The sequence below is a fragment of the Lissotriton vulgaris genome, chromosome 6 (genome assembly GCF_964263255.1).
Source record: "Lissotriton vulgaris chromosome 6, aLisVul1.2, whole genome shotgun sequence".
NCBI classification, from domain to species: Eukaryota; Metazoa; Chordata; class Amphibia; order Caudata; family Salamandridae; genus Lissotriton; species Lissotriton vulgaris.
In genome coordinates, this window is record NC_141694.1 from 1,725,564,954 (window position 1) to 1,725,993,235 (window position 428,282).

At 45.8% G+C, this 428,282-nt stretch overlaps 1 protein-coding gene and 1 pseudogene across 2 annotated transcripts; one reads left to right on the forward strand and one right to left on the reverse strand.

Annotated features, from left to right (window-relative positions):
• Positions 1–2,384: 2,384 nt before the first annotated feature.
• MIA3 (MIA SH3 domain ER export factor 3) lies at positions 2,385–342,964 on the forward strand. 2 transcript variants are annotated; one of them, XM_086927939.1, is made up of 30 exons: positions 2,385–2,804; positions 28,185–28,318; positions 66,151–66,237; positions 96,332–99,281; positions 124,406–124,678; positions 128,658–128,954; positions 138,598–138,713; positions 190,455–190,586; positions 226,771–226,792; positions 240,889–240,977; positions 241,055–241,132; positions 241,215–241,325; positions 253,541–253,612; positions 260,021–260,125; positions 262,639–262,761; positions 262,851–262,974; positions 266,010–266,065; positions 266,298–266,388; positions 266,490–266,628; positions 270,865–270,966; positions 271,864–271,924; positions 281,037–281,072; positions 284,866–284,933; positions 294,010–294,107; positions 297,897–298,028; positions 299,579–299,644; positions 317,421–317,491; positions 317,625–317,687; positions 336,712–336,865; positions 341,367–342,964. In XM_086927939.1, the coding sequence occupies exons 1-30, from the start codon at positions 2,612–2,614 to the stop codon at positions 341,966–341,968; spliced, it is 6,645 nt and encodes a 2,214-aa protein (XP_086784065.1). In that variant the 5' UTR covers positions 2,385–2,611; the 3' UTR covers positions 341,969–342,964. The 2 variants fall into 2 exon arrangements, with proteins under 2 accessions (XP_086784065.1, XP_086784066.1); XM_086927940.1 differs by lacking the exon at positions 317,625–317,687.
• LOC147709368 (anti-apoptotic protein NR13 pseudogene) lies at positions 156,225–158,885 on the reverse strand (annotated as a pseudogene).
• Positions 342,965–428,282: the final 85,318 nt, after the last annotated feature.

The window sequence follows — 428,282 nt, forward strand, 5'->3', positions numbered from 1 at the left end:
GGATGTGTGCCTCTACTACTGGGCGGCCCAGCTGCTGGTGGTCACTGACTGGCTGAATGGGGGATCTGGCGTTCCAGCTGCAGGTGGCCGGGATGGGCCTAGAAAAGATTGAGGGGCTGCTCTATGGTAATCTTATTCCTTCCCACCTCCCAGGGGCCACAAGGGTGGTTCTTGAAACCTGGCGTATGGCCCCGCGGTGGACTGCTCTGGACTGGCCGGTTACACTCCGGACCCACTTCTTGGGGGGGGGGGGGGGGGGGGGGGAAGTGGTTGCATCAGGCTTCCTCTATAACTGGATTTTGTGGCTGAAATATGATAGAAATGTCTACAGTGAGTGATGTTTGGCAGAGGGAGCTGCAGGAAGAATTTGGACTGCGCAGGTCACAGTTTTTTAGATACCTGCAGTTGCGCCATGCTCTAGAGCCCTGGGGCATGTTCCTGAGTGCAGGCCCCTGGAATCACAGATCATTATGTTACCCATTGCAGAGAAAGGGTTATTTCATGGATTTAAAAATCCCTCATAGTTCAGTCCCCAGACTTATTTACACCCCATAAGGACTGTTGGGAACAATGGGTGGAGCCAATGGATGATTCTGACAGGAGGGAGGCTTGTATGACACTGAGGGTACAACTCGTTTCTTTGCAGCTCCGGCTATAAGAAGCTGTCACCAGCAAGAGGAAGAAAAAGAAAAAGACTCTTGATGTGAAGGCGGAAGAAATGCAAAGAGATCTCTATGATACCTTATAGGACCTGGAAGAATCTAAGGAAAAGAACCCAAAGTCAATGAAAGATGTGTTGTTATAAAGAAATGAAGTTATCATCCGGGGTATTGAAGAGTTGTTCTTCTTTTCTCATTTAAAGGTGCTATAACCTGAGCTTATGTTACCAAAACTGCATTTACACCATCCTCCATCATGGACCAATGTTACCATACAGGGGAGAAGATGTGGTCTCACGGATAGATTGCCGACTTTGGAGCTGGAAAACCAAGGTTCGAGTCTCGGGGTTGCGTCCACATCCTGTGATTCAGGGCAAATCACCTAATCTCCCCGTGACTACCAAAAAAAAAATGAACGTGTCCTTGTGTAATGTAACTGGTGCTCATGTAAAGCGCTCTGATACCTTTGGGTCGAGTTCGCGCTATATAAATCTGCAACAACAAAAAATCACGTGACTACTATTACTGTTGTTTTTCGTTCTAAATAAAGTATTGTGTGCTTTACTCCGATAGACGGAATCTTTTCCCAGAGACCTTTCCTGCACTTTACCTAACCAAGGACATCCCACCTGTCTCAGGCTATCATTGTACATTGTAGCAACTAGTATTCCCGAATAAACTGTTAGAGTCACTCAAGTCCAATGTAATGCCCCTATGAGAGAATCCCTGAATGTATTCTGTGGTGACAAGTTTCCTCTTGCTTGTCTGTCATTGGTGCATATCCTGAGAACTATATACTTGCACAGAATTTATGAAAGTCTTTGTCTAAAGTCCTATGAAAGGATGTGAACTTCGCAGAATCCCAAACCCCCTTTCCCCATCTCTAGAAGGCAAATCTATGCCGGATTGCATACAGCACTTTACTAAATTGCCTGCACTTATGAAATGAAGGCTTTGCTGCTAACCTTTGATGGTATATTTCCTGTACCCCACCCCTTAATTCCTTATATAAAATTTCAAATTATAGCTGGTGTCTATTATTCTTGACGAGTCACAGTATTGATTCTCGAACTTGACCAAAAATGTATTAGTGCCGGGTCCAAACGGGGAGCACCAAAGTCCGTCTGGGGGCTACGTCACTCCCGGTACTCGCCGCAGGTGCGCCTTGGGTGAGGTCATTTAAGACGAGTTCGCGCGCCAGGAGTGGGAGCTGTGTTCGGTCAGTCAAGCTATTTTAGCTGAATAGGATATGCGTTCCAAAGTGCGTCTCTCGCTCCCTGTATTTGCGCTGTTTGGTGGAATATATATTGTTTAGCTATTTGAAGGGGCATTTGTTGCAATTTCAGGTGTTGGTACAAAGATTCGGGTTAATCATGTCGGTGTCACGAAGACACGGGTTATTATATCTGTAGAAGTGAGGGAGTGCGAAGTTTAAATTCCATGTAGTCGTCGGCAAAACCTTCCTCACCATTTAGGTCCAGGCTACAAACTCAAATACTCCTATTGGAGTAAACGGCAAAATCATGTGTTGACAGTTAGTTAAGTAATAAGCGCTGTGTGAATACTACAACAAAAATGTAAATTGTCGTGAATACAATAAATAGTACATGGCGAAAACTGAATTTCAGGGAATGGGGCCGAACCCACGAGCATGCATGAAGCATGTTAGGGACTTTTAATAACAGAGAGGGGGAGGGAGGAAGTGGGTAGCCCCAGCACAAGAGTGGCCCAAAGGGAGGTGTTGACAGACACGATACGCTGGCGTCATTGGCTGCGGGGGGGATGTGCCCCTACCCATCTCCTTTCATGGCTCTGGAATGCGGTGATGATGTAGCGGCAGCCCCGACCCCTTCCCCCCTCCTCCTCCCGCTGTTCCCTTCCTTCTTCCACATCCTCCTTGCACAGATCCGTGCTCTGCTGTCTCCTGCTGACGTGTCTGCCGCTCTGCGCGCATGCGCGTCTCCCGGCTCCATCCACACATACACACTCCAGCCGGCACTGCTGGCAACATGGCTGCAGCCGGGCGCCTCCTCTGCCTCCTGGCCGCCCTGCTCTGCTGCAGCTGGCCCAGCCTGGGCAGGAAGAAGGACTCGGTGGACCGGAGGTTCTCGGAGCTGAAGCGCTGCGTGGACGCGGAGTGCAGCAGTAAGTGCCTGTCCCCTGAGTGCTGCTGAGTGAGTGAGAGAGGGCTGGGGCAGCAGGAACCACTGAGCATCACTCGCCTCGGTTGGGCTTGGTCGGTGGGTTCGTGCCAAAGCTCAAACTTCCTCCCTAGAACGGATTTGTATGGAAATTAAAAACGATTGAGCTGTTTGCAGTTCCTGCTACTGCTAAACGCGTCGCAAACACACTGGTGCCACAACTGCCAACTTTGTATATAAGTGAAAGTGCTGAAAACGTGCTGCTGAGCTGGGCGATGTGCGAAAGGAAGGCTCGTGGCAGAGGACACCCGTCCGTGCACTTTCCCGAGCGGTGCCCCTCTTGCCCCAGCCTGGTCGGGTGGCATTCCTCCTCTTAATCAGATCCGGAGTTTGCACGCGAGTGGTGCACGACGGGACGGTGCTGCCCTGCACTGCCTTTGTTTACTATAGACCCATCATCGGCGCAGCACGAGAAGGGCATAGACCTGCTGTGAGCGTGGCATTTATGGATTGTTTGGGGGCAGTGCCGCCTCCCCCAAAACAGTCCCTGAGGTTTATATTTTATTCGACCTCCTGCCCGGGAATATTTTGCTGAAAGTTAATAATCCACCTGATATTTTTTTTTAAAAAATGATTAAAATGATGGAATTGCGCTTTGCTGGTGAAGTGCGGCCTTGAGAGGAACGTGGAAGACAAAATAATACGGTGATACAGAACCCGAGGCGGGGATACGCACTCCACCGGAACACACTCTATTTATCAAGTGCTTACTGCTTAGTACTTTCTTACAGGGAATCTCTGACTGTTAATTTAATATTGGTCATTCAGGCGTGGACAGTGACCGCTACACCAGGAGGCCTGTTGTGTGTCTGGTGTGATGCCTTTTTAGGGGAGGCGCGACCCAAAACACTCTTAATTTGGCTTTTCAGTAGTCCCGAGTAGGAGGAACCGTGAATGGAGGTGCATGCGTTTGTTGACATGTGGGAAGCATCCGCTCCATAGACCATCACCCTTGGGCTGGGTGTAATACCGTGTCATCGTGTAAAGAAAAACATAGCACCCTTTCTGATTACCATATGTTAACATTCTCCGGTGTGGTTTCTTCTTGAAGCAAGCGCTGGTTGCATGCTCATGGCTAAGTGTCGATTAGTGTGCAGGGGGTAAGTGGTCGAATCCTACATATAGGTTAGGGCATGTGCATGTGTATACCGATTACTATCGTTTGTAAAGCATTCACTACCGTTTGTATAGCACTTACTACCGTTTGTATAGCACTTCTGTTTACCAGTGGTTTTATAGGTTAGTTCCCTCTTGCATGAGTGGCAGGTTAAAGGTGCATTCATACAGAGGCGTGAGCTTGGAGATTTATGTATTACACTTTTACTGGTGCATCGAGCACATTGGTGAGCGAGTGCAGTAGTGTCTGGGGTATCCAGATTCCAGAAGAGTGGGTGGGGGTTCGGGGGGGGGGGCTGTATTCAGTGGTGAGTGGTTGGTTCAATCAAGAGTGAAAGTGGTGCCTCATATACAGACAGGTTCTTTGCTGAATCCACATACAGGGGTCAGTGGTAAAGCCCTACACAGAAGTGAGTGGGTCAAAGTATGGCGGTGGAAGGTACATTTATGTAAGGAGTGTAGTGCTGAATTCATCACTAGGGTTGAGTGGTGGGTTCGAGGGCTTGTGTTAGTATTTATTTGCAGAGGGAGGTGAATGCGGGTTTATAGTGTGTTTATGAAGTCACCCACCTCCAGACACTGAACCTGAGCACTGGAGGATGGTTCAGGTTTCATGTTCAGGAGTCTGTGGTGAGTTTTTATAATGGGCCTAGTGGTGGATTCATGTGCAGAGGTGAGTGACGGGTACACAGTGTGGCTGAACGTCCTGGTATGGCTACGCTGCTATCCTGCCCCTGTTTGATTTTTTTTCTGTAGTTCTCTATGTTGTCATCTAGCTTGCTTGGCAAACAGTGAGTCACTGGACATGTTCCTTTTTATGTGTTGTGTTGTTTAAGGGCTGTTTTAATGTCTACGACCCTAATTATAGTCAATGGGGCTACTTCCCCTTCTACCAGGCTACGTGGTGACTGAATGTTGGTGACACTTGTTCATGGACCCAGCAGCATTGACCTTTTTTCTGTAGCCCTAGTAGAGAAAGGGTGTATAAGTCACTTCCATGTAAAATCCATCCAGTCCCCTTATTAGCTGGGCCTTCACCTCTGTGCTGTTGTTTGTAGCCTGTTACTTGTTAGCTGTGTGCCACAGGGTAAATGATGTCCTTTTGAGGACAGTGAGTTCCTCCCAAGGTGGAGGTGTGTGTCCAGGTTCTCACTGTCATCTTTGCCATGCTCCTGTGTATGGGACACTGTTGATGCACTCTGTTCATGAGACCCTGCCCCAGAGCTTTGCAGGCACAGGTTGGGCTGGGTGAATGTACACCTGCTCTTTACCAGCTGGTCTCTGCCTGCTATTGTCCTTCAGCTTCCACAGCCTCTTACTGTGTTGTGTTGGATGTCACCAACCACCCTGCGGTCTTGGCTGAAAGGACCTGGTATAGAGGAAAACTCATATACGGCGAATAGCTTAAACTTTGGGTTCCAGTCCCTCTCCTTACCTCCTGAAAAGCCTGGGAAGATGCCCTCTATCAACAGTGGTACAGGGTTCAAATGTTAAGGAACATTTGTGCTTTCTTTGGTCCTCCCTTCCTGCCACTGCCTCCTAAAGTAAAAGTAATATCTGGCTTAACTAATGAGTAGTGTAGTACTTCCTGGCCTCCCAAGGAGAGACAATGCAACAGCAAAGAGATGAGAAGAGGTAATTGTTTGAACGAGCTTTATAATTTCAATGCTACTACCTCTAGTCCTTCATGCCGGCTGTCACAAGCGCGGAGATACTCCTACGGGAGTCTATTCCTAGCGCTAAAACCTGCAAATAAATAAATAAATGTGTGGCAAGAACAAGACTCTGTTGGTTGAGGTATGTTTAGGACTGTCATTTTTTTTACCCTCATACCTTGCAGCCAGCAATAGACTCATGGTGCTGTCCGAGAGCGCCTCACACAATTCCAAGGAACTGCAGTGACAGCGAGTGGCACCAGCAATAATGTGTGCCTTCATACACAGAAAGAAGTGATGGGTGCATGCAGAGAGGTCAGGTCTGGATTCCGGTAAACGGGTGGAACATTGATTCCTTCATAGAGGTGAACTCTTGCACTGGGAATGTGTTTCTGTTGATTCGTGTATGTGAGGGATTCATGTCATAATGGGTTGTTATGCTCCAGAGTGAGTTGTTGATTCATGCGTAGGATTGAGCAGCAGGTTAAGACAAGAGGGGTGATATATGTGAATTGATATACAAGAGGTGATGTGTGGATTCCCACAAAGGTAAGGGATGGATTTATGTACTGGGGTGAATTGTTGTATCATGTACAGAGGTGCGTGGTAGGTTTATGCAGCAGGTATTATGTGTAGATTCATATACAAGAGGTGATGTATGGGTTTAAGTGTTACTCTTTTAATGGTGGCAGCAGCCCAATCTGCCTCCTCTCACACTCAGGCCACCTGTTGATAATGCTTAGCTGGCAGGGGTTTGTTAAACTTTGAGGAATGTGGTCTCCAACCTTTTCTGTAGTAAGAGCTACTTGTGTGCAATGAAACTCATTGAGAGCTACTAATATTGTTAGTGTTGTAATAGTGACCACATCAGACAAGATTACACTAGTGGTAATCATAGTCCAGATTACCACCAGCGATTAACTCAGTACATCAGGCAAAGTTGCCATCAGTAATATAAAAAGGGATTTGTCCATATGGAATGGCTCTACGTGGGTAATATATAACAGCCATAGCTGCAGTGCCTCTAGTACCAAGGTTTTAACATTTGTAAAAAGTCTCACCAGTGCTATATGACTTTAAGTTCAAAATAAGCTTTATTGAAAGTTTTGAAAAAGTCATATAAACAATTTAAATACACGAATGCATAAAATTGATACAAAAAGAATAAATGAAACACATGAGAACAAGAATCAAAAATCAAAAATGGATAAGAAAAAACAGTTCATATGAGATTAATACAAAAAAGATAAAAAGAAAAATACCAGCTAGGAGATAAAGAGTAATACATTACTATGAAATATAATACTAAACGACATAGCAGTTTTTGAACATTATGAAAAAGAAAAGACAATATAATAAAAGGAACTCAAGTGCTATATGACTTATTACTTCAATATCCAATTTAAATATATTTTGGTAAATTCAGCCATATTTCTCCAAATAGCTGCTTATGAGTTCTGAAAATAAGTATATTTTTTATCTCAAAGATAATCTGTCAATTTTGGTATACATTTTATCACCCAAGCAAAAGCTTCTAATTTAGTAGGCGGAGCTGCACACAGGGGCTACTTACAGGTAGCTGGAAGGTAACCTATAGCTGATGAACTACTCGTTGGAGAAGCCTGTTCTAGGAATGTCTCTTTTTGGAGGAATTAAGAGGCAGAAACACAACACTGGTTTAGTCTTTCGTTCTAATATTGCATGGCCTCTGCAAAGGTATAGCATTTTGTGGATTGTTCATACTAAGGTTGAGGTATTGTGTGAGGAACCTGTTGCACCATGCCGAGCGTGCTGTTGGGCAGATACTTCCATTTCTGAACCATGCAGTGTGTGTTGGCGCCAGTGTGAGGTGCTTGCAGATGCGCCGAATAGATGTAGAATAAAGGCCACGTGCGCACAAGCCCCCCTGCGCAGAACAATACAAACCAACGACATCCAAGCAGGTCTGAGCCAAGAGGCTAGGGCCATGAATCGATAATGCTACCTCACTATCCGTGAGGTTGGAGTCCTCAACAAACATCGAGCCGCCTGCTGTGTCTGGCTGCAGGAAGCCTCACGATGGCCTCTATTTGAAAACAGTGCATGATAAAGATATTGGACCTCCTCCGCGGTGCAGGGCCTTCCAGCTCCCACCCTGTTTTGATTTCGGTGTTTACTGCTCATGCAAATGAGGCAAAGTATGCCCAGACCGGGCACCGGTGTCCAGTAATGTTCATTGGGCACACACCGCCTCTACAGCACAGATGCATCTTGCAGCCGTTACCAGCAATGAATGCAGTGACTAAGGCAATAAGATGCTCCCTGCCTCCGGGGACCGAATGCGCCACTCCCGGCACAAATCATTGTTTGCAGGTGTGAACTTTCAATTAGTTATGTGCTCGCGAACTAAGACATCAACTTCCAGAATGCATTTGGTATTTGAAGTCCCTGTGACGTAAAGTGCAGACTTGGAACATCTACTGATGCAACACTACGTCACGTGCAGAACTGAAGGCATTGTGACGTCACACATGAGGCCTGCGTCCTCTGTGTGCTGTCACTCGCGGGTCTTTCCAGACCATGGAGGTAGCGGAAGAGGCTGCAGCCCGCGCCGCCTCCCCAGGTATTTTCTTAGGCTATTGTAGCCGACACATCAGGACAGCTCGCCGAGCTCTTCCTTTGCTTGCCCAGGGTTGTGAGGCTGAGAGTGAGTGAAGCGAGCCATTTACAACAACAAAAAAGTCCCGCAGTAAGTCTCCACCCCGCCTCCGCACCCCCAGCAGTCTTGTGAAGTGAAATCTAGATTCGATTTCGTTGTTCTTGACGCCCCTGGGGACCACTTACCAGAAAATAACTCATTTGTTTATTATCCAGATAACGTCGTGTGTTCTCCTCCTTCCTGTCAGGTGCTGAGTAGGGATATCTTAAGTATTGTTGGAGCCCTGTGCCAAACGTATTTTGGGGCCCCTGTTCGGAACAGTTCAGTGTATGATCCATTTTCAATTCTCGTTCCCTCTTTGACCAGGTCACTGACGGGGCACGTGCACACTCATCCAAATTCTAAATGTGTTTACATCAAATATTTAGGGATAGTGACGTGCGTTTTCAATATTGTAACACAGTAGCAGTTCACTAATATTGTTGCAAATAATCTCCGAGACACCCTCCCATTTCTCATGCCAGGTGCTGTTTTGATGTAAAAGAAACTTTTGTTACAATAGATTTTGCGTGTAACAAGCAAAACATTTCTCTGCAAAATGTTCATAATAGACTCTCGCACATCACCCATATTAAATATTAAAAATAAATTAAAGGGAATGTAAGAATTATCAAGGTCACCAGAGCAAGAGTCTCTACAGAACAGAGCTGGCTCTATTGGGGGAGGGTGGGTGGGGTGGGGTGTTGGGAATGGGCTGATATGCAGGGGCCCTGGCCAGAGACCCTTTACCAGGCCTTAAAACGTCTCTGGGGGAGGGGCCACGCCCCCCCACCTTTTGGCCAACAAAGAGTCTGTCAGGCTGAGCAAAGGTTAGCCTGACAGACACTCTTTATTTTTAGGTCTGGCAACCAGGAGCTAGACCTCTTTCTTTCGTAAGATCGGGGTGTGTCCAACTATACAGTGGTTAGTGGGCCAAGAGCATGTTGTTTATCAGCTTATCAATGTAACATCAATAATAAACTGTCATACCATTTTCTTCCTCTGTCCATTTTTTCTTTCTACGTCTCATTCGTTTCCACAAGTTGTCCAGGTAACATGTTTGTAGTATCCTGGGTTGCTATTGTTTATGCTGTGCCAGTGGAACCCTGCCCGAGTGATGCAAGATGGAATGTTGGGAGTGGGATCTCACAGTTGGAGAAGGGCTGAGCGCCTAGCTGGGTGCTCCTGGTGGGGCTAATATATACTGTACTACTATGCTGTAATCAACCTGAATAAATCCTCCTGAAATACTACTTCCAGCGTGGACTTGGTTACTACAATGTTTAAAGCCTCTTTTATACCTTTCAGAGGTCCCAGTGCACCTGTACGCTTGTAAGACACGTCAGCTTTTTACTGCACTGCCCTTCCCTCGGCCTCGAGCTCTGAAACATATGTTGGCTGACATACAATACTCACTTCTCTAAATAGATGTTGTCAAGCGTTTCCTGCCATTTGTTTTGGTTGGGATGTAAGTCGAAGAGTCAAATGTTTTACAGCTGTATTTTCGTGTATCCACCCGGTGACACCTTTAAATGCATAGTTTCATATTTAATTAAATGGTGTTAACACTATGTCTGCACTAGGTGAGTGAGGCTTTCTAAAGGTGTAGCCTTGTGGTATAGTGGATCGGTTACTGACCGAGCCGGACTGGGAACGGAAACTGGCCCTGGCAAACTGCTCGGCTGGCACCCCCTGGGGTGAGGGGGGGTACAGCCAAGCAGTTTGCCAGGGCCGGTGTCGGTCGATTTTGTTGCAGGCGGATATTTCCGACCCCCGTTAACAAAAACATTCCCAGGGGCCCAAAACCGGCCCCCACCCTAGTGCCCCCTTGGAAACTCCCGGTGCCCGCTATGGCCAGTCCGGCCCTGGTTACTGATTAGGGAACCAGGCTACTGTGTAGTGTGGGGCTTGTATTAGAATAGGTGCAATGTTGAACTAATAATGTGCCCGCACATGGAGTGTACGCTGGTAAGAAGGTTAAATGGCAATGACAGTTGCCGATCGACCTTCGGACCAGGGGGACACTCCATACCATGGGTGACGCAATTGTCCACCATTCTCCTGGTCTGGGAGTCCATGGTGGGCCACCAATTGTGTTGTTTCACTTTCATACTAGTTTTAGTCCCTGATGCGCTACTTTTATGATGGACTCGCTCAAACCAGCCGGAGGAACAGACTTGTCACCTCTCATTACTATGTTGTCTTTCACAGATAACTCATCTGCAATTTTCGCAAAATTTCTCAAGTCCCCAACCAAACCTCTTGCTTCCGGCCACTTTTGCGTTGCATACTCTATTACCTTCGCTAGCGTAGCATCTTTCTTGCTTTCATCTCTACATTCACTTTCCGATATAACAGAACCACACTTCTCAATCGCATCCACCACCGCCACAATTCTCAATCGCATCCACCACCGCCACGCACTCCACATCATGCTCAACAAGGTCCTCATCATCATCCTTCTCCATCAACATTCTGGATAAAGAGTCCGCCTGGAAGTTTTTGCCTCCGAAATGTGCCTCATTTCGAAATTGTACTCTTGGAACTTTGAGACTAGTTTTGTACGTCTAGACAATATACTACAAATGGTTCTGTCTGGTGGACAATTTCTTAGCATTCCAACATTAATTTGTAGAAATATAGAAGGAAACACACAAAAAGAAATTAATCAAAATTAGTATATTATACTTTTTTCTTTTTTTTATACGCAGGCTATCACAGAATATATTGCATTCACTTAACTACCTTGTCACTTTAAGATCACTTATTCACTTACAAGTCAAGCTTTCGTCTTTTCACTTATGAATTTGTTTCTGTGTCAGCCTTGCATATACAAAAATGAAAAAAAGTATAATATACTAACTTTGACTTCTTTTTGTGTGGTGTGATGGAATACTAAGCAATTGTCCACCCGACAGAACCATTTGTATTACATTGCCTAGACGCCCAGGTTCTGAGGGACACCGGGTCACCCCATTACAATTCATGTAGTCTTGGAAGGCTTATGATCTGTGTAGATTTCAAATTTACACCCCCAAATATACATCTTATATTTTTGGTCTGCCCAGGCACAAGCCAGTGCCTCCGCTCGATAGTACGAGCAACATGGAACTCCTCATGTTGAAACACAGATAACGTCATCCTGAGCGGAACCCTGGTTCACCGACATTCAGGGCTATGCGTTAACTATGCCAGTGACCCCATGGACGTTATTGCGTCTCTCATCATAGATTCCAATGCCTTCATCGTCATTCGGGATCTGACCTTCACCTGTAAGACTGTGCCAACTTAAATTCAGCAGGTCTTCTAGAAAACCTTGGAAACTTCAGCCTCACCAATACATAACTGAATACACACACTCCGCCATACCCCTCCTGGACCCAATCTTCACAAACCTTTGACATCATAGTTGACAAGCCATCATCAATCACCTGGACAGACCACACTGCTGTCAGATTCAGCAAGCTGAAGGATCAACAGACACCCTAGCCCCCCCCCCCCCCCCCAATTGCTGAAAAGTGACAAGATCCAGACTGTGGGCCCCCTGGTACACGGAGGAATTTGAGATGATGATGCACCACTGCAAACAACTGGAGTGTAGTTGGAGAATGGGCCAAGATATTGTGGAGAAAGACACCTTCAAAGAAGCCTTAGCCGCTACCACCAACAGATCCAGAACACCTAACGCACTACACTTCATCAGCGAAGCACTCACGCCTATCCTCAATGTCTCCATCTCTTCAGCTACCATCCCGGACACATGGATATATGCCAAAGTCCATCCACTACTCAAGAAACTCTCTGCAGACCCATCTTCTCCCACAAACTACAGACCGCTCTCCTTGCTTCCTTTCCTGACTGTAGTCTAGAGAAACTCACCAACAGACACCTCACTGACCCCATCTGTAACCGCAAACTTTGCGATGCCCCCAAGTCTGGCTTCAGAACCAATCACAGCACAGAAACTGCCCTCATCGTCTTCACAGATGGCATCCGCATGATCCTGGACAAAGGAGACATGGCAGCCCTAATTCTCCTGGACCTTTCAGCGGCATTCGTCGCTGTATCCCAGCCCATCCTCCTCTAACTTCTACATGAGATTTGAATCCAAGGTCCCTCTTTCTTGCATTTTCTCCTTGCCGACTGGCAGGACTCAAGCATTCAGCCTGCCCAATTACTCTTCAGACGCTCGTTCATCGGTGGAGAACTGCAAGGTTTGTCTATTAGCTCGATCATGTGCATACCTGAGCCCTCCGGCCAGGGTCAGCTTAGACCATGACATCCTGTCCTGTGCTGATGACACACAACTCCTACTCTCCCTCTTGGAAAAGACTCTGAAACACGGAATAAGTTCACCACCTGCATGATCAAGGTCTCCAACTGGGAGAAGTCCAATTGCCAGAAACTCAGCAATGACAAGACAGAAGTTGTGATTTTCAGAAAAAACTCCTCGCCTTGTTCTTCTCCTTGTGACCGGCTGAACTAGGACCATATCCACTCTAAGTACCAATGCCAGGGACCTCGAGATCGCACAGACAGCAAGCAGGATATGACTGCACAAGTGAATGCCATCACAGCATCCTGTTTCCACACACTTAAAATGCTGAGGAAAAACTTCAAATGGCTCCCAAGCAACACTTATAAGATTTCCTCACACGCCCTCGTCACCAGCAACCCAAACTACGGACACACCCTGTACGCCAGAATCACCAAGCAACTCACTTGAAGACTACAAACTATATAGAATTCAGCAGCCAGTCTTATCTGCAGTCCCCCACGCAGCACACACATCGCTCCGCACCTCAATACACAAGCACACACAGTTCAGAATCCTCACCCACACCTTCAAAGCACTACACAGCATAAGCCTTGCCTACCTTAAGTTTAATTTCCTTTCAGACACATCTGATCAGCCAGACTCCTTGCACACATACCTTGCTTACAAAAACCAGATCTGGAGGTCGAGCCTTCTCCTACGTTGCTTTTAAAGGGTGGAACGACCCATCACTAAACATCTGAGCCTCCTTCTCCCTGCCTAGGTGAGGCTAAACTTACATGCTTAGTGCCAGGATACTCTCCTGGGTAATAGCGCTCTAATATGGATACTAATAATATAACATAATATAATAAATTATGCATAAATAAAGGAAGTGAGAACACCGACAGCGCTTTGCGGCTGCTGGCCCAACATTAAATATATATGCAATAAATAAGTAAATACAGAAAAAAAAATGTAAAGCATGATCAGAAGACGTAAATGGGAATAAAAATAGAGCACACAGGGGATAGAGAAACAAGGGATTAAACGCATGTACTTTTTTGGGGTTGTAAATGCAAACTAAACCAGTGTTGACAAAGATTGTCTTGTATTTCCAGTGTTGAGAAAACGATGCAATTAGCTTTGCCAATGCCTGATCGCTTTTGGTAAAATTAAAGAAAGAAATGCAAACATTGCTTTATATTTATTGAAAAAGACTGCTGCGTTGGGATGTGCATCACGAGTGTTGCTGTGATGTGATGGCAGCGCATATTGTGTCAAGCGACGTGGCATCTTGATAGTATAGTAACAGTTTTTTAATTGTTTTCAATACTTGTAACCTGGTCCACTGCCACTATTGGCTTTCCAATGCCGGCAAAGTTTAAAAGCCTCTGATGTTGCCAAAGTTAATAGAGACTACCACCATGTAAAAGGGCAGCATTGGATAGTTCAGTGGGGCAACATCACCAAGGACTCCATCTGGTGACTGGCGTGCCACGGAGAATCTTCAGGAGGGTAGTGATAGGATGAGTCGTGGGGCAAGAGTGTCTCTGAAGACAAAGGCACACCATCCTCGCACCCAACAATCGAACCAACGCACCCCACTGCCACCCTCCGCACCTGGACCGCAGTGACCACCGAAGACACAGCCCGCACGATGAACACCATCCACTCCGGATCTCCGACTGACCCCTGCCCCCACCACGTCTTGAACAAGGCCGACTCCACCATCACACCCCAACTCCGAGACGTCATCAACACCTCCTTCGACACCGCCACCTTCCCGGAGAGCTGGAAGCATGCCAAGCTTAGTGCCCTACTGAAGAAACCAACAGCGGACCCCACCGACCTCAAGAACTTCCGCCCTATCTCGCTCCTCCCTTTTCCTGCCAAAGTCATCGAGAAGATCGCCAACAAACAGCTTGCTGCCTTCCTCGAGACGAATGGATCCCTCGACCCCTCGCAGTCCGGCTTCAGAGCCAACCACAGCACCGAGACCGCCCCCATCGCAGCCACCGATGACATCTGAGCCCTCCTCGACAACGGGGAAACAGCGGCACTCATCCTCCTGGACCTCTCCGCCGCGTTCGACACTGTCTGCCTCCGCACCCTAGTCCAACGCCTCAGCAACACCGGCATCCAAGAGAAGGCATTGAAGTGGATCATCTCGTTCCTCACTGGAAGAACACAGAGGGTCTGCCTCCCCCCGTTTCGTTCCGAGGCCACCAAAGTCATCTGCGGCGTCCCGCAAGGATCATCACTCAGCCCCACCCTCTTCAACGTCTACATGAGACCTCTTGCAGCCATCGCACACCAACACAACCTCAACATCATCTCCTACGCCGATGACACCCAGCTGATCCTCTCCCTCACCAGAGACCCCGAAACTGCCAGAACCAGCCTCCACGAAGGGATGAAAGACGTCGCCGAGTGGATGAAGGACAGCCGCTTGAAACTGAACTCAGACAAGACGGAAGTCCTCATCCTTGGGCCATCACCCACCGCCTGGTATGACTCCTGGTGGCCCCCAGCCCTGGGCACCGCCCCCAAGCCGACAGACCATGCACGCAACCTGGGCTTCATCCTGGACTCCTCCCTCTCGATGACCAGACAAGTCAACGCCGTCTCCTCTTCATGCTTTCACACCCTCCGCATGCTCCGCAAGATCTTCCGATGGATCCCGATCGAAACCAGGAAGACGGTCACCCAGGCCCTCTTCACCAGCCGGCTGGACTACGGAAACACTCTCTACGCCGGAACCACAGCCAAGCTGCAGAAAAGACTACAACGCATCCAGAACGCCTCCGCCCGACTCATCCTAGACATCCCTCGACACAGCCACATCTCCGGCCACCTGAGGAACCTGCACTGGCTCCCCGTCAACAAGAGGATCACGCTCAGGCTCCTCACCCACGCACACAAGTCTCTCCACAACCTGGGCCCCAAGTACCTCAACGACCGCCTGACCTTCCACACGCCCACCCGCCAGCTACGTTCCGCTAGCCTCGCCCTCGCCGCCGTACCACGAATCCGAAGAGCCACCGCCGGAGGCAGATCCTTCTCCTACCTGGCAGCCAAGACATGGAACTCCCTCCCCATCCACCTTCGGCTGACCCAGGGCCACCTCGTCTTCAGGAGACAACTCAAGACCTGGCTGTTCGAGCAGTAGCGGCCCCCCTCCCCCAAGCACCTTGAGACCCTTCCGGGTGAGTAGCGCGCTATACAAGTGTTATGATTGATTGATTGATTGAAAGGCATGTACTCCCATGTAATGCAAAAAAGTACATTGGCCGTATGAGTGTAAGGTTACATCCTAGCCAATTGGAAGACATGGCTGTACTCCAGGTGCGAGAAACACAGGGGGAAAAAAAGAAAATCCCTAATAAAAAGCAGAGCTGACTTTGCCAAATAAGCCGCCATCTAATGAGCAGGGGCTGAGTCTATGTGGATTTGTACAAAGTGCTGCCTCGACAGACAGTTGGAGCTGTCTGCAGTGAGCCCACAAAAAAGAGTTTAGTTAAACCAGCAGTGGAAGGATACAATCAGAATCGGAAGTGTGAGAGACAGAAATGCTTCTCAGCAGGACAAACTGAAGAATAGGAAGGAAAGCTATCAAATCAAAAGTATACACCTGAGATCATGACTACGGGGCTGACCCAAAGTCCGCTCTGTATTGGGAACAATAAGTCTTATCACAACAGAGAACACCTGGGGGTCAAACATAAGGGGTGGATCATAAAGCCAAATGAAACACAAAAGACACAAGTGAGTGAGCTTTGATAGTGAAATGCAGGCCAGGTTAAGGCTCAAGAGCAAATAGAGGAATAGTTCCCATCAGAAGCCACTCTGTACCGCCCTTATTCTCATCATCTGGGTTCTCCTTGCCCAGGAGACTGAACGGCCGGTCAGATGTTACCGTGGCCGATATGTGCGAGATAAGGGAAGTGAATGAAGTACAAAAAGTTAAGGTGGCTACTGTAGAGGCAGTGTTGTGGTAGGAAAAGTGTTAAGTGAAGGGAGAGAAACTAAAATTAGGTGATCGGGTGGACAAACAACATTTATTAGTGTCTCCCAATCCCTAAAGTTTAAAAAGCAAGTGTAAGTGCGGGTTCCAAATAATCACCGTACTATATGATGGTCAACATGTTTCTGCATTATTATGAACAAAGTTTCAAATGCATTCGTCAGGACCGAAACTATAAAACACTGCTGCTTAGATTTAGTGAAATTAAAACCAATATCACCTGATCTTCAGGTACAAACTCAACCGAATACTGTTGCGTCGCACGACATTAGATCCACACAAAGACAAACAAAATACAAAAGAGAACATGGATGAGTCACATTCCCATGATTGATATACTGTTACAAAAGAACATGTATAAAGGCAAACATTGTCGATTAGCGGACTCACCCAAATCTTGTGGTTGAGAGGCTTCACCCCACCTGGCCACAGCGCAGGTATGAGGAGCACCGCTCTACAAAGAATTCATAAGTAATATCTTTAGAGCATTCAGTCAAAGATTAAAAATTAAAAATGAGTTTACATGGTGGTTTTTAGAAATTTAATACGTCCTTCTTACTCCTCATTATATATATATTATAACGAGTAACTTCTCTATGACCAGGCTGTCCTCCTTTTGGCCAGCCATTTTTGGATTGATGGAGTTGAGTAGTAGTAGTGGGATGCTCCGCATTTATAATGAGGAGTAAGAAGGACGTATTAAATTTCTAAAAACCACCATGTAAACTCATTTTTAATTTTTAATCTTTGACTGAATGCTCTAAAGATATTACTTATGAATTCTTTGTAGAGCGGTGCTCCTCATACCTGCGCTGTGGCCAGGTGGGGTGAAGCCTCTCAACCACAAGATTTGGGTGAGTCCGCTAATCGACAATGTTTGCCTTTATACATGTTCTTTTGTAACAGTATATCAATCATGGGAATGTGACTCATCCATGTTCTCTTTTGTATTTTGTTTGTCTTTGTGTGGATCTAATGTCGTGCGACGCAACAGTATTCGGTTGAGTTTGTACCTGAAGATCAGGTGATATTGGTTTTAATTTCACTAAATCTAAGCAGCAGTGTTTTATAGTTTCGGTCCTGACGAATGCATTTGAAACTTTGTTCATAATAATGCAGAAACATGTTGACCATCATATAGTACGGTGATTATTTGGAACCCGCACTTACACTTGCTTTTTAAACTTTAGGGATTGGGAGACACTAATAAATGTTGTTTGTCCACCCGATCACCTAATTTTAGTTTCTCTCCCTTCACTTAACACTTTTCCTACCACAACACTGCCTCTACAGTAGCCACCTTAACTTTTTGTACTTCATTCACTTCCCTTATCTCGCACATATCGGCCACGGTAACATCTGACCGGCCGTTCAGTCTCCTGGGCAAGGAGAACCCAGATGATGAGAATAAGGGCGGTACAGAGTGGCTTCTGATGGGAACTATTCCTCTATTTGCTCTTGAGCCTTAACCTGGCCTGCATTTCACTATCAAAGCTCACTCACTGGTGTCTTTTGTGTTTCATTTGGCTTTATGATCCACCCCTTATGTTTGACCCCCAGGTGTTCTCTGTTGTGATAATATTGTATTTTTTGGGGCATACACCTGGTTGGTCGGTAAACTCGCCCTTCGACCCTACTCCCACTGTTTGTTGTGAACAATAAGTCTTGCCAACAGACAGCTAAAACTTTTGTAGCTAAGACCTAAAAAATAATTCATATACCTTCTTCTATTCCATGTAGCTCCTTGATCATGTTACTGAGTGCCTCCCCAGCCCTCTGCAAGTATCCTGTCACACAGTCACGCCACTCTTGTCACACTAATGGACCCTCCTACAACTTTGCCAGTTTCAGGTCATATTGTATCTGCTCTGTTCTTTCTCACCCACATAGAGACCTGCCCCTTGGTCACCTTCTATTAAAGTGCTGAGCAACTTTTCCCACCCCTCCAAAAATCCTTCTCGTTACTCATCACCAGTGGCGTCACTAGGGAGGTGCGGGGGGTGCGGACCGCACCGGGTATCACCCCATCTAGGGTGACACCAATCTAGTTAATTACGGGCAGTACTGGTTACGGGCTGCTTTAGTGCAAGCGCACGGTGCGCTGTGCACAGTTGCGCACCTCCTTTAAAAAAATTTAAATACTGCTACTACTGCAGTCAGTGCAGCACTCACTGCAGCAGCACGTCACCACGCACGCACCAGATGCATGTGATCAGTGATGCTGGTCACTGGTGCGATGCGGATGCGTGGCGTACGCAGTTTGTGGGTCCCAGGGCCGTCAATCTCTTTAGCGCTACCAATGACTGCCCTGGGACAGCCCCCGCGCGAGGGTCACGCTGTGCGCTCCTGCTTTGATGCGTTAGCGCGGTCACACGCCCGCCAGGGAGGAGACGAGACCAAAGGCAGCGCAGGGGAGTGCGTGAGTCGTGCAACTAGAATAAAGAAAGAATTCATACCGAGGACATCACACCACGGCACGGGCACCATCTTCTATCTGTCCGTTGATATAGCGAGCGCCGTCGTGGTCTGAGGTCTCTCCGCGGCACATCTGTTTACTTTGAAGAGACTTTCTAATAGTTTGCCCGTGCGTGTGCTTCTTGGAGTTTGCGTCAGTGCCTTCTTGTTCTTCGCAGCTCGCGGCGCTTTATGTGTTTACAGTGCATGCCGAGGGAGCGCTTTGTTCGCTGCTACGAATGCGTGCACGCGCCCTGGAACATTATGGTGCCAACTTTCTGAGGAGAGTAAGAACTTAGAAGGGTTAGGGAGCGTACAGTGGCGAGGAAACACTCTGCCCCAAGGAGAAGGCCCCACCCCCTGTCGGCAGAGGAACACATGGAAATGACAGCGCTGCCTGCGTACTCGTGAGAGGTAGGAAGCGCTTTTGTCAATTATATAGCACAATTAAAAGGCGTGTTAAGCTGGAGCACCGAATGCTGACAAATGAGTGCATTTCTGCAAACAAAATGTAATTGCCATAAGTCAAAATGGCATTTTTTTGGTAGTCCCCACACAAATGTCTCACACCTAATGATGTGTGCGTAAAATGCATTATATTTTTATGGTAATCATTTATAACTGTGTTGAGTTCCAATTTATCATAATTCTCCAACTGTGTAAAACTGAAGGAAGTAAAATAAAATACGTGTTCTAATTACCCTTAACTACGTTTTTCCATATTTGTTTCTCTTAAATGCCAACCCTTCCTTCCTTTATACATTGAATGGTGTACTTTTTGTGCTTTATGAACACATTACAAAAAGTCTACACAGTTATGTAAGTGTGCCAAGGGCAATCCGTGCCTTTGCATCGGATCCCATTCAGGAGGCCACAGGGCAAGCAGAGGCTAACTGGGCCTGAGCTATGGGGGGTGGGGTCTTTTGACTCTGATATCCCAGGGTGAGTCTGTTGGATTTAAGAATGGGCCAAAAACAACCCCTTCACCCTTAACTTTCAGTGGTGGCCATGGTGAGCAGTGACAGACTTTTTTGGGAGGTAGTGTCCTGGTGCTCAAGATCAGAGTTTGCTTGTTTCCGGTCCAGGGAAGGCATGGCTTGGCAGTTAGGGCTGGACTGTTCCCATGAGGCACAGGGTCAGACTGATTTGCATATGGCCATGTCTGAACTGGGGTGGCAGAGTGGGCTAAAGAACGGCGATGGATTAAACCCAGATCAGTTGACTGGGGGTGAGTGTTTGATTTGCTCAAACGCTCCGTCCATCATCCCCTTTGGTATCGCCAAGATCAGAGTTAAGCAATCAAACAGCAGCACAATAACAGATTGTCCAACCCAGTGCTTTACTTTGAAAAGAAAAGCACTTATTTACACATACTTAAAACGGAAGACTACTCACAAAATTCTATCAGACAAAGCTATGGGTCTTGTGCTAGGGCCACTGCACCTTTGGATGCTGCCTACCCCTTCCACCATCCCTTTTGGTATTGCTTTGTTCGCCCTAAGTTGGCAGGGTATGCCCAGATGTGGGTCCCTTGCTCACTTTGCCACTGGATTCAAGCAAGCCTCCATCATCCCCCTTGGTATCGCTTTGTACCTCTTCATTTTACACAGGTGTCCCTCCTCTGGTAAGACTAGGACGGTTCCCTTTTGGGTTTGAGTGTCTACGCAGTACACACCAAGGCTCAGGTACAGATTGCTCCTGTTCATCATATCCAGCACTCAGTTTGGTATTACGCCCCTTTAAAGTCTCACAAATTGCAGTACTCCCTTTTCAAAGCACAGGCAGCAAGGAACCAGCAGACCAGTACAAAGCATCTTCACTCTCTCCTTTTCTGGGATGACATGCACTGTTCACTGGAGCATCCTTTGTCAGACCAGGCCAGTCCCTGGTAGAGATGGCACAGATGGCTACTGCCTGAGGTCCTGTGGCATGAACACAGGTGTTTAGAGTCACAGGGGCTCCAGATGATGTGTCAGATCCCACTCAGCTTCTGCCTTGCTTCCAGGTCATGTGGCAATAGGCTGCAGGTGGGCCACACCACCTAAAAGGTAGGATCGCAGCGGGACAATCGACAGTTGCTGGCACACTTCTTGATCATGGCATCAAGGGCCGCAATGGGCAAATTCTTCATCTTGAGGCACAGTAAGCTGCTGCTGCCCTTTTTGGCACAACGGTGAGAATAGCCAACATTTGCTTTTCCTGGCACAGCGTCAAGCTCAGCTGCAAATCCACAATTCCGGCCCATAACCCTAGTACCAGAGAGACTGGCACCCACCACTCCTGAAGCTAACAGATTACTCTTTTCCGTCTTTCTTCTCCTGGCTGCTCTGGGGGTCTTCACGCTTTCTGACTGTTAATAGACAGTCACGCCTACTGCTATGTTGAAAGACTCTTTTCCCATCGCAGCAGCCAGGGTAAATTTAGGCACTTAAGGTCAGATGAACAGCTGCTTTCAGCAAGACAAAACGTTAGTTAATGTCCCCTCACCTCTGGGAAACCATCTGTCAGGCACACACCAGCTCTGATTACACAGCACACCTTACAGTACTACGCGGAGTACTCCCTTCGTTGGTCACAGAGAACTTACACTGGAACAACAGGTGCGCAGGTGCCTCTCAATTATATTCAACCAAAGCAGACCGGGGACATGGATCCACTGTCTACATTTTCAGAACTGGATTGTGGGGGGGTTCTTTTTCAAGTATTCTTTCCAGTTTGCACTCGAGATATATTCTTTCTGTATATTGATGCACCTCACTGCAGGTTAGTCTCTAGACTAGAGTACACACAACAAAGGCAACAAGAGGAGCTTTCTGCACAGTTCAAAGCAAGGGGGGCGGGGGTGAGCCCCGTGCAGCATTAGTTTTGGGGGCGGCAGTGCCCCCCCCCCCTCTTACCTGCCGCCTCGGTGTGGCAATCGCCCCCCCTGCTTTTCAATTGCCCAAGAGGGGCAGCAAACACAAAAAAATCCTGCCAGCACCCTCCCCACCAGCTCTTTGGTGCGGCCGCAGTGGGGCAGCAAACAAGGGGACCGCCACAGGTGGCCAAAGTGCTTGCAATGCCACTGTTTCTGCACCTAGCATTCATCAGTCACACTGAATTGTCAACAGGGACAATCAAAAGCCTGGCCTCACCCCTTCAAATTTGGGACTCACTGACTTCTTCTTGCTGGGTCTGGACTCGGAGGCAGTCGGTGAGAGAGAAATAATATCCAGTTATCATTCATTTATAAATTAATATGAATCATGAACTAAGTTAAAAATGTGGCAGTGCAGTGGCACACAAATGAATCAGATTCAGTAAAAACATGGCCCTCTTTGGGCGGGTCTAGTGCACCTGGCTAAAGCTTTCTTCCTTCCTTGGGCAGTCACGAAAGGCCCTGGGGACTGCGGTAATGGCATTTTGTTTGTTTTTTGATACTTGCACAAGTGCCACCATTGCCTATGTAACGTTTGTTCTTGTGCTTGAGTGTCTACCATATATTGCAGTATTATACCTCTTCTAATTGTACTTTGTTTTCTCTCAAGAAGACTTCACTTTAAAATAGTTTATTGGGATTAGACACCTGGTGCAGAGATCTTTGTGTACCCAACAAATTCCAAAGCATTGTAGCTGTAAGATAACTTTGGTGGTGAATACACTTGCTGGCGAGATCTGTGTGCAGTCTAGTTACAGGCCTGACTCATACAAAGTATAAAGAGTTAATGTCCCAGCTGCAAAGTGAAGCATGCACCATGCAGGTCACAGATTTGTATTTTACGTAGGAAGAAGCTCAGCGAGTTACTGCTTTCATTGCAGACATTCTTGAGTGAGATAGGTCTCAGGTTACCATCCTTGTAATATACCTTAATGACTTATGAACCATCTTTAAGGAATTGCATGCTAACTGCAAGGTATAAGTTTAGAAACAGTGCTTTTTGCTCAGTATTTCATTATTCGAATTTTTCACAAAAGTATTTCTTTAGTAATAAAGACGCATTAGTAATTGCTTTTATGGGAGGTCCATGCAGTAAGTCGTGAGGGGGGGTGACACCATGAGTTACCCGCACCGGGTGACACCAACCCTAGTGACGCCACTGCTCATCACTGTGCCCAGCCCACAGTGCTAGACACTGAGCAGAGAAAGGGTGCACTTGTGTTTGTAAAACCTTCAGCGTTGATGTTTGCCCTGCCAGTTTTAAATGCTGTGTGTGACGGAAGCTTGTTGCTGTCAGTATTGTACCTGTGCTGTGGAAGGGAAGCTTGCACTTGTGCTTCAGCGCTTTGTTTGTGAGAAAGCTGAACTATTGCTGCCTGTACCGAATCTGTTTGTGTGAAGAAAGTTTGCTTTGTTGCTGCTTTTTTTTGGACCCATTCTGTATGTGTGCCTTTGTCTCTGTGCTCGCCCCATCCATGCCCCTCCCCGCCTTTCTTCTGCCTGGTCTCACTGCCAGTGGTGGGGCAGACACTTCTGACACGTTTTAAATTAAGCAAGCAAATCCAGTGCTCCTAAAATGGAGAAGGGGTGACAAATTATTTATTTTTATTGAGATCTAAAACCATAATTTTTACACTGGCGTTAACTCTAAGTTAAACTGTAGGGTTTTAATGCCACTGTAAAAATAAGTAAGCAAATAAATAAACACATTTTACGGTTCTACTGAAACTTCAAAAGTTTTCTCTGGCACAGCACTGTGGTTGTGGGTGCAGCGATGCAATTGGACTTTGCAGCAGCTGGATGATATAATAGAAAACCACAACCACGAGTCTTGCTTTCCTCCCCTAATGGTGCGCATGATATTGGTGAAAGGCACTCCGATTCACTCCAGAATGGTGATACAGTACCTTTAGTAAGCATTGCACTATAGAAGATTTTGGAGAAAAAGTGACGTGGCGGGGTATATCACACTTGGCTTCAGCCAGCAAATCCAGATCAGACTTAGTTGCAGCTGCCCCACACGCCGCTACAGCACCGTCTATCTTTGTGGGAATACAGGGCTGGAAACAGGTATGCCCTGTTTAATGAAATCATAAAACTGTGGCTGTGCAAAGGGCAGAATTAGCCCGCAGTGCCTGGCTGCCTGACTCTCAATGGGAACTTGAACCAGACAAGCCGGCCAGCCAACCATGTACTGTTGCATCGATTGCACTAGCCTGTTTTAAATACAAAGCGGGAAGAAAGTGCTAAAGAGACCTGCAGATCTGAGGGGTAGAGCCCTAAAGCACCAGCCGCCGCTGCTCATTGCCCTGATATCTGTCCATGTCCCATCCACCCTGTTACAGTGCTTGCCCCCAGCCACAATTCCTGCCTGTGTCCCATTTATCTCCAGCCCTGTCCTGGTACTCAGTTCCCATGCTTTGATCTGAGTTCTATCTCTCCCCTGACACCACCACTGGGCGAAGCTTGAATCTCCACTGATCCTTGCCAATGCCTCATCCTTCCTACGGTTAGTTGTAGGGCACGTGCATATTGTGGCATGCTCTTTTAATGCTTATATCGTGTGTGTGAAGGAAGCTTGCAGTGTTGCTGCCTGGGCTTCACTTTTGTTGTTTGAGTGAAGCAAGCATTGCTGCCCTCCGTGCTTTCCCTGTGCTGTGTATTTGAGTGAAGCATGCATTGCTGCCCTCAGTGCTGTCCCTGTGCTGTGTATTTGAGTGAAGCATGCATTGCTGCCCTCAGTGCTGTCCCTGTGCTGTGTATTTGAGTGATTTTTAGAAAAACAAGTGCCACCCCCACCAATTCTCAGTGCTCTTTACTGCGAGCAAACAAATCAAAAATGAATTACAGATTTGTTTGGTATATTTATTTTTACCTTTTGCTTTAGAAATTTCAACGTATAAACTCAGACGAGTTGTCTGAGAAAGACACTCAACATGTAAAAACTACTAGACAATAATGCAACAAAAAAGAATATACATCACAAAGCTTTCGAAAAAAATTCCAAAAGAAACACACAATTAGTATGATACACATTTCATAGTGAATAATCGTTTGGAAACATTCATCAAATTGATTGGAACATTTACTCAACCAAAAACAATATATCAACTCCATGAAAGAGACACGTTCTGGAAAAACATTGGAAGAATATAGACAAATTAATCATATAGTCAGTGAGACCCAGAAATAAATTCTGTATCCTTTACAAATTCCTCCAATGGTGCCGACGCGTTTCGAGACCGTAAGACAAGTTGACGGACTCTCATCAGGGCTCATTCAATGTAGTGCTAAAGGTGTGTGTTAAATGGACCAATAAAGGGTTCTCCAAACTGTAGGACCAAAAATGTTGTGTACGCCATCATCTGTGATTGCCCCAAACTCTATATAGGGAAGACTAACCAGCAAATGAACACTAGGATAACACAGCATCGATCACGAATCAAAAATAAAGTGCTTAGCGCCCCAATGGTCCAACACTTTATTGATAAATTACACACAGAAACTGATTTCTCTTGGACAGTGTTGTACACAATGCCCACCAAAAAAGGTCTTGTTGACATTGAGGAAACCCTCCTGCGTAAGGAGGCGTATCTGATTATGCGATTTAACAGCGCCCAAACTGGATTGAACAGTATGTCGGAAGTATCGAGGCTTTAATCCTGTTACTCCGCATTTTGTGCAACTTTCTTTAAACTACATGTCCCAGAATTCCTTGCGCTAAATAAAGGTTTAAATCCCCGCCCCAAACATGGCAGTACTGATTCGGAATCGAACCTGGGAGATTGACGACGGAGCGCCTACCGAATTGGTGAGTGCTCCGCATAACAATCAGTGGCTTTCTCCATATGCGCAAACGGAGACGATATCTCATGAGTCTTTCGCCTTTGTTTGACAGGCTGCAGGCACAGACACGGGTAAAAGTACGGCTTTGCCCTAACCCGCTTGAACTTGATGTACGAAGGATCATTAATTTTATTGAGATCCCAAGACGCGCCAGTTAAGGTAAATTTGGACATGAACCCAACCTGCGTATTGCCTGTTTTGCAAATAGTATGTCTTGGAGCAGGCTCTTAAACAATGCTACGCTCTCTCGCCCCCTTACTAGAACGAACAGCACGCCTGTTTACCTGAGACCATTGAGAAAACGCTGAGTCTCCAGGTAGGCGGGTTAAAATCTAAAACCTTGGTTCTTAAACATCTTTGCGCATTTTAAGTGTGTGAGTCGGTAAAACAGTCTAATGCGGCGACTCTGGTTCGCACTTTACAGGTATAAAGATGGAACGACAGGACACTTGAAATGAGAAAGGGACAGGGAGAAACCTTGGTACTGTCCTAGGTATGAATTTGATTTCTTCTTTGATGGTCCGCGGGCTCGCCCGCGTTTGTACTAACTGAATATGCACTGCCTGACGGCATTTTAAGCTTGATGTTATCTTACAGATAACACGGTCCCGCTACAAGTATTGGTGCTAACAGATCCCTGAGATCAGGCCTCCGGAGCCACTTTCAGGTACTAAAAGGGCCTAGAGGGGTATGGGGGGCAGTCACCTGGGTATTGAAAACAATTGGTGACATGTTGCTCTCTCTTTGTTTTTAACACACACCTTTAGCACTACATTGAATGAGCCCTGATGAGAGTCCGTCAACTTGTCTTACGGTCTCGAAACGCGTCGGCACCATTGGAGGAATTTGTAAAGGATACAGAATTTATTTCTGGGTCTCACTGACTATATGATTAATTTGTCTATATTCTTCCAATGTTTTTCCAGAACGTGTCTCTTTCATTGAGTTGATATATTGTTTTTGGTTGAGTAAATGTTCCAATCAATTTGATGAATGTTTCCAAACGATTATTCACTATGAAATGTGTATCATACTAATTGTGTGTTTCTTTTGGAATTTTTTTCGAAAGCTTTGTGATGTATATTCTTTTTTGTTGCATTATTGTCTAGTAGTTTTTACATGTTGAGTGTCTTTCTCAGACAACTCGTCTGAGTTTATACGTTGAAATTTCTAAAGCAAAAGGTAAAAATAAATATACCAAACAAATCTGTAATTCATTTTTGATTTGTTTGCTCGCAGTAAAGAGCACTGAGAATTGGTGGGGGTGGCACTTGTTTTTCTAAAAATTATATACGGTCCAGCCTACCCTACGTCCCGGGGCCTACCTCCTTAACTTTAAACAGTGTATTTGAGTGAAGCATGCATTGCTGCCCTCAGTGCTGTCCCTGTGCTGTGTATTTGAGGGAATCATGCACTTCTGCTGTCCATGGTGTTTACTAACCCATGGCGGTGGAGTTACTAACCCATCCGCTCGTGTAGTTTGTGGAGTGTTCCGCACTCCACGTTACGTGGAGCTCGGGGAGTTCCGAAAAATGCGGAGCAGAGTTTATTTCCTCGCTCGCGTTCGTCAATGTCAAGTTGCCCACCGCGAGCGATGAAAATCAGCTCCCAGCGAGATTTTTCCTTGTTTGCGATCGTCAACATCAAGTTCACGAGCGTGGAAAATCAACATCCCGGTGAGATTTCTCAACGCAAGGGGGGGTGTCAGGTTTCTCATTGCGAGTGGTCGCATAAACTTGCGACAGCTCACGTTGAGAAACTGCCTGTTCGCGTTGAGTAAGCTGCCGTTCGAGTAAAAATCTACTCAAGCAACAGAAAAGGAAAGCAGGGACCGCTTGTGCTGTGCATGGTGCAGTTCGCAATGATTGCACTGTGCAATCAGCGCGAACAGCATTTTTCTATTCTACCCCGCCGCTTGTGGAGCTCCGCGTATTGCGGCTGAGATTTTTTTGCACTTTGCGGAGTTCCGCATAGTGCAACTCTGCGAACTCCGACCAGGGTTAGTGTTTACCAGTTTGGTTGGGTAAGCTTGGGTTGCTGCTGCTATGGGTGAACCAGTTCTGTGTGTGAGGGAAGCTTGCATTGTTACTCTCTGCAGAGGGTGTGCGCGTTTACAGGACGCTTACGTACCACCTGTACACAATGTACCTACTATGCGCTGCAGAAGGAATCTTGCACTGCTGTCGATATTGTGGGGGGTAGGGGGTTTGAGGAAGTGTGTCCATCAAGTGCTGTCCAAACGTCCTAATATTAGCCTTTTCACTGCTCGTCTTCACTGCTCGTCTTCAACGACTGTTGTACTTATGTTAGTGCTTGCAACGATTGGCAGTTGTCGTTCCATCACACTAAAGCCTTTTTCTTTTTCTCTTTTTTCCAGTGTTGTTGTGTCGTGGTAAAGCAGTAGAAGATTTTACTGGTCCTGACTGCCGTTTTATCAATTTTAAAAAGGGAGAAACGATATATGTATATTATAAATTAACAGGAAGATCAGCAGAACTATGGGCTGGGAGCGTAAGTACTTTATACATCCTCTTCATACACACTGGGGTGTGGATTGTGGTTATTTCACAGCATTCCATGATCCTCACAGTAGATGCTTTTTTGGGGGTGTGAGGCACATGTTTCCTCGCATGACAGAGGGTCTTGGAAGGAGCCCTCCCTTCAAGAGAAAATGGCAGTTCTATTTCCTTGCCCTTTCTTCCTTTAGTCTTGCTGGGGCTGCTTACTGTGGTTGTGCTGGGACGCCAGTGAGACCATCTCATGTTGATCATAATGCTGTAGTTTCATGGTACTTTTTACAACATTGGTATTGTAGGATTGTTTCTCCACAGGGCTGGTGCTGATGTGTGAGCGCAGCCGGGCTGATATCTTGTCATGTATTGTGCTGTTGTATTATTTAATCTAACACTTAGTTCTTATTTATGGATTTGCTAGTGTTTTATTTGATAGATTAGGCCATTCTGGCCCGTTTCTTCATTGACAGTCAAGGATTTTCATGAACATGTCTTTATATCAAAAATATTTAGGTAGCTCTCGAAAATCATCTAGAATGTAAGAAACAGTATTCCTAGGGCACGTTGGAGGCTATGTAGACTGTCTGTAAAAGTTAATGCTGGTATTGGTGGCTTTGTGAGGGTATGTTGGGAGGTGTTTTGGGGGCTTTTTGATTTTGGTGGGCCCTTTGTTATGGTCTTTTGGTGGTTTTTGTGATCTTTTAGAGGCACTGCAAGAGTTTTTGGGGGGTTTTATGACTTTTTGGGGGGACATTTTCAGCATTTTGGGTTTGATGTGTTAGGAGGCTTAGCGAGGTTCTGTTGTGGAGATACGTGAAGGTCTGTTGGGAGACTTTGTGAGGGTCTGTTGGACTTGTGAATGTCTCTTGGGTGCTCGAGTTTTGTGAAAGTCTCTTGAGGGCTTTGTGAATAACCTTTGGGGTGCTGTGATGTGTTGTAGTTGACTTTGTGAATGTCATCTGATGATTTTGAGGGGCTTTGTGAGGGTCTGTTATTTTGGTAAGAACGTTATGAGGGGCTGTGGGGAGTGTAGGGTTTTGTAATTGTATTGTGTAAGGTAAATGAGGGTTTTTGTCCTGCTATTTCCTTCCTTTCATTGCATGTGCGCACACTCTGTGCTGGATCTCCCCAAACGTACCTCAGCCACAGCGGCCAGAAAGCTGCTACACTGGCTCCCTGTTGAGGATCGTATCCGTTTCAAGACCCTATGTATGACCTATAGGGCCCTTGCTAAAAATAGTACCACTGGTGTAGGATCTATCCTGTCCCGCTATACTCCCTCCAGGGACCTGCGTTCCTCTAGTAGACTTCTCCTGTCAGTCCCTCGCTCTAGAAGAGCTAAATGGGGTGGCAGGGCTTTTTCCACCTTGGCGCCCAAGTGGTGGAATGCCCTCCCATTGGAACTAAGATCCTTACCCACTCTTCAGGCATTCAGAAGTGCTCTGAAGACACATCTCTTTGTGCAGGCCTATTTGTAATGGTGTCAGGCTTATAAATTTTGATATGCTTTGTTAGGCGCCTTGATGCTTTCGGGTTATTGTTTGAGCGTTATAAATTTTATTCAATTCAATTCAATTCAATTCATTCTTAACACACTTGAAACACTAAGCCTAGGAGCCACCCAACTCCATACTTTGTAAACAAAAATCTCGGCCGTGGCTACACATTTCTACTGTCAAATTGGAAGAGGTGTCAATCTATGAGCCAAGATGAAAAAGAACACCTTTTCGAAGGCACACGCAAGAAGATTTTACTTAGTAGCTGGTCAGTTCAGCCTTTGAAGAAGAACAAAAAATGAAACATTAAGATAGACACTCATCACATGGATATTGCAATCCTGATATGTACTTGTAACCTTTGAAGAAGTCAACAATAAAAAGAATAGTTAAAAAAAAATAGACCGTCTTACCCATTCTACTCCCCAATCTCAAACACGCCCTCATTCATAAAATACTAGTAAAAGTGACTGCTTCGCCTCTTGCTCACTCCTCATGCAAAATAACTACTTTTCCACAGGACTAAGGCACTGCTCTCACATACAGAGAAAGGGCCTCCCCTATGCTGCAAACCTGGTGTATATGAACGCACTGTCCATGCTACTGACCAGAGTTCCACCAGTGGCGTAACTAAACATGATGGGACCCCCTGCAGAATGTGACGAGGTACTCATGGGTCCACCATATCCGTCAGATAGTCATTGGGCTAAATGGTCCCCCCTGAATGGTTGGGGGCCCCCTCCACCGTAGGGGCTCTGGGGGCCTGCGTTATGCCCCCGAATTCCACCTCTGAATGTGTCTGGAGAGTGGACTGTGCCTCTGGCTCTGGTCTTTTCTGCAGGTCCTAGTCTGAGATGCCCTGCATTAGCTCGTTTCCATGTGTGATAACTCGAGGCTCTGCACTGTCTGTGCTGATTTTCAGTGTTTATGACGCTCCAGTGCACTGTACACCAGTGCACGCAGTAGACCAAATTCTTGCTGGTCGCCACAGTGCCAGAGCCACAAACACCAACGTCTTATTTGAATATTGTATTGTTGCCACAAGCTCTCCAGAAATTGCCTACCAAGTCTCTGAACGGGGATTCACATATCGCTGTAAAAAAAAAAATCTTGCGTCATTTAGGCCACTAAAGAGATAAACTCACTTCTAGCTTCCAAGCGCTACATGACCGGCTCTATCCTTTGTGGTCTCGATTACAGAATCTAGCTCATCATGTGCATCCCTGCAGCTGACCCCTCACTAGGAGCTGTGCAGTGGCACTGGAGTGCATTTTTTCATAGTATGCCACCGTTCTCTGGCTCTCAAGCTCCGTCCACAGAACACAAACTTCATGGGGGAAAGCCAAGCTGGCAATCTTGGACACAAAAACGTGCTCTGGCTGCAGATGCTTCAGAATAACTTCCTCCTGCTTTAGGAGCTCACTCATTTGAGAGCAGCACCCCTGCTGGTGTTTGCACAAATACTGGAAACACATCCCTTCCATCATGTTTGCCTCTTGGGCCTCCCAGGCCAATGCATGAGGCTCTCATCTGGGTCTAACCTCAGCAACTTGGGCTGCACCTTTAGAAGCTCGAACAATGAAGGTGCTAGCCCTTTTGAGAAACCAATCTTCTTCTAGGAAGGGGTATGTATTGTATTTGTGCCCTTCAGGCTGTGCATCACAGGGGCACCAATATTTTCTAAAAGTGCCACAGGTTTGATGGCATTTGGACCCTGCATGCCAAGATTTGAGCCCACACTCGAACACTGAATGTCTTTCCACACCCAAAGTGCTTGATTCAGGCAGATGGTGGGCCAGGCACTCCTTCTACCGGATACAGTCTACCCAGCTCTCCCTTGCAGTCCAAGTTGTCCATCACATCCGACACTTAAAATGTTATGGCAGTTCAGTGCCATCAGAGCATCTTCATTGGTGTACATGTGAGCAATCATGATTGCATACTTAGATTTGCAACCCACCAGAAAATCACCCAAAGGGCTTTGTCGTACCTAATGATGGCAGGCAGACGCCCATGCATGTTTCAGTGGTCTTAACCAAATAATGTATTACACACCATTGATATTTGATTCAATAGTGAAGGTTGTATTCACTGAAAAAACTAAGCTTAAATGAAACTTATACATAGGTCTTGTAATAATAAAGCTACAGTTTTAAAACCGAAGTATATCTGAAATTCGCCAGTTATGCGCAATTGACATAAGTATAATGTGCACTGCCATAGATTGATGGATTGCCCAAAACGTTCTGGGAAGGAGCGGAGGTGGATGAACATTTTTGGTGAAAGCTTTGTGAAGATTCATTATTTGGGCTAAAATTATTAGCAAAACAAAAACACTCTTTTTATGCAAACTCTGGAATTCAATTTCTGCAAATAACAATCAATCAATATTTCTGAACATCTTATAGGTATTTTAATTTTTATATTTAATTGTTTTCCGACACAATAATGTTTTATGCAGAGCACAGCCAGCCACCCAATATTGTAATTATTTTCAGTTGGAAAGTTTTAGCTAATTTCCTATTGCATGTGGTCAATGTACTTCATCTGTTGTTAGAGACCTCCTATATATTTATTATATGTAGCCTGGACACAATCCATTTTTGTGAAATTTCATTGCCAATTGTTTAAAGTTTTAATTGCTTTCCAGTGATTATCTCTATACCACTGTTAATGTGGTGCTGCCTGATATTTCTGTCCATACCCTAGCAATACTTTATTGGGCCAATAAAAAAAATACTCTAATTTGGACCCAATACAAGTTTGCCCGGTGGAAATAATATTGCTGGTTTAGAACAAATGTATGAAAGCGAGACATCAGGACTTTTATTTGTATAGTTTTGCATAGCATGGACTCTGTTCTGCTGGACATTACATAGGGAGTTACAGTGCTTGTGTAGATGTAAGGGAAGTTGTGTCCGAGGGGGCTCGCAAAAACAAAAAGCAACATGTATAATAGACAGATAAACATACAGTAAAAGATACATATTCTGATATTTGCTTTTTACGCGCATTATGTTATGGTGAGTATAAATAGGTATTAGGACTGTGTATGAATATGTAGTTAGAGTTGGGGGCAGTGAGAGAGGTTGCACCCTCACAGTACATACACGGATAGACCATAGGGAGAAGAGGTTTGGGCAGAGGGCATGGAAGATCTGGACACAATTCATTGGATGTTTGGGTTGAATGTGTTTCTTCAGCTTACACTGTAATGTAGGGAGGGATTTGGCTAATTTATATTGTTGGGGTTGTAGTTTTATATTTTCAGAGTGCTTAAGGGGGGATGGGAAAGAATGGCACTTTTCCTAAGAGAAGATTTTTTTTAATCGCAGAAGAGATTTAGATATAGGTTTTGTCACCTCCAGATATTGTCTGTTTGTTTGATGGGTAGTTAAAAGGCCATTCTTAGATGGATTTGGATAATGGAGGCTATATGCATATTGGTGGTTGTTGATGTTGAGGTTAATCATGAGTTTATCATCAGTTGGTTTATTATGAAGATTAAAAAGGAAGTGAGCCAGAATGGAGCGTGTGGTACTGTACACAGAGATGACGGATTAGATATGGTATCTTAAGTTGTCATAATTTGTGAACGTTTGTTGAAATACAATTTTACTAGCTGAGAATTGTACCCTGAAATCCAACTCTTCTAAAAATTGTACAGAATATTGTGGGCTGCTGTATTAGAGGCAGCGGAAAAGTTTACCGGGGTTAGGGGGGACTCCTCTACATCATTGGTTTATAGGGAATCGCTCATGACTTTCAGCATTGCTGTTTCTATGCTTTTCTCCCTCTCTAAATCCTGATTGATGATATTTTATCAGGGTGTGCTTGCTTACGTGCAGATGATTTTCTTATGCAACAGTTTCCAAAAGTTTGACAATGAACATGAATCCAGAGATAGGTTAGTAGTTCTTGTTTCTATTGAGTTGGCTTTTGGGTTTTCAGGAGTTAGGGTGAGGATAAGGCCTTTTCAGTGAAAGGGATGCATTTATGATGTTGAGCCAGTGAGGGTTGAGGCTTCATGCAGAGGCTTTAGCAGTGTGGGGTGGGAGTTGAGTCTTCCATGTGGCATGATGGTTGGTACAAGAAGCAATGCATTCTAAAGTTACAATGCAATCCACTGGCGGTCCAGTTGTTATTTGTGAAGCGTAGGGATTGTACCAGTCTTGAGGTGAGTACCAGAGATGGTTTTAGCTCAAATTATTCTCTAATCTTAAGTATTTTGAAAGAAGATGGCCTGTGTTGATGGCTGAGATTACCAGATAGTCGAGCATTGAAGATTTCAAATAGTTTTTAGTTCTCGCCTGTGTGGGCTGCGCACATGCACAGTCTTGCTGGCGAGATTTTATGTTTTTTAGGAGATTTCAGGGCTTTAAGCCTCGCCCCTCTTTCCCATTGGCCGGCGTCAACGCTTATGCTAAACGGTGACCAGCCATTGGGAAAGAGCATTCTGGGACGTAGACTTTTCTCTCTTTGAGACGGCCCACTTGGACGGGCTCGTCTGACTTCCTTTTGGCGTTAAAGGTTTCTTATCTTTATGGGGCCATGTTGGCCCCATAAAGATAAGAAACCTTTTACGCCAAAAGGAAGTAAGACGAGCCCGTCCAAGTGGGCCGTCTCAAAAAGAGATCACACTCAGCGTCTCGTCAAGACCGACACATGCAGAACATAAACAGCAGGACAGAAGTTATGAAACTTAGCTGCTTTGGTTGCTAGGCCATCCACTTTCTTAAGTGGGCGGTTCTTGTTCTTGATATTAAAGTTAGGGACATAAATATAGCGCCCTATAGTGATATGTTCACAGTTAGTTTTAGTACAACCTGGTCTGACAGCGGAGGACCCGCCCAGAAGAAAGCCCTGATTTTACTTTTGTGACAGCCTGTACATAAAAATGTTTGCAGACTTGTATTGTGCTCCAGTGTTCAAAAAGACAAACCCCACCACAGATTGCATTCTTGGGACTCACATCACCACAACATCTCCCTCGACTCGAGTGCATTTTGAATGTGCTACGGTTACCGGTTTTAGAATCATACCACAACAGTGCCATTCTCAGCTATAAGGACTTCATGTCAATCACCACATAGGAGTGCTGCTTTGGAGTTCACCACAGAAGGCCCACCTCATCCTTACTTTTGCACTACCCCGCTCCATGTCTGGGGCTTGTGGCGACTCCATGTCCACCTTTACCGAGAAAGACGGATGAAACAAAACACGCAGTGTGCTTCCGTAGTTTAATTCTGTTTTAAAATTGAAACGAGCATGGGCACTGAAAAGTACTTGCAGCCAATCGAGAAGGAGATATATTCTAGGCTATTTGGGAAACCGTAATGATCTAGGATTGGTTTGTGTGACTCTCGTTTTGGGATTGGTTAATAGAGCTCTCGTGTTCATTGACTCCCTCGTCTAAGAGACTGTTCCGTAGCTAGGATTGGCTGGAAATGTTTGCTAATTTTGTCTATTATGGGCTTGTCGCAGATCTTTTCCCCTATACTTCCCCTTTTCTGCCACCTTCGTAACTGTTGGTTTAGTGTGTTTGCTTTCGGTAAGTTGGTAGTTTCCGATCTGCCCCAGTCCCAAAAGCATCTAGGTAATACCAGCGACCAATGGGATGGGTGAACACCTGTGTGTCAACATCCTGCCATACTCCGCTCTACAGGCAGCGTCTGTTGAACCAATAGCTTGTTGACTTGCAACTGATTCACAAATGCGCAATTTCGTCTTGAGTACGGCTGGTCTGTCGGTGAAATGTGTGCTGCAATACAGGTCTGCCTCACCAGGCCGTCATCTGATCGCTGGTGCAGATACCTACGATAGGTTGCTTGTGTCCCGCCCAAGCTCTGCATACCTCTGCTCCCACTCATAGTTTGAACCGACTACTCAGCCAGGAAGGTGCTGGACTGCCACTCAGCGCTCACCTGAGCTTGGCTTGTGTAATCGTGAGTTAAGACGAACGACTCCAAGGAGAGGACTCCGGAGCTAATTTTCAGGATTGCTAAATGTTCGACTGGTCTTCGTGTTACTTTTTCCATGTTTGCAGTAGTCATTAGAAACTGAAAACGAGCATTACAAATGCAATTGGTCTCGCCTTTCATTAAGCCATTTGCTTTGCTTTGCTATACAATACCATTAGCAAAGAAATGGCTTTAACGTATTCAAAGGCGAGACCTATTGCATTTTCAGTGCTTGTTTTGGTCTCTTATTGAGTTTTATTTCTATTCTATTTTCAATGACGGCCTTTGCCTTTGTATGTTCTCCTAGATGTTTTAAAGGTTGGTTTGGTGGCAGTGATGCTGCTTCAGACCACTGTCTCCTGAGAGAGCATGAAAGACTGTCCATTCTGTCAGTAATTGAAAACCACGCCTAGTTCTTTTTTTTTCTTTTAGTTCTACTCATCTTCTTTGAAATGATCAGTAGTTTTTTTTAAGGTTTTCTGGAGAGTGGGCATTGTAAGGGTTCAAAAGAATGAATGCATCAGATTTAATTATGGTATTGATGAGAAGGAGGCTGAAACTGAAGTTAGGTATGTCAGGAGTATTGGTTTTTGGTGTGAAAGGGTTCAGCTTGTTTTTGGTACTGGCTGATAGGAAGGTTTTGGAGAAATGGGATCTGATCATGGCCAAGCTGGTTGATAATTATTGAGTCATTCACTGAATAAATGAATGTTTGGGTGGTTTTAATGTGATCTAAGAAATATCCCTTGCTTTGTGTAGGGTTTTGGCACTTGTGTAAAAGACCATTTATTTGAAGACTGCTTCTAGCATGTCGATTGCTTGTTCATAGCCTTTGTTCTAGTTTGTTCTTTGTTCATTAACTAACTAATGTTAAGATTAATAGAATTTGAGAGGCCGCATGATTTAGTAGAAGACACACAATTTATGAGGTGAAAAGGCAAAAAAATAGGAAGCAGATGACTAGTTCAAAGTGTATGAAAATGAAAGTCTATCACTGAAAAAAATAATGGTGAAATGTGATCAATGCATAAGCAATGTAAAACTGAAAATAATAAAAAAAAATGTCAGCAATAAAAATACATGGTAAAATACATTACTTTAAAATCAACAGAATTCTAAAAATAGTGAACATGATGAAATAGTTCCAGGAACTCTTTCACCCACTAAGTCGTCCCCGTCTGGCGATGTATGAGGAGTGCATGCAATCAGACACAAGGTGATGGTTTGTTCTATTGACGGACTTAATCTCCACAATTAGAACCTAGAATGTTAGTAAAAATGTCCTGCAGGACCTACCTGGAAACTGTGAATAGCATGAGTTCCACAGAGCAGGTACGTCTGTGAGGCTTCCTTCAGTGCCTGTTTGAAGTCAGAAAGTCCAGAGTGACACAAAATCAAAATGCTGGCCACCCCTTGACCGAAGTTGATGAGTCATTTCTTCTAGTTTGGGACTTACAATATTATGAAGCTCCAAAATCCATCTTTTTAAATTAAAATATATTTGTATGCACACATTTTATCATTTTGAATGCTCTGAGTTAACAATTTTAACAATATTTTTTTTAATTACTCAAATGTTAATTGCTGGAAATTATTGGAAAGTGATCAACACTGTGTAACATTAAATTCGCATTGTGCATTGTGCACTGACAATATCTTTTTAGGTCTCGCAGACGTAAAAAGCAGGCGTAAGCCTGCTGTCTGCGAGACATCTTTTGTTGGCGTGTTAGAAGGAATCTGAGACGGAGCTCAAGCATGAGCGTCGCTGTCTCAGATTCCTCCTCGGGGCCGCGCACAGCACCACACACGCATGCGCATACACAGAGACACACAAGCGCCCATGCACGCACCCATACATACAGAGAACCCACCCCCGCCGTCGCACACACACACGCGCGCGCACACACACACACACTGCATACACACACGCTCCCCTCCCCCCCCTCCCTTCACGGCGTTGTGCCCATCTCCTGCCTCGCAAGCACCACACACGCATGCGCATTCACAGAGACACACAAGCACCCATGCACGCACCCATACATACAGAGAACACATCCCCGCCGTCGCACACAAACACACTGCATACACACACGCATACACAGAGACACACACACAAGCACGCACCCATACATACAGAGAACACACCCCCGCCGTCGCATACACACAAGCGCACCAAGACCCCCGCCGCCCCACTCACCAGGTTCTTTGTTCGTGTCCCTCGGCAGCCATCCGGTCATTCTGGGCAACAGGCGGGTGCCGCGCTGAGACGCAGTCACGCAAATCTTCCGGCGGGCACTGGAGCGCGGGGTAGACTCCCGTCTGCTTCCTGTATTTCTCTGGCCCCGCCCCGTCCCAACACAGATTGCCTGGCTTCCTGTTGAAGCCGAGCTGCGGCGTTTCATTATTTATCTTCTCAACGGCAAAAATATTAATCTTCACTGGCTGACTCCATTGCAGGAGTTGTAATCTTGGCTCGCTTTAAATTAATTGGAATATAATCGTTTTTAAACGAACAAATTGAATAAAGCCTTCACTGGACATACGCTCTCATCGTATTACGTGAAGAAATTGCCATAATTGGATATTCCTTGTCATTGGATCATTATTGGGTATTTATTGGAACATTGGATAGCCTCATCGGAGCAGCTTTTGAGCGTTTGAAATTCGGCCATTAGTGTTGAACGATGACTGGGGTTTGTTAAACTTTTTTCTCTCTTTTGACTACGTCATGCATTGCTTCGGTCTTATTGGCCATTGACGGTGTTGTGTGTCTTCATTGGTCGACTGTTCTAAGGCAGCGTTCGTTGCTACACACGCTGCCGGCTGCTTCAGCCTCACAGGGAGACTTTAGACAAATATTTTTTTTATGTTTCATCTTTTTCTATTCTCTCAAATCCTTCATTACTTTAGCAACACGTTAATAATAAATGTAAAACGCAGTATATTGTTTTGCTGAGCTGCTTTTAAAACAAAGAGGAACCAGATTATTGCTGCATAATTTTCATTCTGTTGCCCCACAATTTAGTCACCCTGCAGCATAATTTTAGACTCCAGTTCTGTAGAATTCCAGTGGCCCTCCTCTTACTGCGCTAGGCTGTTCCCTGCTTGCAACAACTAGTAACATCTCTGTTGACTGCTTCTTTCTGCTGCTGCATCACTTACACTTCTAAAACGCATGTCTCAGTCAAATTCAGCATTCAAGCCCCACCTGCGTGTATCTCACTACATTAAGGGTTCTTATTTAATGGCCCTAGAAGATAATAAGTGTGTTCTCTCTATCCCCACTTCAGTGTCTTCCCAATTCTCTTTCTCTACCCAGGCATTCACCACACACTATATACTCATCTACAACTTCTTTTTCCCCAACTTTTTTTCTTTTGTTAGTTTACTCTCACCTAATAAAATGCGTTTCTTCCTGTACTGCACCTTTTCCTCCCTCTCACATCCTCTAGGAGCCCTTTCTCCTTCAGGGCTCTCATTTGTTGCCCTTGATGTCCTTTGATAAGTTGCTTCTGTTCACACTCTCACCACACTTTGTCGCCCTCCTCAAATGGCTTTTTCACTGTCATCTGCCCACTGCACTCTCCTCGGCACCCATTCCTCACTGCGTTGTTTCCGCTCGGTTCCTTGCAACCCTTTCCTCGTTCTCAGTTCATAACTACATTCTCTCTTCCTGATCCCTTCCTGAGTTATTTTTTGTTTTTCCCTTCCGCGATACACTCCCGTTTTCTCTTATACTCACTGCGCCATCTATTAAATATACTGGCTCACAGCACTTTTCCCCTCTTGCACTCTCACACTCTCTTAACACTCTATCTCTTTCTTCTAACCTCCTTAAAACACTCTTTCTCTTTTACCTTCCCCTTTCTTCTCCACTTTCTCTTTCTTTATCACAGCTATAATATAGCGCTAAATGCTAACTTTCCATCTCACAACATTTTGCATATTTTTTTTAATTACCATGTTAAAATCTAAAGCGCGGGTGCCAAAATGGTCTTGCATTTGCTTGTTTTCTCCTATGCTGATCTGCTATTCCCTTCCACCACCTCCTTCTCTAACTCCCTGTTCTCTTCTCCCATGCTAATCTGCTGTTCTCTTCCTCCCGCCTCATTCTCTAACTCCCTGTTCTCTTCTCCTGTGATGATCTTTCTGCTATCTTCCATCCGCCTCCTTCTCTAACTCCCTGTTCTCTTCTCCTTTGCTGATCTGCTGTTTACTTTCACCCCGCCTCCTTCTCTAACTTCCTTTTCTCTTCTCCTGTGCTGATCTGCTGCTCTATTCCACCCACCTCCTTCTCTAATTACCTGTTCTCTTCTCCCATACTGATCTGCTGTTCTCTTCCACCGCCTCTTTCTCTAACTCCCTGTTCTCTTCTCCTGTGCTGATCTGCTGCTCTCTTCCACCCCGTCTCCTTCTTTAACTCCCTGCTATTTTCTCCCGTGCTGATCTGCTGCTCTCTTCCACCCGCCTCCTTCTTTAACTCCCTGTTCTTTTCTTCCGTGCTGATCTGCTGCTCTCTTCCACCCACCTCCTTCTTTAACTCCCTGTTCTCTTCTGCTGTGCTGATCTGCTGCTCTCTTCCACATACATCCTTCTCTAACCGCACACACACATACAACCACACACATACAACCACACAACCACACACAACCACACCACACACACAATCACATAAACAACCACACACACAACCATACACATACAACCACACACAACCACACACACACAATCACACCCAACCACACACACAACCACACACACACACAATCACACACAACCACACACAACTACACTCAACCACACACAACCGAACACAACCACACACACAACCACACGCACAACTTCTCACACACACACACAACCACACACAACCACACACAACCACACACACACCCACACACACACACACACAACCACACACACAACCACACACATCTATCTATCGCCCTCACTCTATCTATCTATCTATCGCCCTCACTCTATCTATCTGTTGCCCTCAATCTATCTATCTATCTGCCGCCCTCACTCTATCTATCTGTCTGTCGCCCTCACTCTATCTATCTATCTATCGCCCTCACTCTATCTATCTATCTATCTACCTATCTATCGCCCTCACTCTATATATATCTATTGCCCTCTATCTATCTGTCTGTCCTATCTATCTATCTATCTATCTATCTATCTATCTATCTATCTATCTATCTATCTATCTATCTATCGCCCTCACTCTATATATATCTATTGCCCTCTATCTATCTATCTATCTATCTATCTATCTATCTATCTATCTATCTATCTATCGCCCTCTATCTATCGCCCTCACTCTATCTATCTATCGCCCTCACTCTATCTATCTATCTATAGCCCTCTATCTATCGCCCTCACTCTATCTATCTATAGCCCTCTATCTATCGCCCTCACTCTATCTATCTATAGCCCTCTATCTATCGCCCTCACTCTATCTATCGCCCTCACTCTATCTGTCTGTCTATCTATTGCCCTCACTTGATCTATCTATCGCCCTCACTCTATCTATCTGTCTATCTATCGCCCTCACTCTATCTATCGCCGTCATTCTATCTGTCTATCGATCGCCCTCACTCTATCTATCTATCTATCTATCTATCACCCTCACTCTATCTATCTTTCACCCTCACTCTATCTATCTTTCACCCTCACTCTATCTATCTTTCACCCTCACTCTATCTATCTTTCACCCTCACTCTATCTATCTTTCACCCTCCCTCTAGCTATCTATTGCCCTCAGTCTATCTATCTATCGCACCACCACAGCATCACTCAGGGGCACCACAGCATCACTCAGGGGCACTACAACATCACTATGCGCTACTACAGCATCACTGAACACCCACAGCATCACTTGTTGCCACCACAACATCACTCAGTGCCACCACAGCATCAATCTGTGCAACTATTCAACAACAACTGGTTCAAATATGTTCTCTCAATGTTTCAAGCTTTATTACAAATGTCACAAAAAGATGTTAATATTTCACTTCTGTTCTTGGATTTTTGTCACAATAAAATACACTGAACATAATCTTCACAAAAGTTATTTACTAAAGTTTAAGCTATTGCCATTATAAATTACAATAACTTTTATTTAAGTATTAATTATTTAAAAAAATTAAAAGCCATTGTTATTTGTGATATCAATACATGTAAGTCACGTAAATACAAAACACGTTGCAATTAAATTTGCAAAAGTTAAAAGTATTGTCATTGTAAATGACAAAGCTATTAATTTTGCTATTTTCAAAACCAACACATAAATAAAAAAATTGTCATTTACAAGACCAATAGCTCAAACTTTCCTAATGCGAGACCTATTGCATTGCAAATGCTTGTTATTAGCTAGCCATGAGCAATGCAATGCATTGCCGTATAATTTGTGTGTACATAGTCTGATGCTAATCAAATAAGTTCTAGACCCAGCAGTCGAACTGCGACACAAGTCCTACTGACAGCACTCTGAAAGGGCCTCATGTAAGACTTGACATGAGTGTGGGAAAGAATCCTCTGGGTTCCAGTGCACTCAGTTTGTAATAGTCAGTGGGTATCTTTCATCATTGCCGGTTAAGATTTTTGATGGACAGCAGTTCATGCGAGGGATGAGTTTTCCGATCCATAGTTCTTATCTGACACACATTTTGTACATTCCATAATCATAATTAGTTTTAGCTCTGCTATACTGTGCGACGGCATGTACTACACTAATTAATGCATTCCTTAAAAACCCAGCATTTTATAGACTGATAAAGCAGTGGTCTTAGCCCCCAAAGGATGGGTCGGTGCCAGAATTTGAAGTTATCCACATTGGATAAATATTCAAACAACGAAGCTAAATGGGAGCCACTTAGTGGTTAAAAAAACCATCTAGGATAGATCCAGTCATTGTGGACAACGCTCTTGAAATTAGTCCCAGTCAAGACAAAAAAGGTTGTAAAAACTAAGTGACACTGTGGTCCTATGGCGTACAATCTATTAGTGTATTTTAGTAGAGATTTATCATCTGTTTATATTTTATAATTGTATTTGTTTAATTCTAACCTTTTTCTATTGACAGTATGGGTAATTTAGTGTGCACTCCCTTGATCCTTTTTATGGCTTTCATATTATGCTTGGCTTCTACCATAATCTGACCTATGTTGAATATAATGAATTATTTCATTATATTGTTTTTTAAACATCTTATTGTGATGCTCATCACACATTTTTGTTTCTCCTTCACTCATTTAACCGTATTCTGTTTGGTCTTAATTACACCTCTGATGTCACTCCCTGCCTGACCAAGCTTCATTGACATTCGATCACCTCTCAATTTCAGTTTCATTATTTATGTATTGTTGTCAAGTGTTACCACTTTGTTGCTCCTGCCTATCCCGTTGAGCGCCTCAAGCCATGCTGACCAAGTGGCAACCTTAGGTCGGCTTCCCTGGGGTTTGTTCCCTGTTCCTGTTATGCTTCTGTTCCTTCCTCGTTTTATTCTTGTTCGTTATTCACTTCTAATTTATGAAGCTGCAGTCCAGTCTCTTTCATCTCTCCTGCTCCATGTCGGTTTAGAAGGGCTGGATTGCTCACCTGTTGAGTTCTGATTTTGCTCTTTATGTTCAAGCGCATTGGTAAATGTTTTGCAGAAATTAATTAATATATGCTTAGAAAATAAATTATATCTGTCTTTCCCTCTAAAACCTCATGAATATGGGACTAATTACTATGGTCTCGATTTATATGTTGGAGCTCAGGCCGTCCTTCACCAGGGCGACAGACTAAATTAATCCATCCCCCTGGCAGAGGTCCCAATGACCAAATTTATAAATGGCTGGTGGATATTTAAGGCATTGACCTGAACAGCTGTGAAGGCAGTTCCTATCAAAGCTTTGCAACTTTTCCGTACCCTAAAACAAAGTTTCATTTAAAAAAAGAATTCAAACACAATACCCCAAAGCAGGATTTTGTTTTTGAAAAGAAAAAAAAATTCCCCACACCATTGGAGTTTTTTTCCTTTTTATCATTCCCCATTATCTCCAGGGTTTTCCTGGCTGTGACGGGCATTTCAAACTGATCTGTATGTCCGCCCATCTAAATTAAGTGGCCGTACATAGAGGTCAACTGTCGATGGCCCTTACTCATTGCGACGTCGCAGGGGTCTAGCCATAGCGGAAATGAAGTGGTCACACCAAAGTTCCGCCCGCATTTAAATTAGGACTATTATGTTGGTGGTAAGGATACACCGCAATGGACTATACTTCTCTCCAACATATAAATCAGCCCATGTGTTCCTTGCCATTCTTTTCCATCCACACCACCATGTTTGCATCTAAATCTACCAAACCATTCATGATTGTGGCTTCACATTTACCAGACTGTGTGTTTTTAGTTAAATTCACAGCAGATATGAAGAGTCACTTTCTCTGAAAGGTTTTGTTTTCTCCCATCAATCCTTTGCTGGTATCAGCCTTGCTGGACCTCACTATAGGCTGGATGTGCTGTCCTCCCTGCAGGATTCTTGGCGTTGAGGCATCTCTTGTGGTCTCTGAACCTTTGGTGTTATTTTTTAAGTGGATTTTCCATGGTCCTGAACACGAAAAAATCACTATGTGCCAGCACACACATCCTAATCCCCACACAGGCGGAAATCGCTCAAAGTTCATGATCCTGTGGAAGAAATATATGGCATTTATTTGGGAAATATTTGGCTGCAAAGAGGGCCGAAGATAATCAGATAAATTATCTAATACCCAATCTACTCAATCTTACTTAGTGGGCGGATACCTACTCTATGGCCAGGCTTGGCTGGACCTTTTTGTACCCTATGCCTTTTGGGCAAGACTCAAATCCGCATCCCGTTTCTAATGTGATGTGTCGCAAATCCTCTCCGTCCTGGGTCATTGGTGCTAACCTGGGCCATAGGTGCGGTTCTGGTTCATAGTTGCTTACATCCTTGTATTTCCTGGTCTCTAGTGACCTTCCTCCTCTTGTCTGTCTTCCTACCCCTTTGAAACTTTAGACATCAACCCCCAGTAACACATTCTGCAAAAGTGTTTCAAAGTTCATAAAGTTGATAAATAATTTGTACCCTCAAGGTAAGATAGTCTGGGGCCAAAGGCATAGATTCTTTTTGATGGGGAACCTTTAAGATAGGGAGGAGTCTGGAAGAATAGTTTGGGGCCTGCTCATCTTACACCCATCTTCGCCCATGTTGATTTATTTGACCCAGATGATCATGTTAAATATATTCATTGTGTTTGAAGTCCTTTGCATAGTGTGATGTGTCTTAAAATTAATGCAAGCCATTCACTTTCTGGTATGCGCTGTCAATGCTGAAACTTTTTCAAGGCTTAACTGGTCTTCAGATATTGGCTGTCCCCAGTTTCAGTGAACACTGTGCTCACCTTTGGTCAAGGGTATCCATCATAAGTTAAGGGGGTTAGCTTCATGCCAGATGTTTTAGGCTACACACCAAAGATATATTTTGCACACAAAGAGTTTAAAGGGAGCACCTTTATATAGTCTATAGTTATCCTGCAGACCTACCGTTTCTGGGCCTATGTTGAACACCCTTACTTTCAGAACATTGAAGTAATGAGTCGACATCCTGAGTCCATGGTCTGGGGTAAGCTTTAAAAATTAATATTACTAGAAGAGAAGCTTTAAAAAGTTAAAACTTCAGTAACATTTGTAAGCTCCTCATTTAAATCGTGTTGAGATTTCAATTACATTTACACAGTGCTTTCTTGAAGTGTTGTGCCCAACAGTACAGTGTTTACACATTTCATATAATAATATTTTTGACCCCAGGATCCTTCAGAATACACCCAACAAGAAAGTAAAAGACTGTGCGGCACCTATATATTCTTCCCGATCTGGTGGTTTAGGAAGATGGGTATGCAAGGATAGACTTGTATGAGCATGGTTGCATTTTTCCTTTTACTGATTTGTGCTTTTCAGGTTTGGCGTTAGCCTTGATCTTTTGACTTAACAAAAATGATAGTTTAGTAAAAAAATATATATATAATTTTCAGCAAAATCAAATATCCTCTTCCCTCCCATGATCTGCTTAATATAGGCAGGTTCATTGCTGGTGTGCCGATGACGTGCTAAAGGCAAGCCCATCTGCACTTGGACTGCACCCAGCCCCAGGAACACTGGTCCTCCCTTGACCAATTGCTACCCTGCCATGTTGCTCTACTTGTTCAACCCTAGCTGCCGTTCGCATCTCTGCTGCACCATACAATACCCAATCTACTCAGTCTTACTTAGTGGGCGGATACCTACCCTCATGTACCTCCTGCAAGATCTCATGAACCCGCAGTCCCACACCAACAGCATCCAGTACTCACACCACACGCCCACAGATCAAGCACATTCAACATAGCACGCCACACTCATATGTGTGCTCCTCAACACCCAACACCCAATCACTCGCCAAACCCAAAACGAAAATATGGGACCTGCTGCATGACCATACTCTGTTCCTACTCTTCTTCACTTAAGCATGGCTAAGCCCGTCTTCTGCACCAAAAAGCTCCACAGCCTACCCCGCAAGCTACAGGACAGTCAGATAAGTCTAGCGGTATTGTCACCATTATTTTCAAGGACACGATCAGCTGCGCCACCTACATGAACCGAAACATGGAGCACCTCACGTTCAAGCTACGCATCTCTGCACACTTCTTCCGAGGTGCAACCCTCATACACAGACCACCAGGACCCCTACAATAATTTTGCCTGCGACTTCATAGACTTTATTGCACCCCTCACTATCGACTTCAGCACTTTCATCATCCTTTCACCTAGACCTCTTCACCAACCGTACAGCACCTCTGGAAAAGTTGGGAAACCTCTGCCTCACCCAACACGTTATCAGACCTACCCACCCCATTGACACCAGCTGATCTCCATGTTCTCCTTCATCAGCAACATCAGTCGACAAGCCTGCCCCATTACCTGTACAGACAACGCCCTGATCTGCTTCAATATGCCTATCCCGCAAAGCATCGGGCCTACCACCACTAAACACGCCGGCCTCAGCTGGAAAACACTCTGGCCCGACCACACCAAGAGCTTTCCAGAACCCATCAAAAACTTCAGCAGCTGGTTTTCTGAATGCACAAACACCCAAGCTCCTTTCAAACGTAGCCCAAAGTCAAACTGATAACAGTCCAGCTGGAACTCAGGATGACAAAATGCCACTGCAACTAGCACGCCAATGGAGAACAAGATGAGACACCAAGGACAAAGATGTCTTAATCCTTTGAGTGCTCATGACGAGGTCAGCTCGTCATGAGCTACGGCGCTCCGGTGCTCATGACGAGCTGAGCTCGTCATGACCTCGCCCGTTCCGTGGAACGCTTGCACGCTGGGCTGATTCCTCTGCTGAACGTTCCATTGGAACGGGTGTGGCGATGACGAGCTCAGCTCGTCGTGAGCGCCGTAGCTCATGACGAGCTGACCTAGTCATGAGCATGGGGGCGCTGTACGCGCCCCCCCACCCCCAGCACAGCGGGGGAAACAGCCCCACATGGAAAGGGTTAAAATCTGCCCTAAGATGCTACCACCAGTAGATCCAAAACACCAAGCGCACAGCTGTTGCAGACCATTTCAACGACAAAACAAACAGCAGCAAGGAAATCTTCACCATTATCAAAGTGTTCACCACACCTCTAGCTGCCTCCAGCAGCATCACCCCATCTCAAGGCCTTTGCATCATGCTCTCTTAATTCTACTGTAATCAAATCCCCTCCAAATGCAGCAACTTCCCCCCTCAAGCAGACCTCATCACCCTAGTAACTCTCCTGCCCGCCAAGTGCGAAGAACAAACCCTGACCTCATGGCCCTCCTTTCCCACTTAGGAAACTACTTTTACTATGCACACCAACCTCTCAGTGGCCCCATTGGACCAATTGCCCCCACCACGTTTTCACCAAAGGACTCCGACTGATAAGTGAAGTACTAGCACCAATCCTCAATGCCTCCATTGACTCTGACACTTTCCCGGACACCTGGAAACACACCACCATCACGCCCCAGCTGCAGACGTCATCCGCAGACCCTGCCACGCTCACCAACTACCAACTTGAGCGTTGAGACTGCCTTAGGGGAGCCTATCCTGCTTCCTGTTCGAACAGGAGCTAGGAAGAGAGGTGGTGGGTAAGTGATCTTTTTTTTTTTTTTCTTCTCCCCCCTTCACCTTCACCCACACACCCCTCCCATCCTCCCTCCCCACTACTGCTTCGTGGAGCAGCCACAACTGAAAAAGATGTATGGGAACTATGATACTAAGTGCAATGGGGGTGGAGTCATTGAGCACGGAGGTGGGTTCAAAGGAGTGGCTCAAAAGAACAGGATATCCTGTAACTTTTTTGTAGGTTTCAACTTTAGATATCTGTATGTAAAGGAACACACACACCTTACTTAATAATACAGGTGAAACTAATCCGTGAGAAAAGCACTTGTTAAATGTTATGAAACCTCTGTTGGTTAATGTGATCATTGCAGATGTCAGTGTATGTAACCAGAGAAAACAGAATTGAATCCTTGTTCCTGTAGTGGGAAATAGTGACTTCTGTATTTTTAGTGTTAGAAGGTCACAGCTTGTGTCCGAAAGCACTGTAAATATATAAGTCAATATTTAAACTTGCATTGCACACAGTATAAGATAGGTTGCCACAAAAAGTGCAAAAATATTTTGGATTGAAATTTTAAAAAAGTGCTTTCAAGAAGGCGTTTTTTCTTCTTTATCTGTCTGCCCCTTCACAGCACAGGCGAATCCCTCCCTTTCCTTTCAGCTCAGGCATCTCAACTGTCAGAATGAACTGTCCTGGGAAAGTTGTTTTTTTTAATTTTTTTTCACAAAAAGTAGGGAACTGGATTTGTTAAATTAAATTATGGGCACGTCTTTCCCCACAGATGCCATCCATGTGACCTCTGCATATGATATGCCTATTTGCATGGGCTTTCACCAGCCCTCTTCGTTCATTTTTGCCTTTTGCATCCACATTTTTTCTGCCCACTACAGCATACAGCAGTGAGCAATGGGCCAGCCCACTGCAACCATTGGGAGCTTCACTGTGAGTGACGGCATTCTGCTCTTTCACAAGGATAACACTTGCACACAAAGTAGTTCCATCAGGTTTCATCGTCTACTATGGCAATGCATGCTTTTTGACAGTAAAAAAATATTTTTGCTTTTAGCCAATTTTTATTTTTAATACTCATTGGGACCCACTAGCAGCCCCAGAAATTTATTTTTTCTAAAACCTTGTCAAAATGAAACCAGCATTGACAAAGCTAAAAGCATGGCAGCCAAAGTCAGGCCTAGTGGCTTTGCCAGTGTTTGTTAGTTCTGGCTTTATTTTATTCAAGACCTTTGGCTTTACTAGAAGTATATGTATAATATACATACATATGGGTTCTTTCAGCAGGCCCTCGTCATCAAATGATCTGTTACTGTGTCATTGACATACTTCTTTCGTCCAGTACAGCATAGCACATGGGTCAGCCTGCTATCGCCATTGGTTACCGTCACTGTGAGGGATGGCATTCCGATCTTTCATGCAGATCATATCTGCACGCAAAGTAGTTCCTTCAGGTTTCATAATCTACTATGACAATGCATTCTTCTTGACAGTAAACAAATATTTTTACTTTTAGACACATTTTTTTAATTAGTGAAGGCCCACCAGCAGCTCCAGAATAAGAATTTTCGAAAACCATGTCAAAATAAAAAGAACATTTGACAATGGCAAAAGCATGGCAGCCAAAGCCAGAAATATTACCTTTGCCAGTGTTTGTTAGTTCTGGCGTTATCCAAGACCTTTGGTTTTATTAAAATGATATGTATAGTAGACTTGCCTATTGGGGCTTTGAGACAGCCCTCTTCATACATTGATCTGTTACTGCAGCATTCACATTTCTTTCGTCCCCCACAGTATTAAGAATGGGGCAGTGAGTGAGCCCGCTTTCACCATTGGTAAACGTCACTGCGAGTGACGGCATTCTGTCGTCTTACAAGGAGCACGCGCACTCATAAAGTAATCCTAAAGTAGTTCCCTTAAGTGCCAGGGACTACTTTGATAAAGTGTGCGCTTTTGACACCACTAAATAGCATTTTGTGGGGTTGATTTAAGGCCTGGTAGTTTCCCCAGCTGTAAAGTTGTTCATATCCTGTGACAAAAGGAGCACTGATAAAGCCAGAAGGCCCACATCCAACGCCAAACCTGTTGGCTTTGCTAGTGCTTGTTGTTTGTGTTTCCATTTTTCTTGCTGGCTAGTGGAGTGTAGGTGAGCCCTCAGGGCTGATATCTGCTAATAAACCGATGTAAGCCTTCTAATATAGCGGCAGTCGTGACCACGAGCCGATGCCTCCCCTTCCCCATGGGGTTTGTCAGGGACTCTCGTAGCCAGTGCTGCGAAGCAAAGCCCTTTTCCAGCTCACTTTCAATCTCTTCAGGGTTTAGAAAATAAGAGCCCCAGAGAAGTGAATTTGTTCAGATAGATTCAAAAGAAGCAAAAGACAGAAGTTGATTTTGAGAATGTCTTTCCTTGTTCTTCTGTGTACCCTTAAGGGAGGTGCATTGATGACACACCTTGGTTGCTGCGTGCGGTGAAGGGGTTCTATTTATAAGCATTGCGCTCTCCCATGTGACCCAGGTTAACTCATTCCAGTTGCTCTCGGGGTTAGAACACGTTCTTAAATCCGACCCGAGCAGAGAAGGAAGTGGGTAGGCCCCTAAAACACCATTCAGTGTCGAAGAATGTCAGAATACTACAGACGATAACTGCATCACGTCCATAACCCTGCTTCCTCCAGAGCATCAGTTCTAGTGCTCCACGCGCCTTCTAGAGATTAATGTTGATGCAGAGAGCATGGCCCGGTGATGCTGATGCAGAGAGGATGGCCCTGTGATGCTGATGCTGAGAGTATGGCCCGGTGATGCTGATGCAGAGAGGATGGCCCGGTGATGCTGATGCAGAGAGGATGGCCCGGTGATGCTGATGCGGAGAGGATGGCCCGATGATGCTGATGCAGAGAGGATGGCCCGGTGATGCTGATGCAGAGTGGATGGCCCGGTGATGCTGATGCGGAGTGGATGGCCCGGTGATGCTGATGCGGAGAGGATGGCCCGGTGATGCTGATGCGGAGAGGATGGCCCGGTGATGCTGATGCGGAGAGGATGGCCCGGTGATGCTGATGCGGAGAGGATGGCCCGGAGATGCTGATGCGGAGAGGATGGCCTGGAGATGCTGATGCTGAGAGGATGGCCTGGAGATGCTGATGCGGAGAGGATTCAAGCAAGCCGGGCCGAAGACGGCTGAAATGCCAGAAACCGGTCCCCGGTAGCTTGTTTCCTTTCTGGTGAAGAATTGGCTTGGTAGTTTAGTCTGCCCTGTTCCCATGATGCACTGGGCCAGGGACAGACTGATTTGCATATAGCCAGGTTCTGAGCTGGGATGGGGCAGTGAGATAAATAACGGTGATGGATCAAGCCCTGATCTTTGGACTGGGTAAGAGTGCTCTGCTCAATTCAGACACTCTGTTCATCACCACCCCCTTTTCTGAATCGATTTTGGCCACTATAGGTGTGGCAGGGTATACTCAGACATGAGTCCCTTTCTCACTGCTCCATCAGGATTCAAGCAAGCCGGGCCGAAGACGGCTGAAATGCCAGAAACCGGTCCCCGGTAGCTTGTTTCCTTTCTGGTGAAGAATTGGCTTGGTAGTTTAGTCTGCCCTGTTCCCATGATGCACTGGGCCAGGGACAGACTGATTTGCATATAGCCAGGTTCTGAGCTGGGATGGGGCAGTGAGATCAATAACGGTGATGGATCAAGCCCTGATCTTTGGACTGGGTAAGAGTGCTCTGCTCAATTCAGACACTCTGTTCATCACCACCCCCTTTTCTGAATCGATTTTGGCCACTATAGGTGTGGCAGGGTATACTCAGACATGAGTCCCTTTCTCACTGCTCCATCAGGATTCAAGCAAGCCGGGCCGAAGACGGCTGAAATGCCAGAAACCGGTCCCCGGTAGCTTGTTTCCTTTCTGGTGAAGAATTGGCTTGGTAGTTTAGTCTGCCCTGTTCCCATGATGCACTGGGCCAGGGACAGACTGATTTGCATATAGCCAGGTTCTGAGCTGGGATGGGGCAGTGAGATAAATAATGGTGATGGATCAAGCCCTGATCTTTGGACTGGGTAAGAGTGCTCTGCTCAATTCAGACACTCTGTTCATCACCACCACCCCCTTTTCTGAATCGATTTTGGCCACTATAGGTGTGGCAGGGTATACTCAGACATGAGTCCCTTTCTCACTGCTCCATCAGGATTCAAGCAAGCCGGGCTGAAGACGGCTGAAATGCCAGAAACCGGTCCCCGGTAGCTTGTTTCCTTTCTGGTGAAGAATTGGCTTGGTAGTTTAGTCTGCCCTGTTCCCATGATGCACTGGGCCAGGGACAGACTGATTTGCATATAGCCAGGTTCTGAGCTGGGATGGGGCAGTGAGATAAATAACGGTGATGGATCAAGCCCTGATCTTTGGACTGGGTAAGAGTGCTCTGCTCAATTCAGACACTCTGTTCATCACCACCCCCTTTTCTGAATCGATTTTGGCCACTATAGGTGTGGCAGGGTATACTCAGACATGAGTCCCTTTCTCACTGCTCCATCAGGATTCAAGCAAGCCGGGCCGAAGACGGCTGAAATGCCAGAAACCGGTCCCCGGTAGCTTGTTTCCTTTCTGGTGAAGAATTGGCTTGGTAGTTTAGTCTGCCCTGTTCCCATGATGCACTGGGCCAGGGACAGACTGATTTGCATATAGCCAGGTTCTGAGCTGGGATGGGGCAGTGAGATAAATAACGGTGATGGATCAAGCCCTGATCTTTGGACTGGGTAAGAGTGCTCTGCTCAATTCAGACACTCTGTTCATCACCACCCCCTTTTCTGAATCGATGCGGAGAGGATGGCCCGGGATGCTGATGCGGAGAGGATGGCCCGGGGATGCTGATACTGATGCGGAGAGGATGGCCCGGGGATGCTGATGCAGAGTGGATGGTCCGGTGATGCTGATGGAGAGTGGATGGCCCGGTGATGCTGATGCAGAGAGGATGGCCCGGTGATGCTGATGCAGAGAGGATGGCCCGGTGATGCTGATGCAGAGAGGATGGCCTGGTGATGCTGATGCTGATGCAGAGAGGATGGCCTGGTGATGCTGATGCAGAGTGGATGGTCCGGTGATGCTGATGGAGAGTGGATGGTCCGGTGATGCTGATGCAGAGAGGATGGCCCGGTGATGCTGATGCAGAGAGGATGGCCCGGTGATGCTGATGCAGAGAGGATGGCCCGGTGATGCTGATGCAGAGAGGATGGCCCGGTGATGCTGATGTAGAGTGGATGGCCCGGAGGTGCTGATACAGAGAGGATGGCCCGGTGAGGGGGCACTAGGTTACTGTTATATACCCTTGGAGTGATTCTGAACGGTCCACTGGAACATCCCTGCTGTTTGGGAAACAGTACAACATACGCTTGATTTTTATTTTTTTGTTTGGGGGGAGGGGGGGATTTGGTTTTAGAAGGATTCATCTGTTTTTTCTTTCCTCTGGTGGGAATCCTTAGGGGCTGATTATATACAGTCAAGCCATAGCTTACCACTGGGCCTTTTTTACAGTCCGTGCTGAAGGCAGCCAGAAATAGAATATATCTAACAACTCTCGACTCTCTGGTGGTGGACATTCAGTGCACAGCATCTGGCTTTGGTCCAGCCCAAGAGGCAGACTGCATGAACCTAGCTCCATGGCTGATCAATCACCCAGGCGCCTCCACGTCAAAGGGTCAAGTTCTCTCAGGGTTCATTTACCCATCTCTGCTTCCAGTGACGTTAAAAGGAGCTCCATTGAGTTGGGTTCATTTGAACTGCATGCAATAATCTAGTTTGCTGTAAGTGTGCATTAAAGAAAGTAATATTATTGATAATGATAGGAAATGATATTCTGTGGTGCTTTTTAATGTGCAATGTGCTACTTTTGATGCATCTTTTGTGTGCAGTGCATGGATGGCCACGTGAGAGCTTCAAAGCATCAATCCACTGACTGCCAACCTCCAACATCCAGTAAATGCCCGGGGAGCCTGCTTAGAATGTGCCAAGGCTGCAGTTGGCGAAGGCTGAGCCTCCTTAGCCCCTATTGATTGAGCCACATCATCCATCCGCAGGGTCTGTTTCCATGCTAAGGGCGCCTTAGTGCCTGTCTGTAGACTGCACACACGTCCTGGTGCCATCTATGCCACACACGCAGCTCCTGGTGCAGTCGATGAGCCATGTCCTGCCCCTCACCCCCTTCACACATGAGGTCTGGATCTGGGCCTATAAAGGGATTGAGTTACCAATTCCTGAGATATTGCTGAACGTGGGCAACTAGTAACCGAGCACATTATTGACCATCGGGTTACCTGCAAGGCACATCCTCAGATTCAAAACTCAAACCCTTGGATACCGTAGTTTGATTAGCACTTAGGACAGTTTTCTATCTCACGAGTGCAATGCACAGTAAAGCGGAAGCACTTCACACTAAAACAAATAGGTGATGTGGTGAAAATTCCAGTTGAAAAGTTATTTATTGGATGAACTTGAGGTCTATGGGTTTTTGGACTTTGGGATAAATGTCAACTTAAAATACAATGAAAAATCTACTGTTCAAATAAAAATCCCAAATAAAAGCTCCTGACAGTTTGCGGTAAACGCCACAAACCGCAGGCCCGTCTTTACTGGTTGATGATAGCCTGCCTTCCTTCTGAAGCGGTGTTGTATGCGTGTCCCCTTACCCTGAGTTGGCTCTACTTACACAATGTACGTCCAGTTGGATCTCACCAGGAAACCGAAGCATAGCACTGCTGGCCGGTTAAATAGACGCAGGAAGTCCTTAAGCAGCACGTGGCCCTCGCACAGCAGCCGATAAGTGACACTAATCAGGTGATTGCCTGGTATTACAGCTGAGATTAGATAGACCCAGCCATAAACCAGCCTCACCTCAGAAAAGGCCCGCTCTGGAGGGAACTCGAAGGCTGCAAGGACAATTTCCTGGACGGCCATATTAAGGACAAGGAGGTGAATATTTAAAACGAGCATTGGCAACGGCAATAGGCCTGGGTTTAATCGGGTGAAACATGTTAACACATTAGAGTGAGAAGATGGGAGGGAACCAGCATGAGCCGGCTAAGAGGGATATAGTTATTAAGAAGTCCCTTGTGCCGTTCAATGCAAGCGCTGAAGTGGAGGTAGACGGATACACCCAAGTAGCCAGTGGCATTAGGTGAGAGATGAATACTCCTCTGGGTTAAACCAAGACCTGATTGGCAAGTCTCAAGCCAATGGCATGAGAGAGGCTAGTTGAAGAAAGCCAGTGAGGAAAAAGACACTTTCTTTGTATATTGTAAGCAAAAGGTTTAATGATGTCAACACCCAGACTTAAAAATACCAAATACCTGTATCTCATTTGTCAATTGGACAGGTGTGCCATTTGCCTGCATATTTCAACAATTATCGTGAATGTTTTCAAGAGGTGTTTACTAATGCACTGTTCAAGCTTCCTTAAGCAGGCTCTACCTAAAAATGTCTTTGAGTGCTCTTAAAATGATAAATGTACAGATATCACCAGTAGTAATCGCTCGCAAACCAGAAAGGGGGTCAGACCACACTGCCTCACATCCCAGCACTAGGTTTGCCCCAGTGTATCATGGTAAATGCAGTGCATGATAGCACGCGCTTCAGTAATAGTCTTTAATGTTTCATTCTTCATGTTGCAGCCTTTATTGTGTAACTCTAGATAAATGTTTTTAGATTCTTTCCTTCATCAGTAGAGAGCAACAAGTCATTTTGGGGGTGCTGATCACCAACTCATGAGTTTCAGAAGGGTGCATTTAGGGGATACATGGCCATTCCACCCCCCACCCCCCACCCCCCCAACCCCACCCACAGACGTAAAAGTTGCTCAGAGGAGTAGGACCCATTCCATGGAACTGCAACTGCCTGGTGTAAGTGCCAGTGCTGCATGAGCAGTGTGATAGGTGTGAATCAGTGGTCGCATGCTATGGGGGCTCATTAGACAACCGGCAAAAGTGGTGTTGGAGCACAGGTCACATGTGTAGGAGTATGTGACACTCGGTGAGGAGCATCATGGGAAAGGAGGAAGTGGCGTATAAGATACAGAAGGAAGAAGAGTAATGAAAACTCAAGGAGGATGGGTGTGGAAAGGGGTTGAAATTGGAAAGAACCGGAGAGACAGATATAGATCGCTGAAGGAGGTGTATAGGACACACAAAGGTGAGCATCATGGGGCAGGAGGAGCCAGTGCATCAGCCACATACGGAGAAGAAATATGGTTCACACAAGCAGGAGTATGCAATGCATAAGGAGGAGGGGTATGTAGTGCACAAGAAGGAGGGGTATGGAAGACACAAGAAGGAAGAGTATGGAATGCATAAGGAGGACAGAGGTATAGAGTGCACCAGAAGGAGAAGTATGGAAGACACAAGGAGGAGGAGTATGGAGCGCACAAGGAGGAGGAGTATGGAGCGCACAAGGAGGAGGAGTATGGAGCGCACAAGGAGGAGGAGTATGGAGCACACAAGGAGGAGGAGTATGGAAGACACAAGAAGGAAGAGTATGGAATGCATAAGGAGGACAGAGGTATAGAGTGCACCAGAAGGAGAAGTATGTAAGACACAAGGAGGAGGAGTATGGAGCGCACAAGGAGGAGGAGTATGTAAGACACAATGAGGTAGGTTATGGAAGGCACAAGGAGGTAGGTTATGGAAGGCACAAGGAGGTAGGTTATGGAAGGCACAAGGAGGTAGGTTATGGATGACACAAGGAGCAGTAGTATGGATGACACAAGGAGGAGGAGTATGGAATGCATAAGAAGGGGAATGGAGTGCACCAGAACGCGGTGTAGGGAGCACACGAGGAGGAAGGTTACGCAGGGCACAATGAGAGGTATGGAACACTGTAGGAGGAGGAGGGGGGTATGGAACGTGCTAGGAGGAAGAGTACTATGGGGCCCAGAGGGAGTAGAAATGTTTTGCCATCCAAGGAGGCGGAGTCTGGAACACACGAGGTGAAAGGGAGATACAACAAAGAGGGACGAAGGAGGACATTTCTTACGATGTAGAGTAGACCTTGAACACGCCATTTCTGCAGGAACAAATACAACCATCAAATGATCTTCATTTCTTGACGTCACGCAAGTTGCAGGGTGAGATTTACTTCTGATGGAATGGAATTAGTTTTTGTAGAGCGCGATAGCTACTCTGAGGCGTCCTAGCGCTATGGACTGAACGTGTGTGATTGAGGGACGTGAGCTGACTTATTTGCTGAATAGTAGGGTTTGTAATTTTTTACGAAAGGATAGATGATTAGGCCTCGAACGAAGAGGAAGGGGCAAGGAGTCATCCTGCAGAAAGATGGGGGAGGGAGGAGTCAAAAGCACCAGCATGGTATTGTTGCAAAGGTCTTATTTCTTTTGTTTTTTAAAGCATGAGCTACTACATCTAAAGCCTCATGTAAAACCTAAGCCACGATGTGAGTTTGGATGAAGAGCTCAAGAAAACCCAAGTTAAATTGAAAGCTTTCTTAGAACAGTTTGAATGGAAACACCGCCTACGACTGAGCACTTCAGGGTCACAAGTAAAACCACAGGACCGTCATTTAGGACAAAGACAATTTAACCGACACACGGTTGAGGTTTCTGTCAAGCAGCTACAACTTAAGAAAGGGGAAGCCTTGATTAGAATATTCAACCTCCTGATAAGATTAAGACCAGTAATAAGTTCCATTATAGCTGTCGCTACTGCAGATTCAGAAATTTTGAGGCACTGTTAACATTCGTTTCTGTTGCGTAGTTCACTTCAGTTGATGCCAGGGGCTCCTGAGAGCTGAGAGAAACGTGGGCATAGTGTAGATGTTTTTTAAACTTTTGTTTTATTATATTTTATTGATAGATGGCACACATGATAGTGTAGATGGTTACATCTTGTTTTTATAGCATCGTATCATGTACTGTGGGCTACTTTAACCCCATTTTGATATGACGAGCAGATAGATAGACATAGAACTTTCTCTGTGTGGCATATCACATCATTTCATAGGTGACTTGTCACATATCACTGAGAAGCTGCATATTTTATTTTTTATTTTATTTTATAGAGGTTTATATAGCGCGAACATGACCAGACTCGGGTATCCGAGCGCTTTACATAGCACCAGTTGCATTACATGAGGACACATTCATTTTGTTGTTAGGCAAGGGGAGATTAAGTGATTTGCCCAGAATCACAGGAGGTTCAGTGTCATTGCGAAGGCTCAAACCTAGTTCCCCAGGTCCGAAGTCGACCGCCCTAGCCGTTAGGCCAACTCCTCCATATTGGATTCACATCTTAGCGGAAGTTAGTATAGATCCAGGAAGTGCTTAATTTGTAAAAGGATGAGTGCCTGTGCCCAAAGCTCTGCTCAGATCCCTGCTGCCAGTGCACCAAATACTAAGGCTGCGTAGTCTTGAATCCAGTTCATCCCTCTTTAATCCACTACTAGACGCTCCTTGAACCTTAATCTCACTCTTGCAGGATTCTGCTTTCTCCCTTTGTGACGGTTTTCCTCCTTTCTCGTCCAACTTCTTTACACTTTGTGTGTTTCTCCTTCTCTTGCTCTGAGTATGTGTCGGGTCAGTGGCGTAGCTAGCCTTTTGGCGGCCAGTGGCGCTCCCCGTGTTTGCTGCCTCGCTGCAAGATTTTTCCCATTTGCCAACACCCCCTTCTCCCTGGCGGACGTTTAAAGAGCAGGGTGTGCAATTCTTGATGTACAACAACAAAAAATATCTGGGGGTCTGAGAGCAAGTCAGTAAGTCAAGCAAGAAGGACCACTAAACCAAAAGCATGCAAAACAGTATCAGTGAGAGATAGAAGTTAATTAACGGCCAAGTCAAGGCTCAAGAGTATGTGGAGAAAAATATTGTTCCCATCAGAAGCCACACTGTACCGCCCTTGTTGTCATCATTTGGGTTCTCCTTACCCAGGAGACATAACGGCCAGTAAGTTGTTACCGTGACCGAAATGTGGTGTGAGGGCAGAACAGAAAGGTATGTTAGTGGCTAATGAAAAAAGCAGTGTCTGGTGATTAAAGTGAAACGTGAGGGGTAATGATAAAATTAGGTGAATTGGGTGGAAAAAGAATTTTATTAATATCCCCCAAGCTTATATCTGGTCGGTCGGTAAACTTGCCCTTAGACCCTCCCTAATTGTTTGTTGAATGTGTGCAATTCTTGAGTCTGTTCATTAAACCTAGAGTTTTGCTGGAGTCACTTCTTTCCTTGATGGAGGTTGGGGAGGGCACAATTGTCTGTGAGCATCATGTTGACCGTGGTTAGAGTCAAACATCCGTGATTAGGGAGTCTAGGTTAACCAGGGAAAAGCTTGGTTAGCTTATGTCCGCTATTGGCTAGTTTTAAAGACGGGGCATTTGATTTTTGGTTGGTTTGTTGAAGTTTGTGGAAAGTGTTAAGGACTTGGGCTATAGCCGATATGTGTAAGGTAGAGGCCTTATAAGCTATGTTGAACGGTACTGTCCAGACAGTGACTTTTCCTGTGTGATTACAGTTGCTACTCATTCCAGTGGTACACTTTGCTGCCCAAATTAGTACTTCACCCTTTCAGAAGAGGCAACCTACTCTAATCAATGAGATATTGTAATTGTATTTATTTTTATTAAACACTCATGTAGAATACCCTACAGACTCGTACCAAACTTGGCAGCTTGAATGATCCAGGAAGGAGTAGTAGGCTATGCCGTTTGTATAACCTTGATAATCAACATCTGTATAACCTTGACAATGGACTCCCCTTGCATGTTTTGTGTGTCTGTCCCAGACTAGTTGCCCCAAGGAGATGGTTTTTGAGGATTTAGTTGTTAAAGTATGGAATCAGCACTATATCTAAAGCAATAAAGTTGTATGATTCGGGAATAGCTAACAAGCATTATGCTTGTTTGGTATAATGTCTTAATATTGTCCAGCATTTTACCAGTGCAAACTCTTTTAGAGGTTGAGTACCTAGCATGTTCAAGTGATAGAATTACTGAATTAATTATGATGTTGTGTGGGGTCATGGTCACTTGGGCTGCTACTTGATTTTAACATGATCAGATACTGGCGATATTAACATGTGAAATCTGTCCAAGGGCACTAGAAGTTGACTAGATGTTTCTGTCCAAGGCACTATGTTTACACATTTTATGTGTACAATTCCTAATGGTGGTGAACTGTGCTTTTAGTTTCTGGATTGAGTAACCATAATGTGTAGTATTTGTTTATTAAATAGCTTTTTAATGTACTTGGTATTGTTCATGATTTATGCCTTTGTTTATTAGTTCTAACTGTGGACAGGACAAATAATATAGCTCTGTGCAGCCTTGCAAGATGGCAAAAAGAGGATGAGAATGCGTTAAGGCTGGAGTTAAGTGCCCCACTGCACTTTGTAAGCCTTGAAGCCTTCTCATCGAGTAAACTAGAATCCATTGAAAGATGAATTGGTGTACTTGAGGGTAAACAACGCTTGCCACAAATCTTTCTCCCCGCAGGGAATCACAACGCGGTCGTTACAGCGACCGCATTGTGATTCCGCATACCATTACTCCGCAAGTCGGAACAACGACTTGCGGAGGGGGGAAGGTGTTGGATTTAAAATCCAACACCTTCCCTATTGTCCGCACAGACTGGAGTTGGAATAGTAAATTATACTATTCCAACATCCAGCGCCCCCCCTCCGCAAGTCGTTGTTCCGACTTGCTGAGTATTGGTATGCGGAATCACAATGCGGTCGTTGTAACGACCGCGTTGTGATTCCCCGCGGGGAGAAATACAGCGGTATAATAACATACATTTGTACTTGCTTCTTGAGTTACCTTTTGACCTGACTACTGCTGCCCCTTTAGGTAATGTGCGCTGTGAGGATACTCTGAGTTCTCACCACATCCCAAAATGTTTAATTTGTTCACACCTGAGGTCTTAGCTTCGTGGGAGCCTCTAAGATACTGTTTCGGTTCAAACGTCTAGTACTATCAATGTTGATGTTCAAGGGCGCAAGTTGAAATCCTGGTGTGCCCGCTCATCTGCTTTTCGTCCCTATGTTTGTAAACAAACTCTTTGATTTGTAATAGTGGCTCCTTTAACCCCTTCCATGCGGCCGCGATTCCCCTGGTGTGCTGTAAACAGCACGAACAGGGGCGGGCCGTGACGAACCCCAGCCGTCATCACCACACGAGCACCGTAGTGCATGACGGCTGGGGTTCGTCATGAGCATGAAAGGGGTTAATATGTATCAAGCAATGAAGCTCCATTTGTTTCCCATCATTTATTATTTATAGAGCACACTTACACTCCAGAGACAGTATCATGGTTCTTATTGACACCACTTTCAACATAAGACCTGAGGGAAAACAGAAAGGAACAAAAAGATTAGCAGAAAAAGAACATTTTGATTGCTTTCTTGACAGATAGATGTTACAACAGCTGGCGTAAGTGGGTTGCCAAGAAATCTGCAACTTATGTCTCAAGTAACAGAGATCTGCCCAACGGGTGATAATTTGGCACCTGGGAAACGGATCAGAAGGCACAAGTTGGTACGGAGAAGCTTTGCTGAAGTAGAAGATGAGTGGGCATTACCAGAGTGGACCCTATACATCAGGCGTAGGGGGTTTGAGTTAACTTTCGTCTTTATTGGCAACCACTGTAACCTATTCCTGCTGTCTGCTACATGATTCCATTTCTTCAGTCTTACTGTTTTCCTAACTGCAGATTTTGTGTTCTCTACAGTCTTGACAATTCTGTATCAGGCAGGCCGATATAGAGATCATTAAAACAGTCAATCCTCAACAATATACAGGCAGTGATTAATCTACAGTAGAATTAATTCTGTATGATAAGATGTAAATATGAAAGCATACTATCTGTTCCTTGAAACAAGGCTTATCACCCAAAATTGCACCTACGGATTTCATCTTAGCTGCTGACGCGTGAAGGTTGCCTAGCAATGTGGGCCAGGTACTTCCATGGTACTTGTGATTTCCAGTGAGCCACACGTTGGGTTTATTCCGGTTAAGCTAGATGGAAATGTTGCTCATTCACCCTTTAATGCCAGCTAGACAGTCTCCCAGCTTAGAGTGGCATGAGCACTCTAGTCAAGGTGTAGAGTCAGAAAGGTGCTGTCAGGCAGAGCACCCAAAATGTTTGATTAGCTGGGCCTTCTTCTTGGCCTAAATGTTGCTCATCATATTGATTGAAACAATGGAAAGGTTAGGGCTTGAGAGTGATGCTCCAAGAAAGACCAGACCCAGATAGCCACAGTTGTTGTAATTTTCAATTCCCTAAGGTTAATCTTGAGTATGATATGATCCACCGAATCAGCCATGGCAGTAAGCTCCAGCACCCGCAATGTCCCCTGCCCTCACTTGCTTCAATGTTCCTCAACTTATCCAAAGCTACTGCCAGTGCAGTTTCCAACCCTCTTCCCTGATGTAATCCCAGCTGCTTAAGAACTGGTTCTCCTCCAGGATGCCTTAAAGTTGTTTGCAACCATTTTCTCCATAAAAATGAGTGAAGTGATGGTTAGGAAGCTGTAAGCAGCATCACTATCAAGGGTGTCCTTTTTCGTTGGGAAGTAATTACACCTGCTTCCCAGTGTTTAGGGTCGTGCCTCATCTAAAGGGTGAGAATCAGAAATGTTAAAAGATTTTTAAGGTGCAGAATAATAGGCTGTCTCTAGAGACAGAAAGATGGTCACTAGCCAAAAAACATCCAGTGAGACTGATTTAGTTGGATGTGTATGACATGATGCTATACATAAAGAGCAAGTTATGGATGCATCATTACTAGTTCTTTGTTTCTATTGTGGGTATCTTGGAAGCCATAGGCCATGGGTGAACATTGGGTCTCTGAATATAGAAGACACTTCGGTTCTGAATTATACAAAGCTCTCACCTGAAAAAACAGACAAGATACCTGTATTGAAAAACTCATGTAAAAGGCTCCAAAAGAGCGTTTGTTTCCCTCTATCCTTCAGCCTTTTGTCATGAAATACATCAGTTCTTACATGGTTCAATCAAAGCGTGAGATTGTTGTAGAAAGTGTAATGTATCTAGTCATTAAGAGATGTATTGGACAACCCGCTAGTTGCTCCCTACTCAAGGGTGCTGCTGTATTTCACTTCCTCACCACATGTACTTCACCCAGATGTCCACATTCCCCAGTGTACACACACTCCATTCCCCTGGTCTTAGTAATATTCTACATGTCTGTCTGAGGTACATAATGGCGGGAAACCTGCAATTTCTGTATAAAAAACCTTGTTTGTAATTCCTACATTTCAATTTTGTTGTGACCTGTAGTACCATTGAAATCTAAGAAACCGTATAGCACCAAAATTCACATATAGCAGAACAAATAATATGTAGGGTGTATGATTAGAGTTTTATGTTTAATGTTTGGGCTTTGAGTAATTTAGTAGGGATTATTTTTGGTCTTTTACAATTAGGTGCTTTTTATACTTTGTTAGATGGGTTGCTGTAGAAACCTTTTATTTTGCTACAGGATGAGAATGAGCTTTTATCTTTACTTTCACATAATTTTATGATTTTTTTGGTATGACCGGTCAATTAAAATGTAGTAAGCTGAACGGTAATAGTATGACACAGAATAGTTGTTTACGTGTATGTCTGATGAGGGTTTTTTTGATGGTGGGCTACATTGGTGTTTTTCCTCACCATGTGAGCTTTTGGGTTGTTCGTTCATGTTCCTGAGCTTCACGGAGTTGCTAGACTTGACGCAGTCCTTGTTTTGTAAATGACTTCTATTCAGTTGGCCTCCCTTAACCCCTTCCATTCGGCCGCGATTCCCCTGGTGTGCTGTAAACAACACGAACAGGGGCGGGCCGTGACGAACCCCAGCTGTCATCAGCACACGAGCACCGTAGTGCATGACGGCTGGGGTTCGTCATCCGCATGGAAGGGGTTAAGGCATCAGCCATCTTCGGTGGTGCCGCAGTGGACACAGTTATTTTGGTGGTAGTTTGTTCAGCGGCATTCCAAAGGAAGTAAACAAAGTCGTTTTGTAGGATCAAGAGTCTGTCATCTTGTAAGAATATATAATGAGTCTTTCTTTAATTACTATAACACTCCCCCTGCACCCTTTGCTGAGAGGGTGTGGAAGGGGTGCAGGTTCTAATTGATTTGTGCCCTTGTTTTCACATCGGTTATAGTTCCCTCCTTTTTACCTCTCTCACTCATTATTTGGTTCATCGCCGTGGGGTTTTTTCACAGCTGTGTGGTAAATGGTGTGTTTTTGTTCTGCTCCTTATTAGGCTTGAGCGAAATTCGCTTAATATCCTTTGCTGAAATTACGGAGAATGCCCCCCCCCCCCCCCCCCACCCAAAAAAAAATACACAAAAGGATATGCATTATTTTGCAAAAATGCCATTTTGGTGTTGTATGAAATTCATCCTTGGGGGTATTTTGGACAGGACGCATTTCACACTTTAGAAAAAATGCATGTGAAGTGAGCAGCTGCTTGCGTTTTGTTTCATTTGTGTTGTTTGAGCCGTCCTGTCATAGGATGTTTACCCCAACGAAATCTCAATTCTGCAACATGGCGTAATTTCGGCCATATTCTATAACAAACGTAACATGAAATGCCGGAAATTTTGTGAGATTGTACTGGTGTAGACAAAATTTCTCCCAGGGCCTAGTCCTTATAAATGAGATGAGTAGGGCTCACACCCCTGGATTATTTTTGCTGCCGAAATTTACACAGTTGACTTTAACCTTCAACACATTTTCCATCCATTTTTTCGAACTCCATTATTGTTGTTTACAAGATAACCAATAAAACAAATTGCCCAAAGGCAGTTTACAGTTTTAAATAGTGCTTATATGTGGACATAAATCTCAAACTAGTTATTGCACACAGAGATGAGACTGGGCATTCTGTATAACATTAGAGTCACAAACCACATACATCGAACTAAAATTATCAGCCTTTAATCCCAGCTGTCAAGTGTCCATTAAACAATGTAATCTAGAATTTAATTTATAGTTTACCATCCTATCCATAAATATGTCAAAGGACAATTAGTTTTTTTTCCAAATTCTTTTATTGACCTTTTTTTCTTTGCATACAAATTGCTTTTCATTTCAGTTTTTGCCATATATTTTCAATTAAATAAAGAAGTATGCTTTTTTAAACATTTTGGCCTCGTTTGTCTGTTACCTTCTGGAGATTAGGTGAGTGGCTAGCGTAGTGGACTCTGGGACAGGGGTTAAAAAATATGCTGTTCCAGGGTGATGATGAGAAGCCTCTTTCCTGGATATCATCTTCCTGGGCCCTTGGTGTCATAGACAGGATGGAGTGGAGGAGGCATAGGAGCTAACGCAGCAAACAGGAATAAAGCCTAGCACAGGTTCTCATATCATGCCATTTCAGTACAGCACAGTGGCTTTGGATCCATGTCAGATTGCTCCATATTAATTTTTTTCTAGACAACTAATCACGACATGATCAGTCTCTGAAGATAAAACCCCGAGAATAAATAATCTGAGATTTATCACTATCGACGTTTGTTTTTTCGCAAAAAGTTTACTTTTATGTTCTGGAAAAATGATGTATATTTCAGAATTCCATTTTTTTAACGGGAGGCGGGTTGTATATTTAAGGTATAACCTTTCTTACTCTCTCTAAATCTTAACTTCACCGTTTCCTTTCAGTTTAACCTTAGTTTTACTCTCAAACTAACACTCTATTTTATCTAACCATTACTGTAACATTTCCTCTGGCATTTCCCTTTGTTCGCTGAGACTATCCCTATAACTTTCCTAAGTCCTAACACTAACATGTGTTCCCTTTAATGTTAATGTTAGGTTGCATTTGTAAAGCGCTAATCACCAAAGGTCTTTAAGCGCTACAACATGGATCAGACAATCCTTGCCATTGACCTAACCCTTAAGTTTGTTTAATTACCCCATTGTCATTCCTTGTGCCCTCCTCCACAGTTTTTTTGTGTGCATTGTTTTTGCTGTTCCATTTTTTTCACTAGAGAATTTTGTTGCCTGAAAATTTCCAACCCTTTAAGTGATATCGCCCTGTTAAAGAAGGAGATTTCCCACGTAGACAATAAATGTGTTTAAGCGTCTCCTGACACATATTGTTTCGATAAACAGTGTATAGCTATAAATGCTGAAATTACAGTTTTTAAAGGAATGTATGTTTGCCAAACATTCTGTCTTGTTTAATACTAAACACCGTTTCTTTGTATTTCACAGATTGGCAGCAATTTTGGATATTTCCCACGCCACCTACTTGAAATAAACCATGTGTACACGAATGAGGAGCAAGAGTTTGAAACCGATGTAAGTATTTCAGGAATGCCTTCGAAGGTCAGATGTTTTAGTAGGTAATCACTATGTATCTGTTTGTATGTGTGTATCTCTGTGTGTGTGTGTGTGTATATATATATATATATATATATATATATATATATATATATATATATATATATATATATTTATTTATAAAGTTTTAGATGTATGGATATATAAAATTTATATTTAATTTGGCATAGTGATTTTGAAAAAGCTGTTGTCTTCAAAGTGCGGCAAACAAGGGGCACTGATTGCAATCAGAATATTTAGATTTACATTTTATGAATTAATATTTGATGGAGCAACGGACAATGTTGAGATCCAGAGGATGTATGTGATTCTGAGGCTGTAATGTTTAACAGATAATCTTGGATTTACTGCATTTAACACAACATTTACAGATTTAAAAAAAATACATTCTAGGCTAAAATGAATGAAATAGATACTGTCATAGAATGTGCCGTTTTTCTTTGCAGTTTTTACGATAGCAGAAAGCCATGTTGCATAATGTAGTCCTCCAATGCCACATAAGCCTGACTACCCAGTGTTGACACTCTGCAGAGTGGTTTGGGTATGATGATAACTGTATTTCACCAGGAGCCCTGAAATATGGGTTTTTATACCATTGCGTTTTGTGCAATGGGAGCACCAACACATATAATGCATATTATTTTCAGTGTTTATTCTTTTTTTATTTTTTATTTCAAAGTATTTTATGATTCATTTTAAAAGCAAAGACATTAGCATTTCTGTTACAAGGTTAGCCATTCGTAGTTGGTACAACAGTGTTTCAGGCACTTCAAAACATATGCCTAGCTAACCCCACCTGACGTGACTTGCTGAGAACAAGAAAAAGGGTGATAGAAATAAGCAGGAGAGAAAGGGGTGAAAGGAGTACACAAGTTAGGCTCTGTAGTTATGAGACTTATAAACGACTGACCAAGCCCTCACACCACTGGCTTGCTTGTAGCGAGATTGGGAGACAAGGCAGTCCACCTACCGCCCAGTAGGGCCATAGTAGTTGCGCTCAGTTACGTTCATTTCACTGCACATAAAGGAGGTCAGGGGTTGTGTTTATTCTAAAGGAACATTAGTCCCTAAAAATAAGCTAAATATATACCCATAATTAACTTGGTTAAAATTGAAGGATCGATCTTTGTTGAATGTCATTTATGCTTTATCTAGGAGTTTTTCACAAACATTGCTGACAAGGAAAGATACAATTATGTGTAAATGCACTTTTCTAATCTGCATTGTGTCCAATATATTGTCCATAAAGTGCAGGAGCTTTCTCATCTTATGTTAAAATGGCATCTCCATGAGAAGCAATATTGGATGCAAGCTGCATCTTACAACTGTTTTGGCATCCCTAAACAAGTTGCTGGTGAGGTCATGTAAGAATGCTTGTTCTAGGGTGGTGGTTGTTGAGTAAGGCTATGGAGGCTAGTGGGATTGCTGCTTTTCTGTAGAAAGGCATTTGATGTTTACTGAAACAACCTGAAGGTTGAGACTTTGCTGCCAGGTGATGCATCAGTAGGTGGGAGTTGAAGGGCTTATTGATACAAATATCACCTATCTTGGAATAAGAGAGAGAAACACATTTACATTCTGTGTCTAAAATAATATTTTTGGGGGCGTGGCCAAGATGGCGACCTGCTAGGACGTGTCCCGCTCGGCTCCTCGGCCCTGAACCCCGATCTGCCCTGTTAATAGCCCGCAAACCCCCCAAAATCATCGGCATGTTTGCCCTGCCGTACCGTGCTGACCAACGGTACCCACCGAGGGGTGTTTGGCTGCTGTAGCGACTGTGAGGGCCGAGCTTAGCCCGCCACAGCCGCACCCCCCCGGGGACAGGAGAGCGGCAGCCGCAGGCCTGCATTGCCAGACGGGGCTCCCGTTGGGGCTCCGGAAGATCTACCACTACCCACTCGCAAGCGGGGCGCTGCCCTCGACGAACCACATCGCCGGAGAGCTGCCGCGGCTGCGCAGCCCCGGCGGAGCACCAACCCGGCGAGCACAGAGGACGGCCGGCCCGAGACGCCCTGGTGGGCGGCCACGAAACGCGAGGCCCCGGCTTCGGGCCTACAGAGTGCGGAGGAGCGGAGGAGCGGAGATCGGCGTTGGCCCTGCCCCTGCCTGGGCGCTCGTGGTGAGCCCTGCACCGTCGCACCTGTCTGATACCTGGCAAGCGGACCCTGGCGATGTACTGACCAGCGGAGGGAGCCTGGACCTGAACACACGCCGATCACTGCTGCGAAACTCGAGGCCCCGGTTCCGGGCCTTGCTGGGCCTGACTAGCGCATCACCAGGGAACTGCCGCGGTTACACAGCACCAGCGAAGCACCTACCCGGAGAGCACGGAAGGCGGCAGGCCCCGAGACACCCTGGCCGGGGTCCCCTGCGGTGAGCCCCGTAGCGCCGCACCTGCCTGACATCTTGCAAGCGGACCCTGGCACTGAGCTGACCAGCGGGGGGAGACTGGGCCTGAACACACGCCGCCCGCCACCTCGAAACTCGAGACTCCGGTTCCGGGCTTCGCTGGGCCTGACTGGCGGTAGGTGCGGGAGGCCTGTGCCCAGCGAGCGGGGGGCGGCCGGCCACCCGTGATACTGCCCTTCATCAATTGGGGACGTGGAGCGCGCTAGAAGTGGACGCGCCCAACCAAATAGCGCCAGACAGCTCGGCTGATCGTGACCGGACCCCTCCATGAGGACGTACTCGGCGCATACCCCGAAGCGAGAGATCCCCCCCCAGGGGCCGACCACCCTACAGACTCAGCCTTCTTGCCGCCGGGCCATCTAGCCAACTGGGGGCGCCCTCCTGCTGCACGACGCCCGGCTGCAGTGCCCGGACAGCCCTGTCCCACGCAGACAGCGCGAGCGTGGCGCATTGGCCAACGCGAATCGCAGAGGGGGTCGCACAATCCCTGACATGCTGGCGAAAACCGCGACGAAGGGGGAGAAGACCCAGACATCCCCACCGCCACCCGTGTCGACTGCCACCCTAGAACGAGGTGATGGGGAGGCCCCTATCACCAAAGCCTTCCTGGAATCACTTTTCAACACCTTGCGAGATGACTTTCAGGCTCTGAAACCGGACCTAGCCGGTGAACAGCGAGAACTCAGCCGTGATGTGGATGGACTGGGGGAACGGGTGGCAGCGATGGAAGAAACGGGCCACGCCCGTAGCGAAGAGCTGGTATTCCTGCAGCAAGAGGTCCTCCGCCTTCGGGACCAGGAAGTGGACCTCCAGGCGCACACGGAAGATCTCGAAAACTGTTCCCGATGGAACAGCATACAGGTTCGGGGAGTGCCACTGAAAGCTGAGCGGAATAGTGTTACCAGCTACCTGCAGGACTTGTTCAGGGAGATCCTTGGTGAACCTGCCGACTTCACCATTCGCATAGACCGAGCACACAGAGTTGGCCTGGCACGACGCGCTCCTGCCCCCAGACATACTGGCCTATCTCCTGGACTTCCCCCTGAAAGAAAGGATTCTGAGTGAAACCCGTCGGAAACAACCTCTCAGTTTCAAGGACAATCCAGTGGCGTTATTCCAATATCTCTCCGCGATTATGCTTCAGAAACGGCGGGCCTTCCGGGTGGTCACAACATTGTTGCGAGACAAAGGGGTGCCCTACTCCTGGGGTCACCCGTTTCTTCTGATTTTCAAATGGGAGGGGGCCCTCCACCAGCTTCGCTCGCTCCAGGACACGTGTGTCCTGCTGGGACTTGACCTGCCGGATGATGAGCAGGGGGAGGTCACCTCCCCGCGACCCACACAAGAGGGATCATCACAGATTTCCCGAGACGGTTGGCAACGAGTGAGAAGGCGACGCTCCCCTAAAATACATCTGAAACCGGACCCGGCGACTGTAGCAATGGAACACTCGGCGGCCATCCAAGAGGTGGTCAAGGACACAACAGCTCCACCCGGAATTAACGTTGTTTGGGAATTTGCCTTCACCGCTATGCGTTTTCGGGTGTGGGGGGGGGGGAGGCACAGGGGTCGCCACTGCCACACACTCCTCCATTTTGAGACTCTACGGGCCTGACCTCACTTCGGAAAGGCCCGGGACTAAGGTTCATGGTTGGGGATCTCAAGTTGAGGTTGGGGAGGGTGAAGGGGGGCGGGTAGGCTGGGGGTTGCTGGGGGGGTGTTGGGACTTTTTGGGGGTCGGGGTGGGAGGGATGGTTGTTGCTGGGGGGTACCCCTTGTCCACCTATTTCAGTTGCTTTCCGTTTTCCTTTTTTTATTCCTTGTACATCATTCACAGCCTCAGAAGCCACCCTGATGACCGATGCCACACCCCAGGCTTAAAGTCCTCTCTCTGAATGTGAGAGGCCTCAATAACCCCATTAAGCGCCAGGCGGTGTTGTCCCTTTTAGAGCACTCGGCAGCCGACATTTGCCTCCTACAGGAGACACACCTCCTGCCCAAGGACCAACATCGACTCAAATCCCGGGCCTTTCCTATACAGTTTTTTTCTTCCTCTTTCAAGAAAGTGGCAGGGGTATCAATATTGGTGTCCAGGTCGTTCACAGGCAAGGTTCTGTAGCGGGAGGCAGAAATCAAGGAGAGATTGTTGGTGCACCGCTTCCTGATAGCAGGTCAGACATTAATAGTGGTGTCAGTCTATGCACCTAACGAGGGGCAGGAAACATTTCTCAGGACAGCATTAGCAGCAGCCACAGCCAACACGGAGCGCCGGCTCCTCCTAGGGGGCGACCTTAACTTGGTCTTTCATAACACAGCGGATCGCTCATGCCAACGGTGGGGGTCAGGTCGGGGCCCTCTTCAAGGCCGGACAAGCTTACCTCCAAGATCTCGGCCTTACTGACCTATGGAGACATAGCCACCCACGTAGCACCGCATATACGTACCACTCAGGGGCCCCCAAGTCATACGCCAGGCTGGATTACTTTCTATGCACCTCCCCATTGGTAGCGCAAACGCTGGAGATGGACATCATGCCGGCCTCGATATCTGACCATTCCCCGATGGTGGCCACGTTCCTCTTACCGGCAGCACAGACCCCGCGCCGACATTGGCGCCTTAGAGAGGCACTTCATCATACCGCGTCAACGGTGGAGCGGATTAAAACTGCTATCACACAATTCTTGACCCACAACAACAATACCGACACCTCGCGGGCCACCCAGTGGGCGACCCTGAAGGCGGTCCTGCGGGCAAATTTATATCTATCGCCATGGCCAATAATAAAGAAAGAGCGCAGAAGAGGGCCGAAATTACGCAACGAGTGTCGGAACTGGAGCAAATGCACCAGCGCACAGGGGCGTCACGGGCCTGGCGGTAATTATGCACCGAGAGGAAAATGCTAGCCGTTCTAGATCAGGACACCGCGGAATATGCAGCTCTACGCCTCAAGCAGGCGTACTACTCGGGAGGGGACCGCTGTGGTCGGCTTTTAGCGAGCAAGCTACGTGAACAGCGCCAACGACAGGGGGTGCAGGCCATACAGACGGAGAGGGGTGGCCTTGTCGCAGACGAAGTGGCGATAGCGGAGGCCTTTGGGGAATTCTACGAATTCGCCCTCACTCTATCTATTGCCCTCACTCTATCTATCTATTGCCCTCCCTCTATCTATCGCCCTCCCTCTATCTATCGCCCTCCCTCTAATCTATCGCCCTCCCTCTTATCTATCGCCCTCCCTCTTATCTATCGCCCTCCCTCTTATCTATCGCCCTCCCTGTTATCTATCGCCCTCCCTGTTATCTATCGCCCTCCCTGTTATCTATCGCCCTCCCTCTTATCTATCGCCCTCCCTCTTATCTATCGCCCTCCCTCTATCTATCGCCCTCCCTCTATCTATCGCCCTCCCTCTATCTATCGCCCTCCCTCTATCTATCGCCCTCCCTCTATCTATCGCCCTCCCTCTATCTATCGCCCTCCCTCTTATCTATCGCCCTCCCTCTTATCTATCGCCCTCCCTCTTATCTATCGCCCTCCCTCTTATCTATCGCCCTCCCTCTTATCTATCGCCCTCCCTCTTATCTATCGCCCTCCCTCTTATCTATCGCCCTCCCTCTTATCTATCGCCCTCCCTCTTATCTATCGCCCTCCCTCTATCTATCGCCCTCCCTCTATCTATCGCCCTCCCTCTATCTATCGCCCTCCCTCTATCTATCGCCCTCCCTCTATCTATCGCCCTCCCTCTATCTATCGCCCTCCCTCTTATCTATCGCCCTCCCTCTTATCTATCGCCCTCCCTCTTATCTATCGCCCTCACTCTATCTATTACCCTCACTCTATCACACTCACTATATCTATCACACTCACTCTATCTATCGCCCTCACTCTATCTATTGCCATCACTCTATCTATTGCCATCACTCTATCTATCGCCCTCACTCTATCTATCGCCCTCACTCTATCTATCTATCTATCTATCTATCGCCCTCTATCTATCTATATATTTATCGCATCACCACGGCATCACTCAGGGGCACCACGGCATCACTCAGGGGCACCACGGCATCACTCAGGGGCACCACAGCATCACTCAGGGGCACCACAGCATCACTATGCGCTACCACAGCATTACTGAACGCCACACCATCACTTGTTGCCACCACAACATCACTCGGCGCCACCACAGCATCAATCTGTGCAACCATTCAACAACAACTGGTTCAAATATGTTCTCTCAATGTTTCACGCTTTATTACAAATGTCACAAAAAAATGTTAATATTTCACTTCTGTTCTTGGATTTTCGTCACAATAAAATACACTGAACATAATCTTCACAAAAGTTATTTACAAAAGTTTAAGCTATTGCTATTATAAATTACATTAGCCACTTTTTAAGTATTAATTATTTTTAAAAATGTAGCCATTGTTATTTGTAATATCAATACATCTAAGTCACGTAAATACAACACATATTGCATTACAAATTCTAAAGATGTCACATTTGCGAAAGTTAAAACTATTGGCATTATAAATGACAAAGCTATTAATTTCGCTATTTTCAAAACCAACACATAAATAAAAAATGTGTCTTTTACAATACCAATAGCTCAAACTTTCCCAATGCGAGACCTATTGCATTGCAAATGCTTGTTATATATGGTGGTCATGCCCTGTGATTAAGTCTTTCTAGGTGGAGATACAGAGCGCAGTGCGGACCATCCCCAAATTTCCACTTCCCACTCAAGGCCCAAACCAATCTGTTGGGCGGTCCGGGGTCTGGCTGAGTTTTCCCTCGACCCCTCGGTCCGCCTTCTATGCCAACTACTCCTGGCAGCACAACTCTGTGTGACGCAATTATGGAAACAGCCACTGTCTCCTTCTATAGATATGTGGTAGGGGAAAGTTCGGTCTACCTATGCCATGGAAACATTGACTTCTCTCATCCGTGATTGGATCACCAACTTTGATGCTACTTGGCACCCCTTCACCACCTATCTTAAGAGGCTACAAAGGAGTGGAGGTTTTCATATGTTTTGTCTAAAACACTGCTCGCATCTGACATCCATGTGTTCCTCTGAACCAGACATTTGTTCCGTCGAATTGTGAACACTGTGTGAGGGATTGGGGTGGCACTTAGGGTATAGGATTTGTTCTTCTTGTTATGTGTGTCTAATTTATTATCTCTGGCGACTCTGTATGATGTCATGTTTACCTGTTTTCGTCTGAAAAAGCAAAATAAAATTGTAAAAAAAAAAATCCAGAAGACTGCAGCAGGATCAGAAAGCAAACATGACCTTTCCCAGCCCTGTCTGCAGTTTCTTGTGCCTTTCTTTTCCTGCCCTCTCAGCAGCACATTGGAGTCACTTCAGGGTCAAATGGTGGTAGTAGTAGGTCGGTGCTGTGTCATGGAGGCTGTTCAGTGGATGTGTGTTGTGATCTCTAGTCCATGCACTTCATTGAAGGGGTGTCCTTGCTTGGAGCACTGTGCTGGCAGCCCTACAAGAGCTGAGCCGGAGATGAGGCGGCCTCCAGTGTGTTGCATTACCGCCAAGCTGCTACCTCTGAAAGTTATTCCATTTTGGCCCACATTCTGCCTGTTTGTTTAGTGCGTTAACCTGGTTTTATTTCGACCGCAATCCGTTGCAGCACCAAAGTTAACATAACCTGTTGTTACAAAGCTGGCTTCCCTCGGGGAAAATGAGAAATAAGACAACACTGCATTTAATGAATTTGTTAATTACTTTAATTGCAGTGTCTCTGATAGATTATTTTCAGTGATTACCCCGAATCCACTGTATTTACACACGTAGTTTGAAGATGTTTGCTGCTCTCCGTCGTAGAGAGACCTTTGTTTGTTGTAGCAGCGCATTCTTGGTTGAACCCTCGAGTCTAGTAATAAAATGTGTGACACATCCTACCTGGAGAGGGCGCCAGTCACTTCTCTGAAGATGCAACGCTCAGTTAAAAGAGCCGGCTCTAATGTAGAGCCAACCCTGCATCATGCCACCACGAAGGGGTAATTAGCTTTTAAAATATCTGAGGGCAGCAAGGTCGGTCCAGGCGAAGGACAACCAAGCTTTGTATGTATGAATATATGTTGCTATTCGATTAGCACTAACCTAGCCAATAGGCAGGGAGCGTACTATAGGATTGTAAGAGGGCGGGTTTGATAAACAGGCGTGGAGGCGGTAGTGGTGGTTTAAAGGAAGAAGGTTTATTAACAACAAGTGACGATGTGACGGGAGGTTGCAAAGAGTCTTCAAACTTTTCCTCTTCTTCCGATGTCTCCGGGGAAGTGTCAGGCGATGAAAGGGCCCGTGTGGTCTTCGCCTTGTCTTCAGGACGTGGTGGTTCTCCCCGGTGGCTCATAAGAGAAGGGAGGAATAAAGGAAGGTACCTTGAGAACGACAAAAATATCCTAGAGAGAAGTTTTCACTTCACCACACCTTTTAGTGTACAGGGCCAGTAGTGAGTAACGGAGTTGTAAGGGGTTGAAGTTTGATAGTACAGGATATTTGCAGAGGTTTATAGTGCCTAAGAAAGAAACTTTGGAAGTGCTCACAGATACGAGTTTTCACAGTGTCTAAGGCAAAATCAATAAGAGTGCTCCCACTGATTATAGTTTGCACATTTATGAAGGAACCAAAGACAACAGAGCGCTGTGCGTTTAACCACCCTTTGTTTCAGGTCGGGGTCCGGTGATTTTACCTGATGCACAATGCGCGCCAATACCCCTTAGAAAGAAAAACCCCTCCCCGTGTCTTTTCCCCACCCGCTACCCGTTACAATCCCCTAGAGCCGATGTCACTCACCGACCCCGCCGTAACTCTTCCCAGAGTCACGGCCGCTCTCCAGCATCCACCGGACACCACCAGTCCTCACACCAGCTGTCTTCGTCGACGTCTTGTTCGGTGTTGGGCTGGGTCTCCTTGGGTCCCGCTTCCTCCTGTACCGGGTCCGCACCGTCGTCAAGGGCTCCTGCCCCTTCTACGGGTCCTGCGTCTTCTTTCTCTGTCTGTCTCTGCACTCCTTTCTCCGTCTTCGGCGAGAACGCTCTCAGTCTCCGCCCTCGTCTTTGTAGCGGTCTGTCATTCGTTCTGCCGTATTGCATCCGGGTTGGTTCTCCTCCTCTTCCGGGCTACTGCCTTCACCGCTTCCGACCTCCTGAGAAGACACAGCAAAGGAGCGTGGGTGTTGCGGTTCGATTTTAGGATAGCGCAAGGTACGGTTCTCATCTAGTCCGGCCTCCTCCTCACAAGGATCGAAGGCAGAAATACAATCATAATGCATTTACACAGAGCTGCTGTCAGAGACTGTAATGGGCTATTTATTGTGTCGCCGTGCAATGTAGTTGAAAGAGGCGCGTCTTCAGCTTTTTCTATATTGAAGGTTACTCAGTCCTGAGGGACACAGGGATGTTTTTCCAGATTCTGAATGCAGGGATGGAGAAGGCCTGTTGTTTTGTTTGTTTTTTTGCACTTCTAAACCTCTGATTTGTTGGTCTCTTAGCTACCGGTGTGCATAGGCCTACTGGAGATGATGAACTTGTCAGTCAGATAGATGGGTTGCAGATCCTAAAGCTTTGTAGATTATTCAGCTGTCTTTGAAGGTAGTGTGTGTTGGCGAGAAGAGACAGTGGAGATCCATTAGGTGGGAGTGTTCTGAACAGATTGACTTCTGGCCCTTGAGGATGTGTGCTGCATTGTTCCGGATGCCCTTGTAGTCTGGGAGGCTGTGAAGCACGGTGATGCCCACACCTGCTCACCTTCTGTTGCTCCCCAGCGCTTTTTTTTATTTTAGCTTGTTCCCATGCTCACAGCATCTTCTGATGCTTTACAGCATAGCTAAAAAACCTCGGCAAAGTAAATAGGTTACAAAGGTATGATCTATCGACTAACAATATTTGTTGGGTCTGGCATTCCCTGAGACCTTTCAATTTCAGTAAAATTCGATATAATATGCTTACTTCTAGTGGCTGTCAAGCTGCACTTCTGATCTATTGGTCTGTTGTTGGGCAATTCACATTTTTGTTCTGTCAGTTACAGCATTCAGCCTGGGGCAAAGGAATAACCCACATCAGCTAGCTTTACTTTAGGTTTAAAGTATTTTATTAAGGCATAAGAAAAACACGGGGAGGGGAGCAGGAAGTCAGGTAAACATACAATACAAGAAGCAAAACGTTGCCGCGAGTAAGAAGGAAAAGAGGGAGACAGGATGCCCCAGAGGGTAACAAAGCAAAGACATAGGCAATAAGGCATTCTGTACGACCCCCCTGTAGGCCCCCACTCCCTAGGCAAGGTCAAGCCAAAATAACACTCCGCGACACAGTAAGAGAGAAGCATACCGTTCCACCAGCCCCTCGACCCCCGAAAGGAAGGAGAAAGAAAAGCAAAGAAAGAAGGAAGAAAAAACAATACCCCAACATCCCCGTCCGAAAGTCAGCATTAAAAGCATATAACTCCACTTCCCACCCCCAACCCTCGACCCCCAATCCGCACATTCACTCCGCCGTTGGCGCCGGCGGCGTCAGCCTAAGGAGGCGCAGGTACCGTGGACACGTAAGCTCGCGAAATTCCGTGGACAGCAGTGCCAAAAAGGGATGCCAGAGCTCCTCAAACTGGTCAACATTCCCAGCCACCGTTAGCGATATCTTCTCCATGCCCAGTACCTGCCAGAGCCTATGCAACCAACCAGTGATAGAGGGGGCAGTGGGGGTGCGCCAAAGTACCAGTATGTTCTGGACGGCGGAGCCCAGCGCAATCGCAATCTGCCTGCCCCTACGGGATTTCAGCGGGTACATCAAATCATTGGGGAGGCCAAGCAAGACATACGCGGGGAAGCGCGGAAGCTCGATCTCAAAATGCCTATCCACCTCATCTAAGACTTCCTTCCAGTAGGCCGACAGCACCGGGCACTCCCAGAGAATGTGCGTGAGGGTACCCTCCTGTCCGCAGCCGCGCCAGCAACCCTTATCGCCTATTTTGCGCATCTCATAGAGCCGCTCCGGGGTGTAATACCAATAGGTGGACACTTTAGTGAAGGTTTCCGTCAGCCCAGTGTGGTACGCAGAGTGCCTCGCCCGATATGCAATCTTGTCCCACTCCTTGTGGCTCAGGGTCCTGCCCAGTTCCCTGTGCCAGCGTTCCCTCCCTGGGTTATGGTAATGAAACGGCGGGGGTTGGAGAAACTTATACAAATCAGTGATGAGTTTGGCGTCCGAGGCCCGGGTTACCAACCATCGCTCAAAGGGCGTAATCGAACGGGCGGCGACGTCACGCACTGGGGGTTGAAGAGCCCAGTGGCGGACTTGCATGTAACGCAGTCTGTCCCCCTCTGTCAGGCCAAACTCCTGTCGGAGCTGCTGGAAGGGGAGCACGCCCTCCGGCCCGTAGATCTGGAAAAGCGCCCTACATCCCGCGCTCACCCAGTGGGAAAAGGCCCCCGGCTCCAGACCCGGGGTGAAGTCCGGGTTGCCAGCAATGGGAGTGAACGGCGATGGAAAGGTGGTGAGCTCCCGAAGCTCACACACCGCGTCCCACACTCGTAGCGGGACCCGGGTGATAAAAGAAGCGTAGAGATTAGGTGGGCGATGGATGCGCCGCAGGAACGGGACCTCCTGGAGGGTACGGCCTGCAACTGCCTGGTCTTGAAAGAGCCAGTGTTTGTCCGATTCCCACCGGCTCCACTCCACCAGGTACCGGAGCTGTGCCGCCTGGAAGTACTTCCGGAGGTCCGGGATTCCGAGACCTCCCGCCTCCGGGGCAAGCATGGAGAGGACCCGCTTCATCCGAGGCTTACGGCCCTGCCACACAAAGCGGGAGATGTCTGCCTGCGCCTGCCGTATCCAACCCACGGGGGGCTGAAGAGGCAGAGCGCGAAAAAGATACAGGATCTGGGGTAGTATTGTCATCTTCACCGCCGCAATACGGCCCAGCCACGAAAGCAGGCCCTTGTTCCATCGGCCGAGTTCCTCTTTGATCTTTTTGCCCAGAGAGGAATAGTTAGCCTCGACCATAGCAGGCAGGGAGGGAGCAAGTAAAATGCCCAGGTAGGTCACCGTGGAGGAGGACCACTGCATAGGGAAGAGACTTTGAAGGTCCCGCCTGGTGTCGGCAGAAAGCGACACATCCAGCGCAGCCGACTTGGCCATGTTCATTTTAAAGCCCGCGACGCGGCCAAAGGCGTTCAGCTCCTGGACGCAGGCAGGAAGTGACCGCCTGGGGTCATCCAGGGTCAGCAAGACATCGTCCGCGTATAAGCTGACAGTGTGCGTGTATTGCCCCATCTTCACCCCAATAGCGTCCGGGTTGTCGCGGATCCTCTGCGCAAACGGTTCCATATAAAGGGCAAAGAGGAGCGGCGAGAGGGGGCAGCCCTGTCTCGTGCCACGCTCAATGGCGAAGCTGCCGGAGCTGTGTCCATTGACACGCACTGACGCCGACGGTCGCCTATAGCAGTTAAAGACCATCGTGCGGAACTTCTCGCCGATCCCCAGTTTCCCAAGAACCAGCTCGAGATATGGCCAATGAACCCTATCAAAGGCCTTCTCCGCGTCGACCGATAGAAGCATCCGCTCCCCCGGGACGCGTGAGGCCTTTTCCAGTACGTGCGTCACCCTCTTCGTGTTGTCGACCGTCTGCCTACCGGGTACAAAACCGGCCTGATCCGCCTCCGCCAAACCTGGTAGGTGGAGACCCAGTCTGGCCGCCAAGATTCCGGTATAAAGCTTGAGGTCCACATTTAGGAGCGAAATGGGCCGGTACGAGCCGCACAAGGTCCGGTCCTTCCCCGGCTTGGGGATAACCGACACAGTCGCCGAGAGGAGGTCCGGTGGGATGGCACCCGGTTCGGAGAAGGAATTGAACAAGCGGGCCAGGAGAGGAGCAACAGTGGGACAGAAGGTCTTGTAAAACAAGGCCGTGTAGCCATCCGGGCCCGGGGCTTTACCATGCTTCAGCCGTGCGATCGCGGAGACAACCTCCTCCACGTGAATGTCCCTCTCTAGGTGGGCCGCCTGGGAGGGGTCCAGGGCCGGAAGGGTCACGGAATCCAAATAGGCCTCAGCCTCTCCCGGTGGGGAAGGCTCTGAAGCGTACAGTGCCTCGTAAAAGGAACGAAAGGTATCTGCCACCTCCGCGTCACCGGAAACCGGGATCCCACCCACTCCCACCAGCTCCTTCACCACATTGCGCTGCTGCGCGGCCCTGAGCCTATGGGCCAGGAGCTTACCGCACCTGTCCCCGCCGGTGTAAAAGGCATGTTTCAGGCGCAGCGCTGCGTACTCCGCCCGATCCAGATCCAACGCAGAGAGGAGTTTCCGTGCCGCCTTCAGTTGCTTCCAAACACGAGGAGCCCCCGTACGGCGGTGGACCTGCTCAAGCTCCCTAACCTGCGCTGTCAGTTCCTCCCTCTTGCGCTGGCGTTCCTTGTTTTCCGCCGAGGAAATGGAGATAAACTCTCCCCTGACGACTGTTTTCAAAGCCGCCCACTGCGTAGCCAGGGACGTGTCAGAGTTGTTATTGTGGGTCAAGTAGTCCTGGATGACCTCCTCCACCCGCTTCACCACCGATTTCTTATGGAGAAGCGTGTCCCGGAGCCGCCACATCCCTCTGGAGGGGGGGGGCCGCCGGCCACGCAAAGACTCCGGAAACCGGCGCATGATCGGACAGGGACAAGACCCCGATGTCCGCCGCCATGGCGGCCGAGCGAAGTGGGCCGCTCACCAAAAGATAATCCAACCGCGAATAAGTGCGGTGTGCGTGGGAGAAGTAGGAGTAGTCCCTATCGGTGGGGTGCATGGTGCGCCAGAGGTCATGCAGGTCCAACTCCGCAATCTGGTCCTGTACCGCCCCAGAAAGCTCCCCCGTCTGCGGGAAGCGCTGGGCAGACCTATCTAGAGTGGAGTCGAAGACCATATTCAGGTCTCCCCCCAAGATGATATGGCGATCGGGCGAGGCAGTAACGTCCACCAACACCGATTCCAGGAAACGATCCTGGTGGTCGTTTGGGCTGTAAACCGAACCAACCGTAAAGGCAACACCACCCAGGCGCATGCGATACACTAAAAGTCTCCCCTTCTGCTCAGCATGTTTATACAACACCTCCCCCCTAAAGGAGCTGGCTAGGAGAATGGCCACCCCAGCGGTCTTAGTCGCAGCAGAGGAAAAGAGTTGCGTGGGGAACTTAGCAGAGCGCAACCTATGGCAGTCCCTGGAAAGTAAATGGGTCTCCTGCAGGAGGCAGATATCCGCCTGCGACCCCTCCAGCAGGGAAAGGATCGCCCTACGCTTCACGGGGTTATTCAGACCCTTAACATTAAGGGTCACAACTTTCAGGGGTGGCATCGCCCCCGGGGAAACAACGCGCTGTGCCGCAGGCGGGGGATCAGCGGAGGGGGCGCGCGGGGTAGGGGTGCAGGGAAGGCCAAAAGCGGCATCGTACACATTCGGACAAGTTCGGACGGGACCCCCCCCACAACAAACCAACAGTGAAACCCCCCCAAAACCCCCTTATGGCAACCAGCCAAAACAAAAAGCAGAAAACAACACCCCATAGTCTCAGTCTAGCCCAAATGGGCGAGTCTGCAGAAACCAGTCAAGTGGACGTCCAGCCACACACCACCCCCCTCGCCCCCCCAGCCCAGCATCGTCAAAGCAAAGAGCCTCTCCCCCCGGAGAAAAATTAGGCCGTTAAGGCCACACCAGTAGATTCAGGCAAGTTCCTGGCCGCAGTCCTCAGGGCCTCCGCCATTTCAGATCTGATGGTGGGCGAGTCTGGACGACTCGCCGGTGCTGACGATGGGCGCCTTCTCGACCTCCGTCGGCCCCGCCGCTCGGGGCGCCGCCATGCGGGTGTAGCCCCTTCCTCCTCCGTAGCAGTAAGACCCAGCACTCTGCAGACATCCTGTAAGGAGCGCAGCTGATGCAGCACCCCATTCCATCGAAAGATAAGACGGAAGGGGTGACCCCAGGAATAGGCTGTCTCGTGCTCTCGCAGAAAGTCCGTAGCGATGCGGAAGGACCTGTGCTTCTGTAGTGTAATGGCGGACAGGTCCTGATAGAGCGCCACAGGTCTATCTCGGAAGGTCAGTGGCTGCTTCCTGCGGGCCTCCGTCATGATGCGCTCCTTTAGGGGGAAATCCGGCAAGAATGCCAGGATATCAGGCGGGGGTGCCGATGACTGGCGTTGGCGGCCCACCCTATGTGCTCTGTCAATGCGGATTGGGAAATCCGCTCCTTCCCCCAAGATGTCGCGGAACAGGTCCTGTAGGTAAGCCATTAGGTCCGCACCTTCATCCGCGGATGAAACACCCCGCACCCGGATGTTGTTCCGCCTGGACCTGTTCTCGAGGTCCTCCGAGTGGGCCTGGAGCTCAACACATTGCTCCCGGAGGCGGAGGACATCCTGCTGGAGATGGGTTATCTCCTCATCGCGGCGTTGAGCCGCCGTCTCCACAGTATCGACCCGCTCGCCCAGGCCTTCGACCTCCCTGCGCACCTCCCGGACCTCTCCAGCCACTTCGGTTTTAAGAGTTTGAAATTCCTCCTTAAGGGAGCTGAATAGGTCCTCCATGAAGGACCGTGTGACCGGCGGCTCGCCCACAGTTGCGTCCGTTGATGCCCGGGAGGCCCCCGGGGACGGCTGCGTCCTGTCGCGTAGTTGCTGGGACCTGCCGAGCATTTCCGGCAAAGTGCGGTCTCCTCGCGCTGCGCCTCGTCTTCCAGTCATCTTGGGGCCCGGCAAAGCCCAGGGTCAGTTGCTGTAGGCGAGCTCCGCCGCTTGCGGGCACCAGATGTGAGGCCTTCGCCGAAGACAAGGGTAGTGCGTCACAGGCGACAAAATGGCGGCCTGGGTCTGGGCAAGACGGCCCCTGGGCCAGTAGGACAGGCAGCAACGTCCGAAGTGTAGGCCTCCTGCTTCGTGCTCCCAGGGAGGGCAGCAGATGAGTTGGTGCCAGGACCAGCCGGGGCTCCCGTGTGAGAAGGGCGCGGGCAGGGATCACTGGGCTCAGCCACACAAAGACAAGATGGCGGTAGGGTGGGACCCAAGAAGGCAGCCCGGGCCAGCAAGTCCATGGGCGAGTCTCAAACGGTAACGGGTCCGGAGAGCATGAAACCAATGCCTCCCTCCACCACCAATTGATTTGTCCGGCTCGGGCACTGCTCGAGCTCCGCCATCCAGCGTCTCCAGGCGCGGAGTTCGCAAGTCGTCACCCTTCGAGGCCCCGGGTAGGGGGGGGACCGCCGGTGCAGGGCTAAAGTCCGTCGTCCAGCAATGGTGCCCGCCGCCAGGGCACCGGCCAGGGAGCCACCTCACTCCGCGGAGTCCGTCTAGTCCGCTCCCTCGGGATCACAGGTTTTCCGCTGTTCAGCACTCGGGCCAGCCGAGGCGCGCGGACAGCGCCGCACTACGCTCCGCCTCCAAGCTCTTCTCCTCGGGGCGACCCGGACTCCACTCCTCGGAGCGATCTCAGAATGAACTTCTCGGGAACTTCCCCCGGGGCCACAGAAGCCGAAGTGGCACCAAAATGTGCCCCAGGAACTCCGGCACAGTCCTCTCACCCGCGGTGCAGCCGCGGGGGGAGAGAAGCGCAGAAATCGGGGCTCAAGCGGAGCTGGGCCGGAGGAGCTACGGGAGGAAGCGTCCGCTCACCCCGCCATCTTGGCCACGCCCGCTAGCTTTACTTTAAATGATGGCAGTCTGCTCTTGCACAATGAATCCTAATACCCTCAGGATTCCAAGAAAAGCACCATGGGTATGCTCAGTGGATGAATTTAACTCCTTGTTCAAAGGACTGCCAACAATAAATATACATCAGGATCCTATTGTTATAGAATGCACTTGACCATGGGTCTAGTCAAATATTACTATGCCGCCGAATCAGCGCAGCTAGCAGCCCAATTTGTGAGGTTTATGAAATCTGCAGTTGCACTACTCATCTCCCCCCGGCCCCCGAGACAATTTCTTGCTGCTCAGTCCCGCTTTCAACTTGCCCCGCATAATGTGTTAGTGGTGCCCCATATGGGGCACGGACCTGCAAGGAATATCTCTTGCTACTGTGAGCCCTCGATCTGAACGAAACTTGAGTACCCACGGCTGACGATAACTGCTTCCTCTCTTCACACCCTTGGCAGCTTCATTCAAGACTACATTTGCTCCTCAGGGCACTATAGTGATATGCCCTTTACGCAACCTGGAAGAAAGGGACGCCATGAGCATTGCAAGGGAATGAGCCCCGAATTGTTCACCTACAACAGGACTCACCCGTCCGAGCCTAGTAAAGCCCCTTCTCCAATCATGCCCGAACTCGTTCTGAGACCAAGCAGCTGAAGGAGTGCGAAGGGGAGCCTATCTGACGTGGGTGGGATGGGGCCCTCATTCTTTAAAACGTTTTAGAATGCCAAATTTTAACTTGTTTCTCTTCATGCTTTTTACAACAGTTTTTACCCTCTATCAGCCCGATTCATCAAGCGAAATTGCGCTCGCAAAGGGCCAGATTCTGAGAATCTGGTCCTTTGCGAGTGCAATTTTTGCATTTAGGATTCATCATCCCAAATGCAAAATTCGCTATTTAAAAACTCGCAAATTTGCGAGGAATAGCCTTTAAGGAATCTCTATTAGAGATTCCTTAAATGCTATTCTTGAAACATTTAAAAATTGCGAATTCGCAATTTAGAACCGCTATTTACCACGAAGTCAAACCTCGTGGTAAATAGCGAAAACTTAGAAAAATGCATTTAAATGCATTTTTCTAAGTTGCATGTTACACACACACATGTCCTTTGGACATGTGTGTGTGTAACATCTGTGTAAATTTACATTTCAGGGGTGTTACAGGGTGTCCTTTGGACACCCCTGCACCCTTGAAATCGCAATCTCATTTGCGATTAGCTAATTGCTAATCGCAAATAAGGAATAACTCCCCATTCATTCCTATGGGCCTTAGGTGCTGAGCCTGAATAGATCCTCAAGTGGTATTAGACCTTCCATCATTTTCTTCTGCATCGATAGTATTACCCTATAGAATCCCATCACTAATGTGCTTGTAGCTTAAGCCTTATAATTTGTGTGTTCCCTCATTTACCTATCAGATTGTCTCTTTTGTCTGTTATTTTCACCTGTCCCAATTACTCAAATTCTGTTGTGGTTTGGGAGAGACTGGGTGTCTTCAGCTGTGAAGCATAAGAAGTGTCATGAATGTGCTTAAAATAGATGCAGAGGAACAGGCTCAAAATGACCTCTGGATAAGAAAACAGTTTAGCACCATTGTGAAGGACTCCTGGTATTCCTATATATTTACACCCCTTGCTTCTCCTTTGCCCTAAAAATGTGAAATTTATCCTTAAAGATATCACTAATTTTTATCCCACTAGTCTCTTTTATGATTAGCAGTTCGGGCCCATGAGAACTTAATAACCAATTACAACAGCATGTCCTCTGATGAATCCTTGTGCAGATCTAATAGGGACTTGCCTATGAAAAGACAGATACAATTCCCCTCATGAAGACCCTAATGAAGGAAATAACTAACTTAATAACAACTGTCATACTATGTACAATCTGTCAGTAAATTCATAATAATGACAAACTCTGATATACTTAACAAGTCACTTTTTATCTAAGTTTTCAGAATATGAATGATCGGTACATGAACACATTAGCAAGAATCATAAGTTTCTTCATAAACAAATGTTACAGGTAAATCACTAATATAAGAAACTATTTTCATCAAATTCAGCACAATATCAATAACAGGCAATTGATTAGAGAGAAACAGAAGGGAAATATTTTATTTGAAATATCAATATGCAATTTGATTTTATACAAACCTAGAGTAATATTTGCACAGTGTGCAATGAGAAAGGAAGCTAACCTCTTGCCCGAAAAGGTATAGCTATGAGAACATCACCAGCCGATGAAGTGCAAAGAATTCAGGACATTCTCAGTCAGGATTAGCAAGGACAGCAGCCAGTCAGAGTAGCATAGAGAAAACAGCAGCAAAGCTCTCCTCTCATAGAAACATGTCCAATCTCCTAAAATATAATTCATAGCTTCTTCTCGTTTTCGTTGGTTTTTTCAGAATAAGGTTATCATCTGACCATACTAGATCAACAAAGTTCATTGAAGAAAGTCATACACTGGTTTGTAACTTTCACCCAACAAGTTCATTCACAGTAAACAGTCAAGAGGAAATTCCTTGAGATTAAATTGTGCACAGCTAAACAAACTAACACAGAAAATTTGAACTAGTGAAGGACAACATACATTTTCTCTCGAAGCCTACATTTAAAAAAAAGAAAATATAATTCAAGCAAGGTTTTGAGGCCTTCATTGGATTTTGTAATGCATCTCTCTCTAGGAAAATAAAAGACATTTTAGTTACTACGATAAATTTCATTAAAGCTAATTATGGCAAATGAATCATCATTCTGTATTATATCCACAAATATTATTCTAATTAGACCATTTATTAATTAATATGTCTTTTACATTCTATTTAAAGAAAAATAAGTGTTTTTGCATAACTTTTTCATAAGCATTTTCTATTTAATATTTCCATTTATTTCTCTCACATAAATCTTAGTTCACATAAAGTTTATTTATTCATGCTCTCCACGCGTTTTAATGTTACTTTCATTTTTCTACACGTATGGTGTTTCATTTTGCACTTTTTCACTAATGCTTCTAACGTGTACTTTGTTTTACACTTATTTACTAAAAATATATCACCAACGTTAATAATTTTCACACTATTCATCATTGTTTTATTAGTAAGACAAATATGAGTAGACTTAATGAAGCAGGATTCCTTAGGTCAGTTTCTCCACTTTAAGGGACACTTACCTTTGAGTCTGTCCCACTTTGTTAATCCTTCTTGCATTCCATTCTTCCATAGCACACTACCCTTTTTCCCCTCTAGCTCTTTGCCATTTCTTTTGCATTTCTCAGTTGCCACACCCCTATTGGAAGACTGACGCTCATTTTGATCCACTGTATGACACTCCTAGGAAGCGCCCCATACAGAAAGGTAAAGGAGCCTATAAAGTTGAGACACCCTTTGCTCTTTTTGGGAACATGGACTATACTGGAGGACTAGGAATATAATATGGTTTGCCCTTAATAAAGTTGAATGAGTCATACAGTACTGTAGTGTGGACACTGTAATTGTACCATATTTTGTTCTGATGTCATAATAAAATGGGAATTGAAAAAAGAAAAAAGGACAAATAACATCAGTGTGTTCTTTAATTGTCTCTGCGTAAATCCTGAAGTGGGAAAGTAGGGTTGATGGCCTGTTGTTCTAAACGCCTATAAATACATGCAGGTTATAGTAACACCAGTATGGCATGTCCACGCTGGAATAAACCTCTGGCAAAGTCAGAATGCTATGCTATACTTGCACTCTTTGTTTTCCTCGTGGGGCTGCCTAGCAACCCATTGTTTGCAGGAGGTGCCTGGCTCCTACTCTTCCACCATCCTTGAACAGCCTTTTGATTTTTTGCTAATTTTGTTTGTTCTTTCCTCACTGTCATTTTAATTAATATGTGTCAAATAAGCAGCTACTGGGGCTCCCTTTTTTTATTTTTTCACTTTGTCCCACCCTCGTTTTGCACATTACATGCTCTTCGTGCCATTTGTGATGACCACGCCCCCTATCATCTTGTGTGCTATATTAACACCTTTATAGCATGCCAAAGGCACTTCAAGGGAACAGCTGTCTGTACCATTCTATGCCTGGACTGTGCCGAGGCCCAACAACCCTGGCCCTTTGCACAAAATTCTCTACTCCATCCCTGAGTTGGACCTACATCAACTTTACCCGGTTCGGTCCTCACAGTTTAAATCCTCATATAAATATTTATTTATTTATTTATTTATTTATGCGACTTTTAAAGCGCGCAAATACCCATGGGTGTCTCGGCGCTATAGATCAAAAGTAGTCAGACAGAAATAGTTACATGGAAAGGGCAGTTTACTGAGTGAAAAGCCAAGTTTTTAGCTGTCTCCTGAAGGTCATAAGGGTGGGGCTGGTTTTGATGTTAGTGGGGAGAGAATTCCAAAGTTTGGCGGTGGCTATTACAAAGCATCTGTCTCCCCAGTTGACTCTTCGGGTGCGGGGAATATTAACACAATGATAGGAAGAGGAGCGCAAGGTTCTGATGTTGTTTTTAGGTTTAAAGGCCTCTCTGAGAAAAGCAGGACCGATATTGTTGATTGCTTTATATGCTATACAGAGGGACTTAAATCTGATGCGGTTTTTGATGGAGAGCCAGTGAAGGTTTTGCAAATGGAAGGAGATGGATTGAAATTTGGGAATTTTGAGAAGGACTCTGGCTGCCGCATTCTGAACTAGCTGAAGTTTATTAGTAATTTTGGCCTGTGCATTCAAAAAAAGAGCATTACAGTAGTCTGTACGTGAGAAAATTAGGGAGGTAATGAGAGTTTTTGCGTGAGTACTGGGGATATACGGTAGTAGCTTTTTTATTTTCCGTAACATGAAAAATGAAGAGGACACCACATTGTTAGCATGATGGGTAAATAGTAGTTTATCATCAAATATTACCCCTAAGTTCCTCACCTTGGTGACCGGGGTGGGGGGAGGGCCTAACTTGTCAGGCCACCAAACGGGAGACCAGTTGGGTTCAAGTTTACCGAAGACCATTATCTCTGTTTTGGAGGAGTTCAGCTTTAAGCAATTGGCAGTCATCCAGTCACTTATTGCCAACATGCCTGATTGAAAGTTAGCGGCTACATCCGCACCGTCTTGATGGATAGATAAGACGAGCTGTGTATCGTCGGCGTAGGTTGTAAGGCTGATATTGTGAGCTTTGATTACCCTCGCCAAGTCCGACACGTATATATTAAACAATGTCGGACTTAGCGAGGATCCTTGAGGAACGCCGCATGGAAGTGAAAAAGTGGGCGAGCAAAATTGTCCCATTTTGACTGTTAGGGATCGATTCTCAAGGAATGAAGATATGAGATTTTTTGCTTTGTGTGTAATCCCCAGGGCAGAGACACGGTCGACCAAGGTGGTATGGTCGACCGTGTCGAAGGCTGCGGACAAGTCCAACAATATCAGAACCGCTGCTCCCCCTTTGTCCATAGTAGACCTAATCTCATCCGCCGCTTTAATGAGTGCTGTTTCTGTGCCATGTGCCTGTCTAAAACCAAATTGTGTGTCGTCTAAAAGATCGTTGGTTTCAATGAAGTTAGAGAGTTGCGTGTTCATAAGACTCTCAAATATCTTAGATGGAAAGGGTAGGCAGGCAATGGGCCTGTAGCTAGCTGGATCTCCTGGGTCTAGGTTAGGCTTTTTAAGAAGTGGGCGTATGACTGCTTGTTTCCACACTGAGGGGTATATTCCTGTGCTAAACATGGTGTTACAAATGTTAGCAATTGCTGGTGTAATAATATGTGAGATCGAATTGAGGATAGAAGGTGGACAAGGGTCAGTAGGGGAGCCGGATTTGATTTTAGTTATGAGGTGTTGGATGCGCTCTTGGGAGGTTTCTTGAAAATGAGAAAATGTGACTGGGGTATTTGAAAGGTCAAGTGAGGATATCGATGACTCGGAGTGAGTGGAAGGAGCAAAAGTGCTAAAGATTGACATGACCTTGTCAGTAAAGAACTTGGCAAGAGAGTCACAGAGTTGTTGGGATGTGTCCTCCGGAGGTGCCGGGGGATTGGAAAGCTGGTTCACTACCTGGAACAATTGCTTAGTGGAATTTTGTGCGGAGTTAATTTGTGACACAAAATAGTTAGTCTTCTGAGTGAAGATTATTTGTTTATAATTCATCAAGGCTGATTTATAGATTAATTTGTCAGATGGGTGATAATGCTTGCGCCATCTCCTTTCAAGGTTTCGGCAGTGTTGTTTTTGCCTACGGAGGTCCTCCGAGAACCAAGGTGCTGATGGAGTATGCCGATTTCTATTGGAAGTTTTGAGGGGGGCGAAGGTATTGCATGCCTGGGTGAGGTGTGTAAGATAATTGTTGGATGCTATGTTAGGATCAGAGTAGGTGTTTTGCAGTGATTCCGTTAACATTGTGGAAAATTCAGGGATGTTAAGGTTTTTCCAATTCCTTGATGAAATGTGGGTTAGTGACTTAGGTGGTGCTGTAGTCATAGGATTAAGTTTAATGTTAAAATATACCACCGAGTGGTCAGTCCATGTAAGAGGTTCTACTCTGGAGACCGTGATGTCATTATTGTTCGTGAAAATCGCATCCAAAGTATGTCCTGCGATGTGGGTAGGGGCTTCAACTAATTGATGGAGGCCGGCCGCTAGGCAATCATTTAGAATAGTGATAGAGTCTGTATCATCTGTTATCTCTAGGTGAAAATTTAAGTCACCCAAGATGGTATAATGCGTCGATCCTAATGAATTTTCCAAGATGGAATGGAAATTGGCAAGAAATTTAGTACGTGAACCAGGGGGACGATACACTAGTGTCCCAGCAAATGATTGTTTTTTGGACAAGGTGCAACTGAAGGCCATGGCTTCACATTCTTTGAGGGATAGGGGTGTGGTATGGAGACGGATGTCTTCTCTATGTACTATGGCTATTCCACCACCCTTCTGTCCTTCTCTGTCCAATCTACTTACACAATATCCTAAGGGTAGAGCGGCCGAAAAGTCTGGTCCCGATGATAAGTCTGCCCAGGTTTCTGTTAAGAATAATAAATCCAAAGATTTAGACGATATGAGCTCTAAGATGTCCCATTTGTGTCTAGGAAGGGAACGAGTATTGAGGAGAGCGGCGACAATAGTATTATGAACAGGGGTAGGTAAGTGGGGAGTACAGGTGTTGCATTTGATCGGCCCACATGAGGTATTGGGATTGAGGAAGATAGGACAGGAGTGGGTAGAATGTAAAGATTGCCTAATGGAAAGTAAATGATCCCTAGAGTACTGATATGTATGTAAAGGATTGGTGTGAAGTACATCAGGGTAACGGGTCCGAGGTCCAGCGGTCCCGGCGCGGACGGGCGCAGACGGGCATGACTCTGGCGCGACTCCGGCGCGCAGACGTCGCGCCCGCTGCGCACGTCCGCTGCGCTTGACTGAGAGCATTGTCTTTTATGGCCGGGGTAGGCGAGGCACTAGAGTGCTGACCTGCCGCTAGTGGTGTCAAAACGGAAGTGGGTGTAGAGTACTTCCTTTTAGTGGCGCTAGTCCCCTCCACACAGCCAAACTTTTGGTGGTGGAGTAGTGAGACTCGCCGTGTGCCTTCCAGTTGTCAGGTAATGTGCAGCAAGTGAATAGTGACAGCGTTTAAATTTTTAAAAGCACTTCATACAATTTTTAAAAAAGCATATTTCTTCTCATGCTAACGAATTCACAATGCTAGCTGGTTACATTATTGCTCAACACTCGCTGGGCGCTTCTTCCGTCGCCGTGCACGAGGGAGCAAATAGTAAGATGAGGATTAAAATGAATGCTCTGCACTCGCTGGGCGCTTCTTCCGTCGCCGTGCACGAGGGAGCAAATAGTAAGATGAGGATTAAAATGAATGCTCTGCACTCGCTGGGCGCTTCTTCCGCCGCCGTGCGCGAGGGAGCCAGGGAACAAGGAGAGCGAGGAGCGCTGAGCGCTTACTAGTAGTTGCAACCTGACGGAGTCCCAAGGTTGTTTGACGCTGGTAAAGTTTCTGTCTGCTATTTCGATCTGAGGAGGGGTGCCTACATCAGGTCTTTTATGGCCGGGGTAGGCGAGGCACTAGAGTGCTGACCTGCCGCTAGTGGTGTCAAAACGGAAGTGGGTGTAGAGTACTTCCTTTTAGTGGCGCTAGTCCCCTCCACACAGCCAAACTTTTGGTGGTGGAGTAGTGAGACTCGCCGTGTGCCTTCCAGTTGTCAGGTAATGTGCAGCAAGTGAATAGTGACAGCGTTTAAATTTTTAAAAGCACTTCATACAATTTTTAAAAAAGCATATTTCTTCTCATGCTAACTAATTCACAATGCTAGCTGGTTACATTATTGCTCAACACTCGCTGGGCGCTTCTTCCGTCGCCGTGCACGAGGGAGCAAATAGTAAGATGAGGATTAAAATGAATGCTCTGCACTCGCTGGGCGCTTCTTCCGTCGCCGTGCACGAGGGAGCAAATAGTAAGATGAGGATTAAAATGAATGCTCTGCACTCGCTGGGCGCTTCTTCCGCCGCCGTGCGCGAGGGAGCCAGGGAACAAGGAGAGCGAGGAGCGCTGAGCGCTTACTAGTAGTTGCAACCTGACGGAGTCCCAAGGTTGTTTGACGCTGGTAAAGTTTCTGTCTGCTATTTCGATCTGAGGAGGGGCGCCTACATCAGGTCTTTTATGGCCGGGGTAGGCGAGGCACTAGAGTGCTGACCTGCCGCTAGTGGTGTCAAAACGGAAGTGGGTGTAGAGTACTTCCTTTTAGTGGCGCTAGTCCCCTCCACACAGCCAAACTTTTGGTGGTGGAGTAGTGAGACTCGCCGTGTGCCTTCCAGTTGTCAGGTAATGTGCAGCAAGTGAATAGTGACAGCGTTTAAATTTTTAAAAGCACTTCATACAATTTTTAAAAAAGCATATTTCTTCTCATGCTAACGAATTCACAATGCTAGCTGGTTACATTATTGCTCAACACTCGCTGGGCGCTTCTTCCGTCGCCGTGCACGAGGGAGCAAATAGTAAGATGAGGATTAAAATGAATGCTCTGCACTCGCTGGGCGCTTCTTCCGTCGCCGTGCACGAGGGAGCAAATAGTAAGATGAGGATTAAAATGAATGCTCTGCACTCGCTGGGCGCTTCTTCCGCCGCCGTGCGCGAGGGAGCCAGGGAACAAGGAGAGCGAGGAGCGCTGAGCGCTTACTAGTAGTTGCAACCTGACGGAGTCCCAAGGTTGTTTGACGCTGGTAAAGTTTCTGTCTGCTATTTCTGTCTGCTATATCCGTCCTGGGTGTGATTTTGCCTGCCTCCTGGACCCTTCAAGCTCTCACGAAACCAATACTCATTCATTGGCCACATACTGACACTTGAGCAAGCTAAATGATCCTATATGTTTTCTTATCCATGTGTGGTCACTACCTAAACACAAATGCAAAATCTGCAACTTCTTGGAAACCCCTGCCCTAAGCTTTTTATCTCACCGAAACCTGGCTTACTGCCTCATCAGGCCCCAACGTTGAACTAGATATATTGACTGATTATCAGATGTTCAGGAAAGGCTGTGTAGACAAAAGAGAATATCAGATCTTAAGGAAAGGCTGTGAAGACAAAAGAGAATATCAGATCTTTAGGAAGGACTGAAGACAAAAGGGAAGATGGGATTTACTTTGTTATAAAAAGATCTTAGCTCCTTATGTTATCTGATATTGTTTCTTCCCAGCACAGAACGCTTCTTGTACTCAATAAAAATCAATCTGACTACATCTTTAACCGGTGCTCTGTTGTTTTGTCCACCTGGTCTATTTACATTACATTGGTACCATTCTTGTACCTTTCATTTTTCCCTTTCATTCCTTCTCTACTAGACAGTGTTAACTTTCACATAGAGGACCTCATCAACACAGATACCTCAGCCCTCCAGGAAGCCCTGTCGAGACCAAGCCTCACACAAACTGTCCAGGTCCACACCCAGGAAGCTGGACACACTCTTGATGTCTCCAGCAACTCCTCTCAGATCAGCTAAAGCGCCCTATATTGCTTCTTTGGACTGCCCACACTGCTATTCCTTTGTCTTACTATGCCCTCCTGCCTACCTTGGGGAAGTTAAAGACAGCGCTTACATCTCTCTGTAATCTTTCCCTGAAATCTGCACTGTGTTCCTATGGCATGAAAACCGTTTTTCAATAATTTCCTTCTGATAACACCTTCATCAGATTCCTCCATTCTGTCAAACTCCCTGTGACCGAGAGAATCAAATCACTTTGCATTGCCCACAGGGCACTTCTCCTTAAAGGTCCTCGGATCTCCCGTTCCCTGCTATTTCCCTACACTCTCAAGAGATTGCTGCGCTCCTCAAATGCTGCTTCGGCCAAGATTCCGATCATCAAAATGGAGGGCGATCCTTCGCCTAGAAGGCGGCCAAGTTGTAGAACAACCTTCCTCTCTAAGAATAATCAAAAAAGAGCTGGACTTTCGGGAATCACGTAAGACTTGGCTTTTCCAAGACGAGTCCCTCTAAATTTCCTAAACAAGTCTGTGCCACACTATCAGTGCTCTGATGTCTATTGGTAGCTAGGCATCTACAAGTGTTGTATGAAATAGAAATACTCATACCTACACTTAGCAGGATTGGTTTTGGGCATACTGTCCTGAAATGGATGATCTCCTTCCTTTCTAAAAGAGTCCAGACTCTTTCTTTTGGCCAATTTAATTTTAATCCTTTCCCACTGGAGTGCTTGGACCCCCCCCCACACACAGCTTGTCCTAAGGCCCGCTCTCTTTAATATTTACATATCCCACCCTTGCAGTCATAGTGAGATTCTTTGGTCTCAGTCTAATTTCCTATGCAGAAGACACTTGAATTGTCCTTACTATTTTAAACAATTCTTCAGAGACCAAAATCAACTTGCAAAATTGTTGAAGCATGGATGCATACCAACTACCTTAGGTTTAATGCAGATAACATGGAGTTTATTATCTTCAGGATACTATGGGAAATCTGGACTTCCTACTTGCGGCCAATATTATTATACTACCCTCCGCCACCAGTCAACTCGCCAGAAGTCTCGGCTTCTTGTTTGAGACAACTCTCACTTTCTTGCACCCTGTTTCCAAAATGTGTGGTTGTTGCTTTCTCATCCATCGCACTCTGAGCAAAGGTTTCCCCTTACTTTGCCTAACTCCAGGAAAACCATTGTTCAAGCCCTCATTTTATCTAGAATGTATTACTGTAATTCCTTGTTGTTAGGTGCCCCCTCTTCTACCCTCACCGATTGCAGTTCATCCAAAATGCAGCTGTGGAGCTGTTTCTTTATATAGCCAAACTTTCCAGTGAAACCCTCTCTTCACATCCTTTCCTGCAAGGACCTTAAAACCTTGCTTTTCTCACAATGACCCTCTCTTCGGACTTCTTCTCCAGCAATTCTTTTTCCTCAGTGCTACGACTCATTCAGGTAGCTGTGTACTTAGCAGGCTCTTATGCATTCAGTCATAAATATGTTACATGTGCTCCCACTGGTAAGCACAATCTATTGCAGCAATGAGTACCCCTATCATACAGGCCTGTTATTAAACCTATGCAGAAGAATTTCAGAAATTGCTGGAAGTGTTTTGCAAGTTGAGGAGCTGCTCAGAAGAACAGCTTAGAGATGAGAATAAAGCCTCCGCACCAGAAATAAATAAATGAAAAATACTAAAATCCTGAAACCTCTTTCACAAAATATGAACATGAAAGATTCTAAAAATGTGTAAAGGCTTAATGAAAACATGGATTGGCAAAGTCAATTGACCATGCCCATAAGATCTGTTGGCTTTGCATATGTTTTATGCCATGCTGTACACTTATCACAGTTGCTGTACAGTATGGAAAAACGAAAAACACATGCATGCTTTCCAAAAGGACACTGGCTCTGCTTTTTATTTACCGCTCTGAGATGGTTTGGTAAATAAACAGAAAGTAGCGCAGAATCACTTTCTAAAAATGTAGTGTGAAAGCACGTCGAAAAAATTAAGCGGGGTATTGGGTTGGTGGGGTTTGTGGGTTGAAGAAGTGTGGGAGCAGGAGGAGAAGTAACTCAAGTGAGAGAAACAACAGGTGAAAGAGAGCACCCTGGAGGGGGGAGAACCACGAGGGAAAGAGCAATTAATCTGTAGATGGAGATAGAGCAGCACATGGGTGAGAGAGAAAGGTGGGGGGAGAAAAGCACAAGTGACAACACATGTCCTCTCATGGAGTACTTCAACAAAAAGAAAAAAGTAGTTCTCTAAAAGCGAGTAGAAGAAAATTAGAAGCCAACCAGTGGCTGTGCTCCAGCTGAGGGACACAGACAAGATGGACAGGTTGAAACAAGGAAAGTCATAACATTGAAAGCAAGCAAATAAGAGTGACAGCAAAGCCAACCAGTGGTAAGCAATGGGTCGGCTGCAAGCTCCTGTTTGTTTCTGGTAAGCCCACAGTATATCTTTGGAAACCAGACACCATGCTCTGTCTGGTGGGCTTGCCCTGAAACAAGAAGAAACTGTGATTTGGGTGTGCAGTTGTGCACAGAGTTGATCCTAGTGCTGGTGAGAGCCTTGCCATATGTTTTTACTTCCTTTTGTGTTGAATTTGTTTAGAAAAGGATTCACTGGTTTAACTGTGGATTGAGTGATATTTTACATTGTAAATCTACAGAGAGACAAACATCTATGGGAATGGCCATTAATTAAAATGAGTATTTACTTTCCTCTAATTAACCATTGGGAGTATCCACAGTTGAGACATCATGGATTGTTGAGACTGGTAAAATGGCCATAACTTATTAAGGGACAACTGTTAAGTTTGTCTCATAGTTTAATGATGGCATGGTGCAAAATGATTCAAAATACCATGCTAAACTTGCTATTTCCCTTGAATAAACTAACTTAGGAATAATCAAATATTTTTTATAGAAAGGTCACCACTTTCAATGTTGCTTTTTTGTCACTCGTATAATTTTGTAGTAAGCTAATTTTGTTTTTCTCTTTTGCCTTTTTCAGGAGACCGATTTTGTATGTTTTGATGGAGGAAAAGATAATTTTGATAATTATAATGTCGATGATCTTTTAAGCAAAATTGAAGAAAATGAAAAAAAAGAAGAATCAGAAACTAAAACAGAAGACTCTGTCCAAACAGGAAGTGACCCTGAACCCAAATCAGACCCTGAAGAGGAAATAACCGAGAAAAAGGATAATGTTCTAGTAAATGATGAGCTTGGAAGTCGCAGAGATGAAACCCCAAGCAGTTTGGTTAGAGAAACACTTAAGCAACAGAAAGATGGTTTAGTCTCTGAAACCACGGACAATACAGAGAAGTCTCCAGATGCAAAGAAGGACGATTACTCTATAGAGAGCCCAAAAGAACGTTCTCATGAAGATGAAGTACCATATTCCAAAGACAGCCCACAAGTGCCTGCTGGTGAGATATCCAGTAGGAATCCTGTTCCACATGATGATGATCTTCTGGCAAAGGGGAAATCAGAGGATGTCAAGTCTTACACTCTTTTAGACGAAGAAACGTATGCTGACCTTAAAACCCAGATTGGTACAACTGCTGATGCTGTTGTTACCGATGATGAGATGACCAAACATGTTACTTCATTGGACGACTCTGATGCTGATGAAGATGAAGATGAAAACTACTATGAAGAAATGCAACCGGAAGAAGAGGATGAGCATTTAACAGAAATTCCATTGTTGCCGTATGAGCAGGAGTCAATTCTAGTGAGCAAGGAATCGTTGGAGTCAGACCCTTCTGAAGAAGAGCCTGTTGATGTCCCTGAAACAGAGCCTTCGCAAACCCAGCTCGGCACAGTGCCCAGCACAAAAATAGCAGGTGAAGCTGCAGAGACTAAAACCAATGAAGATAATGAAGCCAAGAGAGATGAACAATTACAAACCTCTTGGGGTGACACGATCTTTGCCATTGTTAGTGGTGGGGAACATACAAAGGAAGTTACAGATCTCGATGGAATAGATTCTGATGAGGATGAGGAAGAAGGCTATGTCGTTGAGGACAGTGATGTACATGACAGTGACATGAATTATTTATTTGATGGGCAAGAAAAAGACGTTGAAGAAAAGGATAGTACAACAGATGAAGACCTAGAACATTTTATTGACAAATTTGATTTAAAAGAAAGCATGCACATTGAAGACGAGGATAAGCTAGATAATGTTGAGCCTGAGAAAAAACAGGTAGAATCTCAAGATTCTTTAAATGAAGAAAAGTTAGATGGGCGTGAACGAGTAGTTAAAATGGAGGAAGATGTTGGTGACTCTCCAGAAGGTGACACAGATCCACCACAGCCAACAGAAGAACACATCAAGGTTTTTAAAAAGAACATTGATCAGCCAGGGATACTACCTGTTAATAGAGAAATTAACAATACAGAACTGGAGAATGAAAATGGGCGAATTAAAGTTGAAGATGACAAACTAAAAGAAACATCAGTTCTGGAAGAAACATCAGAGCAGAAGTTGGTGGGTGTTGAGCAGCAAAAACTTGAGGAACTGCAAAATGCAGCTAAGCTAGAATCTAATAGTGTCCTTCTTATAGAAGAGTTATTAAAACCTGACGGTGCTGTAGCAAAGGAAAATGAGAAGACCGATGTGTTTGATGAAGGAAAAGATGATTTTGCTCATTTGGAAACTATCAAGCAAGAACCTGCAGCTGAGGAGGAAGACAATGTTACAGAGACTCTCTCACAGAAGAAAGGCGCCCCTGATAGTGACATCAAAGCAGAGGCAGGTCAAGATACACAGGAGGGAGTTGAGGCTGTGGGAAATGGGAAACTAATTAAAGTGCCCACAAAAGAAGGAGAAACCATGAAAATATTGGACACCATTGAGAAAAGGACAAAACAAGAAGTAGATGCTGAAAATGAAGAAATACCGCTCAGTAAACATAAAGATACAGTGAAAGATGACTCGGATAATGACACATTAGATGGGCGTCCTACACTTAAAGATGATGATAATTTTGAGGAAACCAATGAACTCTTGGAAGATGAAAATGCAGCACATGCACTTCAGTCTGAACAGGTTCTTAAAAAGACTGAAATGGATCATTTGGCAGGAAAAGAGGCGGCTTCGGGATTCAACACAAGAGATAAGCAGAAAACTGTTCCTGAAACAACATCAAAGGATGACCTTGGTGCAACATCTGAGATGACTGAAACCGTACAGAATCTCCTAGACTCAAAGGTGACAGAATATGAAGAGTTGTCAAAGAACATAGATGATGTGCAAAAAGAAGAGAGCAAGAGCATTGCCTCACAAGTGAAACCACCTGTAGCTGGTTTTGAAGGTGGAGATGCCAAAATCTCAAAAGATGAAGTCATCCATAGTAGCATTGGGAGAGAAAGAGTGGATGAGGCAGATGCCGAGCCAGTGCCAAAGAGTAAGGATGTAGAGGAGACAGCAAGGGAAATATTGAAGGATCAAGACAGTCTCTTGTTGGAAGAACATAGAGGACATGAGCTGCATAAATCTAGTGGTATCAACAATACAGAGATGGAACCAGAGTACAGCGACTCTGTGAAAGAATTACAAGTAATGAGGAAATACCTAGAGGAGAAACAATTAGAACGCTTTAGGAAATATCTTGGACAGCCAAATATCCTGCGAGTGGAAGCTATGCTCCATGATTTGGAGTCTGAGTTACAACAAGCTCGGCGGGGCAACCAGGTACAGGATGAGATTGAAAAAGCCCTTGATCAGATTCTAGAGAGTTCGGAAACCACAGTTTTTGGGTTTGTTGAAAAACTGCTAGATGAGCGGGAAGTAGGACATGAAGAGTTATTGGAAAAAGAGCATAGCATTTTTGATGATGAAGCCATTTTGTTGGATGATATTCAGGAAGTGGCCTATCGATTACGACAGAAATACTCTACAATTGCAGAGAGAAGACCCCTGCCAACCGAAATTCGAGCATCTGAAATGGACTCAGGTACACAAATAATAGTAACATTTAAAACAGAACAGCAATTTAAGACTACAGTTGTTGCCTTTTGCCCATGGGTCTTGACATACATACGTGGAATATTGCAAAATAATGAATGTAGTAGTGAAAAATGTATGTGCTTGGTAGATGACAATATGATCTAACCTGAAAAACAATAATAGGTGTACCTCTCCAGTGCGGATCCTCAAATGTGCATGAATGTGCATTTCTATGCACCTTTCAAAGCCTGCATTTCATAATTTTCATCTTAATTCTATAAAGGCTCTTATTTGAACTCTATTGTCAACTACTTCGAGCTTTAATAACTAGGTTGTTTAGCTTATATTCTAACTTGATTCTGCAGCGTGTGCTATTAATAATAGAAAACCCTGTAGTATGCAAAACTAGTGGGGATATCTATAGTTTGTTGCAGGTGGGCACCCTCCAAAAATTGGCAGTTGTCCCATCCTCCTTATTTTAGAATTTATACATCTGCTCAAATCCAAATGACCCCCAAAGTCTCACAAATAGTATGACCTAAACTAGCTCATATACTTGCAGTGTGAAAAATGGAATTCCGATGCAAGAACCATTGTGTAGTGTTGGTGTTGGGTTGGTGAAGTCAATGGGGAAAATGGACAGTGCACCAAGCCAGCTGCTCCAAAAGCTGGAGAATGAGCCATATAACCCACAGGTGTACTGTTATTGAGTACACTGAAGAGCCATGCACTAATTATCCTGTAAGCATATTTACTTGTTGCTATTCTCAAAGCTACTTTTTGAAAGCTGAAATTGGTGCAACTAACGAAGAAATAAAGCCTAGCTCCAAATTATGAGGTATAATTTGGATGCTCTCCATCTGCACATAAGATGTTTGTATCTATACATTAACATTTTTACAGATGTATTCCTTTTCATAGAATAAGCTGCCCCACAACAAGCAGGGGGTTCAGTTGGTATGTCTGTTCATTGCTAAAGACAGTACCAGTAATGCCATCTGCTAAAATATACTCTGATTAGCTAATACCAAAATGTTTTTCCTTTGGCTGCATAGTGTACGCTGATGTACTGGCACCAGCTACTACTGGGGATAAGCAAGAGTACCAGTATAAATGTAGGTTTTCAGAGTTGAGATCAGGGTTTTATAGGATAAAAGGCCATTGATGCCATCTCAACCTCCATTCTAGGGATGTGGAATTCCTATAGCCTGACGCCCAGGACATATTGTTTGGGGTCAATGGCAACAAGTTTTCATGTGTACTTTGTCCTTGGGATAAGTAGGCCCAACCCCCTGCAGCACAAACCCCTTGGCTGCCAGTTTGCAGTACCACATTATGGATCAGGGAAGGCCTCTGTCTGCAGTTAAGGTAATATGTTTGTCCATATGTTAATGCTGTTCAAACTTGTATTCATGGTTCATTAATTGAAAGCTTTTATTATTAGGGTGAGCGCTCTAAGTAAATGTTGTAAGCTCTGACTGCACTACTGACAGCGATTCCAGTATAAAAATGATTGCACAAGTTTTCAAGTTTTAGCAATATGAGGCTATGTATAATGCTGTCATTGTGCTCTATGGGCCCGATGGACTATTATCCCATTTACAAAAAGTAGTCTAAATTAGTGCAGTAACCTTTTTCAAATCCATGGTATTTTTCTAATTGACCTATTTACTAATAGACTGGTTCACAAAATACTAAATCACAGAATGACCTACCTAATTAATAATCATCAAGCTGGTCGCAGTTTGCTGACACATGTGATTGGTTGCAGTCATGGGGATGGTGGCCTGTAAAAGACAGCAGACCGCCATCTCTACAATTGCATTCTAAAATTGAACATTAAAAAACAAAGGGGATCCTGTGAATTTTAACGGAACCAGAGCTGCCTTTTTATAAAAGGAAAAAAACAGTTTTGGGAAACTCATGGTGCAGGCAGGGGTCCCTTGGACCACTGCCTACTCCCACCAAACTGCCAATTTGATTCAGGAAGGGGTCAGTTTAGGGTCCCTTCTCCTTTTTTTTGAATCTGCCATCCCATCTCAGTTGTGATAAAACCATTGGTGAGTTACCGACCATCAAATAGGAAAGACCTGAATTCTGAAAGAATTTTCAGACTGATAAAAGGGCTTTTGCACATAAAAAAAGTCCTTTGGTGGTCAGAAACTCTGTTTTACCAGTTGCATGGTTTGCAATGGCAAAAGTGCTTTGTGGCACATATGCGGAGGAAAACATGTGGTCGTTGTATAACAGAATCTGTTTCTGAGGCTGGCAGAGACAGCGGAGGATACCAAGAGCCCCACTGTGTAAAAAAAAATTGCACGAAGATTGATGAACCTCAGAGGCAATAAACTCTCACCCATCAGTTCCTCTCATACCTCACAAGACAAATAAAGATTACTTTGAGATATCTACCTTTTCTCCTCTAATCCATGCATTTTGTGCTACTTTTCGTACTGTCAGCAATATTTTCTACACAAGACATGCTTAAGAGAGAGGGGGAAAATCAACCTAAAGGAACAGCATGCTCAATTAAGCCTTCCTAAAGGATTGAACGTAGGGGAAAGGTATACCAATAACTAAGGAATTGGAGGAGGGGTGAGCAAGGAGAAAGGATGGAGCCATCTCTGAACGAGTTGTTGCCAGCAGTGAGAGAGACCAGGTCTGTGATTGAGCTTAAAATTGATATGATGGCAATTGATGTTAACCTCCTTCACACACAACTCTGTAAAGTTTCTGAAAGAGTGGGCAATGTGGAGGAAGTGGTCAGAGAGCATGCATGTTAAATTAAAGCAAAGATGGAAGACAATAAAAGTCTGAAAATTAAAAATCAACTTCTAGCTGCGAGAGCAGAAGATGCAGAAGGACCCTTGAGACCTAACAATAGTCAAAACATTGGAGTGCCTGAGTAAACTGAAATACCATTGACCAAGTTATTTTTTGAGTCTCTGTTTATGGTTAATCCCTAGCCTTGACTTTACACAGGGAGTCCAGACTCAGAAAGAGCTCTGAATGATCAAATGTATATTAACTGCTGAGTTGCAAATGCTGTCACAAGATGGGTAATGGCACTTCAATGGACACTGTTCATTTTGTATCAGAAGGGAGAGAGGCGCAAAGATTCATTCAGTTTCCATGAGGTTATAGTTTTAATCAAAAGAATCACGTCTTAGAGTTCCAGGGTCTTTAGGTTTCCTCCGAAGACCTAATTCACTCTAACTTGGGGGGGTGTATATTGATTCTCCGCCATTCTAGCTAGGTGAATTGCATCATCATTGGGTCTTTTTCCACCTGAGTTTCAAGTTCTCCAGGCGATCTTCAGTTCCTTCACCTGGAGGGAGACCATCTGGTTTATGACAGTCGTGAGTGATATATGAGTCATGCAGATAAAAAGTAGATTTAAAAATATGAATGAAGAATGGTGCTCAGGTGGATGTGTTAGTGGTTCACGGCACCTGGTGTAAGATCGTGAGTGGTCAACATGTTTCGGCCCTTGGTTGCCCTTGCGGGTTAGGGGGGCCTCTTTCAGGACCAGGGTAGGAGCGACTATCAATATGCCCCACACCTCAGCAACAGGCTGTCACATTGGAACAGATTGGCCCCTCACTAATGCAACTTCCTTAAGTGGTTTCAATAATGGCAGAGTAACATTAATTTTGTAATGGATGAACGAGTTGACAGATCAAGGGTTTGTATTAGAGTGTCAAAGGTAACATCACAGCTGGGGTACTTAACGTTTAATTTAGTCGTGTTCCAGGTTAAGATCCTTCTGGAAAATGGGTGCACGACTTCATAGGTAAGATGGTGCAGTTTCAGAAAGAGAAAATGGTGAAACTCCGCTTTTGGCAATTTGGAATGATCAGGTACCATCAAATACCTAAATCTCTTCTGTGGCACAATTTAATGGTGGGTAGGTGGGATGTGGGCAACCATATTATAGTGTAGATAAGATCATTGCATTGTGAGTTTCTGGAAAATAAATATGAACGAGTGCATGGCTGCAAAACAATTTGTTTACAAGTAGAGAAGGCCCTCCCAAAAGTTTGACAATGTATGGGGTCCATAGATGCGATTCAGAGGTCTGAGGCTGTCTTTTAATTAGGGATGGAGAGACCTGTACCTGCATGTAGGAACGTGGATTAATATTTAGGGTGGGCCATTGTCTACCTCAAGGAATAATAACACTAAGTTTTCAGGGTGAATCCCAAAGTCACTGAAATATACTGATCTCAACCCCCCTGATAGCTGTCACATAGCATACTGGCCTAACATAGGGAAATGTGTAAAGTATTTATGCAGTACAAAAACAGTAATAAAGTCAAAACTCCAAACAATAAACAACCCAAATAAAAAAACAGAGTAAAATGTAATAAATTAAATACTGCCAGTGTGACAAAAATCCAATAAGGAGAACCGGAGATAAGAATTTAAACAGCTTTAAGTAAAAATAGTGACACTATGTACTAACAGTAGTCGATGGTCGCAGTAGCCCTGGACCTAGGTGCTATTTCAGGCCAACTGTGATGGAATGTGAGTCGGATACCCCAATCGGTTTATCCCAGTTGAAGGCTTCTGAGCCTCAAGCCGTTTACGTTGCAGTTGCATTTAAAGTGGGCAGTTCTGCCACAAGGTTTCCTGACAGCTCTGGAGGTCTTGGAAGTCTTCACATGTCCCAACTTTTCAGGGTTTCTGGAGAAGTTCTTCTAGCCCATTCCCAAGGCTCTCAGGACCTCAGAGGCAGGACTTGGAGGCAAGGACTCACTCCATCAGAGGCTATCAGCACGGTCAAGTTCAGGTCCGGTTGATACTGGGCACTTCAGGAAAAAGGCCTCCTACGGCTTGTTGTGTCCCTGTAGGCACATAGACGGTCAGCCAACTTATTTTTGCATTTTACCTGTTTTGTCCTGGGCACAAGAGGGAGCAGGTCCATTCCTTCAAGGCTAGGTTCAGGTCACAGACAGCAGGTCCAGTCCACTTCTGATCTTATGCCAGTAGGTGGAGGTGACAGCTGGACACTCCCTAAATACCGGAGAAATAATTCCCTGGGGCAACCGTACCCACTTTTTCAGCATTTCCTATTTGCTATACTGCAAACAATCCCACAGTGCCCCTCCTAAAATGCAAGATGGGGAAACCCTTTCTGCCTTGTGAAGAACTCTTTTGCCCACCCAGTGGTGTGGTCAGGGAAATTAACAGTCATTGTCCATGTGTTGATGCAAAACCAGTTCTGGGGGTAGGTTCCCTCTCGCTGGGTTCAGAGCCAGTCTAACAATTGGAGGCCTTGAGGATACATGTTTTCCCTTCTTCAGGTTTCTCCTTACACTAAACTATAAATGGCAAGCCTCACCTCTATCCCTTTCAAGTTAATGATGTTCAGGTGCCCTTCCAGACTGTCCTTTCTGTGCCGATAGAGATCAAATGCTCTTAGGTTTCACACCTATTTAAAGTCAGCCACTTTATATGCAGATGCTGATTAGCAAATGTGTCTCCAGGAGTTTCATGCCTGGAAAAGGGCACTTTATAAAAGTTACTGTTAGACCTGACATCCTTGGCGGGGTTTTGCGCTGTCTTTTTGCCTCTGACTCCAGTATTTTCAATTGTATGCTGGACTTCGTTTTGCTGGTTGAGGTACTCTGGGCACTTTACCACTCCTGATCAGTGCTAAAGTGCAAGTGCTCCCTGTGTAAATTATTATTCTGATTGGTTATGTATGATTGGCTTGTTTGGTTCCCTGGGAAGTCCCTAGTAAAGCACATTGTATATGCCTAGAGCCTGTAAATCAAATGCTACTAGTGGGCCTGCAGCACTGGTTGTGCCACCCACATGAGTAGCCCTGTAAACTTGTCACAGACCTGCCATTCCAGTGTCTGTGAGGGCAGTTCTAAACTGCCATGTCGACCTGACACGTGCACCCACTTGACAGGCCCAAGTTGGCCCTTTTTCTACATGCAAGATACCCCCTAAAGTAGGTCCAAGGAGCCCCCCTAGGCAGGGTGCAGTGTATGTGAAAGGTAGAACATGTGCTGATGTGTTTTACATATCATGCTAGTGAACTACTGCCAATTTCGATTTTCACTATTGCAAGACCGGTCTCTCTCATAGGTTATCTTTGGAGCTACCTTGTGACCTTTTACCAGTGTAACTTTCAATTGGAAGAGATGGAGAATTGGAGTTCGGGCTCCCTGAGTTCAGAATTTAAAAATATATATTTTAGGGAAGTTGTTTTTTAAATCGTGTGTTTGAAAATGGCACTTTTAGAACATGGGCGTTTTCTTGCTTTACCGTTCTGTGGCTCTGTGGAATCGTCTGGTCTATGCTGACAGGGGCTGCTTGTGCATTCCCTCGAGACATTCATACGAAGGTAGCTGAGGTGTGTCTTGCATATCCTGATGAGCCATCAGTAGGCTGATGGGTCTTCCTGAACTAGAGTGATGGGAGGAGTTGTCACAGACACCTGTGCCTGTCCTCTCACAATACGGTCTCCCCCTGGACTGTGTCTGGAGCCGAGCCCAGGCAAAACAAGAACATGTAAACAAAGACTTTCTTTTGAAGTATTCTTACTTCAAAGGCCAAATGGGGTATAAGTATTGGACCAAAACCACAAGCTTTAGGAACACTTCTGGATCAAGAGGAACCTCTGCCAAGGAAAATAACTGAATAGCTGTGAGGAGGAGTACTTCCCCTTTTCTGTATGTTGCTTTGCTGGGTTGGCCTACAGTTGCTGCTTCTGCTTGGGTGAGGAAACATAATGGAGTTTGCTGTATATCCTGCTTATGAAGTTTTTCCAAGGGCTTGTGTTTGCTTGCCTCCTGTTAAGAAGTCTCAGGGCCATCAGAGGCTTCATCTACAGAATCCCTGAACTCCACTGCTGGGAGTTCTGACCTGCCTTCTGGTGCCAACCAAATTTCTGAGCCCTTGAAGGTTGATTTGCTGCTTCTACAGATGAAAATCTATTCAGCTCCTGCCAGTGGCCGAAGAAACTGCAGCTGCCCGAGTTCAGCACAGTGTGTCTCTAAAGTCCGAGACCACCCCACTGACTCCTGGGCAGGCCCTGCTGTGCAGCTCAAGGAATCGACGCATCACCTGTCTGCGGCTGTGAGAATTGATGCAGCACCTGTTTTGCTGCTGCATCGAACAGCAGCGTTTTTATTTTCCATGCATCGCACCTGTGCGCCAAGTCTTCATTGACATTGCCCAGCAGTAAGGATCCAAGGCCACGTGCCCGAAATTCAACGCATTACCTCCCTTCACCGAAGGAAAACAACCCATCACCTCCCCTGACAGCAAGGAATCGATGCATCACCTCCTCTGCACCGCACCAAGGAAATGACGCATTGCCTCATCCGGCAGTAAGGAATCGGCGCATTACCTCCCCTGAGTAAGAAATAGACGCATTGCTGTGTTTTCAGTGCCTCATATCCACAGCAACAGTTTTCGCTTTCTGATTTTGATGCAACCCAGCTACTTTGCACAAAAAGTGGCGCATCCATAGTTTGTTTTCTATGAACTGAACTATTTTAAACCTTTTAAAAGTAATATCTTTGCTTGTGTATGTAGGATTTATATTGTTTTGGTCTTGCTGTGTTTAGATAAAGATACTTTATTTTTCTAAACTGGTGTAGTGTTTTCACTGTGTTACTGTGTGTGTTATGTACAAATAGTTTACACATTGCCTCTGAGATAATCCTGACTGCTCGTGCCACGCTACCAAGGTGGTGAGCCGGGGTAACCCTGGGTGTGTAATCCCCTTACCAGAAGGAAGGGTCCCTACTTGGATAGGATGCTAGCCACTGCCAACTAGAGACCCGCATTTCCAACAGTTACATTTCCTAAGTATTTATTTAATTTAAGTACGCCAATTAATTGTACTTTTAAATTTTTAGAAAAATAGCCTTTGAATGCTATTTTAGGCATTTCCTGTCAAATGTTGTACATGAAAGTTTATAATCTGTAGTTAGTAATTTTCTAGGATCCAGCTACCGCCCTACCAGTAAAAGTAGTTTTCAGGTTCTAATCATTGGAGGAACATGCCAACTTTAATTTTGCACACATTCCACTTTGACATATCAGGCCCCCTACCTTGTGTGTGACATTAAAAGCCGCATTTCCCACCTGTCAAAAAGGGGTTGTTTTGATTGGTTTGACGGCAGTTTGCCAGTTAATGTCAGATATGTTTACTTGGAGGACTCGTGCGATGTGTGAAACGTAAAGTTTGCTATATTTGAGTATTCAGTTACTCATGAGGTGTGTGTATCCTATTGACATTTGTCATTTGCATATACATTTTTGTATTTGTACTATTTTAATAAAGATGCAGTGCATGTTGGCAACATTAGTAACATTTCTAAAATATAATTTAAAAAGTTGCCCTCTGACTTGTTGATCTGCAGAGAAAGGAAAGTAGCTCTCGTCAGGCAGTCATATACTCCCCGGTCTGTTTATAGTGTTCTGCAAAACGATCAATGCTGATGAAGCATAACCTTTTTTTCTTTTGGGCATTCTGAATTTCTCTTATCTATGAACTTAGCTAAGGTGCAACAAATCGTCTGTTTTATGTGGGCTTCTCCGGGGTGTATCTGGTATGTCCTTGCCAGTTGGACTGTTGACATTTAAAGGGTGGATTACTTTTTGATACTTGGTAGCGATTGTGTGATGCATTTAGGTTATGAACATTGAGCAGTGTACATTAGTGTTAATGGCTGCACCCAGCACAATTTTTCTTTTGTGATCAGGACAGAAGGATGGAATTTCTATAAGAAGTTTGGCATGAAATACGCAGGAGGGTGCCAACTTGTCAAGTGTATTTATTAAATATGTAAAAGTTTAAGCTAAAGTAGATGTATAATTATAAGGGCCTAATGAAAGACTGATAGAAACTGAGGGATGTTTTGAAGTAGTAAGGTTTTTTTTCGTCCTTAAGTACAACTTCTACCTTTTCTCGACCATTGTTTGACTTTTTGAAAAACTTGTATGAGATATAGAACGAGTCCAAACGATCGGTGAACTTGAAACATGCTCTGTATCATCCATGTGAAAGGCAAGAGGAGGCACGAGTAGAGCTGATTGGTAAATTAAGTAATCCAGTGTAGAAATAAGGCAGTAGTTAAAATAGGTGAAGCTTTGGAGAGGAGCCTGACGTTCAGTGCCCAAGCTCAGATAGAGGTTGATCCCTTTTCTTCATCAACTTTTTGGACAGGAAGAAAGACACCCAATGATCCTGTGATACATTAGACATGGGCTATGGAATTGAATAGTGCGTAGAAGTGCAATTTGATTTTGCTGTTGGATAATATACATATTTTTTAATATCTCTTTTTATTAAGCAGCTGTTCGGTTCGCAGCAATACAGAATGAATGCAATAAGCATACAGTAGGCCTCTCGCAGGAATCAAACACGTTTCTTGGCTGTATAATATTCGGCTTCAGTCAGGTTGCACACACAACAAGCATCATACCCTCTCCATTGAACCCATTGAGATGTGGCCCCTGATGACCACCCCCCAAAGCCGCCCACCACCCACTTTAACAATACCCACTGAGTGTCCCTGTATCGTATCCCGCTACCCCAAATCTCGTTGAGTTTACGGGGGCATCCCCTACCTTTGTATATTTCATGTTCTGCTAGTTGGCACCAATCACGGTATTTTCCCCAATACTGAACAGTAAGGGGTCTGCTTGCCCCCCACTGCCTGGTTAGGTTTCTCTTTGCAAACACCGCCGCCAATGTGAGCCACTGAGCTGCGTACTTAGGCCATATCACTTCCTCAGTGATACCCAGAATCAACCGCCTGGGCTGCACTGGACCTCCAACCCCGTGACTGAGGCCATCAACTCCTTAACCCCCCTCCAGTAGTGCTGGACCACTGGGCATTCCCAGAGCATATGATGGAAGGTACCAGTCTCGCCACATCCTAGGGTGTAGTGGGCCGAAGCACAGCGGTTCATTCTGTGTAGCCTGGAGCGGGAGTATTAAGATCTATGTAGTATACAGATTTGCACCGCTGTTGGATAATATTGACCTTACAATGTATGTCTAAGGGTTTTATTAATGAGTGAGTGATTGATAGAAGAATAGCGTTCTACCTTGTAAGGGGTAACGTTTTTTTCTGGTATGGTGGGAAAGCATACACTGCAAAATCATATTTTGCAAAATTATAGACACCGCAAGAGAGACAATCAAAATCTCACAATAAATAAATATTTCCCTATAAAAATGCATACTTGGTATATGTCCCCAAATATGCTACTAGTAGAGTTACTATGGTAAATTAACCCAGCTCTAAAATATGGAGGGTTGGATTTAGGAATTAAATTGAGGTTGGTGTTTATTCTTTTTTTCATCTAGGGAGGTTTTTTGTGCCATACAGATTTTGTCAGGTTATAGTTTTGGAGTATTTTTTTCTGACTGTGTGTTGTCATTCTATTTCACGTGCAGGTTTTAGTTTTCATTTCTATGTAGAGGTATCTCCTGGATATTCTAAAAATGTGGCATATGTCAGGATGATTTCAGCTTCAATTATGTAAATATTTTTTATTTAGATTCATCATGTGCAAATTATCTTGTTAATTTATTTTGCAGTCTTGTATAGAGAGCAAACGTGGCCAAAAAACATTACATTGTAACACTTAAAAGGCAAATTTACAGAAGGCCAGTAAGGTATAAATTCATGTATATGTGCAAACCTAGTAAATCCAAGATCATATTAGAAAAGTAGAGTAAAAGTTGGCAGGGTAACAGTACAAAGTGAAAATATATAAGTGAGAGGAGGAATGAGGGTGCAGTAAACTGAGAAAACTTAAAGTTGGGAAGAATTCTATGTGAGCACAGAAAGAAGGGCAAAAGACAGATAAGGTACCACAAGAGCAACAGACTGGTGGTTGTATTGTATAAGAAGTTAAGAAGAATGGGGAGAAATGACTGTAGGAGAAGGTGAGGTCAAAAAACGGTGAGCGCAATAGTCAAGTAGTAAAGAGCAGAAGAAGGACAAATCTAAATAGTCACCGGACGATGATATTGATCGCAAAAGAAATTAGATGGATACATTTTGGAGGTGCCAGTCAAAAGGAAGCCATCTAAGATCCTCTTCGCATGTTACAGGTACAGCAGAAGGAAGCAAGATGAAGGTAGTGCCAGACTTGTCGTACAGCTTAAAATATTTGAGTCATAAAACATTCTTTTTCGGATGCTGGTAGTTCCAAAAGAAGAGTTTCTGAGCTGTGTGGAGGTCATTTGTGTCCTGTAATGTTCAACATTTTGGTCAGGGAATTAGAGGTAGAAAAGTGTGAAGACTTTAAGTGATGCCTACTTAAGGATGAAAACAAGAGGTTAATGGTATAGATTAAAGAGGGTTGGTGCGATAATGGAACAGTGTGCTACTCCCTGCTGCACATTTGTATGTGCTAGCTTCGAATAGTTCAGTACTACGCCAACCATTTAGCCAGGCACCCTCAATACCAATATGCTCGTTGAGCTTATTGATATTTTGGAGTTGTTGACTGTGTCAAATGCAGCAGATAAGTCAAGGGCAGCAAGTAGACACGAATTTCAAGTGTCCATCATCATCATCAAAATCCTGTGGCAAGGTGGTTTTCGAACTACAAGCTTGTCTGAGCCCGATTAGAATTAATTTAAAATGTCATTGTTAAAGGTGCTATATTGAAGTTGTGATTCAACCCGAGTGAATAAATTATGCCATGCGACAAGCTGGAAGATCTGCAGCATCACAGGTGGGTTGCTTCAGCAGGTGAGAGTCATCTGAATTTGAAGGCAATCTGGGTACCTTTTGGGTGGAATTAGGCCTCTGGTGTGAATTGAGGATTTGATCTTGGTTTTAATTTTCAAAAGACTACAACGGAAAATGTCTTTGAATTGCAGCCTGGTATCCTTGATGTCTGCTCTAATTCCTCTTGTTTAAATACTTCTGACTCCTATCTCCTCCCATAATTTATAATCCACCGTCTGCTTCCAGCACATCTCCTTATTGTCCAGTGTCTGTGGCCTTCCCTCACCTTACCCTACCCTATCCCATCCCATCCCAAAACACTTAAGATTTTCTTCTGGCAGGCCTCTATTTTGCAAGTACTGCTCACTAGGTTACTAGTTCTCCATTCTCTCCCACCCCTTTATTTACTTGCTCGGTCAATCGCCAGCTTTGATCTCATCTCGATTTCTCTGAGAATTAACCATATAGATGTACCTCTCCATGCTCACAGTAGCACTGTTCTCTAATCCCGCATCACATACATAGCATTCAGTAGTGCACCTTACTCAAAATGTTTCACATTCCCATCCAGCACAGCTATACCATATAGTTGGGTATCACCGTGCTTATAGGTACAACAGGGCACACCATGTGCTATTATGCAACAGAACACAATAGGACTAAACTCATAATAATTCACAATAGCACATTTGTCATTAATTAATTATGACACCCAATAGCACTTACTACCACCAGTTGCTTTACATACAGCCACTTCAGCTGAGCAATAGGCATGCCTACTATTCTTGAAGCTGCGTCATCAAACACCAAGAACTATCATCCAAACTCATTAAAGTGAGTCCATTTACCTAACTTGGCAATATATCTATTCACACTACTTCAATAATAACCCAGACTCTACAATAGAGTGAATGAATGATGAGGATTTATAAAGCACATGGTTACTCCAATGAGTATCCCCAATGCTGGAGTCTTATAGCGAGGATATTGAAAAAATGTACTACTGTGCTGAGAAACTCGAAGACTGTTCATGAGAAATAAACCGGAGAGAAAGGGAAAGCTGGTTTCATTCACCACCAGCCAAAACCATAAAAGAGCGGCTACCAAGTTTTGCCTGGCAGAATCTTGGGATGGTGATCAGAAGAGCTGAGGCAAAGAGCAAGGATGTGGAAGTTTGCCAGTGCCTGGTTCTTCTAATCAATGCTGTGGATCCAACCAATAGGTTGCCCACTGTGAAATGGTCAGATCTTTGAAGAGAATCCTTTTTTAGGTCTCGGCGTCAACGCGCGGAAGTGCGTCTCCGCCGAGATCTTTTGTCAGCGACTATCATTCCCAGGAGACAGTCCTGGCCACGCGCATCCTTCCAGGCGATTTGTAACGAACGCGCGCTGTGGCCAGGCGCTGTCTCCTGGGAAGCGCAAGCACCCCACACGCATGCGCATACACACACACAAGCGCCCATGCACGCACGCACATACATACATACAGAGACACCCCCCCTGACACATACACACACGCGCGCACACACACACACACACGTGCACCGAGGCCCCCCCCTCCCTCCCTCCCCCGCCGTCACCGTCGCACGCATACATACACACACGAGCATACACGCACACACACACACACACAAGTGCACCAAGCCCCCCCCAGCCTTTTTTTGAACTTACCTGGCCAATGTCGGGGACTCTGCTCAGCACGCGGCGCCCAATCTCCTGCTGGCGCGGCCCCGGGGCTCCACACCGCTCACAGGAGCCCCGGGCCGCGAGACGCAACGACTCCGCCTGCCTCCTCTTCCGGTCTGAACGTGGCCCCGCCCCCGTCACAGGCGACCGTGCCTGACTTCCGGGGCGGCCGCGGCGGCATTCCGGGGGCATACTCAATTCTATATTTAAAGTGCCTCCTACTGTGTAATGGGACAGGCGGCCTGAAATTATGTTTTGCGAGACGTTTTTATGATGTAAACTTTTAAAAGATCTCTTTGAAAGAAGAATTTGCAGACTAAACAAAACGACGGCATTGGAGACAAACAGGAAATGTACCCGAATTTTACAAACAAAAGACGAAGTATGGAACGAAATACTGACAAGGAAATAGAACAGTCTCTCACAAAAGTATGCAGAAAACGGTGAGACCTATTAAATGAGTGCAGAGTGAGTGCAGAGTTGTAATGCAGAGTAGTGAGTAGTGAGTGCAGAGTGGTAATGCAGAGTAGTGAGTGCAGAGTAGTGAGTGCTGAGTGCAGAGTAGTGAGTGCTGAGTGCAGAGTAGTGAGTGCTGAGTGCAGAGTAGTGAGTGCAGAGTAGTGAGTGCAGAGTAGTGAGTGCAGAGTAGTGAGTGCAGAGTAGTGAGTGCAGAGTAGTGAGTGCAGAGTAGTGAGTGCAGAGTAGTGAGTGCAGAGTAGTGAGTGCAGAGTAGTGAGTGCAGAGTGGTGAGTGCAGAGTGGTGAGTGCAGAGTGGTGAGTGCAGAGTGGTGAGTGCAGAGTGGTGAGTGCAGAGTGGTGAGTGCAGAGTGGTGAGTGCAGAGTGGTGAGTGCAGAGTGGTGAGTGCAGAGTGGTGAGTGCAGAGTGGTGAGTGCAGAGTGGTGAGTGCAGAGTGGTGAGTGCAGAGTGGTGAGTGCAGAGTGGTGAGTGCAGAGTGGTGAGTGCAGAGTGGTGAGTGCAGAGTGGTGAGTGCAGAGTGGTGAGTGCAGAGTGGTGAGTGCAGAGTGGTGAGTGCAGAGTGGTGAGTGCAGAGTGGTGAGTGCAGAGTGGTGAGTGCAGAGTGGTGAGTGCAGAGTGGTGAGTGCAGAGTGGTGAGGGCAGAGTGGTGAGGGCAGAGTGGTGAGGGCAGAGTGGTGAGGGCAGAGTGGTGAGGGCAGAGTGGTGAGGGCAGAGTGGTGAGGGCAGAGTGGTGAGGGCAGAGTGGTGAGGGCAGAGTGGTGGGTGCAGAGTGGTAGTGCAGAGTGGTGAGTGGTGAGTGCAGAGTGGTGAGTGCAGAGTGGTGAGTGCAGAGTGGTGAGTGCAGAGTGGTGAGTGCAGAGTGGTGAGTGCAGAGTGGTGAGTGCAGAGTGGTGAGTGCAGAGTGGTGAGTGCAGAGTGGTGAGTGCAGAGTGGTGAGTGCAGAGTGGTGAGTGCAGAGTGGTGAGTGCAGAGTGGTGAGTGCAGAGCATTGTGTGCTGTTGAGTGCAGAGTGCTGTGCATTGGCAATGTTAATGACAATGCCATTTATTTTTGATTTAAAGAAAAAAAAATGTCATGAGCAATGCCAATAGCTCTACCTTTAATGATGCCGAGACCATTGCATTGCAAATGCTTGTTTAACAAGTAATCAGTGTAGCTCTCGAGGATGCTGAGTAATATGCTTTCTCTGAGGAATATCCAAGCTCAAACGAGCAGCCCCATTTTGAACCAATTAAAGTTTCTTGGTCACGGAGGCCGTGATACAGGATATTTGGGCAGTCCAATTTCGAGATTACATGGGCATGAATCACTGTCTTATGTGTCTCCAAGGGCAGGACATCTGGGAACTTTCGGAGGGAGCAGAGTGAAGAAAAACGAGTGCCAACAACGAAGGTGATTTGAGATGAAAAAGACAGCTTGTCATCTATTTTTACACAGATTTCTGGCGAGTGATAAAGGGCCCAGGAGCGAGGCAAGTCCCAAGGTCTGAAGCTAAATAGCTATTCCTCTTTCATATGACCAGATAGGGGGACCTCATTTGAGACCACATTACATAGCATGTGGCTCTCTCCCAACCAGTGCAGAGTAGTAGAGAGACAGGCTTTAAATGCCTCTTCAGTGATGGAAGAAGACCGCTCGACTGTCTGGAGCACCTAGTGTCATCAGCATTCGATCCAGTCCTAAGGTAGTAAGCATCTTTTAATTTGACCTGGTAAATCAGATAGATGTTAAATAACGTGGGCTTGAAAGATTAGCATTAAGGGACCTCATAGACAAGCTTACTTGCTGGTGTCCGACAGGGAGCAAGCCGCACTTCTTGCTTTCTTCCCTCAAGAAAAGTTCTTTACCATCCCCAAGCAATTCCGCCTATGCCAACTTCTGACAGGCATTGCAGTAGAATGGGGTGAGAAACCATATCAAACAACGCTAATAAATCAACTAAAAGGACAGCACTTTCTCCTTTGTTCAAATTGATTTTAATTTTCTCTATGATCTCCACCAGAGCTGTTTTTATACTATGATATTGAATGAATCTTGACTGAGTGTAATTCTTTTTTTTTTTTTATTCAAGTCGTTTTTATTGAAATAGGAAAACAAAAGGAAAAGACAGTACAATAATTCTTCCAGTATACAAAATGTTCGGTTCATCTATCGATAATCACATACAGAGAATAAACTTAATATAATAATAAATCAACTCTTGCTTGCATTATTATAAAACACATACAGACATAACTCTCAGTGCGTAGGAGTGGCATTATAGGCTCTAGTGGATGACAACAAACGTACTCACAGGTGACATAGGCCGTTGTAATAGAGTCGCATGTATTGCATCAAGGCGGATCGTAGTGAAATGAGGATGCATCTAGCGATTTCCACAGCTTTCTATTGGATGGTTTCCATGAAGCTGCTTGTAACGCTGGATTATTAGCACCTCTAAGAAATGTTAACCACTCCTGCCAAATTTTAAAGTTTACCTCTTTCGCGTTCTTCCATTTGCATAGAACTACTTTGCACGCCAGTGTCATCATTAAGTCCAAAAGCAGGCGGTCTTGGTCATTTGATAACTGTGGGTCAAGCGCCCCTAGGATTACATATACAAATTCCTGTACAGGCCGTATCTTGAATACATGTTGAATGCAATCAAATATTTTCCCCCAATATATACGTAGAGAAGGACAACTGAAAAGCATGTGCGCAAGGTCGCCTGAGCCTGACTGGCAGTTCCAGCAGGTAGGCGAATCTCTTAATTTACATTTGAAGAGCTTATCTGGAGTCCAAAATGCCCTGTTTATTAGCATGTACTTTGTTTGGAATAGAATAGGTGAGACTTTATGGGTAAGGGCCGTCTCATGGATCACCTCCCAGTCAAATTCTATGCCTGTCGAATTCGGCTCAGCTTCCCATTTCAATTCGACCTTTCTGTGAGTTTTCTTGGGCAAGGGCAGTAAAAGTTTATACACCTTAGAGACGAAGTGACCTGCAAGTACAAGACGTGGAAGATGAGTTACTAACCATGGTGTGTATGGGGAGAAGTTACGTGCCGTTAACATCGCTTTGATTTTCAGGAAGTCATAAAAATCCATCGGAGTGAGATCATGCCTCCGTTGCAGAGTCGAGAATGAGAGAGGATCTTTCTCATCGTATAAGTCCCTTGCCATGTTAATGCCCTTCTCGGACCATGAATTCCAGAAGAGTCTATCACCATTATACTTTAAATATGGGTTTCTCCAAAGTGACAGAAAAGAGGATTTAGCGAATGTCAGCTTAGTGTTGTGTGTCTGATCAAGTCTAAGCAGCGCCCGTCTAGTGTTTAGCAATATGTATTTGGAGTGTGGTAAATGTGATAGGTCCATAGTAAGAAGGGTCTCGAGTGGGGCATGGTTCACTAGTGATTCCTCAATATTGATCCATATGGGCGTGTAGTTTGGTGATTTAATTAACCATTGGGCTCCCTGTTTGCAGAGGAAGGCTGTTTGATAGTTCCTGAACGAAGGCAGACCCAGGCCTCCTTTGTCTTTGGCCAATTGCAATTTCTTTAGTGATACCCTTGCTTTCTTCCCACGCCACAGGAAGCTACCAAACAGCTGGTCCACCTTGGTGATAAAGTTGTTCGAGAATGTCATAGGAAGCATGCTAGCCAGGTAGTTAACCAACGGAGTAGACATCATTTTAAGCGTCTCCGCTCTACCCCACCAAGAGAGAAATTTTGGAGACCAGCCTTCGAGCAGTGTGGCTATCTTCTTTAGAGTCAGTTCTTCGTTTATTTTCAGGGTGGAGATCAAATCTTTGTCAAAGTCTAACCCCAAGTATTTGAAACACTTAGGCTGCCAAGTAAGGCCGGAGTCCCCAATGATTCCCTTATCGCCAATATTGTTCAGAAGTTTAACCTCCGTCTTGTCTTTATTGAGTTTGTACCCAGAGACCCTGGAAAAGTTTTCAATATCAGACAAGAGCGCAGGTATTGCCTCATCGGCTTTCTCGGACAGAACAAGTACATCGTCCGCATATGCCGTTAATTTAACCGTGCAGTCTCCAAAAGAGATGCCTACAATGTTGGGGTTGTTTCTTACATGGTATAAGAACGGCTCGATCGCTAATAAGAACAATGATGGAGACAGGGGGCATCCCTGTCTTGTGCCCTGCTTTAGACAAAAGGCAGAAGAAAAGGATCCGCCGGCTCTCACTCTCGCTGACGGACAGCAATATAGGGACATCACTAGTCTAGTAAAGGTGTCCCCTAGGTTAAACTTATGAAGGACTGCTGCAAGGAAGGACCAATCAACCTTGTCAAAGGCTTTTTCAGCATCCAGTGTTATCGCTGCTGTGGGTGTACCTAACAATTTCGCCTTTTCTAAAACATGAGCCAGAATCCTTGTATTATCACTGGACAACCTATTTTTAAGGAAGCCTGCTTGAGATGGGTGGACTAACTGGGGAAGAACCTTCTGGAGGCGGGCGGACAGTATCATAGCCAGGATCTTGCAGTCTATATTGATCAGTGATATAGGTCTATAGTTTTTCGGGAGCGAAGGGTCTTTCCCATCTTTAGGGAGCACTGCAATTATTGCTTCTGCCATTGTGCCTCTGACCTCGCCTGTATCATTTATTTCTTGAAATAGATGCTGTAGGGGTTCTATTAGGAGGGAGGGGAAAGTTTTGTAAAATTTAGCCGTGAAGCCATCCGGGCCTGGTGCTTTCCCTGATTTCAAACTTTTAATTGCATTCCCTATTTCTAGAGCACTAATCGGGCCATTAAGACTAGTCTGGTCCTCAGCAGAAAGTCGTGGAAGGTCACATTCGTCTAGGTAACACTTAATCTTGTCTTCCTCCACCGTTTTATTCTTGGCATAAAGGTCTTCATAGAATACCCTAAACACCTCTGTTATCTTGTCTGGGTCCGAGTGCGAGGAACCTTCTGCGTCTTTAATGACACTGATCGAGTTCTTTTGAATTTTAAACTTCAAATATGACGCTAGACTTTTACCAGCTTTATTAGAATCGCAGATCTTGAACCTCCTTCTGTTGTCAAGCCAAACACCCGCTCTCTCGCTGACTATTTTATTGTATTCGTATTTTTTATTTGCCAGGGCATGAAGAGACATGTCATCTCGGTCTTTCAAATGTTTACTCTCTAGGTTCGCAATTTCACTTTCTAAGGATTCCAGCTTTAAGTTATAATTTTTGTTGATTGCTGATCTGATTTTGATACAGACCCCCCTTATGGTGCTTTTCAGGGCCTCCCATCTAATGAGATCAGAAGTATCCCCTTCTTTGTTGACCTGTAGATAAGAGGAAATCTCCTCTTGTATTGTGGCCCGATGTTGTTCATTACTTAGGATTTCGTCATTTAGACGCCAAGACGTCTGACGAGAAGAGGGTTTGACATTTGCTATGGACAAGGAGATGCAAGAGTGATCAGACATTACTCGGGGTTCTATGGTAGTGGACTCAATTCTAGGTACACCGTTCTGTGATATGAGGATATAATCGATTCGGGAGTACGAATCATGTGGCGCGGAGTAAAAAGTGTAATCCCTCCCTGTGGGGTTTTGAAGCCTCCACGCATCCACTAAGTGAAATCGTTGACATAAATTGATAAAGGCTTTATGTGATTTATTTGATTTGAAGGGACAATGGGAGTCTCTATCTAACGTTGCATCCATAGGGAGATTGAAGTCTCCGGCCAGTATGTGAAGAGCATTGTCTGGGATGTTTTCAATATGCTTGTTAAGAGCCTCCCAAAAACTAAGATCGCTAGTGTTAGGAGCATAAATGTTTGTGACGTAAAACTCTGTGTTGTCCTTACTCAACTTGGCCGTGACCCATCTCCCATCATCACTCGCTTCAGAGGACAGTAGCTCAATCTTAGATTTCCTCGCCACAAGAATCAAGACACCATTCTTTTTTTGCACAGCTTCTGCACCCACAACCTCATTATAAAATTTGTTCCTCATATGGTAGAACTGTTTAGATTCAAGTTTCGTCTCTTGTAGCAAGACAATATCACCTCTCAATCTCCGTATGTAGTCTAAGATCTTTTGTCTCTTAACAGGTTGGTTCATACCCTTAACATTAAGAGATAATACCTTCAGTTTATCGACATTACCTACCCCTAACGGAGTACTAACAATTCTATGTGTCATCAATAAAATGGACCATCATAGCAGAGTCATATATCACACAAGGCATCAGCAGTAGCATGACAAAGAGACAAAATTCCTCGAGATCAATAAGGCCCATATATGTGTTAGTGCGATAACAGAGCCCACAACCTCCCTCACCGCCAAGTATTAAGACAGTAATTAATATGCAAGCACAAAGAAAGAAAAACAAGAGACATAGAACATACATCCCAACCCAGAATCCCCACATCCCCCCACCCTCCCCACCCCACCTGTACGTAGTAGGCACAGTGACTGGAGAGAGATTGCAGTGCCTCCTCCCCGTGCGTGTACATGTTTGATCAAGTTTGGAACAAATCAATTCCCACAACATACCAGTGGATTGCCGATAACTAGGGTAACCTGGGTAAACAACATTCTAGAGACTCACAACTAGGGACTTCGAGAAGAGGCGTGCATATCATAGTTCCTGTTGATCTTAAGGCAACTGAGGAAAGTAACAACAATATTAGCTGACATAGCCCCTCAGAGCACAGATGGTAATCGCAGCCGCTTACGGACAGATATCCAGTACCTGATGAACATTGTACTAACAGGCAATGATATAGCATTCTCCTTAATCAATGGAACAATATCAATTGCAAACCTTACAGACGACATTATGCCAGCCGGCATTATAGAACTTTCTCCTTATCCATTAAATCAATAACAATTGCAACCATCGCAAAAAGCTGCTAAATTGTAACTGAACATAGTAAACGTTAGAGGTTCAGGGCTCCTCCATGTTGAGAAAAAAGAACACACATGCAAAATTGCATGGAAAACGTGGATAAGATCCTTCACTTGTAACCTGAGGCTGAAGGCTGGCCAGCTGAGTCCTCAATGTTGTTTGTTTCCATGTCTAGGTCTTCAGGTCCTTCCAACATGCGTTTCAGTTTCAATGGATCTGAAAAGATGTGCGGAGAACCTTGGATAATCACACGATACTTTGCTGGGCCCATGAAGCCATACTGGAAACCTCTCTTCTTCAACATCGGTCGGAGTGCCAAGAACGCTTTCCTAACATCAACTGTCTCTTTGCTAAAATCCTGTGATATGTAGATTTTAGATGACTTCCACAGGATATGGTTATTTTTCCGCATAAAGCTGAGAATTTGCTCGACATGTTGGTAGCGTAATGGTTTACACACAATGGCTCTAGGGCCTTTTTGAGTCTTACTTATCCTGCCCGGCACTCTATGCGCTCTGTCAAATTCTAACGGATGGACGAAGGTCATGTTAGTGGCTTGGGTAAACCATGATTCTAGGAAAGCCACACAGCTCCCCTGTTGATCTTCCGGAATACCAAAAATCCGTAGGTTCCCCCTTCTGTTCCTGTCCTCCAACTCCGCGAGTTTCCGTGTCGTTTGGTCTGCCGCTATGCACAGACGTTTAATGGCTGCGCATGATTTGACTTCCATATCTTCGAGTTTGCTAATCCTCGATTCTGCTTCCAGCAATTTTGCATTGGTGTCACGGTTGTCCTGCCTGATCGCCGCCACTTCCTCTTTGGTTGCCTTTGCCAGATCCCTTACTTCATCCAATCTGCTGAGTATCAGATCAATTGGGTCAGGGCTGTTTTTTCCCCCTTTGCTGGGCGAGTTCGGATTCGACTGGTCGGATTTAAGCCTCTTCAAGCTTTTCGCAAGCTCCTTATTATCTGCCATGGCTGATTAGGCGTAGTTTCTTTAGTAGTTTCTTTAGTCGATGCGGATAGTCTCTTTAAACACCCAGCCGCCTTTTAGGGACCGTTTAAAGTTGCTGATCACTCTGACCCATCAGTTGGCTCAGTGCAAGGAGATGAAAGTTACTATATAAATCGCCCTTGAGCTGGAATAATGGTCACACATGTTGTTGCCGAACGATGTAGGGGGGTGTGCACACGGAAACAGAACACTAAGCTTGTGTCGCCATTTTGAGAGCCAGCATTGCGTTAAACTTTACACTCTTGGAGACACTCTATCAGCCCCATTATTATATTCAATAAAATTGCAACATGCAGGGCTTGTTTTGTAAATCTAGAGCTTCATGATGTAGCCCAGAGCACATTCATAGGTTTGCAGGACTCCAGTCGACATTACAATAACCATTTCATCAATGAAGCAAACCCTGCCTCCATGGGACATCATACACACCACCACATGTTAATGAGCCATATCACTTAGTAATACATTGCCATGTTGCAGCGTCTGTGTAAGTGTCCACCGCTACTGATCGGTTAAGCCGACCCTTTTCTTCTCCTCGCATCAGGCGCCGGTAGGAAAGCAGCGCCAGGAACAAACATTGACTTCCGTTAAGACGCCCTATTTTATAACGTAGTGGCTCACAGCTACCAATGCACTCGCTGGTTGTAGCACGGTGCCCAATAATAAAGTTCCTCTTCCGTGAGCTGCACAGGGAGTCCTCGCTCAAGGATCAATGCGAGGATTAGTATGAGCCGCCATTTTGCATATGTTAGCAGCGCAAACGTTCTTCACGGGTCTAATGGCGCCCGGTGGTGGTTGCGTCTACTCACGATTCTGGAGAGTCTGGAGATCTGCTCCGCTCATCGGCGCTGCTTCCAGTGTTCGTGTCTGTCTCCCGACGGGGTCCTATGACTCAGCCGCCGATACTCTGGGCAGCCATTCGGTCTCCACGTCCGCCTCACACGCTGCAGCCTCCGGGGCGGGTCATCCGAGTTAGACGAAATATCCCTTATCAGCCACGAAAATCCACGGGCATACTTCCGAAATGCTCCCCTCACATTCCGGTATCTGATTCTGCAACTTTTAACGATGCAGGGGTGGTGAGGTGCGTTCCACCTTTAATTTTCGGCCACCGCACGGGTAGAGAGATTCACCGAGCCGCCATCTCCCTCGGCGTCCAAACCACGCCCCGACTGAGTGTAATTCTTAAGGGAATTATCTTTCAGATAAGAAGTCATCTGAGTATTAACTATTTTTTCAAAAATCTTGTATGCTGTAAGGCAGAATAGATATAAAACAAGCGTTGGATGTGACCTCAGGACAACTTTTTTAACCCCTTCCACACTCATGACGAGCTGGGCTCGTCATGGTGTAGCCTCCTCGTACACTGATGACGAGCCCAGCTCGTCATAAAACAATGAAAATAGCAATTTCCCAGCACAGGAGGGGAATTGCCTTAGCAGCCATGGAGTTAAGAGAAGGACAACTTTAGTCTTTTTCCAGCAGCAAGGAACTCTTGCAGAGTCCAGGGAACGGTTCATAAGTTGCTGGAATACCGGAGCAGTGACCTCGCTAGCCATACTAAGAATAGACCCAGATCTCCAGGTGACCCTGACTTACAATGCGAGAGAGCCTGAAGAATTTATTCCAAGAAAAAAGCCCAAATGTGGTCCACTTGCAAGCAATAGCATTGGATGGTGAACCAGACTGCCACAGCGGAACATCTCAGAGGAAGAGTTGTGCGATGAGAAGGTGACAAAAAAATTCCAAGACTTTTCCCACCCCCACAAATTTTCAGTCTGAAACGTGGCTTATTTAAAATGGTTATGAATAATAATAGCAGTGCCACCCCCTGCCTAAGCTTTTTTATCTCATAAAAATATAACATAGCCTGGACGGACTTCTTGCTCTAAATCCAGGTTTGAATCAGACCTCAGCCAGGTTTCTGTCAAAAACATGTCGTCGAGATTACCAGTCAACAACACATGGAAAATATGCAGAGCGGGTTAGGGCAAGGATATATAGAATCCTTAGAACCATATAAAAAGTGTTGCAATGCCATACCATGAACACCAGTAACATAACAACATAAATGACTTTGTGGCCCATGTGTACTTTCAAGATAATTCTTTAAGGGACTGGGTTTCCAGACACACATCTGAGGACTGGTGTGTTGTGGGCACTTCTCTTTGGATGGTGATGATTCTGGCTACCCTTATTTAATTATTTTTTTTCTAATTGGGCTGATGATTTGCTTTCCTTGTTCTGTAGGTGGTAGATGACCTTAGTCTAGTAATCAGGTGCGCACGTATTGAGGCCATGTGAGTAGTTTGGTATTTCCTTCTTTGGATACTGCAGTCTAATTTTAATACTAGGATTTTCGCTTTGTTCGTAATTGGGTTTGGTGTTCCTGGATAGTAATGTCCTGGTAGATGAGGGGCATTGCTTAAGTTGGTTTTTTATTTATGTTTATTTATGTAGTATAGCATGGTCATAATGACCAACAAAACATGTACTAAATCGCTTTATATTGTGGACAGAATAGGTTTGCAGATATCGTAAAATACCTGTATTACAAATGTATTATGATATGTAGGAGAGATATGCATTAAGAGACATAAGTGTATGATATAGTTGGTGTGTGTGTGTGTGTTTGTCTACATATGCATTGCCACATTTTCTTCATTGTACTAAAAAGAACCTTAGGGGCATATAAGGTTTTCACACAAAAAACTACAATCTTAAATTGTAATCCCACTTTACATACTAATTGTTAGGATTTGCAGATTTTTTTAATAGAAAAAAGTACACAGTGTTTATTTTGAAGTAGAACATTTTATTAATTGTAGTTTGTATAATTTATACACATGAAATGACTCGCATAACTGAAGTCTAGCTTGATGCTGAATTTTGTTTCCTCTAATAATTGATCAACCATGCATGAAGCTCTTTGACAATGTGCAGAGTCGCCACCAGCTTATACCAATATTAGAATGTAAAGCAGAAACGTTTTCAGTTCTTGGAATGCGCTTTCCTCTCCTTGGGTTGGTTCAGCTTTGAGAACTGTTTTAATTGTATTATTCAGTCATTGATTAGTACCAGGAGGCAGTAGTAGGAAAGGCTCTACAACTAGGCACTGTTGTGGGTAGTGCTGTCCCTGCACCCTTAAACCGAGTGCTGTAATTGGTTAGAAGGTAAATCTTTTAAGCAGTGTTTGGAATGTGCTTTGTTTATGAGTAGTTATGGTCAAGAGGTAGACTGCACCCTCCCACCCCCCCTTGTTCAAATGATGTCACATTGTGATCACCGACTTCTCAGGATTGTGGATCAAAGCAACCAAAATATATCAGAATCATATTAAACTTTACTTCCCTCTCCTTGATCTTCCATTTACTTTAGAAACCGGAAAGGACGTTGAGGGTCAAGAACCAAGCTTACCAGAAGGGGCTGAACCGGACTCGCATGGCAAGGATATGGAAAGGCCTCCTTGGTTTCCAAAGGATGGAAAGGGAATGCCACAGCCAGAAATAAGCCTCTCAGAAGAGCTTGATGACCTTTTAAAGGAAGAGACTAGCAAAAGTGATCGGTCTAAGGAACAAGAGCAGGCTGGAGATGCGTCCTCTTTCGGGTCAACTGATCCGGTAAAAATCGGTGCGGACGGCAAACATCAAGGTAAGACAAGTTAAGCTTGGAAAACTGATTGAGATCAGTGGTTTCATTTAATATAAATACTTAACTAAATAGTACTGGCCAAATAAATATGATTCAGATATGCCCTGTTGAGTTTAATGTCAGAAATTGGTCATATTGTATGTTGGATAGCAATATATATATCACTATGTATCTCAAAAGGCTTTTGCATTTAAAACAAATACAAAACTCATTTTTGTTGTCTCCTTTGCAAATGTTCTGTCTTGTACATCTTTGGATGGTCAAATAAAAGCTAGCACAGTCTAAAACAAGACTGGGCTAGGAGATGAAAGCAGGCCTGGAACATGTTTTGATACTAGCCCCTGTTGCGCTGAAGGCATGTGATAATCTCAAAGATAATGTGAATAAATAAATATGTTTTACAGTGTGCTTTTCCAAATATAATGGGCTGAAATGTATGTAATTTGTGGTCTGAGCATCATTTTTCCTTAGCAGCAAATCATGTATGTTTGTTCCAAGCAAAAAGGCCCTAATTTAGTCCGCTTGCAAGCATTAGCACTGAATGGTGAACCACACTGCCACTGGGGAACATCCTCCCATGAATTCCAAAAAAACCACAGGTTTTTCTGGAGGGCGATGTACCAATATCCCAGAGGACGAGGTGTGCGGTGAGAAGGTGATAAAAAAAGCCAAGGCTCTTTGCCCCCTCCCCCCTGCCTCCACCTCCAAATTTTTAGTCTGAAACGTAGCTTATTCAAAAAGGTTATGAAAAATAATAGCAATGCTCACTCAGTGCTGCCTGTGGAGTGTAGAAGTTGAAGTCCCCTGCCCTTGCAGCCATGAAAACAGCCCCTGTCCTCCAGCCCACTGGCAGTTTTCCCATTAGCCTTCTTTTTCAAAGTATATCGTTAGTACCTTTAAGGAAACATGCTTTACATGCCCTATTTTCAAGCATTTCCTGTGCTCTATCTGTAGCAGGCTCAGATATCTGGATCCTTAGAAGGTACCACATCTACCTTGTTTGTAATAGTTATACTTACCTCTTTAAAGGTGAGTAAATGGACAATGTTAGCTTCTTCACAAGTGCATACATTCTCTCTCTTGATATGTAGAATATTGCCATTGTGCTAATAGCATTTGTATTGTAAGCTTGTAGGCAAGTTATTCAGTGGGACTCTAATGTGGTGGTGTACAATGTTGGTCAACTTTGACATAGGTTGTAATAGGATTAGTGTGCTTGCAGTGAATCTATATGGGATTAATTTACTGACTGCCCAGCACTCCCTGGGCCAATGTTGGATACCCGTGCTCTGAAATCAATATCACTAAACAACCAGAAAGCCAGTACTGAGACCTCTAGTTCAATGAAGTTTCCTGCGCGCAAAGAATTGAACTAAGTGCGGGACAGTGACACAGTTCACAGATTAAATCTCTTTTATTTAAGAAATACATTTTTTGAAAGGAATTAGTTGGTTCAAAGTTTACCAAAAATTCAACACAATTTCGAACACAAACAATACAGGGAACACTATTCATAAAAATGACATTTTCTTAAAACAGACATTGATAGCACAACAATAAGTGAAAAAACATCCTAACATACCAAGTTGATCAACATTTGCACTTGTTACTTACTCTCTCATACACAACACACACTCACGACTATATATACAATTGTAATGTCACAAACTAATTATTTGAATAAAAAATAAATGGGGGAAAAAAGAAGCACCATAGACAACAGCTCTGGAAAAGCAAATCAGCTTCTTTTTATAATTTCAAAAAGGAATAATTTGAATTTGACGGTCTTATGGTGTGGTAGAATGGTCTACGCGTTTCGAACCCTTAATAATTTATGGGGTTCTCATCAGGACCTCATGGCTGGGAAAGAGAAAAAATAAGGGCTGAATCGGAATTGGGGAGGATTATATGTGGTGATTTGGTTTCTAGCCGCTTGGCCGCGCCTTCGCTTCCTACCTTGTATGAGAACTCATACTCTGAATTGACACCCGGACGTTGGCCGACTGCAAAACAAATTAATTGTGACAATAGATCAGCCTACCATCAAGTATTATAAAACTACTATGCCAGTATTGAATATGAAGCCAAGGTTGTACTTACATACACAACGGTGGGGGACAAACCAATTATCTGTGGGTACAAAAAATGACTTAATGAGCACTGGGGGGGGTTTACGGGAGGACGCAGTTTTTTAGTATCCGGCGAGTGCCGTCTTGCTTACTTGTAAGATGTGCTCGTTTGTTTATCAATGGGGGAGTGTTCGAATGCAGCGATGCTCAAATCGAATGAATCACAGGCCTGTAGATGAAAGACAAGAGCACGCGTTACTCGCGTGTGGGTCTCAATGTAAGCGGCAAGAATGTTATCTTTGAGCTTGCATGACCTGCTCGGGGCAGGCTTGCACATACCTTAAATTAAAGCCGTGGCTGGTCCTCTGTATTGGAGTCAGCGAGACACAATCCGTGTGTTCTTGCGCTGAGCGAGTCGGATATTTCAGTTCTACTTCCGCGGTCTTCGGGCTTCTGGGAGCTGTAGTTCCACTAATGATGGAAACGCTGAAACGTTTGTATATAGATCCTTGTGAGCGATCCTTGTAAGTGATTTCCGGCACTTGTTTGCCTCCCTCTTTCGCATGTCTATGTTTTTCTACCAATTCTAAGATGATGAACGACTGTGGGCACATATAAAACATAGTGCTGACAATTTTATGGGAGAGTATTTTGTTTGTAAGAGTTCATCATTTCACAGCGCAATGTCTGAGAGCGTTTGTATTAAGTTTTGCTGGTCTTATTGGATCGCGTGCGTTTGATCTGATATGTCGCGCGTCCGATATAGAAAGAACTGATAATCATATCGGGCCTTACGCTGAAATCCCTTTTGATGTCACTCATTGTTTTTGTTTTCGGAAATTTCGTTATCCACTTAAAAGTTTAGTATATACAAGCATTCCTTGTCCTGGTATTTGTAATGTAGGCAGGGTTGGGGAATGTTCTTAATGGTTTGCATCAATATAGTTGCAATTGTCGTGCATCCTGGGGTCTAATATTTGGCGATGTCTCGTCGAAAGTCGGCATTATGTGTCCAGTGTGGACTTAATGTGTCACGTCTTTGCCCATGAGAATCAGTTAAGTTTATGTAATTCAGACATTTCATTTAGCCCTTTGGTGACTGTATTAAATTTCAGGATCAGCATCGCTTCTTTTTGCAGCAGTTTTTTGTCCAAGTCACCCCCTCTTTGGTCTTTGTCAACCTTTAGGATAACGGTCCATTTCAAATCGGCTTCTTTGTGGTCCATTGTTAACCAATGGTTGACCAATGGTGCTGTCAATGCCTTCATTCTTATTCGTGACTTGTCCCAGTACTGCCATTAAAAAAAATAGGGAATATATATAGGGCTATGACAAATTAAGTGTTTAACTTCTGGTATCAGATAAGAAAGAGGTTAAAAAAAGAAAGTATTGGGGAATGGATTAGACTAAGCAAAGATTGCATTTAGGGTGTCATAAACAAAAACAGGAATTAGGCAGGGAATTAAGGAAATCATCTGACATTTTTGAAAATGCAAATAAAATAGAATCCCATTATTAACCACCTCAAAATTAATCACCCAAGAGTCATTGCAGAATGATTCATTGCCCCGAAATCAGCTTTTGGAACCATCACAATGCATTAAAATCAAACTCATTGCCTGATTGAAGATGGAAGTTGAAATAGAAAGCAAACTTAGGCATTATATGTGACCTGTAGTGGAGGTTGAATAGATTGTGGTATCCGTTCTGAAAGTACAGTCTATAAGTGATAAAACAGTAATTGAAATAATTGAAAAGTGATGTTTACAAAAAGGTTAAGTTATGAATTGGGTTTGTTTCATTTTAATAACACCTATTCCAAACCACATCTAAATAAGCTGAAATAATTTGGATCTGGAACTAATAATCAAAAAAATATTTAAAATGTGCCATTAATATTTTTTTTTCAGTCATAGAATCTCGAAAACATACTGAATTGGACCTGCAGGAGGTGGATCATGCTGCGGACATCCCTGAGAAGGAACCCACAAAGAAGGGAAAAAAAAGACCAATTTGGATTGCAGACAGTCTAAAACAACCACCTGTGGAAAACCTGAGGCCAGAAATGGAAAGCTTGGGAGAGCCCAGTGTCGTAGAAAGTACAGATGTCACAGAGACCATTACCACTGGGGAAAGCGATACCTTTACAGGCGAGTCTTCTGGGACCTTGGAATTGGAACAAAGAAGTACTGAGGATTCTGATTCAGGTAAGCTTCCATCCAAGCATATTTAGAACCATAATCCCAAAGCCTTTAATGTGTTACTGAGACTAGTATTTTTGGCTCAATTACGAACAAGAAAAGAGGACTCCCGTAGCATGTGCTTCATGGGTCTGGAAAAATGTTATAGGAGTCTTGAAATCTGTAGATAATGAATCTCCCATATGGACAATATCTCAGTCTGAGGAGAAACTGTACCCATCTTGATGACTTTCGAGAACAATCAAATGATCCGACATAAAAACTTCAAGATAGGGGTTATCCAGACAAAGTCCTCACTAAGGGCTATAAAAGAGCTAGAAACCAACCTAGGGAAGCCCTTCTTGAATAAATCCCGAAGGTCCAGGGTGAGATTCCTTTGACGTGCGTCACAACTTATAGTTCGGCATCCAATGCCGTGAAAAAAACCATCCAGAAACATTGGCGCATTATCAATACCAACAACAGAAACTGGGAAAAACTCCTTCTCTTTTAAAAGAGGGCGCAGCCTGCGTGATAACCTGGTTCACACACGCCCCAAGGTAACCACGTTGCAGAGCCCCCCATCAGTCTTAGACGCCTGGGGTCTACCCAAGATTACCGGTCACTACCCGTGCTCCAATTGTAGTATATGCCATCTCACAATACACACAAAATCTCGGAATCTTGAACCAGACAAAGTATGGACCCAAAGAACACATGCTCTGGGATTGCCCTACACTGGGGGAATACTGGCAGGAGGTCGGGAGGGCTTTAAACAGCGCCACGGATAGGGAGATACAATACACTAAAGCAGTGAGGGTGCTGCACTGGTTTCCACACACGTCTAAGAATAAGACGACCAGCAGATTCATAGACATGGGGCTGATATTGGCGAAGAGGGAAATAACCAGGAATTGGAAATCGAAAGTGGGGCCCACATACAAACGCTGGTATGGTGAATGTCTGAGGTGGGCAGCCTGTGAAAGCACTTTACGATACCAGATGGCTAGGAGGACTGCAGATGAGAAAGCCATGGAGAGGGCAACAGCATGGGAAATGATGGTGCAGGCGCTCTGGGATGATAATGATGAGGAGGAGGGAGAGGATGCAAACTCTGAGGCGGACGGCCCCATTAGCGCACCAGGAGCACACCTTTAGGGAATGTTTAACTCCTCCTTGCACACACCAGACCTTACTTTTCTCAAGAATTCTACTGCAGCGCTGCCACGGGGGAGGGTGTTGGGGAGTATGGGGAGTTTGGGGGGGTGGTTAATAGGGGGTGGGGGAGGGGTGAAAACTTAAAAGCAGTCTGCGTCTTCCTGCGTTTATGGAAATGGACATTGGACAATGAAGCAAAGAATGGACTCACTGTGCTCGTTGCTTGGTCTTCTACCTGGAGGCTCGAGTAGCATGTTAAGGGAGGCGGTATGATTATGTGCCATACTGCTGTACTGCTATGCTAATCACAAATGTGTTGTCTGTGCAATTATTTTGGTACTGCAATAAAAACGATGTTAAAAAAAATTAAAAAAAATGGACCCAAAGAACACATACCAACTGTAACTCTGTGAATGTGGTGTATTTAAGAACTTGCCAATGTGGGCTACGTTAGGTTGGTATGACAACACGAAAGATGAAATTGCGAATCTGCGAGCATCGGAGCAATATCAGATGTGGTCGCATTACGACTAAAATGAGCGAGCACTTCATAAAAAATAATCATACCACCAACGACATGCGGTGGACAGTTATTGAACAGATTAACGCAAATAAGAAAACCAAGAAAATCCTCTTTGAAAAGGAGCAAAGGTGGGTGTATCGTCTTGGCACCAGTATAATGGGACTGAATGACACCATCCCCTGGGCCTCTATGCTTCAGAACTAACCTACCGGCTGCTCTTCGTTCTGTAGCACATATGCCCTCATACAAAGGTAGGTGCTATCACCACCTTACTATCAGTAGTTTCTGATGCTAGGAATGCTCAATGTCTTTGGGTCTGTGCCCTCCGTAATGTCAGGAGAGATAACCTGCACAATAGCCGTCTGAAAAACTTTATTGGTCTTGGCATTTTCTCTACTACTGGAGACTATGCATTGTCCTTCTAGAGGACATTTGGATATTATGGTGCCGTCCCATGTAGACCCAAAACATTTTGGACATCGACAAATATCTCCCTTTTCTCCTCCTAGTGTCATTACAATCAAATATGACATAATCCTTACATCCACTGTTGTACACAAGAATTAATCGGTGTACACTCTCTTCAACCGATTTCTCTACAGAGATAAATATGACCTTAGGAATGTCTGTGTACACAATACATTAACATGTGTTTTACTCAGCGTACTTTATTCTTCGCTTTTGCGCTCTGATTTTAAAGCAACCGGCTCTCTCTGCAGTTGCCATAACGACACGTGATGCTGAAGCCGGATATAAATACAGAGTCTTCATACAGAAATCTGGTTGGCTGAGTGTCCGACCACGTGACCACAACTGTAGCCTATCGGTGGGCGCCAGGCAATCTCATTTCTTTTCATGCCCACTTTCTACGTGTGGGGACGAGTGAGCGAATCCAGCTCTTCGTCCTATGTTAACTCAAAATACTGCGCAGATACCGTTCCTCGGGGTCCAGGGACGAAGGGTCCCTCCAGGTGCCGAACGGGTGCTGAGCATTGAGAGCGTGAGTACAAACAGATTGAGACCAGCACCGCTTAAAGAGATAAGTACTGCTTTCCGTTGTTTCTTCACAGTAGCCAACTCTGGCTAGTGTTTCTTTTATTATAGGGTGTGCCATATTGCTTACACCCCCCCTCCTGAGACCCATGTTGCTGGAACAAGCAGCTCGTTTTGTAAGGCTTATCTGTATTTTACTTGCATTTACTCTTTGCCCAGAAAACACAGAAGCAATATAGCTGCTTTACCTTTACCTTTAGTCTAGACACTGGTTACTATGTAGCGATATACTGGACATTACAATCCACTTCTTAAAATACCTCCTTTCAACGTTCACTTAAATTGGCTGTCATGAACCGTTGTCCCGACATTTTCACAGGACAAATTTTATCCTGTAGGTGCACACGGTCACTCAGTTCACCTTCGGTCTTGTTATGGCTACTAGCACTTCCTTGGAGCACAGCAGCATTTTCTTGTTCTTCATCTTACCAACAACAGATATTGTTACAGCTAACTTTGTTTTTTATGTTTTTTTTCCGTCTGTCTTTGTCTATGTTTGACAGAATAAACTTGGTTCCACTCTAATCATTGGGAATCTAGAGACAGTGTTTTGATAAACTGTTTAACACTGCTAGGGTGGACCTTAGAGCGCCCATACCACCGGGGTTTCCTATCACTTTTCTATCACTTCACTGGTCCTGACGAATGCCCAATAAACCACTATCATTGAGGCTGAAACATGTTGACCAACAACACAGGATAAATCTGGACTTTTAATTCTGGTCCTTTATCCTACACCACTGCTTGTACCCATGTCCAATTGGCAAAACTTGTAAAATTATTTTTTTGACACAATTGGCACTTTTTTTTTTGTTCAAATCTGTTTTTATTGTGAACACAGCGATAAGCCTACACCTCATGCTGAGGCCGGCCGCGCATATGAGAACTTGTGGGCTTATACCAACTGGGACGGAGAAGAAGCTTTAACACAGCGCCATGCCTACAACCCCTCGAGGGGGGCCGGCCTCGTGGCTTAAGGGTGAAATACGCAGAGGTTGGTCTCGCGAGGACGCTGTGTTGCTTCGCGAGGGAGGCGCATGGTGAATAGCTGACTGTAATGTCACAGAAATTTAAGGCCCAACAGGGCACAACTGCCCCATAGTGAGGCGAGAGCCAGGGCGGCAAGTAGGAAAAGAGAAAGAATCAGAGGTAGCTAGTCTGAGAGTAAGGAGGGGCAGGGAGAAGGTGCGGCAGTTTCGTGTGGCTGGTCAGGGGGCAGAGTGTGAGAGGACTTGCGTGGTTGCAGCAGCGCCTGCGGGGAGAGCAGAAATCAGGGGTAAAGTCTGGCGGGGTCCGCAGGGATAAGGGCGTCATCAAAGAGGTGCAGAGCACGGAGTCTAGGAGGCATGTGTCGCTCGTAACTAACAGAGCATAGGTGGCGCACAAGGGGCTCCCACACTGCTTTGAAGCGTGTGTCCCTCGCTTGTATCCGCGCCGTAAGCATTTCCATTGCCAGTACCTGCCAGAGACGCACAAACCAGGAAGCTATTGGCGGTGCTTCGGCACATTTCCTCTACAAAGCGATGAGTTGCTTAGCGGCGCCTAGCATTTGGAGCGTGAGGATCCAGTCGCTGCACGTGCACAATTGGCACATTTTTAAATCACTCCAACTATCACACTTCACGAAAAAACCAGCTCCGCAGTAACCTGGCGTCGCAGCACACCAGGGTGGCATTCGGTCACTCCTGGTGGGGCCCGATGATGTGGCATGTCACCAACCAGGGTAGTGAGTGAGGGCCTTCACAACAACCTTAAGAGGTCTCCCTCTCAGTCAATTGTGACTGTGAGCGGTATCACATGCTTGATCTCTTTGTTCCAAAAAATCTTCTGACGCTCCTCTGTTGTTGTCTTTGTATTACATAGCGGGGGATAGGAGCGCCACTCTGTTCCTTTCCTCTCCTGTTGTTCCGAGGATAATGAATGTAAGCCACAATGCCTCTGGTGGTTGTTATGGTTGGTGCAATCTCACTGAGCCATGTTGTTGCTGTTTCTAAAGCTACAGTCAGAATTGCACTTTTTTGTTAGGCTTGCCAGAGCTGAAAAATACAAAAAGTCTACCAAGTCCTTATGGCACCTGGTAGATTTGGTTCACGCAGAGAGGGCTTGAGACAGAGTAGTACAGCTGTCCAGGGAGTCTTTCAGCAGTCGTACCTGTAGTCGACCTTCAGCACGTGGAGTGTCTTTCTGTAGAGCTGCAATATGGAGTGTTCTTGTATAGTTAGCCATGGTTTGAGCACCATGAAAGGTATCAATCCTGTTATCAATAATCTATGGTCTGAATAGTTGCAAAATATTTAACATTCCCTTGAAATGTAATTCAAGCGAATCGCATTTATTTTCAAATTTGTCTAAACACATTGAATGTTTTTTCTATATCGCTATACTGACCAAAGCCATATTTGGCATATCACTTAATTGGCTTTAGCAGGACGCTTTAGCAACTTCATCTCTCTCCAGCTCTCTGATACCATTGATCGTTCCGCTTTCCAAATATAAACAAATAGAATTGAATGAAGTGAACAATGTCAAACTAGTTAATCAGAATGTTGAAGAGATAAGTGTGGTCCACACTGTATCTTATTCACAAATATAACCATTCCCATACTGATGGGCTAGAGGGAAGTTATGTAAGTTAGAAGAAAACATGGTACATGGTGCAGAGTGAGATGACCAGCAATGCGGTTTGAGATCTGCGCTTGTCATTTTATCAAAATAGAAGCTTGTGCTGTGTTTACTTGGAAGGTTAGTTAGTATTACAGAAGCAGAGACCTTCTTTACCCACAACCTAATGGGAAGCACAAGGGAAAAGTTGAAATCATGTAAGAAGAAGCGTTTATAGGTAACTTTAAAAGAGAGGAGTAAGAGTGACACGTTATTGCACGAAATGTCCACTGTATGTACAACTGGCAGGCAGATGTGCAAATGAAACTTCCTCTATGGATAAAGGAGCATCACTGGAAGATAACGAAATAATGCTGAATATAGCGACAGGACCAGTTGGGATACTTACTGGGATACACATATATAGAATCAGATGCCTTGTGGATATTCCAGGTTTTGGGAAGAGATCAGTAACCAATCCCCAAATTAGGAATTCTGGGTACACTCTCCAAAATCCATTGTGTGCTTCACTAACAAAATTATTTAATTTTGTTTATATAAACCAAATGAAGAATTATGATGCTTAATTCATAATCAACTTGTCTTACACGTAGTCTTTCGGTGACACGTGGTTTACAGTCATCCAGTTCAAGTTAAAAACCCTCTTGAGCCAAGGGATCATCCTAATCTTTTATTCTCATGATATTGATGTGATGGGGACATTTGGAGTTCGAGGCAAATTCAAGGCTCTTGTTAAAGTATTTCATAAAATGCCCTGAAATCATTCATTTACGTGAGAATATGCCTATCTACAAAATCACTAACTGGCCAAGATAATAAAAAATCAATTAAAGTCAAGTTAGAGGGATGTCATGGATACAGTCATAACCCTATAAACACAGAAATGCATTGGTTAGGGTGAGTTGCACAACCAGAATTCCCTCCCCATGAACTACGATGTCATAGATTGCACCCTAAGTGGCATAATTAATCACATCACTGGTAACCACACATATCACTTTAACATAGCTATCGATTACCAGTGACATCAAAAGGCAAACACAATTGCTGTTTTCTGTTTCCTGACACTGGACATAATGCCTTATGACATAGAACACCTTTGGGTTGGGTATGCTCACTTTTGCCTCATCAGAGTTTCTTCCAAACTGAGTTTAGGGGCCGAAGCGAATCACTAAATGACCAAACAAAAAGCACCACAAGTATTCAGATTCGATTTCCATTCAAATGTATGTTTTTGAACCTATGCGCAACCTAAATTTTTCAAGATACTGAATGGATTTACCCTAAAGCAAATAAAGGTGAAACATTGAACTAAACTCAATTCCCACACTACATTTTGTGCTATTATACCTATCCATTCTGCTGTAGTGGAACGCTCAATCTTTACAAAACATCCATGGTATAAGGTGTATGCATATATAATATGTTGGCAAGTTTTGTACTGATGTGTCAAGCCAGACCAAATTAATTATTCCTCAAATTCTTTTCCATTAAACGACTCTATATTCTCCATTGGAGTATTCATCTATAGATATATACATCTGTGAGAAAACATAAGCTATGGAACATTGTGTCTAAGACTAAAAATCACTGAGGTTGGCCAGTTGTTGGTTATCAGCACCACGTTTGCTCTGGCAGAACTCCAAATTCTTCTTTCTTTATATTCTGGTTTGATCATGGGTACATATGTAAAAGCCAGTCTCTGCTTCACCTCCCAGAGTGTCTCCTTTGTCATTTATGTACGTTCTGCTTCAGCCTTGCGCTCTTGGTCACCACGCCACACTCCTCTGTTCTGTCCTGGTACACCAGTCTCCCTCCTTTGCCATAGGTTTTTTTTCATGGGCTTCCAACGCTAAGTCCATCTCTCAGTTTTTTGGTGCACGTGGAGTCATTTGAAGGGCTTTGTTTTTAGCTTTGTGTAATTCCCCTAGTAGTCCCTGTTGGTGGCTCTGTGTGCATCTATGCAAGCTGCTTGCAACTTTACTCCCATGGGTGCCAGTGGTCTGTATCCAAGCTGTATTTGTGTCCTCTGTGCTCGTTCTCTTGTAGCCCGATGCCTACTGCTAGCAGAAAACAAATGCATCCCTTTTTCACAAAGGTTATGTTTAGTATTTCAGCTTTTTTCACAATCATTTTATTAACTTACTAAATATTGTTAGGGAGTCCCATACCTATAATCAAAGTTTGGACAGACTGGCCCTCCTATTTTTCCGCTTTGCCTTTGTCTATAATAATGCACAATGTTGTTTCAGAGTGCTCTATATTGTCATCTGCAAGAATGAAAATTTGGATCACTCAAAACTTACAACATAAAAGATTTTTTAATTATGCTTATATGTTTAAATGCTAGTATGACAATGCAATATTTTTAGGAAGCCTGGAACTTGTTTTTAACAGTTTAAGGCCAACAGGTGGTGACCATTGAAAAGTTGTCCACAGGACCCAAGTTACCACCTCTGTAAGGGCCACTTTAACAACCATCAGGTATTCAGCCCAAACTCAAACCCCATGAGTTGCATCAACCTTTGGTAAAGATAGAAAACCAGAGAAATCCAAACAAATGTATTGTTTGACCAGAGATAAGGACCATCGATTCGAATGCTATACAAGAAGGAGTTCGAATAGTAAATCTCCTCAGTCAAAATAATGGTACCTCGAATTACTGACCGTGGCTGATAATCTAGTCCGGTTTCGTTTTGGGGGGAGACGGGTTGAGGTTTTGAAACGCATCCATTTAGTGATGCTCTTGTTTCTTACTGGACTTTGCACCACACTGAAAAAGGACCATCATGAAACCAAAAACCAAATGGTTTACAAGAGATATTATATATGAAACTTAGTCCAGCCATTGTCGGACTACTCGACGATCCATAGAAAAAGCTTTTTGCTTAAAAGTTTGGCCTTAGTTTTTTCGAAATTCTACCCCAGAGGTCTTCTCAAGAAGCAACTGAGCTTTTCAGCTAATGCATCCAAACCTCTTTAAGTAGAGGCTGAGTAAACACAGTTGGTGGTAGTCTTGCACAAGAAAGAACCTCTTCGCCAATATTTTCTGCAGACTCTACAGTGCACAAATATCTAATTGATCTCCGATTATGCTAAATGATTAACTTCCAACAGTGCAAATTATAATCACGGTCTTAACATTCCCAGAAGTCAGATTTGGTCTTGGAACCTGACCCAATATTTTCCCCCTATATTTACCAAGTTGAATAATGCTAATGTCCCTAGCAGCAGATTGGAGTGATCAAAGGGGTCCTCAACCTGAGAGCTCAGGACATATTTCAACCAGCGCTGACGGCAGACAATTCTGGTACGGTCTGTTATGGAGCACAATTGAACGTTCTTGTTTTTCATTCATCAGACCATTCCGCCATTGCGTGGTTAGCCAACATTTCACATTTTCTGAAACTTTGTTGTTGCTGAATTTATAAATAATGATGGCCAGAGAGAAATGGGTGGAGGTTTGGTGCAGTTCCTTGTCGCAAAGTACGAGCAGCAGAAATATGAAATACTGCAAGCATCTTAAGACACTTATGTTTAGTAAGTACAGTTTACACATTAACACTTATGAAACTTACTGTAAAAAACTTAAGATACAACATGCATACTAAAAACTCATATGAAACGCTAATCCTAAAGCTGGTTTTCAAGTAAAATCTGTGGTGCCGTCCTAGATCATCCCCCTCCCCCACACCAGCCATACAAAGCCATAGACTGTAACCTGTAACAGAATTTGATTAGTACATACATCATCAACCAAATTTTTTTTTCAGGTACAAACGGCACTATACTCTTCAGCATCAAAATGTTGTAGAACACTAAAATGAGTATATCTTTATATTAAACACATATAGTTTCGACTAAAAAAAACATATTTCTCTAATCAACATTAAATATGTCCTACCATCTATACCCCAATTGAAATATACCTGTATGATGGAGTAATATTTACGTCACATAGCTCTTTTATCTCAGACCATTAACGGCACAATGCTATTATAAATTGAAAACAACCTTACTTCATGCCACAACTGTTTTCAATATTGTAGACATAATTGTGTAATATACTAAAGAGTCATGTAAGAGGTATTGTTCTGAGTGAGGCTAATATGATATTGGTGTTTTAAGTTTGCCTCAGTTTGTGAATGGCTAAGCCTTTGTTGAAAAAACAAAGTTTGACAGTATTTAATGCTCTGTTACTTGAATACATATTAAAATCCTGGTTGTTTCAAAGTTGACTATTGATACAATGCTTTTTGTGTTTAAAAAGGAATAACATAATAAAGTTAGATTTCCTTGTAACTTAATTTATAGCAGTAAACGGGATAGAGGGGGTGGTTAATGAAGAAAGTCTGCCCGAAGCATCCATTGTGGAGTCCACGGACAGCATCTTTACTCCAGTGGACACCTTGAGTCCACTCACCAGAAAGGCAAGTGTCTTACAAATTTATTAGTGGAATATTTGGTGCATCAATTTACATGTGTGAAACAGTGCCTATTGCATCTCTTTCTCAAAATTAATTTCATTTTCAAAATGTTTTTAAGGACAACCCTACCTCAGTTGTGCTTGGGATAAGAAAATTCACTATGGTTTCAAACTATATTTAGATTGTTTTTCTGCCTAATAGGCAATCGTGCTGAATCGGAATAAAATGTGTATGCTGGAACTGTGATGAGATGCAGAGCTTTAAAGGTGCAATAGAAGTAGAGTCATAATGCACTATTTATGCCTGTCGAGCTAGATGTACTAAAAGGAAACATTTGATATTTTGAAGAAAGGGTCTGCATTCCCATGTCCAATCGCTTGGCATTTGCATTCATGTTCTTATGTATGCTGGGTGTGGTGTTGGTAATCCTATGAATTTTGTTGTGTGCAAATATTAATCTCTGAACATAGTTCTGGTTATAAAATTAGTGTTTCATGTGTACTTTTAATGTTAGCACTAAATTATTTCGCGCTTTGTGCCTCCAGTGGGTTTCTTCAGAGCGTGGGTTGGATATAGAATGAACAGTAGTGAAAAAAAAGAGCAGATGAGGACGATAAGCTCTTTAAATATATTTTTATCTGATACAATTTCCAAAAGCACAAATGGTCATCAGTTTCCCTGATTTTCTCTCAAACTATAGTCCAGAAGTCAGGCCATAAATTTGACCACTATATTTTTCGAGGAGTATTTAATGACCAGCGACTGCCTTTTGCTTGATTGTAAGGTTTAGTTGGACTGATGAGGTTTGGGATAGCTGTGGCTACTTTGGAACATTACAATTTCACCCTTGAGAACTCCTATCCCACAAATCAAGCAATGTAGTAATCAGTAATGTTAAGTATTTGGTAGCTTATTTTATTCTGTTATTCACATCATTCTAGCCAACAGATGTTTTCTCGCCTGGTAACCTAATCAGGGTTACAACATCAGAACACTTTAGTGAATATCAATTTTTTGCCCATGGCACAACTAGTGGAGCAAAGAGATCTACACCAATGTTTTAAATGTCAAGGTATGGAACCGATCGATACAGAGCCTATGGGTGGGTATAGGGAGTTGATCATGAAAGTAAGACTGATTGAGAAAGGTCTAAATATTGACCATGATTTTCAGTATTTTGGGGGGGATTTACAAGTGCTCTTTGTAAGTGACACAACAATCAGTTTCATATTTTGGATAACACTCTACTCAATTTCTGATTTTCTTCTCATATGACATTGAGTACAATTATGTATTTTTCGCCAAGTTGATCTGAAGCTCTCATAGGAGCAATAATTTGGAACTACCTGCCGGACTTCACTTCCAAGCATATTTTGACAGCACTTTTTTTATCCTCACTAGTGATATTACATATGATTAAGGTACTGCATATACAACAACATATATACTGTACCCATATTGACCACCCATGTGTCCTCTAGACTGACCCTCTGCTGTATTATTTTGCTTATAATATTAATATGAAGAATGCCGCCGTCAAGTTTGTGATTTTTATAGTACATATAATCAGAGAGATACCCTATTGGATTACCCCTCAACTTGCAACGTGAAGACAATATCATACATTTTAGGATTACTTTAATACTAGATTTGGAATATATTATTTTATTAAGACATTGCCATTTGATACATTAGGCAAGTTGGTGGATTGGATCAGACAAAATAACATACATCCATATTTTCCTAATAGACTGCTAATAATATGGCAGATCCTTTTGAGCAAAGCTAGTTACGAATTCGAGCTATAGTCCTTTTTATATTACTGTAAAAGGACAAGATTTTATATTCAGATCAGTCAATTACTAGCTTCGGAATACATTCCTTTATAATATAATTGTCACTTGAAAAATGTGGAATCTCACCAAATGAGGCAACATACACCTAGTACTTGACTAATAAAGAACCAATATGGATGCTCCTTTGAGTAAAGCTAGTTATGAATTCTAGTATTAGTCCTCGGTCTATTATTATACATTATTATCAACACACATCAAGATGATGCTCATAGAGAATGCCTTAAACACACAGCACTATGAAAAGACAAGACTGAACCAGCCACTCTACTGGTGGTAAGTGTTACTTTTATGGACTTGTGGCTGAAATTTTGCCTGCACTTCCGAAATAATATTTTTTTTCTTTGCAGAGAAGTAGCAAAATATTGTATACAACACATTGTTCATAATAACTTGCAGTGAGCTTTACACTGACATAGCCTTGGTAGGAATGTCCAGCACTCTCATAACTAATTTGGAGTTTTATTTTACTTGCGGACTAAGGCAGCTAACTTTGATAGACTGTGTGTCACGCTTAACGCACCCCACTTGTGACACACATGTAACCTAGACTTTTTAGGTAAGCCAAAAGATTTCAGTGACTCCTTATCTTTCACTTTGATAATAGAGTTTTCTTCAATGGATAATATGTTTAATTTACGAAAGTGAATCTTCTCCCCACCGGTAATCGAAATAAGGGAGATACTTTGCTACTACATTTGAACAGCCAGTTATTGGCTCTTACTCTTTTGGACACCATGGTACATATAGCTTTCTTTCTTAAATAAACTGGAAAGTAATAACGTAATCTTATATTTCCAGATATTGTAATATGGTCACATATTTCCATGTAAAATCCTAGTTACTGTATACTATAGAGGGGGGCACTATCTGATCATACGCTTTCATGTGAAACCTTAGTGACCAGACTCTTCACATTCCATGAAATTGGTAACTCCACATTTAGTCTAAACTCGATTTTCAGATATTTAATATTTTTTAAACAACACTTATAAGAAAATTACGACCTTCTGTCTATCCTAAAGAAAATTCAGTTTATAATTTGGCATGGCATTAAGACAGGTAGCACTCCCACAAATTAAGTGTGACCAATACATTTGTATTGGTACTTGGCTCTCTGCTTTCATACTACTTATCCTCTTATTTTTTATTTTTGAAAGTTTTATAGAGCGCGAACAAGATCCTGGCGGATATCAGAGCGCTATACAATCAATAAATGCTACTTATACATCAAAAACAGAAGAGCAAATCAAAACATATGTACAGGGGCGTATTATAAAAAAACAAACAAAGTAAGAAGCGATATACAGTCTGTCTTGTAGTGTGAGACCGAGGGTTGGTATAATGCAAAGATTGCTTACAAGGATCTTTATCCCGTACAGGTTGAGGATTTTTATGCATCATATTCATGTGAATTTGGCCATGAGGATGGCTTTTACTTCCTTTTTAAATGAGGCAGTGGAAGGGTTGAGTCTGGTTTCTGGGGGTAAGGCATTCCAAATTCTGGGTGCCATCCCAGAGAAGTATTGGTTATATGTTTTTTTTCTTATTGAATTTTTGTGGTTTCAGAATAAGTTTTTCAGCATTTCTTGAGGGTCTAATCCAACCCGAGATCGTCAGCTTCTGTGCCAAGTAGCTGGGGGCATTGTGATGCATGGCTTTGTGCGTCATGCATGCTATTTTCAGATGAATTCTGGCTTCCAAGTGCAGCCAGTTCAGGGATTGTAGATCCGGGGAAATGTGGGAGCTTCGTTTAGAACCAGTTATGAGTCTTGCTGCTGCATTGATTGAGGCTCGTAATGGAGCTGTCGAAGCTGTGGGTAGGCCGCACAGAGAGACGCATCCTTATTCTACTCTAGGAATAATTAGAGCTTGTACTGCTTGCTTGAAGTCATTGTGTGGTAGGAAGGGTTTCAGTTTTCGCAGTGTGTGTATCTGGAAGTTTGCTCCCCTTGTAGCACTGCTGATATGTTTTTGCATGTTAAGGTTGCTGTCCAATGTTATTCCCAGTGACTTCACTGAGTCCACAATGGTGAGTTGAACGTTGAGTGCCGTAATGTGTTTGAGCCAATCTTGCATTTTGGGGATTTGTGCATGTGGATCTATTAGAAGGAATTCAGCCTTTAGGGCATTCAGTTTGAGATGATTTTCTGCTAGCCCGGCTTGGGTATTTCTGAGCGTTGTATTAAGCAATTTGATGTCCTCTAGGGTGTGGATCTTAAGGTATAGTTGTGTGTTGTCTGCGTACATGTGATATTGCACGTTGGAAACTTGTAGAATTTCGGTGAGTGGTTCCATGCAGAGATTGAACAGTGTAGGGGATAGTGAGGAACCTTGTGGGACTCCCAAAGTCACTGGGACTGGCTTGGACAGGGATTTATTGACTTTGAATTGTTGTTTCCGATTTTTGAGAAATGAGGTTAACCAACTTAATACTGCCCCTGATAGACCCATTCTGTGTTCCAGGAGGTTTAACAGGTTCTCATGTTTGACCGTATCGAAGGCTGAGGAGAGGTATAGAAGGATGAGTAAACAGGAACCATTCTGATCGAGGATTTGCAGTGCGTCGTCAATTATGTGTGTCATGGCTGATTCGGTGCTATGAATTGCCCGGAAGCCTGATTGGCGTTTGTTAAGGAGGTCGAAGGGATCGATATGCTTTGTTAGTTGTAGATGCACACATTTTTCCAGCAGCTTGGCCAAGGTGGGAATATTGGAAATAGGGCGATAGTTGTTTAGGTCCATAGGATCGGCCATGGGCTTCTTTAGTATGGGTGATACCTGACCTACTTTGAGGCAATCTGGGATGCAACCTTGTTGAAGTGAACTGTTTATGATCTTGGACCAGAGAGGTAGAAGCAGAGGAGTTAGGTCTTTGACTGCATTTGCAGGAAGCGGGTCAACTAAGTGATTGGCCGGGTTCAGGGCACTGAGTATTTTGCCAATGTTTTCTTCGGAGTAGGTGATTATTGAGCACCAGGCTGCATTGTTTTTTCGGTTAGGCTTTGAAGTGAGTTGGCAAGATGCAGTAGGGAGTGCTGGGGGTGTTTGTGGGTGCGGTCTCGCATGTACGGCTAGATCAATTAGGAGGTCGTTCTTGATGGTATCGGTCTTCCGAGTGAAGAAGGTGGAGAACTCTTCGCAGTTTGGCTGTGGGCACGTTATGTCTTATGGACGATGAGGTGCCTTCCTAGATTGGGTTTTGATGAGTTCGAAAAGTTTTCTGGGATGATTTCTTGCCTGGTCAAGTTGTAGGCTGAAAAAGTCGGCTTTGTTGCGCTTTATTTTACGGAAATAGGCATTTCTCTTTGTTCTGAGAATCTTGAGGTGATTGGCGGATGGCTCTGATCTCCAAGCACGTTCAGAAGTTATGAGTGAACGCCTGTCCTCATTGAGTATTCCGTTGTACCAAGGTTTGGAATCTTTTATAGAGGGTCTTTTTAATTGAAGAGGTGCGACCTCATCTATTATCGAGGTCATGGCAGAGAGGTAATGATTGGTGAGAACATGTACATCGCAAGATCCGGCAGGGGGTAACAGTCGGTTGTAACAGGAGGATGGCAGGGTGTTGGGGTTGGTTTTTTTCATGTCTCTTTTCCACACTTTTTGCCTTGTGGATTGAGCTGAGTTTTAGTTTCACAGTTTCCTTAATGGCGAAGGTGATAATGTGATGGTCTGACCAATCACACGGGTGGATCGACTCCAGTTGAATGGAGTCTCTTTTAGAGATTATTAGGTCCAGGATCGAACCTTTGTCGTGAGTGGGAGAGTTGCAGAATTTGGTTAGCTGTAGGTCAGCTAGGAAGTTCTTGAGACTGTTAACCACTGTATCATTGTGATCATCCCAGTGGAGATTGAAGTCTCCAAGGAATATTTGAGTATTTGTTCTCCCTGTGTTCGAGGATACCATGTCCATAAAGTGTTCGGTGAAAGTGAGGTTCCCGCCTGGTGGGTGATAGATGATGTGCAGAGAGCAGATAGGTTTGCCATTACTGGTGATGTCAAGGCATACGTATTCACAAGATAGGAATGCAGGGGAAATGGCTCTGTTTACTGAAATATTACTGCGATGTATGCAGGCGATACCACCCACCCACTGATAAGTTCTGTCTAGTCTGATGATGTTGTAATTAGGTGGTACTAAAATGTCAATGATTGGTGTGGAGAATTCCTTTAGCCAGGGTTCAGTTAGCATTATCAGGTCTGGTTCTTGGGTGAGGATGAGATCGGCTATATCTGCTGCATGTCTAGAGGCCGATCTGCAGTTTAGGAGTATACATTTAAGTTTGGGCGAGATGAGGGTTGAGGAAGGTTCCTGGGTGATTGGGACTCTTCTGAGGTTATTGTCTATGACTCCTCTAATGTTTGGTTTAGTGGTTATATGCGGGTTGTGGGGGATAGTAGGGATCAGCGCTGGGGCGGGAATGAGTGGTTTCATAGGGGTGGGATCATATGAACGCACCAGAGAGAGTAAATCATTCTTCGAGAGCGGATTGGAGCTTCTGATTGACCGGGAAGAGTTATTATAGGAGGGGATTGAGGGCCAGGTGGGGCGATGGAGGTTCGCGTTGGTTGTTAATTGGTTCCCTAACCAGCTAGGTTTGAGGTGTCTTGTAGCTCTAGCTTCCCAAGAATGTCTTGAGAAACTATCATTGAGAGCTTGGAGTTCTTCTTTTATTTGATTTAGAGCGATCATGATCTCATCAAGTCTGGGGTTTTGTGCGGGTACGAGTGGTGTATGGGGCTGTGTTATGAGCGTGGATGTAGATGCATGCAATGAAGTCTTGCTTGGTGTGAGGTTTGTGGCGGGTGTGAGTGGGGTTGGGAGGGGAGTGGATGTGTGAGATGAGAGGGCTGTCGGGGTGGATACGAGTGGGGTATGGTGCTGTGATATGGGTGTCGGTGCATGCAATGAAGTCTAGTCTGGTATATGGTTTGGGGCAACTGTGCATGGGGAAGGTGTGGGAAGAATTGTGGATGTGGGAAGGTGGGCTGTGGGGGTGGGGGTGTATGGGTGGTATGTAGGTTTAGGAGGAGAACTTGGGGCCAAGGTGTATCAAATAAAAACTTGCATATCCCACAGCATGGGACTGGATGTTTAATGGAAACTGCTTGAGTCACATGGGGTTAAAAGTGTTTATTTATGGGTTGCTTACCATATACCTTACTAGAGCACTAGTTTGCTATCTGTTATTGGTGACTGTTACACTCATCACCTACAGCCATAAGTCTCTACTAGTACCATTCTTTACACCGTTGTGCTATCATTTACCAAGTAGACTTTTCATGTACCATATGATTTCTAGCCCTGATGAAGTCACTGTATCCCCAAACATGTGTTGCCTAGAAAGGTGTGAATAACAGCAGAATAAAAGAATATACCAAATGCTCCACACTACTGAAGATTACATTGCTTTATTTTTGGGAAAGGACTGCTGTAGTTTGAAAGTGTAATAACATGGTGGTGGTGGCACTCCTCCTGACCGCCTGCATGGGGATGTCTGGGGGGTCCTTAGCCTTAGAACCCCCTACACCCCTGCAGAGGTCTGTCATCAAGAGGCGCACTGACAGTGCTCCTCCTAACAATTTCTTTGCCTCTGCGCACGCTTCTATAATAAGGCATGGGCGCAGAGGCAAAGGGATTCCCACATTTACATGGGGCACGCCTCCATGCAAATGAGAGACCCTCTGGTGATAGCGCTGTATGCGCACCAGCACTATCTGTATTACAGAAAGGTCCACACTAGTGTCTAGGGCCCATTCTACAATATCAAAGTGCCCCAGGGGCACGCAAAGCAGGCAACCATCCCGTTGCGCTCCTGGGGCACTTTCTGTAATACGGCCTAGGTATTTGTTTTCTGCTGGAAGAATGATATAGACTAGTTTACCAGCCTCCTGCGGTCATATTACACACTTGTGTGTGTGCACATGCCGGGACTTGGGCACATGCTTCAAAAATGAGTGCTGTGCTAGCCTCAAGTAAGAAAGACTATATAAGGCGTGAGACTGTGAGTATCGACCGAAAAGCAGCGGTGCAGCTGCACAGCATGGAGCATTGCACCGGCGTCCGAGGCCAATCCCACTACTGGCAGGCCCCATAGCCTCCAGTAATTTCAGCACCACCCAAGGCCTCGATGTCTGTCCTAGATCAGCCTACAGCACCGCCCGCAGCCTCCATGTCTGTCCTAGCTCAACCTACAGCACCGCCCTCAGCCTCCATGTCTGTTCTAGCTCAACCTACAGCACCGCCCTCAGCCTCCATGTCTGTTCTAGCTCAGCCTACAGCACCGCCCGCAGCCTCCATGTCTGTCCTAGCTCAGCCAACAGCACCCCTGAGGCCCCATGCCTGTCCTAACTCAGCCTACAGCACCATCCGAGGCCCCCATGCCTGTCCTAGCTCAGCCTACAGCACCCCTGAGGCCCTCAGGCCTGTCCTAGCTCAGCCTACAGCACCCCTGAGGCCCTCAGGCCTGTCCTAGCTCAGCCTACAGCACCCCTGAGGCCCTCAGGCCTGTCCTAGCTCAGCCTACAGCTCCTCCTTAAGCCTCCATGCCTGTCATAGCTCTGCCTACAGCTCCGCCCGAGGGACCCCAGGTAGGGTGACCAACCGTCCATAAATTTCACGGACAGTCCGTAAATTGGACCTCACGTCCGTTGTCCGTGAGGATCCTTTTTGCGGACGCCTTTTGTCCGTAATTTTGGCCATCACAGGGAACAGCACTGTTCCCTGTGAGAGGCCTCAGCTCCCTGATGGGGCCATCTTGCACCTTTGCTCCAGCACAAGAGCAGCCCCGCCCCCCAATTGTCGTCCTGTATGGGGCTGATGATTGCCACATACAGAATGTCAATGGGGCAGTTTGGAGGGCTAATATCGCCTCCATTCCTGCTGAGCTCAAAGCTGTCCATATGATCTCAAAGTCCACCAAAGCCGCCTTATTTATCATGAACATTAGGCAGAGGGTGGGGCTGCTGGCCCATTTGAAACATTTAGAAATAAACAGAGAGGCATTTGCACTTCTAAAAGGACCGTGAGTGGGCTTGAGGGCTTTCATGCCCCTCCCACACTCTCGGAACTCGGCCTGCTTATGAAAATGAGAAATCAGAGGCTTTCAAAGCGCATTTAAACCGTTAAGTAAATGAAACCCACACGTTCTCAATTTGTAAAAAAAAAAAAAATGCCAGTGCTCTCTTCAGGAGAACAACGCATCTACTACCCATCACACTCATACAATTGTGAGAATTTGGATATTTTAGGCCCCCAACGTTATAAGAACGGCTTCAGCTGCAGGTAATAGCCGTTTTTAATGTATCTTGAATTAATAACTAACTGTTAACAACAATTAGTGGACAGCGTGTCCTAGCAGCCAAGAACAAGTAGGAAAAAGTTTACAAGACAAAAGTGGGCACTGTAGAAACGTGATCATGTCCATGTCTGATAACAGCATGGAATGTTCCTCAAAAAGTTTAAAAGCACGCCAAGTTAAACAAGCATTTACAATGCAATGGTTTTGCCTTTGTTAAAGTTAGAGCTATTGGCATTGCTCTTGACATTATTTTTATTTGGTTTTTTTTTAACATAAATAAATGGCATTGTCATTTACAATAGCAACTTCAACCAATCATCTAACCCATCTGAACACCCAGCCACTGATCCATCCGCTCATCTATCTACGCATGCACTTGCCAATCTCTTCATTCACCCACCCAGCTGCCCACTTGTCCATTCTGGTACCCACTCATCTATCAAAGCAGGCGCCCGCCGACCTCATCATACATCCGCTCCCTCGTCCCTCCCTCCAGCTGCCCACTTACTCATCCATCCACTCATCCTTCCACCTATTCGTCCATCCGCTCACACATCCATCCGCCCACTCATCAATCTGCTCATCCTTCCACCCGCTCATCCATCCTCTCACTCATCCATATGCTCATCCTTCCACCCACCCATCCGCCCGCTCATCCTTCCACCTACTCATCCATCCACTCATCCTTCCACCTACTCATCCATCCATCTACCCACTCATCCATCCGCTCATCCTTCCGCCCACTCATCCATCCGCCCACTCATCCATCCGCCCACTCATCCATCCGCCCACTCATCCAAGTTTACCAACAATCAGCTCTCAAGCCCCAAAAGTAAAGCACCAGGTAGTGTTGCGCTACAGGCGCACGTGCCTTGAAAGAACACACTGAACTTATGTCGCCGTACAATTCTCACTACCACATATTCTTAGTAGATATAGCAAACGACAAAGGAGGAAAACGTGCATCTCTGGAACATTGGAAGCAAAATATGGGTGTTCTCTATTAAAACATGTGCAGATCCTTAGATTCCTGTGTTAAAACTGCAGGAGTCTACAAGAGGTGGAGTCAGCGCTTACTTTGTAAAAAAAAAAGTCCTACCTGTTCCTGAGTAGCCAGCGGGCTGCTGTCTGGCGACAACTGGAACGTGCGCCATCCACGCAACGAAGCACTTTTGGGGTTAGAGATACAATTTGTGCTTTTTCTGTCGCTTATGGTACTAGTTTCAGCTGCTTTTGGGTCCAGTTCTACTTTTACAGCGAGAAGTTTGCCTTGTGGTCTGTCTGTGGTGGGAAATCCACCATCGTGAAATAAAACGCAGTTTCTTAGCAGAAAAATTAATACGTGAGGCGCTTTGATTCATGTCCCTCAATCCCAAAATTAGGCCTTGGGTAAGTTTTGGCTAGAAAAAAATGTGGCTGCTATCACCTACGTGCCATGTGCTACTGGGCGGAGATGGGGGGTGTCTGGGGGCTGACAACTGTTCGAAACGTTCTACACAGTATATTCATTAGAAACAGAACAGCCGGTTTGCAGCAACAAGCCCTCCACAGATCTCTGGGCATGTTCATACTCCGGACTCAGATTGTAAATGCATCCCTGGAGATGAGGCACGTGTAGATTTTCAAGGGGTTATTCTAAAGCAAATATTTCTCGCCGTGGTGAAACACGATTTAGAAAGTAGTTCCTAAAAAATGCGTCTTATTACCCATTTCAGCAGCTTGAATTCTTTAGCCAGAAGCCGCCCAAGTTTGGCAATAACACAAGAGGGACCGTTGTTTCTCTCTCTCGTTAGAAAGTTTATTTAGTCCATGTTAATTGTATTATTTTCAATGTGTTTTTCAGGGTCTCTCAATGCGTGGTAAATTAATTTCAAGCAGATCTGGGATCATTATAATATTTTATCGTGGACATTTGGATACAATGAAACTAACGCCATTGAGATTTGTGGTTAAGAATAAAACCAGTGATTGTGGGGTCACATAAAGGGGTTCCCTCAGGTTTAGGGAGACGTGAGCGGCTTGCACGTGCATTCTTCTTAGCAGAAATGAAATATTTAGAAGACAAGCCTCACTCACATGGGGTGAGGGGGGGCGTTCACGCAAGAATCAACGCGCAAGAACATGGACGTTTCCTTAGCATTTAAACTCTGTTTTTTACCTGGTTTGCTGCACACAATTAGACGAGGGTGATAATTAATAATTGCACACTCCAGTGGACTACGTTTCTTTCACTTTCTCTTTGCAAAAATGGCACTGTTAGAGTTTTCCCTGGTTCACACTGAGATGACGGTGGGGGGTGAGCGAGTGCCTGGGGCTCTTTTTTATCTGCTACACCAGTTGTGGTCCTAAAATAAACTCCATTCCTCGACCATATATGTCCAGGCGTCCAGCGCTCCTGGCAGGCGCAGAGCTCTCCCCGCCGCACAGGCCACAGACAGGCTGCTCCGGTGCAGCCCGTCCTTCGAGCTGGCACCGTCTGCACTGCAGGCCTCTCTCTTCCGTACAGACGCCTCTCCTAGCTTGGAGCCCTCGCTGCTGTGCACATACCCCGTCCTACAGGCCGGTCTCTGGTTTCTACAGGACTCTCTGCGCGGTATACTCCTCTCTCAGGCTCACTGCTCTGCACCTCCCTATGTAGATCCCAGACCAGCTCTGCCTCCAAGCTGTGCCCCTTTCAGTGTCGCGTTTGTCTACAAACTTTCTGTGCCTCAAGGTCTCGCCTTTTCTTGTTTAACGCAATCTAAGGTAACACTTTCCACATAGCGCCCAGTGCTGTGTATAGACCTGGTCGGTCAGGGACGCGCCTGCCCCGTTGAATGCTATAGATTGTTCAACACAGTAGTGTTCGGGTCACGGGGTCAGGCCTATCCCATCTCATTATAGGTCTTCCCCATCGTGGGGGTTCTCCACAGGCCGGGTCTCCTCATAATTCCCGCCTCACACCCAGGCCTGGTCCGTCTCGAGAGAGAGACTCGGCCCCATCCTCGTCCCGGCATCTTCTCTCGGCCCGGCCCGGCCCCGCTCCGGGCCCTTCTCCCGGGCCATGCTTGTCACTCAGCTGAACCGGGAGTGCCTCCTGCACGTGTTCTCCTTCCTGGACAAGGACAGCCGGCGGAGCCTGGCGCGCACCTGCCGGGACCTCCTGGACGTCTTCTCGAACCCTGCCCTGTGGCCGCTGCTGAATTTCAACTCCCCGGCGGAGCTGCAGAGGAACAATTTCGTGCTGGGGCCGGCTCTGAGGCACCTGAACATCCGCTGGCACTCGAGCCGGGTCAAGGTGTGCAACGTGGAGGACTGCATGAAGAGCGCCTCCCAGCGCAACATCTGCAGCCGGCACGAGCAGCTCGTCAACCGCTTCCTGGAGCGCGTGAGCCGCAGGTGAGCAGGCGTCACTGAGGGAATTCATGATATCTGCTAAATAATGGATAACTTCCTACATTTACCTTAAGCCCCATCTTGATGTATGTACCTCCCCCCTATTTCACGAGAACAGGAAATCCGCAATGCACGCTGGCATGCACGGCATTCATATAGGAACTATTTAATACAGGAGCCCGTTACTTAATCCATAACTTCCTACTTCCGTGCACTGTCTGTCAGCTTCCTCTGCTGAGGGTCCCGGCCAGGCGAGCTCGTATGTACCTCCCCCCTATTTCACGAGAACAGGAAATCCGCAATGCACGCTGGCATGCACGGCATTCATATAGGAACTATTTAATACAGGAGCCCGTTACTTAATCCATAACTTCCTACTTCCGTGCACTGTCTGTCAGCTTCCTCTGCTGAGGGTCCCGGCCAGGCGAGCTCCGTATACTCTTGCCGTCTTCCTTCTTGCTGCGGGGGGCGGGCACTTCCGGCCGGCCGCGCTAGGATTGGCCGGCCGGCCAGTCACGGGGCGGGAAACGGGGGAGAAGAGACGCAGTAGTGCCGGCAATGCCGGACCAGACTCGGGGGCGTTCCCGGCGTCGCGTGACGTCGGCAAAAGCCAAAGAATGTCGGGAACGCCCCCGTGTCTGGTCCGGCATTGACGGACAGGCCCCTCGTCCAATGGCAAGGCTCCGTTTACGGAGCCAGCCAATCAATGACGAGGGCCGAACCAAGCCACACTACAGTTCTCATCAGGTTTTCGCCTGCGCCGAAAAGATGCGCAGAGCGCATCTTTGGCGAGGCAAAACCTAAAAAAGGGTGACACAAGTAGGCCTCTGTAACCAGACTTGAAAATGTCTTTTCAGCGTAGCCTTCTGTAATGTGTCCGAGCAGGGAACAAACAGTTGTCCCGTAGGTCAAATTAATGCAGCGATCTATTAACGGAGATCTAGCCAATCGTCTATGGGTATAAGTAGATCATTGAATGATTCAAGGCCCATCTCCCTTTATATATGCACATATGCAGTGTGCTATTCCCACTTAGAGCGCTGGAAACAACCCCAAGTTAGTGTCCTCACGTCCTGGCACTGTGCCTCATGTATGACTCATGACAGTTTTCAGATTGCCTATGTGCAGGGGAATAGTGAACCCACCCTATTCCCATTTGCTTTAGGAACTACAGCAGGGGTGAAGTTCCTGATGGGCTTCTTCTGTCTGCAGCTCTGCAGACAGAGGCTCGGCTCATAATTAATGTGAAAAGGTGGGTGAGTAAGTGAAGGAATTGGTAAATGGCTGGATGGATTAGTGAAAGGATGAATGAATGAGTGAAAGGGAGAATGGATGGATAATGAGAGGATGGATGAATGAGTGAGTGGAAAGATGGATGGGGGTATATAGATGGATGTATGTGTGGAAGGATAGATGGATGGTTAAAAGGGCGGTTGGATCAGTGAAAGGATGGATGGATGAGTGAAAGGATGGATGATGGGCGAGTGGATGGTTTAGAGAAATGATGGATGGATTGATGAATTGATAAGTGGATGGATGGATGAGTGAAGGGTGGTTATAAGGATGGATAAATGAGTGAAAGGGAGGGTAGATGAACAAAGGGATGGATAGATGATTGAAAGGGTGGATGGATGAGAGAAAGGATGGATGGATGAGTGAAAGGGTGGATGAGGGATGGGGTCAATGGATGGATTCATGAGTGGATGAATAAATGGATGAGTGTGTGGATGGGTGAAGGGTGGATGGAAGGATGAGTGGCTACATGAAAGGGGAATGGAGAGAGAATGGATGGATGAGTAAATGCATTGGTGAATGATTGGCAGAATGGATGGGCGAATGGGTACATGGATGTGTGAAAAGAAGAATGTAAAGATGGATGAGTGAAAGAATGCACACATGGGTGAAAGGGAGGGTGAAGAGCTTGAAGAAAGGGTGGATGAGTGAAAGGTTTAATGAGTGGACGGATGAGTGACTGGGTGGATGGATGAGAAAGTCAAAGGATGGCTGGATATAAATGGTTGGATGGATGAGTGGATGGATGAGTGGATGAATGGGTAGAAGAATGGATGGAGGAGTGAAAGGATGTCTTGGGTGAAAGGATAAATGGCTGGATGGATGGGTGGAAGGATGGATGGATGGAAGAGTGGAAGGATGGATGGATGGATGGGTGGATGGGTGGAAGAGTGGAAGAGTGGAAGGATGGATGGATGGATGGGTGGAAGAGTGGGAGGATGAGTGAAAGGATGGATTTGGTGAAAGGGTGGATGGATGAGTGAAAGGGTGGCTGGAGGGACGGATGAGTGAAATGATGGATGTAAGGATAGATAATGGATAGGTTTGCAAATGTTTGAATAGGTTTGATATGAATGGGCACACAGATGGAAGGACAGAATAAAGACTGAATGATGGATGAAAGAATGAATAGATGACAGAATGTACATTTGAATGGTGGATATCAGGGGTTTGATGGAAGGATGAATGGCTAGATCCTTGGACAAGAGATCTCTTCTGGGGAGGGTTGTGATGACTTACTTTGCTTTCTTGGTGCCATAAGAGCTTTGTTTCAAAGTGGGAGGTATTTACATTTTCTGGCTACTCCCTTTCCTATGTGTTCCTATTCTGTATTTGCTGTGTGCTTACGTTAGGGATCTATACATCATGCATATGACATTTTGAGTCACACCCATCTGCTACCTGAATGTTACACTAGTAATTGTAAATGTTTGCATGTTTTGTTTTAGGTGAAGGTTTTAGGGAGAGCCTCATAGTGCCATGAGCTGTGCTTGAGATGTACATTGTGTTTGTAGCAATGGGCATGGCGTCAAAAATTAACTGTGATAGTGTATCGACTGTGCCTTCTTTAAGAAAGCTGCAGGGAAAAGAACCTTTGTGACTTCCATTAGCTAGTGCAACTCTCGGCAAAGCCCCCATAAGCAAAGTCACTTTGCATATTTTAAGTTCCTCTCGCTGTAACACCCATAATGCGCTCCCTATAGTGGGTTCATCACAGCAATCCTCCCTTTAGTTCACCTATTCATGCCGCTTTACATCTCACAATGGCAGGCAGATATGGGATGCTAGTAACAAAGTCTATCTGAGCAGATCTTCCTGACCGTTTCTCTCACCAAACATGCCTGCGTAGGACCAGGAGTTGTAAGCAAAATATCAGACTGGACAACCAAGTGCAGTAACCATATAAATAGATTATTATCATATGAAATACCCCAAAACCTGCACAGTTGCTCAAAGCTGCGCACATACCACTGGCTCTTCTGGCCCTGGTCATCTCCCGCATTGATTATGCCAACTCACTTTACGTTGGCATCCCTGCCTACCAGCTCCGCCGTCTGCAACTGGTACAGAACCAGGCTGCCAGACTCTTTTTCCACCAACCTAGACACCATCATGTTCGCCCCATGCTTAAAAGTCTTCACTGGCTCCCGGTGGCCAAACGCTGCGAATTCAAACTAGGCTGCATCACCTTCAAAGCATTGGCCGGCCTCGGCCCAGCCTTCACTTACTCTTTGATCCACTGCTATCTCCCCTCTCGTAATCTTCGCTCCTCCCACGTGGCTCTCTTCACAACTCCCACTTTCAAACGTAAGAAACACAGTGGTCTTAGATTTTCTCTTCTTGCCCCTTTCTGTTGGAATTCACTCCCTCTGGAACTTAGATTAACTACATCCTATACCCACTTTAGATCCCGTCTGAAAACGTTGCTGTTCTGTCAGGCCTACGAGTAACGCAATGCCCTTCTCTCACTCCTTGCTGCTGGTTCTGCTGCCCCCCGTTCACAGCGCCATGAAACCGTCTGGTGTAAGTACGCTTTAAAAATAATTTTAACATAACATACCAAAAAACCTGGAAGTGCACTATTGTCTCAACTTAATATAATCTTTTTTTTTTTTTACTTGTACTTAAGTGGTTGTCTATTTACACACTTTTATACTATCTCGCAACAACTTCTGTCTGTAAAGCTTGCCTTTTGTCCCAAAGTTTTGTCCTGAATTTTGACCTTCTGCCCTGAATTTTTGTCCGGAATTTTGACCCTTTGTCCGGAATTTTTACCCTTACCGTCCTGAATTTGCACTCATGCTAATTGGTCACCCTACCCCCAAGCCTGTCCTAGCTCAGTCTACAGCACCACCCGAGAACCCCATGCCTGTCCTATCTCAGCCTACAGCACTGCCCGAGGCCCCCATGCCTGTCCTAGCTCAGCCTAGCTTGGTATCAAGTGGACCTGACCTTTTCCCCTCAGTTCTTTCATGGGAGCCAGTGGTACAGTGGGGGCAACCAGTCTAGCGCGATGTGATTTAAATATGTAATGTATACCTGTTAAACACAGGAATAAAATAAAAACAATCTATCCACTCATGTGCAGTACAATACACTTTTATAATTTTATGTGATACCTCTCCTATATTTAGAGCCACAAACTCTGAATGTTGCATTTTGGTTGCACAAAAAAAAAAACTAGTATGTTATCTAAAAAAGAATATTAGAACGTGAGTCGTATGTATGTGGCGACGCAACGCAGCTCTGCAAAGGTGACACAAGGTTGTTTTCGAAATGTGTTAACTGCTACTGCGTCCTCTAGTTGTCCGCCACCTCTGCTGCCTCGGTTTAAAATTCTATATTTTTACTATTTTATTGACCTACATAGCTCAACGTAACGAACACTGTCTGCTTGGTGGGGAGCTCAGGAAAAATCTGCTAAATTACTTTGTTTCTTGTGAGCCGGACTTTTGACCAAGCACTCTATCATATGGTTAGCTGTTCTAACACAGTTCCTGTAATGTTTTACGATTTATGCAAAATGGGCGTAATTTTGGCGTTATTGCATTGTAATTTTTTTTGTACTTGTGATTAAGTGTCACTGAAGTGCCACACATAAGGCATTCAAAGGTCACACATATGTACACGGAAAACATGGGAATGTCACGCATGAGGAGACAAAAAACTTTCAGCTATGCTGTGTTCTGTTACTTAACATGTTTAACTTCTGTCTATAGTTGTAAAAAATGAAGGATTTACATTCCATAGTGAACATCTAGGAAACGTTTAATTTGTGGGAATGTATGCAAACTGCATTTCCTAAGTTGCGTGCAGGTTGTTGACAGTCGTGTGCACAGCCCTCGTATACGGTGGCTCCGCAGTCTCTTTACCGCCCTCCAACGAGGGTCTCTTTGATGGTTTGCGTGGGGCATTTGGACTATTTTGAGAACTATGACATTGGAAACTGGGCTGGGAAAGGGTGTATCCGACTGCCTGGGGTTTGCAACGATCTAGTTGTCTTTTTAGGTCGAGCCTTGACGAAAGCAAAGCGAAGCTTTGCTGTCTAGGTCGACAACTTATGTAATCACTTTCAGGGGAATGTGGACAGCAGACTGTCACGAGCGTCTCCTGCCTGAGATTCTACCTCGTGAGCGCGCACGCCCATCCCGGCGCCGTGCACGTCCCCTGCCACAGACACACACATGCACACGCAGGCAGGAAGGGCCACACACACAGACACACGCGCGTGCACCCCCCTCTGCCGCATACACAGAAGCGCCCCCGGCCGCCGCATACATACAGATTTACAACAAGGGGTGGTGAGGGACAGAGTATCTGAATTAAGCAGAAAGCTCTCACCCAGTCAAGAGATCAGGGCTAGATCCAACACCGTTTTTTTGCTCACTGCACCATCCCAGTTGCAGAACCTGGCTGTATGCAAATTAGTCTGTTCCTGTCCCAGTGCATGATGGGAACAGGGCAAACCAAACTACAAAAGCCAATTCTTACACTGGGAAGGAAACAAGCTCCCGGGGACCGGTTTCTGGCATTACAGCCGTCTTCGGCCCGGTTTGCTTGAATCCTGATGGTGCAATGAGCAAGGGTCTCACATCTGAGAATACCCTTCCACGCTTAGGGTGGACAAAAACATTTACAACAAGGGGTGGTGAGGGACAGAGTATCTGAATTAAGCAGAAAGCTCTCACCCAGTCAAGAGATCAGGGCTAGATCCAACACCGTTTTTTTGCTCACTGCACCATCCCAGTTTCAGAACCTGGCTGTATGCAAATTAGTCTGTTCCTGTCCCAGTGCATGATGGGAACAGGGCAAACCAAACTACAAAAGCCAATTCTTACACTGGGAAGGAAACAAGCTCCCGGGGACCGGTTTCTGGCATTACAGCCGTATTCGGCCCGGTTTGCTTGAATCCTGATGGTGCAATGAGCAAGGGTCTCACATCTGAGAATACCCTTCCACGCTTAGGGTGGACAAAAACATTTACAACAAGGGGTGGTGAGGGACAGAGTATCTGAATTAAGCAGAAAGCTCTCACCCAGTCAAGAGATCAGGGCTAGATCCAACACCGTTTTTTTGCTCACTGCACCATCCCAGTTTCAGAACCTGGCTGTATGCAAATTAGTCTATTCCTGTCCCAGTGCATGATGGGAACAGGGCAAACCAAACTACAAAAGCCAATTCTTACACTGGGAAGGAAACAAGCTCCCGGGGACCGGTTTCTGGCATTACAGCCGTCTTCGGCCCGGTTTGCTTGAATCCTGATGGTGCAATGAGCAAGGGTCTCACATCTGAGAATACCCTTCCACGCTTAGGGTGGACAAAAACATTTACAACAAGGGGTGGTGAGGGACAGAGTATCTGAATTAAGCAGAAAGCTCTCACCCAGTCACGTCCCCTGCCACAGACACACACATGCACACGCAGGCAGGAAGGGCCACACACACAGACACACGCGCGTGCACCCCCCTCTGCCGCATACACAGAAGCGCCCCCGGCCGCCTCATACATACAGAGACACCGCCCCCCGCCCCCGCCGCAGCTCTCCCCCCCACCTGACAACACTCACCGGGCTCTGCTGGCGGGGGCTCCTCGGGGCTCTTTCCGCAGCACTTCTCTTTGCTCCCGGTGTGACTCCTCGGCTCTGCAGCTCTTCTCCGGGGCCGCGGGACAAAAGCTACTCCTCTGCGCAGGCGGCTCCGGGGCTCTCCGCAGCTCACGGGAGCCCCGGAAAGACTTTTCCTCTCCTTTCTCGGGTGCTCGAGGAGGCGGGACTTCCGGCCGGGCCGCGATGCATTTGGCTGGCCGGCTGGGCATTGTAGGCGGGGGTTGAACTCACCGCCAGTCTGACTCCAGCAGCTGCAAGTTTTTCGCTGTATGTGGTACAGTTCTGATTTTCCTGATGTGTGTTACTTTTGTTGAAAAAATTGCTGAATCCATCCCATCCACCGTTCTTCTCCAGCCATTCGCGCTTCTCCTGCTCCAGGTAGTGGCTCAGCACCCTCGCCAGTCTGCGGGGGTCTCTGCACAGCCGCTGCTCTTCTTGGCCAGAGATCCAGCGAATGCAATGAGCGCCACCACACGGCCCCAGCTAAGGCTGCCCTCGTCGCTCAGCTGCTGGGCCGCCCGCTGCCCACTCCAGGGCGCAGCAGGAGTCTTGGAAGAAGTCCCGGTGCGGCTCCAGCACCTCGGCAGTTACCCTCAGTAGGGTGCGGTCCTGGGGGCTGACCGGTGGCCGGGAGCTGGAGGGGCCAAGGCTGCAGTGCCGGAGGTAATCCTCCAGCAGCTGGGAAGTCTCCTCGCTCAGAGAATCAGGCATGGCGGCTTCCTGTGACAGCGGTCGCGCGTGTGTCCGGTTCCTAGGAAATCATTGGAGCACCACTAACTTAGCTCACAACTCCAATACACAGGTGCCAAATGAATACTATTCGTAAAAATGAATGTGAAAGAGAATTACCGTTTATGAAAACGACTATTGTATTTTACAAAGATACGTGAGCGCCGGGACATCATGTAATACTAACTCGATACACGCACAAATAACCTTTCATTTTCCTAGAATAACAGAATGAGCCCTTAATGTTGGCCGGCCTGGTACATATACGGGGAAGTGTGCTTGTTGTACTTTTTGGTAAAAGTTTTTTCTCTATGGAAGTTATTCTCCCCATGGCGGTCGATTGAATGTTTGAAAGAGGCAACGGTAAACTTGTATCCAGCCTCATCACATGCCCCACTCCCCTGGTATAATTTACTACATGGGGCTCAGGGTTTTTTTTTATACGCTAAGACTGATGGCGATATAGTTTATAATATGGGAAGACATTAAGACATTTGGTTCTTTTTGTTCTACTTATGGAATTTCGTTTTTCCATGAAAGTCCGCAACGAGATAGGGGCAATTGGTTACTCTATGCTACCTTACTAGTTTCTTTTACTACTGTGTGATATTCGTTGTGTGCGCCATGGTTCAGGCACACAGCCGTCTCTTGGACAATACTTTAGCCGCACTTTATTTTGAACTTTTGATCTGCACGGCTCAAACACCTTCATTTTAAAGAAATCTAACAAACTGAAATGCGAGTAACAGCCTTGGGGCACCTTTTCACAGCGTGATTTCAATACCTGGTGGGATTATTTCATGGGAGCATGTCAAGAGTCTAAAGCCCAAAGCGTGCACTGGGTAGCCATGTGTCATGCGTTGTCAGCACCTCAAGCGCTGCCCTTTGCTTTGCTAACAGGTCGTGAAAACTTGTTAACGCTGTGAACTGCAGATGACTTGTGCCTCCTTATTCTTTCTGCCATTTTTTGTTGTTCTCAATTTACTTCCGAAGTGTCTCCTAACACGTTATACAATAATAGACAACAACATAATGCTCCCTCCCACAAGTCTGCTCCTTTGCTGACCTCAGTGCCTTGACCCACGGGCCCTACGCAAGAGTGCACTTTTTAGCTGGCCTAGGTTTTATCTTGCCCAATTACAGCTGTGAAACCTCCCTAATTGACCATCATAAATATAAATTGCTTTCGGTCTTCGACAGTGACAGAAACCGACAGGGGGCAAATCACACTTCATGGTGAAAAGTGCAAAGTTGTGCAGTGTTGTGTTACGAAATAGGATTTTTCTAATCATAACAGTTTTTTTCCCTCTGTGCAGGTGTGCCCTCTTAGCATGTGTCCCAATTATTAGATTAAAACAGAGTTCTTAACCGTTCTGTCCGCGCTTCATGTTTAAAAAACAACCCTATCCCAAAATGGTGAACAAAGGGAAATAACAAGAAACAAGCTAACCTCTACTTTCTTTGCGAAAGAAGGAGCTCAGCTCACACGTCTACCGAGAATGATACCTCCTCCCAGAACACAGTTTTTAAACAGTTCTGCAATATACTCAGGTAGCGTTTCCTTCTTTACTTTGTTATTCCTCTATGTATGGGGTTAAAACTCATTTGAAGTGTGTGTGCTTTGAAAACGGAGCTTATACTTGTACCTGATGAGACAATGATGGCTCTGCTTTAGTAAACCGGAAGTTGTGCCCCACCACCAGGAACGAGGGGCCAGCGTACGACATGCACATCATGGGCCAACTTTGACTTAACTGCTTCAGGTGCAGTATTATCAACTGGTCTGTGCAGATTTTATGTCACTTTTAGTCGGCAATTTTTGCATCCTTTTGGGTTTAACATCTTTTTTTGCCTACATATTGAGGGGTAGCTATTCCAGCAAGTGTTCTTCTAATATTGTTTCCCACCTAATCGCAGTGTTTGTCAAGTCCACTTTAAAAATGCTGCCTGATTCCCGTTTACTCCTTCTATCTCAGTGTCAATGTTGCTGTTGCTTCTTTCTTTTTTCCTGCCTGTGCTGCTTCTTTCGTTTATCCTTCTCTCTGCTCACCCTCTCATTGTCTGTGTTAATTCTTCACCCCACCTCTCACTCAGCCATTGTTTGTGTTACCCCAGCCATAAATTAAACAAGCATTTGCAATCCCTTGGGTCTTTTTGTGCCTTTCTGCCCTCTGCATCACCACATCATCACTCAGCGCCACCACATTATCACTCCGCACCACCACATTATCACTCCGCACCACCACATTATCACTCCGCACCACCACATTATCACTCCGCACCACCACATTATCACTCCGCACCACCACATTATCACTCCGCACCACCACTTTATCACTCAGCACCATCACAGCACCACTCAGCACCCCAACATTATTACTCAGCACCATCACATTGTCATTCAGCACCATCACATTGTCATTCAGCACCATCACAACACCACTCAGCAGCACCACCACAGCACCACTCAGCACCACCACAACATCACTCAGCAGCACCACTCAGCAACACCACAGCACCACTCAGCACCACCACAGCATCACTCAGCAGCACCACAGCACCACTGAGCACCACCACAGCATCACTCAGCACCACCACAGCACCTCTCAGCAGCACCACAGCACCACCACAGCACCTCTCAGCAGCACCACAGCACCACCACAGCACCACTTAGTACCACCACAGCCCCACTCAGCGCAACCACAGCCCCACTCAGCGCAACCACAGCATCACTCAGTGCAACCACAGCATCACTCAGCACAACCACAGCATCACTCAGCACAACCACAGCATCACTCAGCACAACCACAGCATCACTCAGCACAACCACAGCATCACTCAGCACAACCACAGCATCACTCAGCACAACCACAGCATCACTCAGCACAACCACAGCATCCCTCAGCACCACCACAGCATCACTCAGCACAACCACAGCACCACCACAGCATCCCTCAGCACCACCACAGCATCCCTCAGCACCACCACAGCATCACTCAGCACAACCACAGCACCACCACATTATCACTCAGCACCACCACATTATCACTCAGCACCACCACAGCACCTCCCAGCACCACCACAGCACCACTCAGCACCACCACAGCATCCCTCAGCACCACCACAGCATCACTCAGCACAACCACAGCACCACCACATTATCACTCAGCACCACCACATTATCACTCAGCACCACCACAGCACCACCACAGCACCTCCCAGCACCACCACAGCACCACTCAGCACCACCACAGCATCACTCAGCACCACCACAGCATCACTCTTCACCACTACAGCACCACTCAGCGCAACCACAGCATCACTCAGCGCAACCACAGCATCACTCAGCGCAACCACAGCATCACTCAGCGCAACCCCAGCATCACTCAGCACAACCACAGCATCACTGGTTCAAATATGTTCTCTCAATGTTCCAAGCTTTATTACAAATGTCACAAAAAGATGTTAATATTTCACTTCTGTTCTTGGATTTTCGTCACAATAAAATACAATGAACATAATCTTCACAAAAGTTATTTACAAAAGTTTAAGCTATTGCCATTATAAATTACAATCACTTTTATTTAAGTATTCATTATTTAAAAAAATTAAAAGCCATTGTTATTTGTAATATCAATACATCTAAGTCACGTAAATAGAAAACATGTTGTATTACAAATGCTATAGGTGTCACATTTGCGAAAGTTTTAACTATTGCCATTGTAAATGACAAAGCCATTAATTTAGCTATTTTCAAAAACAACACATAAATAAAAAAATTGGCATTTACAAGACCAATAGCTCAAAATGTCCTAATGCGAGACCTATTGCATTGCAAATGCTTGTTTTATTCCAGTCTGTTACGAGTGCATATCCTGCCACCTAGAGTCTACGTAGGGAAAGTGCAGCATTTTCTTACAACTTTTTTTCTGAGAATAGTCCGAGTGCATTTTTATAACATCGATTAAGGCGTCACAACATCGCCGTTCGTTGCATTTCATACCGGTTTACAAAGCCATAAAGAATTATCTATAAAACATTTTGAACTAACATATTACTATCATAGAGTGACTATTCCACACATTACAGACTTTAATATAAAAAGGATATTCATTTTCTTTCGCATGTTTATGGTGAGCCTTTTTCTGATTCTTGCAAGCAGGTCACATCTGTATAAATATACTTGCACGTCCAGATAAGAGGGCTGTTATGGATCAGAGCATATAAATTATAAAATGTATAGATTATTGGCCATTGCATGCGAATATCGACTCGTGTCAATGGCACTCGGCCGAAGTTAACCATTTGAAATCATATGTCCTTGTAGTCTGTTGTCAGCTTGTGACAATGGTGACAGTAACATTGTGGCCAATACTGTGGCAGGGATGCGATTAAAAATCAAGGTCACATTTAACTGCTTTAAGAAGCAGAATGGCTGTATATACACATGCTCTGTTTACTTCTGCCATTTAGTGTTGGGCCCAAATGTTTGCAGCTTCTTTTTCGTCGAGGAAGTCTGAATCACAGGACCTGTTTTGACTTCACCTAGGGTCCACCATGCACCTGCATGTTGACTCAGCCTTTCGCTTGCACGTTTGAGAACGCTGCTTGGAATCTGTTTTCTTTCTTTTTGGTTCGAACAGTTCACAACTTTGACAGTGGGAGAATCTGCAACACTGGGAGCTAGGATGTGATGGTCACCATCAGTTAAGCTTTGACATACCACTGCCTCGATTCACCATTCTCAATTAGTCTGTAGTCCTGGTTGACACTTCTTGAAGAATGCACCTTGCGCTAATGTATGGAACTTACACTCTTGCAATTCTGCTCTAGGTGTAACACAACATACTCTGGAGCTCTCATCACGATGTTGTCCTGTAACATCTGCCTCTCCCTGTGCAGGCTTCTTCAAAAGCCTGCCTCACCTTCTGCTGAAAAACAACTTTAAGGTACTGCAGCGAAAGGAGGTCGGCCTATCACAAAATGCGAAGACGAGATTTGTCGTAGATGCCTAAAGATATGCCGGGTGCAGAGTAGGAGGAAGCCAGGCCCCCTGATATTCCTGTAGTCAACCAGAGGAGAGCCCAGAAGCTGTTTTCTCTGAGGTCTCAGACATCGAGGAGGAGAATGTGTATCTCAAACCATGTGTAACACACGCCAGCCTCAGGGCTGAACACCAAGTCCATATAAAGCACATCTACAGTGCCTCGAGGTCAGTCTTGAGCCCCAAAATGTACGGAATCAATGGAAGCAGTGAACCACTCCTGCTGGTGCCGGGCATCGAGACCGGAGTTGGGCTGGTATTGGCATAAACTTTCGGGTTACACTCCTTCAGTCGGCACACCCTGGAATCGAGCGACTGTGAAGACCCCATCTAAAGGCACTGAACCACGCTTCTGTGCCTTCTCGGCACTGAAAAGCCACACTTGGAGCTGATACCAATGCCATAGCACCTCAGCATCTGGTATCAAGACTGGCATCGAAGCTTAACTGGACATGAAGTGTGACACCACAGAGGAATCCAGTTTTGAGAAACTCTTGGGTGTCCTGGATGCAAAGCAAAGAAAGCTCTTCCTCAACCGGACATGGGCAAAATACTTGCCAAATGTTCTCCAGGAGTCCTCCTAATCCTAAAAATCACTGTTTGACCTTTGAGGAGGAACCAGGACTCGACACTTCCTCACCACCAAGTCCCAGGAAACCCAGGAATTTGGCCACCAGCCCTACACCATTCCAGCCACTGCCACCCACACCACCTCTTCTGCCACTTGTACCTCTCACTGTCCTCCATCTGAGCCACAGAACACCGACACTGAGCCAGGGAGTCCTTACTTACCACAAGACCCCTATAACAAGCGCTTTTGGCCCAGGGCGTGACAATCACTGAGAGTACTATGTGGTAGACCCCCAAGATGACCCAAACCTTGAGCCCTACCCTTCCAAACCAATTCCTCCAGAGGATACTACTGTATACCATGCAGCAATACAAATAATAACTGTATAACATCCGGTCAAACTAAACGCAGGACAAGAACCACTTCTTGGTTGAAACCCTGTGTCGACAGAGTATGTTGTGCATTACCACCCCATGCTCAAGGGAATACTCGGGTCGGCCACTGACAACTTGAAGAAGCCAGCAAAGCCAGCATAGCCAATCCCTGAGAGAAGAAAAGATATAACTGTTGAAAAGATGACACTCTGAAGCAAGAGAAGGTAAGAGTAGACTTTATTCTGTCACCCACTCTCGGAGACTGCCTGAGGTATGCCAACATTCCAAAGCAAGCTCTGGCAGAGCATACCAACAGGGAGGGGAAAGGAGGGGTGGCGGAACGTACCAAAAGAAAAAGGAAGGAAAGAAGGGCAAATTACAACACAAACCCTGCCCCCGATGATCCAACTTATGTTTGTGGACAGATTGTCCCTGGCTGTTCATACTACCAGTAAAAGAGCTGCTGCACACGCCACAGGAGAAGCACTTCCACCTCCCAAGGAGTCTAAGTCAATCAATGATGCTGGAAAGTGAGTTGTGTTTGGAGCTGCCACACATTGGCAACTCTGTGGGTCTCCTCTCCAGGTAGGACTGGGAGGAGATGGAGGAGCAGCTAAAGTACCTGCCAGAGGCACTTTATGAAAGAGGACAGGAGTTGGTTACGGAGGTGAAACCTTTAGCAACGGCAACGTTTGATGCAACGTTTACACAGCGAATACGATTAGGAGGGGCATTTATACCTGCATCCTCCGCCACAGGCACACCTTGCTTAGGGTGCCAGGGTTGAGACCTAAGGTGCAGCAGCCCATTTTCAATAGCCCTTTTGCTGCAGAGCATCAGTTCGGCCCACAGGTCTACAGATGCTTGAGAAAATCATAAAAGACACTGACATTGCCAAATCCATGGGCGCCCTACAGTACCCCAGTCCCAAATCTGTCTTCTCCAGGTAGTAAAGATGGAGAGTTGCAGAACCGGCGGGCTCAGTTTCAACACCTGCATTTCTTAACAAAAGACACATTAGACTCCGTCCCTTCACCTCAATGCTGTGTATCGATGTACTCCCTGTATTTTTTGATACTCAAAAAATGTCGGCACTCTCTGGCAGATCCTCGACCTCGCTGTTGACCAGGTTCATTCCCCCAAAGCACTTACACATGGTCACTGCTGCTATGCCAAGGTGACTTCATGTCCGCACTACATCTGAAAAACGCATAATTTCGCATCCTGATCCACTCAGCCCATCATCAATACCTTTGTTAATGATAAGTGGACAACATTGCCAGTTCACAGTGTTACCTTTCGGAATCATTACAGCTCCAAGGGTGTTTACAAAGTGCCAAGTGGTAGTGGAAGCACAGCTGTGCAGAAACGCCTTACACACCTTTCCATATTTAGACGACTGGCTGATCAATGCCTAGGACACGCTCAAACAGCAGTGTCTCTACATCACAGGCTAATAATCTCATCTTCAGCAGAAGGAGGTTTAGCCCTTCCTCCGCCTACTCTTAAATGTACTAACAGGCAACGCATATCCCTATAAACAGAGGGTGCAGGCATTCCAACAGCTGCTGCCATTTTTTCAAACAAACATTCCCATTACGGTCATGAAAATGTTGAAGGTTGTTGCTGCCCTTTTAGAATATCTAAAAGAAAATAAGTTCCAAAGATGCATTTTGTTTCTTTTTGTGCAGCAGTTCTATCCTTTCGGTTTACCTTATACCACTCACTGGCCCCTCTGTACAGCTAATGCTCACAGTGTGCAGAGCTGGTACAGAGACAACCAGCTCCAGCCACTTGGGGCGTCAGTCTGCCCAGGCCTCACAGCATATCCTCAATATGGTGTGCCATATTCTTGATGTTTGTTCTTCTTTACGAATGTTTACTTGACGATTTTCTGCAGCTCTGGTGGTGCTTTGAGGAAAGAATTCTGCCCTTGTCATTCAAATGACTTTTTGTTTTGCTCTCTAGTTTTAGCACTGTTATTTAATAGCACCAAACAATGTTTCTTGTTCCATTAACAACTTGCAGTGTATTTTGATTTGTGTTTTAATATATTTCTTGCCTGGTTAGTAAGTAATTACAAATTTGAAGTACATTACAAGCAATTAGCATGCACTGGATTGCCAGATAAATGCTGCTTTATATAGTTGCTTCAGCTAATTTTAACTTCTGAAAGGGGGGAGGTGACAGCACCTTTGATGCCCCATCAGTGTGCAGTGTTGTGCATGGAGTGAGTGACTGCACCTTGCTATTTGCACATTGTACAGTGTTATGTGTGGGCTGAATGGTTGAAGCCTCCTGTCCCTCCACATTCGGCAGTATTGTGGATGATGTGGATAACTGCACTGTGCTGACCCAGCACAGTATACAGTGTAGCCCACAGGGTGATTTGCTTTCTCTGCACCGTATGCAGTGTTGTGTGTGAGGTGATTGACTGCACCTTGCTGCCCCAGCACAATATATAGTGTTACCTGTAGGGTGAGTGACTGCTCCTGCATAGTGTGCTGTGTTGTACATGGGCACGTGGCAGCCCCTAGACAGTGTTGTGCATGAGTTGAATGGCTGTGCCTTGCGGCCCCAGAAGAGTATGCAGTGTTGCCCATAGGGTGAGTGGCCGCCCCTGCACACTGTGCTGTGTTGTGCATGGGGTGCATGGCTGCCCCAGCACAGTGTGCTGTGTTGCCCATAGGGTGAGTGGCTGCCCCTGCACAGTGTGCTGTGTTGTGCATGGGGTACGTGCCTGCCCCTGCACAGTGTTATGCATGAGGTGAGTTGTTGCGCCTTGTGGCCTCATCAAAGTATACAGTGTGGCCCATAGGGTGAGTGGCAGCCCCTGCACAGCGTGCTGTGTTGTACATGGGGTTAGTGGTTGCACCTTTAGTGCCCCTGCACAGTATACTGTGTTGCCCATACGGTGAGTGGCTGCCCCTGCACAGTGTGCTGTGTTGCCCATAGGGTGAGTGGCTGCCCCTGCACGGTATGCTGTCTTGTGCATGGTATGCACTGTACATATACCTCATTCAGGTCACGTGAATTACACAGTCGTTTCTAGTGCATTACCTGCAGACACTGCAGTCTATGAAGGACAGAGCACAAACCACCACGCCACGTTTCTAGTCTGTGCTAACTAGAGCTTATGCACTTTCATTCACAGGATGGCCATATAAGGTAACAAAAATGCCTTGTCTGAGCTGCGGCTGCTGATCGCTTTAGCCTCAGGCACAGCGAGCGGGCCTTCTGAAACTAGAATGCGTGGGAGTGGAGAGGGGGCGTTAGGAAGGGGCCTGAAGAAAGGATGGTTTGGTTTGGTCCATTACTTGTAAGCTGCTAGGTCCGCTACTGTACCTTCCAGGAGACTGCAGCGTGAGGCTGTGGGGGCGGGGTGGTGGAGCTGAGGTGTTTCTCGCGGTGCTTGCTTCCCTGCCCCCTCGCTGTGCTTGCTTCCCTTCCCCCTCGCTGTGCTTGCTCTTCTGAGTGTGTGTGTGGTTTTGGGTGGGTGTGTGTGGCTTTGGGTGGGTCTGTGTGGCTTTGGGTGGGTGTATGTGGCTCAGGGTGGGTGTGTGTGGCTCTGGGTGGGTGTGTGTGGCTCTGGGTGGGTGGGTGTGGCTCTGTGTGTGGCTCTCTGTGTGTGGCTCTCTGTGTGTGGCTCTCTGTGTGTGTGTGTGTGTGTGTGTGTGTGTGGGTCTGTGTGGGTCTGTGTGTGTGTGGGTCTGTGTGTGTGTGGGTCTGTGTGTGTGTGGGTCTGTGTGTGTGTGGCTCTGTGTGTGTGTGGCTCTGTGTGTGTGGGTGGCTCTCTGTGTGTGTGTGTGTGTGTGTGTGTGGCTCTGTGTGTGTGGGGGGGCTCTGTTGATGTGTGTGGGTCTGTGTGTGTGTGTGGGTCTGCGCGTTTTTGTGTGGCATTTCTCAGAGATTAAACTATTGGCATTGTAAATGACAATGCCATTTATTTATCTGTTTTCAAAACCAACACATAAATACAAATGTTGTCATTTACAATGCCAATAGCTCAAACTTTTCAAAAGGCGAAACCATTGCATTGTAAATGCTTGGTATTATTTAGTATGTCTGTTCTCTTTCGTATGCACTGCTTAGGTCTACTGCATACCTCTTTCTCAAACCTGCATCATTTACTGTTTACTACTTATGACAGTCGTCCCAGCTGAGTCATTTGGTGCTGCAGTTCATTATATTCAGGGAGGGGGGAGAGGAAACTTAGGGCAGCAGCTTCACAGCGCTTCAACAAAGGGTTAGAGGAAGCATGTGCAAGCCTGAAATGACTGACTTCGTTTGTAACTATGTTTTCTCCTTATACATGTTTCATCTTTATAAACCCTTGCCTTCCCCCTAAAATATCCATATCCGTCATCCCTCCCCCCTGGAAGGGACACATACTAAGAAATTCAGAGCTTGTGCTAAAATGTTTATTATACTTATCGGATCCCTTCAGGGCACGAATACATGCCTGACCACGCCTCATTTTATAGAAACATTGCCAATTCTTGTTTTTTTTTTATTTTATTTAAAACCGGAATTAAATCTATCCAGCTATCGCAGCTTTCCTGTGGTGTATTGTATTCCACCCTAACCTAAAACTGCCCCTTTGTGATGTGACTTAAACTAAACCCCACCAATCAACAGAGAGGAAGGCTGTGTTTTATTAGGCACAATCCACAATGCATTAGGAGCTCATTCTTGTTGAAATTCAAAGATTGATGCTGCCAAAGGTTCATAAAGACCGTGCCCTTTTGAACAACCTCAAGCATTCTAGACAGCATACCTTTAACACATTTGCAAAGCCAATAGCTTTAGCAAAATACTTAAAAGGTCCCTAAGGCGAGACCTATTGGCTATGCCAATGCCTGTTCTTGGCTGCCGTGCTCTAGTATTTTCACAATGGATAGTCTGTTCTGGGAAAATAATGCTACGAATATGTAAGGAAATTCGAACTTTTTCAGTGTGGCTTTTAATACAGATTCAAAGTTAGTTCAACTTTTTCAAGCAAATGCATTTCAATGTGCGAGTTTACGGAGACTATTGAAATAGGGCAGACTGGGGGAGGAGCTTCGCGGGCAACCAAGATGGCCGCGTAAGCCCGGAGCTCCGCGGACCTTCCGATCCTCCGCAACTATCCTGCCCGTAATCCTGATCCACGAGGGTGGATACTCATTGCTGATGGCCCCCTGAGGCGAGCACCGTTTTCAGAATTCAAATCGGTGTCTCCTACGCGGAGCCACGTCGAGTTGGACTCCGTGCCAGCTCGGTGCCATTGTCTCTGCGGACTCCGCTGCTACGCCTTTCTGATCTGCGGAGTGCCGGCCTGCTTTCGTCAACGGAGAAGTGTGCTGGACAGCGGTGCTATTTGGACGGCGGGGCGCACCTGGAACGGTCTCCCACTGACGTACCGGAGATCACTTCGGGTCTCTGGGCTTGGACTTGCCTGGCATAGCCCTTTGTTCTTTGAGACCTAACATGGCGGGCAAGGGGGACCTCGACAAGCCATCTAATAGAGGAGTGCGCAGTAAATCGCAACAACAGCAGCAGAATCGGATTGAGCGCTACACCCAGCCGAAAACACCGCCTGTAACTGGTCCCTCTGCCAAGGGCATCCCACATTCGGGCTCGCCGGACGGCTCTGAGCCCACTTTGACCGACATTTTGGGAGCCATTACAAGTTTCCGGGCGGACATGCAGCAACAACACGAAGTCCTCACGCACAAGGTGGATGGCATGGCCGTTGATCTGTCCCTCATCAGAGCCGACTTGGGCAAAACCAATGACAGGGTTAAGAATCTGGACATCAAGACGGCCAGTCTTACGGAAGACGTTTCGGATTTGCAAACGGAGGTCCGGAACCTGCAGAGGACAGCGGAGCACTTCGCGAGGCGGCTGGATGATTTCGAAAGCCGGGCCAGGCGGCAGAACGTCCGCATTGTCGGCGTACCGGAGGGTTCGGAGGAGGCGGCGACGGACCTCCTCGTTGAAGAATTGATCAGGACTCATCTGGCCCCGCCTGGCCTCAGCAACTTTTTCTCGGTGGAGCGTGCCCACCGGGTACCGGGTGGCCCGCCGAAGACTGGCGTGGCACCTAGACCCATTGTGGCCCGGCTGCTTAACTTCCGCGACAGGGATGCTGTCCTGCAGGCTTCCAGGCGACATGGCCCACTTAAATTTCAAAACGCTGATGTCCATTTCTACCCAGATTTCACCAGGACGGTTCAGCGACAGCGCCAAAGTTATTCTGGGGTGAAGCGACGACTACGGGACCTTGGCCTCAAGTACTCTATGATGTTCCCTGCTAAGCTCCGGATCGAATACGAGGGCCGTGCCCTGTTCTTCGACTTCGCTGAGAACGTCAGTGACTGGCTGGACACTCTACCACCGCGCCGAGAAGCACAGGAGGACCAGGAGGGTGGCGCGGCTGGCGGCTCGGACCTATGAGACTTGGTTCTGTAATGGGTGACTAATTGATTCTCTTGCTTGCCTCAGAGGCCATCTACTGTTGCTTTTAGATGCCGTACTATCTTTCCTGTCAGTACATGGAGGGTGGCGGGAGGTGTTCGCGGAGATTCCTTACTCCCCTGGGTGTCTTTCTGTAGAGTAGTTATGGGGCGACAGGCACACTGCTGGTTGGGGGGGCTTTTTAGTCACATGCAGGGGTGCAGGGTGGGGGGTGCAAGTTTGCGAGTTTTGTTGATTGTTTGTTCTATCTCTTTTTCTTCCTTGAGGCAATGGACTGTGTGTTTTACTGTACAATGGACGTTTGGGTTGGATGGAGTCGGGTGGGGCGGGTTGTTCGGGGATGGGGGGTAGGAAATTAAAAGTGCTTAGCTGGAATGTCAATGGATTAGGTGATAGGGTTAAGAGAGGGGTGGTGCTCCAGCTGATAAAAAGGAATATGCCTGATATTGTGTTACTGCAGGAAACGCACTTAGTGGGTAACTCTTGTAGGGCCCTGAATCGTAAGGGTTACAAAATGGTCGCCCACTCGGGGTTCTCCTCGGGCTCCCGGGGGGCGGGCATCCTGGTACGTGCGTCCCTCCCTTTTGAGATAGACGTCACCCTGCTAGACGATAGGGGACGCTACGCAGCTGTGGCGGGAAGGTGGGAGGGGCGTTCCTTGGCCCTGCTGTCGGTTTATGTTCCCCCTGGCCTCCAATCTAGCACCTTCCGGGACCTTGGTGGCGCCATTTTGTCCCTGCCTTCGGGCCTGCTGATCCTAGGGGGTGATTTCAATTCAGTCTGCTCTGGCGCTCTAGACCGCCAGCCACCGAGAGACCTCCCGGGTTCCCAAACGTGGCTGCCGACCTTCCTTGACTCTATGGGTCTGGTGGATTGTTGGCGGCTATTACATCCGGCGCTTCGCCAGTTTTCGTTCCTCTCCGGTGCCCATGGAAGTCTGTCCCGCCTGGACTATGTCCTCACCCTGACGGCGCAATCGCCTGCCGTCTCCGAGGCGCGTTTTTTGGCGAGGGGCGTTTCCGATCACTCGCCGCTGTGGATCTCATTTGACTTCGGTGTCCTTTTGTCCAGCCGCCCGGCAGCGGTAAATCCCTGGTATTTCCGCAACCACAACACGCGAGCACTTTTGGCCAAGGCCATCGACCTATATTTTACAGAAAATACTGGCTCAGTGGGCTCTGCGGTCACCCTTTGGGAGGCCTTCAAAACGGTGTTGCGGGGTGAAGCCCTGGCTCTCATCGCGGCGGCTAAACGAACTCGTGATGCGGATCTCCTGCAAGTTGAGGAGGAGGTCTTGGATCTCGAGTCCCGTCTGGGGCCCGAGCCCGAACCCTCTCTCCTGCATGAACTCTCTCTGAAGCAATCGGAGTACCACGATCTCGCCACGAACGCAGCTCTGATCTTAGCGAAGGAGCAGCAGGGCCGCGTCTATGATGTCGGGGACAAGGCTGGTAAATTGCTGGCCTGGCTGGACAGGCGGGAAATGGCAAGCCGGGTGGTTCCGGAGATCCTGTGTGAGGACGGAGTGGTGGTTACTGATCCGAGTGCCATCGCCGAGTCTTTTGCTGATTATTTCCGGGGGGTCTATACCTCCGGTTCGGATCGCTCCGAGGCTGACTCAGCTGAATTCCTCTCGGCGATAGACCTTCCTTGCCTCTCTGAGGAGGACAGGGCAGACATTGACCGGGACATCACTGCGGACGAGATCGCCCTGGCGATCCGCGCACTGCGTGCGGGTAAAGCAACCGGACCCAATGGCATACCGGTTGAACTATACAAGATCCGGCCGGACGTGATCTCCCCTCATCTGAAGGACATGTTCCTCCGTGCCCGTGAAGATGGCGTCTTCCCCCTGGACCAGCGACTGGCCACTATAGTGGTTATTCACAAGGATGGCAAGCCGCGGGATGTTTGTAGGTCCTACCGCCCGATTTCTCTCCTCAATGCTGAACCCAAGATCCTGGCCAAACTATTGGCTAATCGATTGATCGGGGTTATTAGCGACCTGGTGCACCCGGACCAGTCCGGTTTTATACCCCGCCGCAATACTGCCCTTAACCTGAGACGCTTGCACGGGGTTATGGCCAGGGTTCACGCCATTACGGAACCGGCGGTGCTGGCCTCCCTTGATGCCACAATGGCTTTTGATTCCTTGGAATGGAATTATTTGTGGGCAGTATTGACGAAACTTGGATTTGGACCGGGTTTCCTGGGCTGGGTGCAACTCCTTTATGCCAGCCCCCTGGCTGCTGTTACGGTGAACGGTCGCTTGTCTGCTCCCTTCGCGCTTCAACGCGGCACCAGACAGGGCTGTCCCTTGTCTCCGCTCCTGTTTGCGCTGGCTCTAGAGCCCCTCGCGGCGATGCTGCGCTCGCACCCTGACTTGCATGGGATCTCTTGGTCCCCGGGCTTTGAGGACAGGGTCTCCCTGTACGCGGACGACATTCTGCTCTACCTCACCTCCCCTTGCAAGTCGCTTATCGTGGCGTGTGATGTGCTCAGGCTGTTTGGGCGCTACTCCGGCCTGATTATTAACTGGGCCAAATCCTCCCTTTACATCCTCAAGGGTGACACGCCGCGCCTCCCTAGAGGTTGCAACATCCAACTGGCGGGACAAGGCTTTAAGTACTTGGGGATTTACATTTCACACAACCCTAAGGCAAGGTACGACCACAACTTGCTCCCCCCGCTCCACCGACTGCGGCGGGATGTGGAGAGTTGGCGTAAGCTCCCTCTCTCGTTGCTGGGCCGGGCGGCGTTATTTAAAATGATGTCCCTGCCCAGGTTCCTGTATGCCTTGCAGAATACTCAGGACCTTGTCCCGGCCCGCTACTTCAGGGAGGTTGAGAGCCTGCAGCGTGCCCTTCTTTGGGATGGACGACCTCGTGTCGCTGTCCGGAAGCTTACCATGCCATGGTATGACGGGGGCATTGCGTTACCAGACGTGCGGAGATACTACTGGGCCTCTCAACTAACCGCTATCAATCATGGCTTTTACGGTCCCGCGGACAACCCCGGCTATGCCATGGACCGCTGGCTTTTACACGGAGGCAATTACTATCGCGCCTTATATTCTAGATCCTTCGACCGGAACCTCACAGGCCCGACCAAGGCGGCGGTCCATACGTGGCGAACGGTCACTAAGATACAGGGCTGGCAGGGCAGACTGACGAGATTTACCCCTCTCTTTGATTCCGACATTTTGGGCAAGCTTTGGCACACCAAGGGCTTTGAGAAGTGGGATCTCATAGGCATCTCGAGGGTTGAGGACATGCTCTCCAGGGGGGTGATCAAGACTTTCCCACAGCTGCAGGCGGAGTATAAATTGAGTGATACGGAGTTCTTCCGCTACGCCCAGCTGCAACACGCAATAACCGCCGCCAGACCGGAGGAGGGTGACATCCCCGAGAGCTCGCCTTTGGAGGACAGGGTGTTGGACGGGCATATGCCGGATAGCGCCATCTCTCTGTCCTACAAGAAGCTGATCAACGTTCAGGTGGACCTCCTCCAGCGCTTGCGGGAGCAGTGGGTGGCCGATGGGTTGGAACTGGATGATGAGGACTGGCAGAGTGCTGTGTCCTCCCCTAAGGAGGTCGCCATTTCCTCACGTCTGAGACTGGTCCAGTTTAAAATTCTTCACCGAGTGTATGTCACCGGCCCCAGGCTTGTGCATATGGGCTTTTCGCCGGATGGCCTCTGTCGTCGTGGCTGCGGAGCCCTTGCCACCTTTCTGCACATATTGTGGGAGTGTCCCGTTATTGCCCCTTACTGGGAGAGGGTCCATAGAGTGATGCGGGAGGTGACTGGAGTGGAGTTAGCCGCGGAGGCGCATAGGTGCCTCCTAAATGTTTGGGAGCCTAATGACTATGATACGGCGCAGACCCGATGGGCTACACTGGGCAATATGGTCGCTAAACGGGACATAGCACAGAGGTGGGGTTCTAATGTGGCCCCCCTGGTGGTACAATGGAAGGCCAACATGGACTGGTGTATGTTGCGCGAAAAGACTGTGTATACTGCCAGGGGGCGGCCTCAGACATGGAACAAGGTATGGGGTGCCTGGAATGCCTACAGAGGGGATTTGTGCCTACCACCTGCACCGTTGCCACGAGATGAACGCTTGTCGCCATAGACGTTGACAACAGCTATGTTACTCTTGTGCTGATTCTCCTGTTCTTCCTTCCCCCCCCGCTTTTTGCTACATTCTGCCTCAGTTCTTTCTACAACTTCTCTAGCCTCTGCTGCCTCCTACCGACTCGTGGTCTTCTTTTTCTTCCATTGCCTTTTCCGCGCCCTCGGGCGCTTTCGTTTCTGTTTCTGTGTGAAAAAAATAAAAACAACCTGCATTGTTCTGACATGAATCGCTAGGCACTATGACCGTTCTGATACTTTGCTGCCTTGCCTCCGGGATGTTAGGCTGAATAGCTGTGTGCTTTCTTACAATAAAGGTTTTAAAAAAAATTTTAAAAAAAAGAAATAGGGCAGACTGGGCATATTTGATTACAACTGTGGTACTGTTAAAAGCGTGAAGAATAATCATCAGTGAGGGAAGACTGCCTAAAGGGTGGGAATGATACATGGGTGTAACCGCTCCCCGCTCTGTCTCTTCTCTCATGGCAAGAGTTTTGGTAGGGATGGTTCCATGTTTGTCAGATGGTTTGTTTACCACTTGAAACAAGCATTGGCAAAATCAATAGTTCTCGCTATGCAAGAGCTATTCGCCATGCTGATCAATGTATTTCAGCCATGTTGTACACCAATGAGGCTGCTGTTCAGCATGGCTAAAAGTTAGTGACATAGAGGAGAGTGGCATGGAGTGTCGTAGAGTGGAGTTGCGTACAGTGGTGTGACAGTGCCCTAGAGTAGACTGGTGTTGAATGCATTGGTGTACAGTGTTGCAGAGTATAGTGCAGTGGCATAGAGTGCAACTCATAGAATTTAGCGGTGGACAATGCAGCATCATAGAGTGCAGTGGCATAGATTAGAGTGCAGTGGCGTAGAATGCAGAGTGTAGTGATGTAGGGTGGAGTAGAGTACAGTGATAGAGTGCAGTGGTGCAGAGTAGAGTGGTGTAGAGTGTAATGCCATAGAATGCAGTGGCGTATAGTGGAGTGCTGCAGAATGCAGTGACCCAAAGTGGAGTGAAACAGGTTAGAGAGTTGTAGAGTACATTGGTGTAGAGTACAGACGAAGTTAACAAGACTGAATCTGTGTACATTTCTTATATAATAGATGGTGAGTTTTAGAATAAATCAAGTATCATATATATTGTTGGAACAGATCAGTAATACTTAATAATTACTGGTTTTGTCTTTCTCTCTGTGTTGTCCGTAGTTTTGTTTTAATTTTATTGTATGAACTTGGTTTGCTCCATATTGTGTGAAATGTTTTGTGCTGGAAGACTTTTTTAACAGAAACTGTTTTTAACTTTGTGAAATGGTATAATCATTTGTTACTATGACCTTGTCAATAGATACTGTATGAACCTTGAGTCCACAATTCAAGGTTTTTGAGTATCCACAATGTTAGCCTAGTGTCTCTTTATACTGCAGTGGTACTTAAGTCTTAGTCAATAGAGCATATCCCATATCAGCGTCTGTGTGCTGGTTTGAGTGTATGTAGTATATATATGTGGTGAAATGCTTCTCAAGTGGAAATAAGATTTTTTTATTGTAGAGTGCAGTATTGCAGGTTAAAATGTTGTATAGTGCAGTGGTGTAGAATGTTACCCTAGTGTCTCTTTATACTGCTGTTTGTACTTAAGTCTGAGTCAATAGAGCGTATGCCATACCAGCCTCTGTGTGCTGGTTTGAGTGAATGTAGCATGTTCAAAAGGGAGATTTGATTTTTTGCTGTAAAGTGCAGTGTTACAGATTAAAATGTCGTACAGTGCAGTGGTGGAGAGTGCATTGTATTAGAGTGGTGTAGAGTGCAGTGCATGGAGTAGAGTGCAGTGGCGTAGAGTTCAGTGGGATAGAGTGCAGTGGCATAGAGTGTTGCAGAGTATAGTGGCGTAGGATGCAACAGTATAAAATTCTGCGGTGTAGAATACAGTGGCATAGATTAAAGTGGTGCATAGTAGACTGTAGTGGCGTAGAGAGTCGTGGTGCAGAGTGGAGTGGCATAGAGTGCAGTGGTGTAGAATACAGTGGCATAGAGTTAAGAGTGGAGCAAAGTGGCATAGAGTTGCGTACAGTGGAGTGGTGCAGAGTGGAGTAAAGTGGCTTACAGTTCAGTGGCATAGAGTAGAATGAAGTGACTGAGTGGAATGATGCAGGGTAGAGTGGAATGGGGCAGGGTAGAGTACAGTGGCGTAGAGTGGCATAGAATGATGGCGTAAAGTGGTGTAGAGTGCAGTGGTGCAGAGTAGACTAGAGTGACGTACAGTGGATTGGCATAGAGTGCAGGGGTGTGTGTGGAGTTGTACAGAACAGAGTTCCTTGGCCTAGAGTGGACTGGCATAGAGTGTAGCGGAGTGGCGTAGAGTGGAGTTGTGCAGCGTGGAGTGGCCTTGACTTGAGTGGTGTAGAGTAGACTGAAGTAGGGTGCATTGGCATAGAGTAGAGTGGTGGAAAGTAGAGTGGCACAGAGTGCAGCGACGTGGCGTGATGCAGAGTGGATCAGAGTGCAGTGGTGTGGTGTAAAGTGGAGTGGTGCAGAGTAGAGTGCAGTGGCCTGGTATGATACATAGTGGTGTGGCATAGAGTGGAGTATGCATGGTGTGTTCTTATAATGTATTTGATTGTAACATTCTATAAAGTGCAAGTGCATCCTGTGGGTATTGTCAAGCTGTTCAAAACATCATAAAACCTGATTATAAAAAACGAACAAGCTTGGCATGTGAAGTATCATATTGTCCAGGGGCAAATAGTTTATTGGGCAATATCCGGTATGGGTACTGTTGTTTACCGCTAGTGTCCATTTAAAAAATGAAAACTGTATTGGTGCTTTTCAAATTGTATGGACTTGGTACGTCACTATAACAAACACTGATTGATATAATGTTTATTGGAAAAAAATGTAGGTTCTACAGTATGTGCACTCGGGTCAAAGAGACCTATGTACAGCAACATTATTTTTAAATTCGTGGTTCAAACGCTATTGTGTGCGTGTTTGCGATGTTGCTACTTTTTGGGGACATTTATCATTCTAGCTAGCGGTGGTTTACTATGTTTGAACGATAAGGATAATTAGCTTTTGCGATCGTTCGTTATGAGAAACACCGTCCCTTCACATGTGACCATCATGGGAGGGCTATATGGTGACAGTTCCTGGAATGGATAAGGGCTAACAAATAACGCGACGGCCATCTTGCGTTGGGATGTGGCGCGAGTAATTGCAAGGGGATCTCAAATTACCTGGACGTTAGACAGGCACGGTGCTCTTACACGGTGACTGCTTTCCAAGACGATTGAACTATCCCGACTCTGCTCTTATTCGTTTGGTTTATTTACGTGACAGTCCTATTTCTGTGACCACTACGTGGCTCCCTAGTGCTTCGTATTCTTACCGGTGTGTGTGACTCGCCGCTCTCACTTTGGCGCAGTCGCGTTCCTGTGACGCGCCGGGGTCATGGAAGGGTCGTGTATTGTTGACGTGTAATTGAAGTGAAAGCTGAGCAGGAGGCGAAGTTCAGGCTCCGGAGAGCGTTGACAGCTGGCAGCCCCGGGGCATGGAGGAGCCCGCGGAGCTCACCTCGGCCGCCCTGCTCAGCCCCGCGGGCGGCAGCACCCTGGATAGCCCTGTGGAGCCGCCTGAGCCACCCGGGGAACTGAACCTTACCCACCTCATGGATAGTATGTCTAAGGTGAGAGTTCCTTTCCAATTTACTACCATTGCCGTGTCCCACACAGTCACCTCTTTCACACCCGCGCCTCACAGAGGTGTCACCCCGTCCCGTCCGCTCATCAACTTCAATAGTATGCCAATCAGAGCATGAGCGCATCTGTCGGGATTTTTATGCAATCCCGCACTTGGATTGCTTGCCGCATGCACCCCGACCTAGTCAGGATGTCATCATTGCCTACACGCGCACTGACCATTTATTTATTTATGTATTTATTTATTTATTGCAGTTTTATAAAGCGCGGACTTTACCCGAAGGTGTCAGTACTGTACAATAGAACCAGTTACGTTACATGAGAGAACTGTTTCAGGAATAGAGCAAACAAAAATAGCGTCGAAGAAACGCAGGCAAAAGGCACACAATCTCAAGCACAGCACGAACAGACTGTACAAGCAAAAGTAAGAATATATATGGCAAATTTTACAATGACTAAAGAACTTCCTGGCGAACAATAGCAGGCCATAGAATCAAAACAACGCAGGCAAAAAGAACGCAATATCAAACGCAGCAAGCACAGGATGTACAAGCAAAAATATAAACATATATGACAAATTTACAATGACTAAAGAACTTCCTGGCGGGGTCTGAGAAGGAGGGAATTAGTTCTGAAAGTGTCTTTAAAATAAAAGAGATTTGAGGTCCGCTATGAAGATCTGGATGGAGGTGATGGCATGGAGCGAAGGAGGAAGCGTGTTCCAGATTCTCACCGCATTACCTGAGAACGATTGTGCCAACAATTTTTCTCTTTTGAAGGAGGGGGGTTCAAGACGGAACTTTTCCGCATTCCGAGAAGGTCTTGAGCCTCCAGACAGTTTGAGTTTATTCGCAAGATAGCGAAGGGAGGAAGAGTGCAAAGTTTTGTGGGTGATGCACGCTGTTTTGTTGATAGCTCTAGCTTCGATGGGAAGCCATCGGAGAGAAGACCGGATAGGAGTGATGTGGTCACTTCATCTAAGACAAATCTCCACGCTCTTTCATGGACTCGTCAGGAGTTAAATTTAATAATCTGATGCAGTATGATTTTTATGCATTGAACTTCGAGGCCGAGTCATGGGCAGTGCCCCATTTCCTTTTAACTTATGTGCTTTGCATAGCGCCTAAATAGTTACTTTCGCCCACGTGTCGGCTTTTCATGCTAAACGCCGGGTATAGCAAACATTTGGAGCGACTGGTTATTTTGCCCCAGAGTAGAAAGTGCTGAATTGTATTTTTTTCCCCAAACCTATTTTTATAGTCATTTAAAAAAATATTGACATTTTCATTGACAATTACAAATATGTGCTTATATCATATCATAGCATACCATATATCGAAGCAGTGACATGCGAATGTGTCCGTTCACATATTCATTATATTTCTGCCTCCCCCATCGGGGGCGACTGTAACATGCCTCGCTCACAACCCTGATTAGACATCATATCTCTCCACTGCTCCGCCAGAGGATGACGTTTTTACAATTCTGGCTTCTTCTCTAATTAAGGCTCTGCCCAGTGTGTGACATCTCGTCTCCAAAGCCCTTCATGTCGCCTTAGGGCTGATTTCCAGGACATGGCTGTCTGCCTTTTGGCCAATATTAAGGCCAGATGAATAAATCTGTTTCCAACCTTTCTCTTGGGGGGCGTGGGAAACAGTCCCAACTGTCAAACTTCTATCGTGGCCTCCAGTACGTGCCCCACAGCCATGTTTATCTGTGCTAAGACCTCGTCACAGAAGGATCGCAGCTCCGCAATGCTCCAGGTCATGTGTAAAAAAATCTGCGTCGGTCTGTGTGCACCATGGGCATTTACGTGGTCGTCCCCCCCCCCCCCCTGAAAGTCACCTGAATCCTGTGTGGGGTCATGTGCACATAATTAAACTGTATGTATTTCAGTCTAGTATTACGTGAGACCCCTTTATGGGAGAACAGGTAATTCCGAGTCACTTGGGTCCCTACACAGGGCCGTCTCCCATCGCATCCGTTATTTCTGTGAAGGGATCAAAGTGGCCTCTGTCAGCCATTTCACTTGGTTGCCTGCCGATCCTTGCTGAATTGTATTTTAGTTAGTGTAATACACGTTTTAACTGAATTTAGTGATGGGCTTTTGGACTTGATAAAGGGAATTTTACCCAGGTCTGCCCTTCATCCATATATTATGACTTTTCTGAGGTGGTTTTTAAAGTTGACTTGAACTGTGCCAGAGAAGTAATGGCTTGCAGCGCGATGGGCAGGGTGTTCAAATTATAGTGTCAGAGCAAGGTGCAAGCATGCTATCTTGAAGAGTCCTACAGTGCTACAGGGCAAGGGATTGGTGGCAGTGTGATTGGAAGGTAGAAGAGGCTGCAATTGGTGAAGTTTATGACCTTGACCATTGGGCAAGGTGAGTATTTGGGCAAATCGATGAAAATAATTTTATAGTAAGTGGTTCTGCTAATGACAAGGCTGTTGGTCAGGCTTTAACTGGATTGAAAGAAATGTAACAGCCGGTTTTTGCAAAATTCTGTGCTTGCATCTTTTCATTAATTATTCTAGCCTCATTCTAGATTTTAAAAGCACTCAATGTTTCTTAGAAGTGGAGACTAGAATTAATCTACTCTTCATCCTGCTATTTTTTTGTGTGCGTTTTTATTTTGTTTACAACTGAAATTGTATGTGTCTTTACTCAAATTCAACAGTCTTTAATGCTTTGATATCTTTGGTGTTCTTTAGTGGTTTGTCATCCCATGACCCGCCATTTTTCTGGCACTTATTATCACAGGAGTTGTGCTGTTATTTTCTACCTGCCCGCTAAGTGGCAAACGTTTGGGTAGTAGCTAGATACAAGCTCCAGGCTTTCATTGGCAGTAATAAATATACAGGAAGTATTTGATACAACTTTGATAACCAGGTCCCCAGTGAAGTGTTCCCCCCTCCCCCTCCCAAAACACGTTCACTGGTCTGTTGATCCGCATTTGACCAGGCCTGTAGCCCCTCTGTAAGTCCCTAGTAGGTGGTACCCCTGGTACCTACGGCATAGGAAGTCACAAGGCTCCCAAGGAGCTGCTGCGTATATAATGTGCTACTCTAAGTGACCCATCACCAGACTCATACAGACTGTCTTTGTAGGCTGCTTGACAAGTGCTCTAAAAAGTGAAAACACAACACGACACACACCCTGTGCGTCATGTCCCCTAATACTGCATGTAATATTTGTAAGTCACGCCTACAACAGGCCTTACAGCCCTAAGGCAGGATGCATTATATTACATTTGAGGACATAAATCTGTACGAGCAGATATATATATATTTTTTTAAAACAAATTTTATTGTCATTTAGTATATCAACACATTACATACTGATCAGTCTATACATTGCTTACAGTATTCTCTGTGTATTGCTGCTGCATTACATTCAAATTCCCCAACTGGTGCCCCCTTTCCTCCCTATTGCATGAGCAGATATGCTCCTGCACTGGCCAGTTTCATTACTGGCAGTACAAGTACACAGGGAAGCCATCTTAGGGTATGTATTTGGCACTGGTCAAAACGAGTTCCCTAGTTACATCATTGCTTCACTGAAACCTATGGTGTTTGGTATCACACTACTCCTATTAATAAACCACACTGATTCCAGTGATGGATTTATTAATACAGGCACACAGAGGGGACCGTAGATGTACTCCCTGAAAACCTACCAACCTCTAATGTGTTGGCTGACAGGTTCTGTCCAGCCTGCCACCACAGCCGTGTTTCTGACCCCTTAGAGGTGAGAGCCCATGGTCTCCGAGGTCAGGAACAAAGCCTGCTCTGGCAGGAGGTGTTGTCACCTCCTCCAAGCAGTATGACTGGTAATTCTCATATAAGACAGAGGGCAGCAAAGGCCTTCACTGCCTGTGATATTGTTGTACTTTCAGAATATCGTGTCATGAAGTGCACCATATTATGCCTGTCTGTTCTACTTCTGCCTTGTTAAGTTCTACTATGTCATAGGAGCTGTGTGTATTGTTAGAATATTTATGTTCAAGTAGATTGAGTTGTGATGATCAGTTATTGCTGGACTTAGTGATGTATTGACCTGCCAGCTGTGTAGTCACTGGAAAGAACCTTTCAACCTACAGTGACTTGGAGTCAATTACTACAACAATTTTGGCGACGATTTGACTACACAGCAGAACCCTCATCATGATTTTTACTTCTAGCCTTAAGGTCATTCCCCACCACACCGTGAACTTTTAAGCGTTACAGCCATCATTGCTACCATTGCGTTGTCACTGCTGTTTGCCTCCTACATCTGTTCACCTCTTACCTCTGTTCACCTCTGTCCTGGAGCTGCTTCACCTGTGGTACCGCCCATATGTTTGGGGAAGACGTTTCAAGCTGCTTACGGATCATAAACCATAAGTTTCTATTCTGGCACCAGTAAGTGTTGTACACCCAGAATAACGATGATGGGCAGCACAGTGTTGCAATACCAGTTTGATGTGTCTCCTATTCCAGGGGGAAAGAATGGGAGGGCAGACTTTGTTTCTCGCTTTCCACAAAACAAAGATGAGTGTGAAGAGATGGATTTCAAAGAGTTACGTGAAGAGGATGCTGAAGATTGTTTTGTGACTGCCATGGATATTTCTGATCTTAATGTTGGTTGTGAAGAGGACTGGAGGGCGGCCTTGAGAGAAGATTCCCTTTCCCAGAGAAAGTGTTGTCCCCTCTTTTACAACCATACTGCCAAGGGGAACCTAAAAATTCTCTAGAGGATGGTGTACTATTGCGATGTGATAAGCTCATTCCACCTCATTCCATCAGACATGTTATCAGCAGGAAAGCTCATGAGGGGCATTTGGGTGCAACACTCGCCAAATGTTGTATCAGTGAAGATTTTTGGTGGCCAAGTATGGATGTGGAAATACATGATTTGGTACAAAACTGTCTTGTGTGTGGTGCCACTGAGAAAACTTTTAAAGTGACGACGCCACCTTTGTTGCCTGTTGAGTGTCCCTCTGGTCCATGGGTCAAATTGGGAATTGACGTGATGGGCCCATTTGAAACTTTGCCGTTTGGGTGCAGTTATATTTGAGTTCTTATGGACTATGCATCTAAGTGGCCGGAGATCAAGATGGTCGGAGAAGCCAATACTATGAGTGTGGTTGAGTTTCTGAGAGAGGTGTGCATGAGAGAAGGATTCCCTGAGTTCCTCGTTTCTGACAATGAAACTCAGTTTGTGAGTAAGGAGTTTGAGTTATTTTTAGTTTCGTGTGGAGTGAAGCAATTAAAGAGTTCTCTATATCACCCACAAATAAATGGTCTTGTGGAAAGAATGAATCGTGTGGTGGGTGAGTGCATGAGATGGGCAGTAGCTGTAAATCATGATGTTGTCAAGTCTTTGGAAAGTATGTTGTGGTTTTACAGGACCACACCACATTTTTCTACCAAAGTTTCACCTTTTTGAACTTTTAAGGGGTAGAAGGGCACATACTAGTTTTAGGCCCGGGTGGTTGAGTAAATGGCTTAAATCAAAGTCTAATGTGGTGAAACTTGTGGACATAGTTAAAGAGAATTCCAAATCGACCTAAAATAAACAGAAGATCTGGTTTGATAAAAGAAAAAGTGTTAAAATGATTCCTACGGTCATGGGGGATGTTGTTCGCGTCAAGTCTCCTGCTCACGTCAAAAAAGGGAAGGGTAAATATTGTGCACCCGCCAAAGATTTTTTTTTTTTAATTTTTGTTTATTTGCATTTTCACCCAAAAAACGACATACAGACGAAAAAACAAAAAATGGTACAAATCATGACATATACAATCCGTGGTAACATGTAAGACACAGAGCAATAATAGTTATTTCCAATGGCTAACCCATGTCTAACAGATGACCTGTAATATGCAGCCACTTCAACACTGTCGATGTGACCTTATAATCAGTGCTATAAACATGCAGTGACTACCAACGCACACAGTGGAGCTGTGCAACATAGTTAATATCAGAATGCAGTACCAATTATGTCCCTTGAACCTATGATACCTGCAGTGTCTGTGATGGTGTGTCGTTAGGCTCCTGTGAACGCTGTAGGTATGTGAGCAAGAGTTGCCAAATGTCCAACGGTCTAGAAGCAGGCGGCTGCAATTGAGCATATGTATCACTGGTGGTGTTGAGATATGTCATGCTGTGCAACCATTTATGAAGCGTGGGGCTAGCTTTACCCGCCCACTTAAGGGCCACCTCACGTTTGGCTAGCAGGAGCGCTATCGCTACAAAATGACGCTGGGACTTGGAGAGGTCGTGGACGTACCCCATAGGACAAGGAGAGGTGACGGTACTATGTCTAAATCAACCATCTTAGACAGCTCACTGAAAATGGAAGTCCAATAATCCGCCAACTTGGGACATGTCCATGTCATGTGGGCAAAGTCCGCCTGCGGGGCTTTACACTCGGGCAGGTGTCAGACCACGGTGGGTCAATACGGTGTAGTTTACGGGGGTGAAATACAGACGCAGCAGAAACTTGAAATGCAACAATTTATGACAGTGTTTCAGGGATACTCTCCGTGTTTTCTCACAGCAACAACGCCATTGAAGATCAGTTAAGGGATGTCCCAGATTGCCTCCCAGGCAGCCCTCACCGCCGTGTCTCTACTTGGTAGCAATCCTATAGCCCCTTTGTACAGTCTAGCAACAAAGTGGTTCCCATCACCTCCACTAATGACTCCAGTCAGGAGAGGAAACTCAGTGGGCGCCAATGGGTAGCTCTCAATGCAAGCAAGGAGCACCTTTTGCCCACGCATGAGCACAAAATGGTCTAAATTTGTAGCCTCCCGGGAACCGAGGATCCTCCGTGCGTGAGAATTTGTACTCCCCAGGGAACAAGTCCCCAAAGGTGCGCAGCCGGAGTTTAGATAGTGTGCGTTTGACTAGCTCTTCTTTCAGGATAGGTATCCAGCTGTTACCGGCCAGTGGAAGTGCATGAGAGTACAGGATATTCATGCCAGTCACCTTCGCCAGCTTGCGTCAAGCCCAGCTCTTGGTGGACAGCGTTTGAATATCACGCGGATCCCGAGGGAAACCGCGGGGCAGCAGTGCATGAAGCTGTTCCGGGTGTGCCAAATCTGTCTCAGGCCGATAGTACGGAATCCCTATATCTGTGTTATACCAGTGCCGAGCGAAACTGGCCTGGGCAACCAAATAGTAGATGTGCAAGTTTGTGACGCCAAATCCACCTCTCATATATGGTAGCACCAAAGTGTCCCATCCAACTCGAGGCTGTTTCCCACCCCACACCAACCTCCCAAGCAAAGTGCGCAGTCTAGAAAAAAAACGTTATAGAGAGGGATTCGGATGTTCGTAAAAACATACAAAAACTGTGGCAACACCTTCATTTTTATTAAGGCTATGCGGCCTGCCATGGACCGGGGAGCCGCAACCACTTCTCCACATTGCTCTCGAGCCTCTCGACCGTCCGGCCATAGTTCAACTGTAAGACACGGTCCCGGTCACTATGGATATGGACACCTAGATACTAGACCGAGTCATCGCACCAAGTCAATGGGTAGTCCCCGGTTCTGGTGCAAACCGCATCAGTCAGCGGGAACACCTCTTATTTACCCCAATTAATGTGTAAAACGGACAAAGTGCCATATCTAGTAACGTCACCAATCAGCGGTTGTAAATTGTCATCAGGGCGCCGCACATATAATATTATGTCGTCGGCATAAAGTGTGAGCAACAATGGTCCCGTCTTGACTTGTAAGCCACGGTGGCTGTGTTTACTCTGTAAATGGCGCACCAGCGGGTCTAGCGCCAGTATAAAAAGAAGGGGGGACAGGGGGCATCCCTGCCGCGTCCTGCGGGTAAGTGGGAATGCCCTAGTCGTCATGCCATTGAGGCAAATTCAGGCCGTCGGCTGAGTGTACAACAGTCTAACCACCGTCAAGAACCGCTCAGGGATCCCCAGGGCGCTCATGGTTGTATATAGGAACGGCCATTCCAGTGAATTGAACGCCTTTTCGGCATCCAACAACACCCCTGCAGCCGTGCACCCGCCAAAGTTGTGGGGATTGGTAGTAATGCTATTCAAGTGGAGGGTGGACAGGGTGGTCATTGGCAGAATCTTTCCAAAATTGTCAATGTGAGGACCAATTGTCACGAAAGTGCATGTTTATCTGATGACTGTGCGGGTAGTCAGATGTCTGATTTACCCAGGTTTGGCATACTTATTTTTTATAAATTGGTGTTTGATTTCTGTATTGAGTGTGTGTCTCACCTACTGCCTCTGTATGTGCAATAAATGCTTAGCAATACCCTCTTATTAGGCTTTACTGCTTCCCACACTATTACAAACGGCAGCATTTTGGTTCTCATTTGTGCCTCTGTAAACCAGTTGGACTCTTTACACTGTGTAACTCGTTTTGGTCCACTACATGAAGAGCCAGCATCATACAGTATTGCATATCCATGAAACGTTTTGCAACAGTAGATTTCGCAATCTTAATTCCAAGCTTGTGTCCCACATATTTTTCGACACAGGCATTTTGATGACTAAATCACATTAATAGTTTCACATGTTGAGTACAATTTACAGCAATTCTTTTGTCAGAAATTGGATGTAGAATACAGTCTCCCTTAATGATATTGTTACATTGAGTGCATTCAGACATGAGAAAGATCCTTTGAAATGAGCCTATAGGTAACTCTGCATATCAGGGTCATCTTTTATCAAACAATTGAGTTTGAATGGCAGGTGAATCAGGCTACCTTATCAGTCATTTACTATGATAGTGAGATGGCGCAAAATTTCAGTTTGTGAACATTTGCAAGTTCTTGTGGAAATAAAAAGCGAGTGTATAGCTCGCATATCAAATTCATGCATGATACCTGCACGGTTGTGGTTTAAAAAAGAAAATGTCTCCCGCTAAATATTTTTTGCTTCCTGTAGAGCAAAACACACATTTCGTGGCAACAGAATTGATCAAAATTCACATAACTTGAAATGAATGGATTGCACAAGCATGATAAAACCTTTGCAGAGGTTAATTTGAAATGGCTGCAAAGACTGCAGCCATTTTTGGAGGAGCATCAGTGGGAAGCAAGAGAAAGTATTTGCACAAAGTTAGACTGCTAGCAATTGTTAGTTTTTGGGCACCTCAAAGGGTACACAGTAGAAGTTACCAAGCCTGTAAAATTCCACAGATTAAATTTCAAAGGAGTACCAAAAGGATTTTATGCAAGATGCACTGGTTGCTCAACCTGGTCATAGTAAAATCCAAAGAGCGCAGTCATTCACTGGTAACCTGTGAGCCTCTGTCTGCTCACATAAAGTAGGCATTGAATATTCATAATCCTACTTGGAACTTCTGTGCGGAAGGAAAATGGCTAATTGAACTGCAGCGTTTGTGTAAAATGAGGGCTACAGGCTCTTTGTGGAAGTCTTTATTGATTAAATTACATACTAAAAGGCCCACACGCAGGTGGAAGAAAAGCGTGCTGATCTTGACAGAAAACATGCAAATGTTAGGCAACATTCCACGACCTCATATAAATACCAAACCGGTGTTCCAAGATGCTATATCATAATGTTACTTAAAGCCTACTGGATATCGCAGCAGTAATAGAAAAGTGAACACTGAAGAAAGGTTAATGTTATAAAGAGAAGAGGTTTCCGCGACCTAATAAAGACGTAATACGTACAATACCCTTTTTACCAGTAGGCTATTACACAAGCGCTCTTGGAATCGCTTTCTGACAACAATTAGAAGTCTTTATTACTTCATTCCTATTTAGAGTTGAATGTCTCCTGTGATGTAATCTGAACGTTAATTGTTGTGTATGAGAAATATTTCATGATGGATAAACTTACCAAGCCAAAATTCAATGTACTATTGTTTATAGATATTTTAATCAAATGTAATAAAACTCGGGTGACTCTGCCAAGTCCTCTTCTGTGCCTACCTACTAGGATCAGCTCAAATTCTTTTTATGTGCAGGACATTAATATAACCTATCTTCCTATGTGCTGAAGCTGCTTTCAAGCTCTGCTTACAAAGTGTTGGTGACCATGTATAATTTAAGTGATGCATTTTGATATGTCAAGAAAAGCAGTCTCCTGGAAAGTACGTACTAGCGGACTCTACTGTGTGCTTTGACAGGTTATATCAAAACTGTCTGCATGCTATCCTGCATTCCTTGTTTTCATAAGACCCATGACTCAGGCCATTGTTGGTCTCTGAATACGGAGGAAGAATTGATGAGGTATGATATCTGGAGACATTATCACAATCCAAAATGGGTTTCTCCTTTTATGCCAACTTCACAATCCTTCCTTTTGCTGTCTCAGTACGACATACTTTTTTTGATTTTCTACATAGATCACCTCTTTATGGTGATACTCTAAAATATCTTCTGTTACAAGATTTTTGTACTTGATTTGGAAGCCTTCTAGCTGGAAATTTTAACATAGCAGGCAAAGAGAATATAATCATGTGGTTGTTAGAGTTGAGATTGTTATGCAAGGTTAGGTGCAACTTAATGAAATAAGCTCAGAAGGATGAAAAGCAGAGTTGATCCTGCAGGTATTCAGACATGTGACCTACTGACCACACAGTAATTTCTGGAGCGGGCGTTTAACTGTTTGAGCTCTCTTGCTGGCAAGAACATGTTGTGATTGTTAGAGAGAGAACAAGAACTGTGTGAAGAGGACTTTTTCTTTGGAGTTGGTGAACAGGCACAATGAATGAAGTGAGTGAAATATATCAATAAGGTTAAGTACCTAATGATTCGTTTAAACACAAGAAACGTCATGATTTTGAAGAAGGCAGTTAAGAATTGATCAGAGATGACTGGTCAGCCCTTTTCCCAATATTTCTTTCCTTCAACAGGAGTATGAGCACTGCTGGCTGAAAGGCTTTTGGATAATTTCTGAGAGGAGAGAGATGTAAGGCAGGAGGAGTAGGGGGACGAGTAGTTTGACAATTGGCTGGATGAGTCAGATGGAGTTGATATGCAAGTAATTTTATTGGATGTTTGGGCTAGGAGTTCAGTTGAGCAGACTGGGGTGATCCTGAGGAGAACGATTTGGGGTCTCTGCGGTGAATCTTTTTCATGCCTTCATTGTCATTCATGTATCTCTGTATTTTGAAGATGATATTGTTGCCGCTTATGAACTCATTAGAAGCCGCAGCTTGTGATTGCAATCTTTGAATTCTTACTTTTTGTATATTCTACATGCCAACAATTGTTTTATCGCTTTGGGATTAGCACACTTTCATTATGTCTTCTCCTTAATTGAAGTAAATGCCTACAGTACGCCTGAAGTAATTTGCTGATTGAATCTGTGTTGTCTTTTCAGCTGGTTGCTGCACTGCCTGAGGGAATGCAGCCAGGCCCAGATTTCCATGGAATTCCCTGGACACCCATCCTCATTACACTTTTAGCTGGCGTGTTTACAGTTGTCATCTTCTTCTGGAGAACCTGTCTTTCGGTGAGTAGATATTTTGGTGAAGTCTTAGTTGTTGGGGTAGGCCTATGTGCCTTCTGACTAATACTGTCTGGGATTCCCCAAATTTGAGAACCTTACTTTTAGTTTGCCTGAAAAGCACATGTTTTTGCTCGATCAGTCTGTCTTCTCTTTCCTTTCAATCATGGCAGATGATGTTTAGCCCAAAATTGTGTAGTCAATATCGGGGTAATTCCAAAGAAAAAAGTGTTCAGTTTGGAAGAGTGAAATATGGCCACCTTCCTCATATTCCTATTTGTATGATCAATAAAACCCATTACAAAGCAATTATCTTATTCTGCTTACTAAAAACTTTGGAATGATGAGCTGCATGCAAATAGCTTGAATGTTAAACATATATTTAAAATATTAGTACCAAGACTTTCAAAAGAGAACGTGCAAGTCCTGCAAGGGTAGCTTTCATGAAAAGAGTGTACTTTTTGAGAATACAGTGAACTTTTCACAGTGCAAATTACACGCACTTTTTATGGGTCACAGTCATTAGAAGCTGCATTGTAAAGCTAACCCGAGCTGGACCAAATTGGACATGTTCAACAAGGAGGGCAGCTGGGAAATGCCGGATTGTTGTGTTAGTAAAGATGGTCAAGATGGTCAAACACCTTCATGTATTTCATTAATCTTCCCGTGAGGATTGGATGTTCTGCGGAGAGGCAGGCAATTAAGGCAGATCTGCAGGAGTGAATGCCCAAGGCTGGGAATTGTGGTTTTAAAAAAAGCATGTCTTTCTTTTAGCAGGGCAGGGCAAATGCAGATAATGTGCACAGGCGTTTCCCTGCGGGAGAAGCAAAGCCTACATAGGTTATTTGAAATTTATTTTATGTGCCGGCTGGCTTGCAGATTGAACTACATGGCACGCACAACTTCTGAATAATGAAGTCTGCATTTCAGTACAGCGAAAAGCATGTACACAACATCACTTTTTATAGGCTCCTAGGAGGCTGGTGTATTTGTTACCTGTTGTGGTAACATTTAAAGTCTGGTTGCTAGAACACCTTGTGTAAACACGAAGGCCTGATGTGAGGTTCTGAAAGTATTCAGCACAAACATGTGTCTGCTGACTCATCACCAGCAAAACCCAACACAAAAATTGCTAACCCTAATGGTGACCCGTCGCATCCTCCTAGCCCAGAGCCACAATTGGCTAACACAGTGAATATAGGTTGCAGCTGTACCATTGGAATAATATTTGAGTAGATTTGGTTGTGGGAATTGCCACCACTCACTCGCAAATACTGTAATCACCACTGAATGTATCTATACAATCTTATATTGGCCTCATGTTCCTTTCTTTGTAACAAAGTATTTTACCTCTAGTAGAAATGGTTGCGCTGGTTGATAATAAATGTGCTGGTAACAGATTTGGTTTTGACCAACAAAGAATTTTGACTTTTTTGTTGATTATTTTGTTTGTACACTGCCATCAGTTGCAAATTAAAGCAGTCCTTATGAAAATAAAGTCTGCTTGCATCTTTATGATCTATGATACATAAAAGGAGTGACAGAAATTATATTTTCAGCAAAGACATTTTGAGGGTGTAGAATAGGAGCAACTAAAGGCTATGAAGTATTTTTTGTACAAAGTAAAGCCAAACAGGTAATGTGGCTGGGAGACCAAATGCACAAAGTGTGTCTAAAGCCATGAATGAGAGAAATCATTGTATGCCTCGTCCTGATAGTTGTAAAGATGAGGATAATTATAGACACCCTGAATTTTGGTTGAGTGTTCAGAACAGAACTCGATGGCAAGGGAGCACAGATCAGTTGCATGTGATTTTGTAAGGGAGGATGATGTCATCCAGGTCAGAAAAACGCGTTGTGCTAAGATTTGTACAACTTCAGTGAAATAACAGTTGACCTTAAAGTTATGGCAAGACAACTAACCCTCTGCTTATCTTGCTGGAATTGGCAGGGATGATTCTGTAGAATGGCAGATGTAGTCTTGCACTATAAAATGGCCCTGAAAAATAAGCATGAACCTAGTGGTGGGGGAATATAGATAAAGTAAAAAATACAGCATTGTCTTAAAACACAAAGGGCTACAGAATGCATGGGTAAATGGTACTGATAATGCCAGTTATTCACAGAAGACTTGTGAACAAGGTAAACTTTGTTTATTGAAGTGGGATTGATGAAGTGGCTGAGTAACCAGCATTAAAATGTGTGTGTGTGTGTGTGTATACACACACACATAATATAATATAATATTTATTTATTTCAAGAAGATGATTAATAACAAGAAAATAAAATCCAGTCAGGGTAAAAAAATATGTTCAAACTGATACTATTGGTCATAACTTTTTTTTAAAATGTTATTTGAACTTGTAGCGCACAGATCCTCCAAGGAGTGTCCCGGCGCAAGCCTGAAGAGAAGGGGAATGGGCACAGATAGAGGGGAGTTAAGTTAGACAAAAAAAAATTCTTCACGTTTTGGGAAATAGACAGAAGGCTTGAATACTGCAGAGAGAGAGCCAGAGGAAGTGAGTTCCAGGCCTTGGCTGCTCTAACAGCAAGTGAGCTGCACCCCATACTCTTGTGAGCCGGAAGCTAGGAATGTGGGCCAAGAACTCAGATGGTGAACGAAGATATCTGGCGGGGGCGTAGAACAGGAACCTCTTCCTTATATAGGTGGGGCCACAGGCATGCAAAGCCACTCGCAAATAGACTGTGAGACTGTGTTCCTGAGAAGCCTCTCCACACTCGTTCCCGCTACAGGAGTAGCCCATCCACGCCTGTCAGCGCTGCTGACCCGCCGAGAAGCCCCAGAAGACCTCGTGGCCGCAGAGGAGGGTGAGGCGCTGGCCCCGGGACTGCGAGGACCAGCATACAACAGCTCCAGCTGGTCCTCTTCCCGCGTGAGCCGCGCCCCCTCCCAGTGCCACGCCCCTACAATCTACCACAACGTAAAAGCGACCCCAGCAACGCGCATCGCGGGACGCGCGCGGGGCATAGTCCGGGGCATAGTCCGGGGCGAAGACCGGGCAAAGAGCGGGCCGTTTGAGGCCGTTCGAGGCCCGGCGAGCCCGGGAGATCGGTCAGGGCCCTATCCACCGCAAGGTATTTTTTCCTATCCTTCTTCACAATCGCTATTTAAGCTATACTCATTCAAACCACGGAAACTACCATCCATTACATCATCACCCCATAGTATTTCAAGATGGTAGCTACAAGAGGGACAAAACAAAAAACACTCGCTCCAGGGAGTGTCGGGAAGTTACTGGGACCCATGGACGATTTCCTGGCAAAGGCAAATTCGTTCATTGACCAAAGTATCACCCTCATGGAAAAAAGAGTCTCACTGGATCTAGAATTTGCCAAGCGATCCTCCCTGGGTAATCTCGCAGAAGCCAGAACTCCCGCCCCGACTGCAAATAAAAAAGCGCCAGGCACCGTGAGCGAAGGCAGACGCAGCCTTCCAAATAACATAGACCTATCCGTATCTGATCTTGCAGACTCCCCGTTAGCCTCAGAATTAGAAAAAACCCCAGAGTTACCACCTCAATCCCCCACCCAGATATCCCCCTTGGAAGACACGCAAGCAAGAGGAAGGAGAGAAGGAGCGATTAGTAAAAACAAGTTTTCCCAAAATAATCTTACACTAGCCAAAATCGCTCCTCCCCCGATTACTCCTCACGTTCCACTAACTTCGCCACTAATTCCCCTACAACCACAGCAAGCACTTGCGACTGTAATAGTTCATCAAGACCAACAGGAAGGATCCACGCCTATTCTGCTGGATTCACCATCGCAACCACACACAAAGGGCCCGGAAGACCAGGATAACTCTATACTCCTAGATAAGATAACAGAAATCTTTAAACAACTACTACGACCTGTAGAACTAAAGCTAACTAAGATAGAAACACAGATTTCGAAGTTTATCTCGTCCTCACAACACTCCCAGGGGCCCCCCCCAAAGAAGAAAGGGAACGCAAACCTTTCTCACAGCGCTCCCTCAAATTCTTTGGGTAGTATCACAAAACCTTCTATCCCTCACACAATTACACCACAGATAGTAGCACCCACTGTTACTTACTAGAAGATCTGGAGGCCCTCCAACTCCCCCAGCTAGTGGCGGCTCCGACCCATGAAAAAGGCAATCTGCTAGACCCCATTTTTAGTAATTGCCTGGACCTAACTGTTGATCAACCTTCTCCCCTTCCGTGGTCAGACCACTTTCTGATCCCCTTCTCGTGGGCCATTCATAAAAATCCCCAAACACCCCCCCAAGTGACCATCAGGAGGAACTGGTCAAAACTCCCGCTGGAATCCTGGCTGTCCCAACTAGACTCCACCCGCCCCTCACCCTGCCCGGATCCTAATGTGGGAAATGACATCTACAGAGACTGGATCACCTGCTCACTAGACTCCACTCTACCGATGCGTAAATCCTCCTCCAAGAGACTTCACGGATCTGCCCCCTGGTTTTCTGACTCTCTAAAACAGCTTAAACGCACTTGCAGACAAAGAGAGAGAGCCTGGCGCCTAGATTTCCTCCCAGAAAAGAAGACCTCTTACAAAGAGGCCATTAAGATATATAAAGAAGGGATTAGAGCAGCCCAGGCTACCTATTTCTCTGAGAAAATAATGGAAGCGAAGTCAAAACCCAAGGAAATCTTCCAAATCATAAAACAATGCTCCAGCGCCACCACGGCCCCCCCCCTATCAAATCCCAGGAGCAATGCAATGAGCTTGCAGATTTTCTCTATAACAAAGTTTTAAAAATCTATTCCACCTTCCCATCTGTAGCCACTTCCCCGGAAGCGTGCAAACCGTCTCTCCTCAGACCACCTCCCCGTCCAGGCCAACCGTCGCTCGAGCACTTTCTCCCTCTCGACCTCGACACCTTAAGCAAAGTGGCCCGTACGGTCAAATCAGGATCTCCCCGTGACCCCGCCCCTCCAGACATCCTGATTCAGGCAAGCAAAGCCACCTTGCCTGTAATCTTGGACCTCTTGAACTCGTCCATCTCTGCATGCTCTGTCCCCACAGCTTGGAAGCAGGCCATGGTACGGGCACTGCTAAAGAAACCTAGCCTAGACCCAAACGACCTGTCAAGTTACCGTCCCATCTCACTCCTTCCCTGGACGAGCAAGGTGCTAGAGAAGCACATAAATGCACAGCTGGTACAGTTCCTGGAGGATCACTCGCTGTTGCACACATCCCAGACTGGTTTTAGACCACAACATGGGACTGAAACCGCCTTATTAGCAGTCACCGAAGACACGAGAAAGATTCTGGACCAAGGAGGATCAGTGGCAGTGATCCTCCTTGATCTAAGTGCCGCATTCGATACGGTCAGCTACTCCACCTTGCTAGACCGTCTCCATAACATCGGAGTTTCAGGTGACGCTTTAAGGTGGTTTGGATCCTTCCTGTCTGGGAGGTCGTTCCAGATCTTCGACGGTGCAACAGTATCCTCCAGCAAACCCCTGAGCTGCGGAGTTCCACAGGGCTCCTCCCTGAGCCCTGTGCTGTTTAACGTCTACATGAGGCCGCTGGCAAGTGTCGTCGAACCGTATGGCATTAAAATCGTGTCATACGCCGACGACACTCAGCTGGTGGTCTCGCTGGCCACCGAGAACAGCAAGTGCTCCCCAGCCGATCTGCTACACTGCCTAGAGGACATAAAGGGATGGATGACCAACTCCTCCCTTAAATTAAATGGAGACAAAACGGAGCTCATGCTCCTAGGCCCACCCTCTCCAGTACCATTCACCTCTCTGTGGCCCAATGCACTGGGTCCCCCCCCCCCTACCCCAAAGGAAAGCGTGAAGAGCCTGGGAGTGTGGTTGGATAACAAACTCTCCTTTTCCATCCAGGCTACAAAACTATCTGCCACATGCTTCGGCCTTCTAAGAACCTTGAGGAAGGTTCTTCCGCTGCTGCCGCTAGAAGCCAAAAAAGTTGCGGTCCAAGGGCTAATCCAGTCTCGCCTTGATTCGAACAACGCCCTGTACATGGGGGCACCTGAGTTTACACTTCGAAAACTACAGGTTGTCCAAAACTGTGCAGCGCGTGCCTTGCTAGAAATTCCGCGCACTCAGTCTGCTAAACCTGCCCTAAAAACTCTCCACTGGTTGCCAGTGAGGCAGAGGATAGCCTTCAAGGCACTGTGCCTAGCGCACCGCACCTTCTGGAACACAAGCCCAGCGATCAACAGAAACCTTGTCACCCCCTACCATCCCAACAGGAACCTACGATCAAAGGAGGCCTTCCTTGCCGTCATTCCGAGAGTAAAGCGAGCCAGAGCAGGGGGAAGAATGTTCTCGCTGAATACCGCCAGACTCTGGAACGACCTTCCCCTTTCTCTTCGGTCCAACTCAAATCTCCTTTCATTCCGTAAAAACTTAAAAACATGGTTGTTTGACAAACCCACTGTACCATAGCACCTCTTCCGTCACTTTCTGGTCAGCTCAGCGCTTGGACGCCCACGGGCAGCAATCGCGCTCTACAAATACCGTTACAATACAATACAATACAATACTGTTCCTCCCCCCATTCCAATACCTCCAGCTACCCTGACCCAAAGTACACCAAACCCTACCACAGTAGGTCCGACTACATCAAAACAAACCAAAACGCAACCACCCGCAATCACTCGGCCACAACCAGCCCCCAGAAAAACTGTTCTCCCCAAAACCCCGGCACACAACTCCTCTTCTCAACCAGCCCAAAAAAATACCCTAAAAGAGACTGGAGAAGCCAGAGTCCATACGGAGCTTCCTCCAGAGGCCGCTCCTTATGTAGCAGTCATGATTGGAGTAATCGAACTATCCCCTAATATGACGGAACCGCCATGGTCCCTAAAAAACAAAGTTCACCATTGGCTGCAGACGAATCGCCCCATGCCACCAAATTGCCATGGAAGGATCTCCTCACTTTTCAGGACTCCGTGGGTGGGGAAAGGTAGCAAACAATACCCAGGGGACTGCATCATCATTACCTTCGAGGACCCATGGGTGGTAGACTATATCACCTCTTGGGAACACCCAAATCCAAAGGGAAGCATAAGAATTAAACCCCTCTCATTTTTCTACCCCTCCATTCAAACCTCAAATAGCAATTTCTTTGAGGACCCCGCCTTCCCCTGGGTCGAGCCACCTCAGCGCCAATTAAGCTTCCCCGACAACAGACAATATGGCACCTCTCGCTTTAGAGAACAGGAAAACCCTTGGCAATTAGCCAATTCACGCCAGCAGGGAGAAAATTGCGGAGAATGGGGATACCAACAACAGAGGAGGACCCGTAGAGCTCCACCTAGATGGGACCCCTGGTATAACATCCCAACAACAAACAGATATAGTCCCCTAGAAATGGTGGATTGACCATTAAGGGATCCAGAACAAACCACCCCAAATTCGATACACTCCTCTTCCCAAAGTAACAACTCCGTTATAACTTCACCAACCTCAGCCCCGAAAGACAACCCCCACACAATACCTTTCCTATTTTGGAATGTGGCGGGTCTCCGAACTAAGATCAACGACTCTGTGGCACTCAATTTCCTAGAGCAAGGCAAAATAATCTGCCTGCAAGAAACCTGGGCAACTTCAGAGTTACATTTACAAAACCTACTTCTCACCCACTATTCAAAGCCCAATAGGCAGACCCAAAGGAGGCTTAACAATTTACATTGTTAACACTCTTTCCCATCTAAAAGTGTCTAACCTTTTCACCGATTCCAACTGTCAGATACTTTCCCTCTCCTTTGCAAACGAAGACACCATCATCCTTGTTAACTCCTACAATAACCTAATGGAAAATGACTTCATCACTTTCGTCGATAATATGCAGGAGAGACTAAGATTCCCCCAATACGGGGAGACCAATTCCAAAACGATCCATCTTATCTGGGGAGGCGATTTCAATACACATCCGTGTCAAATGGCAGACACCAAAATCTGCGGTTTTGTGGACGACAATGATGCCCCACTAGCTCATTTCGTCCACAATAAATCCGGCAACGCCCTGAATAACACCCTCTCAGAGTTTGACTGATTCATCTCCAACTCTCCGAAGGCTGAGAAAAACCAGTTTAAACCAACCTATGTAGCTAGAGGCCACCAGACAACAGTGGACTACATCCTGCTGTCCCATAGTCTCGCCGCAAAAGTCACAGATCATCAAGTAATATACAACCTACTAAGTGACCACTATGCATTAAAGACTGAACTTCACCTATCGGAATATAGATCCAAGGTTACGGACATCGCAGCTGCCCTTACCCAAGATAGCCTGCAACTGCGCAAACAAAATGGCTATTCTATAAAATGGGAAAAGATTGACCCACAAAAACTCATAAAACAATTAGTCAATCAGGCATATCCACATATTATTAACTGCCTGGACCCAGCTCTAAATCACTCCGAGGTCCTGTCGAACTTCGCAGAAATCTTGAAATTAGCCAAGAGACTACTTACGGGGAAAATAACCAATAAACACACAGAAAGGAAAGGTTGGTTCAATCACAACTGCACGAGAGCTCTAACTGACCTAAAATCCGCCCTCCATAAAAAACCAAGGGATGTGGGCCACATTCAACTTCTGAGAAGAAAATACAATCTGGAACGTAAACTAAAATTACAACAAATGAAAGAGAAACTCTGGAATGACCTAGATAAGAGCTCTCTATCAAAAAACAGTAAGGACTTCTGGAGAACGATCAGATCCCCTTTCTTCTCGGATAACAACTCTCCTAAGATAGAGGTGGCTATAGACGAGGGAACTTGGATAGCACACTTTGAACAAATATTCAAAAACCAAGGAATCACAGACCATTCACCTCACCACCACAACGAAGTACAATACCCAATTTCAGTATCTTTCGACATCTCAGAAATCCTGGTGGCTTTGGATAAAAGCAAAACCGGAAAGGCCCCGGGTCCGGATGGCGTGCCTGTGGACCTTTTTAAATGCAACCAGGAGCTTTGGGCACCTATCTTAACGAGAGTATGTACAGCAGCAGCTAGTGAGGGCATCTTGGACTCCTGGACTAGATCAATCATGGTCCCCATCTTTAAGAAAGGGGACCGACAGGACCCAAAATGCTATCGTCCCATATCCCTCCTGGACTCCCTTGGCAAAGTGGTGGGAAGGGTCATTCTGGAGAGACTGCAACTGTGGAGTGAGGAAAAGTCCATAATCTCGGATTTACAATTCGGCTTTAGAGAAGGCCTTGGGACAGTTGAGCAGGCACTTAATCTCAGCCTCATAATGGCCAAATACATGCACGCAAAGAAATCGACGGTATACATGGTCTATGTAGACCTGTCTGCCACTTTCGACTGCGTCGCACATTCCAAACTATGGACAGTCCTAAGAGAGATGAATGTGGACCCCTCATTGCTGGACCTTCTTAGAGAGCTGTATTCTGGGGCCTCGGCCAGAGTCCGGTTCGGAAAGAACGGCGAGTTGACAGCAGCATTTGGCGTGGAGCGAGGAGTTAGGCAGGGCTGCGTCTTAGCCCCCTTTCTCTTCTCGCTCTACACAAACGGCTTGGAGGAGGCAATGCTGAGGGGGGCCCAGGACCTCCCAAAAATGAAACCGAGATCGATTCCAGCGCTCCTCTACGCGGATGACGCCGTCATCCTGGCCCGAACCCCGCGTGAACTGCAGCATTCTCTAAATAGATACACCACCTTTATGAATTCCCTGGACCTAAAGGTTAACGTAAAAAAAACTTTTGTCATGATCACGGGGAGGGCGAAGAAAGGCAAAAAAAACATCTTTCTTGATAGCCAACCTTTGGAGATCGCCACACAATATCCATACCTCGGGATTTTGATTGACGATAATCTAACATGGAAACCAGCAGTAGAAGCGAGATGTCACATTTTTAAGCGCTCAATAGCAGCCCTGCAGACCTTTTCTCGGAAACTGGGTAGGAGGCGCCCAGTAGAACTGCTAAGAATCTACAATGCCAAGTGCCAGGCGATAGCTCTCTATGGAGCAGGGTTCTGGGGCCACACAGACGTTGGAGCCCTCCAAATAATTGAAAACCGATTTGTAAGATTCCTTCTTGCTACCCCAAAAGGCTCATCAAACTACGCCTCCCACATGGAATTAGGAATTCCTTACTTGCAGGATCTCCTTAAAATTCAGCCATTGCTTTTGTGGAGGCGTATTTGGACCTCGGAAGTTAACACACTATCACAGTCGATAGTGGCCGACATAATGTCACTTGACCACGCCCACAGAATAAAATGGCTTCGCTACGTTAGAAACTTTTTCACTGACCTTGGCCTCGAAAAATACTACCTCCATCCAGAATCATTGGTTGCTCTCCCAAAAAAGGAACTTAAGGAACTTGCACTACGGCACTTGGAAACACTAAGACTGTCAACTGAGTCAGCAAAACCTTCAGTGGTTCACGCGAACACAGTCCAGCAAACGTTTGGCATCCAACCGTACCTTACTCTCGACACTAAAACATACGAGAGGATGTTGCTTACCAGGCTCAGACTGAACCTCTTTTTTAGACTGGTCGCCTTTCCCTTAAACAAGGCCTGGGACCCAAACCTGCCTCCGTGTCCTTGTGACGCGAAATCAACCCAATCCAATATCCACGTCATCTTATTCTGCAAATTTTATCATCCCCACAGAAAATATTGGATACTTCCGTTATGCAGGCGATGGGGCCTCAGACAATGTCGACCGGCCTTCCTAAGACTGCAAACTTTAGAGTCGGAAGAAGTCTGTTACCTGGTCCTAAACTTTTTAAAATGCATTCTGAATCACAGAAAAAACCTTTAGCAAACTGCACTAGGGAAAAAGAAAAAGAAAAAACATACAGATTTAATGATTGAAGACTCCCTGAAACAAAACTTCTCTTTTTTAACAAAGAATACTCGTTCCCTTTTGCCTAATTGCACAAATGTTTCTATGAAATGGTCCTTTTTTAAATTTATGCATGTATGAACTTTTTATGCTGATTGTTTCTTTTATGGTTTTCTTTGTGATTAACCGAATAAAGAATTATTATTATTATCATGCAAAGCACGATGGACCAGAGTAAAGGCTTTAAACTTGACACAATAGGCTAAAGGCAGCCAATGGAGTAATCGCAGACGCTGTCTGACACTGCTTCTCAACTGGATGTTAAAAACAAGCCTCGCAGCAGCATTTTGGACAACCTGTAATTTATTAAGAAGGTAGCCCGGCAAGCCGGCATACAGAGCATTTGCGTAGTCAAGCCGAGAATGTATCCGGGTCCGAGCCACTGTTTGCTTTGCTGCTCTGGGGAGAAGCGGTAGAAATTACCTAAGGGTTTTAAGTATCCCAAAGCAGTTACCTGCTAGCATCTTAATCTGGTTGAAAAGGAAAGATTCTCCTTGAACCAGACTCCAAGATTTATTGCGGGTTGTCCCGTTGAGGCTGGCAAGGGAAATTCCGCTGACCATAGAGTTTCTCTAAACTGGGGGGGAATGGTCCCATTGAGAAGAATTTCAGACTTATCCTCATTGCATTTAAGCTGTGCTGAGGAAGCCATTGAAAGACTGCTGCCAGACAATTTTTGGCCAAGGACGTGGATCATTATGCTTTTCTCCAGGTAAATAGAAGCTGTGTGTCAGCATATGCTATAATTTTGGCTCCCACCTCTTCAGCCAAGTAAATCAGAGGGGTGACGTATAGATTAAAGAGGAGGGGGCTCAAGGAGGACTCCTGCGGCACCCCAGTAGTCGCCTCCTGAGGTAAGGAGGAGAACTGGGAAAGCCAAACTTTGTGAGTGCCCACCTCCAAAAAGGATTTTAGATAACTCAAGGCAGCACCTGAAATCCCCATGTCCGCAAGGCGGGTAAGCAGCAGAGAGTAGGGGATAGTGTCAAATACTGCCGAGAGATCCAACAGAATAAGAGCTGCCCTCCCGCCCACATCCAGACATCCCTGAATAGCTTCCAAGACTTCCACCAAGGCCGACTCAGTACTATAGGAGGCTCTGAATCCAGATTGAACTGGATGAAGTAGGCCAGCACCCTCGACAAAGTCTGTGAGTTGTTTGGTGACCACTTTTTCACAGGCTTTCGCCATGATAGGGAGGAGGGAGATTGGGCAGTAGTTGGCAGGATTTAATGGATCCAGCATTGGTTTCTTTAAAAGAGGAAGAATCTTGGCCTGCTTCCATTTTGTAGGAACCTGGGCCTCCTGAAGGGACAGATTGATAAGTCTGTTAGCTTCTGGGTTCACTGTCTCTGCGACCAAGGCCAGAAGTCTCGCCGCACAGGGATCAGTCGGGGAGCCTGGCTTTAAGGCCTTACGGCTCTTCAGTGACTCAGGAAGATGAATGAGTGAAAAAGCAGTCAGGGAGGGAGATTCGGCATGCGGCTCAGCCATAGAGTGATCTCCTAAAATAAAGGAAGCCTGTATGGAGCAAACTTTATCAATAAAGAACTTTGAGAGTTCCTCGCACCAAGTATTAGACTCAGAAAGTGTGACAGGTTCCGCCCTGGGCGCCATAAAGCTCCGGACAATGGAAAAATGTCCTTAGACTTGTTCCTGGCTAGATCGATGCGATTCGCATAGTAGAGACTTTAAGTCCTAGCTATGGAGGCATAGTACAGCTTCTGGACTTTCCTAAGGTTTAGTTTAGCCAAGGAGCAGTAGTCCAGCCGCCATAGCCATTCTAACTTTTTGCAGTGTTTCCGCAATCTAAGCTCATGCGAAAACCACGGCTGGGGTGGGGAGTCCCTAGATAGTTTGCGGAGGGCCCTAGGAGAAAAGCAGCCCATGCCCTCTTAATCCAACTGGGGAAGCTTTCAAGAGCATCCTCCAAATTAACAAAGGAGGCTGGTCTGGACTCAGCTAGAGCACAACTGAAAGTGATTGGGTCGATTTTGGCAAAGGCCTGGCCTTGGCCGGCACTGCTTGGGGGAATATTGCCATCCGGAACCCAGGTGAAGTATGTTAGAAAGTGATCGGACCATGGCACCGGTAAAGGATCCTCCAACTTAATAGGGAAATTGGAGCACATAGGATCAAGGATATGTCCGTCTGAATGTGTTGGTGCTCTGACCCATTGAGTAAGCTGGTCCAGGTTAAGCAAGTCAATAATTTACCTGGTATCCCCCACATTCTCTTTATCAAAATGAATATTAAGATCTCCAGGAAGAGATAGTGCGTGAACTGCAAAGGGCGGGGTATGATAACATCCGACATATTTTTAAGAAAAGGCCCTGCAGGCCCCAGGGGCCTATAAACCAGTGGAACTCCAAGAACTAGAAGAGACTAACAGATGTACTTACCAAAGAACAAAACAATATATTTTGAGCTACATGTTTTTTCTGTCTATCTTCCTCAGTACTAGATCTTCAAAAAGTATAGGTAGTGCGGATTCCATTGGGAAAGTATAATTCGTTCAGTTCTGAGATCTGCTGAGATAATCAGGCAGTGTAGTCACTGATGTTCAATACAGAGCGAACTAGTGGAATCCAGAGAAAAATGTCTGCCGGTACCGTTTGAAATTGCATCCTCGAGGTACAACAATTCCTTCAGATGCTCTTTAAATCTAATATAAGAGGATATTCTGTGAAGCTCCTGATGCACCATCCTCTAGAAATACAACTTACGGATAGAAAAAGGATGGGCACCACATCTGGATCTTTGGAATCTTGTGTGATGTATATGGTTTTGGGTGCTGGAATCAAGGTTTTGAAGGGACATGGGAGATGATATGCTTCAAGGAGAAAAATAGGGCAGTGCTAGAGGCAGCTCAATGGATAATGCAAGTAGTTTAAAAAATGATCCTATTACATGGAGGTGAGCAAGGAGAGGGCATACTTTGAGAATGTGAGTGCAAAAGTGATTAGATGGACCACATAGTTAGGTCTCGCCTAGGCAGTGCATGCAATGTCACTTTGATACATGCTGTATCTAGAATATGGGCTTCAAGGATCTTTTTCATTGGTTCCTCTTAATGTCCTTTCTAAATGCTGGCTTTTGATTGGTGAATACACTTAGTAGTGCCTCCTGTCATATTCAGTAGGCTTGTCCTGCCATGTATGCCCCTTTTTTAGGTCTCGGCCGGCGAAAGCAGCGCTCATGTGCTGCTCTCTTCATACGCGAGCTTCTTGGAATCAATACAGATTCCAAAGCTCTCAGAGGCGGAGCCCATCTTCCACATTCACTGGCGTCATCCTGCATGCAAAACACAGGCTCACGATTGAAAAGGAGTTTTCTTAGTCCCTCCATGTTGCCGACTTGTCTCCTTTTAGCCCCCCCCCCCCACCGGGAATGTATCTTTTACCAGCAGCAGTACACACACTTCTTGATTAGTCCGTGTGCACTTTTTTCTTCACATTCAGATCCCGTAAGAATGCTGGCGCAGCATGCTCTCCTGGCAGTCAATCTCCTCTCTGGCTGCCGCAGCGGGGGACTCGATGGGTATTTGCTTATTGACCCGCTTCCCGTGCTGGGTCACCCCACTGCCCAGACGGGGCCACAAAGCTGGCTTCAGTAACTGCATAGATCTATATGGATTGCCACAGGTATAGGGTGCCCTCTCCACTGGAAGGAGGGACTTGACTGTGCTGTGTCCCAGACGTAATAGGGAGTCTTCAAGTAGTGCCCCCCTTTACTGGGGAGGGTGGAGGGCGTGGTGCACAAAGCCTCATCTGTTAGAGTGCTTCCGGTGTTTTGTAACCTCTACATTGCTAGCGGTAGCATCCGATGTTCCCTGTTGACTGCTGTTGTTACTATGGTAGTCGAGGTTAGGTGGGGTGAACAATGTCACCATGTCTCCTCCTTCCTAGTCCATGCTCTGCCGCCTCACCGGCTGCATTTCACTCCTCGAAGCTGCCCGGAGCTTGACTGCCTTTTTCCCTATTTACAGAATCAGATGCGCACCCAGTCCTCTGATCCCCACTGGGGACTGTCCTCTCAGTAAATGTTTGCAGATTAAAGTCTCCTCAAGTAATCCGGCCCAAGCCTCCAGCTGTGCACGCGTAACCGCTCTCTGAGGAAGCCGCGTGCAGCGCGGGGAATGTTGATTGGCACCTTTCAGCCGGGCACCACACGTCGAGGCGAGCCTTCCGCAGGTAGACATTGTGGACCGAGCCGGATTCTCTATTAATGTTTTTCCAGCAGATAACGCAAACATTAAGCAGCTGCCGAAGCTTGCTGGTCCCGTCTTGTGGCCTCTGCCCACCATTACATGGCGTTGGAGGCTGGGATTTTACAACCTGTCTCCCCATGCTTAGTTATCCCATACTGTAGGGAAAAACTGCAGCGAATCGCAACCCGGTTACAAATGCAGCAGTTAACGTTTTCCAGAGATTTGTCACTGGAAGGACCTGGAGAATATAAACATCCATGACTGTAGATTTCCAACCGCTCCTAACTTTTTACTGACCACCTCCTCATGAACGCTGCTGCTTTCAGTTACTTGGCTGCCTCTAGCCTCACCCCAAGCCACCGCGCCAGTTCCCCCCCTCCTTTCTTTGCCGTCACTGTGTCCCCAGCTCCTTGCAGACACACCCTTGCCCCCCATAGCCTCGCCAGCTTGTTAGCTGCTTCCTGAATGAGTAACTCCACTCCGGTATCTTGTTAGCGTCGTGGGATTAATCTTGGCTCTGGGAGAGGAACCCTTTTGTTCCAAAGGCAATTACTTTGCAGCTCGTATCAGTCCCTGGCAGGGCTACGGGACGGGATGCCAGTTCAAAAAACTCTTGCGTGCCAGCAGTGTGTGTGTGATGAAGTCTGGGGTACTGCTGGCTCCTAAGGGAAGGGGCCGCGGAGCGAAGCACTCACTCGTTACACTCCGTTCAGGCTGCCATGCCTACTTCCTATCCTTGTCTTGGACCAAAAGAACCTCTCAATCCACTCAGTGCAAAGGGGAGGTCAATGTGTTTTGTCTTCTTTTTAGCTTCCAATCCAACTGACTGCAGAACCGTAGGGCAAGCCGCATGTGACCAGTGGCACTGAGCTGCAAAAGAATGACGTCAGCTTGCCCCACGCTGCTGCTGTATGGGCTGAGCTCCACTACACGCAGCAGGCACTAGCAGCGGCGTGCTGGCAGATGGCCTACCCTGATGTGGTGCAGACACCGCATGCTCAACGGCACGCAGCTTGGGCTCGGTGGCAGCTAGCCTGTGTGCTGCTGCTGCAGTGTGCGCTCACATCGACCACCCTCACCCAGCACCGGCTGCAGAGAGCTTTTTCTGGTATAGGTTTCAGTTTGCAGTGGAACGCACCACAGACCCCGCCACAGTTGTGCAGCGTGGGCTGTAGTCCCTGACAGTCCAAATCTGGCAATACATAACCCACGCTGGTGCAGTGTGGGCTGGGGCCGATCACCTGCATGCAGCACTAGAGTCATAGCTCCAGACACACTTTTACCCAGGATGGTCTTTGCCTCTCTGGCCTACTGGGGCCTCAACCGGCACCGCACACCTTTTATTAGTGCCTGATTGGCTGCAGCCAGGACCCGCACCATAGGCTCCGCATTAGTGTAATATATATAGGCTATGCCACGGACAGTAAACTTGTGTACTATGGCTTATGCAGCTGCAGGAGGCATTCCCTCCATGGCCCCAGATGGATGTAGTATGGACGGAGTCCGAAAGGCCACAGGGCTTTGACATTGCGGCTAGTCGGGCAGAGCTCGTGCTAAACCAGTCAGCACTGCCATCGAACACTACACAGAGGTGCAGAGTGGGATATGTTTGAATGGCCACACAAAGTACCACTGACCACACACAGGTGCATTATGGGCTCTGTCCTACCGGACACATCTGGCATCACCACCTCCATGGCAGCAACTAGTGTAACATAACTCACTACTTGTCTCTGCATGTTAAGCTTGGCTGGCGTGGCTCCGTGTCTGTATGCATTTTTGTGTGTATGCGTAGGCTGGTAACGTTATATGTGCTTGCATAAATGTGATTTGGTTTTCACGGGGCATATCCGTTTGCATCCATTGTAGTTTCTATGTTTCTGCACTGTGACTTTTGATGGCCTGAGAGTGTGTTCTTGCCGCTGTCCTCCAGTCTTAGTCCAAGTTTGTGTATTTGCCTCTGTATGTGTCTCTGTGGCAGTGTCTCTAGGTGCCTGTCCTTATATTTGTATGACTGTCTGAATTTGTCTCTGTGCCAGTTTGTAGATTGTGCCTGCTTGATTTCATATTTCTATGTCCGTTTGTTGGCGTTTCTCCGTGCCTGTCTTGGTTTGACTTTGTACCTTTGCCAAGTCGTGTGTGTGCCTGTTAGTGTTTTTGTGTGCTTGTCCGATTGAGTGTCTGTGTCTGTCGGTGCCTGTCTCTCATTAAGTATTTCCCTGCTTGGCGATGTGCGAATTTACCTGTTGACCTTTTGTTTTCTGTGTACCAGGATACTTATTTGCCTTTCTTCTAATGTGCGCAATAATTTCAGTATTGTGCGGTAATTTTGTTTCTCTCTACCATGTGAACAAGTTGTGGTGTTCGCGGGTCTATTCATCTCGTTGGACAGTTTATCACTTCTGTATGACTACATGTGCCATTTAATTTCTTTGTATATTTTTGCGAGCATGTTGGGCTACATTGTTACTTGTTATGGTGCACAAACGGTGCTTCCAGTTGTTCGTGTGATTGTCTTTCTGTCTTTTTGTAACTGACTGTTGTGGACTGTGGTATGCATGCGATTCTCTCTCTGTATCAGCTGAAGCTTGCTGTCTGTCCGTGTATCTGTGTAACTATTTGCTGGTGTGTCAGCTTGCCTGCTCGTCTGCGTGTGTTAACAAGTGTGCCTGGCTGTATGTGCTTGCCTTTCTGTCAATTGTCCTGGCTTTCCTGTTTGTTTTCCCGTGATTTCCACCTATGTCCACCCATGCGCCTGTTTATGTACGTGCTATGGGTGTTTGGTATGTCTCTCCTCTTGCTTTCTTCCCAGTTGCTTTAGAACCCCCACACTGTTCTCCCATGCCTTCTTTGTGTCCCACCTCAGTTATTAGCATTCCTTATTAATACCCGCAGGGAAGGTAACTCGTTCGTGTGGTTATGGCTGTGGGATACACCCACTCTCTCGGAGAGAGCTGTTTCTGTGTAGGACAGTGTATCAAACAGCCATAACCAGCCTGGTGGGCGATACCTGGAACTAGGCAACACTTTTAGGTTTTGTGAAGCGCCTTGAGGCAGAATGCTAAGCCTGGACGCCTTCTAACAGGTTATGCCCTAAGGGAGAGCAGACTCACTCTGTGACTCCACCACTCAGACCGCTGATCTTGCTCCCTACAGTGACCTGTAAAATGAGGATTAGTGTGACCTATAAGAGGAGTGTGAATATTTAAATATTGCTTAACATATCAATCCCCACAGTATAGGTTAGTGCGCTATGCTATTCTTAAAATATAATAAATACTGTCACCCAGAACTGGCCTTTCCCTGAGCACCCCCAGACAGCTCGGATGACTGTCAGGAGACACCGACGGAAAGAGCGGTGCTCCTCATACCTGAGCCGCAGCCAGGTGGGGTGAAGCTCCCCAACCATCGGTTATGGTACATGGTTGAGCATACAACCTGGGATTCTCAGGTGATATCTTTTTAATTAATTTTCACAAAAAGCAGTAGTTTTGAAAGAACAGGTCCTGATGAATGCATTGAAACTCTTTTCTTTACATGCAGAAACATGTTGACCACTACTGGGTGCGGTTATTATTTCAAACCTGCACTTGCACTTATTTTTTAGCCTTAGGGACTGGGAGATACTAATAAATTGTCGATTTCTACACAGTTCACCTAATTTTATATACCTTCACTATTTCACTCCCATCACTTCACACTGCTTTTTTCAGCTGCCACCTTAACATCTGAGAAATACTTCCCTTCTACATCCTTTTCGGTCACGGTTACATCTGACCGGCCGTTGTATTTTGTCTCCTGGGCAAGGAGAAACCCAAATGATGCAAAATAGGGCGGTACAGAGTGGCTTCTGATGGGTACTTTTTCCATACGTCCTTGAGCCCTTACATGGCCAGCACCACATAGTAATTTGTTGCATGGTATGCTCCCTCGGGTGTTATGTGTACGGTATTTTGTCTTGTGATCCATGGTGAATAACTTCCTTTGACTACCAGGTACAATATAGTGTTTTGATATTGAGTCTGGGGCATGTACCTGGGTAGTCTTTAAGCCTGCCCTCGGACCCTCCTTCTAATCTTTGTTGTGTGTGTGTCTTTCCTAGAGCACATCTGTGAGCCATCGATGTGGCACCTGTCCTCAGGTGCTAGGAAATCTGCTAGGATCTTGTAAATGCATTCTTGCTAATTGTTGTAGTTAAATGTGCAGTGTATGTTAAACTGGGAGCGCACGCTTTGTTTTGCTCCGGAGAAAATGATACTCTTGGACCGGTCACGCAGTCACTTGTGCTCTCGTGCTAGTCCTGGCTATGGCCCCTGAAGTGGACACCTGAATACCTTGGATTTCCTTAGTACATAGTGTTACAGAAGTGCTCTCAGACACCTGCCTCTCATACCATTTCAAACAAGTATTAAAAACGCAATGGGTCTTGTCTTTTATTAAGTTAAAGTCATTTGCTTTGCTATACAATACCATTAGCGAAGCAAATGGCTTTAACTTAATCAAAGGCGAGACCTATTGCATTTTCAATGCTTGTTACATATGTTGTCCCATCCACACAACTATTAACGGTTCTAAGGGGTGACCTTTTACCTAGTAGTTCGCCCTGTCTCTTCGGACACCGGTTCTTAGTATATTATCAAAATAATGCTGTACCTGACGTACATAAACCTGTCTCCGCGGCATAATTATTCTGTATAAGGGTCACCATTTTTTTTCATCATTGGCCAGCAGGCCGCTGTTCATGATCTCATTTGTTTGAAAAAACATTTGATTGTTTTCAAAACATATCGATTCTAGAAAAAACCCTGGCGTGTCCACTCTTGTATATAAGACTCTCATCCCCCCCCTGCAAATTAGAGGAGAATTCCTTCCAAGCTAACACTGGGTCCCTGCATGCTGAATCTTCGACACGCAGCGTTCTGACATCCCTTGTGGGGTGTCATCCTTGAAGCAGAGAGAGGGTTGGAGCTTCCCTAGGGGATTCTTGGCAAGCCAGGTACTTAACATGCTACACCTACACCTCTAGGCTAGGTACATTTAGTCAAGTTACGTAGGGTGCGCATTATAGGCGTATGCAGATGCTACTGTTTTATCTGAACTGTATATGTTCATCTTTTTAACTTTATGGTAGAAATGCATCTACAGTTCACTATATTAGCACTTGCATTTTTTTTCGTATGCTACTGGCTCCTGATTGTTGCAGCACATATGTTGGTCACAAGACTCGCTAGACCAATAAATACTTATTGAAAATATCCAATCGCCATCTTGTGTATTTCCTGAGAAAAAGGAATCATGAGTGACTGAGCGAAAACTACTGTACTGTTTTTCCACAATACCTGAGGAATCAGGGTTGTCGTATTCAGTGGTTGCCAGAAACTACCTACACCACTATAAGATACATGGCGGTGATAGTGGCAGTGTAGAGCTAGCTGATCTAACGGCTAACCTATCCTGTGGGGTGTCAGAAGTTGGTTTGGGCACCAAGCTCTCAGTTTAGGTCATCCAAAACACGCAGGTCCTGGGAGATTCCTAGGAACTACACAACACTTGTTTTGTATCTTCCCATAAGGACTGCCCCTATTACATGTGCTCTTAATCTTCAGGTTATTCATACTTTGAGAGCACTCTATGTTGTTGGCCTGCTTCTGCTCTGTAAAGTGTTCTGTTTACTTCATGCACAGGCTTGATGAAACATTCCTGGCCTATCTTGGGTGTTTCGGCTTTGATCCCACTTAATCTCCCTGTTTCACCCCTCTCCTCCCCCCTTCCACAACACGACTTCATTTTCTTTTACACTTTTATATAGTGCAAACTGAAGCCAAAGTTATTGAAACGCTTCAAATGATCACTAGTTGCATTACAGATGGGCACATTCATTTTTCAGACACAGGGAGATTAAGTGATATGCCCAGAATCACAGGATGCTGAGCCAACGCCAGAACTTGAACCTGGTGCCCCAGTTTTAAAGTCGGCTGCTCAGGCAGTAATGCTGCATCTTACTGCTGCTTCCTCCTTGCCTGTTCCTCCCTCTTTCCTCCTCCCTAGATGGCCACTCTTTCTAGGCTTGCCTCGCTCACTATTTCTCCTCTACCGGGTTCCGCCTTCCTCTCCACTTTCTGCCTTTCCCTTCCTCTCGTCCACAGCGCCTTATGAGAAAGTGGGCCCTTTCCTTCAGAGCGTCATGCTCAAATCCCCTCCCTTCCTCCCTTTGTTGCTCCTGGACTAGTTTTCTTTTTCTTGTCTGAACTGTCACCACAGGGAGGCCAGGTAGGCCCAGCTACCTGTAACCCCGCTACCTGTAACCCCTAGGGTACAATTTGTAAAAGGGGGCCGCACCACCACCACGGGTCCCTGGGTGAGAAATATAAGATCTAACCATGTAGAGCTTAGAGGGTCCCTGCAATGGGAATCGCTCAAGCCTCTGGTGTCTGCATTCCCAACCAGTTAAGTGCCTGTATCCACTCCCATTAGGAACATGGCAAACGCCTGATACCATATCTCCAACCTGCCGGAGAAAATGACATACAGCTACACTGGTTTCAGGTGAGTGCTGCGCTTTTTCTTTTGTTTACATGCCACTTGTATGGGCTATGAAACACTATGACGAGAAACTCCCTCACTCTACCCACCGGCTCCTAAAACTCTAGGGCGAGCACTCCTCATTAACTCTACCTCTTTGTGTCTACAAGTGCCATGGAGTATTCAAGGGCTTTTGTTGGCACTCTAAAAACCATTGCCTCGGCCTCACCTGCCTGACGAAAATGCGCTTTGTTATAAAACATCAAGATAATGGTCCCTTGACAACGATCCAGCCCCCTGCTATACAAATAGTGAACTTAAAAGCACAACCTATTGTGGCTATCCCAAACTATGACAGATCCCACAGGCCACATTTCAGCAGGTCATGAAACCTGCAACATTCAGGCATTGAACCTTAATTTTTCTCTTAAACCAGCCCCTTCTCCTCCCTTTCATTTGGTTTGAAATATAATGGGATGGATCCAACCAGATGTTGCTGGTGCTCCTCTTCCCCATCCCTAAGACTACTGTATGACATTACAGAAAAAACGCATCTTCAAATCTTCTGTTCATCCCATAAACACTTTGTACACACTGAAGCATCAGAGGTATATTATCCTCCTCCATTTGCACCTGTAAGCATGAGTAGCTGTTTGCTTCAGAGTAACCAAATTCATCCGGTCCCATAAATTCAACTACTTTACCAGAAATGATGTACACTTAAATCCTGGTTATGTAGTTTGTCGCACCCCCTCCGTCTATCGACTTAATGTCTCCTGCCAAAAATATAACGTCAGTTCCACAGGCAGGTCTCTGGTGTGGGTGTGGCCTGCTTAGCTTCGAATCACGCCTTCCGGGAAATTGTGATTGAGACAGTGCTCTGTTTGCTCCCGCTTTAACTATTTGTTTAGTCAACAAGTGCAGCTCATGCATGCTTCTACATTTTTAAGGAACCCACATCTTTCCATAGTGAGTGCATTCATTTAATTGAGTGTCACATTAGCATTTCCTGTTAAAGGTGATCATCACTTCGGTTCGATCAGGTTAAGATAGAGCAGCCTTGCCTTTTCATGCAAATAGTAAGCCGAAACTCCCTGTTCACTTTTTAAAATGTATTTATTATTTTTGGCAGCCTTGACATTTGGAACAGAAATGCTTTACACATGCGCATTAGCGGTAAGCAGTAAATGTGATTTAATACAAATCATGTTGTGAATTTGTGGCCATAATGCATGGAGATATGTGCAGTGTTGTCATGGGGTATGCTGAGGTGCCTTTGTGAGCAAGTTGGTTGGTACTCCGAATGGCCTCTTACCCACGCACACCAGATTAGCTACGCACGCCTAGACACTCAAGATTTGGTTATGCTTCTTTAGTCTTCCCTTCTTTATCTCTTTCTCACACACTATTTCTGGTACTCTATCTAGACTTCATTCACCAAATCCACTGCGGGGGCCGAGTGAGGACAGACGGACGCCTGTAGAAGCCGGGGCGCTCGATTTTGGCGACCCCGTGAAATATCACCCGGAGGCGGCCGGGGCCCGGCCGGAAGGCGGCAGACCGGTGGCTGCGGAGGGTCGTGCCTGGCCCTATATATCCTAAAGACGCCACGGCCCTGGACTGGGAAGTGCTGTTCTCGTGCAGCGGCCACCAGGAGGCGGCGGAGCAAGGGGGTCCAGCCGGAGGGCAGAAGACACACTGCTGGAGTAGGGCAGCCCTGCAGGCGACTTTTCCTTTTTGTCTTCCCCGGGAAGAGACGAGCTGCGCGCCGGAGGTATAGTGACCCTGGGAACGTCATCAGGAGCGGCAAAGGCCTGTACCAGAGGTGGCAGCCGGGGACCTCGATTTTTGCGCAGCCCAGCAGTGCGTTAGCGTAGCGACCCAGGGCCCAGCTGTGGAGGACGTCGGCCGGATAGCATCGTGGGGCTCGACTGGCCCTGCCGTCAACATTGGGGGCCCCTGTGGAGCGAGTGGAGGGTGGGAGACCCGACGGCACCTGCATTGAGGTAAAAACGACCGTGGGCCCCCTTGGCTGAAGTGGGTGGACTTGCGTCATATTGGACAAGGGTCAGTGGTGGCTGCAATCTGGCTGAGGATTACGGGGGGGCCCCAGCTGTATATATGACTACTGGAGCTGGACATTGAGGGGCGCAGTCGGGAACGGTGGATACCGTGATGTGGTGCCTGGCCGGACTCCTCGGCGGTCGGCTCGGACCCCGGTGGGAGATATCGAGGGCTGTGACCAGAAGGGGTCCGCTCAGCGGATTTGGACATTGGTGCGGCGAACCAACCATGACTCGAGGGGTAGGTGGAGGTGGGGGAGGCCCCAAGCAAGGTCTCATCGACAAATTCACGCGGCCGGGAGGCAGTGCGGGGACCTCCAGTGGACCTCAGGCACCCGGACCGGACAATGAGGCACTAATGGCCGCCATCACCCAGTTCCGGGAGGCATTGGAAGCCAAAATTGGAGCGGTGTGGTCGGATGTCACGCTGCTTCGCCAGGACTTGCGGAATGCAGTCTCCCGCAGCACTGAAGCTGAAACGCGGATATCGGGGGTAGAAAATGACATGGTGACCCTCAAACATAAGGTAGCTACCCTGGCGTCCGCACAAAAGAGCCTGGCGCATCTCGTGGAGGATGCAGAAGGGTGCGCCAGGCGCAACAACCTCCGCTTTGTAAGACTGCCCGAAGGCTGTGAGAAAGGGGATATGGAGGGCTTTCTGACACAGTGGTTGGAAAGTTGGATGCCGCCCGACGCCCTGTCCAGTTGCTTTGTTATTGAGGGGGCACACCGAGCCCTGACACAGAATCCGCCGGAGGGAGCGAGGCTGCGGCCGGTGATTGCGAAGCTTCTCAACTACAATGACAGGGATGTGATCCTGAAGCAGGCCAGAGCGAAAGAACCCTTGCGCTATGAAAATCACAATGTCCTGCTCTTTCCAGACTATACCCGCTTGGTACAACAGCAGCGCCAGTCCTTTACGGCGGCCAAGGCCCGCCTACGATACCTGAAAATACAATATGCTCTGCTCTATCCAGCCAGCCTGAGAGTTATATATATATCAATCATGTACACACTTCTTCGATTCCCCTGAGGACGTGTTTCTATAGACAGACGAAATTAGGCCGGCGAAAGTACAAACTTCCCAGGGGCTAGACTCTGACTCCTCGCATGAAGATGCGCAGACGAAATCCTCCAGGCGTAGAGACAATTGGAGGTCCTGATCACGACAGCGGTCCGTGTCGAGTACCGCTTCGGAGAAGGTGACTGGGGCGGCTGAGAAACAGGAAAAGGGCACGTGAACTCGCCCAGGGACATATTGCTGTTATATTGCCTTAACTCTCTGCTTATCTGGGGCGAGTGCCTGCGGGGAGCGGAAGACATTTGCGCTCTGAGGGTCCACGCGAATGAATGAGGGATGGCTGTAGATGGGGCGGATAGGGTGGGTGGGAGTAGGTGTTGGGTGAGTTGACTGAAGTTATGGGATCCATTGGCGGGGTGGGTTGTCGGCCTCGTGTGGGAGGCGGAAGCCATGCTACACCGCGACAGGTACTTTCATTGTTTCTTGAGGTATGGGGTGGGGGGGATTCTGGGGAGTTGGTGGGTGTTGACTTGGGGGGGGGGGGGGGGGTGGGAATGCACGGCTCAGATGCGATTACAGGGGTGGCTGAAAGTGCGTACAGGCGGCGAGCGACATGGCTATTGGAGGCAAATGGTCCTTGATGTCGAACCTGGATAGAGGGGCCGTGGGGCCCGGGGCCACACTTCGTGTCCTCAGTTGGAACGGGCGAGGTGTGCTGGACAAGATTAAGAGGGGGGCGATCCTGAAACAGGTCAAAAGAGTGGGGGCAGATGTTGTGAAGCCACAGGAAACGCATCTTCTGGGGACTAAAACATTATGCCTCCAGCGCTTTGGCTACAGTCAGGTCCTCCATGCGGGCTTTGTCAGGGGGTCCAGAGGTGTGGCCGTACTTGTGCACCGCAGGATCCCATATGTGCATTCCACCCACTGGATCAACCCACAAGGTCGATATGTTTTCATTCAAGGTACACTGGGGGATGAAGCGGTAATGTTTGGCTGTGTGCATGCCCCGCCCCCTTTGCAGTGGTCTCTGGTGGAAAAGATCTTGACAGTATGGGCGGAAATCCCAAGTGTGTTGGCCGTCATTGGGGGAGACTGGAATGATGTGATAGATCAGGCACGCGACAGGTACAGGCCTGGGCGGGAGGTGGGGGCGGTGGCATCCGGACATACCAAATTGCACGACATGATTAGGAACCTAGGATGGGCAGATACATGGAGACACATACATGGCACACAGCGTGAGTACACCTTCCTCTCAGCGGGCCATCAATCCTTCTCTAGACTGGATTATATCTTTGTACCCCAGGCGGCTCAGGGTAGGGTGAAGGCTGCAGATATTTTGCCACGGGGGCTTTCGGACCACTCCCCGGTAGCGGTTACCATCGGACTAGACTGGAGGAGGCAGCCATTTCGCTGGCGCCTCTCGGTTTGGCACTTGCAGCTAGGAGAGTATCAGGCTCACATGCGGAAAGCCATAGCGCAATATCTGGCTGAGAATACTGGAACAGTTGCGAATAGGGCGACGTTCTGGGAAGCCATGAACCACATTGCGGGGTATAGATATAGCGTGGTGTGTGGCAGACAGAAGGCGGCGTAGGGAGACTATTGATCGAGCGGAGGCGGACATACGGGACTTGGAGCGACGTAGTGGTCTAGGGGTAGTGGACCGGGCGCTGGAGCAGCTACTGCTGGCGCAGCAGTCCTATGCCTTATTGTTATTAGACGAGGCGCGGCAGATGTGGCTGGCGACCCGTAGCAGGGTGTATCAGTGGGGGGATAAATCTGGGACCATGCTACATAGACTGTGCCAGGGCCAGTTCCAAACCCAGACCCCTCCGAGAATTCTTGATGACTCCGGCGCCCTGATAACCGACCCCATGTTTCTTGCGGAGGGCTTTGCGACCTATTATGCCGATCTGTACTCTCCACATGAATGCATTGATGCGAGTTTGGTTGACAAATTCATAGCAGACCTGCCGCCGCGAGTGATTACAGATGAAGCCCGCAAAAGTCTGGACAAGCCATTAACTGAGGACGAGCTGAGAGTCGCTCTGGGGGAATTGAATACGGGGAAGCCCCTGGCCCCAACGGCTTTCCCAGTGAATTCTTTAAGAAATTTCACCTCCAGCTGGGAACCCAGTACAGGGCAGTAGTAGAGGAGGCACGGGAACTTGGTTGCATGCCCCAGAACTGGAGACACGCAGAGGTAGTGGTCTTCCACAAACCCGGCCGGACCCCTGAGCAATTTGCGTTGTATCGCCCGATCTCCCTATTGAATGTAGAGGCCAAAATCTTAGCCAGGGCTCTGGCCAACAGACTACTGCTGTATATTACCGAACTTATACATCCAGACCAGGCCGTCTTTATGCCCAAGCCGGCGACGCTGCACAACATCAGGCGAGCTCACGTCGCGATTAGGGCGATTCGTTCTTCTGGGGTGCAGGCGGCGCTCTTCTTGGCGGACATGGACAGGGCGTTCGACTCACTCAGTTGGACATACCTTTTCTCGCTACTGTAGCGGCTGAACTTAGGGCTGGTATTTCTATCATATGTGAACCTGCTATATACTGTCCCCACGGCCTCCGTTAGGGTGGCGGGCGCTGTGTCCTCGAGATTTCCCATCCAGAGAGGCACCAGGCAGGGTTGTCCCCTCTCGCCCTACTTATTCGCCTTAGCTATGGAGCCTCTGGCCGCCTGGGTCCGAATAGACGCGCAGATGAAGGGCTTAGAGTGGACCGGTGATCTGTCGGACCGTATCGCACTATATGCGGACGACGTTCTGTTTTTCCTCACAGATCTCAATAAATCAGGGCCTCGCCTTATGCGCATCTTGCAGATCTTTGGTGAGACATCGGGCCTATACAGGAACCCACGCAAATCCACTCTATGGGTGCTAGGACAGGGTCCGACGATTGGGGACTGGGCATCGGAGCTCCAGAAGGCCAGTGGAGGAATTAAATACCTGGGAGTGTTCCTCACCGAGATCCCAGCTGTCGCATGGGAGCTCAATGTAGTGCCGGCGTGGGAACAGACTCAGGCAGATATTAAAATATGGTCCTGCATGCCGCTGACCATCTATGGCAGATCGGCCATATTTAAAATGGTCGCCCTGCCCAGACTGTTTTATCAATTGCAGAACCATCAATACCTGGTCCAACCTTCATGGTTTAAGCGTGTAAACACAATCTTGGGACAGTTTCTCTGGGTGGGTGGCTCCATTAGAGTGGCGCTGCGCACATGCTTCCGCTGTACGTACGGAGGGGGGTTGGCGACCTCAGACGTTCTTTCCTATTACCAAGCGTCCCATCTCCTAGTCCTAAACGAATGGTGGTATTGGGACAGAGGAGACCCTGCTTATGCGCTGGAAAGACTACTGATGGAGCCGCATACGCTCCACACGCTGCTTAATGCACCGAAGGAACGCAGGGCCTTGCCGATGGCGACGCAAGTTGTTTTCGACGTCTGGCGGCGAGCGCTGAAGCGGATGGGATGGTGGCATACTCTGACCAAAGTGACCCCCCTCTGGCGCAATGGCCGCCTTCCAGGTCTGGCAACCCTGGCGGGGTTCGCGGGATGGGACGCCATTGGCATCTCTAGATTGGGTGATGATATGACAGGGACGACACTTAAGTCATTTCAAGACCTGAGTGCTGAGTATAGCATGCCCCGTACGCAGTTTTTCCGTTACCTACAAGCATGGCTCCGGACCTGGAGGGTCTGATGTCGCTTCCCGAGTTTAGCCCATTGGAGGCCCGGGTCTTTATGGGGCAGTTGGATACTAAGAAAATTTCACGCATCTACCAATCCCTGATTATACACTGCTCCTCTGATTTAGGCTCACTTAAGGAGAAATGGGAGGAGGATGTCGGACCACTGGAGGAGGACTGGAACGAGGCACTGGCGAGTCCTAGAGGCGCAGCCATTTCAATCTGCCTCCGGCTGATCCAATTTAAGTACTTTCATAGAGTATACTATACAAGGCAGCGGCTGTGGAGGGCGGGACTTATTGCATCTTTAGAGTATACTAGGTGTGGGAGTGAGGAGGGTACTTTCCTCCATACGGTGTGGAGCTGTGGGCGCCTGGAGTGGTTCTGGCGAGGTGTCTGGAATGGTCTGGATGAGGCGTTGGGCTGGGTGCTCCCGCGCACGCCGCGCTTGGGCCTGTTGCATGTGCTAGAGGGAGTGGGAGGCAACCTATACAAGAGGCATTTGTTATTATTGGGACTTACGATCGCCAAGTGAGACATAGCCAGGGCCTGGAAGGACCCGCAAGCCCCGTCACTTGTCGCTTGGAATAGAGGCCTGGATTTCTGTATGGGGATGGAGAGACCTCTCTTCCTTGCCCGGGGTTGCCCCCGCAAACATTACAAGATTTGGAAAAGGTGGGCTGACTACAGAGGACTCTGTCTAGAGCCCCCGTTGGAGCCAGACCCGGAATTAGAAGCATGAGTGAGCCGTGCTGTATGATGTGTGTGCCTGAGGTGGCTGGATCGATCGAATGCCTTGCAAGGGGGGAGGGATCCGGGTGGGATGGGATTGGGGCTAGTTGGGGGCACTAGTTAACTGCAAAGAACCTGTTGTTCTGACTATGAAAGTAATGATGGATTGCGTTGTTCTCTTCATGTCTATTGATACTTGGCAGATACCTCTGGGGTACAGAGATGTGCGGCTGTATATGTGATCTGTCAATAAAAATCTGTTTAAAAAAAAAAAAGAAAGAATAGCAATAAAATATGACTGATCTTTAAAAAACAAGTCTCACTTTCACATCAGTCTTTTTTACTTTACGAAGATAATCAACTTCCTGCTCATTTGATTTGGGCATTCTATTCTTTTCCTGGAGAAATCGTGGCCTAATATATATGTGGCAGGAATAGGTAAGTTCTTGACTAGTCTATGGATATAACCTCAGGCTGTTAGTTACAGCTGCTCTAATGGCAACTTCCTGAATCATAACAAGTACCAGGAATGTTCACCACTTCACCCAGCTCATGGTCTGGTTCAGTATTTAACATTTAGTCGGAGAATCATGTTGATCTGCACACCATTTACTGCCTACATTGCATGCCAACTAACACCCGTCATTGGTAGTGGGGTACTCTCAAGAGACGATCCATACATATGACATGAGGGGCTGATCTTTGACTCATCAAACTGTGCTGAATTGTATTGGGGCAATGAACGTTAGCAAGTCTTTAGCCTTCATAAAATCATTGAAAGGTACTTGTTTAAGCAAGCTTGGAATTTTGTTTGTAGCTATTGATTTGACCTGGCAGTTTCACAACTCAGACAGAACAAAGCTTGTTATGTGCTGAATCACTTGGCGATTACTATTGTCTATATAAAGCACCATAAAAGTGTCAATAAGTATAATTAGGGGAAGAAAACAGATTGAAGATACTACACATGTACGTTTCTGTTAGACCTAGTATCCTTGCCTTCGAGCCTCACGTTTTTGCTGACTTTACTTTTGCTGGCCTTAGGACTATTAACCAGTGCTAAAGTGCTTATGCTCTTTCCCCTAAGCATAGCAAAATTGGCTGATACCCAATTTGCATATATAAAATTTACGTACAAGCCCCTAGTTGTATGAAAGTGCACCTTTTTGACATTGTCAAACCCACTTTTTACCTGGTATTTGATGTAATTTCGACTGGATGTGCACTGGGTTCCTGCTAACCAGATCCCTAATGCCAGATCTCTTTCCCAAAAATTTAAAACTGACCCCCCCCCCCCCCCCCCCCAATTGGCAAAACCTTTAACAATCTCTGCAAGTCCCTAGTAAATGGTACCCCTGTTACCTAGGGCATGAGGCACTAAAGAAGGGTCTCTCACAGCTACAGCACAAATTGTGCCACCCTAAGAGACCCCTCACCTAACTCATACATGACTGCCATTGCAGGCTGCGTGTTTTGGTGCAAACCAAAGGGAAAACACAACATTACTGTGTGCCATGTCCCTTAACACTGCATGTAGTATTTGTAAGTCATCCCTACAGCAGGCATTATAGCCCTAAGGCAGTGTTCTTTATATTACATGTGAGGGCATAGCTGCATGAGCAGATATGCCCCAGTGCTGGTCAGTTCCATTACTGCCAGTGCAAGTGACCATGGAAGCCATTTTTAAAACATGTGCTGGTGAAAACGAGTTCCCCAGCTACATGATGGCTTCACTGAAAATAGGGATGTTTGATATCCAACATCTCGTATTAATAAAGTCACACTGATTCCAGTGGTGGATTTATTAATACATGCACACATAGGGCACCTTAGAGGTGACCCCATAAAACCTACCAGCCCCTGGTGTGTTGGCTGACTGGATTCTGCCAGCCCGCCACCGTAGACAAGTGCCTGATCCCAAGGTGAGAGTCTTTGCTCTCAAGAGGTCCGAAACAAAGCCTGCTCGGGACGAGGGTGATAACACCTCCTCCCACAGGATGACCTGCTGAATAACATTCCAAGGCAGTGGAGCTTCAAAGAATCTACCGCCTTTGAAATGTGAGTCTGGATTCCCTCACAAGAGAGGAACCGCCCCCTTTGTTCAGAGCCCTTTTGGGAAAATTAGCTAGTCAGGTAGGCGTGTCCACCCGCCGGCTAGTACCACCCTAAAATGGCCGAATCTGAGGTGGCCTAGACTTTTCAGAGTTAGGCATCTTTGTGTTGGTAAAGCTAAGAATTCTGAGTCAGAGTTATGCCCACTTACCACATGAAGTGGTCAAATAGGGGGCATAGCAACCTTAAGGCCATTGGCTACTACCCTACACTTCCCTAATTTCCCTAAATTCATTATTTAGGGGACCGCCTGGCAGTATAAAAACAGATTCTGCCTACCTGGAAGAAGAAGACTGAAGTTAAGAGTCACAAAGCGCAACAACTGAAAATCCAGCAAGTGACTTGGTGCCAACCCTGCAGGCCTGCATGCTGACTAGGACAATTGCACCACAAGATGACTTGTCATGCAGCTGTTGCGTCTCCAAAGCCAGGGCAACCTAGCAGTACTTCACCCAGGAACCAAGAACTCTCATGAAGTAGCGAACCTGCATCCCTGCACTCTGCAAGAAACCCAGGAGACCTGAGAGGACTTCAATACTGCCAAAACCCAACGCCTGAAGACACCACTGCTCGCATCACTCCAAGCCTGCGTTGAAGTGGGCCACCGGTGTCTGCATGTTCCCACAGCCCTCCAGAGACCGAGTCCACTGTGGTTTTGCCTTTCATGAACCCCTCCCCCCCCACGCCCATGTCTCCTACAGACCCTGCACGCAGGCCCCCTCTGTCACAACTGCCCCAAGGGAAGGAAAAGCAGATGCCTAAAGATACCTCTGCACCTGTTGCCCCTGGGCTGTGTAGAAGAATTATAGACAAATGAGAGGGACCACTTAGACCAGAGGAATATAAGGTTCAAATGTCCCTAAATGAGAGAAGATATCCTTTGGGTTTAAGTCTCAGGACTGTTGGTCATGGTACTAATATTCACACCAGCGTATTGCCCCGATCAGAACCACACTAATTCGCATCACTCCTCATTTGCCATACACGCTAAGAAGATGTTACAGTAAGCTCAAGTTCAGAATACGCAAAAGACAAAAGTTAATCTAATTATTGATGGTATAAAACATCATATGCATAAAAAGTGCAGATACACTGCGTTAAAAACAATCCAATACATAAAAAAGGGATCACAAATATACTAATAGAGCCTAGTAAATCCTAGACATAGTTATTCAAACAGTTCATAAAAAGTAATTCGGTATAATCACATGAAGCTATCTATATCACAAGAGAACACACAAGACAACACACTTTGTCATTAAAAGCTACACATCAGTGTTACAAACAATAATGGCTGGAACCCGACACTGAAAGACTTATTGGTGATCTGTAGTTTAGTGACTGGGATGGGGTAGTGGGGCGTCTGGGATAGCCTGACTGTGGGACTTAAATGAAAGTGGGCTAGAGGGTTCCAGCCACCACATCAGGGCGTCCTGAGGTTGTGTGAGTTATGGGGTTTGGGGGTTGGTTACTGAGAAGGTAGGACAGGCATTGTCTTCTCAGGGGATTTTGAAGAGGGCAAGTCTACGTGTCACTTCTCAGAAGATACCACGTTTAAAAAAATGTTTTATCCTGACCTATGCTTTTTTTATTTTACAACTTAACTTTGCATAAAAAGTTCAAGTTTAACTTTTTCCGTTTTACGAATGGGCCTCAGAGCCCCAGCATGAATATGCCAGTTGGCTCTAAAACACGGCTGACTCTGTCTACCCTGGGGATCTGTTGAGTGGGCCGTGGAGACATCAAGCCAAAATGGAAATATGGAAGTCTTGGCACTCGTAATATCTGAGTACCGGGCTGTTTGCTACGGAAAAGGTCCGGTACGCTCCCATTGTACAGCCAACCCCCTTTTAAAAAAAATAAAGTAATACCAATACTCCCTACCTGACAGCAAGTATCTATTTAAACAACATTAAAAACATCTTTGACATGCACATCTGTATATAATGTTAGTATAATAGATATGACCGTGTATGCATTTCCCCATTTCACGTAAAGATGTACCTCGGAAAAACTCTGTAAACTGAAAGGGTCTTTTTGCATCATTGCTCACTGTAAAGCGCTTCTATGCCCTCCGGGTTAGGTCTGTAGCAGTGAAAAACAGGAATAAAATAACTGTTGGCAAAGCCAGTTGGTCTTGCCTTTGCAATGCATTTTGCTGGTGCTGTTTAGCATCATCCAAAAACATGCATGTGCAATGCAACAGATCTCGCATTTGCGAGAGTAGAGCTATTTGCATTGTAAATGACAACGCTTTTTTTTTGTGTTTTAAAAACCTGCAAGCGGTGCGTAAACTTTGTACTTATAGTCCTTACTTACTAGAAGCAAGGCTAGTAGTAAAAGACACGCAGTTACTGCCAGCCTTGCTTCTCGTAACCATGACTAGAAGTACAAAGTGCATGTTTACGCAACGCTGGCAGGTTTACAAAACACATACATAAAAAGGCATCGTTATTTGCATTGGCAATAGCTCAAACTCTTGCAAATGTGAGACCTATGGCATTGCAAATGCTTGTTACATTTTATAAGTGTAAGTTCTAAATGGGAAGTGATAATTGACTCATGTTTGGCGTCTGGAATTCTAATTTATAATCCTAACTTATGGTGAAGTCGGATTTTAAATTGCTGTTCTGAAATTGGCACTTTTAGTTAGTTGACATTTTCTTGTCTTAGCTATTTGGTGCCTGCAGTCGCTTTCTGGTCACAAGACTGGGTGTAATTGGAGTTGGGCTTTGTGTATTTCTCGTAGACAGCCACACACAATGGCAGCTTAGATGTGACTGAACGGATCATGCTTGGCAGGATGAGCAGGAGGAGCTGGGTCCAGCCCTATTTACACCTGATTAGGCTGTGTCCTGTCTCCACACAAAGGACTACCTACCCCCTGTAGTTAGTCTAGAGCCAGGGCAAGGAAGGCAGATCATATGTGCACTTCAAAGACATGTCTCAAGAAGCTTTAATACACAATTGTGAACTAAAGGACTTCCACCACTTCAGTGTACTTCTGGACCTGTGTATGCTCTGCCAGGAAGAAGGACTGCCACTCTGCTGCCCTGAAGGAACTGCTGTGCTGCCCTGCTGCCTTCTTGTCTGGGTGAGAAGGATGGGACCTGTGTCTCTTGACCCCAGAATTCAGAGTGACTCCAAGGGCTAGTTGACTGGTTGCCTGATCTAAACAGGCTTCCAACAACCTTGAGCCTGGGCTCTGCCGTCTGTGAGTCTACCCTGCCGAGTGATGTCACCCCAGTCCTGGACCCTTGGAAGTTAGTCCAAGGTGCTTGCCAGCGAAACCAACACATCTCCCAAGCTGGGTGATGCATCTCCGAATAGAACTGCCACATCGCTGCTGCTGCATAGAGTGGACCAGTGGCAAAGACCTGCCTTGCCTGTCCAGTCCTTGGAACAGATGCATCACTCCAGCGGCGTGGGGCATCCCTGACCCCAGTCCTCACATGCACAGTGCAAGTGAAAAATCAATTTCACTCAGTTTGTGAAAAGTTTACACGTGTCCCAGTCCCCAAATCGCTTGTTGATGACAGCCTCGATAATGATGCCAGACTCCTCATCGCAGCCTTGTAGTTCCTCCGAACTGACGCGTCACCAGCTGCGCACCACCTCTCCGGCGGACTTCACATCACAAGACCTGGTGACTGGATCCTCGATGACGACGCAACTGGACCTGGCACCACAGCCTCAACACATCTTGAAACCCATGGACGCTTCGGCTGCACAGCATCTGGATCCACGCAATGCTTCGCAATCTGGACTAATGGTACTTTGCTCAGCTGGCCTAACTGGGTCCCTGTAGCTGGCCGGTGCTCTTTCGTGGTCGGCCTGATCTTGAGGTCCAGGGCGACCGGATATCCACAGTTGGCGCTATGTGCTTTTTGCAGCTCTTTTACCCTAAAGCTTTATAATTGAATATCTCTGGTTCTGCTGATTGGATTGTTGTTATTTTGGTCTTGTTTTATTTATTAAATTAATCTCTATTCTTCTAACCGGGTTGTGGGATCCTTTTTGTGTGGTGTTTTCACTGTCACTGTTTGAAGTGTTTCACAAATACTATACAAATTACCTCGAAGTTAAGCCTGACGGCTCTGTGCCAAGCTACCAGGGGGTTCAGCACAGGTTAATTTGGGGTTTGCTTGTGCCTTACCCTGACTAGAATTGTGGTTGCTGCTTCACCTTTGCTTACACCCCAGTAAACCAATACCCCAATTTCTAATAGTTTCCTTGATAGTTCTAGATTTAAACCAAAGACCCACTTAAAACAGACTCCAGTGGTGAATGAAGCCTGTGAACACTGGCAAAATAACAAGATATTCAGATATAATCTATTCTTAAAGGATAAAATGTACGAGCACCAATGATTTTTCAGTTGAAACTACTGGCCAAAGTTTGAAGTTGCTGAAGAAAGGGAGAGAAGGTGGCACAAATAGTTTTTTTCACCCAAATATTATAAATATACATCATCATAGCAAAAGTGTTGCGACCGCTACCTAGGAATTGAAATAATGAAAAAAATTCTGGGATGTACAAAGAAGATGATGATTTGTTTTTGAAATAGCATGGATAATGGTGTAGCAGTAAAAGTAGATTAAGAAAAAGTTTAGAGGTGCCTTGCATTTCCTATCAGCCGTTGACTATTGTCACGGTTGTCTTGTAGTGTGCATGAGCTCTCTTAAGTGGTCCATCTGCTGATTTTTGTCGAACTCTAGCCCTGATCTAGGGCATTAATCCAGGAGTTCTTATTGACTGTGTTATTCTTTGCACAGTTAACAAACATTGGCAAATGTTCCATTTGTCAATGGTCAAGCCTTTTTTATGTGGTCTTTGCTTCTCAGTGCTTATTATTGAAAGTATAAAGCTATGTGAGTTGTTAAGGTGCTGCCATGATTTAATTAACCTAGTGTTTGTATCTTTTTCTGTTTTTTACTTTCAGGTCAAAAGTCGTGTTTATCAAGGTAGGAGAACATTGCATCTTTTGTTTCTTGCTCTGTCGTCTGCTCCCTCCTGTCCTCTAACCGCTTGTTTATTTAGCTTTCACCACTGTTTGCAACTGCATCTAGGCCATATCCTTACTGTGGTTTTTTGTAAACAATTTTCATTTTACTGAGTTTGTGTTTAATGTGTGACTGTTAGGGGACTTTGTACGTGAGCGTTTGTTTACTCTGAACTCAGACAATCGTTATCACATTTGTGGAACTGTTTGCAGGTTATACACACTCTGTTGCATTCCATTTCCTTTGAGATAAAAGAAATATTATGTTATGTTAATATAACCTATTAAGCGCACGAATACCCGAAGGTGTCTTGGCGCTAAACGTGAGCCCTGAGATATGAGGGAAAACTAGTTTCGAAATAGCCAAGCTTTAAAGCCTTTTCTAAAGGAGGCAAGTGAATTGGCAGCACTGGTGTCCATAGGAAGCATATTCCTATAGTGCTTTCAATGCCAACTCTGGACTTTTACTGGTTTCGCAGCTTCAGATGCCACTGATCTGCATTAGTATGTATTTCCTTATGTCTAGAGCTATAGCCTTTGAAGCTGTGGAGCCTCATTCACATCTTCTTGTGATTGCGGTTCAAAGTAGTTCACGTTGACGTGTAAAAAAGGTTAATCTAGTCCCCTTTCCTCAGCATTGCAAGTGAACGCAGTATGTGAAGCTCATTTTCTTATCTCAAACAAAACAGGCATTGCATGTGAGGGCTTGTTACTTTTACCTTAATTCCACCTGGAACAATGCTGCCTTCAAATTCTTAATGTTAGATGGCTTTAAACAATATTTTCAACTGCACCTCAACCACAGTTGTATTGCCCTCGAACAATGCTTTTGTTAGACTGCTTTTAACAATAGTTGTGACTGCAAAAATGGGAAAATGTTACCCATCACTTATTTTAGCTAATAGGTATCCAAAAAGTGACCAAGAGGGCAACATTTACATTCAGCTTTAAATTTACCTTTATTCCACCTCGAACAATGCTGCCTTTCATTTTTAGGTCTCGCCTGTCGATGCGCATGCGCATCGAGCAAGCAAGACTATAGGGGCTCATCCACTCTTTATCCAACTGCAAGGAATCGTGGCGATTCCTTGCAGTGCCCGTGACTTTTAAGGTCAATGCGCATGCGCATTAAGCTTATGCGCATGCGCATTGACCTTAAAAGTCACGGGCGCGTGCACGTCCGTCTCCTAACAACACACACACACCCTCTCCCCCGCTCCGCCCCCTCCCGCCGTGTCGCATTTCTCTTTCTCCTCCCCCTCCCCTCTCTCCCCTCCGTCTCGTTTCACACACACCCTCTCCCCCGCTCCGCCCCCTCCCCGCCAACACCGCCTCGCGAGCTCGTCATTCCAAACCCGCCCTCCCCCGCCATTGCATCGCTGTATTTCTTAACAGTTCACCCATTTACTCACAGTTTTCCCAGTGCACCTAGATTCAGGCTGAGTTGGTGATCGCCACGGTTGCACGAGTTTCCTTACACCGCCATTCCTCTTACACAGACTTGGAAAGACCGAAAAATAAAATAATTAAAACAACATTTGCTGTTTTATTTGCGGATGACAAGGTTACTCGCCATTCCAATACTTTAGGCCCCCTCCCGCCGTGTCGCATTTCTCTTTCTCCTCCCCCTCCCCTCTCTTCCTTCCGTCGTGTCGCACCTCTCCCCTCTCCGCCCCCTCCCCGCTCCGCCCCCTCCCCCTCCCCCTCCCTCCGTGTCGCATTTCTCCTCTCCCTCTCCGCCCCCTCCCCTGCCCGCCGTGTTACGGTGAAAGGCTTGTTTTATAGTTGACAAAAGTTAATTTGTTGACACCAGCTGTCTTTTTCACCTCGCGATGAAATGTCACAAACGGGAATAGTCCTCAGTAAAGATACAAGCTCTACCTCCGCCTTGCCTCGCAGTTCCCCTTAACATTGCATCGCTGTATTTCTTAACAGTTCACCCATTTACTCACAGTTTTCCCAGTGCACCTAGATTCAGGCTGAGTTGGTGATCGCCACGGTTGCACGAGTTTCCTTACACCGCCATTCCTCTTACACAGACTTGGAAAGACCGGAAAATAAAATAATTAAAACAACATTTGCTGTTTTATTTGCGGATGACAAGGTTACTCGCCATTCCAATACTTTAGAAAAATAGCAACAGTTATTGTACTTACTGTTTTTTTTTTTTATTGATTTTTTTTATTTTCATTACAATTATTGGGAGAGGTTTTGTGTACAGCTCCCATGTTTTCGCCTCGGGTACGCTCTGTGGTTCTGTGTCACGTGTCTTGAGAAGTCACTGCTTTAATGTTATATATATTTGAACGAGCTGGTAATGCGTCACCCGAAGATTTTTCTGATGTAACTGTGTTAAACCCTGCTCCTAGCCTTACTCGGCAATAGTGTGAGCAGAAGCCTCTGGCATGTTGGTTAAAGAGGGAAAATGCACGCTTCTTTGTTCAGTGCAATCAGAGTGAAGCTCGCTGAGCTGCCTAAGATCCATTTCTTCCTTTCAGTGCAGGGTCGCCGTGTATCCCAGAGGTGGTGCAGGGCGAGGCGCCCTTGCAGCGAGTTGCTCCTGCGCCGATAGCAGGCTCTGGTGTTTGCGGTCTCCACGCTGGGCTCGCGCGGTTGCTAGGCCGTGTCAGATGACGCCTGCTCACATGACACCCGTTACAGAGAAGTGCGTGGCCAGCATTGGAGCACCCTTGCAGCCGGGGGCAGGGCAGGGCAGGGCAGCACAGCACGTCCAGGATAAACCTACCACAGCACAGCCCTCCTGGCAGGTCTTGTGACCGAGGGACTGACTGTATAATCCCACCCTCAACCCCTCACCCTCACTCACCCTCAACCCCTCACCCTCAATCACTCACCCACACTCACCCACACTCACCCCCACTCACCCTCACTCACACTCACTCACCCTCACTCACCCTCACCCTCACTCACCCTCACCCTCACTCACCCTCACTCACCCTCACCCTCACTCACCCTCACTCACCCTCACCCACCCTCAACCCCTCACCCACCCTCAACCCCTCACCCTCACTCACCCTCAACCCCTCACCCTCAACCCCTCACTCACCCTCACCCTCAACCCCTCAGCCTCACCCTCACTCACCCTCACCCACCCTCACTCACCCTCACTCACCTTCACCCTCACTCACCCTCAACCCCTCACCCTCACTCACCCCCACTCACCCTCAACCCCTCAACCTCAACCCCTCACCCTCCCTCACCCTCACTCACCCTCAACCCCTCACCCTCACTCACCCTCAACCCCTCACCCTCACTCACCCTCAACCCCTCACCCTCAATCCCTCACCCTCACCCACTCACCCACACTCACCCCCACTCACCCTCACTCACACTCACCCTCACTCACACTCACCCACCCTCACTCACCCTCACCCTCACCCACCCTCACTCACCCTCACCCTCACTCACCCTCACCCTCACTCACCCTCACCCTCAACCCCTCACCCTCAACCCCTCACCCACCCTCAACCCCTCACCCTCACTCACCCTCAACCCCTCACCCTCAACCCCTCACTCACCCTCAACCCCTCAGCCTCACCCTCACTCACCCTCAACCCCTCACCCTCACTCACCCTCAACCTCATGCTAAAGATTTACAAAAAAACCCATAAACAATTCTAAAAGCACTAACTCTAATGCTGCGAGACCTATTGCATTTCTAATGCTTGTTTAAGTTAGGCATCCTTCAACATTATTTGCGACTGCACTTCTCCCACAACCCAAGTTTTATTTAAACCTTTATTATGCCAAAAAATGAGCTTCACTGACACATTTTTTGCTGTACTTAAAAACAAATAGCATTAATTCTTAGTTCAAGCACGCTTGTTATCAACGTCGGGGACTTGCTTGCCGGTTATATACACACACTTACCCGAAGGTGTCTTGGCGCTAAACCTGAAACGTGAGCCCTGAGATATGAGGGAAAACTTGTTTCGAAATAGCCAAGCTTTAAAGCCTTTTCTAAATGAGGCAAGTGAATTGGCAGCACTGGTGTCCATAGGAAGCATATTCCTATAGTGCTTTCAATGCCAACTCTGGCAACTTCTCCCACAACTCAAGTTTTATTTAAACCTTTATTATGCCAAAAAATGAGCTTCACTGACACATTTATTGCTGTACTTAAAAACAAATAGCATTAATTCTTAGTTCAAGCACACTTGTTATCAACGTCTGGGACTTGCTTGCCGGTTATATACACACACTTTCTTCTCTCAAAGGAAACTGAATGTACAGTGCACTTCCTATGTTACGGATGAAATTTCATAAATCATTTTTACATGCTCACGTTAAATAAATTGCACCACAATCCCAATTTTCATCAATTTAGATTAAATGATTTCATAAATTTAAATTAAGCAGTCCTTTCCACTATAAATTATGTATTTACTATCACACTACCCATTAACCACCTTATTATCTACCACTACCTATCCAATTCTCTATATAAACCAGCCATAAACTCCCATAAAAATGCAGTGTTTACTATATCTTAATACTTTTTACAAGCTACCTCCCTTCCTTTCATATTGCAATTCAAAGCTCAAACTATCCCTCACACATAAATAGATAACAAAAGAAAAATGGCTGTTTCATAGCAAATCAGAATAAAGCTTTAAACATACTGAACAACCATAGAGCTATTCAACACAGCTGAAATAAAATAAATCAATATCTCTCGAGACCTATTGGCTTTGCCAATTCTTGTCCATGTCTCTCGCATTGTAAGACACTGACTGGAAAGCTGGCTTGTTGTGGCCTCTGGGCGAATGTGTAACTTGATGGCATATTAGACACTATACACATCTACCTTTAGGCTTCCCATTCCCATTTAGCAATCTGGAGCCTTATTGGCAGTATACTGAGCGGGTGTACTTGTGTTCTAGAGAGGTAGAACAGAGCTGTTACTAAAATCAACCAAATTTAGTGTATTAATACCATAGTCTTTAAACAACAAACCAACAATTTACAAAATTACATATTTAATTAAGTAAATAAAATAAATGCAAAAGTGAGCAATAAAATTGCATACAATCACTTTCAATATCATCTAAGAACTTGATTGCTGTGATTAAATACCTCTCTAAAGCAAAAATGACTCTAAAACCAGCACTTCATTCTTCTACCTGGATTCACCTCCTTATTTTCCATAAAATAAGACAGTCTAATAATATAAGTACTTTATTTACATTTAGTGGTCATGCCACAGATATAATTTCCCCTGTTTTTCTGGATAGTAATAATCATTTCTGAAATAATACATTCTTTCTTTAACCCTTTTCTAATAAACCCACTCTCATCTCTGGACTCTGTGTACTTTCAAAAAATGGATATACAGAAACTCTTAACCAAGACTCTCCTAAAAACAAGATTGGACTTGTACACATTAAATGAGATTAATCATTTTGCCTAGAACCTTGTTGTATCAGAGTTTTATGTCTATATTGTAACATTGCTTTTATGGTTTTTAACATGAAAAACCGAATAAAGTATTTTGAATTTGAATTTGATTAGCGTTGGAGTATGGCAATGTAGATTTTTGTGGCTCACACTACATAACCAAGATAGAACTGTTCTCATCATTTTTGCCCATTTTCAACTTTTTACTTTTTATTTTCTTATTTGCTGTCCATATAGAGCTGCAGTTTAGCATTGATGTGTAGTGCCTTACCCAAGTGCATAAAGTATAAAAACCCAAGCTAAAGAAGACCATGCTGTTGCATTTACATTTACTCCTACGGCCAGGACCATTGACTTTTTCAGGCGACTCAGCAAACATTTTAAACATCTGCTTTCTGTTAGGTCCTGTTTAATCTCCGGCCACGGGTATAGCTTTTATAATTACCCCTTCTAACTTTCCAGAAAATTCCCATGTTAATATCCCTTGGAAAAACTATGGAAAACAACTAGACCCACCAATTCCGCATTCGGTCCATCATTTGTGTGCCAATTGTATGGTCTGGAGGTTATCTGGACCCGAGTCTCCAGTAAGGTTCAGAGAGGGAATGTTTTTGTTTAGAAGCAAATAAATATATCTCATCCTCAATTTCAAAGAAGTCTTTTGGAGTCTCTCTAAAGAGTCATATGTATATATCTCCTTCCAGGGCCGGACCGGGACCCCAAAGCAGCCCTGGCAAATGGTGTCAGACCAGCCCCCATACAGTGCATAGAGAGCGCAGCGAGCGAGCCTGGCCACTAAAAGTGGGTTTGGTGCTGGGGGAAGGGGTTCTCCCCTCAAGAAAATTTGGGAAAAATGGCGAATTCTACAACCCATTTTTCATTATATATTCAATTGCATTCTTTTTTAAAGTATAATAAATTATGACATTACAGTGCACCAGGATTCGGCAGCCTTTATTGAGGCTTTTCAGGGATGTCCTCACTATCATCCTCCAACAGTGCCCTTCATCTGTCCGTAGCCCTGCATTATTTTGAGATGTTATTTTTCTTGAACTTTTTTTCAATAATGCTGTTTGAACAAACATTGGCAAGGAATTATAAAGGTGAGATTTGTGGATTTTGCCAGTGCTTGTTTGCTTTTAGCGTGTCCATGCTACACTCTCTCAGGGATGTTGCTATCTTACTACTGCTCTTTCTGCGTTCTTCTTCTTTAGATGATAATCCTATGGGGACCGGTTTATTTAACAGTGTAACAGGTTTAGCATATCTATATCTATACTAATATAATAAAGAGAGAGCCCAAACCTTTGAGGCGGGTAATCTCAGGAACCACAGCACCAATCACAACACCCAATACAGCATTCGAAAGGACAGTTGCAGCAGAAGGGCATAAGCTATGCAGACGCCCACCATATGCATTTAAAAGGTAAAAGAACCGTGCCAGCAAAGTAGTCCCTTGTGGGCGTGTCTGTGTTGTGCTGTGGGCGTGTGCTGGGGGCGTGACAAACGCTTGGGGCGCGTGGTACGTTCCGCCCTTCATGCCATGTCTCATATTGTGTGCTAATCCAACCCTGCTCCCTTTAAATACCCCAGTACCTGATAATCGTAACCCACCCTTACTCCTTAAAATACCCCAACACCCTTAAACCCTAACCCATCTTAACCCTATAAATATACCCTGTACCCCAAAACTCAAACCTATCCATAAACCCTAAAAATACCCCTGTACCCCAAAACCCAAACCTAGCCCTGAACCCTATAAATACCCCTGTACCTCAAAACCCAAACCTACCCCTGAACCCTAAAAATACCCCTGTACCCCAAAACCCAAACCTAGCCCTGAACCCTTAAAATACCCCTGTACCCCAAAACCAAAACCTACCCCTGAACCCTAAAAATACCCCTGTACCCCAAAACCCAAACCTAGCCCTGAACCCTAAAAATAACCCTGTACCCCAAAACCCCAACGTACCCCTGAACCCTAAAATACCCCTGTACCCCAAAACCCAAACCTTGCCCCGAACCCTAAAAATATCCCTATACCCCAAAACCCAAACCTAGCCCTGAACCCTAAAAATACCCCTATACCCCAAAGTTCAAACCTAGCCCTGAACCCTAAAATACCCCTGTACCCCAAAAACCATACCTATTCCTAAACCCTAAAACTACCCCTGTACCCCACAACCCAAAACTATATCTGAACCCTTAAAATACCAAACACCCCAAAACATATACCTCAGTACCCCAAAACATATACCCCTATACCCATATTTACCTTATCCAAACTTAAAAGACATGCTTTTACAACGAATTTCGTTGTAAATGTATGCGTGGTAAAAGAATATAAAATGTAATGCCATGCGTTATAATAGCATTGCGGAGTCATGGTACTTTCGTAATGAAAGTATGCCGAGTGATGGTATGCAGAAAGAAAGTTGCGGAATAATGGGTGTTTACCCTTTCCCGGTAAGTATATTGGTGGCACGGTGGCCCACATCACCAGCAACATACTCATATTTTTTCACCACCCATTGGAAAAATGCACAGGTCTATCTCATTGATGGCCAGCACCGACATACACTGTTAGACACACCTCCCGCCACAAGTTCTAGAATTGCGAACTTTAGAGCTGGGGAGCTACGTTTGAATCTCAGCATCAGCTCAACATCCTGTGATTCCAGGCAAATCGCTTTGTCTCCCCATGCCTACCACAAATGAATGTGTTCTTCTGTAATGTAAATTGTGCTCATCCATGTTGTCGAGTTTGCGCTATATAATATTGCAAGGAAAAGTAAAGTAGGGAAACTCGAGTTCACACATTACTGAACGCGCACTCTTTAGTGCATCAGCAGTGCACTGTGAATCAGAACGTTTCACAGGCCTGTCACAGATAAGAGATACTATTAAAATGAAATCCTACAAAACAATATACTACTGGCCGGCAGCAATTCATACCCGGACAACGTCAGGACGGGCTTCTAGTCAGTTATATTCTCTGTGAGTGGTATTGGGTTCTGATTACAGGATACGGAATTCCATGGTCTGGAGGCGGTTAATAGAAGACATTTTTTGACCCAACTGTTATAAGTCTCTCCCTGGTGGAGTAAATCTTGAAAATTACATAAGCAGGGAGGCATGGTGCACTACCAGGCCCCACAACCCTAAGGTGAGCTGTCTGACATGCCCCCTTAAGGGTGATTGATGGCAGAATTAAGAACTGTGGGACTGGGTTGTACCCACTTCCTACAGGAAGGGGTCATATAGGGGTTGTAGTGACCCCAAGGGTGAGTAGCGCATAGGCTGCCACCCTTCTCTCCTCGTAATACCCCTATAACTAGTATTTTGGGGAGCCCCGGACACGATGAAAGCAGATTCTGTCGACCTAAGAAAGACACTGAAGAGCAAGAGCTGAGGAACCGTAACTTACTTGGTGCCAACCCTACCAGCCTGCTTGCTGTTCCTGTCAATTGCACCAAAGACGACTCGTCGTGCAGCTACTCTCCCTCCAAAAGCTTGGGAGGACAGCTAGCACTTCAAGGAGCAACCTGCATCTCCGGTGGTGTAGTAGAGCTACTTCCCTGCAGGCAACCAATAGGAACAGTGAGGACACTGGACTGTTGAAAACCGTAATAGCACCACTGCACCTGTGCAATAGCACCACTGCACCTGTTCCCCCCATTTCAAGTCAAAGTGGACCAAAGGCTGCCAACGAGGTCCTGAGACCCTCCAGAGTCGAACCCCACCTTGGGTTTGCCCAAACTGGACTTACAGTTGCCGCCTGCGTCCTCTTTTGCAGGCCCCGTCAACTGTGAGTGTCTTCTGCAGCACGGACCTGACACCACTGCACCCGAGCCCTCCAGCCCAAGGAGAAGTGGACCGATGATGTCCCTATGTGCCCGAGTTGAGGAAGCTGGCTCTTTTTATATAGTGGACCAAAAAGATGTACACTTTGTAAAGAGTCCTGACAAACCCTGATTGGTTTTCACAGACACAAATGATATCCCAAATGCTCTCTTTGTGGTAGTGTGGGCGAGCACTTAGGCATATCAAAGGGTAGTGCTATGCATTTGTTGTCACACACATAAGCAGACCAATTTAGAAAAAGAAGTCATGTTGGTAGTTGTGTGCGCTACGACGGTAAAGAGAATGGAGGAGCCACCTAGAAACAGGCTGCAGAGGTGGACTTTCGGACAAGTCCGGGAGCTCCCAACGGCAGGCTCTGGTCACAAGGAACTGCAGGGGACAATGAAGCACAGTCTGTGTGGTGGCTTGAGCGCTCTGGTGCAGAGCAAAAAGGTTGGCTGGGCTCGGTGTGTCTTGGAGCCTTGCGATCGCCGGTCTCGCCAGTTGAGGGTGCAAAAATCAGGACAGCTGGGCCCCTCTGGAAGTGGGTCTCTGCAGTGCTGACGTTCCTCGATGGCTGCTTTGTCTTGGAGTCCCGACTGGACTCTCAAGGTCTCTGCTTGTTGCAAGAGGTCTGGTACTCTGGTATTGGTCCTGTGTGGCTTCTGTCGATCCTGGTGTCCTCTCACTTGGTGTGGAGGGACGGATTTGACCTTCAGCAGCACATGGCCCTCTGCCCGGGGAGCTGCTGCGTCAGGCTGGCCCGATGGCGGCATCCCAGTAGACTGGATTTTGCGTTTTGGTGCCTGCGGCCTGCAGGAGAGTAGCTCTTTTACTCCAAGGGAGATTGGTGGCGATTTGCAAAGTGCTGGCAGTCCACTGGGGCCGCTGGGTCGCAATTGTCGAGATTAAGTATGGCAGGCAGGACTTGGCGCCAAAAATGCATAGCAGTCTTCAGTTCTTGCTGTTTCTTGTGGCTCTCTGTGATCTTTTCTCAAAGGGGTCACCTAAATACTTGTGGTGTTACGGGGAGTGACTGGTAGTAGCCAATGGGATACTTACCTTTATGTTGTCTACACCCTCTATATGACTACTTCCTGTGGGAAGTGGGCATAACCCTGACCCAGAAAGCCTAATTCTGCCAAAACTAAGAAGGTGGAATTTTAAAAGTCGTGTCTACTTCAGATAGCCCACCTTAGGTCACGCCTTTTGACTAGCTAGTTTTCCCACATGTTCTAGTACCAAATGGGCCCGTGGTACGAGGTGCCATTTCCCCTGTCTGGGGATGCCTTGGGTCGTATATCAAAGGCGGCAGATGCCTTTGAAGCTTCCTGCCTTGATATGCTACTCACTTAGCCAACCTGCTTAGAGGAAGTGACCTCTCCAGCCAGACCAGGCAATGTTTCTGCCCTCAGAGAGCGCAGGCTCTGACCTGGTCTACACTAGTCAGCCAGCACACTGGTAGTCTGTAGGTTTTCAGGGGGCACCTTTAGGGTGCCCTCTGGGTCATCTATACTACTATTATAAAGGAAGAACTTTGAGGCTTTGAGGCGGGTAAACTCTGGAACCACAGCGCCAATCCACACACCCGATACATCATTGTAATCCTCAGGGTGTGCAGATGGACATAGGCTATATAAAGTTAAAAAATACGTTATATTTAAAAAATTTACATTATAAAAAAAGTAGTCCCCTCGAATTAGCGCCGGCCTCGACCTGCGTGCTGACGTCAGGAGCGCGGGGAGGTGCGGCGTCCAGGAGCGCGAGGAGGAGCGGCGGACATGGCGCGGGGGAGGAGGAGCAGCGGACCGGCGGGAGGAGCGGTGACCAGCGGCGAGGAGCGGTGAACTGAGAAGCGGCGGCTGAGGTAAGGCTCCGGGAGACAATGTCGGGCAGGCGGCGGTCGGGGCAGGCGGGGGACGGGGACTTACACCAAAACAGAAGGAGGAGCCGTGAACTGAGGAGCAGCGGCTGAGGTAAGGCTCCGGGGGACAATGTCTGGCAGGCGGGGGTCCGGGCAGGCGGGGGACGGGGACTTGCACCAAAACATAAGGATAGAATTTAGATCGGCTGAGGTAAGGCTCCGGGGGACAATGTCGGGCAGGCGGGGGACAGGGAGTTACAACCAAACAGAAGGGTACAATTTACATCGGCTGAGGAAAGGCTCCGGGGGACAATGTCGGGGCAGGCGGGGGTCGGGGACTTAAAGCATCTGCCATGGAGATTTATGCAGAGCGCCTCAACACTGGGGCTTTGTGACATCCGGGGGACAATGTCGGGGCAGGCGGGGGACGGAGCGACTGGGGGCCCGGGCTGCTGGGCAAAGTCGGGGCAGGCGGGGGTCGGGGAAGCCTGATTGCTCTCGGACAAGGTCGGGACGGGCTGCTAGTGTATAAATAAATTCAGTACTGGAATCAGTGAAGGTTTATTAATAGGAGATGTTGGATACCAAACAGCTCTAGTTTCAGTGAGGAACTCGTATTTACTAATGTACAGTACAAGTACTCAGTATGGCTTCCCTGTTCATTTGGACATCAAATGTGCATATCTGCTCATGCAATGCACCCTGCCTGAGGGCTGTATGGTCTGCTGTAAAGGTGACGTACCTATACTGCATGTAGTGTCCAGACCTAACACCGGGGAAGTACCATGTTGTATCTTTTCTCTGCTCCCTGGCATGCGGCCTGCAAGGGCATGTCAGTGCTGGTAAGGTCTATTGGCGTGGCACAATACATACTGCAGCCTTTAGAGACCCTATTAAGTACTCCATGCCCTAGGTATGAGGGGTACCATGTACTAGGGACTTGCAGGGTGCTAAAGGTATTGCCGGTTGGGGAACAATTGTACAGTGTTTAGGGAAAGAGATCTGGCACTGGGGACCTGGTGCACTTTCTGTTACAATTGCATCAGATACCAGGCAAAAAGTAGGGGTGGCTTTGTCAAAAAGCGTCACTTACCTACACTGAGCAACTCAAAGATCGAGCCCCCCGTGGGCTCGACTGGACTGGCCCCCCAGTCCCAGACTCTTTTTCTCAGGACCTTTTCCTTAGAAACCAGCAGGGCACCCGATGCTGAAAAGCACCTCTGCTCCCGGCCACTCCAGAGACTACAGAGGTGACCTTTTGGTACTACCTAGGACCTTGCCCCATACTTACCTTACCATCAGAAGACTGGTCCTGTAAGTCGCTGCGAAGTACCCGTATGCAGTATATTTGTTTTTCCTCATACTATTAATAACATTACAGCATTGGGGACAATACTGATTTTCTACCAACCTACAATTTAAAAAGTACACACCCAACAACATTCTTGGCGCCTTAAAATATAGAAAAATACATGTTATTCTTTTTAGATGTGTGTGAATTCCCTTATTGAGTTTGTGTATCTTTTTTTGACTGTGTGTAAGCAATAAATGTCTAACACTTCTTGATAAGCCTAAGGCTGCCCGACCACATTACCACAAAATGGCACCTTGGAATTGTTAAACCAAGCCCCTGTTCATTCATAAGAGATACCTAGACTCTCTACACAGTATACCTCATTTTGGTATATTCTATAGAGTGACAGCTTCCTGCACTGTTGATAACAATTCACAACCAAATCAACTAAAGGCACAACTGTCCTCCATCCCTCTAATAGTTGCAGTCTCCTGCTGCCTCTTCCCACAATGTAGTCCTAGAAGAGATTTTCTCAGAAAAACAAGTGAATAATATTTAGCAACCCAGCATGTCTTAACTAAGCATGAGAAGAGGAGGGGTACGGTCAACGCTGTTACTATTTTGGCATTCCATGCTTTTACTATATGTAAAAAATCTCAAAATGAGATCTTGGACTAAATTAAAATAATGTCTGAAATGAGGCTGAAGCCTAGAATATTGAGCTTGCTGGATCGCTATACTAAAACACTAGCTGCCCAGGAGTGTAAAAGAATTGAATGTATCGGACTATGAAAGAGGTCTGTGGCCAGCTCTGCGTATCAGACACATGAACTGTGGTTCTTCGTGGGTTATAAAACGGCTGGCAGAGGTTTACGTCAATCATGTAGGATGACACAAACCGGTTTTATGTTCTTTATGCTCTTGTTATGCTTTTTCAGCTTAGCGTTTAAATTGCCATGATAGTATTGATATGAGTATCCATGTAGACATGTTTGCCCTTACAAAATAGCAATATTCTGTGTGCAATAGTTGTCCTTTTCCTGTCTTAAATAGAAAACGCGCAGTCAAAGCTTAAAGTATTAGTACTGCGAAATATGAGTTCTGGTAAGTGGCAAGTTTCTCAATTGATATGCTTGTTAATGAATAGATAAGAAGCAGACCAGGTATCACAAGTTCTTTAATTTTTACACAAAATGCAGCGATACCACTTTTGAAGCAGAAAGATGAGAGGAGAAATAAGATCATTAATGATCCTTCATCTTTTAATGAATGTTAAAATTCCTATGTTTGTCTTCTTTCAGTAGTATGTAGTTTTTGCATTTGCTCCGCAAATACAGTTATGGGCTTAGATTACTTAACTTGTTTGCACTCCACCTAATCTGTTCTAACTGCATTCCTTTCCCCACACCCATCCCGTGCAGTGAAGCATCTCTGGTGACCCAAGCACTGGCTAAAAAAAGACGCCAATAAATATTAATATGCATTCTTGCATTTTGTTTTCAGTGGTATTTATTCGATTTCATAAATTGCTTTTTTACCAGGCAGTTATTGCAAATGTTATGTTTGAGCTTTTTTCTTTAAGGATCATATTGGATATGCGTGTCTTCACACTGTTGTATTTAATTTTGCTTTGTTTTAGTAAACGAAAAACAACTTGCTGAAAAAATAAAAATACTCATACAGGAAAAAGCTGATATTTTGCAGAAGATTTCGGATTATGAGCAGAAGGTTGGTAATGTTGCATTCTTCTTCTAAGTGCAGATCGTTTATCCTCCTTCCTAAGCATTTGTTTGTTCCGCATTTAGATTAAAGAAGCAAAGCAATCGGTTAAGGAAGCTCGGAAAGAAAATACCGACCTCTCGACTGAAGCTTTGGAGCTGAAGGTAGGAAGCTGTGTAGCTTGAGTAGCAACAGGCTGGATGTAAAGCATTCTTTGATGTGACAGTAGCTTCATTCACCTTCTAGGAAGTTGTGAAAGGCCTGGAGGATGTCAATCAGCAGCTGGGGACCAAAGTCAGGAACTTGCAGGCCAATCTGGAGACCGAGAGAAAGCAAAGAATGAAGAAACAAGATAATGTAAGGATACAATGGGCTGCTTTTCAACATGTCGTTGCCAAGTGCCCAACTCTTCTTGACACTAGTTTTATTTGTCCTGAAGTAATGTATGAATGTTTATAGCTATTCAGCTGAACTTAATGATCTGCACCCTAGTTTGTGGATAGGCAGTGTCAATTAGAAGGATTCTTTCAATTCGGAGCCGGGAACACATGTGAAATTTTATATGCTAAAAAACGACTTCCATGATTCCTTGTTGTGTGTTTAGGTCTCGCGCCTGCGTTACAGTGCGCATCACTGTGAGAGACATCTTGTGGGGGGTTTCAAAATGGACCTAGGAATCGCACACACTAGTGCATGTGCTTTTCCTTTTGGCCCCGCTATTGGCCTTTGAATGCGTCTTTTTCTCAAAGACAGCACGCACATTTCTCCACCCATGGCCTATTGGTGGCGGTTACCCGCATGGCCGCCATGTGGTTTCAATTATCGTGTCCAGACACAGGCACGATAATTAAAACTACATGGCTCGCTGTGGCACGCGCGCACCACTCGCGGGCTTGTTTCCATGGGGGTAGGACCGTCCCCCAGGCCTCATCCAAAGCCCTCCTTCTCTTTTCCCTGGGGAGTAGGAACGTCCACACAACCACATCACCCGCCATGCTTGTACACTGCACCCTTCCCTGGGGGTAAGAACAGCCCCCAGCCCTCAGCTCACGCAGATTTTGCGGGGACTGTCATTACTATATCATTAACGCTTCCCCGAAGACCGCAATGACCCCAAAAGCTGTCCTCATTATAGAACTTTACGTTCCATCATTTGATAATCAAATACCCCAACAGCTCTAAAAATGGCAAGATTCCTCCTGAGAAGTCCAGGGTCCCAGACGACCCCCACATATCCCAGCATAAGGCTCACTAATGACATTTGATCTCTTGGTGTAAATAACAACGCCCACTAATGCCATGTGCTCTCTTCAATGTAAAGAAAGGTACTGCGTGCCCTTACCTGGACGGATTTCCATACAGCCACAGCCAGGGGTAGCAGGGCCCTCTTGTCTTCTCTGCTGCCCCCTCCTCAGTGTCAGCACCTCATGCCTGTGGGATACCCCGCCGGCATGGGCCTCCCTGCCTCTGCAGGGATGCCCTGCCGTCTCCTGCTGTTCATGCACCTCTCTTTGGATTCATTCATAAACAGAGCGGGCGATGCCTGAGCTAAGAGAGTTCTTCCAGTGAAGGCGCTACTGCCTGACCTGGGGGTCCTTCTGGGTCTTTGCCTCTGCTCCTGAAGTGGGGTGACCGGACCCCCATGTTGTCTGGAATCATTTTGCGCCTCTTCATACGCAGCGATAGTGAAAGCTCCTTCATGCCAGAGATTGGGGTCCCAGGAGTCCCCGAGGCAAGCCCCTGGATGCCAAGGCTTTACAAGGGAGCTGAGCTGGAGGAACCCTGGGTGGCTCCCTGCAGCTGACTGGGTGCGTCTGAGCGCACTGGCTCAGGTTCCTCCCCTACGTAATTGTGAGCTCTGCTCCGATGCTCACCAGCTCCACCCTGTCAGACAGCCAAGAGCAGTGATCAGTGGCGATTCGCTCAAAGTTACCTCTCCACTACAGATCGTATCACCTCCTGCCACTCAACACCTGTCTTCTACATCCTATCACCCTGGGCCGTCTTTACCTTTCTCGTTTAGGCAACCTTGCACCTTCAAAAACCCAATCTTACTTCCACTTCTCCTTATGCATATATACCCTTGTTACACAATCCTCATTACCGTCTATAACCCAACCCCTCCTTACAATTCAGTCCTTGACATCCTATCACCCAGATCTCTTTACAACTGTCAGGCGAGCTTCCGTCCACGCATTCCATCATACTCGCCTCCCTCCAAACACACCATCACCTCTATGCATGTGTCCCCATCTCCTTAACCCCCTTTAACTCAATCCTACTGCCTCCCGAATCTCACACACATCCATCCCGCCCCATTACTCAAATGTCCTTCCACATAGCACAACACATACCAATACTCCAACATGGTATTTACGTTGACAACACTACATTGATGTTTCTAGGGTTAAGGCACGTTTTAAGGGCACTGTAAGGGGTAATCTCAGATTTAGGTTTGAGAATCGAATTTGGGTAAAGTTTAAGAATATGTTTAGGCAGGTTCAGCGTTTGGCGTCACTGAGCCAGGCCTATGCCCAGGACGGCAGCCTTCAGAGGGGAGAACCGAGCTGCCTCCACTATGAGCATGCATTCAGGGCTCTCATCTAGCTTCAGGGATTCAAATTAATTTTCTTTTATTCTATTGAAATGTGTTCTAAATTCCCCAGGCACCTAAGTTTAACCCCACTTAACCTTTTGCCTTGTCCTTCCCCTCCCATCTTCCTTCATTCCCATGCCCCTCATCAAAAAATGTGTACCAGTGAAGCAGCTGAGCTGTGTGTGATTCAGTAGAGCTGGGGGTGGGGGTTGAGATGTTTGTGTTCAGAGGCCACTCATTGCTCTAATGTAATCATCCAGTGATTAGCCTGTTGACACAAAGGAGACCTGTTGCCTTATTTAACACTCACTCAGAAATGAGGGTGCCAAATTTGGTTCGGCCCAGGGCGCTGTCCGAGCAAAGGCTGACCCTTTGTTTAGGATTGCAAAATGTTGTGTATTCTTGTTTTGTATAGGGGGTTGGGGGGGTTGTACCAAGGTAGCCTTTAGGGCTATGGTATGCTTAAGTTGCAGGGTTAGGGTGGTATTTAGGGATACGGTATGCATAAAATATAGGCATAGGCCGAGTGTTATAGTAAGCTTTAGGTAGAAACTTCTGGTTGGGGTTAAAATGATATGTGAGGGAAAGTGAATGGGTAATGTTAATGTCGATACCTATAGTGTTCAGTGCACAACTGATCAATAAAGTGAATTTAACATTACAACATTAAGCTTGCCCTATAACCTAACCAAACTGATTCCCTTGTTGTTGTTAACTAAGTGTGCCTCTATCTCTTTTGAGAACTCTGTCCTTCTTGACCCCTATCACTCATTCTTCTACATATCGAGAGAACTTCCCCCACACCTCTCAGCATGCAAACTTGTCATCCATCTTTCCTCATCGCTCATAACACACCCTTTCACTATAATTCTACCGAATCACCCACACATTTACACCCTCCCTTTCCTATGACTCAAACCAACTTACCATCCTACCACTCACACGCCACATTATCTCTCAAAATCCCCCTCCTCCTTTCCCTATCAGGCAGACTCTCCTAAGCCCTCCCTATCATGCACGTTTCCATAGCCTTCTTTGTTACCCAAACTTCCACCTGCACTGCCATATTGCTCAAAGTACCTTCCATTCTTCCCTATCTTACAGAAATCTCTATTTTCCCCATCACATAATTTCCTCACGTCTCTGTAACACAGTATGTGCGCTACCACAACCCAAACCTCACTCTACTCCTACCTATGTCCATATTTCACTTTGAACGTACCTACAATACAATACTCCCTTCACCTATCAGTCCACCTGCCACCCCGACCTTCTTTACTCAAGGTCTGTTTATGTGCTGGTTTGGGAGCTCAGTGAGACCCAGCACAGACAGTAGGTACACAGATGTCATCCTAGAGTGCTAGACTGGGTATGTTTTCTCACTCCTCATGTGACAGCACGCATGTGCCTGTGTGTTATTTAGTTTGTCCTTTCCTAAATGGACATAACATTTCCTCCAAAAGCCAAGGAATCAGTCAGCCATTCGAATTGTTGACGTTACCTCCATCTCGTGAGCACATTTCGTGCTGTATAGTCTTTCACTCACACTGATGGAAGAGGATGACATAATTGATGGGATTTTGATCCCGTATCTCTATTTCCAATGTCCTGGAATAGTCTGTTTTCTTCTCCTAGCTCACACGGTTGCCATCGGGCAGCTTGTTTGATGTGTGGGCTTAGATTGGATCCAAGGAGACCTTCTTAATCACTGACAGGTTGTCCTTTTCTTCATTTATTGGGTAGTTCCTCGCTTAACTTTCTGAAGCTGGGCCTATTTTGCATTTGGTGTGGTGTGACACCATATGCAACAATCACTATGGTGTCCTTTCTTGTCACTGTCCTTAAGTAAAGTTCAATAGGTATTGCAAACCCCCTGGTGGTGTAGTGGTCGTTAACCTGTATCTGGTCATTGGTCCATTGTTCAGGCCCTTCTCTTCTTTCTGGTTTTGTTGTTGTTTTTTCTCTTCTGCACTGTGTATGGCTAATGGATCGAAGAAAAGGAAGTTTGATATGAAATCAGCTGTAGAGGACAGCAACATGATGAGGTCAAGCTCTTATATTCGCTCAGGAGCAAAACAAGCATTGAAAATGCAATAGGTCTCGCATTACTAAAAGATTGAGCTATTGGCGTTGCATTATTGTTTGCAACAGCAATAGCTGAAACTTTCAGTAATGCGAGACCTATTGCATTGCAAATGCTTGGTTTTCTTTATTACCGGCTCATAAATGCATGATGGCAGTTTTAATTTGTTGTTACAATACTGGGATCACACGTGCATCTAAAACCACCCCAGGGTAAAAGTTCCACATCCAGGTATTTAACTTTAAAAACTTTCACCTATCCCACTTAAAATTTGCACGGTGATCCAGTGTTAATAAAGGTTTGAATATTTTATTATTTTGTAGCTCTATAAAGTGATAAACATCATCTTCCAGTTCTCTTACGGTGTTGAGTGCCTTTTAACTACTCCGTAAGATACAACTAATTTTCGAATAAATTACATATTTCTACAGTGATGCATATTATTGCTTGTGCAGCATTAAGTTTTCCTCTAGATTCGAACTAGGTCATCCACAATAGAGAAAGCAGTGAGTAAAGGCCTAAAGTGACCTCTGGTGCAAAGAGGAGCCCTTGATTATGGACTAACAATGCAGACTTTGGTACTTCTTATTCTAGCACCTGTATGGCTTTCTATTACTTAAAGTGGTTTCTATTCCACCTTCGGCTTTATTCAGAGGTAACCGGCGGGTTAGAAAGGTCCTTGTTACTGGCTGAATGCACCTTCAGCCATTCAGAAGCGACAATCCACCTATCTCTACGCGGACATATTTACTATCCTGCTCTATTGTTACTGGTTCGTTTGTCCCTAATGTAAAATAGTGTTCGAGGCATGTGGGCTGCTAAATTCATATCTTAGCATATCTTAGCATTAGATCGCCGCCTAGTGTTGGGTCCGGATGATCGCACATTGTTGTCCTGGAAAAGTCTTCGAAGTATCCTGAGATAGGTGGCTCCTCCCCTGGACTACAGTGCGCATGGGCATCGGCTCCATCCCCAGATTGTTTTTTTCCGCCATTGGGTTCGGATGCGGTCTCGACGTCTCTCCGTCGGAACCGAGTAAACTTCAATTTAAACGGCCAAAAGGCTTTGGTTTCTTTACGTCGGTATTGTTTGCGTGCGGTCTCGAGTTCTTCCGTCTCTCGGAGCCGGAATCAGCGGAGTTTTTACCACTCTTCGGACATCGAGGCCTTCTCATCGCGACTCGACACCAAGTTTCCCAACATGGAGCGGAGTCCGTTTAAGCTCTGTCCGCTCTGTGGGTCCAAATACCCACATATAGACGTGCACCCGGTCTGTAACAAATGCCTTTCGCCAGACCATGACGAAGGAAGCTGCAGGGCCTGTGCGAGTTTCAGGTCAAAAAAGACTCTCACGATTCGGCGCGCGGTGCGCCTTGTGGCCAAACAAGCGGCCCCGGATCCAGAAAACATCTTCGACGACCAAGAAGAGGAGGACCAGAGCCATCATCTTCAAATCTCCCCGCCCGAGACGGAGGTCGAGGCTGATCCGGAATATGACGACGACGGAGTCGTGGGTCAAGGCCTTGAATACGTCGACGAGGTAGGGGACGACGATATGGTTTATGGGGCCGCGGAAGATAGCTCAGGGGACGAGCTATGCCCCGAACTTGACGGACATCGGGAGCGGGTCACGGGATCGCCTGTCGGCCTTACCCAAGACCCTGTAGCGCAAGCCACGGCCCCGCCTGCTGGCCCGGCCACGGACATACTTGCTGCGCCGAGGGTATCGAAACCGAAACTGAAAGCAACGGTCTCGACTGCACCTAAAATGGCCGACCCGAAACCGAAACCGAAACTTAAGGATCCAGTCGTCCCTAAGATGGCGGTCGTAACAGCAAAAACGAATAAATCGGCAGCCTCATCGACTCCGTCGACCTCCGGTCCGCAGAAGTCAAAGTCAAAATCGGCGCCGGAAGAGAGATCCTCTAAAAAGGGTGGCACGCACAAGACAAGCGCGCCGGCGCCGGCAAAGCCAGCCAAAGCAAGCGACACAGCCCCGGCTCCGACTGGGACATCTGCGCATCGGTCCAAGGACTCGGGGTCGTCCATCCCTCCAAAAGACCAACGGAACGTCGCATCCGAAGGCAAGGCCACCTCGTCGGTGCCAAAGACCACTGTCACCGACGCATCTCTTGTTGCTTCTTCACTACAAAGAATTAGGGAGAAGGCCTTTTCTTCGTCGACGCCAACGCCATCGACGCAGAAGGCGGCGGACGTCCCGGTCAAGCCCGCAAGTAAACTCCTCTTCCTTCTACCGCCAAAAGTGGCGCCGAAGGCATTTTCATCAAAATCGACGCCAAAGAAGTCGGAGTCTTCTACGGCAGGGGCATCTTCAGGTCAAGTGCTCGACCCAGAAGAGGATTCGGAGTGCTTCATAGACGCAGACACGGGAAAGTTAACCCTTTACAAAAGGAAGATCACTTCACAGCCGGTGGAATCCTATGTCATCCCCCTAAAGAAGACAAAGTTTCCACAGGACGCCTCAGGCCTCATGGAACCTATCCAGCCCCCTCCAAGAAGGAGCCCAACACCGTCTCCAGACCACTCTGAAAGTGAGGGCTATGGTGAAGATGAACAATACACGTTCCCGGTCAATGAACCAGATGCACAGCCGGATTCATATGATGTCATTGGGGACCAAGGCACCCAAGATATGGGACAAGACCCACAGGCTTTCAGTACACGTGCATCCCCAACAGAGGATTCTGCAGGTTTTCATGCACTCATTGAAAGGGCAGCTGCTAATCATGATGTGGACATGCATGCTGACCCAGTTGAAGAAGACTTTCTATTCGACACCTTTTCAGTTTCAGAAAGAACTGTAAAGACACTGCCTATGCTCAAAGGGGTCCTCAAGCATGCTGCGGACATCTTTAAAGAGCCTACCAGGGCGAGGGTGGTCAACCCACGTATTGAAAAAAAGTACAGACCAGCGCCTGCAGACCCCGCATACATTCGAGGACAGTTGCCGCTTGACTCCCTGGTGGTCGCAAACGCACGAAAAAGGGCCAACTCCCAAACAACGGGTGAAGCTCCTCCCCCGGATAAGGAGTCCAAAGTGCTAGAGGCAGGAGGCAAAAGAGTGGCTGCGCAGGCTGCCAATTTCTGGCGTATTGCAAATACACAAGCACTACTGGCACGTTATGATAGATCACATTACGACACACTAGAGCAGATTGTGGAACACCTGCCTCCGCAGTTTCAAGAGGGCACCAAAATGATTATACAAGAAGGACAACTGATCTCCAACGCGGCCATAAAGTGTGCACTTGATGCCGCGGACACAGCCGCTAGGGCCATTAACACCAGTGTCATGCTAAGAAGACAGGCGTGGCTCCGCATATCGGGGTTCAAACCTGACATTCAAACAACCATACTTAATCAACCAGTCAATCCGGATAGACTGTTTGGTCCAGATGTTGACACCACCCTAGAAAAAATTAAAAAAGACACCGAAACTGCTAAATCTATGGGGGCCCTACAATCACAACAGTTTCGTGGCAATAATTTTCGTCGCTCAGGTGCCCGTGGAGTCACCAGAGGACAGATGGGTCAGCACTCACAGTTCACTAGAGGTGGAGCACAATCCTCGTACCCCAAACAAAACAAAAGGGGCTACAGGGGAAACAGCAACAAAGGACGCGGCAGAGGAGGCAACAACTCACGCTCCTCTGCCCCGAGCAGCCAGTGACTCTCTGTCACTGCCCCCCGACCACTTAACACCTGTCGGGGGGAGAATACAGCAGTTCCTGCCCGTCTGGATCAACATCACCACAGACAGGTGGGTGCGACAACTTATCCAGTACGGTTATTGTCTAGAGTTAAAATCCACTCCACCCAACATTCCACCAAGGCAAAGACCTATGTCCGCAGAGCACTTGCACTTATTGCAGCAGGAGGTGTTGGTGATGCTGCAAAAAGGAGCAATCGAGCTCGTGCCAGTGGGAGAGGAAGGCACAGGGGTATATTCCCTGTACTTCCTCATTCCAAAGAAGGACGGATCTCTCAGACCAATTCTAGATCTCCGTCCCCTCAATCTGTACATACTGTCAGAGCATTTCCATATGCTTACACTTCAACAGATTCTTCCTATGTTAAACAAGGGAGACTTCTTAGCAACCTTAGATCTCAAGGATGCTTATTTCCACATTCCATTACATCCGTCCCACAGAAAGTACCTCAGGTTCACTATCCAGGGCACGCATTATCAGTTCAAAGTCCTACCCTTCGGAGTCACAACAGCCCCAAGGGTGTTTACCAAGTGTCTGGCGACAGTAGCAGCGCACCTCAGGAGGCAGAACATCCACGTCTACCCCTACCTCGACGACTGGCTCGTTCAAGCCAGGTCGGAAAAACAGTGCGCCGCGGACATGTCGACTACCATTCACCTCCTTCACGACCTGGGTTTCTCGTTGAATTACCCAAAGTCACACCTTCAGCCGGCACATGTCCGGCAGTTTCTGGGTGCGACAATCAATACCCTGACGGCCAAGGCGCAACCAAACCAGGTCAGGATAGACAGCATGCAGTCTCTAATCCAGAAGTTCAGACCGGGACACTCACTTCCAGCAAGAGTGTTCATGCAGTTGATAGGCATGATGGCCTCCTGCATCTTCATAGTCCCTCACGCACGGTTGCATATGCGCCTGCTACAGGAGTGCTTAGCAAACCAGTGGACACAGGCTCAGGGACAATTAACAGACCTAGTGTTGGTTACCAGTCGGGCATACAACTCTCTGCATTGGTGGACTCCACACAACCTTTGCAAGGGCCGACTGTTCCAGGAGCCAGTGCCACAGGTTATCCTGACAACGGACGCATCTCTCCAGGGATGGGGAGCTCATCTGCTCACTTACACGGTGCAGGGACTATGGACGACGCAGCAACAAAAGATGCACATCAACTATCTAGAACTGATGGCGATCTTCATGGCGCTCAAGTCCTTCATTGTACATCTGTGCAACAAAGTGGTGTTAGTCCGGACGGACAACATGACCGCGATGTACTACATCCAAAAGCAGGGGGGCACCCACTCACCACAGCTGTCTCACCTGGCTCAGAGCATGTGGAAGTGGGCCATTCAGAGGAACATCTTCCTCATGGCAGAACACCTCCCAGGAAAGGACAATCAGATGGCGGATCTGCTCAGCAGATACAGCCATCAAATGCACGAGTGGGAGATACATCCATCAGTACTCCAGCCGTACTTCCAAAGGTGGGGTCATCCAGACATAGACCTGTTCGCCACAAGGGAGAACGCAAAATGCCAAAGCTTCGCCGCCAGGTTCCCACACCCGCAATCGCAGGGCAATGCGATATCGATGAACTGGTCAGGCAAATTTGCGTACGCTTTTCCCCCGACACCTCTGATACCACTGGTGGCGAGAAAACTAAGACAACACTCGATGACACTCATCCTAGTTGCTCCAACGTGGGCGCGCCAGGCATGGTACACCACGTTCCTCGAACTCTCAGTGGTACCGCATCAAAGACTGCGCCTCACGCCCAGACTTCTGACGCAGAACCATGGAGAAATTCAGCATCCAGATCCGCAACAGCTCAACCTGGCGATCTGGCTCCTGAAGTCTTAGAGTTTGGATACCTCAACCTACCTCCTGAATGCATGAACATCATCAAGGAGGCGAGGAAGCCGTCAACCAGAGCATGCTATGCCGCAAAATGGAAGCGTTTTGTCATTTACTGTGCACACAATGACATAAACCCGCTAGATGCATCGATCCCTGACATCATTTGCTATCTGTTACACCTTTATAAGTGCAAACTAGCGTTCACTTCTATTCGGATACATCTATCCGCCATCGCAGCTTACCTTCAAAACAGGCAGCATCTCTCGGTCTTCAGGGTGCCTGCCATTAAAGCGTTTCTTGAAGGTCTGAAACGAGTCATTCCCCCAAGAACACCGCCAGCTCCGGTGTGGAACCTCAATGTGGTCCTCACCAGACTGATGGGACCACCATTTGAGCCACTGCACTCGTGTGAACTGCAATTCCTAACGTGGAAAGTTGCTTTCCTAATTGCTATTACGTCACTAAGGCGTGTTAGTGAGCTGCAAGCGCTCACAATCCAAGAGCCATTCATTCAGATTCATCCAAATAGGGTAGTGCTACGTACTAACCCCAAATTCCTTCCAAAGGTGGTGTCACATTTTCATCTCAACCAAACTATCGATTTGCCGGCATTCTTCCAGAACCCACAAACAGTGGCGGAAAGAATGCTCCATACGTTAGACGTACGGAGGGCATTGATGTACTACATAGACAGGACACAACACTTTAGGAAAACAAAACAACTCTTTGTTGCCTTCTCACCACAGCACAAAGGCAACCCGATTTCCAAAGCAGGAATAGCCAGATGGATTGTTAAGTGCATTCAAATCTGTTATCAAAAAGCCAAGCGCACTTTAACAATACCCCCAAAGGCGCACTCCACACGCAAATTGGGGGCATCCATGGCTTTCCTAGGAAACATTCCTCTAGAGGACATTTGCAGAGCAGCCACGTGGATTACACCACATACTTTTACAAAACACTACTGTGTTGATGTACATTCCAAACAGCATGCGGCTGTAGGACAGGCTGTTCTCAAAACACTTTTTCAGGTTTCTGCAGCTGGCACGGGCAACCGCCGCTAATGGAGGGACTGCTATGTATTCTATGCTAAGATATGAATTTAGCAGCCCACATGCCTCGAACTGAATATGCTACTTACCAGTATGCATCTGTTCTTGGCATGTAGGGCTGCTAACATTCATATCGCCCACCCTCCTCCCCGGTGCCTGTCGCAGCTGCAGATATACTATTGTATTCAATCATTAGCATGGACATCCTTTACACTTTTCACTCCATCCTCTGCCACAATGGCGAAAAACAATCTGGGGATGGAGCCGATGCCCATGCGCACTGTAGTCCAGGGGAGGAGCCACCTATCTCAGGATACTTCGAAGACTTTTCCAGGACAACAATGTGCGATCATCCGGACCCAACACTAGGCGGCGATCTAATGCTAAGATATGCTAAGATATGAATGTTAGCAGCCCTACATGCCAAGAACAGATGCATACTGGTAAGTAGCATATTCATTCATAGCTGCTTACTTGTGGCCTCAAAGGGACTCCGGCATAAAAGAGTTTACAGTTTATAAACACATTGTGTTAATACTGTGTATTCTATTTTATTGAGTGACAGTGAAAAAAATCTGCAGACGATTTTAAGGCAGCTTTTGATTATAGCCTTCGTAATGGATGATAATTTGCCTTTTGTTTGTGTTTTTCTTTTTGCACTACTGTGACACAACTACTTTTGAGATTCCGAAAGGACGTAATTCTGACTTACTTTGCCTTTCTAGGGGATACATTTTCAAAAAGGAAAGAGTACATAAAGGGACTAAATTGCTTTTTATACCACTCTGCCTGTTAAATAGCTGCTGAAGCAGCTATTTGCTGCCTCTTTTGCCACATGTACATGATGGAATGAATCCTAGAGTTTGGAGATGAGCAAAATCACATTAATCTATTTTGTATGTTTCTTAAGTCACACCTTTGCCAGGCACAGAAATAGTAGGAAGTACATCTCTGTGTAGTTCTATGTATCCAGTTTTCCATTGCTAACCATCACCTATGATGGGTATTTTAGAATTTTGTTTTGTTTATCTGCTTGGGTTTTGAGATACGCTGTGACATCTTTTACCCGATGGCCTTTTAAAATGTAAGTGGTGTTCCTGCTCACCATTAGCAATGGTTGCTTTATTGTGCGTTGCTTACTTAAAACATCTGAGTTTATCAACTAAAGTGCTGGTGCTGTGAAAGAACATGTAAAATGTATGGTAAGACATAAAAATGTATATTTTAATCTAAAGTTTTACTTCATTTGAGTAGATTCTTGAAACTCAGAAGTCTGTGGAAAAACTGCAGGAAATTCTTGCGCAGAACTCAGTTGAACTTTCAGAGGTGAGTCATTGTTGTGCTGTCCTTCATGATTCTGTTGTGTGATTAACAGAAAATTACCAGATACTTTTACAGTGTCTCCTTAAATTGTAAACTCATGGTGGATGCCATCAGATGACAGTGGCAGACATTAAGTCTTTCTTTTTGTTTACACACCCAGTTATATGACACTGAGGGAGGAGCTAGAAGCTCTACACATAAGCCATCATGAGTATTTTGTTGTGCATAGTGCATAAGACGCAGGAAGGGTGTCAAAACTAATGCACATTTACATTTAATTTCAACATTTTTACACCCCCAGATGCCATCTTGTTATCAGTCTCTTACTTCTAGAACCCAACCCATGTGAGAAATGCACTCTGCCTATGTAAAGTGCAAGTTTGAAGGTAGCTTGTGGCTGTATGATAAAATTACTTCTTTGAATCATTTCTTTGATAGTGAGATAATTTATCATTAAATGTATTTTAAGGTATGCTGTAGATATGTGAAGAATGATAAATATTTCTTAGAAATTGTGTTGTCATAGATCGGGACATTGTGCTCATATTGTAGCAATAGAGTTTAAAACCGGAGAAATGATTTTCACATACTGGTTACTGGGAACCTATTGTGTCAAATTGGGCCTTTTACCAGGTAGTGACCTACTGTTGCACCAAAAACTGAAAAAGAACGACACCCTTTAGCATTTGACCATCCAGGTAACGAAGAAGAGCAGTCCAAGGCTTACTGAGGGAGGTGTTGTTGAGCTAGAGGCTCAGAATTCATTAACCAGCACTAAATAAATATCTATCCATCACTTTGTCTTAAAAAAGAGAGTCATTTATTCTACAAACAACAACTGTTAGTTGTTTCAAGAAGCTGTTCAAATATCACTTATGGTTGTCAAGTTCTCATAATTCAATACATCTGTTGCTGACTACTGATTTACTCCCCTTTTTGTACTGATTTACATAATGTACTTCGTGTTGAGGGTAAAATTGGTAAAATACTGCATGTAGGAAACAGGTTTGTTTTGTTTTTGTTGCAGTATTCCATCCACTTTATGCCTGGAATTTGATGCAACTTTGGCTGAACTGAATTAGGTTCCTGCTGACCAGGTCCCCTGTGCCAGTGTTCTTTCCCCAAAATAAGCTAACTGGTCAATTGATCCCCAAGTCCTTTAGCACGTCTGTAAGTCGCTAGTAAGTAGTTACCCTGGTGCCTACTGCATAGTTACTAAACAGGGTCCCTATGAGCTGCTGCATACATTATCCACTCTTAGGGGCCTAGAATCAAACTAATGTAGACTGCCACGGAAGGACAGCCTGACAAGGTGTTCTAAAAAGTGAAAACACAACATGGCACACACCCTAAACACTGCATGAAGTGTAAGTCACCCCTACAGAAGGTCTTTCAACCCTAAGGCAGGGTGCATTATATTACATCTGTGGACATATCTGCATGAGCAGATATGCCCCTGTTCTGGCCAGTTAATTACTGACAGTACAAGTGAACAGGGAAGCCATCCTAAGTTATGCCCTGGGCGTTGGTCAAAACGAGTTTCCCAGCTACATAATGGCTTCACTGAAACCTATGGTGTTTGGTATCAAACACCTCGTATTAATAAACCCACAGTGATTCCAGTGGTGAATTTAATAATGCATGCTCCCCGAGGGTTCCTTAGAGGTATCCCTTAAACACGACTAGTCCTCTAGTGGGCTGGCTGACTGGTCCAGTCCAGCTTGCCACCACCTATGAGTTTCTGACCCCCTAGGATGGAGGTGAGACCTGTCTCAGAGGACAGAAACAGTGCTCTGGAGTGAGGTGTTTACACCTCTTCTAAGCAGGATGACTGGTATTCTGCATATCAAGGCAGGTGGCTTCACTAGCCTCCGCTGCCTTCCTCAGTCAGGGGAGATGCCATCCCCTGCCTATGGGCCGATCTGGCACCAGAGCAGGTGGGAAAATTAGCAATGCAGGAGGCATGTTGCCCTGCCATGCTGGACACACCTCTAGGGTGAACAGCCTGAAGTGAAGACAAAGTTAGGAATTCCACCATCTTGTGTGTGGTGAAATTAGGAATTCTGGGACAGGGTGATGCTCACTCCTAAACGGAAGTGGTCATCTAGGGGGTGTAGTGACCACTGGGGTAAGTAGCCCATTCGCTACTACTCCTCCCTCCCCTTAACATCCCTAAATTGAGTATTTAGGAGACCCTCTGATACTAGGACTTCAGATTCGACGGACCATAAAATGAAATGGACTGAAGTTTGCTGAGCTAAGGACAGAGGAGCAACAACTGACTTGGCGCCAACCCTGCCTGCTGCACCCGGCTCTCTTGGAGAAACAAACTCGTCCTGCCGCTATGCGACTCCAAGAAACCCGTCTGCCAGTGCTTTGCAAATCACCAGAGTAGAGGAGCTACTTCCCTGCAGCAGCAGGGACCCTAAGAAGCAAGGTCCGGTTCACTGTCTTGCCACACACAGGGACTACCAACACTGCAGCCGCCCAGGAAGAGGTCACTGTGCTCCTATAGGTCACATCCATCCTCCCTCCTAGTGTGGGGATAACAGGACCGACCGAAGCCACACAGCACCAATACCTGGAGTACCGGACCACTTGTAGCAACCAGGCCATGTTCTGTCCAGAACTGGACACCAACATAGAGGAAGAACGACCTGCACCTCAAGAGACTCTGGACTGTGAGACCTACATTGTGAATGTTCCAGATATCCTGTTTACACCTCTACAGTAGAATGCAAGAAAAAGCGAGCCTCTGACCGCCGCCACTGACACCCCAAATTGCCTCTGCATCTGCGCCAAACAGCCAAAGTCTGAGGGAGGTGACTGGGCCAACGGGTTCCCGAGACCCTCAAAGGTAAAGCCCACCCTTGGATTTTCCAAGACAGGACTTCCAGTCACCGCCTGAAGCCTCTTTCTGCTGGACTCAAGCACTGAAGCCAACGCCAAAAGACGCCACGGCACCCGAGCCCTACAGTCTGAGAAGAAGTGGATTAATGGGGTTCCTACGTGCCCGAGCATCTCACGGGTCGAGGCCCCCTGTGGATTCCCCTCGACTGTTCCCCTAGTCCCAGCGTGCAGCCTCTTTCTGACTGAATGGGGCACCTGATGCCGTAACACACCTCTGCACCCAGACACCCCAGAGCCCCCCGAAATAACCTGTTGGTGTGGCCTTGGACCATGCCCCATACCCACCTTACGTCCTGGAGAACCCTCATAGGATACCATTGCTGCTCATCTTTTGAAAACTGTAAAAATTCATAACATAAAAAGTACATGCCTGATTCTGATGAAATTACTTGTTATTTGTATACATTGGTGTCTGGTTTCTTTGAGTGTGTGTCTCACTTTTACAGCCTTTGTGTGTGCAATAGATGCTTAGCACTACCCTCTGATATGCCTAACTGCTTGCCCACACTACCACAAAAGAGAGCCTTTGGGGTGTCATTTGTGCTATTGCAAACCAGTTGGGTTTGCCTAGACTCTTTGCACAGTGTACCTCCTTTTGTCCACTATATAAAGAACCAGCTACCTACAGTGCACAACTATCAAGGGTCTTATGAAAAACTCCCAATGTCTGTACCATTTACCCCTGGTCGCTGTTATCTGCTATCTCAGAGTCGAAGATTAAATTGCCTGCACAGCTGAAGCAATAGTTGTTCCTTAAACAAATGAACACATGGTTTGGCCATTTGATTTGGATTACATTTTGCAGTGTAGCCCAAAGCCCTTCCGTTAGTTTTGACTTCAGAAATGAGTATTAAATTCTCCAATACAGTCAAAAAGCCCAGTATGGATAATTCGTCATAATAGTACCATTGAATACTATCTATGAACTCCTCTACCAGTGCCCATTCACCCCAGTGGTTTTTGAACTTGTCAGTGGTCACATGTAGGAAAGTGGGTTTCTGTTGCAATAACCCGCCCACACACACACCTTTTGCCAGATTTCTGATGCACTTTGACTTGATGTGCCCTGGATCCCTGCCAATCAGGTTTCCAGGGCCTGTGTTCTTTCTCAAAACTGTACCTTTGTACTCACAATTGGTGCAGAGAAAAGTGAAGAGTTGACATGGCACATATACCTGCGTGCCATGCCTGCAACCCACTTCCTATTTTATAGGTAAGACACCCCTCTAGCTGGGTGCACTTAACCCCTGGTGAGAGTACCGTTGCATGAGCACTGTACCCTTACAGCGTCTAAGTCCATTCTTAGACATTGTAAATGCAGTAAAGCCATTAAGAGTATATGGGCTGTGTTAGAAATGGGATTTCTGGCTGGCCAATGCTTGCGCCAAAGTCAGTCAGAGACCACCACTCTAAGTCAGAGCAAGGGAGTTACACGCCAAGATAACCCCTGCTCATCCCCTTGGTAACGTGACACGAGCAGCAAGGCTAAACTTGGAGGCTATGTGAGTTAAGTGTTTGCGCGTGCACCCAGCAACCACACCCAAGGCCCACCACAAAGGAAACTCCATACGAGGTTATATGTAAAAATAGCCTTTGTATTCTACCAAAACACATTAGATAAAACACACACACTTTACAATGTGCCAACAGGCACGGGCAGAATTTACAGGGGATTATATGTACAAGGGACAGGGCCACATGGACCACTGTCAGGAATCAGCACTTTTAGAACTAGCACTTAAAATATCACTTAGAACATAGAACATAGAATGTAAAATCACTGTAGCACAAATTAGAAAATGTAGCACACAACCAGTAACCACTGGTAACAGATAAGTACCACCTACGCAACCCTAACCACCTTAGGAGAATGTCACGCAGGGAACCAGAACCTCACTAGCACCACCTGTACTAGCAAGAACAACCACCTAATATCACAATACCTGTAGGGGTATAAGCATGAACATATTACACATGATGCAACACAACATTCAGAGGTGTAGGGAAGGAAAACACATGATGCATAAACATACATTCAGCGGTGTAAGAACAAGGCACATGACGCATAAAAACACATTCAGAGGTGCAGGAAAACACAATTGCGCAAAACTCACATAAGCCACCTCCTGTGGCAGTCCCTAAGCCAACTGGCCTTGTTGGGGCTAGGATGCCCTGTGTCCCAAAGTCAGGGGCCTAAACGGAGCAGCTGCCCACTAAGTGCTGGGCAGCTGGAGATACAATGACGGGGCAACGTGGGAGCCTCGCAGGCTCAGAACAACTGACTGCCCTCAGGAGCCTCTTGGGCTCTAAACAAAGCAATTGCCCTGAGCCCTCTTTGGGCTTTAAAACTAAGCAATGCCCCCTCGAGCCTCTCGGGCTCGTCAACACATGGGGCCGCTTGAGCCTCTCAGGGCTCATTCACAAACATGCCCCCGGACGCTGGAGTCCCACTCGGGGGACTCTGAGGCAGGAAATGCCCTGGGAGCCTCGGGGCTCCTAAATTATAAATGCCCCACTCGTCGGAGAGAGCTCACTGGGTGGGGGGGGTGGCACCGGCAATGTGCCCCGACACCCCCCTCTGCTACCAACACCATAAATGCCCCACTCACCGGCTCTGGTATGCCACCGGTCTTCTTTGGGTGTCGCCTCTGGCCTCCTGTGCCGCGTGGTGGAGCCCCATCCTTCACAGGGGCTCCTTGTCAGCGCTGCAGTCTCGCGGCGTCTCCCTTCGGTGCGGGGCTCTCCCAACCTCACGGGAGCCCCGCGCTATCTCCGGCCGCACTTCTCCTTCTCTCCCTGGGGCTGCGGGGGCGGGACTTCCGGCCGCCTGGCTCCAGAACTTCCAGAACTTCTGGGTCGTTGCGGGCAGCGCGTCGGCCCGTCCAGGCACTGTAGGCGGGGGCTAAGTTCACTGAGGGGTATTGTCTCAAAATACATTGGATGACTGTATTATTGGAACATTTTCAAGAGAACTTATTGGATATCTCTACAATTATGACAGAATAAAAACCTACGACTGACAATTTGAAGAAGGACACTCTATTGAATTGAGTTATCAGCACAATATTGTTTGTTACACAGATTGTTGTATGGCTGTACCTATCTTGAATAATTTGACCGTTTAACTTACTATGAAATATATTGGAATTAAATTTACAGTTAGTGCTCAGGGAGAAAAGATTTGTGTAATTGTGCAGTCCCTACTACGTGGGCTCAGTGGGGTCGTCTGGTAACCGGCCTCTTTTTCACCCTTTTGAAGCACTTCTTCCTACTAGAGAGACTGGTACATAGCCCTTACAAACGGTTGAGCGCCCTATCTAAACCTGGTTACCAGGGGATGAGTATGAAGCTTAATGTGTACTGTTGCTAATATTTCTTTTCATAGAAGAAAAAGATGTTTGGTGTAAGTGTAAAAGCTTAGTTTTGTGACTTGTTGGCATTATTCATATTGATGGGAGCTTGAGGACATCAGTGGTAATTCAGCGCATTAACATGTTGCAGGTGCAGATTGCCCTAAATGAGGCTAAGTTGAGTGAGCAGAAGATCAAGTCAGATTTCCATCACGTGCAGGAGGAAAATTCCAGGCTCAAAAAGAGTAAGGAGCAAGTAAGTATTTGTACATTTTACTTTTATGGTAAACCCTCATGTCATTTAGGGGCCAAAAGTGGGAAATGAATCTGGCTACAGGTAAAAAGCACATTGACAAAAGAAGAGCAGTAACAAAGCAAGATCAAGAATAATTATGGCCCAAGGAGTTGGGGAGGAAAGTGGTCATGAAACCGCCATTAAAGAAACATGAAGGGAGGGGAGGTTTGGGAATCGGTGAACCATGTACAAGTCACTGGAATCTTCTTTTATTAAAAGGTACTCTCATTTCAGCCTTTCGCATAGTATACATTTCTCTAGGCAAATATAGGGTTAGCCCCTCTTTTGAGAAGAAGTGTTGGTCCCCACTCCTACATACGATGGATGATTAATTTGACTTGCCCGTTAACCTATGTTTGCTACATGTGTTCGTCACTATTTATACCAGTTGATTGTCAATGCTTTTTAAGAGCCACAAATCATCCTATTTTAAGTTTGGTTAAGGTTTTTGTATGATCACCACCTACCTACCAGAGATTAGTAGGTTATCTGTATGATAACTAAATCATATGAATAGGTTATAAGGTTTAAAATAGTTAACAGTTGGATCCCTGCCTGTTAACAGCAAACTCTAACACACATATAAACATAAATAGGATAACTGTTGCAGTGAGGGTTTATCGACACATTTATTATTTTTAAACTAATCTCTGATGCCAGACAACATTCTTACTGGAAACTATTCTCTGTTGATTAACTTATGAATCTACATTAAAGAACCGTTGATGGGTTATTTGTGGTTATAAGTAAGGGACTTTTCAATGTATGCTATCTCTGTTGAATTTGATTTCCCATGAGATTATTTGATGTATAGAATTGGTGGTTCATCAGTAAGCTTTTACCCAGAAAGTTCAAACCATGGTGCTTAAACACTCCTACAACTAAGATAAGACAATATGAAAAAGTTGTTGGCTGTAATATCAATATTATCTTAATTAAAAACAGGAATACTGAATGTCCTGCCTACATGTTGCATCGCAGAACTTTTTTCAAAGTGGAGGGAAAAAGCTCCCTTTTAAGTGCTTTTCATTTGTATTCATAAACACACCATGGAGAAGGAAGATGACCTCTTCCTACATACAGATGATGAAGGCATTATGGAATGGGAGCGAATGGGATACAGCAATAAGACACGCCGATGTACATGCATTTAGAAGGTTTAAGCACTGCTGAGCCAGATGTTGTGGTCCTGAACAAAGATTTAAAAGAGGGGTCTTGAACCATTTCTGTAATTAGGGCTACTTATATTCAATGCCAATCATCCAGAATTCCTAACATTAGTGTTGTAATAGTGAGCAGATCAGACAAGATTACAGAAGTGGCTAACTGAGGCAAGATTACTAGCAGTGATCACCACAGTAAATAGTAATAGTTGCCAGCACTAATGTAAAAGCCTTTGTCAATGTGGAAAGCCTCTACATGGCTAATACATAACAGCCATAGCTATAATGCTCCTGGCATCAAGGTAATATTAATAACAAGGCTCTCCGATACTGCATGATTTATCAATACAAACATCAGCTTTAAATACATTTTGAAAATTCAACAATTTTCCTTCAAAAGCTTATGAGTTGTGAAAATACACACTTTTACATCGCAAATGCAGGCTTTTTAATTCTGGAATACATATGTTCATTTAACAAAGCAAATGTTTCTAGTTTAGTAGAGTGGGCTACACACTGGAGAGGTACTTATAAGTAGCTGGGGGGCTACCAGTAGCTCACAAGCCACTCATTGGAGAAGCCTGTGTTAAAGGATCCGGTTGGTTCTAGAATCCCTCACAACTATTTCCACTCATATATCTGGAATAGATCACCTTGCCATTCTGTGCTGTGTTTATGAATATAATGAAGATTACTTGAAAAGGATACCATGCAACCATATTTCGCCTAGACAAGTATATGTACATTTACCCGTGTGTTCATATATAGATACCATGTGTACGTGCATACATATGTGTATATTGCCTTACACAGCAATCTAAATCTGTAACTTTTGAAAATCTTATGCTTTGCATAAATCGGAGACTGTGTTGTTGACCATGCTGTACAAGCTGCCAATGAAATTCAAGTCGTGTTCAAGTGTGAAACTAGACCCAGTAAGTTAATAAAAACTAGCCTTGAGAAAAAGTGAATAAGTATGGCCATGGAAAGAGTACTGGTTCTTGCTAACTTATGTTTTACAAACACATGAAATGTGTTTAAAAAAAAAAGAAATTAACCCTGGGCCACCATAATGTATTGCCATTACAACCCATGCAAACACTCTCACACCTTTGTGTATATAGTCACGTTAATAAGTAACAACCTGTGTATTGTTAAGTGTTATAGTGCATGAATGGTAATGTACGGAACCGGTGCCCCCATCGTTTACGTTTTTTTTAGCCATCATCCTCCTAGTAAATATCAAGAGTAGTTCTTGAATTTCTGCTATCAAAAGCCTTTGAATGGTAAACGTGTTGCTTTAATTTCCAGCTACTGAAAGAAGCAGAAGGCTGGAGTGAGAGACACAGCGAGCTCAGTGAGCAAATAAAATTATATCACAAGTCTCAGAAAGATATGGAAGAAGCCCTTGCCTACAAAGAAAATGAAATTGAAGTAAGTTGTTAGTGGTTATACAGCATGCTAGCTTGCAAAGCATAGGTATTGGACCGCTGCTGTTTCATGCAATTTTATGTTTCTAATAGGTCTTGAGCAATTGCATAATGCAGCTGAAGCAGATTGATGCTTTCTGTGACTCTGAGCCACAGGCAGGCGAAGACAATAGCTGGGACACAGGAGGTGGTGATCTGGCCAATGGAGACTGTCCAGGTATAATATTATAGCATCTACAGTTACAGGGATATATAAGTAATTATCTGGCTTCAGTAGCACAAGGTTGCAAGTTTCGATTTGTGTTTTACTGCTCTAATAGTTACTGCTGTTACACGATTATTTTGTTTTAGCAAAGCTGGTGTATTAGGGAATCTATTTTTTTTTTTAAAGCACAATTGTTATTCATTTACCCCTACGTTTTTGCTTTGTTTAACCACTTTTTTGTGTGGAGTCTGGTAAAACAGGAGATAAATTCTGGCTTTAAAGTTTCTAATTTTGACCCATCCATATCAACTGAAAGCTGTGGATCATCAAAACTGCTCCTGTAGTCCTCCTGCATCAACATGAATAATCCCCACCAACTGGGGTAGTTTGCTAATGGAATGCAACTGTGTGAAATCTTTTTTTTCCATATAAAATGGGTGCTCTGACAGCATAAAAGTCCTCACAACACCACATGAACATGTTCCCCATTTTCTGCTAGCCATTTTCTTCTAATAAGAAACAGATGACCGTGGAGGAAGGAGGGTGTAATTGTACCCATGCCCTTTAGGAGCTCCAACGGACACCGTTGTACCATATCCAAAACCTATTGACATTCTATGAACTTTTGCACAAGTTGAATTGAAATATGGACTTGAGGTGATGGTATACCTGCTGATGTAGATTTTGTCCTTCTAGCATCTCAGTAGCATTTGCGCTTGCCTCCCATTTTCACATAAATGGGTGAGGCTTATGTTGGCTGTGCAGCTTGTAGAAAACCTCCCTTCAACCTCTTTGTTGAACGAAAGCATAAAGCAGGATTTAAGTTACTACTTAGATTGACCCTTTGGAAAAATCATCAGCAACAAAACCAGACCTGCACTTTCTGCCAAGAAGTATAGATCCCAGAACCTGCATAGCATGTTATGTACCTTATCAAAATCTTCAAACAGATTTGAGCCCTCTTCTCTGCGAAAGGTTGGCATGTTAGTGTTCACTTCACCGGTGAATCTTTCCAACAGTTTGCGGGTCTGTTTGATGAATCTAATCAGGGTTTTTATTTCTCAATCACAGACTGGAATATCAGTGGTCATTTTCCTTGTAAATAAACCTTATTTATTCTGTTTCCCGAGGGTTTATTATTTATTTATAGCAGATATACCTTTCTGGAAAACCTCTTTCTGCTTGTCTGAGCTTTAGGCATCTATAGAAAAAGCAACAGTTCCCTAGAATCAAACAGCTATGTTATGGTATGAAATGTGCTATAAAACATCACATTCCATGTGCAAACATACATTAGTCCGACTGGGCTGCTCTGAAGAGTAGTCATATTGAAAGTATTGTATCTGAACCAGGAATAAGTGTACCTAGCAAGTACTTGGAAAAGGCAATGCCAAATCCCATTTAAATCTATGCTGAGGGTAAATGTTTTTGTTGTTTATCGATGCTAGGTTTTGAGAAGTGAAGAAAGAGAATCTTTTAGTTACCATAAAATGTGTTTCCTGAGAGGTAAAGCAAGTAGAAATAAGATTAAAGTATTGAAGTCCATCCTCAGATCATCTACCTTTTCAGATTCAGATTCAGATTCAGTTTTTTGAGCTATGTTAAAAGGTACCCACTGGAAACTCAGTATTGTTTTCTAAATGTCGTTTTTTCCCCACAATTTAACAAAACATAAAAGAAGAGTACATTAGCATACCAATATGCTTTAGACTATGCAAAGTTTTGTTCTGTTAAACCTCACAGCTAAAATCACCAGAAATGATTAGATTAAATAGGCGTAAAGGAAAAGATCCACCATTTATGAAATCCCTTTGGAGGTTTTTACCCAGGTAGCTATAAAAGTACTCACACATACACAAATATAAAAAAGGGAGATGATGTAGAGATCTATTAATTACATTCATATGAATTGCATGAAACTCAAAGGCTCTACAGTTGAATTGTATAGATTTTCAAATACATTCCAAACTGAATCATATTTGTCCATGGATTTCTAAAGTGTTGTTGGTTACATACTTCTTGTATCTAGTTTTCTATTGTGTAGAGCTATTATAGTTTCACAACTTGAAAAGCCCTATTTTAGCTTCAAGTGAAGCTCAAAGGAGGAATTCTGTTTGATTTGAAGCACAATGTTTGAAATTAGTACCAAAGTAAATCAAAATGCACATGGAAAATGGGCTCTCTTGAGTCTAGAACTATATATCTGGTCTGTATGATATCAGTCTAGATAACGTTCAGATGAGGTTTATAGAATGAATGGTATATTTATTTACCCTTACTATATGCCAAACAAAGATAACTATTTTGAAGTCCTCAACTACCTACATCTAGGGCATATTCTGAAGACTGTTGCCCACAGTGATTCCTGGAGCTGCACATTAAGCTTTGATAACCAATGCTAATTTATTGTTTTCGTCCATCCATTCTGAATGGTTCTTACAAAATGTATAGAAAGGAGAAACTGTTACTATGCCTAACAAAATGTAGAAACAAGGGATGATAAAGGCAATAAATCCACGCTATTGACAAATTCATTAAGGAAAATACATAGCTATTACAATGGTTTTGCTTCCTTTTTGGAAGGACAAATAGCCAACTGCCAAAAATTTAATTAAATGATCTGATCTCTGACCCAAAAGTTTTAAATTCCTTTAAAAATCCACGACCTACCAATATAATATTTTGTTCATATATCAAATATCAGATGACCCCCACGTAGATTTATTGCAAGAAGTAACCCTTTTCTCAAGCCTGAATTTAAGGAGTCTCAACAGTGTGAAGAATGATGCTTGGTTCCAGTATGTCCCTTTATTTTATGACTGCTGATTGGGATGAAAAATTTATTGTGACAACATTCACTATATGGCCTCTTTTAAATGATCCATTTAATTGGTAAACAGCTTGTGTTTTTTTCTAATGGTTTTCCCCACAGTGTGGATTGCTACCTATCACCAATGTAAAGGAGTCCCATAATCTAAAAAATAAGAAATTTACTAGGTACATAACCACCGTAACTCAATTTATTATGTTTGGAATTTTGTTTGCAGATAAACGGAATGAAAAAATGAAGACTCAAATCAGACATATGATGGATGTTTCAAGGGTATGTATTTTGACAGTTTTTTCTATAAAACTATGTGATTAAACTGCTGTGTATGTACTAAAAGGTGGGTTAGTAAGGTAAGTACTTACCACTGACATCTGATAAACCCTACATACCATGAGATTTCAACCACCTTTGGAGTACTTTCTAGCATCCTTCTGTTGCCAATATAATGTTCTGTATGACGTTTAGTTTCAAATCATCTTTACAGCTATCTGTTTGCCTTCAATAGGTGAAGACAACATTAGCCATAGTTGAAGAGGATCGAGACCTTTTGAAGACCAAGCTAAATGATGAGATTTCTAACAGGCATGAACTAGAAGGTAGATTTTAAAGGGAATATTTTGGCTTAAAGTTCAGAAGCCATGCTCTCTGCTTAGTCCAAATAAGTGATGTATTTTTTTTTCACTGGTTCTCCTTTCAGAGCAAATCGAGAAACTTGAACATGGCACAGGCTCTTTGTCGACTGCAAAGGCTCGTCTAGAAAATGAGTGCAAGACTTTGCAACAGAAAGTGGAGATTTTGACTGAGCTCTACCAACAGAAGGAAATGGCACTGCAGAAGTAAATACTGTTTTTATTTCATAATTCTTTCGAATCACGTATGACATCCATACTTGATGCTCGATGTGGCTGACTTTCATACTTATGTTGGGACTCCCTCCTGCTTAATATGCTACAATAAGAACCCATACAAATTTATACTTCCATTCAGCTTGCTATGTTAATTGCAGTTTATTGACCACTCTTTATCGCAAATGTTAATTCCAGACAGAAGGCTGTCCTGACTTTGACAGAAGAAAAAAATAACCTCATAGCTTTGCCATTGATGCCAGCATCCTCTTTATCTGTATTTTCTAAATGTAATTTTATCAAATTTGCTTGTTCTGCAGGGCCTGAAGTGCCAATCGGAGCATCTTAAAATCTATTTGATGCCTGAAAGTTAGTTAGTTAATGTTTATCAAGCACAGAATGAGTGCCTAGATGTTTATCAGGCATGAAAATAAGCCTGGCCAATCAATCTGCAATATTTCATTCTCTCTAAATATGGATCTACTGTTATTTTAGAATAGATTGAGTATGAATATTCAAGTGTAGATATTATTCCTATCAAAAGCATCCACCTGTTGGTAATGTATATAAATGCCAAGATATTGTTCACCTAGCTGAGAATGGTAAGTTCTGACCTTACCTGATGTCTGTTTTTGCATAAAATGAATCCTGCCGTTTCACTGTTATGATGAGTGGATTTTGCCCCATCAGCTCTGGCCACTTGAATGGGATGACTGAGGGAATTTCCTTCTGTTAGAAGATCTCTGTTTTGAGCCACCAAATACCAGTATACTCCCCCATCCATCTGACATGGTCTTCAGTGTGTTTGCAAGTCTGTGATAAGCAGTCTCTTCCATGCTTCAGATGTGTGTCAACAGCATACATCTGTAATCCATTGTATATGCCTTGATCTCCTCAGCCAGAGATTTAACGCTTTCTGAACTGGGTAGAAGGAGGCTGTACCATAGGCATGTTAATCGTTATGGCACTACACAAAGTATAATAGGCGCTGCTTGGTAAAAAGGAGCAAGGTTCCCAACTCTTGAGACACTATGAGAATAAGCGACTCTTGACAGGGAATCTGACAGTCCAAGAAACAAATTATTCAATACCTGTGATCATTTATGTGTGTCAAATTAAAAATCTTAGTTTAAAAAAACTAGCCGTACATTGTCATTGATCCTCTTTACTGTTGTGAATTAGACATGTTAAGCACTTTTGTAAACAGAACTGTGAAACCCAAAATAAGAGACATGTCACTTGGCTTTTGGGTACCCAAATATATTGCACTTTAAAGAGGCAAAAAGAGTTACAACAACTTAAACTTCATCAGAATATGGATTGATAAAGTATCTTATCCTCTTGTTTGCTGTAGGATCCCTATATGTTGGCAACGAAGTCTTAAGATCCTTTTAATTTTCAGTCTTTTATGGTTTCCCTCACAAATACATTTCATTTGAGCAGTTTTTAGTTTCAAGTCAAGCTTACTCCTAGTCAGTTGAATTGAGTGAATACACTTAGTAGTTTTGACAGCTTTTCTTGACCACCATCAGCCACTAGATGGGGGAAATCTCCCCTCATTATGACTGCAACATTTGTGCCGGCCGGTTTTGACTTGGCTCACAGTATTGGCTGGTCGGTCTTCGTTTAGAGACACGCCACTTTACAAGTGAACAAGAAGCAACATCTTGGGGGACCTCAAATCCGTCTGAGACTTCCCATTCCTGAGAGATTTAGCTTTATTACTTCAGGATACTTAGGCCATTTGCTTGTTTCACATTTGAACCTTGTAGGATACTTCCTATCTTTCTGAGCTTGTGCAGGCACTTCGTCTCACTTTGTCATTCAATCTCTCCTACTTATCAGCTACGTATCAACACTTTTTTGTTTTGATACCAAAATAAAACCTGACATTCCATCTTCACTTAACTAATTAAATCTGTACCTCAACTAGTCCTTTCACCGGACTACATAAAGTGTCTTGATCATGGAATCCTTATGGGTAGCATATATCTGACCCTATTTCGAGCCTTAAGCAATCTTTATCTTGCCCCTTTCACAGGAAAGATCATTGTGCACATTACCACTGTCAACAAGTCTACTTTCATTAACTTCACGTCAAACATTTCCAAATATGACATCATAGGCAACTACTTGGTAGCCTAATATCACCTGCAGAGCACAGTTTCAAGCAATCACATTAATCCAGTCAGGCACATCAAGGTGAAATGCCGCCCCAATGCAAAGATTTAGGACATCACCTGTTAATTCCTACACCAGTATTCCTTGAAATCGGTTGAAGTACCACGGATCTGGAAATATTCATACTCTGGGCTCGAAAATTCCACTCGACCGCTCGCATAGTTGAGCTAAATTTAACAAGGTCGAGCTGTTTTTAGGTCCTACTCGCCCTTTCTTGCAAGTAGGAAAAACAAATCAACTTTTGTCCTCTGTCTGTGAAAACGGAGCAAATGTGACAAGATAACAAGATTTAAAGGCATTTTTTATTTCTCACAAAGTTAATGAGTAATAAAGATGCCTTTAAATCTTGTTGTCTTGTCACATTTGGTCCTCTTTCACAGACGGAGGTCAAGTAGGTTGCATTTAGGTCGAGGACATTTTTTAAGGTAGTAGTCCTGCAGGACTAGTACCATTTCTTTGATTTTTCGAGCCCTGATACTATTAGAGTGTTAACATATAGCTGTTGGATATAATGAGAAAACGGAAAGCCCTAGACTAGAGGAATCCAACTGAGATCTTTCAGCTTCCTTATGCGGGCTGAGGTCTAACCTGTTACGTATGACGGTCGTGAATCACTCACCGGGTCTTAATCATCCTTCTCAAACTAGAACTTGTATTGTGTTTCGCCAGAATGCTAGTATGTTCTACCATGTCAAGTGTAACAATCCATACAATAACTGTACAGCTAGCTTTCCTTAGTCCCCACATACAAAAGCTTTTTTATTTTAAATATCATCCAGTGCTTCCTCCCTCCAGTGCCCTGGAGCTGTCCAAAGGCTTTACTCTGGCAGCTGTTTGGAGCCATAGCTTCAATAAGTTTGGCGACTGTTGGGAATTGAGAGAGAGGTTTAATGTTGAAAAGGACATTAAGAGACAGATTGGATTTTTTTTTTTTTTAAATCCGGTTGCGATAACGAGTGTTTAAGGGTCACTGACTTCTCCTGATGGAGGTTTACTTTCCTGCAAGAGCAAAGATAGTAAAAATTTACAAATTTCTTTCAGGTGCGAGGGTCCATAGGAAATCTCAGATGTCTACCCTTACACAATCTCTTCTCCATATGGCTTTCTGTAACACTGTTAATAATCGCAATTCACAGGTTGCGTGAGGTATTTGCTGTTGGGCCCTAGGTCAGAGAGAGTCTGTTCTGATGCTATAATGTGCATCTACACTACACATTGAGGTTTTATATGTTTAGAGATCATAAATAGTTTAGCTTTTCATCAATGCATTAACCATCATTATAGCCATTGCATAGATACATGAATAAATAAATAAAATTGCGAAAAAACCTCAGAATATTACACAATTGATTTCAAATAAAACTATAGAAGTTTATTATTGTGTGATCATAGCTACACTACAAAGAGTGGCATTTTTTTACCTGTGTCAGAGACTAAAATCAAGGAAAAAGCATAAACGTCCCCTGAAAAGTTTGAAGCGATTGCATGTAATTTCAAAGAGCCACTCTTTATTTAGTGCATGCTGGTTAGCATCTTAAAGTACATAGTCCGCTCTCCTTCCATGCACTCCATGTGCACTGTGAGGTTGCAAATTGCAAGAAGATTTTCATCGACTATATGCAGAAAGCTTGGTAAAGGGTGTAACAATGTAATTAAAAAGGATTTAAGTCACTTGCTCCACAATAGCTAATATAACTCCTTGCTATCAGTCAGAACACTTACTTATGAGAAATGTACCTTTTCTGCTTTTCTAACCTTTTTTTGACAAGCAGATGTTCCTTTGTACATGCCATTTTATCTAAAGGCTAGTCAGATTTCTGTCACATCTGCTCTTTCTGCGTACTATTGCACTTTTCCTCGTTACCTCCCTCAGATCTGGAATAACCCTTGGTTGGTTCTGTACATCAATACCATCCACATAGCTGCTGGTGAGGACTCATCTTGAGAAGTTAAATACAAGTCCTGTGTTTTGTTCCTCATACCATGTCTGACCTATTTTACGTACACTTTTTAAGTCTCACATCTCTGGGATTTTGGTTCTTGCAGGAAGCTGACACAGGAGGAATATGAGCGCCAGGAGAAGGAGCAGAGACTCTGTGTGGCAGACGAAAAAGCTGGGCTGGCTACTGAAGAAGTCAAAGTTTACAAGTAAATCCAAGTTTGCTTATTTGGAGTAGTTGGTAATTTTGTTTAGTCTTCCATATTTACTTAGTTAGATATTGACACAAACGTGGTTGAAAAATCTTCCCAGCAAACATTTATCAATAATTGTGACATGCTTTTGCTTAATTTCTGACTAGGGTGACTAAAGATGGTGCTGTAATGTATCAAAATGAGCGTCACCTGATTACACAATCAAAAACCTTGTTTTAATTCTTTGTCCAAAAAGGAACGTTGCTAATTTTTTTATAACCTGTATCCGCAACGTTTGTCAATATTATGCACAGCATGAGAGGATAAAAATGCTTTGATGCTAACTTTGCTAAAATTATACCAAATTGAACCAAATGGTGAAATGTAGAAGCCATTTAGTTTACACATTGAAATTGATCTTCATCCTTTGTGACTCAGCTAGTGCTTTATGGTGAAATAACTTTGGATGTTAAGAGCTTCAAATGTATTCCAACCGTTCTACTCAAATATTTGCACTACATATTTTCCTAAATAGGGTATAGCCAAATTTAGATGTATTATTTTCATTTGTACGTTTGATATGCAGCATTTCCTAGGTAGCATGTACCCACCCCTGCTCTGCTTAAATATTTGACTGGTTTGAGCAGTGTTTGGGATTGTCAATATTCTGTTCGTAAGTTGCAAGGAGACGGCAGATTTTTGAAGAGTTTTCTGTGAGCGCAGGCAGGGTCCTATGCAGACTGTGTATTTCAAATGGAACAGTTACATTCATGATACATTGTCAGATTAAATTGAAAAAAAAAAGGTTCTGCTTAAATGGATTTGAGATATGCTTGCCAAATTACTGATGGACATATTTGTTTTCTTTTTAAATGTATGCTTTATAGAATTGTTCGTTTTTTAATTTTCCAGGCAAAGAATTCAGGAAATGGAAGAAGAGTTACAGAAAACTGAACGGTCCTACAAAAATCAGGTATTTGGAATTGGACCAGTTAAGTTGAGACAATGCTGTGCCTTTAACAGTTGCAGAAAATGACACATTTCCCCAATAGGTACGCAGTTAATAACTTAGGTTAAGAGCTTGTGTTAGTATATATTGTATCTGTACCCACTTTATGTAATGCCTTGAAATGTAAACGTCCTCTGTCTTGCAGAGTATAGGGAAAATCATCAGGTACATTTAGGTACGTCCAATGCCACAGCTATAGTTTTAAATCATGTATTCATCTTTTGTATTATCATGTCTGTGGCATACAGAGGATGACAAGCCTACTATTACAGCCACCATTACTTCCAAAAAATACACTGGGTGTGCAACTCCCCCATGTTTTATAAATAGCTTCTAGTAACATGAACATACCTGTAGTGGCTTTCACATCACATTTCAAGACTGAAAAACCTAGTACGGTAACCTTTATCCAGCCTCTTCTTCTGCATGTGACAATGTGGGGCTGATCATTCTAGGCAGCATAGCTGGTGGAACGGATGTTTTGTAGAGTTATCACTGTTATGTCCAGTCCTTTTTGTTTTTAAAGATTTCTGTTTTCATTTGTTATTCTTTAGGTGCTCTGATTCATAGTGAAGTGTTGATAGAATAGCAGGTTCAAACAGACAGAGTTGAATACTGTTTTATCATACTGCAATATCATGACTTGAGTCCCTATGTCAGTGTATCCTGATAAGGATGTTAACCATGTGTCGCACAGAAATATCTAAAGCAAAGCTTGCAGTTCAGGTGATCCAAAATATTCAACACCAATCTTATCTTCTCAGGTTAAGCTCACCAACTCATAAGTCACCTCTTAAAAAGCCACATCTAGCAAAGCAGACACTCAGGATTTCCCAATTGAGACTAAGATTTGTCTTTACAGTATTGCATGGCATTTTCTATCTGATTGAGAAGCTCATTGAAGAACCTAGCCACATGTTTAATAGGGCAGTATCAAAATCAATTGAGATAAGACTATTCCCAAGATTTGTGACTGGTGATTGCAGCAGGGAATGGACCTTGGTGGTAGACTGTAGAACACATCACTCGGCTTTTATAGGCCCCTTGAGCATTCGCCAAATTTATTTGACCAAGAGTTGACTTGCGCTTTAGTTGGCTTGAATTATCAGACCAATTACTATGGTGATTACGCTCATCAGTACTAGATGGCTGTCCTCACCATTAATTTGGGAATGCATTTAGAAATGTTTGATTGCCTAATCCAGCGTTTGCCGATAAATATTAATCTGTTGAGGTGAGAGCTGACTTATGAAGCACTCTGTGTTTCTTGAATTTGAACTAATCCCTTGCATTTAGTAGGACTGGGCCGCAAACATTTCCCTTGCCACTGAGTGGCTGGGAATTATGTCCAGTGCTCTCATAATGAGGCCCTCTGTAATGACTGTATCAATGATGCCCTCCTAATTTCCTAGTCTCCTATGGGCCTGCAGTCATAATTGAAAAACTTCCATGAGTTTTTACTATCCAATGGTCTGGAAATTAATCCTCTAAAGCCTCCCTACATGGTAATCAGGCCCCATAAGTCCTTTAGGAACACTGTGTCTTTGAATGACAGATTTTTAAAGCTCGTCTTTAGTTTAGAATATTTCGGCACAATACTGGGCAGTAGACTGTTGTGGTCCCCCCATATTAATAAGCTAAGGATAGTCCTTCAGCACCAAGCTTCAGCTATGTATAAAATACATCAGGCTTCCTACTCTAGAGCTTTAATCCCCGCTCTGGAAGTGTATAAGCTAAAGGCCCAATCAGCTGCACTCTTTGAAGCTGAAATTTGGGGGCATGTATTATTGTTTTTAATGTTGCTACATGCATACAAATTTTTTAGGGCCTTAGTTTCACAGCTAGGCATTGGTTGGACCGCAATTTATTTATTTATTTATTTATATTCTTATATAGCGCAGGACTCGACCCCCTGAGGGGTATCTCTGCGCTTGCGCTTTTACCAAAAAAGCCTAACCACGATCATAGACTGTGAGGGAATCAATATTTTAAAAGGCCGAAAATAAATATGTTTTTAGAGTCTTCCTAAAAGACTGAAGGTTGGTGATTTGTTTCAGAGTAGGGGGGAGTGAGTTCCATAAGATGGGGGATTTGTAAGAGAGAGCTCGACCTCCCTGCCTAGCTTTTCTAATCCTTGGAACCTGGAGCAGTTGCTGACTACTGGAGCGCAAAGTGCGTCCAGGACTGTAAGGTTGAATTTTTCATGCAGATATTTGGGTCCAGTGCCAAACAGACACTTATGTATTGTGCAGCAAATTTTGAATTTTACACGTTGCCTAACCGGCAACCAGTAGAGTTTGTCCAGGAGGGGACGTGAAGCAGTCCTTGGCTGAGCATTGAGAACAAGTCTCGCTGCAGTATTCTGGACCACTTGTAATCTTTGTAGTTGTTCCTCATTGGCCGAGATGAACAGGCCATTACAGTAGTCCAGCCTACTGATTATCAACGTCTGGACAAGTATTTTCCTGTAGTTATCAGGTAGCAATGGAAAGACACGTCGTAGCAGTCCGATGACACGGAAACAAGATCCTGCGACTTGATTTGTATGTTCTTTAAGCAAAAGTGCCTTATCGAGCCGCACACCGAGATTATTTACGGTCTGTTTGGGACTTGGTGCTGGTCCCAAATCCAGGGGCTACCATTCTGGAGACCACAGAAGCGTGGCCTTCCCGAACAGCATGACCTCCGTCTTGCCTACGTTGCACTGGAGGCAGTTTAAGGCCATCCAGTCCGATATTGCCCTCATTCCGTCCGCAAAGGCTTTTTGTATTGCGGGCGTGAGGGTCTGAAAGGGGAACAAAAGCTGAGTGTCGTCAGCATACGACACTGGGGTGAACTCATGTGCTCCTACAATGTCTGCCAAGGGGGCCACATACACATTGAAGAGTGTGGGGCTTAGACATGAGCCCTGTGGCACTCCCTTGGTGAGCTCCCTTGATATGGAATGATGGGAGCCCAATCTGACTCCTTGTAAGCGGCCCGAGAGAAAGCTCTCCAACCAGGACAGAGCCGCACCTCCTATGCCCACCTCCCTCAGGCGACCGAGAAGTATCTCATGTGACACCGTATCAAAGGCAGCGGATACATCTAACAGCACCAGAATCATGGAACCCCCTCCATCCAGTGACATCCTGATGTTATCGGTTACTGAGAGGTGGGCAGACTCGGTGCTGTGATTTGGCCTAAACCCGGATTGAGAAAAGTCTAGACCCTCCGCTGCCTCGATGTACCTGGACAGATGGGTGTTCACATGTCTCTCTGTCATTTTGCTAAGGAAAGGCAGGAGGGAGATGGGTCGGAGGTTTGAAAGGTCTGTCCATGGAAGTGCTGCGTTCTTTCGGATAGGGTTCACCACCGCTTTCTTCCACTCCGTGGACACATGTCCTTCCGTGAGAGAATGGTTTATTACTGCTTGGATGTGAGGTCCAAGCAAAGTGCTCAGGGAGGCAACCATTTTGGCAGGCAAGAAATCATCGGGAGACCCCGATTTTATGTGACTAATGAGGGAGGGAGGATCTAAGTCACTGACTGGTGGAAATGTCCTGAGTGAGATATCTCCGTGTATGGGCAGAGTAGAGGGGATAGAGATGTTGCTCTTTTGGCTGGGGGCCGTCATAATTTTATCATAAATCAAATTGATTTTATTTTCGAAAAACAAGGAAATTTCATCACATAAGGATTGGGAAAAATCATCTGGGCTTTCACATGATACTGGTTTTACAAACGCCTGTAGTATTTTATATTGTTCCTTGGAGGAATTACCCGCCTCTGCGAGTTGCTGAGTAAGGTTGTTCTTCCGTGCCAGTTTGATATTTTTATAGTAATTAGACTGGGCTTCATGATGTGCTTTCTTGCTTTCCTCTGTTAGCGTTTTCCTCCATATCTTTTCTATCTTCCTACACCCCTGCTTCTCTATTCTGAGTGCTTCAGTATACCATGCTTCCTGCTTGGAGGTGGGGTATTGTTTATGTAGCTTCAGAGGGGCTAGTTTATCAATTGCCTCTGTGAGAGAGTTGTTTAATTTGGATAATGCGGACTCCACATTATCCTTTTCTATAAAGATAGGCTGCTTCCATACCCTCTGCAGCTCCTCCACCGTTACTTTGTGCCACTGTCGACGCCAAATTGGCAGGAGAGTGTTCTTTTGAGAGGGTTTGTTCACTCCTAATAAAGAAAATTCCACTATAACGTGGTCAGACCAATTTATTTGAGCAGTGGGTTGACACCGTACTTTAGAGCAATTGGAGAAGAGCAAGTCTAAGGAGTGGCCTCCTTTGTGTGTGGGTCCGCTGTTCTGCAAATCTAAACCAAGGGTGGATAGGTCAGCAAGCAGATATTTGGTTTCTGGGTGTGCAGAAATGTCTGCATGAATATTAAAATCACCGAGAAGAATAAAATCTTCCTTTGCTTTAAAATGTGGAGCTAAAAACTCCAAAAGAGACAGAGAGAAGCCCAGGCTAGGTCCCGGTGGGCGATAGACTAAAGCTCCTTTCCGAAAGATTTTTGTGGCGGAATTAATTTTAAAAATCATTATTTCTGATTGTGGGCAGTACTTTTGTTCTAATATAGTAACCTTCAGGTGTTCTTTGTACATGATGGCTAGACCACCACCTATTTTTTCTGGGCGATCTAGATTTACAAACTTATATCCTAAGGGAACCCCTAGTGCTATAGCAGGGACGGTATGGGGTTTTAGCCAGGTTTCCGTTAGGAAACATAAGTCTGGTTGCAGTGTGTGTACCAGGTCCCATACTTCAAGTTGGTGTTTAGGCAGGGAACGGACGTTTAAGAGAAAACACTTTATCCCTTTTAATGGTGCTGCTTTCGCTTTATTTTCCTCGATATTGGAGCTAGCGTGGGATGCTTGAAAATGACAGTTGATACATGAAAAAGGGCCCTCTGGGCATGGCCAGGAGTCTCTGGTACATCCTTTCAGTGGAATTGTCCTTAAGTTTAATAAAGTTTGGGCAGAATACCTGGTATTGCGTGTCCCTGCAGATGGTTTGTCCATATGAATCGGGCCCATAGCCCTTAGCCCCGTCCAGTCGCAGACGGGTAGCTCTTTGGATGCTCTTCGGCGTGTCTTCGGCTGCGCGCAACCGCTGCGCGCCCGGTAGGGGGCGAGGGCTAAATAGCCCCTGAAGTAAAACCACTAGAGCGCTACCCGCTCCAGTGATTGCCGGAAGTACCTGGCTCTCACCTGCCCGCCCTCCGCACAACGGTACTAGTTACCCTGTCGGAACGGGGCGGACAGGAAGGAGAGTTGAGCCAAGGCTTCTCGCTGCCCTCAGGAAATAAGACTGCTTCCCCTCCTATTAGCTCAGGTAGGGGGAATCGGCGCGATGGCGCTCTATATAAGTATTAATTCTGGCGTGATAACAGTCAGCACAGAATGCGAATGCAAAGTTTAAAACTGGCCAATACACGTACAGTGAAATTAAAAAGGTTTACACAAACACCGCATAGAGCGCAATTTAGGCAACCTGGTCGAAGCAAGCGGGTCGGGGACACTGCCATCATTGCCTTACCGCCTGTGGAACCGTAAGAACTATGATGCAGTCTACACATCTACTATTGGTCCTATGAGTGATCGGCTGTCTTCAGTAAATTTGTCTTGCATTTAATGTTTATATTGCATTGTATCATATGCATTCTTTTAAAGAAACTAAATCTGAAATAAACTGTATCAACAACAGATTACTCTCTGTTAAGTGCTTTCAGTACATGATTCTCTAGCCTATCTCATCCAGACGTTTATGATCCTCAACGTGCATGTTGGTAATGGTGTTACCATCATGGTTTTGGTCCGTAAAAGGCTGGTTTTAAGATGGTTTAAAATCTGGTTCATCGGCAATGAAGGTACTAGCATCTTGAAGTCGCAGTCATGACCTTTTATGAACATACTGGTAGTTTCAGTTACTAAAGGCCTAAAGACAATGCCCATCCCTTAAAACATGTAAATGGGACAGTGTAAGTGGAGATATCCACCTTCTTTCCTTGCCATTGTCTGTTTCATTTTTTACATAACACTTCGCTATGATTTTACTATTATGAAAAGAATGCAGTAAATACAAGAATGCTGGAATAAGCAATAAAACACTCATCAATTATTCCTAATCATTTTAAAACCATATCAAGGTTCATATGCTGATACCGCAAGCCACTCTGTTTGCCATTTCACAACATTTAAAACTTGCAATGTTTCCTAATAAAGACTTCCTATTGCCCCTCTCCCCCCCCCCCCCCCCCCCCCCAACTAACAGCAACTCCACCACCCCACCCTAGCCCACCATCCCACATTTATAAACTTCTTGAGGCTGCCTTTCTCCACAGTTCTGTATATAAGGGCCAAATTACCTTAATTCAGAAAGCTTCTGATAGTGGGTAGTTGCTCACCAATGGTAAAGAGCTAATATAATGCATCATAAGCTCCACTTTCTTTAGTGGTTTGTTCTTTCAAAGCCATTTCTCACCAGAATGCACTTTGGGGAAGGTTGGCCTTTTTCCTTAACTATGAAAATAATTGTTTTGCCCTATACATCATTTAACGGATCAAAGTGTTCTGAATCATACCTCTTCACATAGTGGTTGTTGCACCGGCATGTAGTTGGATATATTCTGGATTCTGCACAATCGGAACCTCTATGGTGTTATCTGTAAGACTCAACACTTTTCAAACTATCTGGATTGTTACACAGTCCCACCGGATATCTCACATTGTCACCTTCTCAATGTTTCTTCTTAAAACTTTATCGGATACAGTCGGATATATCTGTAGTCTATGCATATCCTTATTTTAAATTGAGTTTCCCTATGATGTATACTTTGAGGAATATTGTGCCATCTTTGCCCCCTTGCACAGCTGCAGTTTCTTCCCCAGCTGTCTTTCGTTGCAGTTGGTATCCATTTCATGGCATAAAGGGTTTAAACTAGACCTTTTGTGCATTCAAACATGGTCCGATATTTTTCAAAGGCTATGAGTTATCTCATGGATGCAGCTTTGTTACTTAGTTGGAGTGCCCAATGTCACAGTTGAACATACTGGAGTCTTTCCTGTTCCATCACCCTAAAGGTCTGTTTACAGTCATAAAGGATTTAACACAATCCCTCACACAGCAGTTCATTAGTGCAGGATACTCTCCTAGTCACCAATTCACAGATCCCTTCCCTTAAAGGGCTTGTGTAAAGACCAGGTTTTAAGTAGAGCAGAGTAAAGGTGACCGAAAAGTGGTGAGGCTTCTCTAACCTCCACTTTGTCCCATTTTTCCAGAGCTGTTCTTTTTTTTCCAGCAATCACTTGCTTTGAACCAGAATGCCGAATCTCTCTTATTGGATTTTCTCTTATCTTGGAAGAAGATTGCTGAATTACAAACACCCACAAGTATACTCCTGCTAAGCTACAAACACTATGTTTACAGAAGTACTCCACTGGAAAAAATATACTTGTGAGAGAAATGTTGCATGTGTGAGTCGGGTGGAGGTGTCTACGCTTTTAATTTGTTTAGCTAAAAGTTAAATATATTTGAGGAGTCCGTTTTGCAAGTGTTTCCAGGATTGGAATGGCTGTGCAAAATGTCTGTGAATACAAGCAGACCTGCAAACCTGTAGATGTTACATGCATTTTGCATAGCTTGTACCAGTGCTCCTTTCCCTTACCTGTCCCACTCATAAATATACACTGGCAGAAATTCGGCCCCACTTGCATGTCTACCACTAATGTAGGTGCACTTAATCTTAAAATTCCACTTTTCCTGATTCTGTGAAGACGCAATTTTAAATCATGGATGTTTTAGTCACCTGACTAATTTGAGTTTGCAAAAACTTCAGCAAAGTGACATCAAGGTTATCCCTTACTGAGGTTAGTTTGAATTGAAGTGAACAGTCTTTGTTGAAGCTGAGAACAGGTCCTGTGCATACGCACGTGTGGTTGATGGTCCGATTGTGCGGAATGAGTTCTCTACTAATGCAGAGTAAATGATTGAAAAAGGAAGTGTAAGATTCAAGTTTCTTGTGAATAAAGTTTTTTATAAGTCAAACAATGGACAGTACAGTGAGGAGGTAGTCAGCCGACACGTGTTTCGTCACACCGTGAAGGAGATGTGACTCATCAGGGCTGTAGGGCTACAAAGAGGAGGAATCAAGTGGCTAGAGGAGCGGAGGAGAAAAACGATTCGTCCTCCTGGTACAAGAGGCGAAGAAACGCCAGGAAGTGATTGCCGTCTTACGCTTCCTTTTTCAATCATTTACTCTGCATTAGGAGAGAACTCAGTCTGCACAATCAGACCATCAACCACACGTGCGTGTGCACAGGACCTGTTCTCAGTCCAGTTGGTCTAGACCTGCCTAGACCACATTTAGGGGCCTTTTCTTCCGAAGGGTTTGTGTTCCCCTGTCCTGTTTTGCACCGCGTGCTTACTGCACACCATTCTCAGCTACAATATCATACTGCTTAGAGCGCCACTACTTCCTACTCCCTAACACAAACCCAGTCTCCAACCAGAAGTCTTTGTTGAGGCGATTGCAAGACGTGTGTGTAGCCTCCAATGAGGTCTTTCTTTGATTTGATTTTAAATAATGGTCATTGATATGCCAGTACTTATGTAGGGACATTATTGCAGTCCATGTATAAAGGATTCATAAGTATTTTGAAAAGCCTCATCTTAAATTAGTAATGATTGTTTGTAGTGAACTATAATACTTGCAAGCATATAGTATAACCATGTAAATGCCTAAAAAATGTTTGGTCACTTACTGAATTGGCTAAATGGTGTATCCAGATTTTCAAGACAAGTTAGTGTTCCTGAAACAGTTTGTTAGGAAATAGTGGGTACTCTGTTTCTTCATCCCTACTGCCCAACACTGTATTTATGTCTTACACTGTTAAGATGGTGGCAACTGCAAGTTTTTAAATTAACCCATCAGTTGTAGAATATTTTTTGGAATAGATTCCCAACCAGTTTCTCCTATCTGCGCAAAAGTGTACATATTCATTTCTTTAATGGACTTTTAATATTGTGCGCACTTTTTTTGTACCGTTCCTCTATTTTTATAACTGTTATTTTTTTTTATTATACAGATTGCTTCACATGAGAAGAAGGCTCACGACAATTGGGTATGTGTTTTTTTAGGCTCTAATTCCTTATTCGCCTAAACCGGTTTTGTTATTCTTATTACAGTTTCTGTTGATATCGCAATGAATAAAATATATATTATACACTAGACATAGATGCTGCTAAGAAAATTCGTTTTTTAGCAGTGTGGTTGGTAAAAAATCACTGTTTTATTATAAACACTGAGGCCAATACTAAGCCATCCGCTTTTTGGAGCTCTTTATGGACATTTTTTATTGTGGATTCAAAGAGCCAGTGTAGTGTATCGAACTCCACCCATCAGAAGTTTTCTTTAATCTAGTGGCTTGGTAAGTGTTGCTTGGGCCAAAACACATAGTAACATTAAAATTATCTATGGAAAGCCATATTATTAGAAATTGATTAGTGACTGGTTTTTATGATGGTTAAAAACAATGAGGGGACAAAATTATCTTTAGAGTTCAAATCGGTTGACCTGTTACTTGCCCTTGATGATCCCGTGGGATTCATCAGGACCAGCTCAAAGCCCTAATCTAGAATATAAAGCTATTTTATAGTGTTGATATTTGATATGCTTACATATCAGTGCAAAACAAAATCTCAGATAACTTGCATGAAATTCTGGGATAAGGTAGCCTAATGACAAATGCCGGCAGGCAGAAACCTCTGCATGCCGGCACCAACCTCTGCCTGCCAGCACCTCAACCCAAACCATGGACATTGTCAGCATACTGGTGAGGGAGTTGAGCTCACGCGTTCTTGAGGCTGGGTCATTTCTTATGGGGCCCTCCTCTTTTACCAAGGATTCCAGCCTGCGCGGCTGTTGGGGTGCTGAAGACTCTTAGTGCAGGGAGAGCAACACAGTCCCAGCATTGCGCCTTTTTGGGTGGGAGCAGGTACAGGTCCTCTTCTGACATCGGACCGCCTGCCGCCCGTTGGTAAATGATTGGCGAGGAGACAAGGCGATGAGCAAGATAGGTGGCTCAGCTGCTTCTCCTATTAGCCAGTCCCAGGCATCCTGTGGGGTTTCAAAGAAGTGTGATCTACCTTCATGGATAACATCAAGTCGTGTTGGTAACAGAAGCATGTAGGACATCTGGAGATCTCTGAGCTTCTGTTTGGCTGCCTCATACGATCTGCGTTGTGCTTGCCCCTCCCGCGTGTAGTCTGAAAGGATTCATATTATGGAATTTTGATAATGGAGATCTTGTTGGGCTCCAGCTTCTCTCAAGATACAGTCCCAGTCGTCGAAGTTGAGGAATTTTGCTATCATGAGTTGTCGCTGTGCACCCGGAAGAGGTTTAGGGGTAAGCAAAGAGGATGTGGCCTAATGGCTTGAGCAGTTGATCCTGAAGCTGGGGAACTGGGTTTGAGTCTTGGCGTGGGCGCTCAAGTTCCTGTGATTCTAGGCAAATCACTTAATCTTCAAGTGGCTAGTAAAATGAATGTGTCCGTTTGTAACACAACTGGTGCTCATGTAAAGCGCTCTAATACATTCGGGTCGAGTTTGCGCCATATAAAACTCCCAAAAATAAAAGCGACCTGTAGGCCGGCTTTACTACAAACAAGGAGTAAAGTTTGTCCTTCGGCATCCAGGATTTAAGCCAATCTTCCAAAAATACAGCCGGCTCGGAGCGCTCCATGTTTTCATAGAAACCCACAAAGCGCAAGTTATTGCGCCTGGATTGATTTTCGGCATCCTAGGTGTCATGATGGTCACCTGTGCGGGTGAGGAGGCAGGCCACTTTGGCATCATCCACGGTGGAGAGATGTCCCTCCGCTTTTGCAATACGACCAGTAGTGTTCCGTAGATCTTGGCAGATGAGACCTACATCTACGCCGACTTACCCAAACTTGGTTTCAACTACAGCCTATGAAGTATGGATGACTTTGAGAATCTTGTCCAAGCTGCCCTAGATTGTTGAGCCCTTGTGTGGCATCTCTCCTCCAACTTTAGTTGGAATCGTGAATTGATCAATATGCGGCTGGTAGGAGGCAGCTTTGTGAGCTTATGTTTCCCCATCTTATCAAGGAATAGTGCAGCGGTCCAGTCCAGAGCTCAGCCCACTTACCAGGAGTACATAGCATCACGAGCAGCCAAGCATTCATTCCTTCTTCCACGCCAGGCAGAAATGGGGTAACATCAAAGGAAGAGGCAGATCCCCAGAAGGAGCAGGTGCCCAATAATTCACTGCGTAACGAGTTGGTTAGCAATCCAGTGAAGAAGATCCCTGATGGGTTGTTCCACGCAGCCCCAGAAATTGAGGATTGAATGTTGCAATATTAGGGCAGTTAACCCAATCCTCAGAATCCACTGGAGAAGAGAGAGAGAGAGCGAGCCCCGGGCCCCACGGAGATCCTGGGCCACGGGGTAACAGACCCTCCACAGCTCTAAATCAGGTCGCTCAGGCAGACACTTCACAGTAGGGCGTCGGCAATCCTGCCCTTAGGAACCGGATTCACCACAAGCAGTCAGGAGAGACCTACTGCAGGCCGTAGCGAACCAGAAGCTGCAGCTCCTCTGCCTCAGATCATACGCCCCTAGGAGTGAAGGCAGAGAAGGGTGCAGTGTCTATGGCAGCAGCAGTAGTGGGCAGGAGAATTAGTTATACTTTAGGGCACGCCCGTATCCCCGCATCCGGTTTCTCGGGAGGTCTGTGCAGCCCGGTGCATTCAATGAAGGCCATCTCTCACCGGTGGATGGCAGATCGAGGGATCGGCAATTGCATCTTGGCAAGAGCCCGAGTTAGGTCACGCATCTCTCGCTGATGGTGGCAGTCTGTAAGGAGCAGCCCCGGGTGCACTAGGCCCACACACGCTTCTCCACCTAGGCTGCAGTCACTCACGTGGGACTTGTGTGCAGTGTAGCAGCAGTGCAATCAGGACTTCCTCGGCCCCATGTCTCGTCACAGGTTATGGCTTCCTATCCCCTGGTTTTCCGTGTCCGTTCGCGGTAACGGCAGATCAGGGCCAGAGCCGCCATATTGCGGGATGCAACTGCCCGCAGCGCTAAAGTCAGGAATCTCTGCACTGTACGTGACAACTAATGGCTCCAACTAGTGGAGGCAGCTGTGAGGGACAGTCACAGCACTCTGCTCGCTCAGATGATGTCGGGGTCTGCTGTCATTGATGGCAGAGGAAGGAGGGGTCCTGAGCACTCTTTGAGTGCGACTACCATCTTGACGCCTCAAGCCACACCTCCGTGCCCCATCAACTTAACCCTTGCACGCACACTGCTGCCCCGCCCCCCCTTTCACGGCGCGAGGCAATAATCTTAATGTCCATTGACTGGCCACCACAGCGGTCTTATTGTAAACACCACAGCTTTGTAAAATTAGCCCTTTCACACGTCATAGATTAGAAGGAAGACATATTGCCTAATTGCTACATCATTGACACACACACACATTTTACTGCTCTTCTGTGATCCCCATTACCAAACAAAATTAAAGCACTAAGCCTACGATCTCATACATGCTCTTAAAGCAAAGGCTTCCCATCTAAACTAGCTTTTTCCCTGCGACTGCTAATCAATACTTCCACAAAGCAGACATCCATTTTCCTTGCAGCGCTCAAACTACTTATCTGATAATGAGCAGCAATGAAGAAGTAAGGTGGATGCCTGTTCTGTGATTCTAAAGAGTTTGCATGTTCTTAAGGTTCTGAAAATTTCTAATGTGTTTGCTGTTACATAGGAACAGTAAAAGAGGATGATATAATAACGGCCTCCATGCCGTGCCATAAAGTTTAAGACCAATGAAAAGAGACAGGCAGATGCATTGTTGAGAAACTTCTCATATGATTTCTTTCTTGTAGTTAATTGCACGGAGCGCGGAAAGGACTTTGTCTGAAGAGAAGAGGGAGTCGGCCAACCTGCGACAAAAGTAGGTACATAGTTATTTTCAAAACATCCTTGCTCGTTGTAATGGCTTTTGGATATTGACCATGGGTGTTTTATCAGCTTCAAAGACCTTTCTTTTGTCTAGTCATGGTAATGTAGGTGTGTGAAAATGTATTTTGAAGAGAAATATGCCCTACTCACTCAAGGGACTTAACAATGCACCGGGGAAAATAATATAGAAAGGACAACATTGGTATCTCTGGAATTTCATGAGCTCCGAAGCATTTGCCAAAGTGCCCCGGATTCTGTTTACAGAATTTAAGAATTTCCTTATCTTCCAATTTATGGAGAAGAACCCTCGTGAATGAGCTGTGCCAACTCTTAATATCAAAGGATTATCATATGACGTTTGCAGAAGTTGGCCTATAAACAGTCAATCACCAAACTGGACATACGTTTAGAAGCCATAATGGCCACTTGCAGTTAACCATTAAAAATCATGTGGTGGGTGAGGGGGATTGGTAATCTCAAGGAGTCATATGCACATAGTGTGTCCCTATGGATTCCTCAAAAGATGTTTTCTTTTAAAAGTATCTTTTGTGTCCTTAGATTCTAACAAAATTGTTCACCAGTAAAGGCAAATTATCTCTTATGCTAGTTATTCTAAAAGTACAGACTGATATAGTGGAGCTCCTCCTTCGGGGTGAGCATTCCATTGTTTGGTGAAGGATGAGACCTTGGCATTTTTTATTTTAGGAAGTTGAACAGTCCAAGAAAGGAAGCATCAGCAAGATATAGCCCAAAGACAGACAAGATTCAGCTTACTAGTGATCGGGTTATCTGAAACTTTACTGGTGATGTAGGAAGCTCGGCCTCTCTAAAAGGAAGCTGCAGGCTCTGGCTAGGAAACAAGGCCAGCTGAACCAACAAGTGGGCTCAGGCCTTGCGATGCTCGGGTATGAGGGGACACCTTTGGTCCTCTTCTCCAAGGTCCAGTGGTGCCGGGTGCAGAGTTGACTTTGGCCGTCGGATTTCTGTTACCGAAACAGTCCCAGTCGAGGGGGGGTGCGGGCAGAGGCTGCTGGAGTTGTCGGGGGGTCCGGGAGGGGTGAAGCCACAATAGACTAGAGGGCTTGGCGGTCTTGTTGACACTGGTGGCCCAATTAAACTCTGCCCGGAGGCGACAGGTGCAATCGGTGCTTCAGGTGTCTTTTCTTTTAGAGTTTCTTAAGAACAGTTCCGCTGTCACAGGTGGTCTGGAGTCTTTTTCGGAGGCAGGCAGTGCTCCCAGGTTTCTGAGTCAACAGCTGCAGAATGAGTCTGCTTTGGCGGTGTTTTCAATGAATTCTGCAGACAGGTCGGCGGGGCTGGGGAAAAGTCAGGTGCTCTCTTCAGTCATCTTCTGTTTTTGTGGCTCTTCGGTGTGCCCTCTCTTCTTAGGTCATCAAGATCTGCTTCTCTGGTGCCAGGGGCTAACTGAACTTAGGGGCGTTAGGAGTGTAGGGTACCAGCGAATGCACTAATGACCCTTCAGTCGTCTTCTGATTTTGTGGCTCTTCGGTGTGTCCTCTCTTCTTAGGTCATCAAGATCTGCTTCTCTGGTGCCAGGGACTCTCCTATACATTGAAGTTAGAGGCGTTAGGGGAGTATAGGGTAGTAGCCAATGTGCTACTGACTCTTGGGGTCACTATGAACCCTTTATGACCACTTCTTGTGGGAAATGGGCATAACCCTGTCCAGGAGTACTCAAAGATGGCTGCCTCTGAAATGTCATGTCCACCTTGCAGTTAGCCCATCTTAGGGGTGGTACTAGCTTGGGGGTGCCACGTCTACCTGACAAGCAAATTTTCTGCCTGTCCAGGCTCCAAGTGGGTTCTCCTGTGAGGGTCACCAGATTCGCATTCCAAATGCGGCAGCTCTTTTGAAGCTCACCAGCCGAAGTAGTCAAGTCAAGTCAGAGAATTTATATAGCGCACTACATACCCAGAGGGTCTCAAGGCGCTTAGGGAGGGGAGGAGGATTACTTGTCAAATATCCACGTTTTAAGTTGCTTTCTGAATGCTAGGTGGTTCTGGGTAAGGCGAAGGTAAGTGGGGAGTGAGTTCCATGTTTTAGCAGCCAGGTATGAGAAGGATCTGCCTCCCATGGTGGTCTTGATGATGCGAGGTACAGTGGCGAGGGCCTGGCTGGAAGAGCGTAGTTGGCGGGAGGGGGTGTAGAAGGACAGTCGTGAGTTGAGGCATTCTGGTCCGATGTCGTAGAGAGATTTGTGTGCGTGGGTTAGCAGTCGGAAAGTGATCCTCTTATTGACGGGTAGCCAGTGGAGGTCTTTCAGGTGGCCAGAGATGTGTTCGTTGCGCGGGATGTCTAATATGATCCTGGCTGAGGCGTTTTGGATTCGTTGGAGTTTCTTCTGGAGTTTAGCGGTAGTGCCTGCGTAGAGGGTGTTTCCGTAGTCCAGTCGGCTCGTGACCAGAGCATGGGTGACTGTTTTTCTGGTTTCGGTGGGGATCCAGCGAAATGTTTTTTTGAGCATGCGGAGAATGTTGAAGCAGGATGAGGATACGGCGCTGACTTGTCTGTTCATTGAGAGTGAAGAGTCCAGGATAACGCCTAGGTTCCGTGCGTGGTCTGTCGGGATGGGTGCTTTTCCAAGGGCTTCCTGCCACCAAGAGTCGTCCCATGCAGAGGGGGATGTACCTAGGATGAGGACTTCTGTTTTATCTGAGTTCAGTTTCAGACGGCTGTGTTTCATCCATTCAGCAACTTCTTTCATTCCTTCGTGTAGGTTAGTTTTGGCGGTGCTGGGGTCATTGGTGAGAGAAAGGATCAGTTGAGTGTCATCCGCGTAAGAGATGATGTTGAGGTTGTGATGGCGGGCGATGGCCGCGAGGGGGCTCATGTATACGTTGAAAAGGGTGGGGCTGAGTGAAGATCCTTGTGGTACGCCGCAGATGACTTCAGTGGCCTCTGACTTGAATGGTGGGAGGCGGACTTTCTGGGTTCTTCCGGAGAGGAACGAGGTGATCCATTCCAGTGCTTTTCCTTGTATTCCGATGTTTCTGAGGCGTTGTAAAAGGGTGTTGTGGCAGACTGTGTCGAAGGCTGCAGAGAGGTCGAGGAGGATGAGGGCGACTGTGTCTCCATTGTCCAGTAGAGTTCGAATGTCGTCTGTTGCTGCGATGAGGGCGGTCTCAGTGCTGTGTTTAGCTCGGAAGCCAGATTGTGAGGAGTCGAGGGATTTGTTGGCTTCGAGGAAAGCGGCGATCTGGTTGTTGACGGCTTTCTCGATTACTTTGGCCGGGAATGGAAGGAGCGAGATGGGGCGGTAATTTTTGAGTTCGGTGGGGTCCGCTGTGGGTTTTTTCAGAAGGGCGGTGAGTTCAGCGTGTTTCCAGCTTTCCGGGAAGGTGGCGGAGTTGAAGGAGCAGTTGATGACATCTCGGAGGTGCGGTGCTATGACGGAGTCTGCTTTGTTGAAGATGTGGTGAGGACATGGGTCTGTGGGGGATCCTGAGTGGATGGAGTTCATCAGGCGGATGGTGTCCTCAGTGGAGATTGGGTTCCACTCGTTGAGGGTGTTCAAGGGGGGAGAATGTTCAGCATATGGTTGGGTGGGTTGGTCTCCGGGTTGGTTGTCGAAGCTGTTGTGGATGTCTGCAATTTTGTTGTGGAAGAATGAGGCTAGGGAGTCGCAGAGGGCTTGAGAGGGGTGATGTCGTTGGAGTTGGCCGAGGGATTGGTAAATTCCTTGACGATGTTGAAAAGTTCCTTGCTGTTGTGGGCGTTGTTGTCAAGTCGATCCTTGAATGCTGTTTTCTTGGCCTTTCGGATTAGTTGGTGGTGTGTGCGGGTGGCGTTTTTGAAGGCGTCCTTGGTGGTAGTGGTTGGGTCTTTTTTCCAGACCTTCTCAAGGGAGCGGCAGAGTTTCTTGGACTTTTTAAGATCATCGTTGAACCATGAGGCCTTCTTGCTGCCAGGTTTGTTTTGACGTTTTTTCAGTGGTGCTAAGGTGTCGGCGGTGTTGGATAACCATAGGGTGAAGTTGGCGGCGGCTTGGTCTGGGTTAGAAGAGTGGGCTGGGGTGTTTAGAAGGAGCGATGAGGAGATCTGGTCAATGGTGATTTTGTTCCAGTTTCTTTGCAGAGTTGGTTGGAGGTGGTTGATGGGTTTTGGCTTGTTGTAGGTGAAGTGAACGCAGCTGTGGTCAGTCCAGAGGAGATCCGTAGTGTGGCTGAAGGAGACATGATTGCTGGAGGTGAAGATGGGGTCGAGTGTGTGACCTGCGATGTGGGTGGGGGAAGTGACCAGTTGTTTAAGTCCGAGGTTGGCGAGGTAGTCCAAGAGGGTGGTGGTGTTGCGGTCGTTGATTTTTTCAAGGTGAAAGTTGAGGTCTCCCAGAAGGATGTAGTCTTTGGAGGGGAGCGCGTGTGGAGTGATGAAGTCCGTGATGTCTTCACTGAATTTTGCACGGGGTCCTGGTGGTCTGTAGAGGAGGGTGCCTCTGAGTGTGGTCTTGGGGTCGATGTGGATCTGGAAGTCAAGGTGTTCGGAGTTGGCGAGGTTGGCGTCAGAGCTGGTTGAGATGCGGATTGATTTTTTATGGACGATAGCGATTCCTCCTCCTGTGTGGCCGGTGCGGTCCTTGCGTGTGATCTTATAGTCTTCAGGGATGGCGATGGTGATGTCTGGGGCGGAGGAAGCGTTCATCCATGTTTCTGTTAGGAAGGCGACGTCTGGAGAGATGGTGTCTAGTAGGTTCCATAGGTCAATGGCGTGCCTGTGGACCGATCGGGTGTTGAGCAGGATGCATTGTAGGTGGTTGGGGTCGGGAATCTGAGGTGTGATCGTAGCGGAGTTGGTGACGGTAGCAGGTTGTCCTTTGGGATGTGATGTTAAACCCTCTTCCCTGGTATGCTTTTGTTCCTGACATCAGAGCAAAATGCTCTCCAATTAGGAGGTCAGAAACTTGTCTCAGGTGGCAGGCTGGCAGAATCCAGTTAGCAGGCTGGTAGGTTTTCAGGGGACACCTCTACTGTGTCCTCTGAGTACATGTTTTGATAAATCCAACACTGGCATCAGTGTGGGTTTATCAAGATGAGATGTTTGGTGTCAAATATTCCTGTTTTCAGTGAAACCATCATGTGGCTGGGGAACTCCTTTTCAATTGTGTCCAGTACGTGGCTAAAAGTGGCTTCCCTTTTCACTTGACTGGCAGCAAAAGGGCTGACCAGCACAGGGGTATATCTGCTCATGCAGATATGTCCTCCCAGCTTATATTAACCCCTAGGGCTGTCAGGCCTGCTGTTGGGGTGACTTACAAATATTCTATGCAGTGGGTGGCAACATGGCACTCATGGACGTGCGACATGTTGTGTTTTCACATTTGTCTGCACCAAGACACGCAGCCCACAATGACAGTTGTGCATGTGCTTGGTGAGGGATCCCTTAGGGTGGCACAATTCGTGCTGCAGCCCTTATGGGCCCTGTTCAGTTCCTCAGGCCCTAGGTACTAGGGTACCATTTACCAAGGATTTACAGAGGCTGCTAAAGGTTTTGCCAGTTGGGGAACAACTGTACATTTTTAGGGAAAGAACACTGGTTCTGGGGACCTGGTGAGCCGGAACCCGGTACACTTCAGTCAAAGTTGCATCAAATACCAGGCAGAAAGTGGGGAGGTACTGCAACAAGAACCCAGCTCCCTACACCTCTCATTTGGTTTCTTCTCAAATGCTTAGAGTTCTTTTCCAGCTTCATTTGTAAGCCAAAGAGAAACTTGTGAAGTACTGGTGGAGGAGTGGATGGAAGTAAAAAGTGCTCCGCATCTTTCAGAAAGCTCTTTAAATCTCAGAAACCAAACCTGACTGAGACTAGATGAAGGCCCATTTTAACCTTTGCCTTACACTCAGTTGGTCCCTTGGAGTACTATCTCTGTTCTGCATCTTGTACTGCATACATGATCCTAGCGAAGCAATTTATTAATATTTTAGTGGTATAGAAAACCAATTGTTTAGTTGATATTAATTTGACTCTTCCCCGCTTCTGCTGCTTTTGGTCATTGCAAACTGGGAATGTAACCTGCAGGGGTGGGGAATTTTCAAAATAATCTACGTGTCTAAGGGACAAAATGCCACTGAGGTCTATATGTCCTGTAAAATCCACTTATACCCACCTACTCCCGTCCCACATCAAACATAAGGGCTCCAGCTGTCTATATTTATCTGTAAAAATCTGTAAAAATGGAAAGCAGGGAGCCTTAATTAAAAAGAAAAAGTTAGTTTGGTTGAAATAAAATATTTGCCTAAGATCAATTTAAGCATGGAAGCTATTGTTTTAAATGTATCAAGCCAGGACACAGAGTATCTAAATAGTTCCGGACTGTCAAGAATTCTGCAGCATCACAAATAGCAGATAACTACTGTAAATAAACTCTGCACTCGAGCAGGATTTTGCACAGTCACATATATTGCAACCAGTACTTACTCACTGTTTAAAAAAAAAAAATCATGATCACTAATAATGAACATCTGTCGCCAACAAGCCACACCTATCCAGAATACTGGACTATCCCTGAGCATGTAGACATATCACAAATAACGGACAGTCATCACAAACATATGATTCAAGTAAGACTGTAGAGATACAATGACCAAAAGAATCCTGAACTATGATTAAATAATATAACGTGAACGTGCATTTGCAGAGCTATTTGAGGCAGAACTGAAGTGCATTGCAGAGCTATTCATAGAGGTCCAGGCCCCCTTTTTCACACAAGCACAGTCAGTCAGACTGATCTAGTTATGGTCATTGTCAGAGCTCTGCATATCTATTTGTATAAAGTAGCACATTTCAAATGAACACACCACCAGATTTGAACTCCTGCCAAGACGTGAAATCAGCATTTTCTCTTCTTCTTTAATGCTAGTACCCTTCATATCTCCCTCACCACCTCCCGATTTCACTTGTTTCTAATATTCCTGCCAAGTTATTTTAAGACATGACTGAGCTTGCATATGACATTGAGACTCACTGAGAGTGCAAAAAAATTCATTCTTTTATTAGAAATGCAGTTTAATAGCGCAAACTCTCCATGAACGTATTGGAGAGCTTTAGATGAGCGCCAGTTACATTACTAAAAGGACACTTTCATTTATTTCTAAGTGTAGCACTGTTGGCAGCTGCACGAGAAATATATGTGAACTTATGCATAGCCTGCAGAGGGGACATTTTTCTGGCAGACGCCAATACAATATTAAGGCGATCATTGTAGTCTTCAAAGAGAAAAACAAAGTGGCTGCTAGAGGTACTTCAGGTGCCTCCTTGTGACCCGCCTTAGGCATTCTCTGCTACACTTGGAGCACGGCGCGGCTGAAGTTGCTAAATTAAGTAAAACAATGTGTGGTTCACTGTGACAGTTGTTCCCCTTATACTCAGTCAGGCAGCGCCCTTCCGACCTTATAAGCACACGCCTGCAGTTAACTTTATGCCAATGTAGATCACGCTCGATATCACTGCATGCTTTTCTTTCCTCGCGCCTCCACCTTCACTTCCTTTCTCCTTCTGAGGTCTTTAATCTGCTACTTTCTTCCCCCCAGTGCAGAGCTGCCTCACTTTATCGGGACGGAACATTATGCTGATTAATTGGCCAGCCAAAACACACGCACCCTGGAGATGGTGGAATTGAAGAGCCTTTCGTGCCCTTTTGCGATGGAGGGAGCGTTCTTCAGCAGAAATACTGATTAATAATCCCGGTCACAAAGAGCTTTGCACCTTCAGCATTTGAACAAGGAGGCGGCTATTTCTCTTTCCAAAGTCAAAAGTCGTTTTAACCCCCGCATTCACTCTGAAGTCCCAGCACTGATGTGGTGCAACTTGATATGTGCAGTGCTCATGCTGCCCGCAATTAACTTACAAGGGAACATTTAAGTGTCTTTTTACAATTATGAAAGGTATACTGCAGCGACGATGCGGAGGCACCACTGCAGTTTAAAAAAAATGTGCACAACGGGCTAAATTAATCCCGAAAAATAGCAGTGATAAGAGCCCGCGCTTTCTGCACCCACAATGAAGCTGCATTAGCGAAGGTCCGTCAGCAGGCAGACATTAAAGTTCTATTACAATATTTCAGTGCAATCTGTATGCAAGCAGGGAATAATAACACTAGCAGTGCTATGGGGGGCGCTATGGCAGTGCTTTAATTTTACCTCAAATGTAATCATGGCCCCGCTCGTGGCGTCCCGAAGTTAAACTGCTTGCTGAGAGTAATGACGTTTCACTAACTAGCCAATCACTGGCTAGAGCCCAGTGAAGTCATGGGCTGCTAGCCAATCAGAGGGCTTCAAAGGCTCCAAAGGCTCTCTGCAAGCGTTTATGATTGGCTGTGAGCCCTAGAGTGCCCACAGCCTATTTTATTTACGTGATTTAATGTCTACTTGTCCGTCTGACAAAATAGACATTAAATCTTGTTGCCCATCAATAAAAACAACATGGTTCGGGCGTCGGGTGATAGGATTCCCCCACCCCTAACTCTAAAATATTGTTACTTGCCTGTTGCACTGGTTCTACAACTTGGTGTATTTCACAGACCCTCAGACAGCTGTTAAAACTGCCCGAGGATGGAAAGACAATTAGCTGTTCACAAAATACAACAGCTGTGCAATTGATCTGACGGTGGTGTCTAGTCCAGAAATACTCCTTTTATTATCTGACATATGTTTCGGATTCTAGATCCTCCCTCTCGTGATGCCCACAAATAGTTTTTCAACTTTTAACCACATCAGAGCGGCACAGATTGCTGCGCTGTGCTGAACGTTCTAATGAGCCAACGGGCTCATGACGGAACGGTTCCGTCATGAGCACAGGCCAACCGACGCTCATGACGGAACGGTTCCGTCAATAGCATCAAAGGAGTTAAGACTAGAACTACAGATTACTCCAGATCTAGCCACAGAGCAGCACAATATTCAAACATTCAAGTCTTTGAAAGGTACTAATGCAAATAAATGAGTAACGAATACTTTATTCCGTATTCTTTTGTTGGTGTTATTAGCTGTTACTAATTTGCAGAACAGACGCTCAAATAGAAACAGTCATAATGTTTATTCTTTTTCTTTTGAAAGATTGATTGAGGTAAACCAAAAAATCGCTATGCTTCAGAGACCGTCACTAGTAAAGCCAACACCTGGGAGACCTGAATATCAAATGCCTGGACAGAGAGGTAGGAATTGTATATGTTCTATATTTGTTGCCATAGGTGTCTGGATACAGCATGCCTTCCTGTTCAGGGTATCTTCTCAGTCCCACAACCTCCCATTCCTTAACGTTTTGAAACATTTTATTCTCCAGTGCTTCAACCATGTCAGTTTTTTGCTAAGACCATGACAACCTCACCTGTCTAGTATTGGACTGGCCACCATCCTTACATTCTCATTTGACACAGGCCTGTCTTTTGAACCCCAAAACATGCTTTTACTCAAACCATATACTAGAATGTGTTACTACTCCATTAATTCATGCCTCTTTTTAGGGCTCGCGCAGCGAGGATCTCCTTTGTAGGGGGTTTCAAAATGTACCTAGAAATTGCACATGCTCATGCATGTGCTTTTTTTTTTTTTACAGGATTGGCTTGTGAGTGCATGTATTTCACAAACACATCACACAATAGGCCAAAGGCAGGCGCATTGCTCTGCCCATGGCCTATTGGTGTCTGTTATGAGCACCAGCCGTCAAGTGGTTTCAATTATCCTGCCCAGACACGGGCGCGATAATTGAAGCCACGTGTTTCCCTGTGGCGCGCACACCACTCCCAGGCTGCTTCTTTTTTGGATCCATTTCACGGGGAAGCAAGTAAATGAAAGAACCGCTGCCGTCTAGTTGTACTTTCACACAGATTCATAGAAATAGGACATAGAATACTGGGAGTTTTGAACAATCGCTGTACTGACAGGCATTCTTCCATTTACACAAACCACAATTAATATAGTGCCCTTTAGAGTGACATATCCTCCATGAAAAGCTTTATGGAGTTCAGTAACTGGGGGTTTCCTATTAATTTTTATTATATCAGTGTACGCAACCTAATTGACCTCACAGCCTATAAATTACATCACACTCGCGAGCTCCAAACTATTATTGCCAAGCCCTTACGCAGCACAGGAGGACTCAATTATGAGACACGGTTAACCTACATTTTGCAGCAAGAAATGTGGAATTGTGCTGCGCAATTTTTCTAGGAATCTGCCAATTATGCAGCACACAGTGCAATATGTGGATAGTGTTGAAAATCCATAATTATGCGGGAAATGCCCAGCGTCCCAGAAATGTAGCATTATAAATAGCAAAGGGAGGGATAGAGCAAGTGTCCGCCCCATTCAAACACTAAAACAAGTACGTCATAAGCAGTAGCAGTGAAAGCTTTCATCACACAAAACAACACGGGCACCGCACAATGAAAATGCAGTACAGGCCACAACAATTCTGTACATCCTCAAAACACCAAAACAGTACGACATTGGCAGCAGCAAAGTAACCTCCTCATGCACAGAATACAGCATGGGAATGCAGTTGAAGCTTGACCATGCGCAAAGTACAGCACAGACAAGTTCAGTTCCTCCAATTCCTCACAGGGTTTCTATCAATTATGTAGTGAGGTCGCCAGCGTCAACATACAAACCACTTTAACTCGTAATACTAACTCGAGGTATTTCATTTGTTAATGCTCACTTCTAGCTTTTAGAGATTAGGAGGCAGCGCCCCCAAGTGGAGTACAGCTGCAGGTGCTTCCTATGTCCGGCCGAATGGTTGTGTTGCTAGGGTTATCTGAATGTTGGTGGCTATGTGGTTAGGACTAGGAGTACATGTGTAAACGATAATTCATGCTTAGCTATGGAGGCAATGGTTGTACTGCACATTAATACTACAATCTACCTTAATATTTCGTACACCAGAGCATCATGAGCAGAAACTAGGCACAGCCTCTTCAATGGGCATAGCTCTCTGTCACTAGTGCACAATGGAGAAGCATTTGACCACCGGAATGCATGGGCACCTTTATAAGGCCCTTTACACTCTTTAAAGAGGAACATGAATGTGGTGTTCAGGAAGAGATGTTGATCCTCTTGTTACACCTATAATAGACACAACATATCTCAACGCCAATACCGTTTGCTCTTGGCTAAGTAGGGGTTAGAACATTCGTTCATGCCGTCTAGGGAAATGTTTCACCTCACTGGCATGAACACCCTTTTACCGAAATAGCAATTTGAAGAGGACCAGTTAGCTTTTGCAGTGAGTGCCATTGGTTTCAAAGTAACTTTTGGTCAATTTGAGCTAGAAACCTTTTTTTATGGACACCTGCAATTTATGAAGAAGTCAGTCAATGAAACAGCAACAGTGGCGTCTCTAAAACAGGTGCAGAAAAGACATTGTGCAGCAACAATGACGTCACTATATGTAGTTTTTAGGGCCACACAATGGGCTACTCATAAAAATAGTCAATCTTGGAAGAGTTGCGTAAAACATAAATATCTATACATTCACTGAAAAAAAACAACCATTTTCAATGCAATAGGTCTCGCATTATTAAAGTTTCAGCTATTGGTGTTGCATTATTTATCAATGCCAATAGCTCAAACTTTAATAATGCAAGACTTATTGCATTGCAAATGCTTGTTTTCATCCCAGACGGCATGGCCCTATCCTTGCAGAGGTCTGATCCCCTCTCTGAGTGGGATCACTTCTAACCTATGAAACTCTCTCCTTATCGTTCTGAGAAGACCACTCACTCATTTGAAGATACACCATTTTCTAGAAGCAAATAGCCTATCTTTGTCTATAGGTTATCATAGCACTGCAATATTAGAGTGCACCTATCCTTAAAACCCACAACCTTATCATGATTTTCAATGTTCTTCATCTGCCATGAAACTGTGTCTAATATTTAAATGTTTTACATGTTTTGTTCTGAAAAATCACTAATATTCTGGAATCCACAAAATTCCGAACGCCCAGTATTGTCCCACTTGTGCCTGTAAAAACACTGTGCTACTTGTGTGGTTGGGCCTCGAGTTGCGGGGGATAGCCATTAAACTTTAGGGTAATCAAAATGGTTTTCATTGCATGCTCTTGCCAATGAGATCCAGGATTCTGTTAAAGGTAATTACTTGCTGTTCTTGATTTTATTGTTACCTTTTTGGTAAGTGATTTTTTTTTTAATTAGGGCTCCTGGTTTTATGGTATTTATTTTGTAAATTTTTCCATCAGTATTTATCCATATTTATTTTGTTCCTTAAGAAGAAATGGAGTGATAACATTTTATACTTCCACATTTATTTAACTGATACACTCGCTCACACTTTGATGCCTGTTGTATTTGAGCAAATTAAGCAGCCAATGTAGCAAAACATTACACCCTCGGGCAAATATTAGCATTATATACAAATATATGTTAAAATATACCCTGCATTTAACCACATCGCTGCGGCGGCTATTCCGCCGCAGCACTAGAAGGGCGGGGCGGCCGCATGCTGGTGACAGAACTGCTCCGTCACCAGCCGCGGTTGGGCTGTGCTCGTGACGGAGCGGTTCCGTCATGGCCCCGCCCACCTAATAGAACGCGCCGCGCAGGCCCGGCGGCCGGGCCATGACGGAACCGCTCCGTCATCAGCACAGCCCAACCGCAGCTGATGACGGAGCGGCTCCTTCATCAGCATCGAACCGGTTAAGGAAATCTCATTCTTGTTTTTTAACTCACATGCTGTCTATCTGGTCAGCTGCTGGCCAGGAATTCATGAAGGGCAGCATGAAAAGTCACTTGCAAGAAGCACAATCTTCTGTATTTTTCCGCATTTCAAAATAAAAAGACTGGAAACACATTTTTTTCTGTCTGTATTTATCTGTAAAAATCAGTGAAAACGAAAAGCTGGGAGCCCTAATTGGAATTAATGTCTTACATTTGTAAAAGGTTTTTTTCTAATGGATAAAAACGAGTGTTTTATATTTTACTAAGGTCCCCGAAGCAGAGATGGCTCTTTTGGGCCCTCTCCTGTGAGTGGGGGTGCACCATCACCACCTCTTATGATGGAAGTTTCGGGGCGTCCCTCTTCTACGAACCTTAACCGGGGAAGGGAAGCTCCTAGAGGTGAGTTGAACAATTATGCTTTTTTATGGGTTTTTAAATGGTTGGTGTCAGCAAAGGAACTGTAGATGTAGGTTATATATGCGGCAAAGTTCTCAGAATCTAGCAAGGAATTCTTAGACCATGCTCACATGATGCAATTGATGTGTTTCTTGTTACTATGGCCACATTTTTAATATTTTTACTGAAAACTTTGATTTCCCTCAATCCTGTCTTGCATTGTACTCAAAACACTGCAGCAAAACTTCATAAATTATGTATAAATGCAGCTACTTTACTAGAGTGGTTCCATCTGCTGATCAATATAGATTTTCTTTCCTATCAGTCAAACAAAAATATTATGCCATTACCACTAAAAGCTTTTCTTAGTCTACTTATGCTTGAATATTACAGACCCATAATAAAGATGTCTATCCTCCCAGAAATCATTGATGTGGGTGAAATTTAGAACCACAAGCCCGAAATTTAGAACTGCAAGCCCGTCTTGAACTCTGTCGTTATTTAAATAGGATTCTGACCCAATGGCATAACTGTAATTGTGTTCTGTGAGAACTGCGGGTTATTCTAGGCACAGCCACCAGTGAGGACAGTTTTTTCCAGACATTCAGCCTTGCCCAAGGTCTTGCTCTGCATATCCAGGTAGACGTGGACTCACTTCTTGCAAACAGTGAGGTGGAAGTGAGGTGCCTTATGAAGAGCTAAGACAAGGATTGTACCACAGGGCCATTGGACAAACAAGCGTCAAAAAGAAAAAATTTATTATTTTACGCTTAATGTGCCTGAATAAATACATTTTCAAAGAGAAGTGGTAAGAGGCAGAGGAAATCCATCAGGCAGTGTCACATCCACAGAGGAAGAAAATAATCGGCGAGGAAACAAACATAGATTGTCCAAAATGATAGTTTGTCTTTCTGCACTTGCAGTTTTGGTCCTATATGTGTAGCACTAAATGCGTGCTGGAGGGTGATTGAGGACTAGTTATGAAGAACAGACTGGATTTTAGAGGGGAAAATCAGTAGACCGCCTCTCTCCAGGGGGTACATGTAAAAAAAATTGTAACAATCAGTGGCCTGCAATTACCAGTCATCCAATGGCCTTCAGCAAAGCCTAAGCTCTGCTATCGAACACCTCTTACATTGTGAATACCTTGAGTAACCTTAAAGATCGTGCAGTCCTCTGGAGGAAAGTGCAAGGCAAGCCGGAAGAGCAATTATGGTTAGGTCTTCTATCAATGCATGCATATCTCCAATGCATGCATATCTCCAAGCCCCCGGTTTTAGGATGATGTTCACCTGTCCCTTATGGAAGACAGGATTCAAATTGTGATAAGGTTAGAAGATTCTGTTACAGTTACATGAATAGATTGCATGTGTTGTAGTTGAGAATTAAAGCTTCTAAAACAAAACCTTTCTATTCTAAGATTTTTCTCCTAATTGCAGGGGGTATTCTACTGTTTGTTACTTTTATGAATAGCTTCTTAAGAAAAGTATTGTTAGACATAAGTCAAAATTAAATATTTAAAACCCTAATAATTTTGTTGTTATCCTATTCAGGTGGCATGGATGTCCATTCAGGTCCAAGACAACCACCGGAAATGTCTGGAAGAATGTCTGCTCCTGGTAGGTAGCACAGGAATAAGATCTCTGTCCATCTAGCTTACATTAGTTGGGTAACTTAAGTAAAGTTGCCTGTTCTTGTGTGTTATGGCGCATAAAGAAGTGTACAGATTTAATTGCCTTCATAGTATGTAACTGATTTCTCTTTTTATGTAGCTTTGTAAAAATCCATTCATTGTTCTCCTCCTTTCAGGCCATGTGAAATCCTAAATTTGACTCCCTTTATTTCTGATTTCTGGGACCTTTTAAGTCCATATCAGTATCAAGGTAATGTTTATTTAGACCGTGGTCTTTAACCCCTTCGCTGCGGCGGCTATTCTGCTGCAGCGCTAAAGGGGAGTCTGGGCCGCGCGGCGCTCCCGTGCTCGTGACGGAACCGCTCCGTCACGAGCCTCGGGTGAGCTGTGCTCGTGACGGAACTGTTCCGTCACCAGCACAGCCCACCCGAGGCTCATGGTGGAACGGTTCCGTCACGAGCATGGGAGGGGTTAAACAATGATAAAAACGATTGCAGTTTAAAACATTCTACAGCATAATTTATCAAAAGTTTGCAAAATAAATACATAGTTTAAAATAGGGTGGCAGTGGAGACTGATCTTCTTAAAGCGACCTTGCCCTTTAAAAAGTTATATACACTTAAAACGAACCTTTCCTCTTAAAAAGCTATATAATTCATCTATATATAACATTTCTCAAAGTTCTTGCTCATATGCTTTTAGGAAACTTTGTATTACCTTTATATAGTTCCCTAATGCAATTGCAATTTCAATAGTAGGCATTTTTTATCTAAGTAGGTTGACCGCCTGAGCCCGCGTTCTTGTATCATATTTTAAAAATAATGGACGAAGGTATAGTTTACACTGCTCTAAAATTATTGTGCAGTCTAACAGGATGTGCACCATGTCACCTTTTGTACCCAGCCTGCACTTACAAAACCCTTTGTGGTCCAACAGTTTTATTTTTAATTCTTCATTTACCAACCATGGGTTTATGCCGGTTCGCAATCTTCGTATCTCCTGTCTGTACCAATGGTTTGGTAAGATATCCAGGTAAGGGAACAAGTTTTCATTAGACCATGACTCCATCATGAACTGTACAGATTTTTTCTCGCCCAGATATTCCATGTCTGTTCTTCTAGACACTTCTTGCCCATGATATTTCAACTCATTTTTGGTACATTCTATTCGTAAGGATTCTTGGCAGATTTCAACCTTCATCATTTTCTTCCTATTCGCTTTTGCCCACTTTAAATTACTGGATTGGATCTCTCATCTGCACCATTGAGATACTCTCTGGCCATTCTCATTAACCAGGCGTTTCCAAAATCTAATCAAAGCTATTTGGGCTTGAACCCCCCCAGGCTGTTAATGTATCGCTTGTATCATTGATGACCGTGGCAGAGTTAGCATGGTTTTCAGGCATTTTCCTTCCTTCCTCCAGGTCCCAGTCGCCTTTACCGCTCAAATAAAGGACTTCTGCACCATAGAGTACTTGTGGGGGTATCATTGCGCTGAACGCCTTTAACAGCGGTCGGTGGGACATATCTCCGTAATCGCGGTTAAAATTATTTAGACCACAGATCGATGTGAGGGCTTTCGCTTTCTGAGCCTCAGGATGCGCTTGCCACTTTAGGGATCTATCAAACCACATCCCTAAATAGCGATATTCATTGACTGATTCCAATTGCAAGTCGCCTAAAAAACAATTAAACTGGATATCTTTTTTTCCAAAGCATAACAATTTTGTCTTTTCCAAGTTTGTTAAAAATGTTCTTTCACAGTATTGTCTAAAAGAGTTTAACTTTCTTTGGAGGCCCAGTTCAGTCTGGTCTAAAATGACCAAATAGTCAGCATACAGTAGACAGGGCACTTTTTCACCATCCATTCTTGGGCTTGCTCTTCTTTCAACCTCGAGACAGGCAGGTAAATCGGATAGAAATATAGAAAGTAGCTGGGGGGCCAAGACGCAGCCCTGTCTTAGGGCGTTTTCAATTGGTATTTTTGGTGTCAGTGACCCCTCAGTATCTTTAATTACTTGTGCCCAGTTACCTCAATGTAATTCTTTTATTATAGCCAGCAGGTCTTCCGGTATTTTTTTTATTTACAAGAGTTTCCCAAAGACAGTTCAGAGTCGAACGCTGCACGAAAGTCAACGAAACAACAGCAGAGCTTACCATTTTGTTCCGTCGACTTGTGTGCTATTGCACATAGGGCAAAACAGTGGTCTACTGTAAAGTGCCCTTCTCTAAAACCCCCCTATTCAGTGGGTACGATTGAGAACTCCTCTACCCAAACATTTAGCCTATTCAGGACTATTTTTGAGAATACTTTTTCTCCTATGTCTAGCAGATTGATCAGCCTATAATTTTGTGGCGCATCCACGCTACCTTTTTTATGGATTGGCCTGATTACAGAGCTCTTCCAGTTCATTGGGTTCTCCCTTCTGTTAATATTATTTGGAACAAATGGGAAAAAGAATCTCGCCTACCACTTTATCTGTGATTCAAGTATTATTGCTGGGAGATTGTCTGGTCCTGCTGCTCGGGTTAAATTCAGATTCATTATTGTGTTTTCTACATTCTGTTGAGAAAAATCTGATTTGAAATCTTCTGTTAGCACTTGGTAGGTCCCTGAGGTCGGGGTCTTTGTTTCTCGCCGTGGTCCCTCCCCCGCCAGGTGCCGATCGCCCCCAGCCTCCCCGGGCGCTGGCTCCACCCCCCCTGCTGGGTGTCTGGACTCCCTCATCCCGGACCTCCCGACCTCCAAGTGCGAGGGTCCGGACATCAAAGGGCACCAGACCTATAACTGGGGCAGCTCCAGAGCAGGAAGGCAGTTGTATCCTGGAGTCGAGAGACACTGTGAAGAACTCATCCTTGACGGACAGTTGGCGCTGCCGCAGCCCTGCCTTGTGAACTGTCGTCCTGCCTGCTGGCGCTGCCGCGGCCTTCTGCAACCTTCATCCTCGTCGGGACCTGCTGGCGCTGCCGCGGCCCCCTTGCAACCTTCATCCTCGTCGGGACCTGCTGGCGCTGCCGCGGCCCGTTGCAACCACCATCTTCGTCGGGACCTGCTGGCGCTGCCGCGGCCCGTTGCCACCTACGACCTCCTCGGGACCTGCTGGCGCTGCCGCGGCCCGACCTCCTAGAACGCCGAGCTCGAGGATTGTGAGCTAACCATCATTTCATCGCAACTACCAGATTGGTAACAAGACTGTCCCGCTACCCCCTTTCCCTTCAAAGAGACTAGAATCGAGGGGACCCCTGAGTCCAAACCTCCTTGTACCATTCCACCGTACCTCAAGATTTGCCTATAAAGAACGCTAAACCTTATCTTTGTGTGGTGTCCATCTGTGGGGGGGAAGTTATTTGTCTGTACGATCGCTGGAGACGGCTCTCCCCGGAGACCTCTCCCCTTGTCCTCGGCCGACCCTCCAGGTCCCGTCTAACATTGGTGGCCAGCGGCGCGATCCGAACCAACGCGTACCGTACAGAGAGTAACTCATCCCACGACTAAACCACAATGTCAACCAAAGAGAGCGGATCCACAGAGAAATTCCAGATGGAGAAGTTAGAAGAGTACAGCCATCGAGAGTTAAAACAATTTTGCATAAAACTAGGCATTGCTACCACCGGTCTGAGCACGAAAGACGACTTCAAGCACGCCATAGAATCTTGGGCGGAAACCGGGGCCGTCAGACCCCGGGACCGAAACTTCGAAGCACCAGAGACCAACACCACTCCTCCCGAAGAAAGGAGAGCGGGTCTCTCGCAGGAAGAGATCCAAGAACGAGAAAAAAACAGACTACACGAATTAGAGTTGGCACGGCTCAAGTTGGATGGAGAGCTGAAACTAGCGGAACAAAAACTGAACTTAGAACACTTACGGCTCCGAGAAGAGCGGGAGGAAAAGCAAAGACAAAGAGAACTCGAAGAAAAAAGAATGGCATACGAACACGAGCGCAAGCTAGCTGAAATAGAACTACGAAAGCAAAACAAAGAACTAGGGGTGCCCGAGCAACCGCGCACCCCGGGCGCTACGGAACAAAAAGTCCACATCCCCAAGGACGTCGTCCGAGAATATTATCGGAACGACGACATACAACAGTGGTTCAAGGCCTATGAGATCGCCATGACCTCCCACCGGATCGATCGAAGTGACTGGGGAGCCGGTCTATGGGGGAGGTTCGTCAATGAAGGCCGCGATGCCCTGCTACAGCTCCCGGATCATCAGATGACGTCCTATGATCACATGAAGGCCGCCCTCCTCACTCGATATGGGCTCACACCCGAGATGTACCGCCAGAGGTTCCGCGACTGCACCCGGATCCCGGGTACAACTTGGGTGGAATATGTGAACTATTTTAGCCGAGCCTTCGAGGGATGGATCAAGGGTAGTCATGTAACCACCTACGAGCAACTCTTCAACCTCATTGTATGGGAGCACCTCTCCAACAACTGCTTCGTCGAGCTCAGGCAGCACCTCCTCGACAGTAAACTGACTGACCCTCGGCAGCTTGCCGCTGAGGCTGACCGTTGGGAGAGCACCCGAGTGGCCCGGAGTGGGCCAAACGAGCAGAACCGAAACAACCAAGGTCACCATCGTCCCCGAGGAGGAGGAGGAGGCCAGGGCCGGGGCAGAGACGCCGTCCCGGCAGCTCCCGTCAACAACACCCCGCCCTCGGCTGGGCGGGGGAACCCTCCGATGCGCCCAGGGTTCCGAGCCAATGTCACGTGCCATCGGTGCCAGAGGGTCGGACACTATGCCAGCGACCCGAACTGCCCAAAGAACCAGACTCCCGGGCCCGCCAGGTCACGGCCGCCGCCCTAGGAGAAGAACAAACTTCCGAAGAGCATGAAGAATACGAGCAGGAGCAGCCCGAATGGGAACCTGCCGCCCTGGTCCTGGCTTGTCTAGGGGGAAGAGACATGATCCCGCGGGTCCCCCTACCCGCAAACACCAGGAAATACAGCAAGTGGGTAAACCTAAACGGACGCAAGGCCGAAGCCCTGCGTGACACAGGAGCCAGTGTGACGGCCGTCCGCTGTCACCTGGTGACCCCAGAACAAATCCTGCCAAACGTCCTCTGCCCTGTCCGATCAGCTGACAATTCTGAGAGCCTGTGTCGGATGGCCTGTGTCCCCTTTGAATGGGGAGGAGTGTCCGGCATGCTGAAAGTGACTGTCCGCGATGATGCCCCCGTGGACTGCCTCCTGGGAAACGATCTCGAGAGTTCCCCGTGGGCGGCCGTTGAGAGAAGAGAACACCTGGGGATGCTGGGCCTCCCGGACTGGGCGTGCGTAACAACCCGGTCCATGGCCGCCCGTGCCATCCCCAGACCCGAAGAGCCCGAATGGCCAGCACCTCCTCCCCCGATCACTCCAGAGGAAGACACCGTCCGCCCTGACCCCCCAGAACAAGCCCAGGAAGAGCCCGCTCAGCCTCAGGACCTTCCAGACCTGGCTCAGTGGCGTCAAGGGGGGGCCCACCCAAGAACAATTCCGGCAAGAGCAAAAGACCTGTCCCTCCCTCGAGGGACTCCGACAGCAAGCCCTCGCCCAGAGCGCGGGAGACACCGCAGGGGCGCACTGGATCTACTGGGACAACGACTTACTGTACAGCGAGCAAAGAATTGCAGAATTGGGGGCCAGTCGGGTGCTGGTGGTACCCCTCCGCTTCAGAGACTTCCTTTTGAACTTGGCACACGATGTCCCCCTGGTTGGGCACCTGGGGCAAGATAAAACCTACAACCGTCTGGTGACCCACTTTTACTGGCCCAAAATGCGAAATGACGTTTCCAATCGCTGCCGGGCCTGCCCCACCTGCCAGGCCAGCGGCAAGAGCGGCCGGAAACTCAAGGCACCCCTGCAACCATTCCCCGTTGTCACCACCCCGTTCGAACGAGTAGGAATAGACATTGTGGGGCCCCTGGACCCCCGAACAGCACAAGGGCACCGATTCATCCTGGTCCTGGTGGACCACGCCACCCGTTATCCCGAGGCCATCCCCCTTCGAACAGTGACAGCACCAGTGGTAGGCCGAGCCTTGATGGGGATCTTCTCGCGAGTGGGCTTCCCCCGGGAGGTAGTCAGTGACCGGGGCACGAACTTTATTTCGAAGTATATGAAATCCCTCTGGCAGCAGTGCGGGGTCTCCTACCGTTTTACAACCCCCTATCACCCGCAAGGAAACGGACTGGTCGAGCGGTTCAACCGCACACTCAAGGGGATGATTATGGGGCTGGAGGAGCCCCTACGCCGCCAGTGGGACGTGCTACTACCGTGCCTCCTCTTCGCCTACCGAGAAGTCCCCCAAAAGACCCTCGGCTTCAGCCCTTTCGAGCTCCTGTACGGACACCCTGTCCGACGGCCTCTCAGCCTAGTGAAAGAAGAATGGGAGATGGCCCCCCTGAAAACCCCTCCAGACGTCTACAAGTACCTCCTGACCCTCCGCAACCAGACCAGGCGATTCAGGGAGATCGCTAAAGCCAATCTGGAGGCCAGTCAGGAGGACATGAAGAAATGGTACGATCAACATGCCTCCTCCATTGAGTTCGAACCTGGTCAGCAGGTGTGGGTGATGTCCCCCACCGAACCTTGTGCCTTGCAAGATAAATGGACAGGACCCTTCAAGGTGGTCGAACGCAAGGGCCCTGTCACCTATCTCATCGACATGGAGTCCCCCCGAAACCCCCTCCGGGTCCTCCACGCCAACAGACTCAAACCGCACTTCGTGCGCTCGGAGCTCAGCCTACTGATGGCTACAGACAGTGGGGCGGAAGAAGACTCCGAGCCCCTCCCTGACCTACTGAGGACCCGTGAGAGGGATGGTTCCGCGGATGTGGTCCGACTCTCCGACGCCCTGACCCCGGAGCAGCGCCAAGACTGTCGGACCCTCCTGTTGCAATTCGCAGACCTGTTTTCCCTCACCCCCGGGGTCACCCCCTGGTGCCTTCACGACGTGGATACTGGGGACAGTCCCCCCTATCCGACACCGGGCATACCGAGTCCCAGACCGGGTGCGCGCCTGCATCCAAGAAGAGGTCACCAAAATGCTCGCCCTCGGGGTCATCGAGCCCTCAGACAGCCCCTGGGCCAGCCCTGTCGTACTGGTACCCAAAGCGGCTGCCCCGGGCACCACCCCCGAGCTCCGGTTCTGCGTCGACTATCGGGGTCTGAACGCTGTCACCCGAACCGACGCTCATCCTATCCCCCGAGCAGATGAACTGGTCGACCGCATGGGGGCTGCCCGCTACCTAAGCATCTTCGACCTGACAGCGGGCTACTGGCAGATCGGCCTCACCCCCAGGGCCCAAGAACGATCCGCTTTCTCCACCCCGGATGGGCACTACCAGTTCACTGTGATGCCCTTCGGTATGAAAAACGCTCCAGCCACTTTTCAACGACTTGAGAACCAGGTATTGGCGGGCCTCGAGGACTTCAACTCCGCCTACCTGGACGATATCGCAGTATACAGCCGCCACTGGTCAGACCACCTCTGCCACCTCCGAGAGGTCCTGCAGGCCCGTCAGCGAGCTGGCCTCACCATCAAGGCCAGCAAATGCCAAATCGGCCAAGGGTCCGTGACCTACCTTGGACACCAAGTGGGGAGCGGTCTGGTGGCCCCTCTCCAACTCAAGATCGCTGCCATCCAGTCCTGGCAGCCCCCCGTCACCCAAACCGAGGTACGAGCCTTCTTGGGGCTCACCGGATACTACCGGAAGTTTGTGAAGGACTATGGCAGCATTGTGGGGCCCCTCACGGAACTCACATCTAAAAAGCATCCCAAAACGGGCAACTGTCAAGCGGCCTTCGAGAAACTGAAGGCCGCCATGTGCACCGCCCCGGTGCTCCAGGCCCCCGACTACAGCCGTGAGTTCATCGTCCATACCGATGCCTCGGACCATGGCATTGGGGCCGTCCTCTCGCAACTCAACTCCGAGGGAGTCGATCAGCCAGTGGCCTTCATCAGCCGACGCCTACTGGCCCGAGAACGGCGCTGGAGTACCAATGCGGATGGCCTGTCCCGCTTTTTCCGCCTCGACGGAGAGAGTCCCCAAGAGGATGGGTGACTCTCCCCGCCTTCAGCTGGGGGGGACGCATGTTGGACAGGCCCCAGAAGGGGGCTCGCTCCCTCCCCGCATGACAGAGCCAGGACACCGACTCCCCGGAAGCCACCCACAGAAGCAACCCGTAGCCCGTCCCCCACGGGACGCCTGCCCCCGAACATCTCCGTATCACCGGCCCGGGCCACCACGAGCCCCATTGCCCGGGCCCAGCCGCCATCTTGGACACTGCACCACGAGGCCGCGTGGCCTCAGCTCGACCCTAACCCTGGGCCTGGCCAGGCCCGACATCCTGGCACCACCATCCACCCAGGAGGTGAACGGACCACTTGGCAGGTCAATGGGAGAGAGGAGTTTCGATGGCTCTCCCCCGCCAGGTGCCGATCGCCCCCAGCCTCCCCGGGCGCTGGCTCCACCCCCCTGCTGGGTGTCTGGACTCCCTCATCCCGGACCTCCCGACCTCCAAGTGCGAGGGTCCAGACATCAAAGGGCACCAGACCTATAACTGGGGCAGCTCCAGAGCAGGAAGGCAGTTGTATCCTGGAGTCGAGAGACACTGTGAAGAACTCATCCTTGACGGACTGTTGGCGCTGCCGCAGCCCTGCCTTGTGAACTGTCGTCCTGTCTGCTGGCGCTGCCGCGGCCTTCTGCAACCTTCATCCTCGTCGGGACCTGCTGGCGCTGCCGCGGCCCCCTTGCAACCTTCATCCTCGTCGGGACCTGCTGGCGCTGCCGCGGCCCGTTGCAACCACCATCTTCGTCGGGACCTGCTGGCGCTGCCGCGGCCCGTTGCCAGCTACGACCTCCTCGGGACCTGCTGGCGCTGCCGCGGCCCGACCTCCTAGAACGCCGAGCTCGAGGATTGTGAGCTAACCATCATTTCATCGCAACTACCAGATTGGTAACAAGACTGTCCCGCTACCCCCTTTCCCTTCAAAGAGACTAGAATCGAGGGGACCCCTGAGTCCAAACCTCCTTGTACCATTCCACCGTACCTCAAGATTTGCCTATAAAGAACGCTAAACCTTATCTTTGTGTGGTGTCCATCTGTGAGGGGGAAGTTATTTGTCTGTACGATCGCTGGAGACGGCTCTCCCCGGAGACCTCTCGCCTTGTCCTCGGCCGACCCTCCAGGTCCCGTCTAACAGCCACCATTCCTGCCAGTCTGGGTCCGATCTGCAGCCGAAGAAAAGTACCTCTGATTTATCCGAGTTGCACTTGAGGCTGTTAAGCTGGAACCAATTAAAAACAGCCCCAAGGCAACCCCGGATACTCTCTCCGTCAAAATCTGCTCCTCTCCCGCAGGTAAAGAGGAGCTGGGTGTCATCGGCATAGGAAACGATCTGGGCCCGAAAGATTCCGCCAGTGCCGCCAGAGGGGTCATAAAGATCTTAAAAAGAGTCGGGCTCAGCACTGAGCCCTGAGGGACTCCGACACCCAGTGACGGCCTCTCGGCGGAGCTGGAGGAGGCCCAGACCGTTTGTCGACGGCCAGCCAAGAATGATCGGAACCAGCTGAACACCGTCCTCCTCAGACCGATCTCATAAAGAGAATGCACAGGAGGTCCCTTTTACTTTCAGTTCTTTTTTCCGGCTCCTGCTAACAGGACCCTGGCATTGAGCTCTCCATTTTTCAAGGGTTTATATTGGATTTAAGTTCACTTTTTGATATATTCTTGGTGTTTTCCTTCTCTCCTGTGTGTATGTCAGGCTTTTTAGGGCTCTAAGATGGCTGCTTTTTTCGACAAATGCCCAGCATGTGGAAGGAAGAAGGCCAAGACTGATCCACACGACGTCTGCATTATTTGTCTCCCTGAAGCACATGTCCCTGAAGACTGTGACATCTGCCAGAACCTCTCTGCAAGAACCCTGAGGGAAAGGCTGAAGATTAGGCTTCAAGGCCTGGAAGAGATACGACTGCAGGCTGCAGGTGGGTCTGGGCAGGCTGGGAAGGTTCCCTCTTCCGTCTGCTGAGGCCTCTGGGGGGCTCCCCAGAGGCAGGAAGACCAGCAAACGGTCCCGGTCTCCGTCGGCATCGATTGCAACGACGACGAGAGGGATGACGACGGTGTGTTCCCCATCTCCCCGGCGCTCCGGGTCGAGACGGCGTGAAGATTCGACGTTGAGGAGCCTGGTTAGGCCTCCGTCGAAAGCACTGTCTACGGCGTCTTCGACGTCAACGTCGAGCTACCGGCGTCGAAGGAGAAGCCACAGGCGTCGGCGCTCGTCGTCGAGGCGATACGGCCGGTCGCCGTCGAGAAGACGGTCGGCGTCGAGGGGATCCTCGGCGTCGAGGACCTCGAGGAAGAGGACGGCGTCGAGGAGTCGTCGACGCTCGTCGTCGAGAATGGAACGGTCGACGTCGCGGAGGCGGCGTTCAGCGTCGAGGAAGGAGAGTTCGACGTCGCGGAGGCGACGTTCGACGCCTGAGTCGCGGAGGCGACATCCGACACCGGAAAAACGACATTCGGAGTCGAGGAGAAATAGGTCAGCGTCGAGGAGTCGTTCTCACTCCCCGAAGCGGCGCAGAAGGAGTTCTGGCGCCGGAAGTCACGCTGAGTCTGGTGGAGGGCGCCGGAGGCGGCGATCACATACTGGAGGGGCTGGTTCGCAGTCCCCTCCCCCGAAGAAGTCACCGGGCTCGGTGTACTCAGTGGTGGGGAGCGCACTCCGGAAACCTACAGATTCAAGGAACATGGTCCGATGGAGGCCACGTATCACATCAATTTCCTGGAACTCAGAGCTGTTCACTTGGCACTGAAGGCCTTTCTTCCGTCCTTTCAGACCAACTCTCTGCTTGTACAGACGGACAATACCACCACGATGTATTACCTCAACAAGCAGGGGGGCTCGAGATCACGCACTCTGTCGCAGGGGGCGCAGGCGATCTGGCACTGGCTTCTGGCCAGAGGACTGACGATAACGGCTACCCATCTGCCAGGTGTGCAGAATGTTCAGGCGGACGCACAGAGCAGACTGATTCAGGAAAACCACAAATGGGTATTAAACGACGAAGTACTAGGAGACGTCTTCGCAAGGTGGGGGACTCCAGACGTAGATCTGTTCGCCACCACCGAAAACAGCAAATGCTGAGACTTCGCCTCCAGGTACTACAGCAGGGGACGCTGGGGAATGCGTTATGGATCAACTGGTCGAACAGCTTTCTGTACGCTTTTCCACCCATTCCCCTTATTCCGGCGGTACTCGTCAAACTGGCCCGGTCCAGGGCTTGGATGATATTTATTGCCCCGGAATGGCCCAGACAGTGGTGGTTCACGGACCTGCTTCACCGGTCTCTCCTTCCTCACATTCAGCTGCCGTGCAGGCCGGACCTTCTCACGAAGTTCGGGGGGCAGATGTTACACCCCAACCTCTCGTCTTTGAGTTTGGCGGCATGGCTCCTGAGATAGTGCAATATGGCCATCTGATTCTGCCCCAAGATTGCATGGACATACTGAAGGAGTCTAAGAGACCTTCCACTCGGACTTCCTATGCTTACAAGGGGAAGGGGTTCTGTATCTGGTGCCAGTCTAAGAACTATGACCCGAAGACGTGCTAGGAAGAAGTCATCCTTCCTTACCTTCTACATTTGGCGCAGCCTGGCCTTAATGTTCATTCCATTAAGGTTCATCTTGCTGCATTGACTGCCTACAGGAAATGCCCTTCACAGACTTCCTTCTTCCAGATCCCTGTGATCAAAGATTTTTTAGAAGGCTTGAAGAAAGTGTTCCCTCCTCCGGCTTCCTTCGCCTTCATGGGAATTGAATGTGGTGCTGTCCAGATAGATGAAGGAGCCTTTTGAACCTATTCATAAGGCTTCGTTGCAGCGCCTGTCCTGGAAGGCAGCGTTCCTCGTGGCCATTACATCGGCCCGCAGGGTGAGTGAAATTCAGGCGTTGTGTTGCCAAGAACCTTATACTGTATTTCATGCTGCTAAGGTTGTTATGCGTACTCACACTAAATTTCTTCCCAAGGTTATTTCTGATTTTCATGTCAACCAGACCATAATGTTGCCTACGTTTTTTCAGAATCCTTCATCTCCAGCGGAAAGGTCTCTACATTCCCTGGATGTTAGCAGGGTGTTGAAATTTTATCTGGATAAAACCCAAGATATTCGTAGGTCAGACCAATTATTTGTCAATTATGGATCGGTCAGGACGGGTCTTGCTACCTCTAAGCAGTCCATCTCTAGGTGGATTGTGTCCTGCATACAGTTGTGTTACCAAAAAGCTAATAAGACCTTAGGGGGTAAGCCTAAGGCTCATTCCACCAGGGGAAAGTCTGCCACGACAGCTTTTCTCCGTAATGTTCCGATTGCAGAGATCTGCAAGGCGGCCACTTGGAAGTCGGTTCATACCTTTGCTAAGCATTACTGTCTGGACACTGATGCCAGGGCAGATGCTCGGGTTGGGCAGGCTTCGCTGCGGAATTTGTTCGCACAATAGTGGTGTTAATTTTCTTTTCTCCACCGCCGGTTTGGTGTGGGGATGGGCTTGCCATTCTACTCACTAGATTATGACTATACACAGAGATCCCCTACTACAGAAGGAGTAGTTTCTGTCCTGTAACTCCAGTTCTGTAGTAGGGGTATCTCTGTTATAGTCATAAGCGCCCACCCTCCTCCCCGGTGGAGATAAATATTCATGTATGAAATGCTTCAGGTCTGGCGTGCTCCGCCTTCAAAAAGAACTGAAAGTAAAAGGGACCTTCTGTGCATTCTGGGATACTGGGAGAAGGTTCTGGAAAGTTCTCTTAAAGGCACAGTATCCTATTTAAGCCACATAATGGCAGCCTATGGGGGCTTGTCTGTCCATGCCTTCCTCTCTATCATTCCAGAGTTTTTTTTACTGGTAGAGGCAAGTTTCTCTATGGAAGAAACTGCGCAGGCTGTGTTGTGTGTGGTTTTGTTTGGTGGAATTTCTAGTTGAAGTACTGGACAGTGTAGCCTGTGGATATAGGCTGCATTATTTGTCTTTAAATTATCTCTTAAGTGTCTTTGCAGTTTCTGCATGATTTGACAACTTAGGAGATTATTTTTGATTGCCGGGGTCCACGCACCTGGTCGGGACTATTCACTAGATTATGACTATAACAGAGGTACCCCTACTACAGAACTGGAGTTACAGGATAGAAGCTACACCTTCTTTGGCTCCAGAGTGATCATTTACTGAATTGTTTACCACTATGTTCAGGATGCTACCCTCTTCCTCATTATCCTTTAGTAGTCTCACCTGTCTCCTACCGAGATCTGCGTGGCACTTTAGGAAGCTTTTTCTTGAATGGACATTTTCCTTTAGTTCACTCTCTGGGATTAATCTTATACCTTCCTGAAGTATCTCACTTGCTGCTTTCCCAATGGCCATTTTTACCAGGTCTGAGTAAAATAGTACTCTTGTAATTTCCTTTCCTTTTGTATTTTCTATAAAGTCCACCTGTCTCAGATCTTTTGAACCTATCCCCCTCAAACTTGGGCATTTAGAGAATGAGAGTAGGATTTGCGCCCTATTGAAGGTGTTCATCTTCCTTAACTTCTTCCCCCTTTGCCCAACTTGCTCCGGTTCAAGGTACAACCATTTGTTACTACCTACCTCTAACCCTTTCTTGGGGGCTTCTAGATCTACCTGTCTGCAGTTTACGCATCCGGTATATCCCATTTTACTTCCTACTTCTGGTTTACCCTTTAGCTGAGTTGCTTCTCCTACGCTATATAACCTCCGAGGATTCCTAGTTTGTCCCCCATAGCCACCCTATGGGGGACAAACCATAGGGTTTATGTTTAGGATTTTGGTTTTTGGTTGCTCTTTTCTTGGGCCCTTGCTACTCTGATTCTTTACTTGTACATTTGGGCCATTCCTCTTAACCTCAACTATAGGAGTCTTGATGGGTACCAATGACAGAGCAGGAGAATTTGAGTTTAACTCTTCCTCCCTTACCTTCCTTTTTCTCTTTGTTACTGCTTTAGTTTCCCTCTTCCTACTTGTCTTTCTTTTCGTTTGACCCCTTGCGTATTCCCCTCTTCTTTTTATCAGCATAGGGCATTTACATATATAAATGTTGTGTGTGGATTCTACTGTATCTCTACCTACGTTCTGTTCTGTGGGCTGGGGGTCAGCTGTCAGTCTTGACATATGTGGCATTTGCCCTCTATTTCTACCAACTCCTCTTCAATCTTTTTTAAATACAGCTTTTGCGTTTTCAGGACCCCATTGTTCAACATTGTTATGTAGTGTAGTTCCTATATTCCCAATAGGCTCTGCGCATTAGAATACTACATCCTATAGATTAGACGTAGGACTGAGGTCGACTAGGTCTCTATCGAATACATTAGACTTAATTGTGAGTGCCAGCTAGGTCAGAGGTGACTATAAACTTTCTCGAATAAACAAGAAGGGATACGTTTCTGACAACCGCATAAACATGACAACTTTGTTTCCCCAAGATAAAACTGATCGTCAGAGTTGTGGAAACAATAGATAGATATTTCACTCAGTCAATCGTGCATGCTTCGTTTCACCAGCGGTGCAGAGAAATAGAAAGACAGGCGTTTTCAATAAAAAGGTTTTATTGAACAGTCTTCTTTCTCAAGCATAAGAAATTAACTGCTACAATCGTAAAACTGGTTGTAAAATATAATGCATACAGTATAAGTAGTAGAATAAAATAATACTGTAGGTGCATTGTATGGTTCCTAAACCATAGATAAATACATACATAAATAACAGAGGCTAAAAGTACTCAACTGGTGCTTCTAAAATATGCCTACCCCAAGGTACCTAACCTAAGCTTAGTACGAGGGAAGAAGTAAGTGAGGTGTAGCATAAATGTAGTATTTTTTGCCAAGAATCTGTCCAAGATTTCCCTTAGGGTCTAATCTGCTCCATACCTTAGTTTAGAATGAAGGTCAGTCTCGGGACTCGATTTCCCAACAACCCGCAAGGGTAGCTCGGAAACACTGGAGCTGAATTTTTCGGCAGGAGAAAAGACAGCGTCTCTCTCAGGGTCGGCTTCCTTCGGCACTTGCTGTAGCAGGATGCGTCGGGCAAGTAGATAGTCGGACTGCTCCAAACCACCGTGTGTTTGATAAGGCAAGTGTGGGCATATTTATACCTTGAAGTTGCCGAGTTTGACGTAAAGGTGGACATAATAATGTCATTAAAGACTCTCAGTTCTTTGAAAACTCCATGAGTTCTTGGACAAGTCAGTTCACGAGCAAGGGAAAGTCCCTGGCTGCTGAAGCAGAGTTTTCCAAGAAATCGTTGTAGATTTTCGGAACTAGTGGAAGTAGCCCTTCCATATTTGGACTGCATGAGCTATGACTAAATATGGTTATGATTCTTATGCCTATATAAGGACATAGTGATTAATACCTATATAAGGGCATGAATCAGGAAATTTACAATAGTGTCCTAAAATTGTTTACAACAGTTACTTCTAGAGTACCCTGGAGGGTTTTCTGCAGCATCAGTAATAAGTCCATCATTGAAGAGGAGGGTGTTGCGGAGATGTCCAAATCCTGGAGGCTATTTCTCTAAGGGGCGGCTGGACTTCCAGTTCTTGGTATTTCCTGCTGGGTTAAAGTTTTTATCCCAATTGAGTGTTGTACTAATCGGTTTGGTGAGTCACCCCAGGCAGAGCTTGGCCCTTGGCTTTCATTTTCCATTAACCCTGATTTCTCTAGTTCAGATACATCCCTTGTGAATAGTTTTGGGGATGATGACAGACGCGGGGCTGTTATTTGTTCATTTTTGCTCTGAAGGGAGTGATTTATTAAAAAAGATTTCTCCATTAAATCCTCCGGAGATACTCCTGTGCCATTCCCAATCGGGCGCTCCTACTCGGTTTCCAGGGATAATGCGGGTTGCTCTACCCTTTTGTAATGTTTCCCTAGAAAGTCCTTTATAGATTTGGATGCTGAGGAACTACCTTTAGATATAGGTGCTGAGGTACAGTCATTTTGCGCTTGCGGGGTCTTTTTGGTGGCGTTTTTATTTTTCTTCTTGAGGTGCCCCTTTACTGTTCCCACTGGGTCTAGCCTGGCTTTCCTGGTTCTCTTCCAAGGTCCTGGTCTTGGACTCCTCTGATAGCTACCTCCTCCCTGGGCTTTCCTCAACAGATTCCTTGCGGGATTTGTGCTTCTTCTTCGGAGCCATCGTCCTTTGATTCAGAACTACTCCTTTTTGCTGGGCACTTCAGCTTCGATATTACTGTGAGAGTTTCTTTTTTAAGAGAAAAGAGTATTTCCTTGCGTAATCCTTACTTCACCCCCTACAGATCCCCCCTAGTCAACCAAGGATAACAATTAGTGGATATTTAGAGGGGCAATGGGGTACTGCAATTGTTCACTCAGACATACACTCACTTACCTTTGTTGTGCCTTTAGCCCGCCATGCCTGCCAAGCTGTGTTTAAGTATCTCTTTATTTGGCACTGTGCACTGACCTGGTGACCTCCCCCTTTCCTTTTTGCTTTCACTGGGGGGGTTGCAACTGGTTGTTCCTTGGTGCTTCCACTCCTGGCCTTGCGCTTCGGAATCTGCCTGGGGCCGGTGCCACTCAGAACTCTATTTCCCCGCCTTCCCATCTTCTGGGGGTTCTTTTCCACCTGCTGCTGCCCTCTCCCGTCGGCTGCTTCCCCCCCGTCGGGTATTGGGCGTGTTCCCCTGTGGTTCGACAGTAGCCCTAATTTTTTTCCTTTTTCCCTTTAGATCCTTTTAGATTTTAGTTCAGTTCGACCTTTGCCTCTGGGGGAAAAGTCCATATGAGCCCACCAAGCACTTCACTGCTTATCAGCCAGCCCTGCGGTGCGTTGCTCTGCACGCGTCCTGCGTCCCGGCTCACTTCTACTTGGCGGCTCCGGGTAAGCTCCAGGTAGGCTCCGGGTGCTCCGAGTGCTGCTGCTGCCGCTTCTGTGCTGGCTCGGCACTCTCTCGATGGGCTTGATGTTCTCAGTGATGATCTCGGTGTTCTGTGAGCTGCGCTCCACGCGCTCGACTCTCCGATTCTCAGCTGGCGATTAGGCAGGTGGGCGGGACGGCAACAACAGGGCTATAGTGATTGACACAAAGAAAATATTTGGCGCCATGAGCTCAAGCATCGAAGGATCTTCTAAGTCTCTCCCGTTTTACCCTCCCTCCCCAGTGTTTTCTCATAATACACACTTGGACCATCAGTGTGCTGATGCATAAACCGCATTTCTGTATGCAACTGTTCTGATCATGATCTTCACTTGCCTAACTTGATGGATGCTCCCATGCCATTATGGGCATTTCCTGTAAATCCCATACTACTCTTACCTTCTGCTGTGCAAGACATATTTTTTCGCCAGTATATTCCTCTTCTAACTGTGCATTTCTTCTCCAAAAATACCCCCTTGAAAAACCAAGCAGGAGTTTGCTTCACTGTTTTTCCAGTAAATAAAGGTGCACAGTATCTTCCTTTGAGATACTTTATGTACCACGCCCAGCTGATTAAAAAGTGTTGGAGCAATGCAGATCATGCACTCTCTTGCTTCCTTAGAAATGTATTTTAGGTCTGGTTAATGACGTTGACTTTGTTGATTTTTATTTATATTTGAATAATGTAGGTTACTTGTGTACAAATTATACAGTCTGCATGGGTTGCTCTCTGCATGTTGTAGTTTGTTAAAAGACTTGTTTCATCTGTGCTTTTGAAGTAGTTGTGCTGTCCCAGTACATTTCTTAATAACCATTATATTTCTCAGACCTTGGGCCTTCTCGCCTGCCAAACAGTGGTCCCAGAACATCCTCGCCTTCGAACATAGTTGATGGATTGGTAAGTCAGAAACAGCCTTTTTACAAAATACTGAGTAGTATGTTACATTTATAAAGGCATACCACTACATTTTAAATGTTTTTGTTAAACGTTTATATGATTTCTCATCTAATTTTCTTGCCACTAAAAAAAGCAAAACGAGTCAGAAGTCCCCAGTGTATCTGCTGTTCCACCTTCATCTGATGAAGTTGATGCAGTGAGTATTTAGAGGCTGGACTTGGAGCTGGGCTTTTACTTGCTGCTTTGGTGGAGAGAGGTTTTTGGCATATTTCTTCAAGATGCAATGAAAGACTGCATGGCACAACTATTTGCTTAACCTTTTAAACCATGGTTTGGATTTTATAAGGTGATTGTGTCAGCATGGCATTGTCTTGGATCTTTGGTTTGTTGTGGTAACTAATGTGCTAACGTTTATGTATTCCGACCTTTCCCTGATGCTGTTCTTACTATGACATGGAAAGCAGGTTCATATTGCCCTGTGCACAGTTTTGAGCAAGTCTGCTTTATATCCAGTGTTTTCCTTACAAGACTAGTTCATTATCATGGGGTGATCATCATTCATACCCATTAAAATATTCAAAAGCAACATCTCCAGCAGAAAGGATAATATGACTTTGTGATACACAGTTCCAGGGTCCAGTGACCCCCCAGCACCTACTAGTTCGTTCTTAAGCCACACTCTCTCAAAGTTACAACATCCACCTTGGTGTATGTGCTTTTAACACCAAAAAGCCTCTTCTGGTCACCAAATTAGCATATAGTAATTGTCCCCTTGAGCTCTCTATTGCTGGTGAGTATTTTCTGGCAGAGTACTATGGTGAATACTCTCTTCACTTAAAAAGTATGTAAACAGCTCACTGAAGCAACAAAAGGGTGACATGCAAGATTCATTACTGTTCCCAGGACTTTTAATCATAGGCGTGCTCCTCTGAGTGCAAGAATGAGGGACTGCATGTACCTAATTTGTTTGTGCCTCAAGGGAGCAAATGTTTATCACTGGAGGGGTTTTGTCCTACGGGTCCTGGCTGGACAACATACGTTATATCAAAAAAGAGAATGCCAGGGCTCGAATTCAAGTCACAGCAGCTTATTTATTCAGCTGGTGTGTGCCTTCTATACATTACTTGAAGAAGGTATTATGTATACATTTGTGAATTTTCAAAACCTATTTACATTTTATGCAAACTTCAGAGGATTGAGCATTCCTTTTACTGTGGAAACAATACATACAATGTTTCATACATTACAATACTTTCTGTATTTTCAAACAAAACAAATAAGAAAACATTCATGTGTGGTTACACTATCACTACTTGAATACAAAACAAACATTGAATCATATACACCTAGATTAATTCAGGTACTGATCCTTATGAGCTAGTAATGATTGTTACATGGATCAAACACATTGGGCAATATGGCTTTGGTTGCATCGCCCTATGCTTGTGTGCCAACCCCTAACATTTGGGTTGCTTCTTTGGAACAGCCGTATAGCCGACGCGTTTCCAAACCCTTCTTTCTGTCAATAGGGTTCTTCCTCAGGGCTGAGCTGTGTACCTGTGGTGAGGAATTGGGGGACATTTAGTATCTCCTTTTCTCTGAGCAAATGGCATACCATTGGAGACCAAGGGTCATGGAGTGTTGCATAATTGGAATGCGTGGTACGGAGACCAAGAATCTTCATTCCCGTAGCCACTTAATGGTGTTCGAGAGACTCAATGGGGAGTGCTGTATACCACCTGGGCAATTACGTGTGAAATCTGGCAGAGAGGGATCCAGAGAAATGGGCAGTGTTGACTGACAAGCAGTTAGCTAGCAGGGTTAACAAAGGGTATGGATTTAAGCCAAAAGGACCAGGCTACAAGTTGAGTTCCTTCTGCTTTTCTGACTTAAGTAGGAAGACCAGGTCAGCAAAGTAGTAGTTGGAAGGCATTATGTTGGCTGGAAGGATGGTATTCTATATCGTGAGTCGATAAATCCTAAACCAAGTGCTAGCTACTTGCCAAAATGAGTCGTAATTCAGGAGGTAAGACCAATGCACCGCTAGTCTATACTGATTGCAGGTGCCAAATTGAGCAGGCAGGGGAAGATCATGTTGGTTCAATTGACCACACACCCTCCTAGCCTTCCCAATCAGGCAACAAGTACATTTTGGTTGTGGTGGATGAGGCCACCAGATATTCATAGGTGGTACCCCGTGGAGCAAATGTGGGAGCTGTGTCTCTCTTTTCCAGAGTTGGAGTTCCTGCGACCGTGAAACTAATAACCTCTCCTTTTACTTGCAAAAGATATGGGAGCAAGCTGGTGTGACATACCACCTCTCCATGGTGTACCATCTTCAAACTAATGGGTTAGTAGAGGTTTTAATAAGGTAGCTATATCTCTTGTTCAGTACCTACCCATGTTTCCAAGCATCATATACCAGAAAAAAGAGGCATTTAGAGAACTAGTGTCTTCAAAAACAGTGATACCTAGGGTGGAGAAAAATATATTGGCACTTAACACAGGAATATATATATATATAATATCACTGACCAGCAGACTCCATCAAAGTCTCAACATCTCCAGGACCATTGCCATACAAAGAAAGCAAGAGAATAGAATGGTGAGTAGACATATCGAGAGATTAGCCCTCCACACAATGGCAAATAGCTAACTTAACAATGATAGAAGATAGAGGCTTTGATAGAACACCTTTCAGACCAGTATACAAAATGGGACAAAAGCTGTGATGTAGGAGAGATACGCAATAGTGAACACCTGCTTGAAATCATCCTTTGATGTAGTTGACACAGACAGCAGACAGATGTGCTCTGGCTTCACCCTCAGGAGACACACATTGTTAAGAGGGTTTAATCAGGAAGTTCAGATATTCATTACTAACATGCCCTTCAAGGAAAGCATTCAGAAAGATTAATCAGTCAGCGTAACAGTTCACACACATGGAAACTGGACCAGGAGTTAGTCTAAAGAATACTTCAAGAATAGGTCAAACCTGTTCACAACCCACAAATATACAAAAATACAAAACCTTCACTTCTAGCAACATACACCACTTGACTGTAGGAATGCCCTGTCAATAAACTGATAAGGAAAACTGGATTTTTCAATTTGTCTTGATACCTATGGCCACTGCCTTTGGATCTGCAAACCATGGCATTGGCTGCCCATCGCTGTGTACTTTCTTTTACACACAGAGCAAAACTCTGAAGTCGATGCTGACTTGCAGGTTTTAGTATGGTCTGAAAAAAATTAATTCAGCCCTAATCCAGCCGATTATATTGTCTTAAAATTTGAAAATGGAATTGGCAGGATTAACTTACAAGTTTAACCAGCAGAGAGATACAAAAGTGTTAACTTTTTCAAGCCTGATATGCAACTTTGACAAATGCTAGTAACTTAAAAACTGCTGAATAATTAAACTAATCTAAAAACACAAGCTTTCTTAGTAAAGTTCTAATTTCATGCCCAGTTTGGTGTAAAGCCATTCAGCTGTTCGAGCTGTAGAAAAAGCAACATTTCCTATAAAAGATAAAATGGGAAAACACTCATTTTTCAACCCTTCTCCGTTAACCTTTGTTTTTGTTTTTCCAGTGGACTGATTTTCTCAACACTTTGCTCTTTTGAGCTGGTAGATGGCACTGGGCTCTTCATCAATGCCGGATACGAGCACAGACATGACATCACCAACGCCATACAAGTGGCAGGCTGCCACAAACAGATTTCTTATCTCCGACCTCCACGCCATGTGGTTGTGGTGCCTCAGCATCGCTCCAGGTTGCGTGATAAATGCGGTCTTATGCACACGAAGGGTATCAAGGTGCAAAAAGCCAAACTGTTGGTTGCAGGCTGCTGGGTTTAATGCCATTCTGGAATACCGGTCCTGCTCCAGGAGGTCCTGCTTGCAGTAGACAACAAGTGCTCCAGCATTTTGTGATTAGAGACCAAGAGAAAGCATAACAAGTTTTGTAGGTTTGAAGTCCAGACAATACTCTTAATTCCTGCAGTATCTCTTGAAGTCATTGATATGTTTTCCGAGCAGCTTTATATTCGGGTCCTGAGCTTGTTGTTGTCATAGCGACGCTAACCCTAATCCCCATCACTGGTTCATGTGCCTCCTCCGGCTTACTCCGTTTCTCACCCCCTGGGGCTGACTGTGCGATTTGGAGCCTTTACTCAGGTGCTGATGCGCTTGGTCCTTCTGGCTCCCACTAGTGTGCCCTTGGACCCGGTGAAGCTGTTTGGTTTCTCAATGTGGCACCCAACAGCAAGTTCACCCATGGCACCACTTGCCTGCATGCAGCTTCTTCTTGGTACTGTTCCAGCAACCTTGCTTTGCCTGTAGTGTCCTGCCTGGCGTCCGCGCCAGTACCTTCTTGGTGGCCCCCTGGTGCGGTCTTCATAGCAGTCGCCTGGCGTTTTGACATTTATAAAAGGCTAAGGCCATCTTAATGAGTTCCCGTGCTAGCTGCAGAGACTGGTAGAGGAGGTTTTAATATAGAACCCTCCCTAGGGATGCAAGATTTCTAAGGTTCAACATCGGATGATAAACAGGTGCCTGAATTGACCGTCATGATGACTGTAACAGCAGTGAGGTGGGCAAGGTTCTCCCCCCTGAAAACAAACACGCTGGGGACTATTTATAACCCTAAAAAATAACTGTGTGTTGGCTACTTCTCTAGAAGTTGATTTATTGTCTTTCGGAACCCACATCAGAGGATGTGGCTTCATTCATAGCTGCCTTAAACGCACCTGAGGTTTTGGAACAACCTTTAACCTTAGGGATGAAGAAGGTAAACACTCTCATTGAGATATTCTAGCTGGCGTATTCGGCCATGGAACTCTTGATTTGTTTCATTAAGGTCTTGATGGAACCCTTCCTAGTTATATGAGGCAAGCTAACTTCTGCCCCAGCAGCGAACTGTCAAGTCACCTGCTGCCATCTGCTAGTCCCTGGGGACCTAAAGTTTTTAACTGCCTGTAATTTACCGGAGAGTATGGTTGGGCAGTTGTATTTTTGCTTAAAGCAGAACCTGCAAACCACCTATGTGTGAAATGTTTTACTTAATGGCTTCTTTTATGCTGGGACTTTCTCGAACCTTACCCTCTCCATTCTCTACTATGTGTCTTGACCTGAATTGGTGCTTTGATCATGACGGATGGAGATTGCACAACATGTTATATCTGTACAGTTTCCGCAAGCATAAAACTTAATACAAATGTTATTAAAAAAAAAGCATAACTTATGATCCTTCTTTACTGGTTCCCCTCGATTGTGAGCTTAACAGATTGGGCCCATGCGAAAGAGAAATGTTTTTCTTCTGAGAGCCTGGCACTTCTCTTCAAAAATGTGATCTGCCTCCTTGCTTTCTATTCACACTCCCTGTGAGAGATGGCTCAGCTAAATGTGCAAAAACTTTCAGACCACTTGCAAGGCCACTTTGCAGAGGTGATATGAATGGGCAGGATGTGGCTAAGCAAATTCCCGGGTCAGGATTAGACACAGTGGCATGCTCAGTGGGATCCTCTATCCCCATACCATGCAACGCCTAGTTTCATTCCACTAGAATTCCAGGAATTTTTCAGGCCAACTTGATTGATGTGCCTTTCAGTGGCACTCACATGCCACCCTTGCCCTTTTAGTTTGTCAGGAAATATCACAATTTTCGTGGATACTTAAGAGAAATGCTCTTTTGTCATCACCAACCACCCCAGACAGTATAACAGCCAAACAGATTTCTGAACCAGTCCAGATGGTGCAGGGGCCCAAAGGGTCGCCATGGCCTTCAGCATCCTGCTTCCTTATCCTGTGCAACACTGTTTTAGTTTGCTCCCACGGAGGGAGGTTGCTGTGCCATCTGCTGCATTTGTGGGCTTTCACAATGGACTGTTTGATCTTTCAGATAAAGTAGATGTATACCCTCCCTTCTAGGAGTTTCCACCGCAGTTGCTCCTTTCCCCTCAGCCGCTACAATAGGTTGTGCTCGCATTCTGAACCTGGATCTCTTCTGTTGAGCACAGGTGTTGAGGAACCAATTCTGGAGTATTAGATTGAGTAGTGTTGTTATTCCTGTTACTTTCAGGTCCACAGGAAGGATGGAGGGCTTCATCTCATTCTCGATCTTACAGTTCAGTAAAACATTCTAGATTTTGACCTTCACAGAGGTTCTCTTGAGCTAGGAAACTGGATGGAATCACTTTCCAACCAGGACACACGTTTTCACATACTGTTCCTGCAGTCACACAGGGAATATTTGTGTTTTCGATAGGCTCCATCCATTACCAATCCACAGTCCTCCCATTGGGGTTAACATGGACATCTCAAGTCTCTTATCAAGATAATGGCTGCTGTTGTGGCCTGTCTTTGCAGTACAGTAATATGCATATCCCCTACCTCAAAGACTTTCTGCTTTAGGCAGACTCACTGCAGCTGGTGTTGGTCCACTGAGTTCCACTCCATTAGTGTTGTTCAATTTTGGGTTTTCCACCACACCTGGACCTTCTCTTCATTTGGGCGTTAATAACCTCTCCTAGATCCTTTCCACCTCCTCAAATCCTCAGTGGACTCAGAATATTATTCAAATATTTCAAGTTAGGCTCTTCTTCCATCCCTGGCAGTCCTTAACCTGTTGGGTCACCTGGCTTCCTGCATCTTGTTTCTTACCCATGCCCATTAACACATCCGGACTCGTGAGTGATTCTTTCTGAAGGTTCTCACCCTATTTCAAATGGGGCAGTCAATCACGCTGCTGGTCTTTTATCCCCCTCAGCATTTCAATGTCACTGGATTGATGATCAACTCTTCATTGGCTACATAGTACCAAGTACCAAGCTATTCAAAAGAGGACGCTTTCTTGATGGATAAAGTTGTGCAATCAGATCTGTGTCTCACTAGCCAAAAAGAAGCCTTCTTAGGACACCAGGAACCATTCCACCAATGGGGAGACTGCTTTGTCGGTGCTGTCCAGGGGTGCGCCATACCTGGACATCTGTTGAACAGTTACATGGGCTATGGTCCACACGATCAATAGATGTTATAACCTTGCCTTGGACATATACATTTTGCTAGATCTGTTGTGCAGAACCTTTTGGTATGACCATCCCCTCGTATCCACCGTCCGAGAGATACTGCTTGAATATTGATTCAAGAGATGAGAAATATGCAGGAGAACCATTAATAAGAAGAACAAGTTATTTGTCTTTAATAACAATGTTTCTGGTGATACAAATCTACCTGCAAATTGGACCTATCAGGGCAGTACCTGATGTTAATGTGCAGGTGAGCGCTATCTTCAAGGGGGAGGATTTATTTTGACCTTCCCCCGATCTAGACTGGTGTAGGAAAGAAGCCCTTTTTTAGATTGGTCACCCCCACTTTTTGCCTGTTAACGGATGTGCTGGAAGTGCACTGGTTCCTGCTAACCAGGTCCTCAATGCCAGAGCTGTTTCCCAAAACTGGACAATCGTTTCTCCCAATTGGAAAGACCTGTCGGTCCCTAGTAAATGGGGCCCCTGGTACCTTGGGTCTAAGGTGCCAAAGAGGGTCCCTAAAGGCAGCTGCATGAAATTTGCAACCATAATGGACCCCTCACCAAACACATGCAGGGCTGCTATTGCAGGCTGCGTGTCTTGGGAGAGACAAAAGTGAAAACACAACAGGTCACACATTCCTGTGTGCCATATCCCCTAACACTGCGTGTGATATTTGTAAGTCACCCCTACAGCAGGCCTTACTGCTCAAAGGCAGTGTGCCTAATACTGCATGTGAGGGCATACCTGCATGAGAAGCTATGCCCCTGTGCTAGTCAGTCCTATTACTTCCAGTACAAGTGACAAGGGAAGCCATTTTAAAACATATGCCGGTCACTGGTAAAAATGTGTTCCTCAGCTACATGATGGCTTCACTAAAGATAGGGATGTTTGGTATAAACATCTCATATTGATAAAGTCGCACTGATTCCAGTGTCGGATAAAAAAAAAAAATGCACCCAGAGGTGCCCCCTGAAAACCTACCAGCCTCTGGAATGGTTTCTGCCAGCCTGCCACCCGAGACACTGTTCCGACCTCCTAGTGTGAGAGCCTTTTGCTCTCAGGAAACCCAGAACAAAAGTGTGTCCAGGAAGAGGGTGTCACACCCCCTCCCATAGGATGACCTGCTGATTAACCTTCCTAGGCCGGCAAGCTCCAAAGAGCTGTCTCCTTTGAAATGCAAATTTGGCTCCCCTCACATGAGCGGAAGCTGAACCCCTTTGTCCAGAGCCCTCTTGGCACCTAGACAGGTGGGAAAATTAGCTAGTCAGGTAGACGTGCCACCCCCAGGCTATTACCACCCCTAAGGTTGTGGACACAATTTTCCAGAAGTAGCCATCTTTGTGATGGCATATTTAAGAATTCTGAGAACAGGAACTGGTCATTTAGGAGCGTAGTGACCCCTGAGGTCAGTAGTCCATTGGCTACTACACTACAGTCCTCTAACACGCCTAATTTAAGTATTTAGGGGAGTCCCAGCACCAGATTTGCAGATCCTGATGACCTGAACAAATAAGACGGACGAGAAGAGTCACACAGCAAGAACAGAAGACCCAGCAACTGCCGGCCTGCCTTCTGACTTTGCCTATTGCACCAAAAGTCGACTTGTCCTGCAGCTGCTGAGTCCCCAAAGCCCGGGAGACCTGCTAGCCTCTGCACAGGAGCCTCCAGAAGGACAGCAGACTTGTCCCCTGCATCCTGGGGACGGCAAAAGGAGGACCAAGAGCCTCGCCAAAACCCACCACCGCCAAGCACCACTGCACCGCAGCCCGTGTCAAAGTGGGCCAACGGTGTATGCATGGTCCCCAAGCCTTCAATGTCCTGAGTCCACTGTGGAGTGACTCCTCATGAACTCCCTGACTTTGCCTGCAGCTTCTGTTGGCAAGTCCCCTAAACCGTGAATGTTGCCAGGAGGGAGAAACCGGACACCCCAAAGACCCTCTGAACCTGGACGCCCTATCCTGAGAAGAGGAGGCCCAAAGGTCCCCCCCACGTTCCACAACATTGCAAGAACCGTAGCCACTCGTGGTTTTCACCGGACTCTCTGTCCCCTCCTGCAGCCTCATTCTACTGCGACTGTTCTCCATAGGATAACTTTGGGCACAAAACGCTGTGTTCGAGGCTTATGAGCTGCAGATCCTACACTTAGCAATAGATCGCCACCTGGTGTTGGGCTTGGATGAATGCAGGTTGTTGTCTTCTTGGAAGAAGTCTTTGTAGTCACAAGATAGGTGACTCCTCCCTTGGACAATACTGCGCATGGTCATAGACTCCATCCTCAGATTGTTTTTTTCCGCCACTGGGTTCGGATGAAAGTTTTCCGCTCCAGGTAGAAAATACTTTTTCTGCATTTTCGAAGCGAGAAACTTTCGATAAACTTATTTCGACATCAAATAGACTTTTCGATATTACCAGCTCCATTCCGGTGCGTCGGCGCTGGCCGTTGGGCCTATCGGCGCCGTACGGCCTACGCCTCATGGACAGAACTCCATTCAAGAGATGCCCGGTATGTCGAGCAAAATTCCCTCAAAACGACCATCACGAGGTTTGCAACCTCTGTCTCTCGCCAGAACACGACGAGTTGACCTGCGCAGCCTGTGCCTCCTTCCGATCGAAGAAAACTATTCGGGATCGGAAGGCCCGTCGACACGAAATGAGGAGATCAGCGCCAGCACCGGAGGCCATCTTTGAGGAGGAGATCGTCGAAGAAGACGTCTCCGAGGACGAAGATCCAATCGAAGATATCTCCGAAGACGAGGCTCCACTCGTCGCCGAGGAAGACTCGCCTGATCTCCAGATCATATCGGGGGCAGAGGACTCGGACGATTCGATTCCATCTCGACAACCTGTGAGAATTACTGCCCCCGCACAACATACACTACCCAAGACAAAGGCAGCGGTCGGCACTCCGCCCATGGGGCCCAGTTGAGACCGAAATTTACCCTCCATCGCCCCGCTTTCGGGCTCGGCTCCGAGGAAAAAGACTACGCCTTCTGGTGCCTCGGCACCGAAAAAACATCATGTGCCAATTTCACCTCCTCCATTGGCACGGAAACATCCTTAGACACCGAAGGATTCTTCGACACCGAAGCCAAAACGCCCTTCGGTGCCCAAAGACAAAGACCCTTCGGCACCTGAACCAAAAGACACATCGGTGCCAAAGCCAAGAACCGTACCGGACCCGAAAGCTTCGACTCCGAAACCCTCCGGTTCCACAAATAAAGAAGGGAAACCAGATTCCGGCACCACAGGACCAACAAAACCTGTTTCCACGCCGAAATCTACAATATCGGTACCAAAATCTCCAAGGCATGATACGGACAAGCCTAGACCATCTTTGGCACCGAAAAAATTGCCACAGGACTCGATCACTCCTTCTAAGGCAAAGAACACTAATCAACCTCTATTGGCACCGAAAAAATCGACGCCAAAGAAGATTATGGAACAAGAACAACTGTTTAAACCAGATCCTTACCAGAAAAAGTTCTATATTAATCCAAAAACTGGACATGTGGAAACAATTCCATATAAAAAAAGACCAGAATCAATTCCCAATAACAAAAGACCAGCAGACACACCACGTCCACCTGTGGTTCCTGCCAAAAAGGACTGTGCAACTTCTCCAATGTACCCTTCCTCTCCTTCACCTTCTTCCTCTCCTAACCCTTACATTGAAGCTATAACTTCTCCACTTCAATCTCCTGCATCATCACACCACACTGACGAAGAGTATGATTTAGGTGGGGGCAATGACGTAACATACCCTTTAGATGAGGATGTCAACCCCCAATATCCCAAGGAGGATGAGGCATACAGTTTTACACCAGACATCCCTGAGCCTCAGTACTACCCAACAAAACCTTCCCCTACAGAAGATAGTATTGGGTTTAATCATTTATTAAACAGAGCTGCTCTTTACCATGGGGTGTCAATGCACTCTGATGCCATTGAGGAGGATTTCTTACTAGACACATTTGAGCAGTCACAAAGGTCTACTCAAATATTGCCTATGATTAAAGGGGTTATTAAACATACTCCTGACATTTTTAAAGATCCATTAAGATGTAGGGTGCTAAATCCCAGAGTAGAAGAAAAGTATAGACCAGCACCATCTGATCCGGTCTATATTAAAGGACATCTGCCACTAGACTCTTTAGTAGTGTCAAATGCACGTAAAAGAGCTAACTCCTAAACTTCTGGTGACACGACCCGCCTGACAAGGAATCAAAAATTATTGATGCGTCGGGGAAAAAGGATTGCTGCACAAGCAGCAAACATATGGCGCATAGCAAACACACAAGCCTTACTTTCACGCTACGACAGGGCTCACTATGACCAACTAGAAAAGTTAATGGAACATCTCCCTGATCAATACAAAGATCAGGCAGCAGAGCTCTTACAAGAAGGCAAACTAATATCTAATGCCTCAATTAAATGCGCACTAGATGTAGCCGACACAGCATCCAGAGCAGTCAATACTAGTGTGATTCTCAGACGTCATACATGGTTACGCATTTCAGGTTTTAAACAAACTACCATCCTGAACCAGCCCTTTAATCAAAACCAGTTGTTTGGGCCGGAGGTAGACAACACACTAGAGAAGATGAAAAAAGACACAGACACAGCTAAGTCTATGGGTGTATTACAATCCACCCAAAATAAAGGTTCTTTTCGCGGCTCCTTCTATAGAGGAGGCTCAAAGCAAACAGGCACAGAGACCACATCATCTTTTAAAACAAACACACAAACCTCCTCTAATAAATTATACTTTAGAGGAGGATACAAAGGCAACAACAACAAGGAAAGAGGCAGAGGTAATAACAACCACCACTCCTCTTCCACTCCCAAACAGTGTCTTCCCTCTGCCTCCCCTACAGCATTCCACTCCTGGGGGGGGCAGACTTTCACAGTTCCAACCTGTCTGGAACTCCATCACAACAGACAGGTGGGTAAGACAAATTATCCATCATGGTTACTGCCTAGAACTCACAGCAACCCCCCCAAACATACCACCCAGGCAGCGTCCAATATCCACAGACCATATAACCCTGCTTCAACAGAAAGTTCTAGCACTTCTACAAAAAGATGCTATTCAAGTAGTTCCTTTAGAGGAACAAGGAACAGGAATTTACTCACTGTACTTCCTAATTTCCAAAAAGGACGGGACATTAAGACCAATTCTCGACCTCAGGCCCCTCAATCATTACATACAATCGGATCATTTTCACATGATCACTTTACAACAAGTACTCCCATTACTATAGCAGGGAGATTTTCTGTCCACAGTAGACCTAAAGAACGCCTACTTTCACATTCCTATACATCCTGCGCACAGGAAGTATCTAAGGTTTGTCATACAAGGACAACACTATCAGTTCAAAGTCCTACCATTCGGGGTCACAACAGCACCATGAGTGTTTACAAAGTGCTTAGCAGTAGTAGCAGCACATCTCAGAAGACAACAAATACATGTCTTCCCTTACCTTGACGACTGGCTTATAAAAGCAAAATCGTTCAACCAGTGTGTAGAACACACAAAACAAACAATTCAAACATTGCACGACTTAGAGTTTACAATAAACTACACCAAGTCGCACCTAGAGCCTTCACACGTTCATCAATATCTAGGAGCTACCTTAGACACATCTGCAGCTCTAGCGTATCCCAGTCAAGCCAGGATTCAAATTATTCTGAACTTAGTCTCCCTTTTTCAATGCCAACACTCTCTCCAAGCCAGAGTGTTTACGAAACTAATAGGCATGATGGCATCTTGCATTTTCATAGTTCCTCACGCAAAACTACAAATGCGCCCACTACAAGAATGTCTAGCACAACAATGGAATCGGTCTCAAGGTCAGCTCACAGACCTGGTGTTGGTAGACAGCCGTACATATCGCTGTCTCCAATGGTGGAACACCAAAAACTTGACAAAGGGACGGCCGTTCCTAGACCCTGTTCCACAAATAGTGCTCACCACAGATGCATCCCTCACAGGATGGGGAGCCCATCTCTTGCATTATACCACACAAGGGCAGTGGAACAATCAACAGAAACAGTTCCACATCAACCATTTGGAGTTGCTAGCAATTTTCCTAGCACTCAAAACTTTTCAAGTACAAATACAAAACAAAGCTGTCCTAGTCCGGACGGACAATATGACAGCCATGTATTATATACAAAAACAGGGGGGGACACACTCTCTGTAACTGTCCCAGCTTGCACAGAACATTTGGAGATGGGCCATCCCTCAAAACATACACCTGATAGTAGAACACCTTCCAGGAATTCACAATCAGATAGCAGACCTGTTCAGTCGTCGGTCACAACAGATTCACGAATGGGAGATACACCCACAAGTTCTACAACCATTCTTTCAAATGTGGGGGCATCCACAGATAGACCTGTTTGCCACCCACAAGAATGCAAAATGCCCAACCGTCGCCGCCAGGTTCCCACACCCACGGTCGGAGGGGAATGCAATATGGATGAACTGGTCAGGCAGATTTGCGTACGCTTTTCCGCCTCTCCCACTCATTCCACTAGTAGTACGCAAACTCAGACAACAGTCTCTCAAACTAATACTAGTGGCCCCCACATGGGCCCGCCAGCCGTGGTTCACCATGCTACTGGATCTCTCACTGGTTCCACATCAGAAATTACGGCTCACACCATCCCTGTTAACACAGAACCATGGAGAAATAAGGCACCCAGAACCAAGCCAACTGAATTTGGCGATCTGGCTCCTGAAGTCCTAGAGTTTGGTTACTTAAACTTACCACCAGACTGTATGAACATAATTAAAGAAGCTAGAAGACCCACTACCAGAGCATGTTATGCTGCTAAGTGGAAAAGATTTGCAATATACTGTAACAACAATCACATTGATCCACTGGATGTTTCCATCCAAAATATCATCTGCTACCTTCTACACCTACAAAGGTCCAATTTGGCTTATTCTTCCATACGCCTGCATCTAGCAGCAATTGCTGCCTATTTACAAAATAGACAACATCTATCTCTCTTTAGAGTACCTGCAATAAAAGCAGTTATGGAAGGATTAAAACTAATAATCCCACCTAGGTTACCACCTGCTCCAGTATGGAACCTAAATGTGGTCCTTACAAGACTCATGGGCCCCCCTTTTGAGCCTTTACATAAGTGTGAACTGCAGTTTCTAACATGGAAAACTGCCTTCCTTGTTGCCAATCCTCTCTCAGAAGAGTTAGTGAAATACAAGCATTCACAATTGAAGAACCATTTTATCAAATACATCCTAACAAAGTGGTTCTTAGACCCAATCCTAAATTCCTGCCAAACGTGATTACTCCTTTTCACCTAAATCAATCAGAGTTACCAGAGTTTTTTCAAAAACCGGACTCTGTTGCAGAAAGGGCTTTACACACCTTAGATGTTAGAAGAGCTATACTATACTACACAGACAGGACTAAATCCTTCAGAAAGACAAAACAACTATTTGTATCTTTCTCTCCCCCACACAAAGGCAATCCCATCTCTAAAGGAGGAATTGCCAGATGGATTGTGAAGTGTATTCAAATATGCTATCAAAAAGCTAAACGTACACTAACAGTTCCTCCTAGAGCACACTCCACTCGCAAACTAGGAGCCTCTATGGCTTTCTTAGGAAACATACCACTAGAGGATATATGCAAGGCAGCAACATGGTCTACAATACACACCTTCACTAAACACTATTGTGTTGATGTGCAAGCTAAGCAGCACGCTGCAGTGGCCAAGCTGTCCTTAAAACACTATTTCAGTATGCTGCAACGGATACAAGCAACCACCGCTAGGGGAGACACTGCTGCACAATCGTTGCTATGTGTAGGATCTGCAGCTCACATGCCTCGAACGGAAAATGCTACTTATCAGTATGCATCTGTTCTTGGCATGTAGAGCTGCAGAGTCCTACATGCCCTCCCGCCTCCCCGGGACTTGTATCCGTTCTAGTACTCATCTTAATTAGATGCACTCGCATGGACATCCTTACTCTTTACTTCTACTAACTCCATCATTTCCCATCATGGCGAAAAACAATCTGAGGATGGAGTCGATGACCATGCGCAGTATTGTCCAAGGGAGGAGTCGCCTATCTCGTGACTACAAAGACTTCTTCAAAGAAGACAACAACCTGCAATCATCCAAGCCCAACACCAGGTGGCAATCTATTGCTAAGTGTAGGACTCTGCAGCTCTACATGCCAAGAACAGATGCATACTGGTAAGTAGCATTTTCCTTTGCACCTCTACACCCGACGACACTAGTGGCGCTAATGGAGTTCTGCTGTTGTTACCTTGAACGTTGCCACCACTCGGCTTAACTGCTAGAGAAGGGTCCTGTAAGTCGCTGACAACTGATAAACCGCATATGATTTTCTTCCCGTAGATTAACATTGCCGAACTGAAAAGCATTTCTCTTTAAAAACGTACTTACCTGAATGATTGCCTTCTGATGCCTATACATATATAAAGATACTTGCTATTTTTATAAATTGGTGGGATCTACTTCTCGAGTCGTGTCATACGTATTAACCATTGTGTGCATTTTCAGATGTCTTGCACTCCTCTGGGTTAAGCCTAAGGCTGCTTGACCACACTACCCCCAAACAGAGTACTGTGGGATTGCCATAGCAAGCCTCCTGTCCCTGGACTATTTCCCCGATATCTCATTTTTATATGCCATATAAAGAGCCAGCTTCCTACACCTGGCACCTGGAGGAGATTCAGGTGAGAATTTTGCAGGTATATGTGTATCCACCAGCAATATTATTATCAAAGGTAAGAAACTTATTTAGATATTAGTGCAAAGTGGGTTACGTCTACTTAATCTCCGTGGATTTTCCACTATTTACTACCCGATTTTTGGACTTCTATTGTGAGTGAGACTCACTAATTGAGTCTCTCACAGTAAATTCATGTTAAGTGGACTGAGTGCTAATCAACATAGTCCGCTTTTAAAGATGAGGCTGCTGCTGCGAAGCTAGGGTAAGAGGCTTGGGGCTGGGTATGTGTGAAAACCTGAGCACTTGCACAGCCCAGTCTCTGTGCACGGGTAGACTGCCGCAGAAGGGATACTTCCAGGATTAATACTGAATTGGGGTAGGTCTTATAATGTGTGTGGGCATTCATAGTGTATGTCTGTGGTGCTTACACTTTTACACATTATAGGCAAAGTCTGTACTAAAGTAGTTTTGCCCCACCTAGGCCTTCAGGGTCCAGCGAGGTATCAATCTTGGGTTGAATATGGATAAGTGTAGATTTACACTTCCTTACATCATTTCGCCACTTTTTGAGATGCTTTAAGAATGTCTTAGTTCTCTGGCTCATCTGGTTCTAGGCCTTTTTCGTTCCCCATACTGGATAAAATGGATTACTCTGCTCCCCAGGAGGAGGATCAAAGGCACCGCACAGAATAGTCACCAAAAGTTCTTGACCCACTTCTTAAGGAAGTAAGGGATGTATCTGCATCATTGTCACACTGCATCTGGGTTGGGACAGCCCAGGTCTTAGGAAAACAAAGGAGGATAGCCGCACCTGTGAGGAGCTCATCTTTGAAGTTTTTGTGGGAAGGGATTAGGTAGCTGTTGTTAGCTAGGCAATCTCTTTCTTTAGACAACCTGAAGTTGCAGTATTGGAATGTCTCTGAATACTGTGCAGGAGAGTTGGCACAGTGGTTTTTTTTTTGCAGAGTTTTATATAGCACAAATTTGACCCGAATTGGGTATCAGAGCGCTTTACATAGCACCAGTTACGTTAGAGGACACACATTCATTTTGGTCTGGCACGGGTTGAGTTGATGATGTGGTAGCACAGGATTGGTCAGGCACCGTCCTGGAGATCAGGAGAGCTCAGCCAACACCGGACGCGAGGTCAGGATCGCAAGAGAGACTTCACTGCACAGGTGAGCCACTCGGACTCTAGCCGGGGACGTCTGATGCAGAATGGACACGAGACGCGAACCCACCTGGATCCAGGGTCCTTAAAGCTGGTTTCTTCTTGTTCAGGTCCACTGTCCATGGGAGATTGGAGTCTTTTTCGAAGGCAGCAGTCCTCACAGGGTATTCAGAGGTCGCTGGCTGCAAGACTGGTTGCAGGTTTGCAAAAGTTGGAGACTGGCCAGTAGGGCTGGGACCAAGGCAATCGTCTTCTCTGCAGGGCGGTTGTCTTTCTTCTCAGGTCGTCGCAGATCTAGTTTCTAGTCCTGGGGGAGCCACCTAAATAGATTTAGGGGCATTTTAGGAGATGGCAGTTAGGGCCACTGGCCACCTTACCAGGGGTGGCTACAGCCTCTATTATGCCATCCTTCCGTGGTGGGGGGTATAGACCTAGCATCTTCAAGATGGCGGTGGCTGAACGATGTGCTTCACCTCGCATCCCCCACCTTAAGGGTGGAGTTGCCAGAGGTGGGCATACCTCCTATTCTCCTGAGTTTTTCCGCCAGTTTTCCCACCTAAAATAGGGGTGTAAACCAGCAGCTGCCATCTGCTGCTAGCAGCAGAGGTGGGGGTCACATTACAAAGATGGCAGGTCTTTGAAGCTTCCCTCTTCGAGCACGGGCCCATCCTGGGGTAGGAGGTGTGTCATCTCTGTCCCGAATATGCATTGTTTCTGGTCCCAGAGAGCAGAGACTCTCTACCCAGGGATCCAGAAACATGTCTGTTGCTGGCTGCTTAAAGCCACTCGGAGACAACACCGGGGTTGGTAGGTTTTCAGGGGCCACCTCCGAGATGCCCCCTGAAAATGGTAAATGGTACATGGCACAATAAATCACACCAGCAGTGAGTGTGGATTTATTGAAGGGAGTAGTTTGGTACCAAACACTCCTGTGCTCAGTTAAGCCATCATGATACTGTGGAACTCGAGTTGTCAAGTTTCCTGCCAAAGTACTCTCTATGGCTTCCCTGGCACCTACGATATTAGGGAATGGTTCCCAATATTGTAGAGGCATAGCTGCTCAAGCAGATATACCCTCACCGGTGGTATAGTGCACCCTGCCTTTGGGCTGTGAAGCCTGCTAGAGGGGGACTTTCCTATGCCTTCAAGCAGTGTTGGCTGGCATGGCACATGTGTGTCATTTTCTCCCTCCTAGGGGAATGCAAGCTGCAAGGGCTTTGGCATGATCCCAATGAGGGGGATCCTATGGGACCTTCTTCAGTCCTAGGTACCCAGGGTACCATTTACTAGGAGCTTACAGGGTAGTAAGTACAAATTAGGGATTTGTTTTTAGGGAAAGAACACAGGGACCCAGTACTCTACTGTCCAAAAGTTAGGTAAAAAGTGGGGAGGCACAGCAACAGAACAAAGCAAACACAAGGAGTGCTGAAACTTTTTAGAGACTCACCCCCAGTCACAGATCTGGGTTGAATCCATTATCGTTCTTTAGCTCACTTCACCACCCCAGTTCAAACTCAGCTTCATACAAATCAGTCTTGACCCTGTGCCTCATGGGAACAGTTCAGCCCGAACTGCCAAGCCAGGTCCTCCCTGGACCGGAAACACGCATCCTGTGACCGGTTTTGGGGTAACACCCCTCATCAGTCAGGCTAGCTTGAATCCAGTGGCAAAGTGAGCAAGGGACCCACGTCTGGGCATACCCTGCCAACTTAGGACAAACAAAACAAACACAAGGAGATGATGGACGGAGCACTCTTCAATACTTTGGTCATAGTATGTTGTACAACTGAGTGTGTGCTTGTGGGATAGAAAAAGTCATCTTATATATGACCAGCTTTGCTTTCCTTACCCTCCAATTCTGAGGAAAAGTGATCTTACCTGAATTACTGCAATACTTGTTGAGAGCTGGGCTTTTAGCTGTTTTTAGTCTTGGATAGCTCTCAGCCCTAAATGTGCAGTTCACTGGGTTTCCTTTCCATGAGTCACTGATTGTTTAGAAAAGGAGATTTTTTTGTTGTAAATTTTATGTTCTCCAGGATGCCTCTCGACTTTTTGTTCTCGTGCAGGACTGCAAATATAGAAAGGGTGCACAAATTGACCCTGTGAAATTCATATACTTTTGTGTGAAGTGCTGTATACATAACTACCAACCTAGATTACATGTGAATTGTTTTTCATATTTAACTTGTTTTATCAACAGATTTCAAGTTGACATATACTGGAAAAAAAATCAACTATTTGTATAAACTGCATTTTTTTCCTTTTTTTTCTTTTTCTAAGATCAATCCTGGATCTAAAGGCCCACCTTCATATCCTGGGACACCGATCATGAACTCTCCGGCTACAGGAGCCTTGCCCTCTCACCCACCTGTGAGATTTGGACCTCCTCCAACAAGAATTCCTTATGGAGTTCGTCCTATTGCTGCCCCATTAGGTAAGGAAATATGCTTAATGTTCATGTAACGTATTCATATGCAGAATTGCATCATGTTGCTGTCAGGCCTTTGTAGAAACATGTATTCACATATCAAATGAGATCGGTAGAGAAAGGAACAGACCACGGCAAGAATTTAAATAGCTTTCTCCAAGTCTTTATGATTTTGGCTATGTTCTTCAGTCTGCCCCTTCCTAAAGCCCTGTATCTAGCTCTTTAACTGAAAAGATAACTCATCGTGACGTAATGAGAACTAAATCCCAGATAATGCAAACATAACAGTTTGGCTGGAACTATGGGATTTTTTTTTCTGTAGACCGAGCGTGCATGCTTGTTTGGTACTGGCTGCCTAAACAGCTTGATGGTAGTTTTCTAGTTTTAGCTCCATACAGAGTGTTTCAGCCAGTGGAGGTAGCAATGTCCACATTGACCATCAGTATTATGAAGGGCTGTAAACTTCTGCTATTAAGGTATGACAGACTGCCCTCCTTGACTTGGACCAGCTTCTGTTGTGAAGCTGTAGTTGTGAACACACTTGCCTTACATGGAAGAAGTAGGTTTGTCACATTTGTGGCTGTAGATGAATATGTGTTGGACCCCAAGGTTTGCAACTTGATTGTCTTCAAAGTTGAAGTCACAAAAACTGTTGTAACTCCACCCTTTGTCCACAATGAATCCGTACACTGGCTCTACCTCAGAAGGTTTTATTTCATATTCGGCCATTCAAGAAAGCTGCCCTAGGACAAAGCGTTAATTCTTTCTCCAGGTCATTCTTTTCCAGATCATAGTTGTTTCTCGGTCCATTGTCTTCCGTTTCCAACGCTATGATGTGAACAACACTACTGCATCAAGAAAAGCTGCTATTTGCATTGTCGAGACTTGCCATCCTATGGTTAACACCTGAATATTTTGAAGCTTCACAGATACGAGCTGTCTTCCTCACGATTTATCACAATCTTCCACGAGAATGTGCCTAGGGTAGCATTATGGAATCTACTCCATTCTACTTATGCCCCCAGTGTAATACAAAATACCCCTATAGAGATAGTGACGAGGTCTGTCACCTCTTTTTCTCGCCAGAATACACAAGCATCCTGTGAAGCCAGAAGGAGGATGGGAAAACACTGCCTCACATCCCAGCACTCAGTTTGCCCCCAATGCATCATCGTAAATGCAGTGCATGATAGCATGCACTTCAGTAGTAGTCTTTCATTTTTCACCCTTGTTGATGCAGTCTCTGCTGTGTAACTCGACACCTGTCTAGAGATACCGACAAGGGTGAAAAATTAAAGCTAACTACTGAAGTAAGTGTTATCATGCACTGTATTTACCATGATGCATTGGGGTGAACTGAGTGCTGGTATGTGAGGCATGGTACTCCCACTTTTTTCTTTTTTTTTAAATGCTCCCTTTAGCTAGTGAGCTGACTAGCTCTTGCTGATGCACCTGTGCCCAGTGAGCGGTACAGAGACCTGAGAAGACTTTAGGAAGCATTTCCACCCTCTAAACAATGTGTTGCTCTCTAATGAAGAAGAACAACTATCCTGAAACACGTGTCTAGAGATGCACAGCACTGGCTGCACCACCAACAGTGAAAAACTAAAGACTCTTACAGCAGTAAGTAATATCATGCACTACATTTACCATGATGCACTGGGGGCGAACTGAGTGTTGGGGTGTGAGGCAGTGTGCTCTCAACCTCTTTATCCTATGAAGCCAGCCTTCCCTTCTGCTGCAAGAAAATACGAAAGTACGGAAGGTAAAGGATGTGTGTGTAGCACAAAATGCAGAGACTAGACATGTCGACAACACCCCGAATTGTTCGGAGCCGAAGGTCTGCCAGGCACATGGAAAGAAGAGAGCTGTACTTTGGGCATTTTGCCTGGCCAAACAGAAAGATCCTTTTTCCAAATATTGAGGAGGAATAAGAGTTCCTCACGCCAGCAGCTCAAAATACCCCAGCTTTGGGGCTGAAGATGAAGTCGACGCCACATGCATCTACTGTACCCGAGGTATATCTCGCACCCATTAGCATGCATCAAGCCATAAATAGCACAAACCTATGGGTCCTGCACCTCGAGCCAGGATGGACTACAAAGGTTGGGTTAATGCCGATGAAGGTATCATCCAAGTTTACTGAAACACACCACGTTTGAACCTCATTCAGGACCAAGACCTGAAATGTAGCACTCCATGCCAAAATCACTGCCAGGTTGGCTCCAAGCGGTCTAAAAGCCACACTCCAAGCTGAAAAAAACAATGAAAGTCCCTCCTCAACTGCCACAGAGGTCAGCGCCGAAGCCCCACCTCCCCCTTGACACTGAGATGCAGTATCACAGAGGGATCCTTCTTTGAAAAGCTGGCAAATGTCCTGGATGAAATACAAAAGTAGATTTGTATTTATCCAAACACAGGCAGGATGCTTTCTAAACCTCAGACTTCTAGACTCCTCTGCATCCCTAAAAAGTGTCCACCTGCTTTAGAACCAGGACTTGACCCTTCCACACCATCCAGACCCAAAACCATTAGAGACCTGGCCACCAGTCCTGTGCCATTTCAACCACTTGCATACACACCTCCTTCTCCACTACCACCGCTACCTCTATCCTGTTTTCTACCTGAGCCACAAGATACTGACTCAACCAGGCAGTTATTTGGATCCTCAGGGGCTCTCTGATGAACCAGTTAGCCCACGAGAGGAAAATGATCTATGAAAGGATTGTGTGGTTGACCAGAAACTCCAGACCTAGAAACACATGCTGGTACCAAATCCCCACCCGATAACACTATTGCATATTATGCAGCAATTCAAAGGGTCTCGCAACACCAAAACGTTAAACTGTATACTGGAGAGGTGGAGGCAACTTTCTTGGCAAAACTCTGTCCCAAACAGAGCACCCAGTACATTATCTACCAGTGCTTAATGGGATACTACAGTCGTCTGTAAGAAATTGGGTTGTTAGTAGGGTGGAGTGAAACCCTACTCAAGCAACAGACACAATCCTTGTCATGGTGAACCAATACATTAACCTGTGCTTAACCTCTGGTAGCTTGGCACACAGCAGTCAGGCTTAACTTGAAGACAATGTGTGAAGTATTTATGCCCCACACAAACAGTATTAAAGTGAAAACCCAAAAAATCCTACACTAATTAAGAAAAATAAAGTAAAATCTAAAATATTTTAAAACAAAATGGAAACAGAAATCCAACTGGAGGAACCAGAGATATGCAGTTTTAAAGATTTATGATGAGTATAGCACCTAAAGGCACAAAGCACCAGTCATGACTTTTACACATTCCAGATACTGGTTTTAGAGGGCATAACTGGATGTGGAGAAGGCAGCCTGTGAAAAGGTATGTGCAGTAAACAGACATCACTGAATTGTACACCACGTATTTCTATTATTTGATGACGGCATTGGACCCCAGTTGCATAGAAAAACTGCAAACAATTCCCCACAAACATGTCGTACTCAAAGACTACTATAAAATGATTGTCAAATACCTAGCTACCCAAAATAATTTACGGAAGCTGTAAATGAGAATAATATATGAAATATTAAATCTATGTCTATCTAGAAGTAGCGTGAGAGCAAGTTAAGTTAGACTGGAGAACTTGTATTCAAACCTTAAATTCAACAGCCCTTAGAGGTCAGGATGCTTAAGACCTCCATGAACAATGGTGACAAGGTATTACTATTGTGGTTCGGCATATGTGGTTTATGCCTTGCCATGACGCTACTGTTTGTGAACAAGCTATAAACAAAGGTATTTAACCTGAGTACTAAAGTGTGTAATGAAGTACAATGAGATCAAATGATTTGGTGATTCGCCACCCTTCGGCCCTAGTCATTTGTCTCATTATCCTATGAAAATTGGTTTCCTTGCCCTCTCCTCTGGAGTCCCTGCAATTGTCCTTTGCCATGTGTTTGTTTTGACGTGTTTGTTGTATGTTCATTCATCAAAATTTTAAAATGAAACATATTCCGTCCTTTTTCTGATACTGTGTTGCGCGCACTGATATACTGAGACTTGGTTGACCTGCATACAAGATGGAAACACCGATGTGCACTATTATATTACTGACTGTCATAGCGGCCGGCCCGATGGGTTGTAGGCAGACGCTGTGTATCGCGCATACAGAAATAAAGGTTTTTAAAAAAAATGATTGGTGATTGTGGATCCAATTGTTTTCCTCTAAGTCTATGAGGCAATAAGCGGTGATCTGATATTAGCTAGGCTCTATTATAACAATGTGAAATTCAACCTTTATACTGTGCTGTTAAGTATATGCTTATTAGTGTAACCATTAGTATAAACTCATTAGTATATACTTTTAATTGTTGCAAATAGCATGTTTTATTTGGCCATACTTTCACTGGTTAACCAGTGTGGCAAAAAGAATCCCGTTATAAAACCCATTGCATGCTGTTTTTATTTTGGCTACCCTTTCTAGATTCAGACTGCATAAGATTCTTAATTATCTTTTTTCTTTTCTAGTTCGTGGCCCCCCGATGCCTCTTGGTCCGAGAGACTTTATAGCAGGCCCTCCACCTGGAATGCGGGAAATTCCACGTGGGCCAATGCTGCCACCACCACCTTTAGATGCAAGAGAATATGCACGGGGGCCTTTGGGCCCTCCTGGCCCTTATCCTTTGGGTCCACCACTACTACATGGCCCACGAGATTACCCTTCTGGTCTTCCAAGAGATATGATTCCGCCCGGGGCCAGAGATTACCTGCCAGGCCCTCCACCAGGAGCTAGGAACTACCCTGGGGGCCCCCCTCTAGTTCCTAGGGACTACCCAGGAGGGCCTCCACCTGGTCCTAAGGACTTTCCCAGCGGCCCCCCTCCAGGTCATAGGGAATTTCCAGGGGGCCCTCATCCAGGACTTCGAGACTATCCATTGGGACCTCCACCAGGCAGTAGAGACTTCCCCGGAGGTCCTCTGCACCCGCAAGAATATCCACCGGGCCTTCCTCAAGGAACTAGAGACTATCAACCCCGTCCTCCTTCAGGACCTAGAGACTTTCCACCTGGGCCCTCGCCCACAGCTGCACCCCAAAGAGACAATGAAAATGCCCAAGATGCAAGACAATAATGTGGAAATGATGCAATGGACAGTAGAACTGCATTTAACATGGTTTCATTGGTTCCAAAACACGAATGTAAATTTTAAATGATTTTTAGGATTTCCTTTATATTGTCAACTTCCTAAAAGTTGAGATTGTACCTTGAAAATATGCATTATTGATTTACAAATCAAACTGGGATGCAAAAAATGAATAGTGGTGGTGGACTGGAGACAATTTCACCAGAAAGCTGCAGCGCTTAAAAATGTGCAATATTGAAGCACCTGTGTTTTTTTTCCTTTCTTTTTAATTTATAGTAGCCCTGTAACTAGTGTTTGTGAATAATTTAAAATCTCATGAAAACGTAATCGATAACATTTCCTGTGGAAATATAATATTTTAAAAATTAAATGCTATTCTGACTGCCATCTCATAACACAACCTGTTACCTTCTCATTTCAGTTTGGCACACATATTGACAATAAAAGTAAATATTTTGTAACATCTGGTTTTAAGCACCAGAAGCACAAACGACTCTGTATTCTAGAAAAAAAACATTACTAATAAAGATAGTAAATTTCATGTTTTTCATCTCTGTAAGCTTGCTTTGTTTCACGACCTCATGTGGCATCCTAGATGTTACTCTTCTTACATGCTATATAAAATAGTCTTACTAATCCTGCAAGACCTAATTTCCTAGTTTATTAAAACTAAGTGTAGGGAAATTTTGAGCTGTACCAATTTGTGAAAGAGGCTGCAATAACTGCACCACACAATGGCATACATATAAAAGAAACAAATCTTTTCAATTTTCTGTGATTCGATAAATGATATTATAGCTTCTAAGAAATGTGTCCATCTTTTAATCTAATAACTATTTGTTCTTTCCACTTCATTTTATCTGCCATCAGCTTTCTTTTCTTTAGAGATAATGGTACTTACAGAGATATTTTCAGGAGATATTTACATTTGTTTTTGAATAAATGTATTGAAAAATAAAGGTGACCTGTTTACCAAGAAAAACATCCCAACGTTTCTAAAACATTTTTATCATGCTTTTAACCACTCCTATTCCATGTGTGTACCCTGTTTATAAGAATGGTGGTTGTCCATCTGTTTGCACAGTCATATTTTTGTGTTGAAATTTGTTATTAAAATTGGACTGAAAGGCATGTGAAGGCATTCAACAACTGGGAGAGTATTATATTTAATAGATTACCAAAGGTTCCCAATGCATTAGAAGCATTTAAAGTATCTGAAAAGGTAAGCTGGAAATATAGAATAAGATAGAATGATGAAGTGGTTCATGCAGTTTTTGATTACAAAGTGTAGATTTCATTAGTTACACAGCATTGACAAAGCAATTTGGTCTGGGTTTAATATCCTAATTCCTGTAAAGACAAAATGTATATCAGTATATCCGTTAGTAACGTTGAGCCTACTAAAAGGCACAGAGAGTTAAAATAGTCCCTAAGCCATCTTCACTCCCTTTGACCTGGATGGATCAATATGCTGTCTAGTTTAGCTACAACCTGCCCCAATCTTTTGCTGGTAATACGGCCAGCAGTAAGACTCTTGGCAGAGCATGGCATATAATTGACCAGAATACCCTGGATGCCAAGCTATTTCAAAGCCAACCTGCTTTGCACGGGGAAGCCTCAGCCATAAATTACACTGCATGGCTAGAGTCAAACTTTGCAATGGTAGTTCCAACCTTAGTGATAAATAAAAATAGGAAAGTTCCATCTGCCCCTTGGTTCTCTGAGGCCCCACGATTAGATATTTTTTTAAACAACAAGAGAGCTAGGGATCAAGAACACTCCTATTCCCCAATCATATACAAAACAAAAACAAAGGAGTGGCAAGCAAAACCTAAGGTAATCCTACAATTTTTTAGATTTCACTAATCCCTTCACGTTTTTTACACACCAGCTCCGCTGTAATATAGGCGTGGTAGCATACCAGGGAGACATTTGGTCTCCTTGGTAGAACCCTATGATGAAGCATGAGGGTTCTATTTTTAAGCAATAATAGCTTTTTTCATTTCATAACCCTTCCCTGCACTTTCGTCATGTAATTTATCTTTTTCTTAACAAATGTTGTGGTATATCTGGAATTTAGATGACCCGGTAGGATTACCTTAGGTTTTGCTTGCCACTCCGTGGTTGTTGTTTAGCCTACGATTAGATAAGCAAGCTTGCAGAAGGCAGGAAAGCAGATGGAGGGAAAGCTATGAAGAAGCAGAGAAAGAACTATATAAAGCCAGACTGGCTGACTATAAGAAAAAGTTAATTACAGAAAAAAGTCAGTATTATACGACGCAAATTGAAGGGGCTGGCACCTCCAGCAAGGAACTCTTTAAAACTATAAAGAACCTAATCTCAGCACCCAAGGACGACACTGCCAACTCTAATCAAGATTTCTGCAACACTCTTGTTCACTTTTTCAAGTTCAAGGTGGACCAAATATAGGACCAATTCACCACGCACAGATCAGTCACTAATAATGCAGTACAAGTACCAGCAGGCAAAATGACTTTCTTAGATTTTTCTCCGGCCTGCTCCGAGCAACTATCTACTCTTCTACCAAAATTAGGATCACCGGATGGTACTTGTCCCCCGAGGATTCTCAAAAGCATCAGCCACATTATTAGCCCATGGTTAACTAACGGTTTAATCAGATGCTATTGCAAGGGCACTTCCCTTCAATATGGAAACAGGCTTGTATTCTGCGTCTTTTAAAAAAAGCTAATCTAGGTATAACTGATTCTGCTAACGTCCGTCCTATTGCTAGACTACCTGTTCCCGCAAATTTTTTTGAGAAACAGCTAAACACTGAACTCTCCACCTTTATTGCGGAAAACGAAATCTTGGATCAGAGTCAGTTTGGTTTCAGAGCGGGTCACAGCACCAAGAGTGCTCTAATGAAAACCACTGAGATCTGAAAAACACTAGACGGCGGGGGGTCTTCAGCCCTTGTTCTCCTCGACCTGTCTGTGGCATTTGATACCGTGGACCATACGAGCCTGGTCAAACGTAAAAAAAACATTGGGATGGGGGAAGGGCCCTTTCCCTTTTTAACGTCATTCAATCTGCACCCTTCATCCTGCCATGTGAGGTGCCGCGGGGGTCCTCTTTGAGCCCCACGCTTTTTAATATTTATGTCTCTGAACTAGCCTGTCTGATTAGAAGTTTTAACCTATGTCAAACCTCTTATGCTGACGACACTCAGTTGGTCATCTCAGCAGTGGATAAGGACATCAACTACTCAACCAAACTTCATGAATGTATGGTCTCCCTGAGCCTGCCTTAAGATGAAGTCGGGAAAAACTGAGGTGGTGCTATTTGGTAACCTCACCCCTCAGTGGTCACCAGTTTGGTGGCCGGACACACTGGGCATTACTCCTACACCAGTGGCCAGGGCTAAGAATTTGGGGGTCATTATAGAGAATAAACTCAACATGAAGTCCCAAGTTTCAAATGTCGTCTCTTCAGCATTCCTCACTATCAAAATGGTACGGAAAATTCTGCCTTTCATTCCTATAAACACTAGAAAAACTCATGATCTCCCTTGTGTTAGCCAAATTGGATTACTGTAATGGACTGTACATCAATCTACTATCTAACTTACTCCAAAGGTTGCAGGCATTACAGAACGCTGTGGCTAGACTGGTCTTGGATGCCCCTAAATATCAGTCTCCTAATGCAGGCATTCGAGAACTACACTGGCTACCAGTTGGTCAGCGGATCAAATTTAAGGCACTTTGCACAGCCTTTAAGGCCCTGCATGGAGAAGGACCACGATTTCTGAAGGATCTTTTTAGCTGGTACTTTCCCAACAGATAGCTTTGTTCAGCCAATGCCTTCCTGATGCTCACCCCCAGAATTTAAAGGACTAATTGGGGGTGGGGGGGGAAGGAGTTTCAGTTACAACACTAATAAATAGTGGAATGCCCTTCCGCTCCCTCTCAGGAAGTCGCCCTCCTTGTTTGAGTTCAGGAAACTGCTCAAAACATGGCTTTTTAGAAACTAGCTGTTCGAGGCATATGGGCTGCAGACCACACACTGTTGCATTAGATCACAATCTGGTGGTGGGCCCGGATGATTACACTTTGTTGTTGTCTTGGAAGTGTCTTTGTCTCCTGGATGACTCCTCCCTTAGACCGTAGTGCGCATGGTCATCGACACCATCGTCAGATTGTTTTTTTCCGCCATCGTGCTCGGATGTGTTCATCGTTTGGTCCAGTTACCGATCTCCTTTCGAATCCATAAATCAATCTACAACATCAATATCGTCTTCGACACTGATTCCGGTCGCCCGCGTCGAAGATTGGATCCACTTCTCGATTCCAGCGCTCGTCGGGGCCGTCGGGCCCAACCGCGCCATTGGGCCTTTGGCTCATGGAAATAACGCCGTTCAAGAAGTGCCCTCAGTGTGGACACAAGTTCACCCACACCGACTTTCATGAGGTTTGCAACCTGTGGTTGTCTCCAGAGCACGAGAGTCGAGACTGTGAGGCCTACGCTTCGTTCCGGTCCAAGAAAGCAATCAGGGACCGTCGAGCTCGAAGAGCTATGGAGCTGTTATCATCATCCACACCAGACCTCATCATCGACAAGGCGCTGATCGAGGTAGTCGTCGAGGAACAGCAAGAAGACGCCGCTTCTGAAGCAGAAGAATCAGCTTCCAGAGCAGAGGATCGATCCAAAGATGATGATCTTGTTCCAGCTGGTCAACAGGTCGTGAGTAAGAGCGTCGACCCTGTTCACCCCCACATACCGGGACAGGCTTCGGTTCCACCCTCACCTTCGGGTCCGGGTATACACCGATCAAAACCTTCCGACGCCCTGCCTTCAGGCTCGGCAGCGAAGAGTATTAAAAAGCCTCCAGTCGACTCAGGCTTGAGTCAGTCTGTCTGTCCCGAAAAGCAAAAAGTGCTTACGCCGAAGTCAACACCGGCACCCAAACATCCATCAGTACCGAAAGTTAACAAACCGAAACCAAGTTCAGTGTTGAAAGACGTTCTTAAGGTTACCGAAATGAAAACTACCACGGTAACGAAAAAAGAGGACCCGAAAGCAGTTTCCACACCGAAACACACTTCGGCCCCAAAGACAGATGAGTCTTAACACTTGGGATCAAAAGCTTCGGATCCAAAAAGTACAGATTCAAAGAAAAGGCAAGAAAAGCCTTCGGAACCGAAACCAAGACCCATTCCAAAGGCAATAGACACTGTTAAGCATAAACCTGTCGGCACCAAACAAGATAAATCGGTGCCGAAAAAGGATTTACCAATAGAAGAGCTTTTCCAACCTGATGTGAGGCTTAAAATGATAGAGCGCGCAGTTCACCCGGGTCACCGAGGTTACCAATTTCTTACACGCACTGGGCCCTGGCGTGCATTCAATTTCAACAATGATTTACGTGAACCGGGTGAAATCCTTCACGCTCCTATGAGCAATTAAGGTTTGGGTTTACCTCTGCTTACCATGTACCCGACTTACCACAGGCACAAACTTATGACAGATCTGGAGCTATCAGGGAAATAGTAGACAGGAACCTAGAAAAATGTTCTCTATGTATCAGTACATACTTATCCACAATTTCTGTAAAATGACCACAGACACCTGATGAAGTTTAAAAGTTTTATATACAAGTTCAAAGAGAATATGCCAAGGCAATAAGCGATATGCAGAATAATATGTCAAACATCAAAATCAAAACCAATAAGTAACTGTGAACTAAGACTAGGACCATCTGAGTATATGGGAAGACTAAAGGTAGGAATTTAGAACAGAACTAGTCACTGCAATTTTATACTAGGACATAGGTTATGGATGGGACCTAAAACATGTACTTATCCTAAGTGCTTTAGACTATTCTTGCTAAGTTCACTGCAATCAACTAAAGGAAAGGGAAAAATTTGAACATACTATTACTTATGATAAATCAATGATATCCTATAGGAGGGAGGGAGAAAAGGAACAAAACTAAGAAACAAACGCATATACTTGGTATTTCAAAGGTAATAGAGCAATATCACAGGCAAGAGTGCTTTAATAGGAAAGTAGAGAGAGAGAGAGAGAGAGAGAGACGCAAACCCACAGTCTAATAATTACCTAATTCAGATTGAAGACCAACCCTGGCCACGGGTCAGTTGGGAAGACGGGGACAGGGACCCTCAGAAAAGGAATGCCAGAATGCGAGCAGATACAGCCCACGGACAGTTCAGGACAGGATACCCCTCAGGTTTTGGGTCAAAGGACTGGGCCTCCCAGGGTACGACCAACACCCACAGCTTCGGACAGCAACGCCTGCGTTACCCCCTCCTGCAAGTAATCCGCCAGTAACCCCGATTGGGTTTTCGAATTTCCCAGCAAAGTGCTTCGCCAGCACTTAGGATTATTTCCACCCCTTAGGAGTTTGTGGAAAGTATGGACAGAGTGCTCCGCAGCACTTTCAGATTGAGCACCTATTGAGTTCGTAGGGTCAGTGACAGGTCTGCTACTCGGACAAGTCGGACAATTTTCCTAAGCTAAACTAGGGTAGTTATACCATTTTGGGGTCTCTCAGACCACCCACTAATGTTGCAAGTGACAGTTTCCCACATTATGATTGGTCAGGAGAGGTGGTGCGGTCATTACCACCTCCTAGAATTCAACTTTTTCATCTCAAATATTAAAATTTTCCTACCCGCCCCTTGGGTTCACGTTCCCATGCATAGAATACAGCAGTACAGTAAAGTTCACAATAGGTAGCAACAGAGTTGCATCGTCCAAGGTAAGATTCTGTCCTCCCAGGGAAGTTCTCAGGCGCATTGTGCTTCAGGAGCCAGCTGGCTTGTTTCGGCTTCTGCGCAGTAGAGTTTTTCCCTGGTCACATGTTCATGCCCAGCAGAGCCTCAAGTATGGCTCCGCTCCCGATTCTCCCAGCCCCAGAGACGTGGTACATGAAAAGTAAGCGAGAACAAATTAAAATCACATATAAAATGATCACACTGTATACCATGATGAAATTCTAAACATCCCTTATTTTATAATAACTATAGCATTACTGTTTAGTGCGAAAAGACAGATAGGCTGAAGCAGCTGTGGCAAGCGCAGAGCGTGGTGAAAGTCAAGCGGCCATGTTTGCAACAGTGCGCATGTGCAATACATTCCCTCCAGAATGCGAGTGCGTCACATCACATGGGTATGACCGACGCATGCGCAGACCGAATTTCAGCGAAGCAGCCGTTTCCTGGGGACACCCGCGTGTTTGTGAAAACGCATAATAAATGACGAACAGTTGGATTAATATGATTATACATTAGACGAGGTTCTTGAATGTGAGCAAGGCGCTTTACGTGCGAATCCTTGCTCCATCAATCCCCTCTTTGATGATATTTACTATCATCACCACATAAAGGAAACAGATGCCAACTTTTTTTCATTCATCCACATCACTCATTTGGATTTCAACAAACTTATTGTTGAGTTTTCTTTCAGCTTCTCTATGAGAGTGGTGATTCTTCACCTTTTTGTAGACTTCATTCCTTAATTCTTCTAATTCTAGTTCACCAATATTTCTCTTCACCCCCCTCTTATTTACTGTATATTTCTTTTTGCATTTCTGGCATTTGCAGCAGATAAAAATGATCAATACAACTACGCCTATTACAACTATTGGCATCAGTATTTTCCACAAAATATTTCTACCTAGGTTAGTAAACCAACTACCTATAGAGGAGAGACCTCCAGTCAGTCTCGTCCAGGCACTGTCAACCTCCAGTGGTTTGAGTTCTTTTTCCAAATTAGTTATGTTCTTCACATATTGTTTTAATTCGATACTTTTATCAGGAATGTAAGTGCAACAATGTTGCGCCTTCAGCATTCTACAGACTCCGCCCTCTTTTGCTAATAGGGTGTCAAGAGCAAGGCGGTTTTGCAAAACCATTGATCTGATCGCAACCATTTCAGTATTGACAATCAGGAATCCAGCAGCAGTGTCCGTTGATAGCCGGTCCACTACTGTAGACAATTTGCAGATTCTATGTGTGTTCAGAACTACCCCCATTCCAGGTATCAGTGCACTAAAAATATCACCTATAATTTCACCTACACTCTCACGTTTACTACGCACTAAGCCATTAGTTCCTTCATTGCTTCCAGCTGCATTATTCACATGGTATATTTTCGGGAAAACAATGCCAAAGTAGCAGCTTCCATACCAGTGATCCGGCAGTTTGAAATAAGCCTTGTTCCCACATATATAATATATTCCGGGAAACACAGGTTCTGACCCATTTTTGAAACCCCAACCTCCAATTACCTTGTAATTATGTTCACACTCGCTGGAACCGATGAATACATTGTTATAGTACTCTGTCTTTTCCCTATGGATACAAAGTTTCCCTTTTCGTTCAAAATCCAACAACAAGGCAGGATTAGCTTCACCCTGCGAGGTGTTATCCATGTGCTCAGCCCACCTAGGGACTCTATCCTTTTCGTCATTTGCCTTCTTCTGAAACTTTTCTCTCCTTCTGTCTGCCATCTTTATGAACATCTTTTCCTGCTCTTGCAGAGAACAGGTCAGATTAGCTTGTCTTGCTTCGTCTAAATCTATGTTGCCTATAGTCAGAAAATATTCTCCCATATAACGGGTCACGTCACTTTTAATATGTACAAGGTTCAGGTGTCCTCTAATGGGAAGTTCAGAAAATATTACGTCAGCATTTGAATAATAGTACTGCAAAGTGCTCCTATAAAACAAGCTAGCCAATATACTACAGGAAATTCCATAGGTTAAAGGTAGATGGTGATATGTCACGCCTTCAGCCACTGAGGTAGGTAGCTTCATGCAGACATAACAGTCCTCTATTTCCATGGCTTCTACGTAATGCACTAACAAGTTAGCAAAAACATTTAAATGTGTCCTGTTTTTCATTTTGTGAAAATGTAGTCCCTCCTCATCTGATGCTTCTAAATTAGGTCGTGTGTGTGTCAGACTCACTTGTTTGTCATGTCTTTCTAAGCTTCGTGGTGTTTCTGCAGTCGGTACGGCCCCTACGTCTACTGCTTCTGGTTCAGTAGGGGACAAGTTAGGATTTTTACTTATCATAAAAGGTAAGAAAACTGTTAGTCCTATCCACATTACTATTAGCATTGCTATACTACACAAGCATATTTTACAGCAAGTTTTAAGACACCCACATCGGGACCTTCCAGAGACATTCGGATCAGACATGTTTAGCTTACAGGTGGCTTTTGCGACCCCTCTTCGTTTCTTTGTACCAGTGGCTCACTTCGGGGCTTTCTCAAGGAGGGTCTTCGTCAGAACTCCGACCAGCGATGGACTCTTCGTCACTGTTGCCACTATGGTGGGGCTCGTCAATTTCCTCCAACACAAAGTAAGTCCATTCAGGGCTCCGATACAGTCGGTTCTGTTTCTTTACTCTGTCGCTCTTTCTTAGCGACTTGCCTTGGGCTGCCTTTCTTTCACTTTCAGCCCTTTTTCGGTCTTTCAGTTTTTCTTCGACTGTCTTTAGTCTGAGCCTCAGTCTTTTGACGTATCGGGGTGCACTTCTGCCTCCGTGCCTCCCAGTAGTTGAGGAAACTTGGCCTTCTTCGTGCACTCTCTTTACTTTTTGTTGTGGCACTCCTGTTTCCCTACCTGTCTGACTGGTTCCAGGTCTTTCATCTATTTCTTCTGCCTGGTCCCTAGTCTGACCCTGCTCAGATTCAAATCGTACTTGCTTTTTATTTCTGGTTGCTTTTATTTCGGTTGTCTGAGCACGTTGATCTATTTCTATCTGTTCCTGTTCATGCTCTTCGATCTCTTCGTTTTCTTCTGCATGAACGTCAGCTCTAATTACTATCTGTCCCTCTCCAGTCTCCGGAGTTTCAGGAGGAGTTTCGATGTCTTGATCTGACCCTACTTGGCCTACTTCCTGATCAGGTGTGATGTGGTTCTTGTTGACCTGATCTTCCTCTTCTATTTCTAGCTCACCTGGACTATCCCACTCACTGTCTAAGTAGGAATATTTCCTGGTTCGTATTGGATCATGAACCTGGTCGTCGGCGGGGAACCATTCAACGTCTCGACTTGTGCTCGGCAGTTCGATGTCAGCTAGCTCCGGACTCTCCTCCTCGGGAGCCTCTTCAGCTGCGCTGCCTTCAGCTCCAGTCGCGTTTTCTCCAGTTACCCGCCTTGTGTGGCTGGCGTGGATCCACTTCGGTACACCAGCACACTTTACAGCAGTTGTAGTGACGAGGATCACTTGTCGTGGCTTTCCCCACCTTGGTTTCAGGCAACTGCTCCGGGTGTGTTTCTTTAACGCCACCCAATCTCCTGGTTGCAGTTTATGTGCTGGAGTCTTTGGCCACTCGTCAGCTGTCTCTCCAATCTGCTGAGAGAGGGAACGCACTTGGTCACCCAGCTGCTTGCAGTATTCTAATACCATATCATCAGAAATGCTTAGCAGTTTGTGTCCGGGTACCCATGCCTGTCGCATCACTCTTCCCATTAACACTTCATGGGGACTTAGGCCAGTTTTTCTGTTCGGGATACTTCTCAAACTCATCAGCACAAGGGGTAAAGCCTCTATCCAGTTCATTTTTGTGGAATCACACATCTTTGCCAATCTGGATTTCAGGGTGCCATTTATTTGCTCCACTACCCCAGAAGCCTCTGGACGGTAGGCACAATGCAGTCTTTGCTTCATTTTGAATGCTTTACAGAGTTCTTCTAGGACATCGTTGGCAAAATGCCCACCTTGGTCCGTTTCGATTGTCTCGGGAATTCCGTACCTAGGTATCAACTCTCTGAGCAATAACTTGGCTGTAGTGAGGGCATCATTTTTCTTTGCGGGATATGCTTCCACCCACCGGGAGAATAGGCAAACTATGACTAAGATGTATCTATACCCTTGACACCTAGGCATTGTTATAAAGTCTGCCTGCATTCTGACAAAGGGACCTACTGCCTTTCCAACAGTACTCTGTTCTACCACAGTCCTTTTTCCTGCATTGAACTGCTGACACACTAGGCACCTCTGGCAAAGCCTTTCCGCCTGGTTCCTGAATTTTGTATTACAGAACACCTTGTCAAACACTCGACACATTGCGTCTCTTCCCATATGTGTTGGTTCTTGTATCATTCTGATCATGGGGTCGATCAAGCTATCAGGCAGTACAGGCACCCCAGTCGAGTTTACCACCACACCATCATCTCTCAATTTGCATCCATCTGCTGCCCACCTGCCTTTTTCTTGCCTGTCGGTTGCCTTTTGCAAATCCTTTAATTCTTCCCACGTTGACACATTCTCAAACAACATAAGTTGGCAGCTGGTTCCACCCCACAACGCAATTTGGAGGGACATTTGGTATCGGGCACAAAACTGTGCAATTTGGTCAGCGTACCTATTACCGGCGGTCACATCATCATTCCCAGATTTGTGAGCCGCACACTTGACCACAGCCAATTCTTTGGGCAATTGGATAGCTTCCAGTAAGTTATGCACCACCTTTCCATTTCTGATAGGGGTGCCTGAGGAAGTCATGAATTCTCTTTGCAGCCATAATTGGCCGAAGTCATGAACAACCCCGAAACAATACTGGCTGTCGGTGTAAACAGTTATTCTCTTGTTCTTACCCCTCTTACATGCTCTGGTTAACGCGATGAGCTCTGCCACTTGTGCAGATTTCACCTCGCTCAGGTAAGATGCTTCTATGGTTTCCGTCAATGTGACCACAGCATAGGCAGCACACAGACTCCCACTCTCATGTCTCAAACATGAGCCGTCCACGAACATTGTCTTATCCCCATCAAGTAATGCTATTTCACGGATGTCCGGACGGGGCTTAGTACTGAACTCAGTCAAATCAATGCAATTATGTTCCCCTTCCTCTTCTAGTTCTACATCCGGAGGGACAGGTAACAGTGTCGCTGGGTTTAGGACATTGCACCGGGAAATGGTTACATTTTCAGCACCTATCAAGATTCTCTCATACTTAGTCAGCCGACTAGGTGTGAGGTACTGGGTCTTAGTTCTAGTCAGCAGGATTACAACAGAATGAGGAACATATACAGTGACGTGATGTCCCATGACAATGTTCTCACTCTGTTCCAGACTGACGCAGGTGGCAGCCACTGCCTTCAGGCACCCAGGTAATCCAGCAGCCACCGGATCTAGGGTGGCCGAAAAATAGGCCACTGGACGTCTAACTAATCCGTGCTCCTGGGTCAGGACTGAAAGAGCACAATTCTCTCTCGTGTCACAGAATAGCTCAAAAGACTTAGAGTAATCAGGCATACCTAATGCAGGAGCGGTACATAGACAGTTTCTCAATGTTACCCAAGCGTTCATGCTTTCACTGTCCCAACTGACGGGGTCTTCTACTCCTTTCTTGGTCATTTTTATCAGGGGTCTTGCTAGCGCAGCAAATCCTACAATCCATTGTCTACAGTAACCCACAACTCCTAGGAACATTCTCACCTCTTTCTGAGTTCTGGGCAGTTCCATTGCTTTAATTATTTTGATTCTTTCTGTAGTAACTTTCCTGATTCCTTTTTCTATCTGGTGCCCCAGATACTTCACTGAGTTCTTACAAAATTGCAACTTGTCAGGCGACACTTTATGTCCTCCCTTTCCTAGGTGATTCAGCAAGGCAATGGTGTCGGTGACACAGTCCGTCTGGGTTTTAGATGCCACCAATAGGTCATCTATGTACTGCACCAAAACAGATTCTCTCGGCAGCACTAGAGTCTCAAGGCATTTCTTGAGTATCTGGTTGAAAATCGATGGACTTTCGGTGTACCCTTGAGGGACACGATTCCAGACATAGATATGGCTGTCAAATTCAAAACTAAAAAGGAACTTGCTTTCTGGATGCAATGGGATGGAAAAGAATGCATGGCACAGATCGATGACAGTGAACCATTCTGCATTCCAGGGAATCTGATATAGTATCACTGCAGGGTTGGGCACAACAGGACAGCAAGGCACAACAATTTGGTTTACCTTGCGCAAATCTTGCACCACCCGGTACTTTCCACTAGGCTTTTTGATCCCAATGATAGGCGAATTACAGGGACTGCTCATCACTTCCTCTATTATTTCTGCTTCGAGCAGCCTGGTAATTTCAGTCGCTACTCCTGCTTTCACTTCTGCACTCATTTTGTACTGTCTGGTTTTGGGGTATACAGCATTCGTTTTTATTGTTATTTTAACTGGGTCCACATTTGCCATCAAGCCTACATCCTTTCCTGTGAAATCCCACACTTCTGGTACCACTCTTAACTGGAGCTCTTCAGGTAAATCCTCAACTGTTAAAGGTTTGATATCAGCATCTTGTCTGACCAACATCAGTTTGTACAGGCCATCTTCATCGGGGGTCTGAATTTCGACGCCTTTTGGTGTGCAATAGATGGTACAATGCATCTTGCACAACAAATCACGTCCTAGCAGGTTCACAGGACTAGAATCACAGACCACAAATCTGTGCATTTCCTTGAAATTTCCTATGGAAATTTCCATTGGTTCAGTTACTGGGGTACTTATTATTTGATTGGAGATGCCCATTACTTGGATCGCTTCTCCCGAGAGGGGTAGGTTAGGAACATCCACTGTTCTTACAGTAGATCTGGTAGCACCAGTGTCCAACAGAAAGGTGACGTCTTTTCCTTCAACCTTTCCTTCAATGTATGGTCCAGTCTGGTCTACCGGTAAGGAGGCGCCAAGCACGCACTCCTCGTCCTCCCCTCTCAGGCCCCGTCAATCTTGATTTTCACAGAGGAAGATATCATTTAACAAATACTGTGGAATGACTGCATTTCTTTCATTCTCGACTTCCCATACTTCCGCCCTCTCATTCTGCTGTCCCTGATTCTTAAAGTTTTGTCTAGGAGCGCGAGGTACTGGAGGTAATTTTACCTGTTGCTGGTTCTTCCTTGTCCCCTCTTTCTGCACCTGTGGATTCAAACCATTTACAGGGGCATTACCGGCCTGCAGGTGTGGACACTCGTCTCTCCAATGCCCTATCTGGCCGCACCCGTGGCACGGAAACTTCTTCATAGCCTCTTCTCGACTCATTTTAGTTCGGGGCTTCCCTCCTCCCCCAACAGTGGCACTCTGAGCATTATTATTAGTATTTAATTTGCTTAACTGTTTTTCCTGCTGTTCAGCTAATTTCACCTGTGCCCACATTACCTTTTCTTTTAGAGCCTTCTTTTTATTTTCGATTTCATCTTCGCAGTATTTTGCATACTTCAGAACATCATCTATGGGTTTTCCCTGCCAACTGATTTTATTATCTCGAATCCATTGTGATATTTCAGGTCTTAATCCTAACACAAATCTGTAACTGAAATGGGTCATGTCTTTCATGTCTACATTATCGATTCCACTGTAAGTCTTAAATACTTGCAGTAATCTTTCATAAAAGGAATGTACAGTTTCATCACGTTCTTGGGTGGTTCTATCTATTCTGGTCCAATCTGTCTCTTTTGCGGGCACCTTTTTCTTAAGGTACTGTATGACCTGGTCATATTTCCTCATTACCTCAGGTGAGGGAGCTCCGGTTTTCTCATCTCTGGGGTATTCATCATTAGGCCAATCAATTTCTATTTTACATTCGGTCCATAGATCTACAGGGACTACAATGTCGAAAAACCCATCCAGGTCTTTCAAGAGGCATTTCTGAACTTTTATGAAGCGTTCTACCTGCCTGTACCAATCAACTGGTTTCTCCCGTAATTTCGGGAAGTCATTAGTAAATGACACAATATCCTGTCGGGACCAAGGGACATGTACATATTTTCCTCCTGGGACCTCTCTCATGGGGCACAATTTTTCTGTCGGCTTTACTTCTTTCAGCATATATTCTGACGCTTGTGATCTCGTTCTACTGTCTTCCTTTTTCTTTGCCCACCGGGTTCTCCATTTTCCCACATCCCCCCATTTCTGTAAGAGTTTCAGCAATTCTTTTATTTGGATCTGTTTTCCCATTACATTTAAGCTTTCCAAGTCTTTGTCTGAAAAATCTACTCTGTAGGGTTTCTGAAGAATTTTGGAGCGACTGACATCTATTCCCATTTCTGTGGCAGTGTCCATTAACCTTTCGTGGAGCAATCTAGCGTTTCGGGTAAGATTTTTACTGATGAACAGCAACTCTTCTTCACTGAAGGAGCTCAGGCGTTCCACTCCCACATTTCCAGCCATCATTTCTTCTATTTCTATTCTCAATTTATATATTTCTAACGCTTTGGGTTGGGGAGTGGTCTCTTTCTCCAGCTCTTTGGTCCATCTGTCTAATTCTTCTGGGGATACTACTGTGGCACTCCTAACCCCAGATGCACCTTCAATCAACACCTCTTTTGGCCTACTCTGACTTCTTGCCCCCGACGTGCTAGTCCTAGGTTCCCTAATGGGTAAATCCATCAGAACCACTGATTCACATTCACTCTCTTGATCGTCATCTATGAGCATTTCTTTTCTCGGGAGTGGAATGCTAGGAGTTGGCATAATTGGGGTGATAACAGGAGGACGAGGACTAGCCAGGTCATCCCTATACAGTGGAATAGCTGGACCAATAGTTACTGGAATAGTCAGGGAATCAGGATGGGGATGTATCTGGGCAATGGTTCGAACTAAATCATCTCGCTGTCTAGCCAGGGCTTCTTTCTCCTTCTCTCGTAAAGCCTTTTCTGCAGAGTTGTCATGCAATACCTGAGGTACCAAGGGAGGATAAATACTTGGAGCAGTCGGAGTAACCAACCGAGGTGGATCTTCTCCGAACGGCTGATAATTTGGGACCGTAGATTTTGGTCTGCAAAACCCATCCCCATTGCTGGTTTTACTGTCTGTACCCGTTCCATCTGTATCACTATCCCTCCGACATCTGGGATATTTCGAAAATGGGTTTGGAGATTGCACAGGTTCTGATTCGGCAACATAGGGAGGGGGATTTTTCATTAACAAATCTTCTAAGTGCTCATCTTCTGAGTCCCCTACAGGCATTAAATGATGGGTCTTTTCTTTACTTTTTCCTTTCCTCTCTTCTAACACCCCCATCATTGGAAACAATCCTTCTGTCATCATGTTTTGCCTCCACTGTTTCATTTTCTGCTCTTTGGTTTGCGCTTGAACCCTCGGATACCATTTACTTATTCCCTTGTCCATCCGGGGCCTATCTCTCTCCAGAGCCTCAATCTCCCATTCTTCCAGGGCTTCATACTGGGTCAACCTAGGTCTAGGGTGTAATTCATTCATGCGGGTCCTTAGGTTAAACAGGATCCGACCATTAAATGTACCTTCAACAGGGAATGCTAGGACTCCGTCATCTGCAGTATACTTTGCCCAATTTTCCAACCATACACAGGTATAATACCCTTTGTCAAACATCATGAAGGAGGCAGGGGTATTTGGCGGGGGAATGAGCACACCTTCCCTCGTTCGAATGGGCTTGTCGGTTTTGAAAAAATTCTTTATTTTGTCAGTAAATGACAGTTTCCTTTTTATTCCATACATCATGTGCGGTCTACCTCGCAATATCTGATCCTTATGAAATCCTAGGTACTTTGGATTTGGTATAAAATCTGGATACCACATACAACTTTCTAAACTCGCTTCTAACTCGGCCTGATTAATTTTGTTTACCTTTGTGCTTCCAATGCTAGCGCGACTTTTATTTCGCAATACCCAATCAAATCAGAGAATACAAAAATCCTTAACCAATGGGTGCGCGGCCTTTTCGCAAGACAGAGTCTCACGCTTCGGCACTCACCCCTCCTTCACAAATTCAGCTTCACTACACACCCGCTGTTTTGACCAATACCAGCGCGGCACGGAGTGACGTCAGGGCAGTCTTCCGACCGACTCCTTCCTTCACAAGGTAACGGAAACTTTTTACTCTCCCTAAAGTGCGCGTGCAGATTTTAGTTAACAACACACAACGTCTGCCACTGTGTCTAAGTGTTCTAAAGAGATAAAAGAACTTTCTCTCACTACAAGTAAACCACTTCTGTCTACTTTTCATTCACTCTGGATAGACTTCTTTGCCTAACCTCACATACGAGTAATATAGAACCCGTTATTCTTCCGACTCATCCACTTTTGTCAGGATATGTACTGAGCAGGGATTTCACCAGTGAACTATTTTACTTACCAGTCAAGCCTCGGAGACCCTACTACTCCTTCCGTATGCGACCCTTACTAGGTGATATCGCAATGAAAGTTTTATAAAAAACTCGTAGCTATCATTTACTCAGATGCAAACAAATGTCCTAATTAGTGCTTCCAGTTATTCCTAACCCTGCACTAATGACTCAAACCAGTGACTTCAACAGCTAACCGGATTCTGCTCACCGTTAGCTAAATACTTCCCCGGGGATTCGGACTACACTGAACACTTACAAACAATTCTGGGTTAACACAACATGTAACATTTATAGCAGCAATGCAAAAAATCATGTACATTTATATATAAATCCTTAAAACATTTCAAAATCTTTAAATCAATGTAATAATAAAATTCAGCAGCATAGAAATTTCAGCAGCACATTTTAATTTCACGGTTTATTTATCAATTTCCCTGTCTACCTAATCTAACTAGTCCAAACCATCCTCTGGTTACCAGAAAATTACTGATAGAGCGCGCAGTTCACCCGGGTCACCGAGGTTACCAATTTCTTACACGCACTGGGCCCTGGCGTGCATTCAATTTCAACAATGATTTACGTGAACCGGGTGAAATCCTTCACGCTCCTATGAGCAATTAAGGTTTGGGTTTACCTCTGCTTACCATGTACCCGACTTACCACAGGCACAAACTTATGACAGATCTGGAGCTATCAGGGAAATAGTAGACAGGAACCTAGAAAAATGTTCTCTATGTATCAGTACATACTTATCCACAATTTCTGTAAAATGACCACAGACACCTGATGAAGTTTAAAAGTTTTATATATAAGTTCAAAGAGAATATGCCAAGGCAATAAGCGATATGCAGAATAATATGTCAAACATCAAAATCAAAACCAATAAGTAACTGTGAACTAAGACTAGGACCATCTGAGTATATGGGAAGACTAAAGGTAGGAATTTAGAACAGAACTAGTCACTGCAATTTTATACTAGGACATAGGTTATGGATGGGACCTAAAACATGTACTTATCCTAAGTGCTTTAGACTATTCTTGCTAAGTTCACTGCAATCAACTAAAGGAAAGGGAAAAATTGGAACATACTATTACTTATGATAAATCAATGATATCCTATAGGAGGGAGGGAGAAAAGGAACAAAACTAAGAAACAAACGCATATACTTGGTATTTCAAAGGTAATAGAGCAATATCACAGGCAAGAGTGCTTTAATAGGAAAGTAGAGAGAGAGAGAGAGAGAGAGAGAGAGAGACGCAAACCCACAGTCTAATAATTACCTAATTCAGATTGAAGACCAACCCTGGCCACGGGCCAGTTGGGAAGACGGGGACAGGGACCCTCAGAAAAGGAATGCCAGAATGCGAGCAGGTACAGCCCACGGACAGTTCAGGACAGGATACCCCTCAGGTTTTGGGTCAAAGGACTGGGCCTCCCAGGGTACGACCAACACCCACAGCTTCGGACAGCAACGCCTGCGTTACCCCCTCCTGCAAGTAATCCGCCAGTAACCCCGATTGGGTTTTCGAATTTCCCAGCAAAGTGCTTCGCCAGCACTTAGGATTATTTCCACCCCTTAGGAGTTTGTGGAAAGTATGGACAGAGTGCTCCGCAGCACTTTCAGATTGAGCACCTATTGAGTTCGTAGGGTCAGTGACAGGTCTGCTACTCGGACAAGTCGGACAATTTTCCTAAGCTAAACTAGGGTAGTTATACCATTTTGGGGTCTCTCAGACCACCCACTAATGTTGCAAGTGACAGTTTCCCACATTATGATTGGTCAGGAGAGGTGGTGCGGTCATTACCACCTCCTAGAATTCAACTTTTTCATCTCAAATATTAAAATTTTCCTACCCGCCCCTTGGGTTCACGTTCCCATGCATAGAATACAGCAGTACAGTAAAGTTCACAATAGGTAGCAACAGAGTTGCATCGTCCAAGGTAAGATTCTGTCTTCCCAGGGAAGTTCTCAGGCGCATTGTGCTTCAGGAGCCAGCTGGCTTGTTTCAGCTTCTGCGCAGTAGAGTTTTTCCCTGGTCACATGTTCATGCCCAGCAGAGCCTCAAGTATGGCTCCGCTCCCGATTCTCCCAGCCCCAGAGACGTGGTACATGAAAAGTAAGCGAGAACAAATTAAAATCACATATAAAATGATCACACTGTATACCATGATGAAATTCTAAACATCCCTTATTTTATAATAACTATAGCATTACTGTTTAGTGCGAAAAGACAGATAGGCTGAAGCAGCTGTGGCAAGCGCAGAGCGTGGTGAAAGTCAAGCGGCCATGTTTGCAACAGTGCGCATGTGCAATACATTCCCTCCAGAATGCGAGTGCGTCACATCACATGGGTATGACCGACGCATGCGCAGACCGAATTTCAGCGAAGCAGCCGTTTCTTTAGTGCAAGCTTCGTTAGTATGGAAAAGACATACGAGCAAGCATCCTGGGGACACCCGCGTGTTTGTGAAAACGCATAATAAATGACGAACAGTTGGATTAATATGATTATACATTAGACGAGGTTCTTGAATGTGAGCAAGGCGCTTTACGTGCGAATCCTTGCTCCATCAATCCCCTCTTTGATGATATTTACTATCATCACCACATAAAGGAAACAGATGCCAACTTTTTTTCATTCATCCACATCACTCATTTGGATTTCAACAAACTTATTGTTGAGTTTTCTTTCAGCTTCTCTATGAGAGTGGTGATTCTTCACCTTTTTGTAGACTTCATTCCTTAATTCTTCTAATTCTAGTTCATCAATATTTCTCTTCACCCCCCTCTTATTTACTGTATATTTCTTTTTGCATTTCTGGCATTTGCAGCAGATAAAAATGATCAATACAACTACGCCTATTACAACTATTGGCATCAGTATTTTCCACAAAATATTTCTACCTAGGTTAGTAAACCAACTACCTATAGAGGAGAGACCTCCAGTCAGTCTCGTCCAGGCACTGTCAACCTCCAGTGGTTTGAGTTCTTTTTCCAAATTAGTTATGTTCTTCACATATTGTTTTAATTCGATACTTTTATCAGGAATGTAAGTGCAACAATGTTGCGCCTTCAGCATTCTACAGACTCCGCCCTCTTTTGCTAATAGGGTGTCAAGAGCAAGGCGGTTTTGCAAAACCATTGATCTGATCGCAACCATTTCAGTATTGACCATCAGGAATCCAGCAGCAGTGTCCGTTGATAGCCGGTCCACTACTGTAGACAATTTGCAGATTCTATGTGTGTTCAGAACTACCCCCATTCCAGGTATCAGTGCACTAAAAATATCACCTATAATTTCACCTACACTCTCACGTTTACTACGCACTAAGCCATTAGTTCCTTCATTGCTTCCAGCTGCATTATTCACATGGTATATTTTCGGGAAAACAATGCCAAAGTAGCAGCTTCCATACCAGTGATCCGGCAGTTTGAAATAAGCCTTGTTCCCACATATATAATATATTCCGGGAAACACAGGTTCTGACCCATTTTTGAAACCCCAACCTCCAATTACCTTGTAATTATGTTCACACTCGCTGGAACCGATGAATACATTGTTATAGTACTCTGTCTTTTCCCTATGGATACAAAGTTTCCCTTTTCGTTCAAAATCCAACAACAAGGCAGGATTAGCTTCACCCTGCGAGGTGTTATCCATGTGCTCAGCCCACCTAGGGACTCTATCCTTTTCGTCATTTGCCTTCTTCTGAAACTTTTCTCTCCTTCTGTCTGCCATCTTTATGAACATCTTTTCCTGCTCTTGCAGAGAACAGGTCAGATTAGCTTGTCTTGCTTCGTCTAAATCTATGTTGCCTATAGTCAGAAAATATTCTCCCATATAACGGGTCACGTCACTTTTAATATGTACAAGGTTCAGGTGTCCTCTAATGGGAAGTTCAGAAAATATTACGTCAGCATTTGAATAATAGTACTGCAAAGTGCTCCTATAAAACAAGCTAGCCAATATACTACAGGAAATTCCATAGGTTAAAGGTAGATGGTGATATGTCACGCCTTCAGCCACTGAGGTAGGTAGCTTCATGCAGACATAACAGTCCTCTATTTCCATGGCTTCTACGTAATGCACTAACAAGTTAGCAAAAACATTTAAATGTGTCCTGTTTTTCATTTTGTGAAAATGTAGTCCCTCCTCATCTGATGCTTCTAAATTAGGTCGTGTGTGTGTCAGACTCACTTGTTTGTCACGTCTTTCTAAGCTTCGTGGTGTTTCTGCAGTCGGTACGGCCCCTACGTCTACTGCTTCTGGTTCAGTAGGGGACAAGTTAGGATTTTTACTTATCATAAAAGGTAAGAAAACTGTTAGTCCTATCCACATTACTATTAGCATTGCTATACTACACAAGCATATTTTACAGCAAGTTTTAAGACACCCACATCGGGACCTTCCAGAGACATTCGGATCAGACATGTTTAGCTTACAGGTGGCTTTTGCGAACCCTCTTCGTTTCTTTGTGCCAGTGGCTCACTTCGGGGCTTTCTCAAGGAGGGTCTTCGTCAGAACTCCGACCAGCGATGGACTCTTCGTCACTGTTGCCACTATGGTGGGGCTCGTCAATTTCCTCCAACACAAAGTAAGTCCATTCAGGGCTCCGATACAGTTGCTTTTATTTCGGTTGTCTGAGCACGTTGATCTATTTCTATCTGTTCCTGTTCATGCTCTTCGATCTCTTCGTTTTCTTCTGCATGAACGTCAGCTCTAATTACTATCTGTCCCTCTCCAGTCTCCGGAGTTTCAGGAGGAGTTTCGATGTCTTGATCTGACCCTACTTGGCCTACTTCCTGATCAGGTGTGATGTGGTTCTTGTTGACCTGATCTTCCTCTTCTATTTCTAGCTCACCTGGACTATCCCACTCACTGTCTAAGTAGGAATATTTCCTGGTTCGTATTGGATCATGAACCTGGTCGTCGGCGGGGAACCATTCAACGTCTCGACTTGTGCTCGGCAGTTCGATGTCAGCTAGCTCCGGACTCTCCTCCTCGGGAGCCTCTTCAGCTGCGCTGCCTTCAGCTCCAGTCGCGTTTTCTCCAGTTACCCGCTTTGTGTGGCTGGCGTGGATCCACTTCGGTACACCAGCACACTTTACAGCAGTTGTAGTGACGAGGATCACTTGTCGTGGCTTTCCCCACCTTGGTTTCAGGCAACTGCTCCGGGTGTGTTTCTTTAACGCCACCCAATCTCCTGGTTGCAGTTTATGTGCTGGAGTCTTTGGCCACTCGTCAGCTGTCTCTCCAATCTGCTGAGAGAGAGAACGCACTTGGTCACCCAGCTGCTTGCAGTATTCTAATACCATATCATCAGAAATGCTTAGCAGTTTGTGTCCGGGTACCCATGCCTGTCGCATCACTCTTCCCATTAACACTTCATGGGGACTTAGGCCAGTTTTTCTGTTCGGGATACTTCTCAAACTCATCAGCACAAGGGGTAAAGCCTCTATCCAGTTCATTTTTGTGGAATCACACATCTTTGCCAATCTGGATATCAGGGTGCCATTTATTTGCTCCACTACCCCAGAAGCCTCTGGACGGTAGGCACAATGCAGTCTTTGCTTCATTTTGAATGCTTTACAGAGTTCTTCTAGGACATCGTTGGCAAAATGCCCACCTTGGTCCGTTTCGATTGTCTCGGGAATTCCGTACCTAGGTATCAACTCTCTGAGCAATAACTTGGCTGTAGTGAGGGCATCATTTTTCTTTGCGGGATATGCTTCCACCCACCGGGAGAATAGGCAAACTATGACTAAGATGTATCTATACCCTTGACACCTAGGCATTGTTATAAAGTCTGCCTGCATTCTGACAAAGGGACCTACTGCCTTTCCAACAGTACTCTGTTCTACCACAGTCCTTTTTCCTGCATTGAACTGCTGACACACTAGGCACCTCTGGCAAAGCCTTTCCGCCTGGTTCCTGAATTTTGTATTACAGAACACCTTGTCAAACACTCGACACATTGCGTCTCTTCCCATATGTGTTGGTTCATGTATCATTCTGATCATGGGGTCGATCAAGCTATCAGGCAGTACAGGCACCCCAGTCGAGTTTACCACCACACCATCATCTCTCAATTTGCATCCATCTGCTGCCCACCTGCCTTTTTCTTGCCTGTCGGTTGCCTTTTGCAAATCCTTTAATTCTTCCCACGTTGACACATTCTCAAACAACATAAGTTGGCAGCTGGTTCCACCCCACAACGCAATTTGGAGGGACATTTGGTATCGGGCACAAAACTGTGCAATTTGGTCAGCGTACCTATTACCGGCGGTCACATCATCATTCCCAGATTTGTGAGCCGCACACTTGACCACAGCCAATTCTTTGGGCAATTGGATAGCTTCCAGTAAGTTATGCACCACCTTTCCATTTCTGATAGGGGTGCCTGAGGAAGTCATGAATTCTCTTTGCAGCCATAATTGGCCGAAGTCATGAACAACCCCGAAACAATACTGGCTGTCGGTGTAAACAGTTATTCTCTTGTTCTTACCCCTCTTACATGCTCTGGTTAACGCGATGAGCTCTGCCACTTGTGCAGATTTCACCTCGCTCAGGTAAGATGCTTCTATGGTTTCCGTCAATGTGACCACAGCATAGGCAGCACACAGACTCCCACTCTCATGTCTCAAACATGAGCCGTCCACGAACATTGTCTTATCCCCATCAAGTAATGCTATTTCACGGATGTCCGGACGGGGCTTAGTACTGAACTCAGTCAAATCAATGCAATTATGTTCCCCTTCCTCTTCTAGTTCTACATCCGGAGGGACAGGTAACAGTGTCGCTGGGTTTAGGACATTGCACCGGGAAATGGTTACATTTTCAGCACCTATCAAGATTCTCTCATACTTAGTCAGCCGACTAGGTGTGAGGTACTGGGTCTTAGTTCTAGTCAGCAGGATTACAACAGAATGAGGAACATATACAGTGACGTGATGTCCCATAACAATGTTCTCACTCTGTTCCAGACTGACGCAGGTGGCAGCCACTGCCTTCAGGCACCCAGGTAATCCAGCAGCCACCGGATCTAGGGTGGCCAAAAAATAGGCCACTGGACGTCTAACTAATCCGTGCTCCTGGGTCAGGACTGAAAGAGCACAATTCTCTCTCGTGTCACAGAATAGCTCAAAAGACTTAGAGTAATCAGGCATACCTAATGCAGGAGCGGTACATAGACAGTTTCTAAATGTTACCCAAGCGTTCATGCTTTCACTGTCCCAACTGACGGGGTCTTCTACTCCTTTCTTGGTCATTTTTATCAGGGGTCTTGCTAGCGCAGCAAATCCTACAATCCATTGTCTACAGTAACCCACAACTCCTAGGAACATTCTCACCTCTTTCTGAGTTCTGGGCAGTTCCATTGCTTTAATTATTTTGATTCTTTCTGTAGTAACTTTCCTGATTCCTTTTTCTATCTGGTGCCCCAGATACTTCACTGAGTTCTTACAAAATTGCAACTTGTCAGGCGACACTTTATGTCCTCCCTTTCCTAGGTGATTCAGCAAGGCAATGGTGTCGGTGACACAGTCCGTCTGGGTTTTAGATGCCACCAATAGGTCATCTATGTACTGCACTAAAACAGATTCTCTCGGCAGCACTAGAGTCTCAAGGCATTTCTTGAGTATCTGGTTGAAAATCGATGGACTTTCGGTGTACCCTTGAGGGACACGATTCCAGACATAGATATGGCTGTCAAATTCAAAACTAAAAAGGAACTTGCTTTCTGGATGCAATGGGATGGAAAAGAATGCATGGCACAGATCGATGACAGTGAACCATTCTGCATTCCAGGGAATCTGATATAGTATCACTGCAGGGTTGGGCACAACAGGACAGCAAGGCACAACAATTTGGTTTACCTTGCGCAAATCTTGCACCACCCGGTACTTTCCACTAGGCTTTTTGATCCCAATGATAGGCGAATTACAGGGACTGCTCATCACTTCCTCTATTATTTCTGCTTCGAGCAGCCTGGTAATTTCAGTCGCTACTCCTGCTTTCACTTCTGCACTCATTTTGTACTGTCTGGTTTTGGGGTATACAGCATTCGTTTTTATTGTTATTTGAACTGGGTCCACATTTGCCATCAAGCCTACATCCTTTCCTGTGAAATCCCACACTTCTGGTACCACTCTTAACTGGAGCTCTTCAGGTAAATCCTCAACTGTTAAAGGTTTGATATCAGCATCTTGTCTGACCAACATCAGTTTGTACAGGCCATCTTCATCGGGGGTCTGAATTTCGACGCCTTTTGGTGTGCAATAGATGGTACAATGCATCTTGCACAACAAATCACGTCCTAGCAGGTTCACAGGACTAGAATCACAGACCACAAATCTGTGCATTTCCTTGAAATTTCCTATGGAAATTTCCATTGGTTCAGTTACTGGGGTACTTATTATTTGATTGGAGACGCCCACTACTTGGATCGCTTCTCCCGAGAGGGGTAGGTTAGGAACATCCACTGTTCTTACAGTAGATCTGGTAGCACCAGTGTCCAACAGAAAGGTGACGTCTTTTCCTTCAACCTTTCCTTCAATGTATGGTCCAGTCTGGTCTACCGGTAAGGAGGCGCCAAGCACGCACTCCTCGTCCTCCCCTCTCAGGCCCCGTCAATCTTGATTTTCACAGAGGAAGATATCATTTAACAAATACTGTGGAATGACTGCATTTCTTTCATTCTCGACTTCCCATACTTCCGCCCTCTCATTCTGCTGTCCCTGATTCTTAAAGTTTTGTCTAGGAGCGCGAGGTACTGGAGGTGATTTTACCTGTTGCTGGTTCTTCCTTGTCCCCTCTTTCTGCACCTGTGGATTCAAACCATTTACAGGGGCATTACCGGCCTGCAGGTGTGGACACTCGTCTCTCCAATGCCCTATCTGGCCGCACCCGTGGCACGGAAACTTCTTCATAGCCTCTTCTCGACTCATTTTAGTTCGGGGCTTCCCTCCTCCCCCAACAGTGGCACTCTGAGCATTATTATTAGTATTTAATTTGCTTAACTGTTTTTCCTGCTGTTCAGCTAATTTCACCTGTGCCCACATTACCTTTTCTTTTAGAGCCTTCTTTTTATTTTCGATTTCATCTTCGCAGTATTTTGCATACTTCAGAACATCATCTATGGGTTTTCCCTGCCAACTGATTTTATTATCTCGAATCCATTGTGATATTTCAGGTCTTAATCCTAACACAAATCTGTAACTGAAATGGGTCATGTCTTTCATGTCTACATTATCGATTCCACTGTAAGTCTTAAATACTTGCAGTAATCTTTCATAAAAGGAATGTACAGTTTCATCACGTTCTTGGGTGGTTCTATCTATTCTGGTCCAATCTGTCTCTTTTGCGGGCACCTTTTTCTTAAGGTACTGTATGACCTGGTCATATTTCCTCATTACCTCAGGTGAGGGAGCTCCGGTTTTCTCATCTCTGGGGTATTCATCATTAGGCCAATCAATTTCTATTTTACATTCGGTCCATAGATCTACAGGGACTACAATGTCGAAAAACCCATCCAGGTCTTTCAAGAGGCATTTCTGAACTTTTATGAAGCGTTCTACCTGCCTGTACCAATCAACTGGTTTCTCCCGTAATTTCGGGAAGTCATTAGTAAATGACACAATATCCTGTCGGGACCAAGGGACATGTACATATTTTCCTCCTGGGACCTCTCTCATGGGGCACAATTTTTCTGTCGGCTTTACTTCTTTCAGCATATATTCTGACGCTTGTGATCTCGTTCTACTGTCTTCCTTTTTCTTTGCCCACCGGGTTCTCCATTTTCCCACATCCCCCCATTTCTGTAAGAGTTTCAGCAATTCTTTTATTTGGATCTGTTTTCCCATTACATTTAAGCTTTCCAAGTCTTTGTCTGAAAAATCTACTCTGTAGGGTTTCTGAAGAATTTTGGAGCGACTGACATCTATTCCCATTTCTGTGGCAGTGTCCATTAACCTTTCGTGGAGCAATCTAGCGTTTCGGGTAAGATTTTTACTGATGAACAGCAACTCTTCTTCACTGAAGGAGCTCAGGCGTTCCACTCCCACATTTCCAGCCATCATTTCTTCTATTTCTATTCTCAATTTATATATTTCTAACGCTTTGGGTTGGGGAGTGGTCTCTTTCTCCAGCTCTTTGGTCCATCTGTCTAATTCTTCTGGGGATACTACTGTGGCACTCCTAACCCCAGATGCACCTTCAATCAACACCTCTTTTGGCCTACTCTGACTTCTTGCCCCCGACGTGCTAGTCCTAGGTTCCCTAATGGGTAAATCCATCAGAACCACTGATTCACATTCACTCTCTTGATCGTCATCTATGAGCATTTCTTTTCTCGGGAGTGGAATGCTAGGAGTTGGCATAATTGGGGTGATAACAGGAGGACGAGGACTAGCCAGGTCATCCCTATACAGTGGAATAGCTGGACCAATAGTTACTGGAATAGTCAGGGAATCAGGATGGGGATGTATCTGGGCAATGGTTCGAACTAAATCATCTCGCTGTCTAGCCAGGGCTTCTTTCTCCTTCTCTCGTAAAGCCTTTTCTGCAGAGTTGTCATGCAATACCTGAGGTACCAAGGGAGGATAAATACTTGGAGCAGTCGGAGTAACCAACCGAGGTGGATCTTCTCCGAACGGCTGATAATTTGGGACCGTAGATTTTGGTCTGCAAAACCCATCCCCATTGCTGGTTTTACTGTCTGTACCCTTTCCATCTGTATCACTATCCCTCCGACATCTGGGATATTTCGAAAATGGGTTTGGAGATTGCACAGGTTCTGATTCGGCAACATAGGGAGGTGGATTTTTCATTAACAAATCTTCTAAGTGCTCATCTTCTGAGTCCCCTACAGGCATTAAATGATGGGTCTTTTCTTTACTTTTTCCTTTCCTCTCTTCTAACACCCCCATCATTGGAAACAATCCTTCTGTCATCATGTTTTGCCTCCACTGTTTCATTTTCTGCTCTTTGGTTTGCGCTTGAACCCTCGGATACCATTTACTTATTCCCTTGTCCATCCGGGGCCTATCTCTCTCCAGAGCCTCAATCTCCCATTCTTCCAGGGCTTCATACTGGGTCAACCTAGGTCTAGGGTGTAATTCATTCATGCGGGTCCTTAGGTTAAACAGGATCCGACCATTAAATGTACCTTCAACAGGGAATGCTAGGACTCCGTCATCTGCAGTATACTTTGCCCAATTTTCCAACCATACACAGGTATAATACCCTTTGTCAAACATCATGAAGGAGGCAGGGGTATTTGGCGGGGGAATGAGCACACCTTCCCTCGTTCGAATGGGCTTGTCGGTTTTGAAAAAATTCTTTATTTTGTCAGTAAATGACAGTTTCCTTTTTATTCCATACATCATGTGCGGTCTACCTCGCAATATCTGATCCTTATGAAATCCTAGGTACTTTGGATTTGGTATAAAATCTGGATACCACATACAACTTTCTAAACTCCCTTCTAACTCGGCCTGATTAATTTTGTTTACCTTTGTGCTTCCAATGCTAGCGCGACTTTTATTTCGCAATACCCAATCAAATCAGAGAATACAAAAATCCTTAACCAATGGGTGCGCGGCCTTTTCGCAAGACAGAGTCTCACGCTTCGGCACTCACCCCTCCTTCACAAATTCAGCTTCACTACACACCCGCTGTTTTGACCAATACCAGCGCGGCACGGAGTGACGTCAGGGCAGTCTTCCGACCAACTCCTTCCTTCACAAGGTAACGGAAACTTTTTACTCTCCCTAAAGTGCGCGTGCAGATTTTAGTTAACAACACACAACGTCTGCCACTGTGTCTAAGTGTTCTAAAGAGATAAAAGAACTTTCTCTCACTACAAGTAAACCACTTCTGTCTACTTTTCATTCACTCTGGATAGACTTCTTTGCCTAACCTCACATACGAGTAATATAGAACCCGTTATTCTTCCGACTCATCCACTTTTGTCAGGGATATGTACTGAGCAGGGATTTCACCAGTGAACTATTTTACTTACCAGTCAAGCCTCGGAGACCCTACTACTCCTTCCGTATGCAACCCTTACTAGGTGATATCGCAATGAAAGTTTTATAAAAAACTCGTAGCTATCATTTACTCAGATGCAAACAAATGTCCTAATTAGTGCTTCCAGTTATTCCTAACCCTGCACTAATGACTCAAACCAGTGACTTCAACAGCTAACCGGATTCTGCTCACCGTTAGCTAAATACTTCCCCGGGGATTCGGACTACACTGAACACTTTCAAACAATTCTGGGTTAACACAACATGTAACATTTATAGCAGCAATGCAAAAAATCATGTACATTTATATATAAATCCTTAAAACATTTCAAAATCTTTAAATCAATGTAATAATAAAATTCAGCAGCATAGAAATTTCAGCAGCACATTTTAATTTCACGGTTTATTTATCAATTTCCCTGTCTACCTAATCTAACTAGTCCAAACCATCCTCTGGTTACCAGAAAATTACTGATAGAGCGCGCAGTTCACCCGGGTCACCGAGGTTACCAATTTCTTACACGCACTGGGCCCTGGCGTGCATTCAATTTCAACAATGATTTACGTGAACCGGGTGAAATCCTTCACGCTCCTATGAGCAATTAAGGTTTGGGTTTACCTCTGCTTACCATGTACCCGACTTACCACAGGCACAAACTTATGACAGATCTGGAGCTATCAGGGAAATAGTAGACAGGAACCTAGAAAAATGTTCTCTATGTATCAGTACATACTTATCCACAATTTCTGTAAAATGACCACAGACACCTGATGAAGTTTAAAAGTTTTATATATAAGTTCAAAGAGAATATGCCAAGGCAATAAGCGATATGCAGAATAATATGTCAAACATCAAAATCAAAACCAATAAGTAACTGTGAACTAAGACTAGGACCATCTGAGTATATGGGAAGACTAAAGGTAGGAATTTAGAACAGAACTAGTCACTGCAATTTTATACTAGGACATAGGTTATGGATGGGACCTAAAACATGTACTTATCCTAAGTGCTTTAGACTATTCTTGCTAAGTTCACTGCAATCAACTAAAGGAAAGGGAAAAATTGGAACATACTATTACTTATGATAAATCAATGATATCCTATAGGAGGGAGGGAGAAAAGGAACAAAACTAAGAAACAAACGCATATACTTGGTATTTCAAAGGTAATAGAGCAATATCACAGGCAAGAGTGCTTTAATAGGAAAGTAGAGAGAGAGAGAGAGAGAGAGAGAGAGAGACGCAAACCCACAGTCTAATAATTACCTAATTCAGATTGAAGACCAACCCTGGCCACGGGCCAGTTGGGAAGACGGGGACAGGGACCCTCAGAAAAGGAATGCCAGAATGCGAGCAGGTACAGCCCACGGACAGTTCAGGACAGGATACCCCTCAGGTTTTGGGTCAAAGGACTGGGCCTCCCAGGGTACGACCAACACCCACAGCTTCGGACAGCAACGCCTGCGTTACCCCCTCCTGCAAGTAATCCGCCAGTAACCCCGATTGGGTTTTCGAATTTCCCAGCAAAGTGCTTCGCCAGCACTTAGGATTATTTCCACCCCTTAGGAGTTTGTGGAAAGTATGGACAGAGTGCTCCGCAGCACTTTCAGATTGAGCACCTATTGAGTTCGTAGGGTCAGTGACAGGTCTGCTACTCGGACAAGTCGGACAATTTTCCTAAGCTAAACTAGGGTAGTTATACCATTTTGGGGTCTCTCAGACCACCCACTAATGTTGCAAGTGACAGTTTCCCACATTATGATTGGTCAGGAGAGGTGGTGCGGTCATTACCACCTCCTAGAATTCAACTTTTTCATCTCAAATATTAAAATTTTCCTACCCGCCCCTTGGGTTCACGTTCCCATGCATAGAATACAGCAGTACAGTAAAGTTCACAATAGGTAGCAACAGAGTTGCATCGTCCAAGGTAAGATTCTGTCTTCCCAGGGAAGTTCTCAGGCGCATTGTGCTTCAGGAGCCAGCTGGCTTGTTTCAGCTTCTGCGCAGTAGAGTTTTTCCCTGGTCACATGTTCATGCCCAGCAGAGCCTCAAGTATGGCTCCGCTCCCGATTCTCCCAGCCCCAGAGACGTGGTACATGAAAAGTAAGCGAGAACAAATTAAAATCACATATAAAATGATCACACTGTATACCATGATGAAATTCTAAACATCCCTTATTTTATAATAACTATAGCATTACTGTTTAGTGCGAAAAGACAGATAGGCTGAAGCAGCTGTGGCAAGCGCAGAGCGTGGTGAAAGTCAAGCGGCCATGTTTGCAACAGTGCGCATGTGCAATACATTCCCTCCAGAATGCGAGTGCGTCACATCACATGGGTATGACCGACGCATGCGCAGACCGAATTTCAGCGAAGCAGCCGTTTCTTTAGTGCAAGCTTCGTTAGTATGGAAAAGACATACGAGCAAGCATCCTGGGGACACCCGCGTGTTTGTGAAAACGCATAATAAATGACGAACAGTTGGATTAATATGATTATACATTAGACGAGGTTCTTGAATGTGAGCAAGGCGCTTTACGTGCGAATCCTTGCTCCATCAAAAAGACTAAAAATTCATCCAAAGACTGGACATGTGGACACAATGCCTGAAAAGAGGAAAATGGACTGTCCTAAACCATCGCCTGTTCCTCCAAAGAAGCATATTCAGATTTCCCCTATAAGACTGCCTTCACCAGAAGTAGAAATACTACCCGATATTTCTCCTGTACATTCACCAGCTAGCACACATAGCCTTATACCACAAGATGAGGATTATGGAGATACATACTCACAAGGCAGTTATCAAATAGATGAGGTTAATGACCCAGATGATATTGCTGGGCCATCAGGTGACCCATGGGAAGATTACAATGCAGCAGATCTACCACAAGATGAGGCATACCGGTCTAGACCATCTCCACCAGTTGACACCATTGGGTTAACACAGCTCATTCATAGAGCAGCTACTTTCCATGGAGTAGACTTGCATACAGATCCAATAGAAGAAGACTTCCTTATGGATACACTATTAACGTCACATAAGACCACAACCACACTTCCAATACTTAATGGAGTGGTAAGACACGCACCAGAAATATTTAAAGACCCAGTCAGAGCCAGGGTAATTAACCCCAGATTGGAAAAGAAATACAAAGCGGCTCCCTCTGATCCAGCATATATTAACCCATTTACTGCTTCGAACGTTCAGCGCCAGTGCTGAACGTTCGAAGAAACGGGTGCGGCTGCGTCGGCCGTTGGATGTGCGCAGCACCAGGGAGGTAGCTCGCGCGACGTCCAACGGCCGACGGCAGCAGCAGCGATCGGGTTAAGGGACAGTTGCCACTAGATTCACTGGTAGTGTCAAATGCGAGAAAAACGAGCCAACTCGCAGACAACAGGGATGCTCCACCCCCTGACAAAGAATCTAAGCTTTTGGATGCTTCAGAGAAACGCACCCTATCACAAGCTGCAAATATATGGAGGATTGCTAACACTCATGCTCTGTTAGCAAGATATGACAGGGCTCATTATGATGAGTTAGAGTCTATCATGCAACAGTTGCCAGAACAATATAAGGCCAGGGCTGCTGACTTAATACAAGAGGGCAAAGTAATAAATACCTCCATAAGATGCGCACTAGACACTGCAGACACAGCATCTAGAGCAGCAAATACAGGGGTACTGTTGCACAGACATGCATGGCTACGAATCTCTGGGTTAAATCAGAAGTACAAACCAGTATATTAAACCAGCCATTTGACCAACAACATCTTTTCAGTCCAAATGTAGACAGTGCATTGGAAAAAATTAAAACAGATACGGCAAACTCAATGGGAGCTTTAGAAACGCAAGCCCATAGACCTTCCTTTCGTCGCTCCTCCTATAGGGACGCCTCTAAAAGTTTCCAAACTGACGACACCTCCTCTACCTACAAAGCACCCAATCAAACCTCGCCTAATAAGGGATATTATAGAGTAGGGTATAGAGGGAACAATAATAAAGACAGAGGCAATAACAATCGCAACTTCTCTACTCCCAAACAGTGACTTCCCTTCCATACCCCCAGATCATTCCACTCCAGTCGGGGGAAGATTACAACATTTCTGCAACTCCATCACCACAGACAGGTGGGTAAGACAAATAATTCAGTCAGGTTATTGTCTGGAGCTCACTTCCACTCCTCTAACAATACCACCCAGACAACTTCCTATGTCACAGGAACACCTCTCACTACTAAGACAAGAAGTAGAATCACTACTGCAAAAGAATGCAATAGAACTAGTACCAAAAGAACATCAGAACACATTTTCTCATACCCAAAAAGGACGGGTCTCTCAGACCGATTCTAGATCTAAGACCCCTAAACCTATACATACATTCAGACCATTTTCATATGGTCACATTACAACAGGTTCTACTGTTACTAGAGAAAGGAGACTTCCTTGCCACATTAGACCTCAAGGACGTCCACTTCCACATTCCCATTCATCAATCTCACAGAAAGTACCTAAGGTTTTACTAGAAGGTCAGCACTACAAATTCAAAGTGCTCCCCTTCAGAGTAAAAACAGCACCTCGAGTGTTCACAAAGTGTCTAGCAGTAGTTGTAGCACACTTAATAAGGGACAACATTCATGTCTTCCCATATCTCGACAACTGGCGAAAAAATCCAAGTCATACAACCAATGTGTACAGCACACGAGTCAGACAATCTACCTGCCGCACAAATTAGGGTTTACAATAAATCAAAGGAAGTCACATCTACAACCGTCCCTATCTCAGCAGTATCTAGGTGCCACAATAGATACTTCTAGGGCTATAGCATACCCCAACTTAATAAGAATACAAGCTTTACAGACTCATCAAAAGCTTTCAGCCACAACACTCACTACAAGCTCAAGTGTTCATTCAGTTAGTAGGAATGATGGCATCTTGCATTTTCATAGTACCATACGCAAGACTAAAAATGCGCCCCATACAAGAATGCTTGGCAAGTCAGTGGTGTGAGAAGTTGGCCTGGTATATGATGATCACTATTCTAGTGAGCATCTTGCACCAGTCCAAACAACCCTTATGGTGATGGTTGTAAAGTCAACCTTATAGACCAGCTATCCTAGGGGCAGCATGGACAAAGCAGTCTTTGGCTAAACTCAAGAGGGCATGTGAAGCCAGCTGTTTTACCATATGCAATCCCTTTAATACCAAATGAAAGGGGACCACACAGGATATATATTCAAAATATATATGTATTTATTTCTAAACAAACCTCTGAACTCTTTATGAGCACAGAAGCACAAGTGCAAAACAAGGAACTTAATATAACATACAAAAGTTGCACAATTATGGATAGGCCGGGGTGGCCCGTCAAACCATATATTAAAAAAGTGGTATAAGTACCACGTTACGAACAATGGTAAGGCCTAGGGCCCTGGGAATCCCTGGGGCTACACTGATCTAACAAAAGTTAGGGAGCAGGAGGCCCACGGGATGTGTGTGCAGTGTCTAAAGGCACACGCGTTCACTCATAGAAGTCAATGGGTGCGTTAAAGTTATAAAGTTAAAGATTTAGGAGCCTTCCGACTGGAATAGAACTTAACCACTGGAAACTAGGACACTAGGGATGTAAACCTCTACAGGAGCACCGTAGTACTCACGTTCGCTAACCCACAGGAAGCGGGTGCATAGGTTCAAAAGTGTGTCGGGTTCCGTCGTGGAGATCTATGGAGCCTTGGAGTAAAGATGCTGCAGGCGGCCAGAAGAGAAGAGTCCGGGTGGATCGAAGATTAAGAGGACCTGAAAGCAGAGGGGACAGAGTCTGGGTCACTAGCCAGAGGCCAGGATGGAACCAGGTGATGTCGCGTTGCAATCAGGTGCTGATGGGAAGCTTGTCTCTGCAGCCACTTGGACCAGGAGGCGTTGACGATGACCAGGATGGAGGCACGAGCTGTCCCACTAAAGGCTCTTGCTGTCTGCTTCAAGATTGGAGGCAACAAGCCTTGGCAAAGGCAGCCCACGCAGGAATCGATGTAGGCTTCTTACTCAGACCAGCAAGGTCTGAGTGGCTGCTTCTTTTCAGGGAAACAAGGGCCAGTCTGGAGCAACCAGACCAGCGGTGTAGTTTCACGGGATCGTCGGGCAGACACGTCGAGCAGGAAAATGCAAAAGGACCCCATGCAGAACTCGTGGAGTGTGCAGGGCTAATCTTCGGTGCAGATGCTGCTCCGGGTTGGGGCTTCTCAATCCCCCCATGCACAGCTTCGAGGGGGTCTCTGGGGCTGCGCAGTTAGCAGGTCGCAGACTTTTCAAGATGGTCGGTCCCGCGTCTCTCGTCGCCTCCACGGGTCTCAGCTTTGCAGGGACTGTGGATCGGGCTGTTGGATGTCTGGGAATCCGGTTCTTGTCAGGCTCTGGGCTCAGGCTCCGGCGGGAGGCGGCAGCAAAGCAAGTCGTCGATCGCTGGGTGGTGCCTGCTTGTGCAGAGTGGTCACTCCTTGACCACAAGGGAGATTCTTCAGTCGTCATCTTCCAAAATAGAGTGATGAAGGTCCAGAGTTTCGTTTCAGTCAGGATAATCTAAAGTCATGTGACTCAGCTCCTACCTATATACGAATCTTAGGGACTGGATTACCTGCTAGGTCCCTCCTATGGGTGGGACCAGGGAAGGGGGTTTTTACGCCCCTTTCCCTTTGTCCAGTTTCGTGCCAGAGCTGGGGCAGGGAAGCCCCAGCACCGCTTTGAACTGGACTATGCATGGGACACCTTGTGTGCCCCAGGCAGTGTCTTCATCCTTTCAGCCCTCCCTGTCCCAATACACAAAGTCCTGTCTGGGGTGGTGCTAGCAGGTAGGTTCTGAGCTGGGATGGTGCAGTGAGCAAAAAAACGGTGATGGATCAAGCCCTGATCTTTGGACTGGGTAAGAGTGGTCTGCTTAATTCAGACACTCTGTTCATCACCACCCCCTCTTCTGAATCAGCACCTCCCAAGGCAGGAAACCTATTGTCCAAGCCTCCCTCGCTGGAAGGACTCCCAGCAGTAGGAGGTCAGACTTGTGTTTGTGGCAGCAGCATCCATTTTGTGATGCTGAGCCTCTGGTTAACTTTAACCGGGAATAGTAGGAACAACATGTCTTCTCCCTCTAGAAGGGTGGCATGCTACCCCCGTCACCAGGTCTAGTGAGGGGGTAGTATCCCAATTCGTATGACACCTTCCTCGACATGTTTTGATAAAGCCAAACCATAGTTAGCATTTAACCGCGAGGATTATAATGCACTTAAGAGTATATGGTATGGCAATATCCCAGAACAGCTAAAGGACATGGTTCTGAAAGCTGCAGACAGGCTTAGCTCATGCTAGAGCACCATCTCACATAAAGCCAAGCGCTCTGCCTCCAGGATTGTTAAGGCCTGCCATAGGAGTGACTTATAGGTGTATATGTGTCCAGATATAAGGTTAGATATAGGTATACTATATCTAAGCAAGGGGTGATTACACCACCTTGCCCCAGCTGAGTGATCAGCCAGTTGTGTCAATTTGAATGGCCTGCCAGGGGTAGCAAAAGATATGCTGCAGCCCCTGGTAGGCCTTGGATGCACATATGCCCTGGGTACCTCTGGTACACTGTACAGGGGCTCATAAGGGGAACCAGCATCCAATTGGTAATGTACCTAGGGTACATGGAGTCCACTTTAAAGAGAGAGCAGATAGCCTGGGGCCCTGATTAGCAGGATCCCAGGCCAACTAAGTCGAAAACCAGCTAATCGCTAGGAAAATAATCTGGGGTAACCATAGTCGGGTATCCACCTTCCTACAAGTGGAATCAGGCTCAACAAGAGATAACAGATCTGGTGGTGGTAGACGACCGGGCACATCGCTCTCTGCAATGGTGGAACACCAAAAACCTTTCCAAGGGCCGGCCGTTTATAGAACCTGTTCCACAAATGATATTAACCACAGACGCATCTCTCACTGGATGGGAAGCACATTTAAAAAATCACACAGTACAGGGTACGTGGACAATGAAACAAAAAGTATTCCACATAAATTCTCTGGTGTTACTAGCAATTTTTCAAGCTCTAAAATCGTTCCAACATTACCTGTCAAACAAAGCTGTACTAGTCCGGACGGACAACATGACAGCAATGTATTACATTCAAATGCTAGGAGGGACACACTTCCTACAGCTCTTCCGGCTGGCGCAGAGCATTTGGAGATGGGCCATCCCTCAAAGCATTTTTCTGTTAGCAGAGCATCTGCCAGGAGTTCACAATCAATTGGCAGATCTGTTAAGTCGTCAAAGACAACAGATACACGAATGGAAACTTCATCCTCAAGTTCTTCAGCCATTTTTTCAGAGGTGGGGACAACCAGAGATAGATCTGTTTGCCACACACCGCAACTACAAATGCCCAAGCTTCGCCGCCAGATATCCACACCCATTATCCAAAGGCAATGCAGTATGGATGAACTGGGTGAACAAATTTGCATACGCTTTTCCGCCTCTCCCACTAATTCCATTAGTGGTACGCAAGCTACGACAACATTCTCTCACATTAATTCTCATAGCACCAACATGGGCGAGACAACCATGGTACACCACGCTACTACAGCTCTCCGTAGTACCACATCACAAACTAAAACTCTCCCCACAGCTACTCACACAGAACCATGGAGAGATTATGCATCCAGATCCACTGCAGCCCAATCTAGTGATCTGGCTCCTGAAGTATTAGTTTGGATATCGAAATTTACCTCCTGATTGTATGAATATCATTAAGAAGGCAAGACGTCCTACCACTAGAGCATGTTATGCAGCAAAATGGAAAAGGTTTGTTGTCTATTGCACAAATAACAACGTCAACCCTTTGGATGTTTCTATACAAAACATCATATGTTACCTATTACATTTGCAAAGATCTAATTTAGCATTTTCCTCAATCAGATAGCATCTTGCTGCTATAGCAGCATATCTCCAAAACAGACAACATTTGTCATTGTTTAGAGTATCTGCAATCAAAGCGTTTATGGAAGGGCTTAAATGAATAATTCCTCCCAGAATACCACCCTCTCCAGTATGGAATTTAAATATTGTTCTCACAAACTTATGGGTCCACCTTTTGAACCATTGCATAAGTGTGAGTTACAGTTTCTTACATGGAAAGTTATCTTTTTAGTAGCAGTTACCTCACTAAGAAGAGTGAGTGAGATCCAGGCATTAACAATTCAAGAACCATTTATACAACTTCATCATAATAAAGTGGTTCTCAAAACAAATCTAAAGTTTCTGCCTAAGGTAATTTCACCGTTCCATATCAATCAATTGAGTTGCCAGTATTTTTTCCACAACTGCAAACGGTTGCAGAAAGAGCTCTACACACACTAGATGTAAAAAGAGCACTTCTATACTACAATGATAGGACAAAACCTTTTTGTACAACTAAACAACTGTTTGTGTCCTTTTCACCTCCACATAAAGGCAATCCTATTTCTAAATCAGGCATTGCTAGATGGATTGTTAAGTGTATTCAAAATTGCTACCAAAAAACAAAACACACTCTATCCTTCTTCCTAGGGCTCATTCTACCCGTAAGTTAGGAGCATTTATGGCATTCTTAGGGAATATACCATTAGATGATATTTGTAAAGCAGCTACATGGTCTACTACACACACATTTACAAAAACACTATTGTGTAGATGTGCAGGCAAAACAACAAGCAAGTGTGGGCCAGGCTGTACTCAAAACATTATTTCAAACTACTGCAACAGATGTGGGTGGCCGCCGCTAAGGGTGAAACTGCTGTGCAATCTATGCAACAGTGTGTGGTCTGCAGCCCATATATCTCGAACGGAAAATGCTACTTACCAGTATGAATCTGTTTTTGGCATGTAGGGCTGCAGAACCACATGCGCCCACCCGCCTCCCCGGCTACCTATATCTGTTCCAGTATTGTCTTATTTAGATACACAACACATGGTCATTTTTATCTGTAATTATACAACTCCATTATTTGCCCAATGGCGAAAACAATCTGACGATGGAGTCGATGACCATGCGCACTACGGTCTGAAGGGAGGAGTCATCCAGCAGACAAAGACTCTTCCAAGAGAACCACAAAGTGTAATCATCTGGGCCCACCACCAGATGGTGATCTAATGCAACAGTGTGTGGTTCTGCAGCCCTACATGCCAAGAACAGATGCATACTGGTAAGTAGAATTTTCCTTTCTGACACAGTTTTTTTGGAGACCGTGAGCGCCTAGACACCTCCGGTTAGTAGTGCGCATGATAAATTGTTGGAACATAACAAATATATGCACTCCTCTGGAGACAGAAGGATACGCCCACACAGCCAATCGCATTAGGATAGAGAGTTCTATAATCCTCTGGGCAGTGGCTTATGGAGGTTGTTCAAAACAAGCCAATAGATGTCACATCTCCTAGCCAAAAATAAGGGTCATAACTTTCTGGAATAGCAACAGCTCTGTATGTAGTGAAGTATGGTGATGTTGCACGATCAGCTGGATGTACAGGACCAAAATGTACCCATGGGTAAATTATTTCAAAGTGTTATGCTGTGTTTCCTTAGACTACTAGATAAGGGTACCCTCATCCTACAATTAATAGGGATCTCATAAGGTGAATGAGGTAACCAATGTTAGAAAAGATTTTTCTGCATTATTAATAAACCTTAGGGTGTTGTGTATGTCTACCCGGGGTATTCAAAACTCAAGCTCATGACTTGGAGGTCATGATATGTTTTTTGCAGATTCAACAGCAAATTCGTCCGAGTGTTTAGAAATCCTATACCTTGTGAAAGACACAGGCTTCACTAACCCTTCAGCTATGAGCCAGGCAGTCAGCAGCCCAGTCACCCCCACCACCTACATTAGGATAATGAATGTGGGGCAATGGTCAGCCTTTGTGAGAATAGACGATTGTGTGATTCAGTGAGTTCCACAACTGTATTCCCCATGGATGTACGCACACAAGAAATCTGCACTGTATACTTGAAAGGTTTTAATGATCATGTACACCCTACCCTAGTGCAGATTATATGAATAAAGGTTGTAAACAGACCAGTCATAATAAAATAGGCAATAACACATTATTAAAAGAATGGCAACATGTTGGATGGTTTTCAATGTAATACATCGATGCAGGATTCCATCCCTTTCTAGCTCCTCGAAGAGCTGAACCAGTCCAGCACCAAAAGCCCCTAGATGAGTTTCTCCAGTGGCATCTGACGCTCATTCTTGCAAGATGTTTTCCAGTTCTACTGTGCTCTGCTTCTCATACAAGATCAAGTTGTAGCTCGATGTTTGCATTCTGGGCTACAAGAGAGAAGGTAAGACTAGAGCCGCTGTATGTCATGAGCCCTTCTCTCCCTAGAAATCTGAAGATGTCTCATTCAGTGAGATGGATGTGCGTTCATTGTAATACACGTTTCACATTAAAAAGGCAGATCATGTGATCTGTGATGAAAAATGCACAACTTAGCGAAATTAATTCTGTTGCACCTTAATTTAAACTTAATATTTGCATACATTTAATCACTGATATGAACAATTTTTTGCACCATAAAAACAATACAACCTATTTATATATATATTCAAAGATAAAGGAAACATTAATTTACAATGAATGGGGAGCACACAGGAAAAAATGCAAAGCATGTGACAGGAAGAGCTGGCGGGGATTGCCTGGGCCAATGAGAAGCACCTGCGCTTTGTTGAGTCTTTGTTCATAGGAACGTAAGACGACAACCTGTGCACCCCAATCTAGACTGCTCGCTTCTGATAGACACATGTATGTCGGGAGGTGTCCAGCACAATCTGGTCTTGAATGTTTTAAAGCGCGGGGACACACTGTTGGAGTGGTGTGGCTCACTGGTTAGAGGCGGCAGACCCGGAAGACCAGAGTTCGATTCCCGATGCAGAAGGGTCTTGGGCCATGGTCAGCGGACTCAATAATTCTCGCCTTGGTGCCTACTCCAACCATGGGTCCCACTCAGCAACTCTGGGCAATAGCTTGCTTAATCTCTACTAACGACCCATCAGCGCCGGGGATGCTTGTCTTCACCTTGGAGATGCCCAGGAGGGACCATCTCACAGGGAAAGCCAGGATGGGTTCCCCAGCGGTATACAGCGCCGGGACGCCCCTTTGCTGGGGCAGCTGTGCGCTTTACAAGTATACGACATTTAACACACATTTGCCTAGTGTAACCAGGCGCTATATAAAAGGTGTTATTATTATTAATTGGTTAGTTAATACTGCAGTCCTTCTTTGAAGGTCAGCCAAACTCCTACCCTCTAAAAGAGCTGCTGCAGGTTGTCTGAGCCAACAGTATGAGCCCCAAGTATTTGACCAGATGAAATTAAAGTTGCAAATTGTGCAATCCCACAAGACTGCTGTCTTCTGACAAGTCAAACACAAGGAGATGATAGACGGAGCGCTGAAACTTTTCAGACACTCACACCCCCCCCCTCACAGATCTGGGGTTGAATCCATCATCGTTCTTTAGCTCACTTCGCCACCCCAGTTCATACCCAGCCATATGCAAATAAGTCTTGACCCTGTTCCTTATGGGAACAGTGCAGCTGGAACTCCCAAGCCGGGTCTTCCCTGGACCGGAAACAAGCATCCTGGGACTAGTTTCGGTGTAACACCCTTCATCAGCCGGGGTAGCTTGAATTCAGTGGCAAAGTGAGCAAGGGACCCACATCTGGATAGACCCTGCCAACTGAGGGCAAACAAAGCAAACACAAGGAGATGATTGGCGGAGCTCTGAAACTTTACAGACACTCACCCCCCAGTCACAGATATGTTTCATCCATATCGTTATTTAGCTCACTTCGCCACCCCAGTTCAGACCCAGCCATATGCAAATCAGTCTTGACCCTTTGCCTCATGGGAACAGTCCATCCCGAACTGACAAGCCAGGTTTTCCCTGGACCGGAAACAAGCCTCCTGGGACCGGTTTCGGGGTAACACCCCTCATCAGCAAGGGTCAAGACTGATTTGTCTATGGCTAGGTCTGACTTGAATGGCATGAGGAGCAACAAAACGATGGATTTAGGCCCAGATCTCTGTACTTGGGTAAATGTTTGACATTATGCAGCATTCTGTCCGTCAAATGTTCTTTTTGCATTTGTTTTCTGACAAGGTACAAAAGTATAAAACATTTATATGTTGGGAGATGTCCACAACTAGCTGCACTTGAATTTGTGACCAAGTACAGCTTAAATGAGGATATAGCCTGCCTTGAACTATATGTACCATGATGCATTTGGGTAGAGTGTTGCATGCATGCAAAGTGTGCAATCTCTTAATATAGATTTGTACACTACAGAGAGCTGAAGACTGAAGTTTGGTGTGTGGAGATTGCTGTGGGTGGGTTGGAGATGGTATTGTGAAAGCTAGGCTATTGGTGGGGGAAGCTACGGTAGCAGGGCAGAGGAGAGTACGAGAGCAACGTAAAACTTGTGAAGTGATCGCAGGAGTCTGGTGGACTACGCCACAAACAGTTTTGTATCATAGGTGGGAACATGTGTTTAGTTGCAATACCAGAGTTAGAAGATCAGTACTTGTAAATCCAGGTTGGAGCCTCAACTCTTGAGATTATATGCTTGGAGTACATGTCCCCCACAAGCAACATTAATGGAATTACTTTCCCCTTTTTGTTGTATTAAAGGGAAAGGTGAGGGTGTTCTGAAGAGCTGCTTGGCTGAACCTGTGCTGTTTTGGCCGCATTGAAACGGTTTGAAAGCATTGCCTAAAGTGAGAGATGTGTATGTGATTGCACGGGTGATCCATTTTTCAGTAGACTAAACACTGGTCCTAATCACTGTTCCCTCCACTTCTTTTTCACTGTTTTCGGCAATTGTGGTATTGTGTACATGTTATCTGAAAGAAACAGGTTAGTATTAGATTCCTTACCTTAGAATATCCCCACGCAGCAGACTGGATACGGAAACGTTTGCATAGCAGTACCCTTGCTCGTCGGTAGGTATCGTCTGCGGCTCCGCGTCCGTCGTCGGCGTCATTGGTGCCGGGATGACGTCCGGAGTACTTAGACGCCGCCCTCGCGCGCTGACGTCAGTTCTTCTTTTTTCCGCGCCAATCCGGAAAAAGTGGTACCCTTAGTCAATTTTTGACAAAACTTTTTTTGATCATTTTTGATCTTTCTTCGAAGTCGAACGACTCCGACGGTGCCGGTAGGGATGCCCGGGTTTAAGCCCTGCGTCGACTGCAACTGACTGATGTCGGTTACCGACCCCCATCGCCGGTGTCTACATGGCCTGGGGCCCGACCACGATGACAAGTTGTGCCCCGACTGCCGGGCCTTGACGTCGAAGGCTAGGCGGGAGCGGTTCCGCAATCGCCTCGAGCTCCGGCAGTCGGCCCAGCGCTGTTCGAGTTCCCGGTCGGAAAGGAGGTCTAAGGACCGGTCGCGGGGCTGGAGTCATCATGGCTCGGAGAGTCGACACCACTGCTCGAGCTCCAAGTCCTCCGGTTAGAGGCACAAGAAGTCTAAGAAGCGACATCGCTCTTCTGACTCCCCCCACGTCCCCCCTGACGCTCCCACGACGCGGCCGGGGGTTCAGGCGACGCGGCTCCGCCGGAGCCGAAGGCGTTGCGGCCTGCTCTATACCCGCCGGTCCCTGGGCAGAATGCGACGCCGGAGGAGATTGACGCCTTCCTCACGGCCATGAGGTCGCTCACTCCTCCGTCGTGTCCCACGGCGCCTTCGGGCCAAGTGGTCCCGACTGGGGCTCCTACTTTTTGAAGGACTTTGTGCCCACAACTGCATGCTACATCAGAGATAGCATGCACATGATCAATTTTATTGAAAACTACTCATTTGATTCCGAACATGAGACTTTGTGCACATTGGACGTAGAGTCCTTATACACAAATATTCCTCAGAGAGACTCACTAATCGTGATGGAGAGCATACTTAACACCAGGACGCGCCCTCATAGGGTGCCTACTCTATTTGTAATACAACTTTTGGAGATTTGCCTCACCCAAAACTTTTTTCTCTATGACTCAGACTATTACCAGCAAGTGCGTGGCTGCTCTATGGGCGCTATTTTTGCTCCTACCTTAGCGATTTTGTATATGGACTGGTTAGAAACTAATACTATTCTGTCTAGTAGCAACCCATTCCATCAGGGCATACATACCTGGAAGCGCTACATAGACTACATTTTAATTTGGGGTGGCTCCAGTGAAGATTTCCCAGGGCTAATACACTGGCTGAATAATAACTGCAATGGCCTAACTTTCACCTTGTCCCACAGCAAAGATAGTATCCCGTTTCTAGATTTAACCATCCAACATCATGACGGGATTCTATACACTTCGTTGTTCCGTAAACCAACGGAAAGGAATACCCTCCTCAGTTACAACAGCTGTCATCCTAGGGCATTGAGGGACAGTTTACCGTATTCCCAATTCCTTAGACTCAGGAGGAACTGCTCTAAGAAAGAGGATTTTTTCATTGAGGCTAATACCCTGTCTGAAAAGCTTAGAGTTAGAGGCTACCCTAGACGCCTGATTAAAAACTCTATGAAAAGAGCCTGGTATTGCCCGCGTGACACTCTCCTAGAACCCAAATTAAAAGAGGCCAGTGAAAAAACTGTTTGTGTCACCACCTTTTCCACCATATCTAACCGTGTGAAACAGTGTATAAAAAAGAACTGGCATATTCTGAATTCAGGTCCACTTAACTGGGAAACTCCGCTCTTCGCTTTTAAAAAGAGCAGGAATCTCAAGGATCAATTAGTCAGGGCAGCATTACCGCCAACAATTGGTAAAAACGTTACACTACATGACCATTGGTCATATCCACCCTTGCGCGGTCATTCCAAATGTGGCTCATGCGTGGTATGCGATTTTTCAATTGATGGAATAGAATTTGTATTCAGAGATGTAAAAAATTAACTACATACGTTTACCAATTGTAACAGTTGTAATCTCATTTATGCGATATTTTGTCCATGCAACCTTATATATGTTGGCCAGACGAAGCAGAAAATCAAGCTGCGAATATCGCAACATCGCAGCCGCATCAGGTGTAAGACACCAAACGCACCCCTGGTTGAACATTTTATAGACAAAGGACATACTGAGAATGAGGTCCGGTGGACTGTTATCACACAAATCATCATACCATCAAGAGGAGGCGATCTAACCCGTATGCTCAATAGAGAAGAACTGAAATGGATCCTCAAAACAGACAGTTTGAATTCCGGTTTGAACTTGCAGGAGGAGTGGACTGCCTTAATTTGAATCACCAATGGTATGCTTTAGAGGCCCTGGACATACCGCCTTGCATACTATTGTCTGTAAAATATAAACAATTGCTGAAATGTATGGACTGTTTTTCAGACTGTCACCGTGCATGAATCCTCACTGTAAACTCACATCACCCAAGATGGCCACCTCACAAACGCGCCCCTTGTTTGTGTCGAGGCTCACTACCTCGTACGCACTGTCCAATCCCCGCACACTCGCCCCCTTTTTTACTTCCTGGTTCGGTTGTTCCAACACGCCAGGGACATTCTTCTTGACCGTGTATACCGGTGAGTTAACCAGCAGCTCCGGGCGCTTCGCCCTTCGGCACACTGCAAGTTAGAATTCTGACTTGCCCTTTTGTTTTAATAGGCTTACCCTGGCGTCGCCCGGTTACGATTCTGTAACACGGCTTTCCACGCCCGCACTGGGTAAGACTTTTTGTATGGCATTACCTACTCATTTTGTCGTAATTTGTAATTCCCCCTTAACCAGGAGACTCACTCCTTTGTATTATTTTCGCATTATTTAGGTTGTTGGCCCGGGTCGCGCCCCCTATTGGAACGGCCTGTTATTACTTACACGCTACCTCGGTAAGCTTTCTGAGGCCACTTACTGTCACCCTTCCGCGATAGAGGCATGTTCTTACCACTTTTTGACCCTAATAGGCACTACCTCACTGGATATTATTAGTCACCCTGCATACGCTATGCCGTATTACTGAACTCCATCTAGCACGAGGCATTAGCTACCAGCCTCTTTACCACGCCGACCTGCCTGCTGGTTGATGCTTCACTCGCATAGAAGTAATTCCCTATGTAATTCTACAACCACTTCGGGCGTCACAAGTCACCTTGTGGAATCGAATTGCCGTATTAATGTGTGCTCTAGCCTTTTAAACACCGGCGACCGACTCACTCGCGTTGAACATTGTTCGTGAAACCTTACCACTTCTTCACCCCGTTCACGGCCGGCTGCACTCTACACAGAGAGTCACTTGCTCTGAAATTATTGGTTTTCTGTCCTCTAAATCTGTGTATTTTTCTCCCCAACTTTTTCCCTAATTTTCCTTTCAGGTATTTTGAGGGTTAGCAATAAAAGGCAATGTATGGTTTGTCCTGATGATGGTTCCCATGACCCTTTAGGGGGACCGAAATGCCGTCGACTTGCTTAGGCACCTTATACGAGTATTTTGATTGCTAAAATTGATGTAATGGTGCTGTTTGATATGTTCTGTATAATTAACATATGAACATAAGAACGCTTGTTTGCCTTGAAAAACCTTTCCTATCTTTCTCCAACTGTACACTCCCCGCAAGTGTTGCGCACAGGCTTGTGTACCACACAGGGGACTTGTGGAAGGTATCTTTGTTTTATCCTGTGATAATATTGTTTATTAAGTAAACTTGAAAGACCTCTGTCCGGCTGGACATGTCATTCTAAATATAGAACTGACTTCGTCTATATTCATTGTCCTTTACTTGTATGTGCATGGGACCACTGTTGTTCGAAATAATGGGTGCTTCAGCCCCGGCGCCGTCGGGTGCTTTGGTGCCGTCGGTGACTTCGGTCCCGACGCCGCAGGGCCCCGCCGGTTCCGGATCCGGGTCATCGCCGGTCGACCTTACGACCTCGCTGGCCCCCAGGATGTTGCCCCCGGCGCCCTCCACGGACGTCGTTGTTCCCGGTCCCCCCCTCGACCCGGTTCCAACACCAGAGCAGCGCCAGTCAACGCCGCATTAGACGAGATGGGTGGCGAGGCTGATTGGGAGGGGTCTGAGGACCCTCTGGCATGTGAGTGCCAGTCTTATCAGGACTGGGCAGGTGAGCTAGGGGATGCCAGTGGTTTGGACACTTTGCCAGACACTGGTTTTGTCTCCCCCTCCTACCGTGGGTTCGGAGGAGGGGGGCCTCCTATAGTGTGGTGTTGACGCGGGCGGCCAAGGCCTTATCCCTTGAACTCCCCGTCGCGGCCGTGAGGACTAACCTCCTCACTGAGGTCCTTAAACCGCAAGCAAGCTCTTTGGAGCCTCTGTTGCCATTTAATGAGGCCTTGTCTGACGTTCTTCTGGACACCTGGTCCAGGCCCGCTACAGGTCCCTATGTAGATAGGAACGTGGCCAGACGCCACCGCCTGGCTCCGGGCGACCCTTGCTTTCTGTCCACCCATCCCACTCCCGAGAGCCTGGTCATACAGGCCTCTAACTCCCAGACCGCATTCCCGACGGCTCCCCCCGATCGGGAATCGAAGAGGTACGAACAGTATGGCAAGAAGATGTTCTCCTCACTGAGTTTGGGGTTGCGGTCAGTTAACACTGCATGCCTCTTGGGCCGTTATACCCACTCTTTGTGGGACACGGTCGCGGACGTGCTGCCACAATGTCCGGAGGAGGCCCGGACTAAACTCGCCCAAGCACTTGCGGAGGGTCGAGATGCGGCACGGTATTCCATCCTCTGTGGGCTGGATACAACGGACTCGCTGGGCAGAGCGATGGCAACAACGGTGGCGATTCGTCGCCACGCCTGGCTGAGGTCTGCCAACTTTTTGGCTGATGTCCAAAACACCCTTATGGACATGCCGTTTGATGGCCATCGCCTCTTTGGCGACAAGGCAGACAGTGCGCTTGAGAGCTTTAAGGACTCCAGGGCTACGGCCAAGTCCTTGGGCCTGACGGCCCGCGCCAGCAAACTGCTGCCTTTCGCTCCTTTCGTGGTCAAGGAAGTGGCACCCCCACATGTCCTGCCAGCCACGGGCCGCAGACTAACATCCAACTCGGTGGCGGACGTGGTAGCCGCCTTGGCGGTGCCCGGGGACAACGGCGCGGCCAGTCCACATCCACCCCCGCAGCCTCCGCCTCAAAGCCCTCCTAGTCCAAGCTTTCAGGCCCACGTGACGCCAGTGGGGGGCAGGGTTCGCCATCACCTCCTCCACTGGCGCAACACCACATCGGACAGGTGGGTGCTGCAAATCGTCCGAAGGGGCTACTCCCTCCCCTTCGAGGCGACCCCTCCAGCCATGCCACCGCAGCACCACCGCGTGTCGGGGGATCACTTGAATCTTCTGCAAGAGAAAGTTACGGCCCTCTTGGCCAAGGGGGCCATTGAGCGCGTTCCTGTGCCAGAAGTAGGGTGTGGTTGTTACTCCCACTACTCTCTGGTTCCCAAGAAGGGCAAAGGGGGCCTACGCCCTATCTTGGACCTGCGGAACATCAACGGCCTCCTCAGGAAGGAGCAGTTAAAGATACTGACACTGGCTCAGGTCTTAGCTACCCTGGACCCGGGAGACTGGATGGTAGCGTTGGGCTTCCAGGACGCTTATTTTCACATCCCCGTCCTGCCGGCCCACCGGTGCTACCTGCGGTTCATGGTAGGCCACGAGCACTTTCAGTTTACCGTGCTCCCCTTCGGCCTTACCAGCGCCCCACGGGTGTTCACGAAACTGATGGCGGTGGTCGCAGCTCATCTGCGCAGGTTAGGGGTTTCAGTCTTCCCCTACCTTGACGACTGGTTGTTGAAGGCGGGCTCGCCCCAGACAGTCGTCAGCCACCTCCAGACTAAGGCCGACCTCCTGCTACCTGCTGGGGTTCTCCATCAATGTGCCGAAGTCACACCCGTGTCCCTCTCAGAAGCCGTTACAGGATGTCCCAGGACAATGTTTTCACTTTGTTCCAGACTCGTGCAAGTAGCTCCTTTAGGATTTCGTTGGCAAAGTGCCCACCTCTGTCTGTTTCAATTGTCTCTGGAAAACCGTACCTAGGTATTAGCTCCCTGAGTAACAATTTGGCTACAGTAAGGGCATCATTTTTCTTTGCTGGGTATGCTTCCACCCACCTTGAGAATAGGCAAACTATTACCAAGACATATTTGTATCCTTTGCACATGGGCAACTGAATAAAGTCAGCCTGCAGTCTGACAAAGGGACCTTCTGCCCTTCCAATGGTACTTTGTTCTACTACAGTCCTCTTCCCTGCGTTGAACTGCTGACACACTAAGCACCTCTGACAAAGCATATCCGCAATGTTCCTGAATCTTGAGTTATAGAACACTTGGTGAAACATACGGCACATTGTATCCCTCCCAATATGTGTATCTCCATGAATCATCCTGGCCATTCGGGTAGCCATGCTATCTGGCAACACAGGCACACCCGTCTTATCAACCATAACACCATCTCTTTCCCTGAGCTGACATTCCTCATTCTCCCATCTTTGCTTTTCCCCCTCCTCTGCTGCTTGCTGCAACTCTTTCAGTTCCCTCCAAGTTGATACATTCTCAAACACCATAAGTTGGCAGCTGTTTCCGCCTCCCCATAACTTAATTTTTAGGGACATTTTGTATCGGGCGCAGTATTGGACAATTTGGTCAGCATATCTATTACCAGCTGTCACATCATCATTTCCAGATTTGTGAGCAGCACATTTGACTACCGCCAATTCTTTGGGTAACTGGATTGCTTCCAGTAGGTTTTGTACCACTTTTCCATTTCTGATAGGGGTACCTGAGGAAGTCATGAATTCTCTTTGCAACCATAGCTGGCCGAAGTCATGAACAACCCCGTAACCATATTGACTGTCAGTGTATACGGTTACTCTTTTATTTTTCCCTTGTTTGCAAGCTCTGGCTAATGCTATTAACTCGGCTACTTGGGCAGATTTTATTTCACTTAGATAGGATGCCTCTAGGGTCGTTTCCAGTGTGACTACAGCATAGGCAGTACTCAACCCGCCATCCTCATGTCTCAAACAGGAGCCATCCACAAACATCACTAGGTCCTCTATAGGAAGGGCCGTTTCTTTTATATCAGGACGTGGTTTGGTGCTAAACTCAGTTTAGTCAATGCAATTATTCTCAATTTCGCCCTCCACTTCTGCATTTTGGGTGAGGGGCAACAGGGTTGCAGGGTTTAAAATATTACATCGGGAAATTATCAAATTTTCTGCACCTCTCGGGAGAAGCGATCCAAGTAGTGGGCGTATCAAATCAGATAATTAGTACTCCTGTAACTGAACCAATGGAGATTTCCATAGGAAATTTCAAAGAAATGCACAGATTTGTTGTTTGCGACTCCAGTCCAGTAAACCTACTGGGACGAGATTTGCTGTGCAAAATGAACTGTACCATCTTTTGTACACCAAAAGGCGTCAAAATCCAGACCCCAGATGAAGATGGCCTGTACAAATTAATGTTGCTAAGGCCCGATGCAGCAGTTAAAGTTCTGACCATTCATGACTTACCTGAAGAACTCCAGCGAAAGGTGATACCAGAAGTATGGGATTTCACCGGGAGAGATGTAGGATTGATGGCAAATGTGGACCCAGTTAAAATAGCGATTAAACCCAATGCTACCTACCCGAAAACTAGACAGTATAAAATGAGTGCAGAAGTAAAAGCTGTAGTCGCCCTGGAAGGAAACCGGTTGCTGGAAGCAGACATTATACAGGAAGTAATGGGCAGTCCTTGTAAGTCACCCATAATTGGAATTAAAAAGCCTAGTGGAAAGTACAGGGTAGTGCAGGACCTGCGAAAGGTAAACCAGATTGTTGTACCTTGCTGTCCGATTGTGCCAAACCCTGCAGTTATCCTGTACCAGATCCCATGGAATGCAGAATGGTTCACTGTCATAGATTTGTGCCATGCGTTCTTTTCCATCCCATTGCATCCAGACAGCAAATTTCTTTTCTCGTTTGAGTTTGACAGTCATGTCTACGTCTGGAATCGTGTCCCCCAGGGGTACACAGAAAGCCCCTCAATATTTAATCAGATTCTAAAAAGATGCCTTGAATCTCTAGTTCTACCAAAAGAGTCTGTCTTGGTTCAGTACATAGACGACCTTCTAGTGGCGTCTAAAAGTCAAAGCGACTGTGTTACTGATACCATTGCCCTGCTGAATCATTTGGGAAAAGGAGGACATTAAGTGTCGCCTGACAAATTGCAGTACTGTAAAAAGTCAGTGAAATATCTGGGGCACCAGATAGAAAAAGGTGTCAGGAAAGTCACTTCCGAAAGAGTTAGAATAATTCGAGATATGGAATTACCCAGAAGGAAGTCAGAATGTTCCTAGGAGTTGTGGGGTACTGCAGACAGTGGATTGTGGGATTTGCTGTTTTGGCCAAACCTTTGATAAAAATGACCAAGAAAGGAGTAGATGGTCCAGTTAGCTGGGATGACGAAAGCATGACAGCCTGGATAAAATTACGAAATTGTCTGTGTTCTGCTCCTGCACTGGGAATGCCTGATTACTCCAAGAATTTTGAATTGTTCGGTGATACAAGAGACAATTGTGCACTCTCAGTCCTAACACAAGAACATGGTCTGGCCAGACGTCCAGTGGCCTACTTTTCGGCCACTCTGGACCCAGTGGCTGCTGGGTTACCTGGGTGTCTGAAAGCAGTGGCTGCTACTTGCACGAGTCTGGAACAAAGTGAAAACATTGTCCTGGGACATCCTGTAACGGTTTATGTTCCACATTCAGTTGTGATCCTGTTAACTCGAACCAAGACCCAGTATCTCACACCTAGTCGGCTGACTAAGTATGAGAGAATTCTTATTGAGCCTAAGCTACACTGTGCATACCGTCCAGAGGCTTCTGGAATAGTCGAACAAGTGAATGGCACTATAAAGTCAAGATTGGCCAAAATGTATAATTCCACAAAATTGAACTGGATAGAAGCTTTGCCCCTTGTCTTGATGGGATTGAGGAGAATTCCAAACCAAAAGACAGGCCTGAGCCCCCATGAAGTACTAATGGGAAGAGTGATGCCACAGGCATGGGTACCTGGACACAAACTGCTGAGTATTTCTGATGATTTGGTGCTAGAATACTGCAGGCAGCTGGGTGACCAAGTGCGTTCTATCTCTCACCAGATTGGGGAGACTGCTGTCGAATGGCCAACCACTCCAGCCCATAAACTGAAACCTGGTGATTGGGTGGTGTTGAAGAAGCACACTCGGAAGAGTTGCCTTGGACCAAAGTGGGGAAAGCCGAGGCAAGTGATCCTTGTAACTACCACTGCTGTAAAGTGTGCTGGCGTGCCGAAGTGGATTCATGCCAGCCATACCAAGAAGGTAACCGAAGAAGAGGCGGCTGAGGCTGAAGGTGGTGCAGCTGAGGAGACTCCAGACGAGGGTCCGAATCTAGCTGACGTAATACTACCGAGCACCAGTCAAGACGAATGGTTCCCAGCCGACGACCTGATTCTTGATCCAATAAGAACCAGGAAATATTCCTACCTAGATAGAGAGTGGGATAGTGAGGACGAGACAGGGCTAGAAGAAGAAGGTCAGGTTATCGAGATTCACGTCAGATCTGATCAGGAAATAGGTCAAGTAGGGACAGATCAAGTCATCGACACTCCTCCAAAGACTCCTGAGACTGAAAAGGGACAGATAGAAATTAAAGCTGAAGTTCATGCGGAAGAAAACCAAGGGTTCGAAGTGCCTGAACAGGAACAGATAGACATAGACGAACGTGTTAAGGAAGCAGAGTCCAAATCTGTTGAAACGCAAAGTCAAATACAAAATATACCTGAACAAGGCCAGCTTAGAAACCAGGCAGAAGAAGCTGAAGAAAGACCTGGAACTAGTCAGTCAGGAAGGGAAAAGGACACTGCCAAAACAATAGTGCCACAACAGAGCGAAAATAAAAGAGTTCACGAAGAAGGTCAAGTTTCATCGACCACTAAATGGCTCAAGAAGAAAAATGAACCCCGATACATAAAGAAACTGAAACTAAGATTGAAAACAGTAGAAGAGAAAATAGAAGACAGAAAAAGAGCTGCTAGGGAAAGGCAGAAAGCAGGAACTCAGCAAAACAGACGCAGTACCAGAGTGAAAAGACTAAATAAAAACTATCGGAGTCCTGAATGGACCTATTTGGTGTTGGAAGAGATTGATGACCCTGAAGTCAGTGACAGAAGCGATCAAGATTCGATCGAGGATCAAAGCTCTGAGGTAGAAGACCCGCCTTGAAAAGTGAAACTGCGTAAGCCTCTTGTGTTAAGAAACAAAGAGGGGTTGGAAAGCCACCTGTAAGCTAAAATGTCTGATTCAAATGTGAATGGAAGACCTAGAGGGAATTGTTGCAAAACTTGCTGTAAGATATGCTTATGCAGCGTAGCAATAGTAATAGTAGTATGGATAGGATTAACAGTCTTTATACCTTTTATGATAAGTAAAGATACTAACCTGTACCCTACTAAACCCATGACCCCAGACACAGAAGTTGTACATACGGAAGAAACACCACGAAGGGTAGAAAGACGTGACAATTCAGTCAGCCTGAGACAAACACGACCTGACTTAGAAGCACCAGATGAGGAAGGACTACATTTTCACCAAATGAGAAACAGATCACATTTAAATGTCTTTGCAAATCTTTTAGTGCATTACGTAGAAGCTATGGAAATAGAAGATTGTTATGTTTGTATGAAGCTACCTACTTCAGTAGCTGAAGGCGGGACCTATCACCATTTACCCCAGACCTATGGAATTTCCTGTAGTATATTAGCAAGCTTGTTTTATAGAAGCACTTTGCAGTACTACTATTCAAACACTGACGTGATTTTTTCTGAACTGCCTATTCGGGGACACCTGAATATTGTGCATGTCAGAAGCGAAGTAAATGTAAATGTAAATGTATTGCGATTTATATAGCGCACGTATCACCCGAAGGCATCAAGGCGCTTGCCTTGGGAACCCGTCCTGGTATTCCCCTGTGAGATGACCCCAGCAGGGTATCCACAAGGTGAAAGCCAGGCATCCCGCCGCGAGGGGCCATAGTGGAGATTAAGCAAGCTATTGCCCAGAGTCGCAGAGTGTGAACCCGTGAGTCGAGTAGGCACCGGAACGAGAATTATCGAGTCCGTGGAATTTTTGAGCCCAAGACCCACCGAGGCGGGGAATTGAACCCTGGTCCAGGACCGATCTCAGCTTCCGGGTCTGCCACCTCTAACCCCTGAGCCACACTTCTCCACTCCCATGTAACGAGTGACTCGTTACATGGGAGAATACTTTCTGACTATAGGTGACATAGATTTGAATGAAGCTCGAAGGGATAATCTGACTTGTTCATTACATGAGCAAGAGAATTTTTTTTTGAAAATGGCAGAAAAGAGAAGGGAGAGTTTCCAAAGAAAGGCCAATGATAAGAAACAGAAAACTCCAAAATGGGCTGAAAACATGGAAGGCACCTCAAATGGCGAAGCAAGTCCTGCACTGTTGTTGGATTTTGAACGAAAAGGGAAACTCTGTCTTCATAGAGAAAAGACTAGTTATTATAACAATGTATTCATTGGTTCCAGTGAATGCGAACATAATTACAAGGTAATTGGAGGTTGGGGTTTCAAAAATGGGTCAGAACCTGTGTTTCCTGGAATTTATTATATATGTGGAAACAAGGCTTATTTCAAATTGCCGGATCACTGGTATGGTAGCTGCTATTTTGGCATTGTCTTCCCGAAAATATACCATGTGAACAACGCCGCTGGAAGCAATGAAAATACTAATGGTTTAGTGCGTAGTAGACGTGAAAGTGTAGGAGAAATTATAGGTGATATATTTAGTGCACTGATACCTGGAGTGGGAGTGGTTCTGAATACTCACCGTATCTGCAAATTGTCTACAGTAGTGGATCGGTTGTCAACTGACACTGCTGCTGGATTTCTGCTGGTCAACACTGAAATGGTTGCGATCAGATCAATGGTTTTACAGAATCGCCTTGCTCTTGATACCTTATTGGCAAAAGAGGGCGGAGTCTGCAGAATGCTTAAAGCGCAACATTGTTGCACTTACATTCCTGATAAAAGTGTAGAAATTAAAAAATATGTACAAAACATAACTAATTTGGAAAAAGAACTCAAACCACTGGAGGTTGATAGTGCCTGGAAGAGACTAACTGATGGTCTCTCCTCTGTAGGTAGTTGGTTTGCTAACATAGGTCATAGTATTGTAGGGAAAATACTGATGCCAATAGCTGGAATAAGTCTGATTGTGTGCATAATAATAATTTGCTGCAAATGTCAAAAATGTAGAAAGAAGTATACAGTAAATAAGAGAGGAGTCAAGAGAAATATTGACGAACTTGAATTAGAAGAGTTAAGAAACCAGATTTATAAAAAGGCCAAAGGTTTCCATCCTAATAAGGATGCTGAAAAGAGACTCAACAACAAATTAGTTGAAATCGAAATGAGTGAGATGTGAGAGAGACAAAGTTGGCATCTGTTTCCATTAATAGTGATGATAGTAAATATCATCAAAGAGGGGATTGATGGAGTAAGGATTCGCACATAAAGCGACTTGCTCTCTCTCATGAACCTCGTTAACTTGTAATAGTATTAACCAATCCTGTTTGTCATTAATATTACACTTTTACAGTACACGCGGGTGTCCCAGAGACGCTTGCTATGTGTCTATTAATCCTAACTCCGCTTGCATACTACAGAATGGCCGCTTCGCAGAAATTCAGTCTGCGCATGCGTCGGTCATACCCATGTGATGTGACGCACTCGCAGTTTTGGAGGGAGAGTTCGCTCATGCGCATTGTAGCTAAAATGGCCGCTTGTCTGTAACCACGCGTTCTGCTTGCCCATGCTGCTTTGCATTCCTATAAATTTCTGCTTAACCTTTAATCGCTATAGTTATTATGAAGTAAGGGGTGCAGAGTAGATTATCATGGTGTACAGTGTATTCATTTTTCTGTTTCTAATTTGTTTTCGCTTACTTTTCATGTACCGCGTATCTGGGGGCCTGGGAGTTGGGGAGCTTCTCCATCTTAGAAGTCTATGTGGACCCGATCACGTGATATGAGGACCGGGCCTTGCATCAGTGGACCTCAGCAAGCTGGCTACCGAAGCTGAGACGCTCCTGGGAAGATCACCTCTACCCCGGGAGAAGATGCTGAATTTCACCTAAAAATGTTACATTGTTTCTGTCCACTGTGTACTCTATTGTCCTCTTCTACACGTATGCCTGGGAACAGGAATGTAAGGGGTGGGTACTGTCATTTGAATATTAAATATGGGAACCCAGAATTTTAGGTGGTGACTATGACCTAACCACCTCTCCTGACCAATCGTAAGTTGGGACCTTGTCACTTGCAACATTTGTGGGTGGTCTGGGGACCCAAAAAGGGTATATCTAGCCTAGTTTAGTTAGGAAAAATTGTCCGACTTGTCCGAATAGCTGACTTGTCACCGACCCCACGACTCTATAGGTGATTAATACAGAGAGCTGCGGAGCCCTCTGTCCGAATATTCCACAAACTCCAAGGGGTGGAAATAGTCTTAAGTGCTGGCGAAGCACTTTGCTGGGAGATTCGAGAACCCAATCGGGGTTACTGGCGGATTCCGTGCAGTGAGGGGGTAGCGCAGGCGTTGCATCCGAAGCTGCAGGTGTTGGTCGTGCCCTTTGGTGAGCCCAGTCCTGACCCAAAGTCCTGAGGGGTATCCTGTCCTGGTTTTCTGTGAGCTGTACCTGCTCGCCTAAAGGCGTCCTAAATCCTTGAGGGTCCTTGTCCTCGTCTTTTCCCGAAGCTAACCAGTGGCCAGGGTTAGTCCTCATTCCTATCCTAGGTAAATATACCCGTGGGTGTCCGTATGCTATCCTTTCCTTCCTGCTCTTTAATAAAGCCTCTATGCCCATGATATTCTCTCTGACCTCTCTAAAATTGCCTATGCCAACTGTTTATTAGTATGTTCCCTTTTTTCCCCTTCCCTTAGGGCATATTGAAACTGCTTTTGTTTGAATAGTGTGATGAATATTATTGATGTTTAGGATCTAAATTAGACAGTTTAAGATTAGGGTTTGAATCACTTGTAGGCTTTGAAGAATTCACTGACTAATGTGGTATAAACTTATCGTCCCTAGTATAAGCCTGAACTTTAATAGCATGTTCCCTGTTACCCTTACCCAATAGATTTTCCCTTTCGCACTCAATGGTGCTTGCCCTTATCCATAGTTATATCATTCTTGTAATCCTGATTATTGATGTTTTGATTTGCATCTGCCTTGTACTCTTGTCACTTTGAATTTACTTCTTATATAAAACTCTTAAAACCCTTCAGGTGTCTGTGGTCTTTTGAAAACTTACAAAGTGTTATTTAATGAAAAGAATAAATGTTTAGAATTATCTTGTCACCTACCCTCTAATAGCTCCTGATCTATCAGGAAGAGTAAGTGCCTGTGGTAAGTCAGGTGCCATGGTAATAGGGTTTCAGAGTACTCCCTCAAAATACTGATAGTAGTGCGTAAACTTGCCCGACTCACATAATATAGTATCTCAATCACGTCATGGGCCCAAGTGCGTGAAAATCTGGTAAAATCACAGCCGGGTGACCTGCGCGCTCTATCAAGGGCATGTAAAGTAAATGTCTGTGCTATAAGTTGCACCCTACTTTTAGAACTCGGTAGGCCTACCAGAGGGGTGACTTGCACACACGTTCAGGGGAAGTAAAGACTTTGCTATTGAAAGCAATGGCAAAGTCAGGCTAGCCGTGTACGACTGCTCCACCAGTCCGCAGTGGCAGGGTAGGGGACTTTTTGTACTTAAGGGATCTCCAGGGTGGCACAACCAGTGCTGGAAACCCTGGGATACCACTCTAACTTACCTGCCCTGGATACCATCTACTAGGGACTGAAAGGTAAGTTAGCCAATTTACAAATCACTACAACCAATTCAAGATACACTTTATGGTTAGGGCACTGGCACTAAGATCTGGTTATCAGGCCTCAGTGCACTCAGATTCGAAAAACAATCCGCTTTATTCGGAAAAACTCGGAGATGATCATACAAAAAGAGGCATTTCCTTACAGCAGCCCACTGATGTCCTTCTCAGGGCCTGAACTTAGCTCTGCACAGGACAATTGCACATTGTCACTGTTTTGCTCCTGGGGACCCAACTGTCCTCACCCCTGAGAACCTGGCGGCGCAGGCCTTAGCCTCCAAAGTGAAACATGGCACGTTACCTACCATCCCACCAGCTAGTGAATCCTAGAAGCTGGATACTTTCGGAAAGAGGATTTTCTATTCCATCAGCCTTGAACTCCAGTTGGTGTACCAATTGGGCTGAAATAGTCACATTGTATGGTACTTGGTTGTGCAAGTGCTACATACCTATGGTCTTGGAGGAGGCACAAGCCACCCTGAAGCAGGCTACCGCCAATGGCAGGGATGCAGCAAAGATAGCCATCAGATGTAGGGAGCCACAACAGACTTACTGGGCAGAGCATTGCTTCCTCTGTGGCACTCTGCCAACACACCTGACCGAAGTCAACAGGATTTTCAGGCCATTCTGGACATGCCCTTCAATTGCACTCACCTGTTCGATGACAAAGCCTGCTTCAGGGATAGTTGGACTTTGCCATGGTCTCACGCCAATCACACTCTTCCTTTCACCCCTTCTCTGGCTATATTGTAGGGGCTTTCAGCTGCATCCCTTCCAGCAAAGCCACCACGGCCAACAGGCTTCCCAGCCCTTTCCTGGATAAGGACACGGCTCCCCCAAGGCCTGTGGCAACCAAAGCCAGATATCTGTCCAGCCTGCTGCCCCTCCAGCAGCTGCAACTTTAAAACAACTGTGCCCTCACAACAACACAGGCACCCTGTTGGAGGCAGAGTCAAGCATCACCTCCCCCAATGGCAAGCCATAACATCAGACAAGTGGTTGCTCCAAATTGTCTGGCTGTGTTAAGCCCTTTCACTCCTAGAATCCCTGCCACAGTTCTCCGATCAGCTGATGGAGTACCATCTCCATGCCGCTTCAGGAACTGCAGGCTCTTTTGGCCAAAGGAGCTATTGAGAGGGTGCTGGCATCACAAGTCTACTGTGATTGCTATTCCTGCTACTTTCTAGTGCCATAAATTGACAGAAGCCTCTGCGCTATCTGTGCCCTCTCAATGCCTTCCTGAGGATGGAGGAATTCAAGATGCTAGCATTTACCCAAGTTCTGTCAGCCTTTGACCCTATAGAGTGGATGGTAATGCTGGACACCTATTTTCACATTACCTTCCTGAAAGCCCATTTGTGTTACCTGCGGTTCATGGTGGGTCCAGGAGCATTTGCAGTTTGCTTCAATCCCATTTTGTCTCAAAAGTGCCCTTTGGCTGTTCACGAAGGTGATGGTGGTGGTTGCAGCACATCCGCAGAAGTCAGGGGTAGCAATCTTCCACTACCTTGACAACTGGCTGCAGAAGCCAGGCTCACCACATGTAGTCATTACTCACCTCCAGACTAGGGCGAACCACCTGCATACGGTAGGATTCACTATCAACATGCACTAAGCCTGCGCATGCTCGTGTCACCCTCCTCAGGGTACCACAAGGGAGCCATCTTCTCCAGCAACTCAAGTCTCAAGGACATTCCCATCCCTCTGAGCCCCATAGCGACCATATGCAAGGGGTTGGGGGGGGCCTCAACCCAGCACTTTCTAAGCTGGAAACCACCCCAGGAACAAGAAAATCACTTGGGTCCCTTGAATTCACTAGGGGGCCTCCCAAAAGGAAGGGGGTCCAAGCCAACACCCCTCTCCCACCCTCCCACACCTGCAGCTCCTTTCGATGCTAAACCCTGGGACAAAGCAGGACCAGCAGAATAGGATAAGGAAGAGACCAGTCAGCAACGCTTCCCCAGAATCAAAGATGGAGGGGACTTCTTCCCCGCCCAGTGACCAGTTGAACAGAGGCTGCAATATCTGTCCCCCTTAATCTCCAAGATAAAGAAAGAAGAGAGAAACCGCGATCTTTGAAACAGATTGAAAAAGGTGGCGCCCCATTTAACGAAAAGCCTGGTGCTTCACGCCATTCTAACCAAAATGAAGTAAGTGCACGTTATCCTTGCGGCTCGCCGGCGGTCTTTGCCTGCAGATCCTTTAGCTCCTCAACTAAAAAACGCTAAATTTAATGTTGCAGATACTGATGACTTTTCAACATTCATAATAAGAACTGCAGACTGGAAGACATGTACCACCCGATAATTACGTGAGTTACATCACAAGCATCCCTCTGAATTAATGATGCGTAGTCCCTTAAGACAGTAAATAGAAACAATATCACTGTTTTGTATTACAGAACACAGTGAAATATCTCAGTCAGGAGTCTTAAGAAATGGACTAAACTTACATAAACCCCACAAGAAGGTAACAATAATTGTGGATAAGTTTTACACTAGTGACAACATACGTGAAGGTCCCACACTAAAGTATGTCCCTCGCTTACATTTATTCAGGTACCCATCCTAAAGCCCTGAAGAAGAGCCTGACAACTAAAATACAGGCTCGGAAACGCGTTGGATTCCCACACATTCGTTTAAATTACGAATGGTTTCTTTCCCGCATAAGGCTTCACAAAAAATCCACATGGAATAAAGGGAATAAAAATGAACTGTATGCCTTTGCGTCACTAGGCCAGACTTTGAGCAAAAAATTGTATTATATTGGCCTGGTTGAATTAGTTGGTGGGGTACTATCATGAGAAGTGACAACAATGATTTCTTGATAAATGTTTTGTATAATTCTTAAAAGTATTTCAATGTTTGTCTTGTATTGCAATAATTGTTTTCAGCACTTGTAAATATATGCCACTGTGCAGGACAGCGAGTAAACCTCGGACGTTTTTCTAAATATTGTAAAAAATTCTTCCACTATTTCATAAAGAATGTGTGAAGCACCCAAGGATTAAATACCTTAGGGTGAGATTCTGCCCTAAAAAATAAAGTTGCAGAACAAAAACAGTGACCGGGTCTTCTTGAAAACCCTGGGACAAAGCAGGACCAGCAGAATAGGATAAGGAAGAGACCAAGAGACCAGTCAGCAACGCTTCACCAGAATCAAAGATGGAGGGGACATCTTCCCCGCCCAGTGACCAGTTGAACAGAGGCTGCAATATCTGTCCCCCTTAATCTCCAAGATAAAGAAAGAAGAGAGAAACCGGGCTGTTCTTGGAGCCAAAGTATGCACCGCATCATTGACAACAGACCAACTAGAGGGAGCATCACCACCCACGGATGCTTCAAAAAAGCACAGGCAAACGACTGGAACCAATTGACTCACCGAGGAAGACTCACAAAAGACCTAGCCTACCTCCACTCCAAAGATTGGGAGATTATGTTGTGATTTTAAGTAAATGAAGCCCCAAAAAAAACTCAAGCCCCACGGCTACATCAAAAGAGGAAGTCAAGGGTCAACCTGGGCCACAGCCCATGACATTTTGCAGAGGTCTGATGATACCATTTCCTTCCAAGCAAACAAAATGTACATACAGATCAGCCTCCCAAATACCTTGGCTCTGTATGTAGCCAGCATTGACGAAAATATTACAAATCTAAACAATCTGATAAAATGGGCTCAGGCAGACGCTGATAATCCCCGCCAAACATGCAACTGCTCCCCAGTCCTAGATAAACTAAGCTCATGCCCGGAGGTGATGACAAAGCTAGTGGGTGAGTTGAAAGAAATAACCAATGCAAAGCCTCAAATTCTCGTAGATGGGGCCTCAGAAGTCGGGGGGGAACACTGAAAAAGGACACCCAGATGGCCAAACAGACAGGACAAAAGCTGAAAGGGAAGCTGAGGTTGGACAACTGCAGCAACTGGCTACAACAGACAGCAACGCTGATACCAACTGCTTGCTTGCCTCTTCTGCGGTTAACATTACCAGGGACAATTCTGCACCTCCAGCTGGACCTGATAGGGCACTCCACGTAGACTAAGGAGAGCCCAAATGCAAACTAACAAAAAGAAGGGCCGCAACAAAAATCAAATTACGAACCACCACTTGGTGCCCTACCCTCGGTTTCAAGCCAGGAAATCCTTGACTCACACCACCCCGCCCCACCTAGGGATTAACAGCAGCCTGGAAGGGGGCCCTGAAGGTGCAGGCCAAATCCCTGAACCCACTCCCACGACTCAAAATACTACTATCACGGAATCCTCCAAAGCGAGCATCCCCTTAGACGCTGTGGACCTAGCTGTGACAGCAACTAGGGACCCCTCCCCTGAAAATCACACACAAATCCTCAATCATGACTGGGCTACCCTAGTCTCGAGCCCCTTGGTGGGGGGCCCCAGCATCCAGCCGAATTCCTCGTCAGCTAACTGGAGCAGGTCCTTCAAGCATGAAAATACCCACATTGATTAATCTGACCAAGCAAGTGTCATGCACAACATCACTGGTCAAAAGGAGTCCCTCACAGCTCCCGAGTTGCCCCTTGGGACTGCCAAGTCGAACTTGGACCCTCTCATGGATCAGCAACCAGTCCAGCAAAAAGAGAGGGCCACAGTCACTTCCTCAGTCCTGAGGGAGCAGCCCCAGATCGGCTCATTCTTGCCGCATCAAATGAACTCAACTTAACACCCCCGCCCCTCTCGACCAGGAACACTAAAACTCCTGCGGCACAAGACTGCTGCTTAGACACAATGCAACCTCACGCTTGAGCTACCTCCACATTATTTCATCCGGAATATAAGTCTAAAGGTGCATTCAATATTTTAAACCGCGACTACATTCTCAAACTATTTCGAGCCATGGGCACGCTGGGAGAAGCCACGTCCCATGAGATTGTATCTATGGAGTTTATTGAGCCTGGGCCTGGATAGAATAATGAAACGACGACGGTAACCTGGCGAAGCACAGAGCTAGCCACTAACATCCTGGGACACATTGACACCGTTAAACAGTGGGGGATCACCATCACCTCCATAAAGGAACACTGATATGATCAACAGTTCTGCCCAGATTGGTCTATTCAGTCTTCAGAGGTGCAAGGCAAAACCCCAGCGCCTCTAACTGAGCAAACCTAGGGTGGCCACAAAAAACAAGTCACCGGTCCTGAAGGAGCAGAAAACTGGGCTTGGCGGTCAGGGACTCTTAACTCAACCCGACCGCTACGTTCACAAAACACCCTCCAAACCAGACTCTATGAACAGCCGCTCAAGACATGCTCCTGGAACATCAATAGATTGGCTAACAAACTGGGTGACCAGGACATCTTTTCTTAATTACACTCCTTTGAAATTGTCTTACTACAAGAGACTTGCTCACCAGCTGGAGGGCTACACAAATCACTACACTGCATTCCTGCAGCCAAACAACAGCATTATGGGTGCAGCAGTGGAGAGCTCACAATTTAATTATCCACTTCCAGCAGTATCCATTCCTGGGGAAAAGACAGTGACAATTCACACACTCTGTTCATCACCACCCCCATTTCTGAATCACTACAGGGCTACAAGTAGTCGGCCTATCTCTCAAATTAGCTAACGGCCACTCAAAGAGACTAATCCTGATAAATGTTTACATCTGCCCTAACACAAGTTTAAGGACAGCTCTCTCTAAGAAACTGATCAGTATGATCCTAAACCTCAGATCAGAGAAAGCCAGTATGGATATCATAATGTCAGGGGATTTCAATATGTGGCTGATGACACATTTACCCGCAAATGAGATAACGCAGGCACAAAACGGTGATTGGGCAACACCAACTCAAGATCGCCCAGGGTGATACAAAGAGGGCAAGAGGGGACGGGCACTCCAAGGAAACTTGGGACACCTTGGTCTGAGAGCCCTTAATGGTAGACTCCTCCCGGACAAGCCGCCTGGCCACTCATACCTAACAAACACTGGGGCCACCCAAATTGACTATACATTTGTCAGCCTCCCCTTTTTGAACAATGTCACTTTGGTTGGCTTTGGCGGAAAAATTGACAGTGTTCACAGCCCACAAGAGCTCACCCTCAGCATCGGGTTAGATATGTATGTTGTTGCACCTGACCACAGCTCTGAAAGTTACTAAATCAACCTCAAATGAATCAAGTGCTCCATCAACTCCCTCCCAAGCCTGGTCTCAGAAGCCGAACTTCTCAAGATTTAGAGGGGGACTTAGTCTCTAGCCGGGAACGATTCACTGAAAAACTGGCAGGCCTGCACGCAAATCCGGTACCGGGAAAGACAACAAATCTTAAAACTGATAAAGGACTAAGCAGCTGTGAGAAGCCTCGAAAGGTCGCCAATGGACCCAAAAAGTAATATGTAACCTAAGGGAAGCTCGAAGACCTCTGAAGGTGGTGAAAAGGGAAAAACAAAGAGAGATAAGGAACTCATTCTGGGCAAAACTACTGTATGACACCAGGTCAAATAACTGCAATTTTCTGGAGAACTATAAATGGACTGGGTGGCACTCTCCCAAAAGTGGCCTCTTCCAATATCTGGGAGCCAGCATGGTATAATTTTCTATATGATCACTTTAATAAACAAGTGCAACCTGATCTAGCCCCTTTCCAGGGGGAAGGTTTGGTGGCGAGCAATCCCTCGGAACATCCTACAATAAGCTGCGATCAGGCTATTCCCTGGTGCTTGATTATGGACGCCCTAGTCCAGAAACAAATTGCCAAAGGCCACAGAGAGGGGGCACCTGGACCAGGCAGCATAGCCCCATTGATCTATAAGGAAGACCCAACATTCTGGGCTACTCAACTAGCCCCGCTCTATTCAACCTTATTGAAGAAGAACTGCGTGGCATGGTTCGATACTTGCTCCCATGTTCAAGGGGGGGAGACAAGAAGATGCCTGGGCACTATTGCCTGATAGCCTTAACAACGAAGCAACGTACTTTGCTAACATGTTGCTGCACTCACTACAAACATGGGCTGAGACAAACCAAATCCTATCCCCAAATCAAACTGGGTTCATGAAGGAAACCGGGACAACCGTGAACCTCATTGCACTCTCCCTTCTGATCGATCAGGTGGAACTCAACAACTGCCCTGCCTACACATGGGCTTCATTTACTACAAATCTGCTTTCAACAGCGTGGACAGGGGGAAGCTGTGACAGAAACTCACTCACTTTAACATCCCGGACACCCTGCTCAGGGCCATGCAGCTGTTGCATCAGGAACATGGGTTAGAATAAAAAAGTAGTAGTAGTAGTGGTGGCTATAGGTCTGTCGCGGCCTATAACCACTATGCAAGGCCTCAAGCCAGGCTGCTTCCTAGCACCCACCCTATTCAACATGTTTCTATCTGACCTGACCCCGGCCCTGAACACGGTCAACTCTCACTCACCTAAACTAGGGGGCTTTCACCTTTTAAACCTACTGTATGCAGACGACCTGGGGGCATATTACCAAGCAATAGGGATAATTATCGCTATTGCTTGGTTAGCGGGGAAAAAATATCGCCGAGCACCGAGGATTTTTACCGCTGAGATACCTTGATATTATCAAGGTTTATCTCAAAAGCAGTAAAAATCCTGCGAAATGCATGAATATCGCTGGAAAATCAGAGATATTCATGCATTATCGTGACAATGCTCTTAGCCATGTTATCCACCTACCATTGGATAACATGGCTAAGAACTGCTTTTAGCAGGTGTTAGCTTTTGGAGATATTCACGCTTAGCGCGAATATTTCCAAAAGTTGTTAATAGGAGTTAGAGATGTTAGCGACTGTTTTCAGTCGCTAACATCTTGGCACGCCCACTTTGCATGTCATTAGCGATTATTATCGCTGACATGCAAAGTGGGCCCCTAAATGCCCGCTATCGCCTACAAGCTGTCGCTAACTGGTGTTAGCGAGAGCTTGGTAATAGGGCGATAAAATTATCGCCACATTAGCGGGAAAAAGTCCCGCTAATGCGGCGATAATGCCCTTGGTAATATGCCCCCTGGTTCTTATCAGCAAAACAAAGATTGGCTTGCAACGCCTCTTGGACCCCACCACCGCATTTTTAACTATGAATTGTTTGTTGATCATGAAGAAGAAAACTAAGGGGCATGTTATCAAGGAGGTTTATCTCCGCTTTTTTGGCTTTAAAAGCCAAGAAAGCGAAGATAATTATCTCCCTATTACCTAGCTGTCGCTAACACCAGTTAGCGACAGCTAGTAGGAGATAGCGACCATCTTGGGCCCCGCTTTGCATGTCAGTGATATTTATCACTGATGACATGCAACGTGGGCGTGCCAAGATGTTAGCGACTGGAAACAGTCGCTAACATCGCTATCTCCTATTACCAACTTTTGGAGATAATCGCGCTAAGCGCAAATATCTCCAAAAGCTAACGCCTGCCCAGAGCAGTTCTTAGCCATGTTATCCAATGGTAGGTGGATAACATGGCTAAGAGCATTAGCTCGGTAATGCATGAATATCGCTGACTTTTCAGCAATATTCATGCATTGCGGCGATTTTTATCGCATTTGCGATAAACCTTGGTAATACCAAGGTTTATCTGCGATAAAAATCGCCGCAGGTCGGCGATACATTTTTGTCTCTAACCAAGCAACGGCGATAATTATCACTATTGCTTGGTAATATGCCCCTAAGATCCTTGAGGTTCGAGGCAGCAGACCACAAAAGCTGGTGTGGTCTCTCGAGCAGGAGAAACTAGGTGCAAATAAATACTACAAGTGTGTAGGAGTCCACTTCAACAACAATGGTAGATACAGGAGCCAGATTAACGAAATAAAGACACTGCACTATTGTTTGCTCTCAGATCTGTATACACAAGTTTAAAAGGACCCGCTCTTACACCTATCCTCCAGGTTGCCCAGGCAAAGATTCTCCCAACCTTAGCATAGGAGAGTGAGGCACTCAAAGGGCAGGAGAGTGAAATACTTGATATAACGCTCACAAAAAACTACAGAACAATGTTCCAGCTTCCTTCTCAGCATCACCATCTCAAACAAGACTGGAATTCGGCATTTGCAGGCCGGCCTTGGCACGCAAAACGGCCTTTGCAATATGCGGTCACGAGCTCAGGGCCAAAAAGGGAGGCATTCTGGGCCACTACCTATGGACTGAACTGGATACAAAACAAAGGTCAGCAGGAAAGTGTATCTGAGTCCAGCCCTGAGCATGCTCGGCTTAGCTACCTGGGACCTAACTATTAGCCATCAGGAATTCAAAAGGGTGGCAACAATCTGCACAAAGAGGCTCTCACTAATAGAAGGTAAGGTGCCTCTTCGCACAGAAACACAGCTGGATGACATTGTGCACCTACAAGCACTTGAATCCACAGTACTACCTACACAAACCTTACAACGAATGGACAAAGGTAGAGTTTATGGAGCTAAACCCTATTCTAACTCATTTTACAGCCCGGAAAAGGGGCGAAGAACAGGCAACGTGTCGGCTCTGCAAACAGCAAAAAGAGGACATAACAGTATTGTGCCTGTGCCCCACCCTCCTAGAGGATAGGAGGGCTCTGTTATGAAGGGGGTGGATTGCCAGGGGCACAAGATCCTACAGGAAAGCAGTGCTGGCCTGCTTTGACCCATCCAATATCATTTTAAACTGTGCTGTGGTCACATTTATTCCTCGTTTTTTTAAGAAAGGTAGATGCCCTGGATCACACAGGTGAAGGGCTAAGCGGTAACTAGGGCGCATATTATCAAGGGATTTATCTCCGCTTTTTTGGCTTTAAAAGCCAAGAAAGCGGAGATAAAATTATCTCCCTATTAGCAACAGGGTGCTAACACGCAAAATCGCATGTTAGCACCCTTTTTCTCTAAGCTTCCCCTTGCATCTCTAATGAGATGCAAAGGGGGCGTTCCAGAGACAAACAATAGGAGAAATGTTGTTAAGCGACATTTCTCCTATTATCAAGGATATTGCTAACCCTGTTAGTGATAAAAAAAAAGCAGCGCTAACCGCGGTTAGCACTGTTTTTTTTACACCTGGTATTTTCCTGACTTAGCCATAATATCCTATGGAAGGTGGATATCATGGCTAAGTTTGTGAGCCCCTATTATCAAGCTAACGCCAAACTTCGAGAGATTATCGTTGGTTTTCCAAAGATAATCTCTCAATTGGCAGTTAGCCCGAGGATTTTTATCACTACTGAGATAAACCTTGCTAATAGCAAGTTATCTCTGCGATAATTTCAGGCGATGCTTAGCGTTAAAGAATTCGTTGCTAAGCATCGTTAGGGGTAAATATCGCTAAACGTTAGTAATATGCCCCTAGGTCCCTTAACTCACTGTTGTCGGAATGCACTCTTCTGAAGGCGCCCTCCTTCCTGAGACTGCTGAACAGGCTCAAACCATCTGGTTAGGAAGCACAGGCATCTGTACAGAGCACAAACTCCTATAGCAGTGACAAAGGCCATACCGCAAACAAGTTCCTCCTTTACTCAACCCTGCTATTAAAGCTTTTAGCACAAGGCCATCTTAACGCCTCTTAGCCGAACCTACCGCACTTTGGGGCATATTACCAAGCAATAGCGATAATTATCGTTATTGGTTGGTTAGAGACAAAAATTTACCGCTGAGCTGCGGCGATTTTTACCGCAAATAAACCTTGGTATTACCAAGGTTTAACGCAAATGCGATAAAAATCGCCGCAAAGCATGAATATCGCTGAAAAGTCAGCGATATTCATGCATTACCGAGCTAATGCTCTTAGCCATGTTATCCACCTCCCATTGGATAACATGGCTAAGAACTGCTCAGGGCAGGTGTTAGCTTTTGGAGATATTCGTGCTTAGCGCGAATATCTCCAAAAGTTGGTAATAGGAGATAGCGATGTTAGCGACTGTTTTCAGTCGCTAACATCTTGGCACGCCCACTTTGCATGTCATTAGTGATAAATATCACTGACATGCAAAGTGGGGCCCAAGATGGTCGCTATCTCCTACTAGCTGTCGCTAACTGGTGTTAGCGACAGCTAGGTAATAGGGAGATAATTTTATCTCCGCTTTCTTGGCTTTTAAAGCCAAAAAAGCGGAGATAAACCCCCTTGATAATATGCCCCTTTATTACTTGACTGAGCTCGATTCTGTGCAATGGTGCCAACTGCCGGGTTCTCTTTTTATGCATGTTCTTTAAAAAGAAGCACTATTTCTTTTGTTGGAAAGATGTAATTTTGGATACAATGCCATATTTTCAGGTTGCAAGGATTTTATTCTTCATTTGTTTTAGGCATGTAGTTTACAAAGAGGCACCTTTTAATGAAATATGTAATTATGGATATAATGTAATTTTACTCATAGTAAGGGGGTTTTAATAATCAAGCAATAAAGTCTTTAATGAGAACACTATCAACATGTTGAAGTCACACCTGACTCCTTCTGAAACAATCCCTTTGATTGAAGCTGTTCTGTACATGGTACAATTCTGCATCTATTTTCCAGAGCGGAGAGTCCAGGACATTCAGACTTCGATCCCAAAGTTTTATCCTCAGTCCTGGATTTCGGTGAGATGAATGCAGAGACTGCTGGGTCTTATGGCCACCTGCACGCTGCTGGCAAACCACGATTGATGGCATATGCGGGCTCTGCAGTGGGATCGGATGTCTCAGTGAGCGCAGCATCAGGAAAATCTCTCGGTCCTGGTCCAGATATCCAAGGAGACCGCAAAAGATCTGCAGTGGCGGCTAACGGACCATGATTGGGTCAACAGACGACCCCTCTCCCTTCCCCTCCGAGAGGTGACTGATGCATTGCTTCTGGGATGGGGCGGCCATCTGTGGGAGGTACAGATCAGAGAACTCTGATTTGAAGCTGATTTTTCGGCGGGACCAATCTTCTTGAGATGAGGACAACTTGCTTGGCATTGAAAGCTTTTCTGCCCTCTGTCAAAGGGAAGCTGGTCCAGGTGTTAATGAACAACACTATTGTCATATGCCACAAGCAGGGCGGAGCCGGGGTCATAGACCCTGTGCCAGAGGGTTCTGCAACTCTGCACAAGGCTGGAACATCAGGACATTTTCCTGGTTGTGCACTACCTGGCAGGATGTCTAAACGCCAGGGCAGACAAACTCAGCCATCAATGCTTCGTGGACCACAAATGGTGTCTGCACTTCAAGGTGGCTCAAGGTCTCTCTCAGGGCTAGGGAAAACCTTAGCTTGTTCTATTTGCCACAGCTGAGAATGCGCAATGTCAACACTTCTGCATGCAGGAGTTTCCAAAGCGGCTCTCGCTCAGAGACACATTCCGACTAGAATACAGGATTCCTACATGCTATCCGGCTGATACCTCTCCTCCCCCGAGTAATGAAAAAGATCAGAACCGACTAGGTCCAAGTCATTCTAGTCTCTACGGACTTGGAGAGGAGGGCATGTCATCTAGAACTCCTGGGCATTAGCGTCTGCCTCTAATCAGGCTTCCCTTCTTGGTAAAGAAGCTGCGGTTAGAGTCTCTACCAGATAAGATGTTACCAAAGGTAAGTAACTTGTTCATCTGAATCCAAGAAACAGCAGAAGTCGAAGCGGAACTCGACGTCCTCTGCAACTCTGTGTCCAATGAAAAGGAAGGGCATCAAGTTGTCTACTGTTCTCTCTCCCTCTCAAACCCAATTCTTCAATTGTTCCCTTTTGCCCCAAATTCCCAAGGACATTGGCAACACTACAGCGGGTTGAGACCTTTAGGGAAGCTATTTTTGCACTCTTCTGGCTCCCTTCAGCGCACCTTTGGTCTCAAGGATCCACAGGGGCCAGCATATTGGGTTACCGTTGGCAGATCCATTCTTCGCATCATTGGTGCAATTCAAACCCGCTTCACATTCCAAACCAACGCTGGTGCGACTTACATTCCAGCTCTAAGATCTTCTCCAGTTCTCTTTCTGCTGAAGCTTGTCCTGACGTTGCTGGCACCGTAGGCAAACCTCTGTCCAGTGTCCAAACTTAAGCTGAATCCGCTTTCACCCTGATCGCAGTCATGTCTTGACTCAATTGCAGCACACCTAGGGGCATATTAGCAAGGGCACTATCGCCGCTTTAGCAGGACTTTTTCCCGCTAAAGCGGCGATAATTTTATCGCCCTATTAGCAAGCTGTCGCTAACAGCAATTAGAGACAGCTTTTAGGCGATAGCGACCGGTTTGGGGCCCACTTTGCATGTCAGCGATATTTATCGCTAATGACATGCAAAGTGGGCGTACCCAACGTTTGATCTGAACCATCTACCGACACATTTCAAAGGCTTATTTTTTTATTCAATAAAACCCCAATTGAATGGTGTCGTTTTATTTTTATTAAATATTAGAATTTTTTTTAACTTTCAGAAAGATTCCTTTATCCTCCAGGAAGCTGCTGGATGCTAATGTACATTACATCGCCAACAACTGCCCAGCCTATACTAGACCTGAATTAAGTGTGAAAACTGCTCCCAGAGCACAAGTAATAGCCTGGGCGTGTGAAGGGGATTTTCTTCCCCTGGCAGAGCAACTTGTTAGAGTGAACCCAGGAACTTTATTAACTTGAAAGGCAATCTGTCTTTTCACACAAACATTAAGGGGAGACCTGGGGGAAGAAGCAGCCAGCACGGGACGGGGCATTTAAAAATTGAAAAAAAAACTTACCTTATGGGGTCCCGCGCCTCCTCCGCTCCTGGCTGGGTCCAGTGTTTTCCTGCTGCCTTCCTGCTCTCCTGCCTCCGGCATGAACAGGAAGAAGGCAGCCTCCCTCCCCTAAGCCAGTCACAATGCTGCAATGGCAGCATTGTGATTGGTGAGGATGGCGCCCAGCCGGGCACCTATGGAGAGGCCATTTTCTCTATATAGGCTGCAGTGACCCGAAAAGGACTGGACCTGCAGCAGTGACTTTCGAACGTTTTAACTTCCAGACTTTCACCCGGACCAATCCACTTGGTGTATCTGACTAGGGCTCCATCACGATGTTCCTCAAATTATGCCCAGATTCTGGTCAAAGTCAACCAGGGACTACCATTGTACCTTGCCCTCTTTGCACTATTTTCACTTAAATCTTTAAAGATTCTTTTCTCCGGTTCTCCTTAGTTTCATCATTTTGTTTACAAAATATTTCCCTAGTTATACAACATCAAGTGGGATCTTTTTTGTGTGGGGGCCGCCATGACCATGGAAGAGGTTAACTGTTTTGGGACCTCTAAATGCTTTACACAATTTCTGCACATCATGCCTGCTTTGTGGCATAGCCATAAGGGGTTGAGCCCAGGTTTAAATTATTAAAATCTTTAACTGAACCTAACAGGTTCGTGACTTTATTAATTGTGGTGGACAACTATCCACCCAATTAATAATTCACTTTCTGAGAAGCACAGACTGTCATTCCAAGGACTTGGAAAGTACAATAATCCATTACTGACCTGATGTTACTCATCTTGTAAAATTAGAACAGGGGATGGGTTATGAGCTTCACAAAGCAGGCAACCCAAGTGTCTTTGTGAGCCAAAGTAAGTGTGCCACTGTTGTAGAACCCATAAAAGCTTTACATCTCCTCCATATGAATACTGCCTCTCTACTGGTTTGGTGTTTCAACAATATCAAGAAGGATATGCACATGTTATCTGTGGAAGTGTAACTCATCCTTGACTAACCCTAAAAGTGGGTTGGGGTCTGTTACTGTGGCTATATCATCCCCGCTACCAGCCACCCACCGTCTCTAGAGATGGCAGGACCACCGTGATAGCTCTAAAATAAATAGTTTCTTCTCCCCATGCATGTTGTAGTACAGTCTATTTGAAAAACTATTCTCAATGCTGAAATACTAGAAGTAGCAGCCAACTCAACCACTATTTGCTTCGGGGTAGATTACTGATGAGCCAGACACAGCGACAACTACGTCCCTACAGAACAGAACGCCCCCTAGCATTCAAGGTGGGGTCTGAGCGATAGTAGGTACTGAGTGTTGCACATATCTCCCTAACACCTCACTTAGCACACATGAACCTATAGACTACATTACGGATAGTGTTAAGAAGCTACATAAAATTCAAAATGGATTAGAATTCAACCTAAGAGGCATCTGTTCTTGGATGGCCGGAATTTGGGTGATGAAGAACTTTGAATAAGTGATTACAGTTATTTGGATTGTCTTCAATTTATATGTGCTAGTTATACTAATGATACAAATCATCAAAAGCACTTACATTATTCAAGGCTCAGTCCCCACTTATCCACTTGCTAATAATAAGAGGACGATGGAGATTGTGATATTAAAGATATTTAGACTAAAATTATCGGACTATATGCAATTGAATTGTTCTAAAGGATGTTGCCTCGTGGCAAGCAAAACAAACAAAAAAAAAGTGGGCGTTGCGAGAAAGATTCACTTGTATCTATGCCTTAATACCTTTGCATGTATTTCAAAAATGCTAATGCATGTCTTAACAGGTACTTTTATGTCTAATATTTTTGTTTGGATCTCTTTTTTGCATTTTTGTGTTTATCTCTTACATTGACAGCTCTCATGACAATACAGTTAGTTAACAGTCATCTGTTTCATTGTACCAACCTATTCATTTCCTGTATGATTAACTGACGACATATACAGCATAGAGCCGGAATCACTGGAGGCTATTGCCCGTTTGGTAATCAGGTTATTTGTGCATTTTACATTCCAGTCATACAGTTCTCAATGGTCAACAGCTTGGTTCAATACATATTGCTAGTTTCTTAATTTATAAAAGCTTCAACGTTGCTAATGTGCTCAGTTTGAGGCTACAAATGTGAGGATCCCCAGTCCCATCTCTCGTCCCACTCACCATCAGAAACTCCAATGTTTACCTTGGACTATAACTGTTCAAGTGGCGCCGTGCAGCCATACTGCTCCGCCCCGGTCGTATTAGTACTAGTTCCCAGTGCCTATATAGTGAAGTCAGTGTATGTGTCCCTTTAACCGTAGACCCCATCTCAGACATGTGTGCCCTCCTCTGGGGTTTATGTTGTGCGTATATTTAAAGAGGTGTCACTTGCAGGCACAAATCCGTTTTGATACGGATGTACCAGAGTAGACACTAGAGGGGCAAGATGTGCCGCCAAGTTACTAGCCAGGATTTTGTAGTCTGTGTTAAGTAACCCAAGTGTTCTGAAGGATCCTCGCTCCGTCTGATCTATGTCACGTTTAGGGAGGGAAGCGAGTAGGGCCTTGTGCGGCGAATCCGAAAGGGTGGATGACAAGAACGCTTCTTCATACAAGAGTTTTAACTGTGGTGCGAGCACGGTAGGATACGTTTTTATAATATTCGGTTGATAGTCCATCAGGTAGAGGCGTCTTCCCTGCAGCCAAGGCCCGTGTTGGACCCAGCCTCGTGGCGTGGTTCCCCCCTCACGAATCAGCTCCCCGTCAGCCAACTCTGTACATAGGGACTCCCTAGCTGCCCTACCAATGTCCGACCCAATGCCCATTGTCCGTATCGGCCTGTCCCCGGCCATCCTTCCAACCCGCACACCCCAGACCCGCAAGGCCCCATAGGCCCCTCGGGAGCCATTTAGGGTGAGGGCTACCCTAGTGAGAGAAGACGAGAAGTTTTGATGGCACCTCCGGCCTCCCCTGAGAGACCGGTTTCAATCACACCTCTGATCCTCCCCTGAGGGCCAGTTTCGAGGTCACCTCTGGCCTCCCAGAGTGCTGGCTCCAGACCTGCTGGGCGTCTGGGAATTCCCGGACGCATCCTTGAAAGAATCAAAGAACCAACCGCCCCCACAGCCTCGGACCCCCGCCTACCAGGGTCCGGACATCAAAGGGACACTGAACTATATCAAGGGGCACCCCAGAACTAGCGGGCAGTTGTATCTTGGACCAGGAAGCCCTGCTAATCTGATCGCGGCTCAACTGAACCTCATGAACTCTTGAGCCCTGCTGACGCTGTTGCGGCTCGTGCTTGGAACTGAACCATCGGAGCCCTGCTGACCTCGTCGCGGCTCGAGCCTGAATCTTGAAGTCATCTACGGAACCCTCTGAGCCCTGCTGACGTGGTCGCGGCTCCTCCTGAACATTCTACAGAGCGAGCCCTGCTGACGCTGTCGCGGCTCAAGGAACACTCTAGTCCGGCTGGACTATCAAAGGTACCATCCTGAAAATAATAACCTCAAGTGAGTAGGATCACCAGTGCGTTTGCCATCTACCGTATCCCCCCGGCTCGAGGATTGAGAGCTGTGCGCAGGGTACGCCACGTGCTGGGTTACGACCCTAAGACTGTCCTGCTACCCTCTCCCTAAAGACTTGAGACTCTTTGCGATCCCTCGATCGTTGTACATAAGTGTGGTATTGCTTTTCTTCGTGAATATAAAGAAGTTGCTAACTAATCCTTCGATGTTGTGTCTGTTCATCAGTGTGGTGTGGTCCTCGTGTGTACGATTCGTTACTTGAGATCTTCCCCGGTGGAGATCCCTCCCAAGGCTCGGCATTATTGGTGGGAGAGGTGGGTCACGGAGGAGTTGGGTAGACATAACCCGACCTCTGGGGCCGCCCCTTCTAACAGCCCGGACACTAGACACTATTTCTTCTTGAGTGATCTAGTTCAAACCGCTGTTCAGGGGTGAGACGCTGTAGTTCTAGTGTGGATAGGAACAAACGTTTCTCTTCTGGTGTGGCCTCTGCTGTCGACTGATTTAGCTCTGAATAGTGTTGCACGAGTTCTGCATTTATCTCTTTTTGTGTGTAGAGCAATGGACCACTGGGGGGTGTGGATTGCCGCTATGGGTGCCCAAGACTCTTCCGGACATATGATCCAGGCCAGTAGTCACCCGGTCAGCTGTGGCATGTGTGCGGGCAGAATGTGCCTTGTAGTATAAGCATCATAATTTCTCCAGTACAGAGTTAGGTTCAGCCAGTTTTTTCGCCAGCTGGCTCATAGCTATTGGAGAATCTATTGCTTGGGCTTCTTTGTGGAGAAAACCATTTTCTGTCCACTTAAGGTCTGCTTCAATAGATCTGTGCAGTCCATGCTGTGTACTTAAGCAATGCCCCCCAATTACTACATTAAAGGCATCCCACTCTATAAGACATGAGGATGGTGTGAGATAGTTGTCCCCAACCTAGGTGATTATAGCAGTACTCAGAGCTTCTTGGAACGGTGGGTATTTCAGTGTCTCTGTCTGCAAGCGCCACATGGGAATTACAGGCACAGCTGCATCCCATGTTGGCTGCAGAAATTGCAGGTTGTGATCAGGGTGGGTCCGGCCCTTATATTCAGTTCTGGTCACTGATAAGGCGAATGAAGACGTACGTACTAATATGTTGAGTCTTACATGAAGTTGGTGTGATCCAGAGAAGTAGGAGTATATTCTGCCTATGGGTTGGTGATGTCACCAGATGTCTCCTAGTTGCCAGTGCTATAGCCATGTGCACAGTGTCCGTGCCGATAGTCCCGTGGGTGCCCCTGGATGCGATGGAAAAGAGATGTTCGTTAGAACACACTCATTTAGCTACTTGCATGTTCTCAAGGTCTGGCCAAGGGTAGACAGTAGGTTGCACGGTCAGATTCCTCGTTGCCGTCTCCTTCTGCTGGGCTGTCACTGGATTCTAAGATCTGCCTGGTATTCCGCAGTGTAAGGCTCTGCATTGATCCTGTATCATTTGCTCTAGATCAGGTGCATGTCCCAGTTTCCATTAATGTTTTCTGCGTCTTTGTTACGTCTCAGTCACAATCTGTTTGTCTCCATGAGCTCCCGTGGATGCAGGTACTTGGTTCAAATTTACAGAGTCCAACCTGAGAAGAAAATGGGAAACCTAGGTACCAGTCGATTGGTATCTCTCCTAATGAACTATGGTATTTCTTAGCATAACTGTTGGTGCATTTTAGCTCCAGGGAGTGGAAACATGTTTACTTCAGAGCCGCTTTAGGGGTGTTGAAGAAGTGTGTTTTTCCACAATTCTCAGACGTGCTGGAAAAATTAAGGAATATTTGAGTTCTAGACTGCGTAGGTGGCGTTTCACCTCGAGGAAAGAGTGTCAGTTTTTTCATTGCAATAGTGCAGCCTGGGAAGAGCATAACCTTCACGTTATCTACTTGTATAGACTGGAGCTTGCAAGCTTCCTGCAGTATTAAGTCTCTGTCTTTATAGTGCAATACACAAAACAGAAAAGGCCTCGACTTGAACCTGGTTTGGGGGACCCTCATTGAGAAGTGCTACAACAGCATCTCTTGCTGGATCCTACCAGGGATCCATCTCTCCATGTAATCAGTGGCATCCTTTCCTTCCGTTCCCTCAGGCTGTCCTACCACTCGTATGGTATTTCACCTGGAGCGTCCCTCCACGCCTTCCGCTCTGCGTTCGAGCGCGTGCAGCCATGTTGTTAGTTCTCAAAAGTGAAGTCTCTGCTGAGTGCTGAGTGGAGAAGTGTGGCTCAATGATTAGAGCGGCAGACCCTGATGCAGAGGTCTAGCCTGGGACCAGGGTTCAATTCCCCGCCTCGGCGGGTCTTGGGCTCAAAATTCCATGGATCTGATAATTCTCGCCTCAGTGCCTATTCCAATCATGGAGTCCCACTCTGCAACTCTGGGCAATAGCTTGCTTAATCTCCACAACGGCCCCCACAACACTAAGGATGCCTGCCCTCCACCTTGGGGGTGCCCAGGAGTGGACGCCTCACAGGGAAAGTCAGGATGGGTTCCACAGCGGTATTCGTACAAGCGCCTTGAGACCCTTGCGGTTGAGTAGTGCGCTATACAAGTATCAATTTACATTTACAGGTTTGGGGCCATTTCCTCCAGTGTCCCACATGGATTGGCCTGATATGCATGCACTAAATACACAACTAAGTAGGCAGGGATAGGTAGGAGCCCTGCAAAGGCCATAGGCCTGTACTTCCGGCCAAAACATTTTGGCTAACATTACAGGGGTAACCAATGCATAATAGTTCTAGCTTTACCCCCATGAATTTTAGTTTTTAATATCAAAGGTTCTTAAACTAATAAAGGAAAAGTCCTTTAGACATAACATGGAGATATTTTTATTTGGAGCCCTGGACTATTCCAGTAAACGCTTATCTAGGAACTCCTTCCACAGGTTTAGTCCACCAATGGCATTTACCTCTGGTGTGGTTAGGTTGGGCATGATGAAGCCTGCCAGAGTGAGCTGTGAGTGAGGTGACCAATGCAAAATCTTTTAGATTCTGTTGGATAGTCGCTTTCTTTTGTCACTCCTATATCAGCTTAAACTGTGTAATCCACTCCTGCTAGGTACTAGAGGTGTATATATGTGTTAGCATATAATCAAGAAAGAAGGATCACTTGTCCCTCATAACCAGGGTATGCAGGTATCGTTCTGACTAGTCCCAAGTAAAAAACCCTCATGCACGTGTATAGTTCGTAATTTTAGCTGTATATCTTGATTCTCTGCTGTACCTAACACTTTGTATGCATAATCATGGGGTTTAGTTGTTATGCATCCTCCACCAGGAGGCTTTACCCTTGGTTAAAACAATAGGGATCAGTGATTTTGCAGTGAAAAGTGAGGTGAATAGTTTAAAAACGTATCTTCATACTGGAATAATACATTTTATTAGTTCCAGTTCTGAGATAGTGAGAATTAATATTGAGGTTGTGTGGCTGAGAGTGATAATGGCTCTCGCACACTAGAATTCATGAACATTAGGTCAACATGTTTCAGCCCTTTGGTTGCCAGGCGGTCAAATGGGCTTTCTTCAGGACCGAGGTGTAGTGTGCACAGAGACCAAGGGCGTCTCTGTTTGTGTTAGGCAAATAGGTATTTCCTTGGATGCCTTCTTTAAGAAGTAATGTGAAATGTAATTCCTTGCAGGTCGCTGGGTACCTGTGGATGAAAAGGTAAGAAGCAGACTAGGGAATAGGGTAGTGGGGTTCATAGGTAACTAGTGTATTGGTAAATTTACCAGGAACATGAAAATTAATTCAGTAAAGCGTCGCAATTAAAAATTAAAAATTAGCAATACTCTTGTTAGCCACACTCAACTAGCAGTTAAGTTCAACTCTCCCAATGTGATGTGATATTATAGGTACAGAAAGGTATCTCTACTCGTTATTTAAAGTTATTAGACACTCGAAACAATGATTACTAGCGATATATTTCCACATATCAGGTTAGATTGTGCAGCGATTGTTTGTGCCCCTGTTTTGTGAAAGTATTTGAGGTTGAGACTTGTGCCGATACTAAATAAATCACAGACTTTCGTAAATTCGACACATACCTGGATTTAGAGTTATTTTTGCCTCAACGGGGTCCCAGTGGGTCAGGAGACCTACTAGAAATAATAATGAATATCAATATACTTTTTGTTTTGGTAGTACATTACGGTTTGCAGCGGCGGTGCCGTTGGCGTTGTCTCGTGCTACCTGCAGTCTCGTGTTGCACGACTTGTGCTGACTCTACCAATCTGGGCCCAGGAGAAAGCATTCTCTTCGGTGTTACCAGATATGGGAGGCAGCAGTGTAGCAATTGAAGAAAGACCTGTCCTGGGCGGTCTTAGTCTGTTTTCGTTTTGTTATTGTTTAGCAATATAAATATTATTTGAGATTTGACATTTGGAACTGGGATTTCCCGCATTGGTATTGTACATTAATTAATTGTCAAAATAGAAGTAAAAGGGCAAGGATTGCTACTGAGTTTGTGGCGTGATTTATACATTGGTGATAACTTTTGATCTTGGTTAACAACCTGAACTCATTTCAAAATTATCGAGTGTTCCATCATGGTTTAGAGTACCTCTAGATAAATTGCAATTTGGCTAGTAAGGTGCATGGATGTAACTTTTTGGGATGAACTCTGGAACAAGTTTGTGCAAACTGATGTACTTTAAGGTTTATCCTACTAGTACTGTTTTAACAATTAGAATCAGCTTATTTCTTGCAAGTACACATTAGTGTTATGTTTGGAAATGTCGACATTTTGTAAACTGATTCAAAGGAATTGCGAGTGGTTTTTGAAAGAGCGTGTTTTTGTTAATGACTAATAGATTCATGAAAAAGTCAAGGTGTATTCAATTCTGCAATCAGTTATCTGTATACGCTTCTCCATGGGACAGTATCGTTGAGTCCATCTGAGTCAGTCTTTAGGCGGTGCACCCACCTCTGTTCCTTTTCAAAAATGATTATTTCTGCATTATGGTCTCTATTTCCCAGGGTTTCTATAATTACCCAGTTTAGGTCTTCAATTGTGTGTCCTGCTTCGAGATAGTGGCTTGACATTTTGGTCGTGATCTTCTTACACTTAACATTACTCCGATGCTCGCAAATGCGTTGCTTGACCTTTCTACATGTCATTCCTATATAACGCTTTTCGCATGGGCATGTGATCATATAGATCACATGGCTGGTGTTACAATTTGTGTGGTTGATCAGTTTCCATCTGAAGTCAGGTAACAATTTGATCTCCTTTGTTGTCTTTGTTAATGGGCATACCGAACATGAACCACATGGGAAGTGGCCAGTGACTGGACGGATGTCCCATAGTTGGTTCATTGCTCCTCACGGAAACCTGGATAGACGCCTCTTCAGCGCCCGACATCGCCATCGCCATCGCCATCCCAGACGGCTACAAGATCATCCGAAGGGACCGCATCAACCACACCGGAGGAGGCATCGCCATCATCCACAGGAACACCATCCGCATCACGACCAACACCGACGACACCCTCGCACCCGCCGAGCACCTGCACTTCCAGGTCCACATCAACCCCAAGACCACCCTCAGAGGCACCCTCATCTACAGACCTCCAGGACCGCGCACACAATTCAGCGAAGACATCGCCGACTTCATCAGCCCTCACGCCCTCCCCTCCGCTGACTACATCCTCCTCGGGGACCTCAACTTCCACCTGGAGAACAACAACGACCGCAACACCACCACCCTGCTGGACAACCTCGCAAACCTCGGACTCAAGCTGCTGGTGACCATCCCCACCCACTATGCCGGACACACACTCGACCCCGTCTTCTCATCCAGCAAGGACATCACTTTCAGCCACGCCACCGGACTCCACTGGACGGACCACAGCTGCGTCCACTTCAGCTTCAGAAGGACCACGATCCACCACACCAGCAACAGGTTGCACGCAGAAGCTGGAACAAGATCACAGCCGACCAGCTCGCAACTTCCCTGAACAAGAACCCGCCCACCAGCGCAATGAACCCCAGCCAAGCAGCCACCAACCTCACGAGTTGGATCAGCGACTGCGCAGACGACCTCGCCCCCCCCCCCGAGGACCCCGCCTAGCAGACCCGGCAGCAAGAAAGCCCCATGGTTCACCGACGAACTCAAGAGCTCCAAGAAGAACTCCCGAGCCCTCGAGAGAACCTGGCGCAGAGACCCTACACCGGACAACATGACTGCCCTCAAGCTCGCCACCCGAAGACACCACCAACTTATCCACGCCACCAAGAAAACAGCATTCAAGGAACGACTGGACAACAATGCACACAACAGCAAGGAACTCTTCAACATCGTTAAAGAGCTCTCCAACCCCAACGCCGGAAACAACGACATCACCCCATCTCAAGACCTCTGCAACTCCCTCGCCTCCTACTTCCACAACAAGATCGCGGACATACACAACAGCTTCATCACTCAACCGACGCACGCCACGACCGAACCACCGCCCCCCACCACTACCCTCCGCGCCTGGACCCCGATCAGCACCGAAGACACCGTCCGCACGATGAACTCCATCCACTCCGGATCTCCGACCGACCCCTGTCCTCACCACGTCTTCAACAAGGCCGACGCTGTCATCGCACCCCACCTGCGGGACATCATCAACACCTCCTTCGACACCGCTACCTTGCCGGAGAGCTGGAAGCACGCCGAACTCAGCGCTCTACTAAAGAAGCCATCAGCCGACCCCACCGACCTCAAGAACTACCGCCCCATCTCGCTGCTCCCGTTCCCTGCAAAAGGCATCGAGAAGACCGTCAACAAGCAGCTGGCCGCCTTCCTCGAGACGAACGGATCCCTCGACCTCACGCAGTCTGGCTTCCGGGCCAACCACAGCACCGAGACCGCCCTGATCGCAGCCACCGATGACATCCGAGCCCTGCTCGACAACGGAGAAACAGCAGCCCTCATCCTCCTAGACCTCTCCGCGGCCTTCGACACTGTATGCCACCGTACACTAGTGCAGCGACTCAGCAACGTCGGAATCCAGGAGAAGGCACTGGAGTGGATCATCTCCTTCCTCGCTGGAAGGACACAGAGTTCGCCTCCCCCCGTTCAGATCTGAAGCCACCGAAGTCATCTGTGCGGCGTTCCTCAAGGCTCCTCGCTCAGTCCAACCCTCTTCAACGTCTACATGAGCCCCCTCGCAGACATCGCACGCCAGCACAACCTCAACATCATCTCCTACGCCGACGACACCCAGCTGATCCTCTCCCTCACCAACGACCCCGCCACCCCCAGAGCCAACCTCCACGAAGGGATGAAAGAGGTAGCCGAATGGATGAAGAACAGCCGCCTGAAACTGAACTCAGACAAGACGGAAGTCCTCATCCTGGGATCCTCACCCTCCGCCTGGGACGACTCCTGGTGGCCCTCCGCCCTAGGCAGCGCACCCAAACCAACAGACCACGCACGCAACCTGGGCTTCATCCTGGACTCCTCCCTCTCCATGACCAGACAAGTCAACGCCGTCTCCTCGTCGTGCTTCAACATCCTGCGCATGCTACGTAAGATCTTTCGGTGGATCCCCACCGAGACCAGGAAGACGGTCACCCAGACCCTCGTCACCAGCCGTCTGGACTACGGCAACTCCCTCTACGCCGGAACCACCGCCAAACTCCAGAAGAGACTCTAGCGGATCCAGAACGCCTCAGCATGGCTCATCCTGGACATCCCCTGTCGCAGCCACATCTCCGGACACCTGAGAGACCTGCACTGGCTCAAGGTCAACAAGAGAATCACCTTCCGTCTCCTCACCCACGCACACAAAGCCCTACACAACCAAGGCCCAGGATGCCTCAACTTCTACGCTCCCAAACGCCAGCTTCGATCGACCGGCCACGCCATCGCCGTCGTCTCCCGCATCCGAAGAGTGACCACAGGGGGACTGTCCTTCTCCTACCTCGCCGCCAAGACAAGGAACTCCCTCCCAACCCACCTCCGCCTGACCCAGGACCACCTCGCCTTCAGGAGGCAACTCAAGACCTGGCTGTTCGAGCAGTACCGGACCCCCCTCCCCTAGCGCCTTGAGACCCTCTGGGTGAGTAGTGCTCTATATAAATGCTTTTGATTGATTGATTGATTGAGTCGGTTTTTTAGGAGGTGTTCTGGTGTGGACCAATATGTCTTTTAGATTGAGAGTTCTTTTATTGGCAAATCTTGGTTTCGGCCATTTTAAATTAGCTGAGGTCAAAATTCTCCAATTTTTGTTAATGATCTTTTTCACATTGTTGCTGGCAGGGCCGTTACACATGCCATCAGATCTCGTTCAGGTGTTTTCTGTGTTGATTCCAGAAGACTTTCTCGATTTTGATTCCTTGCCCTCTTCTTGCATTTATCAATTACTCTTTGGGGATAATCTCTTTCTTTTAGTTTTTCACATAGTTCATTTGCTTGTTTTTTATACTCTGATGGTTTACTGCAGTTTCTGCGTAATCTCAGGAACTGGCTGTAAGGGAGATTCTCCCTGAGTCGGCGAGGATGAAAACTTTGGTATGAAAGTAAACTGTTTTTTGATGTTGGTTTTTGGTAGGTCTTTGTATGTAAAACATGGTCCTCTGCATGGATCGTTATATCCAGAAAGTTCAATTGGTGTTTATCTGCGGTATAGGTAAATTGTAACCATTCATGTCTTGTATTGATCCATGTTTGGACATTTTTAAGGCTTTCTGTATCACCTTCCCAGATTAGAATGATGTCGTCGATATAACAGCGCCAAAATTAAATCTGTTTTTGATATGGATTGGTAGGGTTGTTAATGTATTCTGATTCGAAATTGCTCACGTAGAGCCCTGCTACACTTGGAGCGAATGTGCTCCCCATTGATGTGCCGTGGCATTGTTGATACATGGTGTCGTATTGGAAATAGTTTTCCGTGAGGGCCATCTTGCAACATTCAAGTATAAAGTGTCTTGGTGTTTTGTAATGCCAATCACTGCTAAAGATGATAGTTTCTAGTGTCTCGTGAGTCTTTTGTTGGGGGAGGCTTGTATAAAGGCTCTCTACGTCGAGACCCACTAGAGTCATGGTTTCTTCTGAATAGTTAAAATCCTGTAGGAGATTGAGAAGATCCCTTGTATCTTTTAACCACTTCGATGCTCATGACGAGCTCAGCTCGTCATGAGGCACGGTTGAGCTGTGCTTATGATGAGCTGAGCTCGTCATCAACAATGGGAAAAAATGAGAGCCAGCACAGGAGGGGAATACCATCAGCAGCGATGGTGATAAATAGGTGGGGGTTTTCTGTGTTAACAGCTTCAGATATTGGTCTGCAAACTGTGACAATGGTTCTAATACTGATCCCAGAAACAATAGGTCTTCCTGGTGGTGGGTTGCGAGTTTTATGAGTCTTAGGCAAGGAATAAAAGTAAGGTATCCTGGGGGTATTAGTTTCTAGAAATTCTGCTTCCTTCTTTGAGATCCAATTGTTTGTTTCGACTTCTGTGATCATCAATGTGATGGTTCTTTGTAATCTTGGTTGGGGATCCTTGTTGATGATTTTATAATTTTTTTGTCAGAAAGCAAATCGAGGCATTGTTGGTTATATCCTTCCTTAGAGAGAAGGACTATCCCTCCCCCCTGGTCTGCTGGTTTTATGATGATTTCACCATCATTTTTCAGTTCATCCAGAGCTTGTTGCTCAGCTCTTGATATATTTTGAATTTTTTTTCGTATTGTCCTTCAAGCCATCTATCTCATTCATAATTGCCTGCTCAAAGGTGAGCAGCTCGATAGGGACCTGTGAATTCAATGGACAGAAATTAGATTTGTTTTGTAGGGAAGTATCTCCATCTGAGGTTTGGGGTGCTTGGTTATTGAAAAAGGCTTTTAATTTCAGTTTTCTGCAGAATTCTGCAATCTCACATTTAGTTTTAAAAATGTCTAGATTGGGTGTTCGCACGTACCAAATACCCTTATTCAGAATTTGTTCTTGATTTTCTGACAGAACTTTGTTGGTTAGGTGGACTACGAGGGCATTGTGCTTGTCCCTGGTTTTGCTCTGGTCATGCTCCTGGTGTGTACTTGTCGTGGTTGTTCCTGCCACGTTACTCCTTTGAGTCTTGATCTTTGGGTGGTTTGGCCTCTCCCTAAAAAAGGCAGCCTTTGTTGGTAATTGCCTCTCATTGGTTGTTGCATTTGGAGATTCATAGGAGGTGGTCCTTGGAAGTAGGGATCTATCCAACCTTGAACATTGGGGGTTGAAGGGATGAAAAGGCATATTCTGCGGGTTTATTGAGTAGTTTGGGGTGTGCCAGTAGTTTCGGCCTCGTCGGTTACCCCTCCTGTTGCGGTTTCTTCCTCTCTGATTGTTGGTGAATTCATCCCCGCTCCAGTCTGATCCATCTGTTGATGATCGGCTATTGGAACTGTAGTTTGAAACATTATCATTGGGTTTAAAGTCCTTGTGACTGTAAGGGTGTATACGTTCCAGGGTGAATTTTTTTTAATTCTTTTCCCAGTTTTTGTAGTTTGGATTGCGTTGAGTATTCCTGGGTTTCACTCATTTCCTGAGTTTACAAAATTTCGACATTTCCAAACATAACACCAATGTGTACTTGCAAGAAATAAGCTGATTCTAATGGTTAAAACAGTACTAGTAGGATAAACCTTAAAGTACATCAGTTTGCACAAACTTGTTCCAGAGTTCATCCCAAAAAGTTACATCCATGCACCTTACTAGCCAAATTGCAATTTATATAGAGGTACTCTAAACCATGATGGAACACTCGATAATCTTGAATTGAGTTCACGTTGTTAACCAAGATCGAAAGTGATCACCAATGTATAAATCACGCCACATACTCAGTAGCGATCCTTGCCCTTTTACTTTATTTTCAAAATTAATTAATGTACAATACCAATGCGGGAAATCCCAGTTCTACATATAAAAACTCAAATAATATTTATATCGCTAAACAATAACAAAACGAAAACAGACTAAGACCACTCAGGACAGGTCTTTCTTCAATTGCCACATTGCTGCCTCCCATATCTGGTAACCCGGAAGAGAATGCTTTCTCCCGGGCCCAGACATTCATTATTATTTCTAGTAGGTCTCCTGACCCACTGGG

What these genes read in the sequence shown, in the direction of transcription:
- MIA3 (XM_086927939.1), top strand. Translation starts at nt 2,612, where the DNA reads ATGCGCGTCTCCCGGCTCCATCCACACATACACACTCCAGCCGGCACT. An exon ending in ATATGATGGATGTTTCAAGG is followed by an intron (nt 266,066 to 266,297) that starts GTATGTATTTTG and finishes TGCCTTCAATAG; the next exon opens with GTGAAGACAACATTAGCCAT. An exon ending in AACGGTCCTACAAAAATCAG is followed by an intron (nt 271,925 to 281,036) that starts GTATTTGGAATT and finishes TTTATTATACAG; the next exon opens with ATTGCTTCACATGAGAAGAA.